At 47.1% G+C, this 576,716-nt stretch overlaps 1 protein-coding gene across 5 annotated transcripts; it reads right to left on the bottom strand.

The window, feature by feature from the left end:
• Positions 1-146,555: 146,555 nt before the first annotated feature.
• On the bottom strand, positions 146,556-504,239 carry THAP7 (THAP domain containing 7). Of its 5 annotated transcripts, XM_069638992.1 has the most exons (8): positions 504,107-504,239; positions 424,515-424,657; positions 424,044-424,251; positions 379,701-379,780; positions 350,805-350,912; positions 286,511-286,666; positions 213,733-213,873; positions 146,556-147,957 (listed from the first exon to the last, which is right to left on the bottom strand). In XM_069638992.1, the coding sequence occupies exons 2-8, from the start codon at positions 424,592-424,594 to the stop codon at positions 147,261-147,263; spliced, it is 1,470 nt and encodes a 489-aa protein (XP_069495093.1). In that variant the 5' UTR covers positions 424,595-424,657; positions 504,107-504,239; the 3' UTR covers positions 146,556-147,260. The 5 variants fall into 5 exon arrangements, with proteins under 5 accessions (XP_069495093.1, XP_069495096.1, XP_069495094.1 ...); XM_069638995.1 differs by lacking the exon at positions 286,511-286,666; XM_069638993.1 differs by lacking the exon at positions 350,805-350,912.
• Positions 504,240-576,716: the final 72,477 nt, after the last annotated feature.

The following is a 576,716-nucleotide window of genomic DNA, read 5'->3' as shown; positions in this document are numbered from 1 at the left end:
TCTTCAATATTTTTCTACTAAAGACTTGACTGCAGCTACAAGAAAATGTTTGCTCCTAAGCTCTTGGTCCTGTACCACTGACTCTGGCTCAGGCCTATTGACTCTGGCTAATTTGTTAGATCTGCTCTCACTAGATTGGTTTTCAATGAGAAATGTGTTGATGCACCTACATCTTCTAAACCCTTCTTCCTTCCTACTGTTTTAACTTGTGGAGTGCCATTTTGCTCAGTTTTCATTCACTTATCTTTTGGCTAAAGTGTTACTGTGCATTACTTGTTCACAACACTTCAGGGAAGTGTTGCTAGGGGTGTCTGAAGATATTTTGGTTTGACTTGTGCTTTCCCTCCCTTTCGTTGAATTGCTAGAGTGCCATTTGTAGTTGGTTTTCACTGTGCCATTTTGCTCAGTTTTCACTCTACCGCAAACTTGTCTACCATTGAATAGGGAGTTGTATCTACTTTTCCTTGACTGAATTTTTAACTTACTTTACCAATTGTGATTATGTTTTGACTTAGAAGTGTATAAAATAAATATATATTCTCTTTTTAATACAAAGCTTTGGTCAGTGTTTCCTTGCTCCATAGTGCTGTACTACCTATTGTGTAAACCCTGAATACTGCTCATCTCCCTCTTGAGATAAGTCTGACCCCTCAGCCACAGCTACCAACTAAATCTTTGTGGTACAGACTGATACCAAATGAGATTTATTGCGCTCACCTGTAGTCCTAATCTGGTGTAGTGCTCCCTAAGGGAACTGCACTGGATTCTGCCTAACAGTCAGAGGTCATTCCAACGCTTGTAGCAGTCTTGAGCTGTGCGCACCTGGAATCCCATTGCATCCACACCATCCGCAATATGCTGCCAGTGGGCCCAACGCTGGGCAGGCGTAGTATGGCACTGTGGGCCCACCAGTATATCGCATTTGTGTGCCGACACGTAGCCCACAAGAAAGTCCAGTTCCTGCTTGTTGAAAGGCTTCTTCCTCGACGTGCCGGTTCCCAGCCTCTTGCGCAGGAGCACACTTCCTCCTTTTGGGCGGTGGTACGGACCCTGAGTGTCCAATGTCGCCCTGAGCAGTAGGGGCAGTTGTGCTGGTGGACTGGACCAAGGGATTGGTTGGTGGAACCAGGGCGGAAGGCCTGGCTTGAATCTGTGGCTGCTGGGTGCTGTTGCCGGGTCCCAGTGCCACATCTACAGCAGTGCCAAGGTCTGTGACTGACACAGTCCTGGCTGGCAGACTCGTAGCTAGGGTGGTGTTGGCTGCATCTGCCCATGCAGTTACCACCACTTGGCTGCTTGGGGCAGCAGATGTCACCACTACCCTAGATACGTGTGCCTCGGTCACAGCAACCCTGGACACACGTGGCCTGTGCTTCCTGACCACCTAGAATTCTGCCTGGGGATCCTCAGGTTCCAACGCATCATTCGCTGGCCGACCCTAAGCTTGGGTGGTGGTCTCCACAGCTGCACCTGCAGCTACCACTACCGGTGAGACCGTGACAGCAGATGTTACTGACTGTCGGGTCATATGGGCGAATGGGTCGGATGCAACAGCTGCATCTCCCGGAGCCGCAGGGGGTGGTGGCATGGCTGCTCCAGCATGTGGCTGGACATCCTGCCCCAGTGGTGCACCCCTGCCTCTTCGCCCTCTGCAGCCTCCCTGGCCACCCTGTACCCCCTGGTCACCCCAGCCCCATCCCTGACCACGCACAACACTGGGAGGACGCCCAACTTTGCCGCCCTCTACCTTTGGTGGCCTCCCAACTATGGCGCAGATGATATATTGCCAGTGGAAGGTGCACTCAACAATTGTCCTGGGCGATTGGGGTAAAGGGGCAGGGTACGTGATGTTAGACGCACCCCTGTGCTCTTGCAAGGCTGTTTGTGACCCCTGGTGATAAATGATGGGTCACGCAATGCTCAGGCACCCCAAAAATGATGATAAACGTGCACGCAACCCCCGGTAGCCCATGTACATGGAATAAACCTCCCGCAGTACCATGTGGCACCCAGGGACACAAAAAACACATACGTGTGGAACACGCAGGCTACTATGACCTCGAAAACGGGTACGTGATACGCAGATGCACCTGCAGTGGGAAAAATAGCATACTCGACTCACCGTCTGCCTTAAGTGGAAAAGAAAAACACACGCGCTTATGTGTGTAGGCAACACCCCCACCAAAAGAAAAAGTACAAACTGTATCCGCTGTGAAGTAATCACATGTGAAACCACAAGAAGAGTAAACACACGCATCAGTCTCCACGTGCCGAGGGAAACGCCTGCACGTGTAACATCACTTGCGCGCTTACGCGCTAAGGTCCGTTCCTCGGATTTCACGCAATCTCACGCTGATGTGCTGTTTTTGCACGTGCTGATTCACTCTGCATCAAGCTGGCCATGCGACAACACACAGAAGACCACGCTCCTGCCCAGAAGGCCATTTACCTGCCCCTCAGATCCCCGGGGAGCCTTCTATGAGCCATCTGCTGCTGCCTGCCTGCCTGCTGCCAACGTGCCCTGCTATTTGGTGCCTGCACATCAGCCATCGCCAGGGGTCGAGTTGCTGTGACCACCCCTGCTGGAACAGAAGACTCCTGACTGGTGTTCCATCGCTCCACAGCCCAGCCCCAGGACCCAGTTGCCCACCCACACCTGCCTCAGGGGTTGCCATGTCTGACACAACACCATCTGGCACCAGTGGCAACCCCCCGGCAGAGATGCAGAGGGCTGCCAGCTTCAGTGCTAATGAAGTGGGCATCCTGGTGGAGCAAGTCCTGGGGCATTATGATGCCCTCTTCACACCATCGTGCGCTGACAAGGAAGGACGGAGGAGGATCTGGGAGGACATAGTGGGTGCCATCAATGCGGAGGGGAGGCACCCCGTGACTTGAAACACGTCCTGAAGCGCTGGGAGGACTTCAAGTCCAGGACCCTCAGGAAGGCCCGGCGCCTCTTGGACGCAGAGATTGCAGTGGGTTGCCGGGGCCAGCTTACCATCCAGCAGATGAGGGTCCTGGAGCACATTCGCCCAGTGCTTCACCACCAGGTCCTCGAGATGCAGACCCATCTGGAGTTGAGCGGTAAGTGCCCATGCATTCTCGTACAACACAGTGCATGTTGCAGTGTGGGGGGAGTTTGCAAGTTGCCTGTATGCGTGACATGGGTCATGTATGGATGTGTATGTGCATGGACATGATGGGGCTGCATGTGAGTACAGTCAGGCGTGTTCCACATGGATGGTGTATGTGTTGCAATGCATAATGCACAGCAGCATGTAAGAATGCACACGTTTGCATGCATGTGTCTGTACTTGGCCATGTTTGGGGTATGAGACATGGATGCTGCTGTCACGGTCATGGTCATGCATGGTGTACATGTGCGTGTGTCTATGTAGTGTGTGTGTGACTGGTGATCAGCAGGTGCCATGATGCATGTGAGGTTCAGCCCCCCATCGGATGTTCCAAGGGTGCCTTGGACATGGATGCAAATGTCTGTTGCATCCGCCATGCCTGTTTCTGCATGTGTGTAGCTTGCACTGACCCGTGTGTTGTGGAGGGTGATGATGGAAGTGACGTTTGACAGTGCCACTCATGTACAATTGCTTTGTGTCTAGGAGACTATTGTTCAGTACCCTGATGCTTGTGTTCAATCTCTCCCTGTCTACAGCGGCGACTGAGGAAGAGGGCGGAGATGGTGCTGTGAAGCAGAGCGGCGGGGATGCCTCCACCAGGCGGGGACACATGGCCCAGTCACCCTCCCAAGACATGCCATCTTCCAGGAGCGAGGGCACTGGTGCCGCGTCCATGGCCGGAGCTGCCCAGGGGATGCCCAGTAGGCGGAGGTTGGAAGTGGGCTCCTCGCCAGTGGTAGGGGCAGGTGAGCCCCACACAGGGGCTGTCCACAGCGGAACACGGTGCTGAGGCATCCAGGTTGGTGGTGGTTGAGGAGGAGGAGGAGGCTGCATCACACCCACACATGGGCCCTGATGGGGGTGATTCCACTGGTGCAAGTGGTGCAGTCCAGGGGCAGGGGCAGGAGGCAGCACAGGTCACAACGGAGGGGCCTGTGCTTGTTCCCGTCCCTGATACTGAGTCTGCATCACCATGCACCAGCAGGGATGCCCCGTCCCAGGCCCGTTCGCAGGTAGGGGGGGAGGCCCAGTTCAACTGGCACTCCTCTACCTGCGGACGTGGAGATCCGTGACAGGATTGAGCCTGTCCTAATCGGTGTCGCGTTGCGCACACGTGACATTCATGATGATGTGCGTGCTTCCTGGGGGGACCACGCACGTCATCACGAACAGATGTGTGCCAACGTGAGCTGGCTGGGAAGTTTCCACCATGTGCAGGGCGCTCTTGTGACCCTTTCCTCCTCTTTACTCACTATGCGCCAGTCGTCCTCCATGCCATGTTCTGGGCCACATGCCACCAGGGCCCCCTGTGGACCTGCCCAAGCCACCACAGCCACGCTGTTGGAGATCCCATCCCTGCCACAGTCGGTAGTCGGAGGTCCGGCAGAGGTGGTCACCCCAGCAACTGGACCCCAGCCAGTGGAGGATGTGCAGGCACCATCAATTAGGGCACGTGCACCATGGCCCTGGGTGTTTCCATCTTCCCGGGGGCAGCTGTGGTTGCAGAGGCAGTTGGCATTGAGGCAGCGGCAGGCTCGACGTGGGAGGCATCAGGTCTCGGGGCCATCTATATCACGGGGCAGGCATCGGCTGATGGGCAGGAGGACCCTGGACTATGTGTGTCTTCCGTGTGGCAGCGGTTGGCCAGCAGATAGATGCAGAGCGCGGCGGGCGGAGAGGGCACGGCTCACGATGGTCAAGGCGGAGAACTCCATAAGCCGGGCATTGAGGCAGGCAGCGTTCCTTGAGGAGACTAGCAGGGAGTTGGAGGAGACCATGGCGACGTCCCTGTGAGCCCTCGACGACAGTGCCCAGGCCCGCCTCCGGGACATCAACATGGAGTTCGATGATGCCCTGGCCAGAGACATTAACAACAGGAGTGAGCCGTAGGACTAGCCCGCCGCCGTTGTAAATAGTTCTTTAGGTATGTTTCCTTTATGTTTTTTTTATTTTCGAGTTATTGGACATTGCTCCACTTTTTGTAAATAGTTGGATTTCTCATGGACCTTGGATTGTTTATTATTTTTGGGATCATGGACCCTTATGGACATTTCTTGTAAATAGTTGGATGTTCTGTGGATTAGAATATTTTTTTTTCCATGAGGTAATGTTTTTTTTCTTCATTTCTATTTCTTGTGGATATGCAGTATTGCTGAGGGACAATGGACCGTATTTTTCTTTATCATGTTTTTCATGGATTTCTTTTCACTTTCGGATTTTGTTTTCATTTAAATTTTCATTATTTGGTTATTCATAGTCATGTTTCTTTTTCATTTTGTCATATTTATTTTATTTTGAATACATTTCATTCATGTCCAGTGTTGGTGTGGTCTGCTATTATTTGTTTGATGCATGTGTCAGTTGTCATTGGCTCAGTCATGTGTCACTGCTGTGTGCCTATGTTGCACATGTCTAGGGGTGCATGCACGTGTGCTTCTGTGATTGATGTGGGATGGGGCATGTGCTAGAGAGTGGCAACAATAGTTGGTCGTGGATTGGCATTGTGGGGGGTTGATATGGGGTTACATTTGGGTGTGCATACGATGCTGGGGTCTGTGTTGCCATCACCGGGGTGGGGGCGACATGAGTCAGGGCCTGCTGGCAGTTTGCTGTCAATGGTGGGGGGACATTAGTCAGGGCCGGCTGGCAGGTTGCCGTCACTGGTTGGGGGACATGAATGGGGGCCTGCTGGCAGGTTGCCTCACTGGTGGGGGTGGGGGGACATGAGTCGGGGCCTGCTGGCAGGTTGCCATCACTGGTGGGGGGACATGAGTCAGGGCCTGCTGGCAGGTTGCCGTCACTGGTGGGGGTGGGGAGACATGAGTCGGGGCCTGCTGGCAGGTTGCCGTCCCTGGTGGGGGGACATGAGTCAGGGCCTGCTGGCAGGTTGCTGTCATTGGGGGACTCTGTTGTGGTGTGGGCTGCCTGATGGCATGCTCACTGGTGATGGAGGGCTCCGTTGTGGTGTGGGATGCCTGCTGGCATGCTCACTGGTGATGGGGGGCTCCGTTGTGGTGTGGGCTGCCTGATGGCATGCTCATTGGTGATGAGGGGCTCTGTTGTGGTGTGGGATGCCTGCTGGCATGTAAACGGGATGTTGAGGGGGTTGGTTGTGGTGTTGGCTGCCTGCTGTCATGTGCACGGGTGATGGGGGGGTCCGTTGTGGTGTGGGCTGCCTGCAGGCATGCTCACGGGTGATGGGGGGGCTCCGTTGTGGTGTGGGCTGCCTGCTGCCATGTAAACGGGATGTTGAGGGGGTTGGTTGTGGTGTTGGCTGCCTGCTGTCATGTGCACGGGTGATGGGGGGGTCCGTTGTGGTGTGGGCTGCCTGCCAACATGTGCACGGGTGATGGAGGGGTCGGTTGTGGCGTGGGCTGCCTGCTGCCATGTGCACAGGTTTTGGGGGGGTCCATTGTGGCGTGGGCTGCTTGCGAGATGCGTTTGCGGGTGATACGAGCATGCGCAGCCTTTTTCACGCAATTTGGTTGGCGCGAGCGGGATACGTGTATTCCGGAGGTGCGCAAGGAGTCTTACACACGATTCGGCTGGCGCAAGCAGGGTACGCGTATTCCGGGGGTGCGCAAGGAGTTTTACATGCGATTGGGCTGGCGCGAGCTGGGAACGCGTATTCTGGGGGTGCGCAAGGAGTTTTTCATGAGATTGGGCTGGTGCTAGCGGGGTATGCGTATTCCAGGGGTGGGCAAGGAGTTTTACATGAGATTGGGCTGGCGCGAGCGTCGTACACGTATTCCGGGGGTGCACTTGGAGTTTTACACATGATTGGGGTGGCGCGAGTGGGGTAAGCGTATTCCTATTCCGGGGGTGCGCGTGGAGTTTTACACGCGATTGGGCTGGGGGAGCGGGGTCCGCGTATTCCGGGGGTGCGCGAAGAGTTTTACATGCGATTATGCTGGTCCATGAGGGGTGAGTGAGCGTTTTTAGCGCAATTTTGTTGTTGGGGGGCTGTATGCTGGTCCACTGGCCTTTGCGCCATATAGAGGATTTATGCAGCTGTTTTTGGCACAAGGGGCGGGGTTGGGGGTGTAGCTGGCGCTGCCGCATGGTCGCTGCGCCATGGCTGGATATGGATGTTGAAATCCATGAATAGGCGGTGCGTGGAAATGGGATTTAGCACACGCGGCTGGCGCACGCTGGCATACGCTCCCTCTCTGCGCCAGCCGCGTGCGCTACTTCTGCGCGGGAATCTATGAATTACCCCCATAATCTGTGTATAGAGAGATTTTTCATATGCAAAAATGTGCCTAGAAACCTGGGTACAAAATAACCTTTGTCATAACTAGCCAAACGTCCCTATTGTACCTATTTTTCTTAGGGCTTGTGGCTATATTTCTCTGAAATTGTAAGTTCAATAGTACCTCAATTGTGTAGGTATTGACAACAAAAAGTGCAAAATGTCATCAAAGTGCTAAAACAGTGCATGAATGCTGACAGAAAAAAGTGCTTAGCCTAGCTTTAGCCACCAAGAATTGTACTCCATTCTTCTGCACCTGAAAGGTGTAGTCCGGGTAGACTGCCAGGTCGGCTGAAGCTCTCTTCAGTACCCCACCCTCCCTGTCTGGAGAAGGCTAACATTTTCTCCCTGTCCTTGTAATTCAGGACCTTTTCAATTATCGGTCTTGGAGGCGCCCCAGGGGTTGGATGTCTGGTTAGTGCCCTGTGAGCCCTCTTGATTGTGAAGCCCTGCATAAGGTTCCCGGGCCCAATTTCCTGTAGTAGCATGTTCTCTATATAAATAGTAGGGTCCGTGCCTTCCTCCCCCTCTGGCAGGCCTACTCTGTGGATATTATTTCTGCGGGCCCGTCCTTCTGCCTCCTCAACCCTGTTTTCTAGCAAGCTGACCTGCTGCAGGACATGAGCTTGTGTCTCTCGGATCCCCCCTGTGTTCTCCTTTGCCTGGGATTACAGAATAGTAGTGCGCTCTGCCAGACTACGCACATCCTGATGCAGCAATCCAACATCTATCTGCACTGTTGCAATCTGTGTCCCTAATGAGGCCTTTAGGTCTGCTATTGCTTGCATCACTTGGCTTTGTAGTTGCATGGCTTCACCCCCTTTTGCTTGTGCAGGGTCCATGTTCCCCCGGGGGCCTGTTACGTTGGCTTGGCGTAACTGTCCAGCGTTGATTGGCCTGCCATTGTTTTGGCTGATTTAGGAGGCATCCAGACTACCTGTTTCTTCAGTAGCAAGCCGCACTTGTTGGCTCAGGCTCTACTATAAAGTGCCTGGGAACAGTTTTAATAGCTGCGGTCGGGGCTTTCAATTTGCACTAGCTTCCCATGGGGAACCTCCACGCTGTGAAGTTACACATAACCAGGAGGGCTGTTATTACTGCACTGTCTCTTCTGTTGTACAACCTCCCTTTGTTGTCCTCAGTATTCAAGGCGCCTGCACCTTGTAGCTCTTCTAAAGACCGCCCCAATGCGCATTTGTTTATACAGTCGTAATGTCTGAGCGTACCAGGCCCTAGTTCTACAGAAAAATGGTAAACACGTTGGCTCGTCTGTCCCTGACCACTGAAATGTTTTTTGGGCATTTGAGTGCCAGCCACCCCTTGCCAGTGTGTGACTGGGTGCTCCTCCTGTGACCTCCCAGTAGTGGGGGCCAGCTGTGGACCCCCTTCAGTTGTACTCTTCCGGCTTCTTTTAGAGTCTCCTGGTCTCCGGGGCACTTTCTTGAGATCACCGCCCAGCCCAGGTTCGCCTCGTATAGGCTGTCAGTCCTGCTCTCCCACCGGGCACCTGGTGCCTCGGGGGAAAGGACTGAGTGTTGTCGAGCCTTACCGGCTCCTTTGTAGACCACATGGCCAGGAGAATGCAGCCTCTGAGAGTCACAGCATGCCCAGTCTCGTCAGAGTTTGCCCCCACTTCCCCTACTCTGTGCCTATATTCCGGTTAGTTTGTGGAGGGGCCAAGTGTGTTCCTTGTCTTCGCTTTGTTGCGTGGTCCGGGCACCTTCATTTTTGTCCACGGTCTCCGATGGGAGTCCCCAGCCTCTTCACTCCACACAGCTTCTCCCAGCTGGTCCCTCCGGCTCCGGCACACTCCTGCTCCGCTGCATGTATTTCTCCGTTATGTGTGTTGCAGCACCATCCCTCAATGCTTTGCTGCATCCCCGCTGGGCTACTCCTGCCCACTTCTACTCTCTGAGCCTAGCTCGCACTGTAGCTGCCTTTGTTTCAGCACGGCCGTATCCTAATTATGGACCTCGCCAGCGGTCTGATCCTTGCAAGCCTTAATCCGAGCTAACGGTAAAAGCCCAGCTTGCCCTCTTTCAACTGGGCACCCGGGGTAGAGTCATCTGCTGGTCCGCTTCATTACCGGCGTTAGCACCATGTTTAAGCTTGCTTTTATGTTATATCATGCAGGATGGGGTGAGAGCAGACAACGGAGCCGACCTACACCATGGCTGCAAGCCACATCTCCCTGTCTTAGCCAGTACTCTTATGATTTCTTTGAGCGCACAGACAGCCTTGTATTACTGGTCATGTGACCCTGATCTAGTGCATTTAGAGGTCAGTGCCATCTCTGCATATATAATTTATGTTCATGCCACAACATTGTCATCAATTAAGTCCTATATTATTGTGTAAATTCTATTGTGCACTGTATGTATATAGTGCACCTTATCAGGCTAAAATAGCTTAAACATATGGAACTATTGATTATATTGGTGCCTTAGATTAAATTGGCAACTAGCTCTAAAGTGCTAAAAAGGGGGATATGAAAAATCCCAATATTTAAAAATGTTGTGGGAATACATATTATAGATCAGTATTATTTAGGTAGATAAAATGTGTCATTAGTGTCTGACCTATGTACGGTTCAAATGTTTGGCACAATATGACTCATAGTGTGCTTGTCATAACCATAAACATTGTAGTGTTAACTAGGTATGTGTCCATTGCGCTAGAGTGAGCCAGATCACAAATTCTAAAGTATTAATTGTTACACGGTATCATTTGGGAAAGAATTGATAATTTCACCTTATGGTCAGTAGAATGGAGAACATTGAACAAAATAAGCGATTTCAATAGGGAATGGAGAAGAACTTGTCTTGTAATTGAGATCAAATGTGCAATTGATGAAACTAATATTTATACACATAAAAAGGTATATCATTCTTTGTCCACATTATGTCCTGTTGGGTTTTTGGTTTTGAAGTCAATGATGTACCTAGTCACTTGTTGTCATAGCAACCTTTCTCTGCCACCACTTCTAGGTCCAAGAACCACTCTGTGAATACCAAAAAATGAGAAATCATCTAATCTGCCATTGTGCTGTTCTCCAAAGTGTTTCACCATGGGGTATATCGCGTCCTGATTTTTGATAGCTCTTACATGCTGTAGGATGCGTACCTTTAGTTTGCATTTGGTACTCCCGATGAACCACTTATTACAAGTACACCTGAGTACGTATACCACAAAGTCTGACTCACAGGTTATCTTGCTGCTGATTTTGATGTTAGCATTGAGAGTCGGATGCTGAGATGTGGCACAGTTGTGAGCAAATTTGCAAATTTTGCATCTGGTACACTTGTGAAATCCTAATATGTCTTCACCTAACAATGTATTAGTTGCATGATTGTTCTCAACCTCCATAAAACTACTGATCAGAGTATCTTTAAAGGATTTACATTTCTGAAAACTGATATCATGATGGGTTCCCAATGCTAGATTAAGATCTGAATCTTCCATTCGAATTCTCCAATGCCTCTTGAGAATATTTCTAATAGACACAGCATGTGTGCCATAAGTTAATATGATGCAGATCACCTCCTCATCTTTCGCCGTATCTTTTCCATGTGGATTGTTTAGGAGAAGTGATGTTCTGTCACAGATCTGTGCCTTAATGTATACACGTTCAAAGACTCTTTTCCGATAGGCTTGCTGTTGAAAGCCCCATGCTGTGATCTTACTTTCTCTGTCATAGGCCTTGATGTTAGAGCAATTCCTCCGTAGTCTGACAAATTCCCCAGATTAGATTCGTAGAATGGCCACTTGTGGCATGTAAGGGAGTATTAAAACCTGTGGGATTGCAGTATAGTACACATTTCAGCCGGTCTCCTTCAATAATGACAGTGACATCAAGAAAAACGATCGATTTAGGGCTGTGTGTCTCTGTACATTTCAGATTGTGGTCATTGTTACTGAGATAAGGTAGTTTTAGGCTCTAGGGTTGGAACCTGCCAGTGCTGAGCTCCAGTTATATTGATCATGAGCAAGATCACAGGAGTGATTGTAGGGGTTTAGCCCAAGCCCCTGTTTGGTTGGATAAGAAAAATGGTGGTCTCCTGGTTATCTCGCTTTGGAAGTTAGTGAAGTAATTACTGTGACACTTTGTTCCATACGAATTGGTTCGTTTTTATTAGTGGTGGTTGTACTTGCATTGAGTTATTACATACTCATAGTTGTTTTTGAGAAACACTGTTTCAACCTAGATAAGCAAGTTAGGTCAGCCGACACGTGTTTCGACCCGTACGGTCTTTCTCAAGGCATTTAATTCTGGTGTGTGCCCTCTGTGGGGCTCTGTTAGAATGTGGACTGTCCTTACGTCAGTCCAGGCTCCTGTTGGGCCCTGAGTGCTTCTCTGTAGTCCTCGGCGGCGGTACGTAAGGACAGTCCACATTCTAACAGAGCCCCACACAGGGCACACACCAGAATTAAATGCCTTGAGAAAGACCGTACGGGTCGAAACACGTGTCGGCTGACCTAACTTGCTTATCTAGGTTGAAACAGTGTTTCTCAAAAACAACTATGAGTATGTAATAACTCAATGCAAGTACAACCACCACTAATAAAAACGAACCAATTCGTATGGAACAAAGTGTCACAGTAATTACTTCACTAACTTCCAAAGCGAGATAACCAGGAGACCACCATTTTTCTTGTTACTGAGATGTTTAACGAACTCAACCCATTCATTTTGACTCCCTCTCCATATTATGAAGAGGTCATCGATATATCGAAGCCACATGATGATTTTCTCGGCGTAGGCTTCATTCTCTTCTTTCCATGCCTCAAATTATTCCCAATATCCCATTGTCAGGTTGGCATACAAGGGGGCAAAGGTGGTGCCCATGGCTATGTCTTGTATTTGTCTGAAAAATGTGTTGTTGAACAAAAATACATTATTTGTTAGGCACATCGTAATCAGTGCCAAAACCAGTTTAGTGTGTTTAAGGTAATTGAGCGACCGTGTATTCAGAAAGTGTTTGCAGTCCTTCACTCCACATCTATGTTGTATGGATGTATATAGTGACACTACATCCATTGTGGCCAACAAGTATTCTGGTTCCTGGGGTAGGTCATACCTAGGAGAATCCTGGAGGCAAGGTTTCCATTGAGAAACCATACCTGCATACAGGAAAATAGGATGGCCGTTTGTCTGAAATCTCGGAAGAACAGAGCAAATGAAAGGTGACATCACACAGAGCTGAGCTGATGTGCCTAGAAGAAATGCAAAGACCAGAGAATGCAGATATTCTACAAGGCATCAAGAAGGTATCAAGGATAAGTGACATTTTGGGATCAAGGTGTAGAAGTTTATGTCATAAAATGGATGAAGATATCAAGTTAGTTTACACTTGTACAGATGCAAAAGAAACGCAAGCAGACAAAGTAATCTTGCGGCTAGCTTTATAGTGAATAGATTGCGGCATGCACCAATATATACATATATGTATAAAGAATAAACAATGGATGTTTCCACTACGTGTTATAGCAGAATTGGACTAAAAAAGAAAGGCATCTTCTCAGTGTGTCGCAGTAAGAAAACACATGAATTAAAAGTGAATCGTGAAAAGGCAAGGCTGGATGAGCCATGAAGCCAAGCCAAGAAGCCAAGGTCTTATCAGGATGAAGTTAACTAGCATTGGATACAAATCATGGGAAAGAAGAAAGCTCCTGTTCAAAAGACATGAACAAATAGGAAAGACGTCACAGGTCTATTAAAAAAATAGTATTTTAAAGACAGTGAAAACTCAAAATCATGGTCCTCAGTCACATGGAAGGATGAAGTTTGACGAGCAAGAAGTTCACACCTACGCATGAGGACAGAGCGTGCCTTTACTCCCCTGATTCTCCACAGTACAGAACAAATTCAAGGCCAAGCTTCAAAGCCTAATTGACTACGCTGACCACTGAGGTGATGATAGATTGATAGGCTAATTGGTGGGAAGCTGGGGTTAAGACAAGCTCACCAGCACCTGGAAGTCCAATTTGCGTGCTGCTAGACATAGGTGGAAAAATACTGACGGAGGTTAGAGGGCCAACCAATTGTAGGGAACCGAGTAATTAAGGGTCCTATAGTTTGTGTAGCCAATTGGACATTGTGTATTTAGTGACGTTCACATTGGCCATTTTGATGGAAGGGCTTTGTTGCCTCCCCTGATGTTAGGAAACCTATCACTTTCACTCACTATCCCATACTAGTATAGATCATATATTTAGATGCTCACTAAGAGCCTATCACAGTTGCTACTAGGTTTTTGTAGTTTGCCACGTAGGATGACGTTGGTAAGGACGTAGGTCAACGTCAATGATGATGAGTTTTTGATATATAAGTTCATTTTATTTTGAAACTCGTTGAGTAAGAGGATCGAGGGAATTAGTTGATGTTCATTGTGCCCCCTGTTTTAGACAATTGAAAATAAAACAGTTATCCTTTTTACCAACTAACTTGATTATTGATGTTTGAGTAACTTCTACAGCCCCATCCATCTCCAGGGTAATTGCTACTCATCTTAAAGCGCTGAGGTTATTCAGTTCACTTGGTAGCGGAGAGGATGGTTTAAAAAATCCATCGACATAAGTAAACTTTGGAGTCCCGGCAATATCGCACAACCTCTGCCATTCGGCTAACAGGATGTGAAGCTCCCCATAGATAGTGGTTTAGCATAAATTGCTAAAAACTTGCAAGTAGGGTGTGATAGGTCCCTCGAGTTTCAGATGGAATCCCCTCCCATAGTCTACGAGAAGCTGAACGAACGGGAAGTTGGAGAGGCAGTAAAAGGGGGGTACAATCTTGATCGCCTGAAGAAGGAGGTAAGGATTCCCGATCCAGAAGTAGCATTGGAGGACATAGAGGAGTTCTTCCCGGAGTATGAGTCATTACCAGGCCCATCTAGAGTAAATCTGGAGGACGAGTTTGACTCTAGAAGCATTGGGGAAGCAATTAATAAAGTTTATCATGTCATGAGAGCCCAGAAAGAATTAAAAGGGAAGGGAAAAAATGATCGACTTGAGAGTACACAGTTGTACGATACAGAGGGAGCCTCATGTAGTACGAGGCCTCCCAAGGAGTTCTCTTTAGATAGACTGACTCTACACAGAGATGAGGAGGAGAGAAGTTATACGAGTTGGGCACAGGAAATGTCAGGTGAAGACAGAGACACTTTCCGTGGAGAAGAGAGGGGTGACGTATGTGGTTCTGAGGGTTGTTTTACAATGGATAAGGAAGTGAGATGGTCAGATTTAGATGTGCCTATACCTCGGGCATCAAAATCATTGCTGTAGTCAGACCAACCTAAAGGGCAACCCCATGATGGGAGGGGGGAGTCGCAACTTTATGTGAGCAGATTAAGGTCGCTGCCAGGAAAAAGGCGGTGCAGAAATATTGTCCCTGCCATGAATAGACAGATGATGGGAGATGAGAGTGAGTTTGGGGTTTCACAGTTTCCATTGCTAGAGAAAGGGGGAGCTAGACCACAGTATATACCTTGGCCCCAGATGGACAATGATGATTTAAGGTGTAAATCTCAGAGTTTAACTTCTGGCGCTGGGAAATGAATACATGAATTAGAAAAAAGGAAATACATTGGCTATAGGGGACATTAAGTGTCTCCTGATTGCCATCCTTGGAGAGAGAGCTGATGACGTTTGGTCCAGAGCAAGGTATGCTGGTTTACTACGGTTAACACTGCTCATGATGGAGCACCGTTCAATAACTGTAGAGCGGCAGTCTGGAAAGCGCTTAGAGTACTGTATCCAGACAAGTCCGATATGGGAGCTATAATGACGAAAGGGATGCAGGAAGGGGAAGATCTGCTTGCTTAAATTCCAAATTTTCAAGAGCATTGGAGCTTGGAGAAACGCGAAGCTTGGGGGAAATCTATACCTGTGTTCTATCATATATTATGCCAAGGACTGCCAGATCCGGTACAGAAGCAGCTCAAGAAGTTAGTGGGTATGGAGGCGAAACCGGGGTTAGAAATTCATCTGACCATCGTTCATTATTGCAGACTCTTGCAAGAAAAGAATCACAAAAAAGATGAGATCAGGGAAGGCGAAGAGGCAAAGTTAGTGCAAAAAAGTTATCTAAGTACACTATTGAAGGGGCAATGATAACAAGTGGAGACAATGATAACTAGTGGAGACAGATCGAATTCATAACAGGTAATAAACATGCCGCAGATGAATAATCAAAGGCAGTTTGATCAGGGCAATAATGGATTTGTGTTGCGCTCACCTGGTTCCCTGAGGGGCGTCGATCGGACCCAGACAGCTGCAGTCTCCACCAACGTGATGCGTAGTGCCGAGATGACTGTCTGGACTGGCCCGCCTAATCTCGTCTGCTTGATCCGTAGAAGTATTCTCCTGCAAATGGAGAAAGGGATTTAGCCACCCGTGGATTTTAGTGATGGCCCCCTCCCACTGTTCTCGTTCTCCCCACTTGTCACCTCCGATATCCCCTTTTAGTAACCTCACCTTATGTTTTTAAATGATGAGCTCTCCATCCTGCATGGCATGCAGGGGCGTGTAGATACCAGTTACTTCACTGGTTTGAAGGTACTGGAGGAGTTCCGGAGGAATATTGACTGCGGGGTTTATAAAGTTCAAAGAGTTCAATATGTCCGATGTTCACTCTTGTTCCATTCCCTTGTTGAATTGAAGCTGGTTCAAAAGAATGTGGCCTGGAGGCAGCTGATGGCGTTCAGGTAAGAGTCTGTATTACCCAACACTGTCCGGTAAAAGTTGCATAAGTTTAACCTGTTGTTTTCTCTCCCTTTATAGGTGCGGCATATGAATATGAGGCGTATTAAAGGGTAATGCCTCTGGTGGTACATCAGGTAAGCCTATGGTGTAAGAGATTGTATTTGTCAGCTCTCTTGGCTCACCTTGTTGTTTCTTTTGTTTTCCCCCAGGTGCTGGAGTTTGACAAAGAAAATGATGGAGGCAGCGCCGAGTCGAAAGATGCTGTGGACTGGCGAGTATAATGCGGCGTTGCTGCTGGAGATGCAACGCGTTCTGGAATAATGTCCTTTCCAGGCGCAGAGATGTGCTGGATCCGGAATCAGGTAAAGAATTAAAATAATGTCCGTGATCTAACCTTTTCTTCCTTTTTCCCCATTTTCTAGGAGCTCCGGATTCGAGGCGGGCGTGGCAGAAGACTGGATGCTGACTTGTAGGCACGGTGAGCGTTACGCTGCAGGATGCAGAATAACGCGAAGCGTGTGTTGCTGTCAGGCGTGGTTTAAATAGCCTCCAAAGTAGTTCCAGGTAAGAAGTTCCCCAGAACCACACCCGAGTAAAAAATAGTCCCTGTAACAAAATAGTCCCATCCAGGCCTCACGTTGGCTTGGATTCATTTGCAGCATGGTCTGCATGAGGTAAGTAATGTCTATGAGCCAGGACTGCTTTCTAAGATGAGCCTGGCGCCTAAGGCGCCAGGACTGTACCCAAACAGCCCCCAGCTGGGGCTGCTGGGGTTTTAACAAGTATCTGTATGCCTGCTCCTGGGGCTGATGGACTCGATCCGGATGCCCGGGGATAGGCATCATGACAATTTGCTCCACGAGGAAGAGGAGGATTTCGAGGTAGACATTTTCCATATAATCAAGGGAATTGGCAGAACAATCAGGGAACCTTTCAGGGCAATCAAGGAAGGTTTCAAAATTTGCAGAATGACAATCAAGACATGCAGGATGGACAGAATAGGAGATTTCCGCCTCCTGTATGTTGGGCATGCGGAATGACCGGGCATTTAGCTCGTATGTGTAGAAGCCTAGGGCTCGTGCAGAATGGTCAATTTTTAAGAGGGGGGACTTCAAACCTGCCTGCATATTCACAGCAGAGTGGAGATGGGTTTGCTCAGAATCAAACAGTGCAACAAGCACAAGTGCCAAGAATGCAGCAAGGTTTGCAAACGTAGCAAGCAGCAGCGAATCTGCCATAAGGGCAGTCACAGCATTCACCCGTGCAGCAAAGCACAAGCACGGGACAGTTAATGGGGGTCATTCCGAGATTGGAGGTAGTCATGGTGCTATTTGCGCCATGACAGCCTCCAATAACGGGACCGAGTCCGGTGTGGTGAAATGGGACATACCGGTCTAGTCCGACCCTGGGGGGACCGGTAAGTCCCCATTGCACCAACCATTCCCCATTCCCATTTGAGCCCCCATAGGGCTCAATGGGAATGGGGAAGGCACTAATTACGGGCCTGCTGATGGCAGGCCTGTAATTAGCGGCCTGGTCCCCTAACGAGACCCGTAAGGGACGTGTGGTCCAACCACACGTCCCGTGCGGTTCCCGTTAGGGGACCTCGGAATCAGGCGGTAGGGGATTACCGGCACCGGTCTCCTTACCGGTGCCTTGTATCCCCTACTGCCCAACTCGTAATGATCCCCAATGACTCCTAGGATAGGGGGTGTCACTATAGAGGGAGGGAATCCTTTTACAAGTACAGGAATGAGGCTGTATCCACAATAGGACAGCTCACTGGGACACTTGATGTGTTCAATACTATCTGTGACGCCAAATCCTCACGAGGAACCAAAGGTAGATGTCAGTATAGGATGCAAAAGTTTTTTGTTTTTAGTAGACACGGGTGTAACACGCTCATGTATAATAGAGGGAAAATGTTCAATGTCTGGCAATGCTATGAATACTCACGGTTTCACAGGAGCTACAAGCAGTGTTCCTTTTACTGAAGATTTACCAGTTTCTATAGGAGATTGTGACATGTTGGTGCCACTGCTGTATTCAAGGCAGACACCTGTTAATATATTAGGTTGAGATCCGATGACTAATTTGAATATGACAATCTTGTTTACCGATAAAGGTATAGTGTGTTCAACACCAGGAATGCATTATTTAAACGTGAGCGAATTTATTATGGCGTTTGCAGGACAAGTGACCATGAGAGCAGTCCCGTTGGAACCTGAAGTGTTTCATTATGGGGTAAGCATTTTGTTGACATGGCTACCTGGCCTAGTAGGCAGAACTATGAGAGTACCTGATGAGTTTCTATTCAGGCCAAAGATACCTATGGATGAGGAGGAAGGACGAATTTTTCCTTTAGAATTCCAAGCAGCCATAGTGCGAGGAGAGCTTTGCTTGATGGAAATGATCATGTTGGCAGACAATAGTGCACAGTGATTGCCATTGGGGAGCGTTACAGGTTGACAGACATCACTGATGAGGACATGTTTGGAGATCATCCAAGAGATGATGAAGTAATATTTGAGATGAGCATTACTTACTGGGTACGAGCCATCAAACGAGAGGTTCCTCAGAAAATGATGATGGCACAAAAGCGTCCCAAGTATTTTGAGGAAGACATGGCAAAAGTGCCAGTCTCATTATGGACTACAGGCCCCTATGACGTAAGCCTATTGAAGGGGGTTGGAGAAGTAAAGATTAAATTGAAACTAGGAGCAATTTTACCTCGAGCATGGTGAGCATGACAGTATCCTATGTCTCGAGAGGCAGACAAAGGTATTTTTAAGACGATTTCTGCCATGATGAATTAAGGCATCTTGGTGATGTCAGAGTCACTGTATAATAAGTCACTGTATCCATCAAAAAATCTAAGGGGGGGTCATGGAGGCTAATTCAAGATCTATGCCTGATTAACCAGATTGTAGAGGCTTTGTTCCCTCCAGTTCCTAATCCTGCTACAATCTTATGTAACATACCTGTTGAAGCATGATATTTTACCGTGATTGATTTGAAGAATGCGTTTTTCTCAATCCCCATACACAAAGACTCGCAGGATCTGACGTAATTTACGTTCAGACAGATTAAGTTAAAAAGCACGAGATTAGCATAAGCGTATTGTGAGTCTCCATCGATTTTCAATAGGGTTCTCCAGATGGATTTAAGCAATATTGATCTGGAAAGAGTTGTGTTGCAAAACGTAGATGACATTTTAATTTGCAGAACTTCAGAGGAAGGGTGCAGACGTGATTCTATTCAGTTGATGATTACACTTGCTGATAAAGCATATAAGGTTGACAAGGAGAAGTTGCAGTATTGTCAACAGGAAGTATTGTACATAGGTCAATTGATTTCACAGGAAGGAAAAAAGGTTACCCCTGAGAGAGCTGAGGCTATCTTAAAAACCATGAAGCTACACACGATAAAGCATATGCAAAGATATTTGGGGTTATGTAACTATATCAGAGCATGGGTCTTTGATTACAGTTCATATACAAGGTCTTTATTACAACCTCTAAAGAAAGCACAGGCAACGCAAGAGAAAATAGTTTGGACCAAGGAGGTGGAAGAAGGGTTTGAGGAATTAAAAAAGGCAATTTGTACAGCTCCAGTTTTAGGGATTCCCAATTATGCTGAAGAATTCTTTTTGTTTTCGCATACAGATGGTACCATTATAACGGCAGTCCTCACACAGAGAACCACACTGGGGTACAAGACCCTTCCATATTACAGTGGGATTCTGGACCCAGTAATGGGTAATTTTCCATGCAAACAATCTTTGGCAGTGGCCGTGTTCACCAATGAGAAGGCTGCAAGTATAGTGATGGGATGCTCTATGACGTTGTTTGTTGAGAATGCATTATTTGCCATCTTGGAGAAACCAAAAGGGACATTGACTTCTCAAAGGGCTTCTGCCTATGAGGTAGTGATATCAAATCCAGCGATTAAAATTGTTTGATGCAAGCTAGTGATCCTGCCATGTTTGTAGCTGAACCACTGGCAGAGGATGAACATGCGCACAACTGTTTGAACTATGAAGCGTTTTATGATGAGATACCTAGGATAAAAGAAAATGCTTTGCGAGGGGGAGAAATTGTTTTTATTGACGGTTCTACAAGGATCAATCAAAATGATGGACAGAGATATACAGGTGCCACTGTGGTAAAGCACACAGCCAATGGGGAGTTTCAAATATTGGTAAGTGCACGACTCCCGTCTCACTATTCAGCAAAGGCTGCAGCGTTAGTGGCGCTGATAGTCGCCCTCGAGAATCATGCAGACCAGGAAGTAATGGTGTACAGTGACTCCGCCTATGTGTCGTCGACATTGCAAGCAGGATTAGCACATTGGAAAATGAGGGGCTACCTCAGAGCGGATGTCACTCCAGTGCAACATGCCACCTTACTGGACAGGCTTATTAAGGCACTACAACTCCCAGTAGCCATTGCAGTTGTTAAATGCGCAGCTCACACTAAAAAGGCAGATTTTCATCTCACGTGGAAATCAGGCAGCAGACGATGAAGCCAAACCCAATGCATGTTCAGAAAATATCATGTCTTTTTATACGCCTAATGTAAATGTAAAAATGGTGGTGATGATGAGTGTGTCTGACCCATATAGTAATCTTTCAAAGACACAATTAATAGAGGTTCAGGGAGAAGCACCTCAAGATGAGAAGGATCTATGGATGCAAAGAAGGTGTTCTTTAAACCCCTCTGAAGCATTGTGGCGACAAGACTGCACTGGTAACCCAGTAATGCCTGTAGCCTTATTAAGGGTGGCGCTGGAACAGCTACACTACCCTGCGCACACAACTAGAGAAAACCTTGCTGCAACTATTTCAGAGGATTGGTTTGTACCAAATTTGTTAGAACACGTTGCATTCTATGTAGTGAATTGCATCGTTTGTCAAAAGTTCACTGCTGGGCACACACTGCACACAGTTAGAGGAGTTATTCCATGACCTAGTGGCCCCTTTCAGCATTTGCATATCGACTACGTTGACATGCTGCAAGTATGTAATGGGTATAGATACATGATTGTAGTAATTTGTCACTTTTCAGGATGGATTGAAGCTGGTCCATGTACACACCCAGATTCCACCTGTGCAGCAGAATACTTAGTGCGAGAAGTATTTCCTAGATGGGGGAATATGTGAAGTATTAAGATCAGATAATGGTCCTCGTTTTGTGAATCAAATTTTTGAACAGATTGGCTTGTTGCATGGTATAAAGCACAAGTTTTCGTCAGTTTATCATCCACAAGGAAATGACGTCTGTGAGAGACTCAACGGCTTGCTTAAAGAAAGAATAGCCAAGATGAAGCTTACCTTGAAGAAAGGGCAGTTGCATTGCCTAACACTGGCATTATGTGCATCGAGGAACCAACCAGGTTCGGACCACTATCTTACTGTAACGCTTACCTTAGACTCCTCGGGGACACCACTTGATATTCGGAAACTTCTCAGGGTGCGCTGTTATCTTATCCCAATTGGACTCTCTATCTATACATGAAAACAATTACCACACTCAATAACTAAGTGATTCCTAAAATAGGGAAAAAAGAATCACCTTCAAAATAAACTGTATTCTTCGGTTACCTTAGTTGGTGATTTGGTTAGCTCTCCATCCTGCTTCTGCGCAGGGGTGCGTGTTCTGAAGAAGGGACGTGAGGAGAATGGAATTATCCTTAAACTTCCAGAAATGTCTAAAGGGGTACACTTCCTAACAGTGTCAGACAGGAATGGTGTCACTAACCCTCTAAATGCAGAAACACCCTAATGTGTCTAAAAACTGAAGTGCACAACCCGCAACATTTTTGGTTCCAAAATGCGTAAACTTAGTGTACCTGATGACGACAGAAAAAACGAACACTAATGTTCCTAGAAACAATTCTCCACACAACCCTCTTAACTTCTGTGAGGTGAATATGGTTTGAACATTCACTTGCGCGAAAGAACTAATGTGTGAAAAGCAGTTGCTACTATAGGAACCATTAATCTATAGCGAGAACTAAAAGGGAAAGATACTTGCTGTGAAAACAACAGGGGCGACAGAACTGGGAGGTGCGCCTCGAAAACTCTCCTCACAATAAACGCCAACTGGAAAAGCGTAACCGCCAACACCGCACTGAAGAAAGCCAACTTTACACAGAATTCACAACTTGGGACAGCGGACTGGACGGGAAAAGCTATTCCAGGGCACTACAGAAAAGGGTTTCCATGGAATACTAGGGAAGCTGAGGAATTCCTGTCAGAGGGCTGAACCGCGGTAAGCGTTCGCTGAGACAGCTGAAGACGCGAAGCGCCGTTGAGCAAAGGGGCGGGGCTTAAATACTCCCGAGTGACAGAAAACTAGACTGCTGGCCCACCTAGAGGTTGTAACTACAGGCAGCCATGTTGAGTGATGAGGAAGAGTCAACCTGCCTATTCTTAGACCAGCAACTGTAAGCGGCCAACCAGGAACTCTTGGAAATTCTTTTGCGAGGGAACCCCGTAATCATGACAGTATTCCCCCCCAAGGCCCCTCCAAAACTGAAATTCCCTCTCCCTGGTTTGGATGGGTGGTTGCGGTGAAACATTCTGAGTAGCCTAGGGGCATGAACATTCTCGCAGGGTTCCCAAGTTCTGTCTTGAGGGCCATAACCTTTCCAATCCACTAAGTAGAATAGCCTATTACGCACAATTTTGGAATCTAAAATGGCCTTGACCTCGTATTCTAGTTGGTCATCATCAATGACCACAGGGGCTGGTGCTTCGGAGATTCGTGTGTTTGGATTAACAGGCTTTAAAAGAGAGACGTGAAATACTGGATGGATTTTCATGTTCTTTGGAAGGGTTAACTTGATGGCCACGGGATTGATGATTTTTTCAATTGCAAAAGGTCCCAGGAAGCGGGGAAGGAACTTTCTAGCTCCCTTCAAGGTCAGGTTTCGGGTGGCCAACCAAACCAAATTCCCCACCTCATACTCTGGTGCAACACTTCTTTTGTCATCTGCAAATTTTTTCTGGGATTTTTTGGCCATGGATAATTGTTCTCGAGCTTGAGCGATGGCTGAGGTGATTTTCTCATGCAGGGATTTTACTGCTGGCATTTCTAACGGTTCAGGTGGATCGTAAGCTGAGGTGCGTGGATGTCGGCCATGTAAGGTGTAAAAAGGACTCAAACCAGTGGAGGAATGAACAGAATTGTTATATGCATATTCGGTTATCCACAAAACATTTAGCCAGGTGTTCTCCAATTGATGCAACATACATCTGAGGTACTGCTCTAGAGTTTGATTGGTTCGCTCAGTTTGACCGTCAGTTTGGGGATGATGACTGGTGGACAAACGTACATCAACTTTGGCCAATTCACAACATCTTCTCCAAAACTTGGCGACGAATTGGCTACCTCGATCAGAGATTATCACCGCAGGAAAGCCATGCAGCTTCACAATATTCTCCAAAAAGGTTTTTGCCAGAACTGAGGCTGACGGCAATCCTTTCAATGCGATAAAATGTGCCATTTTGGAGAACAAGTCCACCACCACCATGATCGTGTCAAACCCTTCACAAGGAGGTAAATCGGTGATGAAGTCCATGGAGATGGTGTGCCAGGGGGTTGGTGGCACACTCAATGGAAGAAGCAAGCCTGCAGGTTTTCTCTTTTGATTCTTATTTTGAGCGCAGTTACCACAAGTTTTCAAATGCTGAATGACATCTTTTCTCCAGGTAGGCCACCAATAAGATCTTTTAACTTTCTCCATGGTCTTTTTGATTCCGGGGTGACCTTCCAAAAGAGCGTCATGATAGTTGGTAACCACTCTTTCTTGTAGTTGAGGCGTGGGCAAGTATAACCGTTCTTGATAAAAGGGAAGACCCTCCTGCACTGTAAAGCCTACTCCTCTGGACTCCCAGTTCAACAATTCATCCTGCGTAAGATGGTTTTGAATTTCCCTTTTTAACTCTTCAAAGGCAGAGTCCGTTGTGTTCATTACTCCCAGGATCTTTTCTCCAGAAATGATCTCCACTGGATTCACTGGCACATAGGCTTCTTCTCCATTACCCATTCGAGACAAGGCATCAGCCTTACCATTTCGCACTCCTGGTCTGAAAGTAATAACAAAGTCATATTCCGCTAGAAAGAGGGCCCATCGTAGCTGTCTTGAAGATTGTGCCTTTGCAGAGCGTAAGTATTGCAAGTTCCGATGATCGGTGAAGATGGTCACCGTGTGTCGTGCGCCCAGCAAGTGATGCCTCCATTCCTTCAAGGCACAAATTATAGCCAAAAACTCCTTATCGGTAATGGTGTAATTTAATTCTGCAGCAGCGAACTTCCTTGACCAGAAAGCTACGGGGTGCAATTCTTGGGTGTCAGGATCACGCTGAGACAATACGGCTCCCATAGCCACGTTAGAGGCATCAGTCTCGACTACAAACGGAAGATCAGGTCTTGGATGTTGTAGAACAGGTGCAGCAGTAAATTGCTCTTTTAATTTCTTAAATGCCTCATCAGCTTCATTAGTCCATTCAAATTTCCTGTTTTTTCGAAGTAGTGAGGTGATAGGATGAACTAGGCCAGAGAAATCAGAAACAAAACGCCGATAGAAATTCGCGAATCCCAGAAAACTCTGAACTCCTTTGACAGAAGTTGGAGCAGGCCAAGACAGGATGGCATCAACCTTTCTGTTATCCATTTTGACTCCACTAGAAGATAGAATGAACCCCAAGAATTCAATCTCAGGGACGTGAAAATGACACTTTTCCAATTTCACATACAGAGAATTGTCTTGGAGCCTTTGAAGCACCGATGTCACGTGCCTTACATGATCCGCCAGGTTTGCAGAGAAAATTAAAATGTCGTCCACATAGACCACCACACAGATGTCCAGTAGATCTCTGAAGATATCATTCATAAAGGCCTGGAAGGCAGCAGGAGCATTGCAAAGCCCGAAGGGCATGACTTGATATTCGAAGAGCCCGAATCGTGTCCGAAAGGCGGTTTTCCACTCCTCACCTTTCTTAATTCGAATGAGATGATAGGCACCTCTTAGATCAAGCTTGGTGAATATTTGTGCCTGCTTCACCTGATCCAGCAAGGTCGAAATAAGGGGAAGAGGATAGCGGTTCTTCACCGTGATTTGATTCAGTGCTCTGTAATCTATGCAGGTTCGCAAATCCCCTTCCTTTTTGGGCACAAAAAAGAGAGGAGATGCCACCGGTGACTTGGACGGTCTAATAAACCCATTGGCCAGGTATTGATCCAGATAAGCCTTTAGATGAGCATTTTCTTTTTCAGTGAGGGCATAAATTCTGCTACAAGGAAGCTGAGCCCCTGGAATGAGATCAATTTGACAGTCATAGGGTCTGTGAGGGGGCAAAATTTCTGCCTGTTTTTCTTTTTGGAAAATATCCTGGAATTTTTTGTATTCTACTGGTAATGAACCTATGAGACCCAAGGTGGTGTAGATAGTCATCTCAGACTGCCTGGCGTCCTTTGGACCTTCTGCAGAAAAACACATACTTTGGCACTTGGAGTCAAACTTCAATGTCCGGGAACACCAATCGATCACAGGGTTATGCTTCTCCAACCAAGGTATTCCCAAGATGATCTGGAATTGAGGAGCTTGAATCAGGTCAAAAGAGATCCTCTCCCTGTGTCCTTCCTGGCAAAGCATTAAGAGGGGGTCAGTGCACTGGGTCACGGGACCTGACACCAAAGGTGTACCATCCACTCCGGAGACGTTTTCAGCTTCCAACTTATTCCTCAAGGGGAATCCCAATTTACTAGCCAGATGTTGATCCATGTAGTTGCCAATGGCCCCACAGTCTATGTACGCAACCAATGCATGCCTCTGTGTGGGGTTATTGTGGCAAGAAAGGACAATAGGACACACGAAGTGTGAGGTCGCTGCAACCTTTTCCATGCTCGACAAGCGGACCTCTAAACTTGTCGGGCACTGGAGTTTTCCGCCGTCTGTTCCTTTTTTATCCGGATTGATTCCTCCTAAAGGCCTCCGTGAAGGTTTTACTGGACAATCCTTTAAAAAATGACCGGCCTTGCCACAATACAAACACAACTGCAACTGTCGTCTCTTCTCTCTCTCTGCTTGGGAAATTGGGCCTCGAATTCCGCCCAACTGCATGGGTTCATTGGGAACATCTAATCCTGACTTCGACGTTGGTTCTCGGGAGCGGACTACAAAGGGTCGACTGTCCTGACGAGCTCGATCCGTTCTCCTATCCTGAAGACGATGATCCAACTGGATTGTCAGGTCTATGAATTCTGTGAGACATTCGGGCGGATTGACAACTTGAGCGAGAACATCCTTCAGCTCACTGCGCAGACCACGATAAAACAGTGTCACTCTCTTTTCTGTAGGCCAATTAGTTTCTGCCACTAATCGATTGAAAGTAGCCACGTAAGCAAGCAGCTCCTGATTGCCCTGCTTGAGTGACAGTAACTCATTGTCCAATGCCTGACCTTGTGAATGGCGAGCAAACAATTTCTCTAACTCTCTCTGGAATTCTGAAAAGTTCTGCAACACGGGATCATCCCGATTAACCAAAGGAATGGACCAATCTGCTGCATGACCACCCAAATAAGACAACACGAAAGCAACCTTTGATTGGTCAGTGGAGAAAACCCCAGGTCTGCACAAAAAATGTAGTCTACACTGATTTAAAAACACGGCAAACCTTTTCGGGTCCCCCGTGAATCTCTCAGGAGGGGCTAAGGGAATATTTCCTGGAATTACCACTTGGAACGGAACTGAGGGCGATGTAGAAGAGGAAGCTTGGGCATTACCTTGGGGAAGGGAAACCTGTCCCGCCTGATTCTGTAATAACTGGCGAGCCAACTCTTCAGTTCGTTCCCTATTGATTCCCAGTTCCCTTCTAAGAGCGCCGGTTTCGGACCGGGCTGCATGGACTTCAGCTCTAAGTTCTCCCAGTAGTTGAGCTAACTGATCTACCTCAGAAGTTCCCATGATGCCCAGGCGGAGTATTTTTTATGACTGGCTTCGCGTTCTGTAACGCTTACCTTAGACTCCTCGGGGACACCACTTGATATTCGGAAACTTCTCAGGGTGCGCTGTTATCTTATCCCAATTGGACTCTCTATCTATACATGAAAACAATTACCACACTCAATAACTAAGTGATTCCTAAAATAGGGAAAAAAGAATCACCTTCAAAATAAACTGTATTCTTCGGTTACCTTAGTTGGTGATTTGGTTAGCTCTCCATCCTGCTTCTGCGCAGGGGTGCGTGTTCTGAAGAAGGGACGTGAGGAGAATGGAATTATCCTTAAACTTCCAGAAATGTCTAAAGGGGTACACTTCCTAACAGTGTCAGACAGGAATGGTGTCACTAACCCTCTAAATGCAGAAACACCCTAATGTGTCTAAAAACTGAAGTGCACAACCCGCAACATTTTTGGTTCCAAAATGCGTAAACTTAGTGTACCTGATGACGACAGAAAAAACGAACACTAATGTTCCTAGAAACAATTCTCCACACAACCCTCTTAACTTCTGTGAGGTGAATATGGTTTGAACATTCACTTGCGCGAAAGAACTAATGTGTGAAAAGCAGTTGCTACTATAGGAACCATTAATCTATAGCGAGAACTAAAAGGGAAAGATACTTGCTGTGAAAACAACAGGGGCGACAGAACTGGGAGGTGCGCCTCGAAAACTCTCCTCACAATAAACGCCAACTGGAAAAGCGTAACCGCCAACACCGCACTGAAGAAAGCCAACTTTACACAGAATTCACAACTTGGGACAGCGGACTGGACGGGAAAAGCTATTCCAGGGCACTACAGAAAAGGGTTTCCATGGAATACTAGGGAAGCTGAGGAATTCCTGTCAGAGGGCTGAACCGCGGTAAGCGTTCGCTGAGACAGCTGAAGACGCGAAGCGCCGTTGAGCAAAGGGGCGGGGCTTAAATACTCCCGAGTGACAGAAAACTAGACTGCTGGCCCACCTAGAGGTTGTAACTACAGGCAGCCATGTTGAGTGATGAGGAAGAGTCAACCTGCCTATTCTTAGACCAGCAACTGTAAGCGGCCAACCAGGAACTCTTGGAAATTCTTTTGCGAGGGAACCCCGTAATCATGACACTTACCCCCCATGAAATAGTAACAGGGAGGCGAATGAGGACATCCCTCATACCTCCATCCAGAGTTAGAAGTGATGCCCAGCCAACATCAGAACTGTTACGAATGGAGTTACATGACTATTTTACGTGTATTACTTCAAGTATCTCTGTCATTTCAGATCAGCTACCGCGAAGAGGGTGTGGGGCAGCGAAAGAACACAGAAGAAGATGCTTCAACAAGTAGATTTCCAGAACTATGTGTTCCTAAAATATTCCCCAGAGATACTAATCCACAACCATACGAGAAAGAAATGGGACGATCGCTGTTTCAACGGTCCTTTTATCGTAGAAGACATCACGCCGTCTGCAGTCCGAGTGCAGGGCAGGCGCGCTTGGACTTTTCTAGGAGACAAAGATTTATGCTGGAGAGACCACATTTCGGTTTCACTTGCGTTGGGAGGCATCAACGCACATAGTGGCCGCTGCAACTGTGTGAGGGGATTTATCACATTTAATGAGTGCATCTTATTTAGGTTCTGCTATATGGAAGCTGACTTTTGATCTTGGACTTTTGTCATAATCCAACTATGACTCATCAGACAATGGAACTCAAATTTCGAAACAATACTTTATTAAGGAACTGAAAACTTATATCACCTTTATTGCTTGAAAATTTATTGAGACTTCATGGTAAATCATCATCGAAATCACGACAAGCGAATACCAATTCAAGGGATAGGAATTGCTGACACTTATGTTGGCCTTGAGAACGACCAGAGGGTCGAAACACGTGTCGGCTGTCTACAATTTGAGGAATAAATACTTACCTCTTGAACCAACTGATGTACTGCAGTGAGATATGCTCTATATCAGCAAACTCTTTCAATTGCAGGGGTGTATTGAAAGCGAGCAGCCTTCCCGTACTTAATTCATATGTTCATACAAATCAAACTCTGTGGAAAGTTTGAGGGAAGTAGATACTCGCTGCCACCCTCACTATCTTTTTCAAAATAATAAGAAAATCTTTTTCTTTTTTCTTGGATAATTGAACTGCACATACTTGATTCGAGAGTGGTAACTAGCGCACACTCAACAGATTGATCCCACACTAGTAATTGGTTTTCTTATTATTTATGTGTATATATTCCTGAACCCTTATTTTATATAAAGAAGTTGTGTCATTACCTAACAGTGTGTGTACTTTCCTTTGTCGGAGCTTTGGGGAAACACTGTACTTAAGAACCTGCATGCATCACCTCCTGAAAGCTTAAGCCTGGCTGCTCTTCCATTACTACCAAATTGAGAGCCTTGCTGGGGTGTTTTGTGCCTTTACCCTACCATATAGAGGGCAGACGTGCAGAAACCCACCTCCAGCCTTTACAGCCTGCAAAGATGAAGCTCCAGGCCGCAGACCGATTCCTGGGGCAGAGATGACCATGTGTCACAGAGTTCATCCACTTATCACCTGAGACGGATCCTTGCTGGACTCCGTGGGCGGTGTCTTCTTGCGGACAGACCTGGACTTGAATAAGGCTGAGCGAGTCTCTTTTGACTCCAGCGTGCGTTTAAGATTCCGGAATGCAGCAATCCTTGGATCCGGAAAAAACGAAGAAGGCGTGCTGATGGCGCACGAGTCCAGGAAGCAAGAGGAACAGGGAAAGGGGCAAGGAATGGGAGTAGGAAAGCTCGGAACCAGGAAAGCAATACAGCGAACTACGGAGCACACATCTGATCGCTACTTGGCAATAGCATTGAGACGCGCGGAGCCGCGGGGGTGCGGTCTATTAGTAGAATACGTTACGTCCAACGTATAGACCGCGGATGGCATGTCACGCTGGACGGCCATGTTGGGAGTGTCAGGGAATGCAAGGCCCGTTGCAATAAGGATTGGCAACCACCCTATCAATACGCAAGATTCCACCACAAATAGAACTTTTCCTGATTCAACAGCCCTTAGGGGATAGAAAAGTTAGGCCACATACCTTGAATGTATTGAATCTTGGCCATTACGGTTTTGTTAATATTTGTTAATATTGCATCATAAATCTGCTGTGTTATTACTGTATGGATTACAATCCAGCATTGCTTCACTTGAAGATCACTATATTAGCAAAAATCACGTTTGTCTAGTTGGTTTTTCTTCTCTCTTTTTTTCTGTTTTTGAATATTAGGAGCTAATTGATTTTCAAGAATGGTTTTTATACAGAAAATAATCTACTACTAAATCCAGCATTGTTTTCCATTTCCAGATCCTATGTTTTGACTTAGATATGGGGAAATCTGGTTCCAAACGATGTCTCCATTCCTTGATTATATGTAATGTCAATAATTTTTTGTATGCTTATATGTTGTTTCTTTGATTTTTACTTATAATACATGTAAATAAACACATGTCCCCTGAAGTAAGGGATGTAGAAAAGTCATTATGATTTATTCTAACAACATTAGTGATGTCTCTAAAATGCGGAGATAATTTGAATATTTAGTACGCTGGGGTTAAGGTGATTAATTCCAACACCACTACAGTTTCTTACAAACAATACTACATTCCACAATTTGAGAATGGTCTAATTTTTCCGGCAGCTACCAACCCCCTCAGTTATACATACTTGTACCTAGCCTAAGGTTCCGCCAGTAGGGCTTCCCCTTTTGTTACAACATCCGTTGCAATAAGGACCAGGAAGACCAAAAGGGGCAAGTCCTGTGGGTCATGACAGCATGCCTCCTCCGAAAACCTGTTCCTCCAGGTTTGCCTGGGTGTATGAGATGGTATCTTCTGAGCAGTTGAGGGGTATTCAGATTAGAAAGTGGTTCCCAAGTTCTTTCACTGGGGGGATATCCTTTCCATTCAACCAGGTATTGAAGCTGACCCCGTTTATACCTGGAGTCGCATATCCGGGACACTTCATATTCCAGTTGATTGTCCACCACCATCGGAGTGGGTCTGCAGGATTTCCGGGAGGATTGAATGTAAGGTTTCAATAAGGAGGCACTGGGTGAATCCTTTTCCAGGATTCTGGTAGCTTGAGCCAGTATGAGACTGGGTTTATAATTTCCTTGATTGAAAACGGACCATAATACCGGGGGCCAATTTGTTTGGCCGTAGATGTCGGGGTAGTAATTTCGAGGACAACCAGACTTGATCTCCAACTGAATAAAAAGGCCCGGGTCTTCTTTTGAAATCTGCATATCTCTTGGTCTGTGTTCTGCCCTTCTCTAAGTGCTCTTTGGTCTCCTTATGTGTGTTGATGAGTGTTTCAATCCAGGAGTCTCCAGTAGGTACCGGTGTGGGTTGTGGAAGAACTGAGGGCAGAACTGATGGATGGAATCCTTGGCTGCAATAAAAGGGGCTGGTCTTAACTGCTGAATGATCGGAATTGTTATAGATGAATTCAGCCCCGGGTATCAGGAGCGACCAGTCATCCTGAACCTTAGTGGCAAAACATTGAAGATATTGTTCCAGAGTCTGATTAGCACGTTCTGTGGACCCCATTGGTTTGAGGGTGATAACCTGATGAAAGAGTGCGTTGGATTCCTAATATTTGACAGAGGTGTTTCCAGAATTGTGAGACGTATTGAGGTCCTTGATCAGAAATGATCTTGGAAGGAAGTCCATGAAGGCGGAATATGTGCTCCAGGAAGATTCCAGCCAGTTCAGATGAGGATGGTAGCTTACTGAGGGATGTGAAATGAGCCATATGAGTGAACAAGTCAATGGTGACCATGATGGTGGTGTACCCTCTGGAAGGTGGTAATTACACAATGAAGTCTGTCGCAATAATTTCCCATGGCCTTGTTGGCAGTGCTGGTTGTAGCAGAAGACCCGCCGGTCTCTTGTTGTCATGTTTATTCTGACTACAGATAGCACAGGCTCTGACATATAGTTGTACGTCAGTCTTCATTTTAGGCCACCAAAATTGTCTTTGTATGAGGTGGAGGGTGTTGGTGATGCCACGATATCCGCAGTGAAGGGTATCATGACAGAGGTTTATTATCCTTTGTTGTAATTTTTGTGTAGGAATGAGCAGAGCGTTGTCCTTGAACAAATATCCTTCCTTGACTCTCAGGTTCCATTGATTCTTTCTTGAAATATTCTTCCAGAGTTCAGAGGATTGGGTTTGTACTCGGATTTCTTCCAGGAGATTGACTGCTTGATCTACAAAAATCGTGTGGGGAAACATCTTAGGATTGGCCTTATCTTCGGTAGTTTCATAGTCAGGGCGTCGAGATAAGGCATCAGCAATCAAGTTTTGTGATCCAGGAACATGAGTGATGTGGAACTGGTAACTGGCAAAGAAGAAGGCCCAACGAGCCTGACGACTGGTCCGACACTCTAATGACTGTAGAATTTGAAGATTTCGGTGGTCCATGCGGACCTGGACTGGATATCTAGCTCCCAGGAGTAGATGTGGCCACTCAGTGAAGGCTTGGCGGATGGCTAAAAGTTCTTTTTCCAGGATGGAGCAGTGTGTCTCACTGGGAGTCAGGGTTCGTGAAAGGTAAGCAATGGGGTGTTCTAGTTTATCCTCAAATTCTTGCTTCAACACCGCTCCAATGGTGTAGTTAGAGGCATCCGTTTCCACAAAGAATGCTCGATCAATGTCGGGTTGGGCCAGAATGGGGGCTTGAGTAAATCTTGTCTTCAAGAGTTGGAATGCCTTATCTTGCGGAATAGACCAGACAAAGGGCGTGTCTTTCTTCAGGAGAGCAACAATCGGTTGAACAATCTCAGAGAAGGTGGGTATAAACTTCCGGTAGAAATTGGCAAGCCCCAGGAAGGATTGAACTTGTTTCACAGACGTGGGAGCAGGCCAGGATAATATAGCCTTTACCTTTGAAGGGTCCATGCCAATTCCCTCTGGAGTAAGGATAAATCCTAGGTAATGAACAGAAGCAACGTGAAACAGACATTTCTCGGGTTTGGCCAAGAGTTTATGTTCACGGAGTCGTTGTAGTACTGCCTTTACATGCGCTTCATGCTTTAGAAGGTCCTTGGAGTAGATCAAAATGTCATCCAGGTAGACGATGACGAGGAGGAATAGCATTTCAGAGAACACCCTGTCCATAAAACGTTGAAAGACTGCTGGGGCATTAGCTAATCCAAAGGGCATGACCAGATATTCAAAGTGACCAAAGGGTGTTCTGAATGCTGTTTTCCATTCGTCTCCTTCCCGGATACGAATCAAATGATAGGCACCCTGGAGGTCCAGTTTCGTGAAAATCACAGCGCCTCTGACCGCTTCCAGGATATCCGAGATTAAGGGTAAAGGGTACCGGTCCTTGAGGGTACATTGATTTAATCCACGATAATCGAGGCAGGGTCTGAGTTCCTTAGTGTCCTCCTTTGGAACAAATAGCAATGAAGCTCCGGCTGGAGATTTTGAAGGTTTTATGGTGCCATTCTCAAGGTTGGTATCCAAGTATTCTCGGAGGGCCTTTTTCTCAGGTTCGGAAAGGATGAACATCCTGCCAAAGGGAATCACTGCTGATGGATCCGTGTCTATGGCGCAGTCTTCAGGCCTGTGAGGGGGTAAGGCCTGGACTATGGCAGTTGAGAACACATCAACAAATCCCTGATAGGCCTTAGGAACCTGCACGATATTGGAAACCATGAGAGGTGCTGGATGGTCTATTGGTGGTTCTTTGGAAGGGGTCAAGGAGGGATCCAGGATTAGACAGTGAGACATACAAAACTCTGAGCCGAGGAATAGTGATCCTGCTGTCCAATTGATATACGGATTGTGTTTCTGTAACCAGGGCATGCCCAGTACCATGGGGTAATGAGCTGACTTGATAATGTCGAATCGAATTGGCTCTTGGTGGTGGTTAATTGAAAGCTGGATCTCTTTGGTCTGCAGGCTTATGGGCCCCGAAGTAAGGGGTCTTCCATCATTCGCTTCCAGCGGCTGCATGATGCTTCGTGTTTCGTATGGGATGTGGTGACTAAAAACCCAATCTTGATCAATGAATATTCCCATAGCCCCGCAGTCTACCAAGGCCAAAACAGGATAGGTCTTATTCCCGGAGGTTGATAGGAAGGCCTGTAGTATCACTAGATTGTTTTGTCCAGGAGAGTTCAAGGATGGAATTGATGTGGAGCAAACATCTCTTTCCTGAAGCCCTGCTCCATCTAGGATCGGGAGTTGGCGTTTCCCGAATGCCGATGAGGGGCCAGAGGGCATTCTCTAACCAAGTGTTTGTCTGAGGCACAATACATGCACAACTCCGTATTAATCCTTCTCATCCTTTCTTGCGAGGATATGGGTCCACGGAAGGCTCCTATCTGCATGGGTTCTGGTTCGGTGACTGATCCTGGGTTTGTGTCAGATTTGGAGGTACTCTCAAAGGACACCTTCGGAGGGTTTCCTCTAGATTTTTTCTTCTCTGCCTTCCTTTACTGGATGCGAAAGTCTATTTGCATGGCAAGGTCTATAAGAGCCTGGAATGAGTTCGGTCGGGCCACTCTGGCTAACTCATCTTTAATCTCCTCATTTAGTCCTCTCCTGAAAAGGGTAAAACTTGCCTCCGGAGACCAATCAGCTTCCTTGACCAATTGCTTGAATCGGGTTACATACGTGAACACATCCTGGGATCCCTGCTGAAAGTCTAAGAGGCGTTCCTGGGCACTAAAGACCTCCTCTGGGCGATCAAACATGGTCTTTAGGGCCGGTATGAAACCATCATAGTCATCTAGGAGAGCGTCACCGGAGTTAACTAGGGATGTAGCCCAGGTTAAAGCATTTCCGGAAAGTTGAGAGATTATGAAACCCACCTTAGCCCTGGGAGTGGAAAAGTAATAGGGCTTAAATGTAGAGTGAACCAAACATGAGTCCAGGAATACACGAAGGGTTTTTGTTGACCCATCGTATTTGTCAACAATGCCGCCCAGTAACACACTTTCTTTTGCGGCTGGATCACAGGATAGAACTAATTGCTTGAGAGCTGCGTTTTCCGCCTTTAAATTCTGCACCTTGGTGGTTAATTCTTGCATACCTCGCATCAGGTCCTGGACGGCTGCTTCCATGTCGACTTCGAGTGCGGTCGGTAGGCGTCTCAAACTGTCACGGAGTTCCCCCCTTCTCACCTGAGACCGATTCTTGCTGGACGTGGGCGGTGTCTTCTTGCGGACAGACCTGGACTTGAATAAGGCTGAGCGAGTCTCTTCCGACTCAAGCGTGCGTTTAAGATTCCGGGATGCAGCAATCCGGGGATCCGGGAAACGAAGAAGGAGTGCTGATGGTGCATGAGTCCAGGAAGCAAGAGGAACAGGGAAAGGGGCAAGGAATGGGAGTAGGAAAGCTAGGAACCAGGAAAGCAATACAGCGAACTACGGAGCACACGTCTGATCGCTACTTGGCAATAGCATTGAGATGCGTGGAGCCGCGGGGGTGCGGTCTATTAGTAGAATACGTTACGTCCAACGTATAGACCGCGGAGGGTGTGTCACACTGGACGGCCATGTTGGGAGTGTCAGGGAATGCAAGGCCCGTTGCGATAAGGACCAGGAAGACCAAAAGGGGCGAGTCCTGTGGGTCATGACACCATGGGCCCAAGTGACAGAAGCTAGATGGCAAGGTACCAGGCCACCAACTCGACTCCTGCAGATTTTCCAGAGCTGACGGCGGTGAGTTATCGGCAGGGTGGGAGAGTTGGCAGCACGCGCAGAGCTCATCAACTTAATGGCGGCAATACAACAGGCACAAAAGTTGGATCCAAGCAGAGAACTCTCATAATGATTCTCCTGCCGGATATATATAAGTGGGCCATGTGAATCAGTAAGGATCGCCAATTAAAAGGCAATGTGAGTGTAACAAAAGGCAGGAGAGTGGTAGATGCCTGAACACAATGTTGTCTTTATTGACAAAAAAAACTGAGAACAACTGAAAGTGGGAAGTCTTTTTTCCGAACTTCCAGACTTCTTTCAGTCTTGTGCAGAAGCGTTCTGCTATGAGTCCTTAGATAAGGGTGCCTAGGAGTTGTTCCATCACTAGTCTTCGTAGGCCCATTGGTGCTCCGGGGCTGCTCTCTCTTCGACCCCACCACTGTTCTGAAAGAGAGCAGAGAAAAACATCTCAGTCCTTCTACAGTGTCCGCCTTATATGGGGGCTGGAGGGCTCTCAACCAATCAGTATCCTTCTATCCTGTAGGCTACAAAAACCCACCCAAAGCCCCTTCCCTTTTTCCCAGGGTGAAGGCTTCCACAATGCCTCTCCATGCGCCGGCTGGAAAGGAACCCCGACGTTAGCCCCCAGGGACTGCCACGGTCCGGAGCCGGAAGGTAGGTGTTTATGGGAGGACACGTACTCTCTGTTCGGTCCGGGCTGACATACCGGGGCTGCTAATGTTAACGGACACCAGCCCGCGTCCTTTTGGGCTCTGCCATTATCCATGCTGTTTTCGGCAGCGTCTGTGTTCTATGTGGTTGACGGCCCCTGCAGACCTGTCTCCTTCTCAGAGACGGCGTTGGTGTTGTCAGCCGCTGGGTCATGGTTTCCCACATCTGCATTTCCCGTACTTGTGTTCTAAGGTTGCGTGACAGTCGCTGCACTTGTGTCCATTCTCCCTCAACCGCCACTGGTTCCAATTCCCCGGAAGCCTGGTCAGCATAGTACCGTAGCCTCCGGTCTGTCCCCCCCTCTGTATGGCCAACCCCACCTTGGGGCTCTCACACCCCTGCGACGCATCGAGCCATTTGGGCTGATCCACACACCTGGATAGGTAATCAGGGACCACCTGGGAGGAGGCTGGTTTATGCACCGTCTGGAAGCAAAATGCCTGTAGGGTGAGAAACCAACGTAATATTCTTTGGTTGGAGTCCTTTTGAACAACAAGCCATTGTAAAGGAGCGTGTTCGGTGAATACTGTGAAAGACCGCCCCAACAGATAATACCAAAGAGTTTCAATTGCCCACTTTATGGCGAGGCATTCCTTTTCAATGGTCGAATAAGCCGTCTCATGTGGCAAGAGTTTGCGGCTGATGAAAGCCACTGGATACAAATCTTCACCCACTCCTTGGGATAACACTGCCCCTAAACCCATGCCCGATGCATCTGTTTGTAGGTAGAAAGGTTCTTTAAAGTCTTGACACCGCAGCCCAGGAAGAGCTGAAATTACGTTTTTCAGTTGGTGGAAGCCTGTAAGGGCGTTTTCATCCATGAGAATGTCCCCTTTGTATGTGGATTTGAGAGTGTTTGTTAACAGGGTTGCAATTGAAGAAAATAAAAGGTACCAACCATCTAAAATATCGTACAAATCCCAAAAATGCTTGTACCTGTTTTCTGTTGCTAGGCATGGGTAAAGCAGTATTGCTTCTACTTTGTCCAGTTGAGCCCTGATGACTCCACCTCCTACTAAATATCCTAAGTAACTGGTTTGTTTTGCACCCAAGATGGTTTTCTTAGGATTGATATGTAGCCTGGCCTTTTCGCATGCCGACACTACCTTACTTGGTGGTCGAGATGTTCACTCCAGGTCTTACTGAAGACTATTATGTCATCTAGGTAAGCAGAACTGTATTGTACATGGGGTGCCAGAACTGTATTCATCAAGGATTGAAAAGTTGCAGGGGCTCCATGGAGGCCAAAGGGTAGCACAGTAAACCGATAGAGCCAAGACGGTGAAGAAAACGCTGTTTTGATCTTGTCTTCTTGGTGTAGTGGAATATGCCAGTACCCTTTCGCAAGATGTATGGTACTCAGGTATTGTGCTGACCCCAGCCTCTCCAGATGCTCATCGATGCGTGGCATTGGGTATACTTGGTAGATTGAGATGGCGTTTAATTTCCAGAAATCCATACAAAATCTAGTGGACCCCTCTGGTTTTGGGACTAAAATGATAGGGGAGGACCAATGACTGGTAGAGGGCTCGATAACACCTAACCGTAACATTTCGTCCACTTCTTCCTGAATGGCGACCCGCTTGGTTTCAGGAAGCCGATAAGGACACACCCTAACTGACTGGTTTGGTAAGGTCTCTATCCAATGTTCTACTAAAGGTGTCCTTCCCGGATAGTAAGAAAAGACCTGACTTAGTGGGGTGAGATGGGTTTGTAGTTCGTCTTTTTCATCTTTGCTGAGCTGTTCCCCTCCATCGCACCATCTGGAAAGCATTTTGACTGTTCTCGGTCACGGCAGTGGGCATTCCTGAGGAGGGTTTGCTTGGTTCTTTCCATTCCTTAAGGAGATTGATGTGGTAGTTTTTTCTTTTCTCCTTCCTGTCTGGTTGTTCTACCAAATAGTTCACAGATCCGAGTACCGCAGCTATTTTGTATGGCCCTCTCTACTGGGCTAGCATCTTGTTTTGTGAAGTTGGTAGCAACACCGACACCTAGTCACCCACTTGGAAAGTACAGACTCGAATGTTCCGATTGTAATATTTTTCTTGGGCCATTTGGGACCGGCCTAGGTTTTCTTGTGCCAATTCCCTCAACTTGGTAAGGTGTGACCGTAGCTCCATCACATAGTCCGTGAGATTGGTTTCCTCTTCTTGGTCTTCCCATTCACTTTGTGCTATGTCTGGGACGGTTCTAGGCCGGTGGCCAAACAAAAGTTCAAACGGGGAGAACCCCGTGGAGGACTGTGGGGTGTCTCTTAACACGATGAGTACCCATGGCACAACCCGGTCACAGTTTTTGCCTGTTGGCCCGGTTACTTTCCTTAGCATCTGCTTGATAGTCTTATTGTAGCGTTCTACAAGATCATCTGTCTGCGGATGGTAGACAGAAGTACGGATTTGTTTTATCCAAAGTTGTTGGCAAACCCTTCTCATGATGTTAGAAACAAAGTTCCTTCCTTGATCAGTCACTATTTCGGCTGGTAGCCCCACTCGGGCAAAGAAAGGTACCAGTTGATTGCATACCTGGGTGGCGCTGATCCCTCTCATCGGAAAGGCCTCCGGGTACCTGGTTGCATAATCCATCATGACCAGGAGGTACTAGTGTCCATGGCTGTTAGGTTCCAATGGACCTACAACATCCATTTCTACAGAATGGCTCCTTAATGAGGGGCATAGGCTTTAAGGGAGCCCAAAGAGGCTTCGTCGTATTGGATTTTTGACATGTGGGGCATTCTTCACAGTACTTAGCCACTTCCCGATATACCCAATGTCCAATAAAACCATTTTAGTAACTTGTCTTGTATCTTGTCCCGGGCCAAATATCCCGCTGAGGCTTCATCGTGGGCCAATTGTAGGACGGTTGTGTGGAACCCCAGGGGAACTAGCAACTGTTCAATTTCTTGTTTGGACTGGTCGGTCGTTATCCGATGGAGGAGATCCCTGTGTAGCTTAAACCATGGATACTCAGTACCCTTGCCCAGGCTGGTGAGTGCTTGTTCTCTCGCACCCTTCAGAGTAGGATCTGTTTGGACCTCGTTCCGGAAGGATGTTTTCTTGTCCTCCGGTAACCAGTCTATGAGTCCACTGAACTTGTGAGTCTCTGCCCACTCCCTATTTCCCTCTCTCACCTCCCTCCTGCTCTTTCTTTGACTCTTCATGGGTTGGCGTGATACCTCCGATTGGGCGAATGGGGCACTCTGGAGCCACTGTGCGTCGGCAACACATTCCTGGAAAGTAGGTAGGTCCATCCCTATCAGAACCGGGGCTGATTAGTGAGGCATTAAGGCAACCTTCATCCTGGAACTGACGCCCTTGACCTCTAATGTTACCTGCTTTGATGGATAAGGCTTAGTGTCCCCATGTACACATTTAACAGGTATTAGATGTTCCCCATCCATCCCTACCCCCTTTACTTCCGGTCTGATGGTGGTCTGTTTGCTTCCGCTGTCAAGGAGTCCTTGTCTCGGTGTTCCATCCACACAAACCTCCACGAGATAGGGCTCTCTGCTTCTCTGGTACTCCCGCCCTTGGATGTATCTGATCTCCATTGGTTCCTGTTTGGGCTTTCTTGGGCAGAATCTTGCAATATGACCCCACTTGCCACAGTCAGAGCATTGGGGCTGTCGATTCGTATTGGGCCATGGTATTCCTCTAGGTTCAACCCTAATCGGTTTAGCTCCAGTGAGTTCTGACCTCGTGTCACCACTGGTTTGGTTACTTCTACCAGTGGTAGTCTGGTATTACCCGCCTTCTGGAAGACGGAAGTCATATCTATAGCTTCAGCCAAAGGCAGCCGGTGATGTTGGCGCACCCAGCGCTGCATTGCCACCAGAAGGGCGTCTATCAATTGTTCAAGTTTGAACTTGTCCATTATTTGTGGTACAGAGCTGGTTGACAGTTTTAGCCACTTGTCCATCAGATCGTGGATTCTGTAATATAACTGCCTTGGTGTTTCGCCTTGGTGTTTCGCCTGTGTGCTCCTTGGTCTCTCTGAGTTGTGCTCTGTATTCTTCTTCATCCACACTCATCCTTTCCAGAATGGTTCTTTTTATGTCTGCATAAGAAGTGTCACCAGCAGCGTTTGCAGCCTCGTCGGCTCCTTGCATAGAGCCAGTCAACAAAGGTGCAATGATGTGTCCACACTTTTCGACCGGCCATTGAGAATTAAGTGTAACCCGCTCAAAGTTAGTGAAAACGTATCTGGGATCTTCCCCTGGTTGGAACTTTTGTAGAACGGTGGTTGGGGCAAGAGACTGCCCCCTGGAAGTCACCATGGCTTCAGTAACCTGTTTTAAGGAATCTTGGTTGGCAACTTGAAGTTGCATGGCTTGTTGTAGGGTCTGTCTATACGTTTGTGCCTGGTGGCTTTGCACCTGGATAAGTTGTTGTAGTTGTTGCTGCCCATCTGCTAGCGCCTTAATGATGACTTCCATGACGTGTTTCTGAATCCCACAGCTGCCACCAAATTATGTTACAAAAGGCAGGGGAGCGGTAGATGCCTGAACACAATGTTGTCTTTATTGACAAAAAAAACGAGAACAACTCAAAATGGGAAGTCCTTGTTCCGCACTTCCAGACTTCAATTCAGTCTCATGCAGAAGCGTTCTGCTATAAATCCTTAGTTAAGGGTACCTAGGAGTTCTTCTGCCACTAGTCTTCGTAGGCCCAATGGTGCTCTGTGACTGCTCTCTCTTCGACCCCACGACTGTTCTGAAAGAGACCAGAGAAAAACATCTCTGTCCTTCTACAGTGTCTGCCTTATATGGGGGCTTGAGGGCTCTCCACCAATCAGTATCCCTTCTATCCTGTAGGCTACAAAAACCCACCCAATCCCCGCCTCCTTTTCCCCAGTGTAAAGGCTTCCACAATGCCTCTCCATGCTCTGGCTGGAAAGAAACCCGATGTTAGCCCCCAGGGACCGGCAGGGTCCGGAGCTGGAAGGTAGGTGTGTATGGGAGGACATGTCCTCTCCGTTCGTTCCGGGCTGACATACCGGGGTTGCTAATGTTAACGGACACCAGCCTGCGTCCTTTTGGGCTCTGCCATTATCCGTGCCGTTTTCAGCAGCGTCTGTGTTCCATGTGGTTGACGGGCCCTGCAGATCTGTCTCCTCCTCAGAGACGGCATTGGTGTAGTCAGCTGCTAGGTGATGGTTTCCCGTGTCTATGTTTGCCATACTTGTGTTCTGAGGTTGCGTGGCGGTTGCCGCACTTGTGTCCTGGGGTTGGGTGAAGCGGCCCCACCATTCTCCCTCACCCGCCTTGGTTCAAATTCCCTGGTAGCCTGGTCGGCATAGTACCGTAGCCTCCGGTCTGTCTCCAACTCTGTATGGCCAAACCTCCCTGCCCCCTCCTTGGGGCTTTCACAGTGAGGATTGGTATTCTTACACTGGCAAAATACCCCCCCTCCCTTCCTGCTGTGGACCTGGTGGCTGGGAACATGCTGTTGTGAATGTAGAGCATGAAAGACTGAAATGTGCCTGTTACTCACTGAACGGTGAACACCCAAAACCGATGACCACAACAGGGTTGTTTGAGAGTTTGATTGTAGAGCTTGGGTTGGAGCCTCCTACCCAAGCCTCATCTATGTGAGGGGAAAAAAGGACCTTTTCAATGATATGGTCCTCTACTGAATGAACAGTAAAGAAGGACCTGATCACTTAAAAGAGCGGGGAGAACACACCGCCACGGTGTTGATTAGATGTAAATCCAAGGGTCCTGACAGTCAGTGGAGTAACTTTGCTGAAAATGTTGGGGGGGACATGCCATCTGATGAAAAGGTGCCCCAGCCAAATGAATGGGGACAAAATGGTGTGCCATGAAAGTTGGGGGGGACAAACACCCTCGTCGCCCCCTAAAATGACGCCCATGCTGACAGTGAATGCGTGCATGACTGGCACAGGAGAGAAAAATAACCAAAGCAAAAGGTAGTCTTTGGAATTCAGGTGAGCAGTGTCAGAATTGTAGACACAAGAGCAACGTAGTCCAAAATGACGATTTCCTGGTACATGGGTGGGCAGCGTCGGAAGTGGAGACAAAAATCAGGTCAGTCCAGATGAGAAGCAAAGTTCCTGGTACACGGGTGGGCGGCGTCGGCAGCAGAGACAAACAGCAGGGCAATCCAGATTAGGTAAGCAAAAGTTCCTGGTACACGGGTGGTCGGGATGTTTGTTATGACAAGAAACAGAGCAATCCGTGGGGAAAAGCCAGGATCCTGATACACGGGTAAAACGAAGGTTGACACAGTCAGCTGCAGAGTGGAAATACTGCAAGGATACGGACTCCGAACAAGACGACCACGAAGACGAAGCTTCAAACGGTCAGCAACTTCAAACAGAAGCAGCAAGGCATTATTTAGAGCTGCTTATGAAGGTGTAAGCAATCAGGAGGAACGTGCAATTAGGACGTAATAGTCATCAGATAAGCAACCAAGTAGCATGGGAGTTGTAGTCCCTTTATGACACACGCTGCTTTGATGATTTCCCCTGCAGTTTCCATCGGGCAAAAAACGGTTCAATGAAACGTCTGACCCCACAATGAAGGGTGATGACTCTGCGCCGTGCTCCGGGTATTTTCTGGGTCCGCACATTGCATGGCACAGTGGAACCCTACAAGCGCTTATGTGCACCTCGAAGTGTAACAGCATCCACCCCCAAAGGCGGCGCCAACTCAGTGCGAGCATGGAACTGACGTAAAAGGGCAGGAGAATGTATATTACCAATGTATATTACCAAGCGGTTCCCAAGACCGGTCCTCAAGGCCGTAGCCCTTCCAGTCTACCAGATAGAAGGGACGACCCCTGCGCAACTGACAGTCCAAAATATCGGCCACCTCAAACTCTAAATCCGTTCCCACGCGAACAGGAGCCGGCCGAGAAGGCAGTCTAGTAGAGAGAGGACAAGGTTTCGAAAGACTGACGTGAAAAACAGGGTCCCCCCTCCAGGAGGAAGGCAAAGAAAGGCACACCGCCGCAGGACTGATCACAGCCACAACTGGAAACAGGCCCACAAAGAGTGGAAGAAGCACACGCTTGCCGGGGATCTTGAGGTTACGCGTGGAAAGCCAGACTTCCATGCCAATCTGGTACGCCGGACTGGGGAGTCTCTGTCGGTCGGCGTAATGCTTCGCCTTCTCTTGGGCCTGTATCAGATGCGAACGGACCGACCTGTGCACCACCCTGATGTTCCGGACGCAAGCCCAAGCCGCCGGATTATCCACTGGAAGGGTAGGATCCAGAGGCGAGGATCAAGGATGTTGCCCATATAGAGCAAAGAAAGGAGACACGCCGAGGCCGAGTGTACGGAATTGTTGTAGGCGTATTCAGCAGGAGGAAGCATTGCCAACTAGGTGGACTGGTATTGAAGGCAAAGACAACGTTGATATTGCTCAACATTCGCCCTCTCAGTCTGACCATCCGTCTGCGGATGGTATGCAGAGCTAAATCGATCGTCAATGCGAAGGGACAGCGTAAGAGCCCTCCAGAAACATGATGTAAATTGCGTACCCCTGTCGGAGACGATCACAGATGGAAGACCAAAGAACCTAAAGACGTTCTTGAGGAACAGGGCCGCAAGCACAGGCGCCGAAGGGAGACCGACACAAGGAACAAAGATAGCCATTTTAGTGAAGTAGTCCACGACCACCCAGATGGTGTCGAAACCGTCCACGGGAGGCAGGTCTACTATAAAATCCATGGATAACATGTACCAAGGTTCATGCGGCATCGGGAGGGGCTGTAAAAGGCCCATGGGTTTAGAACGTGACGACTTGCATTGGGAGCATATTGAACAGGATGCGAGATAGTCCGTAACATCCCTGGACATTGAAGGCCACCAGGCTCAGCAACAAATGGACTCCAACGTCTTCTGCTGACCTGGGTGAGCCACCATCAGGGAATCATGAGACCAGGCAAGAGCACGTAACCGTGCCTCCCCCGGAGGTAAGTACAACTGGCCTTGTATGAACAGCAGGCCTTGCACAATGTCCAGATTGAGGTCTGTGCACTCCGCTGTGTAAGAGGAAACCCAGTCCACAACCAAGGAACGCAAAGATGGTAGCGCAGTACATCCAGAAACTACCCAACAGGGTAACACCAAAGGACGATGTTCCATGGCAATCCACGGTCCGGGAGCCAGACGAGACAGGGCATCAGCACAAGTGTTGAAACGAGCAGGACAGTAATTGATGGTGGAGTTAAATTGAGAAAAGAAGAGGTGCCATCGGGCCTGACGGGCAGTAAGGCACTTCATAGACTTGAATGCCAACAAGCTACGATGGTCCGAGAAGACAGTAACAGGGTGTTGGGTGCCCAACAGGTCGTGCCTCCTCTCGGAAAAAGCTTCCTTAATGGCCAGCAGTTCCCTCTCAGTGATGGGATAGTTCTGCTCGTACTGGGTCAGTTTCTTTGAAAAGTAGGCAATAGGATGGGTTTCTCCTGAATTGGGACAATGTTGAGACAAGACTGCTCCAACGGCAGAACCCGAGGCATCAGCCTCAACCAGATAGGGCAAAAAAGGATTTGGATGCTGCAAAACTGGATCAGACGAGAAAGCGGCCTTCAAGGCCTCGAAGGCCCACTGGGCTTCCGGGATCCAAAGATAGGGTTGCTTAGAGCTGGTTAAAGCTATCAAAGTGGCGGAGATGGCTGAAAAAGAGTGTACAAACCGTCTGTAAAAGTTTGAGAAGCCCAGGAATGACTGGAGTGCTTTGGCGGTGGTTGGTACAGGCCATTCCAGAACAGCCTTGACTTTGGAATGGCTCATACGGATGCTGTGGTTGGTGAGATCATAGCCAAGGAATTCCACTTCAGTGGTATTGAACACGCACTTCTCTGCCTTGACGAATAGGTGGTTTTCCCTGAGCCTTTGTAGAACAGAACACACATGTTCAATATGCGCTTTGGGAGACGGTGAATAGATCAGGATATCATCCAAGTAAACCACCACAAACTGATCTAGACAATCATGGAAGATATCGTTCATGAAGGCTTGGAATGTGGCTGGGGCATTGCATAAGCCGAATGGCATCACCAGATATTCGTACAAACCGTATCGTGTTTTGAACGCGGTCTTCCATTCGTCCCCTTTGCGGATTCGTACAAGATTGTATGCTCCCCGGAGATACAGCTTAGTGAAGATGGCAGAGGCCCCGAGCTGGTCCAGGAGGACGGAGATCAGCGGAAGGGGGTATTGGTTTTTTACCGTAATGGCATTCAATGCCCTGTAGTCTATGCAAGAGCGGAGGTCACCCTCCTTCTTTGGGACAAAGAAAAGGGGAGAGGCCGCGGTGACCTGGAGGGTCTTATGAACCCTGTGGCCAAAGCTTCATCAATGTATTCCTTGAGAACTTTGTCCTCTGGAATTTTTAGAGAGTAAACCCTACCCGTTGGGGTTTTAGCTCCAGTTATCAGGTCGATGGGGCAGTCGTAAAGACGGTGTGGAGGTAGGTGTTCAGCCTTCCCTTTGTCAAATACGTTGAGAAAGGACAAGTACTCCGTAGGTATGCTTTCTTCGACCGTTGTAATAGCCCCAACAAAAGTAGAGAACGCTACCAAAGCCTGACAAGAAGAGTCGGACAGGACACTGGTGTTCTGAAAACACTGTTCATTACAAAGGGTAGACGGTGTTAGGGAGAATTCTCATTCTATGGCTAATTTTCCTTACCTAGTGAGTCCCCCAGCAGCTTTGCTGGATTTCTGGAGTTTATTTTTTCCACTTGGTAAGAGTGTGAGCTTTTCCCTCACTCATACCTGTGTTTTGCCATGTGTATTTCATCTGTTTTTTTTAATTGTGGACTCTGGAGTACACCACTTCTGTAGTCCCACTCCTTTGTGTGTTACACAGCACCTTCAGTGCAGTGACACAGGGTTGTCTTTTAGACTTCCCACCGACTCCATTTCTGGGGCTGACTACTGTCCCCCAGAAAAGGGTAAAGTTGCCATTAACTTTGCATAGTCATTTAACCACTGATCCAGTACACCCCATCTTACATGGAGTATTGGAAAGGGTTAATTCTTAGCCCTTTTTATCTGTACCTCCTGGAGCATTGTTTCACTCCCTTAACATTAAGACTTGGCTGGTGGCAGTGGTATCTACCCTAATTTTCCTACCGTGATTATATTACATATTGTGGTATTGTTTTAGGCTATGCTAGTAGCCTCGAACTTTAAACCTGCTAGCCCAAATACTTTTTATTTCGGCTCCGGTTGGGTTTAATCGCCATTTCTTTTTGTTAACATCCTTCTTGGGTCTTTCTTTGCGCGGCAAACCAGGTTTGCCTCCTTTGTTCGCCGACCTTTGGTGGGCTTCTCACCAGAAGCCCTCCTTTGGCGTCTGGGTGTCTAGGTGGGCTGAATGTAAGGGAGGGGTGTAGTCACCCCCTGCACAGGGTCTCCTTGGATACCCAAGTCGCACTTAGTGTTGATTGGCTGAGGTGGTTGTCCGGCCTGGACAACCCCCCTGTTGAGTGATTGACAGCCAGGCTGTGTGAATGGGGGATTTTGGCATAAAAGGCAGGACTCTTGGGCTAGAAGTCAGAGTCGCCACTGGAACTGCAAGGAACCGAAGAGAAGCAGAGAAGAGGACAGCTGCTGCAACCCCGAGTCCCAGTGAAGCCCTGCTGCAGTCCTGAGCTATCTACCCTTCAACGACAAGAGAAGATCCAGTCCAGTCTTCTTCCCTTGATCCTGTTGGGATCAACCAGCTCGTCTTTTCTTCAGCCAGAGAATCCTCTCCTGGGTCAAAATCACTGCTGTGCTGTAGTGATCCGGATAGCCATCAGAAGAGCCCTCTCCTGATTTAAAGGAGCGCACCTTTTATTCATCGTTCTTTTCGCTGCTGCTGGCCTCATCCTTGGGTAGTGCAGATCGCTCCAGACGTCCTCCTTCTTGTCCCCACGACTGAAGCTGCCGGAACCGTGAGTCTGCAGGAACTATCAGGAACAAATGCCGTGGCACCAGCTTTTCTCCAACGGAATAAGGTACTGTGCACACTTGGCCATTCTCTCTGTCTGACCAGCCGGAATCGGGGTGAACCCTTTTCCTCCACTAAGATTTGTTCTTTCTTCCCTCCTTCTTATAACATTTCCTTCCATTTGACAATTTTACGAACTCCTGGCATCTCGAATCTCGAACTGTTCAATGTGTGATCCTCAGCAACTGAGCGTATGCTCCATTGACACTGGCGCAGGCCTATTGACTTTAATCTATATCTTTGAACAAGTCCTCGAGTCTCCTTGCCTTGAAAACGTATTGCCTTTGATTTTTATTCACTTTTCCCTTGTTTAAATTCTTAAGTACAAAGTGTGTTTTAACTTCGTGAGCATTTCTATCCGCAGGTACGCGTTAGTATCGTAAAGCTGGTCTGTCAAATCCTAATGTACTTACCTTGAATTACTGGCACAAGTGGAATTGGTTGTGTGTAGTGTATTTTACGTGGGGTTTCGGATTTATAGAAGTGAAGTGTTTTATAACAGATGGTTTAAAAATAAATGCACTTATATTTTTTACCTGAAACCCTGAGTAAGTTTTTGCTTGAGTCACAGCAATTGTGGTCCTTTGTGTAATCTCTGCTACCTCTCATATACTCTTGAGATAAGCCTGTCTGCTCCGCTACTGCTACCACTTTAACATAGTAGTACGGGCTTGTACCAAAGGTAAACTTGTATTACCACTTGTAGTTTTAATTGTGTGTAGTGGTCCCTAAGGGCACTGCACAGGATTCTGCCTAACAGATGGGAACTGGACTACCCTCTTAGCCCAATCAATAGCAGGATTGTGCTGCTGCAACCAGGGTACCCCTAAAATGACCCGGAACTGAGGGGCCTTGATGAGATCAAAAGAAATGCTTTCCACGTGTCCTTCCTCTGTTTGCATCTGCACCTTAGAGGTATTTTGTGTCACTAGACCCGAAACCAAGGAAGTCCCATCCACGGCATGAACGGTTTCTGGTTGTGCCTTGGATAACAGAGGGACATTGTGGGAAATGGCATAGTCGTAGTCCATGTAGTTTCCCGTGGCTCCAGAATCGATTATGGCCAATGAGGGAAAGGATGCATCAGGTGCAGTGGTAAAAACCACGGGCAGACTGACGGGAGCAACCGTCTTTTCTTGTGAGTCCAAAGAATGTATCGCCCCCGGGTTTTGGCGTTTTTCCCGCCTTCTTCACGGGTTTCTTTGGGCAGTCTTTCAACTGATGATCAGCTGATCCACAGTACATACAAAGGTTATGTGACCTGCGGTACTCCCGTTGAGCAGGAGTCAAAGGTCCCCGCACTGCCCCAATTTGCATAGGTTCCGAGGCGGAAGAAATTGGACCAGCAGTGTCCGGAATGGGGACAATAGGGCAGCCGGTTTGCGTTCCCCTTTCCTTTCGGCTCTTCTGGCGTCTATTTGCAACACCAGATCAAGCAGTTCCCCAAATGTGGACGGGACCACGGGTACGGTGGCTAGTATATCTTTAAGTTCCTCAGATAGGCCTTTATAAAAGACTGCTAACTTCTTTTCTTCTGGCCAGTCTGTTTCGGCTGCCAATTGGTTGAACCACGTGAGGTCCGTGAATAGGGAAGAAGTCCCTTGGCGCAGGTTCAGTAACTCAAGATCAGTAGCCTGGGACTTGTACCGTGTGCCAAAGACCCGGTGCATAGCTGTTATGAGGGCCTTGCAATCATATAGTAAATAACTATTGGATTCAAGCAATGGATTTGCCCAGGCTGCTGCAGTACCACCAAGGTGGGAAAGAACAAATGTGGCTTTGGTCATCGAATTAGGGAAAGCTGTTGGACGGCAGAGGAAATGCAGCTTGCATTGATTTATGAACGTCCTGTACGTTTTTGGGTCACCAAGGAACCTCTCCGGCGAGGCCAATGGGAACTGAGAGGCCATCAAAATCGGAGCTGCAGTGAAGCCTGACCCATAGGCAGAGGAAACCTCTGAGGCACAAGCAGTGGCATTAGACGTGTCGATCCCCAGGGAATGAGGAGCAGGAAAACTCTGCAAGCCATCAATCCGACGATTAATGGCATCATGGGCAGGCGCCATGTCTGCCCTTAGCTCGGCTACCAGACGAACCATGGCGGCCAGGGGATCTTCACATTCCATGGCTTCTGTTTCTGTTACTCACCGACGGTGAACACCCGAAACCGACAACCACAACAGGGTTGTTTGGGCGTTTGATTGTTAGACTTGGGTTGGAGCCTCCTACCCAACCTTCCTACTTAGAATACAAAGCAGTGCTATAAAGGTGCAACCGGGAAACCCAGGGTGTATAAATAGAGAAGGAAGTTGTGTCTTACCACTGGAGATACTGGATTCTCTTCAAGCGAAACCACAGCAGGTGTAAAATAATAAAGAGGAAGATTAGTAGGGGTACTAGTCCCGGGCGGCACGAGGAGCTCTCTAGTTACAGGTTGGTGCAGTAATCAGTGCAGCGTCCTTTATGCACAGCAGAAAGATGGAAGGAGTTCCAGTACACATTGGCATGGTATGGTATGAGGCAGTTATGGAAGGTCCCAGTAGCAGGTTGTTGTAGAGAAAAATGGGTTGTAGACACCCAATTGGGAGGAAAGGAAATAACTCACCAGCAACATAGTTTGCACTGACAACGTGCTGTTGAAGTGAATGGTTCTGCAGGCGTTGTTGATTAGATGTAAATCCAAGGGTCCTGACAGTGAATGGGTGCACGACTGGCACAGGAGAGGAAAATAACCAAAGCAAAAGGTAGTCTTTGGAATTCAGGTGAGCAGTGTCGGAATTGTAGACACAAGAGCAACGTAGTCCAAAATGAAGATTTCCTGGTACATGGTGTTGGGGGTTACTGGCGCCCCCCCAGCGCTGTCCGCAGGCCCCGGCTCCCCCAAGGACTCAGCCGCACACATCCTTGTGGTTCGGGCTTCCTGGTCGCTTTGCGCGGCCGGGAAACACCCAGTTTATTTATACTGCACGCGGCGGTGTGCACGTCACGCCACTGCGTGCGCACCCCGTCATCGGGCAGCGCCACACGCCTCCTTTTTCGGGAGGACAGACAACAAACATTAAACAACTATACACTGCAAACCAAAACACTATATGTCTATAACACTTCACATGTCCCGTTCGGAAAACCCCTTTATTAACATCCACCCGTGTCCCCTTACTTAACCGTTCCCATTGTCAGGATGATCAGATACTTGTCCCAGAACGTAATCGCTGAGGTGAGCAGGTTTCCCTCGCCCAGTCCTCTGGGGGTACCTCCTACTCACCTCCGGCACGGGTGATCGGTCCACAGGCATTCCCTGGACCGGGGACTCGGGCAGACAAGGTGATTCTCCGTCGTCCTCAGGGACGACCTCCAGGTCTGGATCAGGGGGTGGATCAGTCCTGGGCTCCCGCAGCTTCTTAAAGAAACTCACGTTGCGAGTTACCTCAGACCGGCCATCCGATGCAGTCACAATGGATGCCTTGACCGCAACAACGTCCAACGGCTCCGGCTTGTACGGTAGGGAGGGCTTCCCATGGGGATGTCTATTTCAAATGAGGACCTCATCGCCCGGCGGCAGCCGCTGTGGGCGAAGTCCCCTCCGAAGGTTCTCTTGCTCAATCCTTATTTGCCGGTCAGCCTCGACCTGTTGATTGTCAATCACCCCTGGTTCTTTCTCTCCCACCTCAGGTAGTAGCTCCCGAGGACACCGCTTGAACAACGCCTCTGCTGGGGCCACTCCCGTGGATGCATGCGGTGTGGTACGATACACCCTCAAGAACTGATAGAGAGCTCTTTGGAGGGACTGTCCTTGGCCCTGGGCGATCCGAAATGTCTTATTCAAGGTTCTCATCATCCATTCTGCCTCACCATTTGCTCTCGGCCAGAGAGGCAAGATCTTCCTGTGCACCACCCCGTAGCTCTCCATCAGTTCGGCGAACCGTTCACTCTGGAACGGCACCCCGTTGTCCGAGCACACCGTGTGTGGGAAACCATGGGCCGCGAACACCTTTTCCACGGTCACCACGACATGCTCAAACGCCACTGACTCTACGAACTCCACCTCGGGGTACCTCGAGTATTCGTCAACCAGCACGAGGAAGTGGGTGCCCATCGTGGTGGAGCCAAAGTCTGCATGAACGACCTCCCACGGGTGCGTCCCTCGAGGCATCACCTCTATGACAGGTTCCCGCTGCAGGGGTGATGCCACCTGACACCAGACGCAGGTTGCCACGAAATCGTCCACCTTCCGCTCCAATTCCGGGAACCACACTTTCAGCCTTAAGCGTGCTTTGGTCTTGGCGGTGCCCTGGTGACCATGGTGTGCAAGGGCAATTACCTCCCCCACCTTTGACTGGGGCACCACAATTCGATCTCCCCGGAGTAGGAGGCCGGATGTTGAGAACGACAGCTCCTCCTGGACCTTCCATAACTGCTCCAGTCCAGTTCTGGCCTCCTGGGTGCGCCCTGCTACTGCCTCCAGCACCGACTTCCAGGTTCCCTGCTGCATGGATTGCCTCAGTATCCTGAAACCCTTGTCATCTGCTGCAGCTGTCTCGAGTTCCTTTAAGGGCAAGGCATTCGGGGTGGCCGCCTTCACCCCCACCCGGACATGCTCTTCGGCCTCCTCCGCACAGGTGTCATAGTCCTCCGCTCCAGGTGCCCCTGTGTGTCTAGAGAAATAGTCTGCTGCATTGTTCGCCCCCGGCCGATACACCAGGGTGACTCCATATTCCAAAAGGGCGAGCATCCATCTCTCAATTCGTGCTGGCGGCTTGGAGGATGAAGCCACCGGGATGGGAATCAATGGTTTATGATCCGTCACCACCGTCACCGGGCGTCCAAGAATGTAGAGCCGGAAGTGCCTGCAGCCCCAGAGTACGGCCAGTGCCTCGCGCTCAATCTGCGAGTATCGCTGCTCCGCCTCCGAAAGCAACTTGCTGGCGTATGCCACTGGGCGAACACCCCCATCATGGTCGATCTGTGTCAGCACGGCGCCCAAACCAAACGGACTGGCGTCGACAATGATCTCCGATGGCAACACAGGATCAAAGAAGGCCTTGGTGTCCTCAGCTGCCAGGGCGCCCCTGATGTCGTCAAAGGCCGCTTGTTCAAGCGGGCCCCAGTTCCAGATGATGTCTTTTCTTGTCAGCGCCCTGAGCAGTTCCGACCTGGAGGCAAGGTTCTGGATGAATCGTCCACAGTAGGTAACCATGCCTAGGAAACTCCTCACATCCGCACGGATTCTCGAGGCTGCGCCTTTCTGATGTCCTGGACCTTCTTAGGATCAGGTGACACCCCCCCTCCTTAAACACAAAGCCAAAGAATTCGATTGATGGTCGCAGAAATTCACACTTCTCCTTGTGGAGGGTGAGGGCCCAGGGACTGCAGTCTCTCAAACGTCTTTGCCAGGCATCTCAGATGGTCTACCTCCGTTCTGGCAAACACCAAGATGTCATCGCTGATATTCAGGCCGCCCTCCAGGTCTGCTAGGGCGCCCGGGGTGATGTTTTGAAACACCTCTGCCGCCGAAGACACCCCGAAGCTCAGTCTTTTGTAACCGTACAGACCTCGGTGGGTGGTAAAGGTAGTAATGTATCTCGACTCGGAGGTCCAACTTCGAGAAGAAGCGAGCGCCTTGTACCTCGGCAATGATGTCATCTATCGTCGGGGTGAGGTATCTTTCTCTTTTGATTGCTTTATTCGGCAACCTCATGTCCACACAGATCCGGACGGCATCAGGTTGTTTGGGTTTTCGTGCCACCACGATTGGGGATACCCAGGGAGTTGGACCCTCCACCTTCTCTATGATGTCGAGATTGACCAAGTTGTCCAGCTCCTTATCGACATGTTCACGAAGGTGAAACGGTGCCCTGCAATGTTTCAGGGCGATGGGCTGCACAGATTCGTCAATGTGCAGCCTCACTGGATCGCCAGCCATCTGTCCAATCCCTTTGAATAGTGCGGCATATTTCTCCAGCAAGTCATTGATGTCCTCTAGATAGACGGAGTATGCAAAGCTGACAATGCCAAGGGCCTCCGCCGCTGCACAACTCAGCAAGGTGTTGTTGCTCACAGGTGTCACATAGAACCGTGCAGTGATTTGGGATCCATCGTGCTCCACCTTCACCACGAAGACGCTGTCTAATGGGATAGGGTCAACGCCGCCAAACGCAAAGATGCGGGCCTTGGGTGCGACCAATTTGGGAGGCCGGTCCATGGCGTCATAGTGTCCACAGGCCATCACATTGACAGACACCCCCGTGTCTACCGGGACGGGAGAATGGTGTACCTCCACCACACATTGTGGCTGTCTCCTGTTTTTTCCTTTCAGGACCTCCACACTTGAGACAAAAAAAATGTTCTCTTCCTCATCTTCGTCAGCCTCCTCTGCCTGAACATCCTCTACGCCCTGGTCTACTTGAGCGACGTTGGGCGGTCGACCTTGGCGACTGAAGATGGGCTGGGCGGGTCCTCGCGGCACCAGCACAGGCATCGCCGCCTTGCACACTCTTGAGAAATGGTCTGGGAGCCCACACCGTCCACAAGTCTTTCCAGCCGCAGGGCATTCCGTTGGGTGGGGCAGGTTGTAGCCACACTTCTGGCAAGACCCACCTGCCCTCCCAGCTCTGTCTCGGGGGCCACCGCCAGGTCTTCTGGTGCCCCTGCCACCGGGCCACATCGCACACAACTCCTCGGTCTTGATGGAGCGCGACCCAGCCTCCATTCTCGCTGCCCTCGCCTCGGACACCTCATGGCACCTACCCAGTTCAAGGATGCGTGGGAGTGTGATTCCAGGCTCCCTTAGCACTTGTCACCTGAGCTTTCCTGAAGAACACGCCTGTATGAGCATGGTCCTGATCATATCTTCAGCATCACCCCACGCGCAAAGCGCTCATAGTCCGCGTTGGCTAGAAGTAGAAAATGCGCTCGAAGGGCGGCCTTCGTCTGACCATAGGATCCATCCCCCGGCGGAAGAGACTCAAAAATGTCCTGAACTGAGGCCCCTGCTGAATACAACATGGTCGCCAGTCTGGAGTCATCATCAGTCACTTGAGCGGCTCGAAAGTACATGTCCAGGCGGTCGACCCACCTCTTCCATCTGGGCCCCAAGCTGGAAGGTGGGCCCGGCACATCAAACTCTGGAATGGGCTGCAGGGCCGCCTGTGCACGAGGTTGGGCCATGGCTGGAGAAATTTGCTGGAGAACGGGTACCACCGCTGGCTGCACAGGAGGTAGCGGACCCGGAGGACCTGCCTGCCCATCCAGAGACTGCTGCACCTGCAGTCCTGCTGCTGCTGCTGCTGGTGCTGCTGCTGCTGGTGGTGCACCGTCTTGATCCTCAGAGTCACTCATGAGCTCGCGCGCACAGGCACCCCCAGTGTGGGAGATGGGGGCCGCAACTCGGACTTGTGACACCGCCACACACATCACTGCCACACACCTCTGTGATGATGAAGAGGATGAAGATGGTTCCAGCCTGATGAAGAAGCATTAAAGTCACTGCAGCACACCTCTGTGATGGTGAAGAGGATGAAGAAGGCTCCAGCCCTCGACTGTTCCAAAAATTGAGGCAAGAAGAACAATGGGCTATTCAGGCCCAGCCATGTTAGCCCTCCTCCTTGCTTGCACGACGTAGGAGACCTAAGAAAATGAAGAAATCACCAACTGGGCACATGTGTGTGTAGGTATAGCTGCCTGTTACCATAGGTTTCAAAAATTAGGTCTGGATTCACTTCAGAGCTCAAACCGGAGCCTCATGAAGTTCCACGGCCTGAAAGACAAAATGGCCGCCAGCCGCGTGGGTGACGCACTACCCGCGGCCTGAAACGAAGTCGTGATCCGACCTCGTTTCGGTGAAAACATTTATCAGAAATTATCACCGCCGGGCCTGGGCATCGTCTCCCCCACTCGTCGCCACTGTTGAGGTTTACTGGCACCCCCCCAGCGCTGTCCACAACCCCCCGGCTCCACCAAGGACTCAGCCGCACACGTCCTTGTGGTTCGGGCTTCCCGGTCGCTCTGCGCAGCCGGGAAATACCCCGTTTAATTATAATGCACGCGGCAGCGTGCAATGTCACGCCGCCGCATGCACGCCCCGTCATCGGGCAGCGCCACACATGGGCGGGCAGCGTCAGAAGTGGAGACAAAAAAGCAGGGCAATCCAGATTAGGTAAGCAAAAGTTCCTGGTACACGGGTGGGCGGGATGTTTGTTATGACAAGAAACAGCAATCCGTGGGGAAAAGCCAGGGTCCTGATACACAGGTAAAACGAAGGTTGACACAGTCAGCTGCAGAGTGGAACTTTTGCGAGGAGACGGAATCTGAACAAGAGGACCACGAAGACGAAGCTTCAAACGGTCAGCAACTTCAAACAGAAGCAAAGAGGCAATATTCAGAGCTGCTTATGAAGGTGTAAGCAATCAAGAGTAACGTGCAATTAGGACGTAATAGTCATCAGGTAAGCAACCAAGCAGCATGGGAGTTGTAGTCCCTGTATGACCCACGCTGCTTTGATGATTTCCCCTGCAGTTTCCATCGGGCAAAAAACGGCGCAATGAAACGCCTGACCCCACAATAAAGGGTGATGACTCAGCGCCTTGCTCCAGCTATTTTCTGGGTCCGCACATTGCATGGCACAGTGGAACCCTGCAAGCGCTTGCGCGCTCCTCGAAGTGTAACAGTGCCCTGTGCAGCTGGAAGATGAACGTGGTCTAATGAGATACAGTGAAAAGTGGGAGCAAAGATAAAACAAGTGAGGACCTAACAGGCAAGACATAGGGTGACAGGGCATCCATTACAGCAGCAGCAGTGGGGAACCCTAAACATTAGAACACAGGAGGCCCTGCTTTTACACTGGTGAATCCATCATTACTCCAGACACAAGTAACTACTATGGCAAAACAGGCAATTAAGCAGAAAGGACCCCTATCTGGGGATATAAAAGCATTAATGCAAGGAACCGATAAACAGAAGCGCCCACAGCAACTGGTGACAGTACAAATACAGTCGCTGCCTCTCTCCCAGCGTAGATAGAAGACCCTCCAACTAGGAGGTCGGATCTAATAGCAATGTTGATGGAGCTGAAGAAAGATATCAAGGACAGTGCAGCTGACCTCACTAAGGCCATCGCCGACCTTAAAAACAACGTTCTTGTGGTAGAAAGGAGAGTGGACGAGGTGGAAACAACGCTATGTAAACAGAGGCATGATCAAGACGAACTGGTGCTGCAGGTATGCACCCTGAAGCAGCAAGTGAAACTACTTCTCAGCAAACAAGAGGAGGCAGAAAATAGACCCTGACAGAACAACATACGCTTTCGCTGGATCCCCAAATTAGTGCCAGACTTGGATCTGTAGGAATATGTAAAAGAACTGTTCCAACACCTCCTAAACGAGTCATTGGAGCAGGAGATTGTCCTGGACCACACTCATCAGGTGTAATCCTCTTTCCAAATGAGCAGAAATCTGTACCCAGATCTTTTAACAAGCGGTCACTTGTTCCAGGTAAAGGAGTAAATCATGAGGGCAGCCAGAAAGCAGGAATTGGTGCGATTCAGAGACACTCTGCTCACTCTATATCAAGACCTGGCACAAGCAACGCTCCTCAAGCGGAAACGTTTGCAAGTGGTCACAGGTTGGCTCCGTTCCAAAAACATACGTTACCGTTGGACATTCCCAGGAGGTTTATGGTTTCAATGGCAGGGACAATTATACTCAATCTCTAGGAATAGGAGGCAACCGAATTTATGTAACAGAGCGATGAGCACTGTTCTGTGGACTTGGAGGCAGGCATGGGTGATAAGGAGAAAACCTCACTGCCGACAAAGAAAAAAGGGGGGGAATTGCTATGGACATAGAGTTCAGTAAGTGCTTCTTGTATAGGGACCCAGAGGGACACTACTTGGTACTGGGTGGGCAACTGCAAGGTCAGCCGGTTACATTGGTAGCAGTATATGTTCCTAATGAAAAGCAGGAACACTTTATAACAAGCCTGCTGGATAAATTGGCGAGATGGTGTATGGGTAAAGCATTAGTAGGGGTGGGGTTTCAATCGTGTAATGGATCCATCCTTGGACAAGACTCTCCCTCCCACCTCCAACGAGGACAAACATCGAATTGCGCTGGCACCCTTTCTCAGGGAATTACACCTCATTCAGGCATGGCGATTTTTTCTTTCCCAGGTCCGGGCATACACGCATTACTCTGCGGTGCACAAAGAGTTCTTACACATAGACATGATACTAGTTTCGGACGCTTTCATTCCCCAGGTGACAGAATTGGCGATAGAGACGAGTACCTGACAGATCACACCCCGGTGATCCTTCGAGCAGAACCTTTGGCAGCTATCCTGGAGGTTCGCAAACCATGTCGATTGAATGACTTGATATTAAGGGACTTATCAGTGAGAACACATAGGGAAACAACTTTGAGAAAGGACTTTAATGAGAATGATACTGAAGGGGTGGACTGACGTACGGTTTGGGATGCTAGCAAGTCGGTCATAAGGGGGGAGTTTATAACGAGAACCGCAGCCTTTCTGCAGGGAAAGGAGCTTTTTAGGGTGAACTTAAAATGGGAAGTGAAAAAGCGGAAGATAGGCACACAGCGAAAGGTTCTCAAAAAGCTTGCCGCATACTCATGAAGGTCAGGGCAAAATTAGAGGCACACCTGGCAGATAGATTGGCGCAGTTACTAATCCAAAGAAAACAATCACATTACGTAAGAGGGGATAAAGCTAACCGGTTCTTAGTGGCAAAATTAAGGAAACAAATAGGCAAAAATTATATCACCCAATTAAAGTATAGGAAGGAGAACCACAGAAGTTAGATCTACCTCGCATAACAGAGGAAGATTGAATGATATTGGAAGCTTTGTTTACAGAGGAAGATGTGGGTCGGGCAATTGGATCTCTTGCAGGGAACAAAGCCCCAGGGTTTGATGGGTTTGGGAATAGTTATTATAAAACATTTTAGAATATTTTAACAGGCCCTCTAACAAGACTCCTTAACAGGGTGCGGGACGCGGGAGTAGTTTCTGGGTAATGGGTCCTGCCACGACTACCTTATTGTTAAAACCGGGCAAGGACCCAACTGAATGTACCAGCTATCGCCCTATCTCTCTACTTAATGGGGATGCCAAACTTTATGCAAAGGTGTTAGCCCAGCGGCTTATGGGGGTGTTTGCCAAAATGATACACCCGACCAAGCAAGATTCATAATGGGAAGGCATACGCAAGACAATATCCGGAGGGCGAACCTGGCAATACGGAGTCGCGGGACAGGCCCAAAGTGATCTAGCACTTGATGCTACTAGAGCGTTTCATAGTATGGACTGGAATTTTCTGAAGCTTACTTTGGAACGGTTTGGGTGTGGTTCGATTCTCACAACGATGATCAGGTATTACCCAAATTGTTCGAGCACAATTGTTCGAATGACCGAATGTCAAGGTTCCGAATTGACCTTTGCACAATTGAGATATATATAGATATATATATATATATATATATATATATATATATAGGGTTGCGGTGGGTTTCCCCCCCGCAGCGCATACATGTAATAATTGACCTTCACAATTCGGTCAATTGTGCAAAGGTCAATTGTAATTCGAACAATTGTAGTTCGAACAATTCCTATACAACCGATGATCATGGCCAATTTTCAGATCCCTTCCACGAAACTGCAGATTAATGGGCAATATTCAAGTGCAATCCCAATTAGAAGGGCCATCCGGCAGGGATGCCGACTGTCACCTCTGGTTTTCGCCATGGGTATGGAGCCTCTAGCGCAAGCAATTAGGACGGACCGAGCGATACGTGGGGTATCAGTTAAGGGAGTTACGCACAAAATTGCATTATATGTAGATGATATTTTGCTGTTCCTTCGTGACACAGCATGTTCGCTGCCAAGGGTGATGTCTCTCCTAGAAGATTTTGCAGGGGTCTCAGGGATCCGCATTAGCTTTTCCAAATCAAAGGCGCTTAATATAACGGAAGATCCGGCAATGGTGGCTTGCTGGAGCAGGACCTTCCTCTTTAATCTGGGAGCTGGAGGAAATAAAATATCTGGGAGTGAAATTGACTCCCACAGATAAAGGCCTATTCAGAGTCAATATCCCGGGGCTTTTGAAAGCTTTGTCGAGTGACCTCAAGAAGTGGGAAATTTAGCAGTTCTCATGGTTCGCCCGCATAACAGCCATCAAGATGACCTTTTTGCCCAGATTCCTGTATGTTATAATTCCCTCCCAATATGGATCCCAGTGTAGATGATTCGGCGCTTGTAGCGGGAGGACTCGCACTTTATATGGGGGGTAAATAATCCCAGGGTGCCTGGGAGGGTCCTTTTTCGGTCCCTAGGAATGGGGGTATTGGGAGTCCCTGAGATGGCCCGTTAGCCAATGGCACCGCAATTAGCCCCCACGCTACAATGGTCCTCGCAAATCTGCCTAAAGGCTGCTATGATTCGGAATGATTTGGAACAAGGCACCACTGACATAACATAGGGATATCTGGGCTTTTTGAGGTCGTTCGCTCGGGGGGCATGAGGCCCACTACTTGACAACAAAAAAACACATTTTGTTACTTTGACAAAGCTTTACGGGTAAAGAAACTCAATCCGGGTTTGGGCCCATTCACTATGATGTGGATTGTTCCCCCGGGAGGTACCCAGGGTTTTGGGCAAACTGGTCTGGGCAAGCATCATTGACCCTTAGTGACTTCTACCAAGACGGGGTACCATTATAGTTTGAGGACTGTAAATTAAAATTTCAGTTGCCCGAGCAAGAATGGTTCCATTATGAGCAAGTTAAACACTGGGTCTCAAATAGGGCGCTTAGTTCTCTGTACTGTATACAGCTGAAAATGAAAGGGGTGTAGAGAATTGGGAATCAAAGTGGTCCTGTGATGGGTCAAGCTAAATCCTGCGCACAGACAAAAGTCTTCGATGTTGATACAGTAAGGAAAGTTTGTGACAAAGTAGATTAAGTTGGTCCGAGCACGGCAGAGGGAGATCAATTGAAGGCCTTGTGTTATGTCGGTCTGAGCCCGGCGGAGGGGGATCCAGAGTGAACAGAAATCACCCAGGAAGGTTTTGTGTTAAAGTGGGCCTGAGCCTGGCGGAGGGGGACCCGGGGCGAACAGAAAATCACCTGAGAATTGGTACATGTGAAATCCCAGAAAGAAAGGAACTTTTAGGTTCTTTTTCGTGTTGCATCAGGCCCTCTGAAAAAGAGACTTTGAATGGCAAAGAGACTTTGGCACCAAAGGCCATGATGTTGAAGTTTTGAACTGCACCCTTATGCCAGAGAAGCCAGAGACTGTACTAAGCTCAAGTGTGCCGCCTTGTCCGTGTTGAAAACATGGGGAAGGGAAACCAACGGCTTGAATATCCTGACATATAATTTCTTGAACACTTTTATTTTCCATAACATTGTTTTCCACACTATTTTTATTTAGAAGGATTGGCAACAGGTCTATTAGTATAGGCCCTTTTATTTTGACAAGATACCACTAGGACTGTGTTATTATTATCTGATGGTCGTAGTTTGCTCCTATCTTTAGATTTAGGATTAGATAGTGTTTTTCAAACCTGATTGAAGTTCAATAAACACCCTTGAACTGTGATCACTTGTGTGCCTTACTGTTTGACACCATGCCTTCCTTACAAAAGAGATCCTATAACCACATAGATGACATGCCTGGCACTTGAGAGAGTTCCGAAATATCATCACTGGGATTCCCCTACTTAAATAAAACGAAGGAAAGTCTGAGTCAAAGAATTCAACTCAGGAATCTGCCTGTGTCCAAAACCTATTCTTGCCCTCACAACTATAACTATACAATGTGTAGGGATGTCAGCAACCAAAATGAAAATGGTGTTCAACACAAAGTCCTGAGCTTCTTCAAGCTCGCAGCTCTCTTGCAGCTCCATTCCCCAAGTGTGAAACAGTTGAACAAAGTAAAGACTCAAAATTCCCTTTTCTGGGAAGTAGAATGTAATTGTCCCTTCAGGTCTCGGGGTTTCCTTCCCTTAAGTTAGGACTCAGGTTTCCCTTCCCCAAGTTCCAAATCACACAATTTAAATAACCTTGAAATGAAAGGTTTCTATTCAGGACTCAGGGTTCCCTTCCTCAAGTTCCAAAGACAACAATTCCAAAAGAAAACACAAAACTTCCTTGTCTTCTATAGTTTGATTTTGGTTTTCAAATATATAGTTCAAATAAGTATGTAGCTTTCCCACATTTTGAAAATGTCATTTTAAGTCAGGCTTCAGTATCCTTTGGTTGACTGTTCATTCCACCTATTGTTATATTGTAGTATACAGGATTGGTTTATATCACTTCAATATGCGATGATTTGTATGGATTTCCACTTTCTTTCTTCCTTTAGATTTCAACTGTTTAATTCTTTTTAGTACCAAAGTTTTAGTTCTGTTTTAACAGCAAAGTCTTTAAGTCAATTCAGTGATCAATAATAAAACCTCTGTTTTAGGAGTTGTTTTCCCTTCTTATTTATTTATTTTATTGTGTTCCACAGTACAAAAAAGTACTTTTAACACAGTTAACCTCTAGAAGTACAAATATAATACAAATTCACAATACAAGGATTTAAAAAAAAACATTCCCACCTATTATAAAAATACTGCAGCGTTCTTTAAAAACGCTAAAACATGAATACTCAGGCTTAGTTCATTGCAATTCATGATCCTCCTCCGCAACTCGTCTTCCGAGAAATACCCAATTCCATGTAAACATTGGAGTCGCAGGATTTCCAAATTTGGACACTCAACACATAGATGCCTTAGAGTCTCTGTCTGGAGTTTACAATGACGACACAACCTCTGGTCTTGTGGAATGTTATGACGCCGACCCAATATTTCATTAGTTGGTACCAAGTTCAACCTAAGTCTTAATACTTAAGACCTAAAGCTTCTCGGCGGATGTTTTTTCAAATAAGGTGCTGGTACATTGAAGCTTTTACAAGACCACACAAAATGATCACCAAAACATTTATAATCCATAATCATTCGTCTCAAATTTGTCCAAACATACCTGCACCATCTTAGCTTAGCTACTTTTGGTGTGAGGCCCAATTCTTCTACAGATATGTCTGCACCTTGGAGTTCAATAATTGGTCATTTCACTTTAAATGCACAGTACAACGTGCCGAGACCATAGAAATAGTGTTATTTACCCCACATGACCACTCTGATGCAAAGTTTTTCCCTTTGTTGTATTGTTAACAGATATAGTTGTTAGTTTCCCTATAATTGAGCAGTTCAATGTTCGGAGACCTTGGAAAACGTGTTTCTTGCTGCACGCGACCACTCCGATAAAATGTAATTCAGAAAACACTTCAGTTCACACATGCGCATCAGGTTTCTTGAGCACTAGAAACTCACTTGTCATTTAGAAGGAAAAAGGCTGTGTGATCCGCGCTGCAGCACAAGCATTCAGTGTCGTGGCTCCAGTTCCTGCCCCTCAGACACTCGTGAGGTGGTCCTCCACCTCAGGGGAATGAGCACATTGAAAGGAAAGGAACGGGGCAGCCTTTCCACACAGCTTCCTTCAACCTTCCTTCCCAACCTGCTCCAGATTGTCCTCATTCCCATGCCATGCGGTCCATACCTCTGCTGCCTGCACAGACCTCCTGGTCCTTCTCCTGTCGACTGCCTCTGCCACTGGGTTGAGCTCCATTTATACACCTGCAGCCCCTTGACAGGCTGCAGGTGTGATTGATTATTCAGCCCTCCCTGAATCCCTTTAAAGGGACATGCATGACTTTCACTACTCTTCCTCTTTCCAGTACTAGAGTGGTAAAAGAGCATAGTCTTCATTAATCTTAGTTGCTTCTTCTTTGTCCCAGTACTATGAAGTGTCAATTGTGGAGGAATGAGGGGAACTGGCTTACAATAGCCCATGAAGGTTGGGAACCGTTGGATTGGTTATCACTAGGGAAAGAGAGATACCATGTCTCGCCCAAGGGCACCCCACTCCCAGTTTCCAAGGGTCCTCCACCCAAGTGTTCCTCCCTCGCTTCTCAACCCACAGGATCGGGATCCAATAGCGATGGCTTTTCACTAGCCACATGCGCAGAGGATCCAAGGGGTCCAGGAGTGAGAATACCCTCAGGTTTCTCACGTACCCTTCCCCAATACAGGTTGGACTGGGGAATTTCACAGGGAAACTAAGAGGAAAAGTTTACTTTATCTTGCTCTTGATCCTCTCGGGATTCTACTATGAAACAACCAGGTAGACAGTCCAAGAAAGCCTGCATATCCCTTAGGTTAGATCCTCTTTGTTGGAATATTGAGTCTATTTTCAACACATTAACTTTTTCCTCATCAGCCTTTCGTTTAAATTGGGGAGGTTCTGGTTTCATAAGGCGAGGAGATAGAAATTGTAGAGTTTATTTGGGCCTGTGAGACCCATCAATCAAATTGGGGTATATCTCTCCCCAAGACCAATTGAGTTGGAGTTTCTTTCCTAAAATGGTAATAGGGATTTGGGTTACCAGGTATCTTTTCGTGTGGCCATTGTAAGGAACTCACAGTGGCAACAGTAAAGACAGACACAAGAAGTGAGCATAGTTCAAGGGTGTTTATTAAACTGTAAATGCATGGTTGGAAAACACCTAACCTAAATCTACATTTAAGATAGGAGCAAGCTTTGACCATAAAATAAAAATAAAGCAATCCTTATGTCGTTGTGGCAAAATAAAAGGGCATATACTAAGAAAAACCAATTGCCAATCCTTACACTCAGTACAAAAAGAAGTGTGGGATAATGTTCTCAATACAGAAAGAAGTGTTCACACATAATAAGTCAGGATGTGATTGCCAGGGGTCTTCCTTCCCCACGTTTTGAGCACAGGACAAGGTGGATCTCCTGTGCACAGCACACACTCGAGTCTTCCCAGCACGAGTCGACAGTTCCATATAAGTTATCAGGTTCTTCGATGGTTAAATCTCTTTTCAATAAAAGTGTCTTGCCTTCGAGGACCTGATGCATTCAACAGACAAACACAAAGTTCTGTTCCACAAATAATTTGGGTGACGGCTTCACCCCTGGGTCCCCCGCTTCCGGGTGCAGACTCATCACCAGTCATATTCAACAAAACAACTAAACAGTTCCTTTTCTAAATTAACTTTGAGTGCTGACTTTTCACCCCTGGATCTCCCTCGGCCAAGCTCAGACCCAACTGACCAGGGGGACAATTCACTTCCCCTGCTGTTGCATTCACGAATCTGCTTAGAGTCTTTTTTTAACAGTTCTTCGGGCTTTGCCCCTGGTTGTTGACTTCCCTCTGCCGGGTTCACTCTCGCCAACGTTTACAGACAGTTCACTGTGCATACCACTTGGTCCGGTTCACTTCGGTTAACACACTATTCTGGTTGTCCGCTTCCTTCTGCCGGGTTCACTCTCACCAACCTTTACAGATAGCTCACTGTATTTCGGGACTTAATTCTCGGTCCCCTTTTGTTAGCATCCCTCAATCAGGTTCACTCTTGCCAACCTATACAACACAATTCTTACGCTAATTTCACCAAGCGGGACTCATCTCCCTTCCCTTCGTCAGCTGTCGGTCAAACACTTTCGACGGTACAGAGGATTTTACAAGACCCCTGTATGACCACTTTGACCTCTCTTCGCCTCTTCCCAAGGCCTTCTTGTTACGATAGTCTCTACCATTAAGTAATCGCCCAGAGTTTCCAGCGTGAGCACCCACGTGGTGCCAGACGTCTCTGTTGCTGTGGTTTTCCCTCTCTTTCATCAATTGTTTCTTGATACCTTTCAATGTTCAATTTAGCCGTTTGCTACTTTTTGTTCAACACAGTTCTGTTTCTTAACGACTCTCCCCTTGACTCACCGGCTGTGATGAACCACTTAGCTTTACTTCTCTTTGGAGTCGAGGTTGGTACCTCCGTGACAAGCGTCTCTCCCCGGCTGGGTAATCAGCAGAAGAGGGTCTCATGTACCATTGAGATCTGCTGCAACACACTGGCCTTTCTTCACGGTCTTAGGATCCGTCTGCAGAGGTTTCACAGGCCTTCTTGGAAAGGACAGTCACTTCTCTCCTCGTCACCCTCTTGGTATTCGCCGTCCTTCAGCTCCTCTTGAACTGCCGTGCTGAGTTAGCTCTCACATTATGCGGTCTGTCTTGCTCGTCCTGTGCTCTCGTGCTCCACCTTTTATCCCTGTGGGGAAGGGAACCTTGACCCTTGTATTGGGACATGTCAGGGAAACGGCTCTGGTATTAGTCTGTTGTCTTTCGTATTGTGCAAAAGTGTTCATGTCGGAAAAGGGGGGCGGAGCAGTGTTTTGGAATATCCTACGTGGTAGGATGGGGGAAAAGGTGTTGAAAGAAGGGGGATACCTTGCCTCAACCGTCGGTGTCCCACTCTCACTCCCCAAGGACCGCCCATCCAGGTGATCCTCCCTCACTGGTCCACCACCAGGAACTGAATGCAATAGCAATGGCCGTGTCCTGGCCACCAGGATGACAGATCCCCGGGTACTAGCTAGGGAGACACTGTCCGGTTTCTCACACCATGTACACAAGTTACCTTCTCCTTTCCTGCTTCTTGCCACCCCTGGGGAAGTAACTCTGTTCTTATGGCCCTTTCCTCATTGCCTGTGTCCAATTCTGCCAAGATCAGTTTTTCTCCTAGGATAACAGGGATTTTATATGAGGTTTCCCTTTTGTGTATAAAAAAAACATATTTGAATCTCATCTATTTCCCTAGATGATGGAAGTTTGGGAAGGTCAACAACATTCACTGGACAACACTTCACAATGTGCCCATGCCCATAACATTTCCTATAGGGATCAATAAATGAGTTTATTACTGCAGGGTACCCTGCCTCCACTGCTTGTTCCCCTAGGGATTCAGTTCTTATGGCCCCTTGTTTTAAAGATGTTATCTGGGGAAGATGGATATGAAGTAATTTTGATGAGGAAGATAAAGCATTACCTGATGACTGTCTGGGATACCCTGAAAAGTATTTATTGACGTTAAGGTATTTTCCTCTTTCTCTCTGGCTTTTGGAATTCCCATACATTCTGGATAAGTGGATGATTCTAGCAACATATCGTCCCCACAGGAGTCTTGTCTTCCTGCTTCCAAAGGATCAAAGATAAGACTTCGACTCCTCTCCTTATCAGAGATTTTTTTCCACTAACTCTCTCTTGAAGCTGGATAGGAAAAAAGGTTTCCATAAAAGGTTTCCGTAAAGTCATACCTCAAAATCCCTACCAACTGGCCCGGTTTGATCTCAATGGGGTCATCAGAAAAATTGAAGAGAGCACATTTTAACTCCTCTCAGTACAAGAGTATAGGCTGTAGTCTAAATCCTTTCCTATTAGGTGGTAATATATAGATGCCCAAACCATAGGGAGAATGAAGTTGTAAGCCAAAAGAGATTATTATTTTGTCTCCTCTGGTACTTGACAGTCCTGAGGACAAAAAAGATGGAAGGCGTGGCCAAGATGGTGGCAAGGTGAGACATGCGCCTCCGATCTTTGCCAACCACCAGCTTGCACACTGCTACTGGCGGCGTTTAATGGAACAGAGGGGGCATCCCGGAACCCCCCATATGCAGGGTCGAGTGCTTCAGCAACCATGTGGCCCCATGGAAGCACGCCAGAGACCTGTAAGCGGACTCTGCTGCAGCTGAGCGGTGCAGCGTGGTGGGAAAAATGGCAGCTGCAGTCTGAGTGTTGGCAGCCTAAACACTCCTACCCTTTTGAAGAAGCATTGAGTTAGTGCCTCTACGGCTCTAGGCCCCTTTTTGTCTAGCACAGGGAAGGACTTTTTAGGTGTGCCTTATTCAAAGGCTTTGTATAGTGTTCCGAACTCCTTTATTTTGAGCATATTAGTTCTCCAAGAAATGATGACTTAACTGTTTTTTCTTATTCACGTGCTTTACTATTCTACAGTGTTCTGAACATATCTAACCATATTCTAAAGTGAAGTGTTGATGATGAAAGGTAATTTATAGAGCGCAGCGTTCGCCCAAAGGTGTCTTGGTGCTCCTAGCAGAATAATGAATGAGAAAACAATTACAAAAGAAGGGTCTTTAAAGCCTTGTGGAAAGCTAGATGATTGGCTGTAGATCTAAGGGAGGGTGGTAGATCATTCCAAAGGCTAGCTGCTACCACAGAGAAAGAGTGACCCCCCAATACAGCTGTACTTCACTGTGGGGATAGATAAAAGGCAGGCATTGGCAGAGCGCAAAGTCCATTTAGGAACATAAGGCCGGAATTTAGCCTGTAGTTATTGAGCCAGAAGCCCATAGAAAGCACGGTGAACCAAGCACAGGGACTTAAAGTTAATGCGCTTGATCACCGGAAGCCAATGTAGTTGAGTCAGAATCAGAGAGATATGTGAACAACGGGGAGTGGAAGTGGCCAGCCGAGCAGCAGAGTTTTGAAGAACCTGAAGGCGCTGTAAAATGTATGCTGGTTGGCCCAGGAAAGGGTTGCAGTAGTCAATTCAAGAAACAAGTGCTGATACTACTGGAGCGTGGAAGTGAGGTGGAATGTAGGGGAGAACCCGGCGAAGTAGCTTCAACTGGAAATGGCCCAATTGACAGACCGCACAGACCTGGGGTTCCCGCGAGAGGGAGGAAGAAAGCTTCACCCCCAGGTCCATGGCAATAGTGACAGGTGTCAGAAACAGGCCTAGAGAAGGAGGCCAGAAGAAATCAATAGTCCAGAAAGAAGAGGCCGTGGAGGGGCCTACCACCAACACCCCAGTCTTTTCCTCATTCAACATGAGCCAGTTGTTCAGCATCCATTCTCCCACAGCCTCCAGACATGCACGAAACCTGGCTGGAGTGTTGGTGCTCTAAACAGAGCACACTGAAGTGAATGTGTATAGAGTATTAGTGAATTTTATTTTGTGATACCTACTTGTGAGATTTAAAATATTAAGTGTTTGTCTGAGGCCTAAATAAATAACATTGTTTATACGTTCTGCCTAACTTGTATTAATAGGAGTGCTCCATGCTTAAGTGGACTCTTCACCACTCGCACTCCCCACCTTAGTCCAAGCCTTGCCACTCAAGTCACACTCCCCAGATAGAGTTTGGCTAGACACCAAGTGTGGTATTTGTCCCTGTTCATCCGAATAGGATAGCCTCACAGAATATATCCACAGGGCTGATTTTGAAACATTATTTTAACATGAACCAATCCATTTTATAAATCCTATTTTCTTTATGGTTTTAGTGCTTGAGATCAAGGAAAGATCCACAGGGGATATATGTTATAGTGCTGATGCCTTACTGGGTCAAGACATCGTCCATGTTCATTCCTGTGCTCTAAATCTTGTAGACCCATCCCTTTAATCCTATATAATAAGTCGTGCACCATGACACCCGATATTCCTGTCAAATGTGAGGGAGGTTTTGAAACTATTCTTGATGTACAACTTCATCTCACTAGAACTTCCAGTCAAAAGAGGGTATGAGTAGCATAGATTTGGTGGATGTTTGGAGGTCATGTACGCTAAGAGACACAAATACAAATACAATCCATAGGTCTATGCAGGAGGACATTTGAGCATTTTTTATAGTATTAAGCTGTACCTTGAAGGAAATCAGTGCTTGGTTGCATCTGTTAGTAAAGTTTGGGAGGCAGCCCAGGCCTACATAAAGGGCAGATCAGTGTCTCTGTAAATCGATGCCCTCAAAGTTACCTGAAAAGACATTTGCATTGCTGAAGGTGCACGGAGATCCAGCAAAACATAATTCGATGCACATCTATCCACTTTGTTAATAGCAAGCATGAAAACTGAACTAGTTCTTTTACATGCTGCTACATAGATGGAAATTAAATTGTTTTTATAAGACCAGCGCGCCTGATAGACCATGTAGACAGTTACAATATGACATGGCATTTATAGCGCGCATGTACACAAGTGCTTCTAGGTGCCACAAGCCAAGTGAGGGAAGACATAGGGAGGACAAGACAAACGATCTTACTAGGCCTTCTGTCATTTGGATTGTGCAACTGCGACAATACAGGGGAGATGTGCAAGGGAGGGCAAGGGGGGTGTGATCAGGGAAGCGCGGCTCTGGCTAAATGCAGGAGGTAGGGGGGGTTGTAGGTGTTACAGTTACAGCCCCTAAGTGCGCTGTAGACCAGGAGGCAGTGTAAAGGAGGACTGCTGAAGAGGAGCCTGGTATCCAGTGAGACTCTGAGGGAACCAAGCAAACAGTTGGTGCAGCAGACATGTAAGTTAGCAAGGGAGCGAGAGAGAGAAGGCAGAGGAGAAAGGGAGGGTCTTGAGCTACTTCTGGAATTTAAGGTGCTCCAGCTCAAGCATGAGAGGGTAGGGAGACAGTTCCAGAGGGAGGCACCTGCAGAGGAGATTTTACCCCCCCCCCCACACTCTCTGCCTGGAGAAGCATCTGACCCTCAAAGAGTTGGAGGTAGGTGAGCGAAGGGCTCTAGAAGGAAGGTATTTCGGAAGAGAGAATTAGATGTAGTGCAGGCCCCAGCCCAGCAAGCCTTGTGGACGATGCAGAGGGTCTTGAACTTAATCCTTGCAGCCAGTGGAGAGATTTAAGGGCTGGAGAGATACGGTCCCTGGGCTTGAGCCCGAGGATACATTTCGCAGTCCTGTTCTGGATTAGTTGCAGGGGGCGAAGAGTAGACGTAGGCAGATTGAGAAAGCGGCTGTTGCAGTAGTCTAGCATGGGGAGAACCAAGGCACTGGAGACAGTGAGCTTCTGGGGAAAAAGTGAGACAAGGTAGAATACCTCTGAGGAGGTGCAGCTGGAAGTGGGCCTTTTTGGCAAGGTCCGAGATGTGAGGAGAGAAGGACATTGAGGAGTCGTAAATCTCCTCTGCAGGTGCCTTCAAAACATGCACCCAGATGCCCGAGGGCAAGGTGTGCATTACAAATAAAATAAATTCAAATAAAAAACAAATGATGCAAAGGTTTTTAGCCTCACATGAAGGCGAGGGTAACGGGCCCAAGCAGGGCAGTCAGAGAGAGGGAAAGAGGGAGCAGCGGTCCCAACGAGAAGGATCTCTGTTTTACTGCCATACAGGGCAAAGATCATTGGAGGTGCACAAATCCTGAATCGCGAATAGACATTCAGGAGTGAGCGAAGGAGGAGAGGAGGCTGATGGAAGCCTTAAAGAGAGCTGAGAGTCATCTACATAACACAAAGTTGGAAGAGAAGAAGGAGATCAGGTGGGCTAGAGAGAAATTGAAGAGCCAGAGTGAGAGGATATAGCCCTGGGGGACACCACATGTGGAGAGAGGTGGAGGAGAGAAAGGACCCAAGTTGGCCCTGGGAGGGACGGTCCAGGAAGAAGGAGGTCAGCCATGCCAGGGCCCGATCTGTGATGCCTAGGTTCAGACGGATTCAGTTGATCAGGGTGGCCTGATTGACTGTGTCGAAGGCAGAGGAAAGGTCAAGGAGGATGAGGACAGAGGGAGAGCTGGAATCAAAGTTAGAGAGCAGATCTTCACGGGTGTTCAGGAGAGCAGTTTCCGTGCCTCTGGTTGCACTGAAGCCAGACTGATGGTCATGGAGGCATTATATAAATACAAATAGAGTCAAGGGGCTATCACCTTCTGTCTATACCCAAATGCTCATAACACATAGTAAACAGAAGTTTTTTAGTTTTTTGGGGAGTTATTCCTATGTCTAAGTCCCTTTTCTATAATTTAATTACCCTGTGCTACTATTCTACATATGTTGCTGTCACAAAATACCCTAGGGTTCGCTGTTGTGACGACTACAAATGGGATGTAGAGGTCCTTTCCCTTTCCTCTCTCACCACTTTCCTATGATAAAAAGGTAAAGTGCACATACATTGGTGGTCGGATTATGGCTTTAATGTTACTGCCTCCAATGTGTGTGTCTTATCAGTAAAAAATAATAATTTCGACCAACTTGGTCGAAACACAATTAAAAATTATAGGTGTCCCTCTTGTAGTTGTTGAGTCGGTCACTTAGATGTACTTTTTACATTTAACTATTAGATCAAGCCCTATTATCACACGTATAGTGGGTCTTGGAGTCAGGGTCATCAGCCCACGACTACTTGGCGAAAGTCAACCGGTTTCAGCGGTTCTCATTAATTGCCGCTTTCTTCAGGACAGGTGTAGTCTTGCTATAGTCTGCGCAAGATCTATAATTTCTTTGCAGCGCTCCTTTTCAAGGATGTCTTGAGGAAATCTTCGGGTTTCCAGACGGGCATGTTGGATAAATATCCAGGCCCTATGGGGTGACAGATGGAGCATCATCAGTCTCGAAGTGCTGGATCAAAAACAGTCAAGGCAGTCTCTGAGGACTCATATTCTTACCTGCGATGACCTGCGTCTCAATATAAATACGTCTGTCAACAATCAGATGAAGAGTTAGTATCCTGGTCTTAGGTGTATGGAGGCAGCCAACAGATTCAGTGTGGAGGGTCAACTGGAAGATGGCCAGCTTTTCCAGGAGTTTACCCAGGAAAGGAGTGATAGAAATGAGGCGATAGTTTGCCGGACATGTAGGATCGGCAGAAGGCTTTTTTTTAAGAGGGGGTGCACAAGGGAGTGCTTGAGGAGGGAGGGGAAGCTCCAGTGGCAAAAGAGTGATTGCAGAAATCGGTCAAGGCTGGTGCAAGGGTGGCAATGTGGTTCTTGATGGTTCTGTTGCAGAAGGGGAGCACCTGTTGTGATGTCACTTTCATAGATCCGACTTTAGAGATATTGTCCGGTTTTGTCAGAGCAAAGGAGGAGAAAAGAAAATGAGAAGGAGAGGCGGCCAAAGGGGGCCTGAGAGAGGTAGGGAGGAAAGCAAGGAAAGGATGTCCTGAGTTTTAGTGGTTAAATGAGAGGCCATGGCAGTACAGTGGTCCTGGGAGGGAACAGCAAAGGTGGAGACTGCAGGATTGGCCAGCTCCTTGCAGATTTTAAATAGTTTGGCCATGTTGTTAGAGGCCGCAGTGTCGCAGGCTTGGCTATGGATGCTCTTCTTGGAGAGGACAGAGTCTGTATTGCCATTGGAGCAGGCGGTAGGCCAGTATGTCAGGATGCGTCCGAAGCCCTCCGCTTCCTCTCAGCCACCCTGCACCCACGTTTCAGGACAGCAAGGTTGGGATCGTACTAAAAGTTGCACTTGGAGGTAGGCTTCAGATGTATTCTCATGACAGGGGCAAGGATGTCCAGAGTGTCGGAGACAGAACGATGCAGGTTAGAGAGGTCCATGTCAGGGTGCGAGTCAGCCACAGGAGTAGGAGGAACAGAGAAAGTAGAGGCAAAAGCATCCACTGACACTCGTTTCATGGGCCGAATGTCAGAGAAGGAAGGTGGCAGAGCTGTGGTAGGCTTTGCTTGAGGTGCAAAAAAGTTTCAGGTGAGAGGAGAGCAGAAGTGGTCAGACCAAGAGAGAGAAGTGGTGAGGGGGTTATAGACAGGAATGCCTCAGGAGACGAGAACATCTAAGGTGTGTCCAGCAGAGTGCATCAGACCATAGGGGAGAATGGAAAGGCAGAGAGAGTCGCATAGGTTGCAGAAAAGCCCAGCGTAGGGATTGGAAGCATCCAGGTGGATGTTGAAGTCACCAAGGAGGAGAAGTTGAGAGTTCGAGGGAAGCAGAGAGAAAAAGAGAGTTCAGCCCATTCACAGAGGAAGAGGGTGACCTGACAGGGTGGCCTGTAGATGGTGGCCACATTCAGAGAGGCCAGGAGAGATAGAGAGCCTGCAGACTAGGCATTCAAATGAGGAGTAGGCCTGCATAGGAATGAAAGAAGCATGGATCCACTCTGGAAAGATCAGTACCACTCCACCTAATCGCCAGTTGGTTCTGGGCTCAGAGAGGATCTTGTAGCCATCAGGGAGGAGAGTATCAAAACCTGTGACAGAACTGGCCGCAAATCGTGTCTCGGTGAGAGCGAGGACAGCCAGGTCCAGGTCTTCAAGGAGGTGGTAGATGTCAGAGGAATGTTTGACAGCAGAGCAAGAGTTAAGAGTAGCTACATGGAGCAGGTTGCCACATTTGAAAGACTTCCAGTGTGGGGTGCAGGAGTGTGGTACACCCAGCAGGGAGGTCAAAGGGCCCGAGAGTGGGCAGAGGCAGTCGAAGGAGGTGACATAGGGGCAAGAGCAGAGGAGGAGATGTCTGCCCAAGAGGTGGCAGAGGAGGAAGGAGGTGGCGGAGGGGCCAGAGAGGTGTTAGAAGGAGTGGCAGATGGAAGTTTATGAGACGCGAGAGATGCCTATCAAAAAGGAGGCGATTGGGCTGAGAGTCCTGGACCATGATGGTACCATTTAGATAGACATTGATGATGGTCTTGGAGGATTGGAAGGGGGCCACAAGGATCTCCCATCAAGGACCACAATGAATGGGAGAGGAGGAGAAAGGAGAGAGAACAAAGACCATTTGAGGGGTTCATAGGTCTGTAGAGGGAACGCAAAAGAGGATGTTGGTGAGAGTCTGTCTGGAGGAAGCAACGATGTGGGATCGGCAATAGAGAAACCTGGCTTGGAGACCAGGATATCCCTCTTGAGCGTTTTCCTTCCAGACTTAGTGAGAGTGGTAAAATAGTAGATAGAGTAGCAGTTTGAGAAGATGGGAGGGATAGAGAGCACCATCAGGGGTGCAAGGAAAGTGAGAGAGGGAAAGAAGCATGGACCACAGCCAAGGCCAAAGGAAGCACCAGAGGGGGTGGTTTCACACAGAGCTGGCATGCTTTATAAGACAGGGCCAGGGTAAAAGCACCAATAATACATTACAAGACAATGTTGAGGAGGTCCATACTTGGTGTAGGGAAAACAATATTTTGTACATTTCTACTGAACAATGTATACAGATCACAACACTGGGACCCAGGCAAAAAATGTACCCTTTCTTAGTGATATCTAGATTGCTGCACTGGCTCGGGAAATAGCATAGCAACTGGAAGCCTCTACTACATTTGAGAAGATAGTATGTGCCATAAAGGGCCTGCTTAGGAGTAAGGATCAGCAGCCAGATGGTTTGATCTATGAGTTTTTCACAGCGTACCAAACTCTTTCGCGCCAATACCTTAAGTTATGGGAAGCAGCTCTGGTGATGGCACGCTGCCCCACAGCACTTAGTGAGTTAATCACTCTTTATTACTGAAGTCCAGTAAATGCCCTCCTGCATGCAGGTCATATCACCCTCCCACTTGCTTTATTAAATATTGACGGACATGTTTCACTGCATCCTTGCGACACGGCTGCTCATACAAGTCAGATTGGATCCACACAGACCAATCTGGGCTTATACTGGGTAGACAGTGAATCTTATTACCCTATACTCCCCATCGTACCCGAGACTGGGTGATCTACTGCCCATGGTTTCCTCCCCTGGTTGTTTGTACATCCCTTACTGTCAAATTGCCTGCCGCCCCACCCCCAATTCCCCTTTGTTAGTTCCCAGCTCGCTTGTACCTCTGCTTCCCCCCCACTGTGTCCTTCACCTATGTACCTTGCTGAAACCATAAAAAGGAAACCTTTGCTGAAAACTCTCAAACCAAACGATAATAACCTGTTGGCAGTGCCCAGATCCAAGATGACTCAGGTCATCAAAAGTGCCTTTGTTGCAGCAGCACCAAGAGCATAGAATGCCATCCTCCTGACTTAAGAGAAACTAAATCAATGTGTTTAAAAGGAATTATTATGGTCTTGGGTGAGTAATATCAGTCTGTGCGCTTTGTCCCTGGTTTAGTTTATGGGGTATTTTTTGTAACTGACCTGTCCACATTTAGTTGGGAGTCAGTGGCTGCATGGCTAATTAGTGACCGACATTCACCAGTCGGTCAGATTGTTTACAAAGGGTGGGGTTATTTTCTTATTGAGCCTTTGCGCTTGATTTAGGATGTCCCCACAGGTTTTTTTACTTGTATAATAATTTGTGAGGTACAAAAATAGTTAGAACACTTCATTTCCTATATTTTCTTTTCTTCCCTTTCGTTCAACAGATATTAGTATCACACAATTTATTTTCACTTTGTGCAATCTTTTGTGACATTTAGATTGTGACTTTTCTGGTGATTGTTGCATTGTGTCTTTGTTTATTTACAAAAAAACATTTGTGCCAACATTACCCTGCATGTGCTGCTGTTTCGCCCTTACTTGGGCTTTGTCAATGCACATTCTTTACTTGGTATTGTGTCAGTTATGCATTTGCACTTTACATTTCAGTGCACACATTTCAATTCAGTGACACAAAATTACATAGACATTGAAATATATATATATATATATATATATATATATATATATATATATATATATGAGTATTTTCGTTTAGTTCCTTGTTCCTGAGTGAGAATTTCAGTGGAAGGAGAGGCGACCCGAACTGCGGGACAGGAGAAGGACCATACGACCCAACAGGGTTTATAATATATGCTTGGATTAGAATACTGAACAGAGAAACTTAAAGACACAGATCATGTGACCACAGAAATCCCAACAACACAAAAGTGGATATACCTTATTTGAGACCCACTGAAATTCTCACTCAGGAACAAGGAACTAAATGAAAATACTTGGATATATATACATATCAGTAAAAAATACCTTGTTAAAGGGACATTATGGTTAAGTTGCGCTACTAAAAACCTATGAAATTCAGTAAAAAACTTTGTTAAAGGGACGTTATGGTTCAAAGTAAAACTGAAAAAAAAAACTTAAATTCGCTAGTTATGGTAAGCTAAGCAACCATAACTCGCGCCACTGTGAGGATTTGTTATAGTTAATAAATGCATACAGAGTTCCTGTTTGTTATGAGAACCTGCAATGTAACTATGACAACATCTTCGTGTATGGTTCCAGAATGTTGATGAGACCATACACGAAGATGTTGCTGTAAAGAAGCTGGCCTCCTGGGGGCTCCTCCGATTAAATCCAAGTTTACTCATAATACTGTATGAGCCTGATGATTTCATATCCAAAGCAAACACAACAATTGGCGACGAGGAGTTAGTTCCATGGAGGGAGCCCCCGGGCACAGTGATGAGCCATTGAAGTAACCGCTCTGTGTTACATGCTGTTCGTGGATGGGGAGTGAAAACGAACGACGCGCTGCGAAGAAAACAGACATCTAAAAAAAAAAATAGGTGAGCGGCGCAGTGAGCGAAAGAAGTTTGACAATTCAATGACTTTGTGAATGCTAACTGTTTCGGCGTATACGGCAGCTCCGCGAGAGCAGGGCCAACCGCCGCTAGCATTAGAAGAAAGGACCCTAGGTCGTGCTGTGCGTGCCACCATCTTGGGTGCCGCACGGAAATACGGAATAACAGTAGATGTTACGCGTCGAGAAAGTAAACAATAACGCGTAAGCCTTCGCATGAAGGAGAGGTGCGCTGGCATCAAAGGAATGCAAATTAATGCGCACGGGAGACATTAAGGATGCGTTGTGATGAAAGTATACGAATATAAAAAAAAAACATTAGAAATATAAAATGCAGAGGCATCGCGAGTGAAGTAAAAAAAAAAAATACAAAATTGACACAGTGAAGCGCTTAAATAATATTCAAGTGCCAAGGATAATGGACATAAAGTACAAGAATAAAGAGAGAAGTGAATAAGGTGAAAAATAAAATATAAGAAAAAAAAACATAAGGACTTTCTTTGATAAACAACTAGAGTCATGCAGAGCATGGCTGCCCCAGTGAAGTATTTTCCATTACCAGGGAATCCGACATGCCCCTGGGAACAATGGCAGGATAATTTCCAGGTGTACCTGAGGGCGATAGGAGGCTCAAAATTCAATGATGACCAAAAAGAGGCTACACTTCTAAATTGTATAGGGGCAGAGGCACTAAGGATTTTCAGGACATTGCCTGAGTTGGAGCATGATAAGGAGAGCTGGGGTGAATCTTCGAGTGGAGCTAGAAAATATGACAGCGATTAAACTCAATAAGCATTTCGGAAATAAAACTAACATTGTATTGGAAAGATACAGATTTTCTTTAAGAAAACAAGGTAAAGAAGAAACTATAGACTCCTATTTGGCCGCACTCAGAGGATTGATGGCCACGTGTGCCTTCACAGGAGTGGCAGATGAATATTTGAGAGATCAATTGGTTTTACACGTGGCAGATCTACGTATTCAACAACGCTTGTGGCAGGCGAAGAACCCTAGGCTGCAGAAAACAATTGAAATCGCAAGATCGATTGGACTGGGTGAAAAATGTATGAAGGAGGTCCAAAACAAATTGGAGAATGCAGAGATTAAATCAGTTCAAGATATGGATGATGGGCAGCATAGCACTCAGGAAGAAGAATTGATTGCCATGGTTAAGAGATTAGTCAGGTCAGACACAAATAGTGGACCTAGACAAGAAAGAGGAGGCACGTTCAGACAAAATAACAGATGTTTAAATTGTGGATGGTATAAACATGCCAATACAGAAAGATTGTCCAGCTGTGTCAGCAGAATGTTACAGATGTGGACATCTAGGACATTTTGGAAAAATGTGTCGCAACAGTAGAGGAAGAGGCAGATTCAATAGCCGTTATGTGAGAAATCCTGGCCGATACAGTAGAGGCAGAGGTGCGGCAATGACGAGTAAAAAGGCATTGGAGGAAATTGGTGGTCCAAGCAGCTTGTTGGCAGTCACAGATCGGATTGAAGACAGAGTTCAAATACCTGCTGTCACACAAAGCGAAAAAGGTGTGGGACCTTAGGTTCCCATGGAGATAAATGGCATAACTTTACAAGTGATGGTGGACACTGGTTCTACATATACGATGGTTGATGTAGAGACTTATGTGAATATATTGAACAAAAAGATGGAAGAGCTACAGATGACAAAAATCAATGCAACAGGTTATGGAAAAACACCCTTCAACATTATAGGTTTTGTTTGGGTACATCTAAACTTTGAAGGGAGAAAGACATACTGCAGACTGTATGTGACTGAGAATGGGTTTTCGATAGTAGGATGGTGGGAGCAAGCATCCTTGGAAATCAGAATTCATCCAGGCGAAAATGTGCCCATTTTATGCATCACCGAGAACAGTTGTGACACTGCAGAAAACTTGGCAAAGGCTTTTCCCAAAATATTCAATGAAAAAAATCGGTTTACTCAAAGGATTCAAACATCGTATTATACTCAGAAGAGGTGCAAAGCCAGTAGTACACAAAGTGAGGAACATACCCATTGGTACCAGAGAGGCATTGAAGAATGAATTAGAAAGGTTATGCATGCAGGACATAATCGAACCCATTGAAAATTCAGAGTGGTTATCCCCGATTGTAATTGTGAAAAAAACAGATGGATCCATCAGAATGTGCGTAGATTTAAGAGACTTGAATGCCAATATTTGGATAGATCGACATCCTCTGCCGAACATTGGGGAAATGTTGACCACCATGAAGCCAGTAAAGTATTTTACGACGTTAGATATATCGTCAGCATATCACCAAGTTGTGCTGGAGGAGAAGTCTAGGCATTTGACATCTTTTGTAACACCGTTGGGAGCTTTTAGATACAAGAGAATGCCTTTTGGGTTGGCTTCCGCAGCCGCTGTGTTCCAAAGGTTAATGCATCATTTATTTGAAGGTTTACAAGGGGTACACTATTTCCAAGATGATATCTTGGTGTCAGGGATGTCTCAAGAAGAACATGATGCAAAGTTACTAGGTGTGCTTCAGGTTTTACAACAGAAAGGAATGACACTCAAAATTGAAAAATGCAAGATCAAGAAAAGTGAAGTAACGTACCTGGGCCATCGAATAAATGCTGATGGAATAATGCCAAAAGAATCACTGGTAGACACCATTCTTAAAATTTCTGATCCTAAGAACAAGGACCAACTCAGGAGTTTCATGGGATTGACAGAATACTACTCAAAATGCATTGATCATTATTCTGATAGAACTGAGAGAATGAGAAGTATAATGTGCAAAGGAGTTAAATTTAATTGGTCTGAAGAATGCAAAAGAGAATTTGAGCAAATCAAAACATTGATCAATAAAGCACTGGCGTTAAAGATGTTTGACTCAAATGCCAAGACAAGAATATCAGTTGATGCAAGTAATATAGGACTAGGAGGTGTACTAGAACAAGTACAAGCAGGTGAAATTGTTCCCATTGCTTTTGCCTCAAGGACATTAAGAGGTGCAGAAAGAAACTATTCGACGATAGAGAAGGAAGCTCTTGGTTTCAAGTGGATATTACAACATTTCAAAGGTCTCATTTGGGGCATTCCAGTGGACATTAAAACAGATCATAAACCACTTGTTCATGTTCTGAACTCGAAAAACCCTCACATGACACCTCCACGTATAAGAAGGTGGACACTGATCATCATGCAATTTAATGTGCCCATAAAAAACACTCCAGGAAGAAAAAATGTGGTAGTGGATTGTTTTTCTCGTCTAACGTGTGAAGATGTCACGGGTAATTTTGAGGACAAAGAAGAATGTATGGAAGAACAAAACATGGATTGCTAATGTGCATCCAAGTTTCTCAAAGGAGGAATGGATAGAAGCCAGAGAATGTGACCCTGAACAAGAAATGTTGAGAAGAGCAATTGAGAGTGGTTGGAAAGATACTGATGACAATCTAAAATCCTGGGAAAAATTCAAAGACGAGTTGTCTAGTGATAAAATATGTGTCTATCGAGGAGATCGCATAATACCTCCGACAAACTTGAGGAAGAGAATTATGGACATTGCCCATGAAGGCCACGTGGGTAGAATGTTGATAAAGAGAAGAGTAAGGGAAGCCTATTGGTGGCCTAACATGTGGGGCGAAATGGAATCTCTGGTCAGAGATTGTACTGCATGTGCAGTGAGTGACAAGAGCAAATCGATGCGTGCAACTCCTTTGCAGCCAGTAAATATTCCCAGTACGGTATGGACAAAATGAGCTATTGATATAGCTGGACCGTACGAAACATTGGGATCACAAAAAGTTTACTTCATAGTGTTGGTGGATTATACGTCCAAGTGGGTGGAATGTGGTATTGTTGAAGACTCTGTATGGGCTATCAAAGTCATGAAGTTTTTAGAAGAAATCTTTAACAGAGAAGGAGAACCGCAAGAGCTTGTATCAGATAATGGAGCTCAATTCATGTCTGTGGAAATTCAAACGTTTCTGAAGGATAGAGCCATTAAACACAGCACTACGGCCTTGTACCATCCAATGGGGAACGGTTTAGTGGAGAGGATGAACCGTTTCATAAAAGGCATTATTCAATTAGCCATTGTGAATGGTCTACCATGGAAAGAGACGCTCAAGGAAGCCCTCAACACGTACAAAGTTACACCACATTCAGTGACTGAGGAAGTTCCATTCACATTGATGAGAGGAAGGATATCTACAAATAGGCTTAGGCCTGCTTGGATGATGAACAAAAGAAACAAAGAGATAAACTTGGAAGACATTGTCAACAAAGTAAAAAAGAAACAAGAAGAGTATAAAAAGGTACTATGACAAGCAAAAACATGTTCAGGAGAGTCAAATTGCGAAAGGTGATTGGGTGAGAGTTACAGAACCAAAACGTGTAATGAAAGGAGAGTCAAGATTTCGTCCTCCCCAAAGAGTGATAGAATGTTCAAAGAAATCAGTGATTTTAGAGGATGGCAAGAAATGGTCATGTGATGATGTAGTATTGGCAAAGGAGGAGGAAGTAATGAGAAATGAAAGGTAACAAGGCTGGTATGGAGAGACATTCAAAGACAAGACATTCAAGGATAAGTTTGATGAACCAAATGTGATGTGCAAAGAAGGAACACAGGGAAAGAAAACAGGAAAATACACATGAGGAAAGAAACGACAATGGTCAGCCAATATCAAGACACAGGAAAAGAATGTGGAACCATAAACAAGACTATGTGTACTATTGAGAACTTTAGAACTGATGACATAGATCCAGGATTATGTTACACATCCTTGTAACATGAAGATATCTTGTATCCTTTATATTTTGTGTAGAAATTTTAAAGTTAAACATGTTTTATATTATCACAGCATAGCAGAAATGTTATGTCAAAACTTTCAATATTTATTCATTATAAATTTAATTTTATTTAGAAAGGGAGATGTGAGGATTTGTTATAGTTAATAAATGCATACAGAGTTTCTGTTTGTTATGAGAACCTGCAATGTAACTATGACAACATCTTCGTGTATGGTTCCAGAATGTTGATGAGACCATATACGAAGATGTTGCTGTAAAGAAGCTGGCCTCCTGGGGGCTCCTCCGATTAAATCCAAGTTTACTCATAATACTGTATGAGCCTGATGATTCCATATCCAAAGCAAACGCAACAGCCACCAACGTGCATTGTTAAGACTAAGACCCAGGACATCAAAGATGACATCACAAATGTCATTGTTGACATCACTGATGACATCACATGTCTGGATCCCTCTTTTTTCCTTTACTGACATATCTTAGCCAGTAATAATTAGGAACAAAGAAATCAAAATATTATATTTGTAGACTTGTACTTCAAATATGTTCTTACATTAATTCATTTGGTGTTCACTCACAGAATATGAAACATATACATAAGGAGAATACATACTTGAAAGACACCGATGCTTTCTGTGTATGAAGACAATCAGAAAGGTTATCAACACTTTCTTATTGTTATGCTGTTTTTTTATTACTGTATTTTCTCTGGATATGTTCATATTTGTATTCGCATTACTCTCTTTAGGGTGCAGTCACATCATGTGATAGGTATACATAGGGAAGTAGTAGGTTTGAAGCGGAACAATCATTTCTGTGCATAAAGATAATCAGGTAGGTTATGAACAATTTCTGGTTCTACTGATACTTTTTTGCGTACTTCACCTTCCCTTTATATACTCATATTTGTATGTGTTGTATTTCTGTGTTTTGTATGTAATAATGACATTATATAGGAAGTGGGTTTCATTAGCTACTTATAACACATTGCACAGCACACAAAACTCCAATGAGAAAGCATTTAGCATTTCACTATTTAACATGAGAAGATTATGAATATTGCACCTCCATCATGTATGCTGCACACAATGCTTATGTTTATACATGAGTACATTATTATACTGTAAAGAAATCACAATAGAATGTTATTTATATCAATGCATTGCTTAATGCACTACATAGCTCATGCCATCTATTCCAATGATCTTTAACACTTTTTTTGTCAACATTATAATAAGAATCCCTTGTACAAACTTTTCATGGAAAGTACATGCACATGTGATGTCATCAGTGATGCCATATTTGATGTCCTGGTTGTTAATCTTAACAATGCACGTTGGTGGCGCGAGTTATGGTCGCTTAGCTTACCCTAACTAGCAAATTTCAGGTTTTTTTCAGTTTTTACTTTCAACCATAACGTCCCTTTAACAAAGTTTTTTTACTGAATTTCATAGGTTTTTAGTAGCGCAACTTAACCATAACCTCCCTTTATCAAAGTTTTTTTTACTGAATACACTTTATATACTACATGTAACACAGAACATACTGAAACCCCTGCTAGTGATTTTGATGTCCGCAGACTGTGCTTAAGTTCGCGGGTAGACACAGACAACGGCAACACTATCCAAAAACGTAGGGGGTATCTTAGATTGTTCTATCATGCTATATAAACACTGAACAAGTTCAAAAAGCAGGATATAAACATATTACATGTAATAATAAATAAGAAGTGAAAACTATATATGTAACATCAACCATCCATTTAAATATCACATGTACTAAAATGGAATATACCAAAACAAAAAAGATATGCTTCCAACATAATTACCTCACAGAAACTGCACAGCTAGAAGCAACAGCCGATCTACACACCAGTAAGAACACAATTTACCAGAAACTAGTAAGTAAATCATTTTTCTTATATATTTCTAAACTTTCTGTATTAGGTGCACTAAAAGTAATATATTTTTTTTTTACACATAAATGTCCAGTACTTTGGAATGGCTTGAGGAAAATTTCCCACGTGAGGAAATGTCTGAAGACAGTGATACTAATTGTAGGCACTTCTCTTTATAAGGAAATTAATAATCATTACTTTATGTGCACTTAACATATATATATTTTTTTTAACAGACCATACAAACATTGAAAATAATACACCAAAAGAGACATTAGAAAATTCTCTGCATCTGACATGCTTATGGAAAATTTTAATCTTTTGAAACATTTTGTGGATGACCACATAAAAGAAAAAATTAAATATCATTGTCCCACATGCACCTGTTCCCCCCCCTCTCCATGTCCCAGTCAACTATCCCCAAACCCAACACCAAGCTGGTGCTACATCTGCCTCAGCACCAACATCAACCCCAACCCCAACCCCTCCACCACCACCAGCTCCCCAAGGGCCTGCAGAGGGGAACAGGCGTGAGGATGTAGAGGAGGATGAAGAGGATGAAGAGGATGAGGTATTGGAAGTCCCTACTACCAGCACTCGCCGGGAGTCTTGGGTGTGGCGGTTCTTTACCATTCATGGTGACGTACCAAAAGCATGTGCCAACAAGGTCACCTGCAACCAGTGCAAAATGGTGCTGAGTCGTGGGAGGCATGGTTAGTACAGCTTTGGTACGACATCCACGAAGCGACACCTAACGTTGTTCCACGGTGGGGCTATTCATAAGGTTGTACCTTGTGATAAACGTAGTAGGTTGAGTTCCTCTACCACATCCTCTGTTTCCGCTCCTCTCACCACAAGAGACACTTCTGTCAGAGAGTGCATCCCTCCAGCTGCCTCACAGGCCATTCACGATGCTGTTGACCCTTACCTTTCGAGGGTCACAATATTGTGTATGTACTGCGTTGTAGTACTCTGCAGGGGGGAGAGTCTTCGGAGTACTTTCGAGACTGAGGTCACGCAGCATGAGAATGTCTGCCCACTACCTAAATAAGGCCCACCCTACATCTTCCTCTCTCCACCTGCCCTTTCTTATCCCTGAGGTTGGTGTCCCTTCCTTACCCTCATTTCCCCTCCTCTCCTAGTGTGTCATGGGTAAACAAAAAAAAAAAAAAGTATAAAAGAATAAAAAAAAAAAGGCTCTTCAGAGCCGCCTTTCACAGTTTAAAAATAGAAGTGGCAAATACATTTGTGCAGGACCCTGTGCAATTTTTAGAAGTCCGTGGACAGTTGGAGGACATATAAAGTTTTGGAGGTGCTGCCCTAGCAAAACCAATGCACTTTTCTCTGGGAGGAAGTGGTGGCTCTAAAAAGAGCCTTTTGGTGGTGTTTTTGTGTGTTTGAAAAACTTGAAATCCTCAACATCTACTGCAAAATAGATGACTTTCATGCAAAAAAAGGTCACAATGCATTTTGTACATTTCTCAAAAATCTGATTGCCAGCATAAGTAAGATGGACGCCATCTCTGCGAAAAATGTATGTGCTACGAAACATAATATTTTCATTGTGAAAAGAGGACATGCCAACATCTCTTAGAAAGGCATAAACAGCCTTATTGACATTGCGCTTCGCTTTCTCCATTTGTGGACCAAATGAAGAAGAACGCAGCCACATTTGTCTTTGCGCAATACGAGAAAATAATTACTTGGGAATTAGGAAACATGTCCATTACCTTCACAAGTCCATTGCAAATTGCAATGAAATTCCAGACACATGTCCTTAACTGTTCCCTCCACAATTAATTATAGTTATGTCTTTATACTCTCTAGCACAGAGAGGTACCGAGTCCAGCCACTTCATTCCACGCACTCCATGCTAGTGCACTTCCACATGAGGGAATCCAAGATCTACAGCTACTCCACAGCGTTCTGCATGCACCTCCAACCAATGTATTCATGAGTCTCCCAAAAACCAGATAATCTGTTTTCTGAAACACACAGCCATAGCTATCTGTTCTTCTCTCAGGAAAAAGACTTTCTGACAAACTCTCTCCTTACACAACACATCCAGTAAACTTTACTGACCAATCCCTTGCTCTGCTCATTCTCATGTGCATGCCTCTCCACCCCAAAACCCCTGTATGTAATACGTGCTGTCCGCGGACTACCGCCATGTCTGCGTACATATCGAAAATCTGAGCGTGGTGAATGTAAACTTAAATAGTGCGTCATGCGACGCGTTGGTTTCTGGTGCGTCTGGCTGCGTTTCCACCTGGGAAGACATTAGCCCCTCACGTCCTCCTTAGCGGTCTAGTCTTTTTGCACGCGACGGAACAAGGGCCTTATCGCCACGCCCTTTCTGACTCGCGTTGCGACCGCTTCGTCAGCCTGTCTTGACGGTTGCTGTTTTTTCTCTGTTGCCAGACGCTCCCTTTCTGCTGTGATTATACGTATTTTTTCTTCTCTCTCTCTCTCTCTTCTCCCCCCCCTCCTCCCCCGGACTGCCTTACTTTCGCTTTCTATTTATCTTCGTACCTGTTTTCATTTCTATCCCCCGCACTCCAATTTTCCTCCCTTTCTTCTGTTCTGCCTAGTTTCCTTTGTCTATTTGCATTTCTGATTGACCTGTTCCTAGTTATCCTCCGGACCCGTTGTCCTCCGCCAGGTTCCTGTTTTCTGGTCCTCATTGTTTGTCATCACGGAGCCCACATTCCAGGAGGAGACCGCTGGTCCTGTTTTGGGTTTTTTTGCAGCCAAGTTTGGCTTTTTCCCCAACTTGCCCATCTCGGGAGGGGGGCAGTGTGAGGGCTCTCTGCTATAGCCCTCACTCTGGCTTGCATTCGAAAGAGGAGCAAACCACAAATCCGGAAAGAGAAGGACTACAGAGCCAGAAGGTCGTTGAGTCGAAAGAGTCCAGAGGATACCCAAACAGGTGAGGAGGAGGAGGAGGAGGAGGGTATTTGGGAAGTACAAGACTTACCATCAGCCAAAGCTGACATAGTGTGCCCCATTTCCCCTTTGAGGTTGGCTCTGAAAAGAGCCTTTTTTTTGCAGATGCTTGACAGATACCTGTTATTTTGTATTTTTTTTTTCTTACTTTACCCCTTCACATAACCTTCTCCAAAGCAACCCTTACATTCCAAAACAGCATGGCATTTTCCGTAAAAGATAAAGAGATGCCATCTTCTTTAAAATAAACAGCATTACTGGAATCAATATTCTCATTATTACAGGAGAACACACTAGCTCTAAGCATGAAAGCACACATGCCTCGGTTGATTGCACACCTAGCAATGTTTTGCTGAGAACAAAAAACAGAACTATTGTCCCATATTGCCCTAGGTACTAATCCAGAAAAATTACTTTGGCATTTGGAAGGATGTTCATTACTGCTTGAACCAAGTGTTCCAAATCTGTCAACAAAGTAGGGGCACTGACATAGCCCAAATGGAAAGTACCATAGTGCAAGACTACCACACGGGGACTGTTCATCCTGCCCACATCTTCACAAACTTGTACAATTCCCTGTACATTGCAATCAGGCACAGTGCTCCACACCACCTCCACTCCTTTAACATCGAAATTGTTTGCCACATGCCTGCATTGGGCATACTGCTGAAAACCAGGCAAAAACATATCTCCAAGCACCAACACACTGACTTTCTCCACCTCCGCCATCTTCAATACACACAGTCTCTTTCAACACAAATCCACAACCTCAACATCTGATTGGCTGATCCCTACAGTCCCATTTCCATGCTGGATTTGCTGGAAAACCCTGGATGTGGCATGCCTTGCCTGCGGACAGCCACGGTGTCCGAGAAGCGCGTAACTCTTAGCCAGCCCTTCTACCCTTTCCACATCACTCTCTGTGCCATTTCCTCATTGGATACAGCTAAGCAGTCACACAACCATCCACCAATCACATCCAAGACTTCTACATCTAACTGCATCATCAGAGTTCCGCACTTCAAATGTACTGTTGATCACTCCGAGTACAAGTCTCATATCATTGGAAAGCACCTACTACAAAAACTACTCTACAAGTCTCCAAGATTTCTACTTGCAGCTGCATGCATATCCACATGCATGAATACAAACTACAGGTATGCATATTTTCTGCACAGTACATGTATAACTCTTATGAATGCATATAAAGAGTAACTGCCACTTAACCTGTATAACCTATAAAACAAACTATCTGCTATAATGAACGGTCACTTCCAAACCTGTCTGCTATCTAAATTTTTTTTTTTTTTTTTTTTACACACACAGCTATCTAAAAAATTATAATATTAGAAGATGGAAGAAATAACAGTATAATTGTATAAAAGCACTTAGTAGTGTATTATAAAATTACACACAGCCAGGATAAGATCATGCATCTTCATACACTCACACAGATAGAAACTATAATTGAACAGCTCCCAGCTGCAGTAACACCACTGCCTGTAAATCACATCCTTCTGATTTATTACCCACACCTTCACAAATGCATACATTCCATGCTTTTCTATACAGTATCTGCCATTTACCTTATACAAATCGCAAAATAAGTATATCATTATTTCTTCTTTCTCCTAACATTCAATAACACAGCCTTAAAAAAACAAGTGAGTTTCATACACTTAGTTCAAAATGCTTTGCAAAAGAGTAGAATACTAACATATTTTAAGTAAAATACAAAGGCTGCACAGTCAAAGGAAACTGCATGCACACACCATGTTCATATATCAAACAAGAATACAACTACAAAAACATAAAAATCAACGTCTAAATTAACATCAGTGCTATAAACACATAAAATTACTAACTTCTTTCTTTTACAATTGCAGTGAAGACCACTCTCCTGAAAAGCAGCTGCATCTGAAGTACAAACAACAACTCAGAAGAAACCTGCGCATTCCACACAAAAAGAGTAAGTGCAATGCTACCATAATATTCTTACTGTTACTCAAACACACTGTGGGGTTGATTCATGGAATATGTGCACCGAAAAACGCAGATTTGTACACCATTCTGCCCATAAATCTCCATTTGTTAAACAGGGATTAGCAGGCAGAATGGCGCACAAATCCCCCTTTTCTGGCACACAAATGACATAACTAAGCCCCTAGAATGTTAGTATTACAGAACAAAGAACTGTTTTAATTCTATACCACTAGATTTAGTATTAGTGCTTCTCCTCACCACTAGCTTACTTTCTACTGTCATTTGAACCCCAGTATAGTAACACACAAATAGAAGAATAGCTTTCCCAACTAGTTGTAGCTGCCCAATGCACAATCACACACCACCACATACATCCTTACCATCATACTCAGACACTCATGCACGCAGCACACATACATTGCAGAACAGGCCAACCCATACCTTCTTTTTCTTTTTCAACAGACCCCAAAAATGCCTACCAAAAAGCAAGTCCGTAGAAAGCAACGAAGAGTAGAGCAAATGAAAAGTGTCAAAAAGAAGCATCTATCTCTAGCAGAATTTGTACAAGAAGTTCAAACAAAACAGCTAATGCAGTCATTAAGTGAAAAAAAACAAGCCTACAGTACAGAAACTTTGCCTCCTCTATCAAAATGTAAAACGAAACAGAGTGATTAACAAGAATTCAGCTACCACTACTGCTAACAGTGCTCCTATAAATCTTGATGTACTGGCAAGTAACCATACAAAAAAAAGTATTTTAGCAAAAATGTTCCGCCACAGAGTCCTTCAGAATCTTATAAAAACAGGACACAAATCATGGCCAACCCTTAAAACCTACCGTAGAAAATGTATCTTAGAAGCTTTCACAGACAGTGCAATCCTTCTCAAAAGGAAGTTATTTATTTCAGGGTTAAACAGAATGAAACCATTAACAAAACTAACTACTAAATTCCAAAAAAAGACTTCTCAATAAACAGAATGTAAACAAAAATAACTTCTTAAATATCTGTGGAGGTGAATGGAGTCACACCACGAGCACAGAACCCTATTTCAATGAGGAAGCTTACAAACAAAAGCAAACAAACAATTGCCATACATAGCAGTGGACGAGGTTATGAAAAACTTAATACCATAATGGAACAAGAAATACAGCTCACAAAAATATCCCCAGAAAACTCAGTATCACCTCTCCATTCGACTGAACCTAAATGTCCACTATACAAATGGCCATGCACATCAATGTGTAACATTGCCAAAAAATCTTTCAAATCTTTACACCAGTTCCTCAATCAGTTCGTGAAAGGCAAAGACAAAATCAAAATGAAACTGCTACAAAATATGGATACCTGTCCAGTGTGCAAATACACAGGACTACAAGGACATTCATTAGCCTGCTTTTCAGGACCTATTTGCAAAAGCACCTTCCATCATATCAAAATGATATCAACACATCATTCAACTATAAGACATCTAGTCTATAAACTTTACTATGCTAAAAGTCCTGCTTTAGCACTAGCCAATTTAAATAACAATCTTCTACATGGTACAGCCAAAGACCTACTCGAAGAAATAGAGCATATCCAGAGAAAATATTTTGGAAGTGAAAGCCACTTACAAAATGCAAGAGCTTTACAACCGACTAGCAACAATTGTACAGATGGCAACCTTCTACTACACACATACAAAAAAGAAATACTAAAATTTAAAAGTACATCCGCTGTAGTACCAAACCATGTGTGTGTGTGTGTGTGTGTGTGTGTGTGTGTGTGTGTGTGTGTTGCCGCAGAACTTTTTATAAAAGTAACATAAAAACTATAGACATAACATACAAAATAGATGTCAATGAAGATTCCAAATGGTTTGAATTAGCTCTCTACCTTATAGCAGAAAACAAATACGAAATAACTGACCCCTGCATACTTTGCAGTTACTGCACTACCAAACTTGACCACTACCAAACTCCTTCACGTGCTATCACAAATAACTTAGAATTATTCCCACTACCAAAACCGCTGCAACAACTCAATTTATATGAGAGCATCATAATTCAAACAGTGCACCCATTTAAAGCAATAATATGCCTTCAATCAAAAACAGCAAAATTACCTCCCTCTGAATTAGTGAAAGGCATTTGTGGCAAAGTAGTTTATTTACCATTAGATCTAAAAGAAATGTGCACACTCTGGGAGTGCAAAGTCCAATAGAGCAATCTTTAATTGTCTTAGTAAATGGTGTACCTACAAAAGACAAAACAATTTGGCAACAACTTGTAGACTTACATAAAGTTAGACAAGCCTTGCAATATCTAAAAGACAATAATGAATACTACAATGAAATGAATATTGAAGAAAACCTGAGGGAAACCACTGAAATAATTCAAGAGTCAGCAGAAATTGGCCCATTTGAACTTCTAGATCCTGCTACAGTATCCAATATTTTAGACCATTATACAATTCATCCATTACACTCTAATGACACTATAGATGCACTAGAAACACACAAAATGCGACAAACCAAAGGATCACCAATCAGCATATGGGAAAAAAGTATAGAAGCACGTGCTTTTCCTCTACTCTTTCCTACTGGAAAGGAGGAAGGTGCGATGATAGACCATTCAGATAACAGCATCAGAATACCGCTCGTTACGAATGTATTCTGAAGATCCACATTTTTTCTAAATCTGGGAATACATATTCCACCTACTCTTTGAAAGTGAACTAGTAACTCTATGTTACGGAGTTGCACACACATTGAAATCAGGAACCAACTTTCAAAATATTTCAGCTACTAAAGAGTACTGGTTCCGACGTCACGGAAATGTACGTTGTATGATAAGAAACCTTGGCCCACCCACTTGGTTTGTTATAATAAGTTGTGCAGAACATGCATGGGAAGATTTACATGATTTCTTACGCATATCAAACAAAAACAAAACAAACATAGATATACTAACACCAGAGAACTTTGCTCTCTAGATCCTGTTAATGTTTCAAGATATTTCCATCATTGCCTCATTTCTATGCTACACTTTATTTGTAATAAAACTGTTCCTCCCCTCGGAGAAGTGCACACTTCTTTTGGACAAAGGAATACCAAGCCAGAGGAGCACCACATATCCACATGCTTTTATGGATTAAAGATGCTCCTAAATTTGGTCAAGACAGTGATGCCACTTTTTGCAGTTTATCGAAAAATATGTCACTTGTGAAATTTCATCGGAAGCAACAAATAGTGATCTTCATGCACAAATTGTACAATTTCAAAGACACAAATGTGGGAAATATTGTTGTCGAAAATACAAAAACAAAGGTAAATACTACACCAAATGCCGCTTTGGTTTCCCTAGACCAGTTACAGAAACAGTTGAAGTGAACAACTTCATGTCTTCAGTTAGACATAGTGTTAAAGGTAAATCACCTAAGAACACATATTACATAAAAAGAACAGAAGAAGCAAAATATATCTATGATTACAATGCAATCAATGTCCTCTCATGGAATGCAAACATAGATGTGCAGTACATTGCAGACAATTCCACTGCAGTTGCACAATATGTTACAGCCTACTTAACCAAAGCAGAAAAAACAGAGCTTCAAGACCTCTGGAATGACTGATCATCTGAAAAATGCTGAGTCCGAAATTGTACAGATTAGGCATAAAAATGCTCTCTCATAGAAAATGTGGCTGCTGTGAAGCTGCAGATCGTTTAACCGGTACTACTTTGTATGGAAAATCTGAAAATATAGTATGGCTAAGTCTTGGTCCTGCTAAATCTAGAAAGAGTTCTCAAATTATACGACGACATAGAAACAATAGACAAAAATGATCCCAACAGCCAAGATATTTTGAAAAACAATTTACTAGAGACATACTACCCAAACAAGTGCACCACTTTGGAAAACATGTGTCTATACCACATAGCCCAAAACTTCACATATAAAAATAATATAAAACCCGATGACAAAAAAAATGTAGATACAGAGTGACAAATTGTGAAGGCAGCTTAGTGAAAATTACCAAATGAAGCTTAATTAATCATATCAAATTGTCATTAAAAACTCCTCAACATAAAGAACTATATTACATGTCCCTGCTACAACTTTTTAAACCATGGAGAAAAGAAGAGATACTAGAAAACTATGACTCCTATGAAGATGCTTTTAAAGCAAATGAAAGCACTATAACCGATGTAAACTTTACACAGTACAAAACAATAATGCACAATGAACAGCAACACGAAGAAGAACTCCAGGCCCAACTAGATAAGGACACTCCCGACAGTAGTCAACCTTCTGTAACAGGAAGCCAAGAACAACTGGGACAGCCACTAATCGCAAATGAGGCAGAATTAGCTATGACAGAAGTAGAAAACACCATGGGCCTCATTACAAATCGCCCGGTATGGAAACAACGGTGGCGGTAAACCCGCTGCCACCGTTGTTTCCATGCCGGGCGATCACAACTCCTGCAGGCGGGAGGTGATGTTCCCGCCAGGTCTGACCTGGCGGGTTTAACACCGCCCGCCTGCAGGCGGACGAGGAAACACCAGCAGCATTACCAGATGCTGCCGGTGTTTCCATGATCCCCATAGGACTCAATGGGAATGGGGATTAACACCATTCCGCCTCTGTGATTCCCGGGAAACCGGGGTTGTAATGCCCCGGTAATTCCGGGAATCACGGATGCAGAATGGTAATATGAGTCCGGCGGTAACCAGGTGGTTTTACCGCCCTCGGTTACCACCGGACTTGTAATGAGGCCCCATGTCTCACTATGAAGAAGATACAGAAGACTTAACTGTACTGCAATCAAAACTGAAAAATGAGCAGCGTAGCATTTTTCAAGAAGTAACAAAAGAAATTACACATGGTGTACAACATGAATATAAAGAATATACCTGCCAAAATTACAAACCTATACTACTATATGTCAATGGTCAAGCTGGTTCAGGCAAAACATTCTTAATCAAAATCATCAGCAAGTTCCTTCAACAATTGACAAACAACAAACTGTCAGCTGTTGTAACTGCCCCCCACAGGTTTAGCTGCCTACAACACAGGCAGTGTCACTTTACACAGATTACTACTCCTTCCAGTAGAACACCAAAATAAATTAGAATATTACAAACTTTCTACAGAAGCTGCAATGGAACTACGCAGAGTGTTAAAACAAATGAAAATGCTACTAATAGATAAGTGAGCATGGTCTCCAACCTAATATTAGCTTTGATTCACCTCAGATTACAATAAGTACTCAAAACAAACTACAAAGAGCTCTTTGGAGGAAAACACATTATTATTTTTGGTGATCTTCTTCAATTGACACCAGTGAAAGGTGAACCTATTTTTAAAACCTTAGGACACAAACTCTGTCGTAAAACTGTTGGTAGCATAGGAAATGTCAACCTTTGGCAGCATTTCCAATACAGAGAATTAACTGAAAATATGTGCCAGTCTGCAGACCTCACATACGCCAACATTTTAAAAAGTATTAGAGTTGGTGTACTACCTCAAGAAGCACAATCAATATTAAAAACCCGGCACATCCATGCACTGTATGGCCATAATTCATGTGCTACTGATCTCATGGAAAAATTAGCACACAAAAATGTCACTTGTATGTCCTTGATGCCAACTCTTGCAAGCTGTTCAAAATTCAATGAAATATGTTGAAAAAAGAAATGCAACGAATAATTGAAATTTTCTCCTCAGACAAACTGGACGTACATGGTATGACACTACCCATGTGTCAACAAGCCACAACAAGACTAAATTCCTTAGAAAACTATCTCCAACACAGCTGTTTGGAGAAAATATTAATATTATCTTTAAACTGTGGAGTAATGCTTAAACGTAACCTTGACGTGGAGCAAGGACTAGTTAATGGAGCACTTGGTACAGTTGTTGGCTTTCAAACATACCCAGGTGACAACATTCAGTTTGTCAATATCCTCTTTGACAAACTATCAAAAGTAAAAAGGATAGGACGCTCAACAGCTCGATTCCTTCTTTTCAAAGACATGTATGTACGCAGAGAACAATTTTATCTAACTCTAGCATACGCAGTCACCATTCACAAATCACAAGGTCTTAGCCTAGATAAAGCATAGATATTGGGAACACAGTTTTTAAAGAAGGCATGAGCTACGTAGCACTATCACGCTTACGTACACTTGACGGTCTATTTCTAATCAACTTTGATGCAAGTAAAATAAACACTGATATTCCTTGCATTTTAGAATACAATAGACTGCGTTCAGTGTACACCCCCCATCTAAAAACGTATCCTGTTCCACAGAAGAACAAGTTACTTCTTACCTTGTAACGTTCTTTCGATGGGATGTTCCTCCGACGTATTCCTTATCTTTGATAGATCATCTCCCAGCTTGCTGGCCTCGGAATTTTTTTTCAGTAGAGGGCGCTGCACGTCGACGTCCCTCGAGCCGATGTCCCTCGACAGCCTCCATATCGACGCCGACATCACCACGCGTATAAATAGACTCGCGCAGCGTCCGTTGCTCAGTTCCGTTTTGATGTTAACAGTTGTTTTACATGAATTGGTTATTGACCTTGAAGGAGCGTAAACTGCAACCACAAGGGAAGTATTACTGCGGGGTTGGATGGGAGGGGCGATAAGGAATATGTCGGAGGAACATCCCATCGAAAGAACGCTACCAGGTAAGAAGTAACTTGTTCTTCGAAGGGATTGTGTCCTCCGACGTATTCCTCATCTTTGATAGACTCCCATACCAGTGGTGTGCAATTGGAGGTGGGAGTAAAACACCATGTTTCCTTTTAGGAATGAACCAAATGGAACACGGCTTTGCCAAACCTAGTTTCTTGACTAGAGGAGGAATCCAGGTTGTAAAATCTTGTGAAGGTATGTGTGGACGACCATGTGGCAGCCGCACATATGTCTTGAACCGGAACCCCTCTTTGGAGGGCCGAGGAGGCTGCGATACCCCTGGTTGAATGAGCCCTAAGATTTTGAGGAGGCTCTTTCCCTGCCAGTTTGTAACATTGCAGGATGGCCAAAATAATCCATCTGGAAATGGTTTGTTTTGTTATCGGTAGTCCCAACTTGTGCCCTGAGTAACCCACAAACAGTTGGTCTGCTTGCTTAATCCTAGCAAGTCTGCTTATGTAAAAGCTTAAAGCCCGCCTTGGGTCCAGCCTATGTAGCCTTTCTTCCTCTTTCCCCGGATGGGGAGGCGGATAGAATGAAGGTAAAGTAATTTTCTGAGTGATGTGGAATTCAGAAACCACCTATGGGAGGAAATTAGGCTTCATCTGTAGGACAACCTTGTCTTTATGAAAAATTGTATGAGGGGGTTTACAAGATAGAGCTTGTAATTCGCTCACCCTTCTAGCAGATGTTAAAGCCACTAATAAGACAGTTTTAAGGGTGAGAAATCTTAGCGAACAAGAGTAGAGTGGTTCAAAAGGAGTACCCATCAGGAAATTTAAGACTAAATTTAGGTCCCACAAAGGAACCTGGAAAGGTCTTGGAGGGTAAACATTAGTTAATCCCTTTAGAAATTGTATTACTAAGGGTAATTTGAAATGCGAAGGCTCCTCCGCAGTGCGCTTGAAGATCGATAGCGCTGCGAGATAGCCCTTGATAGTGCCAACTTGAAGGCCTGAATTTGCCAAGTAGAGTAGAAAGGATAACACCATTGGTGTACCACATGAAAAGGGGTTGATATTCTCTTCTCTACACCAGCTGCAAACTTTGTTCCAACGGCAGCGGTATAAAGACTTTGTTGCTGGCCTTCTGGCCGAAAGCAACACTTCCATGACGCCATCAGGGAGGTCCCAATCCTTGTATCTCAACCTTTCAGAAGCCAGGCGTGAAGGTTGAGGGTTCCGATGTCTGGATGGAGAACCTGACCTCCCTTCTGTGAGAGAAGATTCTCCTTGAGTGAAAGACGAATTGGAGGGCAGATGGACATGTCCAGAAGGTCCGGGTACCACGTTCTCCTGGCCCAGTCTGGGGCAATTAGGATCATGGTTCTCCGGAATCTTCTCAACCTCCTGATCATTTGAGGAATAACAGGGACTGGTGGAAACGCGTACAGGAGTGGAAACTCCCAGTCCACTACGAACGCGTCCCCTAGAGCTCCTCTCGGGGGAAATTCCCTTGAACAAAACAGATCGCACTTTCTGTTGGTACTGGTGGCAAACAGATCCACTTGAGGGGTTCCCCAAAGGGCGAAGATCTCCTGAAGGACTTCCTGAGCTAGTTCCCACTCGTGGGAGACTGTGCCCTGCCTGCTCAGAGCGTCCGCCATCAAGTTCTTCTCTCCGGCTAGGTGAACTGCCGATAGAGAGATTCCTTCTTGAATTGCCCAAAACCAGAGCTGCATTGCCTCTCTGCACAGTGGCAGTGATCCTACGCCTCCTCTTTTGTTGAGGTAGTGCATGGCCACTGTGTTGTCCGTCATTATCAGGACATTTTCCCCCTGTACAGATGGCAGAAAAGCTTTCAGCGCTTGTCTGATTGCTCTCAGCTCTAACAGGTTGATATGTAGTCTGGACTCCGATGGAGACCAACGACCGCTGATGGTCAAGTCGTTGGTATGGGCTCCCCACCCGGTGAGTGAGGCATCTGTGACTACTGTTATCTCTGGCCATGGTTGCCAAAACAGTTCCCCCTTCAAGATGTTTTTCTGGCAGGCCCATCACTGAAGGTCTCGAGCCACCTTGTCCGGAATCTGAAGGAGGTCTGTCATTCTCCCTGAGAATTGCGACCACTGAGTTCTCAGTGCCCACTGAAGAGATCTCATCCTCAGGCGAGCCTCTGGCACAAGGAAGATGCAGGATGCCATGAGGCCTAGCAACCTCAAAAAGTCGAAGGCTGGGAGACGTTGGGCATTTTGAAACTTGGTGACCATCTGCAGAATATCTTGAGCCCTCACCTCTGGTGGCGAGGCTTTTCCCAGGGAAGTGTCCAGGACCGCTCCAATGAACTGGAGTCTCTGTGATGGTATCATCTGTGACTTCTTTAAATTGAGGGAGTAGCCCAGTTTGTGAAGGAAGTGGCAGACATAATCTAGCTGGATCTGAGCTTGTTCCGAAGATACAGCTCTGATCAGCCAATCGTCCAGGTAGGGGTAGACGTGGATCCCTTCCCTCCTTAGACTTGCAGCCACTACCGACATTAGCTTGGTGAAGACCCTCGGGGCGGAGGTCAGCCCAAATGGCAGAACTCGAAATTGATAATGAGAGCCGCCAATTGCGAACCTCAGGTATTTCCTGTGTTTGAGATGGATTGGCACATGGAAATAAGCAGCCTGGAGGTCCAGAGATACCAGCCAGTCCTGGAGCCGGAGGGCCTGAAGGATCTGAGAGAGAGTTACCATCTTGAACTTATCCTTCCTGAGGAACTTATTCGATTCTCGTAAGTCCAAGATAGGTCTCAGTCCTCTGTCTTTCTTCGGTATGAGAAAGTAGGGGGGAGTACCAGCCCTTGTTCCTCTCCGCTACAGGTACCGGTTCTATGGCACCTTTCTCTAGCAGGTCTACAATTTCCTGCAAGAGGAGCGTATCTGGAACTTTCAGAGAGCTGTTCCCCAGTGGATGACTCTGAGGGAAGCGTAGGAAAGGCAGGCAGTAACCTTGGGCAACTGTCTCCAATGCCCAAGCATCTGACGTAATAGCCTGCCATTCCGTCAGATGTTGAGTTAACCTGCCCCCTACTGGTGTCTTGTGAGGAGAGTCCTCAGAGCGGTTTGGAGGCGGCTGATGCAGATGCCGAGAGTAAAGAGGCACCTGCTGCTGCTGCGGCTTTTGTATTTTTACCCCGTCCACCTCGGGTGAATTCTTTCTGACACCTTTGAACCGGCTGTCCTCTGCCCTTTCCGAATGCTGAATAGAAGCAAAAGGACTTACCTCTCCAAGAGGTTCCTGAGGGGCGATATGGTGTTTGACGGATTGCAGCTCCTAGGGATTTTGCTGCTGCCTTTGATGTTTGTAGTTTTTCTAAACTGCCATTCGCCTTCTTACCAAACAAAGAAGAGCCGTCAAAGGGCATATTCAAGAGTCTGCTTTGCACATCTGGAGCAAAACCAGACTTTCGCAACCAAGTAAATCTAAATCTCCTGGTTGTTGTACTTGCCGCCATGGCTCTGCTGATGCTGGCAGCAGAATCGATGCCAGTCTGAAGGGATTCGCACATTGCGTCCTTACCATCCTTAATGATTGTTGAGAAACGCTTCCCTTTCTTCTCCCTCCGGGAGGCAGTCAGCCGCTGATGAAGCACACTCCCAAAGCGTGTGGCTGAACCTTGCGAGCGTACAAGTAGCATTGATGGATTTCAACGCCATGCTACATGCGGAAAATACTTTTTTGGCCATAGAGACATATCTCTGATCATCCCTGTCCTGTGGAACAGTAGGGCAAGCCGATTTACTACCTGCTGAAGTAGCTGCCTGAACAACCAGACTCTTCGGAGTTGGATGTATGGATAAATATTCAGGGTCAGCAGAAGACACCAGATATTTAGCTGATAATTTTTTGTTAACCGCCGGGATTACCTCAGGGGTTTCTCAGTTTGCCAATATTCTCCTTTGTAATGCCTCATGAAATGGCACCACAGGATCCTCCTGTGGACCTTTGACCAAGATGTCTGTGAGGTCGTCTTGCTGAAAAACAGGTGAGGGTGTGGACCATCCCATAAACTCTATTATCCTTGCCATCAAGGTTCTATAAGGGGTTTCAGCATGTTCCCCTGGGTCTGGTGTGGCAAATTCCACTTCTGGGGAAGTGTCCAACCCACTTGCTTCCTGTAGGGATTCATGGAGGTCTTTCAACCTACCTTCCTCAGAGGTAAATTCCTCTGGTGCAGGAGTTGCAGATCCCTGCCACTCAAAAGGTCTTTCCTGATCTGAATCCTCCCCTTCTTCATAAACAGAAGATAAGACTCTGGAGTGATCAGGTCTTGAAAATGGTATAAATCCCATTTCCAGAGCGGAAGGAGCCAAATTTGTCATGACTGGCTGAAAAAAACGACGATGTCATCAACGCGGACGTTAAAGGCTTCGAAGCCATGGAAAAGAGGGTCGTGGTAGAGGCCTCGAACTCGAGAGTATCGGGATTCTACTCGAGGTTGTCAACGACATTCTCGTGCTCGAGGCTCTGGGCATGGCCACTGGCTGTGAGGTGGCCGTGGGTTTATCCTTTCTCGGCGTCGACGTCTAAGACGGCGTCGACTCCACTGACCTGTGCGTCGAAGAACCCTTCGATAACGGCGACGACGATCTATGTGTCGAAGGGATCTTCGACGACATCGTCGTCGAAGACACAACTTTGCCTTTACTCGAGGGTTTGTGACGCTCTCGAGTGGCTTCTTTCGCCGGGTACTGCGACTCGCGGCTTTTTGATTTTTCGGGTCTTTCACCCAGGGTATCACCCTCAGCAGTCTTCGAGGGGGTCGAGGCCGCTTTCTCGAAGACGCTTAGCATCTTTTTCCTGAATTCCTCCCACTCAGCCTGAGAGCTATGTTTTGTGGGGCAGGAGACCCTTTTTGGGGAAACAGAAGAAGACGAGGAAGGGGATCTTCAACATCTCTTTTTTGAATGCTTAGATCTCGAAGAGTGATGGAAACTGCTTCGAGACCTAGAACGAGAATGTCTTTTGTGATGGCGAGGAGACGAATGTCTCGACTCCACCGAGGAAACTTTTGAAGAAGTCTTAACTGCCTTACCTCTCTCGAGCTTCCCCTTACGCTCCTTCAAGGCTTTCGCCGTCATGGACATGCAGTCCTAGCACTCCGAACAATGGTGCTCGATTCCCAGGCACCACAAACAGATCCTGTGAGGATCCGTCAACGACATTTTCTTTCCACAGTCTCGACATTTTTTGAAGCCGGACCGTGGACTCATCGGTTCGGGTGAGGAAGCCATGGAGTACGAGTCAGTATTCTCGAGGAATATATTGATATATTTGACTTAAGAACTGAGCAACGATATTCCGAGGCCCCACGAAGCGCGGAAAAATGGAACTGAGCAACGGACGCTGCACGAGTCTATTTATACGCGTGGTGACGTCGGCGCCGATATGGAGGCCGTCGAGGGACATCGACACGCAGCGTCCTCTACTGAAAAAAAATTTCCGAGGCCAGCAAGCTAGGAGATGATCTATCAAAGATAAGGAATACGTCGGAGGACACAATCCCTTCGAAAGGAAAACGTTGTAAAAGAAAACTACTTCAAACAGAAATGCAGCAGGATCTCACTACAAATCCTGCAAAAGAGAGTAAAAGAAGGTAATTCTTCATCAATTACTACAACCAAAGAAGAATCTACTACTCAAAGTAACTCAGGTACTTCTTCAAAGAAGCAACACACACACTCTGAAGAAATGACTTGGACACAGAACTATCTGGTCCATTCAAATTTTCAAATTTAACTGGTGTAAATTGCTACGCAAATGTAGCAATAAATATTCCATTCCAATTGTCACCAATCGTTGACAACATTTACCTACACAATACAGACCAATTGTGTTTGAAAATGTTAGTCCTTCATAGAAATGCAAGCAACAATCCTGACAACACATACAGTGTTCATGGAATAAGACAAGAATTGGACTACTGTGCTGGAATGGTGAAATTCACTATAAACTCACAAGATGATCCACAAGAATGTCTAATGTACTTACTACAAGTACTGGAAAACAAAAACATACCTATAAATGAAATCTTCCAGATTTCATACATGTGGAAACATACATGCACTCCGTGCAACAATATGGCACAGGAACAAATCCCTAATGAACGTTTTGTGTATGTATCCATACCTAACTGTGGTTCCGTTCCATTTCAGCAATTTGTACAAAATGCAAACTATGGCAGATTATGTACTACCTGCAATTCAGATAATCGCTCCCCCTTACAAATACAAACACACAGTAAATACGTAATACTAATGCTTGTATGTTACAATGCAGATGGTACCAAAAACAACTGCAAGCTGACTGGATTCACACATGGTCAAGTATCACTTGGTAAGAAAACCTTCACAACAATAGGTATAATCTACCATGCAGGAGCCACAACCAATGCAGGTCACTACACTGCATATATAAAAAAGAATTGTGGATGGTTCGAATGTAATGATAGTACCATTACTCTAAAGCAAAGATTACCAGCAAATCTTATAAACGCTTATTTAATATTCTTAAAACCAAAATTTAATAACTAATCTGTGCATAAACATTAATAAAACTTCAATTAGAAAACTATAAATAGCTACAATACGCCAACAGGTATCCAACTGCCCCAAATTTCTGCAACAACCCAACAGATAGATTAGCAACTTGAGAATATAAATAAAAAAGTATAACTAGTTACAATTCGACAACAGTTATCTAACAATCTGCAACAAGCCAACAGATAGAACATTAGCCAGAAACAACAAGTAAACACTGAAAACAAAGAAACAATGTACTGTACCATAACAAAAAAACTTTTTTTTTAATCCAACATGGATTTTTTTCCCCCACAGACCCAATGATTAAGCAACAAACACAGAAACTGAGCAAATTGCACAGTACACTGGTTTGTAAACTACTAAATATGAGGGTCAAAATAAAGCAGAAATGTCGATTATGCAATGTAATAAGTCTTTATAAACTACCTACACTAACATGATATTTTCTTTTATCACAGAAATTGACAAAGAATATATCTACTCCAGTTATCCACGCCATGAAAAAAATATATCCAATCACAAAAAATCAAACTAAGTATATTATAATAAATACAACTCATAAATACTGCTCCATAACGCAACCATTGAAGCAAACATCTAACCATACACCACAATACAAAATGTTTACTTCCATGATATGTTATACTGCAGTGCTCGTTACCAAACTCTACAATCTTAATGACATGACATAGCCAAAACTTCACATACAAACTATACAAATCAAACAGTACACAAACTGTAGATTTGTGGATATTTGATAGATGTTTGATTCTATGGGTGTGTTATGCTGCGGTGGTTGTGGCCAGGGCCTAGAGTCTTGGGTGCATGGCCTACGGCCTTTGGCCATGCACCCAAGACTCTAGACCCTGGCCACAACCACTGCACCATAACACACCCATAGAATCAAACAATTTAATTGTGCTATATGGGCTACTGCATTTAACTGTGCTATATGGGCTACTGCAATGCATTTTTTATGTCCGCGGACAGCCGCGGTGACCGCGGACATGACAAACACATCAGGGGCACCTGCCACCTAAACAAACACAGCATTTGACCCATCTCTTACTCCCCCACCCTCCCTAAGCACTCTTACACACCAACACACTCGCCAAACTTGTATTTCTCCCCCGTTTGTCGCCGCGCTGTCCAAGATGGCAGGCACATTGAAACAATCCGACACACCTCACGCTTCATTCCAACCAATCAGAGGACACGTCACATATCCGCGGACATGACGCAAGCCGATTAGCCAATCGTTGTCCTGTCCGCGGAGTGAACAGGGAAGTGTGTCCGCGGAGCGGACATGGATATCACTCATTTTTTGTGACCTACTTTTTAGTTGTTTTAAAAAAACTACTAGATGGATTTTCACCAAATTTACAAAAGCACGCTTTCGGGACCAAGCCGCTGCTCCTGCCACAAATTTGGTGAAAATCCATCCAGTGGTTTGGACTGTAGGCATGTGCAAAGGTTTTTCCCCATTCAGTCTATGGGGAAAAAAAGCAATTTTGGGACCCCCCCCAATAACTTTACCCCCCTGGACCAAACCTCACTTTGCAAAAAAAAATCAGAGTGGGCCATATACTTTTTTTGCAAAGTCTGGTGAGGATTCATCCAGAGGGAGCACAGTTATAAGCCACCCAAAAAGTGCTCTTGCTATGGGATTAGCAACTTAATCATAACTACACAGCCACTACCATGGCTGTGCAATGTACAAGTCTATGTAACTGTGTGTCACTGAATTGAAATGTGTGCACTGAAATGTAAAGTGCAAATGTATAACTGACACAATACCAAGTAAAGAATGTGCCTTGACAAAGCCCAAGTAAGGGGCGAAACAGCAGCATGTGCAAAGTAATGTTGGCACAAACAGTGTTTAAAAGGAAATGTAAGACATTTTTGTTTAGTTAACTATCAGTCTCTGCAACGGGTGGCTTATTGTGGCCCCATTAGATATCATTTGGGTTATCTGCTAGTTTGATCACTTAGCATTTTATAGCACCCAAATGCCTCTGGGCCATTGGTTGTGCAGTACAAATATACAAATGTAAATGATTTGTAAAGCGCACCTTTACTTCCTGAAGCTAGGCTAGCTCTAAATAAATACCCTAATAGTAAAAATATCATAAGTAGATCCTTCGTCCCAGGCTGAAAACGGTTCTGTAAGGAAGGCTTGGTATCAAACAGTGAAGACAGACACAAGTGATCCCAGTTCAAGGATGTTTATTGAACTTCAATGGGTTTGTAGATCGCCTATCTAGACCTAAATCTAAGGATGGGAGCATGCTACGACCAACAAATAATAATAACGCAGTCCTAGTGGAGTCTGTCAAAATAAAAGGGCTTATACTAATAAACCTATTGCCAATCGTTACTTCCAAATACAAAATGGTGTGGGATAACAATGTATGCAAAGGAAAAGTGTTCAAGAAATTATATGTCAGGATAGTTGAGCAGTTGGCTTCCCTTCCCCACATTTTCAGCACAGGGCAAGGTGGCAGGTGCGGGCTTCGTACACACTTTTGCTTCTTGGCCACGAGATAACAATTCAACACATAGGCATCAGGATCTTCCGCCAAAGTCTCTCTCCCCTTGACAGCCTCTGATTGCAGAGGGCCTGATGTAGCAAACAAAATAAAAAGCTCCTTTCCTTTGTGAGGGTTTCACATTCACAAGTTCAAGAATGGTCTCCCTCCTTTGGGTTCGGACCATGGGTCCCCCTCACCCGGGTTCAGACCCCTTTTCCACAATGTTCCCAATTCACAATTTGGTCTCCCTCATCCAGGTTTGGACCATGGATCCCCCTTGGCCATTTTATTTACATGAGAAACTAGGGGGTGGTGGTTTAATACCTTTAAATCCTTCTGTCCTGCTTTCCTCTCTATATCCTTCAGGTCTGGTCTTCTGATTTCTATTCTTTCTCTCAGGGTTCATTCTTTGGGTTTAGGGAGCCCTCTATTGATTAACTGGGTGGGGAACGGTATGTGGGTTTTTGATCTTTTCCGTTCTTCACCTCTGTGTACAGAGTGAAAATCGTTTGTTGCATTGAATGATTTTGGGCAGTGTCAATAGCCATGACTAAGGTAGGTTGGTGTAGCTCCAATACTGCATTCTGTAAAAAAAAAGAGCTAGAGAATTGGTGAATTGTTCCAAAGGGATCATTTCAACCAATTCTACCGCGTTTTTAATTTGTTCCACCAATTCGAGGGGGGCTTCTTCAGGGTTTAATTTAATAGCCGTTAGTTTCCATCGATAGGAGTTACAGGTTTGGCTTACTCTTTTAAGAAGTCCCTCTTTTATAGATATAAAAAGGTAGCTCCCTGGGCAAGGTTAAGTAGCTAATAGGGTGTTTGTAGCTCGCCTTTCAATAGGGGTCCCAAATACAATTTTTTTTAGAATTTCTTACAATCCCAATTGCTAAGCCATTCGCTCGAAATTCAAAAAGAAGTTCCATAGATCTTCGCTCTCCTGCTAAGGCTGTAGTATCCCTTGAGGTAGTATGGGTCTAGCTTGTAACTCGACTAATTTTATAAAATTCTTTTGAAGACAGTCTTCGGCCTGCATCTGATGGGCAGCCACCCCGGTCAGGATATCTTCAAGGTTGGCCCCATCTTCTGGGGAGTAAGGGTTCCCTCTGTGACACTTTCTGAATCAGAAAAAAAAGGGTTGCAACCTCTGAAACGGTTTGGAAGTCGTCTGACTCTTTTTAACTTGATCCTGATGGAGGTGAAGATCTGGGTAGGTTGATCTCTATACCCGATTGGCCAGGAACTGAAACTAGTCTGGTACCAAAAAGGAAAGGTTCAGGGAAAGGTGGATTCAGGGCGCTAGGTATAATAAAGATGTGTGGCGGTCTTATTATTAAGACTATTCGATCCCATTGTTGGATATTATAATGGGAGAGTGGAAGGGTGTATCTGAAAGTACCTGGGTTTTGAAAAACAAATCTTGTTGGCGAATTGGGATTTGAAGCTGGGAGAACAAGGTCTCTTTTATGATGTATATTCTATCAGACTCAAGGAGTTCAATGATACTCTTTTCCCCTTCTGGTGGTATGACGATTATCAGCACAGGCCTTCAATTTTTGTCAGTTGAATTATATCCCACTTCTGACACCACATGTGAGGAAGGCATGGTATCAAACTGTGAAGACAGACACAAGTGATGACAGTTCAGGAGTGTTTATTGAACTTACATGGGTTGGTAGAACACCTATCTAGACCCAAATCTAAGGATGGGAGAAAGCTATGGCCATTAAATAATAATAACAGTCCTAGTGGGGCTGTCAAAATAAAAGGGCTATGCTAATAAACCTATTTCCAATCCTTACTTATAAATACAAAATGGTGTGGGATAACGATGTATGCAAAAGAAAAGTGTTCAAGAAATATGTCAGGATAGTTGAGCAGTTGGCTTCCCTTCCCCACGTTTTCAGCATGGGGCAAGTTGGTACGTGCGGGCTTCGCACACAATCTGGCTTCTTGGCCAGGAGGTAAAAGTTCAACACATAGGCATCAGGGCCTTCTGCCAAAGTCTCTCTCACCTTGACAGTCTTTTATTGCAGAGGGCCTAATGTAGCAAACAAAACACAAAAGTTACTTTCCTTTGTCAGGGTTTCACATTCACAAGTTCAAGACTGGTCACCCTCGTCTGGTCTCAGACCCCTTTTGTACAATGTTCCCAATTCACAATTTGGTCTCTCTCATCCGGGCTTGGCTAATGGATCCCCCTCGTCCGGACTCGGATCCCTTTTCACACAATGTTTACAATTTGGTCTCCCTCATCTGGGCTGGGAATGTGGATCCCCCTCTTCCGGGCTCAGATCCCTTTTTACACAATGTTCACAAGCTGGTCTCCCTCATCCAGGCTTGGACCATGGATCCCCCTCTTCTGGGCTCAGATCCCTCTTTACACCTGAACCAAAGACTTTCGAATATGCAATGGGTTTTGCTTAAACCGTCGTAGGACCACTTCGATTCCTTGACACAATTGTACTTTACAACAATCGTCTACTTTGATTTCCCTTGTCCGGATACCGTACAGAGACTTTCAAAAGAGCACATTCAGGGTGCAGGGCCACTCTGAACTTAAAAGGAAGGACACAATACCGTTGACAATCACGAGCAATTTAGCTTTACTCGCGTCTTTCATCACACACGTTTAACAATGTTTATTTGTTTTACTATGTTGCCGCTTGCAACTTTGGCTTCAACACAGACCCGGCTGGCCTCAGTTTTGCCAACTCATGGGCTGTGTTTTTCTGTTTGTTTGTTCTTGGAGCCAAGGACGATACCAAGGCGTCTGCAACTCATCCCCTCCTTGGTCAGCTACGCGGTGGTTCCCTCGATATCGCTGACACACAATACAGGATTCTGTAGCCTGGCTTCCTGGTCTTACACTTTCTGTCTTGAAGATTTCTTGAAAGTAATGGCTTCCTGCCGAAAAGGTCAAGGGGGTTGCACTTTTCACAAATCTCTCGTGCCTTGCCGTCTTTCTCCTCTCGTTCAGCTGCCATCTCGAAACTACTGTACCCATGTGTGCTTTGCCTTGCTTAGTGCGCTTTCATGCTCTACTTTTTATCCGCATGGGGAAGTGTAATGGAAGTCGGGTGTGAGTGTCGATAATTGCCTGACCTCGCTGGACAATGAATTTGGACATGTCAGGTACACAGCTCAGGTGTGAGTCTGTTTTCTCCCAGAAACGGCTGTCTGTGTACAGGTGTTCACGCAGGAAGAGGATGGGAGTTTGGGGGGAGATTTGAGTTCCTAAATATCCCTTCGGGTAAGATGGGATAAAGGTGTTACAAGGAAGAGAGGGATACTGCATCTCACCATCCGGTGTCTCACTCCAACTCCCCGAAGATCCCCCACCCAGGTGATCCTCCCCCACTGGTACACCCCCAGGAACTGGATCCAAAAGCGATGGCTGTGTCCTGGATGACAGATCCCCAGGGACTAGAGGATGAGACACCTTCTGGTTTCTCAGTTTTCTGAGATTTTGTATTAAGCGACTGTATTTTGCAACACTTGCATATAGGCTGCTACACTAATTGGGCTGTTTTTATACATTAATTCTGCTTGTAATGTTTTGCTGTAATATTTGTACGTTAGCCCCTTGGAACGGGTTTACTGGTAATGCTTTTGTGTAATAAAATAGCTTTACTTTTCAATAACGTTCCCCCTCACTCCCCTCTTGACCACATCCTGCTTCACCAGGATACTGGGCCTCATTACAAGGTTGCCGGTAAAACCTGTCAGTAGCTGGTGGGTTACTGGCAACCCCATAGCCGCCACCTGACATCCCGGTGCTACTGGGATATCACAGGCAGCAGCGGTACAGTATTTCCCAATCCCATATAGTCCAGTAGGACGGACTACATGGGAATGGGAAACCTGAAGCACCGGCACAGTTAGTAACCGTGCTAGTGCTTCAGTGAAGCCTGCCGGTAGGGGCCTGCCCTACCAGGAGATCCGTTACCCCCACTGGCAGACTCAAAGTGAGCGTGTCCAGAAAAGCTGGCAGTCACTTTTTAATGTTTTTTAATTTGTTTATTTGTAAATCAGCGCACAGGAGAGCATAAACATTAACAATTACTTATAGTCTCATGATACACATGTGAATTGACAATTTCCTTATCCCGCCCTCGTTGTCCCCAGATGGATCGTATCACTCTGTCTCACTGTGTCGGTCCAGGTGGCGAATGTTCGCTAGTTGGGTGGAGGGCTCTCGCGATTAAGCGTGGCTTACAGGTCAGGGCCGGATAGTTCTGGTCGTAGTCTAACAGCGGTGCCCAAATGTTCATAAAACGATGGAGCAGGCCCGCCTTGGCGGCCGTGACCTTTTCAGCTATTAATATGTCCCAAATTTTAACCCACCAGAGAGTCATCAGGGGGCCTTCCGCCGATTTCCAGGTGCGTGCAACCATGATTTTGACCCCCAGTAGGAGTTGGGTTATTAGGGCTGCCTTCCTTCCCGTTCTTGGGTAAGAATCTGGGATCGGAAACCCCAGGAGGACATGCTCGGGGGCCAGCGGTATTGTCACTTGGGTAATATCCCTTATTGCGATGAGGCATTGAGACCAGAATTCCTTTACCTTAGGGCATGTCCACCACATATAGGAAGTAGGATCCCGAGAGGCCGGAGAGACGCCAGCAAAGTGGGTCCAATGCCTACTGGAAGTGGTGCAGACGAAGAGGGGGGAAAGTACCAACACAGAAGCAGTTTGTGGGCACATTCCTGATTAGCGATGCAGGGGCAGGCTGAGCGTGTTCTTGACCATATGTCCATCCACGTATGGTCCTCTATAGCGTGACCCATGTCCGCCTCCCATTGGGTCATAGAGGAGGGCTTAGTGCGAAGAGGGTCCTCCTGCAGCAGTCTATAGAGGGTCGAGATCTTGCCTCGGGCAGGCAAGTCAGTTGCTGTAAGCTCTAGTGGGGCGGGGGGGTCGTGTTGCTGCCGCTCGGGTATGCGGGTGGGAGCACCAGTGCCTCAACTGGGCGTAGGTGAATCTATCCGTTTCTGCAAGTTGGAAGGTTGTTTTGCATTGTTCAAAGGTGAGAGGCGTGTCCCCCATGAAGAGCTGCCCCAGCGATTCGAGGCCTCCTGCCACCCAGTTCCTAAAGTTTGTTGGGCAGGAGCCCGGGGAGAAAGCTGGGTTAAGAATATTGGGGAGAATGTACTCAGGCACTGTGATGCTGGAAATGCATCAGAGGGACAGAGCCTCTGAATCCTTGTCCCTTACTGCTTTTTATCGTGTGTTCTGTTATGTTTTCTGCCCAGGAGTCCATGTGGGACTCCTGGCAGTGCAGCTCTCTCTTTTGGTTTGGTGAACAGACCCATGGGATACCCTTATGGCACCCCTGGGTAGGGGTACAACCCTGTGCCCCTAGTGTATGTTTTTGGGCACCTGTGGGTGGCCCACAGAGCAGGGTATGGGCTGGTGGCAGCTCCATGCTGAATTTGACAGGTGCTCTGGGTGTCCTCCATTTTGGGATACCCAGGCCCTGCCATTGGGATCAGTTGATTCCTGATAGGAAACAAGATGGCCCCTGTGGCCTCTTGCTTTCTATTGCCTGTTACCTTGTTTTCCCAAAGTCCTGGGAAGCCCTGACTCTGTCCCTTTCCCCTGACTGGCTGTTGGGTGGAAGTTCCATATATGGTGTTGTTGTGAAGGCCCAGCTAGACTGACTGGAGCCTTCCCAGTGACTGTATGTTGTGGGTACCTCCTGTGGGTGGGACCTGGGTGAATGGAGTGTGAGACCAATATACACTCCTTGTTGTGGTTGTCTGGTTTCTGGCATGAGAGACAAAGACTGAGACAGCCCTGCCCGAAACTGGCCTGAATGCAGTGTGTAGTGTTGAATGGCTGGGTGCTTGTCCCAATCCACATTCCCTGTTGTGAGTGTCTGAAAGGGAGGAGTGTGGCCTGAATGCACTGTGTGCCTGATTGGCTGACTGACTGCATGAATGCCCCTCTGTATGATTGGCTGCTGAGTGTATGCCAGCAGTGTGGATGAGAGACAGAATAGTATATCTGGGGACCTCTCACCACTGGTAATTGTTCAGGAACGTTCAGAAGCGTTCAGAAGCTGAGTCTCCACTCAAGAGTAACTGGAATTGCTGATCCTCGACGTCCAGCTGGAAGAAGAAGACTTGCTGTTGCATTTGCTTCGACAGATCTGAAGGTTGCCGAATTCGTCGAGGACTGACCCGAGAGAGGACCTGGTAAGGCGCCCTCTTCCCGTGCTCCGAGGGACCATCGAGCACCGCTCCATCTTCGCCGAAGCGCCCTGGAAGACAGACCCTCGAAAGGCTGCCGGCCCGAGACGGGACCGCCGAGGAGATCGAAGTGAAGCACCCGGACATCGACGCCGTCAAAGTCCATTGCCGTCGACCAGGGTTCGCAGGTTTGTGTAACCGCTGGAGGCCCGTCGAAGTTGTTGCCCAGCCGTGGGAACCACTTGACGCCGTGCCGCCGACGACCGGAGCCGTCCGCTCCTTGCCTAAGAACATTTGAATCGAAGGACTCCCTCGTCCGCACCGTCGACCGCCGGAGAAAGTCGAGGATGACCAACGCGCCGAGGAGAAACCTGCCGGTGGGTTTCCCGCCACCCGAAGACCCCAAAGACTCGAACGACTCGACGCCCTTGCTGGGCCTCCGTCTCCACAATCTTTGCGGTCCAGAACTATTGTCACCGAGGTGCCCCGCACGCCTCTGCCTTGCAGGACGCCGACGCTCCGACGCGCACCGCTCGGACGAAGCTGCCGCCTCATCGACGCCGTTCTACCCTGTTTGTCGACGGACGTTCGACGCCCCGTGTATCCCGCTTGAAAGGGAAGGCATTCAAGAAGGGCCGTCGATTCCCCGCCGCCGAACGCCGAGTTCCTCGACGCCTCTCGACGATCCGTGACTCCCGCTTGAAAGGGGGTCGCTCAAGAAGGATCTGTCGACGCCTCTTCGAAGAACTCGACACCACCAGGTACATTGGGGGGGTAAAAACATTATAGGAGGGAATAAGACTTGCAGAACAATATATGGACTGGGCTTGTGCTATATCTTTATTTTACAGGTTGCCCAGGTGGGGGGATCTCCACACAGAACTGTGTCTAGTGGTAGGGGCCAGTATTCTGCCTATTGTTCAACCACCTTATTTTCTCTCTTCTCTCTATTGCTGGTTTCACTCTATTGATCTGTGTGACATGATTACAGTATTGTTGATGCACTTTTCCTGAGATCTAATACAAAGGGTGGTACCACTTTAGAACTGTATATATTTGCCATTGTTGATTTTCCTAAGTACAAAGTGAGTTATTATGATAAGTGTACATAATCTTGAATATTGATTATATAAAGACTGTGTTCTAACCAATACAGTGTGTGGACATTCCTTTGTGGGGGCTTGGGGACTACACTGTACTTAAGAACCAGCCTGCATCTCCTCCTGAGAAGCTAGGCCTTGATTGCTCGTCCATTGCTACCGTAATAGAGAATCTTGGCTGGGGTCTTCTGTGCCTCTCCTCTACCATATAGAGAGCAGAAGTACAGACACCCCCTACCAGTCTTTACAGGCACCCTGGGATACCACTGTGTCTACGGGCCCAATCCTAGGCCTTCATTGATTGTTTTGTGGAGGACAGCACGTCTGGCCAAGTTTGGTGCATCGCGGAGGGAATGAACGGGAGAAAGCGGAGGGGGAGAGAGAGGAGGGATTGTTCGATGTCCACCCATTTCGGGCACCCTGTAGTGATTTCCCATGCTTGAAGGTGGGCCAGCTGTGCTGCTATTTGGTATTTGCATAGGTCTGGAAACCCCAGTCCCCCCAACTTTGGACTGCCCATCATGGTTCTTCGGGGGATCTGCGCTTTCTTGCCCTTCCAGATAAAGTCAATCATTTTCCTTTGAAGCCGCTGCAGGGAGGGTAAGTGGGATTGAGACGGGCAGGGAGGAGCAGGCGTAGAGGAACCATGGGTGGAGGTACATTTTGCATGCCGTAATGCGGCCTAGCAGAGAGATCTCTTGCGACGGCCAGCGGTTGAGATCCTTCTCCATGTCCTCAAAGAGGTGGGGGAAAGTTTGACGGGTAAACGGTTGATGGTTGGGCAGGAATCTGGACCCCCAGGTATGGGATGGATTTGACACTCCATCGGAGCGGGCTTTGCTTCTCTAGGGCTTGCCCCTTGTTTGGCCCCAGGCACACCTCCAACGCTACAGATTTTCCAAAATTGATGGTGAAACCCGCTACCCTTCCGAAACTGTGAATCTCAGTCAGGGCCGCTCTCATGGAGGCCTTGATGTCTGTGATGGTCAGCAACACGTCGTCTGCGTAGAGAGCAATCTTATGTTGCGCGGGGCTTATCTGTGGGCCAATGATCTGAGAGTTCCGGCGGACACGTTGGGCCAGGGGTTCCATGGCCAAGGCAAAAAACAGGGGAGGGGGAACAGTGGGCATCCCTGTCTCGTTCCACATGTGAGAGGGATTGGGTCCGACAAGAGTCCGTTGACTCTCAGCCGGGTCTTGGGGGATTGATAGTTAGCCAGGACCATTTTCATGAAGGTCGGGCCAAAGCGGAAGGCCTCGAGTGTGAGGCGTAAATAAGTCCAATCCACTTTATCAAATGCTTTGGTTGCATCCAGCGCCAGCAGGGCGAGTTGTTGCGCTTCCTGGTTGGCGACCTCTATTAAGTCCAGAGCTCTATGAATGTTATCTTTTGTTGACCTGTGGGTAATGAACCCAGTCTGATCCGGGTCTATGATGCTTGGGAGAATAGGCGCAAGACGGTTGGACAGAATCTGGGGAGTATATGTTGGCGTCCAAGTTTAATCTAGAGATGGGTTGGTACGAGCTGACTTCTGCATGGCTGGAGTGACATTCCCAGTGGCAGCAAATTAATTGAAGAGGCGAGTTAGGGTGGCCACCAGTTGAGGGCGGAAGAGTTTGTAGAATCGGGTGGGGAACCCATCTGGGCAGGGGCCCTGGGTTTCAAACTTTTTATAGCTTCCTCGACTTCCTCGCACGTGATGGGTGCTTCGAGTCCTTCTCTCGCCGCGGGAGTTAGGAGTGGAAGAGTGGCCCCTTGGATGTAGGATTGCTGTTCGCTTAGGTTCTGCGGAATAGCCATCATTATTTCCGACTGGTGGGCTACCGCCAGGGGTAGCTTTTCGTGCTCAGCAAATTGGACCACCCATTGTGGGTCGCGGAGGCCCAGTATTGAGTTTATTTTCTTCGCTCTGGCCAGCAACTTGTTAGCTTTGTTGCTATTGACATAGTACCATTGCTTAGTTTTGGTCAGTAGGTTCACCATGGCATCGGCATAATGCGCCTCCAGCCTTTTCCTTGCCAATTGCAGGGCCCTGTAAGATTTTGGAGACCAGCCCTTCTGCTTGTGGGTGGCTTCCGTTTCGCAAACTTCAGCTTCCAGGAGGTCGTGGTATGCTTGTTTTCATTTATGAAAGGCTGTGCCTTGGGCAATCAGTTCCACTCTGAGCACCGCCTTCATAGAGTCCCAGGTGTTTGCTGAGGAGGTATCCTCGACGATGTTTTCCATAAAGAAATGTTTTATCGCTCTGGCGATGGAATCCCTCACAGCCATGTCACCCAGGATAGGATCGTATAGGCACCATCGGCTGCAGGGGGTCGGAGGGGGAAGGAGGATGATCCGGGTTGTGAGCTTGCAGGATTAGTGAGACTGAGGCGTGATCCGAGAGGATCCGAGAGCCAATTGTGACATCGTCCGTGAAAGCCAGGATCTGGGGGGAGGCCAGCAGTAGATCGATTCTAGAGAAGGTGCAATGCACATTTGAACAGAAGGTGACGTTTTTCTCTTCCCGGAATAATATTCTCCAGGCGTCAACAACATTTAATGTTCGGAAGAGGTAGAGCAGGTCATTTGCCAGTTTCGGGTCCCTAGATGATGGAACAAGTTACTTACCTGTAACTGTTGTTCTCCAGCATGGGTCTGGCATGGATTCACATGCTCATGAATATTCCCCGTCGTCAGGCTGGGAATCCTCGGTAAAGAAAAAACCAGTATCAGTTTTGTTTCTGATCTGTCTTTCGTAGTAACAACCAATCACTGGTCTCTGCGTCATACTGACCACAGCCAATGACTGCCCTCTACCTAAGCACCGCCTCTGGCAGCCATCTTCAGATTTGGAAGCACGTGAAGTGGCAGTATGACCAAGTGAAGAGCCGCAGAGGGGTAGGCGGGAGGGTTCGCATGTGAATCCATGCCAGACCCATGCTGGAGAACAACAGTTACAGGTAAGTAACTTGTTCCTTCTCCAGCATGGGGTCTGGCATGGATTCACATGCTCATGAATAAAGAATACATAGCAGTACACACATGCACAACCACGGGAGGTGGCAAAGGCTCAACATCAAGCATCAATCAACTCAACATTAAGCATCTTACCTCCTCACCAGGCTCACCTCAGGCGAACAGGTTGCGCAGCACTGCTTGGCCGACCCTGGACTCCTCCCTGGAATCCCGGTCGACGCAGTAGAATTTCGTGAAGGTGTGCGTCGACCTCCACGTAGCAGCCCTGCATATGTCCCGCAGGGGCACACCAGATAGGAACGCCGTGGTAGCTGCGATCGCTCTGGTGGAATGGGCTCTCGGACGGCCAGGCAGCGGTCGGTTTGCCAACCGGTGACAGCACATGATACAGCCGGAGAGCCATCTGGAGATGGAAGCCTTCGAGAGAGCCTTCCCCTGATTGACAGGTCCAAAGTTCACAAAGAGTTGTGACGTCTTCCGAAAACCCTTCGTGCGGTCCACGTAGAACTTCAGCGCTCTAGCTACATCCAGCGAGTGCAAAGTCCTCTCAGCCGGCGACGAAGGCGACGGGAAGAACACAGGTAACACCAAGGGTTCGTTAAGATGGAAGTCCGACGGTACCTTGGGCATGAAGGAGGGGTGCGTCCTGAGCACTACCCTCGTGTCGTGGAAAGTCAAGTACGGGGCCTTGCAGGAAAGGGCCTGGATCTCTCCCACTCGTCGTGCGGAGGTGATGGCCACAAGAAAAGCTGTTTTCCACGATAGAAACTTCAACGGGGCCGAGTGCAGAGGCTCGAACGGAGGTCCCATGAGCTTGGTCAGCACCACGTTGAGCTCCCACGCCGGGGCCGGAGCCTTCACCGGCGGGAACGATCTGAACAATCCCTTCATGAACTCCTTCACCAGACGATGAGACCACAAGGACGTCCGGCCCGTGGTTCTGGTGTATCGGGAGATCGCAGCAAGATGAATCTTGATGGACGCGTGTGCCAGACCAGCTTTGGCCAGCGTCAGCAGGTACGGCAGTACTTGGGGAGCCGTAATCCGTAGAGGGTTAATCTTCTGTGCGCGGCACCAGACAGAGAACCTCTTCCATTTGTGTCCGTAGCATTTAAGAGTCGAGGACGCCCTGGCCTTTGCAAGAACCTCTCTGCAATCGGCCGGTATGTCGTATCCTCCAAACTCTAGCGCTGCAGGAGCCAGGCCTGCAAGTTCAGCGACTTCGGGTCGTGGTGGAGGATGGCGCCTCCTTCCCTGGAGAGTAGATCCGCGTCCGCCGGCAGCTTGATCGGCGGGGACGCTGACAAGTCCAGCAAGTCCGGGAACCATATCTGCCTCGGCCACGCAGGTGCGACGAGGATCATCCTGCACCGTGACCTCTTGAGCTGGTTGATGAGCCGGATTAGCAGAGGCAAAGGAGGGAACGCGTAGAGGAACAGGCCCTCCCAGGGGAACGAGAAAGCATCGCCCATGCTCCTCGTCTGGGGAAACCTGCTGGCGAACCTCCGGCACTTGGTGTTCGTCGCCGTCGCGAACAGGTCGATCTGGGGTGTGCCCCACCGTCGGAAGAGGCGATCCACCAGATCCTGCCGTAGTTCCCACTCGTGGCACGAGCGCAGCTCCCTGCTGAGTGAGTCGGCGATGGTGTTTTTTATCCCTGCCAGATGAAACGGCACCAGAAAAATCCCTTGGGCGACGGCCCAATGCCACAGGTCCTGCGCCTCCTTGGACAGCGCTGGGGACCTGGTTCCGCCCTGTTTCCTGATGTAAAACATGGTGGTGGTGTTGTCGGTGAAGATCCTCACCACCTTGCCCTTGAGGGACGGAAGGAAGGACCTGAGGGCCCAAAACACTGCACGGAGCTCCAGGACGTTGATATGCAGGGACTTCTCCGTCGGGAGCCAGAGTCCCCTTGCGTGCAGATTTTCGGTGTGCGCTCCCCACCCTTCCAGGGAGGCATCCGTGGTCACAGTCTCCTGGTGGGCTGGGGCCTGGAAGTCCATGCCCGCCGTCAGATGCGCACGGGTGCCCCACCACCGTATCGCTCGTCGGAAGCTCTCGTCGAGCTTGATCCTTTCCTCGAAGCTGCCCGTCGTCTGGATCCAGCGCGCATCCAGGAATTCTTGCAACGGGCGCATCCGGAGCCTGCACATGGGAATGAGGTAGATGCAGGAAGACATCATCCCGAGGAGGGACTTGGTGGACCTCACTTTGGCCGCGTCGGCCACCAACATCCGTTGCACCTTGCCCAAGATGGTCCTGGTCCTCTCCTCCGACGGGGAGGCCAGAAGGGACACTGTGTCGAGCCTCGCTCCCAGAAACAGTGCGACTTGCGCGGGCACCAGGTGGGATTTGGCGTAGTTCACGGAGAATCCCAGGTCCGTGAGGAGTTGGACGGTCCTTGCCGTGTGGACCACGGCGAGCTCCCTCGTCTTGGCGCGGATGAGCCAGTCGTCCAGGTAGGGGTAGACGTGAATCCCCTCGCGGCGCAGCTGCGCCGCCACCGGTGCGAGGCACTTGGTGAATACCCTGGGTGCCGACCGTAGTCCGAAGGGAAGGGCTTTGAACTGGTAATGACGCCCTTGGACCACGAACCTGAGGAATTTCCGGTGCCCCTTTAGGATGGGAATGTGGAAGTAGGCATCCTCCAAATCCAACGACGATAGGAAGTCTCCTTCCTCCAGCTGACCCAGGACGTGCTGGAGGGTGACCATCCGGAACTTCTGCGCCTTGATGAACTTGTTCAGACGTCGCAGGTCTAGGATGGGGCGCCATCCTCCCGTCTTCTTCTTCACGAGGAAGTATCTCGAGTAGACTCCGGAGCCCCGAAGCCCCTTTGGGACGAGTTCGATGGCGCCCTTCCTGAGCATCGCCTTCACCTCCAGGAGAAGTTGAGGGGCGTGAAGTTCTTTCCTGGCCACGGGGGGGACGCGCGGGCACCTTCTTTGAAACTCGAGCGCGTGGCCCCGGGCCAGGGCGTCCAGCACCCAACGGTCGGTGGAGATGGACTCCCACACGCTGACGAAGCCCGCCAGCCGGCCTCCCACCGGGGTGCTTCGGTGGGGGCCCGACCCCACGGCCGGTTCAATCCTGCTTGGACGCGGCCTTGCCGCCTTGACCTCCTTGGCAACGACGGCGGGGTCCGCTAGACTTGCCTCGTCCTCTGTAGGCCTCTTGCGACGACGAGCGGGCCGCTTGACGGTAGGAAGCGAAACCGCCGCCGGAACATTTGGAGGCGCCCTTGCCTCCGCTGCTCCGAAAGGGCGTCCGTCGTTGCTGCAGAACTCCAAGGGCCCGGGCCGTCTCAGTATCCGCCTTGATGGCCTGAAGGGAATCGTCCACTGTCTTCCCAAACAGATTGTTCCCGTCGAAGGGCATGTCCAGGACTCTGGTCTGGACGTCCTGCCGGAAGTCCGTAGCTTTGAGCCATCCACGACGTCGAAGGCAAACGCCGTTGCCCAGCTGGCGGAACCCAGTGTCGGCGATGTCCGTCGCCACGGTGATGGCGTGGTCCGAGGCCACCTCACCTTCCTGCAGGATCTCCAGGGCCTCCGCCCTCTTGTCGTCCGGCAGAAAATCCAGCAGGGGAGCTATCTTGTACCAGAGCTCCCTGTCGTAGCGAGCCACGATAGCCAAGGCGTTGGCCGCTTTAATCGTCGTCGCTGCCAACGAGATGACTCTACGTCCCATAGCATCCAATTTCCTTCCCTCGCCGTCCGGCGGGGAAGTCGAAGTGGAGGCCGCACCCCCCCCGCTTTCTTCCTGGCTGCCGCGGAGACGACGGAATCCGGGGTAGGCTGCGCCCGGAGGCACAGGGGGGCCGTGTCCGGGACCCGGTACTTTTTCTCGTACCGGTCTCTTCTAGCTGGCGTCGTGGAAGGGTTCTTGAGGAGGGAAAGGCCCTCATCCCAAATGTCGTCCAACAGAGGCACTGCGAGGACCGTCTTCCTCTTGGCCTCGCGCCGCTGATAAAGGAAGCCTTCCTTTTTCTTCTCCTCAGGGCAGAGTTGGAAAAGCTCGGAAGCCCTGGAGATCATGGAGTGGAAAGATCCGATCTTGTCGGGCGGAGAAGCCCTGGCGGGGGGCGACGACGGAAAATCCTCGTCGTATGCCTCGTCGTCCGTACCCGTCGCTGCCGTGTCAGTCCCCGTATCATCCCCTCGGGTGGACGGGGAGGAGGGCTGGACGGGGCGCGACGGTTGAAAAGGAGGTGGTGGATGGACCCTTCTTTTCTTGGTAGGGGGAACACCAGAAGGTCCCGGTTCTGGATCCCCCGACGGGAGAGGTTCCTCCGTCGGTAACGGTAGCCTCGTCCTTATCTCGGAGCATAAGGACTGTATGGCCAACAAAATGGCCGCCGAGTTGTCTTGCGGCGCTGGCAGAGGGGAGTCCGACGGGCGAGCAGGGGCCCCGTCGGTATCCTCGACGATGTCGTCGTCGTCACCTGCGTCGGGGTCCATTCCGACGGGCTGGCCTTCTTCCACGCCTAGGCCGTGGCTTAAGACCTCGATCAGCTCCTCTTCTGAGGTTGAGGCCGAATCTACGACGACGCCCTGCTCCCCCTTCTTACCCACGGAGGGTTTCACGGGGGTCCTATCGATGGGCACAAAAGAAGACTCCCTCCGAGGAGGCAGGGAGATTCTGGGCCCCGAGGTCGCCACCACTGGTGCAGCCTCCACAGGCTGAGCCAGGGCCGCCGCGACCGTTTGGATAGAGGGCTTGGTCGGATGGATCAAGGCCTTCACCACCTTAGGTGCGCTCACCGCCTTATCCTTGAGGGAGGGGGCACTGCCACGCTCCTCCTCTGCCTTAGAGCTCGACCGGGGCCTCTCCAGGAGCTTCGCCGGGTGCTCGGCCTTCCTCTTACCCGACCCAGAGCGTTGGCTCGTGGTTGATGGTGCCGGGGAGGGTGCGTCCTGCCTGGCGCCCGTAGAGCCCGACCGTTCGGCGCTCCCGGTGCCAGCGGACTCGCGGTGCTTAGCCTTATGTTGGGCCCCCGTCGCCGGGGCGCCCTCAAAGGTCTTAGAAGACCGCTCGGATTTCTTCTTCTTCTCGCCAGACGGGCTTTTACCCTCCAGCCAGTTGGCGAGACGTTGATGGCGGTCCTTCATGGTCCGTTCCGACATGTTGCCGCAAAACGCACAGTCCTTCTCCACGTGCGTCTTGTCCTCATGAAGGCAGTAAAGGCAGAAAGAGTGTTCGTCCTCCTTAAAGACGTTCTGCAGCTGGCATCCAGGGCAGACCCTGAACAGCTTTCCGGGCGTCGAGCTTCCCTTCTCCTGGGCCATCTCCGAGACCGGGCCTGAGAAGCTTCTGGAGTCCTCCGAAGTGTAGCTCGACGAAATCTTCACCCTTGAGGGGCACAGACGAATCCGACACGGGTCCCCGTTGATCGGATGTAGGATCGGTGGAGCTTGAGGCTCTTTTGACCGAAAGAATCGAGGTTTTTTGTGAAAAAGCGCGAAAAATAGCACTAACGCTCGAGAGCAATAGCACGAGGATCCCAACACATGAACGTGCGGTAAAAATCTGAAGATGGCTGCCAGAGGCGGTGCTTAGGTAGAGGGCAGTCATTGGCTGTGGTCAGTATGACGCAGAGACCAGTGATTGGTTGTTACTACGAAAGACAGATCAGAAACGAAACTGATACTGGTTTTTTCTTTACCGAGGATTCCCAGCCTGACGACGGGGAATATTCATGAGCATGTGAATCCATGCCAGACCCCATGCTGGAGAAGGAGGGTGTGATCTATCCTTGAGAGGGTCTGGCGCTCCGTTAAAGTCTCCTCCAAGGACGACATGCCCCTCAATGAATGGGAGAAGGGACTCCCGAGTCTCGATAAAATCCTTCCTGATGTTCGTTCGGAGCATAGGCTGAGATCAGGGTATAGAGTTGGCCAAGAAAGAAGCATTTGATTGCGATGAAGTGGCCTTCCCGGCATCATAAGGTGTCTAGAACCCGGGGTGCAGGTCTTTTGCGAAGAGAATGGCGGTGCCTCCCTTCTTGGTGCCATTGGAAGCCAGGAATTGTAGAGGGAAAAGTCTGCTGTGCAGGCGGGGGAAGTCCACCGGGATCAGGTGAGTTTCTTGCAGGAAAGCTACTGAAGCTCCATCGTCCTGTAATCTTTGTAGAATCGATTTCCTTTTCGGAGGGCAGTTTAGGCCCCTGACATTTAGGGTGGTGAACTTCAATTTTAGATGTGGGGGCTGGGTCTCCAAGCTCCCTTGCCGCGAGAGGGGGGTTGGGGGGAGTCAAGTCAGCCATGGTCACGAAAGGGGTGCTGCATTGGGTTCTCCTGGTGCTGAGGTTTTTCAAATAGCCTCCAACGGGAGGTGCAAAATTTCAACAACGGCCTCCAATGGGGGGGCCAAACTTGCGACCAGGTGGACCGGTTTTAAAGTATCCGTATATCCCCTAGCCACCCAGGCTGTCGTCAGCCAACGTCGTCGAACATCACTCCAAGGGCAAATCGGTGACATCCACCTTGGAGGAGGGTATGGGCCGCATGGGGCCCGCAGCAAATTTAGGCAAGCAAGGTATGGATTTCTCAGGGATGTCGCTGATCTTCATTTGGGTTTACAGCTTCTCTGCACTCTTGTCCAGCGGGCGTGCCCAGGCTTGGGGGGCGCAGGGCCCGGATCGGGACTCCTTCGGCTGGGAGTGTTGGGGGGAGGACCCCACGCCTCCCGGGGAGCCGGGACGTACAATGGACGCTGCGTCATCGAGGTGGCTAATGGTTCGCATGCTGCCGTTGAACGAGAATTGTAAGGCTGTTGGAAAGTGTTACCGGTAGCGGATCTGTTGGTCTCGAAGGAAGAGCGCGAGTGGGCGTAGGATTCTGCGCTTCTGCAGGGTCAGGGGACAGAGGTCCTGGAAAATTTGGAGAGGAGAGCCCTGGAATGAGAGTTCATCACGTGTGCGACCAATCGCTGAAATTGCCTCTTTGGTGGTGTAAAAGTGGATTCTTGTGATTACATGCGGCAAGGAGTCTGAGTTTGTACCCCGACGTGGGCGTAGTCTGTGGGTGCGATCCAGAAGAAGTTGGTTTTCATCTAGATTAGGTAGCAGCGACTGGAAGAAGTTGCCTGCATACTCGGGTAGCTCCTTGTCAGGGATTGAGGAGGGCACTCCTCGGATGCACAGGTTATTGCAGCGGGAACAATTTTCCAGGTCTTCCTGCTTGTGCGCAAGGATTTTGGTTCTGTCCATTAAGGCTCGGACAGTGCGTTGTACTTCCGCTAGCGAGTTGGAGTGTTCTTGGGCTAGGTCTTCCGATTCCCCCATCCTGTGTTCATTATCGCTGACCCTTTGTTCCGTTTGTTCTTGCTTAGCAGTGAGCTCAGACATGCAGGATCTGAACTCTGCGTTGATATCGGAAATGAAGGCTTGGAGGTCCTCTTTAGTTGCAAGAGATCCACTCTATTCTGGCACCTTTGGAGGTGTGAGTTTTGGTGTGTCTGCCTTCCTGCCCCTCTCCACTGGCAGGAGCTTGGTGGAAATATCTGCTGATTTAGGAAGCTTCAGAGATTTAGCCATGGTTCCGTGGTGAGGGGCGACGCCAGCAAAATTAGGCGGGATTACAGTGGTTGGCTGCCGGGTGAGGTTCTGTTTGGTCTGTAGAAAGTCCCAAAGAGCCAGCTGGGGGACCACTCTGTCTTGAGTTGGTGGTAGCAGGGAGGAGTGGTGAGCCTGGCCGTTCCAGGAGGGGCGCTGGTCGGCTGGGTAAGCTCGGTCAGTCCTTTGCTATAGTGAAGAAGAGAATCCCCAGCGAGCAAGGAGGACCCCCGGGCTTCTGTTGGCCGCTGATGACAGATTGCCGTTGGGCGAGATCTCCCAGCGGGCCTGCGAGGTAGATAGGCCACTCCAGTCCACTGATGGGGGGTGGGCAGGGGCACCCCAGGAAGCTGAGGGGGGGTGTTGTTGCAGCCGTGGCGGGGGATGTTCTGGGGGTCCATGAGTCCAAGGAGGGGGTGGCTTAGGGTCCGGGGGGAGAGAGAGGCAGGTCCAGCAGCCCTAAGCAGCCCAGTTCACTTCCTTCAGGGCTCCAGGTCGAGGGGGCGGTCCTCTTGGGCGTGTGTTGGGCCTCTAATGGATCTCTTCACCCCCCAGGTGGTTAGGGTGGACACACCGCCCCAGAGAGAGCAGATGGAGGCGCTTTTGTCCAATTTCGGTATGGGAGGGAGCAGGGAAGCAGAGGCTGCTCTGAAGCAGCAGCGAATATGAGGGGAGCAGCAGCGGGTACAAATGTTCTGCACCTGGGTGGCTGGTTGGGAGGGGGACCCCAGCTGGTTCTCACCTTGTGTGTGGGCGGGGGTCCCAGCCTCAGCTCCCCTGCCGGGGCTCCGTGGTCGCCTGCTGTGAGGAGCCAGAGATGAGGAGCAGTCCGGGTCCACCGCAGAACAGTGGGGACGATCGTGAGCCCCCGGGGGGGTCTCAGCACATCAGGGGTGAAGCCGCGGCGACCAGCACTGTTTGCTCGTGAAGGCCTCTCCCCCGGTCCTCAGAGCCGCTTCAGGCGAATGATGGGCAGCCTCCCCACCATGAGCGGTGCCACTCTGCTGTGTTTTCTTCCTTCCTGCAACTCTGGGGGGGGGGGGCCCACCAGCCCAGACCGAGTGGTGGCCTTGGGCAAAGTAGGCACCGGGGGCGATGCTGCAAGGCGGCGGCGGGGAGACACCGGGTCCGATGCTGCAAGGCAGCGGCTGGGAGACACCGGAGTCCTCAGGCGAAGGGTCCGTTTCCAGAGGGGCAGGCGGGCCCCGGCAGAGACAGCAGGTGGGTTGGGCCGTGGTCAGGTGCTGTGGGCAAAGCTGGAAAAAGCCCAGTAGGCAGGATCAGACCCAGGGCCAAGGGTAGCTAGATGCTCTTAAGGACCGGGCCTATGCAACGCGCCTGCCATTTTGGGCTCGCCTTGTGGTTGCCATCGGCAAGCGCCTCTGCCGCGTTTTCGGAGAAGCCCAGTGCGTTTTATGCCAGGATTGCAGAGATTAGGGCTTCCAACATTCCGCAAGCTGGATCAGGTATTTAGGGGGCAGGGGCATGAAGAAACTGGTGAAATTCGGCTGATGATGCAGGCTTCATGCGGAGGCCATTAAAGGAGCAGCCACATCGCTGGCGCTCCAGGCCACGCCGTGCCAGTCACTTTTTACTGGCACCTTTCTTTTCGGACTGGCTCTCTTGTAATTTGGGCCACTGTGCAGCATCTGAAGGCCCTGCTTACAAAACAGAGCTCCCTGGGATTACAACACCCATTACTTTGTCTGCAACACATTGCCCCCTTATTCAGCCTCCCCATGTGTGAAGCCAAGGGCCAAAAGCAGCAAAAGGGAAGCTTTCTGTTTGTGTCTGTTGGGGTGGGAAAGGGCCTAGGGCCAGAACCCCTGCTCAAGCCAAGTTCACCCTTTTCCCGACTTCTTGCGCGCACAGGGATCCATCTACCCACTATCCATTCACAGTGGAGCTTTTGTTACCCAATAGCACCAAGGAATATTTCTGTTTTGTTTCTGTTAACTGTCATTTGGTTGCATATAGCCCCGTTCTAGCCAAATTCAGAACTTACACCTGCTTCTTCACAGCCAACCAGCCACCTCTTTACTTTTCGCTCATCCACCCATTCTCTATCGCCCTTGGGATGCACCCTTTCTTCATCACTTACCCATTTCTTCTACCCTTTATCAAACATTTTTATCTGTTCTCCCTTCTACTCAATCTTCTCCTTCCCATCCCTCATAGCCTTCAGCCTCAACTTGGTTTAACTTCGCCAATAGTCTTCAGCTACCCCATCTTTCTCCTTCCCCCCTGAACCTGCACCCCTCAAATATGATGCTCCCAGGATCTTCAACCTCATCTATCCTACTCTTCTATTGGATGACACCTGCTCCTCGCCATCTCCTAATGCTCTTTCACCTAGCCACTGAAATGCACAATCACACTGCAACAAGTCTTCCTACATCACTGACCACTTCGATTCCATCACACTAAAGAACAAGTTACTTCTTACCTGGTAACGTTCTTTCGACGGGATGTTCCTCCGGCGTATTCCTTATCTTTGATAATACGTTTCCAGCTTGCTGGCCTCAGAAATGTTTTCTGTAGAGGGTGCTGCGCGTCGACGTCCGCCGAGTCGATTTCCCTCGACGGCCACCGCATCGGCGCCGATGTCATCATGCCCATAAATAGCCATGCGCTGCGTCCGTTGCTCAGTTCCGTTTTGTAGCATAAGCAAAGTCATGCCTGAATTGGTTATTGACCTTGAAGGAGCGTAAGCTGCAACCACAAGGGAAGTATCACTGTGGGGATGGTTGGGAGGGGCGATAAGGAATACGTCGGAGGAACATCCCGTCGAAAGAACGTTACCAGGTAAGAAGTAACTTGTTCTTCAAAGGGATTGTGTCCTCCGACGTATTCCTTATCTTTGAAAGACTCCCATAGCAGTGGCATGTAATTGGAGGTGGGAGTGAGAATGTTATGTATCCCTTTAGGGATGGACCGAATGTAATACAGCCTTGCCAAATCTGGACTCTTGAGCAGTGGAGGAATCCAGATTGTAAAATTTTGTGAATGTATGTGCGGACGACCATGTGGCAGCCGCACATATGTCTCGGACCGGTACCCCTCTTTGGAGAGCCGAAGAGGCTGCGATACCCCTGGTTGAATGAGCCCTGAGATTTTGGGGTGGCTCTTTCCCTGCCAGTTTGTAACATTCCAGGATGGCCAAAATAATCCACCTGGAGATGGTTTGTTTTGTTATGGGTAGTCCCAACTTGTGACCTGAGTATCCTACAAACAGTTGGTCTGCTTGCCTGATCCTAGCCATTCTGCTGATGTAAAAGCTGAGAGCTCGCCTTGGGGCCAGCCTATGTAGCCTTTCCTCCTCTTTCCCCGGATGGGGAGGAGGGTAGAACGAAGGTAAGGTAATTTTCTGAGTAATATGAAATTCAGAAACCACCTTTGGGAGGAAATTAGGCTTCACCTGTAGGACAACTTTGTCCTTGTGGAAGATTGTATGTGGGGGTTTAAGGGAGAGAGCTTGTAGCTCGCTCACCCTCCTAGCAGATGTTAGTGCTACCAATAGGACAGTTTTAAGCGTAAGAAATCTCAGCGCGCAAGAGTGAAGTGGTTCAAATGGAGTGCCCATTAGGAAGTTTAAGACTAAATTTAAGTCCCATAAGGGAACCTGGAATGGTTTGAGGGTAAACATTAGTTAATCCCTTGAGAAATTGTACCACTAGAGGAAGTTTGAAATACGATGGTCCCTCCGCAGTGTGCTTGAAGATAGAAAGCGCTGCGAGATAGCCTTTTACAGTGCCAACTTGAGTTTGCCAAGTAGAATAGAAACGATAACACCGTTGGTGTATCACATGAGAAAGGGTCGATATTCTCTTCCCTACACCAGCTGCAAAATTTGTTCCAACGGCAGCGGTATAAAGACTTAGTAGCTGGCCTTCTGGCCGAAAGCAACAGCTCCATGACGTCATCAGGGAGATCCCAATCCTTGTACCTCACCCTTTCAGAAGCCAAGCGTGAAGGTTGAGGGTTCTGGTGTCTGGATGGAGAACCCGACCTCCCTTCTGCGAGAGAAGATTCTCTTTGAGTGGAAGACGGATTGGAGGACAGATGGACATATCTAGAAGGTCCGGGTACCACATTCTCCTGGCCCAATCCGGGGCAATCAGGATCATGGTTTTCCGGAATCTTCTCAACCTCCTGGTCATTTGAGGAATAACAGGGACTGGTGGTAACACGTAAAGGAGTGGAAACTCCCAGTCCACTACGAACGCGTCTCCTAGAGCTCCTCTCGGGGGAAATTCCCTTGAACAGAACAGATCGCACTTCCTGTTGGTGCTTGTGGCGAACAGATCCACCCAAGGGGTTCCCCAAAGGGCGAAGATCTCTTGAAGGACTTCCTGAGCTAGCTCCCACTAGTGGGAGACTGTGCTCTGCCTGCTCAGAGCATCCGCTGTCAAGTTCTTCTCTCTGGCTAGGTGGACTGCCGATAGAGAGATTCCTTCTTGGATTGCCCAAAACCAGAGCTGCATCGCCTCTCTGCACAGTTGCAGTGATCCTACACCTCCTCTTTTGTTGAGGTAGTGCATGGCCACCGTGTTGTCCGTCATTATCAGGACATTTCTCCCCTGTACTGACGGCAGGAAAGCTTTCAGCGCTAGTCTGATCGCTCTCAGCTCCAATAGGTTGAAGTGTATGTAGTCTGGACTCCGATGGAGACCAACGACCGCTGATGGTAAAGTCGTTGGCATGGGCTCCCCACCCCGCGAGTGAGGCGTCTGTGACTACTGTTATCTCCGGCCATGGTTGCCAAAACAGTTCTCCTTTCAAGATGTTCTCTGGATAGGCCCACCATTGAAGGTCGCGGGCTACCTTGTCCGGAATCCGGAGATCTGTCATTCTCCCTGAGAATTGCGACCACTGACTTCTCAGTGCCCACTGAAGAGATCTCATTCTCAGGCGAGCCTCTGGCACAAGGAAGATGCAGGATGCCATGAGGTCTAGCAAACTCAAAAAGTCGAAGGCTGGGAGACGTTGGGCATTTTGAAACTTGGTGACCATCTGTAGAATATCTTGAGCCCTCACCTCTGGTGGCAAGGCTTTTCCCAGGGAAGTGTCCAGGACCGCTCCAATGAATTGGGAGTCTCTGTGATGGTATCATCTGTGACTTCTTTAAATTGAGGGAGAAGCCCAGTCTGTGAAGGAAGTGGCAGACATAATCTAGCTGGGCCTGGGCCTGTTCCGAAGATACAGCCCTGATCAGCCAATCGTCCAGGTAGGGGTAGACGTGGATCCCTTCCCTCCTTAGACTCGCCGCCACTACCGACATCAGCTTGGTGAAGACCCTCGGGGCGGAGGTCAGCCCAAATGGCAGAACTCGAAATTGATAATGAGAGTCACCAATTGTGAACCTCAGGTATTTCCTGTTTTTGAGATGGATTGGCACATGGAAATAAGCATCCTGAAGGTCCAGAGATACCAGCCAGTCCTGGAGCTGGAGGGCCTGAAGGATCTGAGGGAGAGTTACCATCTTGAACTTGTCCTTCCTGAGGAACTTGTTCAATTCTCGTAAGTCCAGGATGGGTCTCAGTCCTCCATCCTTCTTTGGTATGAGAAAGTAGGGGGGAGTACCAGCCCTTGTTCCTGTCCGTTACAGGTACCGGTTCTATGGCACCTTTCTCTAGCAGGTCTATAATTTCCTGCAAGAGGAGCGGATCTGGAACTTTTAGAGAGCTGTTCCCCAGTGCATGACTCTGAGGAATGTGTAGAAAAGGTAGGCAGTAACCCTGGGCAACTGTCTCCAATGCCCAAGCATCTGACGTTATAGCCTGCCATACCGTCAGATGGTGAGTTAACCTGCCCCCTACAGGTGTATTGTGTGGGAAGGCCTCAGAGTGGTTTGGGGGCGGCTGATGCAGATGCCGAGGGTAAAGAGGCACCTGCTGCTGCTGTGGCCTTAGTATTTTTGACCCGTCCACCTCGGGTGGAACTCCTTTGGCCTCTTTGAGCCGGCTGTCCTCTGCCTTTCCTGAATGCGGAATAATAGCGAAAGGACTTTCCTCTCCCAGAGGTTCCTGAGGGGCGAAAAGGAGTTTGGCGGATAGCAGCTCCTAAAGATTTTGCTGCTGCTTTAGAAGTCTGCAACTTTTCCAGACTGTCATCAGCCTTTTTCCTGAATAGTGAAGAGCCGTTAAAGGGCATATTCAAAAGTCTGGCCTGTACATCTGGAGCAAAGCCAGACTTTCGCAACCACGCATGCCTGCGTATTGTTGTACTTGCCGCCATGGCCCTGCTGATACTGTCAGCGGAATCGATGCCAGTTTGAAGTGATTCGCACATGGCATCTTTGCCATCTTTAATAATGTTAAGGAAGGCTTCCTTTTCCTCTCCCTCGGGTATGCAGTCAGCCGCTGATGAAGCACACTCCCACAGTGTGTGACTGAACCTGGCGAGCGTACAGGTGGCGTTGATGGACTTCAACGCCATACTACAAGCAGAGAAGACTTTCTTCGCCATAGAATCGTACCTCTTGTCATCTCTATCCTGTGGGACAGTAGGGTAAGCGTTCCTACTGCTAGATGAAGTTGCCGCTTGAACCACCAGGCTCTCTGGGGTGGGGTCGGGTGTTTTGATAAGTATTCAGGGTCAGCAGCCGCTACCCTATACTTGGCTGACAATCTTTTATTGACTGCAGGGATAACTTCAGGAGTTTCCCAATTAGATGTACTTTTCCTCTGTAAGGCTGCATGGAAGGGGACCACGGGGTCCTCCTGTGGACCTTTGTCTAATATGTCTGTTAAGTCATCCTGTTGAAAAACAGGTGAAGGCGCAGACCAACCCATAAATTCAATAATTCTTGCCATAAGGGTTCTATAGGGTGTTTCGGCATGTTCCCCTGGGTCTGGTTTAACAAATTCCACTTCTGGGGAAGTGTCCAGCCCACTTGCCTCATGTAGTGACTCCTGTAGGTCCTTCAGCCTTCTTTCCTCAGAGGTGAAATCCTCTGAAATAGGCAGTGTGGTCCTCTGTAACCCAAATGTTTCCTGGTCAGAATCTTCCCCCTCTTCATAAATTGAAGATAGTCCAGGGTACTCTGACCTCTGAAATGGTGTAAAACCCATCTCTAAGGCAGAAGGAGCCAAACTCGTCATTATTGGGCGAGAAAACGTCAATGTCGTCGACGCCGATGTGACAGGCTTCGAAGGCGCCGAGAACGGCGTCGAAAAAACTGGAAGGGGTCTCGAAGAACTTGAGAGGATCGGGATCCTACTCGAGGACATCGACGACGGTCTCGGCGTCGTGCCGGAGGCCCTTGGTATCACCGTTGGCTGTGGAGTGGCCTTGGTCTTCTCTTTCATCGGCGTCGATGTCGGCGTCGAGTCGATTGACCGATGCGTCGAGGAAACCTTTGACAACGGCGTCGATGGCGCCGATCCGTGCGTCGAAGGAATCTTCGACGACGGCGTCGAAGATGGTGCCTTCTTACCCGATGGGTCGCGGCGCTCTCGGATGGAATGTTTCGCCGGGTGCTGCGACTCGCGGCGTTTTGATTTTTTGGGTTTTTCACCTGGGGTATCACCCTCAGCTGTCTTCGAGGGGGGTCGAGGCCGCGTTCTCGAAGACGCTTAACATTTTCTTTCTGAATTCCTCCCACTCAGCTTGAGAGCTGTGTTTAGTGGGACAGGAGACCCTTTCTGGGGACACTGAAGACGAGGAAGGGGATCTTCGACGTCTCTTTTTTGAGTGTCTTGATCTCGATGAATGATGGGAGCTACTTCGAGATCTAGAATGGGAATGTTTTCGACGGCGAGGAGACGAATGCCTCGACTCAGCCGAAGAAACCTTCGAGGAGGTTTTGACTGACTTACCTCTCTTGAGCTTCCCCTTGCGTTCAAGGCTTTCGCCGTCATGGACATGCAGTCCTCACACTCCGAATAATGGTGCTCGGATCCCAAGCACCACAAGCAGATCCTGTGTGGATCCGTTATTGAAATTATTTTACTGCAGTCTCGACATTTCTTGAAGCCGGATCGCGATGTTGTCGGTTCCGATGAAGATGCCATCGAGAACGAGAAGGTATTATTCGAGTAGATACATGTAGTTATCCTGACTGAACTGAGCAACGATGTTCCGAGGCCCCACGAAGCACGGAAAAACAGAACTGAGCAACGGACGCAGCCCATGGCTATTTATGGGCATGATGACGTCGGCGCCGATACGGTGGCCGTCGACACACAGCGCCCTCTACAGAAAAAATTTCCGAGGTCAGCAAGCTGGAAATGTATCATTAAAGAGAAGGAATACGTCGGGGGACACAATCCCTTCAAAATGTCACTTCTTGCTATCACAGAAAGCTGGATCTCCCCTCATGACCGCTACACTGGCAGCCCTGCACAGAGACTCTACCACTTTCTCCCACACCTATTGGAAAGGGCTGCAGTGTGGGGTTCCTTATCAATAGGCCCTCAATCAACACTGCCTCTACTCCGCTCCGATATCAATTCTTCCTCTTTTGAATATGCCACTATTCAACTCCTCTCTCCTGCTCCTCCCACTGTTCTGGCTCTCTATCAACCCCCTGGCCATCTCAAACCCTCCTTCCCAATTCTGACGCTTGTCCTTGAGTCACTTACAACCGACATGGTCATGCCAGCAGACTTTGGCCTTCCCAAGCCTTGTGCAGCTACCTGCTTAGAACTTAAATCTATCATATCCGACTACTCCTTGTACTCCCCACCATGACTAGCTCACCCCGTCTCGTGTGAACTCCTCTTTACTAATTCACTCTCCTCTTCTGACTTATCCATTGACCACCACTCCCTCTGATCACTCCATTGGGCACTTTAACATCTTGCTACCTCCACCTTCTACTCCCCTCTCAAATGACTAAGAAGAAATTCAGGCTCTCTCATCTCTTTCCCCTATTCATGCCTCTTCCACTGACTTTCACTGTGCACTAGTGACTCCATTTGACCAACATTATCCTGCACGCACATTGACATTTTGCAGTCCACCGCCCTTGATCACCTCTGAAATTCAGACCCTTAAACAAACATGCGCAGTGATTTACGACATTAGCGCAAATGACAGACACCTTCCCTACAAAAATGCCATTCCTGCCCTAAACCTCTGCACTGGACTCTGCAAAAAGAGGAGATTACGTTTGTAAAGCAGGAGAATTTAGCAAACTTTCTTCTACCCTCCAATATTTACTCACACCTCCAGCCCAATATCAATCGCTTCCTCCCTTTCTGCAAATTACTTTGCTCACTACTTTTCCTGTAAAATCTCTAGAATTCGTGACACTCTCACTGCCCTCCTCTCTCCCTCTCCAGCCCTCCTCCTGTCCACCACCTCCTCACCTCTTCTATGCTAGACTACTTATCACCTTCCCTTCTTCCTGAATTAGAACCCACCCTTCCCAGTGCAAACCCATCTGGTGCTCCGATCAACCCCTTTGCTCCCAAACTTGTCAAAGACTTAGTTTCAATCACTTGCCCTCATCTCTGAGCTCTTTAACCTCTCTCTCCCTGCTTGACTCCTTCAAATCTGCAACTGTTACCCCATTAAAGAAACCCTCTGCTGACCCAAATGTCTTAGCAAACTGGCTTCAACTGGATCACAAAGTATCTTGAGGGTATTGGCCTTGGAGATCCACTTCAATCTTGCTTCCATAAAAACACTCCACCGAGACGGCACTCATGTATGTTTCCAACTTTCCCTCTAATGTTCACCACTCCAAACTCCCTTCCATACTCTTGTACCTTTCTGCCACTTTTGACATGGTCAACAACTCCTCACTCTTCCACACTATGTAGGACTTTGGGTTTCGCAAATCTGCTCTTGCCTGGATCGCTTCCTACCTGGAAGGTCAATCCTTTAAAATATTTCAGAACTCGCAAACCTCTGATCCCACCCCTCTTTCTGTCGGCATCCCCCAGAGAACCATCTAAAGGAAGACCTTCCTGTTATCTCAGTAATTCTTCTTCTGGGGGCTTTGTGAGTTTTGCTCTGCCGTTGTCATAAAGCCAAAACACAATACAAGAAATCAGACTGTAGTAGGCACAATACTGGGGGCTTATTCATCCAGCAGATGCCAGCTTTGTTCCTCTTGAAGGTGCATCAGGCGGGGAAGGATGGCACCTGCTAGGAAAAGGCATCAGAAACCTACATTAAGGCCGCAAAGAGAACAAGACTACAAGCCCCAGCACCTAATGTACATGAAGAAACAGACACAGTGCCTGTAACCCTGCTGGGCAACGCCCGAATTTGTGCGCATGCGCAGACACCAAACGCTTGTTCACGCTCGCCGCTTCCTCTGAGCAGAAGCAACCCAGAGAGCTTCCATTGCGCAGCCAGTCCTCACCAGAAGTAAGCCCTTCAGGCCCCGTGGCCATAAAGATAAGTCCAACGCTTTTGTTTTCACAAACGGAGCATGTTTCTCTTTTACTAACGGCATGGCTGCAGTGGGGGGGGGGGCACGGGAGGGCAATCCGGTCATAGAGACTACACTAAGAGCATTAAAACGCATGGAGGAACCCAGCTCATACTGCGGATGAACAGAAAAAAAACTGATTGCATGCAACGAAGCTAAACGTTGTTGCTAATAAGCATGTGGCTCTCTGCAAAGTTATGCACCATGCTGCAGAACGCGTACTAATAATTTCTCCTTTGGCAGACGTGGCTCGCAGGCTCCAGGAGACCACAGGTGGCGGGGACAGATTACAGTACCCACGAAAAACACAGCCAAAGCCAAGTGCTGGCTTTCTTTCCTTTTGTAACATTTATGTGCATGTACAAACACAGTATTAGTAGGTGAAAACCGTATGTGTATGTAATCCATAAACAGCTGGGCAGCCAGCATTGCCATGTCAGTTGGTATTTAAGGTATAAGCAAGCACTGTTGTAAGTGCCCCATTGGTTGCCTCACATTGGGGCTAATGTGTAGGCGCTGGTCCCTGAATCAGTGTCAAGGGATCAAGTGACCAGACAACCACACCTAGGAGTTAACTCAGTGTAGAGTCAACTGAGTGGCAAGACCTCAGGTGGTATGAATGTGTGTGCATGTATGAATGTGAATGTAAAGGTGCAAAAAGAGATCACACCCCATCAGCGCTGCTCTAGCTGTGAAAACTCAAGACAAGTGCCAAGGAGCATGTTTACCCTCATTCCCCCTACCTATCCATAGCCTCTTCCTAACCCTCTTTCCGGTGTTCCTACAACCCCCAACCTATCCAATCCGTGGACCCTAACCCTCTTCCCCATGGTGTCGTGGAGGCCTGTGTGCATTAAGTTCCAGGCACCAATACCGTCAAGGGGAGGTAGGAGTTCATGCTGCTTCTGTGCTGAACCAAGATTCGCCACGACAGCCATGTGAAGCCTTCTGTAGAGGAATACCTTTACACGGTGTGTGTGTGCACTATATACGTCTTGTTATCATACCATTCCTTGGACCACTACACTTCATCCTCTATACCTCTGCCGTAGGATGACATATCATGCTTTGGCTTTCACCATCACCTTTTTGCTGCTGACACTCAAATATTTGTCCCATTTCCCTCCTTCCCCCTTCCAATCTCAGAACAGATTACAAACTATCTCACTGCAATTCATCATTGGATGGCTCTCCGCTGCCTCATGCTGAACTCTAATACAGAAGTAACATTTCTCCAAGCTTCCAATGTCATCACTACCCACCCCCTCCCATCCCATCTCCTTCCCACCAGCTCTTCTTGCTCCTCACCCAAGGCTCGTAATCTTTGGCCCACTTTGATAGCGACCTACGACTGCAGCAATTCTTCAACACCACTGCCTCTGTGGTTCGCATTGACCGCCTCAACATGTGGAGAATGTGTCCTTTTCTTACTCACCAATCTACAAAAACTCTCCATTCCTGTACTCAGCAAGCTGGACTACTGCCCAAGCCTACTCCTTGGCCTTCCTCTCTATTCATTCTCTCTAAACAAAATTCCTCAACTCAACTTTGCTACCTGCACTCTCTACAACCTACCCTGATCCTGCCCCACTTCTATTCTACCTACCGACAAAATGCAGTCTGATTGTATCTGTTTACTGACCATCTCGTTCCCAGCAATCCTCCTCTACCCGCAACCTCACGTCCCATACCCTCCCTGTGCTCTCTCTCGCTTCTGCTCCTTCCCCATACTAGACCTGTTCCACTAGAACCCCCCTGCCCATAACAATCAAAGCCACCCTAACTGTGGATCTCATCAAAGATCTTGCTAAAGAGGAAGATCCCCCAGTCCTCTTCCCCATCCTCCCTACCTAACCCACCACTGCCTCTAGTCACCTTTAATGTAATTTTGTATATTTAATTAGTATTCCTCTTTAGCTTGAAGCACCTGTCCGCTTAGGTTAATATTACCTTTGTAAGTTACCTGGTTTTGTATACACATTTTATTTTGTTTGTTTTGTCTTGTCCCTGGAGTATGTCCTAATATGTTATATCCTCAAACTGACTCGCTACTTGTTTGTAGCTTTATGCTATTGTACAGGCACACCAGGTGAGAATGATTCCGCCATCTGTTAGTATGTTATTCTAAGTCATTTCTGATATAAGTTGACATCCCTGTTCTTCAAATAAATACACAAATACTACTGCTGCGATTGTGGGGTTCACCTATACTTATTTTCATTTATTAAGTTGCAATACATTGAACACTTGGCTAGAGTTTGCATCTACTACGTACTGTCCTTTCCCATAGGTCTAGTTAGGGACACACACCAGGGTTGCCCTCTCTTGCCTCTTCTATTAGCTCTAGAGCACTTAGTCATGTTGATTACTCGGAAACATGCCGAAAGGGGTGTTCGGCTAGGTTGTGTACTGGAAATCAGCTCACTGTAAGCCAACAATATTTTTTGTTAAAAGCCCATGCACTAATCTGGAGCCCAAGATGCATCATAGCAAGTGGACTCTTCTTAAGGATTTTGAGATAACTGGCCGACGTTAAAACTGTTCCTCCTTGCTGCATCCATGCCCCCGCCAGGACCCTATAGGATTGCAACAGGCATCTGACACCAATATACACTCTGGTATTGTGGTATGCATATCACAGAACATGCTTTAATCTAACGTCTGCACATTTCTGCACAACTTCTGCACATTTCTTCCATTGGTTCTGGACAAAAGAAGGGCTTAGGCCAATTGCCTGTGTTTTTGATGAGACATGCATCGCTCATCAAGATGTAGTATTGCCCAATATTCCATACAAAAAAGACCCCATTAGTTTCCCCTTGCTGATATGTATAAGCTTTGATAGCCTCATAAGTGAAAGACGTGAAGAGGAATAAAATGTAACAAACATCTCACGAGAATGCTGGGCTTTCCGGAGCACTGCATGCACTCTAGTCCACTGAACAGTTTTCGGTTGGATTGTCAGTTGGGTGCTTTAGTCCCGTAGGCGATTACACACTATAAACATGTGACATTTAACACCCCTCAAACTGACTCGCGCACCTGAACGGTCTCCTCAACATTATGTTAGTGTTGATTTATGCAGGGGAGAAAAACCCACCCTTGCTTGGAAAATAAATGACATGCTTTGTGAGACAAGGATGTGTGAAGACTGAAGTTGCCCAAGTAGTCTGATGCTCTTTGCTCTTAGATAATAATGTTATATTTGTTAATAATGTTAACTATTGCTGCCTTTTCTTTTTTAGGAAGAAGATTTTATAAAGAAATATTTAGGTAAAACATTGTAAATCTGGCAAGCACAGAAAAACTCCCCCCTTAATATTTTTAAGTCACATTAGGTTTTCAAAGATCACTGTTTTGAAAGATGCCTATATACTCTGCTGGCCAAAAAACGAATCCTAACAAAAATAAGATCACAAAACTATCTTTAGGGTACAAGTGGCAAGCATAAAAGTAACTCACTCCTTTCCATTAATAGCAGTTGTCCACATGCATACAGCACGCGGTTTCTTACTCGCCAAGTGTGAATGATGATCACTCGCAAGAACCAATTTTGTAGCCTGTGATAGATTACGTGAAATATACATTAAGCTAGTGAGTGCCCTACTCCCCCCCATTGGGCCAAAAGAAACTGAACAAGCGAAAAAGGTTTTGTCCGAGGGATTCACGAAGAGAGAAAAAACACACACACACACACACACTCACTCCCCTCCCACACTTATTTTTGCCTATGGCCTACCCTCCCAAAACCTTATCTACCCTTTCCCCACCCCCCCTAAAAAATTCGATGTGCATAAACGTTGTAATATGCACGTTAAAATGCCAGGGGATGAAAATGCAGGCGATGAAAGGACGTCGTACCGCCCAAAGGTACAGAGAACACTTTCACCCTGATTCATGGATTATTTGCGCCAAAAAAAAAAGCAGGATTTGAGCGCCATTCTGCCGCAAATCCCCATTTGTTAAACAGGGATTTGCAGGCAGAATCGCACATAAATCCCGTTTTTTTCAGTGCAAATAATCCATGAATCAGGCAGACGGTGCTAAGCGTTCTTGGTAGAAAAGAGGATTGCACCTGTCCAGGGGTCAAGTCCTATTTCATTAAATCGGCTTTGCATAACCACCCAAATTGCACAGGACGAACAGCATTTTCCTTTCATAAAATCAACACACACAAAACCAAGACAATGGGGCTCATTACGAGTCCAGTGGTAACCGTGGGGGTACTACCGGCAGGCTGCCACTGGACCCGTAATGATTTACCGGCGCCTGACTTGCCGGTAACACCGGAAGATTACAACGCCAGCGGTCTGGAAAGTCAGGCGCCGGTGTATTGTAAAACCCCATTCCCATAGATCTCTATGGGAATGGGGAACACAGAAGCACCGGCACCGTTAATAATGGTACCAGTGCTTCTGTGACGGTCTGCTTACCGTGGCCGCTGTGTCCGGCAGGGTCCGACCTATCGGGCACAGCGGCTCTGGCATGCAGGCCTGTAATATGCCGGTCTGGAAACAATGGTGCCGGTAAGCTTACCGGCACCATTGTTTTCCAGACCGGCAGGCTCAGAATGAGCCCCAATATATTTTCTTCTAATAGTGTTTTTGAAAACGTTAAACGATGTGCATGTTTTAAACACCAAGAATACAAATGTTTTCCCTGGAACTGCAGTGCCGAAATGGGAAATTTCACCTTTAGTTGTTTTTTCCCCCTCAGGTTATATAGTGCAGTGGTGAAGTGTCTGGCCTGTAAATCTGGCGACTGCAGTTCAATCCCCGAAGACGGTGCCGTAATTAGCTCCTAGGTCCCTTTTCAGGCAGGCGTTAAAGTGCAACTCGCAAAGGGACCTCGTAATCAGGCGTTAAGGGTTTAACGGCGCCGTTAACACCTTTAACGGCACCGTTAACCCCTTAACGCCTGGGTTGTAATGAGGCCCATAGTGTAGTCTTTTTTTAAAATAAAAAAATTGAAAACTAATAAGGACCTTAGGCCAGTTTAAGCCTGGAAAATAAGAATGCTCAAAATGCATTGTGAACATTCCGAGTACCCCAGTCGCTGGTGACTGCCTCAGATTCCCTTGCCTGTCATCTCCCCTGCAGTTACCTTACTGTTTTTGTCAGCCCCATCCATTGCCCGCCACTGCTTGCCTCATTCGACTGCAGTCCTCTTAACCTCATGAAGAATTAAATGTGTTGCCGCAGTCAATTGCTCATTGGCCATTTCAGAATGCGAGTACACAATGTAGTGCGAAGAGGAAAAACAAGGGTCAAAGGGATGGCCCAATAGCTGTCAGAAGGCATCATTATCACTTGAGATAATGACACTTCTCCGATGTTACCCCACAGCCATGAACCCCCAACCCAAGGTCTATAAAACCTAAATTACATTTCCGATTGGTAGATGATTATTCACTCACCTAAAATAGGATTTTAAAAAAAGATTACATGAACTAAAGGGCTGATAAGAACCTTTGCTCCCAGCATTCGCAAGCTGTGAAACTACTTCGTTCTGCAGAAAGACTTTCAGCTCTTCTTAAAGAAGTGAGGCATGGGAAATGTAGCTATTACTTATGCACCCACGGTCCAGCTACTAAAGGCACCTTACTATCAAACACTCATACGCAGATGATCCATGCACAATTATTTTGCAGCCTACACATATGATGGTAGGCACTAGGCTGCAGAATATTGTGTAGAACTCACTTAAAACAACAGAAACATTGCCCCTTTCAATATTTACTGGTCCTGGAATTTCTGTGCAGTACTCTAAAAGAATGGCCAAGTGCAGTAACCTCCCATAAGGACTGCCTGCCATACCAAGGTAATAGTGCCACAGAGGATTTTAGTGCAAAAGCAAGCACTCTCCCACAGTACATTAGTTACATGGTCCCAAGATGGAGCCCGGCACATTTCTGGGAACAGATCAAATTACTCCTTTAAGAAAGGAATTTGCTTTGTGACGAATCCTGGGGTATTGTTACTGCTTCCATGGGGAGAACCCCTTCCCATGATGCCAGGCCGCTAGCCGATAGCCCCCCCTGGGGGTGGTACTCAGCGGGAGGATCTCATGGGGAGGGAAATCCCCTATGGGACCAGTGGCGACTTATGGAGGAACGCTGTATTTCCATCCTCCACCCCTACCTCCCTCATCCTCCTACCCTACTCCCACCTCTGTAATTCCCAATACTATCTGTATGTTTATGCAGAGTAGAGGACCCCATCCTCGTAGGACATACTGAGACGAGGAAGAGTAGAGACTACCCATATGGAGTGCACAAAGAAACAGACTAAGAAGAGCCCACCTAATCCAGTGGAGAGTAATTATGAGAACACTGGGATGAAGATGATCTGCGGAGGAATAAGGAGCCCACCGCAGAACCAAGGTACAGATTCTTACAATGTGGACACTTTATGCATATAAAAAGGGAAGAAAGACTGCAAATTTGCCCGATCCTCCCTGTAGGAGCTGCAGGAGCCAGGAGGCAAGAAAGCAGACCAGGACGCGGAGAAGGAAGCGAAAAGGTATAGGGCTGGTACTTAGTGGGAGAACCACACAACAGTCCGACCAAGAGAAACTACAGGCGTTCCTCACAACGGGACAGTGCAAGAAGGCAGAACCGCACTACCCCCAAGTAAGTTTGCCGCTGGAGCCCAACGGGAGACCTCAAGAGTCGGGGAACCTGCCCAGTGATCCCAGACACCAGGGAAGACCCAGAACGATCGCAGACTGCAAGAGAAGGTACGTACGTCGCTGGAGCCCCAAGAAGGTTGTGGAGAGCCCAAGAGGAAAGAGCAAGCTAAGAATACAGGGTCTGGGACCCTAACCAAGGGGGAGAGACGTCATCATACCTTGGGGCGCAGGATAGCACTTTGCAGGAAAGCCACATAAGAAGGGCGAGTCTGGAACCCACACCCGTAACAAGGAAGAAAGGCTTCCATGTAATAATGTCCTCTCAAAAATAACTCCATGTAAAAAAAGAGAAAATAAAAATTAAAAAAACGCTGAAGAATGGCCGTTTTTTCCGGGGACAGTATTAGATGGAACATGCAGGAGACACCGCTGCAACCCACAAACCGTTTTTTTATTTTTTCAGGGGGAGCGCGGGACACCCCCGCAATCCCCTGTCCCTATATCTATGGTCACCTATATGTGTCACCACGACCTTTTCCCAGCGACATTATATACAGTGACCATATATATGGGATACATTACTCACCGTAATCGTATTCCTGATGCTTGTATAGGCTTAGATTCACATGCTGTGCATAGGCCGACATCTAGTGGAAGCTGCAGAGTATTACAGTTTGTTTTTTGAAACAGGAAAATGGGCGTTGACACAGGGCGTGCCAGTAATACTATCCCTAGTGTGACGTCCACTGTACCCATGATCCCTCACGCGTGTAGGACCCTCAGATTGTATTTTTTCTGACATGAGATAGCATGAGGAGTAGCGCGAGTACAGATTATCCAAGCAGATAGATAGATAAGACTACAAGCATCCATGCGCCTTCTCTCAGAGGGGAGGCAGGGCGGGCGCGTGTGAATCTAAGCAGATACATGCATCAGAAATATGATTACGGTGAGTAATGTATCCCTTCTGAGGCTTGTGGAATCTGCTTAGATCACATGCTGTGCATAGATTAGCGAGCAGCGTTAGAAGAAGGAGGTGGGATGTGAGAAGTGTCATGAGCAAACAGGTGTCTTAGAACCACTTGTCCCACTTGAGTATCTGTCTTGGAATGAGTGCCAATGCAGTAGTGCTGAGTAAAAGTGTGAATAGAGCGCCATGTAGCTGCTTTGCAAATGGTGTCAAGGGGTACATTTGCAAATGAAAGCCAGAGTGGCCCCAGTGCCTCTTGTAGAGTGGGCTCTTGGCGTAAAAGGCAGAGTTTTTTCAGAAAGGGAGTAACATAACTGGATACAATTGACTATCCACTTGGAGATGGCACCCTTAGAGACGCAATCTCCCTCTCTGCCTGTAGCTACGGAGACAAACAGTTGGTCTGTATTTCTTAGCGGCCTGGTCTCGTCTACATAGTAGAGGACCGGTCTTTGCACATTTAGAGTGTAGTTTCACCTCAGCAGAGCTTTTGGGTTCTTGGAAGAAGGCCGGAAGCTCAATGGACTGGTTTACGTGGAATTTAGAAATGAATTTAGGTGAGAACCTAGGGTGTGTTCGTAGAACCAGTTTATCCTTATGAACTGTAAAGATATGATCCTGCACTGACAGAGCCTGAATTTCACTGACCCTTCTTATGGATGTAATGGCTACTAAGAAGGCAGTTTTATAGGTCAGGTGTTTGAGACTGGCTTTATGCATGGGTTCAAAGGGTGGGCCCATGAGCTTAGCAAGCACCACATTAAGGTCCCATCCAGGTGGTGGGTTTGAAATTGGAGGGTGTAGTCTCTTTACCCCTTCCATGAAGGCTTTAACCACTGGTACTTTCCACCACGAAACCTTGTTATGGGAGGTGGTGTAGGTCGACCGCGCCGCCAGGTGTACCTTGAGTGAATTAAATACCAACCCTGCATCCAGCAGGTGGAGCATGTAGGTGACAATATTGGAAGGAGTGCATTCAACCGGGTTGATTTGCTTATTCTGGCATCAGATAACAAAATCTTTTCTATTTATCAAAATAACAGTGCCTCGTGTTTGGTTTCCTAGATTCCTTTAGGATGTCCATGCACCTCTGTGGTAAATTGAGATGTCCAAACTCTGACTTCAGGAGCCATGCTACCAAGTTCATTCAACTGGGTTGACGATGCACTGTTTGACCTTGGTGCTGGGATAGTAGGTTGTGCCAGCACGGGAGTCTGATGGGTTCGCACGCTGCTAGTCTGCGCAGGTGTGGGAATCACGGTTGTCTAGCCCACTTGGAAGCAACTAGGATGAGCGTCTTCGATTCCCTGTGCATCTTGTTGACCACTTTCTTCATGAGAGGAGTTGATGGAAAAGCGTAGGCAAACATCCCTGACCAGTTCATCCACAGGGCGTTCCCCTTGGAGTCTGGGCATTGTCTGTTTTCACTTGTGGCGAATAGGTCTATAGTGGGGAAACCCCACTGTGAGAAAAGATCTTCTACGATTTCTCTGTGCAGACACCATTTGTGTTCTTCTGGGAGGGGATCTCTGATCAAAGCATCTGCTAGTGAATTGAGATCCCCTGGAACATGTTGAGATGACAGGTAAATGTTCCGTCTGAGTGCCCATGTCCACATTTTCTGGGCAAGCCTGGAGAGATTTGGCGAACGAGTCCCTCCCTGTTTGTTTATGTAAAACATTGCTGTTGTACTGTCTGTTAAGATCTGTACTGACAGGTTCAACAGGTGGGGTTCGAATGCCTGAAGCGCTCTGAAGACTGCCAGGAGCTCTAGCAGATTGATATGATTCTTGGCCACTGTGTGTGACCAGAGACCCTGAGCTGTGTGGTGAAGGAGGTGTGCTCCCCACCCTGACAGGGACGCGTCTGTAGTGACTACAGCTTGTATCTCAAGATTGTAAAAGGGTTTCCCCCTTTGACAGGTTCTCTCTTGTCCACCAGTGAAGAGTTTGTACAAGTGCTGGCGAAACGACCAATCGTCCCACTGACCACTTGCCTGAGACCACTGTTTCGCCAACCATTCTTGCATAGGTCGCATGCCCAGTCGCGCATGGGTGAAAAGGTAAATACATGATGCCATCATGCCTAGCAAACACATCACTTTGCGCACCCTTATCTGGTGACCGGACTGATGCTGAGGAATTTGAAGTAGTAGATTCCGAATTCTTTCCTCTGATGGAAAGGCCAACCCCTCTTGAGCGTTTAGGACAGCTCCTAGGAATTGTTGGAGGTGCTCGGCACCAGGCTTGATTTTTTCTCGTTGATAGAGAAACCCAATTCGAAGAGGAGGTCGATCGTTTTTTGGATGTTGGATCTGCAAATTACTGGGGTCTCCCCCGTGATGAGTCAGTCATCCAGGTAAGGGTACACTGGGATTGCCTCCATGCCTAGATGTGCTGCCGACACCGCCAGTACCTTGGTGAATACCCTTGGAGCCGAGGCTACACTGAAGGGCAGCACCTTGAACTGGTAGTGCTGACTGTCCACCTTGAAGCGCAAGAATCTTCTGTGCGCAGGGAACATGGAAATATGAAAATAGGCATTTTTCATGTCCAATGTTGCCATGTAATCCCCTCTTTTTAGGAGTGGGATTACCTCTCGGAGAGTAGTCATGCAAAATTTTTGGGGCTTGACATACTTGTTTGCAGGGCGTAGGTCTAATACTGGGCATATTGTCAAATCTTTTTTTGGCACAAGGAAGTAAGTTGAAGAGATACCCTTGTTTACCTGGTTGCCTGGGACGAGTTCTATCGTGTCCTTTGCGAGAAGATTGAAGATTTCCTCGAGGAGGATCTTATGGTGGTCCAGGGAATGTGTTTTCTGTCGTGGAGGGTGGTTTCGGGGGCGCTCCAGCAGTTCGATGCAGTATCCTGCAGACACTGTGGACAGCATCCATCTGTCCGATGTGATCCCTTCCCATGCTTGGGTGAAATTGGAAATGCGGCCCCCTACTGGGGATGCGTGGGAAGTGACCCTGAACGGAACGTCACTGCTTTGCGGGATGCTTACCGCCTCTGCCGGGGGGATGCCTCTACCACGGCAACTCTTGTTACCTCTGCCGTAATCTTGGGTAGTCTGCTGGTTGCCATCCCATGATGTACCCTGTCCCTGTGCATAATTGGAGCCCCTACGCGAATTTTGGCCGTGTGAGCGACGAAAATTACTATTCCCTCTTTGATTAGTGGGCTTATTCGTCAATTGTCCCAGGGACTTTAGAGTATCATACTTGTCTTTGGCAGTTTTCAGTGCATCCTCTACCGCTTTGCCAAACAAGACATTCGGTTCCACCGGCATGTCAATAAGGGTTGCCTGGGTCTCGGGTTTAAACCCTGACTGTCTTAGCCAAGCTTGACTTCTAATGACAGTGCTCTCTGCTATGAGCCGACTGCATTATCTGCGGTGCCAAAGGTTGTCTTCAGGATGCAACCGGACACGGCTATACCCTCCGACGCAATCTGGGCCAACTGACCCTTTAGTGGTTCCGGTGCGTAGTCAATGAGAGCAACTACCTGCTCCCACTGGTGGCAATTATAACTTGCCAGCAGAGTGGTGGTGTTGGCGATTCTTGCCTGGTAAGCAGAAGTGGAGGCTACCTTCATTCCTAACCCATAAATTCTTTTGCTCTCCTTGTCTGGGGGAGCCTCAGATGATGATAGAGGTGTCACCGCTCTTTTTCTGGCGTTTGTAATTACCAAGGAGTCGGGCTTCAGCTGGCCCCTTATGTAAAGAGGGTCTAACCGGGCGGCCCTGAATATCTTCTCAATTCTGGGGTTCACAGCCCTGGTGAGATTAAGAGTGAGAAGGGAAGGATCAATTCTACGTTGGATTGATTTGAGAATAGGAATGGCTTGAGCAATGGGTCTTTTGTCTCCCACTAGCTCTTCTGCGAAGTCCCTCTCCTCTTGCACCCCCTGAGTGTCTATGCGGTAGTGCTCTGCCGCTCTAGCCAAGACCTCATTTAGAAGGGGCTGGTTATCCACTGGAGAGTCAGTAACCTGAGGTTCTTTGTGAACAGGAGAGTCTATATTGTAGACCTCTGCGACGTCTTCCTCCTCCCCATCTTGGCCCTCGTCATCTCCATAATAATCTACCCCCATTTGGTCGTCCAACATTTCTAAGTCTGGATCCTCACTATACTGTTGGTAAGGTTGGCTATAGAAAGGGTCTGAAATCAGGCCCCGAGTTGGAGTTGCAAACTGAGGTTTCTTACTAGGGGGCTGAGGGTCCCTGGATCCTGAAGGAGTAGCGCCGTCTGGAGATAACTGAGGAAATGTTCTGGGTTCCAAGAGTAGAAATCAGCCAGGGAAGACATTCTCCTCATTACCCTGTCTATATCTTCACTGCTCCATTCTCTGGAGCTGGGGATGACAACCTCCTGTGAAGGTTCCCCTTCTCTTCCCATATCGTGAGGAGTGGGAGGAATAAGTTTGGGCTTAGGGGCAGGGACAGGGGCCTTGGAATTTTCCTTATCTGAAGACTTCGGTCTGTCCTTCTGTGTCTGTGGTGCAGAAGTAGAGTGTAATGATTATTTCTGCTGTTTATCCCCTTCCCCTTGAGTAGAACAGTGTTTTCCTGATGTTTTCACCTTATCTGAGCTTTTCGACGCTTGGCGTCGAGATTCGGGGGTACTCTCTCTTTCAAGTGTGCACGTCGGGACTCGGAGGCAGACACTGAACGGGCAGCCGGAGCCGACTTCTGGTGTGCAGCCTGGGGGTGGAGGTCTGATTCGACTTCTGACGAACGTTCCTCCGTGACTTTGGGAAGCGAGGCACTCTTGGCAACTGTGGACGGTGGCCTTGTGTCATGCGGCAATCTCGACCTGGAACACCCAAAGGACACCGATTCTGTGGACTGCTCTCTCTGTGCCTCTTTCTTCCAAGAACTCGGTTGGACTTAGAGTGTTTATGTGTAGTAGTGGTGTGGGTAGCGCTCGTGTCGCCGGGTGTGTTCCCCATAACTGCCCTGACGGACAATCCTCCGAGGTCGGGGACTAGCGCTTGGGTGTCTTTGGACACCTGTGCCCTCGCCGTCCGAAAGGACGGCGTCGCTGCCATCACTGAAGGCACCCACCACTTCCATGGCCTCGAGTTGCCTGGCGTGGTGGGCCCAACGTTTAGTGGAGCGGTCCTTTAGTGTTTTGGCCTTAAACAGGCTACACGCTCTGCAGTTAGCCTCGGGGTGATCCCTCGGCAAGCAGAGGTTACAGGTGGCGTGTTTGTCAACCCAAGGGTACTTGCGGTTGCACTTGGGGCAGAATTTAAATGGAGTACTCTCCATATGCACCTTATGGCAGCGGGCTAGTGTGTGTAGGAAATAATAAGAGTGTAGAGTATGTTACCAACCCCCACTCTCCCTACTTGCAGGGCCGAGGCCAGAGGCCTTCCGAGGCCCAAAATCTGTCGTGCAGCTCTCGACGGTTGTTTGTTCTTCGGACCGGTGTCGATCTTCGAAGTCTCGACATGGGAGGAAAAGAACGGGGAAATTAATATTGATTTTTGGCAAAATGGCTGAAAGCCAGGGAACTCCGCAACTATGCTTCCGACAAGTATGGCGGAAAAAAACAATCTGAGGGTCCTACACGCGTGAGGGATCATGGGTACAGTGGACGTCACACTAGCGATAGTATTACTGGCACGCCCTGTGTCGACGCCCATTTTCGAGTTTCGAAAAACAAACTAATACTCCGCAGCTTCCACTAGATGTCGGCCTATGCACAGTATGTGATCTAAGCAGATTCCACAAGCCTCAGAAATATATATATAATTACCTGATACCGAAGAAAGACCATCACCATTTCTTCATAGTCACAGTACTTGGCAGAGTGGTAAACCAGATTGGCTGTGCCTAACAAAAACTAAGAAGAAAAAAATAAAAACAGGGAAGACAGGGAAGACGCCATTCCCCCGACAGGACAAACTGCCAAGAAAACTAAGAAAGGCCAGGGGAAGGGAGACATTCCCCCATCACACATTGTGTTATTTGAGAAGCCTGAGGAAGGCCAGGGGAAGGGAGACATTCCCCCTACAGAGACTTGAGCAACCAAAAAGGTGAGGGGAAAAAAGTAATCTCCCTAACATCATAAACTGGGGCCAGAGGTGAGGGAGTCATCCCCCTGCTCAATAAAGCTGAAGGAACGTGTATTCCAAGGGGACCATATTGAAGACACCTATGATAACGAAGGAACACTTCTTGTGAACTGAAATCTGGTGAATCTGGAACTTTATGTTAGGTCCGAACGGGACTATAACCTGAGGAAGGCAGACACCCCCTCAAAACTTAGTCTTAATTTGGAACTGTTGAAAACCCCTCAGTTACTAAGTTTCATTTAAAGTGTAAGGAAAGGATTTTGACACAGGACAGTGAACTCTTACTTTGGACATCTTGAAAGATTCCGTAATACTTTTGAGGCATGGGAACCCCTCCTACTGTTGGGGATAGTTAGCGTTTTCCTCCTTTATTTTCATAATAAAAGTCTTTGCCAATCACCATGCCACCAGTGTCAGACTCGTGCTTCTGTACCTTTACAAGTCTTTGCTACATAGGTTGCACTTTCGGACCAATGTTTGGTGAAGCGCTGAGGTCTTTTCTCGGGGCACAGAACATAAGAGTTGTCAGTGCGAAGGTTACCCATTGCTAAGCATGGCACAGAGGCCTCCTCTTTGAGCTAATGGAGGAGTTGGCGAGTTAGACAGTATTGAGGAGGAAAGAAATGGCTAGTGAGGTAATGGTTTTGGGCACGCCAATCTTTTGCGGTACAGAGGAAGGTAGTGTAGTCACACGTTGCGATTAAAATGATGCGAGTGAAGAACTTGGAAACTAATCAGCCAGCATTCATGATCACAACAACCTTTATTCCCCATAAAACCTGTGAAATTGTCTTGGCTAGACAACAGGCAGATTAAGTAGAAAAATCATACCTCCTTGATTTACCTCGGTCTGGTATCTCAGCTACACAGAGAGAAGTTAACTGTGATGATTTGGAGGCCTAACTAAACTGTCAAAAGTCCCATCAGGCTTACCAGAAATAATATTAAAAAAAGAAAATAACAAAACCTTTCCCGAAGAAGGAAAGAGCTAGAAAGACAAACACCAACATGTAAAAAAGACTAAAACTAAAGAAAAGCAACGTTCCAAAATCATGCCCTTGCAGCTTACAAATAGAAAATGAGATCGCTGCCTTTTGCCTAGCATTCTGGGAGCACTCTGGGCTAATGTGTAATCTTGAAATTCAAGTGTCAGAGCCTGTTTTTCTTAAGACGTCTGAAAGACCTAGGTTATTTTACTTTCTAACTAAAAGAATTCTCAGAAAGTTAAATCAACACACTCTGGGATCCGGCCACGTGACTGGGAATTATTCAAAGGTTATGAATCTGGGAAGTTACCAATAACCATTGCTGGAGAAACACTAGACACATCCTTGATAACTATATGCTTACGAGCTACAAGCAATCTTGTAAAAGGGGAATCCTACAACACTTAAGAACATCAGGGAGCCTCAAAGAAGAACTAGCAACAACAAAATCCATGATGTGCGCTCACTCAAAGTCATTAATGAGTTGCAGCTCAAAGACCTGGAGGTGCTCCTTAAGTTTCTCCCGCACATCTGTCTGGGCCCGCTTCTCACGAACCCGTTCCTGCTGCAGACCACAAATCCGCATACGCAGACGTTGCTCTCTGCGCTTGCATGCCTGTAGCTGCCTATGGGCCTTGTCCAGTGCATCCAGGGCTGCCTCAGCACGACGCTTCCACAGCAGTGCATTGCCTACGTGGTAGCTATGCTCATTCTGGATGTAGGATCCAAGGGGGGGAGGGAGTCGCAGCATGTAGACGGATGGAGAGACTGGGCGAGCAGGCTCAGATTCCTGGGCTGAGCTGCTACTTGTGGGCACAACGGCTTCAAAACCAGAGGGAGTTGCTGAAGCATCACCATCGTCATCCTCAGCAGGTGGCGTATCTCGGGTAATGTCAGGGTGTGATCCACTGCAAATAAGAGCAGTGGGCTCCCGGCCATCCTCCGACACAGAGCAAGAGTTCCTTTGGGGGCCTTTTGTGACGACTGTGCTTGGTTTAGAGGAGTTACTCTCTGTAATGCCCAGACTTCCAGGGTAAAGTCTATGGAAGTGGGTGACCTTTGACGGGGAAGATGGATCTTCCACATTGTTCTCCGCAAAACAAAGAACTTGCATCGATTCGTCACTGTCCTCTTGATATGCTCGTGTTCGTCCAGCCTGCCTAAAGGAAAAAAAGGAAAGAAATAACTTTCGTTATTGCGAGGATATGTGAACTTTTGCAATGTGATAAATTACACGCTCATGTGACAGTATGATAATAATGCACTTTTCACTTATATGGCACACTATGCCAAATGCAGCTTTCAGTGTCGAAACAGTTTTTGTTTTAATGGTCAGTAAGTGGAGCCTCATTTCAGGTGTATATCAAAGAGGGAGTATTATTTAGTGACCATTGCAGCTTTTTCAGGAGACTAAATTGTATTGCCCAGAGAAAAATCACTCCCCAAAAGCCTCATGTTACACAATTGGTCAAAGCATTCTTTTACTTCAGTATTTGGGACTGTAGTCCATATCCATTATTTAGCACTGTATACAAATTGCATATTTACATTCTGGTATGCATGGCATGTCAAAGTCAAATAGTTTTTTGTGCTTGAGTCTTTCTTGGAGCTCCTCCCAGGTACTGAAAATGCCTCTTGATGAGCATATCACCGTTTTAGAAACGAATTAGGCATATTTTAACGAAAGAGGTAGATTTTCATTTATATGTGAAATCCCCTTCTTAAGGAGAATTTTCCTTTCTGTGGCAATTGCCTTTTTGAATTTGTTATTTTTATTTAAGTAGGTTCATGTTTGCAGCAATAGAAATCCGAGGCACTGCCAATTTGACATATGTCCATAACTTTGAATTACATATCGCGGTGAGCTGAAAAGACAGAAACAAAAAGGCCCACCTGTACCCTCCCACTCTCCACACAATAAAACAAGCATTTCAAATGCTGCGCCCGGTCCTTCACACATTCCAGAACATGTCTCCAAACTTTGCCCCCTACCCTCTTCATATACCTCCACACGCAGCAGCCTCCTCCCTTGCAGAGAGCATACCCTGCACAGGGTCCCAAACGTCGGTTGCCCAGAGGTATTATTCTACAGTACTCCTGCTCCATGTACCAAGCTAAGTCTCTTAGCCATTTGGACAGCGTTGGCGCTGTAGGACTCGACCAAAGCATTAATATACAGCTTTTCGCCAGTATCATATATATTGATAGTAATTTCTTACCACTTTGTGATGCTCTGTACCAACACAAATATGCATCTTAAAATATTCAGCGGGACCTTGCAGTTAACCATGCCCTATGTCACTTCGCATTTAGTCAACTTTTGGACGCAGCGTGCAGGACAGTTCCACAACACATGTATAAAATCGGCATGATCTTTACCGCACCAGAGGCATCTATCATCGCACCCACTGCCAAACTTTGCCTGGACCGCTGGGGTTAGATAAACTCAGTGGAGGATTTTAAGTTGAATCAGTTTAAACAAGAGTTAATTGCCACTTCCTTAGACTGCTCGCACATAGATTTCCACTTAGCATCCACCACTTACTCACCAATATCCCGTTCCAATTTCGCCCCGCTAGTCATTACTTCCACAGGTATTATTTTGGGCAATGGCATATATTGTTGCCACTATCCTGCTAGTTTGCCAAATTTACTATAAATGTTATCAGGGAGACTGTTCCGGGCTGCGTCGGGAATGATGGGGACCACACTCTGAATGCCTCCTTGAGTCTGTGAAATTGGAACGCTAACCCAAATGTATCCCCAAGATTCTCCTTAACCTGTTAACATAAAACATATGATCCCCCGGATAGTAGTCCGCCAAGGTTTGCACACCATACCTCGACCAATCCCCACTTATTTCTTGGTCACATGTTGGGGCCAGGGACTGAATATTCCAGACGTTAAGTTCTGGCGTGTACAGAAATGGGATCTGCAACCTGCAGCATAGCCACTCCCATGCATGTACTGTATACACCGCTGGATCGAAGGGCCACTTGTTACAGAGCTCCCTGATCTCATTTAAGATAAATGACAAGTATGGGAATACCGCCCTACTTTTCAATTTAACATGTGGGGATTGCCGGGATGTCGGCGTCCAATATGAGACAAAGGACACCTGCGCCACCAAGTAGTATAGCTCGAAGTCTGGCAGACCAACTCTGCCCCTACCCCAAGGTCTGACTAGGTACTCCCATCGGATCCTGTGTGTTTTCAGGCACGACAGCAACTTAATCACCAACGAGTTCAACCCGGCAAAGAATTGGGACCCCGGACATATTGGGACAATCAGAAATAAGTACAGCAGTTTGGATAAGATAATAATTTTGACAATCACAACCTTCCCGGGCAGAGAAACCAGGAGAGAGCCCCAACGGTCAATTTGGCTTCTAAGCTCCTCAATATATATGCCATAGTTATCCTGAAAGAGCTGTGTTCTGGATCTGCCAATACGTTTACCTAGATATTTTGCAGGCTCTCGTTCCCATCAAAATCCCTCTGCCCCTACCGGTCGTTTGACATTCTCTTAGCGGTAACAGAATTGACTTGGACCACTTCCCTCTCAGCTCCGATATATTCCTGAACGCTTCAACTTCCTGGGTGAGGGGGGTTAGTACTACTGGTGTTTCTAATAAAATAATATTGTCCGCATAAAGCAAAACCAACTCACGAGTGCCTCCAAGCGTCAAGCCCGTTGCTCATGAAGTTGTCTCAGTTTTACAGCCAAAGGCTCAGTCGCTATAGCAATTAAAAGTGGGGATAATGGACACCCGTGGCGTGTCTCCCACCCCAGGCCAAACGCCTCAGAGACTCTTACAAATAACCTGATTGTGGCCGTCACCCCTGAATCATCTTAACACACAACAGAAAGTAAGGAGGGAGGGGCGTTAGGCAAGAATTGAGGTAGGAACCCTGTGGGAGACTACACAACCCTTGTCCTGTTATTAGGTAACCCACCTATTGGTTACTACACAAGTTGGTAGTGTGAGCAGCCAGACTTCTCTCAAGAGGGTTAAATGTGAGCTGTAGCAATGAAATCCACCAATACAAGTATCCAAATAAAACATACACTCATGGTTTTTAGTTAAAATCATTATTTATTTAAGAATTATTTTTAAATAAGAATTCTTTAAAAAAGGTAATGTGCAACAATAAAAATACACTTCAAAATGCTTTCTCAGAATGAACCCAAAGCAAGTAGATACTATTTAGAGATACTTCATACACACTTCCTACACCCTCAGGTGACTTAACTAACTAGGACAGTAATGGCATTTATATACGCTTGTATACTTTGTAAATTCTGAGTTTGGCAGAAAGGAAAGGTTAGAGGAAGGAAAAAGGTTAAACAAGTTTTCAGAGCATGCAAGCACTTTAAATCTTCCAATGAAGTCTAGATAAAAACCTTTCCCAGCAAGATTAGTTTAAAACCAATGCATCACCTATGAGGGACAGTAAGATTCAAAGTCCATGGAATAGAAGAATCTGCAGGGGACCATGACAGCCAAAGTCAATTGGAGCAAAGTCGATGGATCTGAGACACGTCTTAGATAGCAAATGTCTTGCACAAAGTTAGAGAGTTTATTGAATGAAAAATCACTGTAGGGTCACAAGCTGTTACACTTATGGAAGTTAGAGCAGAGATCAACACTAGAAAAAGCAGCTACTGCAAGTCTCAACTGAGAAGAGCAAGCTACAGACAAAGAAGTACGTACCCCAATGTCAGAACAGTACCTTTGGTTAGAAAAAGAGGGTCCATCTGGCTTCTGTCTGGTTGCAGCGATGCAGATCCTGTGTTCCTGGGCCTCAGTTGTGGGGACAAGATGGAGGACATCTGGGGACTCCTGCGGCAGCAATTCGATGGTCAACGGCAGCTATGGGCTCTTTTCGGATCAACGGCACTTTGCGGTTTCAGCGCTCAGTAAATAGCACCACCGCGGATCTTGGACACCGGTTGGGCTCCCTTCACCCCTTGAGTCCAGCTCTCTGGTGAGGTGACTGGAGCTTGGGTCGTCCTGCTTCGGGAGGGTCCTCCGGAGGCTCCTGGAGATTTTGGCCAGCTTACAGATGTTGCACTAGTCTACAGATTTCTCAACCCCTGGCACTCGGTTCCAGCAGCAGCAAAGAAGTACAGCCATTTGGGGAAGGTCTTCCAGCAAAGTTAGTCTTTTGGTTAGTTGGTCCCACTAACCCAAGGGAAGAAGTCGTCCTTTCCAGAGCTTCTCTTGTCGATTAGAAAAAGGAATTTCAGCGCAGCAACAGGGCTTCACCGATTAGTTCAACGGTCCAGGAGTAGGCAGCAAGCTTCATTTACTGTTTCTTCATCGGGATGTCCTTCCCAGTGGTCGACTCGGTCTTCAGTCCAAGAAGCCTCGCCTTTTAAGCAGGTTTCTCCCATTCATGCACAGCCTAGCTGTCACTCACAGTAGGGTGGCAGTCCCGCAAGGACAGCCAGCCAATCAGTAGTGGGTGCATTCAGGTAACCATGGAGACCAAGGACAGGGAAGTTTCGGGCACCTCCCTCACTTCCTGCCCTTGCAGACACACTGGAGCCAGAGGCGGGTTTCAGTACTGAAGCCTGCGAAAGACAAAACAAACTAAGAAGTCAAACCTGGTTTGGCGCGCAGAGTAAAACCCAACAAAGACCTCACAAACAGAAAATGGCAAAAAAAGAAGACGAGGGTAATTTTGACAAAATGGTCACCCATGGGTGCTATACTGCAGCTGAGGATTCTGCCTGCGGTAGAAAAACCAAATGGTATGAAAATGAAACCACTGCCACCAGCCATTTAAAGTAGTGGGAGGCACATAAAAAAGGTTACACCGCAAGTAGGACAAGAGGCTACTAAGTAACCCCCCTCCTCCAGCACTTCACAAAAGATAGGGTGTGCTGGACCTACAAAGAAAAGGTAAGTAAAGTCTGTTAGGTAAGATTTTCCTGACCTGTGTCAACCCCAGAACTTTTTGCTTTACTGGTGGGATATTTATTCCTTATACCTCTGAGTGGGAACCTTTTTCCACACCCACAGAATCATTTACTCTTTTTTTGGGTGTCATTTTGTAGACTCTCCATAGTGTCTTTTTTAAAGTTATCCTCTTGAACAACATTTTGGCAATAAATCACCCTAGGGGCTCCCCTTTTAACTTTCTCGGCCTAATCTTGGGAGAACTACAGTTTCCAAGGGTAGAAAGGATCTTTGGATCCCTTTTACATTTTATTTAGTGAAACCAGCACACCCCACCTTATGTGGAGTGCAGGGGAGATAAAATGTATCAACTTTCACACTAACAAATCTGTTACAGGGACAAGCTTACCTTCAATGGCTGGTGGCAGTGATACCTTGTATTAATTTGGTGCTCAGTTGGTGTTCACAGCTGCAGTAAAGACACCCAAGAGTGCTCATTTTACCAAAATGCCCCAGTCTTCTTTTTTCACCATTTTAGTGTTTCTTGTCCTTTGTTCCTTCCCCTGACATCCAGGGTGGGAAATTCCTTTGTGCGATTTTTATCTTCAGCGGGAGTCCCCTGGACTCCCCGCCCGGCTCCAGTCTATCTGAAGGCAGGAAGCAAGAGAGGAGTCCAAAACTCCACAGCCCTTTGTCTTCCTCCTTGGCTGAATGGGGACAAATCCCAGTGGTGGGCTGGCTGTCCTGATTGGACAACCAGATCGTCCCTTCTTGTAAAATGCAGGGATAGAATGCAGAAGTTTGGTTGTAATTCCTGTTAAATACTGCGAACCTGGAAGGTGAAGACAAGTCGACCACTGGAACTAAAACCGAAGGGGACGATGAAGCGACTGGAGAGCCTGCTGTGTAAACTGAGCCTGCTGTAGCCCTTCCTTCCAAATAACCTGGGGACTCTGAAAACGATGACCCAGAGCCTGGTGAGACGCATTAGACTCAAGACCTGCATTTTGAGCCATCCCACACTGTGCTGCGAACTTGCAGGGCTGCAATACCCTGGGGACCTCGAACCATTGTGCAGTGCACAGTCTTCTGAATCTCGCTGAAACTTCACGGGCATCCTGGTGTATCTCCAGAGACAAGAATCGAGTCTGTAAAGTCCCCTCACCAGAGAGCTGGACCTTCGTAACAATGAGAATCCAACCACAATATTCGGTCTTCTATGCTCCTGTAAAAAGGTGCCAATTCCACAGAGCTGCATTCAGCTGTGAGGAAAACCTTGCCTAGAGCCTTCTCTGTTGAGCCCTGCTGCAAAGTTCCTTCCAAGGTCCTGTTTTCAGTCACCATGACAAGGAATCCACTGACCGGGTATTTGGCTGCAGATTCTGAAGTTCTCCTGCTGCAAAATCTTCAATGCTGAGGTACTGCGTTGGCTTGGGTATGTACTTACCTTAAGTCTCTTGTGATTCCTGCAAAGTTTGGGGTATTTTCTGTGATTGGGAGGCCTCTCGTCCAGTTCACCCAGTTCCACTGCTAGAATCCTGCTAGGGTGTCTTCTGTGAATCCCCTGGACCCTCTAACTCTGAAGTAAAACACTCACCTGTTTGCCTAGTCTTCCTAAGGAACTCTGACTTTTGCTACTGAAGAACCTATTCTGAAATGGTCTGTTGGACACTAGATCTTAGTGAACGCCCGCCCCCTTCCGCCATTGAGAACACTCATGCTCTAGGAACAAGGGAAATAATTAAGGATTGGGCCTTTGGCCTGTAAAATACAAGTGTTTAAAAGTTACTTACTTGTAAAATAGTTGGTTGGTAACTGTGCACATCTGCCTCCTATCTGCCACGGCGACACTCTACGCTGATCAGCACTAGATACGCTGCGAACCACCACGGCCCTCAACCGTCCAGCTCACCTATTTCCACCAATGATGACACAAAACTCCTCCCCAAACCTTATTGGACATGGGACCCCATTTACCTACCCCCATTAATGGGCAATGTACTGACTCAAATGCTACTATGCCTGTGTCTATGACCCCTGAAAATGGGACCTCCATTACTACCACTGCCAATATTGTAATGCCAAATGTATCTACCCCTATTTTGCAATGTACTGACTCATATGCTACTATGCCTGTGCCTATGACCTTTGAAGATGTGACCCCTAATGCTGTAAAGACCATACCCTCCACCAAAGATGCCTCCTACACCCCTCACACCACACCCACCTCCCATAGCCACCTATCCCCCTCCACCCAAGAAACCCATTTCAAATGCACCCTGATCAATGCCCGCTCCATCAACGCTCGCGCATTAGACATACATGACCTCATCACCACTCATGACCTAGAGCTCCTTATGGTTACTGAAAGCTGGTTACATGAAGCCTCAGGCCCTGCACCATCCCTTGCACTACCACCAGGTTATGCAGTCACCAGACACGATCGCCCATCCAAAGGTGGAGGCGTTGCTTTAATAGCCAAAGACTCCCTTTCCATCAGAAAGATGGACAAAACCATTAACAGTGACTATCTCCAGCTGAAACTCAGCATCTCCCACAACTGTACCATTACCATTCACCTTGTTTACCGCCTTCCTGGCTCTATAGGAGACGTTCAGGTCTCCCACACTCACCTGGCAGACAATCTAAAAAAATCAACCAAAGCCATCCTACTCGGTGACATCAACCTAGGCGTGAATGACACCAAAGGCCCGTCTGCCAAATCGCTCAACTCAGCCCTTGAGACCTTAGGATTCAGAAACTATCACAGTCCCCACTCACACTCTAGGCAGAACACTGGATTGGGTCGCCCAACATAACTGCCTCCCCTCAATCACAGGAAATACCCCCACCCCCTGGTCCGACCACCATGTCATCACCTTTGGCATCCCCACTGCCAGAACCTCCCCTCGACCCCTCACCCTCTATCACCTGCCCTAACAAGAAGTACTCGCCAGCTCACCAAAGAGAGATTCCTACCATTCCTCCAGGGACCATCCTTTAGACCCCCCCCTTCTCCAATGACCCAGAAGCCCTCGCTCAAGAGTATGGCACTGCTATCACAACAGCAATCAACTCCATTGCCCCACTCAAACCTCGCAAAACCAAACCCACTAGCCACACAAATGCATGGTTCACCTAAGACCTCCTCAAACTACGTACTGACTAACGTGCCGCCCTAACACGCTGGCAAGCCACCCACGATGAGAAAGACAAACTAGACTTCAAATCGCGCTCAAAGGAGTACAAGAAAGCCATCATCCACGCCAAAGCCAAATCCTTTGAAACCAGAATCTCTGACGCCAAGTCCAACACAAAAGAAATGTTCTCCATATTTTGAGAACTAGAGACCCCCACACCCACACCCCAAAACTTCACCAAGGATAAGGCATGGTGTGACGACATCCAAACAGCCATGCGCAATAAGCTCAACTCACTACAAACTAAAATTATGAACACCAAACACGCGCTCTCCAGCTCACCCACTCCTGCCCCCTCCTAACCCCTCTCCCCTTTTCTCATTCAAGGCCATTCAGGAGCAGGACATGATCAACCTCATGAAAACTATTAAACCTTCTAACTGTAAGGGTGATTCCAGCCCTGCAGCAATTATCAAGGACTGTGCAGACACCCTCGTGCCATTCCTAACAGCCTTTGCCAATGCCTCCTTTGCTACAGGGAAAGTCCCTGCTTGCCTCAAGGAAGCTTGGGTCCGACCCCTCCTGAAAAACCCCACACTTGACCCCACCTCACTCAATAACTACAGGCCCATCACCACCGTCCCCTTCCTACTCAAGCTATTGGACATAGCAGCATACCTACATGTACAACACTTCATAGAAAAGAACAAACTCCTAGGGTTATGACAATCCGGCTTTCGCCCCAGGCACGGGACAGAGACTACCCTACTTGACCTCAAAAACCAGATGGACGATGCGAGAGACCAAGGTAAACCGGTACTACTCCTACTTCTTGACCTCTCTGCGTCATTTGACCTCGTAGACCATAACAGCCAAATTTTCCCCTGACGCCACTGCATGGATCACCTCCTTCTTGCAAGGGAGAACTATGCAAGTTTTCTCCGATCTCGCCTCGGCCTCACCCACTATCATGCTCTGTGGAGTGCCTCAAGGCTCCTGCCTCTCCCCCACCCTCTACAATATCTTTACTCGCCCCCTCTCTCATCCTTGACGCGATGGGTATCTCCTACACCAACTACGCGGACGATACTCGTCCTTCTCACACTCACAGGCAACTATAACACAGACTCCACGATTCTTAACAACATCTACAATATCATCCAAACGTGGATGGCTGTCAACAGACTCTGCATCAACTCTGACAAGACAGAACTCCTACTGGTAGGATCCCCGGACACTCTCAAAAATCTTGACATTCAGTTCAACCATTTCACCACTGACTCCATCAGAATCCCAGTATCCGACACAGTGAAAACCGTTGGAGTCTGTGGATTCCAACCTATCCATGACAACACAAGTCAAAGCAATTGCCTCATCTGCAGCTTACCATGCAAAACTCATTAACGCGGCCAGGCCCTTTCTCTCCAAAGAGAACTGTACCAAAATAGCCAGAGCCATCACAGGCTCTAGGTTGGACTACTGTAACTTACTCTTCCTAGGGACCTCCTCTAAAAATCTTGAAAAACTGCAAGTAATTCAGAACAGTGCTCTGCGTGCAGCCCAAGGTATCTCTAAAAGAGAACATATCACGGCCGCTAGAAAAAGGAGAGGGTTATATTCAAAGCCCTGACTCTTACCCATAAATGCATACACCTGTCTGCACCGGCCTACCTGTCATAAAGAATCCACCCCGCCACATCTACAAGGCCTACCAGAACACCCTACGCAAACACGCATCACTGTGCCCAGGGTAAAAAAAGACAGAGCGGGGGTGGGGGAGGGTGCTAGCCTCCCTACACTGGAACGCACTTCCCACTACTCTGTGGGCCGAATCCTCACTCACTGCCTTCCGCACAGCTATGAAAACCACCTTTTTCGCTTGATCAACACTACAGTCCCTTGGGACCTCTCGCCTCATCCCTGATAACCTGCGAATGTACTGCTACTAGCTGACTGTACGAATGTTTTATCAATGCACAATATGTACAATGTAAAATGTGTAAAATGTACCTCCCTGCAACTAAGCTCCCTGCAAGTAACAGCACCATAAAGCCATCGGGCTGTTTGAGCACTATACAAATGTAAAAAATAAATTAAATAAATAACTCTAAGAGTGAACAGTTGCAAAAATGTCTTACTTACCTTGGATGTGTGATGCATTATTCTCAAAAGTATGCTGAACATCTTTCTTTCCTTAGTAACCGTTTTGCCATTCTAACAGAAGGTAGATGTATAGGTAGATTACTCACCTGTGATTTGGTTATGCCTCTTCCCAAAAGTATGGTGTTGGTTTCAGCAGAATATTCCTGTTAGGATAATTGTATGTGTGTCCCCCATCTGTGTCTTACTTCCCCTGACTTGCTGTTACCCAGTCCAGAATAAGTCTGCATTAGGTTTTACCTACCTAGAATAACTGAGTCATTCACTAAAGTGTAACACTGGGTTTTGCTTTCCCTGTGCTGTTTTAGGCAGACACAAAAAGAGTCTTGGGTTTATACATGCCCCAAGTTGCTGGCTCCTTGAAAAAGTATAGGGTTTTACTTACCCATCCAAAAATAAGTTAGAGTTACTGCTTATCTCAGTCTGTTTCACTGATCTCAAAAGCGCCTATAATTGAATATTACATCCTTTGGTTTTACTCACGTAGTTTAACTGTTTTATCACTAAACTAGTTATAGGTTTTTACTGTACCTAGAATAAGTGTTCCACTATTCCCAAAATGTATCCTGTCCAGTTGACCGATTATGTGACTTGTTACCGAGTGTCACTGTACAACTGGTAGGGTGTACTACCCTTGAATTACTCCATTGTAATCTGAAAGTGACCATTGGTTTTACTCCCCAAGAATAGGTGTGTCCTATACTGAATGAAGGAGTGACTACCCAAGAACTACTGTTAGGTGGTCCAAATAAGGTTTATGATTTGGTCTGTGTACATGCAAGCATAGTGTTGTGTTTTGATAATTGCGATTACATATAATGTGTGATAGTACTTTTACCCCTAGATTTATCTGGGCCTACTTGTATTTAAATAAATATATATATTTTTTTTACATACAGTGTTTCTTTGGACCATTTGTATTACAATTTCATTTGTACTGATTCTACAGCCCTCTATCCCTCCTAAAATAAGTATGGCTGCTCTGTCTACGCTACCATGAACTCAGTTGTTACAGCCTTATACTAAGAGTGGAGTCTTGTACTGCCTCAGTTGAATGGTTTTACGAAGCCCTTAGTTGGACTTCAGAAAAACTGTCCTAACAAAGTCAATTTCATTTCACTATTCTTGGGAACGGTAGTTCACCCATGGAAAGGTATTTTAAACCTCATGAGAAATCTAAAGAATTTCCCAGTGACACTGCACTGAGGGCACTGTGTGTCACCATAAAAAAAGTTTATGCCTACAGAGTTTGTCAGACTCCAAAAACAAAAAGGAAATATAAAATCCAAATCAGATCAAAAACACGAGAGTGAGAAAAAGGGCTAAAAATTAAAAGTCCTAAAATCTAGCAAAAGAGCTTGGGGTCTCCAAGGTTATAGGGAATTAGCACAGAAATGAGAATTATCCCTAACAAGGGGCCCCAATCTTTTCGAGCACTGCAAACAGGAAATCGCATGCCACTGAATCAAAGGCTTTCTCCATATCCAGAAGCGTTGCCATTGCCTGGATTGAGGGGTCCACCTGGGACAACACGCCAAAAGGCCTCCTAGATTAAGAGCCGTACTTCTCCCCGGAATAAAGCCCGACTGATCCATGTGTATTATCGACTGGAGAAACGGCAGCAGTCTGTCCACCAAGATTTTAGAGAAAACGTTTGTGTCTACATTGATAAGGGAGATCGGCCTGTACGACGCACAGTCCAATGGGTCTTTAACTGGTTTTAATAGCAGGGTAATCATACCTTCCTGCATAGGGGGCAAGCGTCCTACCTCAAGTTCCTCGTCCCACACTTCTAGCAAATATTGTGCATTCCCGCGGGCAAATTCCTCTAAAAAATTCCAAAGTGATCCCATCTGATCCCCAAGCCTTTCCCGACGGGAGATTTCTAATTGCTTTAAGGATATCCTCCTTCGTGATTGCAGTACTCAGTTCCTCCATAGCCTGTTCACTGAGCAGGTTCATGGGAGCATTATCCACAAAACTATGCAAGTTGTCTGGATGCCCTCTAAGCATATAAATTCTCATAGAAATGCAGAAATTCCTCCAGTATATCATCAGGGTCCGTTGCCAGGGCCCTGTCTGAGCGATGGATCGCCGGTATATCCGTCTGACCTCTATTCAGCATTCTCGCCAGGTACCGGCCTGGTCTGCCTTCTTCCCCGTATCTATGGGCTAGTTGCGGCGTAGCCAAAAACCACAACTCTGTCAGCCTCTGCATTGAATTCACTTAAAACCTCCTGGATTTCAACTAGGGATTCAGAGCGGCCAGTCAGCCCCCCTGCCACTCTCCAAATTTGTGAGGGTGCGTTCCAGCTCATTCAATCCATTTCGGATACTTTTCAAACCACTGCTTTAGATTGAGATACAGCATCCCCTCAAGGTGACTTTAAACTCCCCCCAGAGAGTGCCAGCGGATTGTACAGAGCCCACATTTATCGCAAAGTAAGTCTAAACAATTTCATGTACCTAACTACGGTAAACCACATCTAGTAAGGCTTGACCCCTTGAACCACCAGCGAGGCTGTACTAACGACAAGCCAGCCAATCTGAACTGCCACACCCAGGCCTCCAGATAAGGTGCGTACAGGCCTTTTTACGCAAGAAAATCGTGTAAATACAACAGCTTTATTATGTTCCTGTGTACATTTACACACAGGTTTAGAGCAGAGGGCAGTGAAATGAATGATATTTTATTTATAGCGCGCTCATACACAAGTGTTTCAGAGCGTAACCATGCAAAGGGAGGGGAAATGGGGGAGAACAAACAACGACCTTACTAGGCCCAGTGACATTAAGAGCGCGCAAGGGCATGGGAAAGGGAAAAGAGGGTAAGTGCATGGAAGGGGGAGATATGGAAAGTGAGGAACATAGGAGAAAACAGAATAAATATGAATAAGTAAAATAAAAGAAATAAAGGCGATAACAGTGGTGGTGCAGCCAGCAAGTGGCAAGTGCTAGGTTAGTCAGATAGGGTATATCTGAGAAGTGCAGAAGAAAAGTGGGTTGGGGGAATGTATGGGTACAGATACAGACCTCAGTGCAAGGGGTGGACCAGAGACAGTGCAGGGGGGTAGCAGGGTGAGCAGGTACCTGAGCCTGAAGGACATAGGGGGGGCCAGGTGCACACTGCCGAGAGAGAGAGAGAGAGAGAAAGAAAGAGAGAGAGAAAGAGAGAGAGAAAGAGAGAGAGAAAGAGAGAGAGAAAGAGAGAGAGAAAGAGAGAGAGAAAGAGAGAGAAAGAGAAAGAGAGAGAAAGAGAAAGAGAGAGAAAGAGAAAGAGAGAGAAAGAGAAAGAGAGAAAGAGAGAAAGAGAGAGAGAAAGAGAGAGAGAGAGAGAGATCAGCAGGGGAGAAGAGGGGGAAAAAGGCAGAGACGAAGAGAAAGGTCTTGAGGTGCTTTCGGAACTGGAGATGGTTCTCCTTAAGTTTCAAGGTGGCAGGGCAAAGGTCAGGTTACTTGACAGAAACCAGAAGGCTTCTTTTGAACCATGGATAAAAAAAACCTCTGAAACAGAATGTATTTCTCCTAAACCTTTCAAAAAAAGAAACTGCACACTGTGATAAAAAGGCATGGTTTATTTCCATTCACCTTCTGCTGTGTTTCTGCTCATGGAGCAAACAGAAGCACTGTGCATATTTGTTTTCCTAGCATTTTAGGATTGTAAAATGTATAACATGGAAAAGTAAGCTGCAATTGAGAATTAATATTTTTTAACAGATTATGCCTTTTTTCCAGTGAAAGCAAACCAGTATTGCACAATTGTGTTTTTCAGGAGTTCCTGTGCTGTGTGCATAATCATGCGGAGGCAGATCATTTTTACACTTATCATTTAATTTACACTCTAATTATAAAAACCGTGCGTAAAATTATGACTATGCATGGTCTAGTTTACATCCATTCAACCTTGCAGTCAATGGGTACATTACTATTAAATGGTCAGTGGCAGCAGAGTCTTTGTTCAAGGGTGAGTGATTCATTACACAATCACAGGTGTCCTAGCTGCTCATATATACAAGACTACAATTAAAACATCCAAAACCTGACTCTCCAGGAAATGCAAGTGCTGTTCAAAAACAAATGAAAGTTACATTTGTAATTGAAATAGATACTCCGCAAAACCTGTCCCTGTGATAATCCAGATGGTTATTTAACTTTATGTAGCGCTTCATACATGGTTCCTCCAACATCTAGGCACTGTGATTATTATACTTCAGTTGATACTCAGTTAACCGACCTCTGAAGGATGTTAGCCAATAAGATAGCTCAGCCGGTTGAGCACTTGTCGCTGCAATCTGTGCGTGATCTGTAGGTTGCAGGTTCGAAGCCCGGCAAGTCAAACTCAGCCTTTCATCCTTTCAAGGTCGATAAAGGAGTACCGACTTCGGTTTGGTGATATTGATAAATAAGTTCTATGTACAGCACTTAGCCAAAAGCACTATATAAATAACCATTTGACCATGAGATTAGATATAGAATTTAGCATGGAGTCCTTGCCTCTCGCCACTAACATTGGCATACCATTCGGTAGTAATAGCTCCAGGAAATGAGGACTCATTAAGCATCAAAAGACAATTCTGTATCGAACCTCAAAACACACAATACAATTCATGCTTGCTTTACTATGTAATTGGCTAAGTCTTTGTGTTTTCAACATTTAAAAATATACAGGACAGATAGAATGGCCAGACCTTAGAAATAATGAAAGGTGTATTGTGTCACAATGCAGAAAGCTGCCGCATAGTAATGATTTCCATACAGTTTTAGCACACGTTGGCTGGATATCACATACATTTTACTCTTGCAAAGGAGAAAAGTCATTTTTAAATCTCTTAAAATCACATTTACTCTCAAAGTTGAAAAATGGGGAGTAAAATACTCCCACCTCAAAATCTTATCTGGAGCACTGGCCATACCACAGGGGAGTGAACGTACAGTGTCCGCGGAGGCATCGTACAAGATAAACTGCCTCAAATTAACTCTGAACTGGCTAGGATATAATTGATGCATGAACTTGTGTCATGCACTGATGAATAAAAGCAATAGCCCCTCTTGCCCGGGTGTGAAGCTCTCCAGGCATCGATCAAACCTAGCTCTGACATTCCCCCCTGAAGAGCCTTAGTGACCGGGGAGTCTGGTCGCACCACACGGTTGATCTGTCTAGCCCTGCGTGCAATACTGCATTCAGGTCCCCTGCCACAACTAAGTGCGTATGTGTATACTTCATGCATTTAACCCACAAGGCTGCAAAGAAATCAAAATCTTCCACATTTGGTCCGTACACATTCACCAATGTGACCGGGCATCCGGCAAGCTCCCCAGCAACAATAACATACCTCGCTTCAGGATCGCACTCTTGTTCAGAGAGCATAAACCCTAGGCATTTATTAATAATTATTGACACTGTGCAATTAAGATAAAGATGCGTAATATCTGTTGTCCCCATTATTTCGCCAGTCCTATATTCAGCCTTCCCAGCAAGTGGGTCTCCAAAAGAAACAATATTGTAGCACCATGCCACTCGCTATAGGCCACAACCTTGCACATTTTTGCATAGTTGTTAAGGCCCTTTACATTCCTGCTAAAGAGGGTACAACTATCAAGGCCAGTGCCCTACACCATTGACCTTGCTGACAGCATCATCGTCCACCGTACCAGCCCCACAATGGCATAACCAATCAGTGCACTCTACCATTACAACGTCAGACACATGAATCTTTTTTCAAGAGCCACCACACCAAAGGCCCTCCCCTGCCCACGCCCTTCGGAACTCCCATCCTTCCCTTCCCCCAGACTGCCTCAGCTGCGAGCAGCCTCCTCCCCACCCCACAGCCAACCCCAACCGGCAGTGATCACCTCCCCCAACAGTGTCATTAACCATTTTAAAAAGGGGTGCCTACATGGGGGAGTCGGACACAGTAACCACCTACACTCCACCCACATCAGCTCCTCCTTCTAGGAGGAGGAAGTCTTGTTACATGTACCACCCTCAACTTGGAGGGATACAACATTGTATACTGTATTGTCTATCCCATATGAGTTTCTTCACCGCCAAAAAGGACAAACGTGCACTTTGTACTATATGCGTAAAATCTTGAAAAAAGGATACTCTCGCCCCCTCATACTGTACATCACCCAGTTCCGGGCTCTTCCCAAGATGACGTCTCACAGTAGTTTAAAAGTCTCGCAATTACCAGGCAGGGATTCGGCCCTTGTCTCGAAGTCGGTCCCGAAGTTCTATGTACTCTTTGAACTAAGAACTGGGATGATAGTTCCGGGCCTCGAAGCACCTCCTTAAAGGTTTCCATGAACTGCTTCATATTACGCGACGGTATGGACTCCGGAATCCCTGTGTTAGGCAAGATTTGGAGCAGTACCCTATGGATGCACTACAACAACCGTGACCTCCTGGCATAGGAACCCAACCTTTGGTAGAAGTCTGTACTACACAGGTTGGTAGCGTGGCTGAGCAGCCAGGCCTATCTCAACAGGGGTCAATGTGAGCAGTAGGGTGGTTACACAGAGATTCAGTGACAATTATCCAAATAAACTCTTACTTCTTGATTAAAAATTAATAATTTATTTAACAGTCAGTTTGAATAAGCCTTCTTCAGAAGGGGCAATGTAATAGTAACACACAAATACACTCCAAAATATACACTCTTAGATTCTCTAAATCAGCAATTACCCCTTTGGGATGGCACACAGACACTTCCTACACCCTCAGGTGACTTAAATAGTTAGAACACTGGGCATTAATATATCACTGGTGCATTTAGAGCAATACTGTAAATTGGTGTCAAAGAAAAGGGTTTGAGAATAAAACAATAGATCACACAAATATTCTTAAGCAGGTAAGTACTTTTGAACCCCCCCAATGCAAAGTAAGTTAAACCTTTCCTGGAAGGAAGGTACCAACACACAATCAGAAGAGAGAAGAGCTACTCAGGGAGCCAGGCCAGCCAATGTGAATTGGGAAAAAGCCTAGGTGAGCTGAAGCACTTCTTGCAGGTAAGTAAAAGTTTTGCACAATGTTTTAGAAGTCTTAGCAGAAAAAAAAGGTAAAATCAATGTAGGGCCACAAGCTGGGAGGGTTGTGAGGGGCAAAGATGTTAGCAACTCTGCAAGGTTACCAAGACAAGTCTCAACTGAGAACAAGTAAGGCTACACCACAAGAGCTAAGCTCTTAGACTTTACAGTACCTTTGGTTAGAAGAAATGGTTCCAGCTGGCTTCTGTTCCTGTGCAGCTCTGCAGATCCTGGGCCTCAGCTGTGGGGACAAGAGGGAGGACATCTGGGGACTCCTGCACTGCAATGAGAAGGTCAGCGGCAGCAATGGGCAAACTTCAATTCAGTGGGACTTAGGCGTTTCAGCTCCTCGTGTCTGACAGCAAATCACAACACCGCGGTTTTCGGATACCACTTCAGACTTTCCTCGCATCTGGGGTACAGCACTCTTAAGGTGGCTCAGGCTTGGTCAGTCCTGCTTCAGAGAAGTCCGGAGGATCTTCCTGGTGCTAGAGTCCGACTTAAAAGCAATCCAGTCGATTTGGTGTTCCTCTGGCACTTCGGTTCCAGCAGCAGTGGAAGTACAGCCAGCTTCGAGAGGATGTCCAAACAAGTTCACTTTGGAGTTGATGGGTCCCACCAACTCAAGGGGAGAAGTCGTCCTTGCAGGGCTTCTCTAGTCAAAACGAATTTGGAGCTTCAGCACAGCAGCAGGGCTTCACCAGGCAAACCAACGGTCCAGGAGTTGCAGTAGGCATCTCATCCAAGTTCTTCTTCGGATTCCTTCGTCCAGTGGTCAACTCTGCCTTCCAAGCCAAAAAGCCTCACCTTTTATGCAGGTTTCTCCCATTCATTCCAGCCTATCTGTCAATCACACAGCAGGGTGACTGTCCTTGCCAGATAGCCAGTCGGCCAATCACCTTTGGGTGCATTTCTGTAACCAAGGGGATTAAGCACAGGGAGTTTCGAGCACCTCCCTCACTTCCTACCCCTCCCAGACATACTGGAGCCAGAGGTGGGCTTCACTCGTAACTCATAACCAAAAGAAATCATTTTCAAATCACAGTAAAATACAAGTATGGGGGAAACAGGTCTCACTCTCTCCATGTTGAAAATTAAAAAGTTCTAAAGTCCAGCAAAAGCACTCGGGGTCTCTAAGGTAAAAAGGAATTAGCACATTTCTGAGAATTCTCCCTAACACCCTGTAACCCGGACATTGTTACATCTGGATCATGCTTCCAAATCTTCGTTTGTGTCCTGCATTTCCTTGACCTCCTTCTGTAGACCCCAGATCACAGCTGTAACCTCGCCACTCGTGTCCTCCAGCACACCGACCCTATGCTCCGCTTATCTAAGCAGGCCACATTCCTTTTCTATTCTCTTGTGCATTCTGTCCATCTTATACTCCATACCATTAAGTCTGGTGTTTACGGCAGCAAAACCAGTCTTCATTTCTGTCAGCACCAGACTCAGTTCTGAAGGATGGTCCGGTTCAGGCTCCACCATGGCCTTTTGCAGGCCAGAGCTTGTCACAGCTTCAATTCCGGCCATCGTTGGCAAGGTCGATGTGCCCTTATGAATTGCCAGACCCTCCTTCTGGGTGAACTGCAGGCAACCCTGCTTCTTGCTTCCCTTTGCCATTCAACTGCAGCCGCCCTCCACTCCCATCTATCACAAAGACTCCTCAGGATTCCACTTGCACTTACAGCCAGAAAATGTGGTGCCTGAATGTGATCCCAACAGCGGCAGTCACACCATTCCAGGGTCTCAGCCAGCACCGCCTCCACCAATGCCACTCCACCTATTTCCAGCCATATTATGCCCAAAGGCAAAGCTCCTGGAGACCTGCCAAATTATATGCTGCCTCCCCAACCCCCCTCGCCTCTGGGAGGCTCAAGCATGCACAGCTAGACTCAGCTCCCACCATGCCTACCACATACAGAAAGGGGAGGATGTCTCCACACAGAGGTATCTGCAGCAGCTCCATGGAGGGGTCCATACCATTTTGCCTTGTTCCCCCTTCAAATCACTCCCATCAGCGCATCCTTGTGGATTAGTTTATCAGTTACTTGGTTTTATCCACCACGCGTCCTCCACCACATCAGACTGGTCCACACCCCACTCTGACCGCCACCCCTCCAGTCCGCTGGGCTGCCTCCTCCAAAGGCTCTACCTCTCCCAGCTGTAGCCTCTTGTTGCACTCACAGGGGCCATAAGGGATAGCCAAACTGCCTTGCAGGATCACAGCCCAGTCTCCTCAGGTTTCAAATCGCCTGGAGCCCACCACAGCAGGGGATGAAGTCACTGCCTGCGCCGCTCTACTTCCTCAACGGCGTACAGCACCACCTCCAGGGCACTCCTTCCTTCCTAGGGCCGTCTCCAAAGCTCCATCGGCTCCCCGGGTGCACACTGCCCAGGCCAGCTGCCTGCGCTGAGCTCATGTCCCTCAATCTGGAGCAAGCCGCCTACTTCGCGGGAAAGCCAGCCTGGTCCTCAGGCGGGTGTGCCTAATATTCCAGCACCGCTTTTCCCTGCAGATATAACAGATGGGGTCTCTAGCGTTCTGCACCCCCACCCCTCACCCCCCCACCCCCCCGCAGCAGGTTTCAGGTTCTATGGCCTAGTTTAGGCATGCACAGGCCTCCTCCTCTGCCATGTCTATTACGGAGTTCAAATGCCAGCGGCCATCTTGGTTTCCGGCTCTTGAGCGCCCCCGCATCCCACCAATTGCCTTTGACCTTAGAGACCCTCCCCAACTCTTTTGCTGGACTCAGGGCTTTTTCATTTTACTCCTGAGTGAGTGGGACTTTTTCCCCCACTCCCTCATGCGTTTGTCGGACTAGGAATTTGTGTTTCTCACTGTTTAATGGAGTCTGGTAAACTCCATAGGCATCTGCTTTCTGCATTGCGACACACAGCACCTTTTGTGTAGTTCCAATACATTTTGGTGGGTGAACTACTGTTCCCAAGAATAGTAAGATTACTTTTTGTCTTACTTACATTTTCTTTCGTGGGACCAGCACGCACCACCCTATGTGGATTGCTGGGGGGTGTGGGCGGTTACATAGTAACTCCTTATCCCACTTCTCATAAGATTCTGTTACACTAACTCACTTTAATGGCTGGTGGCAGGGTCTTCTTTTTACTACATTTGTGCCATGTATCTGCAGGCTATCATCTCAGTTGCAGTACAGCACCCAAGGGTGACCATTTTCCCAAAATGGCCCTGGTCTTCTCATCCCCCCCCCCCCACCATTTCTGGTCAGTTAGCTCCTTCTGGGCTTTTACTGTGTTGTTTGAATCTGGTTTGAGTCCTTTGTGCATTTTGCCTTTGGCAGGCTTCAGCCATGATGCCCGCCCAGGCTCCAGTGTGTCTGGAAAGGCAGGAAGTGAGGGAGGGCCCCGAAACTTCCCTGTCCTTCGTCTCTAGGTGTGCCTGAGAGAAGCCAGTTCCTATTGGCCGGCAGGCTGTCCTGGAGGCCGGCTGGAGGACAGCCACCCTGCTGGGTGATTGACAGACCTAGGGCTGTGAAGGAATGGGAACTTGCTTAAAAAGGGGAGGTTTTTGAGACTAGAGGCAGAGTCGACCACTGGAGGACAACATCTGACGAAGAAGGCGTGAAGAGACGCCAGCAGCACCCTCCGGGACCGCAAAGTCCTGGGAGGATAGCTCAGCTGCAACGTGTTCACCTTGGAAGCAAGACGACATGAAGCAACACAGGTTCAATCCCCGGGTCCGCGCTTAGAAACCTCTGGGTATTTAAGCGCTTTATAAATACGCAACTAAGAAAGAAAAAACACACACACACAATTACGCAACCTTTCCTGTAACAGCACCTAGATCCCCGCGGGCTGTGAGCGCTTTAAAAAAAAATGCAAATAAATAAAATAAAAGTGTCCGGTGAAGCCCTGCAGCTGTGTTAACCCCGTTTTTGTTTCAACTGGGATGACCCGTATGGGACGACTTCCTCCCTTGGGCTGGTGGGACCAACTAGCCTTGAGACAAGCTTCATTTTGGCGCAACCCCCTACTTGCTGCGACTTCCATCGTCTTCGGAATTGCAAATCCGGCCCAACCCTTGTGGGCATCTAAAGGGGCCTACAGAAGCAGGACATCTTCATTCAGAGGCCCCTCACCAGAGTCCAGGACCGAGGGATCAAGTAACTTCCAACCTGAGCTGTTCGTTCTTCTTTGGCGCTGAGAAAAAGGTGCCAAAACCCCCAAAAGGCTGCTGAATCAAGGAGAATCCATCGCTGCAATGTCCCCCTCGAGTGCTGCCACAGAAGTCTGCAAACGTCCTTAAATTCCAGTTCTTCAATTCACAGGTAAGGTGGGGATTGGGGTACATCTACCTTTTGCCAATTGAATTGAGGTGCTTCCTAGATTGGGGAGTACTATTTTAAAACCTTTTGAGTTGACCTCAACTCATCTGCACTGGCCTTCTGCAAGGAGCCTCCTCTTGAGCTTCTGTGATTTTCTACTAAACTAATGAGTATTTTAAAACATTATTCTAAGAAGAGTGCATCAGAACTTTGAACTGGCCCCTTGACTTTGACTGTCCTGGCTACCTAAAGGCCCCCTTCTGAACCTATTATTGCTGGGATAAAAGACTGCCTACATCCCTTGGGGAGAATCTAGCTGTTTTACTACTTATAACAATTTATCACAAGATGAGGAATACGTGGGAGGAACATCCAGTCGAAAGAACGTTACAGTTGGTAAGTAACTTGTTCTTCTGATCTAACCTTAACTTTTCCCCTCCTTGAAACTCAATATTGAAATGGTGTTCACAAATAAGTGCTAATACTCACCTCAAATGACATCACTCAGTGTGCTGGAATATGTTTAGCATAAGAAAAGTTTACTCACCTACTTTATTGCTCTCGTTGAATTGAATCCTAACTTTGGGATTAGTGTTACTATTAGTTGCTGCTTTTTAAAGATTGGCTAATTATCCTTGTGTAGAGATACATACTTATACTATAACTTTAAGTGTGTGTTTACTTGGATAACTGTATTTACTCATTTAATTGTACAGCTCTACAGCTCACATTACCCATATTAAGATAAGCCTGGCTGCTCAGTCGCTCTACCAACTTGTGTAGTACAGGCCTATATTAAAAGGTGGGTTACCGAATACCAAGAGATTGGGTCTTGTAAAGTCTGACACCAGTTGGACACTACAAATTCGTACCCAACACTGTCCCATTGACTTTGGCTGTGCTGGTTTCCTAAAGGCTACTCTTCTGAACCCTACTGGCTTTGGCAGTGCTTGTTCCCTTACAGGTTTTAATTGTTGACACTATTATTGCTGGGATAAAAGACTGCCTACATCCTTCTGGGAGAAATTGAACCAGTTGAAAGTGTGTTCTGCTTTAACTAACCATTTTACCTCTTCAACCGAATTTTGTAATGGTGAACAAAAATAGGTGCCAATACTGACGTTGATTGATACGTTACTGCTTTTTGCCCAGTTCAGTTCACAGGTAAAAATAATTTGCACTGATCAGTAATTTGATGATCACAAAAGAATTTCAATATTCAAGGTTTCAGGTCTCAAAGTTTAACTCTCAACACGTGTTTCACCATTCAGAAAGTCCCAAATGGTTCATCAGGAGAGATTTTACAATAAATAATAATTGGTGTTGTACCCTGAGTGCGGTTTATCCTTAGAGTATAGAATCCTTAATTCACTCTTTAGTTGTAGAGCTTACAACCAACAGGAAGCATCCTGGAGCATCCTTGCGGACCCATAGCCAAAAACAAATACTCTGAGAAAGCTCTACAACCAAAAAGTGAATTGCCAGTTCATCAAGCTACACGAATATAAGAGCCACCATGTGAACAAGTATATTTTTTTGTTTATAAATTTGAAAAATCTGAAACTAAGGATGCTATACTCTAAGGATAAATACAGGACAAATGCAGCCCCGGTAGATAGAGCTTGCCGACACTGTTTGAACATTTCTGAACCGGAAACACTAAAGCACATTTTAACCAATTGCCCAGCACTTTTAGCATTGCGGAAACAGCATTTTCAGCATTTGTTTAATGATTTGAACATTTTAACACCTGAAATATTATGGGTCTCCTTTTCTAATGGATGTCGTATTACAGTCACATTAGCCATGTTGACATTTTTAGAACTCCCAGTTTTAGGTCTAATAAGAATTTGATCGAGCAACGAAGGGAGAATTAAGTTTAAACTAAAGTTAAATTATCTTTTAAATCTTTAGTATGCGTGTGCTCTGTTCTCTGTATTTTTACTATTTCTATTTGGTACATGCTAAAATCTCTGTTTTGTTTACTTTTATGAACCATAGATTCTGTACAGAATATAATTTTGCATTGTATATCATTACTTGCCTGTCCTAGTAAATTACACAATCGCCATTTAACCAAATCAATAAAAAAAATATTTTTAAAAAAGGTATCTTTTTCTATGTTGGAGCTTTGGGTCTGCTCAGAGAAAGCTTCTCAATTTGGAAGAGGGTGCCTTATTGTATAGCAATAGGGGTCTGAAAGCTTTAGCTCACCAGAAGTTTTAGACAAACTCCCATTAGCCCCAACCAGCATATTCAAATGATATGGCTTCATGAATCTACGTCCAAAGCATATGGAGAGCCACAACCTGCTGAAACTACTGCAATTGGTTTGGGCAGGCTCAACTGTTTTAGGGCTGGAGGAGTAGGGAGAGATCAGGCACACACAACTTGCTTCTACTGTGGCACATCTGTGTGACCCCTGCCCTATGATGGAGAGCAAACTGTGGTGACCAGGAGATTCCCCCTCCAGTCCCGTGGGCCCAACATCCAATGGGTCCGACTGGCACCGGGCACCTTGGTGGTGGGTGCCCAAAACCAGGAAGGGGGCTTAATCGCACCCTATTTAGACTTTTTTTCATAGTCCGTTAGATCAGGTTTTCTGAAGTCCAACTAAGGGCTTAGTAAAACCATTGAACTGAGACAGTACAAGACTCCACTCTTAGTATATGGTAGTGTAGACAGAGCAGCCAGACTTAGTTTAGGCGGGACAGAGGGCTGTAGAATCAGTACAAAGACATTGTATTATACATATGGTCCAAAAGAAACACTGACACACTATGTATTGTAAGAATAGCGGGTTTATTTTATATACAAGTAGACCAAGAGATTCTTGGGTAAGTAAGTAAGATCATAGAACATATAAACACATTATAAAAACACAACACTATGCTTTAAATGCACAGATCAAAGCACATACATTATTTATAACACCCAACAGTATTTCTAGGGGGTGAGATGATAGATTACTTTCAGTAATACAAGGGTAGTAGACCCTGTCAGTTATGAAGTGACACTCAATAAGGAAATCATAGTCAACCAACTTGCAAATATACTTTTCTGAACAGTGGACTACAAATTCAAAAAGCAGTATATACACACCTCTAATAGTTTCGTGATAACACACAAAAAACCTTTTTGGCGTAACATACAATTAGAGCTGCTTTTAAGCTCAGGGGAACACAGGCTAAGATAAGCAAGAACTCTTCAGACTAATTGTGTATGCACCAGGCAGACCAAGGTTAGCTACACATAAAGGACCACTTTTCAGGAATGGCACACAGCTATTCTAAGCAGGTAAGACCTAAAGGAACATACTATTACAGTTGCTTTTTATGATCAATGGAACACATATTGAGATAAGCAGTAACTCTTTAACTTGTTTTAGGGTGGCACACAGCTAACACAAGGTAAGTAAACCCTATCTACTTTTTAAAGGGGCTATCAGCAACTTAAAAGGTAAGTATAACCTTAGGCAGACTTATTGTGGACAGGCTAACAGCAATTGAGGGGAAGTGAGACCCAATTGGGGACACTCGTACATCTATCCTAACAGGAATAGTAATGTGAAGTCAACAGCATTACTTTTGGGGAAGAGGCACAACCAATTCAAAGGTGAGTAATTTAACCTTGTATATACTTTTCAGAATAGTGCAACACACATTTAAGGTAAGTAAGAACTTTTGTAACTGCTCACTCTGAGTTACAGTTAGAAACCAAATTATTTGACAAGTAAACACTTGTTATTCTTTTCAAGGCAGAACCCTTTTCTTATCCAGTTCTTTCTTTATTCTATAGCATGAGTTCACTCGGAGGCAATAGAGGGACCCTAGTGGTCTAGGTGCCAGCTGTAGGCAGGGTGAGATACGGTTCAGTTCTAAGCAAAGTCAGAGTTCCAGAGGAAGACTGTTCGAACAAGTATTTATCTTTAAAGTTAGTAGAGGGTCCAGGGTCTTCAGAGAAGACACCCTAGGAGGATTCTGCAGGGGGCCTGGGTGAACTGGATGAGTGGCCTCCCAATCACAGAAAACACCCCAAAGCTATACGGAAATCACAAAGGCTTAAGGTAGGTGAAATATGCCAGCCAACACAGTACGTCAGCGCGGAAGAAGAGTTGCAGCAGGAAGACTTCAGGATCTGCAGCCAAAAACCTGGTTGATGGACTCCTTTGTCAAGAAGATAGAGGATCGGACATTGGAAGGACCTTTGGAGCAGGAATCACAGGAGAAGGCTCCAGGCAAGAGTTTCCTCATGGCTGGATGCGAGAAGACAGAATATCACTGGTCGATTCTTGTCATTTGCAAGATTCAGCACTCTGGTGAGGGGACTTTTTGGACCCGATTCGTGCCTCTACAGATCCAGCAGGATGCCCATGAAGTTTCAGAGACATTCGGAAGATCGAGGTCCCAGGGTATTGCAGTATTACATTCCCGCAAGGTCGCTGTAAGGACTTGGTAGCATGTGACTGACCTGTAGCTGATGGAACCTTGATATGCTGTCTGGAGCGATGCCAGAGACCATGCCCAACAGGTCCACCTTGCCCTAATAAACAGGGCAAGAGTGAGTGTGCACCCGATGGGCTGAGCCCAAGGGGAAAAAGCCTGAAGAGAAAAAACCCCAGCAAAGCTTGGGAAGAACACAGTGATTCGAAGTGCAGAGAGACAGCTTCAGTAGGCAATAATCCAGATGGGGTATCATGGTATCTAGGCAACAGAGATGGAGAAGTGTTGGAGCCAAGCAAGGACTCTGGAGCACAGGCAGGTAGAAGATAGACCACAGGATGCAAGAAGGCAGCCAAACAGGTAAGTAAGGAGAGCAGGGTGCAAGGCAGCCAGAGGGAGAGCAAGTGCTCGCAGAAGCAAAACGAAGGAGGCAAGGAACAAATGAGGTACAGCAGCTAAGGGAAAAAACAGGAAACACAGCGTCAGTGCAAGCGCTCACCTTCTAACGGTGTTTTAAGGAGTAGCTTGACAGAGTTCAGCGTGCAGGCTCCATGACACAGGGATTCCGGGGGCCATCTTGGAAAACAGTTGAAACGCCTCTCGAGCTGTGGAACGTAGAGCTGAGCTGTCGCCATCTTGAAGGGATGTATACTCCATGAAGATGCCGTCCCTGCTACCGCTGCCAGAGATACCATGAACTCCCTGGTTTCCTGACAGTCTCAGAACAACGTGGGAAGGCACAAAATGCAGGTCTTCTTGAGTCTAGTGGGTCTCACCAGGCTCTGGGTTGTTGTTTTCAGAGTCCCCAGGTCAATTGGAAGGAAGGGCTACAGCAGACTGCAGTTACACAGCAGGCTCTCCGGTCGCTGGAAATCGTCTCAGCTGCGGTTTCTTCATCTTCCTCTGGTTTTGGTCTAGTCGTCGACTACCTCTTCAGCTTCCAGGATCTGACTTTTATGCAGGAACCCAGCCAAACAGCCTATCAACATTCAAACTTGGGGGTTCTGCCAGCCTTCCAGTTTGAATGTGATTCTCGCAGTCAGGCTAGAAGACAAAGGGCTGCAGAATTTTGAACTCCTCCCTCGCTTCCTGCCTTCACAGACACTCTGGAGCCTGGGCGTGGAATCCACAGGATTCCCACCGAAGATAAAGTTAACACAAAGGAATTTCCCGCCCTGGATGTCAGGAGAAGGAACAAGACAGCTTTATAAATTTATTTCGGCCAAGCACCACATTTTAGGCATCACATGACAATTCCCGGACAAACGTTAATCTAAGAAATACCATAAAAATGTTATTTTTTTTAAATCAATGAAATCAGAGTTGGCTCGGAGCAGTGCAGAAAATACTTAACAGTTAGATCTACATTATGCCGCCTCAGCCTTTTATGCTCATGGGCAAGGCAGGCCCCACCGGCCTGGCCCCCAATGGCATTGCGTTCACTCCTGTCAGGACTAGCCCAGATGGCATTTTTCCCCAGAAGAATGCGCTCAGAACAATTGCACTATTTGTCGATTGGGTACTGGGCCTACTAGGCCGCAGTATGTCTCTGGCCACTTTCAGATCACAAATCTTTAATACAATAGAGTCAAGCCCATCCTTCCCCAATGTGGCTTCTCTATTACAATCCATAATGTGCACCCCGCATACAAAGTAACACCCCCTCACAAAGCAAAGCCAGTGGAGGCATTTACTCCAGAGAGCTTACCTGTTCATGTCAATTAGATGATGGTTTGAGTACTCCATGGAGAAATATTATCTGGGGGCACAGGGAACCAATGCGTTTGTAGGATGATTTGGGAAATCCATGAGGCAGTTCACTCGCTGACTGCGCTAGCGTCCTAGTTCCTCCAGAGGGTCAACCTGGCAGCATTCCTTGGGATGTCCTATGGCCATTAAGGACACCTGCTTTCATTGGTTTCATTCTGGCCCCAATGTGCTGCCCACCATCTCCAGTCTTGAGGTCACTAGATTCACTATGGGCGATTTGCACAGCGGGTGCCGCTATTTTTTTATCATTGGACTTGGTCGGGGCCCTACTCACCCCCCTGGTTGACCGGCAGTTTGGCATTTTCTGCTCTCTTAACTGCCGTTTCCAGTAGCAGATTATCTACGGACGCCAGTTCAGCAGCACTAGGCTACAGCAGTGACAGTGTACCGTTGCCCCTGGACTCCCATTCTCTTTTTCCGCTGTATCTGCAACAGGAGCAGTGACACTAAACAATTCTCTTACATCAGATTGTGGGCTGAGTGCAGTGTCCAATATAGTTGCATGGATTGCCGCTGGCAATTGTGCCAGGCTATCCTCAGGTGCACTACCCAAGACTACTAGTGGCGTGCAGGACTCTGGGGTAACCGTGTGGTCAATGGCTGTGGCCTGATACTTTGGTGTGTTCAAATAATATTCATTATGAAAGTATTTAAAATTGCATTGTGAAACCTAGGTCCCCCTCCCCCCTCTCACAGGACTCTCAGATGTAGGTGTGCTTCACCAGATTATAAATATCACTGATAGGGGGGCGCTGTTGCGCCGAAGCAAGATGGCCGCCTGAGTGTTGAGCTCCGGACTGTGAGAGCACATTCTTTGATTTAGCCTCGCAAATACAGCTGAGCCTTCCCTAACTGCTGTGATCGCTGCGTGAACCTGTGTTCTACTGCTACACCGCCTTAGACCCGAGGACCCCCTGAGAGCTCCGCTGTGGCCGCCGGTGAAGTGGAGCCGCAGACACCCGATTCCCCCCGGGACACGGCTCCAGCGAGTGCGGCTCTGCTTTGTCACTCAACACCCCGCCGCGGATGGCCTTCGTGGGGGGGGGGGGCATCCTGGCTCAGGGAGTGCGCCGAAATAGCTGTGATCCTGGCGTGACCGCCCGGCGCTCCCCGGCGCTTTGTCATACCAGCCCTCCCAGGCCTGTTGGACGCCTTACCCGCGGATCGCCCTGTACTACCACGGCCTGGATCCTGAGGCACCCGATACTCCTTTGCCCTGGACCAGGCATCGCGGACACTCGGAGCCGCCGCAGCTGACTCTGCTCCGTTGTGCCACTCACCTGCCCTCCACACCCCCCCCAGGCACACCTGTAGCGGCACTTGTCGAGGTAAGGGGGCCAGGGGGGCTGGGAGCGGGCTGTTCATCCGGGGCTACGGCGCCGACTCCTGCGGCTGTGGGCCTGCCTTGGACACCCTACCCCCTCCCCGCTTGCAGGGAGAAACTGTCAGCGGCCATTAAACTCTTTATTCACGTCGCCGGGGGGCAGCTGTGATCCAGGCGCTCCGTACTGGGCGACCCGGGTCTCGGACAATGCGGCGCCCCGGACACTGAGGGGATTCCCCCCCCCCCGTACATGTATTGATTTTACTGCAATTCTCCTGGAGGGCCATCACATGAGCCCTCTGTCACGTACTGCCCATCCCTCCAGGAGATCGAGGCTCTTTGGGGGCACCTCCTCGAGACATCACCACCAGGACGCGGAGTTGCTGCCCCCCCCTAGCATGTCGCAACCACCGGCTTACTACTGGGAGCGCGCCCCCCCCCCCCCTTGTATGGCTGGGGACTGTCGGGATATCTAATACATGAGGCCAGGGAATTTCTCTGAGGCATATTGACCTGGGAGCCGGACCCGGCGGGCCAGCCTTGTGGCCTTGAACAGTGCTGAACTCTTTGATTGCTGATCTCCAACACTCGCCCCGCACGGTACCGGCCTTGAGGTCCTGCACTACTGGTGATCGCATTCATACCAGTTCAAACTCAAGGGATCCCCCGCTGCGGCTGCCTCAGTCTTTGGTCTACTTCATTGGTGAAACTTCAGCCCGCGCCAAATCCGAGGTGGATCGGTGCGAAGAGCTACTACTGCGGCACACACATACAGGCCTAAAGAGGCCTTGGAACATAACTTTGCCGCAAGTGGGATACGGACCCAGCAGCCCGAAGGTCCACATAACTACCAACCCTGATACTCCTGGTTCTACAATTGCCGCCGGGGTACTCTACCACCTCTGTTCACCCGCTCTCTTCCGGACTCCTGGCTCCCAGCCCCGGGAGCAAAGTTCGCTAAATAGGTTTACCAAAACGCCCTCCAAGCTGGCGCCCGATGCCCCCCGAGGAGCCGCCCACCACCTCGGCCCCTTCGGGTTCAGACGACTCACAGAAGATGCAGGAGTACATTCGGCATGGTTTCACTACACTGCATACTAAACTGGACGATATGAATGGAACCACCTCCTCCATAAAAGCCCATATCGAAAAAACAGACGGACGAGTCGCTGAGATTGAAACTCGGGTGGGTGCCGCTGAGGATGACCTGGGTTCTCTCCGTGCTGCGGTCTCCACACTTACCAACCAGGTGTCGGCAGTGGAGAATAAAAATGATGATCTCGAATCCCACTCGAGACGAAATAATCTATGCATAGTTGGAATACCCGAGGACAATATCATGGAGCCCATGGAGGACTACGTGGAATGCATCCTCATGACACTCCTGGATGCCCCTAAACTCTCCCCGCAGTTTGCAACTGAGAGAGCACACTGATCCTTGACCGCTAAACCCAGACCGGGGGCTCCCCCACGGCCCATCATAGCCAGGATCCTAAACCTCCGGGACCGTGATGCCCTCCTACGAGCAGCCAGGATCAAGGGAGAACTTCTTCTTGGATCGGACAGGGTCCACCTCTACCCGGACTACTCTGTGGCGGTGCAGCGGGAACGCCAAACCTTCGCAGTTGTGAAAAAGAGACTCTGAGACTTGGGAGTCAAGTACTCCATGCTGTTCCCCGCAAAACTAAGGATTGAACATTCCAACAAAACTTTCTTTTTCACGATCCCGGAGGAGGCCTCCAAGTTCCTGGATGAGCACTTCCCTGGTTGATCCCTCGGCTCCACAGTGGAAGTCAGTCTGTTATGATACCTTCAAGTCGGCCTATGCCAGTAATAGGCCGTATTTAGCCTTGCTCATAATGGCGACTATGCTGTTCAAGAAGGCATTGGTTGTTCGTTTGTTTCATCTTGTTAAGCTGATCCTATATGCTCCGGTCCTCTTAGGATGCATGATCTTATTGTGTTTAGCAATTACAGATACCCCGATGTTTCCCCAGTTCTAAGATATACACGCAATCCCTGAAGGTTTACCGGGAACATGATTATGTCCGCAATTATAATGTGTCATGTCTAACCCTTATGGTAAGGCATTAATAGGTTGTTGCAACCCTCTTGGCACTACCAATAATCCTTTGCATATGTAACCGTTGCTGAACACACTAACTACTTCAGCTGTATTGGCGTTTTCCTTACCCTCTCTTTAGTCTGTTGCGCCACTGCTAGGCCAGCTAACAGACCCCCTGGCGCTGATGCCGAGAAATTTGTTGTTGCTATGGTTGGGTTTTATTCCTCAGGTTGGGGGAGGGATGTGGGTAGGGGGGGGTGGGATGTTATGTTAAAAAAGTCTTGACAACCACCAGAGAAGCCACACATGACACATTAATACAATACAGAACCATGGATAGGGTGACACACTGGCCTGGGCCGAGATGGCTTAGTCCAACTCAAACCCATAGAACAAAACTCAAACAATCCTTCCATGCCAATGGCGGATAACAGCTTAACCTTCATGAGCTGGAACGTGAGGGGCCTAGGCAACTACAAAAAGATGCGACAACTCCAACTCTATGCTGAGCGCCAAGGTGCTCAAGTCTTATGCCTACAAGAAACCCACGCTCGCTCTGAACAGTGCGAGAAATTCGCTAAACAGTGGGGACCTCAGAGGTACTACACTATTTACTCCACCCAGAGTCGAGGTACTCTCCCCTTAATCCACAGGAGCCTTAAGTTTTGTTACTTCCACTCGCAAATAGACCCCCTTGGGATATATATACTTATTATTGGCAAATTTCAGAATCAGGAGGTAGCCATCCTGAACATATACGGCCCCAACATTGACAATCCTGAATTCTACCTTCACCGAGCCTCAGTCCTGGAGAGTTACCCCCAGATCCCGATGATATGGGGCGGCGACTTCAACACGATCTTGGATGTTGACCTAGATAGGTCAGGTTCCAGACCTCACCAGCTCTCAAGGGCAGCCTACACGATCCTCACAATTCTCCCCCGGCTAGCAGTGGTTGACGCTTGGCATTTAATGTACCCTGATTCCCGCACATATTCCTATTATTCCTCAGTCCATGACTCACATTCTAGGATAGACAGATGGCTCTTATCGGACATACTAATTAGGTGCTTGTCCCATTTGGCTATCCTCCCCAGAACGCCATCTGATCACTCCCCGGTGGTTATCGCATTGAACTGGGGACATGACTTTGAAAGAACGAGACAGTGGAAAATGAGGCCCCATGCCCTCCTAGACCATACCTTCGCCTCCGAACTTGAATCTTCCATTGAGGAGTTTCGAGGTCAACACAGATTCAGTATCCTCACGAGCCACCCTCTGGGAATCGTTCAAAGCCTACACTAGGGGTATCGCCATATCCAAAGGGTGCGGCATTCTGAGAAACATTCGGGAAGATATCGCAGACAGCGAATCGTCCCTAGCCAACCTAGAGTCCCAATATGCCCAAGACCACTCCCCCGACACACTAGCATCACTGGGTTCGGAGCTTGACAGATTCCGCAACCTCGCAGAACGAGAAGTTAAATTCCTGGATAGCCCTCGGGCGGTAAGACGATACAGGGAGGGTGAGCGGCCAGGCCGCATGCTGGCCAGGTTAATTCACCATGAGTTTGGAGCCCCCAACATCCCGGTGATAGAAAGATCCGACGGAACACTTGCTACCTCACCCCAAGACATCAACACAGAGTTCCTAACATTCTACACCTCCCTATACTCGAAAGCCGATGGCCCCCCATGTCTTAGAAGTCGACTCCTATCTGGAGGAACTCCCTCTCACGGTCCTGTCTACAGATGCCACTGCTTCCCTGGACAGACCTTTCACCGCTGAAGAGCTGACAGAAGCCATCGAGTCACTTGCGGCGGGGAAAGCCCCTGCCCCAGATGACCTCCCCCTGGACTTCTACAAGCGTTATAAATCTATTTTGGTTCTGCAATTACTAGCTCTCTGGGAGGAGGCATGCGTAAAAGGTATTCTCCCCCTTCTCTCTGTGAGGCCAGGATAACAGTTCTTCTTAAACCTGGTAATCCCCCCCCCCCACCCAATGCGGTTCGTACCGCCCCCTCTCGTTAATAAACTGACGTTAAAATATATGCTTAACTACTGGCTAACCGTCTGGCTCCATCCATGCCCCACATCATTCACCCCGACCAGGCAGGTTTTGTCCCAGGTAGGTCCACATCCCTAAATCTTAGGAGACTTTTCAATGTGATTAGTAGGATTAACCCAAATACGCAGGCAGTGGCAGGCACTTTGGACATGCAGAAAGCATTCGACTCAGTGTCTTGGGAGTATCTGTGGCGAGTCCTGGAAAAATGTAAGTTTGGCCCCAACTTTCAGACCTGGGTCAGACTCCTCTACACCAGCCCAGTAGCTAGGGTCCGCACCGAGGACAGGTGTTCCACTCTCTTCCGGATAGCCAGAGGGACGCGACAGGGATGCCCCTTCTCCCCTCTAATATTCGTGATAGTTATGGAACCCTTTGCAGACATGATGCGCCAGTCACATTCCCATAAAGACTTGCGCACGGCGGGACAGGCCGATATTGTCTCCTTATACGCCGACGATGCCCTGCTTTACATCCGCTCCCCAGAAACCTACCTTGCTCCAATCCTGAACGATGTGACCAGATTTGGCCACATATCTGGGCTGAAAGTTAACTGCTATAAGTCGGCCCTATTTCCGCTCACAGACAACACACAACCACCCTCGGATTTAAGGGGCTTCACCTGGTCCCAATCCAACATCACTTACCTTGGGGTGCTGGTTTTCCGGCACGTAGAGAAGTTGCGCGTCGACAACTATCAGAATTACCTAGCTAACCTGACCACCAAAACCACAAATTGGGCTAGACTCCCCATCTCCCTAGCTGGTAGAATCGGAATACTTAAAATGGTAGTGCTACCTCAACTCCTATATCGATTCACCAACCTCCCGCTATGGCCAGGCGATGGATTCTTTAAGACGCTATATGGCATTACTAACACCTTTCTCTGGTACTCCGGTGCAGTCCGCCTCAAACTAACTACACTTGCCACCCCTAAGGAATTAGGCGGGTTCGGCACCCCCGACTTTCTCAGGTACTGGGTGATAGCCCAATCCCAATTTGCTTCCCATTGGTTCAACACCATAGATCCCCCTCCTCATGTCTGACTTGAAAAAGTGAAGGTTAGCGAGCAAACGATTGGCTCCCTCATTCTCAAGCCCGTCCCACCTGATCTAGATTCACCAGACCCCGTTGTTAGTACATCTCTTGCGTTTACCAAAATATGGGCAAGGGTTGCTACACCTTACCCATTTCATGGGGACCTCCCGCTCTGGAATTTCTTCCCCGATGTCCCATACATTCCTCAGTCCATTGTCTCTCGCTGGACTGAGGCAGGCTTCTGGACTCTTTGCGATATCTATGAGCAGGGCAATTTTCTTGAGTGGTCAGGCCTCCCCCTTTCCCTTAGGCGCAAACCATCAGCATGGCTACAATACTCCTCGCTTCGGAGGAACCTTAAAGCCAGATACCCCGATTTTCCCACACTGCCGCCGGACGACCCCATAATAGCCGAACTCTGTTCCTCCGATTCCTTCAGAGGGAAGGTTTCTAGACTCTATAATCTACTACAGACCAGAGCCGCCCCCTCGTTTGCTAAACTAAGACTTATATGGGAGGAGGATCTCGGAGTCGAGATTACTGATGGAACACTGGTCCCGAATGTGTGCACGTACCCAAGAAGTGTCCTACAATTCCAGGTTCAAATTACTGCAGTACAAGGTGCTACACAGATATCACCACACGCCAACTAGATTGCACCATATGTTCCACAAACTCTCAGCTAATTGCCCCAGATGGGGTGCTGACCAGGCCACTTACATTCATATGATCTGGCACTGCTCACACCTGAAGCAATACTGGCTCGAAATATGCTCCACAATGTCAGACATACTAGATTATACCATAGACCCTTCTCCTATGTGCTGCCTCGTCCACGATTTCCCCAGATTGAAACGTGACTCTAGGAAATTGGCAGGTCTCTGCATGATACTGGCAGTATGAGGCATAGTACTGTGCTGGCTTCGTCCCAGAGCGCCCACGTATGCTCAGTGGCTCAGGGCAGTCACCTGGGAGCACGACACAGAGGAGGCCTGGGTGGCACTTCAACATCCCCAATCGAGACCAAGGGACATTTGGCATCGATTTCGTGAATATATGTCTGCCTTGACCTCCAACTCAGACTCGGAGACTGTCCCTCCTTCCCATTCCCCTCAGTGATCCCCCATGTGAGTTGGTTTCTCTTTAACCCTGGTCGTAACACACCCTTTATCATCCGTACCTCGTGATCTACATGTTAATTTTGCACTGTAATGTAAAGTCTCCTTTTATGATTTGCAAATTGTTGTCAAGATGCACCCTTCTCTGACCTGTTTTTCTGTGTGTTGTAAGTCAAATAAATAAAGTTTCAAAAAAATAAATATCACCGATAGTAGTGCCATTCTGTGGTCGACAAGCACTCACCTAGTAACTGTACCATTCTCCGAGTGCCTGTCGTCTTGTCCAATTGTCAACTTGTCTCGTCTGCTTGCACCCCTCCCGGTGTGCCCTAGTGTTCTCCCCCACCCCTCCAACTCCCTTCCTCTTCTCTCCTCCCCATACCTACTCCATGGTGCCCTCTGTCTCTCCCATCTTTTCTAACTGCTTCTCTATGGACTATCCTGCTCTGCTCACTAAATCTGGTAGGAAGCCGTTTAAAAAGGATATCCTGGTCTCCAACCCAGGCCTCCCCATCGCTGACACCTATACCAGGTCCGCCTCTAGGCAAACCTTCACCGACATCCTCTTTGTCGTTCCTTCGCCAGACCTATAGACTCTGCATATGGTCTCTTCTTCTCCCATCAATGGTGGCACCCAGTGGGAGGCCCTCTTGGCCTCTTTCCACTCCTCTAAGTTCACCATTAATGTTTACTTGAATGGTACCGTCTTGGTCCAAGACCCTCAGGCCAATCTTCTCCTCTTTGATACACTTCCTGCACCTCATCAATTTCCTTCCTTCTCCTTCCGTCCCCTCTCTTCCCACCAAGGCTTCCTCATCTTCCTCTGCCGTCTCCTCCTTAGCAACCTTGCTCTCTCAGCCTTCCTCTTCTACACCTGTGCAGAGTGTACCTCTGATTTATACCCCTCCCCGTTAGTCTTTCAAGGACGGCAATCTTCTCCATATTGCCACCCTTAACTCTCCCTCACCTGTCAAACATTCCTCTGACATCTGCCGCCTCCTGGAGCGCCTTGACCGCGATGTTCTTGGTCTCACCGAGACATGGTTCACGGCCAGCTTTGTCACGAGCTTTGACACACTCCTCTCTCGATGTTCTTGCCGCAGGCATGAGGATCCGCTTGAAGCCCAAAGCCAAGTGCAACTCCTGGTACGATTCAGACCTCATCACCCTCAAACACAAGTGCAGGGTGGCCGAGCGGAAATGACGTGCTTCTGGTACATCTGCTCAAAAGGCAATATCGGCTCTCAGTCCGCACCAAGAAGAGAGCTCACATCCAAGCCTGCGTCTCTGCAGCATCTAACAACGCGGCCAAACTCTTTAAAATATGCAAGGAACTGGCCAATCTGCTGCAGTCTCTACCTCTCCTGTCCCTTCCCAGGGTCTCTGCACAGCTCTGGTTTCTCACTTCATCTCTAAAACTCAGGATATGTGGTCCTCTCTCTCTTCCTCTCCCCATCCCCACTCTACTCTCTGCTCTTCCTCTGGCCCTTCTTTGACCACCTCTCCTCCCTTCGCCACTGGAGTGTTCCCATCCCCCCCGAAACACTCCCTTGTGCACCCCCTTCTCAAGAAACCCTCTGCCAACCCATCCTGCCCAGCTAACTATCGCTCAATCTCCATCACTCCCTTTCTGAGTAAACTGGAAAAGATGGCCATCTCCCAGCTTAATCTTCACACTGACTCGGTCGGTTGTCTTTATGACCATCAGTCTGGCTTCAGAACTGCCAGAAGCACAGAAACTGCTTGTCATGATGCATGCCCCCGGGCATCCAGACCACGTCCATCAGCCCCGGGAGCAGGCATCATGTTGCCTTGAGAAAACCCAGCAACCCCTGCTAGGGGCTGTCTGGGTTCAGTCCTGGCGCCAATGGCGCCAGGCTCATATGGGACATCAGTCCTGGCGCCATAGGCGCCAGGCTCATAAGTGCACACTTACCTGATGCAGACCATGCTGCAAGAAGATCCAAGCCCATGTGAGGCCTGGAAGGGACTACTTTACCTTAGGGACTATTTTGTTACTCGGGTGTGGTCGGGGAGGAATACCTACCTGGGACTACTTTGGAGGCTATTTAAACCACGCCCGAAGAGCAGCACACGCTTTGCGTTATTCTGCATCCAGTGCGTAACGTTCACCGTGCCAGCAGCAGCATCCAGCCTTCTGCCACGCCCGCCTCGAACCTGGAGCACCTAGAAAGAAGGAAAGAAGCAAAGGTTAGAACAAGAGTATTACCTGATTTCTTACCTGATCCCGGATTCATCGCATCTTCAATCCTGAGGAAAGACTGTTTTAAACGCGCCATACTCACCGTTCCACGCAGCATCTCTTCGATCCGGCGCTGTCTCCATCTTTACATCGTCGAATTCCGGCACCTAAGGGGGACAAGAAACAACAAGGTGAGCAGAGAGAACAGACAGACAATCTCTTTAGCTGCCATATGCTTACCCGATTTTACCGCCGGAGGAATTATTCATCAGCACGCCACATCTTCTTATTCCGCACCTGTGAGAAAAGGAGAAAGCAGCAAGTTTAACCCTTGGCATTATTTACCGGAGAGTGTTGGGTAACACAGACTTTTACCAGAGCGCTTTCAGCTGTCAAACTTCTTATTGGGTCAAAGCTGCAAGATAAAAGAGGAATTTGACCGGAGTGAATTCCAGACATTTTGAACTCTTACGAACTATATACTTACGGCTCTTTGCCAGGACCTTTTGGAGTCAGGATTCGTCTACAACTCTTCCAATATCTTCAGGCCAGTGAAGTAACTGGTCATCAACGCGCCCCTGCTTTCTTCGCAGGATGGAGGGCTCATCCTTCAAGAATATAAGGCGAGTGGTGATTAGAGGGGAGGACAGTGGGGGTGCTATCACTTGAATCCACAAGTGGCTAAATCCATCTCTCCACTTGTAGGAGAATATTTCTACGGGTCAAGCAGACAATAATTGGAGGGCAGATCCAGTCAGTCATCGCTGCACTACGCATCACGTGAGTGGAGGCCGCAGCAGTCCGGGTCCGACCGACGCCCCTGTGGGAGCCAGGTGAGCGAGCGTAACACTGCTCTCCCGAACATCCGTGAAGACCTGCTCTCAAACCTCAACTCCAACACCCCCTGCGTCCTCATCTTACTTGATCCCTCTTCTGCCTTTGACACAGTCAACCATGCCATCCTGCTCAACCGTCTCCGTGATAACCTGGGTATCACCGGTCAGGCCCTGGCGTGGCTGACTTCTTTCCTCTCTGATCGACCCTCGCAGGTCCAACTTGGGTCCTTCCTCTCCTCTATCTCTATCGCTACCTGTTGTGTCCTCCAGGGGTCTAACCTCCCTCCCTGACTGTTCAACCAATACCTGGCACTTCTTGCCCACTGCATTGCCGCTCTTTGCCCCAACTTTCAGTGCTATGCGGATGACACTCAACTCATTTTCAGGCTACCTTCGGCCACCTCTTCCCCGTCTCTCATCTTTGAATGTCTGTCTGCTATCCAGGAGTGGTGTGTCGCCAATGACCTCTGCCTTAATGCCAGTAAGACTGAGATTCTCCTCATTGGCACACCCGCTCCCTCCTTTCCTGTCACTCTCTGGCTGGTTGCTCTTGGCCCTCTTCCTGCTCCCACCTGCGAAGCTAAAAACCTCAGAGTCATCTTCGACTCCACACTCTCCTTCTCTCCTCACATCTCTGACGTATGTAAGAAGTCTCACTACCAGCTTCACCTCCTGAGAGGTATTCTTCCTTTCCTCTCCTTCCCCCAGAAGCTCACTGTCTCCAGAGCTCTGGTTCTCTCTAGGCTGGACTACTGCAACAGCCTCTTTCTAAATCTGCCTGCTTCTGCTCTCTGCCCTCTGCAACTCACCCGGAATAGGACTACTTGTCCTTGGCCTCAAGCCCAGAGATCATATCTCTCCAGGACTGAAATCTCTTTACTGGCTCCCAGTGGCCTTGAGGATTACGTTGAAAACCCTCTGCATGGTCCACAAGGCCTTCTGGGGCCTGGGGCCTCAATACCTTCAACTCCCTCTTCCTAAATAACTTCCCTCGAGCTCTTCACTCATCTGCCTCCAACTCCCTCAGGGTCAGTCGCTTATCCAAGCAACAAGTTAGTGGTAGATCTCTTTCCTCGGCTGGGGCATCCCTCTGGAACAGGCTTCCTGAAACTGGAGTAGAACCATCTCCGGTTCTGTGAGTACCTCAAAACCTTCCAGTTTGCTTCTGCTTTCTCTCCTCCTCTCCCCTGCTGAATTCCTGGCTGAACTGTACTGGGAACCTGGCCACCCGCTGATCTCGGGCCCAGGTCCCCTCCCCCACTAGTTACACATCTGCACTACCTCCCTGGCAACCCCCGCAATTGGGGACTGTTTTTCTGTATCCTCTACACTCCCCCACCAGCATTTGACAGCAGATGTCTGCATCTACCCTTGCACTTGCCAACAGCTGGCCCTACTTCACATATTGTTTATTTATTCTCGCCCCCCCCAACCCCTACCCCCTCATGTACTGCACTGTCCCCACCCCCTCCCACTCCGCACTTTTCCTCTTCCACTCCCTCTTCCCCTGCACTTGCACGATCTGAATGACACTTGGCCTAGTAGGATCGTTCTCTCCGTCTTCCCTCTGTCCCCCCTCCCTTGCCACGTCGCACCTTGAAACACTTGTATAGGTGCGTTATAAATGCCATATCATACCCAGTAGGAGGGAAGGTTATGTCCTGGGGCCAATTATGGTTTCCCTCCTGCCAATTGGGCTCTAGTAGAGAAGCAGCTTGAGTTCCGTTCTGCATTAAGCCATCATTACTGGGGGCAGGAGTTGGAGTACCAGGAGTGCTACTCAGGCGCAGCAGTGTGTCCAATGAAACTTGGAAGACTGGATTTGCTCCCCTGAAGCTTCCGAACCCAGGTCTGCAATCAACAGACCAGTCAGCATGTGAGATGTTTTAACAGGTGGGGCAGGGTCTGTTGCGGCGGCATCTGTGCCAGGGTCAATGTTGCCCCCCCATCTCCATGGGACAGTGTTTAGGCCCCGGGTGTGCCAGATAAATCGGATGTACCCAAGAACTGGTGTATCTCATTGATTAGTAGGTAGGCATTTCCAAAAGAGACAGCAACATCGGAGATGCTTGGGCCTGATGGATTATACTCAACCAGGGGTATCAAAGTAGATGGTCTTGTGTCCGATGTTGGCTTGTTCCTTTTTAAAAGTTAAGATTTTCTGTTTTGCCCCCAGACCAAACCCTGGACCCAATCGCACCCAGGCCCATACACTGGGAGGGAGATATACAGGACACTGCCCAGGAGTCTAACTGGAACTTCAGGCATGGCGGATGTAGGGAAAATACAGAGGCAAATGACAAGGGGGCCACTAACCACACTACTGCAATGTTAAGGCTTCATTGGTAGAAGCAGTAGTGTAATAGCAGGTAGTGCGACAGTTAACTCCCAATGGCCCAGAACAACAGTTTCCAACATCAGTGTTACCTTCCTTGTTGTTCGTAGTCCCTGTAAGAAACCTGAAGGTGTCTCGCCCTCTAGTCCCCAGGGATCGGTCATCCAGGTGGCCAGGACACGGCCATCGCTATTGCATCCAATTGCTGGGGGTAAACCAGTTCGGGAGGAACACCTCGATGGGGGTCTTCGGGGAGTGGAAGTGGGACACTGACAGGTGAGACGTGATATTCCCCCTTCCTTATAACACCATTTCCCCATCCTACCCCGTAGGATATACAGATGTTCTATCCCCCCTTTCCTACCCAAACACTTCCTTATACCGTAAAAGACAATGCACTAACACCAGAGCCGTTTACCTGACATGTCGCAACAGAAGGGTCAGGCAAAGTCAGGCAATTGACAATAATTATGCACATCTGATTGCCCTTTCCTTTCCCTTCCCCACAGGGATAAAAGGCGGAGCACAAGAGCACACTTTGAGCAAGGCCGAACGCACGAGGAATCAGCTATTCTGGACCGGCAGATCAAACAGAGGAGAAAGGCGACGAGACCTGGAGGGACGATGAGGAGGAAATTGTCCTTTTCAACTCAGACCTACGAAGCCTCCAAAAAGGGAAATCATAAGACTGGTAAATGCAGCTGGCATGTGGTGCGACAGGTGTCAACGGCAAACAGGGCCCTCCCACGCTGATAGCCAAAGCGGGGTGAAGCGCTTGCTGCTGTAGTGTCGTCCTTGACTCCTGTGACAAGAAACTCCAACAGTTCAGCACAGCCGGTGAGTCAGAGAGGACTGAGGCAGAGTGGTCCGGCGCCCCCACGGGCGCCCATTCAAAGGACTCTGACTGGAGCCTTTTTGCTTCGTTTTGTGGAAACTACGGGAACCAAGAGGCCTTAGGGGACGCTTGGGTGAAATGTCAAAGTGGTCAAAGGAGGGGCAAGCAAAACGCTTCATACACTCGAAAGTCTTTGACACGTTGAGGAAAACTGAGCGAACCGTGAAACTGGCAAATGTGAACCCAACTGAGGGATGCCTGCGGATTGGGGGTAAAAAGTGATGTACCCATGTTAGGCAAGATTGTATTTAGTAACCCTTTGGGAGACACCAGCCTTGTCCTCTTGGCAATAGGGAACCAAGCCTTTGGTATAGGCCTGTACTACACAAGTTGGTAGTGTGACTGAGCAGCCAAGTTCATCTCAAGAGGGGTCAATGAGAGCTGTAGGGTTGCACCAGAGTTTCACAGTGACAAGTATCCAAATAACACCTATACTCCAGGTTTCTTGATTAAATAATTAATTTAACAGTCAGTTTTAAAATAAGCCTTCTTTAGAGGCGAGCAATTGGCAACAATAAAAATATACTCCAAAATACACTCCTTCAGTCCGAGAAAATAAGTAGATACCCTTTTGGGTTGGCACACAGATTTACCTACATCCTGAGGTGGCTTCAATTGCTAGGACACTGTGGACATTAAATCACTTTTCACAATTAAATGGTAATACTGAAGTTGTGGGAAAAAGGAAAAAGTTAGGGAAGGAAACAATGGTTAACACGTTTCTCAAACAGGTACACACTTTTGAACCCCTCAATGCAATGCAGATTAATCCTTTCCCAGCTATACAAGTAAAGTATGTATCACTTTTTGGAGGGACAGTTAAACACAAAGTCAGAGGTTAGAAGAGTATTCAGGGAGCCAGGAGAGCCAATGTCACTTGAGCAAAGTCTAGGGGAGCTGAGGCACTTCTTGAAGTTAGGTAAAAGTCTTGCACAATGTTAGAGTTTGTTGTAAAAGAAATCACTGTTGGGCCACAAGCTGGGAAGCTTGTGAAGGGCAAAGCTGCAAGCAACTCTGCAATAGGCAGCAAATGCAAGTCTCAACTGAGAGCAGGCAAGCTACACAACAAGAGGTAAGTACCCCTTAGTTCACAGTACCTTAGGTCTAAAGAAATGGTTCCAGGTGGCTTCTGTTCCTGTTGTAGTTTGGCAGATCCTATTGTTCCTGGGCCTCAGTCGTGGGAACAAGAGGGAGGACGCCTGGGGACTCCTGCACTACAATAGGAAGGTCGGCGGCAGCAATGGGCAAACTTCAATTAAGCAGCAATTCGCAGTTTCAGCTTCTCACAAATAGCACCACCGCAGTTCTTGGACACCTTGTGTACTTTCCTTGCTTCTGGGGTCCAACACGCTGTTGAGGTGGCTCAGGCTTGGTCAGCCCTGCTTCGAGGGAGTCTGTAGGATCTTCCTAGAGCACGGGTCCGGCTTAAAAATGGATGCACTGATTTTGGTGTTCCTGTCCCCCTGGCACTCGGTTCCTGCAGCAGCAATGGAAGTACAGCCAGCAGAGAGGATTTCCAGCCGAGTTAGTCTTGGGATCGATTTGTCGCACTAACCCAAGGGGAGAAGTCGTCCTTTGCAGGGCTTCTCTAGTCGAGGTGAATCTGGAGCTTCAGCACTGCAGCAGGGCTTCACCGGGTTAACCAACAGTCCAGAAGCAGCAAGCTTCTCTTCCAAATTCTTCTTCGGATTCCTTCATCCAGTGGTCGACTCTTGCCTTCCTTGCAAAAGACCTCGCCTTTTATGCAAGTCGTTCCCATTCATTCGCAGCCTAGCTGTCATTCACACAGCAGGGTGGCTGTCCTCCAAGGACAGCCAGCCGGGCAATCACCTTTGGGTGCATTCGTGTAACCGAGGAGACTAAGCATATCCCTTGCTTCCTGCTCTGTCAGACACGCTGGAGCCAGAGGCGGGCTTCAGCAGTGAACCCCGCCAAAGACAAAACAAACAAAGGGACCAAACCTGGTTTGGCGCGCAGAGTAAATCTCAAGAAGGACCTTTACAACAAGAAGACCGGGCCATTTTGACAAAATGGGCACCCCTGGGTGCAAAACTGCAGCTGAGGATTCAGGATGCAGTAAAAACACACAATGGTAGGAAAAAGTAAACCACTGCCACCAGCCATTAATTGTAGAAAGGGTAACACAAATGTTACATGAGAAACTAGACAAAGGGGATATTAATTACCCCTCCAGTCTCTATGGAAGGTAGTGTGTGTTGGGTCTACAAAGTTACAAATGGTAAAGTCAATTTCACTTTACTGCTCTTGGAAACAGTAGTTTATCCATGAGAAGGTATTTAAACTTTTGGGAAATTTAAAGGACTTCCCTATGCCACTGCACTGAAGGTGATGTGTGTCACAATGTAAAAAGATGTCGTCTATGGAGTTTGTCAGACTCCAAAACCAAAAGAAACTGTTTAAAATCAAAGAAAAATACATGAGAGGGTGGGGAAAAAGGTCTCTCTTTCCAGGATAAAAAAATGTAAAGTCCTAAAGTCCAGCAAAAGAGCTGGGGGTCTCTAGGGTAGAAGGTAATTGGCACCTTTCTGAGAATTCTCCCTAACAACCTGTGAATATTGTGGTGACAAGTGTGAACCCGGCTTAGGGATGTCCACAGTGAATAGTTATTTAAAAGGACAATGAGACTTTTGAATGTTACGTTTTGAGTGAAAGGCCGTAGTGAACCCGACTGAAAGAGGCCAACACAGAAGGATCGAAGCCCGGTTGAGGGGGTCAAAAGGTGAAGAGTAATCGCCCAACTTGAAGATTAATTGAAGACACTTGTTGTTTATGGTCCGTTAGGCCTTCTAAGACAAGCGACTTTGAAAGAAAGACTCGACACCAGAAGGTCCTGGTATTGTTGACAGTAACTGTAACCTCATACTGGCGAGGCCCAGTAGTGTGCTGGGCTCAAGCGTCCTACCTTGTCTCGTGCTAAAAACATGGGCAGGGAGACCCCAGCCATACCATCCTGATTTATCATTTTGGGAACACTTTTCTTTTCTGGTGAACATTATCCCACACTATTTCGTAACTTAGCAGTAAGGATAGGCAATAGTTTTTTTAGTAGAGGCCCCTTTTTTATTTGACAAGACACCACTAGGTCTGCCTTATTATTTGATGGTCGTAGCTTGTTCACATCTTAGATTTAGGTTTAGATTTAGCGTTTTTCTCACCCATTCATACAGTTTAATAAACACCCTTGAACTGTGATCACTTGTCTGTCTTTAATGTTGCCACTATTAATTCCTTACATCCCTCGCAAAACCATTGATGCAATGGAGTTCCACGCTGCAGGGGTGAGAGAACGAGAAGCAGGTCTCAGGGAAACACAGCTCCTAATGTTATGCAGACAGAACCTCTGTGCTGGCACGTAGATGAAGCATCGGAGGGGAGCCACACAGCCCCCCCCCCCGGGCACACAAATACCCCCCAGCGGGACACCAACACCCCATGCCCTTGACTCCCATGGGGTTCCCCCTTGCGGGGATGTGAGATCCAGCACCGAAATCCTGCAGGAGCAGACAAATAGTCGTCCAGACCCCAAACCAGTTCTCCCAGCAGCCAATTTACAACTACTGAGGAAACCAGACCAGGGGAAAGGGGAAGTGGATAAAATAACAAATGGTCAGGATTCCTTCTTCGATACCCTCAAACTTCGGAATGCCAGTGAATTCTGGAAAACCTGCAATAAATGAATCACTAGTTATGCATCCATTTATAGATACCTTAACTTTTATTTCAAAAGGTAAACTTCCCCCTCATCCCTCTGATTACCTGACTGCCTTTGCTCCTAGCCTGAAGGCAACTCAATAGAATTGAAGGAAGTTCTTGAAAACTGCTGCTCTGCTCTCAACTGCTGCTGCAACTCACTGCTGACTCTCTGTAGAGATTTCTGTAACTTTGCTTTGGTTTGCTTTATGGTAACTACTCTTTAGCTGTGTTAGGCAGAAACCTGTGCAGTTCCCTTTGGGAACACTGCAAAAGATTTAGGACTACAGGTGTTAGCAGTAAACCCACTTGGTAGCAGTCTGTACCACCCAGATTTACCTGGTAGCTGTGGCTGAGCAGTCAGACTTCCTTCAAGAAGAGTTAGGCAGTATGCAAAGTATACACAATAGGCACTCAGATACAATAACACAAGCAAACACTGACCAGAGCTTTGGTATCAAAGTATATAATGATGTATTTAAAAACACACTGTTTGAAACACTCTAGCACTCTTATTGTAAGACACTCTAAACACAGTTACTATTATAATATATACAACCCTTATTCCTTATCAGGTAAGTCTTAGTTAACACCACTTATTTCCAGACAGAGGTGAGCGCTTAACTATAGATGGCACTCCAATAGGTTCATGAAGAAGGGAGGGAAAAAGACAGAATATGGAAAGATACACCACTCTAAGATTTAGGAACACTATTAGCAAGGCAGAAGAGCAAAAGTCACTTGTGAGCCAAAGTCCATAGGCTGGACCCACTCTTCGAGAGAGCAGAGCACAAATGCGCCCAAGATCACACAGTTACACTAGGCTTAGAAAGTCTTGCAGAGAGTTCGAAAAGAGTTTAGAGAGGCTCAGAAAAGTTTAGCCACGGTGTCCCAGGCTAACCCAGGTTCGAAAGCCGGGGGCTAAATCTACCCCGTACAGTCGGTGGCAAGGGAAGCCAGGCGGGACACGGTACCTTAAGTGGGAAGGATCCTCCAGCGGTGGCAGTTGTTCCTGGCAGCGGGTGCAAGTCTCGTCGTCGTCCAGGGGAAGAGAAGATCTCAACTTGGAGGAAAGATGAAGGTCGTTGCACTGCCAGGGAAGAAACCAGCCGCGGAGTTTTCCGGTTAAAGGTATTACCCTTTATTTTGCGGTCGTGGTAAAACGTGGTATTCCGGTTGCCGGGGTGCTTGGCACAGGCAAGGCGGCCACGAGATGCGTCGGGAAGGCGAAAAGACGGTGAAACTGGTTATCCCCACCAGTCAAAGGAAGAAGACTCTCCGGCGGGAGATCTCCTCGGTCGTTGGGAAAAGTGGTGAGACGGTCCAGCAGGGCTCCGCCAGAGGTGTCGTCGTGGCAGGTCGGCTCAGCTTCTCCCTCTTCAGATTCTTAGGTCCTGTGGCGACTTCTGAAGTTCCAGTCCCCAAAGCCCTGCTTTTATGCAGAAAACCCCCATTCACTCAGCCTAGCTGTCACTCAAACATGCTAAGTGGTGAGCCGGCCGGCTCACCACTTGGGCCAATCAGGATGGAGTGCGACTTGAGTTGCCTAGGCAACTCAGTCCAGGGTGCCTAAATCCCCCTCCACCCCTCCTAAGTACCCCAGACAGAGTGGCACCACTTTGGAGGGCTTCTGTGGAGAAGCCCGCCAAAAAGTGGAACAAAGGGCTCGACTTGGGTTGGAGTCACAGAAGAGAACACAAATGCCATTTTAGAACAGAGTTTTGGCAAAAAATACCAACCGGAGAATTAATAATAATTAAATAAACCAGCGGTATGTTCGAGGGTATCGTAATGAAATAAATAAAGATAGTAGCCTCGAACAATGGGAAAATCCCATAGAGAAATATTTGCGGTTGAATATAAAAAGTAGTATCCACTGCCACCAGCCAAAACTCGATCAGGGGGGACGGAGACGTGCCCACTCGACTAACAGACCACGGGGCAATCAAATTGCCCCAGCCAGTACATCCTCAATATGATGGTTTGTACTGGTTCTGCTCAGAATTTAAGACTAGTAAAGTCAATGGTGACTTTACATGCCCTGGGAGACAGTAGTCAGTCCCAGGGTATGGAGTCTGTACTGGGGGGTCACTATGACACCCCTGTGTTACTGCACTGAGGGTGCTGTGTAACACACATCACAAAAACACATGAAGCCCTATGGAGTAAAAGACCCCATAGCCCATTAAACACATCTAGAGTCAAAGAAACACACTCAAATCATGCCCAAGAGTGAGGGTAAAAGAGTCTCACTCTTGGGAGGAGAAAAAAATAAACCCCAAAAATCCAGCAAAGCTGCTGGGGGACTCACTAGGTTAGGAAATTCAGCCTAAACAGAGAATTCTCCCTAACAAGCTGCTCCACTTACAACTGCTGCTTCAAAACGTTTAACTTTTTTGTGGTAACTATATACAGCATTATTGAACTAAATGTCTTTTTTCATTCTGGAAGGAATTGTTCCTAAACGTTTTAAAAACATGCCCCCAATGCTTTTGTCCATGCAGTAGAGTTTCTTTATTATATCCAGTTTCCTCCGACTAGAGTTTGAAGTGTTAAATCTTTATCAGCTTTCACTATGCGCACTGCCGTATTGTATTCAAAGAGGCACACTGCTGTATTTTATTCAAAGAGACTTGCGCGAGGCAACTCACTTAATTTCTCTGTGCCCGATTACGTTGGCTTTGCAGACCGCTGTTAACAGCAACCGATAAACAGCTGACCAGCACTGTTTATCTTTCCTTTCTGCGCAACAGAGCGCCAATAGGAACGAGACACGGCTTCCCTTCAATAGCTCGGCTTCACGTCCCAACGTCCTTTTCTTTAACACAGCACAAAACGAGCCTGGCAAGCTTGTGATGAACCAAACATATTTGTTTCAGGTAACTTCACGCGCAAGGCCTTATTGAAGTACACGCATACACTGCTGATGCCGGAGCGCGCGCAGCTTCATTCCATGCAATGCCAGAGCGCGCGCAGCTTCATTCCATGCACTTTACTTTAAGACTGTTCACCGTTCAAATTCACCTTCAAATACAAGTAACTTTTTACAAATGAGACTACACGTTTTTCAGTTTGATCATTAACTAAACTCTTAAAACACTGTACATGCAATTTCCTTTTCTGTAATTGCTTTTAAGAACATTTCCTCGAATATTACTTAATTCTAAAGCTTTGGTCACTTATCGGAGGTTAGATTCTCTGCCACTTTCTGTGGTTGACTTGAACATTGGTTTTTCTCAGGTTTCTCAATGTATAACTGGAACTCATCAAAGATGTGACATCCCTTGAGAATATCTTGAATGAAAGGCAGTTTAGAAACTTTCCTGAGGTTCCACACTGCATCACAATAGTCTCCAAGCCAATCACTGCTGTGCAGGAAGTTCTCCATCTTGAAATTGGACAATAGTAGCTGGCTGATATTATTGTTAAGGGAAATTGTAGCCACAACCAATCCTACCCTCCCTAGCAGCGACAAGTACTAATTCCACCCAAGAGTACCTAGACTATTACCTCCTGTTACCTGGGGACCTGACAGAGGAAGCTGGGAGGTTCTTGAAGTAGTAGGCAGTAGGTGGGAGGGGCCAATGGTGGAACGGCAGCTTAGGCAGAGATCCTCAGGATGGGCCCCAGCGGGACACCAACACCCTGCACACTTGACTCCTGCGGGCTTCACGCTTGTGGGAAAGCTGGGAGGTTCTTGAAGGAGCAGGAAGCAGGTGGGAGGGGCCAATGGTGGAACGGCAGCTCAGGCACAGATCCTCAGGAAGGTCCCAGCAGGACGCCAACACACTGCGCCCTGGACTCCCACAGGCTTTCAGGACAGGCAGCTGCCCAGTTTGAACTGGATTCTCACAGGCAGGCTGGAAGGCAAAGGGCTGCAGAGTTCTGGACTCCTCCCTCGCTTTCTGCCTTCATAGACACTCTGGAGCCTGGGCGGGCTTGACCGAGGTCTCACGCCGAAGATAAAGTTCACACAAAGGATTTTCCCACCCTGGATGTCAGGGTAAGGAACAAGAAAAGAACAACGAAACGCTGAAATGGTGAAATGGTGAAAAAAGAAGACCGGGGCCATTTTGGTAAAATGGGCACCCATGGGTGTCTTTTTCCGGGGCTGTGCAAACAGACTGTGGTAAAGGTGCACCGAATTAATAAAAAGGTTCACTGCCACCAGCCATTGAAGGCAAGTTTGTCCTTGCAACATAAATGTTATATTTAAAATGAGAAGGGGATACTCAGCATCTCTCCAGCACTCCACATAAGTGGGAGGTGCTGGTTGTACCTAATAAAAGGTAAAAGGGATCCAAAGATCCTTTATACCCTTGGGAACTCTAGTTCTCACAAGGTTAGCCAGAGAAAGTTTAGAGGGGAGCCCCTACAGCAAACCAGCAACAATATGCACTTATTGCCAACAAGCTGTCAAAGAGGATAACTTTTAAAAGACACTATAGGGAGTAGGGGTGCTACTGTTTTAGTTTTATGACGGTACGATAACCTTCTTGCCAACTGACGGTATATCATGGTTATCGCGGTATAGCAGGTGGAGTTAACCAATCTTAATACATATTTTCTAAAAGGTCATAAATTGTCAGATTTATCATCACAAACAAAACCAGGCACCCAGGGCTAGAATTGGGCTTTTCAACATACTTTCCACTGAAATGCCACCCCTTGCTTCCACCAAACAGAACACACGTGTGGAGAGGAGGAGGAGGGGGGGGGTTTGATGGGGGGAAGGGGTTTGTGAGGGGGGGGGCCCTGCTGCGACTGGCAAAGCAAACTGAATAGCTTTTCTTAAGTGGTCATTTTGGCTTTTAGCTCCCCCACTGGCTACTGGTGACGAACATGTTGCCATCTTTATAACCTGCATGCCACAGATCAATGGAGGCGGATGGTAGTATAAGCTTGTGCGCATACACACATGCACACACACACTCTCTTTACGTTAAAAGTAAACCCTTTCCCTTCTTGGCACTGTATTCTTCCTATTGCTAACATATTGATTTTGTGTCAGGCACGTGTGGTTTATGGAATGGTATTAAAAACTGCTCCAACTGAAACTACGTGGCAGATGGCACATCCAACAGTGCAAGACCAAGACTGCGCAGCTCTTGCTTACTGGAGCCTTTCCAAATCAGATTGATAAACGGTATAAACAATGTGACGGTTATTATTGTTCAATTGAGTGGTTCACGGTATCTTTAACGGTATACCATTATATCCCTAATGGGGAGTCGTAACAAGGACACCCATAAAAAGAGTAAAAGATTCTGTGAGTGTGGAAAAAGGTTCTCACTCACTGAGGTATAGTGAAAAATAATCTACCAGTCTAGCAAAACGTACTGTGGTTGACACAGGTCAGGAAGATTTATCATTGATATGAAAATGTTAACACTGTTCCAGTGATGGGTTCTGAGAAGACAACCTTAAGGTGCAACCAGTTTCACACTAAACTTTGACCTAACTCTTAAATAGTTGAGTGGATGAACAGTTAGGTTTAGACTTAGGAGGAGGAGGAGGAATTAAGCTTGATGTGAAGTACAGTTAACAAGAGCAAAGACGGTTAAGGAGCAGAGGTCCCCACAGGTAAGTACAACAATATACTGTTTATTAACCGAGGCAAGTAATACAATCAACATACTGCTGGTGAGGAAAAAACACCATCAAGCATATATTCACCACAATTTGTTAACAACAAATAGTTACCTTCTTTAGACTCCAACAGAGTTAATCATAGGACTATACACTAAGTTATCAAAGTGAGGGCAAACAGTACGGGCCTTAAGAACCTATTTTAAAGTACAGTTCCAACAACCAGACCCAATACAACCGAACCAGGGAATTTAGGGTGCACCTTGGCAGTAGCCCCCACCTTTGGTGAAGATAAGGATACTGAAAGTGTCACAAACCGTTAAGAGTCAAGCTTCCAGTGGGATCTAGAAATGACTAGGTAAAAGTGATCAGAGCATCACAGACAAAAACTAAACATTTAGATGACTCAGAAAGGTGGCAACAATTGGACAGTCACCCTTCTACTTACCTTAAAGATATAAACTATTTTTGGAAAATCGGAAATAAATCCTGTAATACTCCACACCAACCTGTTATACTTACCTGTACCCCTGATGTAGCCCCCGTGCCATGAGGCGTGGCTTTTCGATGGCATGCACGCTTACCAATTTTATCTGTTATGACCTGTACATCTGATGTAGTCCCCAGTGGTTGCCAGTCATTTGGTCGAAAACAATTGGTCGACTGGACAACTGGTCGAATCAATTTGGTCGAAAACCAAATGGTCGAATTTTTTTTTTTACCCTTTTTTTTTATGGGGGCCCCCCCCCCCAAACCCCTTTTTTTTCTCTGTTTTTTTTTAAACACGAAAACCCACAAAACACATATATAAATAAAAAAAAAAAAATTCGACCATTTGGTTTTCGACCAAATGACGTCGACCAAATTGCAGTCGACCAGTTTGTAGTCGACCAAATGACTGGACACCGTCCCCAGTATCATGAGGTGTGGCCTTCCAGAGCATGCACCCTGAGCAATTTTGTCTGTTATGCTTTCCTGCACACCTAATGTAGCCCCCCCCACCATACCATGAGGCGTGGCTTTTCCAGAGCATGCCTCTCTAAAAACAAATTCTGTTATGCTTATTGTGAGAAACCAGAAGGCGTCTCACCCGCTATTCCCCGCTGATCTCTGTCAGGAGGCCAGGGCACTGCCATCGCCTTTGGATCCAGACCCTGAGGGTGGACCAGTGAGGAAGGATCACCTGGGTGAGGGGTCCTCGGGGAGTGGGACACCGGACGGCGAGATACGGTATCCTTCCCCTGTAACAGCTTTACTGCCATCCTACAAGGTAGGATACGTCGGAACTTTACCCCCCCTCCCCTTTTCCCTTCACAAGCCCTTTGACACAGACAGCCTGCTCTTGGAGAAAACAGACACTCTAGCATTGTACACGACATGTCCCGCTACTATGGTCAGGCGAAGTCAGGCAATTACTGACAATCATTCACGCCTGCCTTCCATTAAACTTCCCCACACGGATAAAAGGCAGAGCATGAGAGCACACTCTGAGCAACACAAAGCACACGAAGGAACAGCAGTTTTGAGTCAGCACTTGACCGAGGGGGTAAAGACAGCAAACCAAGAAGGGTTCACAAGGTGGGATATACCCTGGACCTTTTCGTCAAGAAACCGTTAAGTCAGAAAGCATAAGCCGAGGAAACCAAACTACGTCCTGCATTGTGTGTCAGAGATACCGGAGGCCCTCCAAAATACCAGACCAAGGCGGGGAGGAGCAGCAGCCGCCATATCATTCTTGGCTCCACGAACAAACGAGCACCAAAGAGATCACCACAGCCAGTGAGTTGGGGAAACCAATGCAAGACCGATCTGTGTTGAAGTCAAGGTTGCAAGCTGCAACATTGTAGAATGAGAGCCGAAACAAACAGTGTTTAACGCGTGTGATGAAAGACGAGAGTAAAGGTGATCTGCTGATGATTGAATGAACTTGAGAAGGAAAGATATAATACTGTTGAGAGTGGTCCGGCACCGTGAATGTGCTCAAAGGTCTCTGTAAGGTATCCCGCCAAGAAGTAGCAGAAACTAAAGTAGAAGATGGAAGTGGTCCTGCGACAGTTTAAGCAAAACCCATTGCACATTCGAAAGCCTTCGATTTTGATATAAAGAGGAAACAGTAGAAAGTGAGATTACATGGTCCAAGCCCGAGCAAGGAGACAGAGTGTAAACGTTGTGATAAAAAGGGGGTCCAAGTCTGAAGGAGGGAGACCCATGATGAACATTGGAAACGAGAACTTGTGCACGTAAAGCTCCTGATAAGAATGGAACTTTGATATTGGTTTGTTACGACAGGCCCTCTGCATTAAGGGATCGTTCTAGAAAAGAGGCTTTGGCCCTGCTTTGAACTGTATCCTTGTGGCAGAGAAGCCAGAGTATTTGCGAAGCTCGAAAGTGCCGCCTTGCCCCATGCTGTGGAGAAGGCAGCTCACTGCTCAACCGTCCCGACATATTTCTTTAACACTTTTCTATTAGTATAGGCCCCTTTATTTTGACAGAGCCTTGACTAGGATTCTGATTTTTTTTATTTGATGGTTGTAGCTTGCTCCCATGCTTAGATTTAGGTTAGATAGGTGTTCAACCAACCCATTGAAGTTCAATAAACACCCTTGAACTGTGATCACTTGTCTCTGTCTTCACTGTTTGATACCATGCCTTCGTTACATTAACTGTACATCTGATGTAGCCCCCATACCATGAGGCATGGTTTTGCTAGAGCCTGTTTCCAAAATCTAGCTGCACGTTTTAACCATAAGCGTGATCTTGCACTCTCAGATAGTCTCTTCGCACTTACTGTAACTAGCACCCTGATACCCCGAGGGTTTGGTGTGCTGCTATAAATACGAAAATAAAATAAACCACTAGATGTCGGCGTATTCAAAGCATGGGATTCTAAGCAGATCCATAAGCCTCAGACTTTCATATACCTCTGTGTGGACATTCCTTTACTCAAAGCCATACTGTGCTATTCTTCATTCTCATCCACCCCACTGCCCACTATGAGAAACTTGAAGGTGTCTCCCCTGCTGTTCCCCGGAGATCTGTTGTCCAGGTGGCCAGGACACAGCCACCGCTATTGGATCCAGTTCTTGGGCGAGGACCAGTGGGGGAGGATCACCTGTGCGAGGGGTCTTCAGGTAGTGGAGTTGGGACACACGTGGGTTGAGATGCGGTATCCCCTTCCCTGTAACAACTTTTCCCCATCCTACCCTGTAGGATATTTAGAAGCTCTACCCCCCCTTTTCCCGCACAAACACTTTCTTACACTGTAACAGACAATGGACTAACACCAGAGCCGTTTACCTGACATGTCCCAACACACGGGTCAGGCAGAGTCAGGCAATTACAATCACGCACACCTGACGGCCCTTTACCTTACTCATAGGGTTAAAAGGCAGAGCACGAAAGCAGACTTCAAGCAAGACCGAAGGCACGAGGAGATAGCTACACCAAACCGGCAGTTGAAACGGAGAAGAAAGGCGGTGAGACCTGGAAGGACGACGAAGGGGGAATTGCCCTTGCCGTTTTCAATTCAGACACGCAAAGAATCCGAAAGGGAAATTTTAAGACTCAGAGATACAGCTGGCGTGCGGAGCAGCAGATGTCTATGGTACACAAGGGCCTCCTGCATTGATAACACAGCCGGAGAGGCAAGCTGGCTACCGTGGTACTATTCTTGACTCCAGAGAGCAAAGAAGCCAATGTTTAGCACAGCCGGTGAGTCCGAGGAAGCTGATGGAAAGCCGAACTGTATTGAGCCCAACGTTGCAAGTAGCGACATTTTGAACAGAAGGAATTTGCAAAAGGAAGAACTTGTGTGTCCGCTTGAACTTTTCAGAAAGCCCAGTTGAGGTCCAGGTGTCGAGGGGTCCGGCGCCACATGGGTGTCACAACCCTCGCCCAAAACCCCCTCTGGCAAGCCCAATGGCCAGGTGGAGTCAGGACTCGGGCCTCTAGAGCCTGGCATCTGCTTCCAAAGCCCTCATGGGGCCAGTCCTGGCGCCTATGGCGCCAGGCTCATACACCATAAAAAACAATGTGCTTGGGAACTACTTTATTGTATTGTCAGCCAACATGGAGGCATCCACATAGCTTGGTTCCTAAGAATAAGCATATCGCTTACTTACCGCATCATAGCGCTCTTAATGCACCATTTACCAGCGGGGCTCAACCAAGCCAGTTTGCCGCGCTGAAGCTCCACATACCTAAGGGAGAAAAAAGAGACATTTTAAACAAAGAAAGGCATGCAGGATAGCAACAAAACTAAAGAACAGCAATAAGACCTACCTGAACAATATCAAACGGGCCGGCGTCAGTGAAGTAACTGGACCGCACTCGCCCATGAGAGACAACGCACCCCTGCAAAGAAGGCAGGACAGAGAACACGCCTAATTCTACTACAAGGTGAGGAGAGGGCGCCAGAGGGACTGAAATCATACAGGGGTGAGGGAGGATACTTACCCCAGTCGGTCAGTCTTGAACACAGTCCTCCAATATTTTCAGGCAGAACCTTCCCAGAAGCATTCAGCGAGTAACCCGGCTGGGTGGTGTCCCTGTGGGTACCATGTGAGCGTAACAATGGGAGCTCATTTCGAAAAACTGACCGGGACCTGCTTTTGAAACTACAACAACAAGGCCCTAGAAAAGGGTGGCGTAAGGTGTCAGAGTGGTCCTACAAGGGCTGTGTCAAATCCCTTGTACAATCGAAAGACTCTGACCCGTTGCCAGAGGAAAGCTAAGGGAAGGGAACCCCGCTTTCTGATAAGATTGTGAACTGTGAAATAAGGCAAGTGTGAACCTGACAGAGGGATGCCGAAAGAAAGCTAGGAGAAGGAAAACCCCGCTTTCTGATGAGAATGAGTAAGGAACAAGTTACTTACCTGTAACTGTTGTTCTCCAGCATGGGTCTGGCATGGATTCACATGCTCATGAATATTCCCCGTCGTCAGGCTGGGAATCCTCGGTAAAGAAAAAACCAGTATCAGTTTCGTTTCTGATCTGTCTTTCGTAGTAATAACCAATCACTGGTCTCTGCGTCATACTGACCACAGCCAATGACTGCCCTCTACCTAAGCACCGCCTCTGGCAGCCATCTTCAGATTTGGAAGCACGTGAAGTGGCAGTATGACCAAGTGAAGAGCCGCAGAGGGGTAGGCGGGAGGGTTCGCATGTGAATCCATGCCAGACCCATGCTGAAGAACAACAGTTACAGGTAAGTAACTTGTTCCTTCTCCAGCATGGGGTCTGGCATGGATTCACATGCTCATGAATAAAGAATACATAGCAGTACACACATGCACAACCACGGGAGGTGGCAAAGGCTCAACATTAAGCATCACATCAACTCAACATTAAGCATCTTACCTCCTCACCAGGCTCACCTCAGGCGAACAGGTTGCGCAGCACTGCTTGGCCGACCCTGGACTCCTCCCTGGAATCCCGGTCGACGCAGTAGAATTTCGTGAAGGTGTGCGTCGACCTCCACGTAGCAGCCCTGCATATGTCCAGCAGGGGCACACCAGATAGGAACGCCGTGGTAGCTGCGATCGCTCTGGTGGAATGGGCTCTCGGACGGCCAGGCAGCGGTCGGTTTGCCAACCGGTGACAGCACATGATACAGCCGGAGAGCCATCTGGAGATGGAAGCCTTCGAGAGAGCCTTCCCCTGATTGACAGGTCCAAAGTTCACAAAGAGTTGTGACGTCTTCCGAAAACCCTTCGTGCGGTCCACGTAGAACTTCAGCGCTCTAGCTACATCCAGCGAGTGCAAAGTCCTCTCAGCCGGCGACGAAGGCGACGGGAAGAACACAGGTAACACCAAGGGTTCGTTGAGATGGAAGTCCGACGGTACCTTGGGCATGAAGGAGGGGTGCGTCCTGAGCACTACCCTCGTGTCGTGGAAAATCAAGTACGGGGCCTTGCAGGAAAGGGCCTGGATCTCTCCCACTCGTCGTGCGGAGGTGATGGCCACAAGAAAAGCTGTTTTCCACGATAGAAACTTCAACGGGGCCGAGTGCAGAGGCTCGAACGGAGGTCCCATGAGCTTGGTCAGCACCACGTTGAGCTCCCACGCCGGGGCCGGAGCCTTCACCGGTGGGAACGATCTGAACAGTCCCTTCATGAACTCTTTCACCAGACGATGAGACCACAAGGACGCCCGCCCCGTGGTTCTGGTGTATCGGGAGATCGCAGCAAGATGAATCTTGATGGACGCGTGTGCCAGACCAGCTTTGGCCAGCGTCAGCAGGTACGGCAGTACTTGGGGAGCCGTAATCCGTAGAGGGTTAATCTTCTGTGCGTGGCACCAGACAGAGAACCTCTTCCATTTGTGTCCGTAGCATTTAAGAGTCGAGGACGCCCTGGCCTTTGCAAGAACCTCTCTGCAATCGGCCGGTATGTCGTATCCTCCAAACTCTAGCGCTGCAGGAGCCAGGCCTGCAAGTTCAGCGACTTCGGGTCGTGGTGGAGGATGGCGCCTCCTTCCCTGGAGAGCAGATCCGCGTCCGCCGGCAGCTTGATCGGCGGGGACGCTGACAAGTCCAGAAGGTCCGGGAACCATATCTGCCTCGGCCACGCAGGTGCGACGAGGATCATCCTGCACCGTGACCTCTTGAGCTGGTTGACGAGCCGGATTAGCAGAGGCAAGGGAGGGAACGCGTAGAGGAACAGGCCCTCCCAGGGGAACGAGAAAGCATCGCCCATGCTCCTCGTCTGGGGAAACCTGCTGGCGAACCTCCGGCACTTGGTGTTCGTCGCCGTCGCGAACAGGTCGATCTGGGGTGTGCCCCACCGTCCGAAGAGGCGATCCACCAGATCCTGCCGTAGTTCCCACTCGTGGCACGAGCGCAGCTCCCTGCTGAGTGAGTCGGCGATGGTGTTTTTTATCCCTGCCAGATGAAACGGCACCAGAAAAATCCCTTGGGCGACGGCCCAATGTCACAGGTCCTGCGCCTCCTTGGACAGCGCTGGGGACCTGGTTCCGCCCTGTTTCCTGATGTAAAACATGGTGGTGGTGTTGTCGGTGAAGATCCTCACCACCTTGCCCTTGAGGGACGGAAGGAAGGACCTGAGGGCCCAAAACACTGCACGGAGCTCCAGGACGTTGATATGCAGGGACTTCTCCGTCGGGAGCCAGAGTCCCCTTGCGTGCAGATTTTCGGTGTGCGCTCCCCACCCTTCCAGGGAGGCATCCGTGGTCACAGTCTCCTGGTGGGCTGGGGTCTGGAAGTCCATGCCCGCTGTCAGATGCGCGCGGGTGCCCCACCACCGTATCGCTCGTCGGAAACTCTCGTCGAGCTTGATCCTTTCCTCGAAGCTGCCCGTCGTCTGGATCCAGCGCGCATCCAGGAATTCTTGCAACGGGCGCATCCGGAGCCTGCACATGGGAATGAGGTAGATGCAGGAAGACATCATCCCGAGGAGGGACTTGATGGACCTCACTTTGGCCGCGTCGGCCACCAACATCCGTTGCACCTTGCCCAAGATGGTCCTGGTCCTCTCCTCCGACGGGGAGGCCAGAAGGGACACTGTGTCGAGCCTCGCTCCCAGAAACAGTGCGACTTGCGCGGGCACCAGGTGGGATTTGGCGTAGTTCACGGAGAATCCCAGGTCCGTGAGGAGTTGGACGGTCCTTGCCGTGTGGACCACGGCGAGCTCCCTCGTCTTGGCGCGGATGAGCCAGTCGTCCAGGTAGGGGTAGACGTGAATCCCCTCGCGGCGCAGCTGCGCCGCCACCGGTGCGAGGCACTTGGTGAATACCCTGGGTGCCGACCGTAGTCCGAAGGGAAGGGCTTTGAACTGGTAATGACGCCCTTGGACCACGAATCTGAGGAATTTTCGGTGCCCCTTTAGGATGGGAATGTGGAAGTAGGCATCCTCCAAATCCAACGACGATAGGAAGTCTCCTTCCTCCAGCTGACCCAGGACGTGCTGGAGGGTGACCATCCGGAACTTCTGCGCCTTGATGAACTTGTTCAGACGTCGCAGGTCTAGGATGGGGCGCCATCCTCCCGTCTTCTTCTTCACGAGGAAGTATCTCGAGTAGACTCCGGAGCCCCGAAGCCTCTTTGGGACGAGTTCGATGGCGCCCTTTCTGAGCATCGCCTTTACCTCCAGGAGAAGTTGAGGGACGTGAAGTTCTTTCCTGGCCACGGGGGGGACGCGCGGGCACCTTCTTTGAAACTCGAGCGCGTGGCCCCGGGCCAGGGCGTCCAGCACCCAACGGTCGGTGGAGATGGACTCCCACACGCTGACGAAGCCCGCCAGCCGGCCTCCCACCGGGGTGCTTCGGTGGGGGCCCGACCCCACGGCCGGTTCAATCCTGCTTGGACGCGGCCTTGCCGCCTTGACCTCCTTGGCGACGACGGCGGGGTCCGCTAGACTTGCCTCGTCCTCTGTAGGCCTCTTGCGACGACGAGCGGGCCGCTTGACGGTAGGAAGCGAAACCGCCGCCGGAACCTTTGGAGGCGCCCTTGCCTCCGCCGCTCCGAAAGGGCGTCCGTCGTTGCTGCAGGACTCCCAGGGCCCGGGCCGTCTCAGTATCCGCCTTGATGGCCTGAAGGGAATCGTCCACTGTCTTCCCAAACAGGTTGTTCCCGTCGAAGGGCATGTCCAGGACTCTGGTCTGGACGTCCTGCCGGAAGTCCGTAGCTTTGAGCCATCCACGACGTCGAAGGCAAACGCCGTTGCCCAGCTGGCGGAACCCAGTGTCGGCGATGTCCGTCGCCACGGTGATGGCGTGGTCCGAGGCCACCTCACCTTCCTGCAGGATCTCCAGGGCCTCCGCCCTCTTGTCGTCCGGCAGAAAATCCAGCAGGGGAGCTATCTTGTACCAGAGCTCCCTGTCGTAGCGGGCCACGATAGCCAAGGTGTTGGCCGCTTTAATCGTCGTCGCTGCCGACGAGATGACTCTACGTCCCATAGCATCCAATTTCTTTCCCTCGCCGTCCGGCGGGGAAGTCGATGTGGAGGCCGCACCCCCCCCCGCTTTCTTCCTGGCTGCCGCGGAGACGACGGAATCCGGGGTAGGCTGCGCCCGGAGGCATAGGGGGGCCGGGTCCGGGACCCGGTACTTTTTCTCGTACCGGTCTCTTCTAGCTGGCGTCGTGGAAGGGTTCTTGAGGAGGGAAAGGCCCTCATCCCAAATGTCGTCCAACAGAGGCACTGCGAGGACCGTCTTCCTCTTGGCCTCGCGCCGCTGATAAAGGAAGCCTTCCTTTTTCTTCTCCTCAGGGCAGAGTTGGAAAAGCTCGGAAGCCCTGGAGATCATGGAGTGGAAAGATCCGATCTCGTCGGGCGGAGAAGCCCTGGTGGGAGGCGACGACGGAAAATCCTCGTCGTATGCCTCGTCGTCCGTACCCGTCGCTGCCGTGTCAGTCCCCGTATCATCCCCTCGGGTGGACGGGGAGGAGGGCTGGACGGGGCGCGACGGTTGAAAAGGAGGTGGTGGATGGATCCTTCTTTTCTTGGTAGGGGGAACACCAGAAGGTCCCGGTTCTGGATCCCCCGACGGGAGAGGTTCCTCCGTCGGTAACGGTAGCCTCGTCCTTATCTCGGAGCATAAGGACTGTATGGCCAACAAAATGGCCGCCGAGTTGTCTTGCGGCGCTGGCAGAGGGGAATCCGACGGGCGAGCGGGGGCCCCGTCGGTATCCTCGACGATGTCGTCGTCGTCACCTGCGTCGGGGTCCATTCCGACGGGCTGGCCTTCTTCCACGCCTAGGCCGTGGCTTAAGACCTCGATCAGCTCCTCTTCTGAGGTTGAGGCCGAATCTACGACGACGCCCTGCCCCCCCTTCTTCTTCCCCACGGAGGGTTTCACGGGGGTCCTATCGATGGGCACAAAAGAAGACTCCCTCCGAGGAGGCAGGGAGATTCTGGGCCCTGAGGTCGCCACCACTGGTGCAGCCACCACAGGCTGAGCCAGGGCCGCCGCAACCGTTTCGATAGAGGGCTTGGTCGGATGGATCAAGGCCTTCACCACCTTAGGTGCGCTCACCGCCTTATCCTTGAGGGAGGGGGCACTGCCACACTCCTCCTCTGCCTTAGAGCTCGACCGGGGCCTCTCCAGGAGCTTCGCCGGGTGCTCGGCCTTCCTCTTACCCGACCCAGAGCGTTGGCTCGTGGTTGATGGTGCCGGGGAGGGTGCGCCCTGCCTGGCGCCCGTAGAGCCCGACCGGTCGGCGCTCCCGGTGCCAGCGGACTCGCGGTGCTTGGCCTTATGTTGGGCCCCCGTCGCCGGGGCGCCCTCAAAGGTCTTAGAAGACCGCTCGGATTTCTTCTTCTTCTTCTCGCCAGACGGGCTCTTACCCTCCAGCCAGTTGGCGAGACGTTGATGGCGGTCCTTCATGGTCCGTTCCGACATGTTGCCGCAAAACGCACAGTCCTTCTCCACGTGCGTCTTGTCCTCATGAAGGCAGTAAAGGCAGAAAGAGTGTTCGTCCTCCTTAAAGACGTTCTGCAGCTGGCATCCAGGGCAGACCCTGAACAGCTTTCCGGGCGTCGAGCTTCCCTTCTCCTGGGCCATCTCCGAGACCGGGCCTGAGAAGCTTCTGGAGTCCTCCGAAGTGTAGCTCGATGAAATCTTCACCCTTGAGGGGCACAGATGAATCCGACACGGGTCCCCGTTGATCGGATGTAGGATCGGTGGAGCTTGAGGCTCTTTTGACCGAAAGAATCGAAGTTTTTTGTGAAAAAGCGCGAAAAATAGCACTGACGCTCGAGAGCAATAGCACGAGGATCCCAACACATGAACGTGCGGTAAAAATCTGAAGATGGCTGCCAGAGGCGGTGCTTAGGTAGAGGGCAGTCATTGGCTGTGGTCAGTATGACGCAGAGACCAGTGATTGGTTATTACTACGAAAGACAGATCAGAAACGAAACTGATACTGGTTTTTTCTTTACCGAGGATTCCCAGCCTGACGACGGGGAATATTCATGAGCATGTGAATCCATGCCAGACCCCATGCTGGAGAATACATGAATTGTATTAGAAATACATGAACTTTGTTAAAGAGGGGCCGAAGTGAACCCAACGAAGGGAGGTCCAAATTTTGAGGAAGATCCGAGCCCGGCGGAGGGAGATCCTGGGGGCAAAGAATAACCGCCTGAGGTGCAAGATCACAGAGAGAACTTTAGTTTGTGAAACACCAAAGGCCTTGCAAAGGCAAGCAACTTTTGCAAGAAGGAGGCTTAGCCTCTGAAGGTTTTTGATATTGTTGAACTGAACTGTGAACCTTCTCCTAACGAGGCCAAGGCGTGTGCTGGGCTTTCGAGTCCCACCTTGTCCCGTGCTTCAAACGTGGGGAAGGGAGACCCAGCCTTACCATCCTGATTTAGCATTTTCATTAGCACTTTTCTTTTCTGGTGAACATTATCCCACACTTTTTTTGGGTAATTTAGCAGTAAGGACTGGCAATACTTTAAGTATAGGCCCTTTTTATTTGACAAGATGCCACTAGGACCGACATTATTTAATGGCCGTAGCTTGCTCCCATCTTAGATTTAGATTAGGCATTTATCTCACCCATTATAAAGTTCAATAAATACCCTTCAACTGTGATCACTTGTGTCTGTCTTTACTGTTGCCACCATGAGTTCCTTACACCAAAGAGTTACCCTTTATTGCTCCACCACAGCTGCCACTAGGTGAGGTGAGAGGATTACTGGTTTGTCTAGTTTTGGAATACACCTCACTTTAACAAGGAGTGTACACCCTGGCCTTGTCAAAAGTGAATGGGATCCCCTCTCATCCAGGGGTGTGAGGTCTAACAGGGAATAATCCAGAAATACTTGTTTACAAGCGCAATAAAAATAAAATATATCAGAGCCTGTCCTTTACCCGGTGAGGACTGTAGTACTTCAGAGGGTGCCATTTCCTGTCCACCCCTCTTCTGCCAGCAGGCTTTTATGCAGTCCACAATCACACCATGCCTCATACAGCAAATGTTTGCCACACTCTCGGTTTCTTACAGAATCAGCAAAACTGCCAAGAAACCAAGAGCATCAGTCGAATAGACTGAAAAGTCCCCCAGCACCACATGTTCTAGAATCTACGTGAAACCTGGACATGAGTCAGCAAGAGAAATCCTCCAGCTTTCCATGTTAACTGTGTTCCACGCCAGGAAGAAGTACCTCAGAGAGAGAGTGCCCTGGCAGGACAACCACTGAGCGGTGGTGGGCGAAGCTGCAAAATGTTCACAAGCGCCGGCGGGCACACACCGCTGCTGGATGTTGTAACCAGGCTTCAGCCACCAAAGAGACTTAATTTACAAGGGAGGAACCCGAATTCGATTCCGCCAATGCCAACAGAGACATTGAATGCCATGGGCCGCTATTGTGCTTCCACAACAGCCCATTCGGGGAAAGGGGGCAATGCTTATGCAAGCATTTAACAGTTTTCCAACTATGTTCAAACTCCGGGTGGCAAAGGGTCAGATTGGCCAGGGGCAGGCGAGACAGGATGGGTAGCATTAAAGCGAGGACAGGAAACGGGAAGTTATGGATTGCATGGGTGAGGTCAGAGGAGGCCGTTGACCAAGAGACCAGCAGGAGTAAGAAAGGAGCAGAGTATTGTGGAGGCATTTTCGAGAGAAGGTGCAGCACTGGGTAGTGAGTGCAAGAGGTACTGCAGAGTAAGTGTGTATGCTAATGTGGCAAGTATTTAAATAAATTAGATAAAGGAATGTAGTGGATGTTACTGGGTCAGAGAGGTGTGATTGAGAAGTAGGTGGGCGGAGTGGGAGTAGGGAGTAGCAGCATGTTGGAAGGAGGGGGAGTAATACTGTGAAGGAAGGAGGAGGGAGTAATACTGTGAAGGACGGAGTAGTAAGATCGAAGAGGAGGTATAGTATCATCATAGGTTGGAGGCTAGGCTTAGAAAGAGTGAAAGACATTGGAGGGACAGCAGACTAGAGGGAACAAGGAGAATAGGTGGGTGAAGTTAGAGAGTAGAAGAAAGGAGCAAGAGTGAGCATGAAAACATCCAACTCGGTGTCTGTAAGGCAGATTTCCCTTATTACGGTAGAGCCCTGACAACTGTGTAGAGTAGAGACAGTTAGGAAGACCCTGAGCGAGTTTAGTTAGAGAAGGCAATCTGCCTTCAGGTATGTTAAATTTATTTGTACCGCGCACCGTCACCAACATATTTGGTCCCCAGGCACTCTGACGGATCTGCAAATGAGAAGGCGTTACTAGGGTGAAGAGGGAGTAGGCTAGGGAGAGGAGTGGTGTTCTGTTGGCAGCTTCATCTCGGTATACACTGTGCGTTGAGCTTTGGTGAGAGTATCGGAGCAATGTCAGTCCTTCTGTGCTGTTGGTGCAGCTTATGTGTTGTTGTGGTGTGGTGAAGTGCATGCGGCTTGCGGTGCGAGCAGTGGTTGTGTGAGTTTTTGGTATGCAGAAAGTTTGAGCTTTTCGGTTAGTGGGTTATATGTTTTGCAGCTAATCTTCACAGTATGGCTGAGTGCCTATATCTCGGCAATCCTGCATAGTGTAAAACAGCTAGATTTGAGAGTTCTGCATAGTGGGAGAGAGGTCTACGCCCAACAGAACAATTAATTATAGTATCATACATGGCTGGATTTGAGAAACAATTGAATAATTCAGTAAAATCCTAAAGCATAGCCAGATTTGAGCGTCCCACATAGTGGGAGAGAGGTCTACGCCTAACGGAACAATTGGGGTTTTAGCGCAGCGCAGTCCCTGTTGTATTCTAATGAACTATGCATAGTGTGGTATTCTAATGGATTTGTGTATAGCGAGATTGGAGTGTCTGTACTCGTACTTGGGTGTCAGAGCAGGAGAAGTGGAGTCCTCTTTCCCTACTATCTATGACTTTGTCTGCTGGATCTTCAGGTGTGGTACAGGGCCGGGATGCTACGGATGAGTCATCTAAGTGCTTCCGTCTTGTTCTGTCTATGTGTTCAATTTTTAGTGTCATCTGCTTGTGGCCATCTCTCAATATGTCTTATGGTATGTTGTGGAGTGCATTCCTTGGATTCTGTTCGTATTCGGTTGCTTGGTGGGAGCCGAGATTGGTGTCTTCCTTCATCGTTGTTTTTAGCAGAGTGGGTCTTCCGTTGGGTGGTCTTGTAGTTACGCAGTAAAGAGCCAGGATTTGAGCAGTTTCCTGAATTCTAGGTGGTTTCTTGTGTTCCATATATATTTTGGTAAGTCATTCCAAGTTTTTGGTGCCTGGTGAGAGAAAGAGGATTCTCAGAGTTTTCTTCTGTTGTAGGGTTTCGGTTCCAGGCAGATGTTGCTTGATCTGAGAGTTCTTGCCGGCTGGTGTAGGCGTAACTTATCTCTCAGGAATTCTGCGCCTTGGTTGTGTATTGCTCTGTGCGTGATGCACATTGATTTGAATTTTAATAGTTGTTTTATTGGTAGCCAATGTAGTATTTTTTGCAAGGGTGTGATGTGTTCTCTTCGGGGTAGTTTGAGAAGGAGTCTGGTTGCCGCATTTTGTATGCGTTGTAGTTTTTTTTTTTTAGAAGTCGTTCAGTCATACCCAGGTATAGGCTATTGGCATAGTCTACTCTGGACATGACCAGAGCGATGATGGTAAGTTTTGTTGGCGAATGACGGGAACGGTAGGATCCTTTGTGCTGCTCGCAGGAGAAAGAATCATTTCTTGAGTAGAGCGTTTACTTGTGGCTCTAGTGTGACTTGGACAGTAGGGAGTAATTCTCCTCTGTCTACGACTGGGGGTGCTTGCGTTAGAGAGGAGGCGCTAAACAAGAGTGAGTGGCTCTCCTAGCACTGACCCAAACTTCAATAAAACCCTTGAACTGTCTACGAGGCTTGCAGTAATTCTTGTGCCATCTTGGACACCAAATTCTAAAGGGCTGGGATAATCTCCCTAGCAAAGGTCAACATCAGTAAGGCATGGAGCAATAAATTGGATCTAAGGACTTAAAGGTTTGTCACAAACAATTTTTCATTTTTAATACTAAAAGTAGTTAGCTATTCTTAAACAGAAAGTCTGCGAAAATGGTTCAATACTGCAGTTTACTTACTGTATAGTCCACCTTTTGGGCCTAGTGTTTGCCAAGTTGACAGTAGTCTTTCCTTTCAGTTTGTTTTTCCTCCTCCTACACAGCTTTGGAAGAGTATCGAACACGGTGGGCACAGCATCCTCCTTCAGCCGGTGATAGCCACTGTATGAACACACAGGAACTAGTCAGGAGAATTCAGTTTTACTTAACAATGCACTTAAACATTCAAGAGTCTAGTCTGTCTGCACCACAACATTACAAAAATGATACACTGCAGCCATTGAGGAGCAAAGCAGCTGCTACAGAAAACCTGCTGCAGGTGGCATTGCTTTGTTTGAATTATGTTTTTTTACAAAACTTTTGAATCATGATTTACATGCAAGTTACACAAGTGTAATGGATAATGGGGTAATGTTGGGCCCAACGGAAGGAAATGTGCACACTTTACTTGGATACAACCTATAATCCACACACTCCAGGGGCCTCTAGACTTGTCAAGGGGGACACTATTATTTTTTTTATTAAACCATTTTTTATTGTTTTCTTTGTATACAAACTCCACAGCACACCCAACAGTGAACATTACAATATTCAACATCATTTGCATTAATGTGTGTGTACCACTGCCCTCCCATACCCTCCCCCCTCAAACTCAAGCTTACTCCTTCGCCTTCTACGTGCTCCCTTCCAGGGGAGCCTTTCCTTCCATACTCCCAGAGGTTTCATGGTCACTTGGATCTGTTTGGGTGGGTTTGCTTAGTGTGGCCACTAACTGTCCCCAAGCCGTTAGTGTTCCCGCTTCATCATCCTCCCCCCCAGTAGACTGTCTCGTACCATATTGCTTCATTTTACGTGGTCTAGAGAATCCTCCCACCATGCATGCCCATACTGAATCCACATCTAGCGTGATGCCCTTCTCAGCGAGTCGGTGGGTGACCTCCCTGCAGAATCTGCGAACCTCCAGACATGCCAAAAACATGCTTCAACCCCGCATTCACCTCTCCAAATTTGGGGCATATTTGTATCGTGGTGCTCTTAAAATCGGGCTATCTTTTGAGGGGTCATGTACACCCTATGGGTCACATATAGCTGGATCTGTTGTAACCTCGCGTTCCTAGACACTTTCTTGTGGTACCTCTGTGCTCTTTCCCACTGTCCATCATGCATAGGCTCCAGTGCATCTTCCTCCCATTCCAGTCTCAATTGGGTCACCTCTTTCCCAACCCTGGACATCACTAGTTCGTATATCCAGGATACTTAGTGCCCTCCTTCCGATATATCGTATATTGGCTCTATGGCCGAGTCTGGTTCATCTTCTAGTGCCGCTTCCGACCAAGTGGCTTTTATCTGCTTCCTCAGTCTAATGTAGGTGATGTATTGCCCGGGGTGTACGCCAGTATCTTCTGTTAGAGTTGTGAATTCCAGTGCTTTTCCTTCTCGCCATACATCTCCAACTGTCGCTATGCCCACCGGTTCCCAGTGTCTACGTATCGTCTTCCTCAGTTGTACATCCGCTCCCCTCAATACCGCTAGCGGCACTTGGGGGGGGGGGGGGTGGAGTATGGAGTCGGGTTTTTCATGACTGGACGCCTTGCGCCATGTCTGCCATCCCAATTCTAGCAACCTAGATCTCTCTTTCAGCTCAGACTTGGGCAGCCATATTAGTTCTTTCAGGAAGAAGGGTGTGCATTCAGATCTCAGCAGTCTAGACTCTGCTGTTGTGTCTTCAGTTAGCCACCTGGCCACATACTGTAGTTGCCCAGCCAGGTGGTGTATTTCAAGTTTGGTAATCTTACGCCTCCTTTCTCGTACGCATTCTGTAGCTTTCATAGAGCCACTCTGTTTCTAGTGTTGTGCCAGATAAAGCTTCTGCATATGCCCTGTAGCCTATTAAAGAAGCATTTGGGCAACATATATGGAATGTTCACAAAAAAAGTGCAATAGCCTGGGCAGTACCACCATTTTCAACAATGCTACCCTTCCCATCATGACTAAGGGGAGTTTGGCCCAAAACTTCACGATGTTCTCAATGTTAGTTACTGCTTTCTCTGTATCATATTTGTGTTCATCTTCTATATTGTGATATATATCGATCCCTAAGTATCTGAATGTATTAGTCTCCCAGGGTATTTGTAGGACTGGCAGGTTATTTTTTCATCTCCCTAGGGGGAATATGCACAACTTTCTAGGGTTAACTGCTATACCGGAGAATGATGCAAATCTCTCCATCACTTCTAGGATGTATTGCAAGTTTTCTTCTGGATACCTCAGATACAGCAGCATGTCGTTCTGCATACAAGGATATTAGGTGCAGGCCTTCTCTAGTGTAGATGCCTACCTCTTCGTATTGTTGCCTTAAATATATTGCTAGGGGTTCCAGTGCAAGGATATACAGCATGGGTGACCCTGGGCAGCACTGTCCAGTGCCCCTACTGAGCAGCCATTCATCCGAGATGATTGCTCCCGTTTTAACCGTAGCGAGTGGCAAGCTGTACAACATCTTCACCCATCTCAGGTACCCAGGCCCCATACCGTATTCTTTCAGGGCCGCCATCAACCAGGGCCACCTCACCGAATCAAAGGCTTTCACCGCATCTAGTGAGACTATTACCACTTCGTTTGCATCTCCTTTGGTCTGTTCCATGCAGTGGAGCCATCTATGATTATCGGCTATGCTCCTGTGCGGAACATATCCGGTCTAGTCGTGATGTAGGAGGTTGTCTATGACCAATCGAAGTCTGTTTGCTAGTACCGCTGTTAGTATTTTGCTCTCCTGATTTAACATGGATAGCGGTCTGTATGATCCACAATCCGTATCAGGCTTTTTTGGTTTGAGAAGTGGGATAATTATTGCCTCTCAGAGAATTTGGTAGTCTCCCTCTTTCGAAGGCCTCATTCAGCATCGCTAGTAGCGGGCGGGAGTACCTCTGCCTTGTATGTTTTATAAAACTCACTGGGAAGCCCGTCTGTCCCCGGGGCCTTGCTCGTTGGTAGTTGTCTGAGTATTTCCAGCTCCTCTAGTGTAATGGGGGCATCTAAATTCTCTTTCGCACTCAGTTTAGGTAGCCCGATGTCCTCTAGTATCTCCCTCATCTCATTCTCATCGTCTCTCCAGTATCTTCGTATAAGTGTTGGTGAAACTTCAGGAAACTTTTGTTCACACCCTCTTGGGCATCTAGTGTTTGGCACTTTCTCCCTTTATCTCCCTTATCGCTTGTCTTGGGGTTTCTTGTTTGTATAGCCATGCCTGCAGCCTTCCTGGTTTATCTCCCCCTGCATGTTGCCTTTCTATGTATTTCTTGTAGTTTAGGTTACATAGTCTCTCCCAGTGTCCCCCGCATTCTTGATGTAATTGGCTCATGGTTTCGGCCTGCTCTAGTGCGGTGTCTCCTTCACTCATAATTCTTTCTAGCTTCTTTTCCGTTTTTTGTTACTCTTATTATATTGCTGCACCTCCTACCACTACCTTCAATGCCTCCCACAGGGTGCTTTCCGATGTTACGCTTCTGGTGTTTTCAAAATATTCTATTATCTCTTCTCTTAGGTCCTCTCTAAATTCGGCATCTTTCAGTGCTTCGGCTCTAAGCCGCCATGTTGGGATCTTAGCTCTGGGGGGCTGGTGCTGCCATGTTAGGATCAATGGTGAGTGGTCTGAATGGACCCTTGCTTTGTATTCCGCCTTCGCCATCTCCCCGGAGAGTTCCAGGTTGGCGAACATGTAAACCAATCGTGTGTATAGGTTTTGTGGGGCCGAATAGTGTGAGTAGTGTATCGTGTGGGTGGCACGACCTCCACACATCTTCTAGCCGAAAGAATCCCAGCAGGGTCTTCAGGGTCCTAGCAGCTGGGGTAGGTTTATTCAATTTGTTATCCGATCTGTCCACCCTGGGGTCTAGAGTACAATTGAAATCTCCCCCCCACATAGGACTGTGCCTCCCATATGTGGGCTGATTGTTCCATACAGGGCCCTGAAGTAGGCCACTGTGTCCTGATTCAGGGCATATGTATTAATTATACACAGCTCTCCATTCTCCAGCATGCCTCGTACCACCACCATTCTCCCATCGGACTCCACGGAGGACTGTAATAACTGAAAGGGCACATGTGGTGCGATCCAAGTAACTACTCCCCTGGCATATGCCGAGTACGTTGCCTCAATGATAGTCCCCTTCCATTTTCTCTGTACCACCTCCGGTTTCTCTTTTGTGAGGTGGGTTTCCTGTAGCAGGGCTATGTCTATTTGCTGCCTTTTTAATTACATCATGACCTTGTTTCATTTCAAGTAGCTATTGAGACCCCTGACATTCCAGGTTACTATTTTAAGGTCTCCCATCTCACGTTCCACCTATAAGCTTGTTCCCTAACAAACAACTCCCCAATCCCCTTCCCACCCTCCTCCCTCCCTAACCCCAAATGGTGCCGAGCTCCATCCCTGGATCTCAGGCTAACCCGCATTTAGTCCTGCCCCGGCTAATCCGGTGTGAAGGACACAGCAGGGGGTTGCCACACTACTGGCAATCTACCTAGTCTATCTGATGGGGTGCGGGTTGGGCTCTCTGCATCTCCCGCATTAATGCTTATGTGTGCTCTGCCCGCCTTATATATTGCCCTTGTTCTAGCTACCATAAGCAGATCTATATTCCAGTCCCAGTGTCATACAGCACCTCAGTCTTGATGGTCACCATCTCACTTGTTTCCGCCTTCTCGGTGGTCGTTCGTTTCCAACGGGCCATTCTGTGCATCCAACCATTCCATAGCTTGTTCTGGGGTCTCAAAGAACAAGGCCCTGTTTCTATGAAATATTTTCAGTTTTGCCGGATACATCAGCATATATTTGTAGTTTGCCTCACATAGTCTTCTCTTGACCACTCCGTAGTTCAATCAGCGTCTTTGCGCCTGAAGTGTGTAGTCTGGGTATGCTGTAATTGCTGCTGATGCCCTCCGTATCGTGCCTCCTTTTCGGAAGTGTTCCAGGATCTTCTCCCGGTTTCAGTAGTTTAGTATTTTGGCGATGATCGGCCTCGGAGGGGCTCCCGGCGCCGGTTTCCGCGTCAATGCCCGATGGGCTCTCTCCACCGTGAACCCTTGGGTGAGCTCCCCTCCCATTTCTTGCAGCAGCATAGTTTCAATGTAGTCTGTGGGGTTTGATCCCTCTTCGCCTTCTGGGAGCCCTACTATGTGTATATTGTTTCTCCGGGCCCGTCCTTTGGCCTCCTCAGCCCTGTTCTCCAGGTTTCTCACTTGCTGGCGCAATATGTGGATCTCAGAAGTGTGAGTTGTGCAGGCGGTAGTATTTAATTGTACTTCTTTCTCTAGAGCACCTGTGCGTTCTGCTATCGCTCTCAAGTCTTGTCGCAGTAGGCTCATGTCCTCTTGTACTGCGTCGATCTTATGTTCAAGCGACGTTTTGAGACTTGTCATTGCTGCTTCCAGTTTGGTTTCCCAAGTGACCTTCAGGTCTGCTATTGCTTCCAAGATCTGTTGTTCCCACTTGTGAGTTACTCTTTGTTCTTGGCTCTCTCCATTTGTGTTGGTGTTCTGGTGTATTCTTCCATGGTGGGCTGTTTTCCTTTCGTTTTGGGTGCTTTGGCTGCCATCCTCGTGTTACTCGGTGTGCTTGCCTGCAGCCACAGGGGTTCATGCATCTTTTTTCCGAACTTGCGTTGGCTTAGTGGCGCTTGGCTTTGTGCCTGGGGCACTTGACTGTGCCGCCATGGCTATGGTGCCTCTCCGGGTGTTGGAGGCATTGCGGAGTGCATTAGCACAGTGTGCCCCAGTGGTGTGTCCACTCTTTTCCTCTTACCCTTCAGTTATGGTGACTGTATGTATTGTTTCTGGGCCCGACTCCAGGCACCTGTCCCATCTCGCCTTCCCAAGGGTATAGCGCCTTGTCAGCACCAGAAGTGTCCCTCTCCTGCGCTGGCTCCTAGATGTAGAGGCCTCTCCGTTGTTTTCGCCCTACTAGTTTGGGGCACTAGCGATATACGTTGTGGGGGGACCTTGTCTTGTATGCCAGCCTCTGCTTCAACCCCTCCCCAGCCACCCCCCTCCAAACCTCAACCCCCTCCCACAGGTAGTATTTTGGTGCATTAATTGGTTATGCGTAGGGTCCAGATTGCAGGAAAATGTCTAATGGTGACGGGTTGGTGGTTAATAGTCATGAGCAGGTAGATGGTGAAATTTACAGGGACCCATCGTTCATCTGGTTAGTGGATAGAATTCAATTTTTGGGATTTTCTTGAGCCACTTTGTGGGTTACCAAAACATATCACTTACTTTTTTGCTGGTTTGTCTTTTTTTTTAACTTTAGGTTTGCAGCCTGAGGACTTCTACTCAAGTCCCCCTGCAAATTAAACCCTTTTTTTATATTCTTCCGTATGGCTACTGTTAGTAAAGATATTTTGTTGCAGCTGTCCAATCATTGACATCAATGGAACCCCAATTTGTTCCTATGATTTGAAACCCGTTCTGCCATATGGAGGTAAATAAAGCCTTTTTGCTTTACTTTCTTTGCTCAGCTCCTCTCTTTTGGGTGCACGGGTCAGTTCAAAGGTCTACCAGGGCAGGGGGGAGCTGGTACCCTTTGCCGGATTTTACTGTTGCACAAATTACCTTCCATTGAAATGCTGCTCTGGTATCCTTTCTATTTTTTTTACATTTCTGTTACTTTTATGAGGTGTCCTAGACTGGCTGGAGGCAGATGATTTTTTCTACTGTGCCTTTTGTTTTTACCACATGCGCTTTTGCATTTTCCCACATAATGCCATATTAAGTACTGTTAAAATGGACTGCCAGAATCTGGCATAGTGGACAGATTTTAGGAGGCCACCCTTGTTATGATGAAGGGGGGCTTAGAGCGATAGCCAAGGTATGTGGCTGAGCAGTTAAGCAGACCTTCCAGGATTTTGCAGCATGAAATGGCAAATTTTGCGGCACAAACCTTTATTTATTGCGGCATTTTTGCAGGACATTTTGTATTAACTGGAGGGTGTAAGATTGCCACATTGCAGGAAATAGGCAGAGTGCAAGGCTACAAGAGAGCCAGGGTATCATTATTATGTATCTTTTGCATTTAATAGGAAGAGTCCCAGATGTCTCTGGCTTGGCAGAACCGTGTTTGATTTGGATACATTTCTGGTTTAATGTTCATGCCTATTTAATAGTATCAACTAAATTGATCATTATCAATTGTAATGCTGAAAATATTCCCCTTCGATGTTCTCCAATTCCCCAAACACCCACACACCTCTCTCACCAACACACATCTCACCAACTCTCCATCACAACTTACATTCCTTAACCTCTCACTCCATCATACAAATGCTCACATGCTTTGTCACACTGTCAAGTCACTATTTGCACTGCCCAGCCCCTGCCACACTCCAAATCATACTCCCAACTCACACCTTTACACTCTACAATTCCTCCCGCAATATATAGTCCTTCATTCTTTTGTGCTGCTTCTGCATCTTGCTTCCTTTCTCCCATTCTATCGCACTCTTGCCTCATCCTTTTTCCCCAATCTGCAGCTCACTGCCTCTTTCTGGCCAACAGCTTCCTCTCTGCTTTCTGGCTCACTGACCACACGCTCCCTCTACTTCCTGTACCTCTGCTCGCTCTCAGATTTCTGGCCTACCGCATCACTGCTTCCTCTGCTCTCTTGTGCAACGCTTCCTCCTCTGACCCACTGTTCTCCCTCTGCTTTCTTGCCTATCACTTCACATCTCACTCACAACTCTCCCTCTCTCTCTCATAGTGTAACCATTTTTTAAAAAAAAATTTTAAATGTAGATTTTGACCCAGTTCCTCAAATAATGGGGCATTTAAAAAAAAAAGAACAGAGGATATGCTATTTTTAGACAACCCATTTTTGGAAATGAGCAGGTCGCCTTATTCTCAAAGGTGACCGGCGCATTTCCACGGGCTTGAGCTGTAGCGCAAATTGTGCGCTGGCCAGCTGCCTTGAATGGTGGTCTGGGTTGTTTGACTGAAGTGTAATTATTTGCGGCGGAATTGACCATAGTCAATTTCGCTGCAAATTGATTTGCAATTCAGCCAAACAACCCAAAATGTACCTTTCACCACCACCCCACCCTCTCCCCTACTTAACTGCTTGGTCACTGCCGCTTCCCCTGCAACACTGTGGTGCCAGATCCGTCCCTCTAACGCGGGTCACATCCAACTCCGCAGGGTCCCTTTTTCGTCATTTTCTTTTCTTTCTGTCCCCGCCTCCAATCTTGAGGAAAAAGGGGAAAACACTTCTGCAACCACCCTAGACCAAAAATACTGAACATGGGGAGCAGGTGACACCCTCGCAACACATGTTCAGTATTTATAAAAATTGATCGAATCATACTGGACGAAATAGGTCAAATTGTAACATTCGATAGATTTTTGTCATCAAAATGGGCAGTACTTTGAATAGAATCGCTCCCCCGACAGTGTTGTGCAAGCTCCCAGCGCCTTTCACAGGGACAGGCCCTCCAGGTGGCTGCCGCTGTAAAATGCGACCCAAAAAATGCATTTTTATCCTGTTTGAGGAACAGAAATGCAAGCGACACAGCAGCGGTTCATACCTTAAAAGAAATGCATGACAGGGTCAGGAAAGACCCTATCATGCAGTGGCAGCCCCACATCCCGTGCGCGTAGGGTTGCCTACAATTTCTGCACATTTAAAAGTGCATCTTGCTTGGAAATGAGGGATGCGCTTTTAAATTGACAGTAACGCCACTTTATTTGATCAAGGAGGTGAAAAAGGCCATCTGAATGGGCGCGCATATAAAATGTGCCCATTCATGTGTCCCTTGTGAATTGGGCTGCACTTTTTTGGGGCGCAAGTGATGAGATGTGTTAGCACATTTCATTTCTTGTGTAAAAAAAAAAAAAAAAAGTTGAGCACCTGGCACCCGGAGTATTATTTTTTTAAAACAGTAATTTTTGCAGATTACTAAAAAAAAAAAAATTTTTTTAAAATGCTGTTTTTACACAAAACTGCCGTTTTTGTGGCATTGTGCGCAAAACGGCTGTTTTCGCTGCATTTTGCGGGATCACAAAATCGCTATAAACTGGAGGGTCTGGTTAAGGCTTAGTCTCAGCAGATTGTGAGTGGGGTCAGTGGCCCTCAATGAGTCAACACAGGATAGCACACAATTATACAAGTTCAACAGTCGGTTATAAAAATACAGTTATTTATTTAGGCCTTTTGAACAAACTGCAAAATAAAGCTAGCAGGCAGTGTATCACACAGAAGAACAAGTTACTTTCTTACCTGGTTCTTTCGATGGGATGTTCCTCCAACGTATTCCTCATCTTAGATATATCCTTACCATCAGCTTTGCTGCTTCGGAAAAAAGTCGCTCCACCAGAGGGCGCTCCACTCGAGGCTGCAGCATCGATGTCCCTCAGCAGCATCCGTCGAGCGTCAACCGATGTATAAATGCCTCGAGCTCACCCGTTGGCCTCAGTTCGTTTTTTTCGTATATTGTAGCCAATGTATTGTAGTAAATTGCATGCCTCTTTTGACCCAAGCCTTAAAGGAATTTTGAGTATAAACCACGTAAACTGTACTGTGGGGTAGGCTGGGAGGGTCGATAAGGAATACGTGGGAGGAACATCCAATCGAAAGAACGTTACAGTTGGTAAGTAACTTGTTCTTTGAATGGATTGTGTCCTCCCACGTACTCCTCATCTTAGATAGACTCCCAAAGCATTTGTTTTGTATTGGAGGCGGGAGTACAGAGATATTAGTCATGTACCGAATTAAGTACTGATTTAGCAAAGAGACCTCCCTGTGAAGAAGTCGGATTTAGGGCATAGCGTTTTATAAATGTGTGCATGGATGACCAGGTGGCTGCTGCGCAAATATCTTGCACTGGGACACCCCTTTGAAGTGCTGTTGAAGTTGCCATGCCCCTGGTTGAATGAGCCCAGAGCCCATCTGGAGGATCTTTCCCAGCCAATCTATAACATTCAGTTATAGCAAAAATTATCCATCTAGATAATGTTTGCTTAGTCACTGCCAGCCCCAATTTACAGCCAGTGTATCCTACAAAGAGTTGGTCACACTGACGTAATCTTGCCAATCTTGAAATATAGAAACTAAGAGCCCTCCTAGGGTCTAATCTATGTAGCCTTTCCTCCTCCTTACTTGCGTGAGAGGGAAGGTAAAAAGCAGGCAGTGTTATTTTCTGTGACAGGTGAAAATCTGAGACAATGTTTGGCAAAAGAGATGGTTTGACCCTAAGAACAACCTTATCTTTATAAAAGATGGTGTGAGGAGGCCCGCTAGAAAGTGCCTGCAACTCACTTACCCTGCGGGCTGATGTAATTGCCACTAGAAGGATGGTTTTTAAAGTAAGGAGCCTTAACGGACAAGAATGTAAAGGCTCAAATGGGATGCATGTGAGGCACGTTAGTACTAAGTTTAAGTCCCACACAGGTACTTGAAGGTATTGGAGGAAACACATTAAGACCTTTTGAGAATTGTGTAATCAAAAAGGTATTTTGAATTAAGATTCTTCCTCCGAGGAGTGTTTAAAAATAGCTAGCGCTGCTAAATAACCATTTATCGTGCCAACCTGGAGCCCCAGATTAACCAAGTATAACAGAAAAGACAATATTGTGGGAAAATTACACTGAAAAGGGTCCACATTCGTATCTCTGCACCAGTTACTGAACTTGTTCCAACATCGGTACAGAGATTTAGTTGCTGGCCTTGTGGCCGAAAGCAAAATCTCCATGACGTCACCCGGAAGGCCCCAATACTTGTATCTCAGCCTCTCAGAAGCCATGCATGAAGGTTGAGTGTCTTGACCTCTGGATGGAGAATGTGACCTTCCTCTTGCGAGAGAAGATCCTCTCTTTGTGGAAGACTTATTGGAGGGCAGATGGACATGTCGAGAAGGTCTGGGTACCACGTTCTCCTGGCCCAATCCGGGGCAATTAATTTCATGGCTTTCCTGAACTTTATCAACCTCCTGAAGGTACTGGAAACTTCTACAGGAGTGGAAATTCCCAGTCCACCATGAACGCGTCTCCTCGAGCTCCTCTGAGGAAATTCCCCTGAGCAGTACAGTTCGCACTTCCTGTTGATACTGGTCACAAACAGATCCACTTGAGGGGTTCCCCAAAGGGCGAAAATCTCTTGAAGGACTTCCTGAGATAGTTCCCACTCGTGGGAGACTGCTCAGCCTGCTCAGAGCGTCCGCCGATGTGTTTTGCTGCCCGGCTAGATGAACTGCCGATAGAGATCCCTTCCTGTATCGCCCAGAACCAGAGCTGCACTGCTCCTCTGCACAATGGTAGTGACCCTACTCCTCCTCTTTTGTTGAGGTAGTATATGGCCACCGTGTTGTCCGTCATTATCTGTACAGAGGGCAGTAAGGCCTTCAGAGGTAGTCTGATTTCACTCGGCTCTAATAGGTTGATGTGTAGTTTGGAATACAATGGAGACCAATGACCGCTGATTGTCAACTCGTTGGTTTGAGCTCCCCACTCTTTGAGTGAGGCGTCCGTCACTACGGTAATCTCCGGCCATGGTTGCCAAAACGATTCTCCCCTGAGGATATGTTCTCTGCAAGCCCACCATCGAAGATCATGTGCTACTCTGGTTGGAACTTGCAAAAGATCTGACATTTTCCCTGAAAATTGGGACCATGGAGTCCTGAGGGCCCATTGAAGGGATCTCATCATCAATCTGGCTTCTGGCACCAGAAAAATGCAGGATGCCATAAGATCGAGCAACCTGAGAAAAATCGAAGGCCGGTAGATGCTGGGCATTCTGGAATTTTGTTATCTGCAGAATGTGGTCAGCTCTCTCTTCGAGAGACGAGGCTTTGCCCGAGCAAGTATCCAGGACTGCTCCGATAAACTGGAGTTTGTGATGGTATCTTGTTTAACTTTTTGAAGTTCAGAGAAAAGCCTAGTCTGAAGGAAGTGGCAGGTCTTGGATAGATGCTCTTGGGCTTGTTCGGGAGAAAGTGCCTTGATCATCCAATCGTCCAGGTAGGGGTAGACGTGAATCCCCCCTCTCCTGAGGCTTGCTGCCACCACCGCTATCAACTTTGACAAAACTCTCGGGGCAGAGGTCAACCTGAAAGGCAGAACTCGAAACTGATAGTGAGAATTGCCAATCGCGAACCTCAAGTACTTCCTGTGTTTGAGATGTATTGCCACATAAAAGTAGGCATCTTGAAGGTCCAATGATACCAACCAGTCTTGGAGTTGGAGAGCATGAAGGATCTGATAAAGTGTGACCATCTTGAACTTGTCCTTCCTGAGGAACTTGTTCAAGTTTCTCAAGTCCAAGATGGGTTTCAATCCTCAGTCCTTTTTTGTTATGAGGAAATACGGGGAATACCAACCCTTGGTCCTTTCCACTACAGGTACATGTTCTATTGCATCTTTCTGTAGCAGGGTTAAGACTTCCTGCAACAGGAGCGGGTTTGGGCATTTGGCAGAGTTTTATCCCGGCGGGTGATTTTGAGGTTTCTTTTGAAAAGGAAGGCAGTAACCTTGCGATGCTGTTTCCAGTGCCCAAGCATCTGAAGTAATGCCCCACCATTCTTCCAGATGCTGTGAGATCCTGCCCCCACCAGAGTCTTGTGGGTCAAAACCCCAGAGTGGCTTTGCGGCAGCTGCTGCAGCGGCTGAGGGGCAGTAGCCATTGCTGGGGCAGATCTAGTACCTTTTCCTCGCTCCTGAGGAAATTTCCTTTGTCCTCTTTGACTGGCCTGTCCCCTTCCATTTCCAAATGAGGAATAAAATCGAAAGGGACGACCCCTCCAGGAAGATGAGCCTGTGTAGGAGCATTGTTGAGGTTGTCGTATAGCGGCACTGAGTGATTTTGCTGCCACTTTGGAAGTCTGCAGCTTCTCCAAACTTTCATCCGCCTTGCTGCCAAACAACCTCGAGCCGTCAAATGGCATATTGAGAAGCCTTGACTGCACATCCGGTGCTAAACCTGACTTCCTCAGCCACGCAAATCTGCGTAGTACCGTACTAGACGCCATGGACTTACTGATACCGTCAGCCGTGTCCAAACCTGATTGAAGGCATTCCCCAAAGCCTCCTTTCCATCCCTTACTTCACGTTCCTCACCTTCAGGGATGTGCTCAGATGCCGCTGTCATACAGTCCCACAAGGTGTATGTAAATCTTGCAAGGGTGCAAGTTACATTTGTAGATTTTAAAGCCATGCTCCCCGACGTAAAAATCTTTCGGGACCCTGCATCAATCTTCTCATCATTCCTATCTGGGGGAATTGTAGGATATGCAGCATTTCTAATAGTAGCTGCCTGAACTATTAGACTTTCAGGTGATGGGTGTTTACTCAAACATTCAGGATCTGAAGAACAGGGCCTATATTTGAAACATATTTTTTATTTACTGCCGGAATAGATTCAGGGTTTTCCCATGCAGTGTTCACCTTCCTTTGTAGAGCTACATGAAAAGGAAGTATGGGGTCTTGCAGAGGTCCCCCTGAAAGGATGTCAGTCATATCATCCTCTTGATAAACAGGTGAATTTCAGTTCCACCCCATAAATTCAGTTATCCTGTTCATCAACTTTCTATATCCTGCATCAGCATGCTTAGCTCGGTCAGGCTTTTCAAATTCATATTCTGGAGATGTGTCCAGACCACTTGCTGACTGCAAGCATTCATATAAGTCTGCAATCTTAGATTGAGGGCCAATCAACTCCTCAGGGACTTGTTTTGTACCAAATTTCACACCAGCAGGTGAAACATCTTCTACTGATGAACCTCCCTCATAAATGGAGGACATGGTTCTAAAAAAATCCTGTCTACTTTCAGGATGAAAAAAACTTCTCAGGTGGTACAGACTTAGACACAGATGTTGATTTTGTAACCGGAATGAACGAAGACGTCGACAAAAGCGTTGATGGCGTCCACGTTGTAGTCATCACCTTCGATATAGTCGAGGTAATCTTCGACACCTTCGAAGGAATTGTCGACCCTGTCGAAAGAATTGTCGACACCGCCGAAGGAGCCTTCGACACCATCGACTGTGCAATCGATGTAACCTTTTTGGGATGGTTTGTCGACACCCTGTGCTCGACCGCCTTCGATAGAGGCTTCGAGGAAGTTTTAGAAGAGGGTTTTGATGGCGTATGAGTGTCTGATGCCATTTTCTCGAGTTCTAGCCCCGATTTTTGCACCGAAAGGTGTTTATGAGGCGTTGGGGAAGATTCTCTGGACGACACCCTCGACAATTTTTTGTCAGATTTTCTTGTCTTAGATCTTCCCCCGTCACTTTTTGTATGAGCAGGGGCATGGCCTTTGCTAGACTTTTATGGGGGTCTGGACCGCATTCTCAAAAATCTTCAGCATAGTTGTTCTGAAGGTTTCATAGTGAAAGCTTCGAATACAAAAGGATCGAATGCAATACTTTCGAACCCAAAGGATCTAAAAAAAAAATAATTTGAATGCTGTATTTTTGGGGGGGTCCCCCCCAAACCGCCATTTTTTTGGGGAAATAACACTCATTTTTCCTATACAAAACAAACAAAAAAACAAACAAAAAAAAAAGGCATTCCCATTTTTTTTTTCTTTTTTCGATCCTTTTGTTTCGAACATATTGCATTACGAAACTTTGTATTCGTAACTTTGACTGGACACCGTTCTGAAGCCTTCCCACTTTTGGGGAGACTGATGTTGTCTTTTCTGAGGAAGAAGAAGAAGAGGAGGACTTCCTGGATCTACTCCTTGACCTAGATTTTTTGTGACGTTTTAGCAGAGTCTTTTCTCCCCCTCGAAGAAAACTTTGAGGATTCCTGCCCTACCGCCAGTTTACCTCTGTTCCTTTAAGGCCTTATGGGTCATCCATTGACAGGAACCGCACTCGTCTATACGGTGGTCGGAACTGAGGCACCAGAGGCAATTCTGATGGGGATCAGTCAGCGACATCTTTCTCCCACATTTCTGGCATTTTTTTTATCTAGTCTTTGGCATGGAAGATTAGATGAATCTTCCATGCCAAAGACGACATTTCTACAAACTGAAGCACCGTTTTCTCGATCCGAGGCGAACGGAAAAACGGAACTGAGGCCAACGGTCGCACTCGAGGCATTTACACAGCAGATGATGTCGACGCTCGATGGATGCCGCCGAGGGAAATCGATGCCGCAGCTTTGAGTGGAGCGCCCTCTGGTCGAGAGACTTTTTTCCAAAGCAGCAAAGCTGAAGGTAAAGATATATCGAAGATGAGGAATACGTGGGAGGACACAATCCATTCAAACTCTATAATACAAATGTATACAATGACCAATAGGGTCACTTAACAGACTTCATCAAATAAGTTATCAACCAATTGAGAGAAGTAGAAGTACTGTAGATGCAAAAAAATGATAGGAACCAGTCACAAGTACAATATTCTAACTTTAGAAATCCAAACTGTAAAATGAATGGGGCCTTGTGCCCAAATGTCACAGGGTCCAACACAATGTTTCTCACAGGTGGGTGCAAATAAAATGGATGCAGTGGGCTAGGAGTGGTGAATAGTTTCAAACTGATTCAAAGTTCAACAACTATTTACCCAAGGATAAGTAAGTCCTCTCCTTTCTTTCAGTACCAAGACCTTCCAGATCCAAGGCAAGCCCAAGGGCAGGATACCTGACCCAGGTTCGACAACCACAGGGGAGTAGAGGGAGACAGGAGACAAAGGGACATGTTTCCAATGTTCTCCTATGGAGGACAAGCACAGGTACCTCAGATGTTCCCAGATGACATTATGGATGGTTTGGGGTTGCAAAGAAAGGCAGAATCCAACGATGCAAACCTCTTCGGGACACTTCACAGGATGGAAGGCGACTTCCAGAGACTATCATCGTTTGCAGGCAATCACAGGCCTCTTGCATGATGTGAATGTCCCATGCCTTAAGATAGTCTGTCTTCCCTGTCTCCCCACCTTGCGTGGTTCGCCACACTGCACTTCACTTGGAATAAACTGCAGTAGTTCTATCCGGGACAACTATTGGTCTCACATCCGCCCCAGCAGCAGACTTTCTGGCAGCAGTAAGATGGACTGGGGCTAGACCGTTACATGGTAAACGTGAATGTGCACACAAAAAATAATGTAAAAATGTAACTGCTGCCACAAGCTTGTGTTTAGGCACATACAATGAACCATAAATCCTGTGTGTAAAAATGTCAGGAAACCAGCTCCTCGTACCACCAAATATTATACTAAACATGCAAGTCCCGAATCCCCGAGATCTTTGGAGCCGAAGCGTTTCTCCGTACGTTTCCAAACCCTTCGACAACGCTGGGGGTTGCCTTGGAAACGCTGGTTGCCTGAGCACGTACGTGCACGACTACGGCGTGTGCAATGTTGCCCTCGCGGTCACGTGACTCTATAAAGCTCCGCCCTGACCATAGAACGCTGCTTCTGAATTTTGTATTTTGGAGCTCATCTTGTTGTTACCTCTTGCCTTGAACCACGACCTTGTTTTGCCTTACGGATTGATTTTGGACACCCCTGGCCTTGTACTTTGATACCTGGTTATCTTTGACTTCGGAACAAACATTCTTCTTGTCTTACGCTAATTTGTCTTGTCGCCTCGGAACTCCCTTTCTGCACGTCCTGATACACCCGACCAATCATCTGTTTGTCCACGGTCCATTTGCAAGCACGAACTCTCCTCTTCATCCACAAAAGAACTCTTTCCATCTTTGGGAACTCGTCTCACGGAACGCTTCACTTTGGGAACTTGTCACAAGGAAAACATTTACTTTGGGACCTTATCACAGACTTCCATTCCTATACAGGCGTCCGCATGCCGGCGGGTACCGGTTTAGGTTGGATTGTCCTTATTTTTGGAACCACGCTCCTCGGACGGACTTCCTATCTCTTCTGGGTTTCCACTTCCACTGCTGGAACACTTCACGGACAAGCACCAAGACTGGTTTCCTGGATATCTCTGGCCCTCAGTTTGACTTGCTATCATTGCCCAGAGGTATCCCTTCACTGGAGTACTTTGGTTTGCTCAGTTATTGTTTTTCTCTTGTTTGCGTCGTGAACAAAACTCCTGACACTGTGTTCTCTGTCTAGGCAGCTGTGTTCCGACTCACCATAATCTTCCGGGCAATTCCCCTTCCAAAACAGTTCTTTGGTACCATTGGGAGTTGCATTGTCAGGAAGATTTCTACGGCTACACTACGCGCTCAACTGAATCCCGGTCTCGCCACCAGGTCCACGTGGGCGATTCCTCACAAAAAAGCTAGGGTGATACAAAACTACCCGCTTTGCGCTGCACTGTAAGGCACTGTGTGCAATTGTAAAAATGCAAGAATTCAAAAGGGCCCAGTACTGATAGTTTGAGGGACTGATCTGTTTCTCAAAACAAATGAGCAAAAGGCAAGGGAATTGAAGCTGATGAAGGCTTTACTTCTCTACAAAAAAGCGGGCCTGGATTAAAAAAAAAAAAGAAAAAAAATAAAATATATATATATATATATGGAAAAGGGAGGTTTTCACAGGAAACTATGGATGGAAAGTTGCTAAATGAAAATCATTCCTGACACGTACCATACTCCTGTAGTCTGGCTTCTCACCCTTCTGACCTCACTCTCTTCCCTTTCCTGCACCAACTTTGCAGACTACCTTACAAAGTTGCCTCCTTACGATCAACTCTCACCTCTACTTCCTCATCTACTGTCCCCTCCACCTCCTTTTCTACTCCCCAAACTCAGCTTTCCTCCTCTCCTCCCACTGATCGGGATACTGCTCAAATTCTTGCTCATGGCCACCCTACCATCTCCCCTCATTACCGATTTCACTCAGCTCCTGCCATACCTTACCTGTTTAACCTCTCCATTGCCCCCTCTTCCTTACAGTACTCCTTAAAACATGCCATTATTATCTGTGTAAAGACTGGAGGGGGTGTCTGTACTTCTGCTCTCTATATGGTAGGGGAGAGGCACACATGACCCCAGCCAAGATTCTCTATGCGGTAGCTATGGTCGAGCAATCAAGGCCTAGCTTCTCAGGAGGTGATGCAGGCTGGTTCTTAAGTACAGTGTAGTCCCCAAACCCCCACAAAGGAATGTCCACACACTGTATTACTGAAAACACAGTATTTATATAATTAATATTCAAAGGTATGTACAAGATCACAATAACTCACTTTGTACTCAGAAGTCAACAATGGAAAATATATACAATCCTAAAGTGGTACCACCAATATTATCAGATCTCATTAAAGTGCATCAACTATACCGTCAGGATGTCACACAGATTAATAACAAGGAAACCAGCAATAGAGATAGGAAGGAAAGCAAGATGGTTGACACAATTGGCAGAATACTGTCTCCGTACCACTAGACACAGTTCTGTGTGGAGATCCCCCCCACCTGGGCAACCTGTAAAATAAAGATACACAAGCCCAGTCCATATACTGATCAATAGTCTTTCTCTCCTATAATGTTTTTACCCCCCCAATGTACCTGGTGGAGTAGAGTTCTTCGAAGACGCGTTGAGGGATCCTTCTTGAGTGACTCCCTTTAAAAGCAGGAGCCACGGATCGTCGAGAGGCGTCGAAGAAGGTGAACTTGGCATTGAGAAGTTCGAGGGTGCCGAGACCACGCCGTCGATCCAGGCGGTGCTCGTCAGCAACGTCCTGCGAGGATGAGGTGTGCGGCGCACCTCGGCGATTGGTTGTTCAGGACCGCAAAGAGTTTCTGAAAAACTGTGGCCCAGCAAGGGCGTCGAGTCGAAGTCTTTGTGGCTTTCAGGTGGCGGGAAACCCACTGGCGGATTCTCCTCGGTGTGTCGGCAGCCTTGACTTTCTCCGACAGGACAAAGCGGTCGATGTTGCGGATAAGGGAGTCCTTCGATTCAAATGTTCTTAGGCAAAGGAGCGGGCGGCTCCGGTCGTCAGCGGTACGGCGTCAAGCGGTCCCCTCTTCTGGGGCAACACAACTTTGACGGGCCTCCAGCGGTTACACAAACCTGCGAACCTTGGTCGACGGCAATGGACTTCGACAGCGGCGAAGTCCTCGTGCTTCACTTAGTTCGCCTCAGCGGTCCCCATCTCCGGTCGGCAGCCTTTCGAGGGTCTGACTTCCAGGGAGCTTCGGTGAAGGTCAGCGGTGCTCGATGGTCCCTCGGAGCATGGGAAGAGGGCGCCTTACCAGGTCCTCTCTCGGATCAGTCTTTGACGAGTTCGGCAGCTTTCAGATCAGGTCGAAGCCAATGCAACAGCAAGTCTTCTTCCAGCTGGGCGTCGAGGATCAGCAGTTCCAGTTACTCTTCAAGTGTAGACACAGCTTCTGAACGATTTCCAGTGGTGAGAGGTCCCCAGATATACTATTCTGTCTCTCATCCACACTGCTGGGTCACACTCAGCAGCCAATCATACAGAAGGGCATTCATGCAGTCAGTCAGCCAATCAGGCATACAGTGCATTCAGGCCATCCTCCTCCCTCTCAGACACTCACAACAAGGAATGTGGATTGGGACAAGTACCCAGCCATTCAACACTACACACTGCATTCAGGCCAGTTTCGGGCAGGGCTGTCTCAGTCTTTGTCTCTCATACCAGAAAACAGACAGCCACAACAAGAAGTGCATATTGGTCACACACTCCATTCACCCAGGTCCCACCCACAGGGTGTACCCACAACATACAGTCACTGGGAAGGCTCCAGCCAGTCTGGACTGGCCTTCACAACTACATCATATATGGAACTTCCACCCAACAGCCAGTCAGGGGGAAGGGACAGAGTCAGGGCTTCCCAGGACTTTGGGAAAACAAGGTAACAGGCAATAGAAAGCAAGAGGCCACAGGGGCCATCTTGTTTTCTATCAGGAATCAACTGATTCCAATTGCAGGGCCGGGGTATCCCAAAATGGAGGATACTCAGAGCACCTGTCAAATTCAGCATGTAGCTGCCACCAGCCCATACCCTGCTCTGTGGGCCACCCACAGGTGCCCAAAAACATACACTAGGGGCACAGGGTTGTGCCCCCACCCATGGGTGCCATAAGGGTATCCCATGGGTCTGTACACCAAACCAAAAACAGGAAGAGCTGCACTGCCAGGAGTCCCACATGGACTCCTGGGCAGAAAACAATACAGAACACAAATGAAAAAGGACTACAGGACAAGGACAGTCCCTCCAATGCATTTCCAGCATCACAATCCCCATCTTGAAAAAGCATTCTCTTGATTCCCCTCTCCCCCTGTTACTAACTTTCATCCCATCTCTTTATTTGCATTTCTTTGCAAACTTCTTCAAAGGATCGTTTACCCAGGTATCCTCCTTTCTCAACTTCCACTCTTCTTCCTCCTCTACAATGTGGTTTCCAACCTTCACGCTCCACTGCGACTGCTCTCCTGCTGGACAACAACTTCCTATTTTCTGCCCGCTATAACAAACTCTTCTATACTTCTTGTTCTTGACTTGCTTGTATGCTGCTTTCTGCACTTTAGATCACCCTACTTATCGATCCTCCCCTGGTCGGTTTGGCTACGTATTTTGGTGACTCCACTCATATCTTTCTGATCAATCCTATTTGGCTTCTTGTGCTGGCCTGCTGTCCTCTGCACCCCACTCCCCTCACACTTGGCGTCCCCAAGACTCAGTCCTCAGACCACTTTTGTTCTCCCTTTACACTATCCCTCTCTCAGCACTAATTTGCTCATTCAACCTTTCCCATAATTTCTATGCAGACGACACCCAAATCCTATCCTCATCTTTCTCTGACTCCCTTAACTTTTCTGTTTCCTCCTCTTGGCTATCCAATCTTGGGTGTCTTCCTACTTTCTTCACCTGACCCCTCCAAAGACAGAAATCCTATTCTTCCCACCTCCTTCACCCCCTCAAAGTCTATTCTTTTCTCCGGCTGTTGTTCCCTTCCCTTCTTCTGCTTGTAATCTGGGTGTTACCCATAATGCCTATCTTTTGACTGCATATCACTCTTACGGCTCGTGTTTGTCGTTTCTTACCTGTACAACCTTCACTGTTGTTGACTAACTCCTCATCTTCTCCCGTCTTAACTATTGCTCCGCTCACTTACTTGGCCTTCCTTCTTCTCATCTTGCCCCCCCTCGCTTTGTATACAATTGTGCACTATGTCTTCTATCTCGCCTTCCTCCCCGCTCTTCTATAATCCCTTCCCCGTCTCATCTTTCACTTCTTTGTATGGTCGTTAAATGTCTACATGGTCTAGCTGCTACCTATCAGTCTTCTTTGGTAATCTTCAATTCCACGTCTCTCTCTATACTCTCAATCACTTTTCCTCCTTCGCTTCTTCTCATTTCTGTTCATTCTCCCCAGTGGACCCAAAACAATGGTACTCTGCTATTATACAAGCTCTCTGCCTCCGCTCATGTTTTCCGCATTCATCTGAAAACCCATCTACTTTGTTCCCATGTCCAACCCCTAATCTCTTACTCTCACAGTCATTTTGATAGTTGCCATCTTTTCATTTATTTTGTTTTTTAATCTTCTTGCAAAGCACTGGCAAAAACACTCAAATGACAAATACAAATAATCAAAATGCCGGGCCCCATTTGCCACCCTGTTTTTTGACTTTCTTCCATTCGTTCCCAGATCAGGAAATGTCATATGGTAAGACCTTTCCAAGGCGAAACCTTGAGTTTCCAGGGCATAGTAAGCACATGCCGGATGTGATGGCTGAAACGATCTTGTCCCAAGGTATGTCGGTTGCTGAGCAGAAGTGGGGCAAGAGGCGGGCCAGGATCGGACAGCCCTCAACAGTTTGAACAGGTGCAGATTCTTACTGTTGGTGCGCTGGAGACAACTCCAGCTAAATATTGGATAAAAGGAGTCGTCCAGCAGCCGTTCCACAGATCCATGTTTGGAGCCAAGAACCCTACAAAGAGTTGCAGACCGCTGAAGACCAGAACAATACAGTTGATAACATACAGCCAAGTGCCAGTTAAGCCCTGCATCAATCTCAAGAATACCCTTGTCAGTGCTTCAACCCTTCGGCTGGAGGGACAAACCAGTCGGACACCTGCACATGGATGCTGCCCTTAGAAGCATCCCTTAACCACCCTGTGGGTTGTCCAGCTTCTACTAGGACATCTTTGGTGCATCAGTTCCCATTTCAAGTTTTATGTTGAAACCTGCCGATCATCCAACTGTGTCCCAAGTCCCATCCGTGTGCAGCTTCTGCTCTCCAATACAAAGGGTAATTCCTGGAGCAGTCTTCATCACTATGAATGTCGCCTGCCACCACCCGATCGGGGTGTTCTTCCCTGCTGCCTATCACAGTCGTGGCTTGAGAGTCTCTTGTGGTGGGACATGTGGTACCCGATAGTCCAGCTTCAAAGTATCAGGAACCGTCTCAGCAGAGATCAGAAACGCCGCCTCACTGGACCCAATCCAGATGCGGAAAACTACCACTGCACCTGTGGCCCTATAATGCGTGTGCGAAAATGAGCTAAAACATGGCACAGGTGTGCAGCCATTTCGGACATTCACTTCCAAACCGCAAAGAATGTCTACGATTCTGGGAGCTCAATTTACAAGGCAGACATGAATTATGCAACGGTTGCAAGATTTTATTATGAAACAAAGGAGCTCACTATGAAGGATAGTTGTATTGTTCACTCAATGACGAGCTGAGAAGGGAGTCAGATGTGCAGGTGCATTGATAAAGGGTGCTGGGAACGAACACGTGGGAGAAAAACTAGGGTTTTCCACTACTGTCTGGATTTTTCTGCTCTTTACCTCCCATGCTTGTGGTCTGTCCTTCGGGCGGGGTCGGTCGGCAAACTAGGAGGGGCAGGGATTTTTTCCCCTCAATAAGACGAGAGGTAACCTGATGCTAGGCAGAGAATTGGAAGCCCGGGTGATGAAGTCTCGCTTAGAGGGAGGACGCTCTGCTCCAGACCCCCGTTAGTACATGTGATCTCTCTGCCTACCTGCCTCAGGACTGGGTAGTGTTGTTGTGGCTGGGGTGAAGTTTTCTCCTCCAACTGCATTAACAGTGATGTAGACCCTTTAATAACCATCCTTGCTTGTGTGTTTATGTATAACCAATTGCATTTATTCCAATAGTTATCTGTATGCTTATTAAGTGGGAATAAAGGGCCTGTAAAGAGCCAAATATATTCGAATTGTTGGTCTAGTTGTGCATTGCCTTCCTGAGTCCAAGTACTTTTGGTCCGTGTAATAGGTAGAGTAGTTCCGAAGTCATTTAATGTGTCTGAAAAGCAAAACATAATGGCGCTTTGTGCTGAAATTTATGCCAGGGACTAAACTAATCTGAAGCTTGGACACAGAAAGGCCATTTCTTTACGTTTGTGAAGTGTGTCAGTTTGTGTGTGTGAGGTATTATTGATAGGGGCGCAAAACATCTATTGACGCCATGAGTTCCCTATTGAGGAAAAAATAAAGCTCTGCAGGCTGAGTTTGTCCTGAAGGAACAATCCCAGGGTGGACAAAGTCTGTATGACAAACTGGCACCGACTTGGGCATTGTTAGAACAGTTTTTCTGAAGTCCAACTAAGGGCTTAGTAAAACCATTTAACAGAGACAGCACAAGACTCAACTCTTAGTATAAGGCTGTACCACCAGAGTCTTTTTGTAGCGTAGTCAGAGCAGCCATGCTTATTTTAGGGAGAGAGGGCTGTAGAATCCGTACAAATGAAATTGTAATACAAATTGTCCAAAGAAACACTGAAACACTACGTGTTGTCAAAATAAATTGTTTATTTAAATACAAGTAGGCCCAGATAAATCTTGGGCAAAATAAGTACTATCACACTATATATAACCACAATTATAAAAACACAACATTATGCTTGAAGGTATATAGGCCTAAGCATATAACCTTATTTGGAACACCTAACAGTAGTTCTAGGGAAGTCAAACCTTTTCATACACTTTCAGTATAGGTCACACCTATTTTTGGGGAGTAAAAACCAATGGTTACTTTCAGATTACATTCAGTAACTCAAGGGTAGTAGACCCTACCAGTTGTACCGTGACGCTCAGCAGCAAATCACATAATCAGTCAACTGGACAGTATACTTTTTGTGAATAGTGGAACACTTATTCTAGGTATTGTACAAACCTATAACTACTTTTGTGACAACACGTTATACTAGGTGAGTAAAACCTAAGGATGTAATATTCAATTACAGGTGCTTTTGAGATCAGTGAAACACAGACTGAGATAAGCAGTAACTCTTGTAACTTATTTTTGGATGGCACACAGCTAACTCAAGGTAAGTAAAACCCACACACATTTTCAAGGAGCTATCAGCAACTTGGGGCAGGTATAAACCTAAGACTCTTTTTGTGTCGGTCTAAAACAGACCAGGGAAAGCAAAACCCAATCTTACACTTTATGAATGACTCGAAGTTATTCTAGGTAGGTAAAACCCAATGCAGGCTTATTCTAGACAGGCTAACAGCAAGTCAGGGGAAGCAAAACCCAGTTGGGCGCGCTCATACAATGATCATAACGGGAATAATAAAGTGAAACCAACAGCATTAAGTTTGGGAAGAGGCACAACCAAATCACAGGTGAGAAATATACCCCTAGATCTACTTTTTGCAGTTTCTAAGGAAAGAAAGATGTTACATAAACTTTTCAGAGTAGTGCAACACATTCAAGGTAAGACCTTTTGTAACTGTTTACTCTCAGAGTTACAGTTACCAACCAACTCTTTTACAAGCAAGTAACTTTTAAACACACATACTCTTTTCTAGGCAAAAGGCCCAATCCCTTTAAAGTCTTTGCCTTATTTTTGGAACATGAGTATTCTAAGTGGCAGAAGGGGGATCACTAGGGTCTAGTGTTCAACAGGCAGTGTCAGGATAGGTTCTTAAGTAGCAAAAGTCAGAGTTCCAAAGGAAAACTGTTCAATCATGTGAGTATTTTACTTTAGAGTTAGTTGAGGGTCCAGGGGCTTCACAGAAGACAGCCTCCGAGGATTCCAGCAGTGGGACTGGGTGAACTGGACGGGGGGCCTCCCAATCACAGAAAACACCCCACAACTACACAGGAATCACAAGAACCTTAAGGTAAGTAAACACCCAAGCCAGCACAGTACCTCAGCAAAGGAGAAGATTTTGCAGCAGGAGGACTTCAGGATCTGCAGCCAAAAACCTAGTCAGTGGATTCCTTGTTGTGGTGACTAAAAACAAGACCTTGGAAAGGACTTTGCACTAGGGATCAACGGGAAAGGCTCTAGGCCAGGTTTTCCTCACGGCTGGATGCGGCTCTGTGGATTTGGCGCATTTTACAGGAGCACAGAAGACGACAGAATATCGCTGGTCGGATTCTCATCATTACAAAGGTCCAGCACTCTGGTGAGGGGACTTTTTGGACTTGATTCATGGGCATCCTGCCTGGATCGCCAGAGACACGAAGTTTCAGCAAGATTCGGAATTCGGAAGACTGTGCACCGCACAATAGCTCGAGGTCCCAGGGTATTGGGGTATTGCAGCCCTGCAAGGTCGCAGCATGGCATGGGATGGCTCAAAATGCAGGTCTCACCAGGCTCTGGGTCGTCATTTTCGGAGTCCACAAGTCGATTGGAAGGAAGGGCTACAGAAGGCTCAGGTTACACAGCAGGCTCTCCGGTTGCTGGAAATCGTCTCAACTACTTTTCCTTCATCACCCTCTTCGGTTTTGGTTCCAGTGGTCGACTTGTCTTCAGCTTCCAGATTCGGAGTATTTAATAGGAACTACAACACAACTTTTGCATTCTCTCCCTGCATTTTACAAGGGGCAGTCTGGTTGTCCAATCTGGTCAGCTAGCCCCCCCACTGGGATTTGTCCCCATTCAGGCAAGGAGGAATACAAAGGACTATGGAGTTTTGGACTCCTCCCTCGCTTCCTGCCTTTACAGAGAGACTGGCGCCTAGGTGGTGAGTCCAGGGGACTCGCAGCGAAGATTTAAAAAAAAAAAAAAGAAAAAAAAAAAAAGAAAATTACACAAAAGGAATTTCCTGCCGTGGACGTCAGGGGAAGGAAGAAGGAAGGACAAGAAACCCTAAAATTGCAAAAAAAATGGACCGGGACCATTTTGGTAAAATTAGCACCCTTGGGTGCCTTTACTGCAGCTGTGAACACAGCCAGAGGTAAAAGTCCACCGGATTAGTGAAAGGTATCACTGCCACCAGCCATTGAAGGTAAGCTTGTCCTTGTAACAAAATTGTTACAGTTTTAGTATGAAAGGGGATAAATTGTATTTCCCCAGCACCCCACATAAGGTGGGGTGTGCTGGTTTCACTAAATAAAATGTAAAAGGGATCCAAAGATCCTTTCTACCCTTGGGAACAGTGGTTCACTCAAGATTAGCTAGAGAAAGTTAAAAGGGGTGCCCCTCGGGCAAACTAGCAACAGGCACTAATTGCCAAAAGGTTGTCAAAGAGGACACATTTTAAAAGACACTATGGAGAGTCTGAAATATGACACCCATGAAAAGAGTAAACAATTCTGTTAGTGTGCAAAAGGTTCCCACTCACAGAGGAATAAGGAAAAATAATCCACCAGTAAAGTTAAAGGTTCTGGGGCTGATACCGGTCAGGAAGATTTACCATTACTATGAAAACTTTAAAGAACAGGCATGTGGTGCAGGTCTAAGTGAAAACTGGGATATGGGCATAGGAGAGGCGAGGCGAGTCCGGCTGAGGTGGTGGCGTGCTTACAACTGCTGCTTGTAGAAAAGGGAAAGGAGTGCTCAGCTTTGGGCAGACTAGGTTGGATTATGTTACCTGCATTCAGAAAGGTGCCTCAGCAGAATGCAGAATTGCAAACAAGTGTCATGAAATTGGAAAAGGAGCTGGCTGCTGAGAAACAGATTTTGTTATTGCAGCAGCTTCAGATGAAATTCTATCAAGATAAGGCCAACAAATATCAAGCAGAAGCCGAACGAGTGGCCCGATACAAATATCGAAAGAGAAGAGGGGGAGTGACTACCTGCAAGATGGCAACAGTGATTGCCTCTGCAGGGGTTGATTGGGACCCCGACCAATGAGACAGGGATGTATTTGACAGTACTCATTCCGAGAGTGGCTCGGATAGGGAGGTACCGTCTAAACAAGAACCTAACAGAAAGGAGGTGACCGCTAAACCAGTCATGCTTAGACGAGCTGGACCCCATCCAAATAATCCTGCAGGTGGTTTAGTGGATTTGACAATATTGGAGGATTATTCTCAACAAGAGGTTGGGGAAATAATTAAGGGATTGAAACAGAGGGCGGGTAGCCTCTGTTAACATGGATGGTAAGATTTGATAGGGGTGCGGCAGGTCTCCTTGTAGATTTGACCGATTTACCAAGATTTATGCTGTTGTCCCAAACCCTTATTGAAGAAGCATTACGTGCAGGGCTGCCACCCGATGGTCAAGGGAGAGATTTGCAAGTGTCTGTTACTGTTAGCTGCTCAAGGGTGTAATCACAAGTATCCGATTACATCGGATTGGCCGTTATGCTCACCTGATTCCCACAGAGGCGCCGATCTGGTCTGGACTGCTGCGGCCTCCTCCAGTGTAATGCGTAGAACTGAGATGAGACTGGACTGGCCCTCCTAGTTTCGTTTGTCTCGCCCGCAGGAGTATTCTTCTGCGAATGGAGAAAGGGGAGTTAACCACCCGTGGAGTATAGTGTTAATCCCCCCACCCCCCCCCATTGTTCTCTCCACTGACCACCTCCGATATCTCCTCTAAAGTCTCACTTTATGGTTTGAAAGGATGAGCTCTCCATCCTGCTTCGAGCGCAGGGGCGCATGAGGGACCAGTTGCTTCACTGGTCGACGGAATTGGTGAGTTCCAGGGCTATTTTGACTCTCCCGGCAAGACGCCGTAAGTATGCAGTTCGTAAGAGTTCAAACGCCTGACCTTCACTCCTATCCGATTCCATAATCTGTGGTCTTCTCCCTTATTCAGGTGCTGAGAGAAGACAAGGGTCGAGGAGTTGTACCTCCGGCGGTAAAATCAGGTAAGTCTATGGCGGGAGGTGGCTCCCCTTGATTGTCCTTTTGATTCACCCTGTTGTGCTTTTGTTCCCCCTTAGGGGCCGGGGTACGGCGATGGTGCAGTGGGAGTTGCGCCGACCCGAGAAGAGGAATGGTTCCCCCAGTGGTAAATCAGATAAGTCTTTGGGTGGTAACCAGTATTCCTCTATATGTTCCCTTGGCTCACCTTGTTGTCTTTATCTACCCCCTAGGTGCCGGAGTGCGGCGGGAACATGCAGGAGGCTGCAGTGAAGCGTGAAGATGCTGCGAGGAACGGTGAGTGTAGCGCGGCGCTGCTGCTGGCAATGCGACGCATTTAAAAATAAAGTCTTTCCTCTGGTTCGACGATGCGGTGCCTCCGGAATCAGGTAAGAAGCTGGTAATGTTCTTGTTGTAACCTTTCTCCTTTCTAGGTGCTCCGGGTTCGAGGCCGGCGTGGCTGAAGTCTGGATGCTGCTGCAGGCACGGTGAGCGTTACGCTGCTGGATGCAGAATAACGCGAAGCGTGTGCTGCTCTTCGGGCGTGGTTTAAATAGCTTCCAAAGTCGTTCCAGGTAAGTATTCCTCCACCACCACACCCAAGTGGCAAATAGTCCCTAAGGTAAAGTAGTCCCTTCTAGGTCTCATGAGGGCTTGGATCCCTTGCAGCATGGTCTGCATCAGGTAAGTTCAGGTAATCCCCTTATGAGCCTGGCGGCCATGGCGCCAGGACTGATGTCTTATATGAGCCTGACGCCAAAGGCGCCAGGACTGTGTCCAGATGGCCCCTAACAGGGGTTGCTGGGCCTTCTGCCGGGAACGTGATGCGTGCTCCCGGGGCTGCCGGACCTGGTCTGGTTCCCCGGGGGTAGGCATCATGACATTGGCCTAGTGACGAGAAGAAGTGGTACACACAGAGAGGCAATTCAAAGACTTAGGGAACATGCTATGAAAGAAGCCATCTATAGTGATGATCCAGAACATATGGGGTAGTGGCATTGTCGGTCTCAGCATGAAACACTATCATTCGGACTGCTCCACCAGCATACACACATTTCATTATGACCCTGCTGGTGGGGATGTCCGGTAAACTAACAGATGAGGTAGTGGATGCTATTAGACAGTTAGCAGACTTAGGGGAATGGAGAGAGAGAGAGAAAGAGAGAGAGAGAGAGAGAGAGAGAGAGAGAGAGAGAGAGAGAGAGAGAGAGAGAGAGAGAGAGAGAGAGAGAAAAGCAAAGTGATAGACGGACACCTGGAAATAGGTTTGATAGCAGAGACTTTCATGTATCCAGAAAATATATATTTTTGGCGCTACTAAAAGATGGAGTGCCATGGAAGACATTGATGGAATCGAAACCTGAGAAATGTATCAGCTATATAAAAAACAATGACTTGAAGGAAAAGAGCAGTACAAACAAGCGAAAAGGCAGGATGTGAACAAGCAAAGTGGGGTTAAGTCCCCGTCTGCGCCGCTGGAAGAGGAGATGGATGACAGCCCCATGGGGATGCCTTCACCCTACCAGCCGACATATGCCGATTTACGAAAGGTTGCGAGTGTGATGTTGGAGACAGCGTCCAAATGTACGCATTCGAAATACGAACAGGATTGTGGTTCAACTCCGGGAGCCTCTTCCCGGATTAAGGTAGACAAGCAACCGCATGTGAATGTGACATTTTGGCAATCAGGAAATACACAAGTGGTTCGAGCTTTGATTGATATCAGGGTGGAGGAGTCTTTGATTCATGGCAATCCTTCGAGATTTAATGGCAGACATTTCACCATTACTGGACTGGGAGGGAAGGAGAACCCTGCAGTTCAAATAAAAGTTGATTTATTTTTAAATGTTTTTATTGGCATTTATGATGCACATGTCACAATACGTTGCACAGTTTAATCATAATCATATATGTACTTAGAACTGATTAATAACAACAAATAACTTTATACTAACAACAGACTGTCTTCACTTCGGTGCATGTTCATAAAAGGTGCTTATTTCTTCTTGCAATTGCATTTCAGTTCATACAGTGTCCATTGGGGGTCGGGGCCTTAGTACTGCAGCCCAGGCTGTTTTGTTTTAAGGTCTGGTTGATGCCCAGACCCTGCCGTCGCCAGGGTAAGCTAATTCACTCACGGCGGTTTATCGTCCGATGGGTGAAACATGTCGCAGGTCAGCACTTTCCAGGTCTCGTATGCAGGGCTTGCATTCCCACGATCTTTGGTTATTCCATCACCCCATACCTGGGTTTCAGCCCCTGTCCAGTGTTCCAGGTCATTGCGCCATTTAACGTACTGGGGGCCCTTAGCAGATTTCCAGGCCATTGCAATGGACCTCTTTGCCAGCACACATACCATGTCCATAAATTTAATTATAGGTCTGATTTTGCTTATTCTTGGGTAGGCCCCCAGGAGGCTCTTCTTTGGTGCCCATTCGTAGCTTGCTACCCCGGCTTTTCTGCAGGCTTGCTCTATCTGGGACCAGAAACGTATCTTGGGGCCCTCTCAGAACATGTGCATCATGCCTGCCTCCTCCGACCCACACCAAGGACATAGTGGTTTCACTTTGCTATTGAATTTGGCCATTCTGCTGGCTGTCATATGTCCAATAGAGGACATTTAGTTGGAGCAGTCGGAATCTTGCGTTTGACACTTCCCGAGGGAAACCCAGGACCCTCTCCCATTCCTTTTCTGTTAAGCTTATCCCCAGGTCCGCCTCCCACCACTGTTTAAGCAGGTTACGCTTAGGGTTGGTCTATCTGCGAGTTGGCTATAAAGTCTGGACACAGGTCTCCACCCATCCCCCAGACTATAGAGCAGGGTCAGGAATGGTTCCGCTTCAGGCTCCTCTGGCCATCCCCTCCATTTCACTTTAGCACCTCTCAGAACTTTCGGTACCATAGAAATTGCCCAGTGGGTAGTCCCTCTTTCTCAACCATGGTTTCAAATTCCCTGAAGGTGCCTTCCTCATACGTGTCCCCCCCCAGGTGTAGATGCCATACCTTTCCCATTGCCTTGTCCTGGCCAGGTGTGTCTTGCTTGTGCAGACGTTTGCCGCAATCGGGATCTCAGGGGAGTAGGGATGCTCTTGCCCCTGCAATTTTAGGGCCCTGCCCCAAATTCGTCTACCCAGCTGCACGATCATTGAGACCTCCTCCAAGCATCGCAATGGCACACACAGCGCTTCCTTCAGGAGCACCGGCGCTATGAGTTGTTTCAACAGCGCTGTTTCCGAGGTGGTCTTGTCCGCAAGCCACTTGGCCACAAAGCTGAGTTGTGCTGCCAGGAAGTATTTCTCGGGATCTGGTAGTTGAACCCCTCCCGCTCTATATGGAAGCATAAGTACATTGAGGGCCAGTCTGTGTCTGGCCGTTCCCCATAGCAGTTCCCTCAGTAGTTTTTCCAGTAGTCGGAAAAATTAAGCTGGTATGTAGTAGTGTACATTTTGAAAGAAGTATAGGAACCTCGGCAGGACTATCATCTTGACGATGGAAACCCTTCCCATAACCGACAGCGGCAATTTGGACCAGAACTTCATGGACTTCCTGAGCCCTTGCACCACTACCATGGTGTTGCCCCAGTGTATCTGTTCAGGTGTGTGCCAAATATTCAACCCCAAGTATCGGAACGTGTGCGTTTCCCCATCGAATCCCTACCTTCGGGAGGTCCTCCGCCCTCTTCCCAGCCAACCCGGCTAGTGGGAATATACACGATTTCTCCGTGCTAAAGGAGATCCCTGATACTCGTGCGATCTTTCCCAGCACCTCTAGGATAACTTGTACATTAAGGTGTGGGTCTCACAGGTACAGCAAGACATCATCTGCATATAAGGAAACTACGTGGTACACTCTCCCCACCCTTATGCCTGCGTCAAAAAATGGCTTCCTGATATATATGGCTATCGGCTCCAGCCCTAGCACATAGAGCATTGGAGACAGCGGGCAACCCTGTTTGGTGCCCCTTTGTATGTCCCACAACGATGACACCACTCTGCCGGTCTTTACTCTGGCAGCCGGTGCCTCGTACAGAATCTTAATCCATCTTCTAAGGTAATCTCCCAGTCTGAAGTGCTCCGGCACTGCTACTAACCATTCCCAATATATGGAGTCGAATACTTTGATGGCTTTGAGGCATAGCACAGCATACCACTCCTGTGAGTCTGTTTGTGCAAGGATATGTTGCAGCCGGCGCAGGTTTGCTGCCGTACTGCAGCCTGGTATGAACCCATTTTGGTCTGCATGTACTATTGTCCAATCTGATAAAATGAGGAGCCTGGAATTGTTATCGTTCGACTCATCATTAGAATCAATAGAGAATCATAAGAGAGAATCAGTACTCTTTGTTACAGAACCACTACCCAAATATTACCCATTGATGGAGAATCATTACTTATTGTTACCCAGTATTATTCCTTTAGGCATGATTGAATCATGGTTAGTTATCCATTATTGCATCCAGTTCTGAGTAGTACATGAAGAAGTAGCATCAATTATTTAATCCACATATTAGACTGCCACTTTATGCATTAGCCATTGATATGTTATGCATTTGAAGAGAGAAATAGGCCCTGTTGTATGAAGGGTTTGCTAGTTATGATATCGTCATATATGACAGAAAGAGATGCTTTTAGAATGATATGTTTGCATTGTGGCGCTTAGGCTGAGAGAGAAGTATTGTTTGCTATGAGAGAGAACGAAGTAGGTCTGGAAATGACACACTGTCGTATTTAAAACGACATGAAGAGCCATTTAGTATGTACACCTTGTTATGCGTGGTAGTTACACATTTAGATATATGTTTGACACACATGTATGCATGTTGAGTGTGCACTTAGAATGAGTTTGCATTATGTTAGCGCTTATATTGCGAGAAGGAATAGAGTAAACGCTAGGAAGCATTTAGCACGAGGCCTACGAGCCATTTCTGATGGAGACACACAGAAGTTGTTTGCACTGGGCTCAGTGCGAAGATGGTTTTGAGTTAACAGTGTACCAGGAATTTGTAAACATTTTCTTGGCAGACACAGATAACACGAACCCTTGTCCGAGTGGGGAGAGGGAAGGAGCCTAATCAGCATTGCTGGTGTGCCGCAGAGACAACAAAGTTGGGGGCATGAGCGACATGGGGAGAGAGGAGGGAAGCCTTTTCACACAAGGAGTTGCTTTGAAAACGGGCACCAAGAGAGCATTTCGTAATGCAGACAGAGCCAACAGTGGAAGCAAATTGAGAAATAGATGGAATTAGATGGTGTTTTGCACCACACTCAGATGGCCATGAAAGAGATATGATGTCCAATGTCACTTTGACACACTTTGACACAGCACACGTTAGTGACCAGAACGCGACAAGAACATAACACAGACTGGCAGGCATTGTTAAATGCTGGAGAGACATTCTTAGTAGAGAATGTTTATAGTAACCATAGAAATTAGTGCATCATTGAAAAGTATAACCAGAAGCCGAGAGAAGACAGAGAAGTAGTCGCTGGGAGTTGCTGTGAAGGAGTTGCCCCTAGTCCTTGCTGGTTGCTGAGCGTCTGTTGGAGGATGGGGTTAGATACAAATGGAGTTTGTCCAAGTTAATTGCTGATGGAGTTTGGATGGATGCAATCCTGAGAATGAGGGAGAGATTTTTTGGTGCAGCAGAACCCGATGGCGTTGGGAGAAAGAGAGCTTGGCAGAAGCAGTCGTGTGACCAGATCTTAAGGGGCCTGCCACTGCTGACTTACTGATTGAAGAGAGTAGTGGGAAGAGGAGAGACCTGGCTTGACAGAGACAGAGCTGGAGACAGAGATGCACAAGCAAATAGGAAGTATGGTTCATGGATAGACAAACTGATTGATTAAATTTAGTGGGGTAACTTTGTTGATGGGTTTGGGAAAGAGTTGGCATCTGAAGGGGAGGTGCCCGAGCCAAAAAGAGGGGGGACAGAATTGTGTGCCATGGAGGTTGAGGGACGGGCATCCCTGTGTCCACCCCCCAGAATTACGCCCATGATTAGAATGTGACACCATCTAGTTGTTGGTCAGACACTCACAAGGAGCTTCGAGTTTGGAAAAGGGGAGATCAGACAGGGATTGTCTTAAGAGGGTGAGTGTGAAGCATGGTGTGGATTGGATTGGAGAGGTTTGATTCTGTATAGAGGATAGGATTACTGGATGTTTGACGCTTGCATTAGACTGCATAAGAAACACAGGCTTGCATTAGACTGCATTAGAATCACAGACTTGCATCACAGGCTTGCATTTAGACTGCATTAGCATCACAGGCTTGCATTACAGGCTTGCATTAGGAACCTGAAAGGCTTATAGTTATTGCATGGTAGATTTGCACCAGAAGCATAAAAGGTGCAAATTCGATATAGGCTTATATAGTTTTAGCATTGTTTGAATTATGCTTTGGTATTGGCATAAATAAATGTATTCCATTGATAATTGAATCGATTCAGGTGTTTTGTGTCTTGTGATTTGTGTCCTCAGGCGTATGTTGGTATTGTGTTGGTATTATTCGTTCTGTATAGCATGGGTAAGTTGTTAGAAGGCAGTAATCTAGGAGTAACACAGTGCGCCTAAGGTACGAAGGAGCAGGGGGGTGTAGGGATCCACATACCTCCCCTAGGAGATTGTCTGAGACCAGAGCATGCTTGCCCAGGGGGGGGGGGGGGGGCAAGACGATGGTTAGGGGTTTTGTTTTCCAGACTAACACTATACCCCCTATAACTTTTGAGAGTCGCTTGGCCAGTATAGTCATTAAAATCTTGATGTCCTAGTTTAACATCGCTAAGGGCCTGTACGAGCCACACTCGCTTGTGGAGGGTCGTAGCCAATTCCCCGCTGTACACCTTATAGAACTCTGGGGGTAAGCCATCGCTCCCCGGGGTCTTGCTTGTGGCTAGTGATTTGATTGCCTCACTTATGTCCTCAACCGTTAGCTCTCAGTTCAATATTTCCCGTTGGGCATCATCCAGTGACGGGAGTCCTATCTACTCCAGCGTGTCCAGTATGTCACCCTGGGGGTGGGGGGAGCGGTCAATGTGTGGTGGAGGTACAATTGGGAGTAAAAGTTTTTAAATGCGTCGTTGATCGCAGTTTGCGAAGTGTGCACCACACCTGCCTCATCTTTAAATTTGGTGATCAGGTGTTTCGGGTTTTACTTTTTGCATAGCCACGACAATAGCCTTCCTGGTTAGTCTCCCTCAGAGTGTGCCCTGATGGATTTTGCAATATAATCAAACTTGGCTAGCCTATCCCAAGCAGTTTCGGCATTCCTCCCAGAGTGTCATTAGTTCCTCCTCAGCCTCCCTGGTTTTCTGGGGGTAGGCCTCCATTTGTTTAATCTTACCCTCATTTACCTCCAGGTCATTTTTTTTTACTTTCTGATGCCCCCAGCGCTGGCAATGACTTCCCCTCCAACCACTCCTTTCAGTGCCTCCCAAATTGTGTCCCACCCTTTTACACTCCCAACATTATGCTCCATATACTCCTTTATTCTGTCTCGGAGCACCTTCCTGAAGGCGTTGTCAGTGTGTGTCGACATACGCCATAGTGGTATGGGCGGCCGGGGGCCTCTCATCCTCCATTCCATAAGCAGTGGCGAGTGGTCCAATGGCGTTCTACCCAGGTAAGATGCCGATTCTACCTGAGGCAAATGTGTCCTGTCTATTAGTAAGTAGTCTATTCTAGTATAGAGCCCATGGGAGGACAAGTAGGAAAATTCCCTGCTCTCTGGACGTAGCTCCCTCCACACCTCGGCCAGGCCCAGGTTTCCTATTACTTCATTCAGGGCTGAGTGGCTTGGCCCTGCCCGCTGCCTCAGTGGTTTAGATCTGTCCAGGTCGTGGTCACGAACACAGTTAAAATTCCCCCCTTCCCTCCAAATGAAGAAACAATCCCTGTATGGAGCCAACTTAGAGCCCAGTTTAGTCAGGTATGTCGACGTCCCGCAGTAGGTAGGAGTTGGCAATACAGATTTCGATTTGCTCAATGCTTCCCCTAAGTATCAGGTACCTCCGCTCCTCATCCACCTCTTTGGTTAAAAGCCGGAAAGGCACCATATTATCTATCCACGTGTATACTCCACGTGCATATTTGGAGTAGGGAGCTCCAAAGCCTTGCCCTCCCCAGTGTTCCACCATTTTGCAGTTGCCCTCAGCCGTGACATGGGTTTCATGTAATAACGCTATGGAGATTTTTTTCCTCCTCAAGAAGGATTTAATTCTGTTCCTGCGCTTATAGGTACCCATCCCTCTAACATTCCATGTCAGCACTTTTATATCAGCCGCCATTACCAGCTAGTGGAACCCCCCCACCCCCGATCTTGTGCCCGTTGTTTCATTGCATCAGTTGCTGTGAAGACTTTATAACAAATTTCAAACAATAACAAGTTAAACAAAACCAACTGCACCTAGCAGTTGCACTGCACGGGCAACGCTCAGGTGCCCCCGCTCCGCCCTGACCCTTCTGGGATATCTTATGTGGGTACTGGTGCTTTGGCAACAGGCCTGTGCCAAACAATTCACAGGGGAGTACCTTCAGCCCAGGCCAGACGGTGTTGGAAGCTTCCCCCTATGGCAAACTTTTAGTCTGGTTACCATGCGTGCAGATGTTCCTTTGTCATCTTCCGAGTGCTGGCCTTTCTGTCCCAATAGTTGCATTACGTCTTGGCCGTTTCACCTTCCACCATATTATTATGTTCCAGCCACAGATTGGCCGCCCCAGGTGTCTAAGAATACTGCTCTCCCTTTGTAGATCACCTTTAGCCTGGATGGGTACATCAGCATGTACTTGAGGTTGAGCAGCCGCAGCCTGGCTTTGACTGGGACGAAAGAGTTCCGCGCTCTTTGTAATGCTGGGGTATAGTCCGGGTATATTGCCATTTTGGCGTTGTCCCTCTTTATTTCGCCCCCTTCCCGCGAATGGCGCAGTAGAACTTCCCCTGTCTTGGAAGTTTATGATTCTCGCTATCGGGCGTGGATGTGATCCCGGCGGCGGCCTCTTTTGTAAGGACTGGGGTGCTCTTTCAACTGCAAACCCCTGCAAGAGACTGCCCACGCCTACCTCTTGTTGCAACAGGGTTTCCACGAAGTTTGTGGGGTTGGTTCCCTCCATCCCTTCTGGAATTCCCAGCAGGCACACGTTGTTGCGCGTGGACAGTCCTTCCACGCCTTCCGCCCTCTCCTCTAGGACTTGGTTTCTCCTCACCAGTTCCTGGACCCTGTTCAGCATGTCCTTCACTGCTTCTGCTGTTTCTCGTTTCCCAGCCACCGTGTTGGTGACTCACTCAGTGAGATTGCGCATGGCTTGGCGCATCAGTTGTACATCAGACTTTATCTCCTCTATTTTGGTGTCAATAAAGGTGCGCAGACCCGCGATAGCTTCCAGCACCTGCCTATCTTTGTCGTTTGCTTCTGGCGTCACTTGGTCTGGGCCGGCCACATCAGCATCCTGTCGTTGCTCCCGTGCTTCGGCTGCTGCAAAGGTCTCCATGATGGTGGTCTCGTTTTTCCTTTTGGGCGGGGACATATCCGCCAGCGAGAGTCCAGGATAATGGTGTGTTGCACAGAGCAACCGCGCCTGAGTTAGGAGTCGTCTGGTTAGCTACACCAGCCTTTCCTCCCTAGCTCCAAACCCCAGGTTAGCGACTTTGTTGCTTGTTGGATCCGTGTTAGGCGCGGTCCCAGGGGTTTCCAGCGGCAGTTGCGTTGCGTGCGTAGTGGTTGTCCTCTGTTTGTGCGCTGTACTTTTGGCTTTTGGTTTGCGTGGGCCGCCGGCGTACTGCTGTCTGCAGCTGCTTGGCGCACAGCCAGGCCTTGCTGGGCTGAGATGATGGCTTTCCCCTTTCCTGTTGCACATATTGGCCCTCATTCCGAGTTAGGACTACACCATGGAGTAAATAGCTCCATGGTTGGCAACCATGGAGCTATTTACTCCATGGAATACCGGCATGGTGAATGGAGTAATTACCGGTCCATTCCAAGGTTGGATGGACCGGTAATTCCCCATTCACCATAGCCCTTCCCCATCCCCATTTCTGCCCCCATAGGGCTCAATGGGAATGGGGAAGGAGGTAATTACGGCACCGTAAATTACGGTGCCGTAATTTACTCCAAGGTCACTTTGCGGGTTCCGTAATTTACTCCTGCTAAAAGCAGGAGGTAAAGAGGGACCCGCAAAGGGAACTCGGAATACGGAGGTAAGGGATTACCGCCATCGGTGCCCTTACAGGCGCCGGTAATCCCTTACCTCCAACCTCGGAATGACCCCCATTGTCACCAGTTTGTTGTCCACCACCTCCTAGCCCTGGTCGGAGGTTTAGTTCAGTTAGGATGGGTAAGCCTCAACGGTTCCTGCATGTATTTCACACCTTGTGTCTACAGTTGCTGGCTGATGCTCGGCCCACTGCTCCCAGTGCTGTGGTCCCAGTTTTACTTCACGGGTGACCTGGTCTCGCACCCTGGCTGGTTTAATTGGGCAAGCAATTTAGGGGGGCTGTTGCTTCTACTGAGAGGCGGGTGTGATGGGCAAAGTTTGTTATCTGTTCCCTTTGGTCGCCTCTGCTTCCCCAGTTAGCCTCAATCAGTTCCTCCCAGTGTCCGTACCTGTGTTGTTGCTTGTTGTGGCCTCCAGTCGTGCGACCGGCAGGAGTCTCCCATGTTGCCTCTGTGCTTGCTGTTTGGGTCCTGGTTGTTGCCCGTTACTCTCGCTGTAGTGTCTGTCTCAGCCTGCTGCTCTGGCGCCTAACAGCCGCTCATCTGGTCCGGTAGCTGTGTCGGTTGTTGTGACTGTTTTGCACGCCCCATGAGGTCCTGCAGTTATTCGGGTGCTGGTCTGCTTCCTCAGGCAACATGCGTCTGATACGGCCTTCACTTCGTTGGGGGCCACCGCATGGTCCCACTCATGTCGCAGCTCCGTTATGCATCTCCCTGCTCCTGGCCGGATGGTTTGTTTTCAGCTCCAGGTGCGTATTCCTTCCGCAGTCCGACCTCAGGTCCGTCTTCAGCTCCCCCCAACTCACTTGGTCTCCTGGGCTTGACACAGGTGCCTGCGATTGCACCCAGCCCCTCTCCCTTCCGCAGCGGTACAGCAGGACCGCTGCCTCCCTCTGCCCTCAGTGCTCGCAGGGTTCACTGCACCTTTCCGCAGGCAATCCGGCTTATCAGCAGGATTCAGGGCCCGCTGGTTGCAGGCAGTTCCTTTCCGCGTAGCACTCCGCCTCCCCTCACAGTCGCGGATGGGCAGCGGCACCAGCTGCCATCTTGCCTCCCCTGGGTCATGAGTTCCGGAGCTGCGTTCAGAGAGTTCCAAGCTCTGATTCTTGTCGGATTTTCTACGGTTAGCTGCAGGATTGCTTTATGCACGCCTAAACTTGTTTTTCAGCCTTTCCGTGTGTTCAAGGATCTTTTCCAAGGATTAGGAGGTGGGCTCTGTCCCAGCGCGTCCTACTGCATCTGTTCAGGCCACGCTCCCCTCAAATGAAAGTTGATATGAAGATTGGCAATTTGAAAAGGAATAAATATCAAGTGTTGATTGTTCCCATACCTGAATAGGTTATTGGCTTTGATATTTTGGAGGGATTGACTTTATGATTAGGAGGTAAAACGTACCAGTTCGGGGCGAGTATCAACGTGTACCCCCGTTATTGTGGGAACATTGAAAATGCCCCCCGGGCAGGTCCACTTAGCCACAAAGCAGGTATCTATGAAACAATATTGTGTTCCTGTGGGCAGAAGGAGATTGCAGACACCATTAAGGGATATGTTGAAGCAGGAGTGCTACGCCCTGTAACCACGGCTTGGAACAATCTGGTCTGGCCGGTTAAGAGACTGGACGGAAGCTATAGGATGACTGTAGATTATCGTGAGTTGAATAAATGCACTCCTCAGTTAATACCTGCAGTTCCAGATATGGTTATCTTGATCTAAAATGTGCAACAATTCGAAGGGACTTGGTACACAGTGAGACTTGGCGAATGCATTCTTCACTGCACCGATTGCAGAAGAATGTCAAGACAGTTTGCATTTTCTTGAAATGGGAGGCAGTATACGTTTCAACGTTTGCCCATGGGGTACATGCATAGTCTCACCATCTGTCACCAGCTAGTGGCAGAACATCTGGATAAGATCCTGTGCAAACCTGATGTGCAGATTTCACACTACATTGATGACATCTTGATACAGGGAAAGGATGAGCAGAGTGTGCAGATGCACCTAAACATCATTGAGGGTTTGAGAAAGGAAGGATGGGAAATAATGAGACGAAAACCCAAGGTCCAGCAGAGACCGATTTTTCTGGGAATCCAGTGGCACAATGGGCATTGTGAGATGGTGCCAAAGGCTACACATAAGATCCTGGAGTTTGCTACACCAGTGAATAAGAAACAAGTCCAACAGTTCATAGGGTTGTTTGGATTTTGGAGACAACATTTACCACACTTTAGGCAGTTTTTAGCGCCTCTCCACAAAGTAACACAGAAGAAATCTGACTTTGAATGGGGCGAGAAGGAAGAAAAAGCATTTCACTTAGCAAAAGATATGATAAAAAGAGTGCTCAACTTATGGCCATTGAGGGCAGGTGAAGTGGAATTAAATGCGTCTGTCCGGGAAAACTGTCAATTGGAGTTTGTGGCAGAAACAGGACAGAAAGTGTGTTCCTCTGGGATTTTGGAGTCTTAAGTTACTCGAGGCTGGTGACCGATACACGCCCTTTGAAAACCAGTTGTTGCTATGCTATTGGGCTCTTGTGGATACAGAACAAATTGATGGTGGGTCATGATGTATTGATCCGACTGGAAATTCCGATCATGCAATGGGTATTAAGCTCTCCTAAAACACATCGAAAATGACATGCTGAAGAGGCTAGTATCATCAAATGGAAGTGGTACATACAAGATTGTGCCAAAATAGGGAAGGGTGGAGTTGTAAAATTCCATGAGCAAGTGGCTGGTGTTTTCTGCTGATTGACTTGGAACCGTCAAAGGGGACTGACATTTGTGAGTCTCATGTAAAATGGGGAGTTCCTTATGGGGAACTAACTAGTGAACAAACTGAACATGCCTGGTTCACCGGAGGCATGGAACCTAACAATTTTCCTCATAGGCAGAGGAGCTGTCACCACCTCAGCCTCCTGAAGACATTCTGCGTCAGTTATTTCCAGCAATCCAATGTCAGATGGAGCGCTAACCAGAATATCCAAAACCCCTCTATGTGAAGATGAAACATTTGAGGGAAGGGCATCAGAGGCCAGATCAGACGACACTGGATTAATTAAGGCAGTCGTGAGACCAAGTTGCTGCTTCACAAATGGACCTTATTGGAACACCTCTTTGAAGGGCTGTCGAAGAGGCGATGCCTCTGGTGGAATGAGCCCTTAAACCTTCTGGTGGGTCTTTTTGGGCTAATCTGTAGCATTCTGAAATGCAAAGCACAATCCAGCGTGAAATTGTCTGTTTTGTCACCGATTGACCCAGTTTCCTTCCTGTGTAACCTATAAACAGTTGGAAAGTGTAGAGATGTAAAAGCTTAAAGCTCTTTTTGGATCCAACCTGTGTAATCTTTCCTCCTCCTTAGTAGGTTGGGGTGGAGGATAGAATGCGGGTAAAACAATTTTCTGACTTAAATGAAAATCAGATACTACTTTCGGTAAAAATGATGGTTTAACCCTCAACACAACTCTGTCCTTATGGAACACAATATAGGGTGGCCCAGAAGACAGTGCCTGCAATTTGCTCACTCTTCTTGCAGATGTTAAAGCAACTAAGAAGGCCGTTTTCCATGTTAGTAATCTTAATGGACACGTGTGCATAGGCTCAAAAGAAGCACACATTAAGAATTTTAGGACTAAATTGAGATCCAAAAATCGGTACTTGAAATGGGTGAGGAGGAAACACATTAGTGAGTCCTTTTAAGTATTGTATTATCAAAGGAATTTTGAAGTAGGAGCATTCTTCCGACGAGCGCTTGAAAATGGAAAGCACCGCAAGGTAACTTTTTATTGTTCCAACATTCAGATCTCTATGTGCTAGGTTCAGAAGAAAAGATAGTACTTCCGGAATAGAACATAGAAAAGGATCGACATTCTTTTCTCTGCACCAGTTGCAAAACTTATTCCAACGGCAACGGTATAGAGACTTTGTTGCTGGCCTTCTTGCTGAAAGCAACACCTCCATAAAATCATCCGGAAGTTTCCAATCCCTGTATCTAAGCCTTTTAGATACCAAGCATGAAGGTTGAGTGTTTTGACCTCTGGATGGAGAACCTGACCCTCCATTTGAGAGAGAAGGTTCTCTCTCTGAGGAAGACGTACTGGAGGACAGATGGACATGTCTAGAAGGTCCGGGTACCACGTTCTCCTGGCCCAATCTGGGGCAATTAGGATCATGCGGCTCCCGAAGCATCTCAGCCTACTGATGACCTGAGGAATGATGGGAATCAGAGGGAACGCATACAATAGTGGAAATTCCACTACACCACAAACGCGTCCCCCAGGGCTCCTCTCGGGGGAAATTCCCTTGAGCAATAACTTTCGCACTTTCGGTTGATACCGGTTGCAAATAGGTCTACTTGAGGGGTTCCCCAAAGGGCGAAGATCTCTTGAATGACTTCCTGAGCTAGTTCCCATTCGTGGGACACCGTGCTCTGCCTGCTAAGAGCATCTGCAATCATATTCTCCTCCTCGGTTAGATGAATTGCCGTTAAAGAGATTCCTTCCTGAATTGCCCAATACCAGAGCTGCATTGCCTCTCTGCACAGACGTAGTGAACCCACACCCCTTTTGTTTAGATAATGTATGGCCACTGTGTTGTCCGTCATTATTAGGACATTCTTTCCCCTGACAGATGGCAGGAAAGCATTCAGCTCTAGTCGGATTGCCCTCAGCTCTAAAAGGTTGATGTGTAGTTTGGACTCCGATGGAGACCGACCGCTGATTATCAAATCATTGGCATGAGCTCCCCACCCCATGAGTGAGGCGTCCGTCACTACCGTGATCTCCGGCCATGGTTTCCAAAAAGGTTCTCCTTTTAGGATGTTCTCTGTACAAGTCCACCATAGAAGATCTTGTCGAACCTTGTTCGGAATCTGGAGAAGATCCGTCATTTGACCCGAGAACTGGGACCACTGAGTCTTTAGAGCCCATTGAAGGGATCTCATCCTCAGGCTTGCCTCTGGCACTAGGAAGATGCAGGATGCCATGAGGCCGAGCAACCTTAACAAGTCGTGAGCCTGGAGATTTTGGGCATTTTGGAATTTGGAAACCATCTGAAGAATGTCTTGAGCCCTCGACTTGGGAGGCAAGCTCTTTCCCAAGGATGTGTCTAATACAGGTCCTATGTACTGAAGCGGTTGGGAAGGTGTCATTTGCGACTTTTTGAAATTTAGGGAGAAGCCCAGTCTGTGGAGGAAGTGGCAGGTGACTTTCAGATGATCCAGTGCTTGCTCGGCAGAACGTGCCCTGATCAACCAATCGTCCAGGTAGGGGTAGACATGAATCCCCCTCTCCTGAGGTGCTCTGCCACCACTACCATTAACTTGGTGAAGACCCTCTGGGTGGAGGTCAATCCGAATGGCAGGACTCGAAACTGATCGTGTGAGTCGCCAACTACAAACCTCAGGTATTTTCTGTGCTAGAGATGATCGGCACATGAAAATAAGCATCCTTGTGGTCCAATGACACTAACAAGCCCTGAAGTTGAAGGGCCTGAAGGATCTGAGAAAGGGTAACCATCTTGAACTTGTCCTTCCTGATACAACCTGTTCAAGTTTCTTAAATCCAAGATGGGTCTCAGTCCTCCGTCCTTTTTGGGGATCAAAAAATACGAGGAGTACCATCCCTTGTTCTTCTCCGCTGCAGGTACTGGTTCTATGGCACCTTTCTCCAGCAGGGTTAGAACTTCCTGCTGTAGGAGCGGGTCCGAAAACTTCAACGGGTGTCTCCCTGGTGGATTGCTTTGAGGTTGCGTTAGAAAAGGAAGGCAGTAGCCTTGGGCTATTATTTCTAGAGCCCAAACATCTGAAGTAATGGCTCGCCATTCTTGCAGATGCTGTGACAGCCTGCCTCCTACAGGTGTTTTGTGATGCAAGTCCTCAAAGTGGTTTTGTGGCAGTTGTTGCAGCCGCTGATGGCAAAGAGGCTGCAGCTGGAGCTGGCTTTGCACGTTTTCCTCATTCACCGCGAGTGGCCTTTCTCTGGTCCTTTTCACTGGCCATTCCTCTCGCCTTTCCATATGAGGAGTAGTAACGATAGGATAGTCCCCTCCACGATTGTTCTTGCGCACGAAAAGGACGAGGTTGCCTAATAGCAGCTCCTAAACATTTGGCAGCTGCTTTTGAGGTCTGCAACCTCTCAAGGCTCTCGTCAGCCTTGTTGCCAAAAAGGTGAGACCCGTCAAAAGGCATGTTCAGAAGGCGGTTCTGTACGTCCGGTGCAAAACCCGACTTCAGTAACCACACAAATCTGCACATTACCGTGCTAGTGCCCATGGACCTGCTTACACTATCCGCAGTGTCCAATCCAGATTGAAGGGATTCCTGCATGGCTTCCTTTCCATCTCTAACGATGGCTAGGAACCCTTCCCTTTCTTCCCCTTCTGGTATGTGCTCCACGGCCATTGCGATGCACTCCCACAGAGTGTATGAAAATGTTGCCAAGGCACATGTGGAGTTGGCAGATTTTAAAGCCATACTCCCAGATAAAAATACCTTCTGTGCCCAGCCATCCACACCCTTATCGTCCCTGTCTGGAGGGATAGAAGGGTACGCAAGTTTGTTAGAAGTTATGGCTGCCTGTATGACCAGACTCTCGGAAGTTGAATGTTTGGACAGATAGCCAGGGTCGCTACTGGCCAGGTGGTATTTTGAGGTGAGGGATTTATTTACCGGAGGAATAGAATCCGGAGTTTCCCAATTCTTGGCCACCCTATTTTGCAGGGCTACATGAAAGGGTAGTACTGGGTCTTCGGTGGGACCATGGTCCAATATATCTGTTAAATCATCCTGGATGAATTGGGCTGATGGCCTAGCCCATCCTAAGTAATCTACTACCTTTGTTATTAATTGACGGTATGATGGACTGGCATGCTCTCCTGGTTCTGGTCTGCCAAAGTAATTTTCAGGAGATGTGTCAATGCCACTTGCATTGTGTAATCATTCCACCAAGTCCCTCATTCTGCTTTCTTCTGAAATCAAGCATTCTGGGACATTTGGGGTGCCATATTATATCCCAAAAGGTACATTCTCCTCATCAGATCTCTCCTGTTCCTCAAAAATTGAGGTCAGGGACTTGAAAAACTCCTTCCTGGGGAGAGGCTTGAAAACCTTCTCTGAGAGGAGGAGGAAGAGGTGTATTACAGGCTCTGAGGCTATTACTGGTCTTGTAACCTTATCTTTCCCTTTTTCTGGCTGCCCTGGCTTGGCTGGAGCCTTTGGCGCCGAGGGCTTCGGCGTCGACGACATAGTGGTCGTCGACGGGGTTTGCTTCGAGGGCGTAGAGGCGCTCTTCGAAGATTTTCCCTTCGAGGTGTGATGGATCTCAGACAGCGTCGGTGACCTCAAATGGTCGACTCGAGTGTTTTTCGCTCGGCATCCTGCAAGTTTCCCTATCCTTCCTTTTTCGATCACCCGGGATCGAGGGCGCGCGAGTGTCTGAGCGATGACGATCCCGGCCGGCTTCCGAAGAAGGCGCGGACCGAGGCTTCACTTTCTCAAACACCTCCATCATTTTGACCCTGAATGCTTCCCACTCTTCGGGAGCCTAATGTTTCGTGGGGCATTCCATCCTTTTCGGAGACTCGTCTGACGACGAGGTGGAGGGAGACCTGTGGCGTTGTTTCTTCAATTTTTTTGTCGAAGACGACGAGCGATGGGGATCGCTTCGGGACCTTGATTGATGCCATTTGCGTCGAGGAGATTTCTCCTCACGGGACCTCGACTCGATGCTAGAGGCTTTACGATCGGTTTTGCGACCTACCTGTAGTTTTCCTCTCCTTTCTCGCAAGGCCTTCCCCGTCATCGCCTGACACTTCATACAGGCCTCCATGTTGTGGCCTTCTCCGAGGTGTGGGTCCGTGATCGACATTTTTGAACCGCACGACTTGCACTTTTTAAAACCCGATTTCGGGGTCGTGGTCGGCGTCGATGACGAGGACATATTTCGTTATATTTATATCTTCACAGAACTCGAGGCGCGCCGAATCTCCGAAGCAACGTATACTGCGGAAAAAGGGAACTGAGGCCAACGGGCGCCACGCCTGCTACTTATATACCCGATGACGTCACCCTCAACGGAGGCCTTCGAGGGACCATCAACTCGACGACATCGACGCACAGCGCCCTCTGCCGAATTTTTTTTCCGAAGAGCAGCAAAGCTGGATGGAATACATCTAAGATGAGGAATACGTTGGAGGACACAATCCACTCGAATGTTATTTCTTTGTGAGGCCTTTGAGAGTAATCAGACGCCACACTAGGATCAAAAATCTTTTCAGATTTTGTAGAGGTCTAGGTCGTTTGTTCGCAATTACCAGTGCCAAACTCTGGAACTCGCTCCCAGAAGAAATGTACTGCATTAGTAACTTGATGGCATTCACAAAGAGAATACAAACAGACTTACTTTAATCACCTCTTGGTGGCTCTTATGTAGGACTCATTCAGCCATGTGCCTAGATAAGTTTTGGTCATAACACCTCCTCATCCCATCACATTATCATGCATAATGTGATATAAAATCTAACGGAAGGTAACGTAGAACCCAAATGGGCTTGTTTATGGGAAATACATGAGGGGCAGTACACCAGTCTTCCTCTCTGGTGGCCAGGGAAAGGCCATCGCTTTTAGAACCTGACCCTGGGGTGCATATGCGAGGGAGGATCACCTGGGTGGATGAACCTCGAGGAGTGGGGAGAGGATGTCTTCAGGTGAGACATGGCATCCCCCCTTCCCGTATGAGAATGAGTCCTACCCTCCCCCTGTCTTCGTAGGGTATTGTAATTCTATTCCCCTTCCGCACACTCACAATGCTCCACAATCATATTGTTACAAAAGATTTCTCTTTTCTGCACCTTTCCTTTTATTTTAATGGACCCCCAAACCTTTTGCTTTTATTTTTGATCCTGACCTGTACTTTTTACAGTGCAGGGACGCCAGGCTTCACTACACTGTCTTTTGCTCATCTGTTATGGGGAAACTGACATGTCCTTCAGGCTGTTAGAACTGGGAACCATTGTTTGCCTTAGTCTAGTTACTTTGTAACTACTTTTAGTAACTAGTCATCACTTGTGGTAACTTTTCATTGTACAATGCATCTTACAATACAGTACAATGGGGTACACTTTTGTTTTTGCCCTAGACTAACACTCAGAGGATTTTTGGTTACTCTAGGTATGCTAAACGGACAAGCTGGTGGCAGCAGTGACTTTATACCATTTTTGATGCTTTTCGTTTTAGCCTTACCAAGTTTACTGCGTTTGGCTACTAACTGTGGCTAGTGACCAATCATGGGCATGTGTCAACAAGATTGTATGCAGTACCCTTTGGGTGCACTACAATAACCTTGACCTCCTGGCAATAGGGACCCAAACTTTGGTATAAGTCTTAACTAAATAGGTTGGTAGTGTGGCTGAGCAGCCAGGCATATCTCAAGAGGGGTCAATGTGAGTAGTAATGTTGTGACAGAGTTTCACAGTAACAGTTATTCAAATACATTCTTACACTCAAGGTTTCTAGATAAAACAATTATTACATTTATTTCACAATCAGTTGTATAAGCCTTCTTAAGAAGGGAGCAATATATGTAACACTAAATAATACACTTCAAAACACTCAGTTTCTCTAAATCAGACAATACCCATTGGGGACGGCACACAGACACTTCCTACATCCTCAGGGGACTTAAATAGCTAGGACACCGTGGACATTGATTTATCACTGATACATTTAGAGGAATACTGAGTTTGGTGTAAAACATAAAATAGGAATAAAACAAAGGTTAACAAATAATTCACAAACTGGTAAGTACTTTTGAAACCTTCCAATGCAGAGTAAATTAACCCTTTCCTGGGAGAAAGGCCAAAGCACAAAATCAGAGGTAAAGAAGAGTCACTCAGGGAGCCAGGACAGCCAATGTTAATTGCACAATGTCTAGGGGAGCTGAAGATCTTCTTTGGAGGTAGGTAAAAGTCTTGCACAATTTCTTTTAGAAAAATGTGTAGAAGATGGAACACTTGAAGGGCCACAAGCTGGGGGGCAAAGCTATAGCAACTCCGCAAGGTAACCAAGACAGGTCTCAATTGAAAGCAAGCAAGGCTACACAAGAGGTAAGTTCTTAGACTTTACAGTACTTCTGGTTAGAATAAATGGTTCCAGCTGGCTTCTGTTCCTGTACAGCTCTGCAGATCCTGTTGTTCCTGAGCTTCAGTCGTGGGGACAAGAGGGAGGACGTCTGGGGACTCCTGCTCTGCAATGGGAAGGTCAGCGGCAGCAATGGGCAAACTTTGATTTAGCGGTCCTTCAGCGTTTCAGCTCCTCGCGTCTGACAGCAAATAGCAACACCGGTTCTCGGATATCTCTCTGGACTTTCCTCGCATCTGGGGTCCAGCACTTTGTTGAGGTGGCTCAGGCTTGGTCAGTTCTGCTTCAGGGAATCCCGGAGGATCTTCCTTGCGCTCGGGTCAGAGTTAAAAGCAATGCACACAATCTGGTGTTCCTCTCCCTGGCACTTCGGTTACAGCAGCAGCAGCAGCAGAGGTACAGCCAGCTCCAAGAGGATGTCCAGACAGGCTTACTTTGCAAGGCTTCTCTAGTCGGGGTGAATTCGGAGCTTCAGCACAGCAGCAGGGCTTCACCAGGCAAATCAATGGTCCAGGAGTTGCAGCAGGCATCTCTTCCAAGTTCTTTTTCGAATTCCTTCGTCCAGTGGTCGACTGCCTTCCAAGCCAAAAAGCCTCGCCTTTTATGCAGGTTTCTCCCATTCATTCCAGCCCAGCTGTCAATCACACATCAGGGTGGCTGTCCTTGCCGGAAAGCCAGCCGGCCAATCACCTTTGGGTGCATTCCTGTAACCAAGGGGATTAAGCACAGGGAGTTTCAGGCACCTCCCTCACTTCCTGCCCCTGCCACACTACAAATGAAAAAAGAGACCAAACCTGGTTTGGCATGCAAAGTAAATCTCAAGAAGGACCTTTCCAACAAGAAATGGCGAAAAAAAAAAAAAGACCGGGGCCATTTTGACAAAATAGGCACCGATGGGTGCCCTACGCAGCCCGCGGTAAAAACACACAATGGTAGTAAAAAGTAAACCACTGCCACCAGCCGTTAATGGTAGAAAGGGTAACATAAAAATGTTACATGAGAAACTAGACAAAGGGGATACCTCCAGCACCCTATGATAAGATAGTGTGTGCTGGGTCTAGAAAGTTACAAAATGTAAGTAAAGTCAATTTCACATCTCTAAAGTCCAGCAAAAGAGCTGGGGCGTCTCTGAGGCAGAAGGGAATAAGCACATTTCTGAGAATTCTCCCTAACACCATGCAACGAGGTTTTTCGGTTGTCGTTGGGCCGTCTTGTCTTTTAGTCTTCTTCCAGGCCTGAGGCCAGGAAAATCCTTATATGGACTTCCAGCGCATGGGAAAGCAGAGGCTTTTGGCGGGTTACTGGAGGGCTATATGCGTTTGCTTGCAGGATATGGGCTGGGACTGTCTGGTTCCAATCCACAAACTGGTTTCAGTGTGTCTGAGTGGTATGCATGAGTGTTCCAGACAGTGGTCCTGATTGGACCACTGCTGGGGTGTGAGTGTGGGGCTAGTTCTGCTATTGGGAGTTTCGACTCTTACCTAGCTTGACCGCTGCACCCACTCTAGCGAGATCCCTGAGTAACCTGAAGGTGCCAAGAATCCTTTCCAGCTGTGAGACCCATGAGGAGACCAGAGACCCATCTGAAGGAGGCCTGGCGACCACCGTCTACTGCTGTCCTGGAAGAGTCCGGTCTTGCTATTGATATTGAGCAGTCCTGCGAGGGAGCTGCGACCCGTGGAGTGGAGGGAACATCCATTCCAAACATCTGCTCGGTAATCTGCTAAGAAGAGCCTTCAGAAGTGTACCGGGACTGCCCTGTGGCTGGCCAGCTCAGAGTTTGGGCTACCGTGCTGCCAATGTCTGTTACGCGTTGAGGCCTGGAACTTGGGGCATCCTCAGCTTGTCTTACTAGACGTAGCGCAGAGAAACTTTGGAGTCCTAGCGTCAAAGAGACCCGAGATAGGAGGGAAAATCTGACTGTGACAAGAGAGTCCCTTTGCATTGCCGTGCTGCAGTGACCACCGTCTGAAACAGCTTACCTGAGTGAAGTCCTGTCCTGAGAGGGTTCCTGCATCGTGTATTTCTGCATTCTTCATCCGAGAGTCCTTGCACCATCTAAAGAAACCGACTGGAGAGCTGCTCGAACCTGTAACCACTGCAAATCAAGGACGGAGGCTGACGGCGTGAAAAGCGACCCCAGACCACCTTCCATTGACCTGCCAAATCCTGTGGAGAATAGGAGTACAGGGGGCGAGGGGGAGTTAGAGTGGTTCTTACCTTCCCCTAAACTCCATTTCTATAACTTTCACATTACTTTGGCTTTGCCACGGCTTGCTCGCCCCAAGCCTTACGAAAGTTGGGGACAGTTAGTTTTTATTACTGGTTCTCTAAACCTTGAAATCGTTCACCGGACCCAAGAGACCCTACCTTCTTTTTCTCAAGCATTATAAACTGAACCAGAACATTTCCTGAACCTTTGGGCATAAGGCCCCAGCCAACCTAGGGAAGGACTTTTGATGCTAGGGTTAATTCTCTTTGGACCTGTAGAGCATAAACTAATCTGTACTTTCTGTATTATGCCCTACTCTAGTGACTGTATACATGTAATCTATTATTAGTGTTGTGTGATACTTCTACCTGTTAGTAGTCATCTCACAGTGTTGCTTGGCCATACATAAATAACTGTATTTTTATACATATACTGTCTAAGTGTAATTTGTGACTCCCATTGTGTGTACTCATTGTGGGCCCTTAACAAGCTCACCACCTCAAGACTTAGCCTAGACCTCACGTCACTGCTACCTTGAACTGGTTTGGCTAAAGCTCCCAGAGTTGTCCCCGTCACAGTATAGGTTGGCCTTCTATACATCTGTTCCCCCCAGGACAGAGTATAGAAAATCAGTCCCAACACATATGCCTTTAAGAATGGGACGCAAAAGAGGCAACTAGGAGTGATGCACACTTCTAGTTAATTTCACCACTGTGGTACAGACAAGGAAGATGCCTATGGAGGGTCAGGCATGTCCAGTTAATTGGCACAATTATGCTCAGGCCAAGTGCTCACACCTGCAACCTATTGATAGGCCACAGGTGCTTCAAAGGAGGGCCAAGCAGCGTGGAAGGGGGAAACCTGCCTGGAGAGTAGGTGGCAGCTGTGAGGCGGAGAGCAGGATCCGCAGAGAGGACACCGCATGTTGCCAGGGGGTGAGGTGCCGTGACCCGAGCAGGCCTTGAGAGCACCAGAGTCCCAGCAATTACCTGAGCCCTGTGTTCCCAGCTGGAGCTGGGGAACACGGAAATCTCCCAACCGCCTCAGGACGTTGCTAGAAGGTTCTCCAGACAGCGAGCGCTGCTCGCTGGAGCTCCCAACGCGTTCCCGCGGGTGAAGAGGAAGACAGAGAACATAAGGAAAATGCCCGTAGGAGCAGACAAGCCCTGGTGGGTGCAAGACAGGGAACACTTTGACCAGGCACTCCAGGGGCAGTAATTGGACATTTAATGTGAGTGAACAAACTGAAACGTTTGAGAATGGGATTTGGAACCCAAATGAAAGAACACAACAGCATCTATTGAATACTGAACTAAAGAGAAGATATGGAATTCATGTGAAATTGCAGCACAAGTGGAAAGCCAATGATGTGCTATTGTGAAAGTAGTGAAACCTGCTAAGCATCAATGAACAAAGTGAAAGCCTGTAATGAAAACCTATGAACTAAATGAAAAGCAAGATTGAGAGACAAGTTGCTGAACTTGAATGGACAAGGTGAAAGCAAGGTGGTGGAATAGGATATACACCACAGAATAAAGTGAATACAAGTTGTGGCAAGAAGACTTCCAAGGAGAAACCACAGCACATGTTAAGTACTGACACTGGTACAAGGTGGAAAACCTGTGTTGGTCAAGGAAAAATAAGAGCATCACAAAGTACCAAGGGTTATCCCTTGCATGACCTTTAATGGGACAACCGTGTGGTCCCACAACTGCACCTAGACCAGTGGCAGCTGGTGAAGTTTCTTACTGGAGGGGCGTGAATATATGTCCCTGTTAGGCACAGTTTATATGCAGTACCCTTTGGGACCACTACACACAACTAGGACTACAGGTGTAAGCAAAACAAACCTTTGGTATAAGTCTGTACTACACAGTTTTGTGGTAGCGTTGCGGAGTAGCCAGGCTTATCTCAAGAGGGAATGTGAAAGTATTCAAATAGCCTCTTAAGGTTCCTTGGTAAAACACTTATTAATTTATTTTACAGTCAGTTATAAAACATTCACTAGAAGGAGGCAATCTATATCACACAAAATATACTTCAGAACTGCACAATATCAGGTTCTGAGGCATTTGAACTACTTTGAGGGAGGATCAAAATGGCATTGAGGGCATTTGAAGTAGGAGCAAAAGGACATACGTTAATAAAAACAAATATTACAGTTACTTTCAAACAGTGGAAATAGTTTGAGTTCCCCAGAGGAGTTGATTCAATGCAATAAGTTAGGCCAAAGTCAATGGGCTAATGTCTTGTATAGGATAAACGGTTCTGGAAGTTCAATGGAAAAGTCTTTGCCAAAGTTCTCAGAAGTAGTTTGTAAAATAAAGATTCATATGTTGGGTCACAAGCACTTTCTCAGTGAGCGGTACGTTGTCTCGGTTGGGTTTTCACAGTACCTTACAATGAAGAAAAAGAAGCAGCTGAAGATGTCCGTTCCTGGCAGTTCCTGCAGATCTCGCTGTTCCTGAGCCTCAGTCGTGGGGACAAGAGGGAGGACGTTGGGGGACTCTTGCACTGCACTGGGACTGGTCAAAAAGCTGGCAAAGGCAAATCTTCAATTCTGGTAGCTGTAGTCAAGCACACAAACTGGTGTCCTTCTCCATGGCTATTCAGTTTCCTGCAGCACTCTGAGGAAAATACAACCAGCTCTGAGAATGGTATCCAGGTGGCTTACAAGTTGATTGGTCCCACCAACTGAAAGGAAGAAGTCGTCCTTGAAGGGCTTCTCGGTCGAGATGAACTTGGCGATTCAGACCTGCAGTAGGGCTTCACTGGGCAAACCAACGGTCCAGGAGTTGCAGCAGCCGTCCTCTTCCAGCTCGTCTTCGGTTCTTTCGTTCCAGTGGTCGACTCTGCCTTCTAAGCCAAGAAACCAGTCTTTTAAACAATTTTCTCCCATTCATTCCATCCTAGCTGCCACTCACCCAGCAGGGTGGCTGTCCTTGCCCGACAGTCAGCCAGCCAATCACACCAGAGTGCATTTGGTTCTCCTAGGAGACTAAGCACAGGGAGTTTCGGGCAACTCCCTCACTTCCTGCCCACTCCAGACACTCAGGCGCCAGAGGCGGTCTTCAGTCCTGAAGCCCGGCAAAGGTGTAGGAACAAAGGGACCAAACCTGGTTTGACACGCAGAGACAAACTCTAGAAGGACTTTTCCAAAAAGAAATGGCGAAAAAAGAAGACCGGGACGAGTTTAAACAAAGGAGGCTCAGACGGCATCTTGAAAAACATAGCTCTCGCGATTTAACGCTACCAGTGTTCGCGGTCGGGAAAAATCATGGTGGTTTGTTGTAAAACCACTGCCACCAGCCATTTTGAGAGGAAAGATTAGCATTTGACTGCTACACAAGTTTCTAGACAGAGTCACCCCTTCAGCACTCTATGGTAAGATAGTGTGTGCTGGGTCTAGGAATTTGGAAAGACTAGTAAAGTCAATTTTACTTTACTTTACTTTCTCTGGGAAACCGTAGTTTATCCCAGAGAAGGCATTTAAACCTTGGGACAGCCTGAAAAGCTTTCCCTGTGCCACTGCACCTAGGTGCTGTGTGACACACATGAAAAGATGATGCCTATGGAGTTGTCTAAAACTCCATAACCAAAGAAAACACAAGAGCAAAACACACAGAATTAAAAGTTCAAAGTCCCAAAGTTTAGCAAAAGAGTTGGAGGGCTCTAAGGTGGGAGGAATTGGCACATTTATGAGAATTCTCCCCAACAGTCTCAGATATGCCACAGCAACTGAGCGTAGCGAGGGACCCCGCACCATTAAAGGGTGGTTTGGGGGGTTTCCCCCCCGCACATTTTTTTAAAATAATGGTGCATTTTAGAGCACACTTTAGAAAATTCGGTAAAAAGCCAAACAGTTTGCAATTGGTTTTGTAGGGTAACTCATGAAAAGATCCAATAGACGCAAGTCACCAACAGTGCACATGAGCATTTTTCCAACACATTTTCATCCCCACGTAAGAACATACTCCAGTTGGCTTTACCATAAAAAATGCATGCCAAAGTATGAAAACATGTCCAAACTGGCTGTACTAAAATGCCAGTCGGGTTACATAGTAACACTTAAAGATGCCCAATACAAAATGTCATTTCATCTTGTGGTATGACTAGACTGGCCGCATTAAAATGCAAGTCTAGCTATATAATAACACGCATCATGCTTGCTTTACCAACCACGGGCAGTAAAAAAAAATGCCATGCCTGCTCCATGGTGCGCAAGCACCTTGCACTCAGACATAATCACATTAATGATGAATGGGATTATGTATGATTGCGATGCACTGGGGCATGGTGGGGGCTCATGGGACCGATGTGCGTCAGGACCCGGGGTCCAAGGGTACAGTCATGGCATTTTATATTGGGCATAGATGCCAATGAAATACTGCCATGTGCGCAAGGTGCTGGGGGGCCCAGTCACGTTATGTAATTTTTACTGCCCATCCATCATATGCCCATTAATAAAGGGCATTCCTTCCCTCATTGCCCTCCAGCGCCTCACATGCACTGATAATCAATGGTGAGTACATGCGAGGTGCTAAGGGATTTTAGGAGGGGGGCAGGCTTAACATTGCATGCGAGGCGCTAGGAATGCCAGCAGACTGGAATCATTTACTGGGCATACACAGTATAAAATGCCATGCCTGACCCCTGGGGACAGGCATGTTTGTTTTACTGGACATTGTGAGAAACCTGACAGTGTCTCCCTAGCTAGTCCCCGGGGATCTGTCATCCAAGTGGCCAGGACACGGCTATTGCTTTTGGATCCAGTTCCTCGGGGTGGACCAGTGAGGGAGGATCACCTGGATGGGGGTCCTTGAGGAGTGGGAGACCAACGGGTGAGACACGGTACCCCCCTTATTTCAACACCTTTTCCCCATCCTAATACGTAGGATATTCCAAAATACTGCCCCCCCCCTTTCTGCATGAACACTTACGCACAACGCTAAAGACAACAGACTAACACCAGAGTCGTTCACCTGACGTGTCCCAATACCAGAGTCAGGCAAAGGCAGGCAATTGACCAGAATCACACACACACACACACACACACACCCGACAGCCCTTTCCCTTCCCCACAGGGATAAATGGTGGAGCAAGAAAGGACAGGAAGGGCAATACAGACCGCACAACGTAAGAGCTAACTCAGCACAGCAGTTCAAGAGGAGGAGAAAGATAGCGCAGATGAGAGGGTGACAAGGAGAGAGTCGATCTTGCCCTTTCCGACCAAGACCCGTGGAACCTCCACAGAGAGAATAAGTCTGCGAACAATAGCCAAAGTGCATTGTAGCAGATGTCTACGGTACACAAGACCCTCCTCCGCTGACTACCTCTGCTGATTACCAAGCCAGGAAGAGACGCCGGTCTCTGTGGTACAAATCTTGACTCCAAGGAGAAAGAAAGCCAAGCGGTTCATCACAGCCAGTGAGTCGAGGGGAGAACCGATACAAAACGAGACTGTTTGAATAAACAAAGAACGGTTACATATTTTGAAGTGGGAAAACCAGCAGTAGAGGAGTTCGGCACCACGAGGGTGCTCACTCAATCTCTGGCCGAGTAACCAACAGTAAAGACTACCGTAACCAGGCGGCCTTTAGAAGAGGCGAAGAAAGGTCAAAGTGGTCATACAGGGCTCTTGTAAAATCCTCTGTTCCGTCGAAAGTCTTTGACCGACAGATGATTATGAAAGCTAATGAAAGTGAATCCTGCATGGTGAAAATTGGCACATGAACTGTTTCGTAAAGAGTGGCGAGAGTGAACCCGGCAGAGGCAAGCCGACAACCAGGGGCAAAGCCTGAAGAACTGTTTTAAAGGACAAAGCAAGAAGTACTGCAAGACAAGGGGAAGTGAAGTGCCCCCATTGTCATTTGGGTTCCGAGCCCGGCCGAGGGAGATCCAGGGGTGGAAAGTCACCAGCCAAAGTTCACTGAGAAAGGAACTGTTTTGTTGAGTTGTTGAATACGACTTGTGAGGGGTCTGCGCTCATAAGAGGGGGACCCAGGGGTGAAGGCATCACCCACCGTGTTCGTAGAACAAGATCTTTGTGTTGGTTTGTTGAGAGCACCAGGCCTCAAAGGCAAGAGACTTATTGAAAAGAGACTAACGAATAACCCGATAGCTGCTACGCAACGAATAGCTTGTGCTGGGAAGGCTCAAGCGTGTGCTGTGCTCCAAAGTCCCACCGTGTCGCATGCTAAAAACATGTGGAAGGGAGACCTCAAGGCAAGCACATCCAGACTTTTTTGTGAACACTTCCTTTATTTGAACATTCTATCCCACACTCTCTGTAATTAATCGTAAGGAATTGGGTATATGTTTTTTTTTTTTTTTAAAGTATATACCTTTTTACTTTGACAAAACGCCACAAGGACTGCCTGGTTTTTCATTTGATGGTTGACGCTTGCTCCCATCTTAGATTTAGGTTAGGCGTATTCCACACTGCACTTACTGTTTAATAAACACCCTTGGACTTTGATCACTTGTATCTGTCTTTACTGTTGTCACCATGAGTTCCTTACAACATCCATCGTAGATGCCCAGTAAAAGAAATGGAACGCCTGTCCCCTGGGTCCCGAGCTCCTCACACATGTACACAATCAATGTGGTTATGGGAGTATGCAAGGTGCTGGGGTGCCCAGTGGGCAGGCATGGTATGTTTGACTACACATCTATCATAGAAATCCAGTAAAACAAAAGAAAATACCATCAGTGTCCCCCGGGTCCCAAAGCACCGCTGATTTTGGCTGGTGGGGAGGGGGATTGTGCATGAAAGGCTTTTTTTAAATGCCTTTGTTGCACACACACACACACACACACACACACACACACACACACACACACACACACACACACACACACACACACACACACACACACACACACACACACACACACACACACACACACACACACACACACACACACACACACACACACACACACACACACACACACACACACACACACACACACACACACACACACACACACACACACATAGATTATTCACCTAACACCACAAGCATGCACACATCCATACACAATTCAAATTTTTTAAAAAACATTAACATAAACTTACCTTCTGCCAAGGGTCTTTCGTCTCCAACGCCCAGGCCCCTGCGAGCATGAACAGGAATCAGGAACCTTCCTAGTTTCTGCAGAGGCGTGCAGGGGCCTGAGCGTAGGTGACAAGACGCCCCACTGTTAGGCAAGAATTGATGTAGTAACACTGTACGAGACTACACAACACTTGCCTACTTGTTATTAGGTAACCCACATTTTGTATAGGGATGTACTACACAAGTTGGCAGTGACACTAAGCAGCCAGGTCTAGCTCAAGAGGGGTAAATGTGAGCGGTAGAGCTGTATCAATGAAATTCGCAAATACAAGAAGCCAAGTAACACTTCTACTCAAGTTTCAGTTATAAATAATTATTTATCTATCTGACATCAGTTTTTAAATAAGTGTTCTTTAAAAAGGGCCAAGATATGCAACATCAAATATGCTTTAAAATAATTTTCCAGAATCAGAATAAGTTTTGTGGACACTCTTTAGAGATGCTTTTTACACACTTCCTACACCCAGAGGTGACATCTCTCACAAGGACAGTAATCGCCTTTATACATCACTAGTACAGTTTGCAGATTGTGAGCTTGCAGAAAGGAAAGGATAAAGGAAGAAAAAAGGTTAAACAGGTTCTCTGGGCATGGGAGTATACTTAAATCTTCCAATGAAGTCTAGACAAAACCTTTTCCAGCAATAACAGTCTAAAAACAAGTTATCACCTCTGAGGGACAGAAAATATCAAAGTCAATGGAGTAGAAGAGTCTGCAGGGAGCCAGGACAGCCAAAGTCAATTGGAGCAGTCTATGTAGCTGAGGCACTTTGTAGTTAATAAAAGTTCTTGCACAAAGTTAGAGAATTAAGTAGAAATCACTTGTAGGGTCACAAGCGGTTACACTTGTGGAAAGGGAATTGAAATCAACTCGTAACAAAGGGAATTGAAATCAACTCGTAACAAAAGTAGCCACTGCAAGTCTCAACGGAGAAGAGCAAAGCTAAAGACACTAAGGTAAGTACCCAAAGTCTGAACAGTACCTCTGGTTTGAAGAAGAGTGGTCCAGCTGGATTCTGTCCTGTTGCAGCAATCCAGATCCTGGGTTCCTCAGACTCAGTCATGGGGACAAGAGGGAGGACGTCTGGAGGACTCCTGAGGCAGCAATTTGGAGGCCGTCGGCAGCTATGGGCTCTTTTCGGAACAGCGGCACAAAGCGGTTTCAACGCACTGTAATCAGCACCACCGCGGATCTTGGACACCGGTTGGGCTTCCTTTATTCCTTGAGTCCTGCACTCTGGTGAGGGGACTCAAGCTCTGGTCATCCTGCTTCTGGAGGGTTTTTAGACCACTGGAGCTTCTGGCCGAATTGCCGACAATGCACTAGACTATGGATTTCTCGACCACTGGCACTCGGGTTCTTGCAGCAGTGCAAGTACAGCCAATCAGGTAAGATGGTCCAGCGGAGTTCCTCTCAGGGTTAGTTGGTCCCACTAACCCAAAAGGAAGAAATTGTCCTTTTCGGAGCTTCTCTTGTCGATCAGAAAAAGGAGTTTCAGCACAGCAGCAGGACTTCACCGGGCAATTCAAAGGTCCAGGAGGATGCAACAAGCTCAGTTTACGGTTTCTTCATCTGGTGTCCTTCCTAGTGGTCGACTCCTCTAGTCCCGAAACCCTCGCCTTTTAAGCAGGTTTCTCCCATTCATGCACAGCCTATGCTGTCAATCACACAGCAGGGTGGCGGTCCTGAAAGGACTCAAGAAAGGTTGCATTCAGGCACTCCTAGAGACAAAGGACAGGGTTTTTTTGGGAACCCCCCTTACTTCCTGCCCTTTCAGACACACTGGAGCCAGAGGCGGGTTTCAGGACTGAAGCCCGCCAAAGGCAAACTGAACAGAGGGCTGAAACCTGGCTTGGCAGGCAGAGTACAATCCAAGAAAGACCTCACAAACAGAAAATGGCAAAAAAAGAAGACCAGGCCTTTTTGACAAAATGATCACCCATTGTTCTATACTGCAGCTGAGGGCTCAACCTGCGGTAGAAAAGCAGAATGGTAGGAAAATTAAACCATTGCCACCAGCCATTTAAAGTAGTGAGGGTAACATAAAAAATGTTAAATGAGAATATAGGATAAGTGCTACTAGGTAACACGCCAGCACTCCACATAAGATGGTGTGTGCTGGACCTACAAAGAGAAAAGGTAAGTAAAGTCAATTTCACTTGACTTTTCTAGGGAACAGTAGTTCACACAAGAAAAGGTATTTAAACCTTATGAGAAATCAAAATGATTTCTCTGACACTGCACTGAAGGTGCTGTGTGCCACCATACAAAAATGTGATGCCTATGGAGTTTGTCAGATTCCAAAAACAGTGGTAATACATAATTCAAATCAGGCCAAAACACGAGAGGGTGAAAAGAGGTTTCACTCGCTCCAGGGTTAAAATGAAAAAGTCTTAAAGTCCAGCAAAAGAGCTGGAGGTCTCCAAGGTTGATGGGAATTCGCACAGAAATGAGAATTCTCCCCAACACCTACTCCAGCCTGCTCTGTCGGTATGTGCGACGAGGCGCAGGAGCACCCCCCTTGCACATACAGACATGCAGTTCCCCAGCCAGCATTTCCAATGAGCTATGCAAGGCTTGGGAAGCAAAACACCCCCCAGCCTTGCATGGCTCATTGAGCTTGTACGGCTAGGGAAATGTAACGGTCAAAGGCCACCAGGCCACCCCTGAACTGGGTCCTGTACCTGTACCCATACAGTCCCCTTCCCACTTTTCTTCTGCACTTATCAGATATACTTTATCTGACTAACTTTCACCTGCCACTTGCTGGCTGCACTGCCATGGTCTATTGCCTTTATGTATTTAAAAAAAAAAATGTTATTTAGTATTTATTCTGTTCCGCACTTTCCACTCCCTCGCCCCCCTCCATGCACTTTCACCTTTCTCCCTTTTCCATGCGCTTGCGCTTTTTTAAATGTAACTGGGCCTAGTAAGATCGCCGTTTTCTTTTTTAGTCGCCCTTGTTCCCCTCCCTTTTGCCTGGTCGCGCTCGCAATATAAATAAAATATAATTCATGCATTCATTCATGCATTCATTCATTCATTCATTCATTCATTCGGAAACAGTGTTTCCCTTTGACAGTTAAACCGCTGAGGGAGTGGTGCATTTCACTAGGCTGGTTCCTCCATAATGGGTGCGAGGGGGCCAAGACCCGGTGGGTCGACGCCTCCTCGCCCATTATGGACGAGCCGCTCCCGGCCTAGACAGAGTAAACCGACTTGGGAAAGAGCCAAGAGAAACCAAAGACAAAGGCTGTGTGATGTAAGTGTTGAAGCGAAAGAAAGCATCTGTGGGAACTGTTAGAGTCTAAAAGGATTATAAAGTGAAGCTGATAGTATTGTTGAAACTCAAGAGACGAACTGGGGAAGGGAACCCAAGCCTTTTTGTGGAACTATTTGAACTTGGGGAAAAGGAAGTTGAAACAAAAAACTCGGAACTATTTGAACATGGTTTATTTTGGTGCCGTCATCCGGACACATTGTATATCTTTAGTTGTGAGGTTAAGTATAGGTTTTGGACACAGACAAGGCTTTTAAATTGAACTTACTGACACAGACTGTCCTTAGTTTGTTTGGGTAGGGAAATCAATCCAACCTTAGTATAGGGCAAGTTAGGCCTTACTGCATCCTGAGATAAAATAAAGTCATTTTGTTAATAAAAGTAAATCTGTTGTCTGTGTCTTGTTTCAGGATGCCTTCAAAGCAAGTACCATTGAAACATACATTATTACAATAAATATGGAGCTCTTAAGATAATTATTAAATCACTTGATGGTAAGTAAAAAAGTTCAATTGCTTCTATATTGAGATTATTTTACCATGAAACACATTTTTGGTCAACCGTTTTCCTTTGATAAATATGGTCTTAACCATCTATGGAGGTGTAAAACGAACACATAACTAGCCTAGCCTACCCAAATGCATGTCAACTACTTTCAAAAGACATGGATTGGGCTCAAATTACACATTTTACATTCCCATCATTTCAAAGCAAGAAAATGTTGGAGTACATTGGGAGAAGTGATATTACCCGGATTTTAAGAGGGCTCAGTGTTTTTTCACTTTAAAGTGGGCTACACAACACTATGGGCAAGTCTTGCCACAAAACGGCCAGGTGCAGAGCCCTGCATAGGAATTCTAGGCAGATCAGTGGGAGCGCCTTAATCTAACCCAGCTTGTCCCAACCACCATTTAACCAGTGTTGAAGGGTTGTTGGGGTGAATTTCCAGTTTCTATGCCAATTCCCTTTATCCTGAGAGACCCCCAGCACTTTTGCTGGACCGTGAACTTTTTTTATTTTAATCTCCTGAGTGAGTGGACTTTTTTACCTCTCACTCAGTCCGTTTCTTTGACTAGGATTTTGTAATTTGTGACACAGCACCGTCTGTGCAGTGCCACTGAGAAGTTCCCCTGGACTTCTCAGAATCTTTAAACACATGTTCTTGTGTGAACTACAGCTCCCAAGAATAGTGAGATTACTTTTATCTTACTTGCATTCTCTTTTGTGAGTCCAGCACACACCACCCTATGTGGAGTGCTGAAGAGTTACATTATAACTCCTTATCCCACTTCTCATGTAACATTTTTGTTAGACTGACTGACTTAAATGGCTGGTGGCAGTGGTTACTTTTAACTACCTTTTGTGCAGGCTACTAGCAGGTTGATTTCCCAGCTGCAGTACAGAACCCATGGGTGCCAATTTTTCCAAAATGGCTGCGTCATTTTGCCATTTTTCGTTTGTCAGTTCCTTCTGAGTGTTTATCGTTTAGACTAGGTTTGAGTCCTTTGTGTTTTGCCTTTGGTGTGTCTGGGAAGGCAGGAAGTGAGGGAGCAGCCCGAAACTTCACTGTCCTTTGCAAGAATGCCTGGCCGAAACCAGTTTTAACTGGGCGGCTGGCTGCCCCGGAGGACAGCCAATGCACAGGTGATTGACAGCTGCATGCCTATGAATGAATGAATGACATTCTGCATAAAGGATGAGGATTTTGGGACTACAGACAGTCGAGTGGAATCCATTGCTGCGGCAAGAAGTCAGCCAAAGACCCCTCTCCCTCCCACCCTTTCGTCACCACAACCAAGGAGGAGCAGGAATCAGGGTCTGCATCACTGCATCAGGAAGGAAGCCAGCTGGAAAATCTTATCTTTAAGGTACTGTGGGGCTTGGTGTGTAACTACCTTGTGCCATTTTCAGCGCTTCCTGGCTTGGGAAGTGCACTTTCCACCTATCTAGAGTTAACCTCAACTCACTTGTGCAGGCCTTATACAGCATGTGCACCATCAGGTAGGCTCTTCAAGCTCATGGAAATCTTCAAGAACTACTGACTGTGTGAATAACTTTCTCTGAAGAACTGCATCAGAACTAGAACTAACCAATTTGCTTTGGTTATCCTGGTTCCCTAAAGGCTACTCTTCTCAACCCCATTGGGTTTGGCTGTGCTGGTTGCCCCATAGGTTTTAAATGTAACACTTTTTTTCTGCCGAGAAACAGAGTACATGCATCCCTCTGGGAGAAAATACTATTGTAACAGTTGCTAAATTGTGTTCTATTTAACTCTGAAACTTTCCCTCCCAAACTCAATGTGTAAAGGTGATACTACTGACCTTTATTGAGGTCACTCCATGTGCTGGAACTGTGTAGCATAGAAAAAAATTACTCACCTGCATTATTGATTCTGAAAATAATTTCAATCCATCTTCTATTGAAAGTTATTAGTTGCTGCCTTTTAGTTTGATGGATTTGCTGTGTGTGTATGACAATGCATTACTTACCGTAAAAGCATTTCTGATGGTTGTATCCGCTTAGATTCACATGCTGTGCATAGGTCCGACATCCAGAGGTCACTCCGGAGTATTGCATTTTGTTTTTCGTAGTCGAAAAAGGGGATGTCGACAAGGCGTGCCTGTAACACTATCCCTATAGTGACGTGCGTTGTACCCATAATCCCTCAGCGTCGAGGTCCCTCTGTATTTTTCTGCCCTGAGGGAGCCTTCTAGACGTGAGTGAGTACAGAAAAGAGAGATATAGAAAAAGGATGTCTATGTTCCTTCCATCCGAGCGGGGAGGAAGGGTGGGCGCATGTGAATCTAAGCAGATACAACCATCAGAAATGCTTTTACGGTAAGTAATGCATTGTCTTCTGATGTTTGTTAATCGGTTTAGAATCACATGCTATGCATAGACTAGCGAGCAGTACCCGGAGTTGGCGGTGGGTTATGAGAAGGAACAGTAGAGAAAAGATGTCTTAATACTGCCTGTCCCACCTGGGAGTCAGATCTAGAGTGTGCAGCTAGACAGTAGTGTTTTGTAAAGGTGTGCACAGAACTCCATGTAGCCGCTTTGCAGATGGACTCAAGGGGAACATTTGCAATGAACGCTATGGGAGCTCGAGTGGAATGTGCTCTTGGCTTGAAGGGTAGTTCTCTCTTAGCAAGAGTGTAACAGAGAGTGATGCATTGAACAATCCATCTAGATATAGTGGACTTTGAAACTGCATCTCCTTCTCTTCCTGCTGCCACAGAGACAAAGAACTGATAGGTCTTTCTCAGTGGTCTGGTTCTTTCCATGTAGAACATGACAGCTCTGCGTACATCTAGTGTATGCAGACTTTTTTCTCCCACGCTGGAAGGGTTTTGAAAGAACGTTGGTAGTTCTATTGACTGGTTTACATGAAATTTCGAGATGAATTTTGGTGCAAACCTTGGGTGTGTGCGTAGAACCACCTTATCCTTGTGAACTGTTACGAAGGGGTCTAGTACAGAAAGAGCCTGTAGTTCACTTACTCGCCTAATGGAGGTGATAGCTATTAGGAAAGCAGTCTTAAGAGTGAGGTATTTAAGAGTTGCCTTGTGCATGGGTTCGAAAGGAGGGCCCATGAGTCTAGAAAGTACCACATTTAAGTCCCATCCGGGAGCTGGGTTAGCTATCGGAGGGTGTATTCTCTTTACCCCCTCCATGAAGGCCTTGATAACTGGTATCTTCCACCACAACACTTTAAGTTGGGAAGTGGTGTATGCAGAAAGTGCTGCTAGGTGGACTTTAATGGAATTGAACACTAGACCTGAATCCAGTAAATGGGTCAAGTACAGAACAATGTTAGTGGGAGAGCAGGCAACCGGGTTGATGCTCTTACCTTTACACCAGACGACAAATCTTTTCCACTTGCTAGAATAGCAGTGGGGAGTATTAGGTTTTCTGGCTTCCCTGAGGATGTCCATACATCTCTGCGGGAGTTGTAAATGTCCAAATTCTATGATTTCAGGAGCCAGGCTGCTAAGTTCATGGTCTGAGGGCATGGATGCAGTGTCCTGCCCTTGTCCTGTGACAGCATGTTGTACGGGCAGGGAAGTTTCACTGGGGGAGATAGGGACATCTCCATCAAGTGAGCGAACCATGGCTGCCGGGCCCACATTGGGGCCACTAGTATCATGGTAACCTGCTCCTGGTGCATCTTGTGCACCACTTTGTTGAGAAGGGGAGTCGGGGGAAAGGAGTAAACAAATTTCCCTGACCATTGAATCGACAGACCGTTCCCCTTTGGACTGGTTCTGGGGGTACCTGGAGGCGTAACTTTGGCATTGTGAGTTCTCCAGAGTTGCGAACAGGTCTATTTCCGGGAATCCCCATTGCGTGAAGACGTCTAAGACGATGTCTTCGTGCAATTGCCATTCGTACTCTTCGGGCAGGGGGAAGTCTCTGCTGAGTTTGTCTGCTAGCAGATTGAGTTCCCCTGGTACATGTTGTGATAGTAGGAACATGTGTTTGAGAGCCCACTTCCATATATTCTGGGACAGCTTGGACAGTCCTGGAGAGTGAGTGCCCCCTTGCTTGTTGAGGTAGTACATGGCTGTGGTGCTGTCTGTGAGGACCATCACTGTCTTTCCTTGTAGGTGTTCCTGAAAGGCTTTCAGTGCTTTGAACACCGCTAATAGTTCCAGCAGGCTTATATGCTTGGATGCTAAGCTCGGAGTCCACGCTCCGTGAGCAGTCTGATGGGATAGGTGAGCCCCCCCCCCCCATCCTGTGAGGGATGCGTCTGTGGTTAGAGTGGCTTCCACTGCGGGTGTGGCAAAAGTTTTCCCTAATAACAGGTTTCCTTTTGTCCACCACCGTAGCGAGAGAACCAAGGCCTGCGAGACCACCACTAGATCGTCCCATTGTCCGCTGGCCTGACACCACTGGCTGTTGAGCCACTCTTGCATTGGGCGCATGCGCAGGCGCGCGTGATGTACCAAATAAATACATGACGCCATCATCCCTAGCAAACGCATTGCTTTGCGTACCGTCACCTCTCGACCTGCCACATAATGGGGGATCTGAAACAGCATGTTTTGGACCCTCTCGTTGGAGGGGAAGACGAGGCCGTCCTTTGTTCGAATTAGAGCCCCTAGGAATTGTTTGATTTGGCTGGGGTCTAAGCTGGACTTCTTTTCGTTGATGGAGAAGCCCAGTTGGAACAAAAGGTCTACGGTCTTTTGGGTATTGGAGAAGCATGTTTCATAAGAATTCCCTGTTATGAGCCAGTCGTCGAGGTAAGGGTATACCGGGATGGATAACCTGCGCAGGTGGGCCGCTGCCACTGCCAGTACTTTCGTGAATACCCTTGGTGCAGATGCTATCCCGAAGGGTAGTACTCTGAACTAGTAGTGTTTGTTCTCTATCTTGAACCTGAGGTATTTTCTGTGCGCTGGCAACATTAAAATATGAAAGTATGCATCTTTCATGTCTAGTGTTGTCATGTAATCCACTTGTGATAACAGTGGGATTACTTCCTGCAAGGTCACCATACGAAACTTTTGGGGTTTGACAAACTTGTTCGCTGGGAGCAGATCTAATACAGGGCGCATGGTTAAGTCCTTTTTGGGTACAAGGAAGTACACTGAATAAATACCTTCTGTTACCTGAGATAGGGGGACAGCCTCTATAGCTTAATAGTGAAGTGTTCCGGTGTCATACGTCGGTTCCGTGGGGGTCTGTACTTCGGGGAACCGTTGAATTCGATGCAGTATCCGTGGGCTATGGTGGATAATACCCAGCGGTCTGACGATATTCCCTCCCATGCTGAAAGGAACGAGGTTAGGCGGCCCCCGACCGGTGATGCATGGGAGGGGACCCAAATCTTCGGGTCATTTGTTGGTATTGGGCGTGGAACCTTTGGGGCTGGAGCCGCGACCTCTTCCTCTGCCATGGCGTTGGCCTCTTTGACTGAACTGGGTGTTGTTACCCTGGTTAGAGGGCCAGTTGGTAGCAGAGTAAAATTGCTGTTGGTTTTGCTGCTGGTGTTGGCCACGAAAGGAGCGTCTATTGCCATAGCCGCGTCTGTTAGGGGGCCTAGAAATTTGGTCAAGAGTCTTGATGGTATCAAACTCCTTCTTTGCATGTTCTAGGGCCTCATCAACTGCTTTCCCAAACAGATGTGTTTGTTCTATGGGCTTATTTATCAGGGAAGCCTGGGTTTCCGGCTTAAATCCCGAATTGCGCAGCCAGACATGGCGTTTGAGAAGTATTCCCTGAACCAGGGAACGGCCAGCCGTTTCTGCGGCATCTAAGGAGTTCTTTACGATGCCCTGGTTTACAAGAGTTCCCTCTGAGATTGTAGCTAACAGGCGTGAACGCAGGGGTTCTGGTGCGTCCTCTGCTTCGCTGCGCAGCTTGCTCCACTGTGCATCTGCGTAGCTAGCTAGTAGGGAATTGTTATTTGCAATCCTAGTTGAAAAGGCGGCGGACGTCGTGATTCTCTTCCCAAGTACATAGAGCAACTTGCCCTCTTTGTCAGGTGGTGCCTCACTAGTGGATAGTGGTACCCCTGCTCTTTTCCTTGTATTAGTAACTACGAGGGAGTCCGGAATAGAATGGCCTCTGATGTACAAAGGGTCAGAGGACGAAGGGCTGAAGAGCTTTTCTATCCGAGGGTTGACCCCTCTGACTAAGGCAGGATTGGAAAGGGAAGGAGTTATTCTTCTCTTTATAGAAGCCAGGAGCGGAATAGACTGACTAACAGGGGCTTTTTCTTTAATAACTTTCTCTACAAAGTCTATGTCAGGAAGAGTCTCCCCTGTGTCCATTTCAAAATGCGCTGCTGCCTTGCGCAATAGTGCATTAAGTGAAGGTTGGTCATCTATGGGAGAGGTGTTTCCAATAGGTGAATCCTTGGGAGGAGAAGGGTGAAAGACATCAGGGTCCGAGTGCACTGATGGGGATTGCCAAGGCTGCACCGATGGGGATAGCCAGGGCTGCGAGGTAGCTGTATCTTCTTCGAAAGCTCCTGCACTAGTGCAAGGATCTTCTTCAAACCCCTCTTCCTCATGTTCTTCCTCTCCACCCAAACGCTCCTCATCTTCCTGGAGGTATTGCTCCTCTTCAGTGAGGTCATATACGTCTGTAGAAGAGGGAAACAGCCTAGGAATCTTGACCCTAGGGTCATCCTGGGGCCATTCTCTTGGTCTTTTGGGTGTGGGTGGGTTTTGGTTTCCCAAAAACCTTTCCATTTTCTCCATACAAGAATGGAGTCTTTCAAGGGTCTCATGGGGGACCCCTGAATAGTCTAGAGGGGGGAAATCAGTGTTTTCACCTTCAAAACGCTTAGAGCGCTCCCACAACGTCGAAGAAAGGTTTCCGTCGCCCTTTGAAAAGCCCTCCGGTAGTTCAGAAGTGTCCTTAGATGAAGGGGGCAGTTCCTGGCTACTATTGTGCTTTTTCGGCGTTTCCATAGCTTTATGTGCGGTATTCGACGTTTGTTTCGTCGTCCGCTTACGTTTGTCTTCGGAAACAATTCTCGCCAGGCTCTCGACAACGAGTTTGTCAGTAGAGGACTCTGGTGTCGACGTTGCCTGCGTTACACGTTGTTCCTCGACGGCCGCTCTATGGAGCGTTACGTCGGATGATTTTGGGGTAGCGCCCGTTTTTGATGAAAGCCCAATCGCTGGTCGCAGCTGCGTTTTCGGGTGGGGCTTGAGACCCTTACGGTCTGAGGTAGACGCCGGAGTGCCCTGCGTCCCCTTCGGCGCTGATGGATCCTTCGTCTTCGACGAAGAAGAACCGTGGGTTGTGTGCTTAGGCCTATGGGGTCTGTGTGCGTCCTTGTCGCCTGGGGGTCCCCATACGCAGGGCGTGAGCCGAGCCCGTTGGGGCCGGGGACGGACTTCGAGGAGCGCGAGCGCTCCTTCTGGGGGTTAATGACTTCCGTAACGGATGTCGAGTTATCACCCTCCTCGTCACTTTCTGTAACAGCGGCGGCGGGTGAGGAAACTGACTTCGACATAGCGTAGTCCGCCTAACTCTTAACTTTGTGTTCTTTAAGAGTTCTTGGTTTCAAGAGCTTACAGGCCGCGCAGCTGTCCTCCTTATGATCGAGGGGCAAGCAACGATTACAGAGCTTGTGTTTGTCCTTCCAAGTGTATTTGCCCCTACAGCGTGGGCAAAACTAAAAGGTGTCCTCTCCATAGCTGAGGCAATAATAACTGGTGATAACAACCCCAAAGGAAAGATAGGGGAGAAAGAAAGACATTCTCAAAGAGAAGATAAAAGTTCGAACCCCCACTCTCCCTACTGTATGTTGGCCGGCGAGGCCAGGCCACGTGTTCAGCAGCGCCGAAGGATCTCCTCCGTCTCTTCCCCTCCGTCGAAAACTTGCTCGACGGAGGAACAGCTTCACAGCTAACGTCGAGGGGAGGGATCTTTAACAATATAATAAGTATAATTAAGGACCGAGGTCCGTAGTAAGTATTTGCAATGTCTCTCTAGGAGCTCCGCGTAAGGCGACCAGAAGCTGGGCGGAAAAAAACAATCTGAGGGACCTCGACGCTTGAGGGATTATGGGTACAACGCACATCACTATAGGGATAGTGTTAGACACGCCTTGTCGACGTCCCCTTTTTCGACTACGAAAAACAAAATGCAATACTCCGCAGTGACCACTGGATGTCGGACCTATGCACAGCATGTGATTCTAAGCAGATTAACAAACATCAGAAATGTATATATGTGTTTACTGATTTCAATGTACTGCTCTACAGCTCACATTACCCTTCCTAAGATAAGCCTGGCTGCTCAGCCACAACCAACGTGTGTAGTACAGGCCTATATTAAGAGTTGGGTCCTGAATACTAAGAGATAAATCTTAGAGAGTCCCACACGAGTTGTAACTTAGAAAAACATACCTAACAAGGGTATGATATGGCATTTACAACGCGCCTATACACAAGTGTTTCAAGGTGTGATGAGGCAAGGGAGGGGGAACAGAGGGAAGACAGAGACAAACAATCCTACTAGGCTAGGTGACATTGAGATCGCGCAAGTGTAGGGGAGGAGGGAGAGGGAAAAGTGCAAGGGGGAAAGGGGAGGGGGCAGTGCAGTACATAGGATAACAATAAAATAAATAAAACCAATGAATACAATAAATAAAATGCAGCCAAGTGATGGCAAGTGCCTGGGTAAGTGCAGACATCAGGTGTCAGGTGCTGGTAGGGGGCTGCAGGGATACAGAAACAGCCGCCGAGTTCAGGGGGGTGGGGGGCGGGGAGTGCAGGTATTTAACTGGCGGGGAGGGGACCTGGGCCCGAGAACAGAGGATAGCCTAGTGACCAGTACATTTTCAGTTTCAGCCAGGATTTCAGCAGCGGAGAGGACGAGAGAAAGCAGAAGCAAAGAACAAGGTCTTGAGGTGCGTCCGGAACCGGAGATGGTTCCCATCAAGTTTCAGAGAGGCAGGGAGGCCCCAGCTGAAAAAGGGACCTACCACCAACATGTTGCCTGGAGAAGCGACTGACCATGAGGGAGTTGGAGGCGGATGAGCTAAGGGCTCGAGATGGAAGATATTTAGGAAGCGAGAGTTGAAGGTATTTAGGCCCTAGGCCTTGTGGACAATGCAGAGGGTTTTGAACTTAATCCTCGCAGCCACTGGGAGCCAATGCAGAGATATCAGTCCTGGAGAAATCCGATCCCTGGGCTTGAGGCCAAGGACAAGTCTCGCAGTCCTGTTCCGGGTGAGTTGTAGAGGGCGGAGAGCAGAAGCAGGCAGATTTAGAAAGAGGCTGTTGCAGTAGTCCAGCCTAGAGAGAACCAGAGTTCTGGAGACAGTGAGCTTCTGGGGGAAGGAGAGAAAAGGAAAAATACCTCAGAGGAGGTGCAGCTGGTAGTGTGACTTCTTAGAGATGTCAGATTTGAGGAGCGAAGGAGTGTGGAGTCGAAGATGACGAAGGTTTTTCGCCTCACAGGTGGTAGCAGGAAGAGGGCCAAGAGAGGCTGGCCAGACAGTAACAGGAAATGAGGGAGCAGGTGTGCCGATGAGGAGAATCTCAGTCTTACTGGCATTAAGGCAGAGCTCATTGGCAGCACACCACTCCTGGATAGCTGACAGACAGAGATGAGAGAAGGAGAGGTGCCTGAAGGGAGCCTGAAAATGAGCAGAGTGTCATCCACGTAGCACTGAAAGTTAGGGCAGAGAGCGGCAATGCAGTGGGCAAGAAGTGCCAGGTATTGGTTGAACAGTGAGGGAGAGTGGTTGGATCCCTGCGGAACACCACAGGTAGAGATGGAGATAGAGGAGAGGAAGGACCCAAGTTGGACCTGGGAGAATCGATCGGAGAGGAACGAAGTCAGCCAAGCCAGGGCCTGATCGGTGATACCCAGGTTATCAAGGAGAAGGTTGAGCAGGATGGTATGGTTGACCGTGTCAAAGGCAGAAGAGAGATCAAGTAAGATGAGAACACAGGGGGTGTTGGAATCAAGGTTGGAGAGCAGGTCTTCACAGATGTTCAGGCGAGCAGTTTCGGTGCTTCTGCCAGCTCTGAAGCCATACTGATGATCATGAGACAACCAACAGAGTCAGTGGAGATAAATCTGGGAGATGGACAGCTTTTCCAGGAGTTTACCCAGGAAAGGAGTGATGGAGATTGGGCCATAGTTAGCCGGGCAGTAGGGGTCAACAGAGGGTTTCTTAAGAAGAGGTTGCACAAGGGAGTCCTCCAGAGGGGAAGGGAAGACTCCAGTGGCTAAGGAGTCGTTGCCGAAGTCAGCCAAAGCAGGAGCCAGGGTGTCAATGTGGACCTTGTCTAGAAACCTTGTCTGGGGAGAACAGGGGAAAGGCAGAGAAGGGGGGGAGGAAGGGTGGCCAAAGGGGGAGCGGGGAGTAGAGGCAGGAGGAGGAGGAGAGGAAGAGAGAGGACAGGATGTCCTGATTTTTAGAGATGAAATGAGAAGCCAGGGCCGTGCAGAGGGCCTGGGAGGGGATAGGAGAGGTAGAGACTGCAGCAGGATTGGCCAGCTCCTTGCAGATTTTAAAGAGTTCAGCCGAGTTGTTGGTTGCCGTAGAGACTAGGGCTTAGATCGGGCTCTCTTGGTGCGGACAGAGAGGCGGCATTGCCTTTGGAGCAGGCGGCAGGCCAGTTTGTCAGAGGATGAACAAGAAGCATGCCATTTCCTCTCACCAGCCCTGCACTTGCGTTTGAGGGCGACGAGGTCAGAGTCGTACCAGGAGTTGCACTTGGCTTCCGGCTTCAAGCGGATCCTCGCGACAGGGGCAAGAACATCCAGAGTATCAGGTATAGCAGAGTGGGGCATAGAGTGGGCTGTGTCAGGGTGTGAGTCAGCCAGAAGGGGGAAGGGGGGGGCGTGAGAAAGTGGCAGCAAAAGCCTCAACTGACGCACACTTCATGGGTCAGATAACCGAGAAGGTAGGTTGGAGTTGGCTTGTCCTGGGAGGGGGGAAGGGGGGGAATAGGAAGAAGAGAGAGCGAGATATGCAGAGGGCACAAGAGTCCAGAGGAAGGGAGGAAGGACAGGAAGCAAGCAGGTGGATGTTGAAGTCTCGGAGAAGGAGGAATGAAGTGATAGAGACCAGGAGGGAAGAGGAGAGGTCTGCCCACTCAGAGAGGAAGGAGGAGATCTGACTAGGTGGCCGATAGACGGTAGCCACCTACTCAGAGAGAGAGAGATGGAGAGCCTGCAGACGAGGCATACGAAAGATGAGCAGGCCTGCGTAGCAATGATAGAGGCAGGAAGCCCCTCCAGAACGGTTGGACCTAGCCACGGAGAGGATCTTGTTGCCATCAGGAAGAAGAGCGTCAAAGCTTGTGACAGAGCTGGCCGTGAACCATGTCTCGGTGAGACCGAGGTCAAGTTCGTCAAGGAGGCGGCAGATGTCAGAGGATTGTTCGACAGCAGTACAATGTAAAAAGGGCCAGGGTGAACCCACCTCATCCCCACCACTTCGAAACAGCTTTTCTCAAAATGTCTGGAGCAGAAGTAGATGTATTCAGATGTTGGATCCCAGAGACCAGTTCCACTAGAATCGGTGCGACAGCAATTTGCCAACCAGAGGATTCGGCGTGGGTTCTCCTTCTTCGGTAGCCTGTCCATAAACAATTGTTCAAAATATATAATTATATGGATAACATAGTTGGTCAGGATGCAAACAAACATTTTACTGATCAACCTTCACATCCTAAATGAGACATTTACAGCTTTTGCGGGAAAAAAAAAAGTTCTGATAAAGTAGGAGTTGGTTCATTGTAATAGGGACACCAAGTAAATCTGCACCAATGTTAAATGGGTTAATTTGTCCACGTCTGAAGCTGCCTTCACAGGATATTTTGTGGAACTGCATTTGGTCATGAAGATTTGAAAGAAAGATGGCATTAAACCATCATATAGACCACTACCAAAGTAGTATGCATTGTCGGGACGACTTAACCAGCCTAAATTGCATTTCAGTGAACCCAAAGCTCATCATGAACAAAGCTACAACAGTAAAGCCGATTCCCCAAAGTGTGCGACAGTTCCACACAACACTACAAATATGGGTGGCTGTTAGGCAAAGTTTGAATGCAGTACCCTCCCTCTGGGAACACTACAAACAACCAAGACTACAGGTATAGGCAACCCGACCTTTGGTATAAGCTTGTACTACACAGTTTTGGTAGCGTGTTGAGCAGCCAGGCTTATGTCAAGAGGGAAATGTGAGGGGTAGTGGAGTTACAAAGATTCACAGTTGCATGTATTCAAATAAACTCTTACACTCAGTTTCTTGCATAAACAATTAATAATGTATTTATCTGTCAGTTATAAAGCCTTCTTCAGAAGTGAGCAATAGAATAGTAACACACAAATATACTTCAATACTGTACACTCTGAGCTTCTGGATCAGACAAGGCCCTTTTGGGATGGCCCACAGACACAACCTACCCCCACAGGTGACTTCAGTAACCAGGGTGCTGGGGACATTAATACCCTACTGTTGGCATACATAATACTCTTTAAAAAGTAAGTAAAAGGCAAAAGTTATTAGAACACAAGAAACACAAATAGTCATAAGCAGGGCAAATACTTTCAGATAGCTCTGAGAAGAGTCATTCAATTCAATAGGCTAAGCCAAAGTCAATAGGCCAAAGTCTTTGTATAGGATGCAGCACTTCGGGTAAGTAAATGGAAAAGTCTTTGCACAGGTTCTTAGGAGTCTTTGGTAAAAAGAAGAATCAAATGTAGGGCCACAAGCCGATTAGACTTCCACAGTAAAAGGTAAGTTCTCTTAGGCTAGTTTTACAGTACCTTAGTAAAGAAAAAAAGATGCAGCTGAAGACTTATGTTCCTGTACAGCTCTGCAGATCTCACTGTTCCTGGGCCTCAGTTGTGGGGACAAGAGGGAGGGCGTTAGGGGACTCCTGCAATGTACTGGCACTGTCAAAGCTGGCAACCGGCAAACTTTACTTTCAGTGGCTGTTTCGCATTTCAGCTCCTTGCGGTTCAGCAAATAGCAATAAGCGCGGTTCCTGGCTGTCAAGGTGGACTTCCTGGCTGTCAAGGTGGACTTTCCTTACATCTGAGGTCCCGCACTCAACTGAGGGGGAGGGGGGGGGGGAGTCAGGCTTGGTCAATCCTGCTTCGTGGTAGTCTGGAGGATCTTCTAAAAGCTTTCGGCCAACTTAACAAGCAAAGCACACAATATGGTGTCCCTCTCCCTGGCTCTACGGGTTCCTGCAGCACTGAGGAAATACAACCAGCTCCGGGATGGGTGTCCAGGTTGCTTACTTGGGAGTTGATTGGTCCTACAAACTCAAAAAGGGAGAAGTCGCCCTTTGCAGGGCTTCTCTGTCGATGCGAACTTGGCGATTCAGACCTGCAGCAGGGCTTCACCGGGTAAACCAACGGTCAAGGAGTTCCAGCAGCCGTCCTCTTCAAGCTCTTCTTCGGTTCCTTCGTCCAGTGGTCGACTCTGTCTTCCAAGCCAAGAGACTTGCCTTTTATTCAGTTCTCTCCCATTAATTCCAGCCTATCTGCCACTCACCCAGCAGGATGGCTGTCCTTGCCGGACAGGTCAGCCAGCCAATCGTCAGACTGCATTTGGGTCTCCTAGGAAACTAAGCACAGGCAGTTTCGGGCACCTCCCTCACTTCCTGCCTACCCCAGACACCCTCCAGCCAGAGGTGAGTTTCACTCCTGAAGCCCGCCAAGGCGAATTAACAAAGAGACCAAACCTGGTTTGGCGGGCAGAGAAAACCTTTCCACAAAGAAATGGCGAGAAAAGAAGACAGGGACTCGTTTTAACAAAGGAGGCTCAGGCGGCATCTTGAAAAACATGGCTCCTGCGATTTAACATTACCGGAGCTGCGAACAGTTCGCGGTCGGGTTAAATAATGGTAGTTCATTGTAAAACCAGTGCCACCAGCCATTCTAAGAGGAAAGGGTAACATTTGAGTGTTGCATGAGTAACTAGACATAGGGATACTAAGTAACCCCTTCAGCACTCTATTGTAAGATGGGGTGTGCTGGCTCTAGAAATGTACAGGGCTAAGTGAAATCAATTTCAATCCATTGTTCTGGGAAACAGTAGTTGATCCCAGAGAAAGTATTTAAACCTTGGGAAATCTGAAAGACTACCCTGTGGCACTGCACTGAAGGTGCTTTGGGACACAATTGTAAAAGATGATGCCTATGGAGTTTGTTAGACTCCATAACCAAAAAGAAACAGAAAAAAACAATTGGATTTAAAAGTACAAAGTCCCAAAGTTTTAGCAAAAGAGCTTGAGGGCTCTAAGGTGGGAGGAATTGGCAATTATTTGAGAATTCTCCCCAACAGTGGCATTGTACTGGTGCACATGAACACATCTCCAGAGGTTGGTTTGGCCACAGGAGCCATTAATAAGCAGGCACCCCATGTCCCAGGTTGTCCCATTAAGGTGGTATATTCAGGAAATCAGTTGTGCCACATGATAGGACACACATCCCTGTGAAATCCCTTATTCCACTGGAGTGCCTGGATGTTCACTCACAACAATTTGCTACACAGAAAACTCAAATGGCATTTGCTAAAATTCTTTGGGAAGCATGCCATAATACAGGTGCAGCACATCAACTCATTTTTTGGAAACCCAAAATAAAAAAGGTGAGTAACCCCAATCAACAACTAGCCAAGACTATCAAAGAAGTTACCAACCCATCAAAAGAAACATTGCAACTACCAGATAGAACCCAACCGTTAACCACCTCGTGCTCAACCACCCTCACAAACCACATGACAATCAACTAGGCAAACAGAAATGACTAGACAGAACACTTAAGAAAGTTCTTTAAAGAATATATTTTAACTGATACAGACATCTTATGGTCTATGGTGTGTCAGGCTGGAAGAGTATCCTTGAATCTTGCAATGATTCGTTATTTGGGTAAAATAAGTATATTGGAGGATAAAAATACATTGACCTGAAGTGTGTAACAGAGAAATATCTAAGACAATGCCGATAATTTTAGGAATTTGTATATGATATAATTTACTTTCTGATATATATATATCTCAATGACAATTGTTTTTTGTTAGGGTCATGATTTTACTTCAAGATGATTTGTTATCTCAATTGTTTAAAATTGTATTTCTTTGGACTGTACTGAATTTTTGTTTATATTCTTGTTTTAAAAATAATTTGTAAAGTTGTATTACAAATATAAATCAAAGAAAAAGTATATATATATATATATATATATATATATATATATATACACACACACACACACACACACACACACACACACACACACACACACACACATCCACACATCAGAATACACTCAGTTTCTTTAAATCAGTAAATACGTAAATACCCATTTGGGACGGCACACAGATTCTTCCTACACCCTAAGGTGACTTAAATAACTAGGAAAATGTGGACACTGATATATCACCGGTACATTTAGAGCAATACTGAGGTTAGTGTGAAAGGGAAAAGAGGAAGGGATGAAACAATGGTTAACAAATATTCTTACGGGTAAGTATATTTTGAACCCTCAAATTCAAAGTAAATTAACCCTTTCCTGGGGAATAGTTAAAGCGCAAAGTCTGAGGTAAGAAGAGTCTTTCAGAGGGCCAGGATAGCCAATGTTAATTGAGCAAGCGTCTCTTCCAAGTTCTTCTTCGGATTCCTTCGTCCAGTGGTCGACTCTGCCTTCCAAGCAAAAAGCCTGGCCTTTTATGCAGGTTTCTCCCATTCATTCGCAGCCTAGCTGTCACTCGCACAGCAGGGTGGCTGTCCTCCAAGGACAGCTAGCTGGCCAATCACCTTTGGGTGCATTCCTGTAACCAAGGGGAATAAGCACATGGACATTTCTGGCACCTTCCTCACTTCCTGTCCCTGCCAGAGACGCTGGAGCCAGAGGCGGGCTTTACCAGTGAATCCCACCAAAGACAAAATGTACAAAGGGATCAAACCTGGTTTGGCGCGCAGAGTAAATCTCGAGAAGGACTTTTTCGACAAGAAATGGCCCATGGTTGTTTTACAGCAGCTGCAATTGCAGCCCGCGGTAAAAATACACAAAGGTAGGAAACAGTAACCCACTGCCACCTGCCACGAATTGTAGTAAGCGTAACCAAAAATGTTGCATGGGGTGACCATCAGGGGGCACAGACGTGATAGCTGCCTAAGCCTTCGTCTCCCTCTCCAGGAACAAGAATACGGCAAATCATCACATTTGAGGAAACATAATATTTTGACCACACGTTTGACACCAAAGTACTGGGGCACCCCAAGGTGAAGTAAGGAGCAGAACTGCAGCTTATCTCTTTGTGAACGAGCACCGAGAGGGATTCACCCGGATGCGACAGGGCGGTTGCAAGATGGCGGGCTGCTAGGGAGAATTCTCAGAAATGTGCTAATTCCCTCACCTTAGAGACCCCCAGCAACTTTGCTGGATTTTGAGAATTTGATTTTTTTTTTTTAACCTGGAGAGAGAGACTCTTTTCCCACTCTCTCGTGTATTTTAATGTGATTTTCAACACCGTTTTTTTTGGTTATGGAGTCTGACAAACTCCATAGGCATCATATTTTACATTGTGACACACAGCACCTTCAGTGCAGTGACACAGGGAAGTCTTCAAGATTTCCTAAAGGTTTAAATACCTTCTCTGGGATAAACTACAGTTTCCCAGAGCAATACAGTGAAATTGACTTTACTTACATTTATTACTTTCTAGACCCAGGACACACGGTTTCACAGTAGGGTGCTGGGGGGGTTACTTTGTATCCCCATTGTCTCGCTTCTCATGTAACATTTTTATCTTACCCTTTCCTCGATGAATGGCTGGTGGCAGTAGTTTACTTATAAATACCGTGGTGTGCATTTACTGCGGGCTGCGTTCGCAGCTGCAGTAAAGCACCCAAGGATGCCATTTTTGTCAAAATGGCCCCGGTCTTCTTTTTTCGCCATTGCTTTGTGGAAAGGTGTAGTGTGAAGGAAGTTTCATTTTCCTTGGGTGCATTAGCCTGCTGAGCTTACCATATTACATATTAGGTCCTTAGATGGCTGCATTAACAGCCAAGACTAACAGCTTATTCGAAGTGTGTACTAAATGATGAAACAGACCTTTATAGATTGATTAGCAATGCTTAGTAGCGCCTACATGCCAAGCATAGTGAGCTACATTGAACATGCAGGCATCAAAGGGATGGAAGGTTACATTCATAGCGTGCTAAAGCAGGGAAGAGGCCCACGTTTAGTAGCTAATAGAGACCTGTATTTGAGTGCTTAAAGCATTATAGCGCTTAGATAGCTAGTCTTGTAGTATCAAGACACTAGCTAGCAGAGTGCAGGCCCGGTAAAGCTTGCTCACTAGGGGTTCATTGCAATGCATACTGTTTCAGGCTTCTCCGGGAATATTCTTTCTTTGCAACCGTGGCTCTGCCATGCTTCGTAAACAAATCCTCTTTCGCATGAGAAATTGCTGCCTCAACCCGGCCATTACTGATAAGAGACATTCCTGCGCTTTCGCAGATGGGCCCGAGTTGGGAGGGGAAGAAAAGGGGGCGCTTTTGGAAATTCACATAGCTGAGTTTTTTCCATTAGTAGACATGTTTTGTACTGAGAAAGTTCTAGAATATTGCGTCACGCCTACTGACAGTACGAAGGTACAAGAATGCATTCACAGATGACCCAGGGGGGCTTCTTCCATGGACTGGCATCGAGCAAGTGCCCGGAGCTTGATATACCCCTCCGGCTCCTTGTGACCCGCTCTCTTAACAACTGGCTGAAAGATAGGAGGGGAGGCACCTGGATTGATGAGTAGCAGTTTGTTTAAGATGAGCCTGGGTCCCCAGTGCTCATATACAAGGAACGTAAGTCTGTGTTCTAATTATTTGTGATTATTCTTAAATTTTATTTTTATTCCCAATTGTTGCTAAAATTATATTTTGCCTTCTGTTAAATGTTTAGTTTATGCTGAAAGTATCATCTCTCCAGTTGTGGGTTCATGGCTGTCGCGCAGAGTCGAACCCGTTAGTGGGAGGTGTGCTATAGTGTGTGGGCTGGTCCCAAAATGGTGCTTGCACCCCATTTCACTACAAAAAGGTCCTTCTTGAGATTTACTCTGCTTGCAAAACCAGGTTTGGTCCTTTGTTCGCTTTGCCTTTGGCGGGATTCACGATTGAAGCCCGCCTCCGGCTCCAGGGTATCTGGGGTGGGCAGGAAGAGAGGGAGGTGCCCGAAACTCTCTATGCTTAGCCTCCTAGGAGACCCAAATGCACTCTGTAGTGATTGGCCGGCTGACTGTCCGGAAAGGACAGCTACCCTGCTGGGTGACTGACAGCGAGGCTGGAATGAATGGGAGAGAACTGAATAAAAGGTGAGGCTTTTTGCTTGTTAGGCAGAGTCGACCACTGGACAAAGGAACCAAAGAAGAACTTTAAGAGGACGCCTGCTGCAACTCCTCGACCGTTGGTTTGCCTGGTGAAGCCCTGCTGCTCTGCTGAAACTCCAAATTCGTATCGACAGAGAAGCCCCTGCAGGGACGACTTCTATCCTTGAGTGGGTGGGACCAATCAACTCCCAAGTAAGCCACCTGGACATTCTCTAGGAGCTGGTAGACCTTCCACAGAGTTGCTGCTGGAAACCAAAACACCAAGGAGAGGATCACCAGATTGTATGTGTTGCTTTTAAGCTGGCCAAGAGCACCAGGAAGATCTTACCGACTCCCAGGAAGCAGGACTGGCCGAGCCAGAGCCCCCTCAGAGTGCGGGACCCCCGAAGCAAGGAAAGCCCATCTTGACAGCCAGGAACCGCTGTTTTGCTATTTGCAGTAGACGCAAGGAGCTGAAATACTGAACAGCCACTTGTTTTAAGATTGCCGGTTGCGAGCAGTGACCGTCCCATTGCAGTGCAGGAGTCCCCAGAAGTCATTCCTCTTGTCCCCACGAATGAGGCCCAGGAACAGAGAGATCTGCAGAGCTGCTCAGTAACAGAAGTCATCTGCTGCACTTTCTTCAATACAAAGGTACTGTAAAAGTCTGAGAGAACTTACCTCTTGCTGTAGAGTTGTTTGCATTATCTGCTACTCACAAGTCTCAACAGATTGTGGTCCTACATTGATTCTTCTTTTTCTTCAAGGACTTCTAAAACATTATGCAAATACTTTTCTTACTTACCTGCAAAGAAGTGCTTCAGCTCATATAGACTTTTGCCCACTGACTTTGGTTTAGCCTGTTCTACTGAATGACTCTTATTAGGGGATCTGAACGTATTTGCCTGCTTAAGAATATTTGTGGTCTCTTGTATGTTCTAATAACCTTTTCCTTTGGCTTACTGCTAAATGATTCTAAATACAACAGTTATATATTAATGTCCCCAGCACCCTAGCTATTGAAGTCACCTGAGGGTGTAGGTTGTGTCTGTGGGCCATCCCAAAAGAGTACTCACTGATTTAGAGATATTAAGAGTGTGTATTTTGTGAAGTTTATTTGAGTGTTACGGTTATATTGCTCCCTTCGAAGAAGGCTTACCCTAACTGACAGATAAATACATGAATAATTGTTTATTCAGGAAACCTTGTGTGTAAGTGTTTAATTGACTACTTGTCACTGAGAATCTCTGTATAACTCACCTACAGCTCACATTGACACCTTGAGATAAGCCTGGCTGCTCAACACGCTACCATCCTGTGTAGTACAAGCTTATGCCAAAGGTTGGGTTCCTATTGCCAGGAGGTCAGGGTTGTTGTAGTGCACCCAAAGGGTACTACATACAATCTTGCTTAACACAGGTTCTGGGCTCGGACTGCAGTGACAAGAAGAAAAGCCCTCCATAGCTGCTCCGTACTCATCAGAAAGAAGTTAGCAGACTCCAGACCCCCTCCGAGGCGCACCATCCTTTCGGATTGCGGGAGTGCTGCGGGTAATGAGATTGATGGGGCACGAAGCACTTGCACGGCGCCCGAAGGATAGAAGGAGTTGATATCTCCCCCGCCCCCCACCTGCTCAGAACTCTGCTCTAAGCCGTGGTCCCCCTGACCCCTACAGGCATCTGTGGTACCTTACAACCCCAGCGCATACGCACGGCTGGGCGTACAGCAATCGCGAGTTGCCAGTGGCGTCGGCCCGTAGCACCAGCCCTGCACACTGACGAAGGCCTGTGAATTACTCCTCAGACTATCGGAGGCCCCGAAGGACACACACTGGCCCATTTCACCCACTCTCAATGCGCCCATGGCGCAATAACTTACCCAAATACAGAATTTGCACAGCACGTGGGGAGCCCAGTCCAGTGTGATCACCGTGCCCCGATCTAACGACACGGAGCACCCTCCGTCTCTCCACACTCTGTACAAACTCAGACCTTTTAGCAGTCTGTAAGCTCCGCTGCAGGCACGCGAAGGAGGTGCAGTGATACCCTCCAGACCGAGTGCCCCTGCCCAGATTGCACAACCAACCCCTCCGCCCCCAGACTATCCAACATACACTCCTTTACATCCTCCATTGGATCCCCTGGAGAGGTGAGGAAAATTCTAGCATGAACCACAGGCAGCACGGCGGCAGAGCGCTTTAGACGTTCCCACACCAAAAACAGCGCAGAGGGCACACCCTAAGAATACATCGAAGTGGAGGAGGCATGCCAAGTCGACCCACAGGCTCCCCAATTCAAACACCTGCATCTTAACATGCAGTTCTCCCACCAGCAGAGAGGTGCGCTCAGAAGCCATAAAGCTCATGACCCGTGTAAGGGGGTCTGCGCAGGAATACAAAGTAAGAGGAACAAAAGGAGGAACAGAAGAGGAAAAAAAAAAAAAAAAATTAGGTCAAGGAAAACAAAGTGCTGTTGAGCTGATAGGAAACCCAAGAAAGATAAAGCACAATTAAACAGACAGGAACCCTATCGTGCACAACCCCACCCGAAGCAGCGCTGGCTGGAGCAGCCCCCCCACTAGACTCCAACATGGAAAAAGGGAGAACAGTAAGCCCCCATTGGCGATAGACACAGCAGCTTCAGTGCTGTTAATAAACACTCTTGCAAGGAGCCTGAGATTGAAACTTTTGATTTTCCTTAGAAGAGCTGGACCCGTACACCCATATCAAACTACGGTTGCTCTGCCACACTCCAAGGATCATGGAACAAGACGAGGTCCAAAGTTCTCCAGAAATTCCAGGAAATGACCGAGACAGTGCCACCAAATCGGATATTCGTCTTTTACTTGGCGAGATCGGCTCAATAAAATCTACCCTCACGGAAACGGTCTCAGACCTACAAACAAGAATGGCCAAGGTCGAGGACCGGATGGAAGCGGTAGAACATAATCAGCTCTCTTGCGAAATAACTGCAATGAACTGTGCAGTTAGATTTCAGGTTTGGAACAAAAAGGAGCGGGACAGAGCTGAAACTGGACGACTTGGAAAACCGGCAACGAAGGACGAACATCCACATTATGGGCATATGCGAGAAACATGGTGAAATCTCAGTCGGCTTGGAAAGCAGAGTAAAGGCATTGGTGGCGTCCCTCTTTGGCAACACATCACCCCCCCCCCCGTCTTTGAATTCGACAGAGTTCATAGAGCTGGTGGCCCTCCAAAAATCCAGAGGCCGGTCCTCGTAAAATGTCACTACTTCAGGCAAAAGCAGGAAATCTTATAAAGAGTAAGGGAAAGAGAGCCCATAGAGTTTGAGGGGTCCAGTGTGAAACTCTTTCAAGAACTCTCTGCCGCCACACTGAATAGAAGGTTATGCCACCCCCTGACAGCCTGGTTGCAGGAACGAGAGATCATTGGGGGTTCCCCTTCTCCTTAGGCTTTGAGCATGAGGGAGAAAGCTATACAGTGACTTTGGAGGAGGAGCCCGGGTGGGGTACGGGGGGTCTTGGAAACCCTGCAGGCGGGCACAACAGACCTTGTCGGGGACATATCCAGGAGACCCACAGGACTGTTGCAAAACACACTGCCCATGTCCCCCAGAAGGGGCCGCGCCCCCCGGAAAATGAAATACAAGTGGCTCAATACGCCCTGAGAAAAGTTGCACCTTTGTTTTTTTCTGTTTCCACATACCTGTGAAAGTGTGACGAACAGGCTGGCGAGTGCTTTGACTTGATAAGCGTACTCGTCCTACACATGCGCCGGAAAAGATTCCGGTATTGTTGGTGGGAGAAAATTGTTGGTCTTTTTAAAAGGTTATAAGAAAATGAAATATATATTACCGATCTGTACTGCATGAGGTTATTGCCATGAGATTTTTGGTGTTTTAGTAGCTTCGAACATTTGCCCGGATCGGGGCCCTTGTTGTGTGGCCCTTCTCCGTTTGAGCGGGTCTCCATTGTAATAAAATGCCGGGTTCGGCAACTTCCAGGGAGAGTGGTGGGTGGGGGGGGAGGGGACATACTCATCGAAGGGAAAGAGCCGCAATTCCACATTTTTGCATCCCCACTACTACAGCTCCACACATTACTTACACAGCAACTCTCTGAATGTAGTTTGACCAGTTATCTTCGGCCAACATGCCTTAGCGGGATTACTCAGCAGCAACATACCTCCCGATATGACACCACCTGATGGTATAATATTTGGGTCCCTTGATGTCAAGGGCCTCAATTCACCACAAAAACGCTCTATGTTAGCAAGCCAATTCAAGCTGTCGAAACTAGATGTCTTATTTGTGCAGGAGACAAAATATGCCTAAGGGGGCCGAGGGGGGAGACGTAGAATAATAGGCAGAGATATTGGGGACACGTTATGGGCTTTGGGAAGAGGGGCGGAGTGGGTATTCTGTGTAGGAAGTCGGTAGGCCTCCAGATAGAACACATCAAGTTAAGAACACTTGTCATCACCCACAAGTGCCTATCACTTACTGCCCCACGTTACCTTTCCGACAATTCTCTAGACACTGCCCCATTAGACCCACCAGAACACCTTATCTACACCAACTAAAGATCCCCAATTATAACCTAAAAACAGCAGGGGGCTCCAGTTTTCCAGTGCTTGCAGCACAATGCTGGAACACCCTCCCCACTTCAATTAGATCGGAAGCCGCTTTCTGGCCATTCAGAGCAATGGTAAAATCATGGCTACTAGCCTAAACATCCAGACTTTCACTGACATGACCTGCTAGCCGCCGCTCTCCACCGGTAGCTATTTTTACTCTACCGACAGCCTACTTAGGACCAACCTGTAACCCGGTCCGCATTAACCACTGTAACTTCTTTCCTGCATATTCTCTGCTCATACTTCTCTCGGTATATTCTACTCTTGTATGTAAATATTCAGAGCCTGGACTAATGTACGCTCTGTCCGTTGTACCATGATGCTCGTGTAACGATATGTAACTCTGCTGTACACATGATTATGCGCCCAGTTACCTGAGGGTTCGGATGCGCTTTATAAATAAACAAACTAAACTAAATATCCATAGGGACATCCAGGGTAGGTTCATAGCCCTGAAAGGGAAATTATGGTCACGCTCTGCTCCGCGTATGCTCCTAAACAGAACCAATCTCAATTCAGCGAGTCCCTATTCGAGTTCCTGGAGGGCTGGGCTGTCGAGAAGGCACGCTGGTGTGTAGGGGGGATTTCAAATGTTGTAGCAGACCCCAAATGGGACTGGGACTCAATGAGATAAAAACGCTTGCCCACCAAATAGTTTCCAAGGGGAAAGATTTGAGCCAACTAAGGGAACACCACCTAATAGACACCTGGCGTGTAGCACATCCGATGGGTAGGGCTTTCACCTTTTACTCTCCCCCGCATTTCACATACTCGCGAATAGCTTACCAGCTGTTGGGTGCGGAACGAAAAATCAATGTTTAGTGCATCCATAGAGATAGTGGTCTGGTCGGACCACGAATTATGTAAGTTGGATTTGGATCTTGGTCCTCCCCAAGGTATAGAACGGAGATGGGTCTGTAATGACAATCACAGCAGAGTCCCCATATTTAAAGGCATCCTCACAAAAGCAATAAGACTACTTCAACATGAACAATACAGGTGAGCTACCACTGAACACAGTCTGGAAAGCGGGGAAAGCCACAATATTGGGGATCCTTATAGCAGAAGGGGCATACAAAAATAAAATCAGGTTGACAATGGAGGAAGAGCTGAAACCTGAGATCACGCAACGGGAACAGGATCTCCATTGGCGACCAGTGGAAGCGGACACAATCCTGGGTCAGATCAGAGTGCTCCCAGAGGAATTAAAAGACATCTGGCAGCACAGCGCCCTAACACAATTGAGGTATCTAAAGACGATAAAGCCCATACCTTGTTGGCCAATCGTCTACGCAAACAAAGAGCAGACAGGGCGATACAAAATCAAAAATCAACAGGGAGTATTGCTTACCAAACCCAGTGAAATAGCAGAATGCTTTGAGATTTTACACAACACTATACTCTGCTGAGGGGGTAGGGTCAGACCCCGAAATTGAACAGCATCTGTCTAGTCTTCCTCTGCCCCCAATAGCACAAGCCCACCTAGATACACTAAATAGCCTGATATCGCTTGAAGAAATCCAAACTGCCACCTCTAATCTAAAAGCGGGTTCAGCACCGGGACAGGATGGATACATGCTGGCTTTCTACATAGCAAACTAACTCCCTGTCCCCCTTCTTGACCAAGCTTTTCAACTCAATCCTAGCATCAGGACAAGCCCCCCAATCCTTCACCGAAACGAGATTAGTAGTAATTCCCAAAGAAGGGAAGGACTTCTTAGAATGCGCGCCATATCGTCCAATCTCTTAGAAACGTGGATACAAAGATCTATGCCAGTATTCGGGCCTCCCGCTTAGCCCAGGTCCTCCCCCAGCAAGTCCACACCGACCAAGTCAGCTACGTGAAAGGCAGTCAAGGGGCGGATATTTGCAAAACTCTGGATCTCATGGCTTACATCGACGAGAATGAAAACTCCCCTATTTTAATGTCCATCGATGCTGAAAAGGCATTCGACCGCGTCAAATGGCCCTTTCTAAACGCAGTCATGAAGTGGGCAGGCTTTTGCATGGTGTGGGCTCGGGGTGCACTCGCGCTACATCACAGCGCTTCAGCCAGTCTTGGTCAGTGGCATCACTCCAAATTCCTTCGACTTGACCCGAGGCATGCGACAGGGCTGTCCACTCACCCGCCTGTTGTATGCCCTAGTAGTGGAAACTTTTGCACAAATAGTCCGATCTAACTCCCAAATTCACGGAATAGTAAGAGGAGGAAGGGAATACAAGCTTGCAATGTTTGTGGACGGCATCCTAACATACCTCACCCATCCCCTAAACTCAATCCCAGCCCGTTTCGAAACCATGAGGGAATATGGGACACTGTCAGGATTTCGAGCCAACTTAAAGAAAACAATAGCTTTGCCGCTACAACCAAACGCCGATTTCCCCGCGCAGCTCGTAGCAGAGTGGGGTTTTCAAGTACAGACAAAAGCATTAGATATTTGGGGGGTAAAGATCACAACGTCCTTAGCCAATCTGTTTGATGCAAATTATAAGCCCTTATGGAACACGGTTAAAGCAGACATGAACAGATGGTCCAAGCTAACTCTTCGGCCGCGAGATTTACCTCAATTAAAATGAATGTTCTCCCTAGATTCTTATTTCTCTTCCAGTCTCCCCCGGTTGTGGTTCCCGAAGCATTTCTAGTAGAGGTCAATCGCTCACTATTGGCATTTCTGTGGGCAGACTCGAAACCCAGATTCCCATATGCAGCGCTGATCTTGCCGAAGGATAAGGGGGGCATGGGGTTCCGTGATTTCTTAGAATACTATAAGGCCTCCCAGCTCCAGATCCTCTCTGATCAACTGTGGGAAAACTCGAAGAAGCAGTGGGTCTCCTTAGAAAATACTCATTGCCCCGGTCACCCGGGGAGAATGGTTATGGGTTCCATATGGCGCCATGCCTCGAAGGATCCGGGAACACTCAGTCCTAGCTATGTTGTGGTCATAATGGCGCCCCTCCAAGTCAATGGAAGGCGTTACTACATGGCCGTCCCCCCTTAGCTGCATTTGGGCCCCCCCCCCCACACGAAATCATGTAAGCGAGGTACCCAGGTTCCAGCCCTTGTATGAAGGTCTAGTTAGAGCTGGACAAATGTAGAGAAAAGGGTCCTACATTCCGAAAGAAGAATTAGAGGAACCATTGCATGGTACCACAATAGCTACTTTACTCTACCTACAACTGAGAAGTGTCCTGCAAGATCCACATTTGGGGGGGGGGGGCACTCCCTACGATGCCCCCTCACAACATTTGAACACATTCTTCGTGCTAGACGAGGCTCAAGGGGGTTGGTTGCCCAATTATATAGCGCATTGCTTACCAGGGGTCACTTAGCGCATCCTGCATCTGAAACCAAATGGGATACAGAATTAGAGTTGCAAGATCAACCTGACACGTGGGGGATCATACACAGAGCAGTATGGAGCTCATCGATATCCATACAATATAAAATGCACAACGCAAGGCTACTGATGAGATGGCACTAGACCCCTCGCCCCCCCCCTCCCCCCCAACTGCTATCCAAAATGTTCCTGGGAACCTCTCCATACTGTTGGAGGAACTGTGGGGGAATAGGCAACTATTGGCACCAGTGGTGGGAATGTGTGTAAGTCCAGACATATTGGAAGGAGTTTTTAGGGAGAATACAAGCAATAGATGGTATTCACAGATCGTCCTTCCCACTACTGGTTTTGTTTGGAATCAAATCTGATGGCGACGGCTCCTACTTACCACTCTCGCACATGCCCAGAAATCTATTACCAGCGAGAGTGTGCTTAACGAAAAAAAAAGGAAATGTAACACCGTGCCTACAAAAAAGGAATGGATCATGAAAGCCCACTCCATCTATGAGATCGAGAGCCTCACTGCCGCCCTACTGGAATCCCGTTCGTATATACACTTGATCTGGCTCCCCCGTAAAGAACAATATACGGCATATAGGGAATCATTGAATGGAGCTGACCAATACTGGGCAGTGGTATGCTTAGTGCAGACTATCTTAAGTCCCAACAGCTCTCAGTCGGGCCCCGCTCAGGCTTCAAACATGGTCAAATGGTATCCGTCAGAAGAGGACGAGTTTTCATTGCAAAAAGTAGAGTTGCTGTTAAGTATATACTTGTTCAGTGGATTTATTTGGAGTTATTTCATGCATTTTCGCGATGAGTGGGGTGGGTGGAGACAGGGGAGGGTAAGAGAGGAATAGGGGGGGGGGGAAACATGGTTTTACTGTTGGGCACTTTCTGCTTGGAAACCTCTGTAACCATCACTGTGAAATTAACATGTGTATTATGTTGCTGTTACACTTACCGTAAAATCAATAAAAACTATGTTTTTTAAAAAAAAAATGTTACATGAGAATCTAGACAAAATGAGATACTAAGTAACCCCTCCAGACCATATTGTAAAATAGTGTGTGCTGGGTCTAGAAAGTCAATTTCACTTCACAGCTCTTGGAAAAACAGTTTCACCAATAGAAGGAATTTAAACCTTTGGGAAATCTGGAAGACTTCCCTGTGTCAATACACTGAAGGTGCTGTGTGACACAGGAAAGACTTGCCTGTGTCAATGCACTGAAGGTGCTGTGTGACACTGTAGGGATGCGCCTCGGCACCCGCAGGGGGTGATGGGCGCACCTGGGATTGGGGGCACCAGGTGCCGAGGCAGCGGACCGGCCCCTCCTCTCGCGGCGGTCACTTCAGCGTGCCGCGGCTGGAAGACGCCCGGAGCCAGGGCCCGCCTATACCCGACGCGACCACGTTTTTGGTCACGTGATCGCCTCAGCAGTTCCCCGCGGCATGGATGGGATCACGCAGGCACGGCAGCCTTTATGGGAGGCGGGTCAACACGGAAGCAGCCAATAGGATGTCGGCTGGTCAGGGCTGATGGCGATTGGTGGTGGCTTGATTCTGAGGTAGTCCATAAAAGCCCGCCAAAAGAAACTGACAAGGTTCTCTCATTTTACAGGGAAGAGGAGGAGGAACGAAGACCAGAGTGGTGGGCCTATCCAGACACCACGGTATAGAATAAGCTTGAAGACTGCCTCACCGTATTCTGAAGGGGTCAAACACTGGTGAAGTAAACCAGAGGACAATATACTTTGTTTTGTAAAGGACCCTTATCCATTTGGAATAAATATAATTTCAGCATCTGCCTGTCTCCTGAAGGTTATTTCCCACAGACACAATGCAAAGATTATGTCTATGGAGTTTTTCAGACTCCAAAGTCAAAAGAAACACAGAAAACACATAGAAGTAAAAGTACAAAGTCCCAACATTCAGCAAAAGTCAGGATGTTATGGCCAGGGTCTCCCTTCCCCACCTTTTTAATCAAAGGACCAGGTAGGACTCTCGAGCATAGCAGACTCCTGGGCTTCTCTGGCACGAGCTTATAGTTCCTTTTCTCAGTATCAGGGCCTACTGTGCCCAAGTCTCTTCTCATGCAAAGTCTCTTGCTTCAGAGGGCATGATACACCAAAACAAAAGTTAATTCTGCTAATCTTCACGTCGGGTGATCGGAGCCCTTGGATCCCACTCAGCCGGGCTCTGATCCTGCTCTCAGTCGTCAGCCTCCCTCAGTCGGGCTCAGACCAACCACTCACTGTGGACATCCCTCAGTCGAGTTCATATTTGCCATCACAATGTTTTTATTTGTAATATGCAACAGTCTTAATGTCTTTTTAAACAACCCCTTCTGTTAAGTGAAGTCCTCCTCATCCAGGTTCAGAACTTCCAGAGCACTTGTCATTTCAAACAGACTTCCGAAGGGCAATTTCGTCTTGCTGGGTCACTGTCAGTCTTGTAAGTGATTTCAATCCGGCACACACCCAAGTCAACGCCTAGCATGTAGTGCACAACTGAAATCCTTATTTATTTTGTCTAAAAGTTACGATATACCACTCATATCACGCCCTGGAAACTGCCCCCCCCCCCTCCCGCACCCCCCTGGCCACACTGAATCAGGAATCAGGCTGGTTTGCAAAGGTAAATAGTTATTTATGTATTTGAAAATGAATCACAATATGTTTTAATAGGTACACAACAATCACCAATGGGGTGAGGTAACACTGAATGATCTCTTAAATACACGAGGAGTAGGTAGTGAGCAAAACAATTCAGCACAGAAAATACTTGTGTGGGTTCAGATCTGATAGCACTGTGGTTAGAGATTCCCCCTGCACACCCCTCAACCCCCCCAATAGGTAATGTAAAGAGATAGGAGGAGAGAACAGGTTTCAGGAATGGCAGAATTTAAACAGAATATCAATCCCACTTTCCCCCAGCAAACATAAGATAAAAACGGAGTTGACTATCCAGCTGTCATAATGGCTTTTAATGTTATTTTTAGGATGGACTGGGCACAAACACCAAATATGGTAAAAATTGCTGAAATTGTTATAAATTCTTATGGGAGTCGCTTTGGATAGTTGCACACAAACACAAGCAATGATTTAATCTCAAGAAAACATTTGAAAACTTAAAATTCAAGTTGGAAGCAATTAAAAGCTGTTTTACACGTGTAGAAATTGCCCAAAACTAAACTTTGCAGCAAACCTTTCACCGCGCGATAATCGCAAAAGCGGGAGAATCGATTTGGAGTGCAGTTTAGGTGCGATGGATGGATATGGATGTTAGCTACAAGCAGAAGTTGAAATTGTGTTTCTATCACAAGAACGGAGTGAGTTACAGACATTTTAGTAGAGGTCGTTTTTCAAGATAGGCGCAAGAATGGAAAACAGGAATGCGCTTTTAAAATGACAAATGGGTTGCTTGCACTAGAGGAGACTATGAACAAAACGAATACCACACAGGAACACAGTCACTTGATCAGGGTGACTGCCCACTAAGGAAATTCGCCTTCTTCAGATGAGAAAAGGATCAGCGCTGAGATAATTTTAACAATACTGGTTATGGAGGAAAGATAGGATGGTTTGGAGAGAGGTTTCAGACAATGGAAAGATACTCCTAACGATACAGGTTCTGAATACAAGATAGGATGGGTCTAAGATAGGGATAGACTATGCAAAGTACATATGCAAGGGACACAATTCTTCCTATTGATACTCACTGGATACATTTTTTAATGGGACCGTCGATTCTGGTCAGGGGATTGGATCTGGTTCAGGAAAGATGGCTGGGCACATTGGACTGGTCAGGATTTGCACAGCGCTCTGGTCACAGCACGGCACAAGACTGGATCGGATCTGCCCTTCTTGGTTCTGAGGATATTTATTATTAGCAGGCAAGCAGTAACAGCACAGCCCGGCTGTATTATGATGCTTCCCCTTAGGCTTGTGGGGTTCTGTTCTGGAATTTGAGGCCTAGCTGAGAATGGTTCAGCTATGCAGTGGCCTTTTTTTTCTTTGCCAAGTTTCTGGAGTCTGGAGCAAGGAAGATGTAGAGTTCAGAAGCAGAGTGCTCTGCCAGCATCAGGATAGTGAGTGAATCTGATGTGTGGTGAGCTGTCCCTATTTATGCTATGAAATGACCTTAAAGGGTGTGTGTGGGCCGGTTCAGCCTAAGCGTGCCCCTTTGTAAGGTGATAGGGTCAAAGTCTCCCCTCTGCCTTGATAGGAGGAGAGAAACAGTTTCATCTTTATGAGACTGAGAATCCACCCCTAGCCCCTGGAACACAAAATCTACTTTTGGCAAAATACATATTTCCACATGTGCAACCTCTATGAAAATCTCATATACAGATTACATATTTTACCTAGCAGCTATTCCTCAAAACCCCGTAGCTGTGGGATCTTGTCTCTGCTTTTCACAGAATTTTGCCCTTTTCACTAGGAACACAATGTCCAATTTTTAAGCAAATTTCTACAAGTTTGCCTGTTTAACATGGGTATAAGTGTATAAAGTTTCACAATTCTGGCAGAAATACCTTTTGTATAAAACCACATTTCTTGCCATTGCGGTCCAGAACATGTCACACAGTTCTGGTGCCTCTTCACCCGTGCCTCTAGAAATTGCATTAACATCTCTATTATTTTTATATTTTTCACAATTTTAAACAGTAAGTTATCAGTCTTTTTAAAATATGTTCTTTGTCCATGTTAAGCAACAAATGGTTGTTCTGCTCCTCCTCTTGGTCTCCCCCTGGAAGCCTAGGAGCCATCCCCACCCCCCCTCCCCCCACAAGTTTGTTCCTTGCTGTAAAGACCGGTTGGGGGTGTCTGTACTTCCGCTCTCTATATGGTAGAGGAAAGGCACAGCGGACCCCAGCCAAGATTCTCTATAGGGTAGCAATGGACGAGCAATCAAGGCATAGCTTCTCAGGAGGTGATGCAGGCTGGTTCTTAAGTACAGTGTAGTCCCTGAACCCCCACAAAGGAATGTCCACACACTGTATTACTGAAAACAGTCTTTATATAATTAATATTCAAAGGTAGGTACACAATCACAATAACGCACTTTGTACTTGGAAGTCAATAATGATAAATATATACACGTCTAGAGTGGTACCACTAATGTTATCAAATCTCATTAAAGTGCATCAACTGTACGGTTAAAATGTCACACAGATCAATAACGAGTAAACCAGCAATAGAGATAGGCAGGAACGTAAGATGGTTGAAACAATAATGCTGACCCCTACCACTAGGCACAGTTCTGTGTGGAGATCCCCCCCCCCCCCACCTGGGCAACCTGTAAATAAAGATATATAGCACAAGCTCAGTCCATATATTGTCCGATAGTCTTACTTCTTCCTATTAAGGTTTTACCCCCCCAATGTACCTGGTGGAGTAGAGTTCTCCGACGATGCACCGACCGATCCTTCTTGAGTGCCTCCCTTTCAGGCGGGAGCCATGGATCGTCGAGAGATGTCGGGGAACTTGGCGTTCGGTGTCGGGGAATCAACGGCCCTTCTTTAGTGCCCTCCCTTTAAGGCGGGAGTCACGGGTCGTCGAACGTCCGACGGTGAACAGGGTGAACTACGGCAAGGAAGTGACAGCTTCGTTCCTAGCGGTGCTCGTCGACGACAGAGCGTTGGCGTCCTGCAAGGAAGAGGCGTGCGAGGCACCTCGGTGACGATAGTTCTGGACCGCAAAGAGATGATGAAGAACTGTGGCCCAGCAAGGGCGTCGAGTCGTCGGCGGCTCTGCGGTCTGTAGGTGGCGGGAAATCCACCGGTGGATGCTCCTCGGCGCGACGACGGTCGGGCCTTCTCCAGCGGGAGACAAGCGGATGCCGATGCAGACGAGAGCGTCCGATGATCTGTTGAAGTTCTTAGGCAAACGGGAGCACGGCGGCTCCGGTCGTCGACGGCGGTCGTCGACAGTGGCGGACAACAGTCCGGGTGCTTCTCCTTGGAGTTCCGCAGCAGTCCCCGTATCGGGTCGGCAGCCTGTCGAAGGTCTGTCTACCAGGGAGCGTTGGCAAAGATCAGCTGTGCACGATGGTCCCTCGTAGCTTGGGAAGAGGGCGCCTTACCAGGTCCTCTCTGGGTCAGTCCTTGGAGGCACAGCAGCTTTCAGATTGTGAAGGAGAGAAACAGCAATTCTTCTCGTCCAGCAGGGATTCAAGGTCAAGCGTCAGTTAATCCAGTTACTCGTAGTGGACTTCAGCTTCTGAACACGATTCCTAGCAGTGAGAGGTCCCCAGATATACTGTTGATCTCCCATTCATTCCGCTGGGTCACACTCAAGCATCCAATCACGACTACGGGCATTCATGCAGGCAGGCAGGCACACGAGGTATTCAGGCCATTCACTTCTCTCCAGACACTCACAACAAGTTATGTGCATTGGGGCAAGTACCGAGCCATTCAACACTCCAAGCTGAATTCATACCGGTTTCGGGCAGGGTTGTCTCAGTCATTGTGTCAACCACCAGATACTAGACACCCACAACACAGAATGCATATTCGTCACACACTCTATTCACCCAGGTCCCACCCACAGGAGGTACCCACAACATACATCACCGGGAAGGCTCCAGCTAGTCTGACTGGGCTTTCACAACAACACCATATATGGCACTTCCATCCAACAGCCAGTCAGGGGGAAGGGACAGAGTCAGGGCTTCCCAGGACTTTGGGAAAACAAGGTAATGGGTAATAGAAAGCAAGAGGCCACCGGGGCCATCTTGTTTTCCATCAGGAATCAACTTATCCCAATGGCAGGGCCGGGGTATCCCAAAATGGAGGATACTCCGCGCACCTGTCAAATTCAGCATGGAGCTGCCACCAGCCCATACCCTGCTCCGTGGGCCACCCACAGGTGCCCAAAAACACACACTAGGGGCACAGGGTTGTACCCCCACCCATGGGTGCCATAAGGGTATCCCACGAGTCCGTTCACCAAACCAAAAGAAAGAGCTGCTCCGTTCACCAAACCAAAAGAAAGAGCTGCACCGCCAGGAGTCCCACATGAACTCCTGCGCGGAAAACATGACAGAACACACGATGAAAAGCAGTAAAGGACAAGGATACGGAGGCCCTGTCCCTCCGATGCATTTCCAGCATCACACTTGCAGAGGCCATTTATGACTGTCTTCACATTTCAAATTTCCTGCTCTGTAGTTTGTCATTGTTCCTTTTGCCTCTGTAAACCAGGCTCTTTCCTACCATGTAATTATCACTTCTCCGTGATTTCCTGCTGGGGGGAAAGACCTTCCTTCTATGAGAAAAAAACGTGCTATTCCAGTTTCGCAGCTTCAGCCAGGTTTAAATTAATTGTTCAATTATGTGGCCTTTTCCTTAGCACAAAACAAACTTGTTGGATCAAATAGCAGCTAGAATTCTCATTCAAGATTTTAAATCATGGGATCAAAAAACAATTACAATATGAGTTACTATCAGTAACTGGCCTCTTAGATTGCAAACATTTGATTTTCAGTTTATACATGTTAAAGTGTAATCAGGCAGGCTCCTGACAGCTGTCATCGCAGCAGTTGACTGCTGCACAGAGATTTCTGACAGATCCACAGGTAGGCCACTTTTGCTGTGGAAATCTCTTTATGCTCTCAGCTTTTCAGGACCTTGTAAATTCACAATGATTTCTTAAACTATGTGAATTGTAGCACCCAGCTAGAATTTTGGATATTTAAAATGTGTTCTGTACCAGCATTCTGAAGTTTCAGCAACAAAGAAAAAAAGTGATTTAAAGCAAGATTTGGCCTTTCATTTAGCAAAGCACTGCTTTTTCCTTCTGCACTCCACTTTCAATTGTTGTGGAGCCCAGTGACACATTTCAGTAGTGAGAGCTCTGTTCCACCACTGACAGCATGCGTGGCAGATTGGGCAGCCGTCTTTTTGTGAGTTGAAAGGTGCGATTTTCAAGGGTTTTGGTAGGCACAAGGGTTTTGTGGCCATTTTGCTGTTTCGGGCACCCCCATAACAGAGTGATGCAGCATAGCAGAGCAAAAGTGGGTCAGTACATCCCAGAGTCTACAGCAAGAGTGGGCTTTTTGCCTTTACAGTACTCGCAGCGCATCCCTCAGCCGGGCACAAACACCGGTTTCACAATATCAACACTTCTGCAATGCGCCAAGGACTTGATTGTACAAGGGATTTGTCTCGACCCTTGTATGACCACCTTAACACCTTATACCGGCCTTCCCTATGCCTCTTGGTACTTGTAGTTTATTTACTTACAATGTTTAACACAGATTCTTTGCTCAGGAGAGGGGTACCAGTTAGACCTTCGACTGGGTGCCCACATGGCGCCGGACCACTATCTCTGGAACCTAGCTTGTTCAGAAAGACCTTTTGTCTATTTATCTCCTTTACGTTGCCACTTCAACCTTAAGCCTAACACAGTCCGGTCGACTATCACCTTCTACCGACTCACCAGCTGTGCTGAAAACGTTGGCGGGTTCCTTTGCCGCTGGAGTCAAGGACGGTACCTTGATGGCAACCACATCTCCCCACCCTGGCTATCGGTGTGGGAGGGTGCCATGTACCGTTGACATCCCTCACACCTCCTGTCAGCTGCGATTCCCGGTCTTATGTTTCTTTCACCTAAGGCTTCGCCGGTCTGGGTTGAAAAGGGCAAGGACAACTCCCTCCTTGACATCCTCTCCGGTCTCGCTGCCTTTCTCCTCCGTTTGAAATGCCGTCCAGGTATGGCTGCTTCCTCGTGCGTTCGGCCTTGCTCGGAGTGTGCTCTTGTCCTCTGCCTTTTATCCCTATGGGGAAGGGAAAGGGTAGACAGATGTGTATAGTTTTCGGTAATTGCCCTACTCTGCCTGACCCTTGTGTCAGGACATGTCAGGTAAACGGCTCAGGTATTAGTCTGTTGTCGTTCACGCTGTGGGAAAGTGTGTGTCGGAAAAAGGGGGGGATATAGTTTCTATGTATCCTCATAGGCAGGATGGCAAAAAGGTGTCACAAGGAAGGGGATACCGCGTCTCAACCTTCGGTGTCCCACTTCCAGAGGACCCCTCACCAAGGTGATCCTCCCGCACTAGTCCAACCCCACGAACTGGATCCAATAGCAATGGCAGTCTTCCTGGCCACCAGGATGACAGATCCCCGGGGACTAGTGTGTGAGACACCGTCAGGGTTCTTACACCCGTCCATGCTCTTGTGAGGCTAATCGAAGCTACACCCACATATGGCATCACCCAACTGATTTCACATAAAAGTGAGCAAGGTTTAGTTATGAAAAGTATTCATTTACAACACAGGAGCACCCTCAACTGGGTCTTCAATCTTATATGGCAGGCAACGGAAATGCAGCATGCAAGGGTTCCACCTGCTGAAGGCTGGATTATATTTGGATAGAATCAAATCAATGCTCTAAAGGCTCATAGCAACTACCACACTGCAAAAGCTGCATATAGCTAAGAGTCACAAGGAAAAAAGTTACTAACGTGGTACAACCTCAGATGTCAAATAGAAATTCACTGTTATTCCCAGTTTGGTGCTCAATCCATATATAAAGACCTTCACTTAAGCTTTTTGAAAAGTAAAGTATTCATTTAAACCAGTTGTAAAGTTCACATGTGTTTCACTCTTCAAGCGCCTGATCATGACTTTCTGCAATTGTAATCAAATTAAGCAGCACTTGATACATGGGCCACATGCAGTGTCAGAAAACAAGCACAGTGATAATTGAATGCAGAAACAACAAAACCAATACCCATGAAATAAAAGAATTTAAAGTTCCAGACTACACATCCTATTGCAAACAGGCATATATACAATTTCCACACTCAAGCCTCTGAAATCACTGGAAAGTGTAGTATCCAATCTGAATTTCTGGACCCTGCCCAAATATCTGCATGTTAGGGTCTATTAAGAGGTATAACAGCTTTAAGCAAAGCAAAAATGCACTCAGACTATAATTAGCAAAAAAGTCAGTACACGCTGTGACGAATCCTTGGATGTCGTCCCTTCACCCATAGGGGAGATCTCGTGGGGCCAGGGCAGGCGGCCACAGTCCAATAATCACCCCTGGAGGTGGTGCACCGTAGAAGGATCAAATGGGGAAAAAAAACCCTTATGGGACGAAGTACAACATTCTAGGGAGAACGCAGTAGTCACCTACCGCTTTACAACCCTTACCCTATAAAAAGGATCCCATAGTCCCCTACGCTTCCATGTAATAAGTACTGGGACGAGAAAGAGTAGGGACTACCCATGTGAATCATGTAGGCAAGCTGAGACTAAACGTCAGAACCTTAGTGAATCATAACCATGGGGGTACAGCGTGGAGTAATGAAGAGTAATCCACAGAACCAACACAAGCCATCTAGTCAATGTGGACGATTGATGACAATGTGTACTTCAAAAGTGATGGAAGGACTAGTCTTGGAAGGACTAGTCTTGTCGACCAGTTCAAGAAAGCTGTAGAAGGAAAACAGACAGGGATGTTGCGACTAGGGACATGGATCCTGCTGAACTGCTAACAATATAAGAGATAGGTGATTATGGATGAGAATCAGGACCCCCGCACAAGCCCAGGAAGAAAACCAAACATGCAGAGTCATTTTATAACGCGATCGCCTGAAGAAATTACAAGCGGAACCTGCCAGATGTCCTTCCGCGAGTATGGGCACGTCCGGGGTTCATAGTTTTTTAAAAAAACTGTTTTTATTTTAGTATTATAGTATAACATGCAAAAGTCAAATAACAGAACCCCATCCTGAGGCACAGTGCCTCCAAACCCACCCCCGACTTCTTCCTTGCTCATAGAAATCATATACATTTATATATTAAAAAAAAAAAAAAAAAAAAAAAAAAAAAAAAAAAAAAAAAAAAGGTACACCAAAAGGTATGCTAGACACTGCACAAGTTTCCAGCTCTGCTCTCAACTGGGCATCGGAAGAAGCCTTGAGCTGGCGGACCATGACGTGTGGGCCCAAACTTCCGAGCCTCGTGGGCAGGTCCAGACAACACTCTCTTTGGTACTAATCTTTCCTTCTCATCCTCTGCTCGTAACCTTGGCCTCTACTCTAACCTCTCATTTACTCTCCACATTTCTCGAACCTCACGAGCCTGCCGCTATCACCTCTTCAATGTTTGTAAAATACGATCTTCCCTTACCTTCCATGCTACCAAACTCTTAATCTCATCCCTCATCTTTTCCCGTCTATTCTACTGTTCTGCTCTCCTCTTCGGCCTCCCTGCCTCTTATCTTGCTCCCCTCAAATCCCTCTATCACTCTGCTATCCCTACTCTTTGCTTTATCTCTTGATTCCATCTCCTCTTCACCCTCTTCTCTTGGCTGGCTTCCCTTTCATTCCCAACTTAAATTCAACTTTCTCTGCCTTGTTTTTAAATCTCTTCATGCCCTTGCCCCTCCCTACCTCTCCACCCTCCTCTCCTTCTATACTCCCTCTCGTCCTCTGCATTCTGCTGACCTATTCCTCCTCTCTGTTCCTCCACCACCCTGTGCCCCTTCCCGCTTCCATTCCCTTCAGCTCCTCGCCTCCCTACATTGGAACTCCCTACCTCTCCATATCCGTTCTATCTCCTCCTACCCCTCCTTCTGCTCCTCCTTAAAATCTCATCTTCTTCATTCTCCTTCGTGACCCTCATTTCACTCCATTCTTACTTTCCTCCATTTCCCTCATTCCTTGTCCTCAGCTAATTGTTGTGCATAGTTTTATTGATTGTTTGATTCTAGTTTGATATTTATGCTTCTATTGTAATTTTGTTGTTGTAATGTAAAGCGCTTTGGTGTAAAGTGCTATATAAAAATTGATAAATACAAATACTAACTGTTTAAGGGATACCCTATGGTAGGGCTGACAGAGTGTTATAGTGAGAGGCCGGTGCATTGGAGGGAGACTCAGGTTCCGCTTCCTCTGCCAAGTAATACCTGAAGGCTGCCCAATAGTCCCTGGGCGTACAGTTTGGTGGAAGCGTTTCATTATACAGAGTCTCCCTTTGTTTACAGATCGACAGAACGTTGAGCCAATGTTGAAATGTTGGGTGTTTGCTGGCTCCCCATGCCTGTGCTACCAGCGGTCTAGCGACCACAGAGGCCATACCCACAAGGCGGTTTGCACTCCTGGTACCTTCCTCGACCAGAGACAGCAGCCAGATCTCGGGGGATAATGGCATACGAGTGTCCAGCATGCTCGACATGGCTTTGGCGATCTTTGACCACGTGGGCTGAATCAGCGGGCAGAGCCAGGCTACATGATAGAAGTCAGCTTGTGCCTGATTGTATCTTTTACAGTGTGAGGGTCTGATTGTGTAAAGCTTATTTAGCTTGAGTGGAGAGTAATACATTTGATGCAGAAATTTAAAATGAATAAGGCGGAATCGGTTGATGGAAATGGATTTGCACTGGGCGCATATAGAGTTCCATCGGTCGTCTGTCAATTTGTGGCACAGGTTGCTCTCCCATCTATTTCTATAAAGGCTGGCTCGGGCTGGTCTGAGAGACCGGGCCAGACGGTATAGGGTTGATACCAGTTTCTTGGTGGACATCGGAGCAGTGATTTTTATGTCGTGATCGGGGAAGTGGGGGTTGGGGGGGTGGTAGGGGGCATTCAGGAAATCCGTCCGTCTAGCTCGCAGCACTTCTGTATTATCGCCTTCGGGAGGTAACGGTATCGGGGGCCATTCACCCTTAAACTTAAGGTCCTCCCAAGAGAAATCTACCCAGCGAAGCGATATCTCCCATTGTCTCCATCTGTAAATTTGTGAATTGTTATATGAAAATAGCCTCATGGGTGAGTGGTATGCCCCGGATGTGGTAAACTGACATGGTGGGGGGAGTACCATTGTCCCAGTCCGACAAATTTAGCCAGTCGTCCCAGGCTCAGGGGGTGACTGCTAATGGCTGCACTTCAGCCTTATCACAGAGTTCCCGTGCACCCCATAGGAGACCTCTTAGATCATGTGGTTGGGTAAGGGCTTTCTCAAGGATCGTGTGGGGCGGGTCGGGCGTAGGGTACCACCACCAGACAGCGTATTGGGCCTGGGCAATCAGGAAATACAAGAATAGGTCTGGTACCTCCAGGCCCCCTTGGGGGCCCAACCGGCACAGCATGTCCAGTGAAAGACAGAGTTGTCTGCCAGCCCATATCAGTTTATTCATCAAACTCTTCAGTTTATCCCAGAAGCACATGGGGGGCCAGATCAGGATGTTGAAGACTTCTAGTAGCTTTGGTAAAAGTACCATCTTTGAGAGAGAGAGAGAGAGAGAGAGATCCTGGCAGCCTGGGAGATGGGGAGGCGCACCCAGGTGTCTACCTTGTGTTCCAGACTTTGAGGGGCCGACAAGTAATTCTCTTCGTAGAGCCTAATGGGAGAAGTGGACAACAAGATATCGAATATCTTCAAGGCACCAGGCGAAGGCGCAACCAATGTCTTGTGGGGTTACACTTGTGGTGAGTGGGAGGACCTCTGACTTGGACCAATTGATCTGCAGCCCCGACAGGGCTCCAAATCTGGTAATCTCTTCCACTACAGGGCTTAAGTTGGTTTGTGGGTGTTTAACATATATTAACATATCGTCCGCATATAAGGAGACGATAGAGGTGCGCGAGCAAAGTGTAATTCCCCCCCCCGTGAGCATGGTATTCCCTCAGTGCGCATGCTACTGGCTCGATTGCTAGGGCGAACAGAATAGGGGGAAAAAGGGCAGCCCTGCCTAGTGCCCGGGATGGAAGAATAGGTTCAGATTGTTTACCGTTGGTATACACTAAGGCTCTGGGAGCCGTATACAGCAATCAAACCCAGTGTGGAAATGTAGTGCCCAAACCTGAGCGACGAAGGACCTCGAACAAAATGGGCCACTCGACCGAGTCGAACGCTTTTTCAGCATCCAAAGTGGCGACTGCCATAGGGACTGACTGGTTCACGTTTTGCATCAGGGTGAATAATCTCTGCATGTTCCGAGTGGAGCGGCCAGGTATGAAAACTGCCTGATCTGGGAGGACCAGTCTAGGCATGAAGGGCAGAAGCCTGTCGGGCAGAAATTTCGCTATGATCTTATTGTCGGTATTCACCAGGGACAGGGGCCTATAGGACGAGCATTAACTGGGGTCTTTGTCTGATTTAAGCAGGACCGTCACTAGGACCGTCACTAGGGCCGTTCTTGTGGATTCTGGGAGAAAGCCCGATGAGCTGGCCGCTTTTAACAGGTTTCTTAAATGGGGGGATGAGTAGATTGGGGTACATTTTATACAGGTCGGCTGTGATGCCGTCAGTTCCGGGGGTTTACCATTTGGGAGGGAATGGATCATCTTGAGGAATTCCTCGTCTGAGGGGGGATTATTCCGTGCTCCGGGTCCAGCCACTCCAAGTCAATCCTATCCAAATATTGCACAATTTCATTGTGCCACGCGGTGGTCTGGGTGGAGTAGTCCTGGTGGTCCAACCCGTCCTGGGTCAGCACCCACCGGCCCATGGATGAAGCTCTTCAGATCCAGGTGTCTCGTGGTGGGAGGAAGGGTGGGGGGGCGGGGGCTTGTAGAACAGGGCCCCCTGTTGGGGCAGGGATCTGGGTCCGATGGTCTACCGCTCCAGTGGCAGAGGCGTTTGCTGTTATCCCAAGGCACGAAGCCCAGCCTTCCTCCGGGTCAGGGCCGCCGTGCGAATCTCGGCGTGGAGAGATCCGGGCCAGTACGCAGCAGATCTGCGTAGTCCCAGCACCTCGGCAGGACGCAAGGCGGGCCCCGCGAACTACCCTGGAAGGGCTGCAGGTCCGTGGGGTTCCGTGTGCGGGATAGTGTGCAGTGCGCCGAGGACACCTCTGCCAGGGCGCAGGGTGGAGCAGTCCTAAAATGTTATGCAATACCAAGGGCGCCAAGACTGCAGTCCGTGCATCTCCGGTTGGGTTTGGACTGTCAGGATGAGTTTGGGCCCCCAGCTGGGGGTGAGATGTGAAGATATGGTGCACTCCTGGATGTGGGTGCCCCTAGCTCCGGACGAGGTCCCACTGGTTCAACACCAAGACGTCAACCACTGGGGGATGGATTTCCCGCCGCTCCTCAGCTTGACTGTACAGAGCGCCCGGGGGACTGTGCAGATAACTCAGGTTCTAGGGGGTCCTGCAGGGCTGTTGTGGCACCCCCGGGTCCCATGGATATTCTGCTTCAATGGGTCATCGAGGTTCCAACTGACAACTGCCCCGAAGTGCAGGATCTTGTTCCATATATCCAGGCCTCCGACGGAGCACTTTCAGGCTGCGGCCATTTTGTGTGCCGTGCAACAGCACCCCCCGCCCGGGGTACATTGGTTGAGGAATTGTAGGACTAGCCTGTTAGGGAGAATTTCCATTTGTGTGCCAATTCCCTTGAACCATAGAGACCCCCAGCTCTTTTGCTGGACGCAGGGCTTTTTATATTTTACTCCCGAGTGAGTGGGGCCTTTTTCTCACTCATGTATTTTTCTAACTAGGATTTTCTATGTTCCTTACTGTTTTATGGAGTCTGGTAAACTCCATAGGCATCGGTTTTTGCATTGTGACACACAGCACCTTTTGTGCAGTGCCACTGAGAGGTCCCTTGGGCTTCTCTTAATGTTGGACTACATTTTCTTGAGTGAACTACTGTTCCCAAGAATAGTAAGATGACCTCTGTCCTACTTAACTTTACGGGTCCAGCACACACCAGGAGTGCTGACGGTTACATAGTAATTCCTTTAACCCATTCCTCATGTAACATTTTGTAACACTACCTTACTTGAATGGCTGGTGGCAGTGTTGTTTTTTTTTACTACCTAGTGACATGTATCTGCAGGCTGATACCTTAGCTGCAGTGCTGCACCCAAGAGTGATCATTTTCCGAAAAAACGGTCTTTTTGTAGCCATTTCCTGTTCGTTAGTTAGTTACTTCAAGGCTTTTACTCTGTTTGCATCAGATCTGAGACCTTTGTTTAATTTGCCTTTGGCGGGCTTCAGCCCTGAAGTCCGCCCAGGCTCCAGTGTGTCTGGAAAGGCAGGAGGTGAGGGAGGGTCCCGAAACTTCCCTGTCTTTTGTCTCTAGGTGTGCCCGAGTGAAACTAGCTCCTATTGTCCGGCTGGCTGTCCTGGAAGACAAATTGACAAGGGGGGTCCTGGGAGTCCCTCTGCCAGACATTAGTCCTGGTTACGAGAGACTTACCCAGAGTCTTTAGCTCACTATCTTTCACAGAGAAGAAATATCCCAAACATATCAGTCTTTGTCCTGCCCTGGGGCAGTCCAGCACGGAAATGCTAGGCAATTCTCCTCTGAACAAGAGTACCAACAGCATCCCCAGACACGTGTTTTGGTCTGGTTGGACCTTATGAGTAGGGAGGAGCTGTGCCTCTCTAAGAATAGTGAGCAAGGGGTCCACGTCTGGATTCCCCTAGCAACTTAGGGTGAGACCCAAAGTTACTTAAATATGCAAATTGACAAGGGGGGGGGTCCTGGGAGTCCCTCTGCCAGACATTAGTCCTGGTTACCCTGCTGTGTGAGTGACAGCCTAGGGCTGTGAATGAATGGGAACTTGCATAAAAAGCGAGGTTTTGTGGACTAGAAGCAGAGTCGACCACTAGAGGGCAACATCCGAAGCAGAAGACGAGCGAAGAAGCCAGCAGCACCCTCCTGGACCGCAAAGTACCTGGTGAAGCCCTGCAGCTGTACGGACACCGTATATGAATCAACGGGGAAGACCCGCATAGGATGACTTCCTCGCCTAGGCTGGTGAAACCAACTAGCCTGGAGAAAAAACTATTTTGGGCAACCCCCGACTTGCTGCGACCAAGGCTGCAGAAGCCCAATACCTGGGGTACCTCGACCATTTGTGAGTGCATTGTCTTCTGAAGTCCTAATCTGGCCAGATCTTTGTGGACATCCAGAGGACCCTACAGAAGCAAGACATCTGCATCCAGAGTCCAGGACTGAGGGATCAAGGAAATCCTAACAAGAGCTTTAAGTTCTTCATTGGCACTGAGAAAAAGGCACCAAAAGCACAAAGAATCGACGGAAATACATTGCTGCAGAGTCCCTCTCTGTATTGCTGCTGCAGGAGCCTGCCAGACGTCCTCCCTTTCGTCACTACGACGGGAGCAAGGGTCTTCTGCATTGCATCATGAAGGCAACCAGCTGGAACACTTTCAAGGTACTGGGGGGATTGGGGTATTTTATCCTTATATCCTTTTATGAAGGGGTGCTTCATGGGAGTGCGATTTAACCCAACAAAAAGTTGACCTCAACTTACCTGTATTGGCCTTATAGCTTTTGTTTTCTAAAAGGTGACCCCCTTGAGTCGCTGTGATTTCTCTTTTGAACACGGACTATTTAAGAACACTTTTCTAAGAAGGGCATCAGAACTTTGTCCATTTGGCTGTCCTGGCTCCCTAAAAGGCCTCCTTCTGAACCCATTGGCTATGGCAGTGCTTGTTCCCTCACAGGTTTTAAATGTTGAACAATTTAATGCTGGGATAATTGACTGCCTGCATCCCTTTGGGAGAAACTAACTGTCCTCATAACCCATCAGTCTGTTCTGATCTAACTATAACCTTTCCTTCCCACAAAACTCAATATTGCAAAGGCGATACTTTATAAATGCTATACGGACCTTAAATGACATCACCTCTGGGTGCTGAAAACATTTAACATATGAATGAAATTATTCACTTGCTTTATTGTTCCTTTTTTTTTAAATTGAAGCCTAATTTAGGATTAATGTTACAGCTAATTACTGCTTTTTAAAGAATGCTTTAACCCTTTAAGTGCCATGGGTATTTCCCCCCAGTGCCAAGGCCTTTTTTTGGCGATTTCAGTATGTGGCCATTCAATGCCTTGTAACTTTTTGTTACATGAGATATCTCAGCCAAATTTGGCTCCTTTTTTTCCCCCACATATAGCCGGTCGTAACGCCACCCAGGAATCCTAGGTTTCTGTAGGGAGGGGGGGGGGGGGAGATGAGAGAAAATAACGAAAAAGGGCGAAAATGTGTTTTTTCAAAAAATGCGAATAAAATGATGTACAAAGAAGCCTGTGGTTTTTTCCTTTTAAGAGCTAGGAACAAATGGTTTGCTGTGCTGAATTCCCCAATTGCCTGGCTTTCAATAACCGGTTGAGTGCAAACGAAAAACCATTTTGATGTGGTTATCAACCGTTTTGTGAGAGGTAGGCGATTTTGGCCATTTTTGATAATTGGACATGCATGGACGGAATGGAAGAAAAGGGTAGGAAAGCCGAATTAGAGGACAGAAAGGCATACATTTCAGAAAAGTAGACAAAATTCCAATTTTAGGAAGGGGTGATTTGCGTAGGTCGGGCAACAACTAGGTAGGGGAAAATGCCATAGATTGGGGGAAAAGCGGGAAAATGACTGATAAAAAGGTTTGTGTTGGACATGGTTGGCTTGGTACGGCAATGGCTTCTATGAATTTTGAGAAAAGCAATGTTCCGCTACATTCCCCCCACCCCCCGACTCTTGCAGTTAGGAAAGCGCACATTTTTTGTAGTGTTTTACAAAACAAGCAATACCACAAGCCAAACACTGAGCCATGGTACACAGGAGTTTTATGCTTACGTCCTGAACAGACGCACTTAGCATGTGTAAATCAGGAAAACCAATGTGGTGAGGAACGGCAAGAATACTTTTTTTGAAAGAGCACAGGCAGACCTTTTCAAGGGAAGGTGACTTGTGCAGGTTACAAAAGTGAATGGTGCCTAAAGCAGCGACTAAATGTAGGGCACATTTGGGAAATGAAAGGGTTGTGTGACAAAGGGCGCCAGCAAATGGGTCAAAACGTTAGGAAAACCACCCAAACACAACAAATGTTATACCTTCCCGCGTTCCCACAGGTGTCCCGATGAAAACGGTACCTCACATGTGTGGGTGCACCTACCTGGGCGCCAAGGGGAAAGCCTAAAAAACAAGTAACCCCAAGTCTGTTTTGCCACCTGAATTTCACACTTTCTGCAGACGGGCACACCATACAGATATGGGCCTTGGTGTCCAAGCCACCAAGGAAAACGGGAACCCCATGCATTTCCGAAAAGAGGACACCTGTGGGAATGACATGGCACCCACTCCATTGCGGGTGGAGGAGACGGGGTCACCACCACGTCCCATTAGAAAATTCTCTGTCCCTTTGGGGTGCTCCACAGCCCTCTAAAATGCATTCCACCATTTTCCATTTTTTCCTTTGGTAACCCAACTCCCCTTGGCGCAGACGGGCACATTGGTGTGCCAATCTGGCCCCGGGGTGCCCAAACCTTACTGCCCCACCCACTGGGGGGCCTGTCCCACAATTTTTGGGGGCCCCCTCTCCCCAAATGGGTGGCGGGGCACCTCATGCAGGTCTCCCTGGGCCTCCTACAAACGGCTGCGTGAGGTACACCCCCCCTCCATTTGGGGTGGGGGGGGAGAGGGCCCCCAAAAATTGTGGGACTTGCCCCGCAGTGGGTGGGGCAGTAAGGTTTGGGCACCCCGGCGCCAGACTGGCACATCAATGTGCCCCTCTGCGCCAAGGCAAGTTTCGCAAACAAAGAAAACAATGGAAAATGGTACTCTACACTTTAGGTCGGGCTGAGGGGCATCCTAAACCGCAGGTCATCTTCTAATGTAATGGGGGTGAGCCTCTACCCCCTCCCCCACACCAAATGCAGGGGGGGAATCTCATTCAGCTCACCCTGGGGGCAGATGCCCCTTTCTAGGAGCAGATATCTGCCCCCAGGGAGGGCTACAAGGGGTGCCCCCATTTCCCCTTGGGGTGAGGGCCACCCCCCTTTTCTGTAAAATATATCCCTGGTGGCTAGTGGCCCCCCACTCCCACCCACAATTCCCTTTTTTTTTGCCCCCTTCCCTGGGGGCAGATGATCAGCCATCTGCCCCCAGGGGGGGCCCTAACCTGCAGGCCCCATCCTTTGGGGGGACTGCACACTTATTCCTGGTGCCCCCCCCACACCTCCAATAGGATGGGGGGGCCACCTCATGTACTCCTGCCTGGGGGCATAAATCTGCCCCCAGGAAGGGCTACAAGGGGTGGCCCACCTTTCCACTTGGTGGGGGAGGGCCACCACCATTCCACCTGATTTGCAGGGATAGTTCAAAACAGAGTGCCAAAAAGGACGAGCTATCTTGTCCTTGGCACTGCGTACGTAATGTCAAGGACGAGATACCTCGTCCTTGGCACTTAAGGGGTTAAATATCGTTGTGTATACATAAATAATTTTTTCATAACGTTTACCCGTTAAGTGCCAAGGACGGGGTACCTCGTCCGTAGTACTACGTTTGCAGTGCCAAGGAAGAGATACCTCGTCCTTTTTGGCACTTCACTTTGCAGCGATCACACAAAACTGAAATCCAACCCCTGGGCTATGTGAGGAGGAGGTTCCTCCTCATGGCCCTGCGGTTGGATTTCCTTCAGTTTCATGTCAGCATGCGTAATGCACGCTGATGTGAAACAAAGTAAATTTCCCAGCTGCAGCCATTTTCAGCTGCAGCGGTGAAAGAGAGAGAAGGTAGGTTTTCACCTTCCGCTCCCTCGATCTCCAGCATTGTTGTGCTCCCATTTCCCACAACACCTTCCTTGAAGCATTGCTGGGCGCAGATCGCTCGATCCACGCCCAGCAATGCCACTAGAGCACCAGGGATCCGTTTTTGAAGGGGGTTTGAGGGGGCCGGACAGATCTCCAGGATAGTCAGGGGTAATGTCCTTGGCCTTGGGCAGCTGTCTCCCATATGGGGTAACCATCCCCAAGTGTAGCGGCTATCGCAAGGAGCCCTGGCAGGGTCCCCATCCCTTCCCAGAGGGAAATTCTGTAATGCAGCCCAGCCAGTGCTCCAGGATGGTCAGGGGTGATGTCCCAGGCCGACCATCCCCAAGCCCAGCCTTCAGCTCTGGCTGGGCTGCATTACAGCCTTTCCCTCAAGGAAGAATGGGGACCATGCCTTACTGCCACTGGACTTGGACATCTCTGCCGACATATCCCGGAGCGCTGGGTCAGCTGGGTTACAGATTTTCCCTTGGGGAAGGGATGGGGACCCTGCCAGGGCTCCCTGGGACAGCCGCTGCACTTGGGGATGGTGGCCCCATATGGAAGACAGTCGGCCAAGGACATTACACACACACACACACCCCCCCTGACTATCCTGCGGCTCTGGCTGGCCTGTGTTACAGCTTCTCTATCCGGGAAAGGCCGGGGACCCTGCCAGGGCTCAATGGTCAAACTACATGGGAGACAACCACCCCAGGCAAGGGACCATCACCCCGACCATCCTGGAGTGCTGGCTGGGCTCTGCGAAACAGTATTTCCCTTGGGGAATGGATGGGGACACTGCCAGGGCTCGCTGGGACTGCCGACACTTTTTTTCTGCCCAGGTAGGCGCACCCACACATGAGAGGTACTGTTTTCATACGGACACCTGTGGGAAGGTCGGACATGTGTTGGTGGCAGTGTTTTTCAGTATGGTGCAGGTGGTAAATGCCTGAAAAGTGCGTTTTTCCCTACATTTCAGATTTTTCTGGGGATTTAGGGTAATAAATTCTGGGGCGGTTCGCGCAAGTCAGACTGCTCTGGATTCCCACAGGTGTCTTTTCAGAAATGCATGGGGCTCCCCGTTTTCCTTCGTGGCTGAGACACCCCAGTTCCAACCTGTAGGTTGTGTCCCCAAACCCTATGGGGATAGTAGTGGTTTTGCATTTTCCCTTTGCGCCCAGGTAGGTGCACCCACACATGTGAGGTACCGTTTTCGTCGCAACACCTGTGGGAACGTGGAAAGGTAGGACGTGTTGTTGGCGGCGTGTTCGGTGGTTTGGAGGTGGTAAGTGTCTGAAAATTGTGTTTTTTTCCCTCTACAGTTCAGACTTTGCCGGGGCTTGCGGGTAATACATTCTGGGGCGATTCACACAAGTCAGACCTCTGTGGATTCCCACTAGTGTCTTCTTTCTGGAATGGGGTTCCATGAATTCCTTAGTGGCTGCGACGCCCCCAAGCCCAAATCTCTGGGTTGTCTACAAAGCCAAATCCAGTCTTCCCCAGGGCATTTGATGTACCAGTGGTTTGACCTTCTCCCCTTGCACCAAGGTAGGTACACCCCCCACATGTGAGGTACAGTTTTCATCCGGACACCTGTGGGAAGGTTGTTTTCCCTTGGTTTTCATAACGTTTTCACACATTTGCTACTGCACTTTGTTACACAACCCTTTAATTTCCCAAACGTGACCTACATTTAGTCGCTGCTTTAGGCACTGTACGCTTTTGTAACCTGCACAAGCCGCTTACCCTTCAAAAGGTCTGCCTGTGCCCTTTCAAAAAAGGTATGCTTGCCATTCCTCACATTTGTTTTCCTTATTTACACATGCTAAGTACGTCTGTTTAGGCTGTCAGCATAATAATCTTGTGTACCATGGCTCTGTTTTTGGCTTGTGGGATTGCTTGTTTTGTGAAACATTACGAAAAATGTGTGATTTCCTAACTGGAAAAGTTGGAGGAATGTAGCGGGGCATTGCTTTTCTCAATATTCACAGAAGCCATTACCTTACAGGTCCAACCATGTCCAGCACATACCTTTTTTTATCAGTAATTTTTCCAATTTTTACCCAAACTATGAGAATTTTCCCAACATAGTTGTTGCCTGACCTGCGCAAATCACCCTTTCCTAAACTTGGAATTTTGTTGACTTTTCAAAAACGTATGCCTTTCGGTATTCCCATTCAGCTTTCCTACCCTCCTCTTCTATTCCGTTCACTCACGTTCTATTGGGGAAAAAAAAGGGTCAAATCGCCTACCTCTCACAAAACTGATGGTAACCTTATTAAAATGTTTTTTTGGTTTCCACTCAACCTGTTCTTGAAATCCTGGAAAATGTTGAATTGAGCACAGCAAACCATTTCTTCCTAGATCTTACAAGGAAAAGACCACATGCTTCTTTGCAAATCATTTTATTGGCATTTTCTGAAGAAACACAAAAAGTGCTCCTTTTTGGTTATTTTCTCTCACCCCCATACAGCAAACTAGGATTCCTTATGGCCTCTACAGCTCACATTACCTCTCTTAAGATAAGCCTGGCTGCTCAGTCACACTACCAACATGTGTAGTACAGGCCTATATTAAATGGTGGGTCTAATACCAAGGAGAGAAGTCTTGTGTAGTCCCACACCCGTTGGACTGCACTCATTCTTACCGAACAAAGCCTACGCTTTATGCCAGTGCCAAGGCCATTGACATTTCATGTTAGAAATGTAATGCATCTGAGAGGCGGGGGCGTGACTAAGCGCCGAAGCGGATGGCTACCTAATTCCGAGCTCATGACTCGGCTTCAAGTTTTAAATATTTCTGTGAGTAAATTTTGCACAACATATTTCATTCATTTAATGGCGCTTACTCGGAACCACCGGCATCTGTTTTCAAGTGAGAGGTGCGCCCATCGTGAAGAAGTATTGAATGCCTTACGAGCTGCGTAGTGTGTAGGCTGCGGCCTGCGGAGAAGCAGGGTCGCGTTACACAGAAGCCGTGCAAACACGCCAGCTGATTGGTGTGCGAAGCGGAGAGGCTCTGCTGTTTTAGGAAGCACATTTGCTTCATAACACGGACAGTTTGTTTCTCACACAAGTAATTTAAGTCCATAATACCGTTAAATACATAAATACAAGTATTCTTAAGATAAAACAAGTTACATTAATAATTAATACTATCTATGGGAAGCTAAGGAAAGGAAATAATGGAATTCAGTGAATTTATTCTGTTAAATCCGTATTGGAGGTCTCATTCTGGGCTTTCATTTTCCTTTTGAATAAGCATTTCTGGATAACATTAAACAAGGAAAACAAACATCTGAAAAGGATGAACACATGTGATGTGCTTCTCGGCATTCTTCTGAAATTATTAAGCACAGCTAATTTTAATAATTACTGTAAATTAGTGATAGAAGGTGTTGGAACTTCTCAAGTGAGTTAAGCACCAGGAATACCGTTTTCTGAAACATAAAATTAAATACCTGGATTGCCTACATTAAATAAAGTCACACATACTTATCAGAATTAATGTATAGAATAAAGTCAAGATCACCTTGCTGATGCTTATATGGTGAGAGGCTAATGTGACTGCTGTGTTTATGATCAATTCACATTGCGAACACTGTAAATTGAGGCCACTTTATCGGACATGATCTTATCAAGATCTTTGTGGAAGAAAACTACGTTTGGGGCAATAAAGGGCTCCTCTGTGCTATCATCGATAAATAACCTTTTCAACCTTTGCAGAACAAGTCGTTGCTTCAAGTTATACTTGCAGTGCCTCAATGTGGCCTCAAAAAATGGGCAACTTGAGGAAAATGCATCGTTGTCTAATAGCAATGCCCCCAAATGACAGAAGAGTGATTCTCCTATGCCAAAGGAAGATTTGCAAGATCCTGTTATGCAGGCTATTCTAATGGAAATTAAATCCCTTAAACCCTTCATGGAGGCCACAACGGCCAAATTACAAATGCTTGACAATAAGTGGTCTACATTTGAAACCAGGATAAACAAAGTGGAAAAAAGGGTGAGCGATGCTGAAGATGTTGCAGGAAGGGTGCATTCCCTGGAAAACACAGTTCTATCCCTGTAGAAGCAAAGAGAACCTAGAAAATAGGAATAGAAGGAACATAAGTATAGTTGGTCTTCCAGAAAACATCAAAAATGACAATCTGACCCAGTTCCTTTACCATATGCTTCCTACACTTTGGGATCTTCCCACACCTCCGCAGTTCAACATTCAAAGAGCACATCGCACTGTTCCTAGATACTCATCTCGAAATATTCCAAGAACTCTTATCTTCGCTGTACTTGATTATACCCACTTCATGCCCATAGTGGAGAAAGCCAAACAGACGAAATCTCTGATATGGAAGGTAACAAGATTTTCCTAACCCAAGAGGTCTCCAATACCACAGCAGCGTGAAGGAAAAAATTTGTCACGTTCAGACCAGCGCTACGGCAGCTTAATGCCAGATATGGAATGATTCATCCAGCATCCTTAAAAGTTACACATAATGGCCATTCGTATACTTTTCAAGACCCACTAGACTTGAGCAATTTTATTCAAAGCCAAAGAAGAGATGGATACTACCAGACTGCATACTTGAAATGGAAGTTGTACATAGAATGTTCTGTTCTACAATATGTTTATTCTGCCGGAATGGGACACAGAGTAGCCCATCCAGACCTGGGTCTCCACTCCCCACCTTTAATAGACTTCATAGGACATGGTTTGGAGTGGCTGTATCCAGTTAGAAACTACTCTTTTATATACTAGTAGGTTATTATGCAAATTGTAAAACTCTGTTCTTCGCGTTTGTCCCTACCTCTCCCTTTTGTTTTATTCCCCTATGTGCGTTACCTCATTTGCCTATTACCATAAATACAAGATTGTTGATATTACTTGCATTGTAACTCATGGCACTGAACGTTGTAACATGGAATGTTAAAGGATTACATAATCCTGTTAAGAGACAAAAAATACTACCACACCTCAGAGCTAAACCATCTATCACATGCCTACAAGAATCCCACCTCAGAGAATGATGCTGCCAAATTGAAACAACTATGGGTGGTCCCGTTTTCTCAAGCGCAGCAGCTGGGAAAAAGACACATGTTCCCTTTCTGAAGCAATGCGGATTGTATTTCCCCAAACCCAATAAAGACCCTGAATTAGCCCAAAACTATAGACCTATAACCTTAAGTGATACCGATTATAAGATATTTGCCAACATTTTAGCAAATAGACTTATTCCCCTTCTTCCAAATTTGATTAAGAATGATCAGGTGGGGTATGTCAAGGGTAGAACGTCCTCAGCGAACATTAGACTATTCAATAATATTATTAGTATTATTCATAATTCTCCTAATCCCTAAACAGCCATAGCAGTAGATGTTGAAAAAGCATTTGATAGGGTGGAATGGGATTATATGTTTATAGCTCTAGCATGGGATCCCTGGTTCGTTTATATTAATTGTTAAGGTATTATATTCCAATCCTACAACATCAATTTTTTATAAATAACCAAAAGTCCCCACTATATCCTCTTCATAAAGGCACTTGTCGGGGATGCCCTTTCTCCCCTCTATTATTTATATTAGCATTAGAACCCTTCTTAGAAGCAATTAGACAAGAAAATAACATAAAAGGGGTTCAGATTAAAGATATCAAGATCAAAACAACTTTAAGTTTAAGAGCATCAATTACCAACATACATGTATGCATCAGGGAATAACAAGTGTTAACCTTTCTTCGTTGTTTGCTCCAGTCTTTAAGTTTCATTACTCATACATGTTTAACTGTTAAAACCCCCACCCCCCAAACCCCCCTTAATATAACTTCCAAACATTTGGGTGGAGTGTTACATATTTCAGCTTTCTGAGTGTCCCCTGAGCTGGATCGCCTTTTCAGCCCAAGACTTGCACTTTCAAATGACAGATATTTTGCGGAGTAATTTAGGCTTGAAGTACATCTGTTCCTTATCGTCTGTGAATTCATGCAATGGCATCCAAGTGTTCAAGTATTTTGAGTAAAAGCCATGCGTTAATGCGGTCACTTTTTTCATGGCCATTACCCCCCATGGTCTCACCCACCACATGGCCACTACCGGCCCTCGCTTGTTCTTCCATGCTTGTGCCAGGGTGATTCTGGCAGCGCTCAGCATATGGGTGATAAGGCTGGCTGTGGACCCCGAGTTCTCATAACACCCCTCGACTGCCCCCCCCAGCCCCACAGTAGGACTACCATGGGGTCAAATGGCAGTTGCGCCCGTTATCTTCCTAATATTGCTCAAAATCTCCTTCCAGTATATCTCTGCAACCGGGCAGGTCCGCCACATGTGAATTAGGTCCCATGTTGTCCGCAGCCTCTCCAGCAGAGATTGGGATACTCCGGGCTAATGGAGTGCATGCGTGCTGGCGTCATGTACCACCTCAGACACATTTTGTACGCTGCCTCTTTAATTGAAGTGCATTTGGCGGCCCTTTGCCATATGTGACCCCAGCTCTCCCCAGGTTAGCCTCCAACCTTTGCATATACGTAAGAGTTTCTTTTGAATCTACCGTCCCCATCAAGCAGTATAATTTCAACACTCCTTTTTCAGGCTGGCCTTCTTTTATCATGAGCTCCAGCCCCACTGGGTGCCAAGTTGCCCCTTCCCGGACTTTCCTGTTGGAGATCTAGTGTCTGAGTTGGATATAATGAAATCTTTCACTTTCGGGTATATCGAATTTGGCTTTGCAGCTATCGAATGATGTACTACTTTTATTAAAGACAACAGATATTTGTCTACAACATCTGAAACACACCATTACACAATTTTCTAGAGCATCAGGGTATAGACATAACACGGACTAGTCCGAAGTTTTACCACTTAATATACACTGTACAAGTCATCATTGTTCGAACCTTGGTATGAAATGGTGCCCAAAGGATATTAAGTATCTAGGAATCCAAACCTCATCTGCAATTAATACTGTTAACCTAAATATGGCAAACATTATTGCCAAAGTGAAAGAACTAACAAACTCATGGTTTATCTTTCTTGGTGGGGGCGATTGGAAGCTGTTAAAATGATGATCTCACCTATTGTATTTTATTTTTTTTATATGCTTCCTAGTCCCTTCCCAGCACATTTCTTCAAATCTTTAGACTCCTGTATCCTCAAATTCTATGGGGGGGAAAAAAGAAAAAGGAGTGTGTAAACTAAAGAAACCCAGATCTCAGGGTGGAGTAGGCTTTCCAGATTATAAAAAATACCATGTTGCTTTTGTTCTAAAACAAACACAATTTTGGTTCTCTCCCAATGGTACTGATCTACCGAAATGGCCGCTTATAGAGAGAGCGATGGCCTCCCCTCATGTTCTCCTTGACTGTCCATACATCAATAATAATAATAATATTATGGAAAACTACTAAGTGTTAGTTTTCAACTCTAATAGCTATCAAACTCAAAGACTACTCCATTTATCCAATCCTAATGTTACTGCATCTATGTTTTATTAAGTTTGCTCCGCTGCATCAACAGATGAAGTTCTGCTTAAATGCCAAGAAGATTGGAATCGAGATTGCTCCCCAAACATCACACAACTTAGATGGCCATGTATATCTCTAAAGTAATTGTCTCTGCCAGTCTGCTTCAAACACTACTTTTTCCACCATAGAGGTTTCATTACCCCACTCATGCTGTTTAAAACTGGAATATCTCAAAATACCAATGTTGGAGCTGTCTAAACTATCAACAATCTTTTAAGAATATGATTTGTGAGTGTCATTATCTTAAAGCATATTGGGAAAAGATTGGAGAAATTCTTAGTAGTATCTTCCAAATACAGGTAACTATTTCCTTTGAGGTTTTATTCCAAGGTAGTGAAATTATCCAACCCGCTATTGATAAAAATGAAGGATATTTTGTTTGATTTATTTCCTGCCATAGCCATCTAGACTATTACATCAAATTGGAAAAACCTTAAAGGTGCACACTTTAAAATGTGGTGGAATTCAGTTTGTAATATTCATAGGATGGAAAAGTGCAATGCCGTTTCCCCACTCTTATTGCAAAAATACCTATTAACATGGCAATCTTTCCTAAAATTCTTGAATGAAATACACAGTTAAGATTAAAAAATATGATTAAGCCTCATTAGTTCTTACTCTTGTACAATATTACCCCCTTCGTACCCACCTTATGTGCATGTTAGTCCTGTAATCATGTTATCTTACAAATATGCTATAACTATTAGATTATTAAAACTGCATTTTATACATCAGAATAGAATATACAAATTATATAAGGTTCTATTGTTGCTCAATTAAATGTTAATGAACATTCTATACTACAGCCATGTGTGCTATTGTAATATTACATTTGCTGTTTAATTGGTATATGAATCTTATATATCTAATGGATTTCAATAAAATACTTAAACACAAAAAAATAAACGTAATGCATTTGTCTGCATCACCCACCCCCATGATACTTCAGGTAAAAGCTAGGGCAGGCGCCACCCCTTTCCAATAGCCTCATGAGTCAGGACCCAACCTTGAATGTGTGTACAAATGTGTGATGTGTACCAACCAGAGCCTGTATATATAGTATTACTGGCACGCCCTATGTCGACGCCCATTTTTGAGTTTCGAAAAACAAACTGTAATACTCCGCAGCTTCCACTAGATGTCGGCCTATGCACAGCATGTGATCTAATCAGATTCCACAAGCCTCAGAAATATATATAAGAAAAAAATAAGTTCCCCATCCCCCGCCCTCCTCCCCATGCTCCATCCCAACTTGAAGCATCTGTTGCCCAAACCCAAGAATATAAGTTGCTATCCCACCTAGTGAACACCACCACCCAAACCGTAATACTTAAAAGTCAGGCATCCACTAAATGGCCCCTCCCGAACCCCACTCTACATCAGAGAAGCCAATATGCCCCAGAAGACCAACATTACGAAGGGTCGGCATTGCTTATCCGGCGGGCTCCACTGCACCTCCAAAACAGCCATCTGTCCACTCTCATGGCACGCCTGTCGTCCAGGCATGCAGGACCGTCTCAAGCTGGTTACACCATCTCTGGCTGGAGGCAGCTCCACGTCCATCCTGCTGCGCCCACGGCCCTCCACCACCCCACAGCTGTCCTTCCTGTCTGCAGTCGGCATGTGGGTGTCAACCCAGTTCCAGGCTTCTTGCGCTGTCTCAAAGCCCCTCGTGCAGGATTTCTAAAGTGGATGGAAGAAGAGGGCATATTTGACCCTCCATGACTGCAGGCGCTTCTTCGCGGCGAAGGACTGGCGTGCCTTCTGGTCAGCCCTTGTGCAGTCAGAATACATTAACCCTGGCGCTGTTACCATTGAAGGGATCTTTCTTCTGTGTGGCTTGTAGGATGGTATCCCAGTGCCGAATATTGAGGCGCTTAGCTACAACTGCATGTGTTGGAGCAACGGGTAGGGGTGGATGGCCCAGCGCCCAGTGTGCCTTTTCCACTGAAAATAATTTTGATAGCCCCGAAGGGCCCACTGATTCCAACAAACATTAAATCAAGGTAGAGCTCCTGATAGGGGCCCTAGACAGGTTCAGGTAGGTTGACAATGCGCAGGTTGCTCCTCCTGGCTTTGCCCCATCTTCCACCACCCTGGTCTGTCTTAGTACCTATAATGGCTGACATTTCACTGAATGGAGCAAGTCTTCGACACTCGATGTTCTTTGCTCCACAGCACCAATTCTGGCGGTCGCGTTTTCCAGATCATGGCGCTAGAAGAACTAGTTACTCTTACCTTGTAACGTTCTTTCGATGGGATGTTCCTCCGACGTATTCCTTATCTTAGATAGAAATCCTTCAGCTTTGCTGGCCTCGGAAAATTTTTTCGCCAGAGGGCGCTGCGCGTCGATGATCGCCGAGTCGATGACCCTCGACGGCCTCCGTGCCGACGTCGACGTCATCCTGCCTATAAAGGCCGCGCGCAGCGTCCGTTGCTCAGTTCCGTTTTGTAGTCCCCAGTAATGTTTTTGGATTAGACTAATCACCTTGAAGGAGCATAGGCTGCAAACCCACAGGAAGTCATACTGCGGGGATGGATGGGAGGGTCGATAAGGAATACGTCGGAGGAACATCCCATCGAAAGAACGTTACAAGGTAAGAGTAACTAGTTCTTCGAAGGGATTGTGTCCTCCGACGTATTCCTTATCTTAGATAGACTCCCATAGCAGTGGTATTGTGACTGGAGGCGGGAGTAATAAAAGTTATGTTACCCTTCCAGAATGGACAGAGTGTAACACAGCCTTGCCGAATCTAGTTTCTTGACTAGAGGAGGAATCCAGGCTATAGAATTTGGTAAATGTATGTGCGGACGACCATGTGGCAGCCGCACATATATCTCGAATTGGCACCCCTCTTTGAAGGGCTGAGGATGTTGCGATACCCCTGGTAGAATGAGCCCTTAGATTTTGAGGAGGCTCCTTTCCTGCCAATTTGTAGCACTCCAGAATGGCTAAAATAATCCATCTGGAGATGGTTTGTTTTGTTATTGGAAGGCCCAACTTATGTCCTGCATAACCTACAAAGAGTTGGTCTGCTTGTCTGATCTTAGCCAATCTGCTGATATAGAAGCTCAAGGCTCGCTTAGGGTCCAGCCTGTGCAGTCTCTCTTCCTCCTTCCCCGGATGAGGAGGAGGGTAGAAAGAAGGTAATATAATCTTCTGAGTGATGTGAAACTCCGAGACTACCTTCGGGAGGAAGTTAGGCTTCACCTGAAGAACAACTTTGTCCTTGTAAAAGATTGTATGTGGAGGTTTACACGATAAGGCTTGCAACTCGCTAACCCTTCTAGCAGATGTCAATGCTATTAGCAAAACAGTTTTGAGGGTGAGAAGCTTCAATGAACAAGAGTGTAGTGGTTCAAAAGGGGCACCCTTTAGGAAGTTTAAAATTAGGTTTAAATCCCATAAGGGAACTTGAAAAGGTTTCGGGGGATAAACATTAGTTAATCCTTTTAGGTATTGTATTACCAATGGAATTTTGAAGTATGAAGGCTCCTCTGCAGTGCGCTTAAAGATTGATAGCGCTGCGAGATAGCCCTTAATTGTGCCAACCTGTAGGCCTGAATTAGCCAGGTAAAGTAAGAATGACAACACCATAGGTGTACCACAAGAAAAGGGTTCAATATTCTTTTCTCTGCACCAGCTGCAAAATTTGTTCCAACGGCAGCGGTATAGAGTTTTAGTTGCCGGCCTTCTGGCCGAAAGCAACACCTCCATAACATCATCCGGAAGGTCCCAATCCTTGTACCTCAACCTTTCAGACACCAAGCGTGAAGGTTGAGGGTCTTGATGGCTGGATGGAGAACCTGACCTTCCTTCTGCGAGAGAAGATCCTCTCTGTATGGCAGTCGAATTGGAGGGCAGATGGACATGTCTAGAAGGTCCGGGTACCACGTTCTCCTGGCCCAATCCGGGGCAATTAGGATCATGGTCTTCCGAAACCTTCTCAACCTCCTGATCATTTGAGGAATGACAGGGACCGGAGGGAACGCGTACAGAAGTGGGAACTCCCAGTCCACTACGAACGCATCTCCTAGAGCTCCTCTCGGGGGAAATTCCCTTGAGCAAAATCTGTCGCACTTCCTGTTGATACTGGTGGCGAACAGATCCACTTGAGGGGTTCCCCAAAGGGCGAAGATCTCTTGAAGGACTTCCTGAGCTATCTCCCACTCGTGAGAGACTGTGCTCTGCCTGCTCAGAGCGTCCGCTGTCAAGTTCTTCTCTCCGGCTAGGTGAATTGCCGATAGAGAGATTCCTTCCTGAATTGCCCAAAACCAGAGCTGCATCGCCTCTCTGCACAGTGGTAGTGAGCCTACGCCTCCTCTTTTGTTGAGGTAGTGCATGGCCACTGTATTGTCCGTCATTATTAGGACGTTTCTTCCCCGTACAGACGGCAGAAAAGCCTTCAGCGCTAGTCTGATGGCTCTCAGCTCCAACAGGTTGATATGTAGTTTGGACTCCGATGGAGACCAACGACCGCTGATGGTCAAGTCGTTGGCGTGAGCTCCCCACCCCGTGAGTGAGGCATCCGTGACTACTGTTATCTCCGGCCATGGTTGCCAAAACATTTCTCCTTTCAGGATGTTCTCCCGACAGGCCCACCACTGAAGGTCTCGGGCTACTTTGACCGGGATCCGAAGGAGATCTGTCATCCTTCCTGAGAACTGTGACCACTGAGTTCTCAGTGCCCACTGGAGGGATCTCATTCTCAGGCGAGCCTCCGGCACGAGGAATATGCAGGATGCCATGAGGCCTAGCAACCTCAGAAAGTCGTAGGCTGGGAGATATTGGGCATTCTGAAATCTGATGACCATCTGCAGAATATCTCGAGCCCTCACCTCTGGTGGCAAGGCTTTTCCCAGGGAAGTGTCCAGGACTGCTCCAATGAATTGGAGTCTCTGTGATGGTATCATCTGTGACTTCTTTAAATTGAGGGAGAAGCCCAGCTTGTGAAGGAAGTGGCAAACATAATCTAGTTGTCTCTGAGCCTGTTCCGAAGATACAGCTCTGATCAACCAATCGTCTAGGTAAGGGTAGACATGAATCCCTTCCCTCCTTAGACTTGCAGCCACAACCGACATTAGCTTGGTAAAGACCCTCGGGGCGGAGGTTAGCCCAAATGGCAGAACTCGAAATTGATAATGAGAGCTGCCAATTGCGAACCTCAGGTATCTCCTGTGCCTGGGATGGATCGGCACATGGAAATAAGCGTCCTGGAGGTCTAGAGATACCAACCAGTCCTGAAGCTGGAGGGCCTGAAGGATCTGAGAGAGAGTCACCATCTTGAACTTGTCCTTTCGGAGGAATTTGTTCAATTCCCGTAAGTCTAAGATGGGTCTCAGTCCTCCGTCCTTCTTCGGTATTATGAAGTAGGGGGAGTACCAACCCTTGTTCCTTTCCGCTACAGGTACCAGTTCTATGGCACCTTTCTCTAGCAGGTCTAAAACCTCCTGCAAGAGGAGCGGATCTGGAAGCTTCAAAGGGTTGTTCCCCGGTGGATGACTCTGAGGGATATGTAGGAAGGGCAGGCAGTAACCTTGGGCCACTGTCTCCAGAGCCCAAGCATCTGACGTAATAGCCTGCCATTCCGTCAGATGGTGAGTTAACCTGCCCCCTACTGGTGTTCTGTGAGGGGAGACCTCAGAGTGGTTTTGAAGCGGCTGATGCAGTTGCCGAAGGTAAAGTGGCTCCTGCTCCTGCGGGTGCGGCTTTCTTTCCCCTACCCCGTCCACCACGGGTAAATCTTCCTTGGCCTCTTTGAGCCGGTCGTCCCCTGCCCCTTCCATATGAGGAATAGTAACGAAAGGACCGTCCTCTCCACGATGATCCCGAAGGACGAAAGGTATTCTGACGGATAGCAGCTCCCAATGACTTGGCTGCTGCCTTGGACGTTTGCAGTTTCTCCAAACTGTCATCCGCCTTCTTTCCAAAGAGGGTAGAACCGTCAAAGGGCATATTCAAAAGCCTGGTCTGCACGTCAGAGGCAAAACCAGACTTCCTCAACCACGCATGCCTGCGGATTGTGGTACTTGCCGCCATGGCCCTGCTGATACTGTCAGCAGAATCTAGGCCAGTTTGTAGGGTCTCGCACATCGCATCTTTACCATCCCTGATGATGTTTAAAAATGCGTCCCTTTCCTCTCCTTCTTGGAGGCAGTCAGCCGCTGATGAAGCGCACTCCCAAAGGGTGTGGCTGAACCTAGCGAGCGTACAGGTCGCGTTAATAGACTTTAACGCCATGCTACAGGCAGAAAAAACCTTCTTAGCCATGGCATCATACTTTTTGTCATCCCTATCCTGCGGAGCAGTGGGGTATGCAGATGTGCTGCCTGATGAGGTTGCAGCCTGTACAACCAAGCTCTCAGGAGTAGGGTGTTTTGACAAATATTCAGGGTCAGAACTAGCCACCCTGTATTTTGTTGACAGTTTTTTATTTACTGCCGGGATAATTTCTGGCGTTTCCCAGTTTGTCAAAATCCTTCTCTGTAGAGCAGAGTGAAATGGAACCACAGGATCCTCCTGTGGGCCCTTGTCCAGTATGTCAGTGAGGTCATCCTGCTGAAAGGCAGGAGAAGGTGCAGACCAACCCATAAATTCTATGATTCTAGACATCAGAGCTCTATATGGAGTCTCCGCATGTTCTCCTGGGTCTGGTTTGATAAATTCTGCTTCAGGAGAAGTGTCCAAGCCACTAGCTTCCTGAAGTGCATCCTGAAGATTTTTTAATCTTCCTTCCTCAGAGGCGAAAGTCTCTGGCTCTGGTGATGTGGTCCTCTGTAAATCAATATCTTGGTCTGAATCCTCCCTTTCCTCAAAAATCGAGGTTAAAGGGGGATACATTGGTTTTTGGAATGGTATAAACCCCATTTCCAATGCAGAAGGAGCCATCATCACAGGCCTTGAAAACGTCGATGTCGTCGACACCGACGTGAAAGTACTCGAAGGCGCCGTGAAAAGCGTCGAGAAATGTGTACTAGGCCTCGAAGAACTCGAAAGGATCGGAGTCCTGCTCGAGAACGACGTCGACGTTCTCGGCGTCGAGTCGGAGGTCTTTTGTCTAACCGTTGGCTGTGGAGTAGCCGTGGTTATTTCCTTCACCGGCGTCGATATCGGCGTCGACGTCGGCGTCGACTCGATCGACTGATGCGCCGATGAATCCTTCGACAACGGCGTCGATGGCGCCGACCTCTGTTTCGAAGGAGTTTTCGACGATGGCGTCGATGATGCTTCATCTCCCGATGGCTCGAGGCGCTTTCGGGTTGACTTTTCCGCCGGGTACTGCGACTCGCGGCGTTTAGATTTTTTGGGTTTTTTACCCGGGGTATCACCCTCAGCTGTCTTCGAGGGGGACGAGGCCGCTTTCTCGAAGACGCTTAGCATCTTTTTCCTGAATTCCTCCCACTCAGCTTGCGAGCTGCGTTTTGTGGGGCAATGAACTCTCTCAGGAGAACTCGACGAAGATGACGAAGGGGATCTCCTACGTCTCTTCTTCGAGTGTCTCGATGTCGACGAGTGGTGGGAGCCACTTCGTGATCTAGATCGAGAGTGTTTTTTATGGTGAGGAGACGAACGTCTCGACTCTACCGAAGAAGCTTTCGAGGAAGTTAAAGTTGACCTACCTCTCTCGAGCTTCCCCCTACGCTCCTTCAAGGCTTTCGCCGTCATGGAAAGGCATTCCTCACACTCCGAACTCTGGTGCGTGATTCCCAGACACCACAAACAGACCCTGTGAGGGTCCGTCAACGACATTTTCTTCCCGCAGTCTCGGCACTTTTTGAAACCGGACCGAGGGGTCGTCGGGTCGGAGGAGGATGCCATCGATATCGAGGTAAATAGTAGTTATTATATACGTTATCTTGACGAGAACTGAGCAACGGTGTTCCGAGGCACAACGAAGCGCGGAAAAACGGAACTGAGCAACGGACGCTGCGCGCGGCCTTTATAGGCAGGATGACGTCGACGTCGGCACGGAGGCCGTCGAGGGTCATCGACTCGGCGATCATCGACGCGCAGCGCCCTCTGGCGAAAAAATTTTCCGAGGCCAGCAAAGCTGAAGGATTTCTATCTAAGATAAGGAATACGTCGGAGGACACAATCCCTTCGAAGGTGAGCTCTGAGTCAATCTGGGTTTCCAGTGCCGCTCTGGAGTTGGTGATTGCATAAGGACATCTGCCAGTGTCCATCCAGTGGTGTCTGATGCACTAGCCTCCCCGGGACACTGGGTTGTCAGCGTAGGCACTGGAGTAGTAGCAAATTGCTCCATCTTTGCATGTGGGACACCATTCTTCATCTTGTCGTTCGCCATCCCATTGCTCCACCACTGGCTTCACCCAATCCCAGCTCACAGCAGCAAATAACATTAATTAATAACTGTAGGAAGAAGTTGAAACTTGCACTTTCAGTGCACTACACTGAACGTTCACTTAAACAGCAGGTGCATACGTTTGTGGGTTTGTATTGTGTGTGGGAGGGGGCGTGGTGATGGGGTTTGTGGGGGGGTGGGTGCTAGCCAGCAGGGAACATAGTTCTACTACTTATTTTCGTACACTTCGACCACTGGTTTAGGACTTGGGGTACTTACCTCAGTGTCTTTAGCTGTGCTCTTCTCAGTTGAGACTTGCATTGGCAACTTTTGTTGCAAGTTGATTCCAACTCTGCTTTCCACAAGTGTAACAGCTTGTGATCCTGCAAGTGATTTCTACAAAACTCAAACTTTGTGCAAGACTTTACTACCTAAGAAGTGCCTCAGCTCAATAGACTGTGCTCCAATAGACTTTGGCTGTACTGGCTTCCTGCAGACTCTTCTAGTCCATTGACTGATATTTCTGTCCCTCATAGGTGGTAACTTGTTTTAGACTGTTATTGCTGGGAAAGGCTGGTCTAGACTTTATTGGAAGATTTAAGTATACTCACATGCCCCGAGAACCCGTTTAACCTTTTCCCTTCCTTTAACCTTTCCTCTATTTAACCTCAGAATCTGCAAAGCATAACTAGTGATATATAAATGCCATTACTGTCCTTGTGAATGAAGTCACCTCAGGGTGTAGGAAGTGTGTAAAAAGCATCTCTAAAAAGTATCCACTAAACTTATGCTGATTCTGGAAAAGTATTTGAAAGCAGATTTGATAGTTACATCTCTTGCCCTTTTTAACCCCTCAACTCCCAAGGGACCCCCTCCCCTAGTGCCAAGGCCTTTTTTGGTGATTTCACTATGTCGCCATTCAATCCCTTTCGCCCCATATGGGAGACAGCCCACCAAGGCCAGGGACAATACCCCAGACTATCCTGGAGCTCTGGCTGGCCTGCATTGCAGCTTCTTCCGCCGGGAAAGGTCAGGGACCCTGACGGGGCTTCCTGGGACTGCCGCTGCACTTTCCGGATGCTCAACCCACATGGGAGGCAGCCGCCCAAGGCCAGGGACAATACCCCTGACTTTCCTGGAGCTCTGGCTGGCCTGGGTTACAGCTTCTCCCTCCGGGAAAGGTTGGAGACCCTGCCGGGGCTCCCTGAAACCGCTGCTAGGCTTGGGGACGATCAAACCACATGGGAGACAGCCACCCAAGGCCAGGGACATCACCCCCACCCATCCTGAGAGCGCTGGCTGGGCTGCGTCACAGAATTTCCCTCGGGGGAGGGAAGGGGACTTTGCTGGGGCTTCCTGGAGCTGCCGCTGGGGACGGTACACCCACATGGTAAATGGATGTCCAAAACCAGGGACAACACTGCCCCAGGGTGGGGAACACTTACTGCCCCAGGCTTGGGGAGGGGGGCTGTGGCAAGATTTCTGGTTCCCCCCACCCCAAATGGATGGGGGCATCTCATGTACCCCTTCCTAGGGGCTGAAATCTGCCCCCAGGGAGGGCTACATGAGGTGCCCCCCCCCATCCACTTGGTGAGAGGGCCACCTTTTCATTATACATGATCACTGTGTCTCGCCGCCCCCCCCAAATCATCTTGGTTTTCAATTTTTTCGTTTTGCCCCCTCCCTAGGGGCAGATGGGCACAGGCTTGGGGGGGGCCTCTGCCAATATTTCCGGTGGCCTCTTACCCCCCCCCCACCCCAAATGGATGGGTGGGCATCACATATACCCCTTCCTAGGGGCAGAAATCTGCCCCCATCGAGGGCTACATGAGGTGCTCCCCCATCCACTTAGGGTGGGGGGAGAGGGCCACCCACCTTTCATTGTAAGAAAAAAAAAAACTGGTGGTCTAGTGCCCCCCACCCAAATCTAAATGTATTTCATTGTTTTAATTTTATTTCTTTGGCCCATTCCCTAGAGGCAGATGGTCACCCATCTGCCTCCGGGGGGGGGGGGGGAGGGACAATATGTGTGGCCGTGCTTTGGGGTCCAGAGAGGGCCGATTACATAGTAAGCAGCCCCCTCTTCCCCCACTTCACAAACAGATCACTGGTGATCTAGTGGCATTGCTGAGCCCTGATCGAGTGCCCTGCGCCCAGTAATGCTTCAAAAAAGGTGTCATTGGAAAAGAGAGTCTCCCCTTTCCAACAACACCTCCCTCGATCTGAGCGGCACAATAGCCGCATATCGAGGGAGAGAAAGGTGGAGACTCATCTTCTCTTTTCACTGCGGCAGCTGAAAATGGCTGCCGCAGTGAAAATTACTTTGTTTCATGTCAGCACGCATTGCGCGTGCTGATGTGAAACTGAAAGAAATACACCCCCCGGGCCGCCTCCTCCTCCTCCTCCTCCTCCTCCTCCTCCTCCTCCTCCCCCCCCCCCCCCAGGGGTTGGATTTCACTTTTGTGCGATCTCTGCGATCTCTGCTTTGCAGGAAGTTAAATAAATAACTAATTATAACTGAAACCTTGAGTGCAAGTGTTCCTTGGCTACTTGTATTTGCAAATTTCATTGCTACAGCTCTACCGCTCACATTTACCCCTCTTGAGATAGGCCTGGCTGCTCAGTCATACTGCCAACTTGTGTAGTACATCCCTATACCAAAATGTGGGTTACCTAATACCAAGTAGGCAAGTGTTGTGTAGTCTCGCACAGGGTTACATCAATACTTGCCCAACAGTGGGGCGTCTCTTCACCCACGCTCAGGCCCCTGCAGAAACCAGAAAGGTTCCAGATTCCCGTTCATGCTCGCAGGGGCCTCGGCATTGGAGAGGAAAGACCTGTGGCAGAAGGTAAGTATATGTTAATGTTTTAAAAAAAATGTGAATTGTGTATGGATGAGTGCATGCTTGTGGTGTTAGGTGAATAATGTAGGATGATGGGTGCTGGTGTGAATGAGAGCGCGATTGATGTGTGTATGTTGTGATAATGTAGGTTTATGGATGTGTGTATTATATGAGTGTGTATTATGGGAGAGTGTGCGTGTGTATTATTTTTTAACACTTTATTTTTCATATTTGCAAAACAGAAAAAACAGTCATAACCGAACATACATGGAAGTGACTGTACCTTTGCACCCACCTCCCCTTCCTCCCCCCACCCCTCCTGTTCACACCCGAGCCCGAGTCAGTAAAATTCCACTGTTGACTACAGCAGTCGTACTGGGACGTGTGTCTTTGGGACCCTTTTGGGATTCTGGGGTCACACTTCTGGATGAGTCATTGCTTTCGGTGGACAACAAATAAGCGATATATGGGCCCCAGATGTCGGGAGGTCGAGCATGCAAGGGGGGAAGTTTGATGAAGTTCGCCTTTGTGTCCTGACAATATGATACGTCTTGCAACCATTGCTGAGCTGTCGGTATAGGTCCTTTTCCCCAGGCCATTGCTATTCTTCTACGTGCCAACAATAGCAGCAGCCCTCCCAGCTTGCGTACTGCAGGGGGGAGGTATTTAGTGAGCCCTAATAGAGTAATCTTGGGGTCTGGTTTGATGAGTGTGTCTACAATTGCTGATTGTTTTTTCCAATATTGAAACCCAGAAGTGTTGTATTGGTGGACAGGCCCATGCGAGATGGAGAAAGTCCGCTGACGGATTACCACAACGGCCGCATTGTGGGGGAGTCGCGGGATGGTAGTGATGAATTCTGGCGGGGGTATGGTATGCCTGGTGAATGAATTTCAGGTGAATTAGTTTGCATCTCGTGTTTAGTGATACCCTATGTGTCTGTGGTAAAATATAATCCCAGTCATCATCTGGGATTGGGGCCTGGAGCGCTCTTTCCCCATCTCCCCCTCGATGCGGTCGGGTTCGGGGCGGTATCTGCTATGAGGGACTTATATAGCATTGAGACCAGCTTACCTTCCCCCTGTGATTGAATAACCCCGTGGAGTAGCTGCCGGGTCTCGGGCTGGTGGGGAAACGAGGGTAGTATGGTTTGTAAGGCGCCTCTGAGGCGGACGTAGATGAACGTGTCTAGGGCAGTGGAGGCCCCGCGAGTTTTGGCCTGTTGGGGGGGTAAGGAAATGCCCGTCTATGAAGAGGTCTCCCATACACTTACATTTTAGCTTGTCCACCCATGTCAAATAGACTTTTTCCGCGGACAGCGGGACCCCGGGAATTAATTTTACCGTAAGTAGGGGAGAAAACCTGGTCTGGACTTTGGATTTCAGCGCTATTTTTTCCATATGATAATGGTGGCGAGCATCTGGCTTAGGGAGTGGTGTGGGGTTTGTGTCGTGCCTAAAATCACAGCTCTGAGCAGATTCAGGGATGCCAAGGCCCGCTCAAGTTGGACATGGGGATGAATGAATTGAGTACCATACCAGTGCCCCAGAAATTGGGCTTGTGCTGCCCAGTAATATCGTTCTACGTCGGGAAGAGCTACCCTGCCTTTTTTAACTGGCTGAATTAATGTCTTATAGGCTATTCTGGCTGGTTTACCCGCCCAAAGCAGTTCGAGAATCATGCTCTGTAATCGTTGGAGATGTTTCTGGGGCACTAGTAGAGGGAGATTTACGAATAAATGAAGAAGTTTGGGGAGTATCACCATTTTTACCAGCGAAAACCGACCCCATAGAGTGAGTGGTAATGATTTCCACCTCTCCACTTTCACCTGCAATGATTGAAACACTTTGCTGTAGTTATCTTGGAACAGGGTTTGGTGATCCCTGGCTAAGTGGATGCCCAGGGAGCGCACATTAGAGTGTTCCCATTTGAAGCCATAGTTGTCTTTGAATTGTTGGGTCTGCGGAGTGAGTGGGAATATGACAGACTTCTTGTGATTGACCTTTAATCCGGAGAAGTTGCTGAATTTTATTAGATCGCGTATTACTGGATTTAAGTTCGTTAACGGGTCACGTATAAAAAGGGCGAAATCATCTGCGTATAGCGAGAATATTAGCCTATGGGGACCAAAGGACAGGCCTCTCTGTATATGCCGTGCCCGAAGATCTGAGGCTAGTGGCTCCATCACTAGTGCAAAGAGCAGGGCGGACAGTGGACACCCCTGTCTAGTCCCCCCTCTGGAGGTTGACTGCCCCCGATCTAGTTTTCCCTAGGATAACGTGGGAGCGGGGTTGATTATACAGCAAGGCTACTAGTTGGAGGTACCTTTTGCCCAGGCCCATTCTCTGTAGGATTTCAAAAAGGAATGGCCATTCGATGGAATCAAATGCCTTTTCGGCGTCTAAAAGGACTGCCACCGCTTGGTGCGTGGGATCTAATGCCTCCATGACCCCAAACATACGTCTTATACCAAACGTGGTATTGCGGCCTGGCACAAATCCGGCTTGGTCAGGGGGATGAGTCTGGAAGCAAGGATCTTGGCCAATATTTTGTTATGTAAATTGATCAGAGATATTGGCCTGTATGATCCGCATTCTTCCGGCGGTTTGCCAACTTTATGTAGTAATATCATGTTGGCTTCTCGGAGGGTCAGAGGGAGTGATCAGACCTCAAGTGCCTCCTCATAAACCTGTTGTAATAGTGGGGCAAGAATGGGTGCGAACGCTTTATAGAACTCATCCATCAACCCATCTGGGCCGGGGGCCTTGGTAGATCTTCAATGACCAGGAGGATTTCTTCTATCGTGATTGGGGAGTTCAAGGGTTCCCTTAACGTGGCCTCCACCCAAAATAGTTCTATATCTGCCAAGTAGTGGGATAGTTCCTCCTGGGAGGCGCTGAAATTGGTCCCATATAGGTTCTGGTAGAAGCTGCGGAAGGATTCCGCCATTTTCTTTTCGGTATGCACTAGGGTGCCCTGGGGATTCCGAATCCGCTCAATTTGCGCAGGTTTACGGTCCGCCGCTATCAGCCTTGCGAGAAGGGCGCCCAGCTTCTGACCCTCCCCGTATTGGCAGACTCGATGGCCTTGTGCTAAGAATTTCAGTGCTCTGTCTGCCGCCGCTGTGAACTTGTCGAGTTCGGTCTTCAGCGATGCCAGCACCTGCGGTCCCGGCGAGTTTAATTGTAACCATTCAAGCTCTTTCAATTTAGCCTCGCTTTGTGCTAGTTCACGTCTGAGGAGTTTCAGGATTCCTTGTTCTTTGGTAAGACAAATCCCTCTGATGTAGCATTTCAGAGATTCCCACAGGGTCCCGGCGGATGATACTGAGCCCTGGTTGATGTCAAGGAATGATAACATTTCTCTGCGTAGTTCCTCAGCAAAAACCTGATCTTGCAGGGACCCCGGCTTGAACCTCCAGTGCCTCCTCCCCTCCGAGAGATCTGGCGGGGCGTATTCAACAGTGACAGCCGAGTGGTCGGACATGGATCTGGGCAGTATTTGGCTGTTTGACCATTGATCTAAACTATGTGTGGACACTAGAATGTAATCTAGCCGGGAGCTCATTTGGTGGACCCAGGAGTGGAATGAAAAGTCACGAGACTCGCCATGTTGCCGTCTCCAAATGTCCACGAGGTCGTAGGCCCTGCAAATCTCGCGAACCTGGAGGGCTCTGTAGAGGTTGGGTGCGATTTATCTTTCTGAGGGTCAAGAGCGGTGTTCAAGTCTCCTGCCCATATGATTGTTGCGGATATTGTCTCTCCCAGGTGAATCATTGCCCAATCAAAGTTATTAGGACTGTCTGCATTTGGTCTGTAAGAATTTATAATAATAAACTCTGTATTTTCCAGAATGCCATGAACCAGAAGTGACCTCCCTTCTTCATCGCTCTTGGTTGCAATCAGTCTGAATTTCAGTGTTCTGTTTATTAGGATTGCTACTCCCCTGGCGTATGAGGAGTAGGACGCAAAGTACCTGTGGCAGCCCCAGTCACGTGCCTATCGACTCTCCGTTCCGGGGAGGAGGTGCGTTTCTTGAACCAGGGCGATGTCCACTTTGTGCCTCCGGAGATTAGTCAGGTTATTGCCCCCTTTAATGTTCCATGTGGCAAGCTTGAATGTTGTGGATGGTAAAATTGTGTATATTGGCCAGAATGTCAGACTTATTTTGCTGCGCAGTGACCCAGTCATTTTGTTTGAATCTTCGGGTTTCCTAACAGCTTTCTTTGGGTGTCTCCAGGTGGCGGCGGGGGGGAGGTACGGCCCCCCCAACAAGTACGCTTCCATAACATGAACCCTTTCCTGTCCCATTCATGGGCAACGTCCAACTCGCCCATTAGCTCCCCCCCCCCCCAATGTCCCCTAAAATAACTTAGCTGCACCTGGGGCGCTAGGGAACTCCCAAGGTCCAGCGCATCTCAACTCTAATGCAGTTTTCCTGAATCCAGGGGATCATTTCGAGCGGCGAGGGGTAGCCAGCCTCCAGGTTTGGATGTGCCTCAGGGTGGGTCGCCATTTGCTCGGTCCCTCCTCCGTGATCTTGAATTGTCGAAATTTTGTTTGTACCCCAGTTGATCGAGAAACAAATTTGCCTCTTCGGGAGTGTTGAAAAATCGTGATCTGCCATTGTGTTGGACCCGCAATTTGGCAGGGTAGAGCATGGAGTACGTCAATTTGTTGTCCTGCAGTCGTCGTTTCACTCCTGTGAACGTTCTGCACAGTGCTTGGACCGAGGGGGAGAAGTCGGGGAAAAATTGGACGTTGTCCCCGTCATACTGCAGGTTCCCTTTTTCCCTAGCGAGGCGAAGAATAGTATCTCAGTCCTTGTAATTGAGCAGTCTCGCTATAATCGGGCGGGGGGGCCTTCCGGGAACAGGTCGGTACCCTCTGCGCTCGCTCCACCATGAATAGATTGGACAGTGCCGGGCTTCCAAATAATTCTCTGCACAGGTTTTCAACAAAGTCTTCAATTTTTCTCGCGTGTTGCTGCTCTTACCCTCAGGACCCTAATTTTGTTCCGGCGTGATCGCCCTTCTAGGTCCTCGTTTTTGGTCATGACAGCTTTCATTTGTGTTTCCAATGTTGTAACCTTAGTGGACATGGAGGCCATATTATCCTCTACGTCGGAGATACGTTGTTCGGCAGTGTCTAGCCTGTCCCCATGTTTGTCCAGCCGATGTTGTAGCTGGTCAACTTTGGTGGAAAGGGAGTCCAGCTTACTGTCTATGTTGCCGGTTCCCGCTTTTAATTCGAGCAACATTTCTTTAATGTCTATGCTATGCGCGGGTTCGTCATCCCAGGGCATGTTCTCCTCCGGTTGCTCTTGCTGCTCGTGTGCTTTAGGGGCTTTCCCTATGGTTTCTGCCTCAAATGTTAGCTTCCGCTGAGACTGGTCTGATTTCCCCATCTCGTTGTTGGCGGTGTGATTGAGCCAAGTGTGTTGGGGCGATTGCCCAATATCCTCCTTATTTGTCGCCTTCCCCGAGTGAGTGTTGGCGGTCCCAGTGATCTGCCGCTCGGGTGGAGGTGGCTATGGCAATCCTGTAGCTAGCCCGCCAGTGTTGGCTAGACCTTATTGGGGTTGCAATGTCTCTCAGGGTGGCCTGCTGTATGCTTCTTCCGGCACTGTCTGGGGGAAGTGTGAGGGGGCTCAACTCCGGTGGCAGTCTTCAGCCCAGTCGCTATGCTCCAAGTAACGGCTCTGGGGATGGAGCTGCACCCCTCAGGGGGAGGCTGTGAAGCGCCATTGGCGTGGACCTCCTTCTCTCCTTTTCACCCGCCCTTCAGGCCACCCCGGGCGTCCCCCGGCCACAGCCGTTCCCACGCCCCGCCGGGGCAGGACTCTCACCTCCGGGGGGCCGGATGGACTCCGAACCAGCCCGACACTCGTCGGCGGGGGAAGCCGGGTTGTCCCCGTATTGACTCGGTCCGCGTGGTTGCGCTGCTGCTGCCCTCTCTGCCTCCGCTGATGGGGCCACTGGATCTGGTCTCTTCCCGCCTGTCTTCGCCCGAGCCCGTCAAGTCTTCTCGGGCGCGGTCTTCCGCGGCGTCAGGCTCCCGCAGACGACCCTGAGGGGCGGGGGGGGGGCACAAGACTCACCGCTGCTCACTCGGGTGAAAGCCCGGCCGGCCGCCCGCGCCGCCGTCTTTCCCGCACACGGGTCCTCGCTTAGAATGCCGACGCGGCTGCAGCCGATCGGGGCCCCCCACTCTCTCCCACTCCATACCGGCTGGCCGCCGAGGGAATTCCTCTGTCTTCTAGGGAGGGGGGGGGGCCCGGATCCGCATTGTTTTACAGGATTAATGCAATGCGCTGGCAGAGCTCACACCAGAGCGGCCATCTTGGTCGCGCTCTTGCGCCGTGTGTGTGTGTGTGTGTGTGTGTGTGTGTGTGTGTGTGTGTGTGTGTGTGTGTGTGTGTGTGTGTGTGTGTGTGTGTGTGTGTGTGTGTGTGTGTGTGTGTGTGTGTGTGTGTGTGTGTGTGTGTGTGTGTGTGTGTGTGTGTGTGTGTGTGTGTGTGTGTGTGTGTGTGTGTGTGTGTGTGTGTGTGTGTGTGTGTGTGTGTGTGTGTGTGTGTGTGTGTGTGTGTGTGTGTGTGTGTGTGTGTGTGTGTGTGTGTGTGTGTGTGTGTGTGTGTGTGTGTGTGTGTGTGTGTGTGTGTGTGTGTGTGTTATGAGAGAGAGTGTGTGTGTGTGTGTGTGTGTGTGTGTATGTGTTGCTCTGAGCAGATTCACCCCTCTTGAGATAGGCCTGGCTGCTCAGTCACACTACCAACTTGTGTAGTATACACCTATACCAAAAGGTGGTTACCTAACAGCAAAGGTGGTGTGCAGTCTCAGTGTTAATACATTAATTCCTATCCAACAGCTACTGCACCGGCAGTCCAAACCTGGAGACAGTCCCAGCGGTGGTGGTGGCGCAGCTGCTCCGCAAACCCAGTCAGCCGCCCAGCACACTGCAGCCCACTTCCCTTCTCTACTCTTCTATTTCCAATACCCTTGATGCTCTTGCCCCTGTCATGAGGATCCGCTTGAAGTCCAAAGCCAAGTGCAATTCCTGGTTTGATTCCGACCTAGCTACACTTAATAAGTGTAGGGCGGCTGAGAGGAATTGAAGGGTTTCTTGTTCATCCTCTGACAAACTGGCCTGTCGCCTGCTCCAAAGGCAATACCGACTCTCTGCCCTCACCAAGAAGAGAGTCCACTTTCAAGCCAGTGTCTCAGCAGCATCTAACAACTTGGCCGAACTCTTAATCTGCAAGGAGCTGGCCAACCCTGATGCAGTCTCTACCCCTCCTGTTGCCTCCCAGGCTCTCTGCGATGCCCTTGCCTCTCACTTTATCTCAAAAACCCAGGACATCCTGTCTACCCTTACTTTGCCTTCCCTTCCCCGCCCCTCTCAGTCTATGCCTGCTGACCCTCCTTCAGCCACCCCCCCAATCCCCTTCTCGTCATTTCCTCATTTCCCCCCCCCCCCCCCTCGATGAGGTTGCTAGACAAGTCCGATATATGAAAACCTCATCACAACTGGTTCATCCCTGTTCCTCTAAAACCATCAAGGACCACATTGACACCCTTGCTGACTTTTGCAACCACTTTTTTGCCTCTGGATCCTTCCCCTCCCCTCTGAAGCACTCCCTTGTGCATCCTCTTCTCAAGAAACCTACAGCTGATCCTACCTGTCTGGCTAACTATCGGCCAATTTCCATTACTCCCTTTCTGGGCAAACTCCTGGACAAACTGGGCATCTCTCAACTCAACCTTCATTCTGACATGGTTGGCCGTCTCCAGGACCACCAATCTGGCTTCAGAGCTGCCAGAAGCACGGAAACTGCTCTCCTGAACATCCATGAGGATCTGCTCTCCAACCTTGACGCCAACATTCCCTCTGTCCTCATCCTACTCGATCTCTTATCTGCCTTTAACACGGTAAACCATACCATCCTGCTCAACCGTCTCCGTGATAACCTCGGGATTACTGATCAGGCGCTGGCCTGGCTGACCTCTTTCCTCTCTGACCGACCCTCCCAGGTCAAACTTGGGTCCTTCCTATCATCTATCTCCCTCTCTACGTGTGGTGTTCCCCAGGGATCTAACCTCTCAACCTGGCTCTCTCGCCCGCTGCATTGCCATTTTCTGTTCAAATTTCCAGTGCTACGCTGACGATACTCAACTCATCTTCAGGCTACCCTCGACAACCTCCTCTCATCTCCGATTCCCTTACTGCCATTCAAGATTGGTGTTCCGCCAACGATCTCTGTCTGAATGCCAGCAAGACTGAAATCCTCCTCATCGGGACACCTTTGCCATCCTTTCCCCTCACTCTGGCCGGCCTCCCTTGGCCGGCCTCCCTTGGCCCTCCTCCTACCCCCACCTGCGAGGGTAAGAACCTTGGGGTCATCTTTGATTCTACACTTTACTTCTCTGCCCACATCTCTGAGGGCTCTAAAAAGTCAAACTTCCAAGTGCACCTCCTCAGAGGTACTCTACCCTTCCTCTCTTTCCCCCTTATTGTAACAGCCTCTTTCTAAATCTACCTGCCTCTTCTCTCCGCCCTCTGCAACTAATCCAGAACAGGACTGCAAGACTTGTCCTTGGCCTCAAGTCCTGGGATCGTATCTCTCCAGCTCTGAAATCTCTCCATTGGCTCCCAGTGGATGCAAGGATTACATTTAAAACCCTCTGCATTGTCCACAAGGCTTTCTGGGTCCTGGGTCCAAAATATCTTCAGCTATCCCTCTGTAAGTACCTCCCCTCTCGAGCTCTTCGCTCCTCCTCCGCTAACTCTGTCAGGGTCAGTTGTTTTTCACAGAAACGAGCTGGGGGTAGATCTCTGCCTTCGGCTGGGGCCTCTCTCTGGAACGGCCTCCCTGCCACTGTAAAACTTGAGGAAAACCATCTCAGGTTCCGGAAGCACCTCAAGACCTTCCTCTTTGCTTCGGCCTTCGCTCCCCTCCTTCCCCTGCTGATCTCCTCTCTTGGCACCTTGTATTGGGAACCTGGTCCCAGGTTCCTGCTCATCCTGGCACCCTACCGCACTGCCTCCAGGCCACCCCTTGCACTGGGGTTTGTATTTGTACCCATTTAACCCCCCCCTCCTGCACTTATCAGACCCACCTGATCTGCCTCAAACCTAGCACTTGCGACTAGGCTGCACTACCACTCTGTGCTGATTTTATTATTTATTTTTTATTATAATTTTTTATCCCGTTTCTCCTTTGCTCTGCACTTTCCACTTTCCACTTTCTCCCACCCCTCCATGCACTTTTCCCCTCCCCCTATCCCATGAACTTGCACGTTCTCAATGTCACTGGGCCTAGTGAGATCGTGGTTTCGTTCTCCCCTATTCCCCTCCCTTGTCACGCTCTGAAACACCCGTTTATGAGCACGATATAAATCATTCATTGCTTCCAGGCAAGGTGGTCTTTACCAGGGCCTCCGCTCCTCCTGCTCATTGTTCTGGCCACCCCGTCAGCTGCTCCCACTACAACGTTGACTACCAATCAAAGCCTGACGCAGGAACAGCAGTCCGCCCGGGCTCACACCCCAGCTCCCGCTGTGTCACTAGTCCACATTTCTGCTTCAGCACCAAACGAGCGATGCCATCTCCTGCTTGGCATCTCAGTGCCCAGTAAGCGGGCTGGTGTGTCTTCATGGAGGAGACGTTGGGGTTAGAGCATGGGTGAGCAGACAGCCCCGGTGTCTATGCCCTGGAGCCCACAAGTTGCGTTTCGACTCTCCCAGCCACTGGACTGCAATGCCACCTGGGCCAGCCTCTCCATGCAGGTCGACTGCCCCCCACAACCACTGCTAACCCATCCACCCATCACCGCACACACTATAATCACACCACCAGAGTCTGCAAACCCTCAGACAGTGCAGGAGCCGGTTTCAGTATTCAAAACGCTCCAGATGGCAAAGAAATGCAAGATATTTTAATGGTGCAGAACAGCACAGCAGGGGGGGGGGTCTACATCTTCATCCCTCTAAGCAATCCCTGGTGACCTATGATGACAACTCTTGATGCCTTGGTATTGTTCAATGGGCGCGGTTTCCAGACTTGCATATGCTGATGCTTTGTTTAATCTACCTGGTGTACTCTCCTGCCAGGTACTGTGACTATGATGAGCATTCTCTGCCTCTGCAGTCTGATCTCTTTCATGCCCTGGGGCCCCAGACCCTGTATGTGGAGCTTTTCTGTGTTTGCCCACATTTGTCCTACTGGCTTGTGCCCTCTGTGGTGCCCAGCGTACCTTTTTCTCTGGTCTGCGGGGGTGTCCGGGCCTTTCGGGTGCCGGCTGTCAGCCATATGGTTTCCCCGCCGTTGCTCGCTTGCCTTGAAGTCTTGTAAGGAAGGCATGCTATCAAAGCAAGACAGACAAGTGATCACAGTTCAAGGGCGTTTATTAAACTGTAAAATGGGTGCGATAAACTCCTAATCTAAACCCAAGTCTAAAATGGGAGCAAGCTACCACCATCAAATAATACAGTTCTAGTGGAGTCTAGTCAAATAAAAGGGCCTATACTAAGAAAACCTATTGCCAAACCTTACTGCTATGTTACAAAAGAGTGTGGGGATATTGTTCACAAGAAAAGAAATAAGCGTTCACAAAATCATAAATCAGGAGGTTATGGCCAGGGTCTCCCTTCCCCATGTTTTTAGCACGAAACAAGGCGGTACTCTTGAGCACAGCACACTCCTGGCCTTCTCCAGCACAAGCTTACAGTCCATTTTCTCTATATCAGGGCCTTCTGTGCCCAAGTCTCTTTTCATGCAAAGTCTCTTGCTTCAGAGAGCCCGATATGTTAAAACAAAAGTTCCTTCTATCAATCTCTTCACGTCGGGTGATTATCAGTCACCCTTGGTTCCCCCTTAGCTGGGCTCTGATCCTCCTCTCAGCGCCAACCTCCCAGAGCATTTAAACAGACTTCCGAAGGGCGATCTAGTCTCGCTGGGTCACTCCTGTTAGGCAAGATTGTATGCAGTAACCCTATGGCAGATTACACCAGCCTTGTCCTCTTGGCAATAGGGAACCCACCTTTGGTATAGGCCTGTACTACACATTGGTAGAGTGACTGAGCAGCCAGGCTTATCTCAAGAGGGGTCAATGTGAGCTGTAGAGGTACAACATAGAGATTCACAGTGATAAGTATTCAAATAACACTTGTACTCAAGGTCTCTTATTAAAATATCATTATTTATTAATTTAACAGTTAAAATAAGCCTTCTTTAGAAAGGGCACTATGCAACAATAAAATACACTTCAAAAATACACTCCTTCAGTTTCAGTTCAGTAATTAGGTACCCTTTTGGGATGTTGCACACATTTCCTACACCATGAGGTGACGTCAATAGCTAGAACACTGTGGACATTGATATATCACTTTAACACTTAATGTAATACTGGAGTTATGAAAAAGGGAAACGGTTAGGGAAGGAAACAAAAGTTAGCAAGTTATCTGAACAGGTAAGTACTTTACAATCCCCCAATGAAGTATAGGTTAGCCCTTCCCCAGCAATACAAGTAACTTATGTAGGACTTTTTTGAGGGACAGAAACACAAAGCCAAAGTGTCAGAGTCTGCAGGGAGCAAGGATATCCAATGCCAATTGAGCAAAGTCCAGAGGAGCGGAGGCACTTCTGGAAGATATCACAAATGTCTTGCACAATGTTATATAGTTTGTAGAAAAGAATCTCTGTTGGGCCACAAGCTGCGAGGCTTGTGAAAAGCAAAGATGCAAGCAACTTTGCAAAAGGCAGCTGATGCAAGTCTCCAGTGAGAACAAGCAAGCTACAAGCGGTAAGTACCCCTAGTTAGACAGTACCTTAAGTCTGAAGAAAAGGGTCCAGCTGGCTTCTGTTACTGTTGCAGTCCTGCAGATCCTGGGCATCAGTCGTGGGGAAAATAGGGAGGACGTCTGGGGACTCCTGCACTGCGGTTGGAAGGTCAGCGGCAGCAATGGGTTTAGTCCATATCAGCACTCTGTTGAGGTGGCTCAGGCTTCGGTCGTCCTGCTTCGAGGGAGTCCTTAGGATCTTCCTGGAGCTCGGGTCTGGCTTAAAGACGATGCACTCGTTCCTGGTATTCCTGTCCCCTGGCACTCGGTTCCAGCAGCAGAAAAGAAGTACAGCTAGCAGGGAGAAGGGTTCCAGTCAAGTTAGTCTTGGGGTCAGATGGTCCCACCAACCCAAAAGGAAGAAGTGGTCTATTCCAGGCTTCTCTAGTCGATTCGAAACTTGGAGCTTCAGCACTACAGCAGGGCTTCACTGGGCAAACCAAGAGTCCAGGAGGGTGCAGCAAGCTTCTATTAGTTTTTTCTTTGGTTCCTTTGTCCAGTGGTCGACTATGCCTTCTCTCCAAAAGCCCTTGCCTTTCATGCAGGTTTTTCCCCATTCATTCGCAGCCTAGCCGTCACACAGCAGGGTGGCTATCCTCCAAGGACAGCCAGCCAGCCAATCACATTTGAGTGCATTCCTGTAACCAAGGAGACTAAGCAGATGGAGTTTCGGGAACGTCCCTTGCTTCCTGCCCTGCCAGACATGCTGGAATCAGAGGTGGGCTTCACCAGTAAATCCTGCAAAAGACAAAACAAAGGGAGAAAACCTGGTTTGGCACGCAGAGTAAAACCAAAGAAGACCTGAAAAGCAAGAAATGGCGAAAAAAGAATACCGGCTATTTTGCCAAAATGGGCACCCGTGGGATCAATACTGCAGCTGAGCATTTCGCCTGCGGTAAAAACGCACAATGGTTTGAAAATAAAACCACTGCCACCAGCCGTTCATTGTAGTGAGGGTAACATACAAAATGTTACATGAGAAAGTAGACAAAGGGGATACTAAGTAATCCCCCCTAACACTCCAGATAAGATGGTGTGTGCTGGGTCTATACAGAGAAAAGGGTAAGTAAAGTCAATTTCACTTTACTACTCTTGGAAACAGTTTATCCAAGAGAAGGTATTTAAACCTTAAGAGAAATCCAAAGGACGAAAATGCATGAGGGAGTGAGAAGAAGGTCTCACTCACTCAAGGATAATTTTTTTTTTTTTTTTTTAAGTCCTTAAGTCCAGCAAAAGAGCTGGGGGTCTCCAAGGTAGAAAGGAATTAGCACAGAAATTAGAATTATCCCTAACAACTCGGTTAGCCCATGACAAGTGCAGGTTTTTACAAACTCCTAATTCACTCTGCGTTCCCCTCAGCCTGGCGCAAATGCCCGTTTTACACAATTTTATAAAATGTATAACTTCTGCAATGTGTCAAGGACTTACAAGGGTCGAGCCAAACCCCTCGTACAATTGTATGACATTTCATGCCGGCCTTCCCTATGGCCTCTTGGTACTTATAGTTTCAGGAGAGGGGTACCAGATACAGACCTTCGATTGAGTGTGGCATCGGACCACTATCTCTGGTACCAAGTTCATTCACAAAAATACCTGTTGTCTATTTCTCTTAATGTTGTCACTGCAAATGTTGGGGATGAGCTGGTAAAATCCCACCCCCCCTCACCATTCCCACCGTGTCTAAACCACACGTAAGCTAAGGGGGGGGGGGGGGCAACACCACGGTACCTGATCGCATGATGTAACATGGAAATATACATGTAACACCTGACCCACAGCCAAATAATGAACGCCATTTTGTATTAGAGGAGGTGCCATGTTTTAGCTAGGCCCAGAAAACCATCCCTCTGCAAAATCCAGTTCTCCCCATCCCCAGCACCTCACAGCACCGAGAGCCCAAATCCCCACCACTTCCCTGCCTTGACTGCTCTGCGCGTAGACTGTTAACACGGAAGTCTAATCATTTATTGTTGCAATTGTCCTGCATCACTTCCCTAGATTATGCTCACTGCAGAACGTGAGATCATGCCCAGCCTTTAACACAAGTGCCCATCCATCTCCACTAAACCGCCCATGCCCTTTCAACCCTCACCCAACCGTCCAAGTCCCACCAGTCCTCGACCCCCTCACCCTCTCTCATGCTGAGACCCAACAGACCACCTCAAGTTGTCCATTCCAGAACACTCACCACAGGCCTAATCCTAAAACCGCAGTGTATCCTCTTAACAGCAACACATGCCTACCTATATCGGGAGAATTCAAACAAAGCCGCTGGCAGGTCAATCTCCTAGGGTGGGCACCAGGGATAAAGATATCAAAGGGAACCTTGAGTGAAAAGGTTGGAATGCCAATACATTAGCTCATTCGACCTGACCACCTACACTCATGCAAGGTTTTATGAGTATAATTTCTTCCGTATTATCAATTTCTGTTGTTTAGTTTAGCCAGATAGTTATATTGTGCACCCGACCCGACCTTCACACTGCAGAGATGAGCCCAGTGGACCCACGTGTGCCAGGAGCGACTGGAGACAACTGCCAATTAGCACCCTGCCTCCCTTACAGTATAAACTGTGCCAAAGGCTTCCCCCCAATCCGATGCTACATTTTGTGCCGTATATGCTATGTCATCACTGACGCTGTATGTCCTTTTACTGTGCTGCCTGTGTATTGTTTGGCAGACCGCTCTCGGGCAGCAGAGTTCTTTGCTTGCTAATTTTATTCTACATAAAATGTGTTCTCCTTTCAACTTATCTCCTGGTCTCATTCCCCAGCGGGGTGTGTCCATTATTTTGGTCAATTGGATATTACAGGTTTTAAAGAGGGGGGGCCTTCACAACCTTGAGCCTCACACAATCCGGTCCACTATCAGGATCTTCCGACTCACGGCTGTGCTGAACTCGTTGGCGTTTCCTTGGCCGCTGGAGTGCAGGACGGTACCTCCATGGCAATCAAGTCCCCCTCCCCGCCCTGGCTATCAGCGTGGGAAGGTTCCACGTACCGCTGACATCCGTCACACCATTCGCCAGCTGCGATTCCTGGTCTTATTTGTTGGAGGCTTCGCGGGTCTGGGTTGAAAAGGACAAGGGCAACTTCCTCCTCGACGTCTCCCTTCAGGTCTCGCTCCCTTTCGCCTCCATTTGAACTGCCGTCCTGGAATAGTAGCTGCTTCCTTTTGCATTCGGCCTTGCTCAGAGTGTGCTCCACCTTTTATCCCTATGGGGAAGTGACAGGGAAGTCAGGTGTGTATCGTTGTCAGTAATTGCCCGACTCAGCCTGGCCCTTGTGTTGGGACATGTAAGGTAAACGGCTCTGGCATTAGTCCACTGTCGCTCACAGTGTGAGAAAGTGTTCCTCTAGGAAAGGGAGGTAGAGTTTCTATATATCCTATTTGGCAGGATGGGGGAAAAGGCATCATAAAGGAAGGGGATACCACGTCTCACCCTTCAGTGTCCCACTTCCACTCCCCGAAGAGCCCTTATCCCGGTGATACTCCCGGGCTGGTCCACCCTCACGGACTGGATCCAATAGCGATGGCCGTGTCCTGGCCACCCGGATGACAGATTCCCTGGGGACTAGTGAGATACCTTCAGGTTTCACAGTCTGTGGTGGCTCCGCAGGGGCAGCGTCTCTTCTGGCAGCTGAACATCTGCTTTCCACGCTCTTCCGCCACCCGGTTCGCTGGGAGTTTTAGTCAGTCTTTCCTTCATGTCCATTCAACACTGGTCCGCCTCTGGACTCACTTTCCCTTCTTAGCGCTTATGGGATAATAGCCAACTATCAGAAGTTTGCAAGATAAGCTGATACCAATCATAGGTGCAGGCAAACATCCTCACACTGGGCAATGTGATGCAGGAATATGGATTTGTACCCTTTGAAGATTTGCAGCGCTTACACGGGTTACCAGACACAGAACACTATCACTACAGGCAGCTGCCACATGCCATACATAACCAAATTGGGGATCTGCAAGAAGTCCTGCAATGCTGCCCACTAGAGAGTAATATCCTGCTGGAGAGAATTGTGAAACGGGTCGTTTCTACGTTCTTTCAGGCAATATCTTCTTTCGCCAAGGTGCAAACTCTCCAATCTTAAAACTGAAGTGGAAGGGAGATGTGGGAGTGATTGAATCTGAAGACTGGATCGAGACATTAATGTACCACAGGGAAAGGGCAACTCAAAATATTACATTGGGTGTACTACCCTCGCACCCTGCTCTTTCGGCGGGGATGGGTGGACAGCTCAAATTTAAGATGTGGCAACAGGGTAGACGCTTTCTTTCATGTTGTGTAGTAATGTCCGCAGATTCACTGCCTCTGGACTACATGCCTAAATAGACTGACCACTACGCTGTGGGCAGAAATCACATGCAAACCGAAGTTACTGTTGCTGGGGATTTGGGACAAAAACAGCCTTTACACACCATTAGAAACTCTTTCTAGCCACAACATGTGTCCTCAAACGTGACATTGCAGTAAAATGGGGTGCAGCAGAATGTCCCAAATATCGAGACTAGGTGTTCAACATGTGTACGGCCACTGGAAAAAAGAAACTATATTGCTCGGAGCAGCCCTACGAAGGCGGACAAGGTATGGGGGGGAAGTGGGAGGCAGAGAGTTGACTGGGTGGGCCTTAAGGTGTATATTGGGTTGGCGGGCAGGGTATCAGGACGCCAACCGGCCGGGCACTGTGTATAATCTATTGGATGTGAGGTGAACAATAAGACCAATAGTATGTTATTGCACGATCAATAAAAAGAATTGTTTTTCTTTTTAAAAGAGTGCTCATCATAGTCACTGCACCTGGCAGGAGAGTACACCAGGTAGACTACCCAAAGCATCAAGTCTGGGACCCACAGCCATAGAATACCAAGGCATCAGGAGTGCTCATCATAGTCACAGAACCTGCCAGGAGAGTATACGAGGTGGAGCAAGCATAGAAATAGTTGTTCATCATTGCAATACCTGGTAGTGAAGCGCCCAGTTAGTTAAGAGAGTTCTCCTAAAGTCCACTTGAGGTAAGACTTCATAAAACTATCCCTTGACATACAGGTCCCCAACTCTTAGTATAAGTCTGTACAACCCAAAGGATCTTGCTTGCGTGGCAGAGCAGCCAGGCTCATCATAGGAGGAAAATGTGCGCTGTAAGTAAGAACACTGAACACAGCAAGTACAATAGTCCAAAGAAACAGTAAATGTTATATTAAAAAAATACATTTATTATTATTTAGACAAGGAAGGTAGATCATTACTCATTTCACTAACCAACACACATAGGAATTCTTATTAATACTTTTCAAAGGTGATTACTTCAAAAGTAGTTGCTTGTGTTTACAATTGTTACAGAGTTCAACACAAATGACAGTACTACAGTATTATTGGTAGTACCACACACTTGCGTTACTTCACAGATATACAGTATTTAGTTAGCAAAACAACATAAGATGAAGTCTTTAGGAAGGAAAAAGGTCACACACACACCCCCCCCCCCAGCCTTAACGTTCTAGAGACACTTTATCGGAGCATCTAACAATTTCAAAGACCAATCCCTAATTATATGAAAAGGTTAGTGTAGGAGTGGAGCCAAAGTCTTACGAAGTAGCAGACTATCAAAAGGTCCACAGTATACTTTTAATCTCTAGGATAAGATTACATGAGGATATAACACAAGTTAAGAGGACCATGCAAAGGACTCCCTAAAGGGACACAAGCTGGCAAGTGTGGGTCAGAGGTAGGGTGGACACCCTGGACACCTTCACGCACTCTAGTCACACTGGAGCGACTCTTCGGTTCAAGGTAAGTTATACCTTTAATCCCACAGTACCTTAGGTTAGAAGAAATAAACGTAGCTGGATTCTTGCCTGGTAGATCTTCGCTTCTGAAGTCCTGCACTCTGGTGAGGGGGCTTCGATGAGTGGGATCGTGCCTCTGGAGGTCCAACTGGAACTCACCAAAGTTCTAGACAGATTCATTCTTGCAAAGATGTTGCATGCAAATGGGTCGGAGGTCTCCTGGTATTCGCGGTCTGCAGCTCTGGAAGGGCACAGCACCATGGGAGATGGCTCAATTTGCTGTTCTTCCCAGGGCAGTTGGTCCCACTTGCCAAAGGGAAGGACTACTCCTCTTCGGAGCTCTTCTGTCGATTAGGAAACAGGTTCAGAACAGCAGTGGCCGCTTCACAGTGATTGGAAGGGTCTGCCGGCGTGATTGGTGGGCTTTGGTTCTTCTGTTCCAGTGGTAAACTTGCCTTTCGCCTCAGGAACCTCACCTTTGATTTGCTTTCCCAAGACACTCCTCTGCAAACTCTCTCAGCATTTTACCAATCAGGACAGTCGCCCGCTGGTGGGAACTGGTTCCATTCAGGCACTCAGGGAGACAAATAGCAGGGGAATGAATAACTGTTTCCGCACTTCCTGCCTGCCCAGAGACACTGGAGCGCCACATAGAAATGGCAAAAAAAGAAAGGAGCCACCAGGTTAGAAAACGGGTGACCCTTTTGTGCATAACCAAGACAGTGAATACAGTCTGCGATAGAAAAAAGCAAAATATGCGTTAGAACACATCCACTGCCAGCAGCCATAATTAGAAGGTTGTCTATGTGACTAAAAAGTCACAGGAGCAGAGAGAAGGAGGATACTAGGTATCGCCTTAGCACTACACATAAGGTGGTGTGTGCTAATCTCTCATAGTATAAAGTTTTAGGAAAGATACAAAGTATCCCTCTATCCTTAAGAACTGTAGTTAGTAAGGATAAGGAAAGAAACTCAAAGGAGGACACAAAGGGTTCCCAGCAACACTGCGCATAAGGTGCTTTGTGCTGCAAACCAGGGTGGTGGACCTGAGACGGGATGAGGAGTAGAGAAAGTGCACATAAGATAACGGGAAAACAAAGAGGAGAAGGCAAGAAAGGACCACCTGCCCACAACGACAAGGGATAGACTGAGGGCAACGCAAGCCGTAAAACAGGGAGGGGTGACAAGGAAGACGGAGGTGCATATGTCTCTTTTTTCCATGAAGGAAGTCTCAGGGCACATTTTGGCAGAAATCAAGGCTCTCATGGGGGACCTGCAGGCCTCAATGGCAGACCAAGCAAACTGAGTGGGTACTGTTGAGAACAAGATATAGGGTCTTGGAGAAAAAAAAAACAGCTTAATGGGGACCTGGTGGAAATGCAGCTAGATGCCATGATGGCAGGATGACAGTGCTGGAGCTGCGGGAACAAGGTGATGTTAAAGATGGGTGATTTAGAAAACAGCGAGAGGAGTAACAACATGCGAATACAGGTCTCAGAGAGATGGTGGGAGAGACCCAGACGCAAGTGGAGAAGAAGGTCCAGGCTCTAGTACACCGTCTTTTTGAAGCAGAAGGCGGCAAGCTGGTGCAAATGGAAAGGGCGCGCAGAGGTGGAAAACCTTACGGAAACAGCCCTCGTCCATCGTGGCAAAATTCCTAAGGTATAAAGATAAAACAGAGGTGCGGACCAGGCAAAGCAATGCAGAGAAGTGGACTTTGAAGGCTTGAAGGTGAGGATATACCAAGACTTGTCCATCCTCACGCTATTCAGGCAAAGGGACTGCTGACCTCCAATGAAATGGCTCCAGGAGAAAAGCATCAGATACAGATGGGGTTACCAGTTTTCACTGCATTTTGAAGCGGACGCCGTTGAATACCGTATAACATTGGCAGATGAGGCAGAACAAGCACTGTCATCTTAACTCAGACATGGAGGTTTAAATGAGGGAGCCTGGTCGACCTTCCACGAGCAGGGAGCAGCAACCGTCAAACCCGGGCCACCTGAGAAGAAAGAGGCCAGACAGGGAGGAAATACATGAGAATGAACGTCCCGTCTCTCCGTGGGACTCTCACAGCAACAAAACAACAGTACCCCTGGAGGAACAGGAGGCTGATGGCCAAAAACATCTTGATGGTTCCAGGCGGTATGAAAAAAAAAAAATTAAAAAAAATAAAAAAAAACACGAAGAAATGCTGGAGGGAGGGAAACCCCTCTACTCCAAGGTGGCCTTCTGCCGAAAAGAGGGCATCTCAGCAACTTTTACACAGTTTGACAAGTTAAGATTATTAATGGTTACAATGTTCATGGGGAAGTTCAATAGGGGGTTGTCCTCAGGATAGCAAGTGTGTCAAGAAAGGAGCAGACTCTACTGCAAACAGGATGGCAAAAGGTGCAAGTCAATAACAACTGGAGGAGTGGAAAGACTAGCTAATGGTATGAAGCAAAATGGGGACAAATGAGGGGCGCAGGAGTCTGGTCGTGGGCACTCTAAATGTGAAAGGCCTAAATTCGCCAACAAAGAGAACCCTTGTGGCGAGAGAGTTTCGTAACGCCTCACTAGACATACTATTTTTACAGGAAACACCAGGTGAGGGGAAAGGAGCGAATTTTGAGAGGGATGGGCATAGGACAGGTCCATTGGGCCTCTGGGCCTGTAAAGCGAGGTGGGGTGGGGGAGATTATACATAAGCAATGCAGAATACAGGAATGTGTAGAGGACAGACTTATGGAAGGACGGCTGCATGTGATACAGGGCAGCCTGGAGGGAGCACGGGCAGTGCTCGCTACTGTATATGCCCCCTATCAAAGGCAGGCAGGGTTTATACAAAAGGCACTAGACAGTACAAGCGCTGGGGACAGAGCTGTACATCGAGGGGGATTTGAACTCCTGGACGAATGACGCGTGGGATAGGAAAGCAGTGGGGGAAAGCGAGTCCTCGAGCAGGGTGCAAAGGATGGGGCACCTGGGGTGGACAATAGAGACACAAGGCCTGGTTGATGTATGGAGACTGACACACCCGTGTCAGAGGAGCTACGCCTTCTCCACACGCCATACACCAGGATAGATCACCTACTGTTGAACAGAGATCAGGGGGCAAGAGTAACAGGATGTGACATTAGGCCAGTGGTCTAGACCGATCATGATATGGTCTGGATGACCCTAGACATAGAAGGGATGGACAGGCCTGATAACAGCTGGAGGTATGAGCTGCTCTGGAGAGACCCTATATTTGCAGACCACAAAAGTTTACTAAAGAAATAGACGAATACAGGAGATGAATGACACAGAGGTAGATGGGCACGAGCGTGGTGTGGGATGCAGAAAAAGCGACGTGGAGAGGGCGCCTGATCAGGGAAGGTTTGCTTAAGAAAAGGGAAAGAAGGCTACAGGAGGAAAGATACCGAAAAGAAATAGAGGGGGAGGAACAGATGCATGCAGGAGGGGGGGGGGGGTAGATGGAAGAGATGCAGGTGGCACTGCGAGCGAAGAGGACAGAGCTTAAAGAGCTGGGAATGGGTACAACCCTGAGTAAGTTAAGGTACCTCAAACAGAAGTTTTACAAGAAAGGGGACAAAGCGGACACTCCTGGCAGTTATGCTTTGGGCACAAAGGGCGGAAAGATGGGTGACAACCCTAGAAGACCCAAAGAAAGGGGAGTAGACATGATCCAGAACACCTAGAGAGCCCAATAACCACAGAAGAAGTGCAGGAGGGGATAGCTCGCCTACCGAATGGGAAAGCCCTAGGGGAAGACAGTTTTACCGCTGGATTTTACAAATGATTCTCAGGGGTACTCCTGAGCCATATGATAAAGCGTTATAATATCCTAGAAACAGGGGAAGCGCCGGTCTCCTTCAGCAAGGCACCGATAACAGTGATCCCCAAGGAAGGAAGGGACCCGGCCCAATGCCCATCCTACCATCCCATTTCACTGTTGAATGTAGACGTGAAGATATTCATGCGCATATTGGCAACCCGACTAGAGAAGGAGAAAATGCCACGTATGGTACATCCAGACCAAATGGGATTCATAGCAGGAAGGCAGTGCCCTGATGCAATACGGAAAACCCTGGACCTTATGGAGCAGGTCTCCGGAGACCCGAGCGAATACGCACTCCAGAGCCTAGATGCGGAAAAGGCCTTTGATCGGGTTGAGTGGGCCTTTTTATTTGCAGTGTTGCAAAAAGTAGGCTTTGTGGACAGAATGTGCCGGGCTATAGGGGCAATCTATGAAGCCCCCCACAGCAAAGATAGTTGTGAATGGGAAAATATCTAGGGAAATCAAACTTAGCAGGCGCACCAGGCAGGGGTGTCCGCTGTCACCCCTGCTGTTTGCCTCTGACGATGGAGCCCCTAGGTATGAAAATAAGGGAGGAGAACCAGATAAGTGGTATCAAGGTGGGGGACGAAAGCTATAATATAAGCATGTATGCAGATGACATGCTACTGTACGTCTTGAATGTAGCTGCCTCGGTTCGGGGGGGGCACTTCAGATACTGGAAGAATATGGGCGAGGGTAGCAGGAAAGAGCAGTGGGGAATGGAGCAGTTTGGGGATCACAGTAGAAAATACCTAGGGGTGAGAATACCAAAGTATCTGGATAGTATACACAAGCTCAACTTCCCCCCCGTTGCTGCACAAGCTGTGTTCAGGGATCTGGAACTGTGGTCAAGGCTCATGATATTTTGCTTGGAGAGACTGAATGCGGTTAAGATGGACCTTCTCCCTCGGGTAATGCATCTGTATCAGGCACTGCCAATCCAGCTGTCCGACATCCATTCCATGGAACTAAAGAGGAGGATTAATAGATTTTTATGGCAAGGAAAAAAGCAGAGGGTCTCGTATAGGATCCTGGTGCAGCCAAAAGAAGGGTGGGGAGGGTCTTCCGGACATGTGCACCTATCAAAGGGCGGCACATTTTAGAGCTCTGGGTCCCTCATCTGAGGATGGTTTAGCATAAACAATGAGTCCAGATTGAAAATTACCAATAGAGGCCGGTTACACTGGGGGAATGGCTCTGGGTGCCTTGGAAGGCGATCCCGAGGAAAGACAAAGCACATCGAATACTGGGACCGCTCTAAGCACTGTGGCGGGTCAAGAGAGAAATGGTGAGAGTCACAACCTGGCCGTCCCCACTGAGTCATATATGGGCCCCCCCCCCGAAACGCAACCATATTTCAAATCATGCCAGATTCCAAGAATGGTTTGAGGCAGGAATGGAACGAGTGGGGCAGGTTCTTATGAAAGGATCATTCATAGAGGTAACGGAATTGGAGGAGAATATGGGCATAGGTAAGATTTCAGTGTTTAAATACCTGCAGCTCAAGGGAGTAATGATGTCAGGCAAATGGAGGGAGAAGTTGTAGAGGCAACTGACAGATACGGAAGCAGCACTGAGCGCGACAAGGGGAGATGAAGGGGTCAATATCCAAACTATCCGACCCGGCTAGCTGCGCAAGGAGGGGAGATAGACACCTATAGAAAGAAGTGGGAAAGGGATATGGCAATGGAGTTAGATGTAGGCCAGTGGGGAATATGCGAAAAGGCACATGGAACATCTAATGCTTGTCAGTATAAGCTGCACAGCATTAAGTTTTTATATAGATGGCAGTGAGACTGAGCTAGAAAGTCCAAGATGTATCCAGGGGTGGACCCCCGCTGCTACAGGAAATGTGGCCGGAAAGCAGACTATTGGCATATGTGGTGGACGTGTGGGGAGGTGCAAAAGTATTGGAAGGAGGTCATGGGATGGATAAAAGCCCTGGACGGAGTGGAAAGGTGTCTGGACCCCTTGTTGGTGCTAACCGGGATGGAAGGGGTAGAGGGGAAATGGACGAAGCTGCCCCACATGGCCAACTCACTTCCTGCTGCTCGCAGCGAGGGCATGCCTGGCAGGGGAGTGGAAGAGAGAAAAACACCCGGATGAGCAGCAGTGGGCCCAAAAAGCCAGGGATAGATAGATAGATATATTATATAAAACTCACCGTAATCTTATTTCTGATGCGTGTATCTGCTTAGATTGACATGCTGTGCATAGGCCGACATCTAGTGGAACTGCAGAGTATTACAGTCGTTTTCGAAACAGGACGTTGACAGGGCATGCCAGTAACACTATCCCTAGTGTGACGTCCACTGTACCCATGGTCCTTCATGCGTCGAGGTCCCTCAGATTGTTATTTTTCTGACATTAGGTAGCATGAAGTGTAGCGCGAGTACAGTTATATCCAAGCAGACATGTATCAGACAAGCTCATAAGCATCCATGCGCCTTCTTTACGCAGGGAGGAAAGGTGGGCGCTTGTGAATCTAAGCAGATACAAGCATCAGTAATATGATTACGGTGAGTAATGTATCCCTTCTGAGGTTTGTGGAATCTGCTTAGATCACATGCTGTGCATAGATTAGCGAGCAGTGTTAGGAGAAGGCGGTGTGATGTGAGAAGGTTCATGGGCGAACAGATGTCTTAGAACCGCTTCTCCCGTCTGTGGATCTGTAGTGGAATGAGTGTGTATTGAGCTCCATGTAGCTGCTTTGCAAATGCGCTCTTGAGGGACGTTTGCAATGAAGGCCAGAGTGGCTCCTGGGCTTCTTGTGGAGTGAGCTCTAGGCATGAAAGGCAGTGTCTTGTTTGATAATGAATAGCACAATTGTATACATCTGACTGTCCATCTGGCGATTGCATTTTTGGAAATGCGGTCTCCTTCTCTGCCTGCTGCTATGGAGACAAACAGTTGGTCTGTTTTTCTTAGCGGTCTGTTCTTCTTTACATAGTAAAGGACCGGACCGCCCTCCTCACATCCAGTGTGTGGAGTTTTACCTCGGCTGAGCTGGTGGGTGTCTGAAAGAAAGCCGATAGCTCAATAGACTGGTTTACGTGAAATTTAGAGTTGAATTTAGGGGAGAACCTAGGGTGAGTACGTAAAACTAGTTTATCCTTGTGTTCAACAAAAAGGATCCTGCACGGACAATGCCTGTATTTCACCAACTCTTCTTATGGAAGTAATAGCCACTAAGAAGGCAGTTGTAAGTTAGGTGTTTAAGACTACACTTATACATCGGCTCGAAAGGAGGTCCCATGAGTTTAGCGAGTACAACACTGAGATCCCAACCTGGCACCGGATTAGAAATTGGAGAGTGAAGTGCATGCTCCTATGAAAGCATATGCGGAAGCACGGTTTCAATTGTGATCTACTACATAAAACTCCTAGCCCACCTCAGACCGTACATCTCACAAGCTAATGCGGAAGCTATTGCGCGTGCAAGAATAGGGGCCAAAATAGACAACTGCTATAGTCTTCTTGCAGGAGCCTGTAAAGCTACCATTAATAGGCTGCACGTGGCTCAGAATGGCGCAGTCAGAGTTGTTACGGGGCTGGCTGATCGTGTTCACGTTACGGAGGCCAGACGCTCATTATATTGGCTCCCAGTGGAAGCACGTATCACCTTTAGGCTATTAGTCATCACATTGAAATGCAGACTGGGAGTATGCCACCTTACCTTCAGGATCACATTAGGGATAAACCTAATCTCAGAAGTCTGAGATCTAGTAATCAAAATGACCTCTTTATCGAAATGCAAAAGTAAGAAAGTCCAGCTAGGAGCCTTTTTTAGTGCTGACCCCCGTATATGGGACTCCTTTTCCTTCAGCATTGAGAGGTCATTCATCCTTGCCTCCATTTAAGAGAGCTCAAGACCTTCTTGTTCCGGTAATTGGCCTTCCTCCCTCTCATTCTGCTGTTACACCAACGCCCTGCTTAGTTTAGCACTTACTTGTTTTTCTGTTTTTTGTTCATCCTGCCTGCGCCCTCATGTCTACAGGTTTATGGAAGCGCATTACAAATAAAATAAATACATTTAAAAAAAAGTCTCCTTACCACCTCCATGAAAGCTTTAACGACAGGCACTTTCCACCATGAGATTTTATTGTGGAAGGTGGTGTAGGCTGACAAGGCCGCCAGGTAGACCTTTAAAGAGTTGAATACTCACCCTGAATCTAGCAAGTGGAGCATTTAAGTTAGAATGTGGGATGGAGTACATTGTATGGGGTTAATTTGTTTGGAATGACACCAAATCCCAAATCTCCTCCACTTGTCGAAATAACAGTGCCTAATGTTAGGTTTTCTTGCTTCGTTCAAGATATTCATACACCTTTGAGGTAGGTTAAGATGTCCGAACTCTACGACTTCAGGAGCCATGCTGGCAAGTTCATTGAGTGAGGTTGAGGGTGCACGGTTAGGCCCTGTGCTGAGTGAGTAGATTGGCCGGGCACAGGAGCTTGAAGGGATCGCACATCGCCAGTTTGCAGATGTGGATACCAAGGTTGTCTTGCCGACATAGGAGCAACTAGGATGACCGCCATCTGTTCCTTGTGGATCTTGTTCACCACTTTCCTCATGATAGGTGTTGGGAGAAAAGCGTAAGCAAATTTCCCTGACCAGTTCATCCATAGGGCATTCCCCTTGGAGCCTGGCTGGCAGGATCTGGACGTGAAGTCTGGACTCTGACTGTTTTCGCTTGTAGCAAACAAGTCATTGTGCGGTAACCCCATTGAGAGAAGAGGTATTCTACGACCCTTGACTGTAGTCGCCATTCGCGTTCTTCTCGTAGGGGATCTCGAGTTCCCCTGGAACGTGCTGCGACGATAGGAATATCTTCAGCTTGAGTGACCATCTCCAAATTTGTTGTGCAAGCCTGGACAGATTTGGAGCATGTGTGCCTCCCTGTTTGTTGATGTAAAACATCTCTGTAGTCCTGTCTGTCAGGACTTGCACAGATTGGTTCGTTAGGTGAAACTCAAATGCCTGAAGGGCTTTGAATACTGCCAGTAGTTCCAGCAGATTGATGTGGTTCTGAGCAGTCACCCAAGACCACAGACCCTGAGCCGTGTGTTGAAGGTAATGAGCCCCCCACCTGGCGAGTAAGGTGTTTGTCGTGACAATCGCTTGTACTTCCGGATCGTGGAAGGGTTTCCCCATCAGCAGATTTTCCCTGGTCTACCAGCGAAGATTTTGTACTAGTGTTGGCGAAACAACCACTAGCTCATCCCACTGACCACTTGCCTGAGACCACTATCGCCAACCACTCCTGCATGGGTCGCATGCGCATGTGTGGCACCAGGTAAATGCAAGATGCCATCATGCCTAACAAACGCAAAGCTCTGCGCACCATATCTGACGGCCGGCCTGATAATGTGGTAATTGCAGTAACATGTTCTGGACTCTTTCGTCCGACGGAAAGACCAATCCCTCTTCTGTGTTTTAGACAGCTCCTAGGAACTGTGCTTGGCACTAGGCTTGATTTTTTCACATTGATTGAGAAGCCCAATTGAAAGAGAAGGTTGATAGTTTTTTGAATGTTTTGTCTGCAAATTAGGGGAGACTCGCCTATTATCAGCCAGTCGTCCAGTTAAGGGGTCACTGTGATTGCCTCCCTGCGCAGGTGTGCGGCCACCACCGCAAGTACCTTCATGAATACCCTTGGAGCAGAAGCTATCCCGAAGAGCAGCACTTGAATTGTTAGTGCTGGTTCGCCATCTTGAAACGCAAGAATCTTCTGTGCGCTGGGAACATTGAAATACGAAAATAAACATCGTTCATATCCAGTGTTGCCATGTAATTCCTTTTTTAGTAGAGGGATTACGTCTTGTTGCATAGTCATGCAAAACCTTTGTGGCTTGCCAAATTTGTTTGCAGGGCGCAAATCTAACACTGGGCGCATTGTTAGATCTTTCTTTGGCACAAGGAAGTAAGTTGAAAAAATACCCTTGTTTACCTGTTTGGCCGGGACGATTTCTATGGCATCCTTTTGGAGCAGCATGAGGATCTCCTGGAGGAGGATGCATTGGTCTTCTTTGGAGGGGGTTTTCTGACGTGGGGTGCGATTCCGGGGTTGCCCGAGAAGCTCTATACAATATCCGCACGCTACGGTGGACAGCACCCATCTGTCTGAGGTGATACCTTCCCATGCTTGGGTGAAGTTGGAAATGCGCCCTCCTACTGGAGAGGCATGGGAGGGCGCCTGAAGCAGAATGTCACTGCTTCTGAGGTGGGGTACCACCTCTGGAGGAGGAACCCCTTCTCCGACCGCGTGATCTGCACAGTCCTCTCTGGTAGTTTTGAGAGGCTTGGCCCCGATTGTTACCCCAGGCCGTACTCTGATTTTGATTATAGGAACACCTCTGGGCAAATTATCCTCCGGTGCGACAAAAATTGCTGTTTTCCCGCTGGCTAGGAGGTTTATTAGTCAATTGGCTCACTGATTTCAATGTATCATACTCCTCCTTGGCTGTCTTCAAGGTGTCCTCGATGGCCTTGCCAAAGAGTACATTGGGCTTGATGGGCATGTTAATGAGAATAGCCTGCGTTTCGGGCTTAAAGCCAGATTGGCGTAACCAAGCGTGACGCTTAATAATGGTACCCTCCGCTATGATTCTTCTGGTGTTGTCTGCGGCGTCAAGGCCGCTCTTTAGCAGGCAGTTTGACACTGTCCTCCCTTCTGCAGCCACCAGTGCTGAGTCTTGAGGGGTTCTGGGGTTGACGAGTGTAACGCTGAGACTTCGTCCCATGTATGGCAGTTATAACTAGCTAATAAGGTCGATTATTACCAGCAATTCTGATCTGGAATGCAGCAGAAGAGGCCACCTTCCTGCCCATTGTGTAAAGCCTCTTGCTTTCTTTGTCTGGGAGAGCCTCAGAGGAGGCTAGGGGAGTACCTGCTCGCTTTCTTGTTGTAGTAACAACTAGTGAGTCAGGCTTTAGTTGACCCCCAATGTACAGCGGGTCTGATGGTGCAGGTCTGTAAAGTTTTTCAATGCATGGGTTCGCAGCCCTGGTCTGATTGGGTGTCTCCAGCGAGGATTGTACCTTCCGCTGAACAGACTTTAGTAGTGGAATAAACTGAGTAACAGCAAAAGCTTTTGTATCTCACAAGATTTCGTCAACGAAATCCTTATGTTGGTCCTCTAGGGTAGATATTTAAAAATGTTCAGCTGCTTTGTTAAGTACCTTGTTCAGGAGAGGTTGATTATCAATGGGTGAATCTACAATAGGGGTGTCTTGGTCCACTGGTGAATCTACGATGTACATGTCTGTATCAGGGCCATCCTCCTCATTATCCCAATAATGGTCTGAGGCTTCTTGGTCATGGAGGTCTTCATGATCAGTGTCCGGGTCATATAATTCAATTATAGTTGGATCTTGCACTGGTTCACGGGGGCAGGACCTTTCAGCAGGGGATTCAACAGGGTTATGCGATCCAGAGGCCGCTGCTGTGGGAGGGGTGGAGTGAAAACTTGTGAAGTAGCTAGGGTCTTTCTCGTAAAAACTTGCCATGGAAGACAATTCTTCTCATGACCCATATCTTCAGCTGCCCACTGGGCAGAACTAGTAATGACCATAGATTGGGGCGGGAGACATAGATCCTCTGGAGTGGGTGGGTGGGATTACCTTAGAAGGTGTAGCCTTTTTCTTTAATGCTGAAGACAGACTCCTGTGACTGAGGTTCCTTACTCTTATGAGGGGGCCTATCCCTTGACTTTACTAGGGTTTTCGGTACATGCTTTTTAACTAACTGAGCAAGTCCCGCCTGTATGGGCTTTTTTATCCCAATCGACGAGGAACGTCGAATCTCGGCTACGGTTAGCTCTAAAGTCTCATCAGCCGACTCACTATCTTCAGGAATATCTTTATCCGTGACGTCTGTTCTGTCTTTCGACAGTCGGGACCGGTCATGTGGTGATCTCGATCTGGAGTGCCCAGAGGACAGCGATTCAACGGACCTCTTCCTAGAAGTCCGCGTTGCTGTTTGCTCGACACGTGTGTCGAGTCTCGGCGGTGGGTTTGGTGAGAGCGCTTTTGCGCCTGTGCGTTGTCCCCGTAAAATGTCCGCCGGCTTTTGTCTGTTGGGGTCGGGGGCCTACGATTGGGAAACCAGAGTAACCCCGTCGCCGTCTGATACTGCAGCGTTACTGCCGTCGCTGAATGCACCTTCAACCTCCATGGCCACGAGTTGCCTGGCGTGATGGGCCCAGCGTTTAGCTAAGCAGTCCTTCACGCTCAACAGGAACCCTCAACGTGGTCCCGAGGGAGGCAAAAGTTACATACAAGGGGTTTGTCGACCCACTGGAACTTTTTCTTGCACTTGGGGCACAATTTAAAGGGGGTCCTTTCCATAACGAAATGACACGGCAGTTAGGAGAATGTAGTGTATGAAAAAGGGTATATACATTCTAGTATGACCTCCCCCCCCCTACTGTGTGGGCCGAAGCCCGCAGTGGCCTTCCAAGGCCGGAATGCATCCGTCGACGGGAGTCTTCAACGGACGTTTCTTTTCTCCACCGCTGTTCGATGGTCTCTATAGACGGTGGATATAAGGGGTTATTAAAGGACAGTAGGAGAACCATCGTTAATTGTATAATAATAAATGGCAATAAGCCGAAAGGGGAACTCTGTGAAACAGCGTCTGCCTATGATGGTGGAAAAAAAAAATAAATCTGAGGGGCCTCGACACGTGAAGGGCCATGGGTACAGTGGACGTCACACTAGGGATAGTATTACTGGCACGAACGTCCCTTTTCGAGTTTCGAAAACAACAACTGTAATACCGCAGCTTCCACTAGACGGCCTATGCACAGCATGTGATCTAAGTAGATTCCACAAGCGTCAGAAATATATATATTGGAACAGTGGACAGCTACAAGGCATGGCCCCATCAAGGGAAATGGAATGGACAGTTTTCCGGGAGAAGTATGGCCCTGAGAAACCAATATTCGGTGAATGCAAGGGATAGCCATAGAGAGCTAAGAGACTCAGAGGCAAAGAATAGAAAGTGACAGACAAAGGAGATGGCGAACGGAAAGGAGCAACAAGGGGAAACTAGTACGAGATACAAGAGAATGTGAGAGGTATTGATGGACCCTGGACCGGACCCCAGGAAGGAGACTGAGAAAAGTAGCAAACAGGAAAAAAACTCTTGCTGCAAGGTGGCAACAAGTGATGGTGGAGTACAATTAGAGAACTCAAAGGGACGCTACGTTAGACTATCCAGAGGCAACTGGGGGTGGGGCTGGGGGGCTCAGTGGGAGTTGGGGGGGAAAAAAATAAAACCATCGCAGAAGAATGCAAACTATGTAAGGATCACATTGGTTTTAGTTGCGTTACTCTGCCAATGAAACAAAAAACAAAATAAATTTTAAAAAAAGATATGGAGTAAAGCAGACTCAATAGTAAAGGTAAAACACAGAACAGAGTTCCAAAAGTCAGAGAAAATAAGAATGACTGAGGGGGAAAAAGTTTCCCCTGATTCAGGATAGAAGGAAAAAGGTCCAGAAGTTCAGCAAAAAGTGCTTGGGATCTCACTAGGAGAGGGCATTTAGCATAAAAATGATAAATCTCCCCAACAGTAGTGAAAATCTACAAATCAAGCGAAGAAGCAAGATAAGCCACATACCTCCTCTTTGGTGCAGTTCTTGAAGAGAAGAAGCAACCAGGGAGAGAGAGTCATCCCCTCTGGTAGCTGTGAACACTGAAAGAAAGCCAGAGAAAAATAACCCCTTTTTCCTGGCAACCTTACTACGAACTGGTAAAACCCTCTATGCAGAAGGTGGGAAGCAACCTTCTGGACCTCCTAGAAACATTATCCTTAGTTGAATATAAGTGTTGGGACAGAAGTAAGTTTGAAACAACTGGACTTTTACGATTTGCTGGACATTCTGACATTCCCTTAGTTCATCATTTGAGGCTGGTAAACCCCTCTTAGCAATAGGGATAGCAAGGTTTTCCCTTTTCTTTTCATGATAAAAAGAAGTCTATAGCCAAAAGCATGCCACCTTTCTGTCGGTCCATTACTTCTGCACCCTTACAAGGCACGGACACATCAATTAAACGTTCACTCACAAGACTCATAATCTGCCACCTGAGTTCCTGTAGTATCTTACTGCATTGCTGGTATGAAGACTACTGAACACTGTTATGGTGGTAGTTTTGGTTTTTCCTGACCCTGCCGACTTGCCACTGCAACCCACTTCCTGGACAAATACTAGTCTATCCCCAAGTTCACCAGTATAGGGGGCGTCTTCTCCTCACAATCGTTTTGTGTAGCACTGCTACTGTTAGGACAGTTATTCTGAAGTCTAACTAAGGGCCGACGAAAACCATACGACAGAGACAGTACAAAACTCCACTCTTAGTATAAGGCTGTACCACCAGAGGATTTGGTAGCATAGACAGAGGGGCCAGGCTTATCTAAGCAGGGAGAGGGCTATAGGAAGGCACAAAGAACCTGTAGTATACCAAGGGTTCAACAGAAACACAACCAGAAGTATTATTAAAACAATAAATATTTCTTATAAATACAATTTGGCCAAGTTAAGTCTTGGGGGCAAGGACTTTGTCATAAATGCATTATAAAAACACAACACAATTCTTTAAAGTACAGAGACCAAAGCATAGACCCTGTTCAGAAAACTAACAGTATTTATAGGGAAGTAAGACCTTATCAAACACATTTAGTATAGGACAGCTATTCATGGGGAGCAAAACCTTGTTACTTTTAGATTACTTTACAGTAAGCCAAGGGTAGTAGACGCTGTCAGTCTACAGGGGCACTCAGTTAAGGAATCATTTCGTAAACCAACCCAGTTATTGGGATACTCTTCTGAATAGTGGAACACAGATTCAAGGAACAGTACAAACCTATAACTACAGTCGGGATAACAATTAGTTATACCAGCTGAGTAAGACCTTTTGGTGCAATACACAATTACAGTTGCTTTTCAAATCAGTGGAACACAGACTAAGGTAAGCAATAACTCACTTATTTTAGGATGGCACACAGCTATTCAAGGTAACTAAAGCCCAAGGCAGACTTATTCTAGACAGGAATTACAGCAGGCCAGGGGAAGCAAGACCCAGTTGGTAAACGTATATTCGAATATTCTTAAAGAAATATTTAAGTGAAGCCAACAGCATTACTTTTGGGAAAGAGGCATAACCAATTCACAGGTGAGTATAATAACCTTACATATACTTTTCAGAGGTGCAGTTACCAACCAACTCTTTCACAAGTAAGTAACTTTGAAACACTTGTTATACTTTCCAGGCAGAATGCTTTTCTTATCCAGTCCTTCGACAGTGCATTTCATGAGCCCTCTCAGATGCAGAAGAGGGACCCTAGTGGTCTAGGAGCCAGCTGTAGGCAGGATGTGATATCTTTCAGTTGCAGGGAAAGTCAGAGTTCCAGAGCAAGTCTCTTCAAACAAGTATTTCACTTTAGAGCTAGTTTGGGTCCAGGGACGTCTGTGAAGACACCCTAGGAGGATTCCAGCAGTGGGACTGGGTGAACTGGCTGCGAGGACTCCCAATCACAACAAACACACCAAAGTTATACAGAACTCACACAGGATTAAGGTAGGTAAATAACCCAGCCAATATAGTACCTCAGCACATAAGAAGAGTTTGAAGCGGGGTGACTTCAGGATCTGGAGCCAAAAACCCAGTCGATTAATTACTTGTCATGAAGACTGAAGACAGGCCACTGAAAGGGAATTTGCAGCAGGGATCAATGGCGAAAGCTCCAGGCAAGAGTTTCCTCACGGCTGGGTGAGGCTCTGTGGTTTTGGTGCCCTTTTCAGGAGCCAGGAGAAGACTGAATATCGCCAGTCAGATTCTCATCTCTAATCTGGTCCAGCACTCTGGTGAAGGGACTAGAAGGACTTCAATCGTGTCTCTGGAGAGCCTAGAGGAGGCCACCAAAGTTTCAGCTCAATTCGGAAGACCATGCATTGTACAATGGCCCGAGGTCCCAGGATATTGGGGGTATTGCAGTCCTGCAAGGTCGCAGCACGACGTGGGATGGCTCAAAATGCAGGTCCTCATGAGCCTAGTGAATCTCTGGGTCGGGGGTCGCCATTTTAGGGATCTCCAGGTCGATTGGAAGGAAGGGTAACAGCAGGCTCTCTGGTCGCTGGAAATGGAGACAGCTGTATTTTCTTCATCTTCCCAGTTTGGTTTCAGCTCCAATGGTCGACTGGTCAGCAGCTTCCAGGTTCGGAGTATTTAACAGGAACCATAGCACGACTTTGCCATCCCTCCCTACATTCTACAGAAAGGGGCGGTCTGGCTGTTGAATCAGGATAGCCAGCCCCCCATTGAGACTGGGCTCCTTTTAGGCAAGGTGAAAAACAAAGGGCTGCAGAAATTTGGACTGCTCCCTCACTTCCTGTCTTCTCAGACACTTGGAGCCTTTTCAGAGAATTCAAAGTATTCCCACCAAAGACAAACTCCCACTGAGGTAATTCCCGCCTAGAATGGCAGGGGAAGACCTCAAACTACAAGCAAACAAGAAATGACGAAAAAAAGAAGGATCCCACCACTTTAGAAAATGTATGGCTCTTCTTTGCATTATCCAGGCTGCATTAACAAACAGCCTGCAAGTAAAAATGACTAAAGGTCGTGAAGGTAAAACCACTGCCACCAGCCATTCAAGCAAACTTGCAATTGTAACAAACATGTTACTGCTAAGTAAGAAAGGGGATACATTGTATCCCCTCAGAGCTCTACATAAGGTGGGATCTGCTGGTTCACTATATAAAACGTAAAGGGGGGTGAAAATCCCTCTTCACTACTTGGGAACTGTAGTTCACCCAAGTACATGACAGAGAAATGAACAGGGGAGCCCATAGGAGCAACCCAGCTTAAGCCCAATAGTTGTAGGAAACTAACTTCAACCATACACTAAGGAGAGACATGAAAAGGTCACCTATAAAAAAAATAAAAAATAAAAGAGTAAAATACTAGGCGAGAGGTGAAAAAGATTCCCCTTCAACTAGGGACAAGGTAAAATAGTTACCCAATTAGTCAAAGCAAAATGTTCTGGGGCCGACAGGTCAGGAAGATTTATCATGGCTATGAACATCTTACCCAACTACTACCTCTCACTTCCTCTCTTGTAGTTCAGGTAAATGCCATTTAAATAATTTAAGTAAATGATTAGGCAGAAAATGTGTGAATATAAATAAGTAAACCATTAATAGGGTCAAGAAACTTGAAGGAAACATTACATGGTTAGCAGGCATACAATTACGCAACAGTCCATTCAATTGCATTTGCGAATCTGAAAATCAAACACAAATAATTCAATATTGTACATTCATTTGCGGATGCCAAATCAATGTCCCTTTTTTGTATTACATAGCTTGTGTACTTACATTCAGACAGAGGGCCTCATTACAATTTTGGCGGTCTGGAAATAAAGGTGCCGGTAGCAACATACTGACACTTTACGGACCGCCAAACTAAGTCTGCCGGTAGGGACACGGAACTTCAGGCCCCTACCAGCACCAGCAGGCTTTCAATGAAGTACTGCCACTGTTACAAACGGTGCCAGTGCTTCAGGCTTCCCATTCCCATGGAGTCCAATTGGACTCCACGGGAATGGGAAATAACCGTTCCGCTGCCTACGATATCCGGTAGCACCGGAATGTCAGCCGGTGGAAACAGTGTCATAGGGTTAGTGGCAATCTGGCAGCGGGTTGTACCACCAACCTCGTAATGAAACCCATAGTCTAGTCAAATTTGTAAATACAAGTTATATTTCAGAGTATCATTACAGTTAGAAGTATAATAATATTTGCTCTGCATTGCATGTTAAAGTCAATTCTAAGACAAGCAATCTGGATAAACAGAACACAAGGAACCATGGAAGGTCTTAATGTGATCAATGAGAAGTGGGATATTCATTAGACGACGACTTTAGGAACTAACATATGACTGGCTATATACAGTATATTGGTCTTGTGCTACTTTTCAACCACACAATGGTAAAATTGGACTGGATTACAATTTCCTTATAATATTTGCTCTCCAGTGCATATTAAACATAACTTTAGTCTGTAATATAGCTCATATATACTTTATTTTGCATTTATCACTTTGATTACATACTTAAATTCAGACATAATGTAAACTATGAAGTACAGAAGGGAACTTTGGTTCACCTTCCACATTTTACAAATGACTGTACAATATTGTACGATTATCTTTGGTTTGTAGAGTATTCTATGCAATTGAATGAATTCCACTGAATGGGACTTCCAAAAATGTACAATGTTAAGGTTGGCTTTGGTCCCCAGACTCCTGCATGCATTTAAATGGATGTGAAAATTGTATTTCTACTTGTCTGTAAGAACATATGTAGTTCGTACATTTAGAATCTTCTTTCATTCTGTAGGCACTCTTGTTTATATGTAGGCATTAAAATACCACGTTGCTTGTTTTTCTGCCACTCCAGGTGATGCACATTTTAAGTGCCGTTTATTTTGATTGGCTTGGCCAAAAGTCTTAATAAAAAAGGTGCTATAAGCGGAAAATAGCTTGTTGACTCTCAAACTAAGGACTAAGTGGTGGAATAAATACATTATGTTCAAAACAAGTTATTTATGTACCAATCAACGATAAACATCATCACAGCGCATTTTCAGTTAACATATGATCATGTACCGCATTAATAACTTTGTTTTCCTGTGTACACAGCAAGGAGATCACTACACTTTACATCCTCAATGACCTCCACTGTCACACCGACACATTTCCACACAGCGACCCTGTACTTCATACTTACATCAGGGCAGACAGTCAAAAACGACATCTGGCAAAACTATTGCTCTCCGCCGTGGTGTTCGGCATTCTGCAGCGCCGTTTCTGACAAAGTGGCGAATGCCATGGAGGCTGGCTACTGCAGCACCATCCAGAACGGCTTCAGCCTACATTTCCCATGAAGCCTGAGTGTTTCCGTAGCCCATAACATTTATGTGAGCCTCTCGTTACTTGGCTCGGCCTCCTCATTGATTTAAGCTGCTGCAGCTCGGAGGACGCTGCTTCTGTTTGAATGTTACAGCCGGCGTTTGCAAGTTCCGTCTTCATCGCCTTCTCCCTGAAGCTCCTGTGTAACAGATTCCAGTCCATTTAACCAAATTATGTTCTCCCTCCTCAATTCAGTTTCTCCGAGTACCGAACCTTCATTTGATAAAGGACTGCCTGCCTGCTGATTTTGCTGTGTTCTTGCTCGCCCGTGTACCGACTTGATTGCCTGCTTAACGGACTGCCTTGGTGCTTTCATTGTGTTCTAAGCACTTTTCGTGTGCTTTCCCAGCGTGCCCTACTCCCATCTGGTGAGTGAAAACAAAAGTGTTCTAACGCTTTCTTCTTGATTCTGAACTGAATGGTACTACTCACAATCTATTAGCACACCTCTTCTTGTGTGTTTTGTATTGGACCCTGTATCCTCCTTTCCCATCTGGAATCCATTTTGTCTGGCTCCACTACGCAAGGATGCTTTGCTGTTTATTGACTACCTGGCACCGCCCTATACAAGTGCACATAAGAACGCTTTGCAGTTGTGCATCTACCCATATCTAGTGCGTCCCTCGTGCCGCCCGGGACTAGCTACCTGAATAACATTCCTGCTTGTTATTTTGTACTGTCGTGTCCAAATCCTGGAGTACTAGCTAACTCTAACCTCCTAAGGGTAAGACCTTCATTGTTTCTTTCCTCATTACTTACACCACAGGTCAGGATAGGTTCTAACTCCTCTTCTACAATTGCAGGGTGATTCCAGTACGTGTTTAAATCAGGGGACTGGGATGTTCAGGTACGTTCCTTTCTTGTTGTAAAATACTGGCAGTTGTAATTGCTTCAAGTGATTAACTGTGTGTTTCTTGCAGCTGGGTCCGTGGCGGTGCGTTCTCCCCGCTCTTTTGGGTGATCGGTCCCTGTGTCTGGTACTACTTACAGCAGTGGGTAAGATCATCAAAAAGGTCATTTCCCTCAGAGAGGAGGCTCGGGTGGAGGCTCCAACCCGAGCTCTTCAATCAATCATCCAGTCCCACTGTTCAGGTCTCCTGTCTTGACTACTCCCGTCCGGTGAGTAACATCCACAACATCACTGGCAAAGGACAAACAGCTGTAATACTCTTAATCCTCAACCTCTCTGCAGCCTTCAACACCATCAACCACAATCCATTCCCACAGGATTAAACTCTCAGGCACCATCCTGGACTTGTTCACCTCCTTCGTGATTGAAAGGACACACTGTCTCCATGCCCCCTTTTTTAATCCGACCCAACCCAAGTACGAGGTCCCGCAAGCCTTGTTCCCAGTCTTCACTCTTCCTCAACCTATACGTTGAATCCCTTGGACATGCCCTCAGCAAAACACATTATCCATTTCCACCAATACGCAGATGACACACGTATACTCATCCCCCTCACAACTCCACATCCTCAAAAGCGATTTCTTCACCATCACCACCCGAATGGCAACCCACCTCAAGATAAACTCTTCCAAAATGGAATACCTCCTCATCTGCCCCCAGACACAAAACCAAACTCGCTCCCCCCAGATCAAAGATTTCCCACAAACACCCCACACATAGCCCTCTCCACAACTGTTGAATACCTTGGCTTCACCATTTACCCTCACCTTTCCTTCACACACCACATAGTTGCTGTCACCAAAACTACAACTACACCTCCCACGAAAGATAGGACACATCCTTTCTTCTGATGGCTTCCGTACTGCAGTCCAAGCAATGGTTCGGGCCAAGCTGGACTACAGCAATGCTCTCCTCAATGTACTCCCAAGCAGCATCCTTGCACACCTGCGCGCCATACAGAACACTGCTGCCAGACTAATCCACTGCATACCAAAACAGTCACATGTCCACCAAGCACTTGCACAGCGCCATTGGCTCCCTGTACCACAGACAATTGCCTTCAGAGGACTCAGCATTGTTTTCAAAGCCAACCGCCACAAAAAAACACAAATCTAACCTTCACAACACACCCAAACCCATCACCCACACAAACCACCAAAAGCAAGCATTTACCCACTGGGCATCGAGGGTCTGGAGTACTCTACCATTTCACATCTGCACTGCACCCTCCATCATCCCTTTCAGAAAGAGTCTTAAAACATACCAGTTTCCTCACACAAGCCTTTCCCTCCATCTCCGATGCTATCATTTGTCTACCTTAATCTTTTTATTTTATCCTGAAAACATTTTGTAACTTCGGTTTCACCTCCCACCTTATTAGTCTTTGAACCTTGTAAGGCGCTACAATAACCTCTGAGCAGGGCCAGCGCTAAACAAAAATTCAAATAAAATACATCGTGCCTCCTCAAGGTTATGCCTGCCATCAACCAAAACAGGTGACAGCTGAAGATGTGAGGGTAAAGTGTCTGGGGGTGTTTTTGGGACACAATTAACCTTAGAGGGAAATGGTCTCTCAGGAGCACATCACAGAGTCTTGTCCCATATACGATTTCAGATTAGGACTCATCTTGGAAAAGGGGTAAGTAAATTGGTCAGGATAAATCAGAGCATCACGCTGGATGGACAGTCTAGCCCTTTCACCATCACAGGTACATATTTACAGTTCTTGAACAGTATCATCTGAATCACATTTTTTAATTCCTCTCCCCAGACTTAGTGACTTCATAGAAAGAAAAGAGCTTCAACACTCACCTGTGGAAAGAGATGCCCTTGTTTCTAGTCTCCCTCGTGTCTCGCATGGTGCAACCAGCGGCCGAACAATGGCGGGGCATCTAAAAGGGAAGCCCACATGAAGAAGTCATGCACCAAGCAACGGTCAGCAGACAAAGAATTGCATGAGAGCTAACAAGTCCTACCAATGAAGCAGGTACAGCCAAATGAAGAATCTGAGAGCGTCCTCACTCCTTTCCCCAACATATCCTCCGGCCAGGTAAAGGCTGTCACTATCGAATCCTGACCCTGGGGGTGGATATGCAAGGGCGGATCACCTGGGTGGAGGAGACTTGGGGAGTGGAGATGAGGCACCCTTGGGTGACACACGGTATCACCCTCCACCCCTCCCCCCCCCCCCCCCCATTTCCCTTTTCTGGTAATCCAACATCGCCCTGGGCCTTTATAGTTTGTTCCCAGTCCCTTCCCCATCGTTTCCATGACTTGTCTCGCCAGTCAACACCACTTTGGTACTGGGACGAGGAAGAGACACACTAGAGCCATACATTACATACACAAACCCCACTCGTACTGGACGTGGAAGATGCAACAAAGACTGACAAAAGACTGCAGAACTCACTGCGCAGTCTAGTTGTTAAAGACCTATTACAGCTGGCGGGATATTTAAAAAGCCAGTGCTGGAACTGTGAAGGGAACTTGAAGGAGAGGGACTTTGTGCAAGAGCAGTCGTGTGGAAATGGCTTAAGAAGTCCAGAGAAGCTGAGAGGGATGCACAGCAATCACAGCGAGAAGCCGGGTGAAAAGCAGGCCGGTGCGAAGGATCTCTGCAGAGGAAAGCTGGAGCTTCCCCCTGATCCAGAGAAGCAGCTCGAGAGACTGGGGGAGAGCCAGAGGGGCACCGCCGAGTGAACCGCACCATAGCAGGGGCTAGCAGTGTCAGAGGCAGTAAAGTGCATTGGCGAAACTGGTGGGCGATGTTAGGCAGAGTTTGTATGCAGTACTCTTTGGGACCACTAAACACAACTAAGACTACAGTTGTAAGCAAAACCAACCTTTGGTATAAGTCTGTACCACAGTTTTTGGTAGCGAGCTGAGCAGCCAGGCTTATCTCAAGAGGGAATGTGAGCTTTTAAGGGTGTACACAAAGGTCTACAATGACAAGTATTCAGATAGACACATACTCAAGGTTTCTTGGTAAAACACTTATTAATTTATTACACAATCATTTATAAAGCATTCACTAAATGAGGCAACCAATATCACACAATTATACCACAATACTGATTACTAAGCAGTTGAGCTCCCTTGAAGTAGGAGCAAAAAGACATAAGTTAATAAAACGAATATTACAGTTACTCTAAAACAGTGCAAATAGTTTGAGTTCACCAGAGGAGTTGATTCAATGCAATGGGTAGGCCAAAGTCAATGGGCTAGTGTTTTGTATAAGTAAAAACGGTTCTGGTATTTAAAACGGAAAAGTCTTTGCCATGGTTCTTAGAAGTAGTTCACGGAAGAAAGGTTTGTATGTCGGGTCACAAGCTGACTAGGCCTGCAAGTTGCCAAAGTTCCACGAACTTTCGCGGTGAGAGGTAATTTTTCTGGGTTGGGTTTTCACAGTACCTTATAATGAAGAAAACGATGCAGTTGAAGACTTCATTTCCTGGCAGTTCCTGCAGATCTCGCTGTTCCTGAGCCTCAGTCGTGGGGACAAGAGGGAGGACGTCAGGGAACTCCTGCACTGCACGGGGACGGGTCATAAAGCTGGCCAATTGGCAAATCTTCGATTCCGGTTGCTGTTCTTCAAGCACACAAGCTGGTGTCCTTCCCCTGGTTAATCCTCACCAGCTCCGAGAATGGTATCCAGGTGGTTTACGAGTTGATTGGTCCTACCAACTCAAAGGAAGAATTTGTCCTTGAAGGGCTGCTCTGTCGAGGCGAACTTGGCGATTTGGACCTGCAGCAGGGCTCCACCGGGCAAACCAACGGTCCAGTAGTTGCAGCAGCCGTCTCCTTCCAGCTCGTCTTTGGTTCTTTCGTTCCAGTGGCCTTTCAGTCCAAGAGACTCGCCTTTTAAACAGTTTTCTCCTATTCATTCCAGCCTAGCTGCCACTCACTCAGCAGGGTGGCTGTCCTTGCCGGACAGTCAGCCAGCCAATCAAGCCAGAGTGCATTTGGGTCTCCTAGGAGACAAATCACAGGGAGTTTCGGGCACCTCCCTCACTTCCTGCCCACTCCAGACACTCGGGCGCCAGAGGCGGTCTTCAGTCCTGAAGCCCGCCAAAGGCATAGAAACAAAGGGACCAAACCTAGTTTGGCACGCAGAGACAAACTCTAGAATGACCTTTCCAAAAAGAAGTGGCGTAAAAAGTAGACCGGGACCTGTTTAAACAAAGGGGGCTTAGGCGCCATCTTGAAAAACATGGCTCCCGCAATTTTTAGCTACTGGTGTTCGCGTCGGGAGAAATCATGGTAGCTTGTAAAACCACTGCCACCAGCCATTTCGATAGGAAAGGGTAGCATTTGACTGCTACATGAGTTTCTAGACACAGGGGATATTAGGTAACCCCTCCAGCACTCTATTGTAAGATAGTGTGTGTTTGGTGTATAGGAATTTAAAAAGACTAGTAAAGTCAATTTAACTTTACATTCTCTGGGAAACATTAGTTTATCCCAGAGAAGTTATTTAATCCTTGGGACAGCCTAGAAAGCTTCCCTGTGTCACTGCACTGAGGGTGCTGTGTAACACACATGAAAAGATGACGCCTATGAAGCTGTCTAAAACTCCATAATCAAAGAACACAAGAGTAAAAAACACATCAAAATACATGAGAGAGTGGGAGAAAAGTCTCACTCTCTCCAGGTAAAAAAAATCAAGTCCTCAAAATCCAGCAAAGTTGCTGGGGGTCTCTAAGGTGAAGGGAATTAGAACATTTATGAGATTTCTCCCTAAAAGGCGAGAAGGAAGCCGTCTGTGGAGGCGCAGGAGGACAGAGAACAATTTCAAGAGACAACAGGTTCCGCAGCCCCACACCACTTGTTGCACACACCAAGCAACAAAGATTGGTCTGCCCAGGAGAACTGGGAGTCCCAGAGCATACCGACACGAGTTTCATGGGGATATTTACAATATATGGCAAGCGGCTAAAGGAAAGACTAATTACAAGAAATCCCTCATGTAAGTGTATTTGGGAAAAATACTGAATAAGTACAAGCAAGTAATGAACTTTGCTAAAGCCAGAAAAAATATTAATACCATTTGAGTAAATTGGATGAGGCCGAGATGGGAAAGCAATGTTAATAAGCAAAGTTGGGTAATTGAGCATTAATTCATGTTTTGGAATAAGCATTGCCAAGAGTCAAGTGAGCATTGCCAAGAGTTGTTAAGAAGAATTCTCAGAAATGTGCCAATTCCCCTTCTACCTTAAAGACTCCCAGCTCTTTTTGCTGGACTTTAGGACTTTTAATTTCCAACCTGGAGAGAGTGAGACCTTTTTACAAATCTCTCATGTATTCTTCTGTGATTTGAACTCGTTCTTTTGGCTTTGAAGTTTGTTTAAACTTCATAGGCATCATCTTTACATTGTGACACACAGCACCTTCAGTGCAGTTACACAGGGAAGTCTTAGATTTCCGAAAGGTTTAAATACCTTCTCTTGGTGAAACTACTGTTTCCAAGAGCAGTAAAAAGAAATTGACTTTACTTACATTTTGTAACTTTCTAGACCCAGCACACACTATCTTACCATAGGGTGGTGGAGGGGTTACTTCGTATCCCTTTTGTCTAGTTTCTCATGTAACATTTTTGTACGTTACCCTTTCTACCATTAATGGCTGGTGGCAGTGGTTTACCTTTTCCTACCATTTTGTGTTTTTACTGCGGGCTGCAATTCCAGCCGCAGTAGGACACCCATCCATGGGTGCCGATTTCATCAAAATGGCCCCGCTCCATTTTCACTATTTCTTGTTGGAAAGGTCCTTCTTGAGATTTACTCTGAACGCCAAACCACATTTGGTCCCTTTGTTCATTTTGTCTTTGGCAGGCTTCAGTGCTGAAACCCGCCTCTGGCTCCAGCGTGTCTGGCAGAGTCAAGAAGTGAGGGAAGTGCCCGAAACTCCCTATGCTTAATCCCCTTGCTTACAGGAATGCATCCAAAGGTGATTGGCCGGCTGGCTGTCCCCAAGGCTTTTTGCTTGGAAGGCAGAGCCGACCACTGGACGAAGGAATCCGAAGAAGAACTTGGAAGAGACACTTGCTGCAACTCCTGGACCGTTGGTTTGCCTGGTGAAGCCCTGCTGCATTGCTGAAGCTCTGAATTGACTACAGAAGCCCTGCAACAGACGACTTCTCCCCTTGGGTTGGTGGGACCAATCAACCCCAAAGTGAACTCGTCTGAACATCCTCTGAGCTTGCTGTACTTCCATTGCTGCTGCAGGAACCAAATTGCCATCGAGAGGAACATCAGATCGAGTGCATCGCTTTGAAGTCGGACCCCGAACTCCAGGAAGATCCTCGAGACTCCCATGAAGCAGGACTGACCAAGCATGAGTCACCTCAACATAGTGCTGGACCCCAGATGCGAGGAAAGTCCATTAAGGTATCCGAGAACAGCGGTGGTGCTGTTTGTGTGAGACGCGAAGAGCTGAAACCGCAAAGTCCCTCTGATCTGAAGTTTGCCCATTGTTGCCGCCAACCTTCCATTCGTAGTGCAGGGGTCCCCAGATGTCCTCCCTCTTGTCCCCACGACCGAGGCCCAGGAACACAGGATCTGCAGACCTACACAGGAACAGAAGCCAGCTGAAAGCAGTTTTTTCTTCTAACCAAAGGTACTGCAAAACAAAGAGGACTTACCTTTTGTCGTGTAGCCTTGCTTGTTCTCAGATGAGACTTGTCTTGGTTGCCGTGGCAGGGTTGCTTGCAGCTTTGCCCCTCACAAGCCTCCCAGCTTGTGGCCCCACAGCAATTTCATTTTCTACAAACATTTCTAAAACATTGTGCAAGACTTTTTACCTACTTACAAGAAGTGCTTCAGCTCCCCTAGACTTTTGCTCAACATTGGCTGTCCTGGTTCCCTGAAAGACTCTTACCTCCGACTTTGTTCTTTGCTTTTCACCCCGGAAAGGGTTAACTTATTTCGCATTGGAGGGTTCTTAAAAAGTACTTACCTGCTGAAGAATATTTATTAAACATTGTTTTATCCCTCTGAAACTTTTCCTTTTGATCTCCCACTCAGTATTGCTCCAATTGTGCCAGTGATAGTGTCCTTAGTAAATCACCTGAGGGTGTAGGAAGCATCTGTGTGCCATCCCCAATCGGTATCATCTGTTTGTTTATTTATTTATTTCTAATGCGCACCAGACCCGAAGGTAACAGAGCGGAACAATAGGAATATGCTAAGCTTACAAGGTTGCAGAATATTTCACAGTACACAACAATATATTTACAGGTAAAATTACAAGGCAAAATAGAAGTACTCAGGTATAGATACAAATGTACAATATATAGTTTAAACACATCAGGTTATACATTTCACTAGATTGCGAGATAGATTAGGGCAACCCAATGAGGCAAATGGCACTCGTGCGGCTAGTGTTCAGTGGTGTTGAGCAGGTTGATATACATTTTTCTGAAATGTGGGTAGGGTTTGTTTTCTCGAATCTCGCGGGGCAGGGAATTGCACAGTTTGGCCGCCTTCACTGGAAAGCTGTGTCCGCCAATCTTAGTAAGTCTAAATCTCGGTACCACAAGGCAGTTGGCATTACTAGCTCTCATTGGTCTAGAGAAGTTCTTCTAATTAGTCAGTCTATTAGATAGCTAGGGGCCACAATATTTAGGGATTTATGGGTCAAGGAGACCATTTTTAGCTGTATTTTATTGTCGGTAGAAAGCCATTTATGTTGGCGTCCGATGGGGGGAAATGTGTACTCTTTTTATGCCTAGTGCAGCTCTTAAGGCGTTTTTTTGAAGAGTTTGTAGCTACTGGATAAAGACTTTATTAGCACTACTGTAAAGAGCATTACAGTAATCCAGCCTAGAGAGTATGAGTGCTCTGGCCAGAATCATGCAACTGTCGTTTGAGAGGAATGGCTTACCAGCTCTAATAAGCTTGCAGGTGTAAGCCGTGGTAGAGGCCAAGGATTTTACTTCTTTCTCGAAGGACATAGTTGAGTCGAGGTAGAATCCAAGGGTTTTTACCTCCTCAGATACTCTAATGATGTTTCCGTTGATGGTGAATGAGGAATATTCCTGACCTAATTTAAAAGGAGGTTAGAATGTGTGCCCAAGATTATCAACTCTGTCTTGTCATCATTCAGGCAGAGACCGTGGATGGCCATCCATGCCTGAATGATGAGATATACCCTATTCACCAACGCCGAGGCCTTGCCATGATCCCCGGAAAGAGGGAGGAGAATCTGTCTATCATCTGCATAGTTAGTGTAGGTGATACCCAGAAGGTCCAGATCATCAAACAAAGGTTTGGTGAATATGTTATATAGAGTAGGGGAGACACAGGAGCCCTGCGGTACACCACACTGGATTGGGGTGGGGTCAGCTGCTGCTGATTGGGAAAACACCCTCATGGTCCTTTCGCTAAGGAATGATTCTATCCATCTGATAGCCTCTATGGAAAAGTGAGCTGCTGAATACATCCAGCAGTCTGCATAGGACCTTATGATCCACTAGGTCGAATGGAGTTGAGATCTAGTAGTAGGAGAAGTGCAGTATTTCCATTATCTCTCAGCTCATCAATCTGTGATTTTAAGTCAGTCAATCAGGGCTGTTTCCGTCCCATGTAATGGGCGAAAACCAGATTGTCTAGCTCCCAGGAGCTTGTGCAGTTCCAGGTATTTTTGTATCTGGGTATAAGCAACTTTGTCAAGTATTTTAAGTAGAAATTGTACCGTTGTGATGGGGCGGCAATTAGTAGGAATGAGCGAGTCTAGAGTTTGCTTTTTTAAAAGTGGAAGTACCCAGGATTGTTTAAGGCTGGCCGGAATAGTGCCAGAGGCAAAGGAGGCCTTGATCAATTTGGAAATAAATGTTGACAGATTTCTGGTAGCATCTTTTATAATTTGAGCAGGACAGATGTCACCTTTGCAATTGGATGGTTTGAGAGATAAAATTGTTCTCTACCTCCAAGATCGTAGTTTTAGTAAAACTGAATCTGGAGGTCTAGTCAGTGGGTATATCACTGGACGGAAGGGTGTTTGCAGATAGCTGTGAGTTTACAGTCGCTTTTTTTTGTTTTATTTTATTTTGCAGTGTATTTATTTTATTAGCTAGTGCATGTTGAATGTCTGAACACCAAGTTTTATTTTTGATACATATGTCAGGTATAGGAATTGGGAACTCATTATTTTAGTATAGTGAACAATTCCTTCATGCTAGAGTTAGATTTGGCAATGCGTTCATTATAAGAATTCCATTTTGCCAGACAAACTTCATTTTTTGTAATGCAAAGAAATGGTAGTTAGCTTGCCTTTGTTCTCTATGGAGGGGCATAATCTCCATGCAGTTTCACATTTCCTTTTCATGATGCGTAGGTCCTTTAAATTGTGGGGTGAACCACTTGTTTAGGTGGGCTTTTGGTTTACTTGCTCTTAGTTTGAGTGGGGCAATTTTATCTAGTGTGGCGAGCAGAATTTTATTGTATTCAACCATGGCACTGGGGTCTAGATTACTGGACAGTGCATTTAGAGTCGGGAGAATAGCTGGGATTACTCGGTCCACTGTAATGTTCTTTTTATTTCTAGTTAGGCAAGGTGGTGCTAATTGCGGGAAAGGGTAAAGGTCTAGTGGTAGATTATGTGAAAGACACAAATGAGTGGTCTGTCCACAGTTGTGGCGTGATAGAGGTAATGGTGGCTGTGCAGTTGTGATCAGCTACCCAGTCCAAAGTTCTACATTTAATATGGGTAGGTTTGCTAACTTTTTGAGACAGTCCTAATGTGGTAAGGATATTGGCGATTTCTAGGGTATACTTGTCAGCTGAATCATTAAAGCCAAGATTGAAGTCACCAAGTAGTAGCAATTGAGTGGTAGTTTTGACATTGTTGGCTAGTATGCTATGCATATCCTCTTCAAAGGTCCCCAGGGGGTCAGGAGGCCTGTACAGTAGATGGATAGTAAGTGACTGGGAGTTGTTTAGAGGGAGTTTGGCCGTAAGGATTTCACATGATTGCAGCGATTGCGGGGGGGGGGGGGGGGGTTGGAGGGTGCTAGTCTTGTTGATAGGCTCGCTCTGGAGATGGCAATTTCTCCACCTCGGGTTCCATCTCTGTCTTGCCTAGATATTGTATATCCTTCTGGGATGGCTAGCATAAGCGAGGGTCCTGCGGCTTTATGTAGCCAGGACTCTGTTATGGCCAGGAAGTCCAAATTTCCTTTGGTTATTAAGTCGGCAATATCCATAGCATGGGCCACGAGGGATCTCGCATTTAGGAGTGCTCCTTGAAGGGATTGTGCTGCCATATTGACAGTAGCCTGGTGCTGTGTTGGAGGGTTAGGGAAGGTTGGTTTGTTATTATGATTCGTGTTCGGATTAGCGTTGGAGCGAGGAACAGAGGTATTAGTGCACTTCATGATAGTGAGGCAGTTAGTTTTCTTGTTTATAGGTGGTAGTGATATAGTGAGTGGTTCGTGTAGTTTGGAGAGTCTTGCGCAGAGTTTGGAGTTTCTGTCATTAGTAGAGCATGGGAGGGTAGCATAGGCTCCAGGGCCTGGTGCATAGAGAGATTTAAGTCGGACACATCTAGAGCTATTTACTGCCATATTTGTCTGGCTAGGCGAAAGTGGTTCAAACTCAGTTGGAGGGACCCTATTGCAGTAGTCTATGGTACTGGTAAGGAATGTAGTGGCCATCAATATACAGTAGAGAAACATATTTTACAGGAAGTATAGTATATACCTACAGGTACTGAGTTATTAGGTGAAGCGCGCCGCTAGATCAGAGTCAGGAGTCCCAAGCAATATGGGGGAGGCAATTGTTGACTATCTGATTTAGTGAAACTGAGTGTATATTGTGTTATAGGATTGCTCCCTTCTAAAGAAGGCTTATTCAACTGTTAAATTAATAATTGTTTAATCAAGAAACTTTGTGTGTGTTTATTTGAATAACTGTCATTGTGAAACTCTAATAACCTAACCTTACTGCTCACATTGACCCCTCTTGAGAGAAGCCTGGTTGCTCAGCCACTCTACCAACCTGTGTAGTACAGACTTATACCAAAGGTTGAGTCACCCATTGGGTGACAGGGCTGGTGCAGTCTCCCACAGGGTACTGCATACAGTCTTACCTAACCAGAGTAAAGCAGATATTATTGCTCATCATTGAAAGAAGTGAATGATTGAGAACACTGAACCTGAATATAAGAAAAACCTGGCAACAAAGGCGTCAGAGGTTTTGAACAGAAGACCTGAAAAAGTATGACAATGCATTATTCCGCAGTGACCACTGGATGTCGGACTATGCACAGCATGTGAATCTAAGCAGATACAACCATCAGAAATGCTTTCACTGTAAGTAATGCATTGTCTTCTGATGTTTTTTAATCTGCTTAGAATCACATGCTGTGCATAGACTAGCGAGCAGTACCCGGAGTTGGAGGTGGGTTGTGAGAAGGAACAGTAGAGAAAAGATGTCTTAATACTGCTTGTCCCACCTGGGAATCAGATCTAGAGTGAGGATCTAGACAGTAGTGTTTTGTAAAGGTGTGTACAGAACTCCAGGTTGCCGCTTTGCAAATGGACTCAAGGGGAACGTTTGCAATGAATGCTATGGATGCCCCAGTGCCTCGAGTAGAGTGTGCTCTTGGCTTGAAGGGTAGTTCTTCTCTTAGCAAGAGTGTAACGGAGAGTGATGCATTGAACAATCCATCTAGAAATAGTGGACTTTGAGACTGCATCTCCTTCTCTTCCTGCTGCCACCGAGACAAAGAAATGATTAGTCTTTCTCAGTGGCCTAGTTCTTTCCATATAAAACATGACAGCTCTGCGCATATCGAGTGTACACAGGCTTTTTTCTCCCAAATTGGAAAGGTTTTGAAAGAATGTTGGTAGTTCTATTGACTGGTTGACATGGAATTTCGATATGAATTTCGGTGCAAACCTTGGGTGTGTGCATAGAACCACCTTATCTTTGTGAACTGTTACGAAGGGGTCTAGAATAGAAAGAGCCTGTAGTTCACTTACTCTCCTAATGGAGGTGATAGCTATTAGGAAAGCAGTCTTAAGGGTGAGGTTCTTAAGAGTTGCCTTGTGCATGGGTTCAAAGGGTGAGCCCATGAGTCTGGTAAGTACCACATTAAGGTCCCAGCCGGGAGCTGGGTTTGCTATCGGAGGGTGTATTCTCTTTACCCCCTCCATGAAGGCTTTGATAACTGGGAGGGACTTTCCACCATGACACCTTAAGTTGAGAGATGGTGTATGCAGAAAGTGCCGCTAGATGGACTTTAATAGAATTGAACACTAGACCTGAGTCCAGTAAATGGGTCAGGTACAGGACAATTTGTATGGGAGAGCAGTGGACTGGGTTGATGCTCTTACCTCTACAACAGGTGACAAATCTCTTCCACTTGCTAGAGTAGCAGCGGCGAGTGTTGGGTTTTCTAGCTTCTTTGAGAATGTCCACGCATCTGAGGGAGTTGTAAAGGGAGTTGTAAATGGGCAAATTCTATGACCTCAGGAGTCAGGCTGCTAAGTTCATGTTCTGTGGGCATGGGTGTAGTGTCTTGCCCTTGTCCTTGTCCTGTGACAACAAGTTGTAAGGGCAGGGCAGTTTCACTGGTGGGGACAGGGACATCTCCATCAGGTGAGCAAACCATGATTGGCGGGCCCACATCGGGGCTAACAGTATCATGGTGACTGGTTCCTGGTGCATCTTGTGCACTTTCTTGTTCAGCAGAGGAGTCGGTGGAAAAGCGTAAACAAATTTCCCTGACCATGGTATCCAGAGACCGTTCCCCTTGGAGCGGTTCTGTGGGTATCTGGAGGCGTAATCTAGGCATTGTGAGTTCTCCAGAGTTGCAAACAGGTCTATTTCTGGGAAGCCCCATTGTGTGAAGACTTCGTAGACGATGTCTTCGTGTAACCGCCATTCGTACTCTGAGGGCAGAGGGAAGTCTCTGCTGAGTTCGTCTGCTAGCAGATTGAGTTCCCCTGGAACATGTTGTGACAATAGGAACATGTGTTGTCTGAGAGCCCACTTCCAGATGTTCTGGGACAGCTTGGACAGTCCTGGAGAGTGAGTGCCCCCTTGCTTGTTTTCGGTAGTACATGGCTGTGGTGCTGTCCGTGAGGACCATCACTGTCTTCCCTTGTAGGTGTGTCTGGAAGGCTTTTAGTGCCTTGAACACCGCAAGTAGCTCTAATAAGTTTATGTGTTTGGACGCTACGCTCGGAGTCCAGACTCCGTGAGCAGTCTGATGGGATAGGTGAGCCCCCCCATCCTGTGAGGGATGCGTCTGTGGTTAGAGTGGCTTCCACTGCGGGGGTGGCAAATGGTTTCCCTATTACCAGGTTTTCCTTCGACCACCACCGTAGCGAGAGAACCAAGGCCTGCAAGACCACCACTAGATCGTCCCATTGTCCGCTGGTCTGACACCACTGGCTGTTGAGCCACTCTTGCATTGGGCGCAGGCGCGCGTGAGGTACCAAATAAATATATGACGCCATCATTCCTAGCAAGCGCATTGCTTTGCGTACCGTCACCTCTCGACCGGCCACATATTGAGGAATCTGAAACAGCATATTTTGGACCCTCTCGTTGGAGGGGAAGACGAGGCCGTCCTTTGTTCGAATTAGAGCCCCTAGGAATTGTTTGATTTGGCTGGGGTCTAAGCTAGACTTCTTCTCGTTGATGGAGCAGCCCAGTTGGAATAAAAGGTCTACTGTCTTCTGGGTGTTTGAGAGGCATGTCTCGTAGGACTCCCCTGTTATGAGCCAATCGTCGAGGTAAGGGTATACCGGTATGGACAACCTGCGCAGGTGGGCCGCTGCCACTGCCAGTGAATACCCTCGGTGCAGACGCTATGCCGAAGGGTAGCACTCTGAACTGGTAGTGTTTGCCCTCTATCATGAACCTGAGGTATTTTCTGTGCGCTGCCAACATCAAAATATGAAAGTATGCATCTTTCATGTCTAGTGTTGTCATGTAGTCCCCCTGAGATAGCAGGGGAATTACCTCCTGTAATGTTACCATACGAAATTTTTGTGGTTTTACAAATTTGTTCCCTGGGCGCAGATCTAGAACAGGGTGCATGGTTAGGTCCTTTTTGGGTACAAGGAAGTACACTGAATAAATACCTTCCATTACCTGAGATAGGGGCACAACCTCTATTGCTCCTTTCTGTAGCAGCTGTTCTACTTCTTGCAGGAGGATGACGAGGTGTTCTGGTGACAGGCGTCGTCCCCTTGGAGGTCTGTAGGTGGGGGACCGATTGAACTCTATACAGTACCCGTGGGCTACGGTTGACAATACCCACCGGTCTGATGTTATTCCCTCCCATGCTGAAAGGAACGAGGTTATCCGGCCCCCAAACAGAGACGCATGGGAGGGGACCCGAACCTTCGGGTCATTTGGTGTTACTTGCCGGGGTGCCTCTGGGGCTGGAGCCTCGGCCTCTCCCTTGCCACAGCGTTGTCCTCTTTTGTTATACTGGTTACTGGTACCCTGATTAGAGTGCCAGTTGCCCGCAGTGTAATGCTGTTGCTGTTGGCGTTGGCGTTGGCCACGAAAAAAGCGCTTGTTCCCAAATCCCTGCCTGGTTGGAGGCTTTGCGATTTGGTCTAAGGTCTTTATTGTGTCAAATTCTTTCTTCGCATTTTCCAGTGCATCGTCCACTGCCCTTCCAAAGAGATTTGACTCTTCCATTGGCTTATTAATGAGCGACGCCTGCGTTTCTGCCTTGAAACCGGAATTGCGAAGCCAGACGTGACACTTCAACAGAATTCCCTGCACCAAAGAACGGCCAGCAGTTTCTGCCGCATCAAGAGTGTTCTTAATGATGCTCTGGTTGACCAGAGCTCCTTCTGTAACTGTAGCCAATAAGCGTGTTCTTAGAGGTTCAGGGGCTTCTTCGATGTCCTGCTTAAGCTTTCCCCATTGAGCATCGGCATAGCTTGCCAACAATGTATTATTATTGGCAATCCTAATTGAAACTGCTGCCGAGGCGGAAATTCTTTTGCCCAAGGCGTAAAGTTTTTTCCCTTCTTTGTCTGGGGTGCCTCGCTGGTTGACAGTGGAACCCCAGCCCTCTTCCTTGCGTTAGTAACCACTAAGGAGTCCGGGACCGAGTGACCCCCGATATATAATGGGTCTGACTGCGAGGGTGAGAACAATTTCTCGATTCTTGGATTGACCCCCCTTACCAGCGCGGGGGTAGACAGCGATGGGGTGAGTCGTCTCTTAACCGAGGCGAGGACAGGAATAGTTTGACTAGTTGGAGGTTTTTCCTTAATAATCCTTTCGACGAAATCAGTATCTGGGGTGACCTCCCCAGTTTCAACTTCAAAATGCGCTGCTGCCTTCCTCAGTAGCGCATTGAAGGTGGGCTGATCGTCTACTGGAGATGGGTTCCTGACTGGTGTGGTCTGAGAAGAAATGTCTATAATGCTGGGGTCTGTAGACCCTGATGGCGACTGCCAGGGCTGTGAGCCACCTTCCCTTGGGTCCTCCTCGTAGCCCTCCTCACCTATGTTAGTGTCATCATGAAAACCTTCTTCCTCTTGTTGGTCTTCATTATTCACAAACTCATCTTCTTCCTGGAAGCGAGAGTCCTCTTCAGTGAGGTCGTAAGAGTTCATGTCTTCCTGTAGGGGGTTAAAGAGCTTCGGGTATTTAGCCCATGGCCCCTCCTGGAGTACCTCCCTTGGCCTCTTGGGTGTCCTATTTTCTGGGATGGCCATGAACCTGTCCAGCTTGTCCATACATGACTGGAACCTCTCTGCAGTCCAGTAAGGTAGGCCAGAGCGGTCTGGGAGTTCCTTCTCCCTGTAGTTGCTTAGTTCTGTCCCATAGCGTCGAAGATCGCGTCCCTTCGCCTTCTGAGAAACCTTCTCGCTGGCTAGGGTCTTCTGTCGACGGTGGGAGCTGTCCCAGCCTACCCTCCGGCGTCCTTGGCCTTGTGAGCGGTTATCGACGTGTTACCCGCCGTCCATCTCTGGCCGTATTTCGAAGCTATACGCGCGAGGCTTTCGGAGAGCAGCTTCTCCGTCGAGGGATCGCTCACCGTAGGCAGTGCAGAGTCTTTACTGGCGACGTACGATCTTGCGAGGCGCGTCGCCTGAGGATTTGGGATTAGCACCCTTATTTACAGACAGCCCAGTCGCCGGTCGCAGAAGCGGTGGTGGGGAGGGCTTGCAACCCTTACGGTCGGCAGAAGGCGCCGGTGGACCCGACGTCTCCGTTGACGCTATGGCTGCCTTCATCTTCGACGAATGCGTGCCGTGGGGTGTGTGCTTATGCGTTTTCCTGTGTTCGTCCTCGTCGCCGGGGCGTTCATCCCCATAAGCGTGGCGTGAGCCGGGCTGGTCGGGGCCGGGGACGGACGACGCTCCCTCGAGAGGTCTACAACCTCCGTTGCGGAGGCAGTGTAATCACTTTCCTCGTCACATTCGGCGATGGCAGCAGTCGGCGAGGAGTCAGACCTAGACATTGCATAGGCGGCCCATCTTTTGACCCTACGGTCTTTTAAGGTTTTGGGTTTAAGTAACTTACAGGCCGCACAGCCGTCCTCTTTGTGATCGAGGGGCAAGCAACGGTTACACCGTTTGTGCTTGTCCTTCCAGGTAAACTTGCCCTTGCAGCGCGGGCAAAACCTAAAGGGCGACCTCTCCAAAGCTGAGGGTATGAAATGTGATTACGACCTCGAAAGAGAGGGAGGGGTAAGAGAAAGGCATTCTTAGAGTGAAGCAAAGAAATGACCACACAACCCCACTCACCCTACTGTATTAGGCCGGCGAGGCCAGGCCACGTGTTCGGCAGCGCCGAAGGATCTCCTCCGCTCGTCCCTCCGTCGAAGATCTTGCTCGGCAGAGAACAGCTTCCGCGTCGAGGGAGGGATCTATGTGTATGGTTATAAATAATAGTAAACGACCAAGGGTCGAGGAAATGATTTCGCAATGTCTCTCAAAGAGCTCAGCATAAAGGCGACCAATAACTGGGCGGAAAAAAACAATCTGAGGGACCTCGATGCGTGAGGGATTGTGGGTACACTGCATGTCACTATAGGGATAGTGTTACAGACACGCCTTGTCGACGTCCCCTTTTCGACTACAAAAAACAAAATGCAATTCTCCGCAGTGACCACTGGATGACGGACTATGCACAGCATGTGGTTCTAAGCAGATTAACAAACATCAGAAACAAGTTTCCTAGCAGGAGAGTGTACTGGGAAACTCGTGTTGGTCATTGCAAGTGAAAGCTAATAAACCAGTGAATGGTGATGAAAGAAGAAACAATAAATCTTCCAGGGCAAGTGAAAGGAATAAGTCAAGCCTAACTGTGCAGCTGGAAATGTGCAAAATACTTATGAAGCAGGTGCGAGAAAGGTGTGTCAGTTGCGTGCCTGTCAGCTGTGCCTAGAGGGAATACACCCTCCCAAGGACAAGCCACCTTGTGTCTGGATATAGGAAAAACCTGTGCATCGAAACTGAGGAATTGTTATAAACTGGTGAAAGACAACTTAATTGAAGAACTGGGAAGTGTCCCAAGGAGTTACATTATTTTGAAACATTGAACATCCTGAGGAATTGTGTTATTTTGGAACTGTGATAGACTTGAAAGCTTAGGGAAGGGAACACCTCTTTTCTGAAGTGAACTGTTTGAACTTTGGGGAAGCGAAAGCCCTTTTCCATCCGAGAGCTGGGAGAAGCTGTGAACTTTCATTTGACCACTTTATTTCATGCGGACATCCCCACACATTGTATACAGTTAGATGTGAGGGCAAGTATCGGTTTTGGACACAGACAGACATTTGCTTTGGCCTTCCTGACAGAGACCATCATTAGTTTAAGCTAGGTAGGGAAATCCCACCTCAGTATAGGGCAAGTTAGGCCGTTTTCCAACCCTCAACATTTAGTTAATACAAGTTTATATATAAAAAAAAAATTGTATTCAGTTGTCTATTTCATGATGCCTTTACACAACAAACTAGCAACTGATGATTTTTTTTCCCCACTAGAAGTGGTGTTGCCAACATAGGTTTTGTCTTTTCTGAAAAGAACATAGGGACTAGCCTGCTCTGTGAATTGAAATAGAGTGATGGTTGGCATGTATTGAAGCATGGTGACTGATGTGGAGGGCCCTTGTGTCCTTGACCCCCCCACCCCCACATTACTCATCCCAGCCGCTGTCCTTCTGCTGCACTTACTTGTGCTCACCCTACCCATGGGTGGTTGCACTCAAGTTCTTCTCCTCTTAGCACTTACCCTGAGCACACACCTATCCCCCCCCACCCCTCCTCCCCTCCTCCCCTCTGCACTTGCACATTCTGAACACGTACAAAGCATAGTAGGTTTGTCTCTCCTTCCCTTTATTCTCATTTTTTGTACCATTAATTCAATAATTTATCCTTGCTGTAATTCATGCTCTACCTTCCCCTGTCCCCACCCAGTTTGCCCTGTGGGAGCTTTGAAACTTTTTTGCTAATTGTTTAAGCGCCTAACAAGTGACCAATAACAAGTGACCAATAAATGCCCTTAGCATCTAGTGGATTGATTCATGACCTGTGGGACATTATTATTCTGTGCTTAAATGACACTTTTCAATAAATGTATGGCTTTGAAAGCAGAGCAATCACAAGTAGAGGACACTCGGGCTTATTAGGAGTTGGCCGGTATACAGTAAAAGTGCCAGTAATACAGTTTACCAGCACTTTTACCACACCGCCCAAGTACGAGTTTGACCGGGAACACAGTTGCCGGAATTACAGGCACCAGTATTAACTCCTACCAGCACTGGTAATACTGGCAATGAAAATACCTGATGGGCCAGAAACCTGCACCGGTAATACCAGCACAATGGTATCACTGGCATATCACACAATTTGATTTGCCGGTAATACCGGCAGATACTTGCCAGTAATACAAGCAAAAGCAAGGCAGAGATACCTACACCTAAAAGCAGGTGGTAAATGCACACAGGTGTAGGGAATTAGGCCACAAGTGCACCCAATTACCCCTGGAAGAGTACAAAAGGACCACACCTTCCCCAATCACACTTCCGACACCACCATGCTGCCACCGATCACAGTCAGCGTGCTCCAGGCCAACATTGTGCTGCAGGGCTGGAGAACCAGCAGATGGAATAAGGTTCAGTGGGTAGGAGGGGGATTGCAAGGAGACGATGCCACACAAGGTGTGCACCCATAGACCATGTAAGGGCCACACCATGGACCCTGACCTGCAAATCCTCATCCTGTACCGCCTCAACAGGGAGAGCTGCAATTAATCCTATGGATCTCCAACCAAATCCCTGCCTAAACTCTCCTCCCAGGAGGCCAAAGAAAGGCAGATGCTTCTAGAACCTGACCTTGGGAGTGGTGCCCTCCGGGAGGATCACCTGGGAGGAGGAAATGCTCAGGGTGGTAAGAGGAATCAATGGGATGAGACACAGAATTTACCTTTGCCTAAGAAAGAGATGTTACAAAATGCCAAAATACATCGCTTGTTGCCACAATAATAACTTTTCCACTTGTTAAACACCTAAATGTGGATGAAATAACCCAAAGCTCATGTGGTCTAGAAATAAATGGGATACCTTCTAGAACCTCTAGAGCTAAATGTTTCCCTAACCCAAAAAGTGGGCAATAGAAAGAAGTCTGTAAATAAGAATTAAAAAAAAGCCTAGAATACCTTATTTCTCTTTTCCAACAAGTCTGATCACTGAATTGCATGAAATTCCTTTAAGGGATGTTGTAGAACCTAGAATGCAAATCACAAAGAATTAGAACATCTCACTTTGTTGCTAGGGACTTCAAGTCCCATAGTTCCCTCAGTATTGGGACAAGGAGGAGGGATACAGAGGCACACTATGGGAGTGATCTCCTAATTATTGTAAATTGCCTACACCTGAAGGGAACTGAGAGGCTTAAAAAGCCCCCTCAGGTGCAGGCGTTACAGAGAGAAGCAGAGCCGTGGAAGAAGCAGTGTGGGCCGCAATTGCAGCTGAGAAGGAAGTCTATGGCAAGAGAAGATGCAGAGAGCACGGGATCGCCAGCAGCCGTGTCGGGTCCTGAGAGAGTTTTAGCCTGTGACTCTGTTGCAGAGGTCATGCAGCGTGAAGAGGAGATGCTTGCCCGAATTAATTTTGTTTTGCGGAGTTCGTGCAGCGGGAAGCAGCATCTGTGAGGGACACGTTCCCTCAGTGGAGGTTCCAGGTTGTAGAATTGCACATGGCCCTATTAGGAGCAAAGGAGGCTCCAATCTCCAATGGCATGAGCGGAAGAGCACCAGAATAAGCTGTCTCACAGGCTGCGAGGAGCCAGAAGCAAAGAAGACCTGCGAACACCGAGCGCAGTGTAATGGAGCAACTTACTCTGAGTCCACAACTTGTAATTGACTCCGGAGTGCTCCAACGCTGTGAGTGTTCACAGCAGGCTGCTTCACTCGCGAGTAGGTGAAAGCAACAGTAGCTGTAATGTTGAATGCCGAACTGTGCGAAACCAGCTAAAGTGGTACTTGTTAAAGCAAAGTAACGGTATGAATAAGCACGAGAGTGTGGAAAGCCCAAGAACACCAGGGGAAAGCTGTAAACAGTCTGAAAGCTGACAAGCAGTACCCAAGCCAAGAGTATATTGCCAACGAGGAATAACAGTAGAACGAACATTATTCAAGGCAAGAGGGGGAAGATTGAGCGGCTTAATGATTGTGAGACTTACTGCTTATGCAAGATGACATACAGATCTTAAGGTAATAAAAACCTACATTGCCAGAGCCAAGTGAAAAGAAAAGTGAGACTACCTGTTGGTCATTATTTGACTGTTGGCGCAGAGTGGAAAGAAAGGTGGCAAACAGGCTGCCTTCTGGAGAATGTTATCCAGAGGGAGAGGAGAATTGCCCAAAAGTTTTAAAGAGCACTAATATGGTTCCTTGCTTTCTCCATAACTAGTCTAAAGTTTTGTTAGGGAGAATTCTCAGAAATGTGCTAATTCCCTTCTAACCTTAGAGACCCCCTTCTCTTTTGCTGGACTTTAGGACTTTTAATTTCTAAACCTGGAGAGAGTGATCCCTTTTTCTCACCCTCTCTATTTTCATTGAGATTTGAACTCTTGTTTCTTTTGACTTTGGAGTCTGCCAAACTCAATAGGCATCATCTTTACATTGTGACACACAGCACCTTCAATGCAGTGGCACACGGTAGTCTCTTAGATTTCCAAAGTTTTAAATATCTTCTCTTGGTAAAACAGTGAAGTGAAATTGACTTTACTTACATTTTGTAACTTTCTAGACCCAGCACACACTATCTTACAAGAGGGTGGTGGAGTGGTTACTTAGTATCCCCTTTGTCTAGTTTCTCATGTAACATTTTTATGGCATCCTTTCTACAATTAATGGCTGGTGGCAGTGGTTTACTTTTTACTACCCTTGTGTAGTTTTACCATGGGTTGCGTTCGCAGCTGCAGTAAAGCACACATGGGTGCCCATTTCGTCAAAATGGCCCTGGTCTTCTTAAGCCATTTCTTGTTGGTAAGGTCCTTCTTGAGATTTACTCTGCGCGACAAACCAGGTTTGGTCCCTTTATTCGTTTTGTCTTTGGCTGGATTCACACATTAAGCCCGCCTCTGGCTCCAGTATGTCTGGCAGAGGCAGGAAGTGAGGGAGTTGCCCGAAACTCCCTGTGCTTAATCCCCTTGGTTACAGGAATGCAACCAAAAGGTGATTGGCCGGCTGGCTGTCCAGCAAGTACAAGCACCCTGCTGTGTGATTGAAAGCTTGGGTGGAAAGAATGGGAGAAATCTGCATAAAAGGCTGGGCATTTTGGCTTGGTAGACCACTGAATGAAGGAATCCAAAGAAGAACTTGGAAGAGACACCTGCTGCAACTCCTGGACAGTTGGTTTGCCCGGTGAAGCCCTGCTGCTGTGCTGAAGCTCTGAATTCGCCTCGACTAGAGAAGCCCTGCAAGGACGACTTCTCCCCTTGAGGTGGTGGGACCAATCAACTCCAAAGTAAGCCGTCTGGACATCCTCTCGGAGCTGGCTGTACTTCCGCTACTGGAACTGAAGTGCCCGGGAGAGGAACACCAGATTGTGTGTGTTGCTTTTAAGTCGGGCCTGAGCTACCTCAACATAGTGCTGGACCCCAGATGAGAGGAAAGTTCAGAGTGGCATTCTGAGTACCGCAGTGTTGCTATTTTCTGTGAGGCGCGAGGAGCTGAAACACCGAAGGACCATTGAATCGAGGTTTGCCCATTGCTGCCACTGACCTTCCCATTGCAGAGCAGGAGTCCCCAGACGTCCTCCCCCCTTGTCCCCACGACTGAGGCTCAGCAACAACAGGATCTGCAGAGCTGTACAGGAACAGAAGCCAGCCTTGCTTGCCCTCAGTTGAGAGCAGTCTTGGTTACCTTGCAGAGTTGCTATAGCTTTGCCCCTCACAAGCCTCCCAGCTTGTGGTTCTACAAGTGTTCCATTTTCAACAAACATTCCTAAAAACATTGTGTATGAATTTTTACCTACCTGCAAAGAAGATCTTCAGCTCCCCTAGAAATTATGCAATTAACATTGGCTGTCCTAGCTCCCTGAGTTAACTCTTCTTCACCTTTGACTCTGTGCTTTATCTTTTCCCCAGGAAAGGGTTAATTTACTGAACATTAGAAGGTTTCAAAAGTACTAACCAGTTTATGAATTATTTGTTAACCTTTGTTTTATTCCCCTATCTAACCTTTGCACCAAACTCAGTATTGCTCTAAATGTACCAGTATTAAATCAATGTCCAGTGTCCTAGCTATTTAAGTCACCTGAGGGTGTAGGAGGTGTCTGTGTGCTATCCCCAATGGGCATCATCTGATTTCGAGAAACTAAGTGTGTTCTGAAGTGCATTATAAGTGTTACACATATATTGCTCCCTCCGGAAGACGGCTTATACAACTGACAAATACATTAATAATTGTTTTATCGAGAATCCTTGAGTGTAAGAGTTTATTTGAATAACTGATACTGTGAAACTGTGTCACAACATTACTGCTCACATTGACCCCTCTTGAGATAAGCCTGGCTGCTCAGCCACACTACCAACCTGTGTAGTTCAGACTTATACCAAAGGTTGGGCCCCCATTGCCAGGAGGTCAGGGCTATTGTAGTGCACCAAAAGGGTACTGCATACAATCTTTCCTAGCATGTTTAATGTTAAAGAAACCTTATGAAGTTGTTTTCTAAAGTTAGAAATTACCAATGACGCACTATTCTGGCGGTATTATTGAAGTAGACTGGCAGTCGAGTATACCCATAGGGCAAGAAGTTATTGCCCCTCAAAATCTGGCAAAGGAAGGAGCCAGATAGTAGTTGATAGAAGTGCTGAACTGTGGTTAGAAAACAACTTATTTTGACTTAGAACATACAAAGAAGAAGTTTTAAAACCTGGAAGAAAAATACAAATCATTATCTTTTTATTAAGTTTCAAACCTTCCAACTATTACAGTCAGTCGTAGGCAATGAGCAGATGAACAACAGACAGTTCATTCACATTACAGCTGTGGCCTCTCAGCCAGGGAGCCAATATATTACAGAAAAACAGGTGGCATGCCACTTCCACCACTGTATTAACTATTCTCCCCCCTCTCCAACCCCCAACTTCTGCTTCCCAACCTATCCTCGCCCTATCGCCCGAATACACCACGAGTCCTGCTGTGGGATCTTTTAAAATCGGTCTTCATTCCTATAGCAATACAAATTGAGATCGTGGACATAACCCCAATTGACCAAAAATTCACCACCTCCCCAATATCTCCTTTCAATGCTCCTCAGTCCGTCACACCCCACCTTTGTGCTTGATGCCGGATGGTCCAGCTGAGGGCTCCCAGGGCCACCCAAAGTCACCATATATGCACCGCAAGTGGCAAGGGTGGGGTCGACAGGGGGCCCGGAGTACAGGTGTCTTCCCAAAATACATCCGCATCTCTGCCGTCCACACTCTCGCTCTTCTCTCTCCCTAGGATTCCATCTCCAATTCACTTGCCAACCTAGGCTGGCTTCCCTTCCACTCCCAACTTAAATACCACTTCCTTTGTCTCGTTTTTAAATCTCTTCATGACCTTGCCCCTCCTTACCTCTCCTCTCTTTCTATGCCCCCTCTCGCTCTCTACGCTCCGCTGATCACTTTTTACTCTCTGTTCCCCCTCCCTGTGCCTCCTCGTTTCCGCTCTTTACAACTCCTTGCCCCCTTACATTGGAACTCGCTCCCTTTCTATCTCCGCTCCATCTCCATTTATTCCTCCTTAAAAACACTCCTGCACCCCCCCTCCCCGACTCTTCTGCCCTTCCTCCTCTTCTTTCCCCTCCACCTTCCTGTTCCTTTACCTCTTCCTGTCTCTCCCTCTGGACTTCCACCCTCCCCTCTACTCCCTCTCCCCTTTCCCTTTCTTCCTTCCCATACCTCTCCTCTCCTCTTCTCTTCTTTCCTTCCCAAATGCAAATTGTTCTACATGCTGTTTTTCTGGTTTGAATCATGTTTATTTTATTGCTTCTGTGTTCCATGTTTAATGTATTTTCGTTGTTCTGCTGTAAAGCGCTTTGGTGTAAAGCGCTATATAAATGATAAAATACAAATACAAATACGGTTCCCTCGTCCAGCCCATGCACCACCCCCCACCCATCTCGATCAGTGTGTCCCAAAGATGGAGTGTCCTTTCATATAATGCAGCCATATCACGCGTTGCAATATTTGAAATAAATGGGACACCCAGCGCCCAAAAGCATGCGGCCTGTGCCAGCCTATAGAGACGTTTGAGGGCGCTGTGTTCCAAAGAACAGAGATTGGTTACCAGTGCCTTCCATGATGATTTGGCGGGTGGATTATTGGCTTTCCAGTTAAGCATCACGGTTTTACGGGCAGCGAAGAGGATTACATCTATAAGCTTACGCTGCAAGGGGTCAGTATGCCAGTCTTCCTTTTGAGCCCTAAAGAGCATGGAGTCAGTTGTCAGTTCAACGTCGGTCCCATCTATGCTTGTGATCTTGCTGTGTACCTTGCGCCAATATGCCCCAATCTACTGGCAGGACCGGAATAACTGCCCCAAGGTGCCCAGAACCCCACATTGCCGCCAACATGTTGGAGAGCGTGTAAGACCCATCTTAAATAGCTTGCTCTGTGTGTAGCACATACGTTGGATCATTTTTATATTGGATATCTCTATTCCGAATGTTGAGCGAGACCGCCGGTATGGCTTCGAAGGAATCAAATATCACCTTGATCAAGCTCAACCCTGAGGTCGCTGGACCATTGGGAAGCTAGTATATGGTTGCATCTGACATTGTTAGAAATGCCAATAGTGTCGAAATTGCGTAAACGTGGGTATGATGTTATATTCTGTTCCATTTCGAGTTTGCACGCCATTGGTGCAGAATGTCGGGTCTGGTCTGTGGTGTGCGTACGAATTACTGACAACTGGGTCATATATATATATATATATATATATATATATATATATATATATATATATATATCGGATAAAAACACACACTAGGGTGCCACTATCTCTGTAGGGTTCATCCCAGCAATGAAGTTATATATAACACAATAAGGGAACAATACTCCAAATTAGCTGAACCTCAACAACATTAAGCACCCTATTCCACAATGGCCCTTGTGAGAGCACCAATTTGGAATAAAACAGGAGATGACCAAGGTTTCAGAGTGCATACAAAGGAGACAGTAGGATAGGGTGAAGTTCTATCTATCACTACCTACAATCCCTCTAGTGCTAGGATGCGCTGGTGTGCCGCTTATCTAAAAGTAGACAGGATACGGAATGGAATTAATGACCAAATTGCTAGTATGCACCTGGAAACAAGTATTGTTAAGAAGCTGGTGTAGTCTCCTGTTGGCAAGAATTTGTCATACACGCTGCGTAGTAGACGCAAGGTTAGAAGGGACAGGCAGTGATAAATAAAGTAGGTATAAAAAAAATTGTGATATCTATGTCCGTGTCATGATGCCTACCCCCGGGGACCCAGACCAGGTCCAGCAACCCCGGAAGCAGGCATCAAGTTATTTTGAGCAAGCCCAAAAACCCCTGCTAGGGGCTGTTTAGGTGCGGTCCTGGCGCCTATGGGGCCAGGCTCATATGAAGAGTCAGTCCTGGCGCCTATGGCGCCAGGCTCACAGATTAGAACTTACCTGATGCAGACCATGCTGCAAGCTTACCTGATGCAGACCATGCTGCAAGAGCTCCAAGCCAAATGAGGCCTGGAAGGGACTATTTTACCTAGGGACTATTTTTTTTACTCGGGTGGGGCTGGGGAGGAATACTTACCTGGGACTACTTTGGAGGCTATTTAAACCACGCCCGAAGAGCAACACACGCTTCGCGTTATTCTGCATCCAGCAGCGTAACGCTCACTGTGCCTGCAAGTCTGCATCCAGTCTTCTGCCACGCCCGCCTCGAGTTTGGAGCTCCTAGAAAAAGGGAGAAAGAAGGAGAAAAGGTTAGAACAAGAGCAATACCTTTGATCCTTACCTGAATTCCCGATCCATCTCGCCTTCGAGCTGGAAGAAAGAAGTTATTTTATGCGCGTCACCTCGCCTGCTGCAGTGCCGCGCTGAACTCACCGGCCTTCGCAGCATCTTCACATTCCGCAGCATCTTCACATTCCACTGCATCCTCCTGCATGTTACCATCGCATTCCGGCACCTAAGGAGTAGACAAGAACAGCAAGGTGAGCCAAGGGAATACACAGAGGAATATTAGTTACCCCACCCATAGACTTACCTGATTTTACCACCGGGGGTACTATTCCTCTTCACGGGTCGGCGCAGCTTCCACTGCATCTTTGCCGAACCCCGGCCCCTAAGGGGAAACAAAAGGACAGCAAGGTGAAACAAAAGGACTATCAAAGGGAACCCTCCTCACAACAATAGACTTACCTGATTTTACCGCCGGAGGTATTATTCCCTGAGACTTCATACTTTCTCTCAGAGCCTGAATAAGGGAGAAAGCAACAGGTTACATATTGACATTATTTTATCAAACTGTGTACAAATCCTTACCAGAATATTACTGGTTGCCACGAGGAACTCTTCACTAGGGTCAAGCTGCAACTTGCAAGGAATCGGACAAGAGTGAAAGTCAGGCCTTTGAACTCTTACGAACTACATACTTTTCGGAGTCAATATTGTTCTGGAACTCACCAATTCCTTTGAGCCAGCGAAGCAACTGGTTATCAACGCGCCCCTGCGCTCAATGCAGGATGGAGAGCTCATCTTTTCAAACCATCAGGTAAGGCTATAAGAGGGGACATCAAATGTGAACTGTGGGGAGAACAGCGGGGGTGGGGGGGATTTACACTCAACTCCACGGGTGGTTAATTCCCTTTCTCCATTTGCAGAAGAATATTCCTACGGGCCAAGCAAACGAAGCTAGGCGGGCCAGTCCAGTCCGTCATCTCGGCCCTACGCGTCACATTCGTGGAGACCACAGCTGTCCAGTTCAGATCGACGCCTCTGTGGGAGCCAGGTGAGCGTAACAGTCCGCTGCGCGGTCACACTTCCCTGTTCGGTCCACGGACAAGATAACGATTGGCTAATCGGGCGTGTCATGTCCGCGGAAATGTGACGCATTTGCTCATTGGATGGTGAAGAGCGTGAAGTGCGTCAGAGCGTGAAGTGCGTCAGATTGTTCTGATGCACCTGCCATCTTTCATCCTTGTTTTGATGTCCGCGGACATCGCCGCAAAAACATAAAAAAAACACAACATTGCACTTGTTAAACTTATCAAATACTGTCTAAGAAGGTGAGGGTTGATGAGGCTGGGATGGGATGTGGCAGCAAGAAGTAAAAAAGTGGTTTGTCATGAAAGTTATACCGTACATTTGGAGGTGTTCCTCAATATAATGTGTCTGTGTTACAATGTATTTAAAATAATATTGGAGTCAGGCTGGCACCCCCTAGAGTTTGGCATCTGAGGCAGCCACCTGCAGTGTTTGATGGAAACAGTGGCTCTGCACGTGTATGAGAGTACCAGTTCTCATGAATGCGTTGAGCCGTGTTGTTGCAAAGTGAGAATGTACTTGGATTCTGAGTGAAGGTCACCAGCCTTGATTTATTGGTTGCGAGCTAAGGAAGCCCACGCATGGGACACACTATAAGGGTCAATTGTTTTTTGACCTTGAGGGAAAGGGAATATTCAGTAAGAATGCAGGAGGTTTGGAATAAGAAACATTTGATAAGGTTATGCATTCCAAAGGTTTGTAAGGAACATGTAAAATCAGTTCATGAATATTCTTTGGTGCGAGCGCATTGAGCATTGCAGTCTGAGTTCCGCAAAGAGAATGGAGACGGTGAATATCATGTAAATTTGCTTTTGACGACTGTACACCAGAACGAGCTTTAATTTATTATTATCTGAACATTAATTTTGGCAATGTAACTGAAGTACTATCTTTCTCTGTGGTTGTCATTTTTTTGTCGTCATTTTTTTTGTGGTTATGGGGAGTGCAGAATCTAGGTGTATGTAGGCCATCACTAGATTCACCTAGGTTCAACGCTAATATTTCTTTAAAATGTCATGTATGACCATATCGATTTGTGTATCAGTTTCCACGTTCTTTGTCTTTTTTTAGATTGTTTTCTGTGTGTGCTAATCGTTAGTATAAACTGTATGCCGAATTAAGAAATCAATAGATGTATTGTAATAAAGGTTGGGTATTTATGCATATTTTCTGTTATGTTTTCCAAATAGCTACATGCTGCCTTACTGCAATTGCCATGGATTCCAGATGCCAACTGATGGCATCTTTATTCGCCAGGTGCACGTAGTCGTCAACGGCTGGATCACTGTGACTGTTTTTTGGGACGATCGCCCAGGGCCAATGTGCCTGTACGCTGAACTAGCGATTAGGAGTAACATAACATCTTTTATGGTGGTCTAGGCCCAAGTTCATGCAGACGCCCTGGAATTCACTGTGCGACCCAAGCTGGTCCCTTTATTGAAAACGAACACTGTATGGGAAAAGAACAACGTGTGCCTCAAGATTAACATTTTCGATCATGAGCGAAGAAAGAAATTTGCAGTTTGATTGATTATGGGAATAGTCGAATGTTCTCAGAGAGTTTATTGTGAAATAAAAGTACTTTACAAATTGTACAGTGTCATTCTTTTCTTTTAAAGACCGGTTTAATATTTCGATTTGTGACAGGTTATGTTGTTAGTCGATGTGTGTTGATTTTCGGGTTCTGCATCACGGCACGTAGGTGATTATGGGCGCATTTGGGTACGCTGAAGAGGAACGTGCCCGGGAAAGGTGTGGAATATCACTAGGGTTGGTTATGTGAGGGTCAGAGCATATGATTTAGTGACGTCAGGGCAGTTTACCGTAGGCAGATGCAGCAATGGATAAGAATAGCACAAGATGGACGCGCCCTGCTGTCACATTTCGTATGTTTCTAAAAGAGGAAAATGAGGTACGGTGCATTCGAAATGTTTGAGATCGATCAACTTATGTACAAAAATACATGGTCGAACCCTCAGGACAATAATACTCTGAGCGTTGCACTTGTGAAACTTATGAAATAATGTTTGGGGAGGTGAGGGGTAATGCCGATGGGTGGAAAATTTCTGATGTGATTTCGAATGAGTTTACAAAGTTTGTTGGGATTTTGTCCACACCTTATATGACAAATCATTTGTGTATTCTTTTGACAGTTTTGAAAAAATAAAACGTGGGTGGATTTCCAGCACATTTGCGTAAGGCTCATTGGCAACGATCGAAAAGCATGGTTTTGCATATGTGGCAGTGTTTTCTTATTTGACAAGTGTCATAATGTAGTTAAAAAAAAATAGCGGTCTAACTTTAGTGACTGAGGGGTAGGCTGTAGCCATGGGCAGTGGTCAGAATGTCGGGGTCATGGTATAAGGTCATGATCCGGACAATGAGGCTACTGGACATGACCAGAAGGGACAAAACATAGGATTAAAGTGGCCATGTCCACCTGGGACTGGCTTTGTGGTAAAGTGCTTCGAAATTAGGATAGATTTGAAAGGGAAGAAAAACGTGCTTGTGGTAATATGGTCACAGGGTTTTGTTTTTGCCTTTTGCAGGCTGCTATGGAAAGCGAAGAGGGGCCCTGTATGGAACGCCCGCCTTCCCTTTCCATGGTGGCCATCTTCGAAAAGGATTTTCCTTCCTAAACCGGGACGCCAAAGGCGTCCCGGTATAGGACGAAAAATCCTCTTTTTTTAGTAGCACGGGTTACCGCTTTGGAAACCTAGCCTGCTAATGGCATTCATCCCCCATTTTAGGGGCTGGAATGGGGGTAATGTCCAGAGACCTAGTTATCCACTCTCGCTTCGATTGGGCTGATAACTTGGGTTGCTGGCCCTTTATCCACCGTTCCAGTCCCTGGAACGGAGGATGAACGCCACAATATTCCCATTAGCATAACACAAAATGCAAATGGAAATGTTGGAAAATCTTATTGCGTCTATGTACTTTACTGAGAAATATAAAGTAGATGGAGTGTGTGTGGTGTTCTTTTAGTTCCATTTTTTAACTGTGAAAGGTGGTTCCTAAAGGAACATTTATTTTGTTTTTGGATGGCTTTTTTTTGGCAGGAGAGCCAAGAACAAAAGTTGGGGAGGGAACTGAGGTAAGAGGCACCAAACACTAATATGGAGGGCCAGGTGGACGGGGGAAAACGTTCTGAGTGCGTTATTTCTAAGGTAGGGCGCAGTGTTTCTCATGCTCCTCGATTACAGCAGTGGTGGTGTCTCTTGGGGAGAAGGGATGGCCTTAGCTGATGTCATTTTAAGATCAATAGCAGTTTTGCTAAAGTATGTACTGTGTAGTAGATTGTTAATGGCTGAGTACGAATAGGTGTTGGAGCTGTGCAAGGGAAATGTTGAAGTTCCTACATCAGTAGAAAATGTAGTTCCTCATTGTCCACGAAGCACATATCTTATTGTGAAATGCGTACGGGTTCTTGGACACGTCATCCTGCTGAGCGCCAGCATATGGTCATGTGGCATTCTCCGGAAAGGTGTGCAATGAAGATGTTTGTAGACATTACGGTTGCGTTGCACTACTAGAAACCTATGAAATTCAGTAAAAAAAACTTTATTAAAGGGATGTTATGGTTCCAAGTAAAACCGAAAAACCCTTGAAATTCACCAGTTATGGTAAGCTAAGCAACCATAACTCACGCCACCACTGTGCACTGCTAAGACTAACACCTAGGACATCAAAGATGACATCACACATGTCGTTGATGACATCACTGATGACATCACGTGCATTTATTTTCATAAAAAGTCTGTACAAGGGATTCTTATAGTAATGTTGATCAAAAAGTGTGAAGGGTTATTGGAATAAATTTCATGAGGTACGTAGCGCATTAAGTAATGCATTGATACGAATACCATTCTATTATCAGGTTATTTCCAGTATACTGAGCTACTCATGTAGAAAATAGGCAGTGTGTGCAACATACATGATGGATGTGCAATATTATTAATCTTACCATGTTGAATAGTAAAATGATACATGCTTCTTATTATAGTTTTGTCTACTGGGCAACATTTAATCACTAGCTAATAAAACCGACTTACTACATAATTGCATTATTCAAAACTAAACACAAACATACAAATATGAGCATATACAGGGAAAATGAAATAAACAACGGTATTACCAGCCAATCTTCATACCCCAACTGATTAACTGTATACACAGAAATGATCGCTGTGCTTCAAAGCTACTACTCCGCTATGTTTAACTATCATATAATGTGACTAGACCCTAAGGAGAGTAGTGTGCATACAATTTGTACAAATATGAGCATATCCAGGAAAGTAAAGTAATTTAAAAAAGGCAGAACCATAAGAAAGTGTTGATAACCTTACTGATTATCTTTATACACACAAAGCATTGCTGTTTTCCAAATCTGTGTTTTCACCTATGCATAGGTTTCATATGCTGTGAGTGAAACCCAAGTGAATTACTGTAAGAACATATTTGAAGTATAACTACAAATATAGTACTTCAATATGAATAATGACTGATTTTTTAGTTCCTGACTGTTACTGGCCTAGATATGTCAGTAAAGGAAAAAAAAGGGAGCCAGACATGTGATTTCATCAGTGATGTCATCAATGACATTTGTGATGTAATCTTTGATGTCCTGGGTGTTAGTCTTTGCAGTGCACAGTGGTGGCGCGAGTTATGGTTGCTTATCTTACCATAACTGGCGAATTTCAAGTGTTTTTCGGTTTTACTTCGAACCATAACGTCCCTTTAACAACGTTTTTTTTACTGAAAAAAAATAAAAATCGGAGCCAGTCCGTCTCCCCCAGTCCAAGTATCTGTTTAGCCTCTGGGAAACCAAGTGGGGAGTTCTCCCCGTATAGATCCAACACCCAAATGTGCGGCCATGTCGTGTCCTGGTTAGGGTGTAATTTATAGCCCAATCCATACGACAGGGTTGCTCTCACACTGATCCAGGCCGGTGCTGCCTGAATAGGCAAGCCCAGTATGGACCGCAATCTGTGCCACTGCACGAGCTTTGGCCCGACAATTGGGTGTCTCTTAATCTCGTCAGAGTTTAGCCAGTGGGATCGCCAGGGCCTCAGACGGTGTGAACGGTGCCAACAGGGACAGTTATATTGATTTCCAACTGGTCTGGTCCTCTGTATTCAGCCACCATTTAGCCCAGCATACATGAGTGGCTAAATAAGAAGTCTAACATGGTGGTAGCGCTAAGCCGCTGTCGGCCTGAATGACTCAAGTCTGAGCTGCGCTTTCTTACCCCTCCAAATAAATATGGATATATAGGAGTCTAGTTCTTTGAACATTTGCTTCGTCAGGACAGATGGCAGCATCATAGCCAGATTGGTGGGATTCACTGCCACTGTCCCTTACCAGAAGGATAAACTCCTTCAAAATGAATTGCTGACCTAAGGAGGTCCGTTTTTATTTTCTGTAAGAACGGGGGATACTTTAGTCCTAATATCTCCTCTAAGATTTTCACGCCCAAATATGTGATACAGCTAAGCTGGAGCTTGAAAGGGGTCACCCCTCCTGGGTGTCATGGGATGTCAGGTCTCAGCGGGAGAATCCGACTTTGCCCAGTTAATTACGTAGCCAGCCATGGGACCGATACCTTGCAGCAACCGACACAGTCTGGGTAGTGAGGGCTTAAATGTAATGATATAAATCAGCAGGCCATATGCATAAAGGGACACCCGATGAAGAAGGGAGCGGATGTAACACCGTTGGTGCCCATACAGGCCGTCGGGTCAGTATACAGAAGTTTCACCATTTTAGTGTATGCACACAGGAAACCATAGGTGTCTAGCACTTGGAACAAAAAGTCCTATTGGACCTTGTTGAATGCCTTCTCGGCGTCAAGTGTTAAGATCTCCTCTTCGGCATCTGCCCCACCTGCAAAACCATGTAGCAGCCGCCGGACATGGTCAGCGGAATGCTTGCCGTGAATAAAACCAGTTTGGTCTCTATGGATGAGGAGTGGGATAAGTTCCTCAAGGCGCTGCGCCAGGCATTTTGCCAGGATTTTCGCATCAGCGTTGATCAGGGAGATGGGGCGATAGGACCCACTTTCCCCCGGGTAGCGTCCTTTCTTGTGAAATACCATAATGTTGTCAGCCAGCATAGAGCGTGGTAAGTGGCCGTTGGCCTCAGCGCCCGCGTACTCCGACTCAAGAGTGGGTGCAAGGCGGTCAGTAAGTGCCTTATAAAAGTAAATGTGAAGCCCACTAGGGTCAGTGGGTTTAACCACCAATAGAAATTGCATGGATTATTTATGATGCAGCGATTGGGGTGGCAAGACCCTCAGCTTGGGAAAATTCCAATTTAGGCAGCTTAGTTGTAGCCAGAAGGGTCAATAGGGGCTGGTTTCATGTACAATGTGCCATAAAATAGAGCAAACCGCACATGGATATGCTCATCCCCCACAAATGTGTTCCCGCCTTGGTCCCGAATGAAGTCAATCTGTGCAACCTGCTTGTTACGCTGGACAAGCGCCATGAGATGCAGGGGTCTATCTCCCTCGCAGTGATATGATTGTGACCAGCTAGTGAAAGACTTCTGGGCGCGGGAAGAGGTCACTCATTTCAGGTCGGATCTGAGCCCAATGAGTTTTGTGCATGCTTGAGGATCGTGTGTACATTTACAATGTTTTTCAGTGGCCAGTATGTCCGTCCTCAATTGTTCTTCCACTCCCCCTAGTGTTTTAAGCTTAGGAGACCATCTCGAGATACACTGTCCTCGTATGAAAGCCTTGTATGCATCCCAGCAGCTCAGTGCGGAGTATTCCGAGGATACATTTGTTAATTAGTTTGCCAAAACCTATCCGTATCCCCCTATGTGTTCACAGAAGTCGTGGTATCCTAGGGCCCTTAAATTAAGACGCCACAGCGGTCTCTTGTGTGGGGCTTTTGGTAGGTCGATTACCAGAAGCACCGGTACATGGTCCGAGAGAGTTGAGGGCAATATGTCGCACTCACAAACGAGATAAGTAGTGTTAGAGGAGAGGAACCAATAATCCAGGCTGAAGTAGCTGCCGTGCCTATTTGAAAAGAAGGTGTAATCTCTTTGCTGTTCTTGGGGGATAAGTCAGGTATCTTTAAGTCTAAGCTCTACAAGAAGGGATTGAAGGGTGGCTAGTTTCCATGGGCCAGTTTGTGAGGTTGTGGAAGAGCTCTGTCGGTCCAGAGCTAGAGCCAAGGCCACTTTAAAGCCCCCCCCCCAATCAATGTCATAGCTCCCATGTAACATGCACACTCTGTGAAGAAGGGCGGTATATCGACTGTGGGTGCATAGATATTAAGAAGGGTAAGGAGTGGTTGTATGCGGCCCTGTACCAGTATATATCTGCCTCCCCATCCACCAGTGCATTGAGAACCTGGAAGGGAACCCGCTTATGAATTAAAATAGACACCTCTTTTCCTGACATGCAGAGTGCACCGCTACCCCAACCCATCCTCTGCCCAACTTCTTAAGATTCTGCCGCATTAAGGTGGGTTTACTGCAGAAAAATAACATCCCCACGTATATATCTCTCATGTAGTTAAGAATTTGCTTCCTTTTAATTGGGTGGCCGAGCCCTTGAATATTGAAGTGTTATAAAGAACGGTCATAATGGCGTCGAGGGGATGAGGGGGCACACTCCCTGGGTTCAATGTCTAGATCACTTCCCTTAATCCACATCCTTGGTGTCAATGGAGATACATATAGAGGGCCGTGCCCTATAACAACTAACACCCCAAACCATAAATAACCAATCGAACACTGTGTCCCAATACCGAACAAAGATAGCCCATGCTTGGAGCTGGTCGGGGAGGATCCGAGGACCCCCACCGTTCCCCATACATACCAAGGCCCCTGCAGGGGGTACAATGATCTGGTCACGAAAAAGAACCAACAACATAGAACACAACCAACTGTGGGGCAGATGAGCCCAGAGAGGCAGATGGTGTTTTGTGTGTCCTCCCAATTACGATCTACCAACCAGCTCAGTTCTGTTCAGTGGAGGAGACGCTGGGACCACCCATCTCAGGGGTACATTGCGTTCTGGGTGTCCTGTTAGTGGCCACCAAAGGGGTGGCACATGGCTGGTTATATAGCAAATGATCAGGGGCGAGCCTGGTTAAACAAAAAGACCCAAAGAGGATTTCATGAGAATTATGACAAACAGCACATGACCATGCTCCGACTATTATATCACTTTCAGACACTTCCCATAGAGGTCCCGCGCTCATTTTTTTTTTTTTTTTAAAAAGGCACTCAACCAAGTTACATCGCAATACATCTGGCAGACTAAGCGGCTGAGGCTGGCCTTAGCGCTGTTGATGGCCCTAGGCAGAAAGGGTATCTGGGCCTTCCGAATTTCTCAAAATATTATGAAGCAGCTCAACTGCGGGTGATGCGTGAATGGCTCACGAACAAGGTGACAAAGCCATGGGTAAGGATGGACCGAGCAGTGGCGCCACCTCCCTAGAGGGACTCCTATGGTTAGAAAAACATGCTAGGCCCCGGAATGTGGGACTCAGTCGGGTATTGTCGGTGACATGCGATATTGGACCGTTTCCTTAAGCAAGGGCACTTGACCACCCGTCCCTCCGCATTCACCCCTATGTTTGGGAACCTGCAATTTTCCAGGGTTCCTTTAAGAGAAGGAGGTCGGCAGGTTGCAAGAAAGTGGGCGACATGATGTTAGAAGGGGATGTCATAGCCTTTGAGGAATGCAAAAAGCAACTTGCCCTGATGGAATGAGACCGGATGGATTATAATCAGCTGAGGCACTGGTTGAAACAACCAGAGATAAAAAAAAAGGAAGCACACAGGGATCTCACACGTTTTGAGAAATTCATTATAACACATACAGGGGTGAAGCAACTAGTATCTCAATTGTATTCTATCCTACAAGAGGAGGTGGCGGACCATACTTGGCCTTACATGTAACGATGGGAGAAGAGCTTTTTGAGAAAACCTTTGGGACAATATACCCAAAATCACTAGATCTATACAATTTAGAGAGTCCTGGTACAAGGTCACGGTGCAATGGCACTACATTCCCTAAAGAATGTATTAAATGTTTCCGGGAATAGTGCAGGAATGCTGGAGGGGCTACTCAGGGAAAGGTGATTGGAGACCGTTAAGAATTAGTGCAGTCCAACTGGTGTGGGACTACGCAAGACATCTCTTGGTATTAGGTAACCCACCTTTTAATACAGGCCTGTACTACACAAGTTGGTAGTGTGACTGACTAGCCAGGTGTATCTTAAGAGGGGTAATGTGAATTGTAGAGCTGTACAATTAAAATCAGTAAATACAAGTATCCAGGTAAACACAAAGTTATAATAAATGAATTATGTATACACAAAAATATTTAAAGCATTCGTTCAAAAGCAGCAATTAGTTGTAACATTAACACCAAGTGAGGATTCAAGTCAGAAAGTGAACAATAAAGCAGGTGAGTAATTCATTCATATGTTTCACATGTTTCGGCACCCAGAGGTGACGTCAGTTGGTCAGTTTAACATGTATATTGTTAACACCTTTGCAGTATTGAGTTTAAGGAAGGAAAGGTTAGGGTTAGATCAGAACAGACTGATCAGTTATATGAACAGTTAGATTGTCCCAAAGGGATGCAGGCAGTCAATTATCCCAGCATTAAAGTGTTCAACATTTAAAACCTTTAAGGGAACAAACACTGCCAAAGCCAATAGGTTCAGAAGGAGGCCTTTAGGGAGCTAGGACAGCCAAAGTCATAGTTCTGATGCTCTTCTTCTTAGAACAATGTTCTTAAATAGTCAAAAGAGAAATCACAGCAACTCAAGAGGAGTCACCTTTAGAAAGCACAAGCTGTAATATCAGTGCAGGTAAATTGAGGTCAACTTGGTGTAGGGTTGAAAAAAAAAGAAATTGCTCTCCCAAAGGTTGGAAGCACCCCAAATGGCAAAAGGATAGTATATCCCCAACCCCCACAGTACCTTTGAAATGAATACGTTGTTCCAGAAGGATGCAAGGCTGCAGACCCTTGTTCTTGTTTCTTGACAAGAGGGAGGACGTCTGGCGGGCTCCTGCAGCAGCACACAAGAGAGGGTCTCGGCAGCAATGGATTTCCGTCGATTCAGCGGCTCTTTGTGGTTTTGGTGCATTGTTCTCAGCGCCAAAGAAGAACCAAAAGCTCTGGTTAGGATTTCCTGCATCCCTCGGTTCTGGACTCTGGTGAGGGGACTCTGGAAGCATATCACTTGCTTCTCTAGGGGCCTCTGGATGCCCACGAAGATCTGGCCGGATTCGGACTTCGGAAGACAATGCACTCACAGATGGTCGAGGTACCCCAGATATTGGGCTTCTGCAGCTTTGGAAAGTCGCAGCAAGTCGGGGATTGCGCCAAAATAAGAGTTTGACGCAAGGCTAGTTGGTCCCACCAGCCTAAGGGAGGAAGCCATCCTTTACAGGTCTTCCCTGTCGATTCAAAAACCGGGTCAGCACAGCTGCAGGGCTTCCCCAGGCATTTCGCGGTCCAGGAGGGTGCTGGTGGCGTCTTCCGCTTTGGATGTTGTCCTCCAGGAGTCGACTCTGCTCTTAGTTCCAAAAACCTTGCTTTTTATGCAAGTACCCATTCATTCACAGCACTAGGCCGTCAATCACAAAGCAGGGTGGTTCCCTCCCTCACTTCCTGCCTTTCTAGACACTGGAGCATGGGTGGGCTTCAGGGCTGAAGCACGCCAAAGCCAAAATACAAAAAGGACTCAAACCTGATGCAAACAGTAAAAGCCCAGAAGAAACTAACCAACAAGAAATGGCGATAAAAGAAGGCAGCGGCCATTTTGTGAACACTGTCCCCCTTTGGTGCAGCACTGCAGCTGAGATAGCAGCCTGCAGATACAGGTCACTAGGTTACATGAGGAATGGGTTAAAGGAGTTACTATGTAACCCCTAGGATACCACATAGGGTAGTGAGTGCTGGACTCAAAATAGAAGGTAAGTAAGACGGGGGTCATATTACCATTCTTGCAGTTCACCTGAGAAAATATAGTTAAACATTTAGAGAAGTCCAAGGAATTTCTCAGTGGCACTGTAAAAAAGGTGCTGTGTGCCACAACGCAAAGGCAGATGCCTATAGAGTTTACTAGACTCCATAAAAATAGTAAGCAACATAGGAAATCATAGTCAGGAAAACACATGAGTGAGTGAGAAAAAGGTCCCACTCAGGAGTACAAATTAAAAATCCCTGAGTCCAGCAAAAGAGCTGGGGGTCTCTAAGGTTAAAGGGAATTGGCACAAAAATGAAAATTCTCCCTAACAGAGACAGAGACATGTGTGTTGGGACTGTCCCGTGTTGAAACCGTTCTGGGGGGGAGATGAGTGGCCAGATACAACAAATGACTAGCGGATCCCAATCCTACTCCCAAAGGGAATGGTTATGTGGCCCATCAGATCTGTAATCTCAACTCCCAACGTAAGCACAGCATAAAGCTTTCATGATCCTTTTGATAGCAGCCTGGTTGGTACTTGCGAGGAAATGGAAGCAGAAGGCACCACCAACAAATATTGAATGGTTACAAAAACACTTGTGGGATAATTGCATTGGAATGGGTGACCTATGGGCTGCAAGGGATAAGGGATAAAATCCGTCAAGATTGGGGAAGGGTCAGACTATCTTCAAAGTGATCACATGCAACAATGGTGCCCTTAAAATGTGAAGCTCCTGGATATAATGTAGAGGACTGAACTTTCCTCAGGGGCTAATACCCATGCAAGCCAATGTTGAACACGATCAGGCGTGGGAACAGGGGTGGGGGGGATGCTTATAAGTGCCCTTTTTCTTTATGTATTGGTCATTTGTTAGGCGCTTATACAATTAGCAACAACAGTTTCGAAGCCCCCCACAGGCCAACAGGGTGGGGAAAGGAGAAGGCAGAAAATGAATTACAACAAAGATAAATAATTGAATTAATAGTACAAACAAATAATGAGAATAACTGGGAGGGGAGACGTACCTACTATGCCTTGTGAGTATTCAGAATGTCTAAGTGCAGAGGGGTGGGGGTAAGGGATAGGTGCTGTGGTGCTTACGGAGAAGTGCTTGGGGTGAAGTGCTAGTAAGAAAAAAACCTGCCATGGGGAGGGTGAGCCTAAGTAAGTGCAGTAAATAGACAGCTTCTGGGATGAGAGATGGGGGGGAGGGGGTTCAGGGCCCTGGGGATCCATAAGGGCCCTGCAAATCAGTCAAGCTACTGTATGATTAACAGGGAAGAAAGGAGGAGAAGGAAGAGGTAAAGAGAATGGTCTTGAGGCTTTCAGAATTTATGGAACCTCCTGCTCAAGACGCAGAGGGAGAGGAAGGCTATTCCACAGGAGGGAGCCTGCCGAAGAAAGATCAACCACCAGCTCTGTGTTTAGCAAACCGATTCACATGCAGGGAGCAAACCGATTCACACGCAGGAAGTTGGTTGGTTTTTTCCTTATGAAAATCTTGCAAACATTAATAAAAACAAGATTTAAAAAAACAAATCCCGGTGTCAAAGCTCATCCACACCAGAGCACCATCACCCTCCAGCCATCTTTCTCGGGCTCTTGAGTGCTCCCGAAAAGTACAATTCTTTTTGGAGCTAAAATTAGAGTAAACCATCCTAACTAAGACATTTGGTGTTTCTATGTTAGGCAGAAACCTGTGCAGTTCCCTTAGGGAACACTGCAAAAGATTTAAGACTACAGGTGTTGGCAGTAAACCCACTTGGTAGCAGTCTGTACCACCCAGATTTACCTGGTAGCTGTGGCTGAGCAGTCAGACTTCCCTCAAGAAGAGTTAGGCAATATGCAAAGTATACTCAATAGGCACTCAGATACAATAATACAAGCAAACACTGACCAGAGCTTTGGTATCAAAGTATATAATTATTTATTAAAAAACACACAGTTGAAACACTCCAGCACTCTTATTGTAAAATATTCTAAACACAGTTACTATTATGATATATACACCCCTTTTTCCTTATTAGATAAATCACAGTAAAACACCACTTATTTTCATACAGAGGTGAGCACTTAACTAGACTGCACTCTAATAAGTTTGTGAGAAAGGGAGGGAAAAAGACAGAAGATGAAGAGGTACACCACTCTATGATCCAGGAACACTGTTAGCAAGGCAGAGAGCAAAAAGTCACTGGTGAGCCAAAGTCCAAAGGCTGGGCCCACTCGTAGAGGGAGCAGAGCACAAATGTGCCCAAGTTCACACAGTTACACTAGGCTTAGAAAGTCTTGCATAGGGTTCAACAAGAGTTTAGAGAGGCTTAGAAAAGTTTAGCCAAGGTGTCCCAGGCTAACCCAGGTTCGAAAGCCGGGGGCTAAATCTACCCCGTACAGTCGGTAGCAAGGGAAGCCAGGCGGGACACGGTACCTTAAGTGGGAAGGATCCTCCAGCGGGGGCAGTTGTTCCTGGCAGTGGGTGCAAGTTGCGTCGTCGTCCAGGGGGAAGAGAAGATCTCGACTTGGAGGAAAGATTAAGGTCGTTGCACTACCAGGGAAGAAACTAGCCGCGGAGTTTTCCGGTTAAAGGTGGTACCTTGGTTTTGCGGTCGTGGTAAAACGTGGTATCCTGGTTGCCGGGGTGCTTGGCACGGGCAAGGCGGCCATGAGGTACGTCGGGAAAGCGAAAAGACGGTGAAACTGGTTATCCCCACCAGTCAAAGGAAGAAGACTCTCCGGCGGGAGATCTCCTCTGTCGTTGGGAAAAGTGGTGAGGCGGTCCAGCAGGGCTCCACCGGTGGTGGTGTCGTGGCAGGTCGGCTCAGCTTCTCCCTCGTCGGATTCTTAGGTCCTGTAGCGACTTCTGAAGTTCCAGTCCCAAAGCCCTGCTTTTATGCAGCAAACCCCCATTCACTCAGCCTAGCTGTCACTCAAACATGCTAAGTGGTGAGCCGGCCGGCTCACCACTTGGGCCAATCAGGATGGAGTGCGACTTGAGCTGCCTAGGCAACTCAGTCCAGGGTGCCTTAATTCCCCTCCACCCCTCCTAAGTACCCCAGACAGAGTGGCACCACTTTGGAGGGCTTCTGTGGAGAAGCCCGCCAAAAAGTGGAACAAAGGGCTCTACTTAGGTTGGAGTCACAGAAGAGAGCACAAACGCCATTTTAGAATCAAGTTTTGGCAAAAAATACCAACCGGAGAATTAATATTAATTAAATAAACCGGCGGTATGTTCGAGGCTACCGTAAATAATTAAATAAAGATAGTAGCCTAAAACAATGGGAAATCCCATAGGAAAATATTCGCGGTTGAATATAAAAAGTAGTATCCACTGCCACCAGCCCAAACTCGATCAGGGGGGACGGAGACGTGCCCCCTCGACTAACAGACCCTGGGGCAATCGAATTGCCCCAGCCAGTATGTCCACAATGATGGTTTGTACTGGTTCTGTTCAGAAAAGACCCAATAGACCATTAAACACTTCTAGATTCAAAGAAACACACTCAAATCATGTCCAAGAGTGAGGGTAAAAGAGTCTCACTCTTGGCAGCAGAAAAAAATAAACCCCAAAAATCCAGCAAAGCTGCTGGGGGACTCACTAGGTTAGGAAATTCAGCCTAAACAGAGAATTCTCCCTAACATTCTACAAAGGTGAAACCTGTTTTTACTCCAGGAAGAGTTGGAACAGTTGATTTCCTTTTCAAACCAGAAGCTGTAACTGTTATCCTGACAAAGGCATTTGTTGTTTCTATCAAAGGCGAACTATAGTCTTAACCCAGGAAGAGTGGGAATAGTTTATTTCTTTCGGAAGTCAGGACATTGCGACAATTATACTAACAAATAAGTGTTATTGCTTGCTTGGAGTGAGACAGTTCTTACACCAGGAGAGGTGGGAACTTACAATTCCTGGAGATAATATAATGAAGCAACATGGACCACTGCTAGCGTGCATGAGTGGGGTAGATCTCCTCATTGGCCAGTTGCGTGCTAGCACTCAGCAGACTTGTTGATATGAGGAGGGGTCCTGAATGCAGACCCCCAGATCAGCAACAGGTCCGAATCGACATGTAGATGGAGTCAAGTATTCAGAACAGTCGAGCAGAGGTTGGCACCCTTAGCCCGCTGTTGTCCCAGTAGAGCCCTGCTTTGCGCTCGACCTCCGAAGACCTGTGAAGGCGCTTCAACCCCTTAGACTGGTGGGACCAATCACTCTTGAAGTCTCCTGGTTGCCCTGCAGAAGAGCCTGTTCAGAGGTGTCCCTGGGCCATCCAATGGACTGTCCAGCTTGAACCTTGGCACCTGTGTAGGGGAGCGTTGTCCTGAGTTTTTCCTCGACCTTTACGGGAATCCTAGTTGGCACTGGAAAGCACCTTCTTGCCAAATTCCATCGTCCTAGCTGCGTTAGGGTGCGGCAGTCGCTGAAAGCGGTTTTCCTGGGTCCCTTCTTGTACCCAGAGACCAGCTGCATCAGCGTTTTATTCAACTGAGACGAAAGATACAGCTCCTGATATAAACCAGACCCGCATCTGCATCTGCATCTGCAGCGCCTATGCACTTTGAAGCCGAATCAAGGGCAGGAAATCATACCTCTGGCGACCCTCTCCAGAGCTTCCAAGTTTGGACCCAAACCGAGCTAAGGGCAGGGAGTACTGAAACCACTTACCAGTGGCCCCTTGTTCATCTATTGTATTGTATGCACAGAAGATCCCTTTTGGTCCTCGCTTTGGCTTGGGTGGCCACCGCCTTCTAAAGTCCTCTAAAAGTTGGTAATAGCGGTGTTCATCGCAGCAGATCCTCCCAGACTCCTGGAACCTGTTTTGAGGCTTCAGAATCCTCTCACACTTTGCCAGCTCCTTAGAAATAGTACTTTGTGACTTTAAGCACGACAGAGCGCTCTTGCGCGTGCATCGAACATTGAGCACGAGCACATGGCTCCACACATCGTAAGGCTGAACTTTAGAGTTATCCATCTCTGAAGTCTGCCAATGCAATACATTTTGCCTGCCCTTTTCCCTTATACGCTTTGGCAGGATTCCGCACTTTAACGCATTGACCAAAGTGACTGTATATATTTTACAAAGTGTGTATGAGTGGCAATGTTACTGTGCTTTTCGTTATTCACTTGTGTTTATTCCTGGGCCTAATAGACAGTAGAATATAAAAATATACAATTTAAGTGTAATTCTTGGTGTCTTACTGTGCGTGCTCAAAGACCTAAGATCACCCCCACTGCTACTGTGGCTTAGCCTTGACGGCTCTCCAAGCTACCGTGAATTGGTCTGGCTATCTTCCCAGAAGTGTTCCCTGTTTCACTAACAAGGGTGGCCTCCTAAACATCTGATCACCCAGCAGAGTTTAGAAAAACATTCTAACAGTAGGTGGTGGTGGAGTTGGTGCTGGTGGTGGCCCGGCAGCCATGTGCTGCTGCTTGATCCTGCTGGCGAGTGGTTTGGCCTGTGCAGGGATGGGGGCAGTTGATGTGGCTGCAGTCGAGGGTCCCACCTCTTCACTGTCTGAACTGTGTTCCGGTTGGAAATGTAATGACATGCGGTTAGTCATCTGGCAGACATGTCTGTAGCCTTGCAATACACTCATGCAACATTGTGTCCCTACATTGCGTTCTACATTTCATGTGTATTGCTTGGGTGCTATTGCTCCGATGGGTGCTCCTGCATTTATGTGCTGGCGGTGCCTGCTGAGTGTGTACACAGTGCATGCCTGTGCACATTGCCAGTTGGCCTGCCAAGCTGGGTTTTTGTTGTGGGTGTGGTGCGGCGTCACTTTCTGACATGGATGATCTTGGCACACATGGGGGCTTTTTGTGTCCATGTGCATGCATGCACGTTTCAACTACATTGCAAGTGCATTGGTACGTTCACTGTGCCTGCCATATGTCAAACCGTTTCTCGTGCCCATTCTGTGCATCTATGCTGGTGGATGCATTTAATTGGGGACTAGATGTACAGGCAGTTATACTTATGGCCATCACCTCTGCTGTACCGACTAGTTGCTTGGCTACCCTCAGTCTCAATGGGTACCAGGCTCTTTCCTCGATCAGTCACCCTTGCACATCCTCCGGGGCTACCACTTACTTAGGGGATGTAACTGTAACCCTACAGTCCCTTGTTCTCCTTGCACAACCCAGACCCGCGCTGCCCTGGCTGCACTTACTCAGAGCATTGCTGTCTGTTTTCCCCTCCCCTCTCCCTTGCACTTCTCGTTCTTGCACAATCAAAATGACACAAGGCCTAGTAAGAGCGTTTGTCCTGTCCTCCCTTGGCTTGACGCGCCTAGAAACACGTGTGTACAGGCGCGTTATGAAGGACTTATCAGTGCAGGATGCTGCTGGCAGTCTCTTCCAGGGCATGAGGTGGAGGGGATCCACCATGCCTCAGGTGGTGGCGCACTGCCTCCTGTGCTTCACAATGAGGCTATGGACCCTTGCTTTCAGGTCAGCCCACCTTTTATGGCAATCACTGGTTCTGTGGGGGACAGTTCCCACAGCCGTTACCCTTGCCATGACTTCTGCCCATAGGGCACTTTTCCTCTGCACACTGGTCTTCCTGTGCTTACTCCCAAACCATTTGTCAGAATGCTGTACCACAGCATCTGAATATGCAGTGAACTATGCTTCTGAAATTGTAGGCTTGCAAAGCCGGAGATCTGGTACCTGGGACATGTTTTGGCAGCACTTTGGGACTGGATGGCAACAGGAACTGGGGGATTAAGGGTGGAATGGGTTTTAAAAACGGCTGCTTCCGGTCTTTCCGTTCCGGCGGTGATGCTATTCCCACCACCGTTAATACAGGTGCTGGTATTACCAGCAGTTTGAATGACAGTATCTGTATTGCTGGCACATGTGTCGGTAATACCGTCAGATTGCTGTTGTAATTCTGGCAATCGCCCAGTTTGTATACTAATTGACCTTTTCACAATTGACCTCGGGAGAATGGACCTAATTTAGAAGGTCAATTAGGACATATGCGGGGGAGGAAACCCCTCGCAACTCCCCACCCAATCCAAAACCCCCTGCAACCCCCCACCCAATCTATTATTTATAATCCAAAACCAACCCAATACATATATAAAATAACTAAAATAATATAAAGGTCAATTAGGACCACTATAATTAGGTCAATTGTAAAAGGTCAATTTGGGCAATACCATCGCCCTGCCGGTAACAGTAATACTGGCACGCTGGTATTACTGCAAATTAACAAGGGGGGTCCTGGGAGTCCCTCTGCCAGACATTAGTCCTGGTTATGAGAGACTTTAGCTCACTATCTTTCACAGAGAAGAAATATCCCAAACATATCAGTCTTTGTCCTGCCCTGGGGCAGTCCAGCACAGAAATGCTAGGCAATTCTCTTCTGAACAACAGTACCAACAGAAACCCCAGACACGTGTTTCGGTCTGGTTGGACCTCATCAGTAGGGTGGATCTGTGCCTCTCCAAGAATGGTATTACTGCCATTTTACTGGTGTACTCGGAACGAGCCCCATTGTAATTAATTATAGAGCTAAGCTGTCCACAGGGTGGAAGGTCCGGTCTCAGCAAGTCAAGTGACGGCTCGGCCGCTCGGGTCACATAAAAGGTAGCATAATGCTTACAGGAAGGAAAGCTGCCTTTGATATAGTACACACTGTAGTAAAAACATCATCAACATGTAACAGGACTTGTATATGTTGACACCTTTTAAAATAAGGAATAGTGTACCTTGGAGGGTTTAACTGATGCAAACAAAGATGGCACAGCAGACTCCCTTAGGCGTACGGTCTGCCCTGTTCGGTCAAAATCCTGGTCCACAAAATGCTGTGAGCATAGAGAGCTGTGGATAGAGGGTGTCCAACTAGTGTCGGCAGTAGAATGGGATTGCGTCACAGCCGATACCCACAACTCTCGTCGGATTGCTTCTTTCGGGAACCTGAAAAGTACAGACATAAGTGCAGGTGATCCATCCAATAATGTGCACCTAGTACATGAGGTGGTGAAGGGGAGGACAACCAGACAGGTGAGGGCAGACAGTGATGGCCAACTAAAATACAACATCCTTTACAAATGTCAATAAAGATTCAAAGCACACTTACTGAACACATTATAAAAGTCACAGAAGGCATGCTCCATACAAGCATGCACCCCACCCCTGTGCCAGTCTAGTTGCACCCTGATCCCTGGACACTCCTTTACCTGTGAAATGTGATACCTCTCCGCTTGCTGGTTGGAGTATGACGGTTGACGCAATTAGCTGCCGAACAAGTCCGCACCATTTCTGGTCAGAGAAGATCAAACGATTTTCAAGGAATTGCATTGCCAGGGTCATCTCGGCCCACCTAGAAACCGTGCACAAATTAATTACAAAAAAAAAAAGTCACAAAGGAATACAAGATGTGCCTGCAATTGGAGATCGAAGAGTTGTGTTGAGACACAATGTGCCACTCTGAATGGTCTTACATTTTACAGTTGAACACAGAGGGAGTATGCCAATTGTCTCTGTTGCACATTGTGAAGAACCCAAGTGCATCCTCACTTCTACTCCCCTGAATCCTATCAGGTGCGCAGGGATTGGCCATTGCTCTTCGATCCCAACCCTGGTGGTGGATATGCAAGGGAGGATCACATAGATGGAGGGAACTTGGGGAGTGGGGAGAGGGTGTCTTTTGGTAAGACATGGTATCCCCCCTTTATCTAGCCAGAGTGATTCCAACATTCCCCCTGCCTTTGTAGGCCATTGTCAGTCCTTGACTCTTAACTATGAACAAAATGTACCACTGTCCTTTTTCCTTAAGAATGGGACGGGAGGAAACTACTAAGAGTTATGCACATTTCCCTGCCTTTACACCACGTTGGTACTGGGACGAGGAAGAGGACTATGGAGGAGTTCCAATACAACAGACAGGCATGTTTCACCAACATGTTTCACTAAGGTCAGGCAATTAATGCAGCGGGCTTACACCTGCAGCCTGTTAACAAGCCACAGGTGTATAAAAGTGGATAGCTGAGATGGTATAAGGAGAGCGAGAAGGAGCTGGTGAGGATCGCAATGTTTGGATCAGGAGTGGGCTGGAGAGGAACTGCTGGAGGAGAGCCGTGTTGAGCAGGAGCAAACAAAAGATGCTGGGGCCAAGACTGGCCATGAGCGTGTACAGACTCCTGCCTTCCCTCCCACCAGGTGCCCATGACAGAGGATGTGGGGCACTGAAGGCTCCCAGGTGCTCTCTCAGCAGCTCCCGCTGTGGAAGAGCAGGCTGCAAATTGACAGAGCGAGCGCGGCTGGCTGGGAATTACAAAGGAAAACAAAACACGGGAAGTGAAGCGAGAAGCCCGGAGGAGCGAACGCTTACTGGTGAGTGTGAGAACAGAAACAAACACTCTTATCGGGGTGCTCCGGGGCTTGGAAGTCAAGGTATTTGAATACTGAGCGAACTGAATTTGATTACCCATGCTATGAAAGGGCAAATGAGATGAATGGGGAATAACAAGCAAGTTACAAAGCAAATGAAATACTTTTGAAAGATAAACATTATTGAATACCGAATTGAAAGATACAATGAACATGGTTACAAAACCCAATGAAGTAATTTTGAAAGATGCAGAAAGCATTATTGAAAACCACACAAACTGAAGAATATATTGTGAATTTATGAACTAAGTTAAGGCAAAGCAGAGCCAGTGATGAACTAGTAAGAGCATTTCTGAATTAAGTGAAAAGCAAGGGGGTGAGAAGGATTAAACACTCACAGAGTGAACTGTATGGAATACCTGTTGTGTCTGAGCCAAAAGACTGCGAAGAAGAATCTACACTAAATGTTCATTCCAGATACAAGAGTCCACAGGCCTACAGGTTGAGAGAGGATGAAACCTGTGTGGGCCAAAGCCTAAAGAATACAGCACAGTGCACAGAGTCATTGGTTACGTTACCTGTGACAGGTGGACCGGGTGGTCCAACAACTGCACCTAGACAGAGTAACCCCTACTTCACAAGCGCCAAGCAAAGCACAGCTATCGGTTGTGTGCCCTGTGATGGGTGGACCGTGTGGTCCGACAAATGCGCCTAGACCGAGTGGCCCATTGGAAATAAATAAGGTGTTGAACTGTGTGGGACCCATGTGGAAGGGAACCCAGTTATCTTTGTGGAACTATTTTTGAACTTGGTGAAGCAGAGAGGAAGCCAAAAAGTTGGAAGCTCAGAACCTTTCTTTCGAACACGATTTACGTTGTTGCCGACATCCCTACACATTGTGTAGATTTAGTTGTGAGGGCAGGCATACGTTTTGGACACAGAATTTACTGACTAGCCTTAGTTTTTTTTTTTTGGAAGGAAAATCCCACCTTAGCATAACGCATGTTAGGCCTTACTCCATCCTGACAAAGAAAATAAAGCTTTTCTTCGAAAGGTGAATCTGTTGTCTGGGTCTTATTTCATGAAGCCTTCACAATATTCACTAGATGTGGACCAACCACTGTGATTCATGCATAATATTTAATTTTGTTTTTCTCATGTGTGAAAAAAGGCATTGACAAGAGCCTATCAGCAAACAGTCAGCTCTGGCACTTTTAACACCCACAAAGCTCCAATGCCATCTTCATCTTATTTATACGTTTACACCTACTCTGTGAAAAGTAACCCAAAAGAAGCAACATTCTCTACAAATCCAATGTTAGAATAAAAACAACTGTAAGAAAATGTTTATAAACTGAAATAAAAAATGTTTAAAAAATCTATATTGGTTCTTTGAAAATTTAGCTTTCTGGTGAATAATGAAAATAATTTGCGGACATCTAACCAAACTAAACCCGTTTCACAGTCTTCTTGAAAGACATTTTGCCCCAGCCTTTCACATTGCCTTTGGGCCTCATTAAAGAACTCTTTATAGCATTTGGATTTCGACAATCAAGATATTGTCCACCTGACCACCAAAGCGAATTCTAGCGCTCCAGGACCAGATGGATTTTCGAATGCCACGCTCAAAGGAAATCTTAAGCATTGGGCTTCCATTTTGTACAAATTGTTTACCTTTTTTTTTTAATGCAATCCACCCCCGACGACCTGGAAATCGTCCCACGTTGTTTCAATCTACAAGAAGGGTGATAGGGAGGACCCTCCCCCCCCCCCGCCCCCCCCACAATCGGCCCATAGCACTTTTAGATGCTTGATTAAGATCTTTGTAGCTGAAGGACTTGAAATAGTCTGTGGAAGCTGTGATCTACGACACTATCAGTCAGGCTTTAGACGTACTTCAAAAGCAAGCTCATCTTTAACACCATTCTGTATAGCTCACTTTCATAGACCTTGCGATAGTCTTCAACAGGGTAAATCATGCCGATTATGGGACAAGCTAATGAACTGGCCTTGTCCCAAGTCTCTTGAGAACATTCTTAGGCACCCACCTCCATACCAACAGTAAAGTTCAGGTACTCTTGGATAGGGAGGGCATCCTAACGGACCAGATGCCTACTCATTGTGGTCTCTGACAGTGGCTGTTTATTGGCGCCCTCTTTTCAGCTTAAACATTTCGGACCTGGGCACTGCTTTAAGTATCAAAAGGCTTCCCGCTGATTTAAGCTCTTATTCCATCCAATATCCGGCCTATGCAGATGATCGTACTTCTGGATAGAACTGCCATAGGCCTTCAATGCCTTTTAAACTATTTCATGACCTTCCCAAAGTCTGTGGTCTACAAGTCTATGGTCTTGATAATTAACCCTTCTAAATCTAAACAAATTACATTTCAATTGTCTATTAATAATCAGCTGGAGGTGGTTGATAGTTGTAAATATTTAGTCTCTTCATTCAAAACAAAAAATGTGCACCATCATCTTTAGTAAGATCTTAACCCAGGTATTGTGGCTTGTTCAGCTCAATTGAAGAAAATAGATCCAAAATATGGTAGTTTCTCGAGGTTACCTGTAATTTAATTTTATAAGAAGGTAAAACAGTACCATGTTTACTTTAAGGGGCACAATAGACCGGTCTCTTACAGAAGGCTAACTTTGGAGAGGATGTTTAAATCTACCAAACAGTATGCCGATTTCAATAATATGCTATGAACTAGGACAATCTCTAGTTGAAGGGAAAAGACTCTTGCTATATGGTAAAATATTGCATCCCTCTGCACATTCTCTGATGGTTGTAGTAAATGACCTGTTGCGGAATTGGTGCAGCCTTAAATAACTGGGTCTATGTAAGCAAAAAGCCTTCTAGTATTATTCAACATAGTTGCAACCGATTTAGTCTCCACTCGAACAGCTGTAAAAAAGAAATTATGGACAATGGATTGGATGGACCATCTACGTATATATTCCACTCACGGTGAAATATAATCTATGTACATATTCCACTCACGGTGAACAGTGTTTGAATCATATCAAACAATAAAAAAAAGCCAGATGTAGGTTTGTCCGATGCCGGCATGCACAGTAGAGGCTGCGCAAACAGAATGCTCTGCTAGAGGGAGCCGTTTCCTTAGGATATACAGTGATCCAATTTGCATAGCTTCACCTGTTGTCACCGCTAGAGGGAGCTGTAGGCTTAGGATACATAGTGCTCCTACTTGTGAATTAAAACCTGCACTTCCGTGTACACGTGCCTATACACTTATCTCAAAATATTTGTTTGAAATTGCCTTCCAGAAATTGAGAGTTAAATTTATGAGATTCATTTTCAACCTTCTCCCCGCGAATGAAGTACTGGGTTTGAAGATTGAAAATGCCTAGGAATAACTGTGTAGATTTTATAAACTGCCAGTTATGTGAAGATTCTTGGGCACCAATTTGTGGCATGCCCTATACTCCAGCCAATACAAGGCATTTTTTTTTCTTCAGCGCTTTGTAAAATGTGAATCAATTTTGTAGACTAACATTTTTGGAATAGAACACGAGTGTGGCAAGTGGGTTTACCGTGTGGAGATTCTGGATCTGAAGACTGGAGAGTCTGACTTTCATTTCCATTGCCATCAGCAGTAAAAACACCATAACCGACGTGGAGCGTCGCAGAGTGCGTTTACTGTGTTTCCTGTGAAGCTTGTGAGCTGAAGAGCTTTGGGTAAACAGGGAAACTCACGCTCTGCCTCCCTCCATTAAACGTATTATCACCCCCACAGATGTCTGCCTTCATGCACAAGTCAATCCCTGCAATACTATTCAACAATAGAGCAAGGAGCAGCTCAGGTGCTACAGCGGACGAGACGCAAGGCGATATAATTCCTGGCGAGTGCGTCACTTACTACCTCTCCAAGAACAACAGAGCCAGTTAAAGGACGAATGCCTGAGCCAGGTATGTGTACTCCAAATTCCCGAGAGCGTTCACATGTCACACCCAAACTTTTAAAGTTGGCCCCCCCACAGCCCAAGTGTCACAGCAGTGGCCTGAACTGACCCTCACCCCTCCCCAAGTGTGTGCAATTGAAAGCCAGGGAGTACTAGATGACCCCTGGTATGGACCAGGCAAAGGGGAAGGGTGGCACAGATCTCGAATGTCAAGCATATGAAGGAGCAGGGGCACTACCTACATTACCAACAACTCCGGTCTGACGGAAGATCAGTGAGGTTAATAAACTTGGCATTACCACAAGTAGCTAGATTGAAGGACTGTAGCTTGGGGTGGAGATAGGTTAAGCCACCCTCAGTAGAACAGGAAACAGACATTGAGGTAGAAGAGGGGTCAGAGTGCAAAGAGAGGTGGACTAATTGAGGAGGTGGATTTGATTCCAAATAGTGAAGGGACACATAAGGAGTGGGCAGTTTCTCCCAAACAGCAAAGAGCCAGAAATCAGAACAGAAGTATTTAAGAGGATGACAGCAGTGGCAAATTATGCCAACTGCACAGGAGAAATGCCCCCCAACCCCCACCATGCACTGCAGATACCTCTTTTGGCAATGAATAAAAGGGCCGTCTAGGAGCAGGCTATTCGATGCAGAACTGACATTTCAGCTACAAATCATGACAATATCCTGGATCGAATTCCAGCTACTGGGGCAATGGCAGAAAAATTAAAAGAAGATCCGTTAAAAAAAAAAAAAAAGAAAAAAAAAAATCGCCATTGATATGAAAAGTATCTGGGGAGGGGACATAAGGAAGATTACATCAAGCGAACCACAGAAAAAGGGAATCTCGGTCCTAGCAGCATGTAATCAACTGCTGGAGTACTAGGCTACAAAACTTAGTAAGGAATTAGAAAGACCCCTAGAAACAATCCTAACTACACTACCCGGCCAAGTGGCACAACAAGAACGAATCAAATTGGGGAGAAGAATGAGCTACACAGAAGGGGACTTCAGAATTGTCGGACTCTGAAGGTGAGAAAGAACACCTCACACCGAAACAGCGAGAGTCACACAAGCAACCAAGTTTCAATCGAAGTCAGGGAAAAAAAAATGTAAAAATCTGAAGCGGATGCCCAAGCAATTTTAATGTCGCCATGAACGATTGCACTCTCCCCCTTCCTAAAGTTATATGAAACCATACATTAGAGTTTTAGGGATCAAGCTGCCATGATGATTGCTACGATACATTCTAAACTTATATACCTAGAAGCCTATGTGACAGCAAAAGCGGAGAATACCAGAAAGAAAAGTGACATAAGAGACCAACAATACTTGAACTCACTGAGGGTCTCTAAGAAAATCACATCTTAGGGAAGGCGTTTAAAAATCTAAAGGATGGACTGGAGATAAAAATCCAGCCTAATGAATGGCGCAGACGGGCAGACAATAAAGATGAAGATTTTAAGGACCCTAACGTAGCCCGGAAGACAAGTAAAATGTCAAATCTAGAAGGACAAAGACAAGAAGTTGGCCAACCGAGGGGGTGATATTTGATCGCTGGCAGACGACGGGGGAACGTGATAAAGAGTGTGATGAATGTGTAGCGAGGTCAACGACCCAAAATCCCAGTGGAGACCAGGAAAAAACCTATGTGGACGAAAGACCAGAAGTACTGCTGGTAGAAGGTGATGAAGAAATAGATCCCCAATGGGAACGGGGAAAACTGTCATGCCCCCGGTCTGTGCGCCTCTGGTATCAATGGAAGGCTGGTAGCCATTAAATGGTTCCACTAAATTTTCCCTGTGCACTCATTTCACGGTCTAGATGTCCTCCAACATGGCATCCGCCGGGAGGTTCTTAATCCATCCTCTCCCAGCAGCCGGCGCGTTGCAACCGCAGTGTGCTTTTCCCTTTGCTGTGGTACGTTAAGCTAGTGTTTTGTTCCACCACAGAACGCCCTGTTCTTTTTGAGCCTTTCTTTCTGGCCGTTCGCCAGCAGCTTCTCTGTATCGCGCCGGTGTAGCGCTTTCTCTCTTGTCTGCTCTTTGGACTCCCTCTTCTCGCTGGTTTCTCAGAGTGCTTTGCTCACATCCGCTCGGCTTCCCTTCTCTTTCCCTGGCTCCTTGCTTTTTTTTGTCTCCCTCTCTCCCTCCCTCCCTCATCTCAGGAGATGCAATGTAATAGGTAGCCACTGTGGCTTCCGCTCGCGGTAGCCCGATCTCCATAAAAATATATTTAAAAAAAAAAAAAAAAAAAGACTATTGGTCAAGAAGACACCTAGTCAGGTCCAGCTTTGACACCAGTACTTCAAGTGAGGAGGGGAAGAGGAGGTCAGTGATTCCGAGGAGGAAACCAAGGGAATTGACAAAAACAAGGCCAGACAACAAAGTTGACTTTGTGATCTTTGGCCCGCCACAGAACAAAAAGCAATTAGCCCGAGAAAATAAGGCCCTGCAAATAAAGAAGAGTAGGAATGAAACACTTAACAAGCCAATGAAAACAAATGGGTCAAGAACATTTCTAAGAAACATGAAAGAAAACCCAATGAGTGCGGAGGAGAATAACTCAAAAAAGATCAAAGAGCAAAATCAAGTAGACGAGAGAGGAGCACCCGTGCCAGCAAGAATATCACAGGATCTAGAGCATGGAAATGAAGCCAGAAGTCCTATAAACCCAGAATTATTGAACATCGCAGTTTATGATGAGGACATTGAAGTCGTGGCCCATTTAAAAAAAAAAAAGAAAACACAAACCTACCAAGAGCAGTTTCAACACGCAATGAAGGACACATTATAAATGAAGATCGCCAAAAAAGTGATAAATGAGCGCAGTCAAATTTTAAAACCCTGGCAGAAAAAACATTAGCAGACATAGCCCACCGTACAAAGTGTGAGAAAACAGGATGAAAAACAAACCTCTAGACATAGGAAAAGAAGCAGGAATCAAACAGTGAAGTGATGGGTGAAATGCTGTCAAATTCACGTGGCCCGAGATAAAAAAAGAAAAACAGAACGAAAAGACAGCCATAAGGAAAAAGAAAAAGAAAATGTAATATGACAATTGATTTTGAACCGCAATAATGTGATGAGGCTCTTAAATAACATTCCAAATTTGAGAAAAATTGAATGAGGATATTTCAATCGTAGAGTTCCTCAAGGAAAGTAAATAAAACTTGGTGTGTCTCCACATTAAGTCTAATATAATCAGAAAATTACTCATCGAAGCTGCACCTAGTCCGATACCGTTACGATTCGACATCTCAGTAGCCCCAATGAATGGGGAAAAGATAGAGGTTCTTGAAGAAAAGTAATTATTAAGACCCCACACTGAAAAAGGGAAGGTGAGTGATCAAGACGGGGGAAAACCATGAAAGGTGCACAGGGCCAAAGGACATGGGTGCATTGGAGTATGAGAAAAACGACTGGATAAGTGTCAACCAGATCAATTAAAAACAACAATTGATCAAACAGGGGGGGGGGTAAAAGGAGTTGGACTACAAAAAAATAAAAATCCTGAAGCACAAGAGGAAAAATCTTTAGATTGGTTGGCAAGCACTTTGGTGGTGGGAAGAAAAAACTGCTAACGCCATACCAAGGACAATAAGATTGTCATGGGTACCTGGAATACAAGGGGTTTCTCCCATTTATTTAATACAGCGGAGATAGAAAACAGGGATTATGACATGTTATGCCTACAGGAAACCTGGCTAACGCACAGCCCCATAATGGATCGTTACAGTATACGCACAAACAAAGCACTAAAGGGACCAAATGGTCGCCCAATTGCTGGCCTAATCACGATAATCAAAAATGGAATAGGCCTGGAGATTATGGAAGGGCTTTCACTAAACCCCTATATCCAATCAACAATCATTGGTCTAAGAAGGGCAGAGGGAAGCACTTGTTGGGTTTAATTAGCATCTACTGGAACGATAAAAGAAACTGAAAAATCTCTGAGCTTAGTGATGAAAGTGATCGATAATATGTACTGTAAATACGTGAATTGAAGACCAAAAACCTGGCAGCACAAGGGAGAAAGATCGACAATAAATTTGGAAGGTTCTCAATTATGCTGCTAACAATGTTTTACCAACAAAAAGCCACCCCTATAATTTGCTATGGAGCAGAGGCTTTGTTGGGTGTACCCTGGAAGACATGGAGACACTAGGGGGAATTTTCTGGCAAAGAGTGATAGGGTTTCCAAACGGTGTCCCGATGGCAGTCATCCGATACAAGCTAGGGCTAGTGCCATTGTATGCGAGAGGGGTATGGTCAACGCTATAACTATTTAGGAAAATAATCTGCAAAGACAGCAAAATTCAATTTGAAAACTTGAAAGGGGGGCGAGAAAGTGACGGAACGTTTAGACTGGTGCAATGGATGTGGAACTATCCTAACAAATTTGGGAGTGTCTGAACTGAAAGTAAACCCAGACTCTGTAAAAAGGGTATTGTGGGATGATTGGAAAGTTCCCCAGTTGACATCATGATAAATTAATTTTTTCTGCACTAACCTATTACCAACTAAGGAAATACTGAGATATAGTAACATGGGAATGTATGACAGCGATAATCTGTGTCGATGCTGTAAAAAAAAAACAGGCTGCATCGTTGAAACATTTAGTCATGGACTGCACAGGGTTAAAAGACTGGAGAAACACATGCTTCGGTGACTTCAGATGGGACACCCACTGGTTGGGGAAGAAAAATGGTTGATAAGGCTATGTGGGGGCACTAATTTTAGGATGATTTGTGGCCTGATAACATTTTTGTAAGGGATCAGCTTTCCATCAGTCTCTCAAAAAAGGGATTAACATGTGAAGTAAACTCGAGTGATGGAATGATTAAGATAATTTGATGGGGCACTAAGAGGTCTCGATGAATTTTGTATTTTACAAGGTCAATCAAGTTTGTAGCATTTTAAAAGGAATTAATTGATGTGTAATAATGAAAGGATGTAACGAAATTAAGTTTGTAATAAACTGGTTACCAACATCTTACTGACCATGGCTGCTTTACATTTTACATCCAGTATTTTAGGAAGAATTTGATTAAATATGGGATTATTTTATAATTGACAATTTATAAAGTATTTATTGTATTTTTTCTGTTTTATGATTTGTGAAACCATAATGCAATAAAGAAACACATTGAAAAAAAATTGCTTTACTACCGTAACAAAACTCTGGGGTCTGGGTGGATTACATATGCATCTGAATCAGTGGCAAGTACATAAAAACTGTCACAAATAAGTTGTGTGCCTTTGCAGCCTGGTTTAAATTTTAATGTGCTGCATGGATGAACAAACTTTGAATCTCCAAGGGAGGAGGGTGTAAGGTTGCAACTGTATGAATACTGGTAGGAGGGTATACCATCAATGGTGTGGTGTTTAGCAAGACCAACCCGAGTGGTCATGCTAGGTTTCCGCAAAAGTTAGAAGCTCCAACTGGTAAACATGAAGGGGCGGCTTAGACATTCTTGTCGGGGTAGACACCAGTATCAGGTACAGATCACTTACAAATGGGACCATGTAAAAGCTGGCCCACATCATCTATACATGTTTATCAACAACCATAACTATACATATAAATACAGGAAAAACAGTAAGGTTTCCAAAGGAGTCACCACCCAATGTGCACTTTTAAATAGAAAATAAAGAGGCTTTCCACTTTTTGCCAGTTTTCTGTTTTTTTCCTCCATAGACTACGGTCTGGTTACAATATGCTAATTTCTCATTCAAGGGACCAACATCGGAAGACCACTATAGTAGCTTTTGGCACATTTTAAATGCTTTGGAGCATAATGTAACAGTTGAAACTTCAGTAAAATATGTTGTTACATTGTCTCGGGAGGATAGCTTGGGGTGAACGTGCTGGTCTTGGAAACAAGACGACGCGGAGCAGCACAGGTTCGATCTCCGGGTCCGCGCTTAGAAACCTCTGGGTATTAAGCGCATTATAAATAACGAATTACAATATTACAATTGAATGTGGCAAGGAAACCAGTAGTTAAATGAATTACAGGCCTAATTCCATGGCAAACTAACAAAATTACCATCACTGATTCGATCAATCCAGCTCTTGTTGTCACGATCCTACTCGTCTGCCACCCAGTACCGCTACATGCTTCTATGCCTTTATTTCCTTGATTTACCTATCTAATTGCATGTTCCATTCCATCTTTTTGGTTAAACCAGCAGATGCATTCTGGGACATGTATGCTGTCCAAAAGGCAGAGGGCTGGAGGACATACTAAATACATTTGTTTGCAGCAAGCTACAAAGAGCTGCAGAGGGCCCGATTGCATTCACCTGTTCCAAGCTACTGCAGGCTAGGCTGCAGAGAGCTGGAGAGCACTGGATTAGAAACCACTGCTGGTACTGCTGCAGGGTACTGAAGCCAGGGCTGAGCTTAATTGATCACAGATGCCAGAGTCTGCAGTCAGCTCCACCCTGCTGACTGGGAGGGCCTTTATAAGCTCACTTTGACAGATTTCTCTGGGAGTTTGTGCTTGTGCTCCTGTTACCAACCAGTTTTTTTACCTTTTCTGGAAATCCTCTTTTGGCCTTCTGATTCCTGTTGCTGGTGATGCTTGCAGCTCCCTCTCCAGTCTGCTGCAGCCTTCCGCCCTGCTCCTGTGGGCACCCACCTGTACCTTCTGCCCTGCTCCTTTGGGCTCCCACCTGACTGCTCTACCGCACGGCACTCCTTCCGCCCTGTTCCTCTGCGCTTCCCTGCCTGGCAGCTTTGCCACACTCCTCTGCCTTCTGCCCTGTTCCTCTGGGCTCCTTGCCTTGCTTCCTGCCTGTTCCAACTTCTGATATCCGATCCTGTCCTGTACCTGGTTATTTCTTTCAACATTGCTTTCTACTTGTATACATCTTGGTCCACTGTGGTGTCTCCACTTGAATCAGTTTTACAGTGTGACCCTGGGTTGGTCTCCGTTCAGATCAGATAAGGGAAGACTTCCATTGCCTTCACCTAGTCCGTTGAAGTCGTACCTGCCTCAGTATATCGTCTTTCAGTTTTATCCTTGCACTGAGTACAAGTTTCCTCGGCACGCCAAAGTCATGACGTTGCTGTAGGACTGTTAGAGTAATCTGCTGGTACCTATCCCAAGGGATTTCCTTAATCCCTGCAGACCCCTTATCATATTCCTGTACACCTTATTTCTGATCAAAGTTACCCAGCGTACTTGCTTGTCTTTGCCTTTTCTCTGTCTTTGTTTACAGCTTGCTCCTGCAGTTCCTGTGAATACCTGTTTCAACTAACAGCTTGGTATGTACCTTTAATCTGTTATATTCTAGCATTGTCTCCAAAATCTCTTAATCTACTTGCATACAGTAAGAGATAGCCTCTGCCCTGTACTCTCCGCCTAGACTTGTGACACTTGTACCGGAGCAGTTGTCCAGCCAAAGTCAAAAGAAAATGAAGGTTCTCCTGTATGCTAACCTAGGACAATAGGCAGAATGATTGTGCTGTGCTATGCAGTGGTGAGTGTATACCTAAAGGAGTCCGGAGGAAAAGGGTTGCAGCCACCAATTGTGGGCACCAAAGTCCCTATATCCAGGTTCCACCACCAGAGACAAGACCAGTGATGGCTGCTCCCTATAGAGTTTTAGAAGGTCATGGGGAGGGGGATAAAAACTATATATAAAAACACAGTGGAAACTCCTGTGAGGGTGACCCGTGACTCTTGATAAATCCGAAGACTTGGGGAAGACTTCTCACGCCAATAGCTGTAGTGAAGAAGATCTAGAGGTCAGAGGTGGGTTTGGGTCCGGCTTGTGGCAGTTTTGGTTTCTGTTTCAGGGCTTAGGGTTACGGAAGATGCCTATAGCTGGACTTTAGGATCACTTTCAACGGAGGCCTCTGCTTGCTACGCTAGCAAAGGGGAGAAGATGCAAGTGGTGGTGCGGCGAATAGTGTTCAGGTAACCAAGCAAGGGTCTGCTTGCAATGATGAGGAGGCAAGGACTTCAGTTATCTTGGGCTACCTCAGCTTGGGGGGGGCCACAAGTGGCAGCAGAGCCATGAAGAAAAAGTCCCTCAATGGCGTCTCAATGCAGGACAGCTTGTGTCCATATTCAAGATGGGTCCAATAAAAGCATCTGCAGACTATTTGGTCTAGAGTAGATTTGCGGCTCCCATGAGAGAAAGAGACAAGTCAAAAGAAGAGCAGGATGAAGAACCAGCTGTTACACTGGCTCAAGGGAGGGAGAGACAGTGGTAGGCTTCTCCTGGTTGAGAGGCAGAGCTTTGCATTATGGGAGAAGCTTGGTTAAGGACTGCAGCAGGCCTGGCATCCTTCAAGGTTCTCTTGATGCTTCGGATTAGAGTTTGTGGTCGACCGAAGAAAGACTCCAATAATCTCTCCAGACCAGATATGCATAATGCAGGGCTGGGAGTGAATCCAGCCCCCTACAGGTAACATGCACTATTCAAACTCTGAGAGATTATCCTATTGTGGATGCGTTCAGACACAGCTGTGATGTCAGTCAAGGTGAGGATGTGATTTAGAGCACTAGACTGTAGGGAGCAGTAATCCAGATAAGAGTTGGAAATGGGAGTATTTTTTTTTGTTCAACAATACTTTTTATTAAGCATTTAACAGGTAAAAACAACAGCCACTGCCTTGTAGACATCAACAAATACAGTCAGAAAACATTTCCAAATAATTTCTTCTAGAAAGGAGGACCGGGAGGTGCTCCGAGCCCAGAGGGCAGGCTGCCCCGTGCATTATGATAACAGAACGGTGCCTCTCAGTCCTGCAACCAGCGTGCGATTGGAGGCCTTCGGGTGAGGGCTGGGTATTTTACAGCGAAGTCCATAAACGTAGCCCAAGTATTTGTGAAGGGGCACAAGTTACCAGAGCGTATTGCTGTGATTTATTCAGTCACCACAACTTCCCAGCATTTAAACCACCATAATGAGCTCACCGGACAATTTTTGCAGCTAGGAACAGGTGTGTGCATAGGCGTGACATATGGCCGGAGATCAGGAACGCCCCTCCCAGTCTCACCCAGGAGAATAAGCCCCACATCCCATGGGATAGAAAGGCCCGTGATTTCTGTGATGTGACCTACCACTTCCCTCCAATACTGCTCCGCTCTAGGGCAAGACCAGAGGAGATGGAAGAGTACCCCTTTTCTGTACAGCCTCTCCAACAATTCAGGTATATGTCCGAATTAAGTTTAAGATGGGCCAGCGTTGTGTAATATCTATAGCAAATCTTGTAGCCACTTTCTTTGTTCGTGACGCATTGGGTGCTTTATGCAACCTGGACCAAATTTTCCCCCATTCCGTGGAATCTATCTCACGTCGGAGATCCCTCTCCCATTCCACCATGTATCTTTGCTTCTTGGAGGGGTCAGTTCTATCTAATGAGTTTGTAGAGTGAGGACACCTTCCCTCTGGATTTCGGTGTTGTGAGGGTGAGCTCTAAAGCGGTTAGGGCTCTCGCCCCCCTTTCCTTCACCACCCTGTTCGAGGCCAAATGCCGAAGTTGGGAGTAGCAAAATCTCTCCAACTCTGAGACCCCAAATTTCTCTTTGCACCTCTCAAAGGATAGGGGACAACCCTCCTCCAGGAAATCCGATAGGTTCCAAAGCCCTCCAGCCTGCCATGCGGCAAACCCATGTGGGGAGATTCTGGGGGTGAATTCAGTGTTGTTCCACCACGGAGTGAGCGGGCCCAGAAAGGATGTACAACCCCATTTGCGAGCTGCAGCCTTCCATTTATGCACCATATTGCTGGTAGCTGCTAGGGGGCCCTGCTTGCCTTGGACTTTGATAGGTGGGAGGTGCAGGAAGTCTGCCAATGGACCCGGGCTCCAGGCCTCTTCTATGTGCCTCCACAGGGGAATATCTGAGGGGAGAATACAAGCGAACGCATGAGACAGCTGCGTCGCAAGTGCATACCTAATTACATCCGGACCACCCAGGCCACCCAGCTCCCTCCCCCGAAGCAGGATTTTCTTGGCTATTCTGGGCCCACCCCCATTGCCCCCCCCAGCCTTCTGGCCTCCCCCATGCTTCCCCCCCCCCCCACCCCAGATAAACTTTTGAACGTTCCTCTGCAGGGACAAAAGCTCCTTATCTGGAATATGCACCAGAAGTGCAGTACAATGATATAACAGCCTGGGGACCAAGTTCATCTTCACTGCGGCTATGCGACAGAACCAAGAAATTTCTTGCGCTTGCCAATGTTCTAGATTTCGCTTGAACTCGCTGAATAGCCGCGGGAAGTTGCACTGCTATATTAAAGATGGATCTTTGGGGATCCGACCACCCAGGTACCCTATGGAGGAAGTAGCCCATGGGATTGGCAGGGCCTGATGGGTCCATCTTGTGTTGTTTGGTAAGATTGATTGCCATCGCTTCAGATTTATCAAAGTTCACCCGAAACACCAAAATCAGGCCAAATTCTTCAATTTCTCCCCAGAGGAGGACATCGTCTGCGTATAGCGCCACTTTGTACTCCCGATTTCCCATCAGGAGCCCCCCAAACCCCAAATTTTGCCAGACCCTGTTCGTAAACGGCTCCATGGAGAGAGCGAAGATCAATGGTGACAAGGGGCAGCCTTGTCTCGTGTCCCTTGACACGTTTATCATTTCCAACTTAGTACCATTCATGCGCAGTTGAGTTGTGGGGAATTGGAAATTAGCCATAACCCAAGTTATAAAGTTCGTATCAAAGCCCCAGTGCTGCAGAGTGTTCCAAATATACCCCCAGTCCACCAAATCAAACGCTTTATGAGCATCCAATGTTCACCAGCATCCCCTCTCCCATTCCAGTGGCGCATTCAATGAGGTCTATAGTGCGCCTAATATCGTGTGTTCCCCTCCCTGGGATGAATCCAGTTTGGCCTAGACCTATAATGTGGGGGAGGTGTGCGTTCAGCCTTCCTGCCAAGATTTTTGAGAAAAGTTTACTATCGTTATTCAATAGGGAGACAGGTCTGTATGATGCTGGGTGTTCAGCATCCTTTCCCGTTTCTGCAGGAGAACCGTTACCGATTACGCCATTGATTTGGTGATGGTCCCTGTATCCAGAAATGAGTTGAATATTGCAGTTAGCTGTGGGAGAAGTATTTATAAAATTTAGCCGTTAACGCATCCGGGCGGGGGTGGAATTTTTCAAGGTTTTAATGGCTTCAGCCGTTTCTTCCAGTGTAATAGGACCTTCTAAATCACTCAATCTGGACCTATGGTCCTGGGTTTTGCTAGTTCTGAGATATTCCGGCAGCCCCTCGAGGACTGTGGGGGGCAGACACGATTGCTTTATGGTACTCAGTCACCTCCATCTTATCCCGGTCATCATAATGAATTTGATCCTTCTCATCCCTCAAGCGGACTATGTTGTTCCTAGTGTGGATTCTCTTCAGCTTATATGGTAGAATGCGGTTAGCTTTGTTGGATTTGCTGTAAAACTGTTTAGTGTACGCCAGGGATATCGCGGATCGATGCGCCCAGTGCATCTCCTGCGCTATTCTAGCTTTACGCAGCGCCCTCTCCCCTTTCCTAGACCAACGACCTTGTAGGTCTTTCTCCAGTGAGGTGACTGTCCCCTCCAGTTTGGCCCCAGGATCCTTGAAACCCTTCGTAGCTCAGACCCAGCACATAAGTGAACACCGAACCACCGCCTTCATAGCATCCCAGACTACCCCAATGGGAGTGTCCTTCCCCAGATTTTCGGAAAAGTAGTTCTTTAGTGTTTTCTCCATTTCCCTTTTCACATTTGCGTCTAACAGGGAGTCACATAGCTTCCAGCACCTCACCGGCGCCAGGGCAAGGGGGAGGGGGGGGGGGGCATGGATGCGCAAGTCCACCAGAACGGGCCCATGGTGAGAGATTGGCCCTGAATTAATCCTTAACCCCCTCTAAACATGCTTACATTACAGCTGTGATCAGTAATAGGTTGATTCTGGAGAACCCTTTATGAGCGTGGGAATAGTGTGTGAAGCCTCTGACCCCCCCCCCCCTCCATTGGCCGACCTTCACGCGTCCACCGTCCCGGTTTCTCTGAATAGTCTGGTTAAGTCTAGTGCTGAAGAGTGATCCAATTTAGATGGTGGGAGCGTTTTATCTATACTGGGGTCCGGGACAGCATTAAAATCCACCCCCCCTCCTCCTAGGATTAGGTGTCCCTCCGAGAATGTCAGAATCATTGGGGTTATCGCTAGAAATTTGTCCTGGGCGGAGTTTGGGCAGTAAACTGAGATTAAGGTGATTGGTTGTTCCACCAGCCAACCCTTCAGAAATATGAACCTGCCCTCTGGGTCGCGCTTCACAAAAATTCTCATTAGGGGAACTTTTTCGCTTAACAGGATTGCTACCCCTCTTTTCTTTCCCCCGGAGGTGGCAAAGAATCTTCCTTTGAACCTCTTAAATCTCACCCGATTTTCGTCAGCCTGAAGCACGTGCGTCTCCTGTAGGAAGACAATGTCCACCTCCATCTGGCTGAGAGAGTGCTCCACCGATCTAAGTTTCCCCGGGAAATTGAGGCCCTGGACGTTCCATGACAGGACTCAGAGCTCTCTTTCGTCAGCCTGCCTCTAGGATATCCTAATAGATGTTGCTTTGGTGATGGCAATAGGCCCTCCCGAGCAGGCTTCTGGAGTGCTCTGGGTCTGACCAGGGTAGAACCCAGTGAGTGCTAACATGGGTGTCTGACAGTAGCATTTCAACATGTGTGAGAAGTTATTTACTTGCCCCTCTTTTAACCCTGAACCTAACTCCCCCGATTTCCCCCCCAAAACTGAAAGACAGGAGATGCTCCTACCCCAAGGGGCAACCGGATGGGCTCCAACCACGAGCCCCAATGGTCAACCGGGCCCCACCTGACAACCTTGAAATTTCCTGCTAAGCAGACTTCACAACATGTAACAGAGTCAGTAAGCGGCGTGATAATCTAAGCAGGGACTAGCCAGCCCCGGAGAAAGGAGGCATTGGGATCACCCCCCAAATCTAATCTTGTCTGGTCCAGACCAATTATGCTTGTTCATAGTGGAGCGTTACTGCTCAGTCTGGATTGGGCTTCATCCGCGGAGGGGCCCCAAGGTTTGTGTCGCCTGTTCACCCTGGTCCATGATTTTCCAGCTTGTTTCTTGCCACGATCTCCGGATTTCGGTTCCGCATCGGATCCGTCGCTCGGTGCTTCAATGCCCATTAATTTCTCGGCCTCCTTCAGAGATGGGAATTGATACTGCACCCCCTCACATAGGAATCTGATGGATGTAGGGAAACCACAATGATATGGGATTTTCCTTTCGTGCAACCAGGCCGTCAATGGCTGAAGGGATTTCCTCTTTTGGAGGGTGGAGGTTGCCTGATCTTGGAACAAAAGGATGCTGGAGTCCCGGAATTAGATTTGCTGCATTGATAATGCCTCTCATAATTTCCTCCTTCAGTCTTAAGAAGTGAACCTGGACCAAAACGTCCGGGGACATGGTTGTAGTGCGGCAAGGGGACGTTCTATGGACTCGGTCCAGTTCCAGCAGAGAGTCCCCAGGGAGGGTTATGATGAATCTAAACAGCTCGGCCACATATGTCTCAAACTCCGAGTCCGGGACTGACAATGGGATCCCCCGGATGCAGATATTGTTTCGTCTGAACTGATTTTTCTGTATCTTCCAATTTCGATTTGATCGCCTCACATTGCATTTCCATTACTGTTAGTCTATCTTGGCCTTTCTCTAGTTCGAATACCTGGTCACATAGTGCATGCTCAACCTCTGCTGTGCGGTTTTCCACTGCTTCCACCCTCTTGTCAAGGGAATAAATTCTTTTGGTCACTTCCTCTGTGCCCTTCTGGATTTCTTTAGTTAGGGCGGCCAGGAGGTCCCTCAAGTCCGCCCTGGTGGCCGCCTGTTCCGGTTCCTCAGACTCTTGGGAGGCCCGCTGATCCCTCGTTTGTTCCATGGACAATCCCCCCTTTCTTAACTTGTCTGGGTTGCTGTGTCCCATCATGGCAGCAATATCTGTTTGTCTGGTTGCTTTTCCGCTTTTCACCTTTGCTCCTGGCCCTCTAGTAATAGATCCAACTTTAGAGGAACTTCTTCCTATTTTGAGCAGGGGGCTCCTGGGATACAAGCGCAGCTCTATATCAGGGGCTGCGCTCCTTCACTTCACCCTCCGAAGCTGCGGTGGTGTGGGGGTTGACCCTCCCCGGGCCCACGGGTGCTCCCAGTCCAATAGGGTAATCCTCCCCCACCACACCAACTGAGCCCCTGACCAGCCACGCTCCCTACCTCAAGTCCGAATCCTGAGGCTCTCAGGCTATTCATGCACGCGCCCCCAAGTCCTCACCTCTGATCAAGGGTCACTGCCGAGTGCTCTGGAGCCATGTGGTAGGTGTAGGACTTGTTGTCACTCCTATACCCGACTCGTGGATGATGGTGGGGCTCCACGTGAGGTATCGGTGAAGTGGTTGGGGGGTGGGGGGGGAAATCCACGCAGAGGGGGCGCCCTGAATCAGGACCGTTGGATAATGGGTGATAGCCAGCAAAAACATCACCCACCCAGCCGGGGCCCCCTGCCACAGGCCCGGACCGTGCAAGCGGTGAGTGAGATGCAGTTTTCAGCCGGCTCAGGATTCCGCCAGCTCTGCTCCGGGGTCCGGGAGGAGAGCACAGCCACGGAGGCCAAATAGCCCAATACGCCCCTCCGGTAGGCGCCCTCCACCTGTGCTGATGAGGAGCCGCAGACCTCAGGGGGAAGTTGATGCGCTCCCTGCAAGGGTGGGGAGGCGCGCACTTCCAGTCAGGAACCCCCTTACAGGACCTCACCTCAGGTCGGGCGGAGACTGAGCGCTCCAGAGCATTCCAGGGCCTGGCGGTGGTCGCAGGACTGGCCGGCACACACCAGTGTGTGACCCGGTAGAGGCGGGTGGGGACACAGCCCTGAGTGCTGGAAATATGGCCGGGGCAGCCTGGCGAGAAGTCACCGCAGAACAGGGTTGCTGTAGTCTAGATGGAACACACCGTCCGGACCCCCACCCGTTCCAGGGAGGGAGCGCTTCTCTCTGTCGCAGGACGCCAGATGGCGTTTATGCCGCTGTGAAGTATGTGAGGCTGGGAACACCTGGGCGCTTCATTGCGAGGGCTCCCCTCTCCGTCCCCGGCACTCCGCTCCGCTGGGAGCCACCATCGTCATTCTCTTTTGGCGCCTCATGGCCCGGCCCACAACTTGTGAGGGCCGCCGCTCTGTAACCCGGTGATTTCGGGGGTTATAATTGCAGCGACGTGTTCACCAGGGCATCCGTGCTTCAGAGATGTCCCCTGTGATGAAAACCGGAGAGGGGAGCCCGGGCTGTTATGCTCGAAGTATGGAGTCAGTCAGGAGCTATTCAGGAGCCATGCCACCTGCGGCAGCTCCAAGCCACGCCCCCGGAAATAGGAGTATTGGACTCATTTTTTAAAGTTGGCAGTAAAATGATGATTTTGTAGGGAGTACAAATGCAAGTCCAATTTCCAATGGGAGTATTTTATAAGCAGGTGAAAATGTGTTTAAACTGTAAAACAGAAATGTTTTAGTAATCATTTCTTTGCACCTAGTTATTCATGCACATAAGATACACGTTTACTTCTTCCCATCAGGCAGTAATAATAGTAGTTTCTTCCTATGGTACTAGTGCACTACTGGTCCAAAACATATCCATGGAGCTTTTTGGGTTAAAGCAATTTTTTGTATTTCTGCTCCCAATTTTTATTTTTTGGGAGCATTTGGCTATTTTTAGGGAGTAAAAGTGGGCAATACACCCCTTATCTGTAGGGCTGGTAGTAAGTTCTCCCTTCTACGTATACTTACCTTTAAGGTTAGCAGGCTGCTAGGGATGGGGCTGGACAAGCCACTGCCCAAAGTTCCTCCCGGAGGGTGGCTGTAGCAGGATCCCTTTTATGTTGTAACCCAGCCTCACCAGAGGATCATGAATGATTGAATCTTTAGTTTGCCCACGAGTCCCAATTTTGGACCTCAGGAACAGTCCAAGATGAAAAAAAGTCAAATGACAAGACTAACAGGAAGAGGAGAGCATCTATGATGTATACTGCAAACTCACAGTGCTTGCAGACAACAGGAGGAAGACAGACCAGGAAGAAACAGGAAGAAACAATCATGAGATGCAAAACTCTTACCGGTTAGGCCTGGAGCTCAGCAGAGTGGGGAGGAGAGTGGAGGATTCGCACTCAAAAGGTTCCCCGTCTTAGCGAGCAGTATTGGTCGGCAAGGAGGCAGAATCGTGCAGACCCGTGGGCACAAAAAATCCAAGAAGACACCAACCCTGCTCATCTACCTTTAAAACATTTCTACACCAGACTAGGGCTAATGAAACAAAGCCTGTCGTGGTCCAATTCGAGCCCATAGTTAAAAGCAGGCTAGGGAGGGCAAGCAAAGCCCAGTTCGAGGGACAACCTTGGAGGAGAGAAATCCTCAGTCAGTCATCCTTGACCCAAAGGAAGACCACAGAGGACATCGACCTGGATATTCCAGATCCCTTGATGCAACAGGAGCCAAAAGGAAGAAACCGTGCCAAGCAAGCAGAATGGTTGGTCAAAGCAGACAGCATCTGGGAAACTGGGACTGGACTAACAGACTTCTTCAGCTGGGGGCCTGGCAGGAACTCGGGGGTCAGAGACAGCCCCACCCCCTCCCCAAGCCTCGCCTAGATGAACTGAAGGGCAAGAAGCCATACCAGCAGCGCAACAACCCTGCTGCCTCCGACTTGTGGCACCAGGCGTCAACCTTACCATTAGACGCTGCAGATCACTCCACCCTTATGTTTGTGCCTGGGGGCATTCCCCTTTTCTGCGACCTGCGAGACTCCTGGTGCCGTGCGTCTCCCTGCCACTGGGAGACGCAGAGGATCTTCTCCAGCACAAGATGGCCGCACCTTTGGCCTGCTGCGGGCCACTACATGGGCCCTGCCTTACATGTCCCGAGGAGTGAGCCGCGGCCGGATTGGCCACCCGCATCCCGTATCTAGACCTCTGGCCCAAACTCTCGCTCTCCTGGGGTGGACTCACCTGGGCGGCTCAGCAAAGGAAGGCTGGAAAAGGATCAAGACTCTTAACCTCTTTGCCGATCTCGCCCTCTGCCTGCCGCAGGACTCTTCACTGGTCTGGACCCTCTTCTCGTGTGCCAGATTTGTTTGCGCCCTTACTGCTAGGCCGCCTGGTGAGTTTGTCATGCTGTGCAGTTTCTCGGTCCCTCTCTCCCACTTCCATCTCTCTACTCTCTACTCTGTCCCTCCATGGTGCTTTCCTTCTCCCATATCTACTCTAACTGCTTCTCTATCACCCATCCTACCTCTCTTTTGAAGCCTGGAAGGAAAGTTTAAGAAAGAACTCCTGGTCTCCAATCCAGGCCTCCCCATCGCAGACACCTACATCAATGCCTCTTCCAGGCAGACTATCACTGACTTCCTCCATGTTGTTCCCTCTCCGGACCTTTGGATTCCCCATATGGTCTCAGTCCTCTGCCCTTTCTCTTATTCGCCCATTAATGGTGTAACCCGATGGTAAGTACTCCTGGCATACTTCCCCATCCTCAAGGGGTACCATTATGGTGCATGGTTCTCTGCCAAACCTTCTTGGTAGGCATTATCAGTCTCTCATCAACTCCCTCCCTTCTCCTGCCACCCCCGACAGGCGTACCACATTCCTGTACTCCTCCTCAGAAGACCTTCAATGGTGGCAACCAGATCCACTTAAATACCCTCTCACTCAACCGTTGAACACTCCTGATGTCTGCCACCTCCTTAAAGACTTCAACCCGGACACCTCGCTCTCACCAAGACGTGGTTCACTGCCAGCTCGGTCACAGTTTTTGACACTCTCCTGACCAAACCAGTTTGGGGGCAAAGTGGTTCTTATCGTCCCTGAATGGGTCCCTGCTACTATCATACCCACTCAGACCTACTCTTTCTTGGAATGCCTCATCTGCAGGCTTGGTGCCTCCAATCATTTTGCTGACTCTTGCCACTATCTACAGGACCCCTGGTCTGGTATCCCTCTTCCTTTCGGAGGGGTCTGACCTCACCTGGCCTCCACCTTCCAAGGTTCTCTTCCTCTGAGACTTCAATATTCACCTCGACTATCTAGATGTGGCCCCCAGACTTTTCTGCAGCCTCGGTGACTCCCTTTCCCTGACCATTCTTCCCTCTGGTCCGTCTCACTCAGCCGGGCACACCTGGGATGCTCTCATCTTAGCAGACGTCCCCATCTCCAACCCTCTCACTACACCTCAATTGTGGTCTCACCATGCTCTCCTGTCCTCTCACCTGGATCTCTTGGGTTCCCCGGCTAAGCCTCTGCCCGCACGGCCAGTCTCCTTCTCTGTGATTCGACCGATGAAGCGAGTGTCAGTTGCTGCTTTTGCCGCCACTTTCATTCCCTCCAACACTCCGGCCACTGATTCTCACAATGACACAGCCCTTGCTAACCTTCACCTCTCCATCCCCAACACCCTGGATATCCTTGCCCCCGTCATGAGGGTCTGCATGAAGCTTGCCTCCAAGCGCAACACCTGGTACGATTCCGACCTAGCCTCTCTGAAACGCAAGTGCAGAGTTGCTAAGCGGAAGTGGCAGGCTTCAAGCACATCCTCTGACAGACCGGCCTACCACCTGCTCCAAAGGCAATACAGACTCTCCATCCGCTCGAAGAAGGCCTATATCCAAGCCAGCCTCTCTGGGGCCACTAACATGGCTGAACTGTTAAAAATCTGCAAGGAACTCGCCAATCCTACTACAGTCCCCACTTCTCTGCCATCCCTGACCCACTGCACTGGCCTCACTTCATGTCCAAAACTCAGGACATCCTGTCCTCGCGCTCCTCTACACCCCTTCTCTCCCACACCTGCCCTCAGGCCTCCCTTGGCCGCCTCTTTCTCACCCATAGCACCGGATGAGGACTTTAAACAAGTCCCATCTATGAAAGTCTCCTCCAAACAGGTGCTCCCCTGCCCCTCCAGAACTATCAAGGACAGCATTGCCTCCCTTGCTCCAGCCTTGGCTGATTTCTGAACTCACTCCAACTACCCCTCAAGCACTCCCTTGCACACCCTCTCCTCAAAAAGCCTTCTGCCGACCTCTCTGGCTCAGCTAACAACCGCCATATCTCCATTACACCCTGCCCGGGCATACTCTTGGAGAAGCTGGTCATCTCCCAGCTGATCCACCACACTGAATCTGTTAGTGGTCTCCAAGACCACCAGTCTGGCTTCAGAGAAGCCAAAGGCACGGAAACTGCACTCCTGAACACCAGTGAAGACTTGCTCTGAAATCTCGACTCCAACTCTCCTTCTGCCCTCATCCTTCTTGATCTTTCCTCTGACTTTGATATGGCCAATCATGCCACCCTTATTAAATCAGCTCTGTGATACCCTTCGCATCGCGTACCTGACACTGGACTGGTTGACCTCCTTCCTCTCTGACCGACCATCCCAGGTTCAACTGGGCCCTTTTCTCTCCTCCATCACACTCTCCACCTGCAGCGTCACTCAGGGCTCTATCCTCTCGCAGTGGCTCTTCCACATCCATCTTTCTGCTCTGGCCGATTTGATATCCACCTTCTCTCCTCACTTCCAATGTTATGCAGATGACATTCAGCTCTCCTTCAAGCTTCTCTCCACTGCCTCCTCTTCTTCCTCTCTCATTTCTGACTGTCCGACTGCTATTCAGGCACGGTGTGCCACCAACGATCTCTGCCTTAATGCCAGTAAGACTGCGATCTTTCTCATTGGGATCCAAACTCCTTCCTTCCCGCTTACCCTATGGCTGCCCTCCATGGGTCCCCTCCCTGTGCCCCCTTATGAGGCGAAAAACCACGGGGTCATCTTCAACTCCTCCCTTTCCTTCTCACCTCACATCGCAAACCTTGCCAAGAAGGCCCACTTTCAGCTGCACCTCACCAGAGGCAGTCTCCCTTTCCTCAGCTTCCCCCAGAAACGCAATGTCTGCAGATCTCTGGTCTTCTTTAGGCTGGACTACTGCAACAGCCCCTTCCTCAATTTGCCTAAATCCTCCCTTTGCCCCCCTTCAACTAATCCAGAATAAGACCGAGACGTATCCTTGGCCTCAAGCCCAGGGATTGCATATCTCTAGCCCTAAACTCTCTCCACTGGCTCCCAGTTGTTGCAAGGATCAAGTTTAAGACCCTTTGCCTCATCCACAAGGCTTTCTGGGGCCTGGTACCCTGCTACATCCAACTCTCTCTCCCTAAATACATCCCTTCCAGAGCCCTTGGTCTTCTAGTTCTAACTCTCTGCAGATCAGACGCTTTGCCAAACATAGTGGGGGGTAGATTTCCCTCCCCCCTTCTGCAGGGGCCTCCCTCTGGAATGGCCTCCTTGCCCCTCTCAGGCTTGAGCCGGATCTCCTTACGTTACGGAAGCTTCTCAAGAGCCTCCTTTTCTCTTAGTCCTTTCCTCTCCCCCTCCCGTGCTAACGTCCCCCTCTGCCGCATTTTGACTGGCTGCCTGGTTCCTGAGTCATACAAGGCACCAGGCCCTCCTCGCCCAGTCTACGCCAGCACCTCAGTCTCCCCTGACCCCCCCCCCCAAACCTGCACTTGCCCTACCAGGCTCCCTCCCCCTGTACTAGCCTAGTGGGGCCTGCATCACTACTGACCCCTGTCCTGCCCTGTCCTTGCACTTAGCCTGTGGACCTTCATTCCCTGCATTCCCCTGGCACTTGTCCACCTGGCCCCCGACTTAGCACTCGGTTAGCCCAGGGGCCCTATTTCCCCCCCCCTTCACACCTCCCCCCCAGCACTTGTGCACTCTCTACTCTGATCTGTACTTCTCTTCCCACATTAGCATTAGCGCATTCCTCCTTGACCGGCACTGCGCCCAATCCCCCCCCGCACCCCACTGCACTTTGTTACTGCATTTGCACGATCTGAATGACAAAAGGCCTAGTAGGACAGTTTGCTGTTCTTCATCCCTGTCCACCCCCCCCCCCCCGCTCTTGTCTTGTGGCACATTGAAACACCATTTGCTGTATAGGCGTATTATAAATGCTCAATAAATTAAATAATATCCTTCAACTGCGACCCCTGGGTCCATATAGTTATGGACTGTTAGACAAGTACCCTGAGCAAACAGGGGCAGAAATACCTCTCACCAACAGATTTTAAACAAAATATTTAAAACATGACAAACAAAGAAGCCGTTCCTAGCTTGATTTGTGATTTTTATAAACGTCCCCAGGAAGTTCAAACATCTTATCTTCTGTCCAGCCCTTTGTGGCCCTCACATATTTTGCGCGCATTTGGAGGAAGTGCTTTTGAGAAGTGCTGTCGGCTGTGAAGGAGCTCGAATGCCCGTTTTTCTGTGGATGCTGAACTACAACTTTTCACTTGGTAAAGATACAGAGGAGAGAAAAAAAAAATAAAAAAATAAAAAAAGAGACTCTTATAGCATTTATCAAGGACACAATTTGCAGTATTATTTATATAATATACCTTCTTATTTTACTCATTTTTTAGAACGACAAGCCTAAGCTCCGCCCCTTCTCTCATAATTCTCTTAAACAACGACCCGCGCGCATTTGGCGCGCGCGCATTTGGAGGAAGTGCTTTTGATAAGTGCTGTCGGCTGGCTGCGGGTCTGAGGGCTCTAGGCAAAAGTAATATTATTTTCCATCAGGTAATTCTGTGTTTAAATATATATCTGTTAAAAAGTGTGTCTACTGTGGTAAACCTGAGCATTACTCACTAACAACAGTGATCAGGGGTGATAGCGTATTTAAATAATCACCAATCACATAGTCTGGTCTGTCTTGAATTCAAAAGCGAGCAAGGAGTGAAATCGTTTTTCTGTTAATAACGTTTGTAACAACTAAGTGGTTGCCCCAAGCTATTGTACTTAAAATGGTGATGACGCTGCGCACCGGAATGCCGCCAAAAGAAGCCATCACCGTGTGTGCGCGTGAAGCCATTTCCACGCCCAAAACGTCTTCAAGGACAATTAATCTTGTACGGGTCAGCAAATCAGCCTCTAGTATAAGAGCTTGTTCGGCAATGGCTGATATCAGAACATTTTGTGCTGTAGGGGAAAAAAGTGGAAAAACAATTGAAAGTGTTCAAACCGCAAGGCTGATCGAGCTTCCATCTAAGCAGGATTTAACACGTATAGATACTCAGGGGAGTAGCGTGGATATGCAATCATCCCTACCTGACTCATTAATTGCAGCAGGAATACTGAATGTAATTGAACTCCAAGAACAGGGGGGTGGAACCAAAAAATAAGGCAACAGAAAGCTTGCCGAGTATACAAATTAATCCAGGCTTAAGTGATGATGGAAAAGAACAGGATGCCTCTGTTGGTACACTGATAGCGAGAATGTAGAGGAGGTGAGAATGGAAGACACTCTGAATAGAAACAGAGCTAGTTTATCCGAGACAAACCAGACTACTGACTCGAAGCAGAACTTAGATGACACTATAGATAGAAAAGACTTATATCAGTCACCCATGATGTTCTCCAACGAATAATGCCTCATCGGTTTTGTCCTGTTCTTTTGCTCAACCGACCCCACGGCGGAATCATTCTGCCCCAAATGAAAAAATACAAGCAATGCTGGGAAGCTTTGTAATAGGCCTAGAAACTTCTCTACAAACTGAATGCAGCCCTATTCTCACTTACACGTCTTTATGACACGCTGGATACTAAAATTAATGATCAACACTCATTATTAATCAAACTACTTCAAAAAAATTCAGTTAATGAGTCTAACTGTGTATGCTGCAAAAACAAAATAATAGACATAATAGCCAAACTATAAATGTAGAACTAAGAACTGAAGAAACAAAATCACAGGCAGATGATATACTGCTAAGTGATTGCACGCAAGATCAACTGACTGCGTTACAATTGGGGGCAAAGACAAAAAAAAAAACCAAAAGGGAGGAAACTTAATAGAACTTGTACAGGAAAACACTATTATTTAATCCCTTAATGCCGAAGATCAGGAAAGCTCTCCTTTAAGTTGCATTCAAGAAAAAAAAAGAAGAGTGCATATCTGGGCAATCTTGTTCCAAAAAAAGACAAAGCAAAGAACCTGGAAATCTCTGATAAGCAACCTCTGATAGCGAAAAAAAAAAAAAAAAAAAAAGTGTTACCAAAACTGTTACAGGGGTAGAAGAAAATGATAATGCCCCGACTTATAACATCTTTGCCACAAGAAAGAAAGAACCAAATACGAATGCTAAAACTACCACAAAAAATAAAAAAAATCAGAAAATGCTCCAACTGTTGCCAACTCCAAAATCACAGGAGCAAAACAGTTCATCCGTACTCTAACACTGCCCGCCATCGCGAATAAATATCGGAAAACGATATCCCAAAAAGCGAGCCAAGGACGACTGACACAAAATACGCCCTCAGAATATGAACCCTTGAACAACTTAATTCAATTGGCTGATCAGCAAAAGGAAGTTGTAATTGACAACATTGCAAAGGAGCAACCCTGTGGGGTGATTAGCAGTGAAGCAGCTGATGTACCAACTTAATTCAATTGGCTGATCAGCAAAAGGAAGTTGTAATTGACAACATTGCAAAGGAGCAACCCTGTGGGGTGATTAGCAGTGAAGCAGCTGATGTACCAAGTAGGCTATCAAATCAGATAAATGGTGGCCCCAACAGTACGGAGATCCAGCCAATAAGGGAGAAAGCAGAACATGCTAATAAGAGGGAGGAATGCTATGACTCTACAAAACAAAATCAGGATAAATGTATGCATATGTCAGAATGGAAATCGGAAATAGAGCAATCCTTAAAAAAAAATTATTGCTCAAGTAAATATGAAAGAATTCAATGGGAAATGACATGGGTGGGGGAGTACATACACCGGTGAGCAACACCATAAAACAATCTAATAATCCACCTCAGCCCAAAGCACACTACACAACTAAAGCTGGGTACCGAATTCCATTGAGAGATGCTAATACAAATTATCTAATGATGCAGTCGACCCCAGCCCTGTCAAAGTTTTGACCTGAATAGGCAATCTGTGATGAACATATTTGCTGAGGTACAGGCTCTTGAAGGAATAAGTTTGAGTGATATAGATCAGATAGAATTCCCTCACAGAGATGACCTGTCTATGATAAAGATATGGATGAAATCTAACTTTGTTAAAAATGCAGTATGGAAGGTGAGAGATGATCTCTATGAATTGGGCTTTATCCTGATATCCAGCCCTGTGGGATCAACAACAACCACCTATTTCCAGAAATCAGTGTGTGCCCAAATTAAATGTATATCAGAAAGGTCAAAGCTGTAACTCACAGATAAATGTCCCAAGTTTGAACGGTCAAATGTTGGATGAGAGAGAGTTGAGAATAAATAATAACCAACTAGTCCAAAATCCAAAAACTTTAGCACTAGCCTCCTGGAATACAAGAGGCTTTAAGCATCTTACTAAATCTAAAGAGAGCTTACTGTTGAAATATGACATTCTGGCTTTCCAGGAAATATGGCTGTCCATCGATCCAGTGTGGGATAATCATGTTATAATATTGACTCCTGCTATTGTGCCAGTCAGAGGTAGACCCACGGCAGGTTTAATGGTGGCCATAAAATCATCCCTCAACATGCAGATTGAGCCTTGGTTCTCTCCCAACAGCTTTCTGCAATTGGTAAGGATAAAATTTAAGTCATCTGACATTGGGTTGTTAAACGTCTATTGCAATCGCTCTGTAATATCTGATTCTGATTTCTTTGATGCCATGGATGAAGCATTAAAACTAACAATACTAGATCCGACTTGCAACCATGTAATTATAACTGGCGATTTGAATTTAACATGCTTAACCCAAGTGGGGAAACCCCTGACGCCGATAGCCAAAAGATGGAATGCTTATATGTTGGAACGTCAGTTCTTAATGTTAAATGGTGCAAAAAAAGGTGATATGCCATCTAACAGCACTTAGCAAAAACAAAGAGGTGATGGCTGGAAGGTTTAGAATTAATCTTAACCACTGGCAATGCTCTGGGCAACCCTCCAGACCACCGTTCTTCGCCTGCCAAGCCATTACAGAAGGGAAAGACCATATGCAAATCAGGCTTGGCCCCACCCCAAAAGGGGCGGTCCAGCCCGAACTGCTAGGCCACATCCCCTCTGCACGAGACCACAAGCATCCCCAAACATGTTTCGCCCTTGTTGGGGCTCATCAGTGAGGAGTAGCTTGGGTCTCTAGGCCCAGCAGGCACGGGACCCACGTCTGGGCATACCCGTCCCACTCGGGGTGACATAGCAAAAACAAAGAGGTGATGGCTGGAAGGTTTAGAATTAATCTTAACCACTGGCAATGCTCTGGGCAACCCTCCAGGCCACCGTTCTTCGCCTGCCAAGCCATTACAGAAGGGAAAGACCATATGCAAATCAGGCTTGGCCCCACCCCAAAAGGGGCGGTCCAGCCCGAACTGCTAGGCCACATCCCCTCTGCACGAGACCACAAGCATCCCCAAACATGTTTCGCCCTTGTTGGGGCTCATCAGTGAGGAGGCCAAAACATGTCTGGGGATGCTTGTGGTCTCGTGCAGAAGGGATGTGACCTAGCAGTTTGGGCTGGACTGCCCCTTTTGGGGTAGGACCAAGCCTGATTTGCATATGGTTTTTCCCCTTCTGTAATGGCTTGGCAGGCTGAAAAACGATGGTCTGGAAGGTTGCCCAGAGCTTTGCCCGTGGTTATGATTTATTCAAAACCTTCCAGCCATCGACTTTCTGTTTTGCTAAAGTCACCACGAGTGGGGCGGGTATGCCCAGACGTGGGTCCCGAGTCTGCCGGGCCTAGAGACCGAAGCTACTCCTCACTGATGACGCCCAACAAGGCTGAAACATGTCTGGGGATGCTTGTGGTCTCGTGCAGAAGGGATGTGACCTAGCAGTTTGGGCTGGACTGCCCCTTTTGGGGTAGGACCAAGCCTGATTTGCATATGGTTTTTCCCCTTTTGTAATGGCTTGGCAGGCTGAAAAACGATGGTCTGGAAGGTTGCCCAGAGCTTTGCCCGTGGTTATGATTTATTCAAAACCTTCCAGCCATCGACTTTCTGTTTTGCTAATCTAACAGCACTTGGCATAGAGGTTTACAAACAGCAACAATTGACTACACTTTCGTAAACCGAGATCTGTTCAATCATATAACTGAATTCTGAATCATACCTCAGAAAGTAAGTGACCATGATATTCAATCTACAAAATGGTCGTGGCTTGTAGATGACAAATTACATGACTCATCTCTAGCTCGTAGTTTAACGACCAATTCGGCGCAAAATAGCTTTTATTGGACTCCTGTCTCCCTACAACTTCTATGCGAAACATTAAACCGTTCCCAGCATGATGATACACATTACGGTGCTAACACTTGTCCTTCCTATGTCGAAGAAATGCAGATTTTTAGAACCAAGAGAAATGATCACAACAGCAGAAAGCCTAGAACTCTGCATACATTTGATCATGAGGTAGCTACTCATAAAACTCGATATAGAGCTGATAGCAGGAAAATCATAAAAGAAAATTCTCCTGACTGCTTACGCCAATTGAATACATTAAAATGCAAACATAAGAATTGGTTAAGAGCAAGGAAAGCCCTAATGTATCAACGAGACGCAGAAGTCATGCTAAACCATCTCCAAGAGAAGAATTCAGCCAAAATATGGTCACTTTTAAAACAGAGTCAAACGAAAATTCAAATGGTGAATCAAAGGAATCCTATTACCCAAGAAGTATGGTCTGCCTACTATAAAACCTTGTATGCTGACACCATGACTACCAGACACCAAGATATTTTTGAATCAAGTAGAAGAGAGAATCTGGTCTTTGACATTGATGAGATTTTACTGTTCATCTTGAAACTGTCCACATCTCGCGCTCCGGGCCGTGATGGACTGTCCAACTTTATGATAAAAAAAAAAAAAATCCTACTGCATGGGCACAAATTCTAGTTACCATTTTTAGACAAATTGTGCTAACAGTCTATCCCTATTCGTGGAGGAAATCCATCACTATACCAATCCATAAGAAGGGGGACAATCAAAATCCAAATAATTATCGACCTATATCTCTTTTGGATATACCGGGCAAAATTTGTGCCCGATTATTATTAAGAGATATTAACAAACGGCTAAATGGTGCTGGAATTAGAGACCCAAATCAAACTGGCTTCATGCCAGGGATGGGGACAGCTATTAACCTTCATATTTTGGAGGTCCTAAAGAAGCAAGAACTTCAGAAAGGGCAGGTAGTCTACATGGCCTTTATTGACTTTCAGGTTGCCTTCGACTCAATATACAGAAAATTGTTAATCAAAAAGCTGCAGGAAGCGAAGTGCCCGAACTATATCACATTCTGGATTAGCGAATTACATTCTAAAACTACAGTACAAATCAGATCGGCCCTAGACGGTACCTTGTCAGACCCAATTGAAACATTCCGGGGGCTAAAGCAAGGATGCATATTGGCAAGCACCCCGTTTAATTTCTTTATGTCGGCGGTGCAACAAGATTTTTTGAAAATCATATCTGATGCTCCCTGTTTGGGAGGTCATGCAGTCCCCTGGTTATTCTATGCTCATGATTTAGTGCTATTAGCTAAGACACGAGGGGGTTTAAGTACTCTTATGTAGCTTAAGCAATTATGTCGATGCAAACTTATTAACAATCAACCAAGACAAGTGTAAAACTATGATACTTGAGCCAAAGAAAAACAAAATCTCTAAAATTAGAGAATGGCAAATCCAGAATGTCAATATAGGAATTATCTCTGAATACAAGTACTTGGGAGTGACAATTAGCAATAATCAACAGGATAAACCATACTACTGTGAAATTGAAACCAAGGTTAACACTGGTATAGCCCAGTCAAAGATAATACAAGCCAAATTTGGCAAATTCTGTTACTCCCAGCCATTACTTTCTATAAGCAAAAAGTTACACCCATCATAACTTATGGAGCAGAAACTAGAGAGATCATTTTAGAGAATGTTTGGCTAAGATTTGAGGGTCGCTATTGGAAAAGAATTTGTGGCCTCCCAATGTCTACATCAATGTGCCTAACACGACACGAATTGGGTTTAGTATCACTATATGCAATTTATACATGGAAAGTCTTGATGTTATATCGAAAATATCTAATGGCTGTCAGAGAAAATGGAATAATGTATACAATGGGAAGATACATGTTGGAATCATTGAACCCTAAAATCCTGAAATGGCGAAAATGGGTGAAAGCATTGATGGAAATGTCCGGTATTGATGATGATTTACTCACTAACAATCCCAAGAGGGCAAAAATGAAACATGAGTTGTATGACTGGATAAAAACTCGAGAGGCATGCATAAAATTACGAGTGTTTAAACAACAAGCTTTTGCAATCAAAAAACATCATGTAATTGAAAACTATCTAACAAAGTTTCCTGATTCCAAATCTAGGTATACATATATGAGAATAAGATTGAATATTTGCCAAACAAATGAAGTGTGTTATTTCTGAACACATCTAATGCCAACTGTAGATTTTGTCTTGTACCAACAGCTATAGAGACACTAAAACATCTACTCTCTGAATGTCCTGCTCTATTACAACAAAGATGCAAAATGTTTAAACATCTGTTTGAGAGTAATCTTAGGTTAAGCAAGGACACTTTCTGGAATATTCTATTTAACAGTTAATCTGCTAAAATGAACATCGCAAGTGTCGTGTTTATTGAATCATTAGCCCTGTCGAATCAAACTGATACTATTAATTTTAATACCAAAGTGACATAATTTTAATTCTAAAGTGACATAATTGGTTAAGTAATTGAACCTAAAAAAATAAGTGGCTTTATGCAATGAAATGAACTAACTCGGCCTTGCATTGTTGCCAAATTGCACCTCTCCTTCTTAATGTAATAACATGTACCTTTTAATTCATTTTCTTTGTGTACAACATGTATTTTGTAATGTATTTTTGTAATGTACATCTTTTTGAAAGGCTGTATTTTACAGCTAAATCAAAATAAAAAAAAATATTTGCACACAATTCTGATCATATACATACTAAATCTTTTTGGTCACACCTTTAGTGCCTTTCTACAGCCCCCAATTCATTTTAAGATTTTTATCATATTGGAAATTAATTGACATGTAATCATGGGGTCAGTTTTGATTGAAGAATAAAAAAGGTGAACAGTAGTGGACCAGTAAAATATACAAACCTTATAGACTTTAGAGAAAACCAATGGGTGACAAAATACCCAGGCACTAACTAGTATTCATAATGGAGGCAGTATTGCCATATAAAAAGATAGAAATGGTCGGCGGAGACTCCTGTACTGGTAGCCTTAGGCACTGGCCAGTGCTTATTCTCAAAAAGGAAATTACAGATGCAAACGGGGTGTAAAAAGTAACTAATTTGCGTGAAAGGGCAAATCTTTCCTTACAAATATATTTGTTTAAATGTCCTGAACCACCGGAAAAAATGTCTAGTTTGTGTATAAATGTAATGTTTTGTAAATTATGCACTGAACCCGAGCCCTACAAACATTTTGTGAAGGCATATTTGCTAAGGCACTAAACAATAGTTGCAACCACTGGCCCATTATGAATGAGATCTTGCTTTGTACTAACTTTTTTTTGCAAATTTGTAAGGTCACTTTGCACTGTATAATACACCTTTATATTACCGATTTACTAATAGGATTCCCTTTGCGCTCTTGGCTAAATGGCATAACATTTTCTTTTAATGTCCTGAAGTCTTGTTTAAATTCTACAAGACTGATCTCTAAATATCTAAAAGTTTGCAGATATTTCATCATTTGTTTGCTCTTCTGTAAAGCAGAGAGCGTAAACCAAAAGTGTAAGGCTTTGGTTTGCATGGAATTTAGAAATTCCCTTGCGTAAGAATCTTCAATACACTCTTAAAAGAACTTTGTCCTTGTGAATTATGGAAAAGCTTAATCTACTGATAAAGCTTGCCATTCACAAACTCTAAAAATGGAAGTTCTAGATTCTGTGACAAATCTGGACTATTCGTCCCATCTCTGTAGGGAGGAGCCACCCCCTTTGAGGCTAGAGAGTTGAGCGCGCTCAGTTAAGACCCTGCATCGGGATTTGGTCAGGTGGGACCTGTAAGGAACTCATGGTGGCAACAGTAAAGACAGACAAGTGATCACAGTTCAAGGGTGTTTATTAAACTGTAAATGCAGGGTGGAAAAACACCCAATCTAAACCTAAATCGAAGATGGGAGCAAGCTTCAACCATCAAATGAAAAATAAGGCAGTCCTTGAGGCGTTGTGTCAAAATAAAAAAGGCCTATACTAAAACAAGCCTATTGCCAATTCCTTACAACTATTTACAGAAAGAGTGCGTTAAATAAGTGTTCACAAATAATAAGTCAGGATGTGATTGCCAGGGGGGGTCTCCCTTCCCCAGGTGTTCAGCACGGGGCAAGGTGGATCTGCTGAGCACAGCACTCACACTCGAGCCTTCCCAGCACCAGTCGACAGTTCCGCATCAGGTTATTCAATGGCGAAGTCTCCCTTCACTAAAGGTCTCTCGCCTTTGAGAGCCCGATGTATTCAACAAACAAACACAAAGTCTGGTTCCACATATACTTTGGGTGACTGCTTCACCCCTCTGTCCCTCTCTTCCAGGCGCAGACCCCTCACAAGTCGTATTCAACAAATCAATTGTACAGTTCCTTTCTAAATGAACTTTGGGCGATTACTTTCCACCCCTGGATCTCCCTCTTCCGGGTTCGGACTCCTTTTCAAATGCTAGCATCCCTCCTTCGGGTTCACAAATGGCTTTTCTTCCATTCACGAGTTTATGTATATTTAAACAGTTCATGGAACTTTGTCCCTGGTTGTCGGCTTCCCTCTGTCGGGTTCAGTTTTGCCAACTTTTACAGACAGTTCACTGTGCACACCCCTTGGTTGGTTTCACTTTGTTCACACTACTCAGATTGTCCGCTTCCCTCTGCCAGGTTCACCAGAGTTCATATACTGATCTCACCATGCGGGATTCATTTCCCTTCTTCTTAATCATCTGTTGGTCAAAGACTTTCGATGGTACAGAGGATTTTACAACCCCTGTATGCACACTTTGACCTCTTTTCCTCTTCCCAAAGCCTTCTGGTTACGGTAGTCTCTACCATTGGGTAACCAGCCAGAGTTTCCTGCATGAGCACCCACATGGTGCCGGACACCTCCGTTGCGGGCTTTTCCACACTTTCGAAATAGTTCCTTTAAACCTTACAAAGTTCAAATTAGCTGCTTGCTACTTTTCGGTCAACACAGATCTGTTTCTTATTGACTCTCCCCTCGACTCACCGGCTGTGATGGCTATCTTCTCCTTTGAGTCAAGTTTGATACCACAAAGACCAGTGTATCTACCGGCTTGGTTATCAGCGGAGGAGGGGCTTGTGTACCATGCACATCTGATGCAACACATGCTGGCTTTTGTTCGCGGCCTTACGTTTCCATCTGCAGAAGTTTCAAAGACCTTGATTGCAGAGGGCAAGTTAGTTTCTCTACTGATCTCCCTCTCAGTATTCACCGTCTTTCACCGCCTCTTGGACTGCCGTGCTGAGGTAGATCTCACGTTGTGCGGTCTGCCTTGCTCGTACTGTGCCCTCCTGTTCCACCCTTTATCCCTGTGGGGAGTAGAAAGGGCCATCAGGTGTGTGTGTGTGTGATTCTGGTTAATTGCCTGACCCTTGTGTAGCCCTCGTACTAGGGTTGTGGGTAAATTCAGAAGAGTGGGATTGGTAGGGGTAGTGGAATGAATGAAAATAATCAGTTTATATTGTGAGCTGAACAGGGGGGGATTGTGGGAACGGTAGTGTTTTGTGAAAGTAGACGGTATTCGGGAAAGATTAATCATAGGGACAGGAGTAGAATAGTTGGGAGTATTCGGGTAGGGACCAAGAAAATAGACATTCTGGGAGGGATGGTTTCCGAGTGTACCAGGGTTTGGGTTCCTAGGGAATTTACCATATACGGAGGGGGTTGTTGGAATTGAATAAGGGAGATCCTTTGGGTGGAAGGAAGGTAGATGTGGGACAGCCTATAAAGGCTTTAGGGACTTAGTGTTCCTCACCACCTTCTTCGGATTTAATACTGCGTCTCACCTGGTGCATTTACCCGAGCATAACCCCGGGCTACTTGAACCAGGTGATCCTCCCTCGCTCGCTCGTCCACCCCCAGGGTTGGTATCTGAGAGCGCCAGCCCTTACATGGCCACCTGAATAAAGGATTAGAGGTCTACTCAGGAGAATACCCTCAGGTTTCTCATCGTCACAACTCGGAAGGCTGTGAAGGCTTCACAACCCAGAGCAATCATGGAAGGCGCTTTACTTGTAGTCCCACTAAATACAAGGTTTATCCAGCCATTTAACGGAGAAGGAGTTTTGCTGCTCAGTTCCTTTGGCGTTGGAGGTTGCCCTGGAAACGGGCATTTCCAGCCAGCTGTTACCAGGGTAATGCCTCCACGGATTCCCTGTCTGGCGTTGCGTCAGGTGGCATTGTGTCAGGTGATTCAGGCAACCAATGGCCGATCAGTGCCTCGTTCACGGCGCAAATGTAAGCGTTGTCCATACTCTAAACGCTGCTTCTATTTGAAGTTACTATCGGAACTATTTTCTATCTTCCGTGACTCCTGACCTGCTTTCGTCTTGGTACATGGGTAATCAGAATGGAGCAACTCCTGCTGCGTTGCACGGACTGCCTGGAAATTTTGTCTTGCTCCATTCCGATTACTCGTGTACTGACTCCTACCACGTTATTTGGACTTCTTCTGAACAACCATGCATTGACTGGAAACTCACCTTTATCTAATCCCAGCTTTGATCACAGTGCACCTCAGAACGCTCTGCAACCGGTGCACCCTCCCGACTCCAGTGCGTCCCTCGCGTTGCCCGGGTCAGTCTCCCTTACTAACCTACCTTATTTTTGTTTTCTCCTGTCATGTTTCACTGCATCATGTACTCCCAGCAATATCCCACACATTTGAGAAAGAAGGGTAAGGAAATCCTGCCTCTAATTGTCTGACCTTAAATCAATGAATCAACCTGATACTTAGTCAACCTCTTGTTATGTTGTAGAATTAGCCACTGCAACAGTCCACACCATCATTTCTAAGAGGGAGGGGGAAACAGGTGGTTATCTAACCTTTCCATTTTTGGTTTACTTCATACACCCAAACTACCACTGACCTGTGTTTTTTCATTTTCAGCTGGTATCATGGCGGTGCGTTTTAGGTGATCAGTTCCTTTGTCTGCTTACTTCGCTCAGCAAAGAGGCATATCACACTCCAGAGAGGAAGCCTAGGGTTCATAACCTCAGGCTCATCTATCAAGTCGGAAGCCTAGGATTCCGAAGCCCTGCAGTCCTGCACCAACTCCTCACTAGACCGGTGAGGGAGTCGCAGACCTCACTGGGAACCACTCCCCTCCTGGGGACAAGGAATCCAATTCCAATAAGAAACTCCTGGTCTGGCGTATGTTGTATGTCTACATGGGAATTGAAAGCCTGTTACTTCTGTGTCAGACTCTTCCAATAGCAATATTTCTTCAATCTCTTTGGCTTCAGGTGCTGAATCCCGCCTGAACTCCATAATCAAAGAGGAGAGACACACGCCGTTCCTTTGTAATGACATGCATAAAACGACAAGGAGGGTAGAATGTATGCAATGGGTGGAGCCACGCTAGACCGCGGAGCCAGCAGGACTGTTGAGAGCGAGCAAATGGTTAGCAAGACGCTAGAAGGTTGGCGTCCTGATCAACCGACAAGCCAAGGATGGGAGCGAGATGGAGACGGGAAAGCAGCCATCTCACCTGGGGGCATGACCCTGCAGAAGCAGTGGTGGGCCTCGGGCCCATCAACAGACACCAAGACCATGCTGCAGCAGAAATGTTGGATCCACGATCTCTGCACAAGAAGTGCAACAACTTCCACGCCGGGCAGAGTAAGGGAAGTGACCGCTCACAAAGAGGTAATGCCACTGAGAGGGGCAAACTGTGGTATCAGAAGCCACAAGTGTTACGGGAGCCCGGAAAACCTGAATGGGCAGATGTTCTGTCAAGGTCCTGATAAAGCCAGCTATCAGGGGGCTTTGGGGAGCCCATGGCAATCAAGAGACACTAACCGTAGAGGCTGAAAAAGCTGGAAGGGTTATAGGACCCAGGAAAATTGGAGCGGGCAGACACCCCACCAAGGCCCTGCTGAAGCAAGCCAATCAAGAGGACCAGATGACTTGGAGGTCCTGGAAACATGCAGACCTGGGAGGAAAGAGAACCTTGAGGGTTACAAGATTTAAAAGAAGGACAGACTGGGGAGAACCTTGCCTTTCATGAGAAAATTAAACCTATGGAATATAGGTAAAACCTGAAATTTGGCTTACAGAACCTTCATACAGGCAGAGGACTGTACCACAAGAAATATTGAGTAACTCTGACAAAAGAGATACAAACTTGAAGAACTTTTAAAAGCTTCCGCTTGGAGATGAAATCCTGGTGTTTGGGCCAGGCAGAAGCCAACCAAGGCTATTGCTCCAGCCTCGCCCACTCTCTGCCACCCCCCTCCGACAAGTGAAAGGGCCATTAGATATTAGGATTTGATCTAAGGACTATTTCTTTCCGTAATTGATAGCACCATTAGTTTTAGTTTGGTAGGCTGGAACCTCCCGCATAGCAATGGGGGGGGGGGGGGGTCTGTAGCTTCCAGGGTCCTGGAGACAAAACAAAGTTCCAAAATGAAGGTGCTCAAGATAGATTCAAAACCCAAAGTTTAGGAGTGTCTCCCTCCTCCTGACAGCTCTCAAAGTATCAAACAAATTATCACACACAAAGGGGGGGGGTCGCTTCTTTCCATGTTTTCTAGTGATTCTTGCTTTACAGATCCCAAGAGGATGTCTTTCTCCCTCCTGGAATTTTGCAGTTCACCAAGAAACTAAAAAAATTCTACTTGACAGCCTAACAGGATGGCTCCCTCTTCTTGGCTATTGTTGCACTTGACAAAGTACCTGGGGAAATGAATCCCTTCCCATGGTCCGACTTCCCTTTGGAGTTTCTCGCGATTCCTGAGGTTTTTCTTCATTCCAGGGGCCTCAGGCTGATTCATATGGGTCCCAGGCCCTGTTCGGCAGACCAGATTCCTTCTCACCAGACACTATGCCAAGGATGAACAGCTGGGATGTACTTCCGAAGTTGTGGTGGGTCCCTGACCTTGGTTGGCAAACACTATTTCCTTGCACCAGGTACTGCAACGGAAAATAACAGCCTGAATGCTCTCCCAAGCTGTGGTGGCAGATAAAGACTTGGTGTACTCACCTACCAAGTACTGCATGTACATTCTAACAGTTTTACAGTTCTCTTTACATGGGTGCGTGTCCCAGACTCACAGTTCTGGCTTTAGTTTCCCACTTTTGTAGGTTTGGTTCACTCTCCTGCCAAGCCTTACAAGCCGGTGGCCAGTCAACCGTTCCTTCCATGGTTGCAGTATCCCAGACCCTCCTTTCCCAGCCTTTCAGCTCGTGCCACCAACTCCTTAGGCTTTCAACTTACCCACACACCTTATTGCGGTCTGCGCAAGTCTTTGCTCCTGGGCTTTGTTACGGGGTTCCAATGGCATTCAGGATCCTCTCTCACTCTGCAGCAGCTCCACAGTCTACTCGGCATTACCAGCAGCGCCGTTCCATCCCTGCGCGATCCCTGGGTCTCAGGGATGCCCAGGGCTTCAGCCCGCCTTCTGGCCGTGTGGTCCCCACGTCCTCAGACCCCACTGGCCTCAGACCCTCTCCGTCCTCGGTGTGTCACCTTCCGTCTTCGCTCCTGGTCTTTACTTGCTCTTGCGGTCCTTCCAGGGAGGGCTCGACACTTTGTCAAGTCCTTCTTTACTTTTAATGCAGTTTCTTCTAATCAGCTCTTGTGAACCACTAGCATGTACAAAGTGGTTCTGGTAAGTATTCTGTACTGCTCCGCGTCTCCTCCTCGTTTCAGTACTATGTGAGGCAGAATGTTGCAACTCACTAGAGAGCTCCCTCATCTCAGTACTCTCGACTTTTGCTGGGCTACTAAAGTACATAGTGTATGACGGTATTGGTGGAGAGGGAGGAGCTGAAGAAGTGGTGGGGTTATGGTAAGGTAGGGGGTCTAGGGTCAGGTGATTGGCAGGGATACCGCGTTCTCCAGATATCGTCACTGGTCCCAAAGGGGGTTTCTCCTCCCACCAGATCCATCCACTGAGTACCACCACCAGGGGAACTATCGTTCAGCGGCCTCACTACCCTGGCCTCATGGGAAAAGGCTCCCCCTTCACAAGCAGTGACAACATCCTGGGATTCCAACAGAAGGATAAAACAACTTGAATATACCATCAGAAAAACAATTAACCGGAAATTGCATGCAGTGACACTAGGCCATTATTACAAGGCACAAAGGATCCCAAGAGGCTTACGAATTGGACTTAAACCGACTTTGTGCAAAGAAAGCAAGGAGTTTGTGCATAAATGGGAGCAGATCCTTAATAAATGCTCTTTGGACTTAAATTCTACTTACGATTAAGGAGCTTTCTACGAACATACAGAATCTAGAACAAGAGATACAGATCTTATCTGCAGAAATTACTGATCTTACAAGTAAAGATTCATTGGATGAAATACTTGCAGATATTCACACAAGATTAGAGGGATACAAAACAGATTTGGAAGCAAGAAAAATAAGGAAGTTCAGGCGTGACACGTTTGATTATTTGAGAGACGAAGTTTACACGTGGGCGGATAAATTCCAAAATCAACCTCAGAGGCCACACAATCCCAACCGGAACTCAGAAAACAGCAGTTCAGATGCAGACTCTAACAGAGACGAACAGACTGCACAACCTCATCAACAAAGAGCGGAAGGAGACAGTGGCCGTAACGGAGCCACCCAAGCACCAGTGCATCATCATCACGACAAACGTCTTTTTTAGACAACCAACAAGGAAGAAACGAACGAGGAGGGGCAAGAGGAAAGGGCACCGGAGTGCAAACAAGATTCCAGGCACAAGCAACTTAGTCGTTAATATTTCAAACGGAACACTAACCAAACAGGAAGAAGAGGTGTTGCAGAAAGGTCTGAAATTCGTACCGACTTATAATACCAATTTATTCAACACTAAGGTAGAGTTGCATAAATTGACTAGAAAGCTCAAACTTAAAGTTTTCTTTGCGGAAATGGAAAATACTAACCCTACACCAGAACCACCAGAACTAGTGGAATTCAAACCAAAAAAGTACCTTCTCTCCTCCAATTAATGTACCAGCAATTGACATTTTTGAAAAAAATGGTCATAACAGATCTTAAAAAGATCAAATATGGAACAACAAAGAACAGAAACCTCAGCAGAGGGGAAATGTCAGTTGTCCAGAACCTATACTCGGATGAAAAAATAACCATTAGACCAGCAGATAAAGGGGGTGCATTAGTATTATTAAACACCTCAGATTACGAAAATGAATGCAAAAGACAACTGGACAATCATAATGTTTACGCCAAAATAGATCACGACCCGACCATGGAAATACTAAAAGATCTAGATGAACTTCTCACAAAAGCAGAAGAAAGAGAAATGATAACATAAGACAAAGGCTTTTGTACTGAATTTAAAACCAAACATTCCTCACTTTTACTTACTGCCCAAAATCCATAAAAGTCTTATCAATCCACCTGGAAGACCGATAGTAGCAGCCGCAGGTGGGATTCTGCAACCACTAGGAACATACATAGATTTTTTCTTGAACCCTTTAATACAGAAGACATCAACGTATGTGAAAGACAGCACACACTTTCTGAACATCATAGAAGGAGTCCAACTTACAGAGAATGACATACTTTTCACCATAGATGTGGTAAACCTTTATACAAGCATCCCACATGACTTGGGACAGGAAGCCGTAGAGTGGCTCCTGTTACAGGAAAATGATATAGGAGCAGCAAAATAATTCATCTTATCACTACTCTCCTTTATTGCAATGAACTCATATTTTGAACATAAGAATGAATTTTACATTCAAACCTCCGGAACAGCCATGGGAGCAACAATGGCACCAGTTTACGCAAATGCGTTTATGTACCAATTCGAAATGACTCATATCTTGCAAAAACCTGAATGGCAGAATAAATTGAAAACATGGGTGCGCTATATAGACGATATATTCGGCATCTGGCAAGGCACAAGAGAAGAACTTAATGAGTTCATAAGTTAGATCAACAATATAGATCCGCGGATTCAGTTTTCCTCGGAAATTGGCAATCCTGGAATCCATTAACTGGATATCCTGGTGAATGTAAACAACCAACAAATCACTACCTCTTGGTTCACAAAACCTACAGATAGGAACAATTTACTACACCGTATGAGTTTCCATCCACAAAACACTCTGAAGAATTTACCTTATGGACAAATGTTGCGATTAAAAAGAATTATCAGTGATGATGGAGTGCGAACAAGAACTAGAAAAACTAAGCAAAAAACTTAGAGAGGGGATACCCGAACGAAGATCTACAGTCAGCAAAAGAAAAGGTACAAGCAACAACAAGAACCAGCACTCTAGTACCAAAGGACAAAAAACAATCTCCATCACTGGTATATGTGTCCAAATATTCGTCCCAAAGGATGCAGATCAAAAGACTTATAAATAAACATTGGACAATACAAAAGTGACGAAAGAACTAAAAATCTCTTCTCAGAGACTCCAACGTTTGCTTATCAAAGATCCAGTAACCTAAGGGATTATCTAGTTAACACAAGAGACACCAGAACCAAAAGGATCAAACCATAAAAGACAGGAACATTTCCATGTTTAAATTGCAGTAATTGCAATAACATTATCAAAGGGGGACTGGTTCCGTATCCATACACGGGAGAAAAAAAATCATGATAAAAAGCTATGGAACTTGCAATACTGAAAACTGCATCTACTGCATAAGTTTCCCATGTGGACTTTACTATGTAGGTGAAACAGGTCGTAAACTGAGAATTCGGATGAATGAACATAAGTCATGCATATGCAATAAAAACACTAATTCAGCGGTAGCAAGACACTTTAATGCAAAGCAGCATAACATCTCTCAAGTCAAGTTCCAAATTTTAGAAACCCTAGAAGTGACAAATGTATATGCTGATTCGAAAAAAAGAAGGCAACAAAGAGAAGCCTATTGGATAGATTGGCTCGAATCCTTGGCACCACGAGGACTGAACGAGGAATTTGATCTCAACTGCTTCCTGTAATAACGTCACCATTTGTTCACCGTGCAATGTCAATAACGAACATGCTAGATCGTTACATGCTCATGTAAAAAGCATAAATCACCATCCGGTTTGTACATCAACAAACAGTTTGGCAACGTCATTTGAATAATTGAGTCTTACCCAGACTTGCTAAGGACAATCCCAACTGGTACATGCATTAAGACAGTACGGTTTTCTCTAGCTAAATTGTCTTCAGCTAGTTTTTGTATTATTTATTATTTATTCTGTATATGTTAATTATGTATGTTTGATTGTACATCTATATGTAACATGTATATACATTCACATTAATGGCTAATTAGGCACCCTATTTCATGAGTCAGACAATGGATCTACATAAACTATCAGAACATACACGTGTTAGCCGCACAATCTACAACACGCAGATATCGTGAGGCTTATAATCCTTTACATGCGCAATTAACACGTTTACCCCATAATTTTTATATTTACTAACCAAGTTTCACACTCTATGCAATTAATGTCCCAGTATTGCCTCTACCAATATGGCCGACTTGGTATCACACGAACGGCCATCTTGTTTACATAACGTTGCCCAGGGCAACGACACGAACCGCGAGCCCCAGACGCTGTTCGGAGTTGATCGAGCAAGACACTGCTCACAACGCTCCAGGTAAGCAATACATCTTTGCAGAATGAAACGCGACGCCCGATCGCGAATAGACTGACAGCAGTATGTAACACGTAGGAGATAACACGTTTGTTCTCTCCATACCAGGCAGTGCTTCATAGAGAAACACCACACACGAATAGTAGGCGTGGGTTGCAAACTGGCCACACAGGTTAGTGACATGCTAAATTAGCCACAGGCATTTACACAAAGTATAGCACGACAATTAACACCCTGGCACAGTACGCACACGCCGCTAGTTTGACCTTTAAGCACCGTAGTCAGATCACGTTGCTATTTTAGTATATAGTTGACTAGTTCTATTAACCATTTGAACTATAGAGTAAAATCATTATCTTTGTAAATTTTGCATTTTTATGATTTATAACGATGTATGCCTATTTGTTTGCTTTTTTCTCCAATTTCACTTTTATGTTAAATATTTGTCTGTCCCTGTGGGCGCCCTGTTCATTAATTATGATCATTTTTGTTGTTAATCATTGATTATCTGGTTGTTGTGCGTGGGGCACGGATTAATTATGAATCTAAACATTGTAAACCTTCTAAATCCACACATAATGCATTATAACGTGTGCAGTATTAACCTGGCTCTGACGAAGGATACAATCCGAAATGCATTAGCCGGATGGGTTTTCTGTTTTGCCTTAACTGAGATAACTAGCTTTTTTGGTGAAGTTTAACCAATTAAGCACAATCTTTTATGAACTTAATTGAAAAATTAAAAAAAAATCTACATATTTTTGAATTATGATTGAAGTTGGACTTTATTAACTGAATAACGAGTACAAAAGAAATTGATTAACCCTTAGCGGGAATTTGGGGTGTGCGGCCCACACCGAAGGCATAATTGCCTAGGTCTCTTTCTCCATGTTCATTTTCTGTGCCCAACACGGTGGCACATGATAGTGGGCAGCACCCTACTAATACATTTATTTACAAAATAACAATCTACCGGAAACGAAATATACTGTTAAGAAAAGAAGCTGTGCACTCTCGCCCCTCTTTTAACATCCTGGGATTCATCACACATACATGTATGTATAACCACATACACGGTTACTGCTACTTTATTCACAGCTATTAGAATGATCTGATAAATTGTTGCTTTGCAATTTACTTTGGAGTCATGATTTTTTTGCAATCTCTTATAAAGAAAATTAAATATTTGTTTGTATTTATTCTTGCTATTTGCACTGTGAGACCTGGCTCCTAGCATAATTTTATTAAATTCTTCTTTACCGAGACAGTGTCAGTTTTGAACCGCCAGGCATTCTCTGTCCGACTCACTTGCAATGATGCAAATCCTGTTTAGAGCTGCTCTGGAAGGTACACAATGAGAAACGGTGCAGGGTAGGAAAAGGAAGATGCTGTAGGATCACTAAGCCACTGTAATTATAAGGTACGAGATGTTATAGCCCCGTTCGGCTGTTATATACTATCATGGACCGGCTCAGAATACAGTATTCCAAAAAGGCATTACATTCCTTGAACAATGATCATGGGTGAATTTCATAACGTACCTTTAACAAACTTCAGCTACACATTTGTTTTACTACAATGAAATATACCAAACACTAGAGAGGAAATTCTATCTGTATATCCTGGCATGTCAAAACAATATTCAAAGTGCTTTAATAAATGCTAGATTTGTCAGATTTCATATTCTAGATTTAATAGGTGATATGAAGTAGATATTCTTTTCATCACAGTAACATGGTTGTCGGACGATGCTCAACCACGTTTCCACAACAGGATTCCTGAGAACAAGTTGTAAAATGGATGGACAGTCCCGGGTAGGCAGGAGTATTTTTGTTATTTTCTGATCAGAGTTTATGGTTACCAATTCAGTGAGCTTACATTGTATGACGTTTCCAAAATTGGGGTTATGACCATGTTGCTGTCCTCTGACTCTTAAAATGTTACTAACCACCGGGCTATAGGCATCAGTTTCTTTTTTTGTTTTGTTTTATTAAATGTAGCTTTATTCAGATAAGATATATTTTATTTGTATCGCACTCGTACACAGGTGTTTCAGAGCGCGACTTGGCAAGGGAGGGGAAACAAGGGAGAACACAAAACAACAACGATCTTACTAGGCCCAGTGACATTGAGAACGCGCAAGTGCATGGGAAGGGGAAAAGGGAAAAGTGCATGGAAGGGGAAGAGTGGAAAGTGCAGAAGAGAGTTGATAAATAATAAATAATTTCTAGCTTTCTAGTGGAAGCTAGAAATTCATTGAGGCATGACTGAAATTGCTTCCATGGATGTTCATTATCTGAATAAAGCTGAGCTACACCAAATTCCTTATTCTTAGTGAATAATGAAGCAGCCTCACCTGGCACAATTAAACTGAGCGAACTAATCCATGGTCATGCTCTCAAGTCTGCTGTGAATACTCCTTCCCATGTTGCTGGCCATTGCCTCGATTTTATTATTCATGGAGACCTTACAATTAAAGAGATAACCAATATTCCTGTGTCTGTGTGATGAATGATTATAATTTTTTTTTTTTTTTTTTTTTTTTTTTTTTTAACATCGATCCTTTTGTTGAAATCGAACAGATTTAATCGGTCTCTCTGCTCTGTTTCTCTCTAAAACAGGCGATGTTCACAATCTGATCCTTACAGCGGGAATACACTCAAAGAGCTCTTCAATATTACAATCTGGTATTACCAGTCTGTATAACGCACTCACCCAAACCATCATTTCAGTTTGAGTTTATTACATTTTTTTTTATCTTCAAAGTAGTCACCGTTCAGGAAACCTGGTTGTAAAAGGAATAGACCTCACTCAGTATGGTCATATCAGATCACCCAGGCCATCAGGATACAAGCTTGAAGTTTTGCGATGTCACTACAGACAGTTTTACATCTGGCTGCACTCAAACCCATTCAACTTCACTTATATGCTCAACCAAATATCATGGCACATCAGTTTGGTGGGTCTGCAAATTTGTTGCCAATTTGTCCTTCAGCCAAGAGATTATGCCCGAAATTCTCAAATCAGTAATTTACCCTTTGCTAAAAAAAAGGCCCATCTTTATCAAACTCATGAAAGGCTTGCCCAATTACTAAGGCACCGTGGCCGGACAAGGTTCTAGTAAGACTTGTGACCATACAACTGCAAGATGATACTCAGTGAAGCGGGATCTTGGATGTGTATCAGACTTTCGCCCCAAACAGTACAAAGTCGGCAATGGTCATCGTATGGGAGGACATTCTGGCCACAGCTAATGCGCGGCCAGCTGAATCTGCTGGTCATGTAAACTTATCAGTAGCATTTGATACTGTGGATCATTCTATTTTAGTATCTCGATTGAAAACCTTAACCGGAATGACTGATCCTACTTTAGTTTAATGGTTTTTGTACAGGACGACAAGTAGGAAAGATGGGCCTTTATACAACCGAGCAAAAACAAGACCTTGGTTACAGAGTCAATGGTGTGGGCTGCACTCCCAAAACCCATGTAGTGGTGTATAATACTGCAGAAGGCAGACACTTATTTTTGCAGCATTCTCTGCATTAACAAATCAAAGTGACACTATGATAATTATTATTTTACAGAAATATCGATGTCATGATCAGTATCAGGTCAGTTTACAACTATACTAGCTTGTATACAGAATCACGCCATATAACTTTCAGCTTCAGTTGACAAAATTGGTTTTCTTTCATTTTCTTTCTTTCAACCAATGCAATTCGACTTTCCGTACATATGAATGTTACCATAATGTCATAACTATTTGTCATACCCATCTTTAACAAACGCATGATGGTACTTTGTATGATATAAATGGTACATAATTGATGTGGCAATGTACTTTGCACCAAATGAATACGAATGTGGGTTAAACAAATGTTGTTTGATTATGGACAATCAATTAGTATTATCTGACATAATGAATAGACAGCACTGGACCTGATGAAGGACATTCCTGTCTGAAATGCATAGGTCCTCGCTCGAATATGCATCTGCTGACTACTGATGAAATTATCTTCTAAGATAAATTGCGAATAAATGAATATAGAAAAACCCAGATTCTTTGAACACACATTTTTTCTTTTGAATCTATCAAAAATATCATATGCCACTATGTGGTTTTTAGGAGTGCAGCCCACACCGTTGGCTCTGTAGCCAAGGTCTTATTTTTGCTTGTATTTGGAGTGCTTTTCAGGGAGGCACCTTCTCAGTGGGTTTGCACCCCACGCAGAGTAAATACTGCAACTTAAAAATTCTAACAAAAGCGAACAGAAAATAGAGGCTGTGCACACTCACCACCCCTCATCTTTATACATCCGACCCACTATGTACCTACCGCAGTGTACCACAGGTTTCCTCCCTGCCACTCCTGCTGATCAATATCTGTGTGCAACCCTGGATGTCTATCCTCTGGACTTCCAAACTTAAATGTCACTCGTAGCCAGATGACATGCAGCTCTATATAAAAGCAGCATGCCCTTCTGATAACATTTGTAACTGTATGAGAGTTGTGTGGCAATGGATGACCATAAATGGCCTTTAAATTAATCCATCCAGGCAGAGGTCATGCAGGGCCATCCAATTTACTTAAAGATCCAGCAAAGATCCCCAACTCTTATGGACTTCCCTACATCTTATGCTAGGAAAGTGAGGAATGTAGGGTTTATTTGGGATGCTGACTTTTTGCTCACAGCTCAGGTCAACAGGTTAAGAGTATCATTCTTTTGGCGCGAGGCTTCTTAATAAGACCCTCTGGTTTGTTCCTCTAGATCTTCATGCTAAGTGTGGCTGGTTTTTAAACTCCCCATGGTCTCTTCTAATCGTAGAAAACTGCACTGGTTGCCCATGCAGCAAAGGATGCAATTCAAACTCCCCTGTCTTATGTACAAGTGTCTTAATGATCTTGCACCTCCTAAACTTTATAAGAAAAATCTCTCATTACTGCGATCTGGAGAAAATAATGTATTAATGGTCCCTTGTTCTGGGTGCCATTCTCGGGGCGACAGAAGGTTTTCATTAGTATGTCCCAAATGGTGGAATCATCTCCCTCTGGATCTTCACACCCTCAGTCTATTTAGGAAAAATAGAAATATTTTCCAATAACTCTTCAATCTTCTCCTGTTGAACTTACAGTACATCTGCGCCAGGATGCAGGCCTGAGAATCTGCGTGATAAAAATCCCTCAACACAATTAAGATTACAGCTAGGCGCTATTGTAGCAGAATCCTTTTCAGCTATGTTCCCACATGCCTGTTCAGATTTTAACCAAATTTCACCTATTTTCATTTGGGGAGGGTAGTCTGAACCCTATACCAGCACTGTACCATTTTACTTGCCTCCGTACCTATCCCATTTAGACCCTGTTTTAGACTCCTGCTTCCAATTTTTAACCAACCTTTTGTTTTCAACACATTTAGCTAATTTAGCAGTTATGCTGTGTATTGCCACCGCCTTATTCGAGAAACAGGTTGGAACAATTCATTACATTCCCTCCATGAAGACCTTGAACAGATTGATCTTCCATAAGCGATTTTGTGCAGAGACGTGGTGTATGCTGTCAAATACATCTCAGGGAAGGTCCACCATTTGAAAGATAGAGTAAGTATGTGACAACATTCTTTTCGGTGCAGTTAAAAAAAAAGAGACAAGCTTACATTTTTGGGTTTACACCATGCTATTAAAACAACATGTTTCCAGTTATTGCAATAGGAGACCCTGGTGTTTGGTTCCCTAGGCTTTCTGCCCAGGTTTCAGGTAACATTTTAGTTCCAAGACCACAAAGCCATGTTTCTGAGTTATTAATTTCTCATTTACCATGAGTTATTGTCACAGAATTCAGTGTGAGAAGTGTCTTAAGCAGGGTGAGGGACTCGCGGTGACAACAGTAAAGACAGACACAAGTGATCACAGTTCAAGGGTGTTTCTTAAACTGTATACAGGTTGGAAAAATGCCTAATCTAGACCCAAGTCTAAGATGGGAGCAAGCGTCGACCATCAAATGAAAATAAGGTAGTCCTGGTGGCATTGTGTCCAAATAAAAAAGGGCCTATACTAAGAAACCTATTGCCAAACCTCACAACTAATAAAAAAAGGGGTGTGGGATGGTTTTCAAGAAAAGAAAGACGTGCCCACAAATAATGTGTCAGGATGTGATAGCTTGGATCTCCCTTACCCACGTTTTGAACACAGGGTAAGATGGGATCTTGGAGCACAGCACAGTTGGAGCTTTCTCCAGCACGAGACGCCAGTTCCCGCCTCTCAATAGCCTTGACGGCCAAGTCTCTTTTCTCGTTTTAATTCTGCCTTATTGACATTTTCATAAGCATAACAGAAACAAGGCTACAGAGCCACATTGCGGATCACCAGAATACCAACATCTCAACGGTAGCCCCTTAACAATTCCACCAACTACTTTTTAACCGAAAACCCCTCGGTCCATTCCACCCCCCTCCCTATCCCTCCGTCCTTTTCTTGATCCGACCAATCCTCCACTTATATGTCCCATACTATGCCGCGCTCAGATTTCTTTTGCAAATAGTCATGTAGCAATTCCAATTCCGTTATGGTTTCTTCCCATTTCCATCCCTCGAGGGTCAACCTCCGCTCCAATCCCTAATCCCCTTCCATTTTAACGCCTTCTTGTATGTACGCCGAACAGAATCCCGACCATTCAGCCTCCATCGGTCCATTATTCCAGTGGAAGGCCGCCCTTATCTGCTCTATCACATATATATTTCGGCTAAGTTAATCCATTCCCTCTTCCGAGGCAACTGAATCCCTTCCAACGTGTTGCCAATCACGCCCTTCCTGCCAGGAGAATGCTGGGTGTATCATATGTGGCACCCAGACATTCTCCCTCCCTTTCTTCCATCCCGAAAAAGGACCAGCATTGGAGCTTTCACTCTATGAGCCCCATCCAGATCCCTGATCCAGCTGAAAACTTCATCCCAATAGGACTGGACCTCCCGGCATCCCCACCACATGCACCAGTAATTGGCTCTCACTCCACATTCATGCCAGCACAGTGGACTCGTATCTTCATACATTCTTGACAGCTTAACCGGGTCATATTGCCATCTGTGTACCAGCTTTACAGCGTGCAGTTTATATTGGCATGAGACAGCGGTCTTCCCATTTCATCCTTTACCCATCCACCGACCCCCTTCTCGTATGCACCAAGGCCCTATACATCATCCCAATCACTCCCTTGGACTCCGTACGTGTATCCAGTAGTTTCTCAAAGAGGTTGAACTTCCTCTGTATCTTACTTTTCCAATCCTCCTTAGTCAAGACCCCCTCAAGCTACGCCCAGTCTCTTTTCAACAAAAGTCTCTTGCCTTCGAGGGTCAGAGAAATAAACAAACAAAGTTAATTTTCACTGTTTCTTTGGGATGATGGATTCACCCCGCGCTCCCCCTCTTCTGGGCGCTGACCCTTTACTTTCAACCTCCCTTCTCTGGGTTCACTACAGCTTTTCCTTTGCTCACAAATCTTACTGTCTTTTCAAACAGTTCCAGGGGACATCCCTCGGCCGGGTTCACTCTTGTCAACACCCAGTTTGATACTTTAGACTTGCCCCGTTCTCAGCTTCTCTCAGTCAGACTCACTTTTGCCAACTTTACATTTGCTTGCATTTGCCGGATTCACTTCCCTTGCTTTATCCTATGGCGGGTTTCCTTTCCCTTGCTTTCACACTGGTGTAGAGTAAAGTCTTCGATTGTACAGGGATTTTACTAGACCTCCTTAATGACCACTATGACCTCTTTCAGCGACTCTCCTACAGCCTTCTAGTACATAGTCATACATTATTACGAATGCCTTAACGTGTATAAAATTACGAAAAGGTCACCACATTTCTGGGGGCAGGGAGGTCTGCTCCCAACCCCCCCACCACCTATTTTGTACTATTCCTGGCCCCCCAACTAACCACTTAGCTGCCCTTTCCCGCCCCCCCCACAAACATTTGGATGGGCTTTTTCATAACTCTATACTCATTAGAAAAGCAGTTGTAAAAATTAACTGGCGATGAAATTACAGCATACCTTTCTGGTACCCATCGCTCTGATGGGTATCGGCCAGAGTCTCCTGAGTTAGCACCCATGTGGTGCCAGTTCTCTCTTCAGATGGTCTCCCCTTTACACAGTTCATTAAACCTGTGTAAACTTTGCGCTTCTCATTCAACACAGCCCGGTTCTTATCGGTTCTCCCCTCGACTCACCGGCTGTGATGAACCGCTTTGCTTTCCGCTTCACTGGAGTCAAGGCTGGTACCAAGGTCACGGGAGCTTTCCTCGCTCATGCTTATAGGCATATGCTTGCCGTGTGTGCCAGTGAAATCTGCTGCATTACACTAATGTTCGCCGATTTATGCTCTCCTCCACGAAGGGTCAGCGGGCTTGGGATGAAAAGGGCAAGGTCACTTCTCTCCTCGGCACCCTCTCGATTCCTGCTGCCTTTCTCCTTCTCTTGAACTGCAGCGCTGGGTTAGCTGTCTCGTTGTGCGGTCTATCTTGCGCACCTTGATCATACTGTGCTCTTGCTCCACCTTTCATCCCTGTGGGGAAGGTGAAAGGGCTGTTGGGTATGTTTGTGTGATGTGTTGCGACATGTCAGGTAAACGGCTCTGGCGTTCTCTGGTATATCGTGTGAAAGTGTTGCGCCGGAAAATGAGTGGGGCAGTGGTTTTGAATGTCCTATGTGGTAGGATGTGGAAAAGGTGTTGAAGGAAGGGGGCTACCGTGTCTCACCCGTTGGTGTCCTACTCCCACTACCCGAGGACCCCCCATCCAGGTGATCCTCCCTCACTGGTTGACCCCCAGGAACTGGATCCAATAGCGATGGCTGTATCCTGGCCACCTAGATGACAGATCCCCGGGGACTAGCTAGCGAGCCACCTTCAGGTTTCTCACACCAGACATAACCAAGTATGTGGTTGCCCTAACAATTGTAGGAGATGTGGATACCATGCTTGTCTCGCCCAAGTTGGAGCAATAGAATTAAATGTCACATTTTAAGCCATCGTCTTAGGATATAGGCGGAAAAGAATAAGCAAATATGCCATACCAGTTCATCACCAGTGCATTACCCATCACATTTCTTTGTGGAAGCAATTTAAGCATCTTCTATTTTCTCGTTTGTCTGAAGTACCTCCATTTGTGGAAAGCGGCTTGCGCGTTATGAGTCTTAATTTAAAACGGTCTAATTGTAGTTGACAAAAGTATCAATTAAAATTTTTAATAACCCTAGAATATGTTCTGAAATCAGTATTCTTTAAAGGCACCTCATCAATATGTGCTGTGCTCCCTTTGATAATTGCCTGGTCGGTGTTCCTCTCAGTTTGTTGACATATAACATTGCTATTCTGTTGGCTTTCAAGATTAGCACGTGCGCGTTTGCATGCTAGAAGGAGGTCCAGAACATTGATATGAAATGCCTTCTGTGATGTTGATCATACACCTGGTTAGACATTTCCTGTAAACCTGCTCACCATCAGAAAGGAGACACAGCTGTTTTTCAACCTGTTAAGAGTGCAAGAAAGGTCAACCCTGGTTTATACACTGGGCATTCCATAACTGCAACAAATTAACATCGTCTATGATACTACCACTGAAACCTCTTTCCCTACTGCTTGGGCCATTGTAAATGCTTGTGTTGGTCTAAAATGTAATCTTGCATTGGGTAACAGATTAACACCAAAGAACATCAACCTCATCACTCACTGTTAGCATTTCTCACAGAGAGAAAGGCGAATGGTAAAGGAGACCCGTGTCCAGAAAGAATCCTCACTCTAAGGATAAGCCAGTGTTCTCAATCAGATCAGATTTTTTTTCCAAGTTCATTGTGAAACCCAAATAGTGAACAGGATTGCTTTGTGTCCTCTAGACATATTTGTATTTATTTTATTTGTATAGCGCAAACCAGGCCCGAAGGCTACCGGGCGCATATCTTTGAAACAGTGGTTACATAACAGTATGACATTACAAAGAACATTTGAGTTGAACATTGGAATACGATCACATAGGAGGTTTAGACAGAAGCAGAAATACATGAGTAATCAGGTTTTTCAAGGTGTCAATTGGTCGTCTGAGGCGACTAGCCAAAGTTTGGCTTTGTGTTTGAATGAATACAGGGAAGGCAGGTTTCCGATAGTGAGAGGCACAGAGTTCCACAGTTTGGCTGCCAGAACTGGGAAGCTGGCCCCACCGGCTGTGCCTGTATCTAGGGATCAGTAGGCTCTGGCGGAGGGCAGACCTTAGGGAGCGAGGTGGGGTATACTGAGTGAACCGTGAGGATAGATAGATAGGGGCCTGGTTATTCATGCATTTGTAGGTCAGGGCAAGAGATTTTAGTGAAATCCTTTGGGAGACTGACAACCAATGAAGGTTCTTCCTAGTTTCAAAGATGTGGGCTTATCTAAGGAAGTTGAGGGCTGCTCTGATGGCGTTATTTTGTATGATCTGGAGTTTGTCAAGGTTGCATTGGTTAGTGCCTTGGTACAGTGCAATACAGTAGTTTCAGAGATGTGGGCTTATCTAAGGAAGTTGAGGGCTGCTCTGATGGCGTTATTTTGTATGATCTGGAGTTTGTCAAGGTTGCAATGGTTAGTGCCTTGGTACAGTGCAATACAGTAGTCAAGTTTGGACATGACCAAAGTCCTAGCAAGGGTTATGCAGTTTTGAGTAGAGAGAAAAGGGCGACATGCTGTGATCAGCTTGCATGTGTATGCAGAGGCGGCAGCAACTGCATTAGTTTGTCTGTGGAGGCAGCGAGTGGAGTCAAGGTAGAGTCCGAGGATTCTAGTATCTTTGGAGACTTTTATGGAGTTTCGGTCAATATTAAATGAGCTGAACGAGGGGTTCAACTTGTTAAGTCTTTGCTGTGTACCTAGGATGAGGAGCTCTGTCTTGTTGTCATTGAGACAGAGCTCATGTTGTGCCATCCAGGTTTGAATGACATGGCATTTAAGGATTTCGAGTCTACCGTGTAATCGCCCATGATGGGGATGAGTATCTGGGTGTCATCGGCATAGTTGGTGTAGGTGACACCCAGATAGCCAAGCACGTCAAACAGGGGTTTAGTGAAAACATTGTAGAGGGTGGGGGATACGCACGATCCTTGGGGGACCCCGCAAGGGACTGGCGCAGGGTCGGCAGAGGAGGTTGGGGAGAATACCCTCATATGTCTGTTGTCCAGGAATGATTTAATCCAATTAGTGGCATTGTCAGAAAAGTGGGCTGCAGTTTTCAGATGATGGCAATGGATTTGGTGGTTAACCAAGTCGAGGGCAGCGGATAATCTAGTAGTAGGAGCAGGGCTAGTTTACCTTGGTCTTTTATATCCTCGATTTGGGTTTTGAGGTCTAGAAGGGCTGTCTCCGTTCCATGCTTAGGTCTAAAGCCGGATGGTCTAGTACCTAGAAGATTGTTAGTTTCCAGATAGGTCTGTATCTGAAGGTACGCTGCTCTGTCTAAGATTTTTAGCAGAAACGGGACAGTCGTGATGGGCCTGTAGTTGGTTGGGACCTCAGGATCTATGGTTGTTTTTTTTTAGAAGAGGGATGACCCATTGAAATGAGGAATTGATAAAGGTAGTAATGAAAGGAGCGAGGTCATGGGCCGATTCCTTAATGATCGGAGCTGGACAGGAGTCCCCTTGGCAATTGGACGGTTTTAAGGTGCAGATGTTTTTTCAACCTCAAGGGTGGTGAGCGGCGTGAAGCTGAAAGGCACGGGAGAGTCTGGAGTGGTTATTTTAGGTGGCAAGGTTTTACTTAAGAGGGGAGTGTGGAGAGAGTTTTGTTTAGCGTTGATTTTGGATTGCAGAGTGGTTATTTTGTTGAGAAGTGCATTTTGTATATTGTTGCACCAAGTGCTGTCTTTAGTGCACGAGTCAGGGGCAGGTGAAGGGGATTCTAATACTTTGAGAATTTTAAATAATTCTCTTGTGTTAGACTCTGCTTGAGATATGCGTAAATTATATGTCTCTTTTTTGGTTTGAAAGGTGGCTTCCTTATAGTTAAGGGAGGTGATCAGGAGGGAAGCTTTATTGGTCGTACTAGGATGAATTTTCCAAAGTGCTTCGGCCTTACGCTTTTCTTTGCGCAGAGCGTTGAGCTGTGGGGTGAACCAGGAGTTCAGGTGGGACTGTTTGGCTTTGCGAGGTTTTAGCGGGGCTATGGTCTCAATGGCTTTGAGCATCGTGCTGTTGAAAGTGTTTACTAAGACGGTGGGGTTCTTATGCTGCGTGGCACAGGTGTTCAAAATGGGGAGGACAAGAGGAAGCAATTTCTCCCTGGTAATGTCCTTTTTATTTCTAGTGGGTATAGAAGGGGCTATGGTAGGTGTGGGCTGAGGGTTGGTGGCTGGCATGAGGAATGTAATGACGTGATGGTCAGACCAGGCACAAGCAGTGTTGGAGCCGACAGTGGTGTTGCAATTAAAGTCAGCTAGTCAGTTGAGCGTTCTGCCCTTGTTGTGGGTAGGATCACGAATGCGCTGCTGGAAACCTAGGTTGGTGAGGGTAGTGCCAACTTTGGTGGCCAAGTGGTCCTTGGGATCGGAGAGGCCAAGGTTGAGGTCACCTAATAGCAGTACCTGGGAATTGGGCTTCATGTTGGCCGACAAGGTAGATGTAACATCATCAGTGAATGAGCCAAGTGGTCTGTATATAAGGTGGAGTGTTGCTGTTTTAGTAGGTGAGAGGGATAGTTTCCCTGATAGGGATTTTGCAGAGCTGAATTGTGCATTGGCAACAGCTCTCATAGTGATCCTGTCACTATGAATGAATGCGACTCCTCCTCCTTTAGACAAGTTGGATTGTCGATCGTTTCTAATAGTGTAGCCCTTAGGTATGGCTAAGGCGAGGAGTGGGCCAGAGGCATCATGTAGCCAGGTTTCGGTAATGGCTAGGAAGTCGAGGTTTTGGACAGTGATTAGGTCTGCGATGTCAAGGGCGTGAGCCATGAGGGATCTTGCATTGATAAGAGCGCCCTTGAGTGCTGAGGTAGGTGTGGTGGAAGAGTTGGGTGGCGTAGGTAGGTTAAGCTGTAGAATGGCGGTATGGCTGAGTGCAAGGTGGTCCGGGCAGTCTAGACCTAAGTCTGATATTCCTATGTTGTATTGTGCATGGAAGATTTGGTGTAGGTTTATTGGCAAAGTGCTTAAGCCACAGAGCTGGGTCGTTGAGGTAAGGATTCGAGGGAAGGTCAGAGCAATGGAGCATGGTGGAGGGAAGGGTGGGGTGGAGATCGTGGATGTAGGTGTGGTGTGTCTTAGAACGGGGGAGTGCCTACAGTAAAGGATAATAATCCTAAAATGGCTATGTGGGTGAGGTAGAGGCTGGCCGAAGGCAGCGACCGCATGTTGTGGCCTGATACTTATCACGCGAACTATGATGTTGTGTGATGCATGTACTGCATTTCTGGCAGAAGTGCAGCCACTATGGATAAACATTCTTCTAACCCTTGTGGAGCATACTTATCAGGAAATAGAGAGCTTTGAGCTGAAAACTTTGCAACAGTATCAAATTTTAGTTATCGTCTATGTGTTGGTTGCACTAAAATATGAGACTAGGCATCTTTGAGTTTTTTTTGCGGTGTCACTTGGAACCTTTGGGTATTCGCCCATCTCTTCAACAGTCTTGAATATAGACGTAGCAAATGTACAATGGTTCTTGAGAAAAAGGGGAAGTATTAGGAATCAAATTCCTAAAACCCCTTTCCTGTATCAGCACTTGCTCTGTGGCTACCTTTTCCTGAATGGTTAACATTTCTTCAAAAAGAAGTAGGCTATCTGGAGTTTGGATAAATGGTTTGTAATAACAGTTCCAAGTAGCATCTAGCACTCATATGTTGCTTGTAGTGTATTCCCATTCTTGTGGAAAGAGTCTGTTTCCCGCCTACTGGGATGCTGTGGTTAGAGGGAAGTGAAATATAATCACTGCTTAGATGAAGTGGCTTGTCTACTTGAGCCACTTGGGGATCTACCCTTGGTGCCCACGGCTTGTATGATTTCTGTCTTTATAAGCTCTAAATTTGATGCCAAAATGTTGACTGGCTAGAAATGAATGGTCTGTGTCCCCTATCACTAGGTATTCACCTTTTCTAAAGGTCTCTCAATGCAATTAGTGTGGATTTTAGCCATGTTGGTTCTTTTTCCACCATTTCAAGTGTTTTGAGTACTTGTTCCCCTACCAGCAGTGCTCCAGAAAAGATTTGGTGTGAGTATGTTACTCCCTATTTTTGAACTTTGAGAGTAAATGTGATTTAAAGGGAGTCAAAATTAGTTTTCTTTCATTGTGTAGAGCTGGCAGAGTAGATCAGTGCAAGCTGTAAGGCAAGGGTAGAAGATTCCCATACAGAGAACAGAAAGAATTGGTCTCTGCATTAGAAGCTCACCTCACATAAATCAGGTGCAGCATATGCTTCAGGCGCGCTCACTCCCCTCGCAATATAGAAAAGGTATGCTATGGACCTCTGTAGATCATTCTTTCCTCACATGGAACAGGAACATTGTGGGTCTCAACAGTACAAGATCACCACAGATAAGTCAGCAGTCACTGCAGTAGCGGTTCCTCTTGCACACCGAAGGAGCTGCATGGGATGGAGCAGTGCAAGCAACCCACAATGAAGAGGTAAATGAAGGGCCTCTGCGTTGCAAGCTACACCTACATAGAACTGGAACATCGTAAGCCTCAGCAGTCCAAATACTGTTCACAAACTAACATGCCCAGCATAGGACTCTGTGATCCAAGTCCCCCTGACATAGAATGGGTACACCAGAACCATAGCATTGGGAGCATCACCCACATAGAACATGCTCTGCCTTACAAGCTCCTCAGATGGAACGAATAGACCGTTGAGTGACCACCCCAACATAGGCTCATTGGAATCAGTGAAGCCCTGCATAGTAGGAAATCAGCAATCCATACTTAGAAGGAATTCAAAATTGGATCAACAAAGATGTATGTACCAATTCCCTTGCCACTCTACAGCTGGTTCACTTACTAAAGCATGTTGCAGAAGGGGATATTAATATAATACAGGGGATAAGTCTCACATTATTCCTCTACAAATGCCTGCACATTTGATCTATTCTGTATCTATTTTAATTGTTAAGACACACAAACCTGGGCAATTATAAAGTAAAGCATACAAGACTTGTGTGTTTTGAGGTTCAATGGCAAAATTGTCTTTTGATAAAGTCTCGAACTAGCACTACTTAATGGTATGCCAATGTTGATACAATAGTGCAGAGCGGAAAGGGCTCAATGCTAAATGCTATATCTAACCTCATGATCAAAGGTTAGTTCGACAGAGTTGGCTTTAAATCCTTCAGTGGTCGGTAAATGTGCCATCGACTGATTGTAATAATAATAACCACAGTTCTTAGAAGTTGGAGGACCCTGCATGAAGCGCTACATAAATAAGTTACATACCTATCTGGATTAACATTACAGGAACATAGTTTGTTGAGTTTCTATTTCAATTACAAATGTAACCATTTTATTTCTGTTTAAAAAACAGAGCTTGACTGGCTGGAGAGTCAGGTTTTGAATGTTTTAAGAAGATTTGAAAAAGGCTGTGACTCCTGCGATTGGTGCAATGGAGTAAAAATAATTTGCCTCCACAAGAGTGTAACTGACAGGCAACCAAAGAAGGATTAAAAGTGAAATGAATAGGACTCATTACAGTTGTGTAGCAAAGATGTCTGGCTTCAAACAATGCATTATTTTTGTGGAAAACCTTCTCCTATAAAATGTGCATCAATACACCATATAGCTGCATCTTGATGATACATTTCACAAAACAAGGGAACTTTGAAAAACACGTTTGTGCACTGTAAAAAAAAGCATAGTTTGTTACAAAGGATACTTCCCCAATTGTAACTCAGTTTTTAATTTTATTAATAAGATCATAAACATGACAAAAATTCACTATACTAAGGAGTTTTTGCTAAGTAGGAAAACTAATATGGGGCTTTCTCCCTTCATACACCGTTAAACTCGTAGGCTAGGGATTGAAAGATTAAAACCCGGGAGTAGTTGCTTTGAGCTACATTCGGATTCACAAACCCCAATTAAAGCTGGATTGTTAAATACTAGATCAGCGGTTGCCCATGCTATAGAGATTAGTCTTTTAATTGAGACTCACAAGTTGGATATTTGGTTTAGGACTGAAAATTGGTTTACAGATCTCTCATGCCATGTTCCATCGACTCATCCCTGAGGGTTAATCAATTCAACATATTAATAGACAGGGCAAGGTGGGAGGAGGAATTGCAATCATTTTCCGATCTCAGTTAAAGATTGACCACTTTAAATCCATTCAATGCTACCTTTGAGATTGGTGTAACAACTTTTTTGTTACCCCAAAGTATTCAGTAAGGATTGTGCTGGTTTATAGGCCCCCGGGCCGGCGACAACATTCTTAGAGGGTTTGGATGATTTTCTTACCACAACAGGTACCAAATAAGGAATTATTGTGTATTGGTGACCTAAACATCTGGCTGGAGGATTATACTAAGCCAGATTCAAAACCATTACGCCAACTCATCACAACATGAGGTGTCAATATTAGTTCAAACACCTTCACACAAACTCGGTCACTGTCTGGATGCAGTTGTGGCCAGAGGGAAGGGGATTAGTATGATTGATACTCTCCCCATCTTGTGGGCAGACCACTATCTTAGGCTGTTCTTTATCAAAGCAATCAAGCATGAAACTTTTGCCCCTGTAGTTGGGGCTGGGGGGGGTGTGGGGGGAGGTGGGAGGGGGGCTAAACTTGCCTGTAAAAAAAAAGAAAAGAACTGGATAGTATACCCGGAATCGAACTATGGAAGGCGCTGAGACACTGCCTCATCACAAGGGTGTAATGCCCTATTCCAACAGGGGACCCAAACAATGAGTAACATCTGTACAAAATACACCCCTGAGAGCTAGTACCTCCAGATGTCCATCTAAGGCTTGATATACTGTACAACTGTCCGAGCTAAAAACGGAACATAAATACCATGAGAATAGATTTATAATTTAAAATCGCCGGAACATGCTTTATTAGCAAACGCAGCACCGACTAATTATAAAAAAAGCTGTTTTCAGTACCAAATATAACTTTCTGGCAAGAAAAAAGAAATCACAGTTGCAGCAAATCGCCCGCAAGAATTATTTAAAACAATTGCAAATTGTCTATCCTAACACAAATACTCCAGTGAAGATTTCATCTGCAAACTATTTTTATGGGCCAAATATGTTCTTTAGAGAAAATATTTCTAATATTCAAAATAGTATCAGGCTCCAAAGAGAGCCAGATAGCATACCTCATTTGTATGTTGGTAACACAACTAAAGAAACTACTGGAGTAACGGAAAGTGCAATGACCGGCACAGCTCAGTTTAGTTTCAAACAGGTACCAGAAGAGGACATTTGTAGTCTTTTGTCACAATGAAAACCCACTAAATGATTCCCTTTTTCCAATCCCTGCCTTAGTTGCTAAGCGGCTTTCTTCAGAATTAACCCCTTTTATGGCTAGGTTTGTAAATGCATCATTAACTCAGGGGATGGTTCCCGGTCCTTTGAAACTGTCAGTTGTTTCACCTCGTTACTAAAAAATGCTAGTCTTGATCCTGAGGATTACAATAATTATTGCCCCATTGCTGGCCTTCCTTGGCCGGGAAACGTTTTGGAAAAGGTGGCCACTAGCCAGTTACAAAACTAAGACAACGGCCTTCTCCACCCTCTACAGTCCGGTTTTCGTCCTAAATATGGGACAGAGACGGCACTAGTGGCGGTATGGGTTGAGATGTTGCAGGCAGGAGATGTAGGTAAACTCTCCCGGCTTGTAATGCTCGACCTATCCGCCACCTTTGACAAAAGTGTACCACGGTATACTGTTTGATCGAATAAAGAACTTAGTGAACGCAGATTCCTGTGCCTTGGACTGGTTTATCTCATTTCTTACAGTGCTGTGCCACAGGGGTCGGCACTCTTCCCCTCTTCTATTCAATATTTACCTTCAACCCCTTATGGATATTTTGGAGAAATACCATCTTAGAATCCATTCATGCACTGATGATACGCAGGTGTACATCAAGCTTGATGATGTGGAAGATGATCTTGCCAAGGTAGGCAAATGAAATAGGGGCTTGGATGGTGCAAAACTGGCTGCAGCTTAACCCCAAAAAAATAGGTTATTCTGTTTGGACCTAAACATCTACTCAGGGGGAAAAACAGACCTCCGCCACCCCAGTTTTTGGAGGCTGGTCTTAAATATGCCACTAAGGCTACAAATCTTGGCTGCGTTTGGCAGAGTGATTTGGGCTGCTGTGGCCAGGTCTCAGCCAAAGTACAGTCCGTTTTTTATAACATTTGCCTCCTACGTCAAGTATTGCCTTACGTACCCGATACGGACTGTGCTTTGTTTGTGGAAGCTCTAGTTAATTCCAAACTAGATTATTGTAATGGACTTCTGGTTGGAGCTACGGGCAAAGCACAAAAAAACGGGGTAAAACTGGTATTTGGGGTATGCGAAAATTCCGCAACCTCAGGTCTCCGCCGCTCCCTTCATTGGTTAGGGATAGAGGACTGCATAAAATTCAAGATTGGGTGCTTGGTGTACAAATGTATCAATGGGTTGGCACCAAGCTACTTGAATAAACAGAAGTTGTATCATCGGGCTTTAAGGTCGAATAACAATTTTTGCTTACTACTCCCAGGACAAACTGTCTCAAGAGGAGACTGCAGTTTTTCAGTTGCTGGACCAAGACTGTAGAATAGCCTCCCACAGAACCTAAGAAGGGCTAACTCCCCTCTGACTTTCCGAGCAGGGGTCAATAACCACCTATTTAAATAGGAGCTGCTCTTATTCCTCTATCTGTGAATTTCACTGGCAATAAGTATCCAAGTGATTGAATTTGATCTACTTAGCCTATTGTTCCACCTGCGCCAAGATTCGATTACGTTTGTTGTGTGCATGTTATAAATAACAAAAGAAAAATATTAGAATATAAATATGCATAATGCTTTGGTCCATGATCGAAAAGGATGTCTTTAGAGACCATCCTGGAGTCATCTGATCATCGAACTACACTAGAAGCCCTTCCCACATCAGACGTCATCACGCTGTTAAAGTCATCAGCAAATGTCTCAGAATGGTGGGTGATGATTTGGGGAGGAGTGTGAGAAACTCAGTGACACAAGTAAGACTGAAATGATCACAGTTAAAGGGTGTTTACCGAACAATGAAAAATGGTGTGCGGGTTGGAAAAAGGCCTAATCTAGACCTATGTCTAAAATGGGGACTGTTGTCGACCATCAAATGAAAAATAAGGCAGTCCTAGTGGTGTCATGTCAAAATAAAATGGCCTATTCTAAGAAACCCCATTGCCAATTGGGACAGTTCAGGAAAAGAAAGAAGTGTTCTCAAATAATAATGGTTTTGGGTCTCCGTTCCCCACGTTTTAGCATGCGGTAGGATGGGAGCTGGTGGAGCACAGTACAGTCTCAGGTTTTTCTGGCACGAGACAACAGTTCCAAGGCAGACAGTCTCAGGACCAGCAATGTTCAAGTCTCGTTTCCTCTGCAAGTCTCTTGCCTTCGTGCCTGATGTGTTCAGATAACCAGCAAAACTAAAGTTCCTTTAACAAATGAAAGTTCGTTCCCAATTTTCATTGGGTGATGCATTCTCCCCTGGGTCCCACTCTTCTGGGTTGACCCTCTCTCACACTTGTATTTCTTTACCTCAGTTATTCTTTTCTCCTTAAAAACTTTTAAGTGATAGCTTCACTCCTTGGATCTCCCTCGCTCGGCCTCGGACCACTCTCGACTGCCAGTGTTTGGAGTATTAGATTCACCCCAGATCTCCCTCGTCCGGGCTAAGACCCTTCTTTGCTTCCTAGTGTCTTAGTTCAGTGTACCTCCCTTGTCCGGGTTCACTCTCGCCATCTCTTTTAACTTCTGCTCTGGAGTGACACCTTCTCACCCTCAGATCCCCTCTGCCGGGCTCCGACACCTCTTGAACGTAACCAGAGATTACCAAGGTAGTGAACAACCTAGGAATACTCACGGACAACAGACTATCACTGGAACTGCAAGTCGCTGCAATCACCAAAAAATGCTTCTTCCTCCTACGACTACTCAAGATGATTACTCACTACCTCTGCTTCCCCCACAGAACCCTCACAATCATATCCCCGATACTCACAAGAATGGACTATGCAAACAGCCTATACCTAGGAATGCCAGAAACACTCACCAAGAAACGGGGGCAAAATAGAGCAGCCAGGATCCTACTAAGACTAAACAGAAGAGACCACATCACTCCAGCACTGAAAAGCCTACACTATACCAGTAAAAAAGCGCATCAAATTCAAAGCACTCTGCATCACCCAAAAAGCCTTGCACAGACAAGGAGCGGAATTCCTCCAAGACCAGATAAGACGGTATCGCACAGGAAGGGAACTAAGATCCAGCAACAACCTACAAATAGAAGCAAAATACTACGAAAAAAGGAAATTCGTCAGAATAGCGTTCTCACGTCTAATTGCTAATACTTGGAACAACATGCCCAAAGTAATTAGAACGGTTGTAGGTCATTTGGTCGAATCCAAATGGTCGGCAGGACAAATGGTCGACACCAAAAGGTTGAATTTTTTTTCTTCGTTTTTTCAATTTTTTGGGCCCCCCCCCCCCCCTTTTTTTAGCGAAAACCCCATTTTGTTTCCTAAACAAAAACCTAAAAAATATATAATAGATCATTTGTCCTGTCGACCAAATTGTGTCGACCATTTGTCTGTCGACCATTTGACTAGACACCAATTAGAACCACAGAAGACAACATCACCTTCAGGAAACTGCTGGAAACCTGCCTATTCAACATGGCAGACAAAATAGAGATGAGAGGGGCCAGAGAACCCCAAACAAGAACCTGGCTAGATACTGTCAACCGGCATCCAAAGGGCTGCCCCAGAGAGACCACACCGAACTGACCGACTTCACTAACCCTCTTCCCTTCCTGCTCCTCCTACATAACTGACGCCTCTACGACAGATCTTGCACTAGCAACACTCAAAAATACAGAGAAAATTACCATGCCGACATCCAGAGTGAACCACCCACATAGTCCTTCTAAAATGCAACACACCACCTGTGACTCTGGATCCCTTATGGACACTAACCAGTGTACACAACCAACCCATCGTAAAAACACTAACATCAATACAAAACACTACCACACACCCGAGGCATGGAATCTTACCCATATAGTTACAATGAGCGAGGCTGCTCACAAATGACCACATGCAAAACAACACTCACAGCACAAGCGGGAAGATCGGGGCGGGACTGAGCCGCCCCCCCCCCCCCGTGCTGGAGAAGCAGCGTCTCAGATCAGGAGCGGCTATACCCGTAGCTTACTGCTGAGAGCTGCGCGGTGGAGAGATCCCCCGGGGCGGCCAAGAGGGGCCACACAGTAAGAGTCAAGAGGCAAGAAGGCGCGACCCCGAAGGGCTCAACCCTCCCCCCGGCCCCCACTTGGGGGGGGGGTACCCTTACAGGTCAGCATGTGCTCTGGCCAAGGAAAGGGTGCAAGCAGGCAGTGGCTAGCTAGTGCAGGCAGTGATAATCAGCTTTGAGCAGAGTGAGGGAGCGTGGCGGGAGGGTCCCAAGCTTTGAGGCCAGCACTTTGCAAAGAAGACCAGGGGAGGTCCTGTGGTGTTATAGCTGGGGTGGCTGGAGGCCCATTTGAGATTATTTTTGAGCTGCATATAGTGCATCACCCAGCACACCCCTATCCAGAAGCACAGCAAGGGAGACAAGGGAGCAAGAGGCCAATCCTGAGGCCTAATAGGGGGCGATAGCGTCCATCTACATCCGTGGTGGGCCAGGAAGAATAGGGGAGAAGCCATATGGTTGGGCTCACGGAAGAGTGGTCCTGGCACCAAGGCCAGGAGGAGGGTCATTTCAAACCCAGGGAGGAGGTCAAACAGTGGCTCACCTGTGCACGATTATAGGAGAGTACCACCACCCCCCTCGCGGACAGTCAAGGGCGAACCTACAAAGCTGCAGAGGCAGGAGGTTCCTACACCCTGAAAAAGTGGCCAGAAGGGGTCCAAAAGGTGCAACACGATATCAGGAAGAAGAGGAGGAGGAGGAGGTGGCAAGGCTCCCCCATTAAATCGGACTATGCACTATATCCAAGAGCAAGGGGCGAGACATACAAGCTGCCCCCAAGTTGGTGAAGAAACCACAGGAGGGCAATGTGCAGAGACTCTGGCGCAGAGACAGCGAGGTATCGGCTGAGGGAGATCAGGGGCACGTGGCAGTAGAGGATTTGGGGGCGCTTGTCAGACACCGCAAAAGATCAAGTCGTCCCCCGGGAGGTCCTTCGCCAATGCTTTCAGAATTTTGAGGACAAGTTAGCGAACACCATTCAATCGCAGTTGAGCAGGATGCGAGCAGAACTGTCCCAATCGTTGCAAGAGGTGAAGAGGGACATAACGAAATTAGAGGAGCGGACCGATGCAGCAGAGAGCGCCATACAAGAGGTTGCAGAGGATAAAAGGAGGATCGACGAGCTGGTACAGCAATTAGTAAGGGTCATGCAGAACCTCAAGACCCAGAGCAAAGACTTTGAAAACCGCTCTAAAAGATCCAACTTCAGAATAAAGGGCCTCGCTGAGGTGGTAGCGGACAAGGATCTACGCACGATGGCAGAGCAAGTGTTTGCGGACATGCTGGAGGTGGAAGACTGGTCGGCGATAGAGCTGGACCACATACACATAATGGGGCCAAAGAGGGAAGAGCCAGGGGCCAGACCCAGAGATGTAGTGGTGGCCTTACATGGGTACAGGCAGAAGAAGAAGGTGCTAGCAGCTGCCATGAGGGCCAGATCAATCAGCTACAATGGCTCGAAACTTCGGCTATTCCAGGACCAAGCCCAGACCACCATGGTGAAGCGTAAAATGATGGGCCCAGTGGTGAGCGCACTAATGCGAGCGGACATACGCTATAAATGGACCTTTGCCTTTCGACTACTGTTTAAATGGGAAGGGAAACAGCATCGGGTCACCATCTGTGAGGAAGGTACGAGGGCCCTGAAGATTGAGGACAAAGGGTCACCAACTCAAGAACAAAGACCGGCGAGAGAACCGCTCAAGCGGAAAATGTGGGTGTGGATGAAGTTTTCAACAAAGGGCTAAACTAAAGGCAGCATGGGGGGGGGGGGTTGTTATCGCTAATCGGGTCGTCCCAGGCCATAGGGGGACACAGAGGGTATATGGCAGCCTCTTTCCAATGGCATAGGGGGACATATACAGTGGCGGCAATCTACGCCCCCAATACAGGGCAAGATGGGTCCTTGCGGGCGACACTGACAAAATAGGAGACTTGCCAAAGGGCAGATAATATTGGTAGGCGACTTTAATCTGGCGTGGGATTAAAGAGAAGGCAGGAGAGCAAGTGTGTTCCACAAACAGGTGGCGCTATCTACCTGCTTGAACGAACACATGGCCCAATTAATGCTGGTAGATGGCTGGAGGGAACCGAGGGGGGCTACACAAGTTATTCCCACGTTTATAGTTCCTTCTCAAGGATGGATTACTCCTGGATTTCAATTTCACTATTGGGTAGGGTCGCGGGGATAGAGCTAGGAGTGATCGCCCTGTCAGACCATGCGCCCATAACGATTATCTTAAATATGGGGCAGAACGAACCAGGCCTATGGCGGTAGAAGTTCCTTAGCCACATCCTTAAGAATGAAGTCCTACGTGAGGACATAAAGAATAAAATCTTGGATTACTTTGCAGTTAACACAACAGAGGGTGTACGCGACCAGGTGGTGTCAGACGCATCTAAGGCTACATTGAGGGGGGGGGGGGGGGAGGAGAGAGAGGGGAGCTAATCGCGATGAAGTGCCAGAAGGACAAACTAGGTCTCTTACAGGAGGAACTGGAAGATAAACTTAAACAAATAATGGCTCAAATGGCAAATAAGGCAGGGAGTATGCTGCAAAGGGAATCTCAGCTGATTAGGGGGTCATTACATGTTTTGCAGACTAGCGCTGCAGAGCGTTCATTGCTCTAACTCCAACAGAGTTATTCTGTCAAAGCCAATAAGGCAGATTGCCTGTTAGCAAGGTTGATTAGGAAAAAAGAAGCGTTGATGGCAATTCTTAAAATAAAGGCAGGGAAAGTCATGGAAATGGGCCCGCAGGTGGCGAGGTATTCCGGGAGACCGGAGTGCATTATCCCCAATCTTCCTCAACCCAGCCTTCTCCCCGGGAGCGTACCCAAAGAACTTCCGTAATTGGGTCGCAGGAGGTCTTGAAACGCTGGGGCAACTCTGGGAAGTGGACACCCCCTATCCTTCAAACCTTGTAAAATAACATTCCAGCTAGCGGAAACAGACAGATTTTCCTACGCCAAACTGAGGCACTGGTACTCCCACCCCTACACTCGAGCGGCGGCAACGCGGCCCCTCAACCCACTAGAGCTAACAGTGAATGACCCGCCAGCCCGGGAAAGATTTCGGTCCTCTATAAACTATTGCAAGAAGACCTCCTTCAGGCTAAGCCCTCCTATATACCCCAATGGGAGATGGATCTGGGTCACGCCATAGAGGATCACACATGGGTGGACATCTGGACGAGAACGCGCACAGCATCCCGCTGCATCACTAATCGGGAATGCGCCCACAAACTGCTCCTGTGCTGGTACTTCTCCCCCCCCCCCGCGCCTTCACCACTTCCAGCAGGCCCTGGATCCTCACTGCTGGCGTCTCTGCGGCCTCCCAGGATCCTACTTCCACATGTGGTGGACCTGCCCCAGGGTGAAGGAGTTCTGGAGCCAATGCTTGGCCACAATAAAGGACGTCACTCAGGTGTCCATTCCGCTAATGCCCGAACAGGTCTTCCTGGGGATCCTGCTCCCGGACGCTGAGATCGGGGAGGAGGGCGACGCTCATAAAACCCAATTTCTACTGGCAGCCAAAATTACAGTGGCCCCTACCTGGAAATCTGCAGAGGGGCCCCTGATGACCCTCTGCTGGGTTAAGCTCTGGGACAAATGGATGCGGACTTATATAAACAAGGCTGCCTGTCCTTACTCGAAGATTATAACACCTACATGATTCTTGAGCATGATCCAACAAAAGAGATCCAACTTATGATTGAAGAAGTGGTTAATGAAGCAGCAGAAGAAAAGTGGATCACAGAGAAAACCAAGGATTTGCTATTGAATAAAAATCCAATTCTTCGGATTACCTAAAGTTCACAAAAATCTAACAAATCCTCCATTCAGGCCGACTGTGGTAGCGACCGAAAGTGTTTTTAATCCACTGTCTAGGTACCTGGATAAGTTACCTCAACCAATTATTCAAGCAACATCAACTTATCCAAGAGATACCACTCACCTATTGAATATTTTGAACACGTTAGATCAAGTTGGAGAAATAGATACTGTTCACACTTGACATATAATCTTTGTACACATCAATCCCGCATGAAGAAGGACTGGAAGCTCTAGAATGGCTGTTACTTCAACAAGAATTTTTTCCATCCAATAAAACTTTTGCTATTCAACTTGCCAAGATGATTGTTTACAACAATTACTTTAGATTTCAAGGTCAATATTATTTACAGATATCAGGAACTTCAATGGTGGCAGCCATGGCCCCGGCATATGCAAATACTTTTATGTTTTATTTTGAAACTCAGCATGTTCTAGAAAATCCAAGATGGTCAGACAAACTGATAATGTGGCGACGTTATATTGATGACGTTTTTGCAATATGGAGAGGCACAACAGAAGAATTGGGAAGTTTCATTGTATACCTGAATTCATGTAACAGCCGTATTAAGTTTACCCTTGAAATTGGAACACCAGCAGTACATTTCCTAGATACAAAGATCTACCCAGAAAATGGGAAATTGCAAACAACGGTTTCCAGGAAACCCATTGATGTGAATAACAGTTTATTCTTCATGAGTCATCACCCTCAACACCTGAAAAACAATTTACCTCTAAGCCAATTGCAAAGAATCAAACGGATTGTCTCAAATGAAAATACATATGCGGAAGCAGAGAGAGAACCGATTCTACGATTTGAAGAGAGAGGATTCCCAGAAAAAATTCTAACAGGAGCTAAAGAGAAGTGCCAATTAAAAAACAGATCAGATCTTCTGATTAAAAAAACTAAACAAGACAAGGATAATCCTCCACTAATCTACCTGTCACAATACTCCACAAAAAGTACACAAATTGAAAGGATATTGCATAAAAATTGGAAAATTACTAGATTGGACCCACAACTCTGTACTTTGTTCCCAAAACCACCGCTAATGGCCTACACAAGAGGAATAAATTTACGGGACTCATTGGTAAAGGCAGAGAGAACAAGTACAACACAACAACGGTTATTGTTGAAACCAAAAAAAAGGAACATTTCCATGTTTAAACTGTAGCCAGTGTAACAATGTCCAAAAAGGTCCAATAATCAGACATCCATACACAGGTCAGAAGATCAACTTACAACACTTTGCCACCTGCGAGACCAAATGTGTAATATATGGACTAATTTGCCCATGTGACAAATATTACATTGGCCAGACGCTGAGACGGGTGAAAGACCGCATCTCGGAACATAAGTCTAACAAAAGAACAGGAAATTTGAAGTCACCGGTTACAAGACATTTTAGAGATCAAACATACAATTTCACAACTCAAATTTGTTCTTGAAATCATTACACGACCAGCCATAGGAGGGAACCTACAACAAATCCTATCCCGCAGAGAAATGTTCTGGGTACACAAATGAGATGCCTTAGAACCTAGAGGCATGAACGAAGAGTATTCTCTGACTGTATTCTTATGAAAAACAACAATGAAATAGTGAGATGACTAGCACGTATTGCTGTGGAAAACGTTGATTGATGTTCCCTTGAATTTTCCCTTGTTATCAATATTTGTTTTTTATACTTGCCTTTATATTCATTTTCATGTTGTTGTATAAGTAATAAGGTGAAATGATGCGGAATAATGGAAAGACAGCTTATTAAACTGCACATTGGTGAAACAAAAACGAACAATTAATATGTGTTGAGATACCATTCAGTATAAAAGACTACAATTCCCAGAATTCCACACCATCAGATGGAATACCTCTATATACACTATTAGATATAGATACCTCTTGACTACAAATAAACTCATGCCCGCAAGTGCTTGTAGACATATCCTCTCGTTGAACATTATTATTCCCAACAGCTAGATGTTTTTAACCACACAAGTTTAATGTGGGACAAAGTGTGCGACAAAGTGAGAGATTGAAATATCTTTGTAGGTCCGTGGGCACTACAACTCCCAGAAGTCTAGGATATCACGTAACAGAGATCATATGTCACGACAGTAAATCACACGTAGCATGACTTTAAATAATCATAGATAGCGAGTGAACAGTGTTACCCGCGAGAAAGCTGTAGGACAAATCTTTTGAGGCGAGGAAATCATTGATATATCTTTTGAGGCGAGGAAATCACTGACATAGGTAAAAATGCGGATGGACCAGCATCTAAAAATGAGTAATACGTAATTGATCATTCAAAACACTTACACTCATTCTTCGTGTAGATTTTTCGAGAACCAACGGGAATTGACTTCTGTGCTGGAATTGTTAACATCGCTATTACCCGATACTGCAGCAACACACAGGTAACACACTGACTTTTGAATCTAAATTTGTAGAATTGGAAAAGCGTTTTTATAGACTGACACACATTATTATACCTTATATAGAATGTAAGCTGACTAGGCATTACGGTGGATAAACACGTCGACACACGGTGTATTACAGAATCTGGAAACACACAGGACTTGACAACAATACTCAGGTAGGAACAAGAATACTTATCCTTCTAACGCCATAGTGACGATTTGATCTAACCATTATCTAACACACATCACTATTATTATTTTCAGAACATATGAGAACTGTTTCACAAGATGACGTTTCCATCATTCCACATCGAAATGGACAATTGAAGTCCTAAAGAAAAGAAAAACACTGTTTTATGTTTGGAAGAGAAATTATTTGTTGAAATGTATATTTAGAGGATTGCTGAATTATCATTATTATGAAATACTGTGTTTAATGAAATAGTTATTGCTCCTGAAGAGGCATACTCTCGAAACGCGTAGAGCTCCTTATCAAGAATGTTTTGTATTTTATGTAACCATGAGTGAACTGAACTCTGATTTTTGTTGAAAATAAGCACTAAAAATATCATGTGGATAAAATAATAATTTTTGTATAATACTGTGTCTATTGAAACTTGCTTTCTAATTAAGAATTACAAAACAAAATGATTTACGAATTTAGCTGTTCCAAAAACATAAACTAGTGAAAATGATGACATTTATTTAAATTTTGGTTGGATCTCGTTTCCAATATCAAGAGGTGTGCAGGGGACGGGAGTTCCTATTATTAATAGGAATTCCATGTTTTTTCATTATATTACTGACTTTTGATACCGAGGTTGTTGGTTTTCTCCCCCGCACTCCTAAAGAGTATTTAGCGACTGAACAAGCCATTGGAGCTTTGATTTTCTTTAACAGAGACTAACAACTTATTTAGAATATAGGGTGTGCAATTTCTTTTTTGCATTTTAAGCTCTGGGACATTCTGCTAGCCGAAAAGGTCACAGCAGCTAAAGCGGGACTGCTTCACCGGTTTATCGATATTTGGGTACCTGTGCTAGACTATGACCAGAACTACCCGGCCCTGACATAAACCACGCCTGATCACGAGAGCCCTCCACTCTATGAGTGGATCCCCCGCTGCCGGATCAAACCGGATGAGGCCCGCGAACAATGCTTGCTGGGGAACACAAGGGGCGGGAGGAGGGGATTTTGTGCCTTACATGATGTGGGAAGTCACAAGCTATGTTAATGTATATGCTCTCCTTTGTGCGGATTAATAAAGAAACAATTGAAAAATAATAATAAAGGCAGGGGGCAAAAAAAGCACTCCTCTACCTGACAATTTCGGTCTTTACAGAATATTATTCATCCCTGTACACATCAGATTTCCCTGGGGAGGGAGCCCAAAGGGAATACCTGTCCCGGTGCCCTCACCATAAGATCACTGCTCAAGAATGGGAAGAACTGGAGGGAGACATCCTGCAGAAGTAGTAAGGGCAGCTATAGCTGCCTTGCCATCAGGAAAGGACCCGGACAGCTTTCCAGGGTGTTTCTACAAAACCTTTTGAGAGGCACTGATACAGCACTTAGTCCAGCTCTTCAACTCTTTTGGGGGGATGGGGGACAGGGTGTATCACCCCAACAACGGAAGAAGCCAAGGTTGTGCTGCTCCCAAAGCCAGGTAAGGAGGTCACTATGCGGTTCATACCGGCAGATTGCCCTTAGTAATCTAAATACAAACACCAAGGTGCTGGCGTCACACCTGGGTAAGCTCCTCCCAAAACAGATTGATCCCTACCAGTCAGGATGTATTAGGCATAGGCAGAGCTCGGATAACATTCGGCGGGTCGGTCATCTCATTGAAAAATAAATCTAGAACCCCTGCACTTACACTAGCGTTGGATGCTGAGAAGGCATTTGGCCGGGTCGAATGGCCATTCCCTTTCCTTACTACAGGTTATGGGATTTGGTTCTAAATTGCTTTCAATGCTAAGAGCCAACTACCAAACTCCCTACTTGTGCCTGGCAATCAACTGGCATCTTTCCCAAAGGATCACGGCCTCACGAGACACTAAGCAGGGTTTCCTGCTCTTACACTCCATCCACCGGGATCTGCACTTGGCCAGCATTAGGGCCTCCCTGAAAATTAGGGGGATTCCCTTTGGCGGTGAGGAGCATAGAGTTGCAGCGTTTGCTGAGGACATGCTCCTCTTGATCACAGAACCAGAAACCTCATTCCCAGGGATGTCGCTGGAACTTCTTCTCTTTGAGGAGATGGCAGGGTTAAAAATAAATGCCCACAAGTCAGAGTTATTAAACTTGACGGCCCCCTCAGAAAAGGTTCAGGAATTGCGGGTTATACTGGGCGCGAACCGACATTAGATATTTGGAGGTCCAGATTACTGGTTCTCTGGGTGCTCTTTACCATGCCAACTACCCGCCTTTAGCGGAAAGGTTGCACTGGCTGCTGGCGGAATGGGTGACCTTATCAATATCCTGGATGAGCAGGATAAATGCCCTTAAAATTGTGATTTTGAGTCACGCTCTGCCCCTGGAAGGTATGGCTGCGTTGGAGCCTCCGTTAAATCAGGCCGTCAAATTCTCCCTGTTGTAGCAGACTAGTCTACCTGGTTTCAGTGTTACTTAAGGAGGCCACGCCCCCTGCTCAGAGCGTTGCAACTCTGGTAGCTAGTGCGCTCATTTTCCGCTACCTTCTGTACAGTTTGAGCCCTATTCTGATTTCTGATTGCTTTGCTCCCTCTGCGTCCTGGTCTCTCCCGTTAAGCAGCTCCCCCTCATTCTCCTTCGTGCCTATGGGGGGGGGGAGGGGTGGGTGTGTCTTGGCTTTTCTCTCTGTGGAGCGGACAACTGAGGCATTATCTGTCTGTACTCTCCCCTTACCGTTGGGTGCACGGCTCGCGCTTCCCTCCAGCTGGTCCTCTTTGTGGAGCTGGTAACTCCTGCGGCACTCTTCTCCGCTTTTCTCCTCTTCAGGGACCCGTGTCTGACTCCCGCCTCTTCAGTTCGCTCCCGGCGGAGTCAGCTGAGTCTTCAGAGCCTTTCCTGTGGTTTCTCCTTTTCCATCAGCTCCCATTCTCCACAGCATTCTGGGGAAGCCTCTTTCAATCGCTCTTTCTTGCCTGGTATCTTTTCTCCTTTTTGCTCTCCCATCCTTCACAGAAGTTACTTACCTTTTCCTTCACTTGCCTTTCTGCAAAGACAGTATTTGACTTCCCTTTCAAATACCCTGGTTCCAACCTGCATCATTTCTCCAGTACTTCCAAGTGTGACTAGACCTGCCAAGCCTTCCACATGGCTACAGGTTTTTTTTTTTGCCGTTGGCTTTTTCCCTGTTTGGGACAGGCTCCCCGAGTACCCTCTTGACTGAAGTGTACTGAGTCAGTCAAGGTGGCCTCTGGGGGAGCACGCCCTTATTTCCACGAAAAGAAAAAGGAGAAGCGGGATAAGAAGGAAGGGGAGACCAAGAAAGGCAGAAGAAAGAAGAAGGCAGAGACCCAAGACCGCTCCAACGAAGAACCAGGTGAGGAGAGTCACCAGAGTTTGAGATTTTGACAAAAATCCTGTACTATTTCACGGCCCTGCCAGTGAGGATTCCCCATGGTTTCTTCAGGACCCTTTAAAAACATGTGATATGATATGCCAGGTTATTCATTTGGAACTGCAAATAAATATGTGGGGTCATTTATTTGGAACTGCGCCCAGGGTAGCTATGCAGATGCTAATGTCTCCCAGAAGCAGGGGAGGGCTGAGTGCCAAACTTCCTTCTCCATTTCCTTGCGGCTCAAATCAGAATGGTCCGGGATTGGTTGAGGGGCGATCGCATAAAGGTCTGGGGTCGAATTGGACAAAGCAGTGGTGGGCTTGCCGCTCGAAGAGGTGTTGTGGCGACCCAAGGGGGATAGACCTGCAAACATGTACCATAGCAGGATATGGGCCCTAGTGGGGGACCTATGGGGTGAGCTGGGGCGGGGGTTGAACTTGACCACCTACCCCTCCCCGCTGATGTCGCCGTTTAGGAATCCCCAGTTCACACTGGGTATGGAAAGGGGTGCCTTCAATGGGTGGGAGACAGCAGGATGCCGCAACCTGCGTGACATGTTCTCGGGTCATGACATTAAATCCTTTGCGCAGTGCAAGCAGGAATGTGGGTTATATGAGGGGGGGAGAGGTATTGATACTCAACTGAGGCACTGGCTTTACTAACTCAATGGTCAGGTCAGCCGATAGCAGGGATCTCACACCCTTTGAACGTTTTATAACGATGGACACAGGAACAGGCATTTGGTAGGAGCGTTATATGGGATTATAGCAGTAGGGGCAAGGAGGCAGGCATGGCACTATATGAAGCAGTGAGAAGCTACAGTGGGGCAGCCACTTTGGACTCAGTTATGGGCAGATATCCTCAATCTCAGGCAGGCCATCTTTATTCAGTAGACGTGGGTTAAGATAATGGTCCAATGGCATCTCACCCCAGAAAAACTACATCAATTCTACACAATTGCGTCAGCGCTCTGCTGGAGGAGATGTGGAAGCATATCTGGTGGGAAAGTCCAGTCATACAGCCTTACTGGGACATGATATGTGCAGCAATGAATAGTATTTTTGAGAGTCAGATGCCGGACAACCAATGGATGGCCATCCTGGGAATGGGCAGGGTTCTGGAAAATATACCCTCAAAAGCTCAAGAAAGAAACATCATCCTGATAGTGGCAGCAACGCTTGTGGTGGCACACAGATGGAAACAAAAAGCTTCCCCCACAGAACACGAACAGATTAGAAAAATCTGGACCTTTGTGGCACTGGAGAGGGTGACCTATTTGATTCAAGGGGATCACCAAAGGTTTCTCTCGGACGGGGACATTGTCCTGCATCACCTGCAGCAGGACTCACAGGCCGCATGCTGCTTGAGGAAAATGAGGTTGCTGGGATTGGTGGGAGTACTCGCTCCACAGGAAGCTGGGAGGAGATATGGCTGAAGTTTCTAGGAGAGGCAAGGACTATGGGGTGGGGGCGTTTTTCAAACGGTGCCAGGGCCCGTACACAGGCTGGTGAGAGAGCAGGCCACTCACAGAAACTTGGGACTGGGAGCCATCTACAGAGTTTATGGACTCGGAGGCTGGGGACAGGACTGGGTGTGTTGTTGGTTACATGTGTTCTTACTGTTGAAAATTACAATAAAATACTTTTTTCTTTTAATAGTGCATAGTTACTGTGCTGCTCTCATCAGCCAAAATCAGCTCCCTGGCCCAGCACAAACACACACACACACACATTCTTACATTCGCTCGTTTATTCACACACAGCATTCACCCACTCATTGAATGAGGGGATCAGACGTGACCTTCCCATACATTTTATATAGCCCGTGCACCTGTTCCAAATAGGCACAGGGACATTCCCCCCCCCCCCCCTGCGCTATGAAAAGTGCACCTCGTTTGAAAACCGGAATTTACTTGAAAATGCCCAGAACTCCCTTTACACCCTCTGCCTTGTGCAGTTGTTGGGAAAAGGGCACCTCAATGTGCACAATTATGATGCACACATTTAAATGGCCTTTGTATATGGTTACCACCGTTTTTGGCACAAGTGAAGGGAATGAGCATCCCAACAGTTACAATAAACACGTTTTGAAAATCGTGGCACGATGGTTTATCCCTACTGATCACTTCTTTATGCTGTACGTTCATTTCAGAGAGTGTGGAGGTGTCAGAGGCATACATGCCAACACTCCTGATTTAGGCGGGAGACTCCCGATTTTTCAATTAAAAGTAATGTTATTTTTAATTGTCTCCTGTCTAAAATCATAACCTCAATGCAGTCTTATCGGAAAACTGCATTCTCCCGATTTCTGTTGTGAATTCTCCCCCTCAGGGGCTCCACAATGTTGCCATGTCTGCAGAGGGGGATTAGGAATGGGGCAGGACACACGAGAAGGGTGCATGGGATTTTACTGTTTATGCAATAATTAACCCCACATTTGCTCATAAGCAGATATTGTGTTAAATGCCATTGGCTCCAGAGCAGATACTGTTACTGGAATCGTTAGCCCCAGAGTATGTACTGTGCATGTCATCATTCGGGTATTCTGTCATATGTAACGGATTAGCAAGTACTTCATCAAACGTCATTAGTTCCAGGGCAGGTACTGTGTCTGGAATCGGTAACCCAGATCCCGTACTGTGTCTGTAATTATTTGCCCCATGGCAGGTATTGTCAGCTACAGCTGATGAGCAGGTACGTACTGTATCGGAAGTCATTAGCTCTAGAGCAAGTATTGATTGTGTCTGCACCCATTCGCTCCAGACAGAGTCTATGATGGGAGTTGACCATTAGAGCCAGAGAAGATAGTGTGCAGGCATTAGACCTAGAACAGATACCGTGCCTGCAGTTATCCACAGAAGCGGCATTAGACCCAGAGAAGAAAGAACCGGATCTGCAGCCATTAGCCCTGGGGAATGAATCATTACTTTCCGAGTAGGTACTGGAACTGGAGACAGTATACGCCTGCAATCATTAGCCTGCGCAGGTGTATATATATATACAAATATAAGTCACTTACACCAGACCACTGTCTGTGTAGTAACGCGTCCGCGAGCATTCCAGTCCCTGAACGGGTACCGTAAATGAGCTTCCGGGCAGCTACAATACAAACAACACACCAGGCTACCTGTGTAATTTCAAAACCAAATGTTTAGAAATTGACGTACTTAAATAAGTTTAATGTCAACATGTGAGGAGTACAACGAATCACAGCTTCAGCCTCTTACTTCAACATGCATTTCCAGAGGTTGCAAAAGGACTCCTCTAACCGATATAACAACAAAGGGGTGAAAAAGATCTAAGTTAATTGATGTTAAAAGAAATGCATATACAATTCACTACAAGAATTGGATCGCATACACTCACCTAATGCTGCATAGAAACTGTAAAACAGCGTTTGGTAAAGAGAGGCCTTATGTTGCTTTCATTATCAATTGACACACACATTTAAAGTCCATATGAGACCCGAGGGCATTGTGTGTTTGTTTAACAGTTAGCCGACCCTTCTTGAAATGCCTTTAAGGCGTCATGACGTAGTCCACATTTTTCTGAAATGCAGTTAAGTCATCTTGTTTCACGTTGGACGTCTACGTGCTTAGGAAGAGAATCATGGCGGAAGAGGGATTTCATGCCATGCAGAGGAAGGTAATTATTTTTTATTGTGTATTTATAAGGCGCTTATACATCTCGGAAATGTTTCCAAGCGCCAGGTATATTTAGCTGCTGGTGGCCTTGTTTTTACTAGTTCGGTTTTGGTTGTATCACGGATCTTTGTGTGTCTTCTTGGCTGGTTAGAATTAAGCCTCATGTCGATCCCATTTTTTACGGCATTTAGTTCCCTCGCCATGATTTCTGTCACTTTGACACGTTACTGCCTTTGCGAGGTGAGAGGTTCTGATTTAAACATTGCAGGGAGATGTGCCTAACTTTACTGCTCACTGCTGACAGGCAGTGCATTGAGCGGTACTGGCGTGCCACACGATTTCTTTCTTAATCAACCCAATACCCGCCCCCTTGCATTTCTTCCGCTTTCAATTTGTATAGGACAGAATTCCTTCAATTTTCTGTGTTGTTTCACTGACTAGGTGCCTGCATGTTCATGTATTCAGTGAAAATGCAGTCTCCTACGACCAGCAAGATAACGTTTGTCTTAAAACTAGTCATACTGTTGGCAGAGGTCTTCCATCTGTGAGCCCCCCCCCCCCCCAGGACTGCAAGAAAAGAGAAACAACATTTGTATAGCCTCACTTAACTGTGCATGGCGAGCCACTGCCCCCCCCCATGCACGTGCTCAGTCAGTGCAACGTGATGGGGGCATGGCCATGCAACAGGAAATAAATGTAGCCTGAACGTGCGCGTACCTGCATTTGGTGCGCCTACCTGCATTTGGATCGCATGTCCAGGCTGCGTTGTTGCCTCCTGCTGGTGCTGCCCGGGTCTTCTTGCTCTGTAAGGTATGCAGTTTCTCGGCTCACCCCTCCACACCACGGGTGAAGAGGGTGCAGAGAAGCAAGCGTTTCAAGCCTTTCCCAGTTCCCCTCTCCCAATGTGGACCCACAAAGGCAGACTTGTGGGGAGAGGAGGCAAGCAGGGGGGTGCCGGATCACTGCAGTGCTCGTCCCCCTTTGCCCCTCTCCCTCTGTGTCCCCATCTTGGTAGCACAGGGAAGAGGAGCCTTGCAGGGACGGAAGCACTCATTACCGGTCTTGTTTGATATCCGGCTCCCCACTGCAGATTGTGGGGCTCCAGCAATCGGCCTTTGGGGAGCCGGCTATCATACCACACTGGTACCCCTGCTTTGGCTGCCCCACTGCCTCGACACCCCTCTGGTCCATGAACTGGGTCTGAGATCCGGCATCTGGTCCTCCTCATCGGCACACCTGCACCTCCTTTTACTGCCACCCTCTGGCCGGCCTCCCTTGGCCCTCCTTCCTTCCTGCTCCCACCTGTGAGGCTAAGAACCTCAGGTTCATCTTTGACTCCACACACTCCTTCTCTCCTCACATTTCAGCTGTCTCTAAGAAGTCAAACTACTAACTGCACCTCCTCCGAGGTATTCTTCCTTCCCTTCCCCCAAAAGCTCTCTGTCTCCAGAGCTCTGGTTCTCTCTAGGCTTGACTACTGCAACAGCCTCTCTTTAAATCTGCCTGCCTCTACTCTCCATCCTCTGCAACTCATCCAGAATAGGACTGGGAGACTTGCCCTTGGCTTCAAGCCCAGGGATTGTATCTCTCCAGCCCTGAAATGTCTCAATTGGCTGCAAGGATCAAGTTCAAGACCATTTGCATTGTCCACAAGGCCTTCTGAGGCCTAGGGCAGCAATACCTCCAACTCTCTCTTCGGAAATATCTTCCTACTCGAGCTGTTTGCTCCTCCAACTCCTTGAGGGTCAGTCGCTTTTCTAAGCAACGAGTTGGGGGCAGATCTCTCTCTCTCTTTGGCTGCCGCCTTCCTCTGGAACAGTCTCCCTGCCTCTCTGAAACTTGAGCAGAACCATCTCCGGTTCCGGAAGCAACTAAAGACTTTCCTGTGCTTCTGCCTTTTCTCTTCCTCTTCGCGCTGATCTCCTGTCTGATACTGCTCTGATCACCTGGCTACCCTGTGAATCTCTGGCCCAGGTCCCTGCCCTCGCAGTTGGACACCTGCACTGCCTCATGGAAATCCTGCACTTTGGCCTGTATCTGAAACCCTACATTTCCCTTACCTGCACTTATCAGCCATTTGTCTGAACCTACCCTTGCACTGCTGGCTGCACTATGTGTTTTTTTAAAAATGTTTTTATCCTATGTCTTGCACTTGCTCCTCCTCCCTTTCCCCTGGCACGTCCCCGCCTGCCTTTCCCTTTACCCTGCACATGTGCAATGTCAATGTCACTAGGCCTAGTAAGATCGTTGTCTTGTCCTCCCTTTGTTTCCCCTCCCTTGCCTCGTCGCGTCTTGTGTATAGGACCCGGCCTGCCTCAGCACTGGCCAGGCCTTACAAAGCCCCCAGCTTCGCAGAGGGATGCTGGGGGCTCCGTGGCCTAATCCTCACTGTGCTGCTTTCCCCGGCTGTCACTCGCACATTTCATTGCTTTGTTTGGTCACCCTGGTTGTTTTCTTCTGTCCTGAAAGGGACACCACTGGAATCAATGGGCCATGAACATCACTGGGGTGTGGGGCCATGAACATCACTGGGGTGGAGAGACCGGGAGCATCACTGTTAAAAGCTATCATTCTACATGTTGGGCACATTATTGTTGTTCAAATGTGCATTTTACACGTTCATAGGAAAAAAGTAATTTCCAATCCCTCAAATGCTGCTGAAACTTGCATTCACTAGTTTTCCTTGGAAGTGTGTGTTTATTTTTTTAACTATTTATTTGTGTGCCCCTTGCTTTGCGTTTATCACAGGTTATATTTATAAAGATGTTAGGTTTGTCAAACTCGTTAATCACAAATAAATGCTTCTGTTGTCCTGACAGCAGTTATTAGGAAATTAAACTGTGGGTTTTTGAGTGCCAACTTTAGATTTTTACTAGAGTCAAAAATACCCCAGCCCAAACCATCCCCTGCCAAACACATTTTATAGCACTTCCTTTTCTATAAGTAATTTCAAAAAGTCATTTGATTAACAGATCTCAGCAACAGTCTGTCAACATGCTGAGCTACCCCGGTAGCCATCTACTATAGAATGAGTATGCATCCCTTGATGTACTAAATATCACTGCATTACCAACAGTACTTGGGTGCACCACTGCCATAGAAGTGATTTAAAGTGGAATTCATGTATAGCAATAAACTATTGCTCTCATCAGCTGTCATTTACTGCTGAACCCCCTCTGGCTTCTTGTTCTTTATGTCCTGTCTCCGCTTTTTATGCACTTTGAGGCCCACGGGCGAGTAGCGCTATACAAGAACTACAAATGAATAAATCTTCCTGCTGTGGGTGCCAGGCCTTCGCCTGAATGGGGCACCATATCTAGCAGAGAAGCCAGGGGCCCTCGTGTCTGGCACGACAGCCGCAGCAGAGTCTGCTGCTTCTCTAGTGCTGTCACCGAACTGCAGTAAAAGCTAAATGGCTATTACTCAATGTTTCCGAAAGTCAGCTCGGGAGGTTAGGCACTACAGTGTCGGATTTTATGAAAGATATGCAGCTGAATGATTGGAATGCCAGAAGGCTGGACTTCTCAACTATGCTGATGCTCTTTCTCTCGCTCTCTGACTGAGTATGAGTCAGGTTTTCAGGTATGTGCTCTGACTGCTCTCTGTTCTCTCTAGCAGCTGGGGTGGACTGGCCTATAGGGAACTTTGGAGATTTCCCGGTAGGACTCTGCGCCCGAGATCCCTTTTTGTATGCGGGGGAGGATGTGCACTGATTGGCACAGTGTAGTGCGCAAATATTGGTAAGGTCAATCTGGAAGGTCTATCATTTTTTATTCTACTTTTTCAATTGCAGGAACACAAATCCTCCCATGTAGGGTAGCAGTGGCACCCAAAAATCCTGACATCTTTAGTAGGACTTGCCAAGGGTAAAGGATGTTTTTTTTTTTTTTAAACTGTATTTTGCTGTGGGTGAAGGTGGGGCAATTTTAAAGGTATAGTTAGGAGTCCCATTCGGGGATTTCAAACCTATTTTTGTGGCTGTTCCTTTCTCATGTCCAGTTTGGGGGGCAGGAGGGTACTGGAAGTTCACTTCTCATGTGGGAGTTGCATTTACAGTGCACTGTGTGCTTACTAGCTGATGCTTGACTCCCAAACGCTGTTTTATCCCCTGCCCATCTAATCTTAATTTTGAAGTTTTAGGTAGACCCATGTATCCTTGACTTAACTGTTCGTTTTCATTGCAGCTACATCGCTCCAAGCGTCAGTGTATCAACCTAAACGCCTGTGTCCCAGCAAGACAAATCCAGTGAAGCACTTGACCCAGTAGAAATGCTGAAGGTTTATATTTGCCCTCTGCAATGCGCATCCAGGTGTGGTTTTCGCCGCCAATCTGTGGCCTAGTCCAGGACCACACTTCAAAAAATGATTTGAGCTAGGAATTCACAATCTGAACAGGCAGTCATTCAAAGATTTGTATCAATGCGGTGTTTTTTGTTTAATCCAACCAGTATTTCTGGCCCATTTTGCGAGGGGCTTTCACCCCCTCCTCGCCACCCCCCGGATCCTTTTGAATTTTTGCATGTGGTGTTTGCCATTGTTTAAATCTTTTGAGGACTTTAAAAAATATATATATATTTTTGCATGGACGTTTTTTCCCCCAACCTTTTCATATGGTTCTATTTAAATCTTTGCATGTGGTGTTTGCCATTTTTTTAAAGGCATTTTTCATTATTGTAAACTTGAACTCGTTTTTAAACTAACGTGACATATACTAAACCAGGGGTCTGCAATGTTTTCACAGATTCGGGCTCCTTTTTGAGATGGATCGTTGGTATTATGTGAAAAGATCTTTTTCACTGTACTGACAAGTGATGCCGCACAGAGCGGTTTTTCTAAATCGAACTGTTGTACTTGTCAAACCCCTGCCGAGTCATCACAGGAGGTGAGGTTTAGACGGTATGTATCTGCGTGAGAGTGTGTATCTGTGGGTATGTGTGGGGAGGATGCTTGCGTTGATGCAGATACGGGGTGGTGGGTGGGATAATGAGGGTTTCGGAGTCTTAAACCCCCGATCAACGAGGGACTTAGCGGGAGATGGTGGGGGTGGCAAAGGAGGGGGGCAGTATGTGGTATTTCTGCATTTTAAAGCCAACACAAAAACGGGCAAAAAGAATCGGTCTTTTTTTGTGTTCAGGCTTTAAAAGGCAGGAAAATCACATAGAACAGATCGTTTCCTAAGGCCCAAAGATGGTAGGAATTGCAAATGAAAAGCAGGAGAGGTAGAAACGGACAAAAGAAATGCAAACACATGGCAATATGCTGACTCTTATTTGGACTTGGGCTTCACATGGATCGCAGTTGCTGGAGAAGTTAAGCCGCATTGTTGTGGTTTATGGCTCTACATTAGCAAATGACAGCTTGAAGACAACAAAATGTAGGCGGCGTTTGGAAATAAAACATGCCGATTTTGCTTAAAAGACCAGGGATTTCTTGGTACGGCAGCTGCAGGCATAACAAAGCAAATAGACACTGTTAAAAATGTGGCCTCAGTACCTGCAAATTCTTTGGAAGCTTATTACCACATTGCATACTATCTGGGCAAAAACAAAAAGCCTTTTCCAGATGAGAGAAAGTGATTCTGCCAACAATTCTTGTTGTCAACCAGGTGATGATGCAGCAGAGAAATGCAGAAGTATCCCTATATCTGACACCACAATTTCCTGCTGCATCACTGACCTGTCCTCTATCAGTACAGAATTGATATCTCACTTGAAACAGTCAGTTTGCCCTACGATTGGGTGAAGCCACTGACATTCCAAAAGTAGCTCATTTGATTGTTTGTGAGGTACTGCCATGTAAAAGAAATATTGGTGGATTTCTTATTTTGTAAACCAATTCACTGCCACTGTCCCTCTGTGAACACAAAAGAGCTGCAAGTCTAGGAGCCCCCGGCAGCTGATGTCTTGCTGTGTGGTCACAGCAAGCAGGGTGACCACTGCAACTATGTGTGTCTGCTGGGAGCCCCCAGAAAACCCTTGTGCTGGCCAGTGTGCCTCCGGATTCCCCCCCCCCCCCCCCTGCAACTGTCACAACTGATAGAGTATGCTGGGTGCCCCGAGCGATTATCTGACTGGCCTGCATGACCGGAGGTCCAGTCACAACAACGGCGACGAAGGGGCTCGTAGCCCCGCGAGGCTGGTGTGACTGCCTGCCCTGTTGGCAATGTGCTCCATGGTTGGAGCTTGTTGAAGGTAGAAGTACTGTAGGCGCAGTCTCCCACATTCTGCTGTGCGGGAGATTACGCTGCTGCCTGAGGGCTGTGATGCCTCCGCTGAACATCACAGAAGGTGAGCGCTCCTGGGGACTTGTGCCCGGGCCAGCAGTGAGGGTTCCGTGCTCCTGTCATCAGAGCTCTTGTGAAAGTAAAATTAAGTATTGCTGCCATACGTGCACTCCCAACAAGGTTCCCGGACCCATTGGCAGTGATTACTTAACCGCCCTGAGATTGGAGCTGACGTCAGAGAGAGGTCTCTCCTTCCTAGGTGGCCTGGATCAGGTGAGCGGTGAGTAAAGGAAGTGCTCTGTGCTGCCACAATATAAAGGAAATAGACGAAATGGTGTTTGCGTCGGAGCTGGGAGAATGGATGTTGAGTGTGAGGTCCGGCTGCCAGCCTGAGTTTTGCCGTGCCGACGGCCCCCAAGAGTGATCCCGGCCAAGTGGCAGTGAGTCTTGGGGGCTGGTGGGGGGGGGGGGACAAAGGAAAAAAAGGGAGAGCAGGTACTTGATGTGCGCGGTGATCGGAAAAGATGGAAAAAGGCAAAGGTGTCCCGGTGCGCTCGTACGCTCTGTGGCTGGTGACGTAGTAAGCCTGCAACAAAGAAATGCATCTCCTGCCTGGGGGAGGAAGCGTGTAGCATCATTCGCTGCTGTAATTAACAGAAAAGCCCCTGCCTGGCGGGGTTGGGGGGAGGGAGCTGGAGCCACTCAAGTAATGTGATACTTGTCAGGGTAGTGTGTCCCAACAACTCCTGCCTGGGGAAGCGAAATAAGTGGCACAGCCCTGTGGCCTGCTGCCTGCCCCACTATCAAGGGACTAGGCTGATGTGGCCCCCCGGGTGCTGCTTTGCAGACTCATGAATTGTGCTCTCAACTGTCCTAGACTGATACAAGTGCGGGTTTGAACTGGTTTCCTGCAGCCCTGCAAATGCTTAAGGAGGACCCAGTACACATGTGTTTTGATGCTGTGAGCCTGCATGTCATTGTGCTTAAAGTGGTCCCAGTAAGAATATTTATGTGAAGCTGTGCTCCTGCAGATTGTCGGCATGCTCTAAATGGTCCCAGTAGCTAACAATGGTGTCATGCGATGGTTGATGTGTCCGTTCTCCCCTGTTGGATAAAGTGTCTCTCATGGTGTGGTGGCGCTGCCAACATGGCAACAGCAATCCATCAACCCAGACTGTCACCCTCAATATATGTTCAGAGTGGTCGAGGCCTGTATATGTTTGTTTTTAACTGCCTGAGTCACAATGTATGTGCTTGTTTCATCCTATGATTCTCAAGTATTGCTGTTCGTGACCGTTCATTTATATAATGTCCAGTGGTACTGGTTTGTTTTGTTTGTGGTGTTTCTCCTTTAAGAACATGTGTTGCCCCTTAAGATTGTGTGTCATGATGGGACCCTCCACACGCACGTGCAACAGAACAGCGGCATACTCCATGAATGGCACTGTGGCTCGGTATCACATTTGGGCCTGCAGGCGGACACTGTGACCACGGTCCTGCCACCCTGCCGATCTGGCTGCCCCAGATCAGCATGTATAACATGGATGCCCTCTAGCCACTGTCCGTCTGTGTGAACACAGAGTAGCTGTCTGGGAGCCCCTGGCAGCTGATGTTTTGCCATGTGATCATGGCCAGAAGGGTGACCCCTGCAACTGTGTATGTCTGATGGGTGCCCCCAGAAAACTCTTGGGCTTGCCCATGTGCCCGTGAGCTAGCCCACAACTGTCAGAACTGAGTATGCTGGGTGCCCCCCACAATGGTCTCAAAGGCCTGCATGACCGCAGGTCTGGTCACAACATTTTATGTGATCTTTCTAGTTGGTAGGTTTTCAAATACAAAATGCCCGTCAGTAGGGTGACCGTCTGGCACCAGTGCAAATTCGGCACAGTCACTAAAAAAAGGTGGACAAAGGGTCAAATTTACAGGCACAAATTTGGGACCTATCGTCAAATGTATGGACAAATTCTGGATAATGCACACACGCCAAAAATACATCTAACTGTATAAAACGAAGAAAACTTGCATTTGACACATTAATTGACATAAGAGTATTTACATTTTTTTTTACTTGTTTGTTTTGGATCATTGATAGATAAAATCACATTTCATACAACAAAATTAAATAATACATTAAAAGAAATAAAGTAAATATATCACAACAGTTTATACATTTGTTCTAATGCAAGTGCCTTGGTTAAACAGAGACCCAACATTGAGTAAAAACATTATAGAGACTGCAGATATTGCAAAAGCGCACAAATGGTAGTGCGGAATAGCCTGGTTCCTAGTGATAACATCGAATGCAAAAGCTTGGAATGCAAAAGTTTCAGAAATGTGTCGAAAAAATGCATTTTTAAAAAATGTTTTAATGGGGGGTCCTCCCAACCCCCGTTTTTTTTTTTTTTTACCACTTAAAACCCATTATAGTAAAAAAAAAATACCTTTTACCTACAACAAAAATGCATTTTATCGATGCATTTGTTTCGAAACTTTTGCATTAGATACTATGTATTCATTGCAATGCCTGGTTACCGAATAGCCTTTATGCACGTTGCTTTCAGGCTTGTCATTCGATGAGTTCCCTTGGTCCAAGCCTTCCTTTTAAAGGCAGTGTTTGCTTGGCCAGCTTTCTAAGGTGAAAGCTGGTTTATAATGCCTTAGGCTGCTTCCTCTCATAACCACCAATAACGGCATTCTCCTTATTCCTGCATAAAGGCAACAGAAAATTAAATTGTACCAATGACTTGTTTTCCCTGCAGAGACAGAGGAATCCCCAACTATTCTGCCATGTCTCCATCGCAACATCACAGCCGTCAGCAGTAATACATTGACCCCAGTAAGGAAGATCCTGTGCTGTTGATCTGTAACTGTTGACAAGTACCCAGCTGCCCCTTTAGTAAGGGAGATGTAATCTTGCTCTGCTTGTTTTAATCATCTCTACCTTTTTTATCTGCCGGCAAAAAGATGCATAACTTTCAAATTCAATGTTTGGAAGCCTTGTCCAGCATGCCAGTGTTCTCAAAGCACATCCCCACACCCAACTTTAAAAGTTGGGATTTACCAAAAGCCAGCCAGACTATCTCATACCAGCTTGTAAGCGGCATCAGATTTGTGGTTTTAGCCTTAGTCGGATTCCCCTCCTTATTTATCCTCGGGGCATGCCAGAAGAGAACAGATTTAGCACACAGTAGGTCCACCAAATAAATTAAGCCGTTTCCAAATGGGTCGAATAGATAGGACTGCTAAGTGGACCGGCGAGTAGACATGTTAGGAAGGAATGTTCTGCTTTCTGTAGTGAATCTAGATTTCCATATCCCCAGATTTCACACCCATAAGACCATGCAGGTATGGCCTCACCCCTGTATAATGCCAACATGTGGTGTGGTGAATAATGTCGAATAGTTTTGGTAAACCTGAAGATGCCCCCCGAAAACCTGCCTGAATTTGATAGTTAACTTTTCTATTTGGTTATCCCATGTTAGCATGGAATGAAATCTAAGTTCCACATATTCAAAGATGTGTAAGTTGGTGGATGTCCATAATGGCTGGAGTAAGCTGAAACAAGTGCTTTTGAATACCAAACGAATTGAAAGACATTGTGAACGACTTCAAATGCTGCACAGAGCAAAAGCAAGTCATGAGTACTTGTGAATGGAGTGAAAGCAAGGTGGTGCAAGTAGCAGATACCACGGAATGAATTGTTTGAGACACAAGTGTTGGCAAAGCCATAGAGAATACCAATAAGGGTATGAGATGAGAAAAAGTATTGGCCGAAGCTAAAAGAGTTGAAGGAACTGCAGGTTAAGTGGTAATCTGTATTGGCAAGAGCCAGAAGAATACAGAAAATTAAATGAAGTGCATGGTGGCCAAGCCACGGTAAAGTGTTGGAAGAGTGTGACACTGATGAAAGAAACAAGCTTCACTGTCAAAGGAAAACAATGGACAATTGTTGATGGAAAGCAGATGAGAAGGCGTATCAGTTGCGTGCTCTGTAATGGGTTGACCATGTGGTCCGACAACTGCGCCTAGACCGAGTGCCCCCCATTATGGAAAAAGCCAATGAAAGTATCCATAAAGAAGCTTGTGTTTTGCAACAGCCGCTTATTTGATTTTTGAAGTCAAGAAACAGAATTATCTATGTGAACCAGTGAAAAGTATGGCAAGTGTCCCAAGGAATTGGGTTGTTTTGAGAAGATTTGAACTCTTGGGGAAGGAAACTGTAAGGAACTCATTGTGGCAACAGTAAAGACAGACACAAGTGATCATAGTTCAAGGGTGTTTATTAAACGGTATAATGGATGATAAAAACACCTGATCTAAGATGGTGCAAGCTATGACCATCAAATAATAATAAGGTAGTCCTAGTGGCGTCTATAAAAAGGGCCTATACAAAAAAAAAAAACAATTGCCAATCCTTACAACTAAGTTACAAAATAGTGTGGGATAATGTTCACAAGAAAAGAAAAGTATTCACCAAATGATAAGTCAGGATGGTATGGCTGGGGTCTCCCGTCCCCACGTATTTAGCACGGGACAAGGCAGGAACTTTGAGCACAGCACTCACCCGGGCCTCACGGGCACAAGGTTACCGTTCCTTTCAACAATGCCAGGACCTGGGGCCAACTCTCTTTATTTAAAGTCTCTTGCCTAAACAATAAACAAACCAAAGTTCCTTTGGTAATCTTTTACATTGGGCAATTGCTCTTTGCCCCTTGGATCCCCCTCAGCCGGGCTCTGATCCTTCTTGCATAATTAGCCTCCCTCAATCGGGTTCACTACTGCCTTTCACTCAAAACGTAACATTCAAAAAGTCTCAATGTCTTTGCAGGCATCCCTCAGTCGGGTTCACACTTGCCACAGTTCACAAGACCCCCTTTTGGTTCTTCCCTTTACTTAGGTTCGGTCTCAGCCCCATGTCAGGCTTTCCTTGAAGCCCCCAGCCAACTTTCACATAGTTTTATTAATACCTTGTTCTTAGGTGTGTCACTGGTTACCCTGATTTGTAGGCATCCCTCAGTCGGGTTCACATTTGCCAATTTCACAGTTCACTCAGTTTTGCTCAATGTGCCAAAGACTTTCGAGTCTACGAGGAGTTTTGCTCAACCCTCGCAGGACCACTTTGACACTTTACGCTGACCTTTCCTAAGGCATCTTGGCTCTTGTAGTTTCAAACACAACACAAAAAGGCTCCTGTCTTCAAATGAGCGCCCCTGCAGTGCCGGACCACTCGGCTTCTGGACCTTTTACTATGGTTTCTTTAAATTTCAATTTACACAAGTTCTTTGTTCAACATTGTTGCCACCTGCAACCTTGGGCCCAGCACAGTTCGGTTTACTATTGGTCTGCTCCGACTCACTGGTGGTGTTGAACTGTTGGAGCTTCTTGTCTCGGGAGTCAAGGGCGGCACCACAGCGGCAAGCACTTCTCCCCACTTTGGCTGTCAGCGCAGTGTGCCGTTGACACCTGTCACACCACATGCCAGCTGTACTTCCCGGTCTTATGATTTCCCTTTCAGGGGCTTTGCAGGTCTGAGTTGAAAAGGGCAAGTGCCATTCCCTACTCGCCGTCCCTTCAGGTCTCGCCACCTTTCTCCTCTGTTTGAATTGCCGGTCCGGAATGGCTGTTTCCTTGTGTGTTTGGCCTTGCTCAGAGTGTGTTCTCGTGCTCCGCCTTTTATCCCTGTGGGGAAGGGAAAGGGCCATTGGGTGTAGTTATTGTCAATTGCCTGACTCTGCCTGACCCTTGTGTTGGGACATGTCAGGTAAACCGCTCTGGTATTAGCCCATTGTTTTTGACGGTGTAAGAAAGTGTTCATGTCGAAAAAGGGGGAGGAGGTAGAGCTTCTAAATATCCTATGGGGTAGGATGGGGAAAAGGTGTTGTAAGGAAGGGGGCACCGCGTCTCGCCCGTCGGCGTCCCACTTCCACTCCCTGAGAACCCTCCTATCCAGGTGATGCTTGCACACTGCTCCACCCCCAGGAACTGGATCCAATAGCGATGGCCGTGTCCTGGCCTTCGCTATTGGATCCAGTATATATATATTATAAAAAAAAAAAAATACTGAGAACCAATCTTGAACCTGTTGTCTGTGTCTACTTCATGATGTCTTCACAACAGTCACAAAAAAATTCTGGATAAAGGGTCAAATGTACAGGCACAAATTCTGGACAAATGGTCAAATTTATGAACACATTCTGAATGTAGCACTCAAGTCCAACATATATCTAATTGTATAAAACGAAGCAAACCTGCATCTGACACATTAATTCACATCAAATGAAAAAAGCTTTTCTATATTTTTAACTATAGAAATTGTCATTATATTGGTCATTTCTGGGGTTGCTTGTGGTCTCATGCAGAGCCCAGATTAATGCCTGAATTGGAGACTAATTCTAAACCTTCCAGCCACCACCTTTTTATTGGTCAAACATGCATGAAAAAGAAATTGAGTGGTGACTGGATAACCTTTTTTAACTCAACAGGGCTTAAGGTGTGATTGTGCAAAAGTGGTGTTCAGCCAAGGCTCCCTGATGCCTCAGGGAACTAGCTTCACGGCTGCCTCAGCAGAAAGGGACTGCAAGCACACTCGCAAACACACCTCAAGAGCAAGCGTACTCGCACACACACATCTCTTGCAGCATTAGTAAATGTGCGCTGAGATCCCTCCAGGCAGTGGCAGGCAGGCAGGCAGGCAGCCAGCCAGCCAGCCAGCCAGCCAGCCAGCCAGCCCGACTTCACTTTTGTGAAGCCAAAATCTGGCACTGAAAACAAGATAAGAAAAGACCAGCAGTCACAAATCAAATATTAACAGTTTATTTGCTTCAAGCGGACCCAGGTTCATCTAGGCCCGAGAACAGCTATAAAGACGTTGAGCAATTTACATGGTGGTTTCCTCGCCTTGTATACAGTTCTGGTTTGCTGAGGTTGTCCATTTACAGACTGTTTATGGCTTCCTACAACGTATGCATTTCTCATCCATGTCATGTTTGCACAAGTTAACTTTCCACAAAGTTCAAACCGTTCCAGCGCAAGGAGATGTTCTTATGCACCTAATCTATGTTTTGCCTGTCCAAAGGTTGCTGTGCATCTGTGGGTCTGCCATTTATTTAGAATACCCCCTTCCTGAATGTACAGAAGGTGTCATACTTTTGTTAATCATTGGTACATACAGTTTCGGGCTTCTGCAATTCGTTTTGGGAGACGAGAGACAGGAAGGCATGTATTATCTCTTATCTTGCACCGGGCTGTTCAAGGTCTGAGGCCTGCACAAACACTGAGCTAATCATACCTTGCAAAACATGTTTTTCTGATGAGCTCAGCAACTTCCATGCTGCAAAAATTCTAGGTTGAAAAATAGGACAGTCAAAATTGAGTCGGATGGTGAGCGAAATGTGAGAGCTTGGACTAATCAAAATGGATGCCGTTTTACTAACCACTCAGCTCGGCAGACTCTTAATATGAGTAGTGCTGTGAGGAGCCTGGCCAACGCCTGCAGCCCTGATAAAAGTATTTGCGACACAGTAGCATGTCTCTGCGCCATTTCCAAACAGGGCTGAAGTCCCTGCTATACACAGATGCCACCACAACAAAAGATATGATACGTTGGAGCTACATTGAGTCATTGGGGGACACTGGCCTGGTGCCATGCGAGGTGATGGGGTTTAAAGAATGGAGGGGGGGATCTGTACTTCTGCCCTCTACATGGTTGTGGTAGAGGCACAGAGCACCCCAGCCAAGATTCTGTATATGGTAGCTATGGAAGAGCAACCAAGGCTTAAGCTTCCATGAGGTGATGCAGGCTATTTCTTAAATACAGTGAATCCCCAAGCCCCCACAAAGTAATATTCACACGCTATGGTAGGTGATAACACAGCTTCTTTATATAAAATAAGGTTCAGATAAATATACACATATAAATAACACACTCTGTACTTTGACAACACTATCGTAATATTGGCAACAATGAGGATTGCCCAGCCTTACAGCACAGGGTAGTCTTGATTCTATTAAAGACAAAGAGGCAAGCATTATGTTTAACTTCCTTTTAATCCTGCAACTCGCAGCATTTTAAAATGTCCAACTTTATGTATCCAAGGTTTCTTTTTTAAATGGAAAATGAACAACCAATCGAAGGAATACAAATCCTCAGAAGTCCCTTGCTTCTTGTAGTCTTGGGGCCTTTCATATCCACCTATCCACAGTCCAAACCTTCTACATCCCACATCCTCTCCGGGTCCTTTCCTCTTTCTTTGGCAGCAAAGATCTGCCTGAACTTGACAACGCAACCTCAATATTCAGAACAGTAAAGTCTACTTACAAACGAGGGCAATGGCACCAAAACAAACGGCACTGCGCCTCCAGGTAAACTCTGCACAAAGCCACAAGCTTAGGACTCGTCTTGCTCAACCTTCTCATGTCGCCTTCTGCTCATCTCCTATGAAGCAAAAGAGAATGGCACCATGAGGGTGGGAATACACACACCTGTCCAGCCACAAGTTAAACATGTCACAACAGCAAGCATCCTCTCCCTCCAGTGTATTCTGGGTGGGAATAATGCTCGCCTCTGTGCCTTAAATAGAATCAAGACTACCCTGTACAGTAAGACTGGGCAATCTTCATTCTATGGTCCTAACCAGAGACAAGCATTATGCTTGTTCAAAGCTATGTACCACAGTCAATCTCTGATATTGGCTTAAAGTAAAAAGTCTTGAGGTTAGCCTCAGAAGACCAATCTGCCAACTTCATAATGTCTTGCAAGGACACCCCTGCTGCAAACGCTTTGGATGCCTTTGTGCCTCTAACTGAATGCGTGCCAAACTTGCTCAAATCTATGCCAGCTGAATGCATTACTTATCTGACCCACCTGGTTATTGTGGCAGTAGCCACTGCATGATAGGGTTTCCTACACACTATAAGCAGCTGGGACAACTCTGGCGGCCTGACCTCTACTGTAGCCGCTTCGTAATCCTTGATACACTGAGCCACACATCATTTTGGATTATCAGGGAAATTGGGCTAAGGGATTACTCTAGAATCACTTAGCAGGCTTGGTGATAAAGAATGCTGCACCCTCCGGATAAAATATCTTTCTGTCAGTCTCTAGCGCTTTCACATCAGAAACTCCTACATGCTACCAGCAGAGTAGCATGGCAATCTTCCCGGATAATCGTGATATACTGAGCAGACATTCGTTGTGCCAGCTAAGAAATAAGTGAAAAACTTCTCTCGCGTCCCAGAGTGCTGAATACTTTGGTGTGGGAGTCTTGTGTAATCTCGCTCCCTTCAGGAGCCATATAACTGCAGTGTGTTCCCCAAAAGGCTTACTGCCAACTCTGCCGTGATCGGCTGTTTTGGCTGACATATAAACCCCAAGAGTTCTAATCAGACACCCGTCATGATAGCAATGGGCCAAGAAATTCAGGACTTGCACTACAGGTGCTGAAATGGAATGAACACCTTGTTCTGTACAGCAGGTCTCCCATCGGTTCCATGCGGCACCATAGCTCCGAAGAGTGGAAGGTGCCCATGAGTCGCAGATGAAGTCAGCAATGAGCTGTGAAATTCCTGGCAGCTCCCATCTTTTCCTGAAACTGCAAGCTATTAACTGCAGACACCCCTTGCCGAACAGAAGGTGTCTGGTCGGTCGGACTGATCAGCACGTCTCGCCTGCACAGAGTTGTTCTTGGAAAATCTGTGGAAAGTTCTATTGCTACTGGAATCCAGAAATGAGACTTGCATAGCGAGGCCACTATCGCTACATCCGCCCTGTCCCTACAGACCTTCGCCAGTACTCTTGTCAGCACGATGAACGGGGGAAAGGGGTAATGGACCGCCTCGGCCCAGCTGTGGAGGAAGGCATCCGTTCCCCTCGCTCCCAGATCCATCTTCCAGCTGAAGTACTTGGGTGTCTGTGCATTCATTCTGGACGCGAAGAGATCGATGTCGAAAGGACCCAAGATCCCCTGCAGTTGTGCGAATACTGCTGATCAGTTTCCAGTCAGTGGAGTCCATGAGGTAGCATGAATTCCAATCCGCCACCACGTTCTGTTTTCCTGGCAGATACTCTGCTGTCACTACTAAGTTCCAGTCTAGGCAGTGGTGCCAAAAGACATTTGCTAGCTCGGCTAGCATCTTTGACTTTGTACCTCCCATCTGGTTTATGTACCAGACTGCTGAGATGTTGTCCATCTTCAGGAGGATACAACAATTGGCTTTGTCTTTGGCAAAGGCTTGCATTGTGAATGAGCGTGCTAATAACTCTAAACAATTGATGTGTAATTACAACTCTCTCTTGGACCACTTGCCGCCTGTTTCTAAGCTTCTGCATCTTACTCCAGAATCCTCTTGAAAACAGTCTCGCTCACGTCCAAATGCCTGAACAATTTAGCACCGCCATACCTTGCCGAAAGGATAAACGGGAGAACCACTACCCGTCTGATGAGAGCCGCCAATGCCTACACATTAGAGACCCCTAGATTTAAACGATCTACAGCTGGTGGCACCAGATTCCCAGTCAAAGCTGCACAATCTTGGAACGTGCTCCCATTTGACCTCAGAATGGAACAACCGTACCCTAAATTTAGACGCAATGTACTCAAATGGCTACGAACAAATAACCTATAACCTGCTTCTGCCTGTACCCTGCACTACTACTATCACTGTATTTGCCACTGACTGTACCTATTGATTGTAACATGTATTATATTATATACGAGCCAGCGATTCACCACTCCACTGTAACCGGAAGTGGCAGTAATTATATACTACCTGTTTGTATATGTACTTATTTGACACACTCTGTAACCAAGCTTTAGGTTTTCCTGTCCTACTGCGCCCAGCTACCTAAGGGTTTGGCGCGCAATACTAAATAAATAAACAAACAAACTCCCCAGCTGGCACTGCTTGCGTCTGATTCTATAACCAGCTCTGGAACATCGCTGAAAATTGCTTGATCGTACCAAGCCTCCATATGCTGCAGCCACCATTCTAGTTCCTTTGTTGCATTGTTGTCCAGGGTTACTATCTGGTGGTATCTCAAACCTCCCTCCAGGTGTCTGTTGTTGAGCCTCTGCAAGGCCCTGTAATGCAGCGTCCCGGGAAATATGACCTGAATTGATGCCTCTAGCAGCCCTACTACTCTGACTAGAATACAAAGTGAAATATTATTTTTCCTGATCACTGATAGCAGTTCTTTCTTGATGGTGTAGGGGAGGACTGGTCCATGAGGACCCCCCTCGCCTGCGCTTTCTCCCCAGGTGAGGACTGTGGCTCTCTTGGGCGCCCCCTCACGCCACCCGGGCCCAGGTGGTGGAGGGTTCACCCACTGGAGACATTGCCCGCACGTATTAATTGCCCACATGTATTAAAATTCAGCTAGGCCCAGAAACCATTTTGTCTGGTAAAGATGGTGTGAGCTCAGCACACTGTAGTGCGGCCCCCACCCTTGGAGGGTTTCAGTCATCCTTGTTGCCGCAGCACCCTGGCAGATCCGCTGCGAGCACGTTCCCACGAACAAGACGGACATGAGCTAGCGTAATACCCTAACATTGTAACAGTTCACCTCCCGCAGTGTATCATCGCTCCCAGCCTGACCCGGCCAGCAGGCCTGGGTAACGAAAAGAACAAGTAAAATGGTCATCAGATGGCAGACAGTCTTTATATATTAATGTCATGATTACTCGTAAAGTATGCTTTCCCCCACCAGATCCCTTTTTATTGCAAAAGCCTGTAAAATGTATAAATCCAAGAAAGCATGCTTCCATGATATAAGTAATGGCGAGCCCACACCATTTCAGTTGGGTGCTAATGATAAAGAAATGCACCAGGAATCTATTTGTTACGAGTATCACTGAGAAACTTACACCCCATGGGCTCGCGCCATAACTGAACTAATGCTGCTAGAGGACACACGAAAGATGAATGTAACCATACTGAGGGCCCATGTGCAGGATGCACGAGAAGGCGCATGTCATGTGTGCATGTCCAGGCCCCATATGTACCACCACCGCCACGAATAGTGGCGGGTTACTTTCTATGTTCTCCACCAATCCTAATTCTACCTCACTTATTGCAAATATATATATACATATAACTAAATACTGTACTCATTAAAACATAATGTATGAATAAGATGCTCAGACTGGGTATACTCGAGACACATCCAGCAAAGCTTAAATGCATGTTTTGTATTGCTTACAATAAGTACTATAGAGTGTTCAAATGTTGTGATGTTTTTACTTAAATCGGCAACACACGAGGGAGATACCTTTTGTGAAATACATGCAAGGCCATTCCCCCTCCCACCCTGCGAAGGCTGCCAAGGCATGAGAGCAGAGACCGCGCCGTGCTGCTTTACCTCCCCCAACTAGACTGGAGCTTCAAAGACTTGTAACCCCCTCTGTAGCACCCAAGGCCGCCACCCGCCACCTGCATTATTTACAGCACAGCAGTAAACCTCTGCCTGAACACACGCGCCCCCTCGTAAACCTCGCAACCCACCGGACCATCTCAGACTTATGGCCCTGTGCAATCGGGACACCCAACACTTTGACAACACACAGCGGAACATCCATAACAACTTCCAACAAGGCAGAAAGACATGTACCGCCCGTCCCAGGCCCTGAAGCTTAGCCCCTCGACCTATGGCCCCGGTCAACAGGTCACTGGTAACCATGTCCTGACGTATTACCTCCAGACCCCTCACAAGGTGCATTTCTCCTGTGTTGCATTAACCTGTAGTATAACCTATTGGGAGATTTACTAAAGAAGATAATATTGAAATTGTTGAATGACTGCGGTGTGCATGGCCTAGGGCAAATAAGTCAGGAAAAGACATTCATCTCTGTCTCTGGCCGCGATGGCACAACAACACCGCCCGGATGAACTCTGCCACCCTGCCAGGCCCAGCCCAACCCACGAGGCTGACCAGTGACGTCTTCCAGCCAAAGCCAACCACATCGCAGCAGCACCTATAGTTAGTCGTCGCCACCCAATCCCCTTGAACTTGTGCCCCCTATAGTGTGTAGGTTCTTATGACGTTTTTTGTAAATATATACGCCTGTCTTTGCTATTGTCGGACAGAGCGCTCTCGGAGTTTGCAGAGTTCTTTGCATGCCCTATTCTGATTGATAAACTCCCATTTACGCTCACCCGCACTCTGTCTTGGCCTTATTCCCATCTTGGGAGAGTCCTTCATTGTCTCTCATTGCGGGGAGGATCGTGCTGTTTGGGGACGCTTGCTTTCAGTGGTGACCCCGACGTGATTTATTTCTCTTCCTAACTCATTATCGCCGTCCCCTTTTGGCACGAGAATCTCCGGTCGAAAAGGGATACGCACGGTGAGCCGGCTCCGGGAGGCTGCCCGCCAACGGCGACCGGTACACTAAGAAGTGCGCACTCAAATAGAGAGAGGGTACGGGATCCCGGTTGAAAAATCCCCTTTGAGTACCGCTCGCCGGAGCCGGGGCTGACTGTTGAGCTGACGGTGGCACTGCCTGGACGGACCCAGTTTCGGAGACTATCGGTTCAAGACGGGCACGTGAGTACTGAGTGTGAGTGATTGTAAAGGGAGCGGGGAGAGAAGTGTAGGACAGGGAACGAGAAGGGGGCACGAAGATATACTAAAGATTATGCTAAAATGTCCTTTCTTTTTCTTTGCATATGGCCATTAGGATCAAGAGGTGAATAAGAGATAAAAGTGACGGGAACCTAGCTCCGAAAGGGGGTGGAAGGCGGCGCCGCATAGTGCTATATTGACTAGTACTGGGAATATATGACGAAGTGAAATACAAGATAAAAGTGTTCAGCAAAAGGGGGCACTGAGAATACATTAGTGATCGCTATTACTTCTTTTCTTTTCTTTTTTCTTTAGGGGTGGGGGAGAATAAAAAGCGAAGATTAGCACAAACTTGGGAAGAGAGTAAGAGAAAAAGGGGTCCTACTAGAAGGGGGAGAGCAGGTTAAAACATATACATATATGCCTATGCGTATCAATCTATCCAAATAAGACGGACAGGGACAGCCGGCTAGGGAGGAAAGGGAGGGCAGCTTGAATGGTGAATTGAGTGTTACCAAGAGGTGTGTGCACCTCGTATGTGTCAGGGGACAATTTGATGTTGTGAATGTGCATAACGGTTATAAATGTATAATAGTTGAATGGTCATGGTAAGTGTGACCGGATAAAACTTTTTCGAAGGCAAAGTTGACACAGTGAAGTGAGTGTGTACCTTTTTGATTCCCGGATTAATATTGTCGAAATAAATGATGGGGGGGCACATACAAGAGCAACCCAAGAGAACAGAGTAGACACTGTATATAGCCAGATTTGTATCGTGTAATAAGGGGACGGGGGGAGAGCCCAAACGAGCCCAACATTGAACGTGAAGTAGCATAAGAAAAATAATATTGACACCACATTTACAGTGTAATTGCAGACACACAGAAACACACAAGCACTAGGAGGGCACAGAGATGGGGGCCGAAACACCCTTATCACATATTTGTAAAAGTCTTCCAGGGTACGCGGAGCGGATTAAGAAATATCACGACCAATGGGTAACTGAGTTGAAGGGAGAGGGGCTACCCCAGATATGGCCAGAGGGAGGGTCATTTGATAAAAGTGTCCTGGATATGGTGGTCACATGCATTTTCTTGAAGTACAAAGGAAAGCAGTTGCAAAATAGGAGGGAAATAATAGATCTTTGGAGGTTGTTTGAAGAGATACCACCGCCTAAAGCACCAGCATTAAATCCTGATCTCCCATCCACCACAGACAATCCACTGATGATACAAAAAGATATCAAAGAATTGTCAAGTGTAGCACCACCAGTAGAGGTAATAAGTTTGTACCCAATATTAAAAAAGCCTGTACCCGCAGAAGGGTACAGTGATCCGACGTATGTGCCTCCCCCGACAACCACCACACCCCTCCGGCCCACTGCACCCCCACCATATGAAAGTACAAGGGAGCGAGGCCAGGCGAACACACAAAGGGTGGACATAGAAAAACTCACAGATGATTTACAGTCAAGACTGTCAATAGCAAAAGATGAGCTCTCGAGGATAAAAGACATATGTGGACAGACAGCCCTTAATGCGGCTAGATCAGGGCGCATGTCTAGAGCGCCAGGTGAGAATAGAAAACCTGAAGAGGGGTGGAAAAAAGGTGAGATACTGTTCAGAATTGAAGAAGAACCGACACGAATAATTGAAATAGAGAGACGCGAAGGAGATATTGACAATGATGAAAGGCCTATGGGGGATAGAGAGGAATTACTATGCGACATAAGGGACGAGTTAGAAGAAAGTGACAGGTTGAGCATGGCTATGGGAGGGGGAAGCGAAGGGGGGGATGGCACCTGTTCAGTGAGAACACTGGACGATGAGTGGACGGGACGACTAAGGAACAGAGTGGGGAAAATGGCATCACTGGAAACATCAGCACCCAAATTGGGTACGGATGCCATAACGAAAGGAAAGCTACAGCTCCCGTTGATACACAGAGGAGGAGGGAGGCCTAACTATATCCCATGGGCACAGATGGATAAAGCCAATTTATTAAAGCTATTGCCCCCATTATCAGGAGGGGCAAGTAAGTGGATATATGCCTTTGAAAAACATACTGCTGGGGTACCCCTAGCTGTAGGAGATGTGAAAAGTCTGCTTGTATCAGCAGTGGGCGATCAGGCCGAAAGAGTATGGGTTAAAGCCGGTTTCCCAGGAGTAACGTTAGATTGTGACCGCCATGATGGGGCCTCCTTTAATACAGTGCGGGCTAGGGTGTGGGACGCCCTACGCGAAACATTTCCAGACACACCTGACTTACAGTCAGTGATGCAGTGTACAATGAATGACGGGGAGGAGGCTATGGATTACATTTTTCGGGTCCAAGAGATGTGGAGAGCGGAGACGGGAACGCCTTGGTATCAATCGACATCTTTATTTTACTTCATTATAAAAAGAGGGCTCCCAAAGGAAGTGCAGAAAGCGCTCGACAAGATAGCAGGTATTGAAGCAAAGGGATGGCCAGAAATTCAGAGCATAATAGTACACCATTGTAAACGAATAAAGGAAAGGGAGAAGGAGGTGACACAGAAAAGATTGGCAGACGAAGCGAAGCTAGTACAGACAAAATTGGTGAAGGTCGCAGCAGCAGTAGCTGCGCTCCCACACAGCAGGGAGGGAGACGATGAGGAGGAGGGGCTGATAGCAATACAAGGAAGGATGGCAACTAATTGGGCGGGAGCAGGACAGCGGCAGTGGAATGAGCAAGAGCAAGGTGGAGGTCCGCAGTGGCAAGCGTGGACCCCTCGAGGGGGACGAGGTGGGTACAGGGGCCGAAGAGGAGGAGGAACGGGGTACGGGGGAACGGGAGGAAATGGATGGCAGGGTCCTAGAGGTGCACAAGGAAGTTGCTGGAACTGCGGGCGATGGGGGCACTATTCTAGAGAGTGCAGAAGCAGACCAAATAACGGGTTCCAAGAGGTAGAACAATATGGCCATCCCCACCCGGGAAGCCCATATGGCCTCCCAATGGGACAACAACAACTAAGAAACCCAGGCCCAGGTAATGCTAGCCAGCAACTGGGACCCCAGTATAGAACACAGAACCACCCACAAAACAATGACAGTATGCAATATACGCCAGGTAACTCTTTCGCAACAGCAAACGGGGCTCCCGCACCAGCACCTTACAACGGCATGTCAGTGGTCTCAGGAAACGTATTTAATGAGGGGGGGGGCGATGAGGCACCCCGCATAGGACAGCCCACAGAGAACACTTGCGTGTCCAGTTCTATCTACCACCTACAGTGTAGCAGAGGAACCATTGGTAGGGGCGCAGATAGGAGACGAGCAGTTTATATTCATGGTTGATTCGGGAGCGGAGAAATCATGTGTCAGAGAGGGCCGGTTCCCGTTATCTAACAGGAAGTTAGAGACGCAGGGGTTCTCTGGGGCTGTAATTGAAGTTCCTTACACAGAAGTTTTGGATGTAACAGTGGGGGGCAAGACTGTAAAGGCACCCTTACTGTATTACGAACAGTCCCCGATAAATTTGTTGGGGAGGGATCTTATGAGTAAACTTAACATGACCATATCATTTACTGAAGGAGGAATAGTGTGTTCCACACCCGGGATATGCCCCTTGCGTGCAATGTTGGTAGTACAAGCCTACACAACCACACAGGAAATACGAGGGCTGCCACAAAATGAAGAAATGTTTATTGAAGGGCTAAAGACTTTGGCCCTCATAATTCCTGAGCTAAGAAGCATGGATTGGAGGATTCCAGCAGAGTTCCTCTTCCGCCCCATAGTGTGTCCAAACACAGTACCAGGATCAGTGGTATCGTTGGATTTGCACGCTGTGCAGGTATCAACGAAACGGATCGCTGTGATTGGAATGGACAGAGAAGGATGTGAGTGGCGCACAGTGCTGTGTACAAACGCCAACCTCGCCCTACGCGAGGTAACAGATGAGGATCTCTTTTCAGACACAGAAGCAGATGGTGAGATAGTAATGGAAATAGCGATGCCCTGTGACATTTTGATCCAAGCCAGAGAGATCCCCGTCCAATTGATGGCAGTGGTAGGAACACCACCGTCATTTTTTGATGACGACATGAGGCTCGTACCAAACAATCTATGGACAACAGGCCCCCATGATGTAGGGCTGTTGCACGGAGTACAACCTGTGATAATAAAACTAAAACAAGGAGCTATCTTACCCCGAGTCAAACAGTATCCATTGTCCCGTGAAGCTGAAGAAGGGATAAAAGAAACGATAAATGCACTACTAGTACAAGGGATAATAGTGCCTTCAAACTCCCCATGTAACACATGCATTTATCCAATCAAAAAAGCGAAAGGGGGATCTTGGAGGATGATACAGGACTTACGCCCCCTCAATGACGTAATTCAGAAAGAGTTCCCTCTAGTCCCGAACCCTGCATCAATACTATGCAGCATCCCAAAAGCGGCATCACATTTCACAGTAGTGGACTTGAAAAATGCATTTTTCTCAATACCCCTGGCAGAAGAAAGTAGATACCTTACAGCCTTCACACTGGGGGGTAAGAGATATGAACACTGCAGACTACCACAGGGGTACTGTGAGAGCCCGAGCATATTCAATCGCATATTGCATGAAGACTTGGGAAACCTATCAGTTGAAAGTACAATTATTCAGTACGTAGACGATTTATTAGTGTGTGCACAAGACGAGGAAACATGTAGAAGAGATTCAACAACGCTCCTGACTTTACTAGCCAACAAGGGATACAAGGTAGACAAGGAGAAGTTACAGTACTGCCTGACTGAGGTCCTATACCTGGGACAGCTCATATCAAAAGACGGAAAAAGAATAATTCCTGACAGGGTGGAGGCAATAAGATCAGTAGGAGAACCCGCGACAGTGAAAGATATGCAGAAATATTTGGGGATGTGCAACTATTGCCGAGCATGGATACTAGATTATGCAGCATACACAAGGCCCCTCCTACAAGCACTCAAAGAAGCACAACAGGAGAATGAAAAAATAAAATGGTCAGAAGAAATGAGCATATCATTTCAATCACTGAAAGAGCTAATTTCAAGCGCTCCAGTACTAGCAAACCCTGATTATGGATGCGAATTTTACCTATTTTCACATTGCAAAGGAACACTTATGACAGCGGTACTGACACAAAAAACATCCTTAGGACACAAGCCATTGGCTTACTATAGTGGTACTTTGGATGCCGTGATGCAGGGTCATTTCGCGTGCGAACAATCACTCGCAGCAGCCACATTCGCGATTGAGAAAAGTGCCACAATAGTAATGGGGTGCCCTGTGACATTGTTTGTCGAACACTCATTATTTGCAATACTTGAGAGATCAAAAAGCACACTGACCACACAGCGGGCAACAGCCTACGAGATTATATTGTCCAGCGCCAACATCCATATAGTGAGATGTAAAACAGTGAACCCCGCCACATTCATTACAGAAGCGTGCACATTAGAGGATATGCAAAACCACGACTGCGCAACCCACACAGGAGAAGGAGGGGAGGACACAGCGGTGTGTGAGAACGCTCTAAGCGAGGGGGAAGTGTACTTTGTGGATGGGTCCGCATCAATTGATGTGGACACGGGAGAAAAACACGTTGGCATGGCGGTAGTGAGATTAGAAGAAGGTGAGTTTGAAACACTAGTACAGTACCGCCTCCCGTCACATTACTCTGCACAGGCAGCAGAACTGATTGCGCTCATAGAAGCACTACACGCAGCAAAGGGTTGTGCAGTGACAATATACACAGACTCAGCTTACATGACGACGACAGTACATGGAGGTCTAGCAAGATGGGGCCGTAGGGGATTCAGACGGGCAGACGGAACACCAGTGCAGCATGCAGAATTGTTAAAAGAATTAATTGAGGCCCTACAAAACCCTACTGCTGTAGCAATAGTGAAGTGCCAGGCCCATACATCCAACACAGACGTTGTGTCTTTAGGAAACGCGGCAGCGGACGCTGCCGCCAAGGAGGCTTCCTATTTTCAGAAATACGACACAGGTGAGTTCATGATCAAGACCACAACAACCGAAGAACTGTCAGAAGGGTACAACATGATGTCCTTATCACAAATACTAGAATTGCAGGAAGGAGCTAGTGCAGAAGAAAAATTGACGTGGAAAAAACGGGGATGCAGCCAATCAGGAACAGACCTATTATGGCGGCAAAATAACTCAGGGAAAGTGGTAATGCCACTACAGTTACTAGAAGTTGCATTTCAACAGCTACACTTCCCTGCACATAATACTAAACAACACATCACAGCAGAAATACAGGAAGAATGGTTTGTGCCCTGTCTCCAGGAGCATGTGTCTCGATTAGCAATGGAATGTACAACATGCCAAATATACAACTCAGGAATAACATTACGCACACTCCGGGGAACAATTCCTAAACCCATTGGCCCCTTCAGAGAACTGCATATAGATTACGCAGACATGGGGGAAAGGTGTAATGGTGCGCGGTAAATGATCGTGGTTGTGTGCCCATTTTCAAGGTGGGTGGAAGCAGGATTCTGTGCGCGACCTGATGCCAAAAGTGCCGCCAAGTTCCTAGTAAGGGAAGTGTTCCCGCGCTGGGGAATTTGTGACGTAATTCGCTCAGACAACGGCACTCATTTTGTGAATGAACTTTTCAAGGAAGTTACCACATTATTGGGTATAAAACATAAATTGTGTTCGATTTATCATCCCCAAAGTAATGGCGTAGTGGAAAAGATGAACGGACTGTTGAAGGGCAGGTTATCAAAACTATGTTTCTCCTTGAAGAAAAATTGGATTTACTGTCTACCCCTGGCGCTATTTGAATTGAGAAATCAGCCAAGCAAAGAACACCATTTGTCCCCGCACGAGATCGTGACCGGGAGACAAATGAATACAGCACACTCGCCACTGCGCGAACACTCAGATGCTCACAGAAGTGCCGCAATATTGGGAGATGAGTTTACAGACTATTTACGAAAATTGACAAGAGCAGCGCGCGCAATTTCAAAGCAACTATCCCCACCCTTCACTAGAGAAGAGGGAAACGTAACAGAATCTGTCGCGGAGCCAGAGCAACAGCTACAGCTGATGCCAGGCGACTCAATTTATGTCAGAAGCTTTGTGCGTCGGTGGAATGCACCACGATTCCATGGCCCATACGAGGTAATATTTTGCACGCCAACAGCAGTGAAGGTGAAGGGCTTGAGGTACTGGGTGCACTTGACCGACGTACGGAAAGCATACAGCAATGTACAAGAGGAGAGAGATGAGGAGGCACAGACAACAGCAAACGATGCAAAGTAGTAGGATGTCTAAAGATAAACTTGTGTGTGTGTGTCAGCACTGGACTGAAGTGGGATAATGACTGATAAGGATATTTCACAAAACAAAAAATGTGTTTTCTTTTTATCTTGATTAAGTGGTATGTAATTAATAAAATAACAAAATTATAGCCTGTATACACCCTTGTCTGTGAATACCCCTCCCCACATCCCCACCCGCTCCCATTCCCCGTCAAATGTATAATGGCACCAATGGTGCTAGCAAACTGTTTACATGGATGAACTTAATGCACTTTTATATCTCGAACAGGAGCTTCCATGGCATCTAACGGGCGGCCTGCAACGGATAGATTTAGTAGAATGAGAGAATTAGTATATGAGAGATGCAGATATTCGTATGAGTGTGGATTATCTGTATGCATCACATTGTTTTTTATGATAATGTTTGGCCTGGTTACATATTGGTTTATAGCGTTCATCTCTATCGAAATGAACGAGGGGGGAGGGAGTAACAGCACTACTGGGCGGATTAACAGCACTACCGAGCCCAATGTAACTACAGGTGTCAATACCAGGGAAGGTGATTTTTTGATATGGGACGGATCTAAACTTGTATGGGGGTATCACACCACACCGTCCAGTGTTGTCACCTTACAAAGAAAAAAGCCACAAGGTGGAATGCAGAACAACACAGTGTCTTCACCAGAAGTATCTAATTACAATGCCCACAGTCTAAATGACCGAAACCCGTCTGCCATATCATGGTTGTATAACACCCCCACCAGCCAGCCTGCCCCCATACTAAAAAACAACCTGCCAGATAACATCAGGAAAGAAGACGAAAAGCTACTAGCAATGCACGAAATATTATATGATGAATGGGCCAAGGGGGGCGGGAATGAGAAAGGGGGGTCTAGGTTGTCCCTTGCCCAGGGGATTGGGAAGTACATGAGGAACAAGAACAACAGACGGAAGAGGGAGGCGGGGAGGAGGAAGTATGATGAGTACTATGGGCTAGGTCTAGATAAGATGGAAGACCCACGACACCCCCATCAAACAAATAAGTGGTATGCAGACATGAGTGCCACAGCTAAACAGACAACAAACGAGAGCTGTTATGTCTGTTCCCTCATCCCTCACGCATCAGGTACACCCAAAGTATTGTTACCCAAAGAGTTGCCAATTGTAGATGCCCAGTGTCTCCTTCATCTCACGTTGTGCAGGATTAAGAACACCTTCCAGGCACACGAAGTGACTTTTCAAATGCTGCAGAACGAGAAAACGTGTTACCCAAAAACGGCAGGGGTGGTATGTTTAAAAGAACCATTTTTTTGTAATAGAAGGGACACTTTTTTCTGACAACAAGCGGAAGGATGAAGAAGTACTGTGCAAAGCGGAAGCACTGAGAGGTGTGGCACCGGAGAAATTGCAGTGGATAGAAGAGACATGTACGCCAGTATGGAGAGAACACATTTCAAAACTAACATGGGTAACTGCCATCGAAAAACCGTTCAAAATGCAGAGCGAAATGAACTATGGACTGTGTTTTAAAGGGGAAGGGAAAACCCCCATGGGAACAAATAAGAACTGTAACAAGACCCTCACCATACCAGATCTGAAAAAAGGGACAGCGGCCCTAATGGACACGTACTGGGTATGCGGCAACCAGGCATACCTACACCTCCCCCAGTCATGGAGTGGCAGTTGCTCAATGGCCACTCTGCACTCAGCCTTAATGGTGATACCAGAAAGCCACATCGATGGAAGCAAAAGAACACCAGAATACGTGCAACAGAGTGTGGCTCAACCGACTGGAGAGTCACAAATATATGTCCTGTCTTCCGGAAACAAAGGAGAAGTGCTGATCCGTAACAGACGAGCATCAAATTACATATCAAAGGCATCATCTGAACTATTGGCTCAAATCCCAGACAAATATCGATTGTTCAGCTCAGCAGAAACATTTTTTGCCTCGCTCGTCTCAAGCGTCCAAGCTAGGGCAAACGCAAAATGGCTCCAGATAACCCGCTGGGAATTGATTCAGCTGGCAAACGACACTGAAGAAGGATTTAATATAATAAAGGTGGAACTAAGAGCTTTACGACTAATGACCATGCAAAACAGGTATGTCTTGGACCTGTTGACGGCGATAGACGGCAGTGTTTGCCAAAAAATAGGAAGTGCCTGCTGCACTTTCGTACCTTCTGAAGACGCAGAAAATGGCTCCCTGTCCCATGTGATCGAAGCAGTCCACAACCTAGGAGAAAAAATGAAAATGGAAGGTGGAGCAGAAGAGAGCACATGGTTCGACAACATCTTCTCCTGGGTTCCCTCATGGCTTGGAACGACTGTGAAATTTTTGATACCAGCTGTTGTGTTCCTCCTTTTACTTTTTTGCCTGTGCCAGGTGGATCTTCGAGTTTGTGCTAACGCAGTACCAAGTGGTGCAATGATGATGGTGACAATGGGCAACTCACACGGTACAATAAAAACGATGCAAGAAGCACAAGTACAAACAGGGATAGATAACACACCCAGGTACCAACTGGGTGTACCACAATAAGGATATTGTAGATAGATTGTGGCACACCACCATCAAAGAGCCCCGTATACTAGAATGGTACGAGGAAGTTTGGGTAGATTTAGAAGGAGATGGTGGGTGTATATATCTAACGTGTACCCCAGATGAATATGCCAGGAGAGGTGAGAGCTTAAGGGGGGTGTGCAGAGCATGGATGCCCATCAAAGGAACTCCTGCATGGGATGAGGCGGTGATGGACGAGGCAGAATGCAGGAGGATAGAAGGATTGAAGAATTTGTTACTTTAGTAACGAAAGGGGGGAAATGTAGGGGAGGACTGGTCCATGAGGACCCCCCTCGCCTGCGCTTTCTCCCCAGGTGAGGACTGTGGCTCTCTTGGGCGCCCCCTCATGCCACCCGGGCCCAGGTGGTGGAGGGTTCACCCACTGGAGACATTGCCCACACGTATTAATTGCCCACATGTATTAAAATTCAGCTAGGCCCAGAAACCATTTTGTCTTGTAAAGATGGTGTGAGCTCAGCACACTGTAGTGCGGCCCCCACCCTTGGAGGGTTTCAGTCATCCTTGTTGCCGCAGCACCCTGGCAGATCCGCTGCGAGCACGTTCCCACGAACAAGACGGACATGAGCTAGCGTAATACCCTAACATTGTAACAGTTCACCTCCCGCAGTGTATCATCGCTCCCAGCCTGACCCGGCCAGCAGGCCTGGGTAATGAAAAGAACAAGTAAAATGGTCATCAGATGGCAGACAGTCTTTATGTATTAATGTCATGATTACTCGTAAAGTATGCTTTCCCCCACCAGATCCCTTTTTATTGCAAAAGCCTGTAAAATGTATAAATCCAAGAAAGCATGCTTCCATGATATAAGTAATGGCGAGCCCACACCATTTCAGTTGGGTGCTAATGATAAAGAAATGCACCAGGAATCTATTTGTTACGAGTATCACTGAGAAACTTACACCCCATGGGCTCGCGCCATAACTGAACTAATGCTGCTAGAGGACACACGAAAGATGAATGTAACCATACTGAGGGCCCATGTGCAGGATGCACGAGAAGGCGCATGTCATGTGTGCATGTCCAGGCCCCATATGTACCACCACCGCCACGAATAGTGGCGGGTTACTTTCTATGTTCTCCACCAATCCTAATTCTACCTCACTTATTGCAAATATATATATACATATAACTAAATACTGTACTCATTAAAACATAATGTATGAATAAGATGCTCAGACTGGGTATACTCGAGACACATCCAGCAAAGCTTAAATGCATGTTTTGTATTGCTTACAATAAGTACTATAGAGTGTTCAAATGTTGTGATGTTTTTACTTAAATCGGCAACACACGAGGGAGATACCTTTTGTGAAATACATGCAAGGCCATTCCCCCTCCCACCCTGCGAAGGCTGCCAAGGCATGAGAGCAGAGACCGCGCCGCGCTGCTTTACCTCCCCCAACTAGACTGGAGCTTCAAAGACTTGTAACCCCCTCTGTAGCACCCAAGGCCGCCACCCGCCACCTGCATTATTTACAGCACAGCAGTAAACCTCTGCCTGAACAAACGCGCCCCCTCGTAAACCTCGCAACCCACCGGACCATCTCAGACTTATGGCCCTGTGCAATCGGGACACCCAACACTTTGACAACACACAGCGGAACATCCATAACAACTTCTAACAAGGCAGAAAGACATGTACCGCCCGTCCCAGGCCCTGAAGCTTAGCCCCTCGACCTATGGCCCCGGTCAACAGGACACTGGTAACCATGTCCTGACGTATTACCTCCAGACCCCTCACAAGGTGCATTTCTCCTGTGTTGCATTAACCTGTAGTATAACCTATTGGGAGATTTACTAAAGAAGATAATATTGAAATTGTTGAATGACTGCGGTGTGCATGGCCTAGGGCAAATAAGTCAGGAAAAGACATTCATCTCTGTCTCTGGCCGCGATGGCACAACAACACCGCCCGGATGAACTCTGCCACCCTGCCAGGCCCAGCCCAACCCACGAGGCTGACCAGTGACGTCTTCCAGCCAAAGCCAACCACATCGCAGCAGCACCTATAGTTAGTCGTCGCCACCCAATCCCCTTGAACTTGTGCCCCCTATAGTGTGTAGGTTCTTATGACGTTTTTTGTAAATATATACGCCTGTCTTTGCTATTGTCGGACAGAGCGCTCTCGGAGTTTGCAGAGTTCTTTGCATGCCCTATTCTGATTGATAAACTCCCATTTACGCTCACCCGCACTCTGTCTTGGCCTTATTCCCATCTTGGGAGAGTCCTTCATTGTCTCTCATTGCGGGGAGGATCGTGCTGTTTGGGGACGCTTGCTTTCAATGGCTTTGAGCTTGTGAGTGGGCAGCTCGGGAGTGGCCTTCTTGGTATCTATCATGGACCCCAAGAACTCAATCCTCTGTTTGGGTTGTAACTCTGACTTTTCTGTTTTTCAGGAAACCGAGGGAGGTAATCTGGACACACACAGCGCACCTGGTCCTGCAGCGCAACAATGTCTTGCGCTAGGATGAGGATATTGGTCAAGGTAGATGATGATACTAATACCTCGCTCTCTGATGGCTGCCGCTACCGGCCACGTAATCTTGGTAAAGGCCCAGGGGGCTGATGCTCGCCTGAACGGGAGACACATGAATTGCCACACTTGTGTGTTCCAACAGCAACTGAGAAATCTCTGCTCTGGTGCTATAGGGACGGTAAGATAGGTGTCTCTGAGATCCAGCCTTGCTAGCAGGTCTCCTCTTCGGAGTAGGTCATGGAGGAGAGGAATCCCTGCCATCTTGAAATGCCTGTAAATCAGCTATTCGTTCAGACCTTTCAGATTGATCACTGGTCTCACTTTCGTTTTCCTGTGAACCAGCAACATATTGTTGAAGAAGATTGGACCTCCCTGTGCGTTGCGCTCTACCGTTGCTTTGTCGTCTAGGGTACACAATTCTATCTGTAACAGTTCCAACTCCCCTTTCACCATGTATATTGGCTGGGGTTCTGACTGTTGGACGGGCATGCCTTTAAACTCTAGGTATAGTCACGCTACTGCCTGCAAGACCCAGGCATCGCGTGACAACTCTCGCCATTTGTTCAAAAACAATACTGTCCTGCCCCCTATCATTGGAATGTTTGCGCACTGTGCACTTACCGCCTGTGGCACCTTGCTGCCTGTAGGTGCCTCTTCCAGGATCCCGGGCTCTCGACGTGAAAAAGGTATCTTGCTGCCTGCTTTCCCAGTATTGGGCTTGCGGCCCCTGAGACCTTCTCTGCATATTAAAGCAACCGGACAATCGGCCTTGGTGTTGCCCGGTCCCAGCAAAAACTCGCCCTGGGAATATCTTCCTTATTGAGCTCTGTGCCTTCTCCAACATGGTAAATATTCAGAACTGGAACATCTCTTTAGCAAAGGCTTCTCCGAACAACATGCCTTTCACACTTTCCCCTACTTCAAAAGTGGCAAGGTGGCTGAGTTTATCTATTTTCAGCAAGTGCCCTCTTCGCCTTTCCAATGAAAGGGCACAGTTGGCATTGCCCAAGAGGCAAATGGCGCGGTGCGCCCAGCTTCCTAGAGCTGTGGGTCCACTGACTCCCCTGTATCCTTGGCCCTCTCATGATAGGTCCATTATTTTCTCTAAAGGGACCCACAATATCCAACACCTTGTCTTGGCAACCCTTCCAAGCGTGGTCCACGCCTTTCTAAACTTCTCTGGCGGTCTTGGTGACGGAAGTCACCATCTTAGGGTCCAGATCTGGGGTGTCTGTGACTTTGCCGGGTAGCTATGGCCTGGACCACTCCGCTCTCATGCAGAGGCACACTTCTCTGTCTAGAGGCTTCCTGATATTGTGTGCTATATACCACGCCTCTCTGGGTGATGGCACCCACTCCGTAGATTTTGGGTGTCTAATAGCATCTGGGTCGAACATGTTGCACGTATTGTCATCCTCAAGTATTGGATGGCTCTTATCTGCATGTTTCTTGGGGTCCTCTACGAGTACTTCCTCATTGTCACCCTCCTCTTCTTCATGCGAATACCTGCTGTCAACTTCCCCAGTGCTAGTCACCCCTAGGGGGGAGAGGTGCGACACCGCCGATCTTTTCATAAATGCCTTCTTCAACTTATCTAAGGGGTCGACCTCCTCACAGGGCACAATGTTATCTCCTACCATTTGGCTCGAGGGGCTAGTAGAGGGCGGCCTCTTCTGAGCCTTCTTACTCCCATATGTTCAACCCTGGTATAGGGGTTGTCTAGCTAAAGTACCTTCATCTGGGCTATCTGGTATTCTTTTCCTACACGCTCCCTCTCTTGCACCCTTATCGGCTAGCATGGCTTCCAGAACTTCTAGGCGTTCTGTCAGGGGCTGGACTCCTTGGGATACTGCTACTGCCAGGGAGTCCCCTAGGACCTTTTTGAAACTAAGGGAGATGTGTCCGCGGTACTGTTCTTCTCTGCTACAAGATAATTTCCTTCTACGCTGCTGATCCTACGATAGAAAGAAGCCACGCACCGTCTCTCTGCTCAGATTCGTTACACGCTGTGGAGTCGGAAATAATGTGTTGCGCGGCACTGCTTGCTGCACCCCGTTCGGTGACAGTGTTGTTGCTGCGATGGCCCTGGGTCCTATCGCTCGGTGACCCAATATCAAATACCTAGTGTGGCCAGAGCGGGACCGGCTGCCAGGCGTGGGTGCATTTGCTTACAGCTCCCGTCCCGAGATCACTACAAGGGACCACAAATTAGCCCTCACTTGCGCTCCTGAAGACATCTCGGGCGTGTGCTGAACACTGGAAAAAAACTGCACTGAATGAAGGCAATTACTTAATATGTCTAAAAGCGCAATCATATTCGTGCAACAATATAAAATCAGAAATTAATACTGAGGTTTCCCTCCTCAACTTATCTTTGTGAGAGCAGCAAAACGAAAGAGGCAAGGACCAAGACAGGATGTGCGATGTAGAACGGTTCTGACTGTGGTAGGTGGATATGAAAGGCTCCAGGATTATAAAAAGCGAGACTTGTGGGGATGTGTAGCCCTTTGGTTGTTTTTTCCTTTTTCCATTAAAAAAAATGTTGGACATTTTTAAATGCTGTGAGTTGCAGGATTAAAGGAAGTTAAGCATAATGCTCGGATCCAGTGTTAACATAGAATATTTATACACTATGGTACCATACTATTCTTGGTCATTAAAAATGCACCAACTGCTAACCGTTTTTAAAAAGCATGAAAATTCTAAGCAAGGTATGACTTCATAGATCAAGGAAGAAAGGCAGATTAGTTTTAACATAGGCAGTATACTTTCTTTTAGACTCAAATAGTAATACTGTGTGAGGATCCTCCCACCTGGGCAACCCGAAAGGGAAATGTCAGGTTATACTTTATCTTGTATATTACAATCAGTCCAAATAAGTTCAATAATGCTCTGTTTTTCTTCTACAGGTCCCACCACCCCAAAGTACCTGAGATGCTACAGGAGAGCATGATCCAAGACGAATCTGATACCACTGGATGATTCCTGAGGCTGGAAGATGCTCTTCCTTGTCACAGTACCTTTTGGTGCCTTGGCAGGTGAAGTGGTAGAGTATTTTTGCAATACTCGCCTGGACCCCTCGAAGAGGAACTTCCTTTGGAAAAACGAGTCACTGGGATGTTGAGGCCAAGAGAAAAGAAGGAACCAATGTCGTCAAGGCAGCAAGTTCGTCTTCATGGTGGTCTCCATTGGCGGGTCGTTACTCTGGCTGTGGATGTCACATGAAGGTGAAACTTGCTGTGAACCTCAACAAGGCCTGGCTGAAGAAGAAACAGACCTGGGGGTCCTTGGATGACTCTTGGTGGCGACGGGTGCAGTGGCAGAAGTAGGTGTCCAGTGTGAGTATTTCGCGGTTTACCATCTTTCGGTTCTTCAGTACTGGAGCCGCAGCACTGATGACTGCATGGCCTCTGGTGCCCTTGACTAGTCTGTGGACCCTCACCAAGTCTGGACCTTTGAGATGTCTTCTTTGGATTTTGGTGATGGGGGAAACCCACCCACAGACTCTCCTCTGCCCACAGCAACCCTGGATCTTCTCTGGTGGGACAAAGTGGTCGGATGTCGTGCCAGTGTTATCTCTTGAAGGATTCTTTAATTAAATGGAACTTCTGCAGCTCCGGGTGTCGAGGAGCACCATGCCAGGGTACACCCTCTTCTGGGCAATACAGAGCAATCTGGCTTCCAGCGGTCATGGACACTCCTCCAAAACCTGGGCGACACAACTGGACTTCTTTGGATCAAGATGTCCACCCACTCCTCTTCTGGACTCAAGAAGACCCCTTCTCTGGACGACAGGCACACAGGACTGGCTTCCAGGGTACTTTGGAAGAAGAGCAGCAGGTGCACAGTGGTCCCTCATAGCTCAGGAAGGGGTCGCCTATCCAGGTACTCTCTTGGTTCCGTCCTTGGATCAGCTCAGCAGTCATCGGATTCCTGGAAGAAATGCAGCTCCAGACTCCTTCCTCTGACTAACCCAGGATTCAAGCTTCAGAACAAATTGGTGAGTGAGTGATCCCTAGTTATGCACATTTGTACCCCATTCACTCAGGCTGAGCCATGTTCAGTCAGCCAATCATACACCAGTGCATTCATGCAGGCAGGCAGCCAATCAAGCTCACCGGCATTCAGGCCACTCACCCACACCAGACACCCATAACACAGAATGTGGCTTGGAGCAAGCACCCAGCCTTTCAGAGCACTACACTGCATTCACTCCAGTTTAAGTCAGGGCTGGCCCAGGCATTGTGACCCAACCAAAACCTGACACCCACAACACAGAATGTGAGCTGACTTCATACTCCATTCATACAGGCCCCACCCCAAGGGTGTACCCACAACACACAGTCCCTGGGAAGGCTCCAGCCAGTCTGCCAGGAGGCAGCCCCAGAGCCATAGATGGTCCCTCTACCCAACATCCAGTCAGGGACAAGGGGGCAGATTCAGGGCTTCCCAACACTTTGGGGAAAAAAACGGGTAAAGAGAATAGAAACCAAGAGGCTTCAGTGGCCATCTTGCACTGTTCAGCAATCGTTGATTCCTATGGCAGGGCCTGGGTGTCCCAATAATTGTGGACACACTGAGCCACTGTCAAGTCACCATGTAGCGGCCACCACCCCATACACTGCTCTGTGGGCTACACACAGGTGCCCAGAAAAACACACACAAGGGGTACAAAGGTGTACTCCCACCCATGATGTCATCCTGAATCCCCTGCTAAGCACTCCCCCCTCACCCCCCCCCACCCCTGGCATTCGACCTCACATAGTGTCCGCCCTGCAGCTGGTATTCCTTTCAGCTCTCCTTTACCCCATTTTACGTTGTTGCCTGCAGTCCATATCCCTCCCCAAGCGCTCCTAACTACTATCGCCTGGAGTTACACTTCAGATGTGGCATCGTCATCTGCCTTACCTCGCCCCCCGCATCATTGACGCTCAGTCACACTGGCCTGCATTGACCTTTTGACTTCCTGCCGCTCACTGCATCCTCCATGGTTCATGCATACCGGCCTGCAATGACTATTATTGACTTTCCTCCACACCATGTTACTAGACTTTCACTCTTCTAATTGTATCTGCCTCACTCTTCATTTGCCCTTCACCTTCCATATCTCAGTCTGTAACTTTTCACTGAGGCCAGCAAATACGATTCTATTTGTTTTTTTGCCACTGCTGCTTGTTTAGAAATTGGGCTTTTCCCCCTCTCTTCTTGGAAAGCCACATCTGCTTGTTCTGCAACAGATGGTCTGGTTAGAACTATCCCTTTTACCTCTTTAAAAAATAAACAAAAGTTTAATTTATGTTCTTTGACAAATTCGGGCTGTATTTGAAACTCAGCTTTACAATTGTTATGTCTAAACACTTGGCCTCTTCCTCTCTCTGTCACCGGTATTGGCTAATACCCCATCCTCACCTGATTCTTCTTCCATGGAAAGACCGTTTTCCTCTGATGGAATCGTGGACCCCTTCTTCTTCGAGGTCTTCCTCTCGTTGTAGAGATCTGGCCGAACTCGGGAGCTAGCCACTATGCCCGCTGAAGAAACAGCCTAGGCAAGGGGCCAACCTCCCAGGAGCCGCCAAAGGTAAAGGGGGGGGGGGGGGGGAGCCGGAGGCACAAAAAACCCTTCTTGGTGGAAACCAGCATTCTTCAGCAGACTTTGATCCAGCTGATGGTAGTAGGGTGGAGTCTGAGGAGGTAGTAAGTAAGTGAGAAGTAGAAGGAGCTCTAAGAGGAGGATCTCATTATGAGAGAATAGAATGATGGGTCCGAAATGTTAGGAAACTGACCAGAGAGAGTATGATTTGGAGGGGGAGCTACAGTGTAGAAGGGAAAATAACCCCCTAAGAGACAGCGGTTCCGGGAAGGATGATAACAGTATTCTGGAAGTGAAATAGCCTTGTGGAAACCCTGCCTGTGGTTCAGCAGCAGAGGTGGACGCGGCTGCAGGAATGTTGTAAGTGGCGGAGCCACGAGATGAACAGCGGTACACGGGCACGGCAGAGTCCAGGGCTCCTGGAGGGAGAAGGGAGTCGTACGCTGCACGGAGGAGCCGCAAAGGAATGAGCCCAACTAATGAGGGCAGTCGTTGGAGAGGAAGCAATCGGTGCTTGCAGCACAGAGGAGCCGCGATGCAAATCGAAGGCAATACACAGGTATGCTAGTGAACAAACCCGGGAACGGTGCTGAGCGCCAAAGGGCAGAAGGCAGAGGCTGCCTTAGTATCCCAGTGGAAAGAAGTGCTAAGAGAGCAAGCAGGATAGAAACACACTTGCAGATTGCAACGTGCCGAAAAGGGGGCAGAGCCTGCTTATAAAGCCGGCGTGGAGACCAGGACTGAAACGGGCCCTAACGCGGGGAATGAACGTAATGGCATGTTCAATGGAGGAACTTCCACCTACTCCAGTTGCGTAAGCCTGTGACACTCTCCCTCTTACCACTTTCTTCCTTCTGTTCTCATAACTCCCCTCTAGTTGTGCCTTCTGCTGTGTATGTTGTAACCTAGGCCCTATCCCCTCACAGGGACTTTGCTTTGTGGTTGTGGTTGGATCGTGCTCTGCAGTCTCTTCTCTCTCTCCCCCTTCCTTCTCTCCACATTCTCCCTCAATGGTGCTCTCAATCTCTCCTATCTTCTCTAATTGCTATTCTATCTCCTATCCTATCCCTCTGTCAACGCCTGGAAGGAAAACGTTCAAGAAGGATCTCCTGGTCTCCAACCCAGGCCTGCCCATCACTGAAACCTATGTCAACGCTTCTTCCAGGCAGACTTTCACCGACATTGTCTTTGTCGTTCCTTCCCTGACCTTTGGATTCCCCATATGGTCGCTGCACTCTCCCCTTTCTCTTCCTCTCCCATTAATCGTGGCACCCACTGGGAGGTACTCTTGGCTTCCTTCCTGTTTTCTACGATCATCATTAATGTCTACCTAAATGGCACTATAATGATCCAGGGCTCTCATCCCAACCTCCTCCTTCTTAATGGGCATCTTCCATTCCTCAACTTCTTCCCCACTGCTGCCACTCCTTCTGTCACCTCCGACAGCTGTATCGCACTCTTATACCCCTCAAAATTGGCAATCTGCTCCACTTGGTTACCCTCAACTCTGCCGTCAAACATTCCTCTGACGTCTACCATCTCCTTGAGGACTTCAATCTAGATGTCCTCGCTTTGACCAAAAAGTGGTTCTCCTCTAGCACCTCACAAGCTTTGACACTCTCTTCCCAGAGGGTTACACGATCCTCTCCCAACCCTGGCCTAACCGGTCTGGGGGTGGAGTAGCCCTAATCTTCATGGTTGGTGTCACTCCTGGTTTCCTCTCACTCTGGCCACCATCTACAGGCCCCCTGGTCAAGTCTCTCACTTACTCTCTGAATGGGCTGACCTTCACCCCCTCTCTCCTTGCCTCCTCTACCAAGCTACTCCTCCTTGGAGACTTCAAAATTCACCTCGACTTGCCTGATGTGGCCTCTGGGGCCTCCCGCAACTTCTGTGACTCTTTCACTCTATTCTTCCCTCAGGTCCGACGCACGCAGTCAGACACACCTTGGATGACCTCATCTCTTTAGACATCCCCATCTCCAATCCACTCGTTACTCCTCTGTCCTAGTCTGATCATGGTCTCCCATCCTCCCATCCTCTCATCTCTACCTCCTGGGTCCCCTGACAAAATAAAAATCCCCACCCTGCCAGCCTCCTTCTCCATCATTCGACCTATGAAGCAAGTATCAGTTGCCGCTTTTGCCGCCACCTTCACTGCCCCTCCTACTCTTGCCACTGACACATGCTCGCATACAGCCCTTACTAACCTACAACTCTTCATCTCCAACACTCTGGACATCCTTGCCCCTGTCATGAGGATCCGCTTGAAACCTGCCTCCAAGTGCAACTCCTGTTATGATTCCAACTTGGCTGTCAATAACATAAGTGCGAAGAGGCCGAACGGAAGTGGCAGGCTTCGAGCACATCCCCTGACAAACGGGCCTGCCGCTTGTTCCAAAGGCAATACAGACTCCATCTGCTCAATCTCTGCAGCTTCTAACAAAGCTGAACTTTTCAAAATCTGCAAGGAACTCGTCAACCCTACTCCACTTCTCTTCCTTCCCTGGCCCTCTGTGCTTCTCTGGCCTCGCACTTCCTCTCTAAAACTCAGGACACCCTGTCATCTCTCTCCTTGACCCCATACCATTGTTCCTCACCTGTTCTCAGGCCTCCCTTGGCACACCTCTCCTCTCCTACTCTCCCCTTTCTCCCACTTAACACCTGATGAGGTTTCTAAGCAAGTCCACTCTTTGAAAGTATCATCCAAAAAGGTGCTCCCCTGCTCCTCCAGAACTATCAAGGACAACATTGTCTCCCATGCTCCATCTTTAGCCGATTTCTGCAATCCCCCCCCTCACTCCTCAAGCACTCCCTTGTGGAACCTCTCCTCAAAAAGACTTCTGTCTACCTGTCCAGCAAACTATCGCCCTATGTCCACTACCCCCTTCCTGGGCAAACTCCTGGAGAAGCTGGCCATCTCCCAGCTCATCCACCACCACCACAGTGAATCAGTTGGTTGTCTCCACATCCACAAGTCTGGCTTCAGAGCTGCCAGAGGCACGCAAACTGCTCTCCTGAACATCCATGAAGTCTTGCTCTTATCTCGACTCCAGCTCCCCTTCCATTCTTCTTCTTCTTGACCTTTCCTCTGCCTTTGATACAGTCAATCATGCCACCCATATAAAACGCCTCTGTGACACCGTTGGCATCACAGACCTGGCTTCGGGATTGCTTGACTTCCTTCCTCTCGGCCCAACCCTCCCAGGTTCAACTGGGCCCTTTTCCCTCCACCATCCCACTCTCCTCCTGTGGTGTCCCTCGGGGCTCTATCCTCTTGCTCTGGCTTTTCAATGTCTACTTGGCCCCTCTAGCCCATTTGATCTCCACCGTCTAGCCCAACATCCAGTGTTATGTGGATGGCACGCAGCTCTCCTTCAAGCTACCTTTCTCTGACTCCTCCTCTTCCTCTCTTATTCCCGGTTGTCTGCTATTCAGGCATGGTGCGCTGCTAATGATCTCTGCCTTAATGCCAGTAAGACAAAGATCCATCTCATTGGGGACCCCTGCTCCCTCTTTCTCTTCCACACTCTGGCCGCCATCCATGGGCCCACTCACCTCGCCCTCCTGTGAGGCAAAAAAACATTGATGTTATGTTTGACTCCTCTCTCTCTCCTTCTCTCACCACAGCACGGGCCTGACCAAGAAGGCCCACTTTCAGCTGCATCTCCTCAGAGACATTCTTCCTTTCCTCACCCTCCCCCTAGAAACTCAATGTCTCCAGAGCTATGGTTATGTCCTGGCTGGACTATTGCAACAGCCTCTTCCTCAATCTGCCTAACTCCTCTCTTCGCCCCCTTCAACTAATCCAGAACAGGACTGCAAGACTTATCCTTGGCCTCAGGCCCAGGGACTGCATCTCTCCAGCCCTTCAATCTCTCCACTGGCTCCTGATTGCTGAGCGGCTCAAGTTCAAAACCCTCTGCATCATCCACAAGGCTTTCTGGAGCCTGGGTCCTGCTACATCCAACTCTCTATCTCCCTTCTAGAGCCCTTCGTTCGTCTACCTCTAGCTCTCTACAGATCATGTGTTTTTCCAAGCAGAGAGTCGGTGCCGATCTCTCGCCTCTGCAGGTGCCTCCCTCTGGAATGGCTTGTCTGCCCCTCTCAGACATGAGCCGGACCTCCTTAAGTTCCGGAAGCTCCTCAAGACCTTCCTTTTCTCCTCTTCCTTCTCCTTCCCCCTCTTTGCTAATGTCCCCTCTGCCCTAGACCTGCTGCATGGTTCCTTCAGAGTCTTCCAGGACACCAGGCCCCCCTAGTCCAGTCTTCTCCTGCTCCTGATTCCCCCCCCCCCTGATTTCCCCCTCCTCCTCCTCCATTTGGCCTTCCGGGCCCCTCCCCCTGCACTAGCCTGGTTGGGCCTGCACCCTTATCCCTTCCAGCCCCTTAACTCGCACTTAGCTGTGGACCCTCCTCCCCTGCATTCTCTGCCTTCCCCTGGCTCTTCCACCGGGCATCCCCTGGCACTCACCTTCTTACAGGCCCTTCCGCCCTAACCTGCACTTCTCCACCCCTCCCCTGCACTTTTTGTTACTGCACTTGCACTATCTGAATGTCACAAGGCCTAGTAGGATTGTTACTGTTGCCCTCCTTGTTCCCCCACCCTCTTGCCTTGTAGCGCCTCGAAACACGTGTATATAGGCGCATTATAAACAACCAATAAATGGGTGTCATAAGGGTTTCCCAGGGGTGGTGTTCACCAAAAGGTAATAATTAACACCTGCAATGCCAGAGGTCCAGGCTGGACCTTAGTGGCATAAAACATACAGAAACCACTCATCGAGAAGTGATGGGACAAGGACTAGGAGGCCCCATCCTTCTAAAAGGCATTTCCAGCATCACAGGGTGTATAGCTCGCAGGCTGTGAACCAGGATGGTTTGTGCTTGTTACCCACCACCTAATGGCCAGCAAGAAAGTCCTTCATTTGGCGCGCATAATTGCACACATATTTTATTCACTTTTAGGTCTATGTCCCCTACCACCTACTGTATTTCACAAAAAATGATTTTTTTATGGACGCAAATTAGTTATGTTATGTTGATTTATACCGCACACCGCTACCACCCAAGGGCAGTCTCCCGGCGCTCACGTGGCTCTGCAAGAAAGAAGATGGGGTTGCTTAGTGAGCCAAGAGTGATAGGATAGGTTCAGAACCAGGAGAAACTGGCGTTTGTATTTTTGACTTGCAGATGGTTTGTTGCGTGCACTGGCTTGTTGTAGCTGTACAGGTAAGGTCCAATGCCTGGGCTGTTTCTATGTTACCCTTTGTTATGTTGGAGTCTGTCTGTGTGTTTTATGCGTAGATTGGCTGGTATTTAATGTTGTGCGGACTGGCTTGTAGCCGTATGGGTAGGACAGTGTCTGTCTGGGTTTGTTTGTTGTAAGCGCGTGTTACTTGTGTTGCGATAGTGTGTATGGTGGCCAGCCCAGTGGATGTGATAAGTATTTGGGTGGTGTGTTAGAGGAAGCAGGAGCGTAGTGGTTAGTACATTGGCTACTCTCTCTAAGTTCTTCTATGTTGCTAATCTACCCAATGCTATTTAGTGTGGTGCATGGTCAATCTTCACAATTCTATCTAAATGTGACGTGTGGCTAATCTTTACAATTCTATCTGAATCAGTGAAGCCTGCAGTGGAAGGGCGCAGAGTTTTGATGCCGCAGGGAGAGCAGACTGCTGGGAGATAGACTATTGCCACGCCTCTTGCCTCTCCATGGTCTTTATCAGCTGTACCACCGGCCCACCAGGGTGAAGCCTGCGGTGGAAGGGTGCAGTGTTTGCCGCTGCAGGTGTTCAACGAAGCAGTAGCTCAGGAGAAAATGGCAGGTGAGGAGGGCTTTGTGGGAATTGGCGATCATTCCAGCTCCCTAGGGGACCTACCTAGATCTGTCTCTGGCGTAACTCTGAAGGGGTAGTAAGTGGCTATGACCAAATGAAAGGCCAACAAGTCTATCTCGCCCTCTGATGGCCGGAAGAAACTTAAAAAATTATTTAAACCAATCAATGAAGTAAATGTTCTTGTTAAGGAGATCAAGGACTTCCTAAAAGATATTGACGGCTCTGAGGAAACCGGCATAAATAGGGATGGAATATCGGGCAGAGCACCGGGTGGAGCTAAGTCTGGGCACCAAAGGATCCATAAGCAATAACAGACTAAGGGGGGTGCCTAGTGCAAGGTTTCTGCCCGACCCTCTGGTAGGCTGCGAAGTGGATAAAGGGCACGCCCAAATTGAGGGTAGGAGTTATCTAATTCCTGTCTGTGGACAAGGATATCCAAACACAGCAGGTCCACCAGAAAGGAGCGCATTGGTGGTGATTGAGCCTTGAGTGTTAACTAATGTAGCCTTTGCACCTAATGCAGAAATAATTGACAGATTAACTGAAAGCCCCATGAGCCCACTGCCTGTCCAACCACTCCTGGCAGGCACTGCGAGCCAGAGGAAATCAAATGAACCCCTGGAGAGTAAGAGCGTGATAAGTGCGAGAAACGAAACTGACTCTGTACACTGTATACTCTGATACCCACCCAGATAAGTCCCACCGAGGGAAGTCGAATGAAATCTGCATCGAAGCCAGAGGAGTGTGAAGCCTGCATCACAGATTACGTAGGTGCTAGTGACAAGGTACCTCAAGCATGGGTGGGAGTGGAGGTGACTTTCACCTGCGATGTAGTGACATCCAACAGATATGAACTCTTGGCGGATCCCCGACTGGAGGCCTGCAAACCAGATGCAGGCACGATTAGAGATCTAATTCCCAACAAAATAAGGGAACACTGCCACGAAGGACCAATGGACTTGATCATAATAGAAGAGGTGGGGGGGGCGGGAATAAAGACACTAATCCAAGCTATGGCAGGAAAAATAGACATCCGTTTAAGCGATGCAACGAAATCTCTTATCAAGAAAATCAGTTATGCCAAAAGTACATTCCTTGACTTGTGGGTGTGCGGCTAAGATTTGCATGGGATGCGCTGCTGAGGGATCAAAAATAACCCCAGTTTTATCAACGCTAATGTTGACAAAGTTTATATCGTGCCCACAGGGACGTGGTTCGGGCCTAATGGGCTCTAATATAGCACAATCGGGTAGAAGTTTCCTTGCTATCCTGAATCCAGTGCAGCTGTGGAAAATGGATGATGGAGGTAATGCGTCAAACATGTCAAAGCGCCCTTGCTCCAGGGTTCCTGGATGGGCAGGCAGCAATAGGGTCAGCCCAGCCATTGACAAGTTTGCTTAAGCTAATCCTTGCAGGAGCCCCGAATACCCCAAAACTGATAACACTGTGCATAAAGTGCATGAGAGATTAAAGTCAATATCTGAGCATGTTCACCCTAGGAATAAAGATATGCATCAGAATAAAGGTTCCAATATCTTTCTCTATAATGTCCCCAGACTATCAAATCGGCCATTTGAGAATAAAGATTTGTTAGTTAACAAGGTCATATATTGGATAATAAGTACTAGGGGCCACACCTCCTTGATTAGAGAGGACATTCTCTCATGCACCAGGGTAGGGATGCAGGAAGGTAGCACTGACTTAATTCGACTAACCTTAAGGATTGACTTTTTGGTCATAGGCCTGCTGTCAGTTGAATTGAGTTCCTATCCCCTGAATGGTACCAACATTACGCTAAGATCTGCTCATCCTGACCATCGATTGGCTGGAAGGACTGAGGGGCAGCAGAGAGGCCAAATTAACCAGGAGCAGGGGGAATCCAGTTTGAAAGAAGTGGACTGACCTGCATGTCCTCAGAGCATCTCTGAGCCCCTAGCCCTGGAAGACATCAAATGCCTCTCATGGAACATTGCAGGAGTGGCCAAACATATGGTGGACCCAGACTGGAGAAGCTTTATTCAGGGAGCTGACATACTATATTTACAAGAGACATGAGCTTTAGAAACAATTGACATACAAGGGTTCTTGGTCTTCCTATGCCAGCAAACAAAGGGGAAAGAGGCTCAAGTGGTGGCCTGCTGAACTGGGTCAGCTCATCCTTAAACTGGGAGGCTGTACAAGTCGCTACTGATTCGCCTGATTTGCAGTTTATGAAAGATACCGCTAGTGGGGGAACAATGCATTTGTTTAATATTTATAATAGACTGATGGGGTCTCCACCAATGCAAGGCCTGTTAAGAATGAGTGAGATAATTGTGGGTGGTGAAAATTCAGAGCGCTCACTGCCAGTAATTGTGGTAGTTGGTGATCTGAATCTTCATATGAACCATACAGGTTGGTTGATGATATGTGGGAAGAACAGGATGCTGCATGGGGCATTTCACCCTTACTGGTTGACTACCCTAAAACAGTTCACCCATTAGCTATCGAGGCAGCACGACTCCTAAATTACTTAAATCTCAGGGCATCTAATAGTAGTCGTGCTGGGGATTATCCTGCAAAGAATACTTTTTATGGGCATAATGGTTCGAGTAGAATCGATAATGCAATGATTGGAGTGACAGATTGGGATTTGATAACTTCCTTTGAAGTGGGGGAGCGCAGAGAGAGTGACCATAGACCAATTGTATGTAGTTTATCATCCACACTGGGCCACAAGGTTGAGGCCAGTGATCTTTTGAGGTAACTCCAACCAATACTAGCGGTCACTCAAGTAGCATGGAGAAGTGGGCAGAGGTGCTGAGCGACTTCCAGAGATTTATAGTTCTACCATTCGGCACACATCAGGAATTTGTGATTCGAATATGGGTCCAGAAAACGTATTGGACGAATATGCTGATATGGTTGCATCCTTATATCCTTTGCTCACTAAGCCAGGTAAAATGAATAAGGCCAAGTGAGGTAAATCAATTGGCCCAGGCTGGTATGATGAGGAGTGCCGCTTGTGTAAGGCCAATATTCTGAATTGTCTTAAAGAAGGTTCTACTGCAGGTGCTAACCTGCAGATTTATGGATCCATTTAGATGTCCACAATAGAGAGTAAGAAAACGTTTATCCGGGAAAAGAGGAAGACCATACAGGAGAAATGCAAGAATAATGATTCTGTAACTTTTGGAAGCTTGTTCTCCGCATGTCCTCTGATGCTTGTCGTAGCTTGCAATGTAGTATAGCACCTGATGGCTGGCATAACCATTTCCAAAATCTATACAAGGATCCTGAGGCTCCGGACTATGTACAGAGTGTGGTGGTACTTAAAGGGGATTTATCGAGGCATTGTATTAACTACGTTGTGAGTGTGGAAGAAGTGGAGACAGCCATGTGTGCTCTGGGCAGGGGGGGGGGGGAGTGCCAGGTCCCGTATGTATATCAGTGGACCTCGATAAAAGTGAACTGATAATGTGGGGCTCGGTTCTGACAAGGGTTGTCATTGAAGTGATACAGTTGCGTGCTGTGCCCACGACATGGAGGTAGACTGTTTTTGTCCCCATCTTTAAGAAAGGAACAAAAGATTCCCCAGAGAATTATTGTCCCATTTCTTTGCTGGATGGGGTGGGGAAACAGTATGCAAAGGTAATCTTAGGCCACCTGCAGGAGTGGGATGAAACAAGAGAGATTATTAGTACATTGCAGGTGGGTTTCAAACAGGGAATGGGGACTGCTGAGCAGTGTCTTAGGTGGAACCTCATTGTCACTAAGCACATCATCCTGAAAAACAGCAAGCTGTGTGCTGTGTTTGCTGATTTAAAAACGGACTTCGACCTAGTCCCAAGAAACCAGCTGTGGCAGCCCTTAAAACAATACAATATCCCAGATGTCTTATTGTCCATTATCCAAGCCCTATACTCGTGCAACAGGGCTTCTACGCATTGGGGTATGAGTGGGGAAAACCGAGTTTTCAGGTGCAGCGTGGTGTAAGGCAAGGATGCGTGTTGGCCCCGCTCCTCTTCTGTATTTACATCAACAGTTCAATAGAGGAGCTAGAGACAAATGGCATTGACTCTCCCCCGAGGGTGGGCTCTTTGTGTTTTCCCACCTTATTCTTTGCAGGCGACACAGTATTGCAATCAACAACTCCAACGGGCATAAAGCATACCACGGCTGTCTTTGCGAAGAAGTGCTGTGCTCTTCGTTTGAGTATTAATAAAAGCAAAACGAAAACACTTGTCTTTAAACGCAGGACAACCAAGCATGTCAAAGTTAATCTAGAGATAGGAGTCATTTTGGAGCAGGTCAACGCCTTGAACTATTTGGGTATGTGTTTTTTCTGAGAACGGCTCCTGGGGTGAACAAGTTTATAAAAGCTAACACAACACTAAATAAGCATAGCGGGGGCATCAGGAAGTATTTCCAAACACATGGGAGGGGGGCACTGTCGACCGCCCTAGAGTTGTATAGATTGCAAGCTATCCCGGCCTCTTTGTATGGTGCAGAGATTTGGGACCACACAAGTTGGGGCTATGTGTGGTTGAAAACACATTTTTTAAATCTTTGCTGATGCAACCCAGTAGTGCGCCCAACTCTATATTGCATAGTGAGTGCGACTTGAGCCCCATTGAGCACTCAATAGCAACAAAACCACTTATTTTTTTGTCAGTATCTGGACGACACCTAGGCTGCATATGTTTAGTGAATTGCTAACCAACTATCTGGCACTGGAAAGCAGCTGCTCAAACCTGTGGTTGACGCAAATAACATTTTGGTGCAGGAGAATGAGCCTTGGATCACTCTGAGAATGACTGTTTCGCATGCTAGCTGATTCCAAGAGTGTGGTAAAATCATCATGTAGTTTGGATAGGAGAAATCGATGGAGGCAGCTTGTATAAGGCTCTCTTGTGGGCAATACTATCTACAGGTCAAGGTAGCACCTGACTTTGAATAGTAGTTGGATTTCATCTCCCCAGGTTATGATGGCTTGCTCCTCTATGATTGGAGAGCATAGACGTTGCGAGTGGCGCTGTTTAGGAGGAATTGAAATAGGCAATACAGTGCCAAATGCCTGGCGTGTGGGGCACTATGTGAGTCTGCTCTTCACTTCATCCTGCTCTGCCCCAGTTACAATGATCTTAGAATGTTTCCTAAAACCAATTTATTTTAACTGAAAGATATTCGAAGGGCAGTAGATGCAATGATTGTATGTTGGAAAAGTGATGTTCTTAACCTTTAGTACTTTGTAGAAAAATATTTGCACAGGGCATGGCTAATAAGGAGCTTGTGTTGAACTGAAGGGATTGAATGTGTCTAAATGATCTTTTTTACTATTTTAAAAATGGAATGGAATATCTTAACTGAACTGTTGAAGAAATGTACTGTTTCCTTATAACCTTGATATTAATTTGGAATGTATTTTTGCTTTGGCACAAATGCTGAATAAAGCTATTATCAATCCATTCTATCGAAGTGTGATACATGGCTAATCTTCACAGTTCTATCTAAGTGAGACGCGTGGCTGCTCCACTGCAATTGCTAAATGGGCTAACAGCAGAAAATTGCTACCTGACACAGGCTAAAAGCAGAATATGGTTACCTGACACAATTAGGCTAATGGCAGAAAATTGCTACCTGACACAGTTAGGGTAAAGGCAGAATATGGCTACCTGACACAATTGGGCTAAGACCAGAAAAGTGCCACCTGGCACAGTTAAGCTAAAAGTAGAATATAGCTAACTGGGGTAATTGGGTTAAATGCATGTAGGCATATGATATTAGTTAATATGAGAGGTGGAGGTTTACCCAAATAGACTAAGAGTGAGATATATTGGCTATATTTGTACTAGGTAATAAGAGTGGTGGGCCTTTAATGGAGTACAGTTATGGCTGTACTCCCCGCCCACACCACACTTACCATATCAGTCCCTGTGGTTGACGGCAGCAGGCTTCTCAGGTGAACATAGGCAAACAGACTGGAGCTGCTTGGTAAGGAGCTGCCCTTTGCCTTGGGGCCCATTGCCGAGGGCTGCCCGGGCAGAGGCTGCCTTGTGGATGTCTTAAAATGAGGCTCTAAGACTCAAATCGGGGGCAAGGTGGGGGTGCTGGGAGGCAGGAAGGATGCCGTACAATCAGGAAGCGGGATGTGGGGCTCTAGGAAGGGGAGACTAGCGCAAAGGTGCACAGGTAATATTAAAACCTTGGATGCGACTCCCTTGCAGTGTTGCTGGTCCCTGAGACCCTCTTAACCCCCAAATCTGACATGCAAATGCCTCTGGAGAGACATGAGTGCCTCCAGCCACCCTTTTTCGATTCAATTAGGCTCTAAGGCCCAAACCAGTGCAAGGTAGGCAGGCTGTGATTCTGGCTGCGTGCCGTACAATCGGGAAGCAGGATTTGGGGTTCTGGGAAGGGGAGAGTAGCGCTGAGGTGTGCAGTTAATATTAAACAATGGATGCAACACCCTTGCAGGGTCGATGACCCACTTACCCCCAAATCCGATGTGTAAATGCCTCTGGCAAGGCCTGCATGTCTCAAACCACCCTTGTTTGATTCAAGTTGGCTCTAGGGCCCAATCGGGTGCAAGATGGGCAGGCTAGTCAGTGGGTGGGTTGCCGTACAATCAGGAAGCGGAATGTGGGACTCTTGGAAGGGGAGACTAGTGCTGAGGTGTACGGGTAATATTAAAACAATGAATGCGACTCCCTTGCAGGGTCGCTGGTCACTGAGACCCACTTACCCCCTAATTCGATGCACAAAAATTGTGACAAGGTCCATGTGTCCAGCAAAAGCAGTTCGGTTAGAATTATAATTCCTACATTCACTTGGTTTTCTTCATAGTTCGATCAGTTGCATCCCTTGGATGCTGTTGGTGGCCAGAGGTTGGTGTAAGTGTTCTCCCCTCTTTTTATTTGATGTATTTATATTGTGTGCTTGATGGTTCAAACCGCATCTAGGAGCAGGTTTTCACATTGTCAATTAGCTGACTGAGGGTAATGCTCGATAAGCAACTAACACCCATCACTGGAAAATAGGTTTTCAGTGCTTTCCTAAAGACCTTGGGGGAGGAAGTTTTGCGCAAAGAAAGCGGTAATGCATTCCACAGCTGGGGCCCGTAGACTGAAAAACGTCAATCACTTCTACAAATGCAGTGAGATGATGGAATCATAGGCAAGTGCAAATTAGCGATTATAGGGCACGGGTCCGCTGATAAACGCCAGTTTTGTTAGCTATATAGGGAGGGGCTGATCCATTTATACACTTGAATGCCAGGCACAAGATCTTAAATGTATCCTCTGCTTACAGGCAGCCAATGCAGCGATATCCAGGATGCAGAGACTGATGCCACTTTGGGTGGCTTAAAAATAAGTCTCACTGCTGCATTCCAAGCCCTCTGTAATCGATTGGTGGTTTGTGTGGTATGCCTAATAACAAGCACTTTGTATAATCCAACCTGTAATCAACCAGGGAGCTCACCACCATGGCATGATCAGTAGATGGGATATACGGGAGGGAGGGAGGGAGGGAGGGCGGGCGGGCGGGCGGGTTTAGCAACCTTAAATTATAAAACATGGATTGTACTGTTTCTCCAACCTGTAAATCGCACCCTAAATTTGCTTGCCATATATATCCTAGGTTCTTGACCTTGGATGTGAATGTCGTATAGATGGCAAATAAACAATGAGTAATCTGTGTTGGAGCCCCAATAACATGTTTGTGCTCTAATAAGATTAGCTTTTTTTCCGGTGCAACTGCAGTTTATTGTTCATCATCCACTGCCTGACTTTTCTCGTCCACTGTATTCTATTAAGCAGCGACTTGGCAGATTTGCTAACCTTCATATACATCTTGGAGTCATCTGCGTGTGAATGATAGCACAGATCGTACTTTGTAAAAATTGGACTGAGTGGTCACTGTAGGGAAGACATGGTATACCAAGTATTGACCCTGACACGATGGATACAATTTTATTGATGATGTTGGGGTTGGAGAAACTCCTATCCTGCCCTGTAACTAAGATGGGATTAGTCACAACCATATAACGATAAACAAACCAGTCCTTATGGAGTCTGTCAAATCAAAATGGCCTATACTAACAAACACCTAATGCCAGCCCTATCTCTTGGAGAAAATGTATGCAAAAAGAAAAGTCAGTGTTCAAATGATAATGTGGCCTAACCAGCTCTCCTCCCCACGTTAGGCCTCACGAGTTAAGGCGATCCTTATAGGCAGGATGACAAACACTGGCTCAGCTTCCAACACAGTATACAGTTTACAACTGTGGATGGAGGCTCGCCTGGCCTTCCACGTTTAAAGTTCCTTTCTTTAACTTTCAAAATAATGTTTCAACCAAAACGTTCACAAAGGACAGCCTCTGCCAGGCTCAGACCTTTCACCACACACTTCTCGTACCTCTCACGATGTAGTTTACACAAAGTTGTAAGGGGGCGCCCTTCCCCAAGCTTGATACACTTCGGGTCTGCCTCAATCTGGCTCGGACCACTTTCGGAAGTCTCTCGAATGTGCGTGGCTTGTGGTTACAGACCACGGCAGGACCACTTCGACTCAACGTTCACTATTTACTTTCACTCTTGATATTTGTTCGCCCTTTAGCTTCAAACAATACACCTTTCACAGAGACTTTTGAATGGACTACTTCTTTTCGCTGGACCACTCTGTTACTTAGTATCGCTTATCTTGCAGTTGAAGTTCATTCACGGTTCTGCTTTTTTACATTTCCTACCCCCAACAATTGATCCAAGTGCAGCACATTTCCTGCCCCCACCAATCCATCACGGGGAGCAGCCCTAAAACAATCTAGATGTTACACAAAGCCCATCTTAGGGCGCATCAGGGAGAATATGGCTAACCTATAAATTAGGCCAAATGCAAAACATGACTAACCTGTACAAGTAGGCTAATTGCCAACAGTGGGCCAACCCACACAAATAGGACAGATGCAGAAGACAGCCAGTTTACACAATTAGGCTAAACAAATGTAAGTATGTGATAGGTATACGAGTGGCGGGGTTCTACTGGAGTGCAGTAATGGCTGTGCTCCCTGCCCGCACCACACTTGCCTTTTATGTTGCTGTAGGTTGTCTGTGTCGGGCGTCCTGAGGCAAACAGAGACAAACAATGAATGGAGCTGCTTAGTAGGGAGCTGCCCTTCGCCTCTGACCCTTAGCCGATGGCTACCTGGGCATGGCTGCCCTGGCTGAGCCACTGTCAAGGGAGAGTTCCGGTCACATGCAGGAACACAGGCCCAATCGGCACACAGTGCGTGGGATGGGAGGTGGGCGGAAGGAGGGTCTTGAGAGGGAATTGCAGAAGCAAAACACAAGAAAAGAATAAAATGAATAAAGACGGGCAAAAAGGGGGGAAGGTCTACCATATAGGTGGAGCGTCCCTGCAGGCCCAGAACAAAAAAGGCCTAAATCCAACATAACCAACAGCAGTAAGTCACCTTCAGAGTTTTTTTTACCATGCTGAAATTAGAGTAGTTTCACTTCCGTGCATGCTCTGTTCCATGCATGCTGGTCTGAACAATGTAGACAGCACATCATTTTAGGGCAGCTGAAATGGTTGGTCTCAGAGGGAGAGCACCACGCCTGGTTATTTGCCTGGTAGCTGGAAGTCTGATAAAGTCTGCATCAGAACAGAGCCTTTTAGTCAGGAAGGGTCTCGGCATGGTACGAAGTGTCCTTCTTTGGGTTATGTGAGAAACGTGATGGTATTCTCCCACCTCCTCTCCTGGGATCTTCCATTCAGGTGGCCAGGGCAGGGCCATCGTATTTGGATCCTGACCCTGGGGGTCGACCCGTGAGGGAGGATCACCTGAGTGGAGAGTTACAGGGGATTGGGAGGAGAATACCCAAGTGTGAGACATGGTATTCCCCCTTTCCTAATTATACAGCACCCCCCTCCCTCAGCCTTTAAGGGGGATTTCCACTCTCCCACCATGCCCCCCCCATGTCCAATAAGTACTGGGATGAGGAAGAGGTGATTGGGAGCAATGAGGATTACCCATTGAAACAGTATAGGGATACACGCACCTTTGAATTGTCCCACTAATAGTCGGTCAAGGTCAGGCACGTGTTCCCAACTGTGCACACCGGACTCCAATTGACTCGCACCTGCAGTATAAAAAAGGTGGTTCTCCCAGACTCATGGAGTGAGCTGGAGTTGCTGGATGGAACCAGGAGGCCAAGGAGCAGAAGACTGCAAGCAGAGGAGCTCAGAAGAACCGTGGAGTTTGGGACGCCGACCTGGTGTGTATCTGTGTGAGGGGCTGCAGTGTGGCAAGGGAGCCATGTCTCCAGGAAGCCGGAATGGGACGGAAGACAGTCTATTGGCCTTGTTAGGCCAGTGCTTGCTTGCTCCCCTGGGACGTGTGTGCGTCCCAGGGGCATCTGAGGGGCAGGTGGTGAGACCCTGACCTCGACCCAAACCCATTTGACATGCTCACCAGCACTGCGCTACTATTGGTGAGTTTCGTGAGCCAGAAAGGAACCCAGTAGTGTGCGGGTGGCTGGAGCAGGAGTGCTCAGAAAAGTGAAGAGCCCGGTGAGTGAAAGCGGAGAAAGAAAGCATGGCAAGGAAAAAGGTAAAGGCAAAGCGAAGCAAGCAAAAGCTGGAAAGCGGTCAAAGAAAGCAAAGCGAAATGGCAGAAAGGGTGCGCTGGTGGCATGGAAACGGCCAAGAGGGGCTGCGAAGGACCCACAAGTAAGGAGAGAGGCGTCAGCGACCCAAAACTCAGAGAGACCGCAAAGAGATAGAGATGAGAAAAACAGACAGTCAAGAGCGGGTGAAAGTAACCTGAAAGTGATGGAGGGTCCAAGCGACCCACGAGAAATACAGTGTGTGCAAGGGGCACGTTAAAGAGAAAATGAAGGTGCAAGAGAGCACATTGAGAAACTGGAGGTGCAAGAGAGCATGGTCAAAAGCAAAGAGAAGTAGGCAGGAGGCACAGAAAGGTGGAAAGAAGGTGCAAGTGGCACAGAAGAGTGAAAGGTGCCAGAGAATAAGGAGAGGCGTAAGAGGTTAGAGTGGTTGTGCCTGGTAGGAGCAAAGAACTCACTGTTTTCTAAAGTCTCTGATACTACCCCCATGAAAGAACTGCAGAGTGAAGGGTACATCCTGACGAGAGGAACTTTTTGTTTGTTGAACTGTTTCTGAGGGGCCTAGGCTTGGGGAAGGGAACCCTGAGAGGCCTAATGGGAAATGTGTCTTTTTGTTTCGAACTGGGAACACTGAAGCTTTGGAACGGGATCCCCAATAGACCCTGAGATATTGTGAACTCTATTGACTTGCTGCAAGAGCCCTACGTGGAAGGTTCGAAGCTAAACCTTTTTGAGTTGAACTATTTTGAACTGGCAGAACTACACCTATTAGTAAGACGACCTGAAACCAGCTGTGGTTTACATTTCCTTTTGAATCACCATTTTTCTTTTTAAGAAGACCCCCTTTCACATTTGGTTTAAGAGTGAGGGCAAGCATAGCTTTGGACACAGGCAAACTTTGGTTTTGGACTTGTGGACATTGACGGCCCTTAAACATCAGTTGAGGGAACAACTCCTTTAGAGGTAGGGCCATGTAGGTATTACACCAACCCGCAGAACTTTATTAAATAAAGGTTTTGAAACTGTTTTTGAGTCTGTATCTCTCTTGATACCATGTGAGACAGGCATGGTGTCAGTAGTGGGATGCAACTCAACTGCAACAGGTTGGGGACCCTGAAGTTTGGAAAATTGAGTAGTAGAACCTCCAACCCCATAGTGGCCACTAAAGGTTTTGTTGGGTTTGATCTTTTTAGTAGCTGGTCAGAAACCATCCCCCCAAAAGAAAGACGTCTCACCCCTACTGATCTTGTCCTTCTTCCACCTCCTGGAACCTACATCAGGTTGCCACCCAAATCGGGACTCACTTGGAAGTTTGACATCCATGTCCTGGCAGGGGTGATCGAACCAGATTTTAGCTGGGACGTGAAGGTATTATGCCACAATCGTATGGAAAAGGCCTTTCACATCCAGGCAGTGGATCAAATAGCCCAAGGGATACTTGAAAGGATGATGTTACCTATCCTTAAAGAAGAGACTGAGAAAGATACCACTGAGAGAGGTGCTTTAGGCTTTGGGGAAGCTGATGCCCAACCCAGTTCTATCCAACCTCCCTCCATCAGTGACGAAGGTTCTGACATACTTCCCGATTTGGCCTTTGCTCAGCGAGATCCCTTACTCGCTGAAGCCCTCCTTCAAGTTGTACCTGAGTCTGAGGGTTGGAAGGGAGGGGGGCCATTTTTCTTTTTAAAGAAAGGACTCCTGAATAGAGAGGATGTTACTTCAGAAGGGATACCAAAGACACATCTAGTGGTTCCCCCAAAGTCGCAAACGGTGCTTGAGATCGCACACTCACATCTTACAGGGGGACATCTGGGTCAGGCCAAAACTCAGGCTCACCTAGCCAGCAAATTCTACTGGCCAGGGATACATGTCGACACATTGAATCCAGACTTATGAAATCTATCGGCGTACAAGCACTCACTTACCACCTCCAGCCCCTTTGAATCCATTACCCATCATTGAAGTACAAATCACAAGGATTGGGATGGATATTATTGGACCCCTTGAAAAATCCAAGTTAGGGAACAAGTACGTGCCAGTGATACACCTGATACCCGGAGGCATTGCCCCTGCAAAATAATACCACCCAGCATATACTCAAACATTTACTTCCCTTCTTCTCTCGATTGGACTTCCCTAAAGAAATCCTAACAGACCAGGGTAAAACCTTTGAGTAAGGTAATGGGGGAGGTAAAAAAGCTACTTCATATAACCACTTTGAGGATGTCTGTTTACCATCCCCAAATGGACGGATTAGTTGAACGGTTTAACAAGACCCTTAAGACCATTCTTAGGAAATTAGTCGGCAAGGACAGGACCAATTCTGTGGGCCTTGTTTTCCATTAGAAAAACACCTCAAGCCTCCACTGGTTTCTCACCCTACTTATTACTGTATGGAAGAAAAGCCAGAGATGTTTTGGACATGCTTCGAGAAACATGGGAGGAAAGGGAAGAAGCTCCAAGATCACTCTTCCAGACAGTGTTGTGGTTTAAAGAGCATATGACAGCTGTTCAATCCCTGGTTGAGCAAAGTCAACAAAAGGTGTCTTATGACAAGTAAATGTCCCTTAGGTCATTCTCCATCAGGCAAAAGGTCCTTGTACTTCTCCCTACCTCCTACAACAAGCTTATTTCTAAATAGCATGCGCCATATGAGGTATTGGACAAGATAGGACAATGTAATGATAAGATCGCCCAACCAGACCATCACCAGAAGATGCAGATCTAACATGTAAACTTGTTGAAAGAGTGTAAAGACAACATCTGAGTCTAATGCCACAGTGTTATCTTGTTTGATACCGTAAGGGGTGAATAATAATACTGTAATTCCCTCTGATATTACCAAAACTCGAGAACAAGAGCTCCTTGAATTGCTAGAACAATTCCCAGATGTTTTTTGTAAAGAGCCTGGCTGGGTGAAAGGGATATACCATCATATCTGCACCCCTGCAGGCAAGGTAGTACATCTTAAACCATATCGACTGACTACCTTAGGGATGTAGAAATATTGTCATCAAAGTGGTAGAGCAAATGCTTCAGGCCAACCCAATTGAACCATCTACCAGTCCTTGGTACTCTCCCATTGTGCTAGTGGAAAAAACAGACAAAAGTAGGAGGTTCTGTATAAACTTCCACAAGGTGAACAACATCTCAGCTTTCGACGCTTACCCAATTCCTCGCATCCTATCGATAAATTGGGTAGTGCCATCTATTTGTCCACCCTAGACTTAACCAAGGGTTATTGGCAAGTCCCACTACATGGACCAGATATAGAAAAGACTGCCTTTGCCACCCCGATAGGTCTCTGTCAGTTTAAATTCTTACCCTTCGGGTTACATGGTGCCCCAGCAACTTTCCAAAGGTTGATGGATAAGATTCTCCAACCTTATTTCGAATTTTGCGAGGCATACATCGATGACATTTTAATCCACAGTCCAACCTGGGAAGACCATCTGTACCATCTATACATTATAGTAAGGCCCTGAGAAAAGCAGAATTAACAGCCAACCCAAGATAATGCAAGTTGGCCCAACCTGCCGTAAAATACCTAGGTTTTTTTTGTCAGAAATGGCAGCGCTCAACCGCAAGAGGAAAAGGTTAGAGGTGTGTTACAATCCCTTATGCCCAAAACTGAAAAAGGACTTATGATCTTTCCTAGGATTAATTGGGTACTATCAGAGATTCATACCTAACTTTTCCAGTAAAACTGACAGATTGACCCACAAACTACGAAACGCAGAACACCAGAAACTTAAATGGGATGAAGAGGACGAAGTATGCCATCAGGCCCTCAAACAAACACTATGCCAAAGCCCTATTCTCAACGTAGCAGACTTTTCTAAGGAGTTCATATTACAAACTGACACTTCATTGACTGGTTTAGGTGTTGTGTTATCTTAGAACCATGAAGTGCTAGAACATCCCATTCTATATGCTAGTCGAAAACTGTTTCCGAGGGAAAAGAACTATTCACTGATCGAATTAGAAGCTTTAGCAATCATGTGGGCCATTATACATCTCAAATATTATTTATTAGGCCAAATGTTTAGCTTTATCACTGACCACTCCCCCTATTATGGATCAGTCAAAGGAAAGAGTCTAACCCAAGAGTTATGCATTGGTTCTTGGATTTGCCAACCTATTACTTCTCAGTGGAACATCGAAAGGGCAGAGAGCAAGGAAACATGGATTTCCTTTCGAGGTTCCCCTGCGAAGCAATTCAGTCCAAACCGCATAGGGGAATGGCCTGTGAGAAACTTGATGGTATTCTCCCACCTACTCCCCCAGGATCTTCCATTCAGATGGCCTGGGAAGGGCCATCACTTTTGGATCCCAACCCTGGGGGTGGTCAAGCGCAGGAGGATCACCTGAGTGGAGGGTCATGGGCAATTGGAAGAATACCCAAGGGCAAGACAAGATTGTCCCCCTTTCCTAATTGTACACCCATCCCCCCACCCCTCCTCAGCCTTTATGGGGTATTTCCACTCTCGCCCCATCTCCCCCTCCCCATTTCCAAAAGTACTGGGATGAGGAAGAGGTGATCAGCAGCAATGAGGATTACACATAGAAACAACTGTCAAGATGTGTGTGCCCCCCCGGGAATCCCGCATACCTGAAGTTCAGTCCTTTTAGGGAGAATTCTCAGAAAAGGGCTGATTCCCTTCTACCTTAGAGACCCACAGCTCTTTTGCTTTAGGACTTTTTAATTTCTAACCTGGAGAGAGTGAGCCCTTTTTCTCACCCTCTCATGTATTTTTATTGTGAGCTGGACTTTGTTTCTTTTGACTTTGGAGTCTGACAATCTCCATAGGCATCATCTTTACATTGTGACACACAGCACCTTCAGTGCAGTGGCACAGGGAAGTCTCTTAGATTTCCCACAGGTTTAAATACCTTCTCTTGGTGAAACTACTGTTTCCAAGAGCAGTGAAGCGAAATTGACTTTACTTACATTTTGTAACTTTCTAGACCCAGCACACACTATCTTAAAATAGGGTGCTGGAGGGGTTACTTAGTATCGCCTTTGTCTAGTTTCTCATGTAACATTTTTATGTTACCCTTTCTACAATTAATGGCTGGTGGCAGTGGTTTACTTTTTACTACCATTGTGTGTTTTTACCGCAGGCTGCGTTGGACAAAATGGCCACAGTCTTCTTTTTTCGCAATCTCTTGTTGGAAAGGTCCTTCTTGAGATTTGCTCTGCACGCCAAACCAGGTTTGCTCCCTTTGTTCGCTTTGTCTTTGCTGGGATTCACGAGTAAAACCAGCCTCTGGCTCCAGTATGTCTGGCAGGGGCAGGAAGTGAGGGAGGTGCCTGAAACTTTCTGTGCCTAATCCTCTTGGTTACAGAAATGCACCCAAAGGGGAATGGCCGGCTGGCTGTCCGACAAAGACAGCCACCCTGCTCTGTGATTGACAGCTAGGCTGGAATGAGCGGGAGAAACCTGCATAAAAGGCAAGGCTTTTTGGCTTGGAAGGTAGAGTCGACCACTGGATGAAGGAATCCAAAGAAGAACTTGGAAGAGTGCCTGCTGCAACTCCTGGACCGTTGGTTTGCCCGTTGAAGCCCTGCTGCTGTGCTGAAGCTCCAAATTCGCCTTGACTAGAGAAGCCCTGCAAGGACGACTTCTCCCCTTGAGTTGGTGGGACCAATCAACTCCAAAGTAAGCCTTCTGGACATCCTCTTGTAGCTGGCTGTATTTCACTGCTGCTGCTGCTGGAACCGAAGTGCCAGGTAGAGGAACACCAGATTGTGTGCGTTGCTTTTAAGTCAGACCCGAGTGCTAGGAAGATACTCCGGACTTCCCTGAGGCAGGACTGACCAAGACTGAGCCACCTCAACAGAGTGCTGGACCCCAGAAGCAAGGAAAGTCTGAAGTTGGATCTGAGAATAGCGGTGTTGCTATTTGCTGTCAGACGCGAGGAGCTGAAACACTGAAGGACAGCTGAATTGAAGTTTGCCCATTTCTGCCGCTGACCTTCCAATTGCAGAGCAGGAGTCCCCAGACGTCATCCCTCTTGTCCCCACAACTGAGGCTCAGGAACAACCGGATCTGCAGTGCTGTACAGGAACAAAAGCCAGTTGGAACCATTCCCTCTAACCAGAGGTACTGTAAAATCTAAGAGAAATTACCTCTTGTTGTGTAGCCTTACTTGCTCTTAGTTGAGACCTGTCTTGGTTACCTTGCAAAGTTGCTATAGCTTTGCCCCTCACAAGTCTCCCAGCTTGTGGCCCTTCAAGTGTTCTATTTTCTACAAACATTTCTAAAAACATTGTGCAGGACTTTTTACCTACCTGCAAAGAAGATCTTCAGCTCCCCTTGACATTGTGCAATTAACATTGGCTGTCCTGGCTCCCTGAAAGACTCCTCTTTACCTCTGACTTTGTGCGTTGGTCTTTCCCCCAGGAAAGGGTTAGTTTACTCTGGATTGGAAGGTTTTAAAAGTACTTACCCGTTGATTAATTATTTGTTAACCTTTGTTTTATTCCCCTATCTAATCTTTTACACCAAACTCAGTATTGCTCTAAATGTACCAGTGATAAATCAATGTCCACAGTGTCCTAGCTATTTAAGTCACACGAGTGTGTAGGAAGGGCCTGTTTGCCATCCCCAATGGGTATCATCTGATTTAGAGAAACTAAGAGTGTGTTTTGAAGTGTATTATATGTGTTAAATATATTGCTCCCTTCTGAAGAAGGCTTATACAACTGACTGTGAAATAAATTAGTAATTGTTTTATCAAGAAACCTTGAGTGTAAGTGTGTATTTGAATAACTGCTACTGTGAAACTGTGTCACAACATTACTGCTCACATTGACCCCTCTTGAGATAAACCTAGCTGCTCAGCCATACCAACCTGTGTATTTTAGACTTGTACCAAAGGGTGGGTCCCTATTGCCAGGAGGCCAAGGTTATTGTACTGCACCAAAGGGTACTGCATACAATCTTGCCTAACAAGTCCTTTCACCGATCCAGGATAGAGGAAAGCCTGGTGTCCAATCCGTTCGGCTGAAGTGAGATGAGGGAAGCCGACCTCCTGTCCCTGGACTGGAAGATGAAAACGCAGCCAGAAACTGAGATTGTTCTCCCAACACCACAGGGAAGGACCACCCACGTATTATTGTGGTGCTAGGCAGTGCGGCGCACTGAACGTGGGAAGCCCGAGGAAAAAGAGAACCTTCCCCAACAGGGGACGTAAGCAGTGGGAAAGGAAGGATGAGATAAGGGAAGGTTGATGACACAAGGGATCCAGGAGAGAAAAAAGGGAAAGGAATAATAACGGAAGATAAGGCCAGGCAACAAGGCAAGAAGGCAGCAAGGGAGCATCCAAGTTCCAGAAACGAGTGCCTCCATCCTAAAAGGATGCAACACAAGGAACCGCAGTCAGAGGGCCATTTATATCCGTTGCCCAGCGTCAGAAGACGTGCTGCCGTGGGCAACGGCCAAGCCATGCGCACTGCTCATGTGCAGAAGGCAGACACTGGCCCAGCACACGTGAATGATCCTGGCAACATGGCGGCCCCCAAAGGCTGGGACTGTAGAAACGGGGAATGCTGCAGAGGCCCCAGAGGGCAGCGTTCCAGCCAACGCCAGCAAGCCCACCAACAAGTAAGAGAACGGCTCTGATGGTAAAAGGGGGATGTAACAACAATATAGGGATACAAAGTGAGGCTTACCATCTAACACCTTTGAATTGTCCCCTAATAGAGTCAGGCAAGGTCATATACTTCCCTCCCCCCATCTGTGCACACCTGACTGCAATTGACTCTCACCTGCAGTATACAAAGGGTGGTTCTGCTAGACTCATGGAGTGAGCTGGGGTTGCTGGATGGAACCAGGAGGCCAAGGAGCAGACGGCTGCAAGGAGAGGAGCCCAGAAGAACTGGTGGCGTGCGGGACGCCGAGACGCTGGCCCGGTGTGTTTGAGGGGCTTCAGTGTAGCGAGGGAGCCGTGTCTCCAGGAAGCGGGACGGAAGGCAGTCTATTGGCCTTGTTTAGGCCAGTGCTCATTCCCCTGCGACGTGTGCACGTCCCAGAGGTGCTCGAGGGCAAGTGGTGAGATCTGACCTCGACCCAAACCCATTTGTCCTGCTCGCCAGCACTGCGCTACTATTGGTGAGTTTCATGAGCCAGAAAGAAACGCTGTGGCGGCTGGAGCGGGAGCAGGAGCGCTGAGAATATTGAACCTCCCTGTGAGCGAAAGCGGAGAAAGAAAGCAAAGCAAGGAAAAAGGTAAAGGCAAAGTGAAGCAAGAGAAAGCTGGAAAGTGGTGGTGAAAGAAAGTAAAGCGGGATGACAGAAAAGGTAAGCTAGAGGCGCGGAAGTAAAGACAGAGCAAGGGCGCTTGCGGTGTGGAAACAGCCAAGAGGGACTGTGAGAGACCCGAAACAGAGAGGGATAGCAAAGAGATATAAAGAAGGAAACCAGACCATCAAGAAAGGGTGAAAGGAACCCAAAAGTGATAGAGGGTGCAAGCGACCCGAGAGAGTATGCAAGAGGCCCGTTAAAGAGAACATGAAGGTGCAAGCGAGCACAGTGAAAAGCAAAGAGAAGTGTGCAGGAGGCATAGAAAGGTGGAACCAAGGTGCAAGTGTGCACAACAGAAAAAGGTGGTGTCCAGGAAGCACAGTAAAGTGGAAAAGGACAAAGTGAAAGAGGCACAGAAGAGGAGAGGGGTTAGAGGTCAGAGTGGTCACACCTGGGAGGATCAAAGAACCAAGCGTTCTCTAGTCTCTGATACTACCCCCATGAAAGAACTGTACAGTGAAAGGTACCTCCTGACAAACGGAACCTATTGGTTGTTGAACTGCGTAATGGGGGGGCCTAGGCTTAGGGAACCCTAAGAGGCCCACCAAAGACATTGAACTTTGTGAAGAGAGTGCTACACGTCGGGAAGAGAAGGCCTAACAGAAACTGTGCCTTTTTGTTTGGAACTGGAAAGATCGAAGCTTGGGGAAGGGAGCCCTAAGAGACCCAGAGACATTGTGAACTCTATTGAGTTACTACAAGAGCCCTACCTGAAAGGTTCCAAGGGCAAACCTTTTGAGTTGAACTATTTTGAACCAGCAGAACTACACCTATTGGTAAGACTACCCGAAACCAGCTGCGGTTTACATTTCCTTTTGAATCACAATTTTTCCTCTACGTCGACCTCCTATCACATTTGGTTTAAGAGTGAGGGCAAGCATAGGGTTGGACACAGACAAGCTTTGGTTTTGGATTTACGGACACCGACGGCCCTTAGAAAGATCAGTTGAGGGAACAATCCCAGTTAGGGCCAGTTAAGTATTACACCAACCCCAGAATTTGATTAAATAAAGCTTTTGCAACTGCTGCCTTTTGAGTCTATCTCTCTTGATGCCATGCCTGCCGCACAGTTAGCATCACACGTGCTTCAGAACTCCTCCCTAGGTGCTACAATGAAAGAGCAGACCGTCCACTTCTAGGAACGGAGACTGGGGTGGGGAAACCAGTACCCAATCACAGGGTTCTATCCACCGATACTTACTAGTGGCCATCCATTTATAGGAACTGCCATATTGAAGCTTCATGGGCACCTGTGCAGGCTCTCAAGTGGAGATTCAGAGGTGAACCCAAAATATTGAAAAACGACTTATAGCTGGTTCTAGCAACTGCAGACGCTGAGGCAGACAGTCCTGAACACAAATGGTTCCACTTACTATGGTTCACCTTACTCCTTCTCACTTGTACTTTGTGGTGACTCTGTTCTTTTGGTTTAATTTTCCATGCCACCCCCAGAATCATCTTCTCACTTTGTTTCACATCACTACCTGTAGCATCTTATATCTGTTTGACACCAAATCCCGACACTATTTGTACTGTGCCTCTATCAATGCCTGCTGTTCCTTTTTCCCCTCGACCCCTCCCGTTTCATACGTCTATTATAAAATCTGGGTCATTTTCTTTAAACCCTTTTACATTTTTCTAATCAAAAAAGAAAAATTCACTAGTCCCTACTGGATACACTGTCAGACACTGAGCTACAGGTACTCCGATAGTCAGAGGCAGTCAAAACGATGTCCCATAAAGTGAGCTGCTACCCAATCTGACTAAAGCTAGTGCGTCCTGGAAGAAACAAAGCAGTCAAAAGTTTACTTTTTAATATGCACACATCAGGTGCTTACCTATATGCTGGTATCCATCACCCAGCAAAACTAACCAAGGATGATCAAGATCCTTTCACTCCAATACAAATTCTTTAGGTCTCCTTTTACATCTAATATACACACTTCACTTACAGGACAAAGTAAACAGAGCAGGTGACTGTACACACCAATTAGATCTCAAGCACTGCCACTCACCATTACACCTCACAGAGTGGAACATTCAGGGACAGACTACATAATGTGTACTCACTACTCCATTGGCAAGTGAGAATTGACTCTTGGACACTAAAGTGGTGTTTTGACTACATGTGGAGAACCAGCATTCATGCCTTGCGCCAGGGGTCTGCCACCTGTGACTACAACTCCTATGATACCTTACCATGCGCTATGCTGGATAGGGCTAATGGGAGTTTCAGTCCAAACCATCTAGTCAAAGGTTGCAGACCTCCACCTTGGACGAATCTCGAATCACTCGGGTTGGGCTAATAGTTTGCAACTTTCATTTTTGTACCCAGATTCAGACAAACATGCTGCCATGCTCATAAGTAATCATGCTCTTAGGATTCCTACACAAATCGTACCCTCACAAGTCCAGTTTTGTTACATTTCCAGGGTTTGCTCTTCTAGGTTATCGTTGGGGCTCTCAAAAATATGTTAAGACCTCAGCAGAGTTGGAGGCATATCTAAGCCTGTGCACCCCCACCAGTTGGTGACCCAAACAAACCAGACACACACGTCTGTCTCTCCATCAGTCAGGTCGGATATATGGGGCGTGGGGAGGTGCGGTTATTGGCATCCAACCCCCCGATTCCACTTACTATACTAGGACACCCTTTCCAAAATGGAGTTAAACTGCACTTATTTTAGGTGATATTTGTATAGCGCCTGCTGCCATTGGTATGGCCTCGAAATGTTGTGAGGATGAAAGCCCTTTGGAAGACCACAGTCTGTGCAGAAAGTACTGAAGGAGTGGTAAAATGCATGTGTGCGTTTCATAGCCAGATAGAAGGTAGGTAGAGAATGGCTAGATCGCTAACCGCAGCCCATATTACAAAGGTGTTCGAACGGGTGCTGCGCCAAATTGTCAGAGTCAAGCTGTAGGAACAGCTTGACCGAATTTTGCATGGGACTCTGCTGTATTCTATGGGTCATAGCGTTGGGGTGCGAGGGTGATGCATGTTTAGGGCAAGATATAGACAAATGCAGCATGTTAAAAGGTGTTATACAGTGCGTATCAGGCCTTTTTATGCACTGAAATCTTGTCAATATGGCCCTTTTTTAATTCTTCCTTGGTACCACTTACATAGGCTATTAATGGCAGCACCCCCATAAATCATGGAGCTTGCTGGTGACAGCCCGGCTAGCAGCAGCCTGCAAATCCACTCTTTACTTTAGTAATCGACACAGTTCCTTGAAAGAAGCAACTGGGATGAGTCTTGGTCTGTTTTAATTTTTTTAACACTCTCCTCTGTTAATGATTCTATCAAGATAATAGTTTCTGAGTAATGTAAATGGGACTTTGTTCAACTGCCTGCATGTTGTAGGTCACAATGTTATTAAAGCATCTTGAATCATGAACATGCTTTTCACTTTGCTTTACGACACAGGTAGTATTCTGTAAAATGAAAATTGTCTTAAACAAGGGCTGCATTTCTGCTTCATTGGCTTTAATGGAGGCAGCGCAGTTGCAGCAGCATGGGCATTTCATACTTCTTTTCATCACATAAGTACACCAATTCCATAGCTAGGCATGTGGTCTGAACTTCAACTCCCTTTCTGACCACCCACCGCAAGCAGGTATAATGGATACACGTAGAAGCAGAGCTGTATATATTTTCAGTGGCACATATTGTACCTGTACCTCTCAACAGGACTGCTATATATTCAAGCAAAGTAGCCTGATTTATCAGCGTAGCTGCTGTAGGTGTCATGGCACAATGTCAAATAGTCACAGCAGGACTGATTGCATCATGCCCAAGTTTCTTAGCAGGACTGCTATGTTTTGAGACAGTACCTGAATTTCTTAACACAGCTGCTGTTAAGAAAGCACAAACATGTGTTGGCATTTTCTGCAGCAAGCTAAAGTACAGAGCAAGAGCAGCGTCTGAGCTCTTCCCACCAACCTCTGACAGTGTGAGAAGATGTCATTGCTGTCATATACTTCCATCCCTTCTACTCGGTCTTGTGCTTTTCAAAACGTATGCTTCTCCCATGTCCGATTACTGAGTCCCACTGCCAAAAATCAAGCACATTTCAAAGCCTCATTATGAATCTCCCGACTAACGTAGGATAGTCCGAACTGACTTAGAGCTTTTGACAAGCCATTTATGTCAGGCAAGCCTCACATGGAACTGCCAGTGCCCTAACCCTATGTGCCTTTCATTGTCAACTGCCTGTTGGGAAAGTCAGCCCAGTGGGTCTATAACCCTGCTCCAGAGATTATTGTGTAACCTGTTAGGTCAAATCCTGTTAATATGTGAGTTAATGAGTCTGCATCAGGGGTATGCATTTAAGATACAGGTAACATTCAGTTGTAATACAGTTTACATATCTTTCGTCTCACCAAAGGGATTACTAAATGTTCAGTGATTCAGAACACACACATTTCATCCGGGATCCTCTATTTGTAATGGCTCATAATGCACAACTCATCAGGATTGCTATACCTGTGATTGCTCAGAACACAACTCCTCAGGGCTGTTATCTTGTAATGGCTCGGAACACAAACCTCATCAGGGCTGCTATACCTGTGATGGCTCAGAACACACAGCTCTTGGGAGCTGCTATACATGTAATGGCTCAGAACACACAAATCCTCAGGGCTGCTATACCTGTAATTGCTCGAAACACAACTCTTCAGGGCTGCTGTGCTTGTAATGGCTCAGAACACACACACACCTCATCGGGGCTGCTATACCTGTGATGGCTCAGAACAGACACATCCCATTTTGACTGCTATACTTGTAATTGCTCAGAAGAAGCACATCCCACAAGGACTGCTATATGTGTAAAGGCGCAGAACACACAACTGATCAGTGCTGCTCGAACTGTGTTGTCTCAGAAGTAGAACACGCACATTCCATGGGGACAACTATACTTGTAACGGCTCAGAACACACACCTCATCAGGTCTGCTATACCTGTGAGGGCTCAGAACACACAACCTTCAGGGCTGCTTTAGCTCTAATTGCTCAGAACACACATCTCATATGGGCTCTTGTACCTGTAATGTCATACAGTGTTGGTAAAGCATCTGCATTCAAGCAAGTGCTGCATCCGGTCAGACAAACCTCTAATTCTATAATTCCCACCCTAATGACCAAAAGAAGGTTTGCACACATCTAAAAAGGGGTATCCAGTCATTGCATCAAATACAAAGCATTGAATGCCAAAAGCATCGAAAGAAATGCATCGAAAAAAATGCATCAAATGCATTTTTTTCAAAGGTCAAGGTTTTATTTTAATTATAATGGGTTTTAAGGGGTAAAGAAAACAGGGGTTGCGGGAAACCCCCCCGCCCATTAAAAAAAAAAAATGATATAGAAATGCATTCAATGCTTTTTCTTCCGTTGCGTTCTTTAGATGCTAAGGCATTCGATGTACTTAGTAGACTCTATGTGACAGTTGAATTTAGATGTGCATTTAGAAGCCACATTTAAAAGTGTACCCAATAGCATCTCTGTGAAAGCTGAAGCTAGAAGTGTGCCCAATAGACTCTCGGTGAAAGTTGAATGTAGAAGTGTAACCAATAGCCTCTCTGTGAAAGCTGAAGCTAGAAGTGTGCCCAATAGACTCTCTGTAAAAGTTGAATTTAGGAGTGCATTAGAAGTTGAATTTTTAAATTGGGCCCAATAGACTCTCTCTGAAAGTTAAGTTTGAAGTGCATTAGAAGTTGAATTGAGAAGTGCGCTCAATAACCTCTCTGTGAATTTAGAAGTGTCTCAATTACTCCTCCGCGAAAGTTGAACTTAGAAGTGTGCCCAATAGCCGCTCATTGAAAGTTGAATTTAGAAGTGTGCCCAATAGCATCCCTGTGAAAGCCGAATGTAGAAGTATAACCAATAGCCTCTCTGTGAAAGCTGAATTTAAAAGTACACCCACTAGAACCTTTGTGAAAGTTGTATTTAGAAGTTGAACTTAGAAGTGTGCCCAATAACCTCTGTGAAAGTTGAATTTAGAAGTGCGTTAGAAGTGAACTTAGAAGCGCGCCAAATAACCTCTGTGAACCTAGAAGTTTCCCAATTGCCCCGCTGTGAATGTTAAATTGGAAGCGGGCCCAATATCCTATTAGTCTGATACCGTGCCTGGTTGAATCGACTAATCTCCCTAACAACCTCTCTGTATAAAGTTGATTTTAGAATCATGCCTAATACGCTGCCTGTATAAAGTCGAATTGAGAGAAGTGTGCCTTAGTCTAACATCGCATCTAAAAAAACTAAAAAAAAAATAATACATTTGAATCTTCAATCTATAGATAGACCTAGTAATATCACTATACAAAATGTATTCTAGAGGTAGACCAAATACCATCTCTTCTGAATTTAGAGGTGTGCCCAACAGTCGCTCATTGAACTTAGAAGTGTGCCCAACAGTCGCTCTGTGAAAGTTGATCTTAGAAGTGTGCACAATAGCGCCTCGGTGAAAGTTCAACTTAGAAGTGTATTAGAAGCTGAATTTAAATATGTGCCCTGTAACACCTCTGTGCAAAGTTGAATTTAGAAGTGTGCTCAATAGACTCTCTGTGAAAGTTGATTTTAGAGGGCACTTAAAGTTGAATTTAGAAGTGTGCTGTGTGTGCTGTTGAATTTAGAAGTGTACCTAATAGTACCTAATATCATCTCTGTGTATAGCTGAATCTAGAAGTGTGCCTAATAATACCTAATAGTCCAAGATCACCCCTATGCAAATCGAACTTAGAAGAGTGCCTAAAAGTGTGCCCCCACTGACTTTAGAACTAAAATTAGAAAGCTCCGACTGAATTTAGAACTACAATTAGAAAGCCTAAAAGCGTGCCCCCACTGAATTTAGAACTACGATTAGAAAAACCTCCTAGAATCCACCTAAAGCTTTAACCAAGCATGAGTACACCCACCCCACCAGAGTTTGTCGGAAACGACCACCGTGGACCGCCCCCACTTCCCGATCTGCCTGCCCTCCCGTCCCCCCCCCTGCCCAAATCATCCTCCCCCCCCCCACTTTGCATTCCCTACGATTCCCCTCTCCAAACACCAAGCCAGAGGGGCACGATGGCGTGCCAACCACCCTAAGACCACTTCTCCCCTGAACCCCACCACCGACCAACCAATGTTATCCATGCCCGCTCCCCTCACTATCATAACAGGCACACCCCGCCCTGCCCACAAACCCTCGACACCGTCCCCCACCGACCGCACCTTTCCCCTCCCTAAAAACTGCACGCCTAGCCCTAGCAAGAACTGAAGCTGCATCCCTCTCTCCCTTTGATCCCCCTACCCTCTCTCACACTCCAATCGCCACAAAGAAACTAAAGAAGGAACGTACCTGGTCCCCCTCAATCTCTCAGCACTCCTCACCTCCCCTATCTCGACCCACCACCTCATTCCCGCAATCACCTCCTTCCCCCGTGGCTTCACCCCTCCTAAAACCCCTCTCACTCGATTTCTCATCATCTGCAACTGAAACTCCTAACCGACCACACCCCACCGTCAAATCCCCCGAACCAAACCCGATCATCCTAAGACACGCAGCTACCCAATCCCGCCCATCTTTCTGCTCGCCCACTATTCCCATCGAGCATCACTCTCCAACACCTCTCCCTTCCCAGTCTCCACTCTCTCCGCCACCACCCCCTTCCGCTCCGAGACCAACCTCGCCTACCGATGTGAACTGCATACTATTTAATGCATAATCTGTAGCAAAAAACAGACACTGCATCTTCAACCTCCTCGCCTCTGACAAACCTGGCCTGGTTTTCATCACCGAGACTTGGTTCTGTGACGACTTCGCTCCAATCGCTAGTGAAGCCTTCCCCCTGATTACTCCCTCATCCCACTGAACCATCCCTCCAGAGGAGGAGAAGTAGCATTCGTCTACAAGTCTCTCCTCCACGCCTCAATCATCGACAACCAACCTTCCATTCCTTCCTGTGAATCCCTCCTTGTTAAACTATCCCTCACCCCGTCGTTCTCACACAGCTTCCTAATGATCTACAGGCCCCCTGGCTACGATAGACCATTCGCAAACAACCTCTACGACTGTATTGCCACCCTTCAACTAAACCATCCCAACCTCACCCTTCTTGGAGACTTCAACATATGGCTCGACATCCCCACCAACCCTATGACACACTCTCTGGTTGACAGTTTGGACGCAATTAACCTCCAACCCCACATAAATGGCCCGACTCACTATAAACGACACACTCTTGGCGCAATCTTTAGTTCCAACACCCTGATTCATTTAAACCCCCTCCACCCCTATCCTCTGGTCCGATCACTTCATTCTCTCGTTCGCCATTTACTCACCCGACCCCCTTCCCGTACTCGAATCTGAACCTCCGCATTTACGCAAGTGCTGGAAAAAACTAATAATCGTCCCGGACCTAGCCGACGCACTCCTCCAATCTCCACCACCTACTAGCCAACTCAACAAACAACTAACCCCTGACGCCTTTGACTCATGGCTCAACGCATCTCTGATGCGGCTCACACCCCCTTGCAAACCATCAACCCGCTGTGGCCTCTTCCCCAGATGGTTCATGCCTGAGTTGAAGATCACCAAACAACTATATAAATACCTAGAACGTAAATGGCAGAAAGTTAAAACCCAGGAGAGCAAGGCCATCATGGCCCGACACCTTTATCAAACTTCTCTCTGCCTGCAAACCATCTGGCTCGCCGCTGGACCCTTGCCCAGCCACAACCCTCCAAGAAATTTTCGCTTCAACCTGCGCAGCAGAACACGCAAGATCCATCATAAATGCCTAACTTTGCTATGGTATCTTTCCCGACACATTCAAAACGGTTCATGTCAAACCTCTAATTTAAAAACCTTCGCTCGACCCTCTCGAGCCCAAAAACTACCACCCCATCTCAAACACCAGATTCCTTGCTAAACTCATTGACCGAACCGCCTACTCCCAGCTAAATGCCTTTGTCGAAGCCAACAATCTCCTAGACCCCGCTCAATCAGGTTTCAGAGCCCGTCACGGAACTGAAACCACCTTAACCTCAATTTGGGATGACCTTAAAATGATGGCAGACTCCGCGGGATGCGCAGCACTAATCCTCCTTGACCTATCCTCCGCCTTTGACACAATCAATCACTCAATCCTCCTCCACTCCCTAGGAATTCGTGGAACTGCTCTTAAATGGATGGCTTCATTCCTCAAAGATCGGTACCAAATAACGATACTCTCCACCTATACCTCCCAAGCCCGACCAGTCGACACGGAAGTCCTACAAGGAGCATGCCTATCTGCCCTCCTGTTCAATCTCTACTTGATCACCCTCCCGCCAATAATTCATTCACACAACATCCTGTGCTACAACTACGCAGACGACACTCAACTAATTCTAAAACTCCTGAACTCAAAACCCAACTCCCGACCTGACCTGACCTGGCCTCCTGCCTCCTTGACATAGAACTCTGGATGACCCAAAGCCACCTCTTGTTAAACCCCTCCAAAACGGAAATCATGGCATGTGGCAATGCCGAACTTCTTCCGCACCCACTACCCTGGCCATCCGCCATGGGCAATTCTCCGACTCCAAATCAGTGAAAAATCTTGGATGCACCCTTGACTCAGACCTAACACTCTCGCGCCAAGTCAACAACGTCTCAAAGTCCTGCCACTACCACCTTAAAACCCTTAGGCGCATCTTTCCATATCTATCCTTTCCCAACAGACTCTCCGCAGTCCAATCGTTATATCTAGACTCGACTACGCAAACCCCCTATACCTTGGAGTCCACGCGTACCAACTGAATAAACTCCAAAGGGCACAAAACGCTGCAGCCAAATTGCTACTTGCGCTCGGCCCAAGAGACCACATCTCCCCAGCCCTTAAAA

The sequence above is a fragment of the Ambystoma mexicanum genome, chromosome 1q (assembly GCF_040938575.1).
Source record: "Ambystoma mexicanum isolate Mex_15411 chromosome 1q, UKY_AmexF1_1, whole genome shotgun sequence".
NCBI classification, from domain to species: domain Eukaryota; kingdom Metazoa; phylum Chordata; class Amphibia; order Caudata; family Ambystomatidae; genus Ambystoma; species Ambystoma mexicanum.
The sequence above is the reverse complement of the archived record's forward strand: the minus strand, read 5'-3'. Positions and strand labels throughout refer to the sequence as shown.

Bases quoted from the DNA above. Each gene is read 5' to 3' on its own strand.
- THAP7 (XM_069638992.1), bottom strand. From the start codon at position 424,594: ATGGTGCGGACTTGTTCGGCAGCTAATTGCGTCAACCGTCATACTCCA. The intron at 286,667-350,804 runs GTACGCTGGGCA...GTTTATGGACAG, and splicing joins CCCGCAGACCAGAGAAAAAG to GCTACCGAAGAAGGAGAACC. The intron at 147,958-213,732 runs GTAAGTAAACTG...TTTTTCCTTTAG, and splicing joins CCCAAAAGGTGGACTATACA to GCAGGCTGGACGAACACGAG.